Source organism: Homo sapiens, chromosome 1 (genome assembly GCF_000001405.40).
Source record: "Homo sapiens chromosome 1, GRCh38.p14 Primary Assembly".
In the NCBI taxonomy this organism is placed as follows: Eukaryota; Metazoa; Chordata; class Mammalia; order Primates; family Hominidae; genus Homo; species Homo sapiens.
The window spans coordinates 154,314,103-154,869,893 of NC_000001.11; the positions used below are offsets into that span (position 1 = coordinate 154,314,103).

Consider the following 555,791-nt stretch of genomic DNA (forward strand, 5'->3'; position numbering starts at 1 on the left):
CAGGAGAATTGCTTGGACCCAGGAGACGGAGGTTGCGGTGAGCCAAGATTGCACCACTGCATTCCCACCTGGGTGAGAGAGCGAGACTCCATCTCAAGAAAAAAAGAAAGTCATAGGATTAAGTAGGAGGTTGTCACAAGATACAGGTCATAAAGACCTTGCTGATAAAAAAGGTTGCAGTAAAGAGCCAGCGAAAACTCACCAAGACCAAGATGACCACACTGACCCCTGGTCTTCCTCACTGCTACACTCCCACCAGTGCCATGACAGTTTACAAATGCCATGGCAACAACAGGAAGTTATGCTATATGGTCTAAAAGGGGGAGGCATGAATAATCCACCCCTTGTTTAACATGTAATCAAGATACAACCATAAAAATAGGCAACCAGTGGCCCTCGGGGCTGCTCTGTCTGTGGAATAGCCATTCTTTTATTCCTTTACTTTCCTAATAAACTTGCTTTCACTTTACTGTATGGACTCGCCCTGAATTCTTTCTTGCATGAGCTCCAAATGCTTTCACATTTCATCCTATTTGTTTTTGTTGTTGTTGTTGTTGTTTTTGTTGTTTTTTTTTTTTGAGACACAGTTTCGCTTTTGTTGCCCAGGCTAGAGTGCAATGGCGCAATCTCAGCTCACTGCCACCTCCGCCTCCCAGTTCAATCGATTCTCCTGCCTTAGCCTCCTGAGTGGCTGGGACTACAGGCATGTGCCACCATGCCCGGCTAATTTTGTATTTTTAGCAGAGATGAGGTTTCTCCATGTTGGTCAGACTGGTCTCGAACTCCCGACCTCAGGTGATCCGCCCACCTCAGCCTCCCAAAGTGCTGGGATTACAGGCATGAGCCACCATGCCCGGCCTCCTTCTTGTCTTGTATGTCCTTAGCAGCTTGACCTTGTAACCATGTGGCCATGCTTTCTCTTTTCATAATGGCAGCCCTGGTTTAAAGTCCAATTCCCAGTTTAGGGGATGATCCTTATCTTCTGTCTGTCTGTGTATTTATATGTATTATGTGTGTAATGTTTATATATGGAAAAGCTTTAATTAATTGGTTTAACAATAAGAATTGCTTAAATCAAACATTTTATCAGAAAAGTAAAAAGTGGAATACCCTTTATTTAGTTCATGTGACTTAAGTAATCTTTGGGAAATAAATACAGTTTTAAAGATTATTGGTAAAATAAAAAATCTTCAAAAATGTAAACATTTTGTCCGGGTGCGGTGGCTCATGCTTGTAATCTCAGCACTTTGGGAGGCCAAGGCGGGCAGATCATTTGAGCTCAGGATTTCGAGACCAGCCTGGCCAACATGGTGAAACCCCATCTCTACTAAAAATACAAAAATTAGGTGTAGTGGTGCAAGCCTGTAGTCCCAGCTACTTGGGAGGCTGAGGGAGGAGAATTGCTTGAACCCGGGAGGCAGAGGCTGCAGTGAGCCGAGATTGAGCGACTGCACTCCAGCCTGGGTGATGGAGCGAGACTCTGACTAAAAAGAAACAAACAAACAAACAAAAAAAAATGTAAACATTTGGTCTAAATTATACAGGTCAGATATTAAGTTTGCTAAATTCTTTAAGGTCATAAGCTGCTTCTTTGACTATTAAAAATTGTTCAATTTTAGGCTGGGTGCAGTAGCTCACGCCTGTAATTCCAGCACTTTGGGAGGCTGAGGCAGGCAGATCACAAGGTCAGGAGTTCAAGACTAACCTGGCCAACATGGTGAAACCCCATCTCTACTAAAAATACCAAAAAATTAGCCAGGCATGGTGGTGCGCACCTGTAATTCCAGCTACTCAGGAGGCTGAGGCAGTAGAATCACTTGAACCCAGGAGGCAGAGGTTGCAGTGAGCCGAGATCATGCCATTGCACTCCAGCCTGGGCAACAGAGGGAGACTCTGTCTTAAAAAAACAAAAAAACCCAAAAAACAAAAAACAACAACAACAAAAAAAATTGTTCAGTTTATCTACTTTGGAGCATTAGATTAAATGTGTTATTGGTACATGTTCCAAAATTATGAGAAATTCCTATAATTCTAATATGACTTAGCGTATGTTATTAATAATTGTTACATAAAATTTTGTATGCAACAGAAGTAACCAAAATTTCCTAGTTAATTGTGGCTTTACTAGTGGCTGTCCTAAGACTTTTTTTTTTTTTTTTTTGAGACAGATTCTTGCTCTGTCACCCAGGCTGGAGTGCAGTGGCACGATCTCAGCTCACTGCAACCTCTGCCTCCTGGGTTCAAGCACTTCCTCTGCTTCAGCCTCCTGAGTAGCTGGGATTATGGGCACCTGCCCTATGCGGCTAATTTTTGGATTTTTGGTGGTGACGGGGTTTCACCATGTTGGCCAGGCTGGTCTCAAACTCCTGACCTCAAATGTTCCACCTGCCTCCGCCTCCCAAAGTGCTGGGATTACAGATGTGAACCACTGCACCTGGCCCTAAGACTTTTTATCATCCACAGACAATTGTTGTCTTGTTTTGATCTTCTTTAGAAGGTAGTTTATAATCAGCCATAGGACTTTAACAGGTGCACTTAAATGCAGGTTTCTGATAACTTTGGAGATTGTGACATTAGAATAGAGGAAACAACTTTCAGAACTCTCATGGGGAGCTGAAATGTTCATAGATATCAAACAAAAGTTAACTGCATAAACTAAAGAAGACTAAAGCAATCTTTTTGCCTTTGCTTAAAACATTGCTGATCCTTTGTTTTATTTTTTAGAGTCAAGGCAACTTTTCTTTTCAGATATTTACAGCTTTTAATAATCGAGTAAAGTATACTCCTGTGAACAAAATTTGGAGTATATGCATCTCTCTACTTGATTTCTCCAGAATTTGGAAATTATTTGTGTGTATTCTTAATTTATGGCAATGCAGTTATTTGCATAAGGGTAATAAGAATCTGTTTTCTTTTGCAACAGGACACAATTGGAGAAATTGTTTATTTTATGAAGGGTTTGACTGGAATGGTGTGCTTTCCATTAAGGAATCAAACTTGACTTGTAAAGCCTATAAAAGCCACTTAGCGACCTGGGCTCATAACCTTGCCTACACAGTCCCTGTACAGGGTTTCTGACCTGTGGTAAGTAAAGAATGTCACCTTCTAAAAGGTCCAGGAGCCCCAAGTTATCTGGGGACCTCAAAAGGAGAGGAAGAATTTACCCAACTCAAAGGTATTTGAGGGCACAAACCCATGGCAGGGCTCAGCTTTAAAAAGTCTTATCCAAGATTCTTTCTATGGAACAGAGTTCCATCAAAGCCAATTTTAAAAGCCTACGTGAAAAATAATTATTCTTGCTGCACTTTATACAATCATCAGGCCAAGTATAATAAAGCACATTGGTCTTACCATAAAAATGGTCTTTCATAAAAATGGGAAACTGGAGAGAGAAAAATTATGTTTCAAGAACTATGATACACTTGTTATTAAATTCCAGTCTCATCAGTTGTCTTTAAGTTTGTTTCTGCAATTTAGGCTAACCCTGCTTAGTCCTGTGAACCAACCAGTGGCCTCTGACTGCTGCTCAGAAGAAACAAGAGGGATGGGTAATGTAAAAATCTGCATCAATATTCTAATTCTGGGCATGTACTGGAATCATCTAGCAACCTCATATCAGCGTGGTTCCAACAGTTCCTCAGTTCATGGAAAGCCTTCTAGTTTAGTTTACTTGGGATAATTTTACTTATTTTGCTTTATGGTTGTGGAATGTATAGCTGTTGTAATCTTTGTATAGGAATGGAGGACAAGCTTACTGAATGTTTCCTTAAACTGAACACTTATGAATCTTCCAGAGTATCACCTTTTGTCAGAACTCATGAGTTATGAATGGCCCTCAAGATACCAATGCTTTTTCTTCCCTTCCCTTCCCTTCCCTTCTTTTCTTTTCTTTCAGATGGAGTTTCATTCTTTCAGGCTGGAGTGCAATGGCACAGTCTTGGCTCACTGCAACCTCCGCCTCCCAGGTTCAAGAGATTCTCCTGCCTCAGCCTCCTGAGTAGCTAGGGTTACAGGCACCCGCCACCACATCTGGCTATTTTTTTTGTATTTTTTAGTAGAGACAGTGTTGCACCATGTTGGCCAGGCTGGTCTGAACTCCTGACCTCAGGTGATCCGCCTGCCTCAGCCTCCCAAAGTGTTGGGATTACAGGCATGAGCCATCCCGCCTGGCCCATACCAACACTTTCCAACTGAGCTCCTCTCTACCACGAATATGAGAGATTCTAAGAGTTAGGCAAAAATATCATCGCCCCTATTCATCCTGAAGAACTTACAGAAGATGGACCTTCGTCCCTCTGCAACCCTTAGGATTAGTGCTTCTCTTATAAAAGGAAGGGGGGAAATGTCAGAGGCACGTGAACCAGAGCAAGTCTATTTTGAACAAGAGCTGAGTAAAATGAGAATGAGACTTACTGGGCTGCATTCCCAGATGGTTAAAGCATTCTAAGTTACAGAATGAGATAGGAGGTTGCCATAAGATACAGGTCATGGCCGGGCATGGTGGCTCATGCCATGACAGTTTATAAATGCCATGACAATGACAGGAAGTTACCCTATATGGTCTAAAAAGGGGAGGCATGAATAATCCACCTCTTGTTTAGCATATCATCAAGAAACAACCATAAACATGGGCAACCAGCAGCCCTCGGGGCTGCTCTGTCTATGGAGTAGCCATTGTTTTATTCCTTTACTTTCCTAATAAACTTGCTTTCACTTTACTCTATGGACTCGCCCTGAATTCTTTTTTTCTTTTTTTTGAGGCGGAGTCTCGTTCTGTCACCCAGGCTGGAGTGCAGTGGTGCGATCTCGGCTCACTGCAACCTCCACCTCCCGGGTTCATGCCATTCTCCTGCCTCAGCCTCCCAAGTAGCTGGGACTACAGGCGCCCACCACCATGCCCGGCTAATTTTTTTGTATTTTTAATGGAGACGGGGTTTCACCATGTTAGCCAGGATGGTCTCAATCTCCTGACTTTGTGATCCCGCCTTGGCCTCCCAAAGTGCTAGGATTACAGGCATGAGCCGCCGCACTCAGCCTGAATTATTTCTAGTGTGAGATCCAAGAACCCTCTCTTGGGATCTGGATTCAGACCCCTTTCCTGTAACAAGATTAGGCACCAGGAGAAACTGACACACATGGATGATATAACAGATGCCTAAATGGATCCTATGGGGGAACTGGAGCTGGAACAGCCCTTTAGAGTTGTCGCAAAGTGAGGCAAAGAGGCTAGACTTTTATATCCCTCCATCAATCAGTGTTTGACATGGGCCCCATAGGAGGGCATGTAACCTTCGGTGAGGCATCTTTCTGACTTGAAGGGCATTGCCCAATGAGGGAGGTAGCTATGTGGTATCAGCAGCTGGTATTTCCTACATGTAGCGAATGGGCATATTGGCTCCCAAGGGGGAATCTGGGTGGAGCACTATAGTATCCATTAAACCTAGTAAAGAAATATTATTTCTTTACTAGTCACACAGATGTGCCCAGGACAGTGGTAGAGCCCACAGGGTTACATAAATCATAATGGTAGCCCTCAAGAACTTCATAAACTGTATATGGTATTTTAAAAAGTTGCATATTGTCTGTTTCCACCTACTAGAACATAAGCTCTAGGAGGGCAGAGACTATGTTTTGTTCACCACTGTTTCTCCAGTGTCTAGACGTAGATTCTTTGAATGCATTTAATTGGAGCCTTGAGATATGAAGAAGTAGGATGCGGTTACTTCATGCAGAGCAAGAGTGGCATGCACCCAGAGAAGGCCAGGTGGAGCTCAGCATGAGTGTGAAGGCCTCATGTCAAGCCATGTCAGGGGACACAAAGATGGAGTATTCTCTAACCTATGTGACACTCGGCATAAGGGAAGTACAAGCACTCAATATGTGAGTTTCATTCCCACAGTCTGTGGTCTTTAGCCCAGTCTTTCCAGATGCCTATTGAGTTCTTCAAGCATCCAAATGGTTTGGGGTAAGGCTTCAGGTTCTAAATGAGAGGCTTTGTGGGTTACCAGCTGGAGAGTCAGAAAATCTGGATTTGAATTCACTCAGCCATGAAATAATTGTGTGATCTTGGGCCGGGCACGGTGGCTCACGCTTGTAATCCCAGCACTTTGGGAGGCCAAGGAAGGTGAATCACTAGAGGTCAGGAGTTTGAGACCAGCCTGGCCAACATGGTGAAACCCCGTCTTTTTTTTTTTTTTTTTTTTTGAGACAAAGTCTCGCTCTGTTGCCAGGCTGGAGTGCAGTGGCACAATCTCGGCTCACTGCAACCTCCGCCTCCCTGGTTCAAGTGATTCCCCTGCCTCAGCCTCCCGAGTAGCTGGGACTACAGGCGTGCACCACCACGCTAATTTTTTTGTATTTTAGTAGAGATGGAGTTTCACCATGTTGGCCAGGATAGTCTTGATCTCCTGACCTCGTGATCTGCCTGCCTCGGCCTCCCGAGAAACCAAGTCTTTACTAAAAAATATCAAAATTAGCCAGGTGTGATGGACCTGTAGTCCCATCTACTTGGGAGGCTGAGGCAGGAGAATTGCTTGAACCTGGGAGGTGGAGGTTGCAGTAAGCTGAGATGGTGCCACTGCACTCCAGCCTGGGGGACAGAGCAAGACTCTCTCTCAGAAAAAAAAAAAAAAAAAGTTTGATCTTGGGGAGTTCTAAGGCCCACTAGCCTCATCTGTAGAATGGAAGCAATAGTACTACTTTGCAGAGCTGACTTCAGGACCAAGAGATCTAATGTCTATGAAGCGGGGTACTTCCTTCTATTTGTCAGGATGGGGGAGGCTAGTCCTGTGATGACTGGGAATGAAGGGTAAAAGAGACAGAGGTTGGGTAAACTCCAGGCTCTGTGTTCATAGCCTGCTCCCAGACATTCTCTTGTTATCTCTCTGTTTCCTAGCCTACACACGTGCACAGACACGTAGCTGCTGTTCAGGAACTGAGCTAATGGTTTTAAAGTCTGTTCCTTATCTTTGCTGGAGGCAGGCAGTAGCTGTGCAGTGACAGTGTGCCTATGCAGACAGAGGGAGCAGTGAATAGCAATAGGGTGTTTCCACCATGGTCTTCACTCAGGCCCCGGCTGAAATCATGGGCCACCTCCGGATACGCAGCCTCCTGGCCCGGCAGTGCCTGGCAGAGTTTCTGGGTGTGTTTGTACTCATGGTAGGTAGGATCACTGCGGGAAGGAAAGAAGGGGGTTGGGCAAAAGTTCCTGGCTCCTTCTGTTGTCCTTATCTCTTTCTCTTGGTGTCCCCCTTCCTCTCAACTCCCTATCACTTTTCGTTTTTATCCTCTCGTCTCTCCTAATCTCCTTTCCTCTCCTACTTCATCATTTTTATTCTTGTCATTTTTATTCTTTCTTTAATAACAAGTGTATCATAGTTCTTGAAACATAATTTTTCTCTCTTCAGTTTCCCATTTTTATGAAAGACCATTTTCATGGTAAGACCAATGTGCTTTATTATACTTGGCCTGATGATTGTATAAAGTGCAGCAAGAATAATTATTTTTCACATAGGCTTTTAAAATTGGCTTTGATGGAACTCTTCCATAGAAAGAATCTTAGATAAGACTTTTTAAAGCTGAGCCCTGCCATGGGTTTGTACCCTCAAATGCCTATGAGTTGGGTAAATTCTTTTCTTTTTTCCCACATTCTTTCCCTTTCTTCTTCCTCCACTTTCCCCATTTCTTTTCCCTTCCCTCCTTCTGCTTTTCTCCTTCCCTTGCTTGTCTTCTGTGCTCATTCATCTCCTTGGCTGCTCCCCTGGCCTTCCCAACCTTTCTCCCTGTTGGTCTCCTGGGCTCCCTGTTCCTCATCTCTCCTCTTCTCAGCAGCTCCTCACCCAAGGAGCTGTGGCCCAGGCTGTCACCAGTGGAGAAACCAAAGGCAACTTCTTCACCATGTTTCTGGCTGGCTCTCTGGCCGTTACGATAGCCATCTACGTGGGTGGTAACGTCTCAGGTGAGGAGGGTGGGGTCTGGTCATCAGAGCACGTGGGATGTGCATGCCAGTTTGTCTGTCTGGTGATGGTGGAAACGCAAATCCTTCTGTGACTCGTGGACATTATCCCCTTGAACAGTGTCCCAGACTGAAATAAGCCTTTGGCCCCACCAGCCCCTCCTCTTTCTGTATCTCTCCATCCTGCTTCCTCACACTAATGCTTGGCTCACCTAGACAGAAATCAATGGCAGGGCACGAAGGGCAGCTGCTATCCTCTTGTATCCCCCACCTGAAGTCCTCTGGGGGCTCATCTCCACTCAGGACCTCTCCTGTTTGTACCCCAGATACACACTGCATCGGTGTGCTTGGGTGGAGCCTTGAGACATAGTGTGTTGCTGTGGAAAAAGCAGACAGACCTAGGTTCCAACTTTGGATTCACAGTGTCTTCTTCTTTTTTTTTTTTTTTTTTCTTTTTTTTTGAGATGGAGTTTCACTCTGTTGCCCAGGCTGGAGAGCAGTGGTGTGATGTCTGTTCACTGCAACCTCTGCCCCTGGGTTCACGCGATTCTCCTGCCTCAGCATCCCGAATAGCTGATTTTACAGGCACCTGCTACCACGCCTGGCTAATATTTGTGTTTTTAGTGGAAACGGGGTTTCACCATGTTGGCCAGGCTGGTCTGGAATTCCTGACCTCAAGTGATCCACTGCCTCGGCCTCCCAAAGTGCTGGGATTACAGGCGTGAGCCACTGTGCCTGGCCCACAGTGTGACTTTGCTAAGTCACTTAACATCTGTAACATCTGGAGCCTCAATTTCCTAAGCTGTGTGATGAGAATTACACTATCTGCCTTAAGAGCTATAGGAAGGAGCAGTAGTGTTGTCTGGTGACAATGCCTGGCAGTGACACTTAATAGATGCTCTTTTTCTTTCCTTGATACTTGAAGGGGCCCACCTGAATCCAGCCTTCTCCCTGGCCATGTGCATCGTTGGACGCCTCCCCTGGGTCAAGCTCCCCATTTACATCTTGGTGCAGTTGCTGTCTGCTTTCTGTGCTTCGGGAGCCACCTATGTTCTCTACCATGGTGACAGAGGGAACAGAGGGAGCTGTGCCTTGAGAGCACCTGTGGGTGGGCAGGGGTGCCTCAGAATGGTTTTGGATGAATGAGCAAAGAGGGAAATCCTGGGTGTTCCCTTCCTCCACAGATGCCCTACAGAACTATACAGGTGGGAACCTGACAGTGACTGGCCCCAAGGAGACAGCCTCCATTTTTGCCACCTATCCTGCCCCCTATCTGTCCCTGAACAATGGCTTCCTGGATCAGGTAAGTGTGAGGGGGAGACCTGGGGACACTACTTTGGTCCTGTTCCTCGGCACCCCAGCCTATTGTTCAGTCTCTGGGTGGAGTGTGGGTTGGGTCTATCTTGGCACTCCCCACCATCCCCAACTGCCTGTGTTGCACAAAGCCAGATGACATGGAATATTTGGATGAGAGAGGGCAGATGGAGCACCTGGCAGCTGACAGGGAACCCTCTGCCTCTGTTGACTCCAAGGTTCTGGGCACTGGGATGCTGATTGTGGGGCTCTTGGCCATCCTGGACAGACGGAACAAGGGAGTCCCTGCGGGTCTGGAGCCTGTGGTGGTGGGGATGCTGATCCTGGCCCTCGGGTTATCCATGGGTGCCAACTGCGGGATTCCACTCAACCCTGCCCGGGACCTGGGCCCACGTCTCTTCACCTACGTGGCTGGCTGGGGTCCTGAAGTCTTCAGGTGGGAGACAGACTCTCCTGGTGCTGGCCTCCACTCACCTTCCTCTGCTAAGGGCTCTGTCCCTGGGTCCACAGCACTCTGCCTTTAAAATAGCTCTCTTGGCTTCTTAGGACAGTGTTCTTTCTCCAAGTCATATTCTCCCCCTTTCTCCCTTGCTTCCCTCCCAACTTTTCACTGAAACAGTAAGATTTAGAGGTTGTGTTCTTAGGCATGCCACATTACTTCCATGCACATTAGTGACTTCATCAGCAAAATTAATATATTCAGATAATTCCCTAAGGCAAGAGGCTGGACCAAGCTCTCCTGGGGTTCCCTCTTCTAAATACTATGCTTTGGTGACAAGGCAATCCTCTTCCTGGTGTCTACCACCCTGGGAACAACTTTAGGGCACTCTCTTGTTACTGCCCCCCGTCCTTGGAGAGGGGAAGGCTAAGGGAGTCACTCCTGATACCTTCCCACTGTCCTTCTTTTGCAGTGCTGGTAATGGCTGGTGGTGGGTGCCTGTGGTGGCCCCTCTGGTGGGGGCCACCGTTGGCACAGCCACTTACCAGCTGTTGGTGGCTCTGCACCACCCTGAGGGCCCAGAGCCAGCTCAGGATCTGGTGTCTGCTCAACACAAAGCCTCAGAGTTGGAAACTCCTGCCTCAGCTCAGATGCTGGAGTGTAAGCTATGATTAGGACAACCCTCACTTCACTCATGGACCCTGGAGCCAGCCACTGACCCCGCCTGGGAACAACAGTCATTCTTCCTCTTTGTTAATGTGCCAGAACCTGGGAGGCTTCTCTGTTTATCTGTTTGGCATCCCTTCCTCCTAAACTAAGAAGGATCCTGGACAGGGAGAAGTGGAGGAGGATAAGGTACCAGGACTCAGGCTTCTCATCCCCTCCTCCCGCAAAGCGGTTTTCTGACCCTCAGGGCCTCTCGGAATGTAGTTGCTCGAGGTAACCGCTAGAGGGTGCGCACCTGGATGCTGGATGGGGACGGCTGCGGGCATCTGCAGGGTGGAGGGGGCCACCATCCAGTGTAGGGCACAACCCTGGGGACTGCCCTCCATAGCCTGTCCCGACTGCCGACTCCTAGCTCTCATCGCCTCGGCGCCTCCCACCTTCACCCTCTCGGGGATGCCTCCCCAAGAGGGTAGTTAGGGGTGGGGAAGCCGCCTCCACCCAGGGGGCGTGGTGGGGGCGGAGGGAAGGAGGGCGGCGGGGCACAGAGACAGAGAGCAAGGCTGTGAAACTGAGGCACCGTTCCTAGACATCTCGGTGCTGTGTCGTTCATTCAAGGAGAGTTGAGATACAGTGAAATGAGCCAGGGCGAGGAGGGAGGGTGAAGGAACGGAGGGCGGGCGGCTCCGAGGAGCGAGAGTCGGGCTGAGGGCAACCTGGCGCCAGGGAAAATTCTGGTTATTCACCACTTCTACAGCTCTCCTGCCGCTCCCTGCAGAGGATGCTCGTTTTGCAGAGAAGGCAGTGTTCCTCTATTCCCTTCTTCCGAATTAAAAATACCCCCTCAGAGCGATCTAGCCTCCCGAATTGTTTTTTCTTTTAAGATGCGGATGGACGTACGTGTGGGGGCATCCCAGCCCAGCCACGCCGAGGCTCGGAAGGGCTAAGACCCTCCCACTGCCCCGCACAAAGATGGCTGCTCCCTCCTCCCCGCTCCTTCTCCCCTCCCCAAAACCCCCTCCCGCCCCCCGGCCCCCGCCGCCGGCTCCGTCACTTCCGCCCCGCCGTGGCCGAAACTGACACAAAGTAGCGGGCCGAGGCCCCGGGGGAGCGGGGCCGCAGCTGGGGGGGCGGGAGCCCGTGGGGAGCCGAGCCGAGCGCCCCCCGCCCCAGCCCCCGGCATGGGCAGTACGGGGCCGCCGGGGCGGGCGCCGAGCGCTGAGCGCTGAGGTGAGGCGAGGCGAGGCGAAGCGGGGGCGCCCGGGAGCGCGGGGCCAGGAGGGCAGAGGGAGATGCGGCCGCAGCCGCGGGGCTGGAGGGGCCGGGGAGCGGGTGTAGACTGGGGAGCACCGGGGGCCAAGATTTGGGAGCTGCGGCCAGACGGGGCGGGGATGGCGGCCGACTGGAGACGAGGGGCTGTCGGGTTCCCGGGGACGGGGCAGAGCGGGGGTCTGCGTACAGGATGGGAGGATGGGGTGCCGAAGGGGCGCGTGGAGAGCAGGAGAGCGGCGCGAGTGCCAAGGAGAAGCTCGTGCAGCCTTGGCCAGGGGAGACCCGCCCAGAGAGTTGTTGGGCGAGAGGAGTAACCGGGACCCGAGGGTTTGGTGCCTGGAGAAGGGAGTTTGGGCTGGTAGGCTTTGTCTCAGTAAGGTGGAGGTCTATGCCTGAGGAAAACTGAGGGTGTCAGGAAGGGGCAGTAGCTCTGGGAGATGATAGCTGTGCCGGGAGCCCTGAGTTCTGTCCTTGGTGAGGGAAGGTGGCCCGAGCTCGTGTTGGTGGCCAGTGAGCTGGAGGTCTCGAGTTCCATTTCCTCCTGTTTCCCTGACCTGCCATCCTCCTCTGAAAGAAGTGGCCAGCCTTTGGGGCTCTTGCTTGTAAGGGAGCAGGGACCGGACCTATAGGAGGAGCTGTTTTCCTCCATGGAGCATTGCCTGCTTGCCGGGGCTGGCTATTTTTATCCCAAATGTGGCCGAGAGGGGGCTGGGGCTGGGTGACGGGGCAGGGCAACGTGGCTGATGGGCCTGACCTGCTCAGAAAACCCAGGCTGTGTGAGACTAAGAAGGAAAAGTGAGAGGGGATCCCAGTTCCCAGGTCTCTCCTCTCTTCCCCTTGGAATGATGGCCCCCCCAGAGGGGATGAGGTCTGGGGCCAAGCCTGCTTCCAGTCTCCCCAGGGTCTCAGAGGTAGAACAACTTTCCTGGTCCATATCCAGACTCCTGACTCCTGATGGCGTGTGCAGCTCCTACATTAACTCTTTCATGGGACTCAAACTCAGATGTTTAGGCTGATAGTGTTTCTTGATCCCTTCCTCCCCAAGGGCGGGGCTGCCTGTAGAACTTGTGATGCCCACTCTTGCATCCTTTAACCTCTCCCTGTGCTCCCCACCCTCCCGTGACTCATACTCAGACTGGGTGGAGACCCTGGCTGGGGGCCCTGGAGGAGGGCTTGGCATCTCTAAAATATGGATGAGGTTTTTCTTCCTGAGCCAGGCACCCTGGACTGCCATAGTTGGAGAAGGTCAGGGATGAAAAGGACTTCTGGCTTTCAGGATTGCCTGACTTGGTGTAAGGGCGGGATCTGAGCTAGCGAAGGGAGAACTGGTGTGGGTGACTGGGTTGTGGCCAGAATCTGTAATTATAGAGCTTAGCCAGACAGGCAATTAGTATCTCTTGGGGCTGACAGGTTGGTGGGGTGTGCCTGGTAGGCTAAAGGCAGAGGGAACCAAAGAGGATGAGGAGGTGAAAGGCCTTCCACCCAGACAAGGAAAGAGGAGGTGACTGACTGGCAGTTTCCTTTGGGCCAGGCTGGGGAGTAAGGATGAGGCTCTGCCTTGTAAGGCCAGGCCTTGAACCTTTTAGGAGAAAGGACATGGGAAGGCGGAAGCAGGCAGAGGCTTGTCTCACTGGTGCTCCCTAAGCCTGCACCCTGTGCCATACTGACTGGACTAGGCTTGGGGTGGGAGGGAGGGAGGGGCAAACTCCCCACCAGGGTTGGGAAGACCCCTCTGCCAGCCCAGAAGGGTGGCTGACCCAGGCTGAGGGGAAGCTGTTTAGGGACTGTCTGTGCAGAAAGTGAGGGCCATGCCTCTAATGTGAGCTCCCCTGGAGGAGGTGATAATGGAAGCCCTAGTAATGGGGGGTGGGGATGGCAGGGAACTTATAAGCCTTTCGAGAAGGGTGGAGCCTGCCCACCCTGTTTCCTGATGCCCTGCCAGGTGTTTCCTGGCTCATGTTCCCTCCACCCCACCCTTTGGGGAAACTGCTTTCTAGTAAGCACAAGCACTACTCATTGCCGCCAGAACACATGAGAGCCTCCATTGTCCCTGGGATGGATACCTTGAGAGCTGTTCCCCTTTTTTCAATATCTGGCCTCTTCTCCTTTCCCTACAGGCATGGGCTTCTGTAAAGTCTCAGCCCCCCATGTCACCCAAGGCAGGGGCATGATGGGAGGTGGTGGGGAAGTCCCCTCTTTCCCAGGAACCCATCATGGCAGTAAGAGGAGAGACTGGGAGAAGGAGGCTGGGGGAGGGGCAGGGTCAGAGCTGGAGAAGAGGGTCTTCAAAAGAGGTCTCATGAGGGGAGGGAAGGGTTATCCTCAGCTTCCTGACCTCATTCGTCTGTCACTTCTTGCAGGGTCTCCCATGGGATTGCTGGGATCTTGCTGGGTGAGATGGCAGTGTGTGCAAAAAAGCGCCCCCCAGGTAAGACAGGCAAGGAGGGGAGATCCCGGGAACCATCAAGAGTGGGTGTTGTTATGGCTCAGGGAGCAAAAGGAAAAGGGACAACTGGTATGGGTCTGAGGGAGGGTAGCTTACAGCAGCCCCTACCCAGCTTGGGGGCAGCCTAGGAAACCGAATTCTTCCGCTTGATCCCAAAGCTGGGTTATCTGCCAGGACAGCGCAGAGCACCAGCCCCACGCCCCGAAACACCTGCAGTCTTATCTTCGGGCACCTGCAGCTCCTGCTTTCTGGCCTAGGGAGCTGTGTTCTCATCTCTGCTTGGTCCTCTCACCCCTTCCCTGCTCCCCTCGTTTTTCCATCTACCGGTTCTCCTGGTTTTTCCGCGGGCGGGGGTGTGTGTGTGTGAAAGCGGTTGCCCCCGACAACGCCGGCAGTCCGCTCACCCGCATTGGCCCGGCCCGGGGGTGGGAGGGGAGGCGGGGCTCGCGCGCGAGCTTTCGCCTACGCGGCGCGCTGGCAGGCTGCGGCTCCTGCAGTCGGGGAGCGGGCGGGGGCGGAACCCTGGGCGTGCTCGGCGTGTCCGGGGCCACTCAGCGCACGCTGGCATCCGCCGGGGGGCATGGGGGGCGGCGGCGGCGGCGCAGCTGAGCTCGCGGTGTCCCCGAGCGCCGGCGGCCGGGAGGATGGCCTGGGCTGCGGGTGGGGCGCGCGCCCGACGGCTGGGGCTCCCCTCTGAGCGGCTGCGGCTCCTGCACCTCCCCGGGGAGCCGCCCCGTCGATGCCACTAAGGCCAAGGACATATAGACGGTCTGCCCTCCCCCACTCAAACCGGGATCATGACGGTCCCCAAGGAGATGCCCGAGAAGTGGGCCCGGGCCCAGGCGCCTCCCTCTTGGAGCCGAAAGAAGCCCTCTTGGGGGACAGGTAACGGGAGGCAGCGCCTGGCAGCTCTCCCGCACCCATTATTTCCCCCCTCCAATCCCTACATTCACTTGTCCCCAGCCTCCCCCTACCTGCCTTGATCCTCTTTCCAGACCCAGAGATCCTGGCTCCGAAGGATCCAGTCCCTACCTTCTTCGTTTGCATGGTCTTTGGTGATTGCGCAGGGGACTTGGCCCAAGAGAGCCCCTCTAGGGAAGTTTATGGGAGTGAAGTGGCTTGGTAGGCAGGGGGCACTGTGGCCTGGGTTTTGTTACTGCAGTGTGCTCTGCAGGGGTCCTGGGGTGTGTAGAAAGGGTTCTGGAATGCTGTCTTTGGCTCCCGGACAGGCTTAAGGCATTAGGTTTGCTGCCTAACCAAGTTACCCCTTTTTGCAGCATGAGGTCATGGTGACCCCCGGGGAGACGGGCTGGGGAATCTATTATAGGACAGCTCCTTGTTCTGGGACATGAATTTGATGCCTGCAGTCCCAGACCTGCAGAGGTTTCAGATAGGTTTAGCTAGATAGGTGTCACTAACTGAGTGACAGATGAGCCCTTTAAAGCTAAATGTGTGCAGATGGTACAAGGAAGGTCCAGTTAGAGAGCAACTGTTTCAATTACATTTCATTCCTCCCTCCTCTATCTCTATCTCAGTCTGCATGACCCATATCCCTGAAACGCACCCCCCACACCTTTTTCTACTTGAAGATGAGCTTTGAAATAAGGTGATGTCATTTCGGGCCAGTCAGAAGCAGTTGCTGGTGACATGTGACAACCAGAGGCTCCTGTAGGGGGGACTGCACATGGGGCTGGGATGCTCCCGCAGAGCAGCTCCAGGGCACAGGGAGCCTCCTTCTTGCCACCTACCCCACTCTCTAAATAAGGGAGAGAGCAGTACCGCGACTAGATCTGCAGTGGTCCCCAGGGGGAAGGAAGCTTTGCGTTTTCAGCGCTACTCCTTGATTATGACAATGTATGCATTAGTAATAGCAGCAAAAGGGGCTGGGGAATCCCAGGACTGTCAGTGGCTCAGATTCCTCTGGAGTGGGGGTGGGGGAGACAAACTGGGTGCTTCCAGTGGAAGACCTTGAAGTTTGGTGGTGAGGAAAAGAGAACATGTCCTGTCCTGTGAATGTAACCTGGAGAGCCGTGTGGTCAGGCTGCTGGTGAGAGGTGGACTGGAGGGAAGAATTTGATGACCCCCTCAGTTGTGGAGCTAACTCCTTAAAATGATATTCTGTGGAAAAAAACAGGGAACCCCCCAGCAAAGTGTTGGTCCAGACCTCAGTTTGCTCCTCCTGACTGCAGCATCATTTTGTTGCAGAAGAAGAAAGGAGGGCGCGGGCTAATGACCGAGAATACAATGAGAAATTCCAGTATGCGGTAAGCGACTCTAGACCACCTGTTCCCTCTCTCTGTTTGGAGAGGGGAATGGGGCAAGGACAACCTACCGTTGGGACTGAGGGCTGCCTGGGAAGAGTGCTTGGGGGAGGGGAAGCAACCTCCTCAGCCACTCTCCATCTGCTATCGTGCTGAATTTTTCATGCCTTCACCTGTCAGTGAAGCAGAATACATTGACCCCCTTGAGACTCCCTTCTCTCCTCCTCTTTCCCCCTCCCACACCTGTGTTTGCTAGCTTTTGGGGTAGAGGTCTGGGGAAGTATAAAGATGGGGGAGGCAGCCTCAGTCTGGTTCTGGGTTGGGACTGGAGACTGCTCATTATCTTCTCTCCTACTGCCATAGAGTAACTGCATCAAGACCTCCAAGTACAATATTCTCACCTTCCTGCCTGTCAACCTCTTTGAGCAGTTCCAGGAAGTTGCCAACACTTACTTCCTGTTCCTCCTCATTCTGCAGGTAGGTGACCCATAGTAGATTTTTTGCAGCTCCCCAAACTGAATAAAGCCAAGGAAGAGGAAAGGGAATGAAGGCATCAGATGGGGCCTCAGAGGCATACTTCTCTTTCTTTTTTTCAGTTGATCCCCCAGATCTCTTCCCTGTCCTGGTTCACCACCATTGTGCCTTTGGTTCTTGTCCTCACCATCACAGCTGTTAAAGATGCCACTGATGACTATGTGAGTGGTTTTCATTCTTCTATTTTGTCCCAGTCACCCACCCCTACTCCCAGCCCCACCCCCATCTCATGGCCACCTTCATCCAGCACAATTTCTTGGTGACCTTGACATCCCTTACCCGGTCCAGCTAGATCCATGATGTCTTTTTGCTGAGCGTGGGGAGAGGGAATCAGGGAGTGAACTGGTTTGTGATGGGGTGTGTATGAGGCGTTAACCAGCATGCTCTGAGTTCTACTGATCAACGAATTCCTTCGAGGCGGGGGAAGGTGTCTTACCTTTCAGTTTTCTTCTTTTCAGTTCCGCCACAAGAGCGATAACCAGGTGAATAACCGCCAGTCTCAGGTGCTGATCAATGGAATGTGAGTGCCTGTTGGAGACAAGAGCTCTGGGGACGAAGGGGGTCCCTTAGGAACCTCTTTAGCTCCTGACAGCCTCTTCACTGTCTTCTCGTTGCCTCAGCCTCCAGCAGGAGCAGTGGATGAATGTCTGTGTTGGTGATATTATCAAGCTAGAAAATAACCAGTTTGTGGCGGTAAGGGACAGGGTACCCCTCTAGGCCTGTAGGTTCTTCCTCTTCTTTGTGAGAAAAGGATGAATCTTTCCTGATTTACTGTTGCCTCTTAAACACCCGTGGCAGGAATCTTTCTCACACCAGGGGCTTCTGTGTCATGCTGATATGCCTGGAACTAGCCATTTATGCACCTGGAACTAAGCAAACCAAGAATGCTTAGTGGAAGGAGCCACCATTACAGCCCACTGGGGGTGGAGGTTTGCATATTTGGACTTCTCATTAGTTTTTCTCTCTAGGCGGATCTCCTCCTCCTTTCCAGCAGTGAGCCCCATGGGCTGTGTTACATAGAGACAGCAGAACTTGATGGGTAAGTGGCATGCTCAGTGTCAGCCCTCTCCTTCTGTCTCTTTGGAGGTAAAAAGATTGTCTTTGAATGAGGTTCTCAGGCCTGGGCTCTGTCTGAATTTGGAAAAATTAGGGGTAAGAAAGGCTTTGGATGGGATGTGTGAAGTGTTATTCAACCAGTATTTGCTGGGCTGAGCAGTTATGCACCATGCTTAGGTGTCACCAGGTAGAATTTAGAGGATGGGGAGAGGTGGGCATGGTGACTCACTCCTGTAAATCCCAGCACTTTGGGAGGCCAGTGTGGGAGGATTGCTTGAGGCCAGGAGTTTGAGACCAGCCTGGGCAAGATGGTGAGACTTCATCTCTATAAAACAAACAAACAAAAAATTTAAAAAGTTTAAAACTTAGCTGGGTATGGTGGTTTTAATGCCTATAATCCCAGCCACTTGGGAGGCTGAGGCGGGAGGATTGTTTGAGCCCAGGAGTTCGAGGCTTTAGTGAGCTATGATTGTGCGACTGCACTCCAGCCTGAGCAGCAGAGCGAGACCCCATCTGTGAAAAAAAACATTTAGAGGATGAGGAGGGAGCGGGGACTCAGAGATACTGTCCTTCCAGCGAGACCAACATGAAAGTACGTCAGGCGATTCCAGTCACCTCAGAATTGGGAGACATCAGTAAGCTTGCCAAGTTTGACGGTGAGTAATTTTGGAGGAGCAGCCTGAAGGTAGAGGAGTGGGGTTGGGTTTTGTTTGGGGGCGTTAAATTATACATTTTCCTTTGGGCTTTTTGTTGTTATTATGCAACTCCCTGGACTGTTTTGGGGAGGGGAGTGTTTGTAATGTCATGTGGCTCCCTCTTGGTTTTGAGTTTATAATTATTTCAAGGGGACTTTGTGGCTGATAGCTCCCCACTTGCTATGCATGTTGAGAGAAATTCAGCTTATTCTTTTAGCTTATTAGCTCAGAATAATAATATGTGTTCCTTATAAGACAAACCATACAGAGTGTATAAGAAAAAGTGAATAGAGGTCGGTACCATGGCTCACGCCTGTAATCCCAGCACTTTGGGAGGCCGAGGTGGGCGGATTGCCTGAGGCCAGGAGTTCGAGACCAGTCTGGTCAACATGGTGAAACCCTGTCTCTATTAAAAATACAAAAATTATTAGCTGGGCGTGGTGCTGCATGCCTGTAATCCCAGCTATTCAGGAAGCTGAGGCAGGTGAATCCCTTGAACCTGGGAGGCGGAGGTTGCAGGGAGGCGGAGGTTGCAGTGAGCTAAGATCGTGCCACTGCACTCCAGCCTGGGTGACAAGAGCGAAACTCTGTCTCAAAAAGAAAAAAAAAATACAAAAATTAGCCGGGCGTCGTGGTGTGCATCTGTAGTCCCAGCTACTTGAGAGGCTGAGGCATGAGAGTTGCTTGAACCTGGGAGGTGGAGGTTGCAGTGAGCCGAGATCGGGCCACTGCACTCCAGCGTGGGCAACACAGTGAGACACTGTCTCAAAAAAAAAAAAGAAGAAGAAAATAGCTCTTCCTTCCTCTTCTACCCTGCTGAAGTAGCCACATTAATTGACAGTCAGTGTGTGCTCATCCACACTTTTCATACATGTTTGTACAAACAAATATTAGGTCATGCTGCAGCTTTTTTTTTTTTTTTTTTTTAAATACTCCTGCCCAGGTTGGAGTGTAGTGGTGCGATCTCGGCTCACTGCATCCTCTACCTCCCAGGTTCAAGCGATCCTCGTGCCTCAGCCTCCCGATTAGCTAGAATTACAGGCTCCCACCACCACACCCGGCTAATTTTTGTATTTTTAGTAGAGACAGGGTTTCACCATGTTGGCCAGGCTGGTCTCAAACTCCTGACCTCAGCTGATCCACCCGCCTTAGCCTCCCAAAGTGCTGGGATTACAGGCATGAGCTGCCGCGCCCGGCCTGCTTCATTATTTTCCTGAAGAGTTGCATCAGCTCACACTCCTCCCAGCAGCATATGGATGGGCCCTTGCCCTTGCATCCTCTTCGCTCAGCTCATTTTCTCTTTGTTTTATTGTCTTGTGGTTAGGCTGTAGACTGGACCTTAAGCAGTGGAATTCTTGTCTCCTGTTCAGGTGAAGTGATCTGTGAACCTCCCAACAACAAACTGGACAAATTCAGCGGAACCCTCTACTGGAAGGAAAATAAGTTCCCTCTGAGCAACCAGAACATGCTGCTGCGGGGCTGTGTGCTGCGAAACACCGAGTGGTGCTTCGGGCTGGTCATCTTTGCAGGTGAGCCTCCTAGCATCCAAAGAAAGAAGGGTAAGAGTGACTCAGCCAGCCCTCACTCAGGAGTATGGGATGAGGTGGGAGAATACCTAAGGTAAAAAACCTCCAGCTGTGTATACAGGCTTCTTATCTAGCCAGTATCTCTATTCCACCCTGGTGTCCTGCAGTCTGGGGATCAGGGCAGAAGCCCAGAGGCAGATGTGTTATTTGGCTTTCCCAGCCCTTCCCATTCTTTTCCAGGTCCCGACACTAAGCTGATGCAAAACAGCGGCAGAACAAAGTTCAAAAGAACGAGTATCGATCGCCTAATGAATACCCTGGTGCTCTGGGTGAGGCGCCCCACATCTGGCTCCCTGCCCCTGCCCTCTCTTCTCCTTGGGTGCTCCTTTTCCTTTCCTCTTTCTTCTTTGGTCAGTAGACTTCAGGTTTGGCTTTAAAGCTGCTAGCAGGTCAGCTACACAAAGGCAGTGTTTATTTTAGGCTCCTTTTAGTTGGAAGATGTTATTTAAAAAAACTTCAGGAACGTGCATGAATCAACAACTTAAAGCTAAAACAAATCATCCCTTCTCTGATTCCAGTTATGATGATGACTTTGTGAAGCATGTGACCTTCTGTTTGCTTTTGCCAGGGACAAGGAGGCCTTCATGGGGATGGAGAGGGAATTAAAAGAAAAATTTCCATTTGGAAGAGGTTGGCAGGGTCTTTTCCCCCCAACTTCTAAGAACGAAGGATCCCAAAGGAAAAGTTTCTGTTTAAGTTTTTGGCAGTTCCTGAATCCTTCTCTTGTTTAGCTAGAAATCTGAACTCCTTGTTGGGCTCTCCTCCCCTTCCTGTGCCCCGACTGTCTGCTGCCTGCCCGCCACATGCCAGCTTGTGAAGGCTGGGGCTAGCCTCTGGTGAGCTTGTTTCCGCCCTGGCTTTAAAGAGTGTGCGGAAACCCAGCCTGGTGGGCGAGGTTGTCTATCACATAAGGGCTCCAGTCGCCCCCTGGTGGCCATTGGGCACCAATCTCCTATTTTGTTTCAAAGCCTAAACAGCGGAGGCAGCTTTGGAAATAGATGTAGGAAATTGGACAGTGGCCTGGTTTTTTACCAGTCTCTCCAGAGACTCCAAAATTTATAAGATTTTTGACTAATCAGGAAATCTAGACCAGGAGTGGTGGCTCACACCTGTAATCCCAGCACTTTGGGAGACCAAGGTGGGAGGATCATTTGAGCCTAGGAGTTCGAAAACAGCCTGGACACCATAGTGAGACCCTGTCTTTACAAAAAACTGAAAAATTAGCCAGGTTTGGTGGCATGCACCTGTGGTCCCAGTTACTCTGGAGGCTGAGGCGGGGGGATTGCTTGGCCTGGGAGATTGAGGCTGCGTTGAGCTAGGATCATGCCACTGCACTCCAGCCTGGGCAACAAAGCAAGACCCTGTTTCAAAAAAGAAATCTACGTTTATGAAGATAAGTTTGTTTCCCAAGTTTAAAAAAAAAAAAGGCAATCTTAGCCAGGTGCAGTGGCTCACGCCTGTAATCCCAGCACTTTGGGAGACCGAGGTGGGTGGATCACGAGGTCAAGAGATCAAGACCATCCTGACCAACATGGTGAAACCCCATCTCTACTAAAAATACAAAAAAATAGCTGGGCGTGGTGGCGGGCACCTGTAGTCCCAGCTACTTGGGAGGTTGAGGCAGGAAAATGGCGTGAACCCGGGAGGTGGAGCTTGCAGCAGTGAGCCGAGGTCGCGCCACTGCACTCCAGCCTGGGCGACAGAGCAAGGCTCCATCTCAAAAAAAAAAAAAAAAGGCCATCTATGTGAGATAGTGAACATTACCGTGGCTTGGCATTTTTGTTGGCTTGTACCTAGCCCAGGTGAATAGATTATTTACAGTAAGTTTTCTGGTATGTTAAAAGTAGCTCATCCCCACTCTTACCAACTTTGAGGACTCTGGAAGGTTTCAAGGTGCCAGATTGAGAGCTAATCAACTATTTCAGTTTCTTCATCATATAGATGAAATAATGGTCAGACAGAAGGCCACATGATAATTGGTGACAGACTAGAACCTGTCACCAGTTCTGAGCTTTTTCCACTAGAGCAGTGGTGTCCAATATTTTGGCATCCCTGGGCCACATTGGAAGAAGAATTGTCTTGGGCCACACATAAAATACACTAACATTAACAATAGCTGATAAGCTTAGAAAAAAAAAATTGCAAAAAAAAATCTCATAAATTTTTTTTTTTTTTTTTTGAGACGGAGTCTCACTCTGTCACTAGGCTGGAGTGTAGTGCAATGGCATTATCTCGGCTCACTGCAACCTCTGCCTCTCGGGTTCACGTGATTCTCCTGCCTCAGCCTCCCTAGTAGCTGGGATTACAGGTGCCCGCCACCACACCCGGCTAATTTTTTTGTATTTTTAGTAGAGATGAGAGATGGGGTTTCACCATGTTGGCCAGACTGGTCTCGAACTCCTGACCTCATGATCTGCCCGCCTTGGCCTCCCAAAGTGCTGGGATTATAGGTGTGAGTCACTGCACCTGGCCTTTTTTTTTTTTTTTTTTGAGACAGGTTCTTGCTCTGTTGCCCAGGCTGGGATGCAGTGGCATGATCTTGGCTCACTGCAATGTCTGCCTCCCGGGTTCAAGCAATTCTCATGCCTTGGACTCCTGAGTAGCTGAGACTACAGGCAAGTGCCACCAGGACTGGCTAATTTTTTTAATGTTTTTAGTAGAGACGGGGTTTCACCGTGTTGGCCAGGCTGGTCTCAAACTCCTGACCTCAGGTGATCCATCCGCCTCAACCTCCCAAAATGCTGGGATTACAGGCTTGAGCCACTGCGCCCAGCCCATAATAGTTTTTTTTTTTTTTATAATTATTTTTCATTTAACATTCAGCTGTTACCAAAATCTCATAGTGTTTTAAGAAAGTTTATGAATCTGTGTTGGGCCACATGTGGCCCAGAGACCATGGGTTGGACAAGCTTGCACTAGAGCATCTGAGCTTTTGAGGGCTCAAGGGATGAATACATCACAGATGCACTTGGTTTTGAGGGCTTCCTACATGTCAGCCTCGCCTGTGCTTCTCATTCCTCCCCAGATTTTTGGATTCCTGGTTTGCATGGGGGTGATCCTGGCCATTGGCAATGCCATCTGGGAGCACGAGGTGGGGATGCGTTTCCAGGTCTACCTGCCGTGGGATGAGGCAGTGGACAGTGCCTTCTTCTCTGGCTTCCTCTCCTTCTGGTCCTACATCATCATCCTCAACACCGTTGTGCCCATTTCACTCTATGTCAGGTATGTGCCTTCTCTGACCTGGGGTCTCTCCAGGGAGTCAGGCGGTCCCATAGAACTTTTCTTTTCTATGAAGATGAAGTCCTTGAGAAGTAACGAGAAGTCCTCTTCTTCCTGTACTGTAAACATTTGATGTTATCTGTTTATCTTTGTGGGCAGAGCAAACTTTTTACCACAGTTTCCTGGTACTTGGGACTGTATTAGAGAAAAAAAAATATTGATTTATTCAGCACCTATTTATTACATGCCTACTGTGTACAAAGAAGTGTGCTAGGTGCCATCACAAATAAAAGATGAATTAGGAATGGATCTCCTTCCTTCTAGGAGCTTACGTCTAGTAAAGGAAGGAAAATCTAAACACATTATAAAACAAAATAGGAACCAGTGCTGTAGAATTCGACCTAGAGTCTTCTATGTGAAGCTTGGGGATACAGAGATGTATAAGGTGGCCTCTGCCTTTAGCAGCAGCAGATGGATAGGTCGAGGAGGGGAGATCTGGACAGTGTCAGACTGAGATACCATGTGGGAGGCACAGGGTGCCCGGGGACTGGGAGAGTGTCGCTCCCTAAGCAGGTAGGCAGAGAGGGAGAGATGGCATTTGCTCTGGGCTTTGAGTGGTGACTGGGCTGGATGAAGGTGGAGCCACAATGGAGAGGAGGCTGAGAGGGCTGGAAGCAAAGGTGTGGAGATGGGAGCCTGGGAATGGCCTATGGAAATAGTTGGCCAGGGTCTTGGGCCAAGAGCAAGAGCTGGAAACATAGCTTGCTCCTGATTGTGGAGGCTTTTGAATATTTGCCTGTGGACTTTGTATTTACTAACCATTAAAAGTTATTGAAAAGACTGGGCACGGTGGCTCACACCTGTAATCCCAGCACTTTGGGAAGCCAAGGTGGGCGGATAACGAGGTCAGGAATTCGAGACCAGCCTGGCCAACATGTTGAAACCCCGTCTCTACTAAAAATACAAAAATTAGCCAGGTGTGGTGGTGGTTGCCTGTAATCCCAGCTACTTGGGAGGCTAAGGTAGGAGAATCGCTTGAAACCGGAAGGTGGAGGTAGCAGTGAGCCAAGATCACGCCACTGCACTCTAGCCTGGGCAACGAGCGAAACTGTGTCTCAAAAAACAACGAAACAAACAAACAAACAAAAAAGTTTTTGAAGAAAGTCAAAAGAATGTATTCTGTATTCTAAAAATGCATTCTAAGTGTTACAGCTCTTTTAGAATTTGTCTAGCAGGTTTTCCAGTTTTCACTGGAACCCCTCCCCCACAAAAAGAAAAAAATGCATTCTAAAAAAAAACTAAAGAATGCTTTAGGAAGTATTGACTGGCAGTAGTGTACAGCATGAATAGGATCAAGGCAACATGTAGGATGTTTGAGGTAAAGAGAATGTTAGCAGGGACAGGCCAGTGAGAATGAAGGGGAGGATCGGAGGAAGACGAGGCAGGAGGAATGGCCAGGGGAAAGGAACTTTCTTGCTTAGTGCCTTGCACTTGAGATAAGGGAACCTGTGACATTTTTAAGGAAATGTTTTATGGAGGTGCTGAAAACTTGTCCTGTCTCCCATCTTTTGTTCATACAGATTCCCCAAATAGCCCTCAACTCTCTCCCAGCCCCCAATCTTACTGCTGGTGATAATAAATAGAAGATACAGCATTTCTGTGCTGAGAGAATATAGTTTAGGCTTTTCCAGGGTGTGAAGAGGAGAGTTGGGAGGTTCTGGGTTTAGTCCTGCCTCCTCACTGGCCATGTGACCTCAGGAAAATCCACGGTCACTCAGGGCCTCACTTGATCTTAGTTTTCCCACGTGAAACAGGAACAGGAGTACTTGTCTCACCTTTTAATAGGATGTCTTGATATAAGATATTGGCTTAGAAGATACATTTTAAACTTAAGTGACTGTACAGTTACTGGGTGGTAGCCTGCTCATTGTGACTGTTGCCACTCCCTTCTGCATTACTATTTAAATGCCTTTGTGCTTACAACCTAATTTTGTTTTCCCACCTATGGGCTTTGCTATCTGTGTTTTGTATCTCAGTTCACTTGAAGCCCTTGGGAGCAGCTAAAGCAGTTTTCTTTCTGAGTCTCATCAGGTCACAGTGTGTATGTTTCGGGAGGCTAAGAGGGGGTTGAAGAGCTGTGTGAGGAAAAGGCCCTTTGGAATGTGAAGACATTCCCATTTGCCTGGTAATGGGATCCTGATAGGTGCCTTAGTCAGGTGGGAAGCAGGGCTCTCGATAGGGCCCCATTGCTCGGCTGCACTGGACCTAAACATGGCCCTTTCTGGAAATGCTAACAGTGCATATGATTAGCAAAGAAGAGGATACGAACAGACCTGGAGATGTTAAAGGCACTATAGGGGCCAGGCATGGTGGCTGTCGCCTGTAATCCCAGCACTTTGGGCGGTGGAGGCGGGAGGATCTCTTGAGTTCAGGAATTCAAGACCAGTGTGGGCAACACAGCGAGATCCCATCTCTACAAAAAATGAAAATTAGCCAGGTGTGGTGGTGTGCACCTGTAGTCCCAGCTACTAGGGAGGCTGAGGTGGGAGGATTGCTTGAGCCCAGGAGTTTGAGGCTACAGTGAGCTATGATTACACTACTGCACTCCAGCTTGGGTGACAGAGACCCTAGCTCAAAAAACAAACAAGCAAACAACAACCACCACAATGCGCTGTGCCATTGTGAAGTGGTGGTGTTCTGCAGATGCCCAGGGCCCTCTCCCTCTGGAGTCAGCACCTCAGCCCTGCCCGGTGTTCAGAATCAGGAATGTAGTGCCCCAAGCCCAGGGTGGAAGGAGCGCACCCAGCCTGTGGTGGGACAGTGACGAGTGGGCTTCAAGCCTTCTCCATTTCCCCTCCCCGGTGCCACCCCTCTTTGAGGTGGCGTCTGTGTTGCTGTGGCATGCACAGCACCCTCATTATTTCTCTCTCTCTTTTCTCTCCCCTCCCTCTGGCACTTTCTCTTGTTTTTCTCTGCATGGTTTCTGTATTATTAGTCCTGAGGTAAGAACTGGCCGAGTGCCTTGTCTACAGCCCCTTTTCCTCCTTTGCTGTCTGTCCTGCCCACCCAGGCCCTTTGCACCTTCTTGTCTGGAGAGCATCAGGAGGGTCGGGTCGGGGCGTTCCTCTGCTGGCTGTGTGCAGCCGGCTCCACCTTCAGGCTCTCCTTGCCCTTTCCCACCCAGGTTTCTGTGCCCAGGTGTCTTCTCCGTTCTTGTCTCTCCCCAGGCGGAGGGCCTGCAGCGAAGGCCCATGTGGGTGGGGCACCTCCTCTTCTTCCCGACCCAAGCCTCACCTCTTGTCCCCTGTGCAGTGTGGAGGTCATCCGTCTGGGCCACAGCTACTTCATCAACTGGGATAAGAAGATGTTCTGCATGAAGAAGCGGACGCCTGCAGAAGCCCGCACCACCACCCTAAACGAGGAGCTGGGCCAGGTGGAGTACATCTTCTCCGACAAGACGGGCACCCTCACCCAGAACATCATGGTTTTCAACAAGTGCTCCATCAATGGCCACAGCTATGGTATGGTGGCACCACTGGGGACTGGGGGCTTGCACCTCGCCTGGAAGGACAGTGGAACTGGGGCCCCACAGTTTCCTTAACATTGGTTTTTTCTTCCTTCCTAGTTGGGTCTGAGGGGCCTAGAAGAAAGGGTCCATCCTGGCCAGGCACGGTGGCTCATGCCTATAGTCATAGCACTTTGGGAGGCTGAGGTGGGAGGATTGCTCGAGCCCAGGAATGCGAGACCAGCCTGGGCAACATAGTGAGACCACATCCCTACAAAAAATTTAAAAATTAGCCAGGTATGGTGGCATGCACCTGTGGTCTCAGCTGGCCAGTGACTCAGGAGGCTGAGATGGGAGGATCACTTGAGCCTGGGAGGTCAAGGCTGCAGTGAGCCATGATCTTCCACTGCACTCCAGCCTGGGCGACAGAATGAGGCCCTGTCTCTCGAGAAAAATCCACACACAAAGAAGAGGTCCATTCTGTGTCCCATGTCAAGAAGCAGATCCTGGCTGGGCGCAGTGGATCACCTGAGGTCAAGTGTTCGAGACCAGCTTGGCCAACATGGTGAAACTCCGTCTCTACTAAAAATACAAAAAATAGCTGGGCGTGGTGGCAGGTGCCTGTTTTCCCAGCTACTCGGGGGGCTGAGGCAGGAGAATTGCTTGAATCCAGGAGGTGGAGGTTACAGTGAGCCGAGTTTGCGCCATTGTACTCCAGCCTGGGCGACAAGAGTGAAAGTCTATCAAAAAAAAAAAAAAAATTAGATTCTGAGAGTCCTCCCCTTGTCCTCTCCTGATGCCCTGACCCTGGTCTCAGCTCCAGGAATTAGGGGAGCTCCTTGGCTGTTTGAAGTGAGACACTGGCCTCTGGGCATCCTGGCCAGGCGGAACCCTGCTAGACTCTCCCCTGTTGCTGCTCAGGGTCCTTGTGAGTCTGTGGAATGTGGCTGTGGTTGGACTTCCCAGTGTGGCCCGTGGCTGTGCTGCTGGGATGGCCTGGGGCAGCATGTGGGGCTGACTTTTATGCAGAGTGTGGACCCCTCTTGTGACTGCTTTCTGTACTGACTGATGCCTTTCGGTCAGTGTCTGAGCCTTGTCTGCTGCTCAGGTCTAATGGGTGCAAGGAGGCCTGGGAGGTGTGGAATTGGAGCTGCCCTGAGGGGGGTGCCGCCTAGGGTAGAGACAGGGATGGTGAGCAGTGGGTGCCGGGGCTCTTTCATGGCCAGGCCTTGGGGTTCTGGAATCTAGGGTGCCTGATGCCTCCTATCCCGCGAGTCAGCAATGTGACTGAGTGACTCACACTGTGACAGCTGCTCAGCGATTAGGGTTGAGGGGCTCAGTGCCTACGGGGATTCTGCATTGGAGATGTTTTTCCATGCTCTGGAGCTCTCTGGCTCTGACATTGCTTCTTTTTCTGCCCTGGCTGTATGTAGGTGATGTGTTTGACGTCCTGGGACACAAAGCTGAATTGGGAGAGGTAAGATTCAGTCTCCCTAATTCTATGTGCCAGTGAAACAGGGTGCCTGGCCAGTAACAGTGTAGTCAGGAGTGATGTGTTGTCTGGATAGGAAATGGAAGCTGCTTGGAGAAATGGGTGTTTTAAGGCAGAACTGGTGATGACGGAAGTGGAAATTTTGAGGTCCACCGTGGACAGGAGCCTACTGAGAGTTGGGAGGGCAGGGATGAACCCTTCCCCGGGATGCAGCCTGGCACTCTAGCCTTTCCTAAGAGCCTTCTTATGTGTTTCAGAGGCCTGAACCTGTTGACTTCTCCTTCAATCCTCTGGCTGACAAGAAGTTCTTATTTTGGGACCCCAGCCTGCTGGAGGCTGTCAAGATCGGGGACCCCCACACGCATGAGTTCTTCCGCCTCCTTTCCCTGTGTCATACTGTCATGTCAGAAGAAAAGAACGAAGGTGGGCCGAGGAGCCGGCTCGCACTCTCCTGACCTGACTCTGCCCTTGGGCTCTGCTCTGCTCTGCAATGCGGCTGGGCTGGGGCTTCCTGGGCGGGGCACGTGGCTGAGGGAAGCCACTTATATCACGTGTATTCTTCCTCCCCACCCAGGAGAGCTGTACTACAAAGCTCAGTCCCCAGATGAGGGGGCCCTGGTCACCGCAGCCAGGAACTTTGGTTTTGTTTTCCGCTCTCGCACCCCCAAAACAATCACCGTCCATGAGATGGGCACAGCCATCACCTACCAGCTGCTGGCCATCCTGGACTTCAACAACATCCGCAAGCGGATGTCGGTCATAGGTGAGGCCAGGCCTGGGGTGCTGGGGCGTTTGGGGACAGCATTCAGGCCTGGAATGGGTGAAGTGTGCCGGGTGACTCTTGATGTGTTTATGTTGGGGGTCTTTGCCTGTCTGAATTTTTCTGGCACTTTCTTCACCTGCCCCATTCATAGTGCGGAATCCAGAGGGGAAGATCCGACTCTACTGCAAAGGGGCTGACACTATCCTACTGGACAGACTGCACCACTCCACTCAAGAGCTGCTCAACACCACCATGGACCACCTTAATGTGGGTGTGAGGAGAGGAGGGGCCAGCCTGGGGGGTTCTACTCTTAGTGTGGGGGAGGCGACTTAAGTTTGTTTTATTGTGTAAATTTAAGGTCTACAACGTGATGTTTTGATGTGTATATATAGTGAAGTGATTACTACAGTCAGACAACTTAACACATCAGCCAGCTCCCATAGTTACCTCTTTTTATGTATGTGGTGACAGTCCCTAACTGTGGAATGTGGCACACACCCAGTCTACAGTGCAGGATTATTCATTGTCGCCCTCACGCTGTCCATTAGCTCTCCAGACTTACCCAGGTGTGCCTTTCCACTCTGCCTCCAGGAGTACGCAGGGGAAGGGCTGAGGACCCTGGTGCTGGCCTACAAGGATCTGGATGAAGAGTACTACGAGGAGTGGGCTGAGCGACGCCTCCAGGCCAGCCTGGCCCAGGACAGCCGGGAGGACAGGCTGGCTAGCATCTATGAGGAGGTTGAGAACAACATGATGGTACGGGCTGCGGGACGGGCCAAGGATGGGCACGGAGGGCTCATGCCTGCAATTCTTGTGCCAGGAATCCTTGTGGTATTTTCAGCTGCTGGGTGCAACGGCCATTGAGGACAAACTTCAGCAAGGGGTTCCAGAGACCATTGCCCTCCTGACACTGGCCAACATCAAGATTTGGGTGCTAACCGGAGACAAGCAAGGTGAGAGCCCAGCAGGGCAGAGCCAGTTGCAACTGACAGTAGCCCTGTTGGACCCTTGCATGGAGCCGAGGACATCAGGCAGGCAAGTGTGCTGACCTTGTTGGGTGCCTGTCCGTAGCTCCTGCGTTCTCTCTTGGTAGAGACGGCTGTGAACATCGGCTATTCCTGCAAGATGCTGACGGATGACATGACTGAGGTTTTCATAGTCACTGGCCATACTGTCCTGGAGGTGCGGGAGGAGCTCAGGTAAACAAGAAGCCCAGGGGAGGCGGTGCTGTGCGTTGTGCCCAGGGCTCAGGTGGGGGTTTCTGGACCATTTAGACTTGAATCCCTGCTCCCCACTGCCGTTCTGGAAGACCACAACCGTATCATTTCCACCTCGACAGGAAAGCCCGGGAGAAGATGATGGACTCATCCCGCTCCGTAGGCAACGGCTTCACCTATCAGGACAAGCTTTCTTCTTCCAAGCTAACTTCTGTCCTGGAGGCCGTTGCTGGGGAGTACGCCCTGGTCATAAATGGTCACAGCCTGGTAGGCATCGCTATCCTTAGCTTGGGCAGTATCTTTCCAGTGAGCACTTCTGTCCAGGGCTTTTATATCTTGTTCTAATTTCCCCTGATTTCAGAGAAGACTGGTCTCAAAGGGGACTGGGAGGAGCTGAGACTCCCAGGTGTCTCCTGGAAAGACTGGCTCTCTCAGGTTTCTCTGTGCTCCAGGCCCACGCACTGGAGGCAGACATGGAGCTGGAGTTTCTGGAGACAGCGTGTGCCTGCAAAGCTGTCATCTGCTGCCGGGTGACCCCCTTGCAGAAGGCACAGGTGGTAGAACTGGTCAAGAAGTACAAGAAGGCTGTGACGCTTGCCATTGGAGACGGAGCCAATGATGTCAGCATGATCAAAAGTGAGTGTGGGCTGTGCAGGTGTGTAGGCTGGGCTTGAGGCTGGGGAGGGGCCCACTGAGGTCTCTGGACTGCAGAAGAATGACGGGAAGGGGGTTGTAACTTGGTAGGCTCTAAAGTGTGTGGCCGGTGGCCATCTTCACCCTCTTGTCATCTCTTGTCTCTGCAGCGGCTCACATTGGTGTGGGGATCAGTGGGCAGGAAGGGATCCAGGCTGTCTTGGCCTCCGATTACTCCTTCTCCCAGTTCAAGTTCCTGCAGCGCCTCCTGCTGGTGCATGGGCGCTGGTCCTACCTGCGAATGTGCAAGTTTCTTTGCTATTTCTTCTACAAAAACTTTGCTTTCACCATGGTCCACTTCTGGTTTGGCTTCTTCTGTGGCTTCTCAGCCCAGGTAATAAATGTTCCCAGTCCACTGTTGTGCAAATCTGTAAACCTGAGGGCAGAGGTTCTGTCTTGTTTATCACTCAGTCCCCCAGGGCCTAGCTATTTTCTGGTACATACTCTTAAAAAATGCTTATTAAAGGAGGAGAGAAGGAGCCTCAGAAAATTTCTTAGGGTTCTCTGTATGTGACATCAGCTGTCTTCCTGTGCCTGATGTGTAGCAAAGAAAGGTTGCATGCTCCCTTGCTCCCTGTTCTCTTCCAGACCGTCTATGACCAGTATTTCATCACCCTGTATAACATCGTGTACACCTCCCTGCCAGTCCTGGCTATGGGGGTCTTTGATCAGGTATGGGGGAGTTTGATGATCAGATGGGATGCGGGGAAGGTCACTGCTTGAAGGAGTCACATAGACGTGGTGTGTGACACTTGTGCCCATTTCCTGTGGCCACTGGGAAGGCAGTTCTTTCAGCCGGGGAAGGTGTGGCTGGTTCTCCCTCCTGGCTGCAGCTGATCTAGAACTCTCTTGGGTTGCTGAACTAAGTTAGTCTGGGGGTAGCTGGCTTGAGGTTGGTTCTAGCTGCCAAAGACTTTGGAAAGGAGGAGGCAGGGACAGAGTCAGAGTCTGCCCTTGGTCATCCAGGGTCAAAACGGCAACCTCTGAGGCCCCCTATGCTACATGGTCCTCCCACACAGGATGTCCCCGAGCAGCGGAGCATGGAGTACCCTAAGCTGTATGAGCCGGGCCAGCTGAACCTTCTCTTCAACAAGCGGGAGTTCTTCATCTGCATCGCCCAGGGCATCTACACCTCCGTGCTCATGTTCTTCATTCCCTATGGGGTGTTTGCTGATGCCACCCGGGATGATGGCACTCAGCTGGCTGACTACCAGTCCTTTGCAGTCACTGTGGCCACATCCTTGGTCATTGTGGTTAGCGTGCAGGTATGAGGCCATCCAGGAACTCCCCTCTTCTCTGGAAGGAGTGAGCCTTCTGTCCCTGGGGCTGCCCTGGGCACCACAGTTCTGTTTCTGGGGGAAGGGGCTTTTAGGGCGTGCGCCTGCCTGACTATGCCTACTTTCTGCAGATTGGGCTCGACACAGGCTACTGGACGGCCATCAACCACTTCTTCATCTGGGGAAGCCTTGCTGTTTACTTTGCCATCCTCTTTGCCATGCACAGCAATGGGCTCTTCGACATGTTTCCCAACCAGTTCCGGTTTGTGGGTAAGTCCCCGTGGCCTCCTTGAATCGGTGAGGAATCACAGCTGTTCTGGGACTAACAGGACCATCAGCTAATCTGCACATTCAACATTTCTTATGTGCCAAGTATTCTGTTTATTTTATTTATTTATTTATTTATTTTCGAGAAGGAGTCTTGCCCAGGCTGGAGTGCAGTGGTGCGATCTCGGCTCACTGCAGCCTTCGACTCACTGCAGCCTCTGCCTCCCGGGTTCAAGCGATTCTCATGCCTCAGCCTCCTGAGTAGCTGGGATTACAGGCACACGCCACCAAGCCTGGCTAATTTTTGTATTTTTAGTAGAGATAGGGTTTCACCATGTTGGCCAGGCTGGTCTTGAACTCCTGACCTCAGGTGATCCACTCACCTCGGCCTCCCAAAGTGCTGGGATTACAGGTGTGAGCCACCGTGCCCAGCTAGCACAGAGAAATCTGAATAAAGGGAAAGGGAGCCTGCCATGTGGCTCTCTGGGAACTGTCAATCCAGGAAGAGGAAACAGCAATATAAAGGCCTTCAGCCCTGGCCTGGGAGGAGGTCTTCTGCACGTGGAGCTGGGGAGGAGTGGAGGAAATGAGTTGGAGGGTGGGGGTGTGGAATGAGTCAGGATTATTTAAGCCCTTATGGGTCAGAGGAAGAACTTTGAGTTTTTGAATTTTAATCTAAATGTGAGAGGAAGCCATTGGAGGGCTTTGAGCAGAGAAATACCAGAAGCTTACTTATGTTTTTAAAGGGCCGCTCTTACAGTTTCGTGGATAATAAAGTGTAGGGGGCAAGGGTGGAAATGGGAGACTAGGAGGTGAGAGCAGTCACCAGGTGAGCCTAATGAGGGCTCGGAATAGAGTAAAAGGCCGTGAGATTCCAGAGATGTTTTGAAAATGGAAACAACAGGCCGGGCGCGGTGGCTCAAGCCTATAATCCCAGTACTTTGGGAGGCCGAGGTAGGCGGATTACCTGAGGTTGGGAGTTCAAGACCAGCCTGACCCACATGGAGAAACCCCATCTCTACTAAAAATACAAAATTAGCCGGACTTGGTGGCACATGCCTGTAATCCCAGCTACTTGGGAAGGCTGAGGCAGGAGAATCGCTTGAACCTGGGAGGTGGAGGTTGTGGTGAGCCGAGATCGCGCCATTGCACTCCAGCCTGGGCAAGAGCAAAACTCTGTCTCAAAAAAAAAAAAAAAAAATGGAACCAATAGATTGAATGTGGGGTCCAAAGAAGAGAGAGAAATGAATCAAGATAAAAAACAACAAAAAAAAAATTAAAAAAAAATTTTTACAGAAATGAATCAAGATCCATTGCAGGGTTTTTAGTTGGAGCAACTGAATGGGTTGTGGCATTTCCTGAGTTGAGAAAGACCAGGATCAGATTTGGGGAAAGGAAACAATAGTTGAGTTTGGGCCACGGGAAATTCAAGATGCCTGGTATGTCAAGTCTGGCAGTTGAAGCAGCAGGTCTGGAGCTTTGGGGGAGTTTGGAGCTAAATTTGGAGATTTACATTTGGAGGGTGAGCCTGGAGAAGCGGGAAGCCAGAGGTGACTTAGGCTTTGAGAGTAGGGAAGTGGAGCTGCCAGAAATGGGAACGGGGAATGTCTGCCTCGTGACTCCCAAGGCCACTGACTCCTCTTCATCCCCAGGGAATGCCCAGAACACCTTGGCCCAGCCCACGGTGTGGCTGACCATTGTGCTCACCACAGTCGTCTGCATCATGCCCGTGGTTGCCTTCCGATTCCTCAGGCTCAACCTGAAGCCGGATCTCTCCGACACGGTGAGAAGCCAGGCTACCTGCTGTGGGAGGCAGAGATGGGGTGGCTGGAAAGGCCTCATGTGAACACTGGGGGGCTCTGTGGGGCCATGTGGCTGTTCAGTGTGTTGGTGCTTATCTGTTCTTCCTGGGGACAGACACCCTGTGCAGCTGGCCACAGAGGCCTCTGCGTCAGCCTGGTCCCAGGTGCTGTGGGTCGGAGGCCTCTGTGTCAGCCTGGTCCCGGGTGCTGTGGGTCCCTTCTCCTTGGCGATATCTGACACCTCCACGCTGACAGAGGGCTCTTCCCTGTGCCCCTCTGCAGGTCCGCTACACACAGCTCGTGAGGAAGAAGCAGAAGGCCCAGCACCGCTGCATGCGGCGGGTTGGCCGCACTGGCTCCCGGCGCTCCGGCTATGCCTTCTCCCATCAGGAGGGCTTCGGGGAGCTCATCATGTCTGGCAAGAACATGCGGCTGAGCTCTCTCGCGCTCTCCAGCTTCACCACCCGCTCCAGCTCCAGCTGGATTGAGAGCCTGCGCAGGAAGAAGAGTGACAGTGCCAGTAGCCCCAGTGGCGGTGCCGACAAGCCCCTCAAGGGCTGAAGGCCGAGGATGGATGCCCTGTGCCAGTGACCAGAGCACCCAGGGCTGGCCAGTCACTGAGGGAACAGCGTCTCGGAACTGCTGGTCCTCATTCCTTGCTTCCCGTCCCCCCGGTAGACTCTGTCCTGCTGGTCCCACCACACATGGCTGGGACATCTGTTCCCAGCTGTAGGCCCTTCCACCAGCTGGGGAGCTAGAGGGAGCAGGCCCAAGGGCAGAGCAGAGGCTGAGGCACGGGGAGCCAGCCCCACTCGGGGACCAGAAGTGGAACCAAAAACAAGAAAAAACTGTGAGAGATTGTGTCTGCCCCTGCCCTGCCTGGGACCCACAGGGAGACTATAATCTCCTTATTTTTTTACTCCTACTCCCCAGAGGGGCCCTAGTGCCTCTGTTCCTGAATTACATAAGAATGTACCATGCCGGGAAGCCAGAGACCTGCAGGGGCCTCGGCCCCTCACATCGTGTATGTCTCTCCTTGATTTGTGTTGTGTCCAGTTTGGTTTTGTCTTTTTTTATTTGGCAAGTGGAGGAGGCTTTTATGTGACTTTTATGTTGTGGTTGGTGTCTTAACTCTCCTGGGAAAAGGAGGCTGGCACACACTGGGATGCCGCAGCCTGGCCGGCTGTGGGGTGGTTTGGGAGGATCCATGTCGGCTCTGCCTGCAGTGACCAGTGCTCTGTGGGGCAGAGGAGCTGACCAGGGAGGGAGGTACCCATGAGCAGAGGGTAGTGGGAGAGTGTAAAGGAGGGTTTGGTCCTGTCTGCTTCCTCACCTTGAGAGTAAAGTGCTGCCCTCTGCCCCCAACACACACACATATCAATTCCTGGATTCCTTAGTCCTGCTGGCCTTGGGCTGGAGCCTAGGAAAGTGGCCCCCAAATCCTTAGTGAGCTAAAGCTGGGTCTGAAATTTGGTCAGTGGGGAGGGGTAGTTTTCTTTTCTTTTTTCTTTTTCTTTTTTTCTTTTTTTTTTTGAGATGGAGTCTCACTCTTGTCACCTAGGCAAGAGTGCAATGGCACAATCTCAGCTCACTGCAACCTCCACCTCCTGGGTTCAAGCGATTCTCCTGCCTCAGCCTCCTGAGTAGCTGGGATTACAGGCACACACCACCACGCTTGGTTAATTTTTGTATTTTTAGTAGAGATGTTTCACCATGTTGGCCAGGCTAGTCTTGAATTCCTGACCTCCTGACCTGCCCACCTCAACCTCCCAAAGTGCTGAGATTACAGGCGTGAGCCACCACACCCAGCTCAGGGAGGCGTAGTTTTCTTTAATTTTAAATTTAAACCCAAGTTTATTGGCAGACTCCCTTTTGACCTCCCTTTGCCTCCCCATCTGGTGCTTTCTTGCATCTACACCCCAGGGCCCTGTGGTGGGGCTGCAGGGGGAAGCTGTGCACCTGAGATGAGGCTGGAACGGGAATTGGCCTCTCTGCTCCCTTCTTCAGTAAGCAAGGAGCCCCGCCCCTCAGGCCCAGCCTCTGGCAAGAGGTGGTGGAATCCTTGTGCCGGGTAGTAGAGGAGGATAAGGGCAAAACCAGGCCCAGGCCAGTGCCTGGCTTGGTCTGGATGGGACACTGTCAGAGTTTGGCCACAGCCTGTCCTTTACTTCATCCACACCTATGAAGCTATTCCCTAAATAAGGCATTTCCCAAGTTAGTCGCTACCTAATCAGCCTTGAGAAGAATCCTTTCCTCTTCTTTGATAGTGGGTCGGGGGATTCTTCAGGAATGGTTTGGAGCTGGGAGTGGGTAGGGGGATTTTAAATGTTCCATATGGGAGCCCCAAAGGAACTGGATGGGCTGCAGTGAGGTGGGGGCGGGTGGGCAGGGAATGGGAGAGGGGAAGTCTTGGCAGGGAAATCCCTTTTGGCCACACAGTTTACAAACCCAGTATCATGTCTGTCTGTGTGTCTCTCAAGGTGAGAGTCTGATTTTTATACCAAAGAGGAAATGATTTTTTTTCATATTTTGTTTGTCTATATTATATAAATATATATATACAGTTATATATATATATATTATTTTTTGGTTCTCTCTCGTTTTTTAGGGAGGGAAGAAAGTACCAAGTTGCATTGAGCTGTAATTAAGGAACATTATAATTTATGACACATTTCTATACTTGCAAAAATTATATCATTTTATGGATATAAGAGAAAAATGCCTTTTTATAAAATTTCAATTTCTGAGAAGTGTGTAATTTGTCTCTTTTCTGATGTTTAACCAAGACTGGTGGTGAAAGTAAAGACAGAAACTGTCTCTTAAATGTAATTGAGTGGGTAGATCTGGGATATCTTGGACAAATTGGAATCTGACTGGTGTGGGATAGCACCTCATCCATTTGCAGACCTCCCGGGATCTGAGTTTCAGCTGAAGATGAAGACGGGGCAGTGGGTGGTACTGAGCGGCATATCGTATGGACTTTGGCTGGGTGCCTAGGACCTTGAGCTGTTTACCTTTCTCCAAACGCAGGCCAACCTGTCATCCCTAACACACGCCAGATGGATGTGTGTGTAGGGAAAGTACCTGGTAAATATTGTAAGGTTTTGTTTTTTAACTCTGCGCTTTTCCGCATGCCTCACATCTTCCTGGCTTCTCAAGTGAGTATCAAGGAAGCTAAAGTCTTATATTAAAGGGAGCTTTCCTCCAGGGAAGGGAGGGCGGATGAGGATGGGGTCCTAGGAGTCAGGGCCAGGGTTAGTGCTGGCCTGAGGAGAAAGAAGTATAGCTTCCTCCGCCGATGGCCAATATCAGCATGATCCAGCCCCACCCGCAGGCTAATTTCCCCCTGACCCAGCCAGTCTTCAGTTATGGAACAATCCTTCTCAAAAACGTAGACTGGGTGTGGTGGCTCAATGCCTGTAATCCCAGCATTTTGCGAGGCTGAGGCAGGAGGATCACTTGAGCCCAGCCCAGGAGTTCAAGACCAGCCTGGGCAACATGGGGAGACCCCGCCTGTATTAAAAAAAAAAAAAAAAAGGGTGGGGGAGCGGAGGGTGTATGGGGGGAAGATGTGAAGATAAGATCTGTTTCCCTCTTCAGGAGAAACGGCCCCTGGCGGGAATCCCGCCACAGACCGCCAGGAACACCACCTGACACCCACCTCCACCCAGGGAGAGGCTGTCCAGTCCACACAAGCCTTTCTTTGGGGTCTGTCTGGAACCCTGAGCTTTGGGCAGCAAGTGGCATCTGGCTTCAGTGCCCCCACCCCCGAAACACAGAAAGAAGCCTTAATCCCTTGAGGCTGGTGAGGCCCCAAGTCCACCCCTCCCACAAGACAGGTCTTCAGCACTGCGCTGGCCTCCCGTTGGGGGTCTGTTCAGCCACTGGGAATGTCTTCCTTGGCTCCTCTCGCTGACCCTGGCTCTCCTGCACCCAGGATCCTATTATGTGTGTCTGAGGGGCAGGGCCAATGTCATTTTAACTTTCATTGCCTCTTGGGGACGCGTTTTCTCCGTCGCGATATAGACACACGCCTCCACGGAGGCTCCGGGCACTCGGGCTCCCCGTTTTCTCCCCTCTGCCGCAGGCATCCCTGGTCTTCCTTCCCTGCGCTGACTGAGCACCTGGGCTCCTGTGGGAGTGGCTTCCAGCCCCTAGGTCCCCATCGTCCTAGTGCCTTTTCTGAGTGCGTGGAGGTGAAGTCTGTCCGATACCGCAGCTTTGTTCCACTGAGCCTGCTTATCTCCAAGGGCGTTCCTCTCCACTCCACTAAAGCAGCACACACCCATGGGCGCCCACTGCCGTCGGGAGGAGCTCCACCTCTGAACTCTCACAATTCATTCAGCATTTGGCCATCCATATTCTTCAGTTCTTCCCGCTTCCATCTGTGCTCCCAGCGAAAACTACGGCCCCTCCCTTTCCTCCTGGTCGCTTGCTTCCATATGTGAACCCTTACTTGCTTCCCAATCCAGCCCGGAGCCCGTGGTCTGGTACTCGTCGCTTTGCCCCGGAACATTCCAGCCTTGGGTCAGCCCAGCGTCTCCCAGGGTGAGCTGTGGAATGCTGAAGGGCAGCACACAACCACGGAGCAAGAGGAGCGGCAGCTGCCCGGGCTCCCTCCGCAGGCGCCTCTGCACGGCGAGGAGACGCTGGGAACCTCATTCTCCTGCCCCTCCCTCAACTCCTGCCACCGCCTCCCACCCTGCCCTCAGCAGATGGTGCTGCCTCCTACTTCACGGAGCAAATAACTTCTGCGGCTTTCCTCTCAACTACAAATCTCACTGCGCACAGGCACGCCGGCCTTCCCCTTTCCTTTCCCCTGCCTGGGGAGGCTGGACTCTCCTGTCCCGCTCCCTGTGGCCCCGCCCCTCCCCTCCTCCCACCACTGCACCTTCCATTGTCCTTCACCAGGACCTTCTCTTGACCCTGCCTTCATTTCCCTCTCCGTTGATTCTTTCCTTCCCCAAATTAGCCTGCTCAGTTTTCTTCCCCCTCACCTGACCCCTAACCCCTATCAACTCTGTTGTGGTCTGTGTCCCTCCCATTAGCCTCTCTGTTATCTCTTCCACTGCCTGTAATCTGGCATCTCCTTCACCAGTCCCTGAAATGCTTTCACTAAAATCACCTTTGACCTTCATGTTGGCCAAGTCCAGAAGGCATTTCCAGGTCTGATCTGACTTGCAATCTCTTAGTCATTTGACTGTGTTGGCTGCCTTCTCCTTGAAACTCTGCCCTCTGCTGACTTTGTTCCACTTTCTCTTGGTTTAACTGCTGCCTCTCTGGTTGATCCTTCTGTCTCCTTCCTTGGAGCTCCTTCCTCTGTTCTTCTTCCCACCATGCCCCAGGACTCCATACTTGGCTCTAAGCTTTTCTCTTCTGTGCAGGGTCCTTGAAGGTCCCCATGCAAACCCATGGTTTAAATAAGATTTGTTTAAACAAGTAAGATTTAACAATTAAATGGAGAGTCACCATTGTTCACCTCTAGATTGGACTTCTTCCTTCCACTCCACGCTCCAGACCCTTGTATTCAATTATCCATTGGACCTCTCCACTAGGACGACCCACCACCACCTGTTATTCAACATACCCCACACTGAACATTGTTTTTCCCAACACCTGTTGCTCCTCCCGCATCCTCTATTTCAGTGAGCAGCACGCGATCTCACCAGTCACCAAAGCCAGACACACATGTCCTGGAGAAAACCCTACAACCTCTGCTCTGGGGCCACCACACTGTAAATCATATATTTCATCTTCTTTGATGTGGAGCATGAAATGATTAAGCTGCAATGTCCTGAGCCACTGTTTCCCAGTGATTGTGACCCAGGCAGGGTCACGACAGCCATATTTCTGTCCCCAAAGCGGGGCCATCTAGGTTGGGACTCAAAACACAAAGAAATTCTGCCACAAAGGTTCAATGTCACTTTCCTTGGCCCCAAAAGAGAAACTGGAGAGACCAGAGTGCTCAGATTAGGTAGGCAGCTGCAGCCTCCCACTGTAGCCACCCTGCAGAGCATGAGGGAGGGACTCACTGATAAAGCACCAGGACTACCCACTGCAGTCTCTACTTCAGAGGAAGCAAGCCATTGATGGAGATGTACTAAACACTGGGCTCTGCGGCTGAAGGAAGGAGCTGAGTTCTCCTGCTTATCTCTGCTCCAGTGTCCTATCTTGAAGGACTGTGTCCTGACCCCAGTGAGAAACATGACCTGTCTGACCCTCCCAACCCTTCCTGGAAACTTTCCAGTTCTCAGTGAGTTGCTGGGAGCTGCCCTGCTGGACACCCGCCTGGGGAGGGTGTAGACTTATCTTGCCGGGCTGAGAGAGGGAAGTCTTTCCCAATACTAGTCTATTAAAACACACACTGGGCTGGGCGCAGTGGCTCACGCCTGTAATCCCAGCACTTTGGGAGGCCAAGGCGGGTGGATCATCTGAGGTCAGGAGTTCGAGACCAGCCTGACTAAAATGGCTTCACCCTGTCTATACGAAAAATACAACAAATTAGCTGGGCATGGGGGCAGACGCCTGTAATCCCAGCTACTCAGGAGGCTGAGGCAGGAGAATTACTTGAACCTGGGAGGCGGAGGTTGCATTGAGCTAAGATCAGGCCGTTGCACTCTAGCCTGGGCAACAAGAGCGAAACTCCATCTAAAAAAACCAAAACACACACACACACACACACACACACACACACACACACACACACACACACACAGTGGCCCGGCATGGTGGCTCATGCCTGTAACCCCAGCACTTTGGGAGGTCAAGGTGGGCAGATCGCCTGAGGCCAGGAGTTCGAGACCAGTCTGGCCAACATGGTGAAACCCTGTCTCTACTAAAAATACAAAAATTAGCTGGGTGTCCTGGCGTGCCCCTGTAATCTCGGCTACTCAGGAGGCTGAGGCAGGAGAATGGCTTGAACCCAGGAGGCAGAGGTTGCAGTGAGCAGAGATCGCGCCACTATACTCCAGCCTGGGCGACAGAGTAAGTCTCCTTCTAAAAAAATAAAATAACAAAACAAAACACACACACACTTTCCCTCTCTCTCTCTCTCCAAAACGTGATGGAGTGTCTCCTCTTAAGAAAGGAGTGTTTTTGGACACAGAAAGAGGGAGTTCCTCCAGCCTAGCACAGCCTGAGTTTGGCCTGGGCTGGAAATTCTGCAGAAATCTTCCATCCTGCCACTGGGAATAGGACAGGGAGGCCTAAGCCGTGTTTTCGGCCCCCCGGGGCCCAGCAGGGACATGTGTGGGTTCCAGGACTGGGGCAAGGAGGAGAGGATGCCCAGGTTTACTCAAGGGCAGGCAGGAGGTGAGGAGGGGGTGACAGGTGGAAGGAAAGGACCATGTCCCACTCTCCACTCCTTCCTCATGGGCCACTCTTCATTTCACTCGCAGCCCCGCAGTGCACAGCTACAAGCTGGGGGTTCATCTCTTCCTGGTCCCCTACTACCTTGGGTGCAGCTCTTCTGCCAGAACCTTCTGGGCGCCTGCTGCTGTGCCTGGGCTCCCCACGCAGGGAGGGACACCCCTGGGGCGGAAGGCAGGCAGCTGCATAGCTGAGTGGCTGCTTCTACAACACCTGGAGAACCGCTGGGGCTAGAAGCAAACATGCAGCAGTTTGGGCCTGGGGGTTGATTCTCCTCTGCAGGGGAAGGGAAGATTTCTAGAAACGCAGAAAGTCTATTCTGTGGAGGTACAAAGGATACCAGAAGACTATAGGAGACATCCTTAGTACCCCCAGATGCTGGCTGTTCTCTAGGTCTACCCTCACACAAAGAAGTGGGTGAGACAACCTTGGACCCCGGCTTTGGATCCAGCATAGTAGAACCGGCCAGCTTGCCCTGTCATGTTTTCTGCAATGTCTGGGACTGCGGTTCTTCATACTTTTGGCTCAGGTTCACCTCTGAAAATCCAGTGAAGCCATGTGATGAAATGCTTATGTGCTTTTACAAAGTGCATGCAGTTTAATAGGCTCCTCAGCTGTTCACCTAGGGATGCTTCAGGCAGCCCTGCCCTGAATGTTCATGGGACTCAGGGCAAGTAGCAAATGGAGGCCCACGTACCACGTGTCTGAGTACAGAGGAGTTATGAGATCAAAGTAGGCTGTGTCTTCCTACCTTGACAGATATATCTTCCTAACAACTTGGAATGTCAGTTTAAATTTAGAACCTGCCCCTTTGGCCTCCCAGCCCCCAGCCTGCCCCTCCTCTTCCCACTTCCCTCCCTGTCCCATTCTACACTGTGAGGGTCCTTGCTTCTGCAGCACACCCCAGCACACAAGTCCAAGTTCCACCTGCACCCCTGCAAACAGCTGTTCCTGGCCACTTACTGGAGCCAGGTGTGCACACTGGCAGATGGGTCTGTTTGCCAGAGAATACCTGAAGCAGAAGGCTGCAGAGTCCTTGGAAATGAACTCAACACCATTTGGATAGAAAAATGCCAGAGTCTAGAATAGTGCTTCAGGTGAATAACCAGCTTTTAAAGTTTCCAATCTGTTAAATTTCTTTCCTTTTTTTTTTTGAGTTGGAGTCTCTGTCACCCAGGCTGGAGTGTAGTGGCACTATCTTGGCTCACTGCAACCTCTGCCTCCTGGATTCAAGCAATTCTCCTGCCTTAGCCTCCTAGGTAGCTGGGATTACAGATGTGTGCCACTACACCAGGCTAATTTTTGTATTTTTAGTAGAGATGGGTTTTTGCCATGTTTGCCAGGCTGGTTTCGAACTCCTGACCTCAAGTGAGCTGCCCACCTCAGCCTCCCAAAGTGCTGGGATTACAGGTGTGAGCCACCGTGCCCAGCCTTTCTTTCCCTTCTTGAAAAGTAAATAAATAAATAAAATTTCCAATCTGTGATAGGCTGGCTGATACTTTTATAAAATACAATGAAAACAAATTCCTGGAAAATGGAAAATGATCAGGAGCTTGGATGTTGCAGCAAAGTAAAATTGTGATAAAAGTTTCTAAATGCTTGGTGTTTCATTTCATTTCATTTCTTTTTTTCTTTTCTTTTTTTTTTTTTTTTTTGAGACGGAGTCTCCCTCTTGCACCCAGGCTGGAGTGCAGTGGCACGATCTCGGCTCACTGCAACCTCCACCTCCTGGGTTCAAGTGATTCTCCTACCTCAGCCTCCCGAGTAGCTGGGACTACAGGTGCCCACCACCACACCCGGGTAATTTTTTGTATTTTTAGTAGAGATGGGGTTTCACTGTGTTAGTCAGGATGGTCTCGATCTCCTGATTTTGTGATCCGCCCGCCTCGGCCTCCCAAAGTGCTGTGATTACAGGTGTGAGCCACTGCACCTGGCCTAATTTTTGTATTTTTAATAGAGACGGGGTTTTGCCATGTTGGCCAGGCTGGTCTCGAACTCCTGATCTCATGTGATCCACCTGCCTCAGCCTCCCAGAGTGCTGGGATTACAGGTGTGAGCCACTGCACCCTGCTGCTTTTCTTTTCTTTCTTTTTTTTTGAGATGGAGTTTCACTCTTGTTACCCAGGCTGGAGAGCAATGGTGCGATCTCTGCTCACTGCAACCTCTGCCTCCCGGGTTCAAATGATTCTCCTGCCTCAGCCTCCTGAATAGCTGGGATTACAAGCATGGGCCACCGTGGCCGGCTAAGTTTTTTGTATTTTTAGTAGAGACGAGATTTCTCCATGTTGGTCAGGCTGGTCTTGAACTCCCAACCTCAGGTGATCTGCATGCCTCAGCCTCCCAAAGTTCTGGCATTACAGGAGTGAGCCACTGCGCCCGGTGCCCTGCTGCTTTTCATTTCTTTCTTTCTTTTTTTTTTTTTTGAGATGGAGTTTTGCTCTTGTTGCCCAGGCTGGAGTGCAATGGCATTATCTCAGCTCACCGCAACCTCCGCCTCCCGGGTTCAAGAAATTCTCCAGCCTCAGCCTCCCGAGTAGCTGCGATTACAGGCATGTGCCACCATGCCTGGCTAATTTTGCATTTTTAATAGAGACAGGGTTTCTACTGGTCAGTCTGGTCTCAAACTCCCGACCTCAGGCGATCCGCCAGCCTCGGCCTCCCAAAGTGCTGGGATTACAGGCGTAAGCCACAGCGCCTCGCCTCTGCTGCTTTTCATTTCTATACTTGGCTCATTGTGGTCCAGTAACAAGCCATCTGTTGAATGGCAGCAGTTCAAGGGCCACAATTTGAGTGTGCTGGTCTAGAAGGAGGCAGTGTGGGCTCCAGCTGGGCAAGTCCAGTCGGCCCCTTTGACTCATCATTTTATGGGAGGGGTATGGCCAGAAGAGGGCTCATGGTGGTGGTGGTGAGGGGAGCTCCCTAGATCAGCCTGCATCAGTAGCCTTTCTTGTCTGAGTTTGGGTGGTATTGTCAGAGGCATTTGAACCAGAGCAACTCCATCTTGAATAGGGTCTGGGTAACATAAGGCTGAGACCTACTGGGCTGCATTTCCAGGAGATCAGACATTCTTAGTTATAGGATGAGCTAGGAGGTCAGCACAAGATACAGGTCACAAAGACCTTGCTGATAAAATAGGATGCAGTAAAGAAGCCAGCCAAAAGCCACCAAAACCAAGATGGTGACACAAGTGATCTCCGGTTGTCCTCACTGCTCATTATGTGCTAATTATTAGCATGCTAAAAGACATTCCCACCTGCGCCATGACAGTTTACAAATGCCATGGCAGTGTCTGGAAGTTACCCTATATGGTAAAAAAAGGGGAGGAACACTCCCCTCAGTTCCAGGAATTGCCCACCCTTTCCTGGAAAACTCATGAATAATCCACCCCCTGTTTAGCACATAACCAAGAAGTAACTATAAGTATAATCAATTGTTACTTGATTAGTCTGTTCTCATGTTGCTAATAAAGACATACCCAGGACTGGGTAATTTATAAAGGAAAGAGGTTTAATTGACCCACAGTTCAGCATGGCTGGGGAGGCCTCAGGAAACTTGCAATCATTGCAGATGGGAAAGCAAACATGTCCTTCTTCACATGGTGGCAGCCAGGGCAAGAATGAGAGCCCAGTGAAGGGGGAAGCCCCTTATAAAACCATCAGATCTTGTGAGTACTTACTATCATGAGAATAGAATAGGGGAAACGGCCTCCATGATCAATTACCTCCCACCAGGTCCCTCCCATAACAAGTGGAGATTATGGGAACTACAAGATGAGATTTGGGTGGGGACACAGCCAAACCATATTATCAGTTGAGCAGCCCATGCCACTGCTCTACCTATGGAATAGCCATTCTTTTATTCTTTTACTTTCTTTTTTTTTTTTTGAAACAGAGTCTCACTCTGTCACCCAGGCTGGAGTGCAGTGGTGTCATCTCACTGCAACCCTTTACTGCAACCTCTGGGTTCAAGCGATTCTCGTGCGTCAGCCTCCCAAGTAAATGGGATTACAGGAATGAACCATTATACCTGGGTAATTTTTGTATTTTTACTAGAGTCAGGGTTTCGCCATGTTGCCCAGGCTGGTCTCAAGCTCCTGAGCTCGAATGATCAGCCTGCCTCAGCCTCCCAAAGTGCTGGGATAACAGGCATGAGCCATGGTGCCTGGCCTATTCCTTTACTTTCTTAATAAACTTGCTTTCACTTTACTCTATTGATTTGCCTCAAAATCTTTCTTTCTCGAGATCTAAGAACCCTCTGCTGGGGTCCGGATTGGGACCCCTTTCTGGTAATAGCATAAGGGAGGGATGTAGTGGGATGTAGACCCTTGAACTGCGTGGAATTCTAGCATGATTTATCAAGAAGTCTGAAGTATCATCTCATATCATGGTGCTAAGTCTCCACTGGGCCAGTGGCCAATGACAGGCAAGGGAATCAAAGGCAGGGTATGTATTCATAAATGAGGAAACCTATTATATGACAGAAGAGCTTAATTCTTATTCTTCTAATTTAAAAAGTTGTTTTTTTTTCAGGATGGGGTCTTGCTATGTTGCCCAGTCTGTTCTCCAACTCCTGGCCTCAAGCAATCCTCCCACCTCATCCTCCTAAGTAGGTGGGATTACAGGTTTGTACTACATGCTGGGCTGAAAACTTTTTGATACCAAAATTTTGATTTGGTTTTTAATATTTGATGTATAGGTACAGAAGAATGCTACAAGCATCAAAGTTCAAGTAAGCTAGGTGTGTCAAAATAAATCTTTAGATAAATAAGGCTGTGCTATGAAATAAATTGTATCCCCCCCAATTCATATGTTGAAATCATAACCCCTATGTGACTGTATTTGTTTTTGTTTGTTTATTTTGTTTTGATTTTGAGACAGTATCACTCTATCACCCAGGCTGGAGTATAGTGGCATAGTCTCAGCTGACTGCAATCTCTGCTTCTGGGGCTCAAACCATCCTCCTGCATCCGCCTCCTGAGTAGCTGGAACTACAGGCATGCACCACCATGCCTAGATAATTTTTGTAGAGACAGGGTCTTGCCATGTTGTCCAGTCTTGTCTCAAATTCCTGAACTCAAGTGATCTGCCTGCTTTGGCCTCCCAAAGTGTTGGGATTACAGGTATGAGCCACTGTGCCTGGCCAGTATTTTGTTACAGCAGCTGGAGTTGACTAATACAGACTGATTGGATAGCTTTAGTTCATCCTAGAGGACAGGTCTTGAGCTGGGCATGGTGGTGCGCATCTGTGGTCCCAGCTACTTGAGAGGTTGAGGCAGGAGAATTGCTTGAACCTGGGAGGCAGAGGTTGCAGTGAGCTGAGGTCGCGCCACTGCACTCCAGCCTGGGCGACATGAGCAAAACAACTCCATCTCAAAAAAAGACAGAAAAAAAGAAAAAAAAGAGAAGAAGAAGAAGAAAAAAGACAGCTTTGCTTTTTACCTTCTTCTAATTTTATTACCATGTGGAAAGTATTGTTTGCATAATATTAGTTTATCCAAGACTTTATTTTTGCAAAGTTTAATTAATCTGAGCTTTCTAAATTTCCTTTGCTGGCTTTACTGGTCAGATAAGCTACTTTACTTCCACTAAATATTTCAGAAGGAGAGTATAAACAACTGTACTCACCTAAATGGAATGATAACTACTAATAAATGTTTTTATAAAAAGACATTCTGGCCAGTCATGGTGGCTCATCCCTGTAATCCCAGCATTTTGGGAGCCTGAGGCGGGAGGATCACTTGAACCCAGGAGTTCAAGACCAGCCTGGACAACGTGGTGAGACCCCGTCTCTGGAAAAAATACAAAGATTAGCCTCCAGTCCCAGCTACTGGAGGGTGCAGGGCCGGGGGTGGGGGCTGAGTTGGGAGGATCGCTTGAACCCAGGAGGTCAAGGTTGCAGTGATTGCGCCGCTGCACTTCAGCCTGGTGACAGAGCAAGACCCTGTCTCAAAAAATGAAAAATAAAAAGACCTTCTGATGTTTTCAGACACTGTGACCCATCAATCTGTGAAAGGAAGATAAATCTCAGGACCCCAAAATCACTAAGCCAAGGGAAAAGTCAAGCTGGGAATTGCATCAGGCAGAACTGCCTCCCATTTTATTGCTAAATGAGATAGCTACAAAGATAAAAGAGCTACATACCTCCCTCACAATTTGTCCACAAGGAAATTCCTTGCGGGCCTCAAAATCTTTATCCTAAAATAGTTCTGTTGAATTTCACCCTGGCAATGTAAACCGTTAGCTTATTTTCACAGGTACAGGACAGAAAGTCATCCCTCTGCTGACTTGAGACAAATGCTTATCTTATTGCTTCCTCTGCCCTATTGTTAATGTAAAAATGCAGATTCACTAAGCCAGAATAAATTGTGTATTCAGTGAAAGGCTGATCAAGGACTGAAAAGAATACAACCTTTTTTGTCTTATCTACCTATGACCTGGAAGCGCTCCCCCACTTCGATTTGTCCCTCTTCACCAGACAGAACCAATGTACATCTTGCACATATTGATTGATGTCTCGTGGCTCCCTAAAATGTGTAAAAGGCTATACCCCGACCACCTTGGGACCACCTTGTCCTCAGGACCTCTGGAGGCTGTGTCATGGGTGTGTCCTTAACCTTGGCAAAATAAACTTTCTTTTTTTTTTTTTTTTTTTTGAGACAGAGTCTTGCTCTGTCGCCCAGGCTGGAGTGCAGTGGCGCAATCTCAGCTCACTGCAACCTCCACCTCCTGGGTTCACGCCATTCTCCTGCCTCAGCCTCCCAAGTAGCTGGGACTACAGGCGCCCACCACCACACCCAGCTTATCTTTTGTATTTTTAGTAGAGACGGGGTTTCACCATGTTAGCCAAGGTGGTCTCGATCTCCTGACCTCATGATCCACCCGCCTTGGCCTCCCAAAGTGCTGGGATTACAGGCGTGAGCCACCGCACCCGGCCAGCAAAATAAACGTCCTAAATTGGTTGAGGCCTGTCTCAGATACTTTGGGTTTACAAATCTAAATCATTCTGCATGTCATCAACTGATAGTTTTCACTGTCCTCTCACACAAGCCTCAGGGCCCTTGCTGTATGCTACAGACCCCATTAGGGTCTTCTGGAAGAAACATCCTAGAAAGATAACCTTAGGAACGTAGAGGAAAGAATGAAACAAAGGACCGGAGACTCAGAATTCCTAGGATCATTTCAGTTCCGCAGTAGGTGACCTCATGACGTCAGGCTACTGACGCAAAACCACTAGAATGAAAATTAATTCCACGAGACTCAGACTGTTGAGCACATTTACTTGAACTGTATTCACCATTATTACTTGGCTACCAGTATGTAAAAGACTTTTGATGAGAATGGTGGTATTAACAAATGTGATTTTTTTGACATTGTATGATGAATTATCTCAATAATCTTTATAACTTAGTGACCCAGTATTTTCCAAATAACCAATGCATGATGTTACAAAATTTTGTATAGTAAAAAAAAAAAAAACAACGTGCAAGATAGAACAATGGATTTTAATGAACAAAAAAATATGAAAACTTAGCTGGGTGTGGTGGCTCACACCTGTAATCCCAGCAGTTTGGGAGGCCAAGGTGGGTGGATCATGAGGTCAGGAGTTTGAGACCAGCCTGGCCAATATGGTGAAACCGTCTCTACTAAGAAAAATTTAAAGATTAGCTGGGTGTGGTGACGTGCACCTGTAATCCCAGCTACTCAGGAGGCTGAAGCAGGAGAATCACTTGAACCCAGGAGGCGGAGGTTGCAGTGAGCCAAGATCACGCCACTGGACTCCAGCCTGGGTGACAGAGGAGACTCCGTCTCAAAAAAAAAAAAAAAAAAAGAAAACTTTATGAATTCGAAATTTGGTTTCAGATTCCATATTGCAACTAGTCCTTAAGGAAATACCACTTGTTGGCCAGGTGCAGGAGCTCATGCCTGTAATCCTAGCACTTTGGGAGTCCGAGGTGGGTGGATTGCTTGAGGCCAAGAGTTCGAGACCAGAGTGGGCAACAAAGTGAGAGCACTGTTGCTAAAAAAAATAAAACAATTAGGCCAGGGGAGGTGGCTTATGCCTGTAATCCTAGTACTATGAAAGGCCAAGGCAGGCAGATCTCTTGAGCCTAGGAGTTTGAGGCCAGCCTGGGCAACACGACAAAAGCCGGTCTCATACAAAAATTAGCTGGGTGTAGTGGTGCACACCAGTATTCCCAGTTATTAATACTTGGGGGGTGCTGAGGCAGGAGGATTGCTTGAGCCTAGGAGGCAGAGTTTGCAGTGAGCCAAGATCAGCCATTGCACTTCAGCCTGGGCAAAAGAGACCCTGTCTCGAAAAAAAAAAAATTAGTTGGGTGTGGTGGTGTATACCTGGAGTCTTTGCTACTTGGAGGCTAAGGCAGGCAGAACACGTGAGTCCAGGAGATGGAGGCTACAGCGAACCATGATCATACAACTGCACTCCAGCCTGGAAGATAGAGTGAGACCTTTGTTAAAAATAAATAAAATGAAATAAACTACCACTTGTTGAGTTTTACATAAAAAAAAATCCACAATTATCTGAAAAGGCTATTAAAATTCTCCATTTTCCAACTACATATCTATGTAGGGCCAAACTTTCTTCGTATAATTCAACTAAAACATCATATAGGAACAGATTGAATATAGAAGCCAAAATTAGATTCATATTGTCTTTTATAAGTCAGACATTAAAGTAAAAGCAAAAACTGTAAAACAATGTCTCTCTTATTTCTCTTTATTTTAAACAAAAATTTGGCGGGGCACAGTGGCTCATGCCTGTAATCCCAGCATTTTGAGAGGCCGAGGGAGGCAGATCATCTGAGGCTGGGAGTTCAAGAGCAGCCTGGCCAACATGGCAAAACCCTGTCTCTACTAAAAAACTAGCCAGGCATGGTGGCATGCACCTGTAATTCCAGCTACTCGGGAGGCTGAGGCAGCTGAGGCAGGAGAATTGTTTGAACCCAGGAGTCAGAGGTTGCAGTGAGCCGAGATCACACCACGGCACTCCAGCCTGGGTGACAGAGTGAGACTCTGTCTCAAAAAAAGAAAAAAACACCAAAAACGACAAAATTTAAAAATATACATTTGTAGTGGTTTAATTGTTATTATTTCAGATTTCATAAAAATATTAATGAATTAATATTTTAAATTCTCAATTTTAATATCTTTTTGTTTTGTTTTGATTTTTGAGACAGAATCTCACTCTGTCGCCCAGGTTGGAGTGCAGTGGTGCAATCTCAGCTCATTGCAACCTCCGTTTCCCAGATTCAAGTGATTCTCTTGACTCAGCCCCCCAAGTAGTTGTGACTACAGGTGTGTACCACCACACCCAGCCAATTTTTGTACTTTTAGTGGAGATAGGGTTTCACCATGTTGGCCAGGCTAGTCTTGAACCCCCGGCCTCAAGTGATCTGCCCTCCTCGGCCATCCAAAGTGCTGGGATTATAGGCGTGTGCCACTGTGCCCACACAATTTTTTTTTTTTTTTTTGAGACAGAGTCTCTGTCACCCAGGCTGGAGTGCAGTGGTGAGATCTTGGCTCACTGCAACCTCCACTTCCCAGGCTCAAGTGATTCTCCCACTTTAGCCTCCTGAGTAGCTGGTTCTACAGGCGCACGTTACCACATCGGGCTAATTTTTGCATTTCTCGTAGAGACAAGGTTTCACCATGTTGGCCAGGCTGGTCTCGAACTCCTGATCACCTTGACCTCCCAAAGTGCTGGGATTACAGATGTGAGCCACCAGTCCTGGCCTGTGCCTGGACACTTTTAATTTCTAATATGGTAAATATTCTTAGACATAACTCACATAAACAAAGGCTCGTTGGAGTCCTCAATATTTTTAAAATTGTGGTAAAATAGAGAACATAAAATTTACCATTGTAACCATTTCAAAGTGTACAACCCAGTGGCTTTGTTCAACCGTTACCTTTTTTTTTTTTTTTTTTTTTTTTTTTTGATATGAAGTCTTGCTCTGTCACCCAGGCTGGAGTGCCATGGTGTGATCTCGGCTCACTGCAACCTCCGCCTCCTGGGTTCAAGCAATTACTCTGCCTCAATCTCCCAAGTAGCTGGTACTACAGGCGCCCACCACCATGCCCGGCTAATTTTTGTATTTTGAGTAGATACTGGGTTTCACCATGTTGGCCAGGCTGGTCTCAAACTCCTGAACTTGTGATTCACCCGCTCCAGCCTCCCAAAGTGCTGGGATTACAGGCGTGAGCCACTGCATCTGGCCTCAACCGTTACCATTATCTAAGTCCCAGGTCTCTCATTACCCCAAGTAGGAACTTCATACCTAGAAAATAGCCACTCCCACGTCCCTCTGCCGCCCCAGATCTCGGCAACCACTCATCTGCTTTCTGTTTCTATGGGTTATTTCTATTATGGAAATTTCATACAAATGGAAATATAATATGTGACCTTTTGTGTCTCTGGCTTCTTTCACTTAGCATAATGTTTTCAAAGTTCATCCATGTACTATTACTTAATCCTTTCTATGGCCAAATAATATTCCATTGTATGAATATGCCCCATTTTGATTATCCATTCCTCTGATGGACATCTTACGTTGTTTCTACCTTAAAAAAAATTTTTTTTAGGCTGAGGATGGTGCCTCAAGTTTGTATTCCTGGAATTTGGGAGACTAAGACAGGAGGATCTCTTGAGCCCCAGAGTTTGAGACCACCCTGGACAACATGGCAACACCTTGTCTCCACAAAAATTTTTAAAAGACAGGGCATGGTGGCTCATGCCTCTAATCCCAGCAATTTGGGAGGCCGAGGCAGGTGGATCACCTGAGGTCGGGAGACCAGCCTAGCCAACATGGCGAAACCCTGTCTCTACTAAAAATACAAAAATTAGCTGGGTGTGGTGGCGGGCACCTGTAATCCCAGCTACTCAGCAGGCTGAGGCAGGAGAATTATATTTCCATTTGTATGAAATTTCCATAACAGGCATAACCCAGAGAAACAGAAAGCAGATTAGCGGTTGCCCAGATCTGGGGTGGGAGAGGGACATGGGAATGGCTACTTAGTAGGTATGAAGTTTCTACTTGGGGTAATGAAAGAGCCCTGGGACTTAGATAATGGTAATGGTTGAGGCCAGGCGCGGTGGCTCATGCCTGTAATCCCAGCACTTTGGGAGGCTGAGGCGGGCGAATCGTGAGGTCAGGAGTTCGAGACCAGCCTGGCCAATATGGTGAAACCCTGTCTCCGTCTCTACCAAAAATACAATTCTCCTGCCTCAGACTCCTGAGTAGGCGGAGGCAGGGTTGCAGTGAGCCGAGATTGCGCCATTGCACTCCAGCCTGGGAAACAACCGTAAAACTCCATCTCAAAAAAAAAAAACAGAAAGAAATTGAAAAATTAGCTGTGCATGGTGATGCATGCTTGTAGTCCCAGCTACTCAGGACGCTATTAAGCAAGAGGATCACTTGAACCCAGGAGTTCCAGGCTGCTGTGTGTTCACACCACTGCACTCCAGCCTGGGCGACAGACAGATCCTATGCCAAAAAAACCCCTTTTTTCTTTCTTTTCTTTTCTTTTTTTTTTTTTGAGACAAAGTATCGCTCTATTGCCCAGGCTGGGATACAGTGGCTCAATCTCAGCTCACTGCAACCTCCGCTTCCTGGGTTCAAGTGATTCTCCTGACTCAGCCTCTCGAATAGCTGGGATTACAGGCGCGTACCACCATGCCCTGCTAATTTTTTGTAATTTTAGTAAATACGGGGTTTCACCATGCTGGCCAGGCTGGTCTCAAACTCCTGACCTCGTGATCCGCCCACCTTGGCCTCCCAAAGGCCTGCTGGGATTACAGGTGTAAGCCACCGTGCCTGGCCAAAAAACCATTTTGTTTAGAGACAGAGTCTTGCTATGTTGCCCAGGCTGAGTGCAGTGGCTATTCACAGGCATGATCATACCATACCACACAGCCTGAAACTACTGGGCTCAAGCGATCCTCCCTCCTCAAACTCCTGAGTAGCTGGGACTACAGGCGCACCACTGCTCTTGGTTTTGTTTCCACCTTTGGCTAGTGTGAATAGGGCTGCTATAAACATTTTTGTGTGGCCGGGTGCGGTGGCTCACGCCTATAATCCCAGCACTTTGGGAGGCCAAGGCAGGTGGATCACCTGAGGTCTGGAGTTCGAGACCAGCCTGGCCAACATGGTGAAACCCCATTTCTACTAAAAGTACAAAACTTAGCTGGGCGTGGTGGTGGGTGCCTGTAATCCCAGCTACTTGGGAGGCTGAGGCAGGAGAATCTCTTGAACCCAGGGGGCGGAGATTGCAGCGAGCTGAGATCACGCCATTGTACTCTAGCCTGGGCAACAAGTGCAAAATTCTGTCTCAAAAAAAAAATTTTTTTTGTGTGCAAGTTTTGACTTGAACACCTGTTATCAATTATTTTGGTTATATACTAGGAGTAAAATTGCTGGTCATATGGCAATCCTATGTTTAACTTATTGAGAAACTGCCAAATTGTTTTCCACAGCAGCTGTACCATTTCATATTCATTTTCCATTCCCCGGCTTACTTTCCTTTTTAAAATAATTATTGCCGGGCGTGGTGGTTCACACCCATAATCCTAGCACTTTTGGAGGCCGAGGTGGGTGGATCACCTGAGGCCAGGAATTAGAGACCAGCCTGACCAATGTGGCGAAATCACATCTCTATTAAAAATACAAAAATTGGGCCAGGCGCGGTGGCTCACACCTGTAATCCCAACACTTTGGGAGACTGAGGCGGGCGGATCACCTGAGGTCGGGAGTTTGGGACCAGTCTGACCAACATGGAGAAACCCCATCTCTACTAAAAAATACAAAAAAATAAGTCAGCTGTGGTGGTGCATGTATGTAATCCAGGCTACTCGGGAGGCTGAGGCAGGAGAATCACTTGAACCCAGGAGACAGAGGTTGCAGAGAGCCGAGATCGCCCACTGCACTCCAGCTTGGGCAACAAGAGTGAAACTCCGTCTCAAAACAAAAACAAAAACAAAAATTAGCCGGGCATGATGGCGGGTGCCTATAATCCCAGCTAATAGGGAGGCTGAGGAATGAGAATCACTTGAACTCGGGAGACAGAGGTTGCAGTGAGCTGAGATCATGCCACTGCACTCCAGCCTGGGCAATAGAGCGAGACTCCGTCTCAAAATAAATAAAATAATATAATTATTATGGGCTGGGTATGGTAGCTCACACTTGTAATCCCAGCACTTTGGGAGGCCAAGGCTGGTGGATCACTTGAAGTCAGGGTTTGAGACCAGCCTGGCTAACATGGTGAAATCCTGTCTCTACTAAAAATACAAAAATTAGCCGGGCGTGGTGGCAAACGCCTGTAGTCCCAGCTACTTGAGAGGTTGAAGCAGGAGAATCATTTGAACGCAGGAGGTAGAAGTTGCAGTGAGCGGAGATCTGGGCAACACAGTGAGATTCTGTCTCTAAATAAATAAATAAATAAATAAATAATTAGCCAGGCGTTGTGGTGCCTGCTTGTGGTCCCAGTTACTCAGAAGGCTGAGGTGGGAGGATCGCTTGAACCTGGGAGGTCAAGATTACAGTGAACTATGACTTTGCCCCTGAACTCCAGCTTGAGTGACAGAAAGATACTGTCTCAAAAAATATATATATATATTTTTTAATTTTAGCTCACTATGGTCTCAAACTCCTAGGCTCAAGTAATCATCCTGCCTCAGCCTCCCGAGTAGCTGGGATTACAGGCGTGGATTACTCCACGCCCTGCTAATTTTTGTATTTTTTGTAGAAATATAAAAATTCACTGTTTTGGACAGGCTGGTCTTGAACTCCTGACCTCAAGTGATCGCCTGCCTTGGCCTCCCAAAGTGCTGGGATTACAGGCGTGAGCCACCGTGCCCAGCCCCAACTTCATTCTTTTACATGTAGATATCCAATTGTGTTCTCAACAATCTTTGTTTTTAGTATAATTATGTTGTCTTTTTAATTTTTTTTTTTTTTTGAGACGGAGTCTCACTCTGTCGCCCAGGCTGGAGCACAGTGGTGTGATCTCGGTTCATTGCAAGCTCCGCCTCCCGGATTCACGCCATTCTCCTGCCTCAGCCTCCTGAGTAGCTGGGACTACAGGTGCCCGCCAACACGCCCGGTTAATTTTTTGTATTTTTAGTAGAGACGAGGTTTCATCGTGTTAGCCAGGATGGTCTCGATCCCCTGACCTCGTGATCTTCCTGCCTCGGCCTCCCAAAGTGCTGGGATTATAGGCATGAGCCACCGCGCCCGGCCAGAAAAGTTTTTAATTATTTCATTCTCAGCCTACACCCTAAATATATATAATTTTTATTTGTCAATTTAAAAAATAATTAAGGCACAGGGAGCAGTGGCTCACGCCTGTAATCTCAGCACTTTGGGAGGCCGAGGCGGGTGGATCACCTGAGGTCAGGAGTTTGAGACCAGCCTGACCAACATGGCAAAACCCCATCTCTACTAAAAATACAAAAATTAGCTGGGTGTGGTGGCGCATGCCTGTAATCCCAGCTACTTGGGAAGCTGAGTCAAGAGAATGGCTTGAACCCAGGAGGTGGAGGTTGCAGTGAGCTGAGATAGCACCATTGTACTCCAGCCTGGGAGAAAAGAGTGAAACTACGTCTCAAACAAAACAAAACAAAAATAATAATTAAGCCTGGCTGGCGTAGTGGCTCATGCCTGTACCCCAGCATGTTGGGAGGCTGAGGCAGACGGATCACCTGAGGTCAGGAGTTTAAGACCAGTCTGGGTATCATGGGAAAACTGCATCTCTACAAAAAAATACAAAAATTAGTTGGGTGTAGTGGCATGCACCTGTAGTCCCAGCTACTTGGGAGGCTAGGGTGGGAGGATCGCTTGAACCGGGGAGGTTGAGGCTGTGGTGAGCCAAGATTGCACCACCGCACTGCAGCCTGGGTGACAGAGCAAGACCTTGTCTCAAAAAATAGTAATAATAATAATAATAAAATTGCTGCTCTAGGATAATCAATAAAAATAGTAAAAGAACGTATAATTGGGCTGGGTGCAGTGGCTCATGCCTGTAATCCCAGCACTTTGGGAGGTCAAGGTGGGCAGATCACGAGGAGGAGCTCGAGACCAGCCTGGACAATATGGTGAAACCCCATCTCTAATTAAAAAACAAAAACAAAAACAAAAACAAAAACAAAAAATTAGTCAGGCATGTTGGCACGCGCCTGTAATCCCAGTTACTTGGGAGGCTGAGGCAGGAGAATCGATTGAACCTGGGAGGTGGAGGTTGTAGAGAGCCAAGATCGCGCCACTGCACTCCAGCCTGGTGACAGAGCGAGACTCTGTCTCAAAAAAAAAAAAAAAAAAGACTTTAGTTTGCATGGGAAGTGAATGCGTTGCCAGCATGGTACCTACTGACTGTAGTTTCCGTAGCTCTCTCTTATTTTCCTAGCTGGGTGTTTGCATTACACCATGGTACCCAAAGGCAAAGTGGGCCCAGGAAAGAAGAAGCAGATATTTGAAGAGAACAGAGAGACCCTGAATTTCTACCTGTAGATTTTACTGGGGGGCAAGGACATTTTTCTCCTTTATTTCTAAGGGAGGAGACCACCCCTTATATTGTCTTATGCCCAATTTCTGCCTCCACAGAAAGAAAAAGTGAAAACTAAAAGGCAGAAATGGAATCCACAGGCAGATAGCCAAGCACCGCGCCCTGGGCCTGGTAGTTAAAAATCAACCCCTGACCTAACTGCTTGTGTTATCTATAGAGTTCAGACATTGTATGGAAAAGCATCGTGAAAATCCCTGTCCTGTTCGTTCAGTTCTGCTTACTGGTGCATGAAGCCCCCAGTCATGTACCCACTGCTTGCTCAATAAATCACGACCCTCTCACGTGGACCCCCTTAGAGCTGTAATCCCTTAAAAGGGACAGGAATTGCTCACTTGGGGAGCTCGGTTTTTGGAGACGTGAGTCCGTCGATGCTCCCAGCTGAATAAAGCCCTTTCCTTCTACAACTCGGTCTCTGAGGGGTTCTTGTCTGTGGCTCATCCTGGTACATTTCTATTAATACTGCTTGTCTTAATACTCTCTTGTGACCTTAATACTCTCTTGTGACCTTGTGACCTTGATATTCTCTTATGACCTTGGTCTTCTCCTCAACTGCTTCATTTTGGGCCTGGTTGGCCCTGAGCTTTAGTCTTTAGTGGGCTGATCACAAGGTCAGGAGTTCAAGACCAGCTTGGCCAACATAGTGAAATCTTGTCTCTACTAAAAATACAAAAAAAAAATTAGCCAGGCATGGTGGCGGGTGCCTGTAAATCCAGCTACTTGGGAGGCTGAGGCAGGAGAATCGCTTGAACCTGGGAGGCGGAGGTTGCAGCGAACCAAGATCTCTCCACTGCACTCCAGCCTGGTGACAGTGCGAGACTCCATCTCAAAAAAAAAAAAAAAAATACATAAAATAAAATAACACATACGGGGCAGGTGTGGTGGCTCACGCCACCTCAGTCTCCCAGCATGCTGGGATACAGGCATGAGCCACCATGCCTGGCCAGCCTTAATTATTATTTTTGTTTTGTTCTGTTTGAGACGGAGTTTCACTCTTGTATTCCCAGCACTTTGGGAGGCTGAGGCAGTGGGTGGATTACTTGAGGCCAGGAGTTCAAGACCAGCCTGGCCAACATAGCAAAATCCCGTCTCTACTAAAAATATAAAAATTAGCCAGGCTTGGTGGCACATGCCTGAAATCCAAGCTACTAGGGAGGCTGAGGCAGGAGAATGGCTTGAACCTGAGAGGTGGAGGTTGCAGTGAGCTAAGATCATGGCACTGCACTCCAGCCTGGGCCACAGAGCGAGACCCTGTCTCAAAAACTAAATAAATAAATAAAATAAAATAAAAAACACATAGGCCCGGGTGCGGTGGCTCACTCCTGTAATCCCAGCACTTTGGGAGATGGATCCCCTGAGGTCAGAAGTTCGAGACCAGCCTGGCTAACATGGCAAAATATGTTAAAACCATGCCTGGCTAACACGGCAAAACCCCGTCTCTACTAAAAATACAAAAACAAAAATTAGCCGGGGGTGGTGGTGCATGCCTGTAGTCCCAGCTACCCAGGAGGCTGAGGCCGGAGAATCACTTGAACCCGGGAGGCAGAGGTTTCAGTGAGCCGAGATGCTGCCACTGCACTCTAGCCTGGGAGATAGAGACTCTGTTTAAAAAAAAAAAAAAAGGAAGAAGGAAATAATAAATCTAAGAACAGAAACTAGTGAAACAAAAACCAAACATAGCCCAGTATAAATTAACAAAGCAAAAAGTTGGTTTGTTTGAAAGAACTAAGATTAATAAACTTTTTTTTTTTTTGAGACGGAGTCTCACTCTGTCGCCCAGGCTGGAGTGCAGTGGTACAATCTCAGCTCACTGCAAGCTCCGCCTCTCGGGTTCAAGCCATTCTCGTGCCTCAGCCTCCCAAGTAGCTGGGACTACAGGCGCCCGCCACCACGCCCGGCTAATTTTTTGTATTTTTAGTAGAGACGGGGTTTTACCGTATTAGCCAGGAAGGTCTCGATCTCCTGACCTCGTGGTCCGCCCACCTTGGCCTCCCAAAGTGCTGGGATTACAGGTGTGAGCCACTGCGCCCAGCCATAAATATATATATATTTTTTGAGACGGAATCTCACTCTGTAGCTCAGGCTGGAGTGCAGTGGCGCGATATCGGCTCACTGCAAGCTCCACCTCCCGGGTTCACGCCATTCTCCTGCCTCCCCAGCAGCTGGGACTACAGGCGCCCGCCAGCACGCCTGGCTAATTTTTTTGTATTTTTAGTAGAGATGGGGTTTCACCGTGTTAGCCAGGATGGTCTCGATCTCCTGACCTTGTGATCCGCTTGCCTCAGCCTCCCAAAGTGCTGGGATTACAGGAATGAGCCACCACGCCCGGCCTCATAAACATTTTTCAAAGGCACAAAGTGCCAATATCAGGAATGAAAAGGGGCTGGGCATGGTGGCTCATACCTCTAATCTAACACTTTTCGGGGTTGAGGCAGGAGGATCATTTCAGGACAGGAGATTGAGACCAGCCTGGGCAACATAGCAAGACCCTCATCTATAAAAGCAACAAAAAAATTAGGCCAGTGTGGTGATATGTACCTATAGTCCTAACTACTTGAGCCCAGGAGTTCAAGGCTATAGTGAGCTATGATTGTGCCACTGCACTCCAGCTTGGGGGACAGAGTGAGACTCTGTCTCAACCACCACCACCACCACCACCACCGGAAACAAGAAGTAGGAAATATGGGCTGGGTGCGGTGGCTCATGCCTGTAATCCCAGCACTGTGGGAGGCTGAGGTGGGTGGATCATCTGAGGTCAGGAGTTTGAGACCAGCCAGGCCAACAAAGTGAAACCCATCTCTACTAAAAATACAAAAATTAGCCGGGGTTAGTGGCAGTTGCCTGTAATCCCAGCTACTCGGGAGGCTGATGCAGGAGAATCACTTGAACCCAGAAGGGAGAGAGGTTGCAGTGAGCCGAGATCGCACCACTACACTCCAGCCTGGGTGACAAGAGCGAAACTCCATCCCCAGCCCCGCAAAAAAGAAGTAGAACATACGAATCTGAAGAGTCCTATATCTGTTAAAGAAATTGGATCTAAAATTTAAAACCTTTCAGTAAAGAAAACTCCAAGCACTAATGACTTCACCAGAGAATCTCCAAACATCTAAGAAAGGAGTCACATTAATCTTACTCAAATTCTTCCAATTCATTTTGGGAGATCAGCAGAACCTTCATAACAGCAACAGAAAAGAATTACAGGCTAATCTCTCTTATGAACATAAATATAAAAATTCTGAACAAAGTAGTAGTAACTACACATTAGATTCTAACCATATACTATATTATAATATTAATCTAATTCTAATAATATTAGATTCCAACTGCATATAAAGAGCTTACTCATTACAATAAACTTGAATTTATTCTAGGAAAGCAAGATTTGTGTAAGAGTTAAAAATTTATGATTTTTGGCTGGGTATGGTGGCTCACAGCTGTAATCCCAGTACTTTGGGAGGCCAAGGCGGGTGGATCACGAGGTCAGGAGTTCAATCGAGAGCAGCCTGGCCAACATGGTGAAACCCCGTCTCTACTAAAAATACAAAAATTAGCCAGGTGTGGTGGTGAGTGCCTGTAATCCCAGCTACTTGGGAGGTTGAGGCAGGAGAATTGCTTGAACCGAGGAGGTGGAGGTTGCAGTGAGCCAAGATTGTGCCATTGCACTCCAGCTCTGGGTGACAGAGCAAGACTCCATCTCAGAAAAAAAAAAAAAATTATGAGTTTTGATTCTGACATTGATGATTCATCATGATAACAGAATAAATGAGAAAAACACATGGCTCTCTCACTGTCTCAATAGATACAGGAAAAGTGTTTCATAAAATGCTATGCCACCTTTAAAAAAAAAAAAAAAAGCTCCCACCTGGTGCTGTGGCTCATGCCTGTAATCCCAGCACTTTGGGAGGCCAAGTGGGGGTGGATCACTTGAGGGCAGGAGTTCGAGACCAGCCTGGCCAGCATGGTGAAACCCCGTCTCTACTAAAAATACAAAAATTAGCTGGTTGTGGTGGTGGGCACCTGTAATTCCAGCTACTTGAAAGGCTGGGGCAGGAGAATGGCTTGAACCCTGGAGATGGAGTTTGCAGTGAGCCAAGATTGCTCCACTGCCCTCCAGCCTGGGCAACAGAGCAAGACTCCATCTCAAAAACAAAACAAAACAAAACTACAGAGTCTATAGATAAACTATTAACATTAATAAATGCATTTGTAAGATTATGGATACAAGAGTGAATAAAAATTCATTATATTTATTTATTTATTTGAGATGGAGTCTCGCTCTGTCACCCAGGCTGGAGTTCAGTGGCGTGATCTTGGCTCACTGCAATCTCCCCCTCCCGGGTTCAAGCCATTCTGCTTCCCTAGCCTCCTGAGTAGCTGGGACTACAGGCAAGTGCCAGCACGCCTGGCTAATTTTTTGTATTTTTAGTAGAGACAGGGTTTCACTGTGTTAGCCAGGATGGTCTCGATCTTCTGACCTCGTGATCCGCCTGCCTCGGCCTCCCAAAGTGCTGGGATTACAGGCGTGAGCCACCGTGCCCGGCCTATATTTCTTTTTTTTTTTTTTTTTAGTGTACTCATTTCATTAGAAAATTAGGTAAACCTCGGATTAGAAAGCCAAAGCAAAATAATTTTGCATGGTTAGAATGTGGTCAAGAAACCAGCTACAATTTAACTGGATTAGACTTCAACACGGTGTTCCCTAAATAACCTTCATTTAGGAATATTACATTCCTCCAGTATCTGGACAGACAATAAATACACTTCCTTTTTTATTTTATGATTGTGATTATTATTTTTTTTTGAGACAGAGTCTCACTGTGTCCCCCAGGCTGGAGTGCAATGGTGCCATCTCAGCTCACTGCAACTTGTCTCCTGGGTTCAAGTAATTCTTGTGCCTCAGGCTCACGAGTAATTGGAATTATAGGAGTGTGCCACCATGCCTGGCTAATTTTTGTATTTTTAGTAGAGACAGGGTTTTCACCATGTTGGCCAAGCTGGTTTCAAACTCCTGATCTCAGGTGATCCGTCTGCCTCGGCCTCCCAAAGTGCTGGGATTACAGGCATGAGCCACTACGCCTGGCTAATAAATACACTTTTTTCTGTCACTGAGGAGGAAATTTTCCCTCTTGATGGGCCGACACTATTTCGTTTTTGCTGCTCTTTATTTTATTTTATTTTTTTTGAGAGGGAGTCTAGCTCTGTCGCCCAGGCTGGAGTGCAGTGGCGCAATCTCGGCTCACTGCAAGCTCCGCCTCCTGGGTTCACGCCATTCTCCTGCCTCAGCCTCCTGAGTAGCTGGGACTACAGGTGCCCGCCACCATGCCCGGCTAATTTTTTTTTTATTTTTAGTAGAGACGGGGTTTCACCGTCTTAGCCAGGATGGTCTCGATCTCCTGACCTCGAGATTCGCCTGCCTCGGCCTCCCAAAGTGCTGGGATTACAGGTGTGAGCCACCACGCCCAGCCCACTGCTCTTTTCTCTTTTCCTTTACTTGGTTTCCCCCTTCCATGGAGCTTCTTTTATTTATTTATTTTCTTTTTTCTTTACAGAGGCAATCAAGTTACACAGAGCTTCTTTAATTTCCCATTTAAAAAAAAAGTGCAGTTCACTGCCAGCACTCATTTAATTTTACATAAACAGGCTCTTTGAGGCTGAAGCAAATCTGTCTGATTTTCAATATGAAAATAAAATATCGAAACTGTTCTTGGAGTTATTTCTGAACAGAGCTAACATCAGAATTGCCTGAATCATCAGAATCATCTATTTAGGAAAAATCCGATTCATCAAATGAATCTTCAGCCAGCAACTGTTCCAGAATGATGTTAACATCACGTGTAGGAATGCTACATTTTCTAGCATTTGACATTTTCAGTGATCGAGAATTACTATATTTTGTAAATGGAAATACCACTACTAGAAACAGAATGCTATGAATAGAATGATGCCTTTTGTTTCCAAAGATGTGATATACTAGAGCGATGTGAAATAATAATAAAAACGAGATATCTCCTGGCAAAGTTATCTCGAGGTAAACACTGCAACCACAAGCACTGCTGGCAAATATTCCTGGGGCAGACAGGAAAAGTGTTAAACACATTTGTTTATCCTTAATTTTTTTTTTTTTTTTGAGAGATGTGGTCTTTTTGTTGGCCAGATTGGTCTCTCTCTCTTTCTTTTTTTTTTGAGACGGAGTTTTGCTCTTATCACCCAGGCTGGAGTGCTGTGGCGCTATCTTGACTCACTGCCACCTCCGCCTCCCGGGTTCAAGCAATTCTCCTGCCTTAGACTCCCAAGTAGCTGGGATTACAGATTCCTGCCACCACGCCCGGCTAATTTTTATATTTTGAGTAGAGACGGGGATTCACCATGTTGGCCAGGCTGGTCTTGAACTCCTGACTTCAGGTGATCCACCCACCTCGGCCTTCAAAAGTGCTAGGATTACAGGCATGAGCCACCGTGCCTGGCTCATCCTTAAAATCTTGATGCTCATCTCTGTAGAGGCCAAGGCATAAGAATGTCCCCATGAGTACAAAATAAGTATTGTAATCTGGATACCAGTCATAAGTCTTCTTCTTGGCCAAAGGCTGTTCACTAAACAGTTTCACCACTTTCTTTTTTTCTTTTTTTTTTTTAGAAACTGATGTTTATTTATTTTCCATCAACCATTTTTCCATGTTGCTTAAGAGCCCATGCAAGAACAGCTTAAGACCATTCAGTGGTTGCTCCTACCCATTCAGTGGCCTGAGCAGTGGGAGCTGCAGACCAGTCTTCCGTGGCAGGCTGAGCGCTCCAGTCTTCAGTAGGGAACTACTGAATAGACACAGAGGGCACCTGCAGACCTTCAGACCAGTCTGCAACCTCAGGCTGAGTAGCAGTGAACTCAGGAGCTGGAGCAGTCCATTCACCCTGAAATTCCTCCTTGGTCACTGCCTCTTCAGCAGCAGCCTGCTCTTCTTTTTCAATCTCTTCAGGATCTCTGTAGAAGCAGAGATCAGGCATGACCTCCCATGGGTGTTCACGGGAAATGGTGCCACGCATGCGCAGAACTTCCTGAGCCAGCATCCACCACATCCAACCCACTGAGTGAGCTCCCTTATTGTTGCATGGGATGGCAATGTCCACATAGCGCAGAGGAGAATCTGTGTTACACAGCGCAATGGTAGGTAAGTTAACATAAGATACCTCCGTGAGAGGCTGGTGGTCAGCCCTGGGGTCAGTAACCACAGGAAGCTGTGGCTCCCGGAAGGCTGCCTGGATCCGGTTAGTGAAGGTTCCAGGAGTGAAGTGGCCAGCAATTGGAGTGGCTCCAGTGGCAGCAGCAAACTTCAGCATGGCCCTCTGGCCAGTATTCCTGGAGGATATAACACTGACATCAGCAGGGTTTTCAATGGCAACAATGGCACGAGCTGCCAGCAGAAGCTTCTCCCAGGTCCTCTTCAGATTTATGATGTAGATGCCATCACTTTTCCTTTTATAGATGTACTGTTCCATCTGGAAGTCAAGATTAGTGCCACCTAAGTGGGTTCCTGCTGCAAGGAACTTAAGGACATCCTCCTCCTTCATTTGCAGGACATCAAGGGCTCTGGACATTGTGAAAATTTCCCTTTAAGTTACAACGGGAATCCAGAACAACACGGTATGGACCCCTCTGTAGGCCGCGCAGAAAAAGCAGTTTCACCACTTTCATAGACTAGGAATCAGCAGGCCAGGCAACTTCACCAAATAGCCAGGCATTCAGAAGAGCACGTGTGCAAGGCACATTCTGAAAGAGAAGACATCTCTTTTTTTTTAAATTTCTTTTTTTAATTAAAAAGTAAACTTTAATGTCAAAAATGCAAACTTGGGGAAGACAGAAAAGATCACACACAAGGCTGTCACTTCACACTTGGAAGGTTGCACAGAGGCCGGGCAGAGGCGCTCCTCACTTCCCAGACGGTGGGGCGGCCGGGCAGTGGTGCTCTTCACTTGCCAGATGGGGCAGAAGCCTGGCAGAGGCGCTCCTCACTTCCCGGACGGTTGGCGGCCAAGCGGAGGCGCTCCTCACTTCCCAGATGGGGCAGCAGCCAGGCAAAGGCGCTCCTCACTTCCCAGACGGTTGGCAGCCGAGCAGAGGCGCTCCTCACTTCCTGGACGGTTGGCAGCCAGGCAGAGGCCCTCCTTACTTCCCAGACAGTTGGCAGCTGGGCAGAGATGCTCCTTACTTCCCAGATGGTTGGCGGCTGGGCAGAGGCGCTCCTCACTTCTCAGACGGTTGGCGGCCAGGCAAAGGCACTCCTCACTTCCCCGGATGGGAGGGCAGCCAGGCAAAGGCACTCCTCACTTCCCAGATGGTTGGCGGCCAGGCAGAGGCACTCCTCACTTCCCAGACAGTTGGCGGCCAAGCAGAGGCGCTCCTCACTTCCCAGATGGGGCAGGAGCCAGGCAAAGGCGATCCTCACTTCCCAGACAGTTGGCGGCCAAGCAGAGGCGCTCCTCACTTCCCAGATGGGGCAGGAGCCAGGCAAAGGCGATCCTCACTTCCCAGACAGTTGGCGGCTGGGCAGAGGCGTTCCTTACTTCCCGGACTGTGGGGAGCTGGGCAGAGGTGCTCCTCACTTCCCAGATGGGGCGGCAGCCAGGCAGAGGCACTCCTCACATCCCAGACAGTGGGGCGGCCGGGCAGAGGCCCTCATCACTTCCCAGATAGTTGGCGGCCAGGCAGAGGCACTCCTCACTAAGGGAAGACATTTCTTAAGCAGCAAGGTGCCAGAGTCCCTGGACCTGACCTTGTTCACCCATGCCAATTAATTGTATTCCCTTTTTTTTTCTTTTGACACAGAGTTTTGCTCTATCACCCAGGCTAAAGTGCACTGGCACAATCTTGGCTCACTGTAACCTCAGCCTCCTGAGCTCAAGCTATCCTCCCCACCTCAGCCTCCCAAGCAACTGGGACTATAGGCAGGTGCCACCAGTCCTGGCTAATTTTTTTATTTTTTGTAGAGATGGGGTTTCCCCGTGTTGCCCAGGCTGATCTCAAACTCCTGGACTCAAGTAATCTACCCACCTTGGCCTCCCAAAGAGCTAGGATTATAGATGTGAACCACTGAGACTAGCCAATTATTTCTGTTTCTATATACTATAAACAATTAGATGTTCTTTTGAATAAATAGTGCTGGAGTTGTTGGATATATATGGAAAAAATAAATATTGACCCCTACCTCACATCATGTACCAAGAAAAATTGATTCAAAACAAATCATAGGCCAAAATGGTCAAGGTAAAACAATATATCTCCTAGAAGAAAACAAGTCTATTTTTATGACCTTGAAGTAGAGAAAGATTTAAAGAAGACACAAAAGTATTAACCATAAAATTAAAATATCAACAGAAAGAAATTTTATTAAAATGAAGAACTTCTGTTTCCTTTTTTTAAAATGTATTTTTATATATCTATTTTTTACTGCTCCTTGTAGAGTAGGGCTAACTCATAGGCAGTGCACCCAGTCAGCCAAGAAGTGATGTATGTTTCTTTCTTTCTTTCTTTCTTTCTTTCTTTCTTTCTTTCTTTCTTTCTCTTTCTTTCTTTCTTTCTTTCTTTCTCTCTCTCTCTCTCTCTCTCTCCCTCCCTCCCTCCCTCCCTCTCTCTCTCTCTCTCTCTCTCTTTCTTTTTGAGATGCAATCTCACTCTGTCACCCAGGCTGAAGTGCAGTGGCGCAATCTCGGCTCACTGCAACCTCTGCCTCCTGGGTTCAAGTGATTCTCCTGCCTCAGCCTCCCAAGTCACTGGGACCACTGCTGCGTGCCACCACACCTAGCTAAATTTTTGTATTTTTAGTAGAGACGGGGTTTCACCACGTTAGCCAGGCTGGACTTGATCTCCTGACCTCATGATCCGCCCGCCTCGGCCTCCCAAAGTGCTGGGATTACAGGCGTGAGCCACCATGCCAGCCCCAGAACTGCTGTTTCTTGTTTTTCTTTTCTTTTTTTTTTTTGAGACGAGTCTTGCTCTGTCGCCCAGGCTGGAGTGCAGTGGCACGATCTCAGCTCACTAAAAGCTCCGCCTCCCAGGTTCACGCCATTCTCCTGCCTCAGCCTCCTGAGTAGCTGGGAATACAGGCACCCACCACCATGCCTGGCTAGATTTTTTTGTATTTTTAGTAGAGATGGGGTTTCACCGTGTTAGCCAGAATGGTCTTGATCTCCTGAACTCGTGATCCACCCACCTTGGCCTCCCAAAGTGCTGGGATTATAGGTGTGAGCCACCGTGCCTGGCCACTGCTGTTTCTTAAAAGTCATCAATGGCCGAGCACGGTGGCCCACGCCTGTAATCCCAGCACTTTGGGAGGCCAAGGCGGGCGGATCACCTGAGGTCAGGAGTTCGAGATCAGTCTGACCAACGTGGAGAAACCTCGTCACTACTAAAAATACAAAATTAGCAGGCCATGGTGGTGCATGCCTGTAATCCCAGCTATTCAGGAGGCTGAGGCAGAAGAATCGCCTGAACCTGGGAGGCAGAGGTTGCAGTGAGCTGAGATCGCGCCACTGCACTCCAGCCTGGGCAACAAGAGCTAAACTCTGTTTCAAAAAGAAAAAAAAAAAGTCATCACTGAGTGAAGATGCAGCTTCACTGGCAGAAGATATTTGAATTACACATACCCAAACAATTTACATTGGAATATATAAATAACTACAAATAAATAAATAAAAGACAAGTAATCCATCTAAAAAATGGGCATAATATTTTAATGGGCATTTCAAAAAAAGATGATATCCAAAGGGACAATAAATATGAAATGTATTTAACCACAGGGAAATGTCATTAAAACCACAAGTAGACACTACTACATAACTAGAAGAACTAAAATAGAATGGCAATACCAAGTGTTGACAAGAATGTGAAGCAACTATGACTTTTATATTTTGCTGGTGGGATTGTAAATTGGTTCATGCACTTTTTAAAAACTTGTTTTAAATATATTTTTAAAGCCGGTCAAATTTAGCAGTGTTTTTGTTTTTTTAAGAGACAGGGTCTCATTATGTTGTCCAGGCTGGTCTCGAACTCCTGGGCTCAAGCCATCCTCCCCCCTTGTACTCCCAAAGTGCTAGGATTACAGACGTGATCACTGACCATGCCTGGTGGGTTCATACACTTTGGAAAACAGTTTGGCAGCATCTACCACTGTATTAGCTAACTACTAAATCTAAAAGTATGCCCACCCTATGACCAGAAAATTCACTTCTTAGGTGAGAGAAGGACGTGCATATGTCCATCAAAAGACAAGTTCAAGATTGTTTACAGCAACATTACTCACAGCAGCCAAAATGTCAAAATAGCTCAAGAGTATCACCTGGAGAATAAACACATTTTATATTCATATAATGAGGTAATATATGGCAATAGAAAGAATGAGCAATAGATAACCCAACAGCATGAATTAATCTCACATTCATTCTGCTGAACAAAATAAGCCAGACACAAAAGGTAACTGTGTGTGACTTCATTTATGCTAGAATCAAGAGAGGCAAAACAAATCCATGGTTAACCTTTGAGGGGGTGGAAGGGTGGGGGTAGGGAGGAACAATCTGTGATGTCTTTATTAGATACGGAAATGTTCTATATCTTGCCAGGCTCAGTGGCTCACACCTGTAATCCCAGCACTTTGGGAAGCCAAGGTGGGCGGATCACCTGAGGTCAGGAGTTAAAGACCAGCCTGACCAACATGGAGAAACCCTGTCTCTACTAAAAATACAAAAATTAGCTGTTCGTGGTGGCACATGCCTGTAATCCCAGCTATTCCGGAGGCTGAGGCAAGAGAATCGCCTGAACCCAGGAGGTGGAAGTTGCGGTGAGCCAAGATTGTGCCATTGCACTCGAGCCTGGGCAACAAGAGTGAAACTCCGTCTGAAAAAAAAAAAAAAAAAAGTTCTATATCTTAATCTGGGTGGTGCTTTCCTGGATGTATTCCTATGCAAAGCTTTATTGAACTATGCACTTCACATTAATGCACTTCACAGCTACGTATAATATATTTTAATAAAAAGGTATATAAAAATACTATTTGGCTGGGTGCCGTGGCTCATGCCTGTAATCCCAGCTCTTTGGGAGGGCAAGGCAGGTGGATCACCTGAGGTCAGGAGTTCAAGACCAGCCTGATAAACATGGTGAAACCCCGTCTCTACTAAAATACAAAAATTAGTCAGGCGTGGTGGTGCACGCTTGTAATCCCAGCTACTCGGGAGTCTGAGGCAGTAGAATCGCTTGAATTTGGGAGATGGAGATTGCAGTGAGTCAAGATGGCACCACTGCACTCCAGCCTGGGTTACAGAGCAAGACTCCATCTCAAAAACAAACAAACAAACAAACAAACATCCCTTTGTGTCCTGTCTCAGACACTATTCCCCATCTCCCCAAAGGTAGCCTGTATCCTGATCCCCAACACTATAGATCATTTTTGCACCTTATATAAATGGAATCATGTAGTATGTACTATTTTGTAACGTGTGCCCGTGTGTCTTTTATGTTCATGAAATTTACCATCACATGCTGTACAAAAATAGGTAGTAGGCCAGATGTGACCTGAGGGCAATGGTTTTCTTTTCCTTTTTCTTTCTTTTTTTTTTTTTTTTTGGAGACAGAGTCTTGCTCTGTCATCCAGGCTGGAGTACAATGGCGTGATCTCGGCTCACTGCATTCTCTGCCTCCCAGGTTCAAGCGATTCTCATGACTCAGCCTCCCGAGTTGCTAGGAATACAGGCGTGAGCTACTACACCTGGATAATTTTTGTATTTTTAGTAGAGATGGGGTTTCACAATGTTGGCCAGGTTGGTCTCGAACTCCTGACCTCAGATGATCTGCCCGCCTCGGCCTCCCAAAGTGCTGGGATTACAGAAGTGAGCCACTGCACCTGGCCCTTTTTTAAGACAAAGTCTCCCTCTATCGCCCAGACTGGAGTGCAGTGGCACTGTGGCTCATGCCTGTAATTCCAGCACTTTTGGAGGCCGAGGTAGGCAGATCACTTGAGGTCAGGAGTTCAAGACCAGCCTGGGCAACATGGTGAAACTCCATCTCTACTAAAAATACAAAAATTAGCTGGGCATGGTGGTGCACGCCTGTAATCCCAGCTACTGGGGAGGCTGAGGCAGGAGAATCGCTTGAAACCGAGAGGCAGAGGTTGCAGCGAGCCGAGATCATGCCACTGCATTCCAGCCCAGGTGACAGAGACCCTGTCTCAAAACAAACAAACAAACAAACGAACCAACCAACCTCCAAATGACGATGCTTGAGCTTTAGCTCAGCTATCTCCAGTTGTCTTTGGGTAATGGGGGTGTCAAGTGGCAATGTTCCAAGTCTGGCTTATCTTGGGGGAACTAAATGGCTGTTATCATTCCCAGGCCTCACATCTACACTCTGCCTGATTCAGAGCAAGGGAGGGGGGTGTCTCCTGTGCCATCCACTGCTCTATCCTCAATCGAACCAAGCCCTTTGACCAGGGAAGTGCTGTGCCCTGTTTGTGCATGCTTGTAGGTACAGGGAAGAGACAGGTGGAGGGAGATCCCCTGACTAGCTTACATCAACCTGGCTCATCTCTGGAATTTGGGATGGAGTTAAACCCAACAACCCCTGGGCCTGCTCCAATGAAGACAGGGAGTGTTTATCAATGAGCAGTGACAATTACTACCTCTCCTGAGAGCAGATGAGTAGGTTTCAGGCATGGGGTTTCTCTAAGTCAGCAAAAAGCACCCGATCCCTAATGACAGAGGAGCAGTGTGTGTTAAATGTGTGTGTGCACATGTGTGAATAATTCAGGGCCCTCTAACCATGAGGCCCGGGACAAGAGCCACACTTGCCCACATGAAGTCAATGCTCTTGTCTGCAAGAACATTGTTTATTGTGGCTGGAGCCCAGATAACAAGGAGAAAGTGGCAAGAGATGAGGCAGGAGAGAAAAGCAGGGTGACTTCTGGAGAACCCTTTTCTCGGTGAAGGGATTTCAGCCTTATTCTGGGAATAAGCCAGAGCCCTGAGGGGTTTTAAGTGGAGGAGAGCCAGCCCCACCCCAACTCAGTGGCTTTAGGGGTCATTCTTCCCATGCTACCATTTCCCATGGTTCAAAGATTAACAATAGGGCTAACTTCCAATTTATTCAATTCTCAGGTTATTTATTCAATAATCTAGTGTTCTTCCTCTCTACTTCCTCCTCTTCAGTACCTTGTTGTGGGTGGAGCTCCAGGAAGAGGATGGGGCGTGGTGCCTAGAGGCGGAAGTGTGTATCTTGATTGTTTAACCTGGGAACCCTGAGGGCAGAGGGCGTAGGGGTTGGGAGAGGAAAGGAAGGCGCTAGGAAGACACTGGAAAGACCCCATAAGCGTAGCAGCTCCTAAACCACAGCTAAGCATGTCTGGAGGAGAAGCCTGAATCCGAAAGCAATGAGGAAATGATTAGTGGTTTCATAGTAGGTTGTCTGTAGCTGCAGACACACAGGCGTTTTTGTACACAGGTAAATACAGGCCTGTTCTGTTATTGACCACACGTTTGTATGAAGCTCCAAACTCATGTGTCCTCCTGTTCTCCTGTTTTTTTTTTTTTTTTTGAGACGGAGTTTCGCTCTTGTTGTCCAGGCTAGAGTGCAATGGCACGATCTCGGCTCACGGCAAACTCCACCTCCCAGGTTCAAGCGATTCTCCTGCCTCAGCCTCCTGAGTAGGTGGGATTACAGGCACGCGCCACCATGCCTGGGTAATTTTTGTATTTTTAGTAGAGACGAGGCTTCACTATGTTGACCAGGCTGGTCTCAAACTCCTGACCTTAGGTGATCCACCTACCTCAGCCTCCCAAAGTGCTGGAATTACAGGTGTGAGCAACTGTGCCTGGCCTCTCTGAAGTATTATTTGATATTTTTCTTTTGAAGTTTTCTTCTTCCTGTGTAGAAACTATTTCTGCAAATTGCTTTTCAGTCTGCTTTTTGCTCATTTGTTTTTATCTTCCATGTCTGAGGTTTTTTTCAGCTGTCTGGTGATCTTTGACTGATTATTTATAAGACAGGCAAATATCAGTTAAGTCCTTACAGTAAACATATGGTTTACTCAAGTTAGGATTATTTTAGGAGGATTTCTTTACAAAATGGCCATTTACAAAGACAGAGTATAGGAGAGCTATAACCTTTGGTTGAGAGACACAGGCAGCCTAAGAGAGGAACCCTCTAAGAGAAGAACCAGAGGAACAGATATCTTGATCTCACGCTCCTCCTCCCTCTGGTCTTCCGGGTTCTGCGTTGTCTAGACCAACTGCTAGTCAGAGGGTGTGGGGTATTGCTCATGTGGTCTCTTCCTGGAATACCCCCAGTGCAGAGGGCCAGGCAGCGTGGGTGGGGAGTAGCAAAGAGAAAGCTCTGACATGGGAACGAAGGCGCTGATTGGAAGCTCACATGGTGGGCATCTGGACGGGACTGTTTGCTGGGGGAGTCCCCACATGTCTGGATCTTTAGGTCTTTCGTCTGGGGCCAGTCAGGTTACCCAGAGAAGAATCTCCTTCTAGGAGGGAACAGGCCAGCCTGCCAGTGTTCTGGCCCCCGAAAGGAGGCAGAGGGCTGTGGGTCTTAGCCTGGGGCATTTGGCATACGCAGTCCCTTAGTTCCCGAGTTTACAAGCCATAGCCATGCTGTCAAATGTGCCTGGTATCACCCAGTTCAGAGACTCTCTGTTTTATCCTGTACAGAGAACAAGCTTGCAGATTTCTGTGGGAGGGAGGGAGGGGTAGTTACTCAGTAATGAAGGGTGCTTCTCAAACAGCTTTCAACCAGTCCTCCTTGTTTGCACACTCACACACTCAGAGACACACAAACTCAGTTCCAGAGGTACTTGGAGCTGCCAGTTCATGAGCGTTTTGAGGATTTTATGAATAGATGGGTTGCTTCTCAGTTTTCTCTGCTGGTCATTTAGGATTTGGCCTTTTTTGTTTTTTTTTTTTGTTTGTTTTTTTGGTTTTTTTTGAGACAATAGTCTCGCTCTGTCGCCCAGGCTGGAGTGCAGTGGCATGATCTTGGCTCACTACAACCTCCACCTCCCGGGTTCAAGAGATTTTCCTGCCTCAGCCTCCCGAGTAGCTGCAGCTAGAGGCATGCACCACCCCACCCAGCTAATTTTTGTATTTTTAGTAGCGAGGGAGTTTCACCATGTTGGCCAGGCTGGTCTTGAACTCCTGACTTCAAATGATTCACCGCCTCAGCCTCCTAGAGTGCTGGGATTATAGGCGTGAGCCACTGTGCCTGGCCAGGATTTGGGTATTTCAAGTTGGCTACATCAGTTGTCACCTAAACCCAGAGGGTTTTTTGGTTCCTGGGGTACATCTGGAATTTTCAAATCTTCTTTGGCTGAAACACAGTATATTTGAGAGAGGACTCAGAAGAAAGAGGAAGAAAAGGCATCATGGGGCCAGACTGGTAAGTGTTTGAGTAGATTGTACTTTTTTCTTTTTTTGAGACGGAGTTTTGCTCTTGTTGCCCAGGATGGAGTGCAATGGTGCAATCTTGGCTCACCGTAACCTCCGCCTCCCAGGTTCAAGCGATACTCCTGCCTCAGCCTCCTGAGTAGCTGGGATTACAGGTATGTGCCACCACGCCGGGCTAATTTTGTATTTTTAGTAGAGACGGGGTTTCACCATGTTGGTCAGGCTGGTCTTGAACTCCAGACCTCAGGTGATCTGCCCGCCTCGGCTTCCCAAAGTGCTGGGATTACAGGCGTGAGCCCCCGCACCTGGCTGAGTAGATTGTACTTAACTCTAGAGACCATGGGCTTAGGGGTGGGAAATAGCAACTGAGGTCTAGGTACATGGGTCCTTTGAGAAGTTTATTCTCTATTAGGTCCCAATTTTCTTTTTTCTTTTTTTTTTGAGACAGAGCCTCGCTCTGTCGCCCAGGCTGGAGTGCAGTGGCACAATCTTGGCCAAACCCGTCTGAGTCCCAATTTTTATTGCTTCCTATATGATGCCTCAATAGGGTGTGTGGAAACAGTAAACTATAAAGTGCTGTACTAATGTAATGCTTTATTTTTTGAATGCAGCCAGAATTTTCCTGTGTCTTTGCTCATACTGTTGCTTCTGCTTGGAGTTTTCTCTATCTTCTCCCTCACCTCTCCAATCCATCCATCTCTACTTATAGAAATGATATCTTTGGCCGGGTGTGGTGGCTCATGCCTGTAATCCCAGCACTTTGGGAGGCTGAGGCGGGTGGATCACAAGGTCAGGAGTTCAAGACCAGCCTGGCCAAGATGGTGAAACCCCGTCTCTACTTAAAATACAAAAACTTAGCTGGGCGTGGTGGCGCCTGTAATCCCAGCTACTTGGGAGGCTGAGGCAGAGAATTGCTTGAACCTGGGAGGATGGAGGTTGCCGTGAGCCGAGATCACGCCACTGGACTCCAGCCTGGGCGACAGAGTGAGACTCCATCTAAACAAACAAAAAAAAGAAATGATACCTTTAAGGCCCAGCTGAAGGTCAACTCTACTATGAGTCTGCTGCCCTCAAACTAAATGAGAACTTTCAAACTTTAATGATGGCCATTTTTTTCTCACCTCCATTCCTGCCCACCTGTATTAGTAAAGGTTCTCCAGAGAAATAGAATATATATTTATCTTCTATATATACGTATGAATATACAGAATATATATCTTCTGTATATATAGAATATACATCTTATATATAAATACATATCTATATGTTATAGATACATATCTTCTGTATATATAGAATATATATCTTCTCTCTATATACTATATAAAACATATTATATTAATAGGTAATATTTTATATATATATAAAGGAATTGGTTTGTGCAATTACGGAGGCTTTTTTTACTGGTAAATCCAAAGATCTGTAGGGTGAGTCTGCAAGCTGGAAACCTAGGAGAGCTGATGGTGGAGTTCCAGCCTGAAGGGTGAAAGTCTTGACACTCAGGAAGAGCTGATGTTCAGTTCAAAGGTAGGAAAAAGCCAATGTTCTCTGTTTCAAAGGCAGTCAGGCAGGAAGAATTCTTACTCGGGGAAGAGTCAGACTTTATGCTCTATTCAGGCCTTCAACTGATTGGATGAGAACTATCCACATTAGGGAGGACAATGTGCTTTACTCAGTTTAATTATTTAAAAAAAATTTAAATTATTTATTAATTTATTTATTTGGGACAGGGTCTCACTCTGTTGCCCAGGTTAGAGTGCAATGGCACGATCTCAGCTCACTGTAACCTCCACTTCCTGGGTTCAAGTGATTCTCCTGCCTCAGCCTCCCAAGTAGCTGGGATTACAGGCACCCACCACCACTCCCAGCTAATTTTGTATTTTTAGTAGAAATGTGGTTTCACTGGCCAGGCGTGGTGGCTCACAGCTGTAATCCCAGGACTTTGGGGGGCCAAGGCAGGCAGATCATGAGGTCAGGAGTTCGAGACCAGCCTGACCAACATGGTGAAACCCCATCTCTACTAAAAATACAAAAATTAGCTGGGTGCGGTGGTACACACCTGTAATCCCAGCTACTCAGGAGGCAGAGGCAGGAGAATTGCTTGAACCCGGGAGGCGGAGGTTACAGTGAGCCAGGATCTTGCCATTGCACTCCAGCCTGGGCAACAGAGCGAGACTCCATCTCAAAAAAAAAAAAAAAAAAGAAAGAAATCTTTCACCATGTTGGCCAGGCTGGTGTGGAACTCCTGACTTCAGGTGATCCGCCTGCCTTGGCCTCCCAACGTGCTGGGATTACAGGCATGAACCACTGCGCCCAGCTTTTTTTTCTTATTTTTTTTTTTTTTTTGAGATAGGGACTCTGTCACCCAGGCTGGAGTGCAGTGGCATGATCTCAGCTCACTGCAACCTCCACCTCCCAGGCTCAGGTGATCCTCCCACCTCAGCCTCCTGGGTAGCTGAAACCACAGGCGCATACCACCGTGCCTGGCTAATTGCTGTATTTTTTTGTAGAGATGTGGTTTTGCCATTTTGCCCAGGCTGGTCTCGAGATCTTGAACTCCTGGGCTCAAGGGATCCACCTATCTCAGCCTCCCAAACTGCTGGGATTACAGGTGTAAACCACCACACCTGGCCTAAATGTTAACCTCATCCAAAAACACCCTTACAGGCTGGGTGCGGTGATTTATGCCTGTAATCCCAGCACTTTGGGAGGCAGAGGTGGGTGGATTACTTGAGGTCAGGAGTTTGAGACCAGCCTGGCCAACATGGTGAAACCCCGTCTCTACTAATAATACAAAAATTAGCCAGGCATGGTGGCGAACGCTTGTAATCCCAGCTACTTGGGAGGCTGAGACAGGAGAATGGCTTGAACCCAGGAGGCGGCAGTTGCAGTGAGCCAAGATGGTGCCACTGTACTCCAGCCTGGGTGACGAAGCGAGACCCTGTCTCAAAAAAAAAAAAAAAAAAAAAAGCTACCCTTAAAACATCCTTACAGAAACTCTCATAATAATGTTTGAGGTATGCCATGGCCCACTGAAATTCACACTTTTTTTTTTTTTTTGAGACAAGATCTCACTCTGTCACCCAGGCTGGGGTGCAATGAATTGATCATAGCCTTGAACTCCTGGGCTCAAGCGATTCTCCCACCTCAGCCTTTTGAGTAGGTGTGCCACCACGCCTGGCTAATTTTTTTTTTTTTTTTTTTTTTTTAGACAGAGTCTTGTTCCGTTGCCCAGGCTGGAATGCAGTGACAACACTCTACCTTCTGGGTTCGAGAGATTCTTGTGCCTCAGCCTCCAGAGTAGCTGCGATTACAGGCACGTACCACCACGCCTGGCTAATTGTTTAGTAGAGACAGGTCTCGCTATCTTGCCCAGGCTTGTCATGAACTCTTGGGCTTAAACAACCTTCCCACGTGGGTCTCCCAAAGTGCTGGGATTGCAGTTGTGAGACATCACACCCAGCAATTTAAAATTTTTTGTAGAAATGGGGTCTTGCCACATTGCCCAGCCTTTTCTCAAACTCCTAGCTTCAAGCAATCATCTTGCCTCTGCCTCCCAGAATGCTAGGATTACAGGCATGAATCAACATGCCAGCAACACGTAAAATTAACCATCACACTGCACTTCCTTGCTTTGGTTGTATTGTAAGGAACTGGGAAACTGCAAGCTACTTTCCTCTGACTCTCTTTCCAGCTGACTTCTGGCTAGGTTCTGCAATGGGTGCCCCTGGTGAAAGATTAGAAGGGAAGCTAAAGGAAGAGGTCTTCTTGTTCTCTTCTTTTGGCAGTTCCTCTGACAGTGGCAGCAGCAGGTGGATGTAGGCTCCTAGATTCCTTGCTTCACCAGCACAGTGATTGCGGCCACAGCAGCACAGTGATTGTGGACTCTGGGGCTGGAGGAGGCAGCAACAGTGGTGTGACTTTGGGCTCCTGTAACAACAGCAGGAATGCACTCCTTCCCTGCAAGGTGATATGTGCAGTGATTCCAATGAGAATCATAGCAGCAGTGGAGGCTCCAGCAGCCGTGATGGTGCAGTCATCATGGGCTTTAACACTTTCTGGCTGGGTGTGGTGGCTCACGCCTATAATCCCAGCACTTTGGGAGGCCAAGGAGGGCAGATCACCTGAGGCCAGGAGTTCAAGACCAGCTGGCCAACATGGTGAAACCCTGTCTCTACAAAAATTACAAAAATTAGCCAGGCGTGGTGGCAGGGGCCTGTGGTCCCAGCTGCTCGGGAGTCTGAGGCAGGAGAATCGCATGAACCCAGGAGGCGGAGTCTGCAGTGAGCCGAGATCGTGTCACTGCACTCCAGCCTGGGCGACAGAGCAAGACTCTGTCTCAAAAAAATAAATAAATAAAAATAAAAAAAATACAAAAAAAATACAAAAAAATTAGCTGGGCGTGGTGGCACGCGCCTGTAATCCTAGCTATTCGGGAAGCTGAGGCAGGAGAATTGCTTGAACCTGGGAGGCAGAGGTTGCAGTGAGCTGAGATCGCACCACTGCACTCCAGCCTGGGCAACAGAGCAAGACCCCATCTCAAAAAAAAAAAAAAAAGAAAGAAAGAAAGAGAGAAAATTAGACTTGTCTGGGTTCTTTAAATTTTTTTTATTTTTATTTTTATTATTTATTTATTTATTTATGTTGAGACGGAGTTTCGCTTTTGTTGCCCAGGCTGGAGTGCAATGGCGTGATCTCAGTTCACCACAACGTCTGCCTCCTGGGTTCAAGCGATTCTCCTGCCTCAGCCTCCCCAGTAGCTGGGATTACAGGCATGCGCCACCATGCCCAGCTAATTTTTGTGTTTTTAGTAGAGATGAGGTTTCTCCACATTGGTCAGGCTGGTCTTGAACTCCTGACCTCAGCCTTGGCCTCCCAAGGTGCTGGGATTACAGGTGCGAGCCACCACACTGGGCTTTTTTTATTTTTTAGAGACAGGATCTTGTTATGTTGCCCAGGCTGGACTGGAACTCCTTGGCTCAAGCAAGGCTCATGTAGCCTCCTGAGTAGCTAGGACTATAGGTGCACACTATTGTGCTGGGCCATATGGTAATTCTACTTTTAATTTTTAAGGAACCACCAAACATTTCCCCAGATGCTGCACCACTTTACACTCCCACCAGCAATGCACAAGGATTCCAGTTTCTCCACGTCCTCACCAAGAGTTGTTATTTTCCTGTTTCTTTGAATAGCAGCCATCATCCTAATGGCTATGGTCTCATTATAGTTTTGATTTGCATTTCCTTGATGGCTAATGATGTTGATTGAACATATTTTTATGTGCTTGTTGGTCATTTGTATAACTTCTTTGGGGAAATGTCTATTTTAGTCTTTTGCCTCCACCCCCTTTTTTTTTTAAGGCAGGGTCTTGCTCTGTCACCCAGGCTGGAGTGCAGTAGTGCCATCTTGGCTCACTGCAACCTTCGCCTTTAGGGTTCAAGTGATCCTCTTACCTCAGCCTCCCAAGTAGCTGGGACTATAGGTGTGCGTCACCATACCTAGCTAATTTTTGTATTTTTAGTAGAGATGGGGTTTTGCCATGTTGGCCAGACTGGTTTTGCCCATTTTTTAATTGGGTTGTTTCTTTCTTTCTTTCTTTTTTTTTTGAGGCGGAGTCTCACTCTATTGCCCAGGCTGAAGTGCAGTGGCACGTTCTTTGCTCACTGCAACCTCCGCCTCCGAGGTTCAAGCAATTTCTGGCTAATTTTTGTATTTTTAGTAGAGACAGGGTTTCACCATGTTGGCCAGGCTGCTCTCTAACTCCTGACCTCAGGTGATCCACCTGCCTTGGCCTCCCAGAGTGCTAGGATTACAGGCATGAGCCACCGCACCCGGCCAAATTGGGTTGTTTCTTTTTGTTGTTGAGTTGTGGGAGTTCTCTATATATTCTGGATATTAATCCCCTTACCAGATATATGATTTGCAAATACTTTCTCCCAATCTGTAGGTTGTCTTTTGTTTTGTTTTGTTTTTTTGAGACAGAGTCTTGCTCTGTCGCCCAGGCTGGAGTGCAGTGGTGTGATCTCGGTTCACTGCAACCTCCGCTTCCTGGGTTCAAGCAATTCTCCTGCCTCAGCATCCTAAGTAACTGGGATTACAGGTGCCCACCACCATGCCTGGGTAATTTTTGTATTTTGAGTAGACAAGTTTTCACCATGTTGGCCAGGCTGGTCTCGAACTCCCAGCCTCAAGTGATCTGCCCACCTTGGCCTCCCAAAATGGTGGGATTACAAGCATGAGCCACCTTGCCCAGCCTCCCATATTGTTTTGAGTACTGTAGCTTTATAGTGAGTTTTTTTTTTTTTTTTTTTGAGACGGAGTCTCGCTCTGTCGCCCAGGCTGGAGTGCAGTGGCGGGATCTCGGCTCACTGCAAGCTCCGCCTCCCGGGTTCACGCCATTCTCCTGCCTCAGCTTCCCAAGTAGCTGGGACTACAGGCGCCCGCCACTACGCCCGGCTAATTTTATAGTGAGTTTTAAAATTAGAAAATGTTAAGCTCTCCAACTTTGCTCCTTTTTCCCAGGATTGTTTTGGCTATTTAGGATTTTTTGAGATTTTAGGATTTTTTCTATTTCTGCAAAAATTGCTGTTGAGATTTTTTTTTTTCTTTTCCATAGTCTCTCTCTGTTGCTCCGACTGGAATGCAGTGGCACAATCAGAGTTCACTGTAGCTTTGAACTCCTGGGCTCAAGTGATCCACCTTAGTCTCCTGAGGTGGTGGACTACAGGTGTGCATCACCATGCCTTGCTAATTGCTGTTGGGATTTTGATAGGAATTACATTGAGTCTGTAGGTTATTTGGGGTAGTATTGTTGTCTTAACCATATTAAGTCTTCCAATCCATGAACATGAGATGTCTTTCTATTTATTTGGGTCTTCTTATTTATTTCAGCAATGTTTTGCAGTATTCTATGTACAAGTCTTTTACCTCCTTGGTAAAATATATTCTCAAGTATTTTACTTTTTTTGATGCTATTGTAAATGAAAAAAAAGTTTAATTTCTTTTTCTGATTGTTCATTGCTAGTGTATGGAAATGCAACTAACTTTTATGAGTTAATCTTGTTTTCTTTTAATTTTTAAAATTTAATTTAAAAAAATTACCATCAGGAAGTCATATGTGTTGATTTTGTGTCCTGCAACTTTACCGAATTCATTTATTAGCTGTTTATTTGTATTTGTGTGTGTGTGTGTGTGTGTGTGTGTAATCTTTAGCAATTTCTTTTTCTTTTTTGGACGGAGTCTCGCTCTTTTGCCAGGCTGGAGTGCAAAGGTGCAATCTCGGCTCTCTGCAACCTCCGCCTCCTGGGTTCAAGCGATTCTTGTGCCTCAGCCTCCCGAGTAGCTGGGACTGCAGGCGCCTGCCATCACACCTGGTTAATTTTTGTATTTTTAGTAGAGATGGGGTTTCACCATGTTGGCCAAGATGGTCTCGATCTCCTGACCTCGTGATCCTCCTGCCTCAGCCCCCGCAAAGTGCTGGGATTACAGACGTGAGCCACCGCACCCGGCCTAGAGTTTTCTACATATCAGATCATGTCATCTGTGAGCAGAGATAATTTTACTTCTTTCTGGCCCAGTGCGGTGGCTCACGCCTGTAATCCCAGCACTTTGGGAGGCCAAGGCAGGCAGATCACGAGGTCAGGAGATCGAGACCACGGTGAAACCCCATCTCTACTAACAATACAGAAAATTAGCCAGGTGTGGTGGCAGGCGCCTGTAGTCCCAGCTACTCGGGAGGCTGAGGCAGGAGAATGGCGTGAACCCGGGAGGCAGAGCTTGCAGTGAGCTGAGATCGCAACACTGTACTCCAGCCTGGGTGACAGAGCGAGACTCTGTCTCAAAAAAAAAAAAAATTTTTTTTTTTTACTTCTTTCTTTCCAATTTGGATGCCTTTAATTTCTTTTTCTTGCCTTATTGCTCTGGCTACAAATTGTTATATTATGTTGAACAGAAGTGGCAAAAGTGGGCATACTTGTCTTGTTTCAGATCTTAGAGAGAAAAGCTTTTATTCCTTCACCATGAAATATGTTAGCTGTGGGTTTTTAAAAATACGGCCTTCATTCTTACTTCCACATTTATTAAATAAGACCTTGAATAAAGTCATGAATATAACTTTTTATTCATAAAACAATTATTTATTGAGTGCCTACTCTGTGCCTAGTATTGTTTTATGCACTGAAGATAAAGCAATGGCTAGACAGACACAGTGCCCATGGGAATGTGTAGAAGGATTTTAAGCAGAAAAATAACATGATCTAATTTACATGTTTTTAAAGCATCCTGGCTGAAATGGGGAGAATAGATTGAAGTGGAAATACTTAATGGGAGAAATCAGTGGTTCATACTTTAGAAGTCTGAGAGAGATGGTAGTTAACTTGGACATGTATGGTAGCAGTGAATGTGGAGAGAGGCAGATGGATTTGAAATCTCTTCTCGAGGTTGAAGCAACATTGTAAGAACTGGATGACAGAGGAGAGGAAGAAGGAGTTAAGGATGATTCTTAGGTTTCTGACATGAGCAAATGGTGGGACAAGTCCCTTAGATAGAGAATATAAGGGGAGAGCAAGTAGTGACAGGAAGATGAGGCTCGGGTTTGGATATGTTGAGTTTGAGATGTGTATGAGATCTCCAACTGCAGATGTCAGGCAGGTAGTGGTAGCACAGGGAAAGTTGCTTCTTAAGATGGGAGAGACTATAGCATGTTAAATGCTGATTGGTAGGATTCACTGGAGAGGGAGAGGTTTAACACAGGAGAAGAGAGGGATAACTCACGGCTTAAGGTTCTAGAGAAGAGGGGTAGGAGTAATCCTTGGAGATATTAGCATTAGATGAGAAGGGCAAAATCTGTGCCTTATTTATCTTTGAATTTGTTGTAGTGGGGAGAGGGGCAAAAAAAGTCTGGCACATGGCTGTCATTAATGAATAATTATCAGGCTGGATGCAGTGGCTCACGTCTGTAATCACAGCACTTTGGGAGGCCGAGGAGTGTGAATCACCTGAGGTCAGGAGTTTGAGGCCAGCCTGGCCAACATGGTGAAACCCCATCTCTACTAAACATACAAAAATTAAATTAGCTTGCCCACGAACACTTGTTATTATATGACTTTTTGATTATAGCAAGTTCAAATACTTTATTTATTTGAGATGGAATCTTGCTCTGTCACCCAGGCTGGAGTGCGGTGGCATGATCTTGGCTCACTGCAACCTTGGCCTCCTGGGTTCAAGAGATTCTCATGCCTCAGCCTCCAGAGTAGCTGGGATTACAGACATGCACCACCACGCCCCACTAATTTTTGTATTTGTATATATTTTTTTGGAGATGGAGTCTCACTCTGTGGCCCAGATTGGAGTGTAGTGGCGGTGGGGGATCTCAGCTCACTGCAACCCCCACCTCCCAAGTTCAAGTGATTCTCCTGCCTCAGCTTCCCAAGTAGCTGAGATTACAGGTGTGCACCACCACATCCGGCCAATTTTTGTATTTTGTATTCACCATGTTGGCCAGGCTGGTCTTGAACTCCTGACCTCAAGTGACCTGCTCACCTCAGCCTCCCAAAGTGCTAGGATTACAGGTGTGAGACACCGCGCCCGACCTAATTTTTGTAATTTTAGTAGCAATGAGGTTTTTCCCTGTTGGCCAGGCTGCTCTCAAACTCCTGCCCTCAGGTGATCCGCTTGCCTTGGCCTCTCAAAGTTTTGGGATTACAGGCGTGAGCCACCGCGCCCAGCCTTATTTTTATTTTGTTTTTTACCTTTCCTATGGTGCTGAAAAAACTTTTAATCTTTATGCTGTATTGCTTCAAATTTATTAAAATTATGGTCAGCCTAATCCATTTTATGGGCCAGAAAATTGTACAGCATGTTTAGAAAAAAAGATTTATGTAATGGTTAATATAAATAAGGTTTTTTCCTTGGAGGGAAATTTCACTTAACAGAAAAAAATCGATTCTAACTAATATCCACCTTCTTCCTCTTCTCCCTGGAATGGATGAGGTTACCATATGTACAGATTATTGTCATTATCAGGCTGAGCATTTACTGGGTGCCAGGATTGTATTAAGTACTGTAGGTAGTTTTCTCAGTTAATCCTCACAATAACCCTGTGCAGTAGACACTCTTAATATTCCCATTTTATAGAAAAGGACAGTGAAGTTTAGATAAAATTACAGCATCCAAGGTCCCAGCTGGTCAATGGCAGAGCTAGATTTGAACTCAGGCAGTTTGGCTCAGGAATCTGCTTACATGTCTGTGTCTACATAAATAGCTCGGCATAGACAAATGATTGCTAAAGAGCATGCTAATAATGAATGCAAATGGAACACATGATTGGCAAGTGAAGGGTAATTATTACTCAACCCTCATTCTGCACAAATCCACAGCATAATGCAGCCTCTGCTGGGAAGTGTAAGAGCAAATAGCTCACGCATATGTGTGAAGTCCAAGTTTAGACTATCTTCCAGGAAAGGTACAATGGCAGGCAGAGGTAGTAACTGCAGGGCCCTAGCTCTGACAAGAGATTACTGTTAACAGCAGAAGCAAACCCGACTGAAACTGTTAAGTCAGCTAGTACAGTAAGTCCTCACTTAACCTTGTTAACAGGTTCTCGAAAACTGTGACTTTAAGCAAAACAACGTATAATGAAACCAATTTTACCATAGGCCAATTGATATGAACTAGAGTTAAGTTTCTACGACATTTCTGGTCACAAAGATGTAACCAAACTTCTAAATAAAGACCCCAAACACTGCTAATATCAAACATTGAAATAAATGTGAGCTATATATACATTTAAGAAAGATTAATAAAAGCAATGAAGAAAATTATGTACCCATTTATTTCAGTTTAGTGTCTCTGTTGTGGGTGGCGGAGCCTGGAACCTATCACAGCAACTTGGTGCAAGGCAAGAAACAGCCCCAGACAGGACGCTATCCCATCACAGGGTACACACTATCCCATCACAGGGTACACACACACACACACACACACACTCTCTCTCTCTCTCGCTCTCTCTCTCTATGTCTCTCTCAGACTGGGACAGTTTAGACATGCTAATTAACATAACGGGCACATCCCAGAGTACCAGAAGAAAACCCACACAGATATGGGGGAAGCATGCAAACTCCACACAGACAGGGGCCCAGGCTGGGAATCTATTTTTTTTCCTTATTAAAATTATCACTTAGCCTGGTGTGGTGGTGTGCACCTGTAGTCCCAGCTACTCGGGAGGCTAAGGCAGGAGAATCGCTTGAATCCAGAAGGCAGAGGTTGCAGTGAGCCAAGATGGCGCCACTGCACCAGCCTGGGCGGCAACAGAGCAAGACGTCATCTCAAAAAAATATTATTTCGGCCAGGCACAGTGGCTCACACCTGTAATCCCAGCACTTTGGGAGGCCCACGCGGCTGGATTACCTGAGGTCAGGAGTTGGAGACCAGCCTGACCAACGTGGTGAAACCCCATCTCTACTAAAAATACAAAAATTAGCCAGGCATGGTGGCACATTCCTGTAATCCCAGCTACTTGGGAGGCTGAGGCAGGAGAATCGCTTGAACTCAGGAGGCGGCGGTTGCAGTGGGCCGAGATCGTGCCATTGCACTCCAGCCTGGGCAACAAGAGTGAAACTCTGTCTCAAAAAAAAAAAAAAAAAAAAAAAAAAAAAAATATATATATATATATATATAATTTCAAAACATTGACCTAAACGATGTCATCAGAAGACCTGCTACCAATGGCCTTCCATTTTAAATCCATGCAGCTTCTGAGAAGGGGCCTCACAGAGCAGCTAATGACCAAATTCTACTTCAACATCTTCATTTTATGGGTGATATAATGAATTATATTTTAAAAAACATTTGGATGAACTTCTGTGTCTAGAAAGAATACGTTTTGGGAAAGTTTACTTATTTACATTTATTTAACAAACCCTCATATAGAGTTTATCATGTATTGTCATTGTTATAAATGTTTTACATATGTTAACTAATTTAATTCCCATTAGAATTCTATGAGGGTACTTCCCCCCTATTTTTTAGATGACGACATTGAGACACAGAGAAGTTGAGTGACTTGTTCAGAGACAAACAGCTGATAAGTGGCAGAGCTAAGATTTGAACCCAGACACTTTGGCTCCAGAGTTTGTGTTCATAGAATTATATTGTATAGTGCACCAAAAAAAGTGCACTATCTTTAAGGAATCTCGTTATATATCCTTTAAAAATATGAGTTATCTTCCCTTCCCCACCAACTCAATAATGCAATCTGTTTTCTGGATTTCCAAGCATCTAGCTTGTTTAATTTTATAATTGCGATGCTTTATTAAAAATGTGGTAAAATATACAAAACATGAAATTTCCCATTTTAGCTTTTTATTTATTTATTTAAGATAAGGAAGGTCTTTTTCTGTCCCCCAGGCTGGAGTACAGTGGCGCCGTCATAGCTTGCTGCATCCTCAAACTCCTTGCCTCAAGCTATCTTTCCAAGTAGCTGGGACTACAGATGTGGGTCACCATGTCCGGCTAATTTTTAAATTTTTTGTAGAGATAGGGTCTTGCTATGTTGACCAGGCTAGCCTTGAACGCCTGGCCTCAAGCAATCCCCCTCATTTGGGCATTTTAACCATTTTTTAAATGGTTCAGTGGCATTAAGCACATGCACATTATTGTGAAACTATAACCACTATCCATCTCCAGAACTCTTTTCATCTTGCAAAAACGGAAGTTCTGTACCCATTAAACAATAACTTCCCGCTCTCCTCCTACTAACCCCTGGCAGCTACCACTCTGCTTCCTATCTCTATTAATTTGACTACTCTAGGTACCTCATATAAATGAAATCATATAATATTTGTCCTTTTGTGTCTGGTTTATTTCACTTAGCATAATGTCTTCAAGGTTTATCATGTTGTAGCATATGTCAGAATTTCCTTCCTTTTTAAGACTGAGTAATATTTCATTATATGTACATACCACATTTTTTTATCCATTCATCTCTTGATGGACTTTTGAATTGTTTCTACTTTTTGGCTATTGTAAATAATGCTGCTAAAAATACGGGTGTACAAATATCTGTTTGAGTCCCTGCTTTCAATTTTTTTGTGAATATATCCAGAAGTGGAACTGCCGGATTATATGACAATTCTACATTTAATTTTAATTGTGATGCTATTTATTTATTTATTTATTTATTTATTTATTTATTTATTGAGACAGAGTCTTGCTCTGTTGCCCAGGCTGGAGTGCAGTGGCACAATCTTGGCTCACTGTAACCTCCGCCTCCTGGGTTCAAGAGATTCTTGTGCCTCAGCCTCCCAAGTAGCTGGGATTACAGGAATGCGCCACCAGGCCAGGCTAATTTTTGTATTTTTAGTAAAGATGGGGTTTCACCATGATGGCCAGGCTGATCTCAAACTCCTGACCTCAGATGATCTGCCCGCCTTGGCCTCCCAAAGTGTTGGGATTACAGGTGTGAGGCATTGTGCCTGGCCCTATTTTTATTTTTATTTTTAAAGACGGGGTCTTGCTCGGTGGCCCAGGCTGGAGTGCCAAAGGTGTAATCATAGGTCACTGCAGCCTTGACCTCCTGGGCTCATGCAGTTCTCCTGCCTCAATCTCCCAAGCAGCTGAGACTACAGGCATGTGCCACTATGCCCAGCTATAACTGTGATGCTTTTTAGCAGTTAAAAATCATAACATTCTCTAAATATTACAAGAAGGGGATAAACTTTTATGAACCCTTTCTGAGAATGGTGCTAAACAAATCCCTTTTCTGGGTGTAAACTCACCTGGTGAGGCAATGGGGAGCCAGACTGTCATGCTGCCGGAGCCAGGGATGCTGCATTCCTCCACTGTGAAAGCGAGGGTCTCCACAGGCAGGCTGAGGCCCTCAGTGGGCCCTGGCTGGGGCCTGACTCTGAGGGATGCCACTGGCCAGACACTGAGTTCTGTTATTAGACCTCTGTCTGCCCACGTAACCTCCTCCCAGGCTGATGAGAAAGCAGGAGGGGAAGGTTTCAGAGAATAAGAAGCACCTTCCTGTAATTATTGATTAACCAGGGGCTGGCTCCAGGGCCAGAGGCCAGGGAGGGGTCTGCAGGTCAGTTCAGCCCTACCCCACTGCACTTCTCAGAATAATCGTTGTCCCTAAAGATGGATTCACATGGTGAATAGAGAATAAAGTGCATAGTTTTAAACTCTCACAGTTGAGAATGGCCCCAACACATCAGCCCAGACCTGGAGGTTGGGGGCAGGGTGGGAATTTAAAAAGACCACTTTGAGTCAGGGTATCTGGGATCTTGACCAGCTCTGTCACCACTGCCTGTGCCATCTTTACCAAGCAACTTCTCTTCTTGAGGCCTAGCTCCTTATCTAAAAAGTGAGGGAGGAGAAGCAATGATGACCAAGTCCCTTTTGGTTTCAAAATAACCTTACATATTTATTCTGTGGGTCTCCTGTAGACTTCTGCTTTAGGCAAACTTTAAGATGCTTCATCGCTTCAGGTGAAAGGTGAGAGAGGACTTGCTTGCTGGGAGTCAGCCTAGGGCTTCCCCCTTTACAGGAGACGGAGGGTCCCTGCAGGAACACCGGTGAAGGAGAGGGTGTCCCACACACCAGGTTCTGCTCTCTGCTCTCCCCTCACAGACTACAGAACACCAAGTGCCTGCTGCCATGGTCTGCAGTGTCTTTGGTCCTGGGTGGGCCGACCGAGCCCTTGCTCAGTGAGAGTCCTGGGCCAGGAGCCAGACCTCACCCTGGAGCTGCCAGTTACTAGTAGTGCAGTTTTGAACAAGCCACTTTACCTCTGTTAGCCTCAGTCTACTCATCTGAAAATTGGGGGCAATGTCTCCCAGCATTCAGGGTTGAGAATTTCAGAGGAGATTGTGTATGTAAAGCAATTTGTAAGCAGCACAGTTATCTGAGAAGTGTTCTGGCTCAGACAACTAAAGTCTTCATTGTTCCTTCTGTTGTCTGGGTGAGGGCAGGTCAGGCTGAATTGTGCAGGTATGCTTTCTTCTCTTTCTTTTTTCTTTTTCTTTTCTTTTTTTTGAGAGGGAGTTTCGTTCTTCTTGCCCAGGCTGGAGTGCAGTGGTGCCATCTCGGTTCACTGCAACCTCCGCCTCCTGGGTTCAAGTGATTCTCCTGCCTCAGCCTCCTGAGTAGCTGGGACTACCGGTACGCACCACCATGCCCGGCTAATTTTTGTATTTTTAGTAGAGATGTGGTTTTACCATGTTGGTCAGGCTGGTCTCGAACTCCTGACCTCATGATCTGCCCACCTTGGCCTCCCAAAGTGCTGGAATTACAGGTGTGAGGCACCACGTCCGGCCTGGCCAGGATTAAATTTTTTCATGTGAACCACAACACTAAAACTTTGTATATTGCTGCGCTTATCTTACAAATCAGGAAATAGGGGTTCAGAGAAGTTAAATAGCTTGCTTAAGTCACACAGCCAGCAAGTGGTAAAGCTGGGATCTGCATGACTACAGAGCACACAGGCTCCCCACCAGTAGATTAGAGAGGGGGAGGTCTGCTTTGGTGCAGAGACAGGTGGGATCTGTGATGCCCGTTCTTGGTTTCAACATTCTTTTAAACTCTCCTATCTGAGCCTAGGACTTTCTGCAGCCTTCCTGTTTTAGGCTGGCAGCTCACAGTCCCTCTCTGGTTATTTTCAGGTCTGTGTGTGCCACAGAGAGGAAGGGGGCAACCACAGTGGGAACCGCTTTCCAGCCCTGCTGCAACCCCTTTTGAAATAGCAGGCGAGAGGGCTGGTGGCCTCCACTGTGCTCTTCTGTTCCTGTCTGTGGGCATGGCTAAAGCAAACAAGCTCACCCACACCAGCTCCCATCGTGCGGTGGATCAGTGCATGTGCTTGGTTCTGTCTGGCACTGCTGATGGGTGGTTCCTACAGAAAGATCCAGATGCACGGGGTCTGAGGACTGTTTCAGAAGCTCTGTCCGTCCATGCCTGGCCCTGTCCACTTGGGAGTTCCATTAGGCCATGCCTGTTCCAGCTGTCCCAGGATCTTTGATCTGGGTTAGGATTGGCCTGAAACCAAAGGTAGAAAAACACATTCTAATGAGCAGTTGCTGGTCTAGAAGCTTCTCAGCCTAAACTTTATTTCAGCATTTTTCTTTCCCTCCAGATTCAGCTATGAGGCCATCCTATCAGCTTTAGGCTCTGTGGGGGTCCTTGAGAGAGTTCCCCTCCAAGGGACGGACAGATGGTCCCCTTCAAGGTCCTTGTGGTTGCTCAAAAGCCAGGTGCTTGTTTCTTTCTTTTTTTCTCTCCTTCCTTTCCTTCCTTCCCCTCTATCCCTCCTTCCCTCCCTCCCTCCCTCCTCCCTTCCTTTTCTTTCTTTCTTTTCTTTTTTTTTTTTTCTTTCCAGACAGGGTCTCACTGTCATCCAGGCTGGAGTAGCAGCCCCCAATCACGGCTCACTGTACCCTGGATCTCCCGGACTCAAGCAATTTTCCCACCTCAGCTTCCCTAGTAGCTGGGACTATAGGTGTGTACCACCACACCCAGCTAATTTTTAAATTTTTTTATAGAAATGGGGGTCTCACTTTGTTACACAGGCTGGTCTAGAATTCCTGGACTGAAGCAATCCACCCACCCGGCTCTCCCAAAGTGTTGGGGTTACAGGCGTGAGCCACTGCCCCTGGTGTTAGTGTCTGTCTGTCAAGTCAGGAGGGCAGCCATGAACGTTCTGATGTCTACTGAGCACGTGTGGCCCAGACCGTGTGTCAGGTGTTTAGGTGCCATCCACAGAACCTTCCTAATAACCCTGGGCAGCATAGGCTTTCTTATCTCTGACAGATGAGGAAATGGAGACTCAGATTCTGAACCGAAGTCACAGACACAGTAGATGGTAGGTCTAAATGGGGACCCAGGTCTATCTGACTGCAAAGTCCAAACCGTTTCCTTGCCTCTGCTGCAGCCTGCGAGGAGCAGCTGGGCAGAAAGACTGTGCCTTTACGGTGGTGAGTCTTCCGATGCCCAAGCCTCACCCCAGACCGATGAAATCAGAATCTCTGGAGACCCGACCCAGACATTGGTGGGTTTTAGGGCTCCTGGCTGATTCCAGTGGGCAACCGGGCTACCAAGCACTGTTTTACCCTAAGGGTAAGAGGAACATCGCCTCCTCGAGGGCTCTCCAGGTGTGCCTTTCACAGCGTAATCCCGTTCACGAAACCAAAAATCAAAACTAGGCCACTGCCCACTGGTGGCTGATACGCCCTTTTCTCATCAACAGAACCGGGAGGAAGGGCTCTGGTGGGGCTGGCGGTCCCCTGTTCTCCCCGCTCAGGTGCGGCGCTGTGGCAGGAAGCCACCCCCTCGGTCGGCCGGTGCGCGGGGCTGTTGCGCCATCCGCTCCGGCTTTCGTAACCGCACCCTGGGACGGCCCAGAGACGCTCCAGCGCGAGTTCCTCAAATGTTTTCCTGCGTTGCCAGGACCGTCCGCCGCTCTGAGTCATGTGCGAGTGGGAAGTCGCACTGACACTGAGCCGGGCCAGAGGGAGAGGAGCCGAGCGCGGCGCGGGGCCGAGGGACTCGCAGTGTGTGTAGAGAGCCGGGCTCCTGCGGATGGGGGCTGCCCCCGGGGCCTGAGCCCGCCTGCCCGCCCACCGCCCCGCCCCGCCCCTGCCACCCCTGCCGCCCGGTTCCCATTAGCCTGTCCGCCTCTGCGGGACCATGGAGTGGTAGCCGAGGAGGAAGCATGCTGGCCGTCGGCTGCGCGCTGCTGGCTGCCCTGCTGGCCGCGCCGGGAGCGGCGCTGGCCCCAAGGCGCTGCCCTGCGCAGGGTAAGGGCTTCGGGCGCACCTGGAGGGCTGGGGCAGCTAGCGGCTGGGGGAAACCGCCTTGGTCACCGCAGTCTGTGGGAGGCTGGAGGGAGGAAAGGAGGTGCGACGGATCCCCTTTTCTGTGGCTGCCTTGAGGCCCCGCGGGTACCTAGCTGTGTGGTCGCGGGTAGTGGCTCTTGCGCCCCCTGCTGCGCTTGCTCCCTTGGTCCGGAGCGCTCCCCGGAATGCCCGGTGAAGCTGTGCGGGAACCCTGCGGTCTGTGTACAGGACTGTGTCCTTGCAAACCTGACTCTCGAGCTTCCTTCCCAGTGCCCCCAGGAGCCTTTACACAACCGCGTCCCAGGTTACTCTAAGGGGAGACTGCCCGAGAGGGCGCGCCCCAGCGGGGTGATGTACCCGCCTGGGGAGTCCTTTGTACCAGCGCCCCTCTTCTCCCTCTGCATTGGGGGTCCACCTCGCCTGGTCCTCCCCCCACCCCCGCGGGTGCATGTGTGGATGACAGTGCCCTGACTATGAAGGGACTGACATCACGGGCGCTGAGTCACGGATCTTCCCGCTGCACGGAGTCACTTTGGCAGCCACCAACTCTGGGAAGCCAAGTGCCCCAGTCCTGGGAATTGAGTCGGGAGGCTGGCAAGGGAGTGAGACCTCCTGGGGCTGGCACGTGCTGGACTCCCCTCTAGAAAAGAGAAGGACCCGTGAGGGAGAGGGCAGAGGCACTTACTGCTCCCGTTGACTGTAATCTGCCCCTGGCAAACCAGGCTTTTCTTGGGCTCTGGCCGCATGCCCAGCTGCGTGTCTAGTCTCTCTTCTGGAAGAGTTGGGCAACTGGCTCTCCAGAGGTTTATTTTAGGGTCCCAGTGCTTCTTTGAGGACACAGCAGAAAACTAAGGGGCAGCTGACAGGCTTCTGGAACAGCTGACAGGCTGGGGAGGCTGAAGGCTAAGACTTTCAACCACTAGATCACACTGAATTCCAGTCCTAGGTGAACACTGATCTCTCCCTTTGAGGAGGTGACTTTCTGCAACTAGAGGCTGAGCTGGAGTGTCTGAGGCTCTCTTTGCTTTTTGGATGGTTGTGGTCCTTATGATTGGAAGAAAAAAAGAAGGGATTCCATTTTCAATACACATTTATAACTCCTGCCAGTAACAGACACTGTTGATTGGGGCACCCATTCAATGTTTTCTAATCCTCCACTGTATCTACATATAACTTTGTTTGAAAGAGGAGACTGAGGTTCAGGGAGGTTGGGATGGCGGGATGGCAGGTTGTCAGGCCCCGGTGATGGAGGCCAACCCCTCCCGTGGCTCTGTGCTCCAGTGTGGTAGATGTCTAAGACTCTCAAATATAGAACTAGATCAGCAGGCAGAGCTGGGGGCATTGGGGCAAGCTGAGAGTCACTCTTGTCTGGCTGAGTGCTGGGACAGAAAAGGCTGAGGGAGGGAAGTGGAGGCCCAGGCTTGCCCATGGTGGTGTTAGAGGGATGCAAGACAGGTTCCAGGGCTCGGATGGCCTCAGGAGCAAGCAGGGCTCCCTTGGCTGCCTCTGCTGCTGTCACGCCAGCCCAAGGCTCCTGCCCCAGGGAGGTTACTGTTACTGCTGTAGTTGCCACCACCTGTTGCTCCTGAGTGGATGCTAGGCCCTTCCAGGGCAGCCAGTTACAGTCAGTTTTCCATTTCCCTGGTGCTCAGGAAGGATTAGGAGAGGTGGTCTCATGGCCTGAACAGCCCATGAAAGGCAGAACTGAGAGACTGGGGAGGAAGTGAAAGTCCTCCCAGCTCAGAAGGAAAATGCAGAGAAGTAGAAATACCCAGCCCCTCTCCCACACCCACACAGACTCAGCCCACAAACTGGAGAGTAAAAATAAAGAAATCGTACAGGAAGCATGGAGCAAATGACTGTGAGATGTTTCGCTTTAGAGAAGTGAGGAGCAGAGGGGGAGCAGAGGCTGGAGTTGGCTGAGAGGGGAAATCCGCAGGTACAGCCTGCGGGGCTCTTAGAGCCCAGAGGTTTGTTTTCCTCGGGATCAGCTGCCGCCCACACACCCTGGAGCTGCCAGGACTTCTCAGGTGTACTCGTTGTCTAAGGGCCTGGACTAGCTGGGACTTAGGCTTCTGCCGGTTCCAACACTCTGGTGCTGGAAGGCTGGACTTGGGTGACTCAAGTTCCCTCTTCCTACTGCAATGCAAGAAAATACACAAAAGAAGTATGTATACCTTTAAGTATCTCAAAGAGCTATCTCAGCTTCTGAATTTCCTTCTAGGGCACCTCTTCCTGCCCCCATTACCCACACACGTGCCTAGCCTCACCCTAAATCAGTATTTCTCAAAAGCTTAGTTCTGAGCCTAGCATCAGATCTGGTGTGTGTGCTGGGTGGGAGGGCTTTGGTAAACATGATGATTTTTGAACCCTAACCCAGATTTATTAAATAAGAACACCTAGGAGTGAGGCCTGGGGCATGTCCTTTTAAACAAACTGCCCCTTGTGATTCTTAGGCACTGTCAGGTTTGAGGACGGCTGCCTAAATGGTGTCATTGAGGAACTGAATGAAGGCCCTCCCGCTTCGGGCTCTCTGTTGCCAGAAATCTCTCCTTGCTTTGGCTTGCTGCTTGTTTATTCATTGCAGCAAACATTTCTTGAGTCGGTGTAGAGCCTGTGAGGCCTGTGTAGGATCAGCTATGCAGACTCCACCCTAAAAGGAGCCTGAAAATGGTCATGGGTAAATCCTGAGAAGGGCTGAGAAACCCCAGACTCTGACCGGGCCACTGGGTACCAACTACCCGTGAACAGATTGTCTGGCTTGGGGTAGGGGGTGGTTAGAGAGAGGAAGTTCCTCTGACTGAGGACCAAGATCCCAAGGCAGCAGGCACACTGATCCTGACCCTGACCCTCATCTCCAGCCCTCAGCAGCCAGGGTAAACAAATACTCCCCTCACTGGGTATTTGTAGATTACACAAAGTAACCTAGGTGCTGACTGCTGAAAATATACACTCCCTTCCCCCGTCTCCTGAATCCTGGTCCCACCAGGCCTGGAAGCCACAGACCCAGCAAGCAAAAGAGTTTCCAGTCAATGAATCTAGTCTGGATTGAAGCTGTGCTCTGTAATACGGTAGCCACTAGCCACGTGTACCTATTTAAATTTAAATTATGCCAGCGCAGTGACTCACGCCTGTAATCCCAGTACTTTGGGAGGCTGAGGCAGGAGGATCTCTTGAGCTCAGGAGTTGGAGACCAGCCTGGGCAACAGGGTGAGATGCCGTCTCTACAAAAAGATTTAAAAAATTAGCTGGGCACAGTGACATGAGCCTGTAGTCCCTGCTACTGAGAAGGCTGAGGTGGGAGAATCACTTGAGTCCAGTCTGCATGGAGCCATGTTTGCACTACCGAATTCCAGTCTGGGCGACAGGAGACCCTGTCTCCAAAAAATTAATTTAAATGAAATCAAATAAAAACTTAGTTTCTTAGTTGCACTAGTCACATTTTAAGTGCTCAACACTCACATTGCTAGTGGCTACTGTACTGAACAGTGCAGATACAGATCTCTTCCATCATCGTGGAAAGCCCTACTGGACGGTGCTGGGCTAGAGTGTTAACCAGTTTCTTCCAGAGGTTTTCTGTTCTCTTTTCCTTTATCCCCCTCTGCCTTCTGCTCTCCTCCACCTGAACACAGCTCATTTTGCATAGGTGATGGCTAAGGTCTTCAAGCCAGGCACATCTCTGCCCTGCACTGCCAAGTAAAAATGATAACACCTTGGGCAAGTGATTTAACTTCTTTGACAGCCAGTGTTCTAGAAAATAGAAATAATTGTATTACCTCGAAGGGTGGTTATGAAGATGAGATGAGCTAAGTAAGGTATTAAATAGAGTGTTTACAGAAGTCCCTAACACACAGCAAGTGCTTAAATAAGTGTAGGTGATCATTCATTCACTCCAAAAATATATTTTTGGAGTGAACACCTCCTACTCTGTTCCAGGCACTATTCTAAGAGCTGGAGATACACCATGAATAAAAGAGACAAAAACCCCAGGCTTAGTTGAGTTTCATTCTAGTGTGGGAGACTATTAACAGGATGTAAATTAAGTATGTGGTATGCTAGCGACTAGTGCTAAGGAGAAAAACTAAAGCCGAGAGGGAGACAGACCCCATGTGTGTTTGTGGCAGGGTGGGGTGGCATGGTGCCTTGGATGGGAGGCCAGGGAATGCCTTGCTGAGAACATAATATTTGAGTGAAGACCTGAAGAAAATATACAAATCTCTAGAGATTCCCTATATGTCCATCTTGGGCAGGAAAATTCTTGCCTCCTCTTTAACAATGTGTACTACCTGAGGGTGTGTTATGTTCTGGAGCAGAGGGCTCTGTGGGGACACATGGATGCTCCCTGCCCTGGAGAAGTATCTCTGGGGTAACAAGTCCTCAGCCCTTTAGCTCCTTGAAGTCTAGCAGAGGGAAGTGCTAAATGCCAGGTCATAACTGCAAGTCTGCAGGTGGGATCCTTGAGGGCTGGAGTGGCAAGGGGAAGGTGACAAAGAAAAGGCCTTTTTTTTTTTTTTAAATACAGGATCTTACTCCCGTAGCCCAGGTTGGAGTGCAGTGGCACAATCACTGCTCACTGCAGCCTCGACTTCCTGGTCTCAGGTGATCCTCCCACCTCAGCTTCCGGAATAGCTGGGACTACAGGCGTGCACCACCACATCTGGCTAATTTTTTGTATTTCTTGTAGAGACAGGATTTCGCCATGTTGCAGGCTGCTCTGGAACACCTAGGCTCAAGCAGTTCACCCGCCTTGGCCTCCCAAAGTGCTGGGATTACAGGCGTGAGCCTTTGTGTCCAGCTGGGAGGTTTTTTTGTGTAGTTAATCTGTGTTCTTTACCCTCTCCTCTTGCCTGGGATCTGAAGAGGTCAAAAGTCCCTGGCAAAGGCAGAGGCTTTTCTGCCACTGGGTTCAGGCTTGACGTTAGCTGGACCTCAGCAGCCTCCCCCACTCCTGCTCATCCCTTGCCAGCTCTGTCGGGTGCTTTCTACTCTTAGGAGTATGTCCCTGAGGCCCTGCATCCAGCCTATTCTCCCCAGCACCTGTTCTCTGAATCAGTTCCCACTCCACTTCCCAACCGCTTTCCCGAAAAGCATCCTTTGGTCTTCCCTCTCTATATGATGGTTACAATAACTGTTACCATTTATGGTGTGTCAACTGTGTGCAAGTAGCTGTGCTAGGCCCTTGGCATCTGTGATCTCATGTAATCTTCAAAACAGCCTCAGGTGAGAGAAGTGCTGGCCCCATTGCATAGATGGTGGGCTGTAGGACAAGATGAGAGGCCAGTTTTGCACATATGGAAACAAATGTCTTTTGTTTTCGTTTTTGTTTTGAGACAGAGTCTCTGTCTCCCAGGCTGGAGTGCAGTGGTGCAATCTTGGCTCACTGCAACCTCTGCCTCCCGGGTTCAAGCGATTCTCCTGCCTCTGCCTCCAGAGTAGCTGGCATTACGGGTGCACACCACCACACCTGGCTAATTTTTGTATTTTTAGTAGAGATGGGGTTTCACCAGGTTGCCAGTCTGGTCTCGAACTCCTGACCTCAAGTGATCTGCCTGCCTCGGCCTCCCAAAGTGCTATAGGATTGCAGGCATGAGCCACCGCGCCTGGCCGCAACGAGACAATCAAGAGAAGATGCTGATAAGGAGTTGGATATGGGAGTCAGGAATTTGGGAATGAGGACTGAGCTTGAGATGTAAATGTGGGAGTCGTGTGCTGGCAGATATTATTTCAAGCCCTGAGAGTGGCTGAGGTCCCCCACATCTATTCATATGCCTTTGGTCAGTGGAATGTTTTGCAATCCACATCACTATAAATGAATTTCCTCTGTCTCTGAGAGAGGCCGCTGAGGTAGCAGAGAGAAAACAGCTTTGAGGGCAGGCAGTCCAGGCCTGTCTCCCCATTAACTGCTTCACCAGCTAGGGGACCTTTGGGCAAGTCACTACAAGCTTTAAAGTATAAAATACTTTTTGAGGCCGGATGTGGTGTATCATGTCTGTCATCCCAGTGCTTTAGGAGGCCAAGGCAGGAGGATCACTTGAGCCCAGGAGTTCGAGGCTGCAGTGAACCGTGACAGCAACACTGCACTCCAACCTGGGTGACAAAGCAAGACCCTGTCTCAACAACAACAACAACAAAAGTATAAAATACTGTAACAGACAAAAATGCATGCTTGATAAATGTTATTGATCCTAAGAGCCTTTTTTTTTTTTTTTTTTGAGATGGAGTCTTGCTCTGTCGCCCAGGCTGGAGTGCAGTGGCGCGATCTCAGCTCACTGCAACATCCGCCTCCCAGGTTCACGCAGTTCTCCTGCCTCAGCCTCCCGAGTAGCTGGGACTACAGGCATCCGCCACGACGCCTGGCTAATTTTTTGTATTTTTAGTAGAGACGGGGTTTCACTGTGTCAGCCAGGAGAGTCTTGATCTCCTGACCTTGTGATCTGCCCACCTCGTCCTCTCAAAGTGCTGGGATTACAGGTGTGAGCCACCGTGCCCGGTGAGCCTTTTTTTTTTGTTTTTGTTTTGAGACAGAGTCTCACTGTGTTGCCCAGGCTGGAGTGCAGTGGCACAATCTCAGCTCACTGCAACCTCTGCCTCCCAGGTTCAAGCAATTCTCCTGCCTCAGCCTCCTGGCCTCAGCTGGGATTACTGGTGCCTGCCACCACACCCGGCTAATTTTTTTGTATTTTTAGTAGAGACGGGGTTTCACCATGTTGGCCAGGCTGGTCTCGAACTCCTGACCTCAGGTGATCCACCCACCTTGGCCTCCCAAAGTGCTGGGATTACAGACGTGAGCTACCGCGCCCGGCCTTTAAAAGCCTATTTTGATGGGAGGAGGGGGATGCTATAATGTGAGGACTTTCTCCCAGAAAAGGAGAGAGAGGCACTAATGCAGTGGGGATAATAATTAAAATCGCTTAACATTTTTTTTGAAAGATTAGGTATGTTCTGAAAATAGTGCTGAGGTTTTTGCATTAATTATCTAATGTAATCCTGACAACATTTGAAGTACCTATGGTTATTATTTCTATTTTATGGATGAGAAAAGTGAGGCCTAGAGAGGTTGAGAAACAAGCCCAAAGTCACACAGCTAGTGAGTGACTGAGATAGGGTTGGAACTTGGGTATATCTGAATCCTGGGCTTGACCTGTAGACCCCTGCTCCTGTGGACTAGGAAATTTAAACAAAGAACTTCCTCTTTTTTTTTTTTTTTGTATTTCATTATATGGATGTACTGAGTTTATTTATCTGGTTCCCCCCCTTTTTTTTTTTGAGACAGAGTCTTGCTCTGTCGCTCAGACTTGAGTGCAGTGGCACGATGTTGGCTCACTGCAACCTCTGCCTCCCGGGTTCAAGCAATTCTCCTGCCTCAGCCTCCCGAGTAGCTGGGATTACAGGCATGCACCACCAAGCCAGGCTAATTTTTGTATTTTTAGTAGAGATGGGGTTTCACCATGTTGGCCAGGCTGGTCTCAAACTCCTGACCTCGTGATCCACCCACCTTGGCCTCCCAAAGTGCTGGGATTACAGGCATGGGCCACTGTGTCCGGCCACCCGGTTACCTTTTGATGGATGTTTAGTTGTTCCCTTCTTGCTCTTACGGCCCCTGCTGTGGGGAATAACTTTGCATATGCCTCTTGTTGTGTGAGTGCAAGTACACCTGCAGGATATATTCCCCGAAGGGGAATTGATGGGCAAAGGCCATGAGATTTGTCATCGTGAGACAGAATAGAAGTTGCACCAATTTATACTTCCAGCAGCATTGTGAGAATGCTTGTGTCCCTATGCCCTTGCCAAAAGTGTACTATTAACCTGGTATCTACACAGACAATGGCGTCTGTGTGGAATTAATTTGCATTTATCTTATCTGAATAAGATTGTATGGGTTTTTTAATGTATAACTGACATTTGCATAATCTACTATGACCTGCCTGTTCATATTCAATGCTAATTTTATTTTGATTGGGTCATTAATCTTATTGTTTACAGGAGCTCTTGACATATTAACATGTCATACATGACTTTTTTTTTTTTTTTTTTGGTGGTGGGGGTGGTTTTTGCCAAGAAATTTCTTTTTTTCCATCTCTCTCTCTCTCTCTCTTTCTTTCTCAGGGTCTCACGGTGTCACCCAGGCTGGAGTGCAGTGACATGCTCATGGCTCACTGCAGCCTCAATTTCCTGGGACTCAAGCGATCCTCCTGTCTCAGACTTCTGAGTATGAGGCTCAGACTCAAAAGATTGGGGCTTTTACAGGTGCACACCACCACACTTGACTAGCCTTTGTATTTTTTGTAGAGACGGGATTTTGCCATGTTGCTCAGACTGGTCTCAAACTCTGGGTTCAAGCGATCCTCCCTCCTTGGCCTCCCAAAGTGCTGGGATTACAGGTGTGAGCCACTGCGCCTGGCTGCAAATTTTTTTTTCCAACTAGTTGAATTTACCAGTCTCTTTTATAGCTTCTAGGTTTTGTGTCATACTTAATAACATCCTTCCCATTCCAATATTTTATTTTTATTTATTTTTTGAGAGAATGTCAATCCACCTTTATTGGAGGAAACCTTGCACTGTAACTGTTTTAAATAATGTGTGCCCTGCCCCACCCTGTGCCTGGTGGGCTCAGAAGATCATCTCCAGCTGCCGGGCATACTCGGTGACCTGTTTGGCCAGTTCTGTGGAGGGAATGGTAGTGTCTTCTGGCTCCTGCTGCTGGCCGGCAAAACTATATTAGTTGTTGGGGCCCGGGACCCACCCTCACTTCTTGGTGTAGTCGGTCATCTTTTTGGGTGTGTTGAAGAAGAGGATCTGGTGGCCTCGGTAAAAGGGATTTTCTCATAGGCTTTCTTGATGCACCCGGCCATCTCATCCCTGATAGTGTCAAGCAGGATGTCGATGAAGACGGTGTAGCTCTTGGCGAGGATGTTACCCTTGGCCAGGAACACTTTGTTGTAGCTGCCCTCCATTAGGTATTGCTCCAGGGACACAGGGTTTTTGGTGTAGACATTGGTCTGGATGTCCTTGGCAGGCAGCCACTCCAGCTCCATGTGGAACTCAGCCACCCGCTTCTGGGACAGCAGGAAGAGGAGATTGAGGCCCAAGAGCTGGTGCATGTAGGCTGACTGGGGAAGCTGTTCCTTGTAATCAAAGTAGCAGCATTTGAGCTGGGTCATGTGGCGCTGGAAGGAGGGGATGTCCTCGCATAGGATGCTCCACTGGCCCCGATCTTCAGTATGTCACGGGCCAGAATGAGCTGCTGTTTGGTCAGCTTGGTCCCTGTGGTTGGCAAGAAGTTGAGCTCCAGAAGAACTAGCTTGAGGCAGCCCAGCTCTTCCCTGCACTTGCTAAGATTGGGGCTTTTACGGTTCCACTCGCCCTTGAGTTGCTTGTACTTGCCGTCCTCAGCCTGCAGGACAGGGCCCTAGGTCGCCAGGGGCCCGGAGCTCAAGGCGCCGGCTGCACTGTTCACCTCCACCCCCATTCCAATATTTTAAAAGATTCTCCTTTTCTGGTATTGTTAAAAGTTTTAAAAGTTTAAATATTTGATCCATTTTGAATTTATTAATATTATGGATGAGGTATGAAGTCTGACTCCAGCTTTTTCTTTCCAGTTGTCACCTGACATCTCTTTACAGTTTATTGAATTCATCTTTCCCCCACCAATTTTCAAAGTTACATTTTAAATCTACCAAATTCCTGTATACTTGGGTTTATACGCCTCTTGGCATAGCGAGTAGTTAAAAGCACAAATTCTGAGGCCCAATTGTCTGGACTTGAATGCAGGTCACCCCTAATTAGCTATATAACCTCAGTCTCTTCTTCTGTCAAATAGACTATTGAGAAGATCAAGTTAGTTAATCTATGTAGCACACTTAGAAACTGCCTGTATGTGTAGCAAGCACTTAGACTAAGTTATTTTTTTAATGTGGTAAAAACACATAATATAAAATGTATCAGCCGGGTGCAGTGGCTCACACCTGTAATCCCAGCACTTTGGGAGGCCGAGGCAGGTGGATCATTTGAGGTCAGGAGTTTGAAACCAGCATGACCAACATGGTGAAACCCCATCTCTACTAAAAATACAAAAAGTAGCCAGCTGTGGTGACAGGCACCTGTAATCCCAGCTACTCCGGAGGCTGAGGCAAGAGGGGAGGCAGAGGTTGCAGTGAGCCACGATTGTGCCACTGCACTCCAGCCTGGGCGACAAGAGTAAGACTCCATCTCAAAAAAAAATAAAATAAAATAACCATTTTAAAGTATACAGATCAGTAGTGCAGACTAAACTATTTTTTATTTTTATTAGTTCTGAACTTTCTAGTCTCTTCCATAATTTGGTCTCCCTATTCATGTGCCAGTATCGCACTGTTTTAATTATGTAGTTTTATTTTTTCCTTCCTATTTTTTTAGAGGAAGGGTCTCACTCTGTTGCCAAGGCTGGAGTGCAGTGTCTTGATCATAGCTCACTGCAACCTTGAACTCCTGGACTCACGCAATCCTCTTGCCTTGGCTTTCTGAGTAGCCAGGACCACAGGTGCATGACACCATGACTGGCTAATTTAAAAAAAAATTTTTTTTTTTTTTTTTGTAGAGATGGAGTTTTGCTATGTTGCCTAGGCTGGTCTTGAGCTCCTGGTCTCAAGAGATCCTCCCGCCTCAGCCTCCCAAAGTGTTGGCATTACAGGCATGAGCCACTGCACCTGGCCAAGTAAACTTTAGAGATTAATTAGGGAACACTGATGTATTTTTAATGCCGAGTCTTCCTATCTCTTGGTAGGCCTGATGGGGCTTATGATGAGGGAGGAGGAGCTGGGGCAGGAGAGCCCGACATTCAGGTCTCACTGAGGGGAGATGTGCCCAGGACACTTCCACTGGAACTGCTTCCTTGATGGTGATGTGGAGTGAGCTGGACCAGTGTGTGCGTGCATGTGTCTACCCAAGCTCATGGCACATGGGGGAGCGGAGGGGGTGGGGATGGCTCAGCAGTGATTGGAATGCAAGAGTGGGGACTTTGGGGCCTGTATGAAAAAGTGTTATGGCAGAGTGACACACCTACGAAAGAGTGTGGTCAGCATAGGCCTCACACTGGGTGGGTTTTTACAAACTGAACACATGCATGGAACCACCATTCAGAATAAGAACTGAACAGAAGCATCCTCAGGGGAGCCCTGAAATCCCCCTATGCACACCCCTCAAACCTCCCCTTATCCCTCCCAGCTGCTCCATCCACACCTCCACGTGACTTCTTAAATCTTCAGCTTTGCTGCCTCATAGCTAAGGGGGTCAGGGAGGGGAAGCTGGGGGGTCTGTAGATATGGAATGGGGGTGCGTACATCAGGTCCCTCCCTCTCCCTGCCCTCCTGCCACCTTCCAGAAGCACATAAAAAAAATCTGACTGAGGGCCAGCCTCTTTGTTATACTCTGAGACTGTGCTCAGAGATAGAAGACAAGACCCCTAGGCCATGCTTCTGGGAAGGCAGAGGGCTGCGTGTTAAGCCTGGACCGAGAGTCCCAGAGCCCAGCTCCGGTCCTGACACCATGCACTGCTGTGTGACTTCTGGGCCCTGGTTCTCCTCATCCACCAAAATGAGCAGGTTGGCCTGAGTCGTCCTTAAGAGTCCTGTATAGCCTTAAAACAGCGCTCCTTATCTCAGCACCCTACACACTGGCTGTAGCTTCTCCTCACTGTCCCTTTCAGGACCAAAATACTGGGTGTATCCATCTGCAGGTACCAATGGCTTTCTTCTAAGGCCCTGCTGCGTCCTGCTTTTAATCTCTTTATTTCTCTATCTGCTCCTGGGGTTAGGTTTGGGCCAGGGAGTGGATTGTTTGCCCTCCTTAGATATCCTTTCTTTTTTTGAGACAGGGTTGCCCAGGGTGGAGTGCAGTGGTGCGATCTCGGCTCACTGCAAACTCCATCTCCGGGGTTCAAGTGATTCTCCTACCTCAGCCTCCCGAGTAGCTGGGATTACAGGCATGCACCACTATGCCCAGCTAATTTTTTTTTTTTTTTTTTTTTGAGATGGAGTTTCACTCTTGTTGCCCAGGCTGGAGTGCAGTGGCATGATCTCAGCTCACTGCAACCTTCCGGTTTCAAGCGATTCTCCTGCCTCAGCCTCCCAAGTAGCTGGGATTACAGGCACCCGCCACCATACCCGGCTAATTTTTGTATTTTTAGTAGAGACAGGATTTCACCATGTTGGCCAAGCTGATCTCAAACTCCTGACCTTGTGATCCGACCTTCTCTGTCTCCCAAAGTGCTGGGATTACAGGCGTGAGCCACTTCACCCGGCCTAATTTTTGTATTTTTTGGTATGGATGGGGTTTCACCATTTTGGCTAGGCTGGTCTTGAACTCCTGATCTCAGGTGATCCGCCAGCCTCAGCCTCCCAAAGTGCTGAGATTACAGGCGTGAGCTGCCGCACATGGCCTTAGATATCTTTTCCTCTAATTAGTTTATAATCTCTGAGAGTTGACCCAGGTTGTACCTTCTTGGACTGGAGCCAGGTGGTTATCTCTGATGCTGCCAGAGGAGGATTAGATGTTTTATCTCCTGAGTTGGTCACACGCGCACGTGGGTCTCTGAGTCAGCATTGAGCATTACCTGTTTATGGGTCCAAAGGAGCCTCCCTCCCAGACCCTCTCTCCAGCAGTGTACAGTCCATCGTGTGGATGGGAGGAAGGCAAGGCCAAGGTAAATACTGACTCAGACAAATACAAGCAGGTACAAGAAGTACAAATACATATGTGGGGGAGGAGGGAGCAGGGGCCTGCCAGCCAAAGCTAGTCATCTGAGAAGAGGGGGTTGCGGACAGGTGGGGCTGGGAGCTGAGTCAGAGAAGGTTGCTGGGCCTCCCATTAGAGCCTGGGAGCCTTGACTTGCCGTAGCCTGCGGCCTTGCCTCTTCCTGGACAGTGGCCGAGGGTGCCCTCTGAAATGTTAAGGAGAAATGAATGGGCCCAGATGGTGGGGTGACTTGGGGAGGACGCGAGATTTGGAGTCCAAGGGGAGGCAGTTTTAGGCTCTAACTCATCCTATACACGCTGCGGCTGTGGGGGAAGGGAGAGAAAGGCCAAGGGCACGACTCCTGGCTCCTGAGAGTCCCCAGTGCCCCATTAGGTTGGCAGCTGCAGTGATGGCGCTGACCCCCCCTTGTGCACACCCCTCAAGCCTCAGCATTCCCTTCCCTGGGCCTCTGAAGGGTGGAAAGATGTGAGAAGAGCAGGGAAGAGGAGAGGAAATTGGGAGAGGGGGAGAGAGAGGGTGGTGGGGAGCCCAGAGAAGGGAGCTGGGGGTGGAGCATGGAGAGGTACCTGGGCCAAGTAGAGAGAGGCTTTGGCCAGGCTCATCTGGGTCCAGCGTGGATTCCCTCATGCATGAGCTGTGTGAATTTGGGCAAGTTCCCTAACTTCTCTGATCTCTTGTTGCCTCAACAATGAAATGGGGACAAGACTTCCTCCCTGGCAGACTTTTTGTGAGTAGTGTGCTCTTAGGGAAAGCCCAGGGCGCAGGGTAAGTGTCCCAGTTGCTAATGATTGTTATGGTTATTATCACATCAAAGCCAGGAGCCAGTCTCAGTCCAAAGATGGAGAATGCAAGAACAGGTGACCAAGAGCACTGGGACTTGTCCTAGCCCTCGTGGGACCAAATTCTATACTTGTTTCCATGTGGACACAAGGTGTCCACAGGCTTCTCCTGGAGGCTTCTCAGCACCCACCTACTTTTAGATCAAGACCATTATTGCTGACAGGGGACCTTTGTTTCCTCTGTAGCCCCTTCTGAAATCCTATGCCTTTGCAACCCAAGAAGCTGGGTTAGGCTGGGGGCCTCCTGTGCTGCCAGCTGGCCTGGGCAGCGGGGACCTGCGTCTCTGCTCAGAAACTGGGGTGGTGAGATGGGATTAGCAGGCACGAGCCAAGCCTGTGTCCTCGGTGGCAGGCCAGGCAGCTGGTTCACCGCTTACATAAACGGGGCCAGGAAGCTGAACTTGTTTTTGCTGGCAAGAGCTGCGGCAAGCTGCAAGAGAGTTGAGAAATATGTGTCTCCGTGTGCGTGTTTTTCTCTGGTTATTGACATTTGCAAGTTTACTTGAAGAGGGGGAAAAAGTAGAAAAACAACAAAGCTGTTTGGATTCCTGGCACCCAAACTTAGGTCCCAACTGGGGAGGAACCCCACTTTCCCAGAGCTGTGCTGCAGGGTCCCCAGACCAAAGGGTGTCTGGGCCATGGTGGGGGTCCCAGTGTCCCTGGGAGGGGGAATCCTAGGCCACCGGGGCAGGGAGATATGGGCTTGCTTGTTGGGAGTTACTAGGACCTAAACTCTCTTTCCCTTGAGGAATGGGAGGCAAGGGAGGTTGTGGGAATTTTCCCTCCCCTAGAGCTCTCCAGGGAGAAAGAAGCATTTTTCTGAGGGCACTGGGATGATCTGGTCATCATCCTTCTCCCAAAGCCATCAACTATTAAATAATAAATCCATAGATTCATTATGTGTTTTCAAGCTGAGTATTGTTTGCTTCCTGCCCTCTGAGAGCTAATGATTGGGCGCCATGGGATGCTAGACCGCAGGAGTGGGGGCCTGTGGGGGATCTACAGGTCACAGTCTGAATCCTCATTTCACAGAGAAGGCCAGTGGGCTCTGCCAGGGGCGGTGACGTGCCCATGGCTGCCTGTGAGTCATCACAAGACCAGGAATAGAACTCAGGTCACCTGACAGCACAGAGCTGTTTCCTCTACACCAAGGGGCCTCCTGCTTGTGGAGATGTACTTTATTTTATTTTATTTATTTATTTATTTATTTATTTATTTTCAAGAAGGAGTCTCGCCCAGGCTGGAGTGCAGTGGTGCAATCTCAGCTCACTGCAGCCTTCGACTCACTGCAGCCTCTGCCTCCCGGATTCAAGCGATTCTCATGCCTCAGCCTCCTGAGTAGCTGGGATTACAGGCACACACCACCAAGCCTGGCTAATTTTTGTATTTTTAATAGAGACAGGGTTTCACCATGTTGGCCAGGCTGGTCTCGAACTCCTGACCTCAAGTGATCCACCCGTCTCAGCCTCCCAAAGTGCTGAGATTACAGGCGTGAGCCACTGCACCCTACTGAGATGTACTTTATATTAAAGAACAAATCAAGGCAGACTGTACGTTTGTGTCAGCCCAACCCCACACAATTAATAGTCAGTGATTAAACTGACCAGACCAGACCAGACACCAACACTGACTGTTGAGGAGGAGCTTGGGGGTTTGTTTTCGGGAGGCAATACTGCCTCCTTTTGTGATCTTAGTCCCAGGTGAGGTGCTTCCTTGTCCTCTCTGCAGAATCCCATTCTTTCTTAGCCTGGGCTGAAGCTGCTCCCTCCCTGTATGTGACCCTGGCCTTGGCGCAGTCCTTGGGTGCTCTTCCTCCCTCCTGCCTCTGCGCTGCTTCATGATGCACAGGAGCCAAGGAGGGGCAGGGGACAGTCGGTTTTTTCTCAGGGAGATTGGAAGAGAACAGAAACAAGAAGCAATGGAATGCTCCTGTCCTGGAGGTTGGTGGGGCAGTGGGGAGAGGTGGGGAAGCCATTGAGCCTGCACATACTTTTGACAGGCTTGGCTCATGCCTGCCAACCCCATCCCACCGCCTGGGTTTCTGAGCAGGGACATGGGTCCCCACTGCCCAGGCCAGCTGGCAGCACAGGATGGCCTCCAACCTAACCCAGGCTCTTGGGTTGCAAAGGCATAGCATTTCAGAAGGGGCCACAGAGGAACCAAAAGTCCCCCTGCCTGTGGAGTCAGGCCTGATCTCTTTGAGGGTGCTCACACCCTCCATGTTCCCCTGTAGGTCTTCCTTCCCTCCTTACTGCATTTCAGATACTCCAGACACCAGCCCTCCCCAGAACTCTCACTGTTTTTTGTTTTTTTGAGACACAGTCTTGCTCTGGGTCCCAGGCTGGAGTGCAGTGGCACAATCACAGCTCACTTCAGACTTGACCTCCTGGGCTCAAGTGATCCTTCTGCCACAGCCTCCCAGATAGCTGGGACCGCAGACATGTGTCACCATGCCCAGCTAATTTTAGAGTTTTTTGGTAGAGATGGAGTTTTGCCGTGTTGCCCAGGCTGGTCTCAGCCACCTGGGCACAAACGATCCTCCCATCTCAGCCTCCCAATGTGCTGGGATGACAGGCGTAAGCCACGATGCCTGGTGACTCTCAATTCTTTTTTTTTTAATTATTATTATTATTATTTTGGAGATAGAGTTTCACTTTTGTGGCCCAGGCTGGAGTGCAATGGTGCAATCTCAGTTCACTGCAATCTCTGCCTCCTGGGTTCAAGTGATTCTCCTGCCTCAGCCTCCTGAGTAGCTGGGATTACAGGTGTGTGCCACCACGCCCGGCTAATTTTGTATTTTTAGTATGGGGTTTCTCCATGTTGGTCAGGCTGCTCTCAAACTCCCGACCTCAGGTGATCTGCCCGCCTCGGCCTCCCACAGTGCTGGGATTACAGGCGTGAGCCACGGCGCCTGGTGACTCAGTTCTTAATGCCTTGCATATACTGTTCTCTCTTTATGGAATGTAACTCCCTGTGGCTCCACTTATCAAACCCCCACTCATTTATCAAGGCCCCAATAAAATCTCTCTTCCCCCTTTAGAATAATTGATCCCTCTTCTTAGTTCCCTCAGTATGTTGGAGACATTTATATCAGGTTGGCCTGTATTACAGATAGTTTTAAGTTCTAGGGCTTTGTGGGGTTTAAAGAAGATTACGATATGGAAATGATAGGAAGGAGTGCCAGTGCATTGTAGATGCTCAGTAGCTTCAATATGGAGTTTTTTTTTTCCTGGATTAGGAACTTCTGAACTTGCACATCATGGGTGCACAAAAATTATTGAATTCTTGAAGAAGGGACAGGCATAGGCTTGCAATCCTGGCTCTGAATGCTGAGCAATTGCTCACGGACAAATGCTCCGTTGATTGTGTGCTCTTTGCTAAATTTCAGTGTGTGCACCAGCCACGCCTTCGCCCCCGCGTGCCCCGTCTCCTAGGGCCTACTATGCAAGGCCTGTGTCAGGCCGGGGTGGGAGCATGAGAATGACTGGGCATATCTCCCAGGACCAGGAAGGACTGCTCTCAGGAGCCCCCTCCTCACCTGGTTCCTCATCGTGTCTCTTCCTTTTGGCCCTTCTCTTTGGTAGGGCCTACTTAGGGAGGGCCCCAGCAGATTCCCAGGGAACAGAAAAACAGACAGATGGGAGGAATCAAGGCTGAGCCCAGGGATGGTGTCTTGTGTCCACCAGGGAATCAGGCCTACAGGGGAGGGCTGGGCTATGGGTGCAGAATTCAGTGACAGTGACAGTGAGAGAACTCAGCAGTGCAAGGGCAAAGTGGCACTGTTTGGCCTGAAGGTGCTCGGAAGCTGCTTGTATTGAAAAATCCACCCTCATCCCCCGACATCCCTCAGTGCCCACTGCGCTCTGCCGTGCCCTCTCCCTCCTTCCTAGAAATCCTAACTCACACAGACCCAGGCTATGTAGCTTGTTTAATTAAATATATATATATATATATATATATGTATTCATTATAAGAGCAATATAGGCAACTTATAGAAAATTCAAAAACTACAGAAAGACACAGGGAAGAGAAAGAAATCACCTCTAACACCATCATTTGGAGAGGAGGGCAGAGGTAGGGAGAGGACACTTCTATGAATGTTACTTGTTCTGAGAGTCACCCATGAGGCTTCCCCACTGCCACCCAGCTGTCAGGGGTACTGAGTCAGAGATTTGGGTCAGGAGGCAGAGGGCTGAGTGGGTGGGAGGGAAGGGGCGGTGCTGCCCACTCTGACTTTAGCAAGTATGTTTTCTTATAGTCTTTATGAGTATTTCTTTGATCATTCTGCATACAGTGCTTTTAAAAGCGTAGTTAACACAGTGTTGTTCGCAGGTTCTAGAGGAAATATATTTTGAAGCAGGGCTGTGACAGGCAATACTTGCCAATGGGTGGTTTATAATTAATCATTCCCTGTTTTAAAAAATAGTGACTCAGTTTTAAAGATTCAGAAAGCCATTACTCAAGTTCCTTGGCAGAGGAAGTGGCCATTATGTTGCTCCCTGCAGCTCTGCTTTTGTGGAAGAGGGAAAAAAAAGTATTTTTATTTGGTATTTCTCTGAGCTGCTCAGATACTTTGGCCATTGTTAGTGAGTGCAGGAGCAGAACAGCCCCTGCTATTGTTCAGGCTGGCCGCTAAACATGGCAAGAGCTTCCCGCTGAACTGGGGTAGGGGAAATGACCAGAAAGACATTTACTGGATTTGGCAAAGGCAGAAGCAGAAAAGAGAGCTTCCTCTGGCTCCAGGAGTCTATTTCTTGCCTCAGCGGGCTCCTCTGCCCCCCAGCCTGGGGCCTGCCCATCACACAACACGAGAGGGCACCACTTAGACCCCTTCACCTGCAAACCGTGCGCCTGGGAGTTTTTGGTGCCGAGACCCTGTCCCTGTGGGCACCCCTAACATGCCCTATATTCAACAAACATGCATGAAGCACCTACTAAGTTCTCTGATGAGTGACGACCAGGAGCTTCCAGTGTTGTCACCATGGTCGGGGAAGGGACCTTTATATAGTTGAGGACTGTGCCATGTGAAAAGTGCCAGTGATTGGATGAGCTGCAGTGGTCCTTGACCCCTACCTTAGACCTTCATGCATCCTGCACTTGTGTCTGTTGCATGCCATGTGAATTCTGATTTCTGCTAATCAGCGAATCAGCTGAGGAAGGGATATTGCAAGCATTGCACTGGGAGCAGTTCTCTTTGGGCACTGTTTCCATCTTTGCTCCTGCAAGTTTGTCATTTGTGCAGGAACTTGAAATCCGTGTTAGGTTTTATCTTGACAGCTGCTTTATCCAGTGGAAAATGGAAAAGTGGAAATATTGATGCACTGATTAGAAGTGTCGTTGCATCTTCCATACGTAACCGCATTCAGGCACTGATGGACTTCAAGATGTGGGCTGGATGTGGTAAACTGCTGCCTCCATCAGGTGCTCATTGGAGTTCAACGCACTGGACCGTGTGTTCAGTTGTGATGTAGCAGGACAAGCCACAGACAAAACCCCTCAGACACCGAGTTAAAGAAGGAAGGGCTTCATTCGGCTGGGAGCTTCAGCAAGACTCATGCCTCCAACAACCGAGCTCCCCGAGTGAGCAATTCCTGTCCCTTTTAAGGGCTCACAACTCCAAAGGGGTCCGCATGAGAGGGTTGTGATTGATTGAGCAAGCAGGGGGTACGTGACTGGGGGCTGCATGCACCGGTAATTAGAATGGAATAGAACAGGACAGGGATTTTCACAGTGCTTTTCTATGCAATGTCTATAATCTATAGATAACATAACCGATTAGGTCAGGGGTTGATCTTTAACTATCAGGCCCAGGGTGTGGCGCCGGGCTGTCTGCTTGTGGATTTCATTTCTGCCTTTTAGTTTTTACTACTTCTTTCTTTGGAGGCAGAAATTGGGCATAAGACAATATGAGGGGTGGTCTCCTCCCTTAGTGAAGGAAAAGGACACAGGTCACACACGCCAACACCAGCAGTTTCATTCTTAGGGAAGTTCTTGGGCAAGTGCACTGAGTCATGAGAAAGTTGATAGCCACCCTCTTTGATATGGCAAAACAATGGGAATGACCGCAAACCTCCCTCAGTGAGAGAATGATAGGGTCACACAACGAAATATTACATAGCAGTGAGACTGAACGAACTACGTGTCAGTGAATCAGAGAAACATATAAATGAGGCCGGGCCAGGTTGTCATCCCTCTAATCCCAACATTTTGGAGGCCCAGGTAGGAGGATTGCTTGAGGCCAAGAGTTTGAGACCAGCCTGGGCAATATAGTGAAACCTCATCTCTCAAAAAAAAAAATATACAGCCAGTCATGGTAGCATGTACCTGTAGTCTCAGCTACTTGGGAAGCTGCGGTGGGAGGATCAGTTGAGCCCAGGAATTAGAAGTTGCAGTGAACCATGATTGTGCCACTGTACTTCAGCCTGAGTGACAGAGTGAGACCCTGTCCCAAGAAAAAGAAAAAAAAAAAAAGCAGCCGGGCACAGAGCCTCATGCCTGTAATCTCAGCACTTTGGGAGGCTAAGGCAGGAGGATGGCTTGAGGCCGGGAGTTGAAGACCAGCCTGGGCAATATATTGAGAACTTGTCTCTAGTAAAAATTAAAAAATTAGCCGGGCATGGTGGTGTGCACCTCCCAGTTACTCAGGAGGCTAAGGTGGGAGGATCGCTTGAGCCCAGGAGTTTGAGGTTGCAAAAAGCTATGATTGTGCCACTGCACTCCAGCCTGGGCAGCAGACTGAGACCCTGTATCAGACACACACACACACACACACACACACACACACATATACACACAAAGGAAGTTCGAGAAAAGCACCAGACTGAGACCCTGTATCAGACACACACACACACACACACACACACACACACATATATACACACAAAGGAAGTTCGAGAAAAGCACCAGCTGGGCGTGGTGGCTCACGCCTGTAATCCCAGCACTTTGGGAGGCCGAGGCGGGTGGATCACCTGAGGTCAGGAGTTCAAGACCAGCCTGACTAATATGGTGAAACCCCATCTCTACTAAAAATACAAAAAAAGGAAAAAATTAGCCGGGCATGGTGGTGTGTGCCTGTAGTCCCAACTACTCGGGAGGCTGAGACAGGAGAATTGCTTGAACCCAGGAGGTTGAGGATGCAGTGAGCCGAGATCGCGCCATTGCACTCCAGCCTGGGTGATAGAGCGAGATTCTGTCTCAAAAAAAAAAAAAAAGAAAGAAAAGAGAAAAGCATATCACAGCAGAAGACTATATTCAAACCATTTATATGAAGCTCAAAAATGAAGCAAAGTTAAGAAAAATGTAGGGATGTATGGGTAGTGAAAGTTAGGTTGGTGGGCTTTCCTGGGTATTTTATGCTTCATAAATTAACTTTTATGTATGTAGCTTTTACATACATTATATATATGAATTTGCATGTATTCAGTATTATGTAATACATTAAAAACAATGTTCGCAATGCTAAAAATATATTGTTGAAGATTCTGTGTGAAAGCTATACTGTAGTTGTGGCTTTTTATAACCCTTTCAAGCCCTCTGGGCAGTAGCAGTCCACCCCTTATTGCCCTCAGTGGACTTCACCTTCTAGGGACTCAGAATTTTTTTTTTTTTTTTGAGACGGAGCTTCGCTCTTTTTGCCCAGGCTGGAGTGCAGTGGCGTGATCTCGGCTCACTGCAAGCTCCGCCTCCCTGGTTCAAGCAATTCTCCTGCCTCAGCCTCCCAAGTAGCTGGGATTACAGGAGCCTGCCACCACGCCCAGCAAATTTTTTGTATTTTTAGTAGAGACAGGGTTTCACCATGTTGGCCAGGATGGTCTCGATCTCTTGACTTGTGATCCGTCTCGCCTCGGCCTCCCAAAGTGCTGGGATTACAGGTGTGAGGCCCAGCTGGGACTCAGATTTTGCTGAGGACCAGGACAGTACTGTGTGCTGTGTCCTGGCCTTGCAGCAGTGAATGTGTCTCCCGTTTCTCAAGGGCAGGTCTCTGGGATGCCTGACTGTGTCTTCCTTGCCAGTGCCTGGCTGCTGCAGCCTCCTCAAATGTTTATCAAACACAGGACTTGCCCACCGTGGGAGAAAGTAAGGCCATAGGTGTCTCAGGAACCTGCCCAAACTCGCCTGGCTGCACGGTGACAATTCAACCAGCTTTCTTACCCAAGGTCTGTTGGTGACCAGAGAAAACCTTAGATGACCGGCTGCCATGATGGCCTTATATCTGTCCCTTTTCTGCCAGCCTTGAGGTAGAGGGTGCCAGGGAGGAGGACTCTGGCTCTAGGTGTTAAAGTGAGAGGGAAGTGTGAAGGGTATCTGTATAGCTAGACAGGGCTCAATGCCAGGCAGAGCTGTCTCCGCCCCTTTGATGTCTATGTCTCTGTCCCTGGACTGTGGCCAGTAGCCAGTGTGGACTCCAACCTCACCAGCTTTAGGGGTGTTATCTGCCTGGGAGTCACTGATCCTTACTCCCTCCTCTGACAGCCACCTTGGATGGGGTGAAAGGAAGGACAGCCTGCCAAGTATGAGATAAAAACGCCTCATAAACAAGAAGGGATTTGCAGGCCAGGCAGAGAGCCTTGTGCTGCTTCTGAGTCCCAGGAGCATGGGCGAGGAGGTGAGGTCAGGCACTCAGCAGCTGCTGGTCCTCTCTGAAATCTTTGGCCAGATTTATTGCTACTGCTTGCTAATAAATGGTTATGCATTTGGTTCAAAGGACCAAGTGTGCTTACATGAAAACTGGCTGTGTTCCCTGGCCTCTGTTTCCTTAGCTGGTTGGACTAATTTGATTGGTTAATAAATGAGTCCAAGGTGGTTGGGCTAATTTTTATCTTAGATTCTATGACTCTATAACTGCTACTCAAAAAAAGTGTACTTGTTCCTTTAATCTTTAATCTTATTTTTCTTGAGTAGTAGAATACACCCAATTTTTTTCAAGGGGTAGAGAATGCATTTTTTTTTTAACCTTCCAGTTTGGTCCCTAGAGTAAACACAGCATTGCTGTAGTAGATGTAGGGTACTGGAGGGAGCATGGAACAGGGAACCAGAAGCCCTGGTTCCTACCCCAGCTGGGCATCTGGGCCAGTCTCTTGATTCCTCTGTGCCTCAGTTACCAACTATATAACGGGCATTCTGCCATGAATACCCTGCGATTTGGAAACCTCCTGTGTACGTGTGCACTTGGGTGCCTGGCATTCATTCCTAATGGCATCCATTCGTTCACACATTCATCCAGTACTCAGCAGACTCCTGCCATGGGCCAGGCAACGTCCCGGGCACTTGGAATATAATGGAGAACAAAGCAGGGTGCCTACTTCTGTGGTGCTTGGAGTCTTGAGGGGAAGAGAGACACGGAATTCGTAATTACATGGCAGCGTGTGGGTGACGTATTGCAGAATGAGGGCCTAGTGGAGCTGGGGGACCGGAAACGATGTTTAGGCCGAGACCTGGAATAGGAGGAGTTGTCGTGGGGATGATGTAGGAAGAACGAGTGTGAGGAGGAGAGCGAGGGGAGTTGAGGGGAGGGCTCCACACCTTCTAAGGAGTGGGGAGAGATGAGGCCTCCAAGGACAGAAGGGCCCTGCAGGCCACGCTGAGGAGCTTGGACTTCATCTTGTGGATGGTGGCAGGCCCTTGAAGGGTTTTCTAATCCAGGGAGTGGGGTGGCTGGATCATGGCTTCAGAAGGCTCTCCCAGGCAGCTGGATGGTGAAGACCAGGTTGGGGAGGTCACCAGGAGAATGCTGCCCTAATCCAGGCAGAGGTGACGGTAGCCTGGGCCACTTCATCATTATCACTGAGGCCTCTCGTGGCTTCCTCAGACCAGAACGAAGCCCCCTTCTTCAGTGGCTGTGGGCTCACCAAGTGTCTTCTCCCTCCTCCAGAGGTGGCGAGAGGCGTGCTGACCAGTCTGCCAGGAGACAGCGTGACTCTGACCTGCCCGGGGGTAGAGCCGGAAGACAATGCCACTGTTCACTGGGTGCTCAGGAAGCCGGCTGCAGGCTCCCACCCCAGCAGATGGGCTGGCATGGGAAGGAGGCTGCTGCTGAGGTCGGTGCAGCTCCACGACTCTGGAAACTATTCATGCTACCGGGCCGGCCGCCCAGCTGGGACTGTGCACTTGCTGGTGGATGGTGAGTTGTGCCTCAGAGGTCCCGGAGATAGTTCCCGTAAGAAATGAGGCTTTGTGCATTCCAGACAGTCCCTGTCTGAGCCTTCAAACTCCCACCATTTCCTTGGCGCAAGAATTTTGGGGAAGGCCCACCAATGTCTGCCATCCAGATGCTGGCAAAGACTGCTGCTGGGTGGGAGTGGGAGCGTCTGACTGGTGGGGAACATTGGCTTTGGGAGTTAGGACTTTTGGTGAACTGGTGAATAGCCTGGGGCCCGGAGTCAGGCAGCCTGGGTTTGAATCCTGCTCCCTCACATACAGCTTAACTTCTCCACCCTTCAGTTTCATCTTTGGCAAAATAAGGTTAATTTTATTACCTTACCTTAGAGTTGTTGCAAAGGGGGTGTATGTGAATTTGCGTATGTGTGTGTGTGTATATCACACACATATGCTGCTAAAAAGTCTGCATAGCCCATCCTAAGCTCTCAAATTAGCTATTCTTATTTTTTTAGAATTAGCAAGTTCTTAGCTCCCTCATACCTAGATAAAGACTTCCTGGAACCAGTGCCCTGTGTGTCGAGCCCTATGCCAAGGCACTTTCTTCCTTGTATCTCTTGTAATCCTTCAGCAGCCTTGTCAGGGAAAGCAGGCTTATCATCATTTCCATCATCATTACATTATCATCAGTTTATTTTATACATGAGGAAACTGAAGAGCAGCTAGGACTTGCCCAAGGCCGCACAGCCAGGTCTGTGTGACTCCAAAGCCCTTTTTTTCGATCATCCTCTCTCCCCTTCAGACAAGTTGGTCCTGAGGTTCTTCCCTTCCCCTGTCCCGGATCCGTGTCTCAGACTGAAAGGAGGACTTTGGTGTCCTTTAATTTCCCAGCTGCGATTCCATTCATGTGTGGCTGAGTGTGGCCAGGGTCCTGACTAGCTCCAGGGCTGGGGCCGAGGGGCCCAGCCACGTGCTCCCCTCAAGGGAGGCTGCCCTGTCTGCGAGGTCAGTGCGCCCCAGGATCCCCGCCCGCCTGCTGACACCTGCAATGCTTTCCTTTCAGTTCCCCCCGAGGAGCCCCAGCTCTCCTGCTTCCGGAAGAGCCCCCTCAGCAATGTTGTTTGTGAGTGGGGTCCTCGGAGCACCCCATCCCTGACGACAAAGGCTGTGCTCTTGGTGAGGAAGTTGTAAGTATCTTGGGCTGAGCTATGTGCATGTTGGCTCCCTCCTTCCCGAGGCCCCCCAGAGAGGGGCTGGTTCAGGTGATTTCAAAACATTATCATTAGGAATTAATTCCTTCAGGCTGAGGAAGAGGAGATGAGAGGGAACTGAGATTTACATTTGACTGCCCCCCCTGAGCTAGGCACTGTGCTTGTGCTTGGAACCTTGTCCTATTCACTTGACCTTGGTTATCACAACAGCTATGGGAAGTGGGCTTTATTTTTCTCACTTAACAGATGGAGAGACTGAGGCCCAGAGACTGATTAACAGGTTTGGTTCACTTAGCTAGTAAGTGGCTCTGCTGGGAATTCAATCCCAGTCTGTCTGATTTCATTCAAAGTCCGAAGATTATGGGCGTTGCTCTGAAAAACATGCAAATATCCCTGGGAGGGGGTGTAGCACAGCCAGACCATTATCAGTGTCTGGGCCCTTGTGGGCGTATCAGGCTATTTCCATGATAAAGACACGAGAGAGAAAGCGGTGATGGGCGGGGGAGAGGGAGCTTGGGGCCGTGGGGGGAGAAGTCACGCCTGCCTGGGGGCTCTGCATCATCACCGGAAGACGGCTTAACGTGGGAAGACCTGGGATGGGTTCAGGCATGGATGTAGAGGAGGTGGAAGATGCTGAAAACAAATCTGCCTCTGCAGTTTTGCTGGTCTCCATCCCAGAGCCACAGTCTCCCTTAGTCCAGAGGTTTACAATTGAGTTTGAGCTGTCAGTCATCAGAATATAGGGCAAGGAGGTCGCATTCCAAGACCCCTAGTGGATGCCTGAAATCGCAAATGGTGCTGAACCCTATATATAGTATGTTTTTCTATAGATATGTACTTATGATAGTTTAATTTATAAATTAGGTGCAGTAAGAGGTTAGCAATAACTAAAAATAGCATAGAACAGTGATAACAATATACTGTAATAACAGTTATGTGAATGTGGTCTCTCTGTTTCTCAAAATGTCTTATTACTGTACTCACCCTTCTTGTGATGATATGAGGTTGTGAAATGCCTGCATGATGGGATGAAGTGAGGTGAATGATGTAGGCATTGTGACTCAGTGTTAGGCTACTAGGGCTTTCTGACCATGTGTTAGAAGGAGGATCAGCTGTTTTGGGTGACTCTGGGTCACCGAGCCATGATGATGGCGGTGGATGTCAGGACGAGTGATGGGTAGCATGCACAGCGCAGGAATGCTGAACAAAGTGATGATTCATGTCCTGGGCGGGACGGTGTGAAATCTCGTCACACTTCTCAGAACAGTGGGCACTTTAAAATTTCTGAAGTGATTATTTATGGAATTTCCCATTTAATATTTTTGGACCGCAGTTGACCACAGGTAGCCGAAATCTTGGAAAGCAAAACCTCAGATAAGGCAGGACTACTGTATCAGAAAGCCAGAGCAGTGACTTCAATAGGGTGGTTCAGCTCCCACTTGGGTCTGTTTCCATAGAGTTACTGGGCTGCCTGGCAGTCATGTTTTTGTTCTGTCCTCTATGATGAAAAGTGCGGATTACCATCTGTGAATGATGCAGCTGCCATTAGCACTGTCAGCTCATGCCCCAAGCCTGGATAGCTTCACAGCCCAGCAAAGGATACACCTTGTTTGTACCTCAAAGGCTTGTACCATAGATAGGATTAGCCAGGATAGAGACTGTGGCTGGCAGCTTCCCAGGCCAGCCTGTGGAAAGCTCTGTCATTTCTGACACTTCAACTGAAATACTTTTTTTTTTTTTTTTTTGAGATGGAGTTTCGCTCTGTCGCCCAGGCTGGAGTGCAGTGGTGGGATCTCGGCTCACTGCAATCTCCGCCTCCCGGGCTCAAGCGATTCTCCTGCCTCAGCCTCCTGAGTAGCTGGGATTACAGGCGCACACCACCACGCCTGGCTAATCTTTGTATTTTTAGTAGAGATGAGGTTTCACCATGTTAGCGGGGCTGGTCTCGAACTTCTGACCTAGGGTGATCCGCCTGTCTCGGCCTCCCAAAGTGCTGGGATTACAGGCGTGAGCCACCGCGCCCGGCTTGACTGGAATACTTTCCATGTTGACAGCGGGAGTGGGAGAGAGTACAGTGCTTGTCCTCCCGAGCAGCCTCGTGCCTTTGCTTCCATCTGCTTTGAAGAGTCAGCATGACCACTGGGCGCCTTTGAAGTGAGGAAAGAGCAGGGGAAGTGGCTTCGAGAGCCTCAGGGGCCCCAGCCCCCACTGAGGCCCCACCCAGACCTCAGGCCACTGCAGGGCCTGGAAGAGACAGGCCCCTGGAAAGGGATTACTGGGAGCTCTGCTTTTTCTCTTGTGTGTCTGCTTTCACACCCTTGCCCAACTGCAGCACTGCTCCCTCCTTCTTCCACAGGCAGGGGTGAGCTCAGCCTCTGCCTTGGACCAGGCGCAGTGCTGGGGCAGTGGGAGGAAGCGGGCCAACAAGACTGAGCCCCGGCCCTCTGACCCCACCTGGGCACACACGTAAAGCAGTCGGTGACCCTGCCTTCGTGGCTGGGTGGAAGCCTGGGTGGTGTTGGGGGAAGGAGGAAAGGGGCTTTAACTCAGCCTGGAAAGGTTGGGTTTGTCCCATGTGCTGGATTCAGCAGGAGCCCAGGGTTCGAACCCAAGTCAGAGGTGGCAGACTCGTCACCCCAGCTGGAGGGTGAGTGGTTGACGTGGCCTCACATGCCCACATGTGTCATAAGAGGGTGAAGCCTCAGGTTTCCAGGCCAGGTGGGATGGTGGCTGACTCACCTCGAATGTCTTCAGTTACCCAGAATTCTTTTCTGGACTCACCTGCCAGAACCCCTCTAGCACTTTTTGTGTCTCTGGAGTGGCATTTCTGCTGGGTGTCTAGTCATCTGAGGACAGATCTTTTTTGTTAGTGCCTTGAAGGCAGGGTGGGGCCTCTCTTGATTCATTTCTATATCCCCTACAGTGCCAAGAGCACAGGCCCAGCGGGAGACCAGAGCTGGCCAGCCGACCATTGCCTGAGTGACTAGCTGAGCCCTCCAGCCTAGCTCCCCTCACCCCTCGTGCCAGGCGCTAGGCTACATGTTTATATATATTTGTAAATCCAGCTAGTTTCCTCATCTCTAGATTTTACATTTATTGCTCAATTTTTTTTTTTTGAGATGGAGTCTCTGTCGCCCAGGCTGGAGTGCAGTCTCTGTCACTGCAACATCTGCCTCCTGGGTTCAAGTGATTCTTCTGCTTCAGCCTCCTGAGTAACTGGGACTACAGGCATGCGCCACCACGCCAGGCTAATTTTTTATTTTATTTTTTGTATTTTTAGTAGAGACAGGGTTTCACCATATTGGCTAGGCTGGTCTCGAACTCCTGACCTCATGATCTGCCTGCGTTGCCCTCCCAAAGTGCTAGAATTACAGGCGTGAGCCACCGCGCCCGGCCTTATTTCTCAGTCTTAACAGAACCAGCCACGTGTGATTGTTCATGCCTGTAATCCCAGCACTTTGGGAGGCTGAGGCGGGCAGATCACCTGAGGTCAGCAGTTCGAGACCAGCCTGGGCAACATGGTGAAACCCCATCTCTATTAAAAATACAAAAATTTGCTGGGCACGCTCAGGAGGCTGAGGCAGGAGAATCTCTTGAACCTGGGAGGGAGGCGGAGGTTGCAGTGAGCCGAGACTGCGCCACTGCACTCCAGCCTGGGTGACACAGTGAGACTCTATCACAAAAACAAAACAAAACAAAAACTTAACCCCTACTAGGTAAGTAGTATTAATATTCCTATTTTCAAATGAGAAAAGGAGACTTAGAGGCACAGGGCTTATAAGTCTGGAGCTGGGATTCAAACCCCGGGATTCCACTTCCCCCTTCTGTCCCGTCTTGAGTCTGTGCGAAACTGACAGGCAAGCCCTGCCCTTGTTTTGTGTCTAACAGTCAGAACAGTCCGGCCGAAGACTTCCAGGAGCCGTGCCAGTATTCCCAGGAGTCCCAGAAGTTCTCCTGCCAGTTAGCAGTCCCGGAGGGAGACAGCTCTTTCTACATAGTGTCCATGTGCGTCGCCAGTAGTGTCGGGAGCAAGTTCAGCAAAACTCAAACCTTTCAGGGTTGTGGAATCTGTACGTAAGCTCTAACCCCCTCTCCAGCAGTTTCCTTCTCTTTTGATTTAATACTCCTTATCGACTTCTCAGAGTGGCAGGGAAGGGGTGGTTGAGGGGTTTGGTGAGTTGGTGCCTTTTGGGCGTTGCTTGCCGGGAGGTGTGGCAATGATAAAGCAGGCCCTTGTGGAGCTGTGCATGGGGAGTGAACGGGGCTGGGTGGGGCCCTGCTTGCTGGGATCTCAGCCTACATGGGCTTCTCTACACTATATTTGGTGCTGCAAAGGAGTCATGCTCACTTTTCCCACAGTGCAGCCTGATCCGCCTGCCAACATCACAGTCACTGCCGTGGCCAGAAACCCCCGCTGGCTCAGTGTCACCTGGCAAGACCCCCACTCCTGGAACTCATCTTTCTACAGACTACGGTTTGAGCTCAGATATCGGGCTGAACGGTCAAAGACATTCACAACATGGATGGTAAATTTATGTTTTACTTCTGGTCAGAGAGGCGCCCCTAGATGCTTAGGCGTAGTAGAAAGGGTACTAGAGGCCAGGCATGGTGGCTCACGCCTGTAATCCCGGCCCTTTGGGAGGCCAAGGTGGGCGAATCACTTGAGGTCAGGAGTTCGAGACCATCCTGGCCAACATGGTGAAATACCGTCTCTACTAAAATTACAAAAAATTAGCTGGGTGTGGTGGCGCACGCCTGTATCCCAGCTATTCGGGGGCTGAGACAGGAGAATCCCTTGAACCTGGGAGGTGGAGGTTGCGGTGAGCAGAGATCACACCACTGCACTCCAGCCTGGGCGACAGAGTTAGACTCCATGTCAAAAAAAAAAAAAAATAGAAAGGGTACTAAAAGGAAAACCATAGGCTCTAGTTCCTGCTTCACAATTGGCTACCTTCGTTGCTTTGGATAAATGTTTTAAGCTTTCTGAGCCTTGGTGGTATATCATTTATTAAATGAAAAGGATAATGCCAGGCCAGTCTCCTCTTCCCGGGCTTGTCTGTGAGGAGAGCAATGTGGGAAGAGATTTGGGCTGTAGACATGTCAAGGGTTGTGGCTTGCAGGATTCTATAGTGCATGGGTGGGGCAGGGACTTTCTGCTTCAGCTTCCGTGGGCCCTGAGGGCAACCCCCTCTCTAGCAGAGCCTCTGGGGTTGTGGGAGCCTCTAGAGGCCTCTGCCAGCTGAAGCACAGGGCTGGCCAAGGCACCAACCCACTGGGGTGCTACCTGCCCAGCACCATCCTGGATACCTCCCCAGAGTCACCGTGCCCCCGCCCTCAGGTCAAGGACCTCCAGCATCACTGTGTCATCCACGACGCCTGGAGCGGCCTGAGGCACGTGGTGCAGCTTCGTGCCCAGGAGGAGTTCGGGCAAGGCGAGTGGAGCGAGTGGAGCCCGGAGGCCATGGGCACGCCTTGGACAGGTACTGCGGTGGGCACTGAGAAAGGAAGGGATGTTTCAACTGTCATTGCATCAGGTATCCATTGCTATGTGACAAGTTGCCTCAAAACTAGTGGCTTAGGCCAGGTGTGGTGGCTCACACCTGTAATCCCAGCACTTTGGGAGGCTGAGGCGGGTGGATTGCCTGAGGTCAGCCTGGCCAACATGGTGAAACCCTGTCTCTACGAAAAATACAAAAAATTAGCTGGACATGGTGGCAGGTGCCTGTAATTCCAGCTACTCAGGAGGCTGAGGCAGGAGAATCTCTTGAACCCAGGAGGCGGAGGTTGCAGTGAGCCGAAATCGCGCCACTGCACTCCAGCCTGGGTGATAAGAACGAAACTCCGTCTCAAAACAAACAACTAGTGGCTTAAAAACGACCATCATTTATCGGCTTGAAATTTCAAAAATACAGTCAGTTAGGCAGCTCTTCTGCTGGTCTTGCCTGAATCAGGAATGCAGCTGCCATCAGATTGGGATGGTCTGAGATGGCCTCAGTCACATGTCTGACGATGGTGCTGGCTGGTGGCCGAGGCCCTGGGTTCTCCCTGTGGCTTCTCATCCTCAGCTGCCAGCCCAGACTCAGGGCAGGCGGGTGGGGATCCCACCACAGCTGGAGGGATGCACTGCAGAGAAGTTAGCCGTATTTAATCTAGGGCTTTTTATTTTTTTCAAATGTTAAAGGTAGTAATAATTGCCATTGGGGATTGTTGAAATTAGAGCATGAAAAATTCCAGAAAGATATGAAGAATAATTATCACCAGTACTTTTACTCCCTAGAGAAAACCAGTGAGAACATGTTAGTATGCTGCTTTCCTTTTTCTAGGTACATGTATGTGTGTGTGTATTTATATATATAAATGTAATATTCCCCATGTTGTCAATTACTTTTGGAAACTTATTATTTAGTAACTGCCTGATTAATACATATATTTTAAAACTCCATGGAAATTTGTTGTTGTTGTTGTTGTTTTGTTTGTTTGTTTTGAGACGGAGTCTCACTCTGTCACCCAGGCTGGAGTGCAGTGGCATGATCTTGGCTCACTGCAAGCTCCGCTTTCCAGGTTCATGCCATTCTCCTGCCTCAGCCTGCCGAGCAGCCGGGACTACAGGCACCTGCCACCACGCCCAGCTAATTTTTTCTATTTTTTAGTAGAGACGGGGTTTCACCGTGTTAGCCAGGATGGTCTCAATCTCCTGACCTTGTGATCCACCCGCCTCAGCCTCCCAAAGTGCTGGGATTATAGGCATGAGTCACTGTGCCCGGTCGGAAATTTTTTTTAACTTAAATTTTTTTTTTTTTGAAGACAGGCTTTCTCCTCGTTGCCCAGGATGGAGTACAGCAGTGCAATCACAGCTCACGGCAACTTCTGCCTCCTGGGTTCAAGCAATCCTCCCGCCTCAGCCTCCTAAGTAGCTGGGACCACAGGCGTGTGCCACAATGCTAATTTTTTAAAAATGTTTTGTAGAGACAGGGTTTCACCATGCTGCCCAGGCTGGTCTCGAACTCCTGGCCTCAAGTGATCCACCAGCCTCAGACTCCCAAAGTGCTGGGATTACTGGTGTGAGCCACTGCACCTGACTAAACTTTAAATTTTTTTTTTTAGACGGAATCTCGCTCTGTTGCCCAGGCTGGAGTGCAGTGGCATGATATTGGCTCACTGCAAGCTCTGCCTCTTGGGTTCACGCTATTCTCCTGCCTCAGCCTCCTGAGTAGCTGGGACTACAGGTGCACACCACCACGCCCGGCTAATTTTTTTTTTTTTTTAGTAGAGACGGGGTTTCACTGTGTTGGCCAGGCTGGTCTTGAACTCCTGACCTCGTGATCCACCCGCCTCGCCCTCCCAAAATGCTGGGATTACAGGTGTGAGCCACCGCGCCTGGCCTAAACTTTTAAAATTTTAATCAAATTAATACATGCACATGGCAAAGAAGTAATAAACAGCTTATAACACTGAGCAGTGGTCCCTTGTCCCATGCCTTCCATTTCTAGTCCTGCTTTCTAAGGAAGCTGCTTGACTCTTTCTGTTTCTAGTTCCTCTGTTGGTGCCCTCCTTAACTCTAAACAACAAGCTTATATGGCTTTTTTTTTTCCCTGATAAAACCACTTGAGACATTATCTATCAACACCCTGCTATGAAAGGTTAGGATTTAGCAGATCTAGAATGCAAGAATCTCCCTGACCACAACCCAGAGAGTGGTCAGCCAGCCTCTGCTTAAATGCTTCCAGAGACAGAGAGCTTACTACCCCTTGCAGCAATCTGTTTTATTGTTCCCAGTGTTTTTGTTGTAGAATGGCTTCATGGCTCACTTTGGGGTCAAATGTTTCTAGCCCTGTGGCGTAGTTGAACCAAATTAATCATTCTTAAATACTTGGCAGTTAGGAAAAAAAAAAGAATAAGATACCCATTTATTTGAGTAAGTATGGATAAAAAGGAAAAGGTAGAATTGACATCAGTCCCATCCCGACCCCTGCCACTTTCTCCCAGCCCTGGCCCCAGGGAGAGAAGGCTTTTATCTATGGGCTGCACATTCTTCCCCCAGATTGGATGGTGTGGGGTGATGGCTCTTCCTCCTGGCTGGCTTTGTACTGTGGGGTCCTTGTCCCTTGTCTTTCCTGTCCTGGGGAGAGCCAGAGGAGTATGCTGGGGCTTAGGGTGTAATCCTAGTTGGATGCAATAATATGAAGTGCCGGCTTCCATCTTTGTTGGCACTTTCCTTGTTCATCAAGGACAGGAGGCAGCTTTCTATTGGGCCCTCTCCTCAAAAGCTTTTTTCCTGCTCAGACCTGGACAAGGAGTGGGGCCTAACTACTATATCTTACTTAGGGAGACCATTTTAATAAATCAGTGCATCCTTCAGGGTAGATCGTATTGACCTGTCCATGGTTTTCTTTGATTTGTGTATACTTTGAGCCAAACACACTCATTTATCTGAATGCTGAGCATCAGTATGGCTTTGGGGGCCTTTTTAAGGGGGGAAAAATCAGCTCTAACATCGTGCAGAGGAATAGGAATTCCAAATATAGGCTGATCCCTATTTTACCTTTTATTCCAACCACTTAGTTCAGATAGTCACAAGCAGCTTAAAGCTTGTGACAAGCAGCTTAAAAGCAATCTTGCTTTTTTATAAAGTTTCTTCTAAAAATTTTCAAATTGTAAAATGTACATAAGATTTACCATTTATATTATTATTATTATTTTTTGAGACGGAGTCTCGCTCTGTCGCCCAGGCTAGAGTGCAGTGGCGTGATCTCAGCTCAATGCAACCTCTGCCTCCCGGGTTCAAGCAATTCTCCTATCTCAGCCTCCCGAGTAGCTGGGACTACAGGCACCTGCCACCATGACTGGCTAATTTTTATATTTTTAGTGGAGATGGGGTTTCACCATATTGGTCAGGCTGGTCTTGAACCCCTGACCTCAGGTGATTCACCCACCTCAGCCTCCCAAAGTGCTGGGATTACAGGCGTGAGCCACCGCGCCCTGCCCATTTATATTATTTTTAAGTGCACAGCTCTGTGGCATTAAGTATTGTTGTGCAACCATCACCACTTTACTTCTCCAGGACTTTTTTCATCTTGTAAAACTGAAACTCAGAATCTGTTAAACAGTAACTTTCCTTTCACCCACTCCTTCCCCCAGCTCGTGGCAACCACCAGTCTACTTGCTTTTTCTGTGAGTTTGACTACTCTAGTACTTCATTTGCTTGCTTGCTTGCTTGCATGCCTGCCTACCTGCCTGCCTGCCTTCCTTTGTCTCTTTCTGTCTCTCTCTTTTTCTCTTTTTTTTTGAGACGGAGTCTCACTCTGTCACCCACCCAGGCTGGAGTGCACTGTCGTGACCTTGGCTCACTGCAACCTCTGCCTCCCGGGTTCAAGCAATTCTCCAGCCTTAGCCTCCTGAGTAGCTGAGATTACAGGCGCCTGCCACCATGCCTGGCTAATTTTTGTATTTTTTGTAGAGACAAGGTTTCACCATGTTGCCCAGGCTGCACTCTAGGTACTTCAAATAAGTGGAATCAGAGAGTATTTGTCCTTTGGTGACTGACTTATTTCACTTAGCATAATGTCCTCAAGGTTTATTCATGTGGTATAACATGTGTCAGACTTTCCTCCCTTTTTAAGGCTGAATAATATTCCATTGTGTAGAGATACCACATTGTGTTGATTCATTCATTTGTCAGGGGACACTGGGTTTGCTTCCCCATTTTGGTTGTGCATAATGCTGCTATGAACACGGGTGTAAAATATCTGTTTAGATTCCTGCTTTCAGTTCTTTTGTGTATATACTCAGAATTATAATTGTGGCATTATATGGTAATTCTATTTTTAAATTTTCATGGAAATGCCATGCCGTTTTCCACAGTGGCTGCACCATTTTACACTTACACCAGAGTGTATAAGGGTTCCAGTTTCTCCACATCCTTGCCAACATTTGTTATTTTTCATTTTGCTGCAATAGTCCTCCTTATGGATGTGAAGTGTTATCTCACTGTGGTTTTGATTTGCATTTCCCTAATGATTAATGTCTTTTTTTTTTTTTTTTTGAGACAGAGTCTCACCCTGTCACCCAGTCTGGAGTGCAGTGGGGCGATCTTGGCTCACTGTAACCTCCACCTCCTGGGGTTCAAGTGATTCTCGTGCCTCAGCCTCCCGAGTAGTTGAGATTGGCATGCACCACCACACCCAGCTAATTTTTGTATTTTTAGCAGAGACGGGGCTTTGCCATGTTGGCGAGGCTGCTCTTGAACTCCTGACCTCAAGTGATCTGCCCATCTATGCCTCCCAAAGTACTGGGATTACAGGCGTGAGCCACCACACCCAGGCTGAGGATCTTTTCATGTGCTTCTTGGCCATTCATATATCTTTGGAGAAATATCTATTCAAATAGAAAGTTCTTTCTTATGTGAACCTAACTCTGGCCTCACTGGCCCTTGCTCTGTTCTCAGGGATAACCAATGACAAATTTCCTAGTCTGCTCTCTCTGAATTCTTTTGGAGTTCCCAGACCTGCATCTGCTTGGGCTCCTCTTCCCAGGCTGTTACATGAGATGGTCTGTGAATTCTTCACCTTTCTGGCCCCCTTCCCCTGAATCTGGTCTCATTTGTGGATGTCCCTCTTTAAGTTGCTGACACTCTCCTTCTATTGGAAGATGGTGTGGTGGGGGCTGTCTGGCCAGCACTGGGTACGGTCTCCACTTTCCAGCCTCAGGTGGATGTGCTTCTTTGGCATAGACACAGCTTCTGTGGGAGCTCAGATAGAACAGTCGGTTTCTTCTCATGTAAGGAGCGGAAGACTTTGAGCCCTCCACCCTATGCATGTGTGGTTTGAGGCAGGGGAAGTCTTCAAAACCCAGTTGTGAATATATCCAAGAAAGAAACCTGCTGCTCCCCTCTCTGCTGAGGGAAGAGCAAGAGGAACTTGGATGATTTTGACGCAAGAGGGGGATTCAGGTTGGAAATTGGCGGGCAGTTCTGAAAAATAAGGGGAAGGTTAGAGCACTAGGTGAGGTGTGTGTTATGGACCACGGTTATTTGGCTGTTAGGGACGCATCAGTGTACTAAACACTGTATCACCGTGTGGGGTGAGCTTACCCACCCCAAGGACCTTCAGCTCTCAAGGCCCAGACAGACAGGATGCACCTGCCTCCCAGACTAGGTGTGGGAGTGGTGGCCTTTGGGAGACACAGAGGTCCTGGGAAGCACCTGGGAGTCAGGTTGTATGACACTGGTAAAGTTAGTTCAGCTCTCAGAGCCTCAGTCTTGTCATCGGTAAAGTAGAGATGATAGCACCAATCTTGTTCCTTTCAGAGAGTTTTTGTGAGTCTGATGAAAAAATATTCTTTAGAAATGCTAAAGCATACTGCATTTGTAAGGGGATCAGCAATTACAGGACAGTGCTGGTTCTTGGGAGGAGAGTGGGACCAGGGGCATCCCAGAATCACTATCCTGGATGCCATCGTGAACTCACTGCATTGGAATCTGGAGGAGGAAGTAGAGTGGGTGGTTTGAGAAAGCTTTCCTGGTGGTTTTAGTATGTGCTTGAGGGGGCTGGAGGAGGGTGCGTGCCCCACTGTAGTATGTCTAATACGTAATAGATGGTGTTCACAGCACGATAAGGCCGTAAGCAGACTGTTCTGTTGGGGCAGTTTAGAGATAGCAGGAAAAGCTTCATGGAGGAGGTGACAATTGAATTATGTCTTGAAGGATGTGTAGGAGGGTCCCAGACAGAAAATGGGGATTGTAGGCAGAGTACAAAGGCACGGAGCTGTGAGCAAGGGGAGGGTGGCAGAGAGCTGCTTGGTGAGGCCGACACGTGTGTGGGTGGGTGGTCTGAGTGGGACAGGTGGAGGCCGGCCTTGGTGGGCCCCTGTAGGAGTGGAAGTGGAATGCCATAGAGTGGGGCTCTGGAGCCTGGACTTCAGCAGGTGCTGCCCCCTTGAGGCTGGGGCCTGGCCCCCCGCACAGACTGTAGCCCAGGATAGCCTTTTGTATGAAGTTGGGGGTCCCAGGGTCACTCTGTCTTAGCCCTGCTTTGGCCAGCAAGGCCAGCACGGTCGGCAGCTTTCTCTCAAGCGGGAGTTCTGAATTTATCCTCTCCTGATGGGAGTTCTCCCTGTCACATCAACATTGAGTCTGGGGGAATCACAAAATCATTTTCTTCTTTTTTTTTTTTTTCAGAGATGGTATCTCATTCTGTTGCCCAAGCCGGAGTGCAGTGGCATAATCATAGCTCACTCCAGCCTTGAACTCCTGCCTCAGCCTCTGAGTAGCTAGGACTATAGGCATGCATCACGATGCCCAGCTAATTTTTTAAAAAATATTTTACAGAGATGAGGTCACCCTATGTTGCACAGGCCTTGAGTGATCCTCCTGCCTCAGCCTCCCAAAGCTCTGGGATTTATAGCCATGAGCCACTGTGCCAGGCTGGAGCCCCTTTTCAAAGAGGGCGTGGGGCAAAATGCCTGGGAAAAGCCCATTAGGTATAAGGGGGTTATTCCTTGCTTCTCACAAATAATCCCTTTAACTCCCTCTCCTATTCCCCAAGAATGGGAATCACACCTGTTGGAGGAGGTGATACCAAAGGTTTGCATTTGCACATGAGGGGGTGCCCTGAAGCCAGGACTGGGCGGTCAGTGCCTCCAGCTACACGTTATCTTCTCAAACTCTTTGGCCATCCATTCTGGAGGAGTTTGTTTTGTTCCTCTCTGCAGCACTCCCAAGTGGGACATTCTGGGGTTAAAGAGCCTTGGTTACACATTTCCGGAGAGATTTTGCCCTGTTCACTTATCCATATGGCATCCCTGAATTCCCTCTCTGCCCTGTTTTCTGCAGCTTTCTGGAACATTCCACTGGGGCCCCGCCCACTTCCACTGCATCACCTGCCACTTTGTGCAGAGCACTGGCTCTGGAGTCAGGCAGCATTGGGTCTAGTTGCTGCCCTTGCCCTTGACTAGCACGACCCTGGGGAAGTACCTCACTGAGACTCAGTTTGCTTATTTGTCAAATGGGAATAATAATGCCTGCCTCAAAAAACCCAAACCCCAGCCTTGCTGGGTTGTGAGGCTTCAGTGAGGTGAGAAGCAATTAGCACAGAGCCTGGCACATGACAAGGGTGCAATAAATGCCAGCATGACTGCCTTTCACCCGTATCTCCTGCCAAGCCTGTCTCTCGAGCTTTGGATTCATGTCTTCAACTTGGCCCAGACTTCTGGCCAGATCCTCCCTCCTGTGCCAGGTGCTCCGCATGACCCAAACCAAACATATCACACCCCTCACAGATCTCCCTGCCCTGCTTGTCCAGGGGACACCCCACCCACCCAGCTACCCAGCCAGGAGCTTGCACATCGCACCAAATGTCTCTGCCTTGGTTTGGGTTCTTGCCACATCTCAATAGCATCTAGCAGTCAGCCATTCTGTTGCACTCCACTCTTCGTGCCCCTCTCCACGACCCTCCTCCCTCATCCTCGCATTGCCTATCCGCCTGACATCCTTGTGCACAACTGGGTGATTCCTAAACGTTGGGATTTCACGGGTCTGTAAAATTTCAAAAACAATTCTGGGGACCAATTAAAGTTGCTAGCTTTTTTTTTTTTTTTTTGAAACGGAGTTTCGCTCTTGTTGCCTAGGCTGGAGTGCAATGGCGTGATCTCAGCTCACCGCAACCTCCACCTCCTGAGTTCAAGCAATTCCCCTGCATCAGCCTCCTGAGTAGCTGGGATTACAGGCATGCGCCATCATGCCCGGCTAATTTTGTATTTTTAGTAGAGACGGGGTTTCTCCATGTTGGTCAGGCTGGTCTTAACTCTTGACCTCAGGTGATCCACCCACCTCGGCCTCCCAAAGTGCTGGGATTACAGGCATGAGCCACCGTGCCCGGCTGGTTGCCAGCTTTTAATTTTGCTAAGTAAGGACATAAAATGTAACAAGTAAGTGATAAATAACTATTAGCATTTACCATCACCATAATTTCATAAAAGAAAGGATGCTTGGTCAGGCGTGGTGGCTCAGGCCTATAATCCCAGCACTTTACGAGGCTGATGGGGGAGGATTGCCTGAGCCCAGGAGATAGAGACCAGCCGGGCACCATAAGGAGACCCTGTCTTTACAAAAAAAAGTTAAAAAAAAATTAGTTGGGCATAGCAGTGCACACCTGTAGTCCTAGCTAAGTGGGAGGCTGAGGTGGAAGGATCACCTGAGCCCAGCAGTTGGAGGCTGCAATGAGCTATGATTGCACTACTGCACTCCAGCCTGGGCAACAGAGGGAGACCCTGTCTTAACAACAAAAAGACTCCTTAACTGCCCCCCACACCCGCCCCCCCCAAATGAGGAAGGGTGAAACCTCAAAATGAGGGGCGCTTTTGGCACCCAGACACTGTGGAGATTTGTACACACAGCCTTTTCTGTACTTGTCTCCACTAGGCTTCTCTCCACAGACCATCCCGGGTGGCATTTGGGACCCAGCTGGAGGTGAGTCATTTCTCCTCAGGAGGCTCCTCAGTGAGGTTTATTTATTTGTTTCTACACGAATAGAGGAGCAGTGATGAGCTGTCTGTTGGGTGGTTTAAAGGCTGCGAGGAAAGGTGTGAAGTAGGGTCCCCTTGCTCAGCACGCAGGAGCTGCCTGGCGCCACTGAGCCTGTGGGTCCCACGGTCTCTCCTCCCCTCTTCCTGTGGCTTTGTGGTTCATTACCACTTTAACCCCAGAAACCTGAGCCGCCAGAGGTTACTGGGCATTCTCTGGGCCACAGGCTGTGTTGGGGGTCAGGACTGAGAGTAGAAACTTTCTTCCTGAAGCATCTGTCTTGAGTATAGTATGGGGAGCCTTTAAAAAACCCTAATGACAGCTGGGCGCGGTGGCTCACACCTGTAATCTCAGTACTTTGGGAGGCTGAGGCGGGCGGATCACCAGGTCAGGAGATCAAGACCATCCTGGCTAACACGGTGAAACCCCGTCTCTACTAAAAATACAAAAAATTAGGCGGGTGTGGTGGTGGGCGCCTGTAGTCCCAGCTACTCAGGAGGCTGAGGCAGGAGAATGGCTTGAACCCAGGAGGCGGAGCTTGCAGTGAGCTGAGTTTGCGCCACAGCACTCCAGCCCAGGCGACAGAGCGAGACTCGGTCTCAAAAAAAAAAAAAGCCCTAATGACTGGGTCCCATTTCCATGGTTCTGAGGCAACAAGCAAGGTGGAGCCTTCAAGGCTCCAGACGAAGCTGACTCTGGCGGGGTTTGGAAAACTGCTGAACTGCACGAGCATCCATGGGCAGCCATATTTTCTATTTAGGGCTGCCCCATCTTCTTCTTGTTTTCTTCTTTTTTTTTTAGAGATGAGGTCTCACTATGTTACCCAGGCTGGTTTCAAACTCCTGGCCTCATGGGATTCTCCAGCCTCAGTCTCCCAAAGTGCTGGGATTACAGGTGTGAGTCCGGCCTGCCCCCATCTTCTTTGTCTTCTGATTTTAGCTTTCATTCTAGTGCCTCCATGCCCTCAGGTCATCCTTTAGATACCCTGGGCTATAAGTGTGTAACTGTCCTCTGCTGGGCTGGGAAGAACGCAAAGGAACAATAAACTGGGTCCCTCCCATGAATTCTAGGTTCAATTCAGGTCGCACTTGCTGTGCGGCCTTGAACAAGTCGCTTTCCCTCTCCGGGCCTCTGTTTCCCCTCTGTACAATTGGAAGAGTGGATGCATTCTTATACTTCCTCTGGTGCTGCTGGTGTGTGGTTTCCCCCTTACTGGTGATGGCATACTCCAGGAATTCTGGAAACCCTCCCTGACGCCGAAGCAGGGTCACCCTCTCCCCGCCTCCTTGCTAGTCCTTACTCCTGGCCCAGCGAGGCTCGTGATTTTTGTTTAAACCATTCTGTGGAATTTTAGAATTCTTGATGGAAAAATGATGAGCTGACAAGAAAATGTTTTGAAATCCAGAGCATTCCACTCACTGCCTGTTACGGTTAAGGCCCAGGCTTTCGCTTGGATACTTAGCCTCCTCTTGCCTTGGGGTTTCCGCAGAAACACTGTTCCCGTGCAGGGGGAGGGAGCCGTGAGGGTGCCTGGTCCACATCCCTGCTGCTGCAATGTGTACTAAACCCATACAGGCAAATGAATATTTATTTGTTATATATTTTTTATTGCAAAAAGGTGCATAGAAGGAAATTGAAATAGTGCTTATCTCTGGTGATGTGTATCTTTCCATTTTCTTCTTCCTGTGTGCAAATATATAGTATTATGATATATACTGTGTTACACAATAATCATAAAAATATATTTCTTTAGAAAGTTTGAATCAAAATACATAGAATTTTTCTTGTCTTGCATTCTTCATACAGCATTATGTCATGTCTTCAATGTTTTTCTAAAATATTTTTGGCCAGACGTGGTGGCACACGCCTGTAGTCCCAGATACTTGGGAAGCTGAGATGGGAGGATCACTGAAGCCCAGAAGTTAAAGCTACAGTGAGCCATCATCATGCCACTGCACTCCAGCCTGGCGACGGAGCGAGACCCTGTCTCAAAAAATATATAATAATTGGCCAGGCACGGTAGCTCATGCCTGTAATCCTAGCACTTTGGGAGGCCAAAGCGGATAGATCACCTGAGGTCAGGAGTTCAAGACCAGCCTGGCCAATATGGTGAAACCCTGTCTCTACTAAAAATACAAAAATTAGCTGGGTGTGGTGGTGGGCGCCTATAATCCCAACTACTTGGGAGGCTGAGGAAGAAGAATCGCTTGAACCCAGTAGGTGGAGGTTGCAGTGAGCCGAGATTATGCCACTTCACTCCAGCCTGGGCAAAAGAGTGAAACTCCATCTCAAAAAAAAAAAAAAAAATATATATATATATATATATATACACACACACACACACACACACACACATATATATATACACACATACATATATATACACATACATATATATACACATACACATATATATATATACACATACATATATATATATAAAATAAATTTTAAAAGTTTCTGCATTATGTAGTTATGTCATAATTTCTACAGCTAGTCCCTTACGGTTGGATATTTGGTTATTTCCAGCATGCTGTTTTTTGTTTTGTTTTGTTTTGTTTTGTTTTGTTTTGTTTTGTTTTTGAGACGGAGTTTTGCTCTTATTGCCCATGCTGGAGTGCAATGGCATGATCTCGGCTCACTGCAACCTCCGCCTCCCGGGTTCAAACGATTCTCCTGCCTCAGCCTCCCGAGTAGCTGGGATTACAGGCATGTGCCAGCACACCCAGCTAATTTTGTATTTTTAGTAGAGACAGGGTTTCTCCATGTTGGTCAGGGTGGTCTCGAACTCCTAACCTCAGGTGATCTACCCATCCTCCCAAAGTGCTGGGATGACAGACGTGAGCCACCGCGCCCAGCCCATGCTGTTCTTTTAAATAACATTGAGATGAACTTTTTTTTTCTGATGCTGAAGCCCCTGAGACAGGACTCCAGGGCCCATGAATCACTAATAATGAGCCTTTCTTCTGTCCGCAGAATCCAGGAGTCCTCCAGCTGAGAACGAGGTGTCCACCCCCATGCAGGTGAGCTCCTGTTCTTGTAAAAGGGTCAGGGCTGCAGCACCTCGTGTTTAGGAGTGTGGGCTGATGCCAGACCGAATTTGGTTTAAATCCAGTTCTGTCACTAGTAGAAATGTGGTCGTGGTGAGTTACCTGTGCTTTTCAAACCTCTGTGAAAGGGAATCATAGAAATTATCTTGTCCCAGGACTGTAAGGAGTGGAGCAGCGCTGGCCTGGCGTGCAGAACTGCTCTGCGTCTAGCAGCTGCTATTTCATCTCTGAGCTTTTTGGACAACGCTAATGGCTTAGCTTGAGATTGGATTCTGTTTATCTGCATCCTTCCCCTGTGGACTCTTGGTGACATAATTTGCTGGAAAGAGGATTACCTCTGAAGCTGCTTAACAAATTCCTTGAGTAATCCAATTTCCTATCCAACTATATCTCCTCCTGTGGCCCTTAATTCCCTAAATGCTAAGCTGGGAGTCATAGCCACTTCTGGAGCTGTGCGGCACAGGGAAGGAGCCTGGGGCTCTTGAACCTTATCTGTGTTCCATGTAGGAACAGCTGCAGGTGAAGCCCATACCCATGGGGCTAGAGTGCTCCCAACACGGGTTCTGGGGAAACTGACACCGACTGAGGACTGGCCACATCCTGCTAAACTGTGAGCCTTGCATTTGCTGTTTCATTGGCTCCTTATGTTAACATTGCAAGGGAGTGCTTGTAAGGGCTTTTTTTTTTTTTTTTTTTTTTTTTTTTTGAGACGGAGTCTCGCTCTGTCGCCCAGGTGGGACTGCGGACTGCAGTGGCGCAATCTTGGCTCACTGCAAGCTCCGTTTCCCGGGTTCACGCCATTCTCCTGCCTCAGCCTCCCGAGTAGCTGGGACTACAGGCGCCCGCGACCGCGCCTGGCTAATTTTTTTTGTATTTTTAGTAGAGACGGGGTTTCACCTTGTTAGCCAGGATGGTCTCGATCTCCTGACCTCATGATCCACCCGCCTCGGCCTCCCAAAGTGCTGGGATTACACGCGTGAGCCACCGCGCCCGGCCTTGTAGGGCTTCTTAACGTGAGTTAAGTCTGAGGCCAGGGCCGGGCACAGGGGCTCACACCTGTAATCCCAGCACTTTGGGAGGCTGAGGCAGGCAGATCACCTGAGGTCAGGAGTTCAAGACCATCCTGACCAACATGGAGAAACCCTTTCTCTACTGAAATACAAAATTAGCTGGGTGTGGTGGCGCATGCCTGTAATCCCAGCTATTTGATAGGCTGAGGCAGGAGAATCGCTTGAACCTGGGAGGCGGAGGTTGCAGTGAGCCGAGATCATGCCATTGCACTCCAGCTTGGGCAACAAGAGTGAAACTCCATTTCACAAAAAAACAAACAAAAAAAAAGAAGTCTGTCCAAGGTGACATAGCTCGTAAGTGGTGGAACCAGCATTCCAGTCATGGTAGTACCTGCATCCTTGCATCGGACCTGTAAGGACAACAGCTGCTTCAGTGTATCCACTGAGCATCTTCTCTGTGCAGCTTTAAGCTTTTGGTGGAGAGGCAGGTGGAAAGAAAGCCCCACCTTTAGCAGGCATGGTGTGGATAGAAAAAATGCAAATAATAGTATTATTGATTTTTCCACTGTTATGAATGAAATGGAGAAAGGAATGCTTTGGGTGGATCAGGGAGGGCTCTGAGGAGGAGGTAACTCCTGAACTGGTTCTGAATGATGGTGCAATCTGCAGAAACAGGCTGATGGTGAGGAATGTCTCTTTTAGGCACTTACTACTAATAAAGACGATGATAATATTCTCTTCAGAGATTCTGCAAATGCGACAAGCCTCCCAGGTAAGGACTGGGTATTTTCATATTCCCAGGGTCCGAGGGACAGAAGATTTGTCTCTGCAGAAAGTCCTTTCTTATTTGGACATGTCGTCAGAGGATCAATCACAGATCAATCGCAGAAATGTTCTGTGTGTGTGTGTGTGTGTGTGTGTGTGTGTGTGTGTGTTGGAGAGAGTCTTGCTCGGTTGCCCAGGCTGGAGTGCCGTGGCATGATCTCGGCTCACCACAACCTCTGTCTCCTGAGTTCAAGCGATTCTCCTGCCTCAGCCTCCCAAGTAGCTGGGATTACAGGCGCATGCCACCATGCCCAGCTAATTTTTGTATTTTTACTAGAGACAGGGTTTCACTATGTTGGCCAGGCTGGTCTTGAACTCCTGACGTTGTGATCCACCCACCTCGGCCTCCCAAAGTGCTGACATTACAGGCATGAGCCACCGTGCCTGGCCAGAAATGTTCTTTTATTACTTTATATGTTGAACTTTGATATTGTTAGCTAAGATATAATGAGGAGACCGTAAGAAAAGTGGGACAAATCACTTCGAGATATTTGAAAAGTGAGATATTTCACAGTTGGCCCACAATACAAATGAATGTGCTGCAAACAAGATTATTGGAGTCTGAAATGGAATACCTGTTGAGGGAAATCTTTATTTTGGGAGCCCTTGATTTCAATGCTTTTGATTCCCTATCCCTGCAAGACCAGGAAAGCTTACCAGTATTTGAATCAAGAAAGATCACAAGTCCTGTGTTTGACTAGGTATATGGGACTTATGGAATCCAGACTCCAGAGGTTCAGTAGTTGAGCAGCTCCCCTGATGACTCTTGGGCTTCGTGAGGCAGTCCTTGCCCTCGTTCCCCATCCCTGGGTGGATTCCTGCCTGCACTGATGCTGGCTGCCTCTGCTACAACAGCCCAGGTACAAAGCCCTACCATGGTGCAGTGCACCTGTGGAGGACCTGCTAAATACCTGGGGCTGAGCTCTGCACAGTTGGGGACTCGGAGAGGATTAGAGCCATCCCTGTTCTCAAGGAGGCTACAGTCCAGGCTCTGACAAAGAGTAAATTGGTAACTGTGACAAAGACCAGCATGTGAGATGGGCCAAAAGGGAGGCACAGATAAAGCAAAGTGGAATTTAGAGATTTGAAAGAGTATATCAAGCTGAGCAGTCACAGAAAGCTCATGGAGGAAGTGCCATTTGAAATGGGCTTTGAATGGTATGGGTGGGATGCAAGAGGTTGGGTGTTCAAAGGTTGCTATGGGCCGGGCGCGGTGGCTTACGCCTGTAATCCCAGCACTTTGGGAGGCCGAGGTAGGAGAATCACCTGAGGTCAGGAGTTCAAGACTAGCCTGGCCAACATGGTGAAACCCCATCTCTACTAAAAATACAAAAATTAGCCAGGCGTGATGGCAGGTGCCTATAATCCCAGCTACTTGGGAGGCTGAGGCAAGAGAATCACTTGAACCTGGGAGGCAGAGGTTGCAGTGAGCTGAGATCGAGCCACTGCACTCTAGCCTGGGCCACAGAGTGAGATTCCATGTCAAAAAAACAAAACAACAACAACAAAAACAAAAGCTGCTATGGAGGAGGGGAACCTCCAGTCCTCTTCGTCCACCCTCACTGATGATTTTTTTTCTTTTTTTTGAGACGGAGTCTCGTCAAGCGATTCTCCTGCCTCAGCCTCCCGAGTAGCTGAGATTACAGGCATGCACCACCACGCCTGGCTAATTTTGTATTTTTAGTAGAAACGGGGTTTCTCCATGTTAGTCAGGCTGGACTCGAACTCCCCACCTCAGGTGATCTGCCTGCCTCGGTCTCCCAAAGTGCTGGGATTACAGGTGTGAGCCACCGCGCCTGGCCAGCATTCTCAAATTTAACATGTCTAAAAGAGAACACCTGACGCCTCCCCACCTATTCAACCCAGATCTGTTCTTCTCCATCTTCCCTATCTCAGTAACTGGTACCGCATTTGCTCAGGTGCGGGGGATCGGGCAGGCTTCCTCCCTACTCCTCATCCTGTGTCCAGTCCCTCAGCAAGCGTTGTCCTTGTGCTTTGAGACGTATCTAGGAATTGACCACTCCTCACCATCTCCAGTGCCAACACCCAGTCCAGCCCCTGCCGCCTCTCATCCAGCAGGGCTTCCTGGGCTGCCAACTGGTCTACCAACTTCTAGTCTTAACCCCCAACCAACTCTTTTCCAACCAGCACTTAGAGTATCCCTTAAAACACAAATCCAAGCTCTCTCTGGCTCAGTACCATCTCCCCCAGAGTAAAAGTCAAAGTCTTGACAAAGTCCCCAGTTTCTACGAGGAGTCCCAGCAAAGCCATGTGGTCCCCTATCTTTAGACGTTGCCTCTCCATTCTCCCTTTCCTCGCTCTGCCCCAGCCACACTGCCCTCCTTGCTCCTCCACACATGCTCTACCTCAGGGCCTTTGCACTTGCTGTGTGCTCTGCCTGGACACGCTTCCTCTGACATTCACTTTGCCAGCTCCTTCCTATTACTCAAGTCTCTGCTCAGATGCACCCTTCTCCGGGAGGCTTTTCCTGATAATTTTTTTAAAAAACATTTGTTTGGCCGGGCGCGGTGGCTCACGCCTGTAATCCCAGCACTTTGGGAGCCGAGGCAGGTGGATCACGAGGTCAGGAGATCAGGACCATCCTGGCTAACACGGTGAAACCCCGTCTCTACTAAAAATACAAAAAATTAGCCGGGTGTGGTGGCGGGTGCCTGTAGTCCCAGCTCCTCGGGAGGCTGAGGCAGGAGAATAGGGTGAACCCGGGAGGCGGAGGTTGCAGTGAGCCGAGACAGCGCCACTGAGCAAGACTCCGTCTCAAAAAAAAAAAAAATTCATTTGTCTGTCTCCCTTGATTGGATGTAAGATCCATTTAGATACATGATAGGCACTCAAAGAATATTTGTTGGATGAAAGAAGGAACAAATATATGGCCAGGCGCCGTGGCTCATGCCTGTAATCCCAGCACTTTGGGAGGCCGAGGTGGGCGGATCACCTAAGGTCAGGAGTTGGAGACCAGCTTGGGCAACATGGCAAAACCTCATCTCTACAAAAAATACAAAAATTAGCCGGGCATGGTGGCATGTGCCTATTGTCCCAGGTACTTGGGAGGCTGAGGTAGGAGAATTGCTTGAACCCGGGAGGCGGAGGCTGCAGTGAGCGGAGATCACACCACTGCACTCCAGCCTGGGTGACAAGAGCGAGACTCCATTTCAAAAAAAAAGAAGGAACAAATAGAAAAGATGATGAAATGTTAATAAATGAGCAAGCCAAGCATACTGCTTTCATTACACAGCTGCATCTCTCAAGAGACATGGGACATGCTTGGAGAAACTTGTCTTTGCAGCCAGCGCCCGCTCACCAGTCTGGGCTCTCTGCGCTGCCTGACTCTAGTAGGCATCTGAAGTGATGGCTGGCAGGCAGCCTCTTCGTCAGCAGTGGATTGCATTTTGGGTAGAAGAGCCTGAATGCTGGGTCCATACAACTGTGACTGCATTCCCAGCAGAAGGAGATGGTTTTGTTTAGATGTGCCCTCTGTCTAGTCCAGGGACTCTGGCAGTGGTAGGAAGAGCCTTTCTGTGGGAAGACATGGCTGCTTGCAAAGCTGGTTTGTTCTTTCCTTCATTCAAAGAAATATTTTGGCGATCCTACTTTGTATTCGGCACTGTGTAAGCTGCTGGCAGTGTTACAGTGAAAAAGACACATGTGGTCCCTGCCTTCAGGGAACTCAGTCTAGAGGTGGAAATGGAGAAATACTGGGAGGGGCACTTGCTCAGCTTGGAGTGGGGTCAATTCTCAAAGGAAATGACATCACCTCATCTGAGATCCAAAGGCCAAGTAGGGACTAGACCACAAAAGGGTGCAGCAAAGGTAGAGAAAACAGACAGGAGAGAAGAGGGAACGTGTGTGGAGAGCCCTGGAGGAAAAAGATCATGGCTTGTTGGAGAACTGAATGAAGTTCATATGGCTGGGGCTTGAGTACCAAATGCAGGGACAGGCAAGAGATGACACCCCCATGGAGAAAACTGCTTCCAAACACTTGATTTAAAGCATCCAATCCTCTCTGACATTGTCCTCAAAGGAACTGCCATCAAGGAGGTCCCCAAAGCCTTCCGTTTGTTGTACCCTCTTTGTGCCTTGTGGGAGCAGGTGGAATGTCACCAGAAAAGCCACTCTGAAAGTGAGTAGGAGTCTGTGGCTAGCCACAGGCGCTCAGAAACCCTGAGCTTGAGGTGTCTCTCTTGCCAAGTGGTGGAATCCTGGAATCTAGAGTGGGCTTTGTTAAGAAACAAACAAACAAACAAACAAAAAACAGTTAAGCTTGTCAAATGGCCTGTTGGTTGGCAGAGCTGTTTCATTTTCTGGGAGGGGGGTTGGAGGGGAAGGTTCCTTTGAGGCTTTTGACAGCACCAGCTAAGTGGTTTTCTTCTCCTCCTATTCCTTTTTCTCCATATTCTCCTCTTCCTCCTCTATCTTCAATTTTTTTTTTAACCTAGTGCAAGATTCTTCTTCAGTACCACTGCCCACATTCCTGGTTGCTGGAGGGAGCCTGGCCTTCGGAACGCTCCTCTGCATTGCCATTGTTCTGAGGTGAGATGGGTCCCAGGGGATGGCCCTGTGGTGTTCTCATATTTCTTATCTAGCTTTCCTTTGCCCATTCTGAAATTTATGGTGCATTTATTCATTCATTTATCCATTCATCAAATGAATGCACACACCACAACACACACAACACCTACTATTATGCCAAGCCGTGTTTTAGGTGCTGCAGGAGACAATGCTGGGCAGGACAGATACAGTCTCAGGAAGAAGTCAGACACGAAGAGGTAATCACTACTGTGGTAAGAGCTACAAAAAGCATGCCATGGTGAGGAGAACTGACCTGGCATTAAGGAGGAAGAGGAATTGGTCTGAGAAAGAAGAGGGTTCTTTTTTTTTGAGTCAGCATCTCACTCTGTCACCCAGGCTGGAGTGCTGTGGTGCAATCTCGCCTCACAGGACAACCTCTGCCTCCTAGGTTCAAGTGATCCTCCCACCTCAGCCTCTGGAATAGCTGGGACTGCAGGTGCACACCACCCTGCCTAGCTAATTTTTCTATTTTTTGTTGAGATGAGGTTTCATGTTGCCCAGGCTGGTCTCAAACTCCCAGGGTCAAGTGATCCGCCTGCCTTGGCCTCCCAATGTGTTGGGATTACAGGTGTGAACTACCATGCCCGGCCCAAAGAGGGTTCTTAGGAGAGAAGCCCAGCATGTAATATGGTTGACAGCGTGTGCATGCACGTGTCTGTGAAGGGGGCGCAGCACGGTTGGGGCAATATGGGGCAGGAAGAGTGGACAGGTAGGCTGGCACCAGGTCATAAAAGGCCTTGAAAGAGGTGGGAGGATTTTAGGCCTTCTCTTGAGGCTAAGGAGTGTCTGTTGGAGTTTTTTTCTTTTTCTTTTTCTTTCTCTTTCTTTTCTTTTCTTTTTTTTTTTTTTTTGAGACAGAGTCTTGCTCTGTCGCCCAGGCTGGAGTGCAGTGGTGCGATCTCAGCTCACTGCAACCCCACCTTCTGGGTTCACACCATTCTCCTGCCTCAGCCTCCTGAGTAGCTGGGACCACAGGTGCCCGCTACCATGCCCGGCTAATATTTTGTGTTTTTAGTAGAGACAGGGTTTCACCGTGTCAGCCAGGATGGTCTCGATCTCCTGACCTCGTGATCCGCCTGCCTCAGCCTCCCAAAGTGCTGGGATTACAGGCGTGAGCCACCGCGCCCAGCCTGTGGAGTTTTAAGAAGAACCTGGGCCAGGCGCTGTGGCTCACGCTTGTAATTCCATCACTTTGGGAGGCTGAGGCAGGTGGATCACCTGAGGTCAGGAGTTCGAGACCAGCCTGGCCAAAATGATAAAACCCTGTCTCTACTAAAAATACAAAAATTTGCTGGGCATGGTAGTGCTTGACTGTAATCCCAGCTACTCGGGAAACTGAGGCAGGAGAATCACTTGAACCTGGGAAGCGGAGGTTGCAGTGAGCCAAGATTGCGCCACTGCAATCCAGCCTGGGTGACAGAATGAGACTCATCTCAAACAAAGAAAACCAAAAAGTCACTCTCAATGCAGTTTGGAGACTGGATGGGGTGAGTGAAAATGGATGCAGTAGCCCAGGGTCTGGGCAAGAGATAATAATAAACTGTTTTAGGATGGTGGCAATGGGTTGGAGAGCCATGAATAGATTCTTTTTTTTTTTTTTTTGAGATGGAGTTTCGCTTTTGTTGCCCAGGCTGGAGTGCAGTGGTGCAATCTCAGCTCACTGCAACTTCCGCCTCCCGGGTTCAAGCGATTCTTGTGCCTCAGCCTCCTGAGTAGCTGGGATTGCAGGTGAATGTCACTACGCCCGGCTAATTTTTTGTATTTTCAGTAGAAATGGGATTTCATCATGTTGGCCAGGCTGGTCTTGATCTCCTGACCTCAGATGATCCGCCCGCCTCCGCCTCCCAAAGTGCTGGGATTACAGGCGTGAGCCACTGCACCCGGCCTCAAGATATATTTTAGAGGTAGAATTGACAAGGCTTGACAACAGATTAGATGAGGAGGATGAAGGAGAGGGAGGAGTCCGGGATGACCCTCCCATTTCTGGCTTCAGCAGTTGGGCAGATGATACTGTCATTCACTAAGACTGGAAACACCTGAGGATAGACAAGTCTCAGTGAAAAGTGGTGATTCCACTTTGGGACCCACTTGAGTTTGAGATGCCCCGAGAACCTCAAGCGGACACGCTTGGCAGGCAACACAGATCGTCACCAGCAAGTAGATGGCAATAAGAGTCATTGGGTGGGGGTTGGGGATAGGGCTGAACCCTGTGGGGATCCAAGGTGAAAAGTTCTGTAGAGAAGGAAGTGTTGGGAAAGGGGCTGAGAGGAACCACAAGATTCTGGTGTTGTAAGAACGAGAGGGAGGGAGTGTGCATTAGACACTGAAGAAACACAGTAGGTGTTGGAATTACAACATGAATATGACCTTTCCTCCCTTCCGAGAACCACATACTCAAATGATGAAAATACCATGTGAAGGTATTTTCATGGTAGCTAACGCCTGTAATCCCAACACTTTGGGAGGCCGAGGCAGGTGGATCACTTCATGTCAGGAGTTCAAGACCAGCCTGACCAACATGGTGAAACTCCGTCTCTACTAAAAACACAAAAATTAGCTGGGCATAGTGGCACATGCCTGTAATCTCAGCTACTTGGGAGGCTGAAGCAGGAGAATTGCTTGAACCCAGGAGGCAGAGGTTGCAGTGAGCCAAGATTGCACCACTGCACTCCAGCCTGGACAACAGAGCAAGACTCCGTCTCAAAAAAAAAAAAAAAAAAAAAAGAAAAGAAAAGAAGAAAGAAAGTAACATTGGAGAAGCACCACACAGTTAAATCCAAGGCGCCCAAGCAGGACCTCCTTAGGAATATTCCATGTATCAATCCAGGAACTTAAAGGTCACCTTTAAATGCTCTGCCCTAGTGTTCTTTTCCAGCCATGGTTAGGAAATACTCATTCAGGCTGAGTTGCACCCTGGCTGCTGTCTCATCATGCCCATTTCATCCCAATCATCTTCGCTCCATTTGGTCATTGGTTTTGTCATTCATTTCCAAGTCTGCAGAAAAGTCAGCCAATAGTGCCTTCAGTGAACAAGCAATAATGAAATTTTTCGGTGTTCACAATTTTACTGCAGGAACCGGCTTTTTTTCATAAGCTGAAACCCTAAAAGATGTCAGGCTGGGTCTTCTAGGCAGTGGTTAATCGCGATGATCTACAAGTGGAGGAGACATTGCACTCTGTCCTTTCTACATGTAGAGAGCTTTCTACACGTTAGCTCATCAGACCCTGCCAGTAGCCCTGACCTAGCTTGACTACCAAGTGTGGTGTGGGTTGAAAGATTAGCAAGATGACTACTCAAATTGGGTTCAGGGTTGTTTTCACTTTTTTTCTTTTTCTTTTTCTTTTTCTTTTTTTTTTTTTTTTTGAGACGGAGTCTCGCTTTGTCGCCCAGGCTGGAGTGCAGTGGCGCGATCTTGGCTCACTGCAACCTCCGCCTCCCGGGTTCACGCCATTCTCCCGCCTCAGCCTCCCGAGTAGGTGGGACTACAGGCGCCCACCACCACGCCTGGCTAATTTTTTGTATTTTTTTTTAGTAGAGACGGGGTTTCACCGTGTTAGCCAGGATGGTTTCGATCTCCTGACCTCGTGATCCACCCGCCTTGGCCTCCCAAAGTGCTGGGATTACAGGCGTGAGCCACCGTGCCCGGCCTTCACTTTGCTTTTTCAATGAAGTAGATTACAAGCCGTCTGAAGGGTGCGTGCAAGATAAGATTCTTAATGAGTAGAGGTAGCTCCTTGGAGGATGCAAAGCCTGTTATATTTTTTGGCCAGTGAGGGGCCATGTCAGCATCCACGGGTTCACCTCCTGCCTACCAAAGGATTCCTTGCCTCACCCTAGGTATACCCTCCTGTGTTCTGGCTCTGTGTCTACGTTAGGGCTTCAACAGACTTTTCTCATAACCCACCACAGGCCCTATAGAGTAGAGTAGATATGATATACATTTGACGGGAGGAAACTGAAGCTAAAAGAGATGGTGCGATAACAGCTAGTAAGAATAGGCCAGGCGCGGTGGCTCACGCCTGTGATCCCAGCACTTTGGGAGGCCAAGGCAAGTGGATCACCTGAGGTCAGGAGTTCGAGACCAGCCTGGCCAACGTGGAGAAACCCTGTCTCTACTAAAAATACAAAAATTAGCTGGGCATGGTGGTGCACACCTGTAATCCCAGCTACTTGGGAGGCTGAGGTAGGAGAATCGCTTGAACCCGGGAGGCAGAGGTTGCAGTGAGCCGAGATCGCGCCACTGCACTCCAGCCTGGGCAGCAGAAGGAGACTCCATCTCAAAAAAAAAAAAAAGATGAAGAAGAAGGCCAAGAATCAAACCAAAAACTCCTGCTATTTCTATAGGGCCTTAAGGGTCATCTAGTCAAACTCTTTCATTTTATAAATGAGGAAACAGCCCCCAAAGGTAAAATGACTTGCCCAAGGACAAGCAAGAACACACACCCTGAGAGTCCCTGCCCATGGTCCCCACCTGCTATTGGCTAAGAGCTGGGCCCAGCTGGTCCCATTGGCCCACCACTGGCCCTTAACATGCAGCACCATCTTGGTGTGTTGTAATGGCTAATAGAGGAGCATTAGGTTGGGAACAGACCTGGTTTGCTATTCTGCTGATGATGCTTGGACACTGGCTGGTTGCTAAACAACCAGAGTCCCTGCAGGCACAGACAGGGCCAGTGCCCTGTGCTGAGAACATGCCAGGAATTTATTTTCTAGCCTAGTGAGTTTCCATTTTCTTCTGTATAAGGCAAATTTGTTTGGAAAGAGGCCAGTTATTTCAAGTGATGAAGAAGCCTTCTATTCCCCAAATCCCCTCTGTCTAGCAAAGAGTATAAACTTAGAAATACTGTGGGGCTCTGGGCTGCCAAAATGGCTGAACCATGGTTACCATGGGATGGCCACATTTACAGTAGGTGAAGTGTGAGAGGTTGACTTCATCCTGCCAGTGTATACTATATTTTTTTGTATGGCCCTAAATCTTTTTCCAGCAATATCAGTGATTTTTTTCTTTGTTTTTTATTACTCATTCTTTTTTTCTGAATCATAGATGATTTTTTAAAATTTAAATATGCTATCGAAAAGGCTTGCCATCTTACAGGGGCCAATTCCTCCCACCCTATTCTCTGTCCCCCACTGATTCTCTGTATTTTAGGTTATCAGGCACTGGGAAAATAGAATTCTCCTAGTAGAGAATTATTTTTCTGCATATTTATCTAGAATGAGCTTACATCATTAAGTGAGGACTTCCTATGTGTATGCCTATGACTTAAACATCATTTCGTTTTGAATGTAGTGTATCATTCCGGTATTTTAAAATCAGAGCTTTTGCTACCTCCACAGCTGGGGGACGGGCAGAGGGACTTTCATGGTGTTCCGGGCCATGGAGGTGGCTGGGTGCAGTGGGCACTGTCTGTGGCCTTTGGGGTAAAAGGGGTGGCAACTTGGTTTCTACATATCTTTCTAAAAAAGAGTGAGAGTTTTGAGCATTTTAAAAAACTTCTTTTAGCTACAGAATCTTTTCTTTAAATGAAACTTTTTGAAGCCCAAATATGTAAAATAGATAAAAGGTGGAGGTCAAGGTGCAAAAGAAGGCAGCAGAGAGCTCATCTGTTTCTTCTTTCTGCCCACCCTGTGTCCTCTCCAGCCCCCAGGCCCTGCTCACACCCATCCAGGCCAGCTCTGGACACCCTCAGGTTGGCTGGTTTCAAAGTCCTCTTTGAGTTTAGTGATTTTCAGAAAAGAATTCATACTCGCCTTAGAATATTTCAAAAGGAAAGCTCACCTTTCTTTGTTACCCATTCAGTTACTTTGAAAAAAAAACTGAGGACAGAGATTGCTTCCATATTAGGTCAATAGGGACTTAAAAAATATATACATACACACATACATATGTATGTGATATGTGATTATTACTGGTGATTTGCTAAATAATGACAAATGGAAAAAAATATATGTCATCCAAAGAGAGCCACTGTTAATTTTCAAAATGTAAATGTGATTGAAGTCTAACAAACATACAGAAAAGTTCCCACATCATGTGTACAGCGCCATGAAGTGTACACACCCATGTCATTATAATGAGATGCACGTGGCAAGTCAAGATGCCAAGACACCAGGTTGCAGCAGAGAAAGAGGTTTAATCAGAGGGTCACCAAAGGAGGAGATGGGAGGAAACCTCTGTAGGGTCCAGCCGTACGGAGCTTAGCGGGTGTTCTCCCCGTGTGTGGAGACGAGAGATTGTAATAAATAAAGACACAAGACAAAGAGATAAAGAGAAAGCACCTGGGCCTGCGGGACCACTACTATCAAGATGCAGAGACCGGTAGTGGCCCCGAACGTCTGGGCTCGCTGATATTTTTTGCATACAAGACGAGGAGGCAGGGTAAGGAAGGTAAATCTTCTAAGTGATTGACAAGGTGAAGCAAGTCATGTGATTACAGGATCGGGGGCCCTTCCCTTTTAGGTAGCTGAAGCAGAGAGCAGGCAGCATATGTCAGGGTTTTCTTCTCTGCACTTATAAGAAAGATCAAAGACTTTTAAGACTTTCACTATTTCTTCTACTGCTATCTACTATGAGCTTCGAAGAGGAACCAGGAGTGCGGGAGGAGCATGAAAGTGGACAAGGAGCATGACCCTTGAAGCACAGCACCACAGGGAGGGGTTTAGGCCTCTGGATGACTGCGGGCAGGCCTGGATAATATCCAGCCTTCCACAAGAAGCTGGTGGAGGACAGTGTTCCCTGACTCCTCCAAGGAAAGGAGACTCCCTTTTGCCGGTCTGCTAAGTAACAGGTGCCTTCCCAGACACTGGCGTTACCGCTTGACCAAGGAGCGCTCCAGCGGCCCTTATGCCGGCATGACAGAGGGTTCACCTCTTGCCTTCTAGGTCACTTCTCCCAATGTCCCTTCAGCACCTGACCCTATACCCGCCGGTTATTCCTAGGTTATATTAGTAATGGAACAAAGAGTAATATTAAAAGCTAATGATTAATAATGTTTATAATAATGATTGATAATTGTTCATGATCATCTCTGTATCTAATTTGTATTATGACTATTCTTATTCTATTTTCTTTATTATACTGAAACAGTTTGTGCCTTCAGTGTCTTGCCTCGGCACCTAGGTAATCCTCTGCCCACACCTCAAATCCATCTCCCCAAGGAATTTGGGGCTAGGGTTGTAAAAATGTTGGACTGGGCCAAAGTGTGGAGATGGTTGACTGGTTGCAGGGTGTAGGGTGAGGTCCTGGGACAAGGAGATGAAGAAGCTGTCTTCTCATGCCAATCCCGTTCCTCTGTGAGGGTCTTCAAACTGGTTGCCGGAATTAGGGGTCCGTAAAACATCTTAAGTGATCCTTAAACAAAAGTCTTAGGATCCTAATGTCAGAAATCCTATCTACAGAAACAACGGGGATGCAGATGGTCAGTGTCTAGGGCTACGTGACTTTTTGCAATAAGGAAATGGGCCAAAGTGCAGCCTGATTACTGCTTCATTATAACTATTAATATATTTCTGTCCAGAACCCAGCATGCAATTTTTGTCAACCCTGTGGAGATGGTTTTACAATCAACACCCAGATCAAGAACACTTAATATTTAGACAAATCTCCTGAGTCTTTTTCCTCTGCCTAGTTTCTTGTTTGTTTTTACACAGCCATGATTATTCTGTATCCTCAGCTCTGCATCCTGCCTTTCACACTTAGCACTATAACACAGGCATTCTTTCACATTAGTACAAATTCTTGTAAATCTCAGACTTTTTTTTTTTTTTTTGAGACGGAGTTTCATTCTTATTGCCCAGGCTGGAATGCAATGGTGCGATCTCAGCTCACTGCAGCCTCCGCCTCCTGGGTTCAAGCAGTTCTCCTGCCTCGGTCTCCTGAGTAGCTGGGATTACAGGCGCCTGCTACCATGCCTGGCTAATTTTTGTATTTTTTAATAGAGGTGGGGTTTCACAATGTTGGTCAGGCTGGTCTCGAACTCCTGACCTCGTTATCTGCCCGCCTAGGCCTCCCAAAGTGCTGGGATTACAGGCGTGAGCCACCGTGCCTGGCCATAAATCTCACTTTCATTAGCTGTAGTATTAGGTGGATATACCAATTTCTCTTAATCAACCTCCTATTACTCCTAATTGGTGGCACCCAAACATTACCAATTATTTGGGTGTTATTTTGCTTTTATTTAATTAATTAATTAATTTATTTATTTATTGAGACACATCACTCTGTCACCCAGGCTGGAGTGCAGTGGCACAATCTCAGCACACTGCAACCTCTGCTTCCTGGGTTCAAGCAATTCTCCTGCGTCAGCCTCCCAAGTAGCTGGGATTACAGGCATGCGCCACGACACCCGGCTAATTCTTTTTTAGTAGAGACAGGGTTTTGCCACATTGGCCAGGCTGGTCTTGAACTCCTGACCTCAAGTAATCCACCCACCTTGGCCTCCCAAAGTGCTGGGATTACAGGCATGAGCCACCACACCCGGCCTTATTTTGCTTTTATAAAAAACACTGTGTTGAACATCTTTGTGCATAAAGGGTTTTTTTTTTTTTATAGCTATGTTCTTTCTTTTCCCAGAAGTAGAATTCCTGGGTCAGAGAGTCTGAATTCTTTGAAATCCAGAGTGTAATGATTCTCTCCTCAGTCCTTTCTTACAGGAGAACTCCATTCAATGACTCAGCATAGCTCCAGTCAGCAGCCCTGCTGGGCTCTCTTCCTGTGTGGTGTCCACATGGTGAAGCCCTAAATAATATTCTGCAGATTGTTTATTTCATTTGGATACCAAGCTAAAAGCCAGTGGCAGATTTGGAGCCAACTATTAATTATTTATCATAACAAGGACAGGAATAACCTGTCGATATAAAAAGAAACCCAAGGAAAATCCCCAAATCTTGTTTTTGACATTGGTTTCCCCTCCTCTTTCCCAGCCCTTCCTGGAGTAACTGATCTTCCATGGAATTGAGGGAGGCCACCTTGTTCCCACTTTGGGGTTAGGAGGCATGTCAGTCACAAAGTGGGAAGCAAGAGGGAGGGGCTGAGGCTTGGGGCACTGGCCACCCTGGCACAGTTGAAGGGCCCCTTTAGGAAGGGGACGTGACTGTGCTTTTGAAGATCCATGTCACCATTTCATCTTTCTTTGAGCTGTCAAGTGACTTTTCTCAGTTACTGAGCCCTGGCTTTGGGCCCAGAGTGGAGCACTGTGAACCAAGCTGTGATCAGAAAGATGTCTATCTCCTTCCTGTGTAGCATTGACTTTCCTGTCAGATGAGTCAAATTGTGCCCAGTGGTGCCGACAGTTGAGTCTGTGGGAACTCACCAGCATGGTGGGAGTGGACCGAGAGGCGTAGGGAGAACTGGGGAGGTCAGCAACATTAGGAGCAAGAGGAACAGGAAGGCAGTTGAGGGAGCAGTGGGACCCTTTTCCTGCTATTACATGGCGGTTGCAAATTATCTGCCTCCTGCCAGCCTTACTTTGACCGAGAGGCCCATTTTCTTTCCCTACTAAAAGAATGCTTTCTTTTTTTATTTTCTTTCCTTTTCTTTTTTTTTATTTTTGAGACAGAGTTTCACTCTTGTTGCCCAGGCTGAAGTGCAATGGCACGATCTCAGCTCACTGCAACCTCTGCCTCCCGTGTTCAAGCGATTCTCCTGCCTCAGCCTCCCAAGTATCTGGGATTACAGGTGCCTGCCACTACGCCTGGCTAATTTTTGTATTTTTAGTAGAGACGGGGTTTCACCACGTTGGCCAGGCTGGTCTTGAACTCCTGACCTCAGGTGATCCGCCCGCCTCGGCCTCCCAATGTGTGGGGATTACAGGCGTGAGCCACTGCGCCCAGCCTATTTTTCTTTTTTTTAAGTAAATGGATTTGGGACTGATGATGTGTACCTAATGAACAGCCTCTGCAATGGGACAATTAAGGGACTGTTAAGTGACTTTTTGGTGCCTCAGTTTCTTCACTTGTAAATTGGACCAACAATACACATCTATTTCCTTGGGAGTGTTTTGGAAACTCACCAACTCTTCAGAGTATGGTGAACTCCCTGGTGATAAAAACAGTCGGGTCGGGTGTGCCGGCTCATACCTGTAATCCCAGCACTTTGGGAGGCCGAGGCGGGCGGATTGCTCGAGCCCAGGAATTCAAGACCAGCCTGAGCAACATGGCAAAACCCTGTCTCTATGAGAAATACAAAAATCAGTCGGATGTAGTGGCACACACCTGTAGCCCCAGCTACTCAGGAGGCTGAGGTGGAAGAATCACCTGAGCCCAAGGAGGTTGAGGCTGCTGTGAGCTGAGATCACGCCATAGCACTCCAGCCTGGGTAACAGAGCAAGATCCTGTCTCAAAACAAACAAATGAACAAAAAACAAAAAGACAGCTGATAGTTATTGCTCCTTTGAGCCGAAACCTGGGCGCGCCAGGCCACCAGGGCAGCCAGCTGTTGGTGTTTTCCACTGTGGGCTTGTCACAGGGGGAGCTAAAAATCTGTGTGGTTTGTCTTTGTGTGTTTGTGTGAAGGTTCAAGAAGACGTGGAAGCTGCGGGCTCTGAAGGAAGGCAAGACAAGCATGCATCCGCCGTACTCTTTGGGGCAGCTGGTCCCGGAGAGGCCTCGACCCACCCCAGTGCTTGTTCCTCTCATCTCCCCACCGGTGTCCCCCAGCAGCCTGGGGTCTGACAATACCTCGAGCCACAACCGACCAGATGCCAGGGACCCACGGAGCCCTTATGACATCAGCAATACAGACTACTTCTTCCCCAGATAGCTGGCTGGGTGGCACCAGCAGCCTGGACCCTGTGGATGATAAAACACAAACGGGCTCAGCAAAAGATGCTTCTCACTGCCATGCCAGCTTATCTCAGGGGTGTGCGGCCTTTGGCTTCACGGAAGAGCCTTGCGGAAGGTTCTACGCCAGGGGAAAATCAGCCTGCTCCAGCTGTTCAGCTGGTTGAGGTTTCAAACCTCCCTTTCCAAATGCCCAGCTTAAAGGGGCTAGAGTGAACTTGGGCCACTGTGAAGAGAACCATATCAAGACTCTTTGGACACTCACACGGACACTCAAAAGCTGGGCAGGTTGGTGGGGGCCTCGGTGTGGAGAAGCGGCTGGCAGCCCACCCCTCAACACCTCTGCACAAGCTGCACCCTCAGGCAGGTGGGATGGATTTCCAGCCAAAGCCTCCTCCAGCCGCCATGCTCCTGGCCCACTGCATCGTTTCATCTTCCAACTCAAACTCTTAAAACCCAAGTGCCTTAGCAAATTCTGTTTTTCTAGGCCTGGGGACGGCTTTTACTTAAACCGCCAAGGCTGGGGGAAGAAGCTCTCTCCTCCCTTTCTTCCCTACAGTTGAAAAACAGCTGAGGGTGAGTGGGTGAATAATACAGTATCTCAGGGCCTGGTCGTTTTCAACAGAATTATAATTAGTTCCTCATTAGCATTTTGCTAAATGTGAATGATGATCCTAGGCATTTGCTGAATACAGAGGCAACTGCATTGGCTTTGGGTTGCAGGACCTCAGGTGAGAAGCAGAGGAAGGAGAGGAGAGGGGCACAGGGTCTCTACCATCCCCTGTAGAGTGGGAGCTGAGTGGGGGATCACAGCCTCTGAAAACCAATGTTCTCTCTTCTCCACCTCCCACAAAGGAGAGCTAGCAGCAGGGAGGGCTTCTGCCATTTCTGAGATCAAAACGGTTTTACTGCAGCTTTGTTTGTTGTCAGCTGAACCTGGGTAACTAGGGAAGATAATATTAAGGAAGACAATGTGAAAAGAAAAATGAGCCTGGCAAGAATGTGTTTAAACTTGGTTTTTAAAAAACTGCTGACTGTTTTCTCTTGAGAGGGTGGAATATCCAATATTCGCTGTGTCAGCATAGAAGTAACTTACTTAGGTGTGGGGGAAGCACCATAACTTTGTTTAGCCCAAAACCAAGTCAAGTGAAAAAGGAGGAAGAGAAAAAATATTTTCCTGCCAGGCATGGTGGCCCACGCACTTCGGGAGGTCGAGGCAGGAGGATCACTTGAGTCCAGAAGTTTGAGATCAGCCTGGGCAATGTGATAAAACCCCATCTCTACAAAAAGCATAAAAATTAGCCAAGTGTGGTAGAGTGTGCCTGAAGTCCCAGATACTTGGGGGGCTGAGGTGGGAGGATCTCTTGAGCCTGGGAGGTCAAGGCTGCAGTGAGCCGAGATTGCACCACTGCACTCCAGCCTGGGTGACAGAGCAAGTGAGACCCTGTCTCAAAAAAAGAAAAAGAAAAAGAAAAAATATTTTCCCTATTAGAGAAGAGATTGTGGTTTCATTCTGTATTTTGTTTTTGTCTTAAAAAGTGGAAAAATAGCCTGCCTCTTCTCTACTCTAGGGAAAAACCAGCGTGTGACTACTCCCCCAGGTGGTTATGGAGAGGGTGTCCGGTCCCTGTCCCAGTGCCGAGAAGGAAGCCTCCCACGACTGCCCGGCAGGGTCCTAGAAATTCCCCACCCTGAAAGCCCTGAGCTTTCTGCTATCAAAGAGGTTTTAAAAAAATCCCATTTAAAAAAAATCCCTTACCTCGGTGCCTTCCTCTTTTTATTTAGTTCCTTGAGTTGATTCAGCTCTGCAAGAATTGAAGCAGGACTAAATGTCTAGTTGTAACACCATGATTAACCACTTCAGCTGACTTTTCTGTCCGAGCTTTGAAAATTCAGTGGTGTTAGTGGTTACCCAGTTAGCTCTCAAGTTATCAGGGTATTCCAGAGTGGGGATATGATTTAAATCAGCCGTGTAACCATGGACCCAATATTTACCAGACCACAAAACTTTTCTAATACTCTACCCTCTTAGAAAAACCACCACCATCACCAGACAGGTGCGAAAGGATGAAAGTGACCATGTTTTGTTTACGGTTTTCCAGGTTTAAGCTGTTACTGTCTTCAGTAAGCCGTGATTTTCATTGCTGGGCTTGTCTGTAGATTTTAGACCCTATTGCTGCTTGAGGCAACTCATCTTAGGTTGGCAAAAAGGCAGGATGGCCGGGCGCGGTGGCTCACGCCTGTAATCCTAGCACTTTGGGAGGCCAAGGTGGGAGGATTGCTTGAGCTCAGGAGTTTGAGACCAACCTGGGTAACATAGTGAGACACCATCTCTATTATGAACAATAACAGTTAAGAAAAAAAAAGGCAGGCAGGCGGTTATGGTGGTTCCCTCCCATCCCACCACATAAAGTTTCTGAGACTTGAGAACAGCAAAATGCTGTTAAAGGGAAATATTAAGAATGAGAATCTGCAGTAAGGGTGATTCTGTGCCCACAGTTCTTCAATTCTTTATACCGTTTTACCCACATGTGGTGTTACCAAAGCCGGGCAGAACCATGCTAGCGGAAGATGTGAAATCCAGATAGCTCATTATTGCCAAGAGCTAGGCAGCTTTGATCTCCAAATTGTTATTGCTTTCATTTTTATTGTAATGGAATTGCTTTGTTTTGTTTTTTTGTTTTTGTATTGAAGAGGGTTGTTTTCCCTTTATTTTTCATAAGCTAATGTAAATGAAGAAAAAATGTCTTCTCTGGGCTGTAGGCCTGGCTCAGCGTACACAGGTATACATCCTAAGCTCTCTATGTTCTCTAATCTGTGGTGACTGAACATGTGTCTCAATGCACGGGGCATTTCTACCTGTGTTTCTGCAGCACCCCCACTGCCTTGAGTCCCCAGCAGTGCTGTTATTTGCCTAACACCTGTAGCCATCTGCCACGCAGCCAGACGTGAAACGCTGAGACAGAGACCATTTAGGTTAAATACGACAGCTTATCCTGCTGGGTGGGGAAAGTAAAAAATATGCTGGTTCAAGGCCTAAAGTAAAATGATCAATAATGTTTGTAGCATTAATGAAATATTTTCAAGAAATGTGTCCAGGGGTAGCACTGGCTATGTTGACGAGGCCTTTGGTAACTCAGAGAGCTCTTGGCCCTGATGGGGACTTGCCCTTACGCTTTCTTTATCAGGCTCTGAGTTCACACGGAGCCTCTGGCACTTCCCTGCTGTCTTGGGAGAAAGGAAACTGGTTGCCGCGGCAGGTTGTGGAATCTGTTGCTGGAACCAGGCTGGAAGCCCACCTGGTAGTGAACAGGGCCCAGTGGGGCAGGCTGGGCATGTTGTGGTCTATGGGTTTGTTTCCTGGAGAATGTTCAGGAATGTCTTCCCAGCTGCTTTGGTGCTGAGCTCTATTATCTCACAGCACGTCCAGAAGGCTAACCCAGGTGGGGAGGATGCTGACACCAGCTCCAGGTGGAGTTGGTGGTCTTAATTTGGAGATGCAGGGGCAACCTGTGACCCTTTGAGGCAAGAGCCCTGCACCCAGCTGTCCCGTGCAGCCGTGGGCAGGGGCTGCACACGGAGGGGCAGGCGGGCCAGTTCAGGGTCCGTGCCAGGCCCTCCTCAGTGCCCTGTGAAGGCCTCCTGTCCTCCGTGCGGCTGGGCACCAGCACCAGGGAGTTTCTATGGCAACCTTAGTGATTATTAAGGAACACTGTCAGTTTTATGAACATATGCTCAAATGAAATTCTACTTTAGGAGGAAAGGATTGGAACAGCATGTCACAAGGCTGTTAATTAACAGAGAGACCTTATTGGATGGAGATCACATCTGTTAAATAGAATACCTCAACTCTACGTTGTTTTCTTGGAGATAAATAATAGTTTCAAGTTTTTGTTTGTTTGTTTTACCTAATTACCTGAAAGCAAATACCAAAGGCTGATGTCTGTATATGGGGCAAAGGGTCAGTATATTTTTCAGTGTTTTTTTTTCTACCAGCTATTTTGCATTTAAAGTGAACATTGTGTTTGGAATAAATACTCTTAAAAAATACCCTTGAAATGTAATTATTGCTTTGGGCATCTGGGTCATCTAAAAAAAAAAGGCTTGCCTGATTCATGAGGAGAAAGGAGTGAGGAAGGGGGGATAATTAAGTAGAACCATTTTTGGGGGGGTATCCCCTTAATGCAGGATTAAAGGACCGCTCAAAAGTAGGTAAGTTCAAGGAAGAAGCAGCAATTTCTCAGAAGGCTTTAATTATGACAGTATTTCCCACACGAGTCCTGGGATTTCTGGAAGGGGTGTGTGGGATTTTGCCACGCTTACATCACATTACCAGGTGGTGGACAGGTGGGGAAGGAAAAGGAAGGGCCATTATTTGTCAGAAGACTGTTTATTGGACCTGGGAGGGGGTGTAACACTATCACAAAGGCCACCCTGAACTCTTGATCATCAGATAGACCAAATCCATCCCCTACTGAAAAGGATCTTAGGTAGGAAAAACTTGGGACACAGCCATCCACATCTTCCAAACAGAGGAAAAGCCATCATGCGGACTCTTTGTGGGTGAGAGCTACTGTGTAAACAGTTCAGGGATGGGGAGGCGAGAACTGCAGGGAAGCCTGGAAATTATGTAACTCCACTCAAAGCTGGACTGAGAGGCGCCGCCTCTGGGCCCCCACCTGGGCAGTCAGAGGAAAGCCACAGGACAGGTGATGGTGGCCGCCATCTCCTTCAGGACACCATGCTCTCCTCTTTGAGGCTGGTCCTTGTCTTGCAGAAAGTGACACAGGGACCAGATGTCACCCAGGTGGCCAGGCTGCGTGGGCCATGGAGGGGGCACGGGAGTGGGCACTGGAGCCAGGACGTGGAGGGAGCTGCCTCCCTTTCTTCATGGCATTGCTGTTAGGATGACATGGTTACGGTGCTCTTTCCAGAAGAACTTAGGAGAGCAGATGGTGATTTCTGTAGAGGATGGCAAGGAATATGCAGTTACTGGAGCAGCCTTCTAAGAAAGCATTTTCCTTATTTACTGAGGCACAGGGCAACCAAACCTTTCTGAATATCTGTGAGAATTACAGGGCAGGGGCAGGAAACAGTGTTTGCCATCCTCCATCCTCCAGTAGCAGAGGTGTGCTGGCGAGGTGAAAGGCCTTTTAAGGCCAGGTGCGGTGGCTCACTCCTATAATCCTAGCACTTTGGGAGGCTGAGGTGGGTGGATCACTTGAGGTCAGGAGTTCGAGACCAGCCTGGCCAACATGGCAAAACCCCGTCTCTACTAAAAATACAAAAATTAGCTGCATGTGGTGGCGGGCACCTGTAATCCCAGCTATTCTGGAGGCTGAGGCAGGAGAATCGCTTGAACCTGGGAGACAGAGGTTGCAGTGAGATGAGATCGTGCCATTGCACTCCAGCCTGGGCAACAGAGCCAGACTCTGTCTCAAAAATAAAAAATAAAAAAAATTTGCCTGGCATGGTGGCGGTCACCTGTGATTCCAGCTACTAGGGAGGCTGAGGCAGGAGGACTGCTTGAACCCGGGAGGCGGAGGTTTCAGTGAGCTGAGATCACACCACTGCACTCCAGCCTGGGTGACAAAGAGTGAGTGAGACTCCATCTCAAAAAAAAAAAAACACAAAAAAAAAATAAAAGAAAGGTTCAAATGCAGCACTGCTGTAAGGGCTGGGGCGAGAGCTCAGAGCAACTCCTTAGGCGGAGTGGTGAGCCCGCGGGCCACAGGGTGAGGGGCCTGTTGCACCATCTTTCAAACACTACCCAATCTCTAATGTCTTTATGGAAGTTCCCATCTTCTGCAGGTGTATGTCACTTAAAAAACAAAACAGGCCAGGCGCAGTGGCTCATTCCTGTAATCCCAGCACTTTGAGATGCTGAGGTGGGAGGATTGCTCGAGGCCATAAGTTCAAGACCAGCCTGGTGCACATAGCATGACCCTATCTCTAAATAAGAAAAAATAAAAATGAGAAAAGAGGAAGAAGTACATTTCCCTATATCTACAAAAAAGAAAAAAAATTAACCAGGTGTGGTGGCACCTGCCTGTAGTCCCAGCTACTCAAGAGGGTGAGGCGGGAGGATTGCTTGAGCCCAGAGTTCAAGGTTATAGTGAGCCATAATTGTGCTACTGCGCTCCACCCTGGGTGACAGCAAGACCTTGTCTCAAAAAAGAAAGAAACAAGCAAACAAAACACCACTAGTTCAGCCATGTCCTACTTCATACCCAGTTTTTGATGACAATCCACAACTTGAATAAAGTTAAGTTTTTCAGTACTCTCTCTCTCTCTCTCTCTCTCTCTGTGTGTGTGTGTAAGCATTCACACTATAGGTGTATGCATTATTAAATTAAGGGTGTTCTTTCTTCTAACTTCAAATTGCTTAATAAAGCTGCCCAATGTCCTGAAAAAAAATAGCTCACTGCATCATGGGAAGCTGCATTTTGATATGTCAGTATGATTTTTTAAAGAATGAAATGTATCAAGAAGCCAGGTACAGTGGCTCACGCCTGTAATCCCAGCACTTTGGGAGGCCAAGGCGGGTGGATCACTTGAGGTCAGGAGTTCAAGACCAGCCTGGCCAACATGGTGAAACCCCATCTCTACTCAAAATACAAAAATTAGCTGGGCATGGTGGTGGGCGCCTGTAGTCCCAGCTACTCAGGAGGCTGAGGCATGAGAATCGCTTGAACCTGGGAGGTAGAGGTTGCAATGAGCACTCTGTCTCAAAAAAAAAAAAATTATCAGAAGAGCAACTTTATTCTATTTTGGTTTTTAAATTAGTGTGCTGCTCTATAAGAGTTTTTAAATGATGGAGAGAGGTACGGCATGGTAGAGTCTGTTACCAGAGATAGATGAAGAGAGAAGTAAAAAGCAGAGGAAGCCAGCACCTGCACGCACCACTCACGCAGGCAGCGTGTTTTCCTGCAGAACATAAATGCACCTCAGCATGTAATGCGGCCAGCTTGTTAGAACCCCATTCCTGGCTTCACCCTCAGGGATTCCAGTTCAATAGGTCTGAGCTGGGCCCCTAGAAAGCTATATAAGCTGCCCAGATGGTTCTGATGAAGGTGGTGATCCATCCTGAGAGTGGCTGGACCGTGAGTTCCACAATGAGGTGGATGCTGGGGGTTCCTCATACTTCCGGACCTGGTGGGCTTCAGTGGATCCCTTCTGTGGGTGGGCCTGTGCATCAGAAGGAGGCCAGGTGCCAACCTTTGACCCGGGCAATCACAGTAGCATGAGTGTAAGTTACACAGGTGATGCTGCTGTACAGCCAGCTTTGAAGATCTCTGTGCTGGGGACCGCAGGGCTAGAGGTAAGATTCACAGCAACATGTTTCAGTGGGTGTTAACTAGAAAACAAAAATCTATGGCAGCAAAGCAGTACACCAACTGGCCTTACTGGTTACCTAGAAGTTCACAGGCCCTTTGTGGTAGAGATATCTACTAAAATTACCTAATAATAATGGCTACTGGCTGGGCGCAGTGGCTCACACCTGTAATTCCAGCATTTTGGGAGGCCAAGGCAGGGGGATGGCTTGAGGCCAGGAGTTCAAGACGAGCCTGGACAACATAGTGAGACCCATCTCTACAAAATAATTTTTTTTTTTGAGATGGAGTTTTGCTGTTGTTGCCAAGGCTGGAGTGCAATGGCACAATCTCGGCTCACCACAACCTCTGCCTCCCGGGTTCAAGCGATTCTCCTGCCTCAGCCTCCCGAGTAGCTGGGATTACAGGCATGTGCCACCATGCTCGGCTAATTTTTTGTATTTTTAGTAGAGACGGGGTTTCTCCGTGTTGGTCAGGCTGGTCTCAAACTCCCAACCTTAGGTGATCCGCCTGTCTCAGCCTCCCAAAGTGCTGGGATTACAGGTGTGAGCCACTGAGCCCAGCTCTACAAAATAATTTTTAAAAAACCAATTAACCGAGCATGGTGGTGCATGCCTGTAGTCCCAGCTACCTGGGAGGCTGAAGCAGGAGAATCCCTTTAGCCCAGGAGTTGGAGGCTGCAGTGAGCCGTGATAGTACCACTGTACTCCAGCCCGGGCAACAGGTTGAGACGCTGTGTGTTGGGGGGACAGGGGTCGAAGGGGAAGAAAGAAAAAAAAGAATGGCAGCTGGGCGCTGTGGCTCATGCTTGTAATCCCGGCACTTTGGGAGGCTGAAGTGGATGGATTGCTTGAGCCCAGGAGTTCGAGACCAGTCTGGCCAACATGGCAAAACCCTGTCTCTACTAAAAATACAAAAAACTAGCTGGGCATGCTGGCACATGCCTGTAGTCGTAGCTCCTCGGGAGGCTGAGGTGGGAGGATCACCTGAGCCTGGGAGTGTGAGGCTGCAGTGGGCTGTGATCACACCACTGCCTTCCAACCTGGGTGACGAGTGAGACCCTGCCTCAAAAAATAAAAAAAAAAAAAGTAAATAACGGCTACCATTTACTGCCTCTCCACCATGTGCTTTATAAACAGGATATTCTTCCTTAATGTGGCTGCCATGTAAGTATTCTCACCTGTTTACAGATGAGGCAACTGAGGCTTATATTGAAGATGGTGGTCCAAGATGCCCACGCTAGTTAAGAGGCTGAACTAGACTCCAAACCTGGGCCTGCTGGACTGGAAGGCTGGTGCTCTTTGCTTTTGCCATGGGGCTCCGGCCCCCAGCCACTGGTGACTACCTCATGGGCTTCTCTTACCAAGCCCTTTCTCAGGCCAGGTGCCCTCACCCTGTGTGGGGTGGGGCCTGACCCACTCACCCCGGGAGGAGATGGACCTGGTATCCTCATGTGGTTTGTCACGTTTATCAGTGTGAGCTGGGGCTGGAGGCTGACCCATGGGAGTCTGAGCGCACATACAAAGGCATGGCTTGGGGGCTCCCATAGGTGATCCTAAGGCAGTGGCAGCCAGAGATGGGTCTCAAAGGAGAGGGGCAAAACTAGTTCCTGACATAGTTAACTCTCTCTGATCAGGGACCAAATCAAGCCACTTCCCCTCCATCTATACCTAGCCACACCTCTGCACTGCATGAATGGTTTGGTTTTTTCCTGTTGGTTCCTTGGTATAAACTTTGATGAACTTCCTGAAAATTCTCAAATTGTGCTTTATTTATTTATTTATTATTTTTTAGACAGAGTCTTGCTCTGTTGCCCAGGCTGGAGTGCAGTGGTGCCATCTTGGCTCACCACAACTGCCTCCCAGGTTCAAGCGATTCTCCTGCCTCAGCCTCCTGAGTAGCTGGGATCACAGGCACACACCACCATGCCTGGATAATTTTTGTATTTTTAGTAGAGATGGGGTTTTGCTATGTTGGCCAGGCTGGTCTTGAACTCCTGACCTCAAGTGATCTGCCCACCTCGGCCTCCCAAAGTGCTATTACAGGCGTGAGCCACCACGCCCAGCCAAATTGTGTTTTACTGATGGTATGGAAGCCTTATTACATCCACTCCCTCTGAAAGGATGAACGGTCACCACTCTGTGAGTGGAGCTGCTCTCTGGGTGCAAGAATTCATTCAAGGAATGTTTACTAGGCCACTGTGCTGGGTGTGGGGTACAAGAGGAACCAATGTCCTCCTCCAGGAGTTGGCAGTATGCCTGGTCAGCCACACAATTAACAAGCAAATGCTGTGTCTGGGAGCAAATGACTAATCTGGTCTAGGGAGTGAGGGAGCAGAGTAGGAGGGTCTGGGGAGTGGGAGGCCTGCCGGGGGTACAGGGGAGGGCTGAGGGCAGGGGCCAGGTGGGAGGGAGGCCGCCTTGGATGTCTACTATGTTGAGCACCTCTGCAATGTTCTTTTTTCTTTTTTTGACAGAATTTCACTCTTTTTGCCCAGGCTGGAGTGCAACGGCGTGATCTTGGCTCACCGCAACCTCCGCCTCCCAGGTTCAAGCGATTCTCCTGCCTCAGCCTCCTGAGTAGCTGGGATTACAGGCATGCGCCACCATGCCTGGCTAATTTTGTATTTTTTAGTAGAGACAGGGTTTCCCCATGTCGGCCAGGCTGGTCCTGAACTCCCGACCTCAGGTGATCCACCTGCCTCGGCCTCCCGAAGTGCTGGGATTACAGGTGTGAGCCACCATGCCCAGCCAAACCTCTGCAATGTTCTAAGTGCATTTAGGAAGTCACTGAAGACCGGATTTGCTCTTTTTTCTTGTGTACATATTTAATTTTTTTAAATGAGCATTGCTTTTAGAATTAAAGATAGCTTTATTAAACAATTATAACCCTTCTATTTTGGAATAGTCCAATCATATTATACTGCCTATGAAAAATTGTTTATTAAAATGTACAAGAAGTAGGTGGGGATCACAGACAAAACAAAATTGGCTGTAAGACAGTAATTGTTGATGCTGGGTGATGGGACAGGGTGGTTCATTGTATTCATTTCTTTTTTTGAGACAGTGTCTCACTCTGTTGCCCAGGCTGGAGTGTAGTGGCACAATCTCAGCTAACTGCAACCTCCACCTCCCGGTTGGAGGTGGATCGCTCCTGACCTCAAGTGATCTGCCTGCGTTGGCCTCCCAAAGTGCTGGGATTACAGGCATGAGCCACTGTGCCCAGCCCATTGTATTAGTTTCTAAAAAAGCTTGAGATTCTCCATTTTAAAACGTGCAAGGGTTTTAGAAAGAATGTTTCTCTTGCAAGTACACCATCTGAAGCAGTCCAGGACGGTGCAGTGGCTCACACCTACAATCCTTGTACTTTGGGAGGCTGAGTCAGGATGATTGCTTCAGCCCAGGAGTTCGAGATCAGCCTAAGCAATATAGTGAGACCTTGTCGCTACAAAAATTCAAAACATTAGCCAGGTATGGTGGCGCACACCTGTGGTCCCAGCCACTTGGGAAGTTGAGGTGGGAGAATTGCTTGAGCCCAGAAGGTCAAGGTTGTGGTGAGCCATGATAACACCATCGCACTCCTGCCTGGGAAACAGAGAAGACCCTGTCTCAAAAATAAAGTAAAATCAGGCCGAGCACGGTGGTTCATGCCTGTAATCCCAGCACTTTGGGAGGTCGAGGCAGGCAGATCACAAGGTCAGGCGTTTGAGATCAGCCTGGCCAACATAGTGAAACCCCGTCTCTACTAAAAATACAAAAATTAGCCAGGTGTGGTGGTGGGCACCTATAATCCCAGCTACTCAGGAGGCTGAGGCTTGGACCCGGGAAGCAGAGGTTGCAGTGAGCCACGATTGCATCACTGCACTCCAGCCTAGGCGACAGAGTGAGACTCTGTCTCAAAAAAAAAGTAAAGCAATCCAAAATAATCCATACCGTCTCAGAAAAAAAAAAAAGTAGAATAAAGCAATCTGAAATAATCCACACCTTTTTTATCTTTTAAGTAAAATATGTTTCTTGCCAACAACATGCTGGTTGATAGCTTGATCAACAAATTGGCTTTTATGTGCTCATCAAGTAATAATTTATCTTTCCCTCAATCCAAATTAGTAAACCTGTTTATTTATGCACATAAATTAGAAGGCAATCATTTAAAAATGTCATGTAGAAAGTATTTTAAATTTGAATCAAGACATTACAGTGATTCATACTACATGATTCACAAAGGGGAAGTAATTCTGGTGCTACCTGTGGATTCTGGAAATGATAACCTCATGCCTCACACTGAATCTCCTCAAGGTATGTTTATCAGAGCTTAAATGACCTTCAGGACTTCACACTACCCAGTTCTACAGGCAGAGCCTCTCCCAAGCAGGGGAAAGGCTGCCTAGGCCCATGGACACAACTTGCCAGACCCAGCAGAGGATTGTCCTGGAGGTGGAGATGGATACCGAAAACCCAATTCCTTTTTCCCTTGCTCTGAGTCCATGTGCCCCTCTATGGGTAGAGAGCACATTGATCACACAGGTGACCTGAATGTCCAGTCTGCTAGATGCATTTCCATTGTAAGATAATAGACTGGCATTTTTGTGTGTGTGGTAAGAAATGCATTAACATAAAATTTACCATCTTAACCACCTATTTTAATTTTTTTTATAAGAGATGGGGTTTCACCACGTTGCCCGGGCTGGTCTCGAACTCCTTCGCTCAAGTGATCCGCCTACTTTGGCCTCCCAAAGCCCTGGGATTACAGGCATAAGCCACTACACTTGGCCTATGTTAACCATTTCTAAGTGTGCAGTTCAGCAGTGTTAACTACATTCATATTGTTGTGCACCCAATCTCCAGGACTTTTCATTATCTCATGCAGAAACTCTGGGCTGGGAATGGTGGGTCATGCCTATAATCTCAGCACTTTGGGAGGCCAAGGCTGGTGGATCACATGAGGTCAGGAGTTTGAGACCAGCCTGGCCAACATGGTGAAACCCCGTTTCTACTAACAATACAAAAATTAGCTGGGTGTTGTGGCGCATGCCTGTAGTCCCAGCTACTTGGGAGGCTGAGGCAGGAGAATTGCTGGAACCTGGGAGGTGGAGGTTGCAGTGAGTTGAGATTGCACCACTGCACTCCAGCCTGGGCGACAGAGCAAGACACTGTCTCAAAAAAAAAAAAAAAAAAAGAAAGAAAAGAAAAGAAAACTCTGCACTCATTAAACAACTCCCCATTTCCTCCTTCCCCAGCCCCTGGCAACTACCATTCTACTTTCTATGAATTTGACTACTCTGGGTACCTCATGTAAGTGGAATCATACAGTATTTGTCTTTTTGTGACTGACGGGTTTCACTCAGCGTAATGGTCTGTGTCAGGATTCCCTTCCTTGTTGAGGCTGAATGATACTCTGCTGTATTGCCAGCGTCAGTTATGGGAGTAGCAAGATAATGAAGCACACCCTGCCCAGTGGCTTCCAGAAGTTCCTGGTCTACAAGGTCAAGGAGCCGGAATGAAGCGCTGCTGATGTGCAACAAATTATACTGAGCTGAGATTGCTCACAATGTTTCCTCCAGAACCACAAGGCCACTGTGGAGCGAGCAGCCCCGTGGGCCATCAGTCACCACTCCCAAGGCCAGGCTGTGCAGCGAAGAAAATGAACAGACAACTCAGTCTATGTTTTGTTTTTAAATGAAATCATAAAAAGTGCAAAAAAAAAAAAAAAAAAAACACTCTAGAGTGAGACCTGGGCCGCAATCTGGGCTCTACCACTTACTATGACTGACCCAAGACAAGTTATTTCATCATTCTAAGCACCCGTGTTTTTATCTGAAAAACAAGGTTCCCACCTGGCTGAGTTGTGGCAGATTAAATGAGATGCTGTATGATGAAAAGCATTTGTTCAGCAGCACACCTGGTGCGGAAAAAGAGTCTATTCTCACTACTTACATCTTGGCCTTTCACAGGGTCAGAATCCAACATTCAACACTCAAACCCTGGGTGCTTGTAAACACGTGTTCAATCTGAATTCTGAAAACCATTACTCTAATTGCTCGGGTGGTGGGTGGCGGGAGCATTTCTTAATGCAAACTTCCTCTTCTCTTAAACACAGATGGGTTAAAACAATAGGCACTTGTTCCACCTGGTGGCAACTTACATAAATGTTTAATGGAAGTTAAAAACTTGAAACCATGTTAGGAATTTTGGAGGGGAAAACTTTTTGATAGCAGACTCAACAGTATGCCCTTCTAGGACCTGACGTGAATTTATTTGTGCATTTCCAAATAGGAGCTTCCAACAGGGCTTCTCCACCATTGGCTGTGTATCCAAATCACCTGGTACAATTTTTTTTTAAAATAGGTTTTTGAACTTTGCAACAGACTTAGGGCATCCCACAGATGGCATGGGACATTTGTATTAATAACAAACTGATAAAAACAGAAGCAGAGCCCAAATCTTCTATCTAGTGAGGGATGAGAACCAGTGCACTAACTTTCGACTCAGGAAGAGATGGGCCAGGAAATGGCAGTAAAACATCACTGTATTACTATTTTACTTGGGAAGAAAAACATAATAGAAGGACTCTAAATGTGAACAGAGTAAATAAAAGATAGAATCTGCTGGTTATGTTCCATCATGGTGTTTCTATATTTCATTAATGGTGACTGCAAATGAAACTCTGCTGTAGCTCTTACCATGGGAAGTATTTTTCTGAAGGAAGATGATTCTCAGAGCTAACTGAATTAAGCAAAACCACTGTAGTTTTCTTGGAATAATGTTTATTTAAAGTTACATTTCAGAGGAAACTATCTTCAGGAGGGCATGAAGCCTATATTGGCTACTGCAAAACAACCAGAAGTTTTATAAAATATTTCTGATTTAAATTACTAAGGCACTATAGATAGACACCTATATTACATACAATCTTCAAACATTTTTAAAAGTTGAAACTATGTATTAGTTGATATCTAAAATATTAAAGCCCCTGACAAACTGAACGGCTAAGAACTTGACAAAATGAGACGCCTGTTTCAATGATTCTGTTGCCAGCATATTAATTAAAATACAATTTGAGATTCTAAATTACACGATCCAGCCTTAGTCCAGGGACCTTGTGATGATAGTTGTATTAGACTTCAAAACACCCTTTCCGCAGGAAAGGGCATTTTTCAAGATGGCAACTGCTGTGTCATCATTTTCCCTTTTCTGGACTGTATCAGAAATCCTTCAGAAAGCCCTACCCTTAAATGCACAGCTGCTTTTCCCAACTGCAGTTTTCTCTTTTCCCATTAGATGGCAGTAACGCACCATCTCTCTTCACACAGGGTCAGCGGTGGAGGGTAAGTTGAACAGAAGGCCCACTGCACAGCAGGCCAAGTTTCTCTAGTCCACGTTAGTGGGGCACAAAAATTGGAAATGAGAATACAGAAGAGTGATTCTAACCAGGTCATAAGGCCAAACTAGTGCTAGTTATGGAAAAATAGGAGACAACTAGTGAACGAGAGATCTGTGAAGGGTTTCAGTGCAATCCTGCTGAGTGTCAAGGGGTGCGGGGAAGGGAAATGAAATCGACATCACTGCACTCCCTAAACCCTGGAAGGAGGGAGAAACAAGGGGCTAACCTTTGACTGAAAAAGGGCATCTGACAGAACAGAAACTAACCCCACTTAACCCGCAACTGAAGAATGCCTCACAGTTATTCTTCTGAATATCAAGATGCATCCAGTAACAACAGCCAATAACAGACTAGTAACAGAGTTACATAATCCAATTAACAAATTAGGACAATTTCCCACCACCTGCCTCAAAAACTCCTGGCTGCCCCTATCAGCTACCTGCCCACCTCCCCATCCTGCGGCAGAGGCTAGTACACAAATACCAATTCTGCAAAGTACGGAGACTTCCAACAGCAAAGAATAAAGGCTTTCTAAAATGCTTAAGAAAGTGCTTTGAATAACTTAAAATGACACTTCTGCCCCCAACAGAGAGTAGATATATCAATATTTACCTTTTTGTATACATATTAACACTTCTCCATTATTTTATTCCTAGCTTAAATACACACAAGGCCAGTGGTTTGCAGGCCATCCTGAGATACAACTATGGTATCAAAGTAAATAGCAAGGTCCTTTACTCTCTCTTCTTATAGGCCTGAAACTAACCAACTGAACTTGTCCAGTCATCGCAAGCAAGTATTTTTTTTAAAGAAGGTGTGATCAAGAAGAACACTGACACAGCTCTATGGATGCTAAATTCAAGGCAAATTCACTGAAAGACATTCTTCTCACCAGAGAATATCCTGGGAGATGGAATAACTCGAAGGAATGAGGACTACAGGAAAATACTTGTCTCAAGACAAAATGACAAAAAGCCAGAGCATTCAGAGCTCAGAGAACATGTCACAGAGCTTCAGATCAGCTGGCCATGGAGGTTTAACAAGGAAGCCATTAGGGACACCCTGCTGGGCCTAATTGTTTTTAGAACATATGGAACTTTGTGCCACCACACAGCTGTGAACTCCCTGGCTTTTGTCAGCTTGTGTCACAACCTCAAGAAGAAAATAGCTCACTAACGCCCCCACCTCTGACTTCCCACTAATTTACTATATTTCTTCTTATAACCTCCTGTACAACTGTAAAGCAACTGGACAATATGTAAACTCTGCCTCTCCTCTACTTTTAATTCTATAAAGAATATAGTATGACTTGTCACAGAGAAACAGTATAGAAGAAGCATAATACTGGGCATATGACAGAAGCTCAATAAATACTTAATGTATCTGGCCTGTTTTCAAGATGTTATTTCATTATACATTCATCACAGTTGCTGGGTATGGGCCAAAAATCATTTAGTGCACAAAGAAAAATTGTATAAAGCTTTTAGCATTTATTAAAATTAGAATAACTGCTGTATTCCCTTTGTAGAATAAGGTTAAGTAAAAACGTTTCATTTCTAGAATGTTAAACTAAAAATAAGTTTAACACAATGAATAATTTGTATAAAGATAATAAATATTTGTTGAATGGATGCTGAAAAAACCTTTTAAAATCTTACACTAAAGATATAGTAAATGAACCAATACACACTGAAAACATTCTATCAGTATCTGAAAAAAACATTCCTTTTGGTTTTTTGTTTGCTTGCTTGTTGAGACAGGGTCTCACTCTGTCACTCAGGCTGGAGTGCAATGGTGCGATCATGGCTCGCTGCAGCCTTGACCTGAGCAGAGGTGATCCACCTACCTCAGCCTCCCGAATAGCTGGAACCACAGGCATCCACCACCAGGCCAGGCTTTTTTTTTTTTTTTTTTTTGAGATGGAGTTTCGCTCTTGTCACCCAGGATGGAGTGCAGTGACATAATCTTGGCTCACTGCAACCTCCACCTCCTGGGCTCAAGTGATTCTCGTGCCTCAGCCTCCCAAGCAGCTGGAACTACAGGTGCCCGCCACCGTGCCCAGCTAATTTTTGTATTTTTACTACAGACAGGGTTTCACCATGTTGGCCAGGCTGGTCTCAAACTCCTGACCTCACGTGATCTGCCTGCCTCAGCCTCCCAAATTGTTGGGATTACGTGCATGAGCCACCGCACCCAGCCTACATTCTTTATTAATAAAATCATTGTGTTCCAGTGAGGAAAAGTTCCTCTTAAATTTTTAAAATCAAAGATCACACAACCTTTTGGCTGAGATCTTATCTGAATAAAGAAGCAAAAATTTACTAACCTCTAAATCTTACAGTCAAATGTAACTAGTAACTACAAAGGTATACTTTCCTAAAAAATTAACCAAATCAACATTTTGTGTGTATTTATAAGCTACAAAGGTTAACTTTTCATTGATGACAGTCAGTACATTTGCATATGGGGCAGTTTTGAGACCCAAATGACCAACCCCAGAATACAGACACATCTGCTGAATTTTAATTCTGGAGCCATTCACCATAGTACTCTTCTCACAGTATGCCATTCCCATGGTTTTTTTCACAGTAAATAAACTGGTGATATAAGCTCATGATAAATCATAAAGATCCTAATACTATGAATCTTAAGTAATGGTATTTAAGAGAAAACCTCTAGGTCTTTTCAAACACTTCTGTATAGTACAAGGCAGTCTGCTTGGTACAGAACGAGAGAATCTTTGTAGGCTTTAGAGACCCAGTTCATATAATCAGATCTTAGGGTTGCATTTTTAAAAAATTTACTACAAAGCAAATCTAATTTTAGAGACAAAAATTAAAAATTATTCCATAGCAACTAAAATGCCCAATGATGATGAAACAAAAGACATCGAAGTTCTATGTAATTAATTCAGTAAAAAAACAGTTGTGGAGCTTTGCAAATTTCCAGAATTTTAAAATTCAGAAATGAAATTTTTGTTGTACCTTTTATTCTATAATTCAGAATTCTAATAATGATGCCAATGCCTAATGATATTGGTGATTCTTAAACCTGGGGTATCTTCCTTCCTATTTATGCTTATCTCACTGATTTGCTAAAAAATGAGAAAATCCACAGAGATTGAGAGAACACACACTTTCTTGGAAAGGCTGACCAACAAAATAATCCTTAGGCCACACTCTGAAGTTGCGGATTTCCATGAACTCCAGAGCTGAATTAGGACTTCTGAGGGAGAAAGACCACCTTCTTGCCCGTCATTCACATTTTCTCCCGCTCATTCATTTCCCCAATAACGAGTCCAATATAACATCCTCTTCCAGTCTGCACCATCATGTGGAAAAGCCACGTGGATTTTTTGTTGGTTTGTTTAGAGACCAGGTATTCCAGGTAACAAGTAGGCACATTTCTAGAGAACTCTGATGCTCCTGAACTCCTGACTTAACCTTCCTGAGGGTCACACCATAAAAAGAACACCCTACCCCAGAGCTGGAGGCAACAGCTAAATCATGATTTCTTATTGTAGAACTACTTAGCAAGGAAACAAGGGACAGGCCACAAACAAAGTGTCATGGAATCACTTTAAGACCAAAGACTTGGCCGGGTGCAGTGGCTCATGCCTGTAATCCAGGCACTCGGGGAGACTGAGGTGGGTGGATCATTTGAGGTCAGGAGTTTGAGACCAGCCTGACGAAGACGGCGAAACCCCATCTCTACTAAAAATACAAAAAAAAAAATTAGCTGGGAGTGGTGGTGCGAACCTATAGTCCCACCTACTTGGGAGGCTGATGGGGAAGAACTGCTTGAACCCAGGAGTCAGATGTTGCAGTGAGCCAAGATTGCGCCATTGCACTCCAGCCTGGGCAACACAGCGAGACTTCGTCTCAAACAAAACAAAACAAATCACTCTCTGACTTTTCAAGGAAGACTCCCATTTTCTAGCAGTTGCTAGTCCAGCCTTGTCCTCTGAGATGCTGGTTGTGCGCTGATGATGCCCTTGAAGGTGCCAGAGGCCCAGGGCTTGCAGTGGCTGAATCTTAGTGAAGCTTGCTGTGCACTGGGTAGAGTAAAGTCATGTGTTCTGCCCCTTTGAAAGGCAACTTTTCATTGGAATAATAGTGTACCACTTCAGGGATGCTGTCAAACACAGCGCTTGTCTGATTCAGTGTGTATTTGTTGTCTTTGGTCTGAGCCACTATGATGTGGACACATCCTTGACTAGTCCTGGAATGAAAATCAAGGAGGAGACATGAATGAGTGGGCAGAGGATCCCTCCCCACTGAAAACAATTGCAGCCAGATTCACACTAGGTTGATAGGTTCTCATCCATCCCGTAATGGTTCTACACACACAGAAATGCATTCCACACTCTAGTGGTACTCTCAGAAATTTCACAGTCTAAACGCATGTAATCCTTGAGTGGTTTATCCTTATCACATATGAGTCATCAGGTAGTGGAACAAAGAAAACAATTAAAAAGAATGCCAAGTCCCTTCTAGCTCTCAAATTGCAAAACCAGTGCTTACGCCCAAGCACGAGGCTACTAAGGTGAGGTAGAAACTCATCCTCGGCTGGGCACGGTGGCTCACGCCTGTATCCCAGCACTGTGGGAGGCCGAAGTGGGCGGATCACTTGAGGTCAGGAGTTCAAGACCAGCCTGGCCAACATGGTAAAACCCCATCTCTACTAAAAAATACAAAAAAATTAGCCGGGCATGGTGGCAGGCACCTGTAATCCCAGCTACTTGGGAGGCTGAGGCAGGAGAATCACTTGAACCCAGGAGGCGAAGGTTGTAGTGAGCCGAGATTATGCCACTGAACTCTAGCCTAGGCAACAGAGTGAGACTCCATCTCAAAAAAAAAAAAAAAGAAAAAGAAAAGAAACCCCAAAAAAACTCATCCTCCTCACCACAGCTAAAAGGACGTAAGTAAGGGTTCTTCTTCTTTTTTTCCAAAAAGAACACATAAATAATAATAATAAAAACCATTTCCTCCCCTCGCATCTGGAAAGACCATTCCTGGTTGTATAAAATGAAAGCTGGCACCAAAAGCTCAAAGATTTAATCCACAAGCACCAATTTCAGGAACACAGTCGAGCTATTCCTGGTATTGTATATCTGGTGGCCTATCCCATTTTCTGAGCCATATTGCTCAACTCCCCCGCCCGACTCTGTTCTCCTCCAGCCTGATTGTTTCAGCTGCAGGGGCTCAGCTTCCTCAGGAAGGAAATGCTGTTAGGGCTCTTGACAATGATCCTCCAATACAGGGACACTGAACTCACGGAGCAGTGAGAATTTCCATGATACACACTCCACCAGGCCTACCAGGCAAAAGTGAATTTTCTGTGTACAATCAGACAGAGGGAGCAACAGGCAAGTCAGCATTTCCTTCTTCACCAGAAGAAACTGGTGTCAAAATTGCAGTTGGCATTTTGACAATCAGGGGGATCTTGATTTATTAAAGTCCCCAATACTAGGGAATAAAAGAAGAATGACTGTACTACCCTGTTAGAAATAATTCTTTTCATCAGGAATTATTTCTCTACTGAGAGGGCCTACTCCAGATTAGGTAATGTAAGGTAGACATTGACTAATGCACAAAGATAATGCAATAAGACCTTCATTATCATAATAGATAATGGAGGCATTTACCCAATACCAATTTTGCATTCTCATCCAAGTGTCTCATGTTCCATTGTCCAAACAAATGCCTCTTATTTTCTGCAATGCACACCCCTGTGAAACACCTTCACAGTATGTTTTTTTTGACTAGAAGACTGTCACACAGTGTTCCTTCCCCTTGGAGATGAGGAAAGCCATGGGGCTTACTTACTTTAGGGCAATGGAGTACCTGCTGTTCCCTGACTCACTATTTCGAACCAGGTAACCAGCTTCTTTGCAGGGCTGTAGTCGACTCTCAGCCTCAGCACGGCTGATGGCACCATGATACCAGCTGAAAAATGGGGGTGGAAGAGGGGAAAGCACCATGAGTGTCAAAATACAAATCCAGACTGGGCATTGCTCCATAAAGCGTTGTTTGAAATGAACTTCTGGCAGAGACGCAACAGCCTGAACTAGATCCTGCTTCACATTCAGAACAGACAAAATGCAGATCTGGGTGATCCCAGATCACAAAGCCTATCAATCATACAAGAGTGAGTTAACGGCGCTAGTGTCATTTGAACAGTTTTCACTCTCTACAGAAGAATAAGACTTACAATGAGCTTGTTGAGATGCAGTGCACTTTCCATTTTGCACAATGCACTGGGCTTTGAAGATGGGTTTTCATTAAAAACCCCATCCAGGCAAGTGTTCATTAACAAAAATAATCATGTGAAATGGGCCAATGTGCTCCCTGATACAAAGCTGTAAGCTCCCAGCTGTTGTCTGTTACAAGGATCTGAGGAGGAGACTCACGGCTGCTTCTCCAGGGGCAGGCCCGGGTCCACTTTCTCTCCCTCACTGTGGTCCGAGAGGGCTGGCTTCAGGATCTTCTGGGTCCAGCTCTTCTGCCGGTGGTGCTGCCTCACTGTCTCCTCCCTGAAGGAAGGTCGCTCAGCTCCTTCAAACTGGACTGGAAGGAAGACTCCATTTAACATCACAGGCCACTGCGGTGACCCATGTAAACTTCAAAGGGAAAAAACCTCCTTGCCTGCCTTGGCTCAGGAAAGAAGCATTTTCCCCCTTTAACATTAACTATAATATACTGCAAAATACCCTGGCTAGCTGAGCTCCTGCTGTCTTTGATATCTGATCACACTGCTAGCATCCCACAGACACTTTTTCTGTAAAATATTCATCAGTATAAAACAGTTTTAGATTATGAGAGGAAACCACTTTAATGTATTTCAACATGGACTTTTAAAAAACTTGTGGTTTTGTGGCCGGGCACGGTGGCTCATGCCTGTAATCCCACCACTTTGGGAGGCCAAGGCAGGCAGATCACAAGGTCAAGAGATCAAGACCATCCTGGCTAACCTGGTGAAACCCCATCTCTACTAAAAATACAAAAAGTAGCTGGGCGTCGTGGCTCGTGCTTGGAGTCCCAGCTACTTGGGAGGCTGAGGCAGGAGAATCACTTGAACCCGGGAGGCAGAGGTTGCAGTGAGCCAAGATTGCGCCACGGCACTCCACCCTGGCGACAGGGTGAGACTCCGTCTCAAAAAAAAAAAAAAAGCCAAACTACTTGTAGTTCTGCTATTTTTAGGATAAAAGATTAAACATAGTTACAGGTAATGAATCCTTGCAAGAATGTGTATCATCCTATAAAACCAAACCAATAGTTTTTAGTATGAAATAATAAAACAAAAAGAAAAGACAACTCAGAAACAGAAAGACTACCAAATAATACGAGATGCCATGACACCTAGGCTGGAGAGAAGGAGATGAAATGGCAGCACCTGGCACAGGACTGAGCAGGTACCCGAGATGACAACTCAAATCAAACGAAACTGACTCCAGGCTGGGCATGGTAGCTCTTGCCTGTAATCCCAGCACTTTGGGAGGCTGAGGTGAGAGGATCTCTTGAGCTCAGGAGTTCAAGACCCACCTGGGCAGCACAGTGAGACCCCATCTCTAAAAAATTAAAGAATAATCCGGGAGTGGTGGTGCACGCCTGTAGTCCCAGCTCTTCGGGGGGCTGAGGTGAGAGGACTGCCTGAGCTCAGGAGGCTGAGGATGCAGTGAGCCATGATCACACCAACGCACTCCAGCCTGGGTGACAGAGTGAGACCCTGTCTCAAAAAACAAAAAAAAAAAAAGAAAAAAACTGACTCAAATGCTTGCCATCAAATATATTACCTTCTCCCTTCACCCTTTACATTGGTTATACTTTTTTTTTTTCTTTTTGAGATGGAGTCTCACTCTGTCACCCAGGCTGGAGTTCAGTGGGGAGATCTTGGCTCACTGCAACCTCCGCCTCCTGGGTTCAAGCAATTCTCCTGTCTTAGCTTCTCGAGCTGTAGCTGGGACTACAGGTGCGTGCCACAACACCCAGGTATTTTTTGTATTTTTAGTAAAGACGGCGTTTCACCATGTTGGCCAGGATGGTCTCCAGCTCTTGACCTCATGATCTGCCTGCCTCGGCCTCCCAAAGTGCTAGGATTACAGGCATGAGCCACCACACCCAGCATAGTTATACTTTTGTATAATTATTATTATTATTTTTGAGCCAGAGTCTTGCTCTGTCACCCAGGCTGGAGTGCAGTGGCATGATCTCGGCTCACTGCAGCCTCCACCTCCCAGGTTCAAGCTATTCTTCTGCCTCAGCCTCTTGAGTAGCTGGGACTACAGGTGTACGCCACCACGTCCAGCTAATTTTTGTATTTTTAGTAGAGACAGGGTTTTACCATGTTGGCCAGGCCGGTCTTGAACTCCTGACCTCAAGTGATCCGCCTGCCTCAGCTCCCAAAGTGCAGGGATTACAGGTGTGAGCCACTGTGCCCGGCTTGGTTATACTTTTATTTATTTATGTATTTAGTTACTTATTATTTTTTGAGACAGAGTCTCGCTCTGTCACCCAGGTTGAAATGCAGTGGCACGATCTTGACTCACTGCAACCTCCGCCTCTTGAGTTCAAGCGATTCTCCTGTCTCAGGCTGCCCACTAGCTGGGATTACACGCGCCCAGCACCAGACCCAGCTCATTTTTGTATTTTTAGTAGAGATGGAGTTTCGCCATGTTGACCAGGCTGGTCTTGAACTCCTGGGGTCAAGTGATCCGCCTGCCTTCTCCTAAAGTGACTTGGATTACAGGCGCAAGCCACCGTGCCCAGCCAGGTGGTCATTCTTTCAATGGTCATTTCAGGCATTTCCAAAACAGTTGCACATTGAGAAGAGAAAGGAATATAAAGGTACCCACAAGGAAAAAAACAAATGTGGGGCTGATGCGGTGGCCAGAAGACTGAAGTCACACTGGGGCGGGCCTGGCCTGGCGCCCTCACCTGACAGAGCCCGCACGATCTGCTCCTTCTTCCACTCCCATGGCTGCTCGTACTCTGCCGCGGGCCTCTCGTCGTTCTCGGGCAGCCGGCTGTCTGGGGGCCGCGCCTTCCCCTCTGCCCTGGGCCCCCCTTCTGCAGGCTCGTAGGGAGTGTCGTATAGCTGTGGCGGCTTCCCCAGGAGGTCCTTGGAACTCCGTCTTTTGGCCAAGGTCTCTGATTTCAGGCCACCGTCTGCGGGTTCACAGGGACTGTCAAGCAGCTGGAGAGCCTTCACCAGGGGATCTTTGGAACCCCGTCGTCTAATTTCTGAAAAACACACACCATTTCTGAAAAACACACACCATACACAATGTCTTGAAAGCAAAGATGCCATAAAAGCCTGGTCATTAACCCAACTGCCTCAGCACCTCTGTCTGTCTGGGTGAAGGTGGCAGATAACTCCAAGATTGCTCCCTGATAGGTTGATTACTTCTCAGCTGTGTTACAAAAGCAAAATGAAGGTGCCTACAACTTCTTCCCTCCAGTTGCCTGAGTCAGATAATGGGATCCACATTTAAGGTGGGAGATTACATCTGAAGACAAGCACACCTCCAGGGTGCCACTTGCAGTTTGTAAGTAGTGGCCTCAGGGTAACCTGCTTCATTTCCAGGTTCTGGTGTCTGCTCTGAGTATAGCTCACTTTCAAAGTTTTTACATCTTGTCAGGAAGCCCAGATAAAAGAATTGTAATAAAATCGACTGCAAGTCAAAAATGCACTTAATACATGTAACTTACTCAGTATCATGGTTTAGCCTAGCCCACCTTAAACGAACACATTAGCCCACAGCTGGACACGATCATCTGACACAAAGCCCATTTTGTAATAAAGTTTTGAACATCTCATGTGATCTACTGAATGCTCAAAGTAAAAACCAGAATGGCTGTATGTGACTCGAAGTACAATTTCTACTGAATGCATATCACTTTTGCACCACTGTAAAGGTTGAAAATTATAGTCAAACCACAGTAAGTCAGGCACTGTCTGGATATTCAAAGCATTGCTGCATATACACTAAGGGAAAGCATTTATGTGCATTAGTCAGAGTTCTTGACTCCTATGCAGTTTCAATAAACTGGGGGAAGCCAGACACATTCACGAATAATATGTATTGGGCTAATAACTCCAGGATAAATCAAAGTAAAAGAAGTGTTATAGGGAAAACCAGTAATAACAACTCAGCAGCTAACATTTATCGATGGCTTACCATGTGTGAAGCACTATTCTAAGTGTCTAGTAACTTTCACAATCACTCTAAGATTATGGGATATCATTATTTCCCCATTATTACAGAAGAGAAAACTGAAGCACAAAGAGTTTAAGGAAATTGTCTAAACCAGTAAGTGCCAAAGCCTGGATTCAGAAGCAGGAAGTTGGGCTCTAGAAGCTATACTCTTAGCCACTACACTTGGATTGACTCCAAGTGGAAGAGAAATGGAAGATGAGTTGACTTTGATAGAGAAGGTCATTTCCAGTAGAGGAAGCTGCATGAGTGAAGATATGGAGGTGGGAACGATAGAGGGCTTGTTCCATAATGGGGAGCTGAGAGATGGGTCTAAAGGCCAGAAGGCCACAAAGGAGAGAGGCAATGGGTAATGGGAGAAGCAGCTGGAAGCATAGGCAAGCCAGGTGCCAAGGTGTAGACATTTTAAAAGTAAGGACACAAAGTTTAGATGGTTGTGTATGTAAAACAAAACCATTATAAGGTTTTTTTTTTTTTCAGTGGGGAATAACAATTATATTTGTGTTTCACTGGAAGGTAACTCTAACCATGGTGTACAGGATAGAGTAAATCAAAAAGGTATAGTCTGAAATGGGGCATAAAAATAGATGGAAAAAACCATATGCAAACCAACCAACCACTAGCTATCTAACCAGCCAACCAGCCACAGTGAGAAGGAACTAGCAGTACAGGGTGGTGAGCAGCCTGGGGTCAAGGAGCCTTGCCAGAGTTAGAGATGGCTGGAGTCTGGACAACCAGAGCTGGTGATACAGAGTCTATATTATAGACCAACAGAAATGTCATTTTGTGGCTCTTCTAAACGCCCATCAGGAAGCCTTCAAACCATCCTCTACCTGGTCATAGTCAAGGAGGAACTTTCTATATGCAGATACCTCATCTCTTAACACCTCATAAGCTCCCGACTGTTTACTTAAGAAGTGAAGAACACTGAGAACGGCATGGGAGGCTTACATGAGTAGGTCACTGTCTTTCTCCCCAATTTCTCAACACTACCCTGCCCCATCTCCCCATAATCCAATTCTTTGCTCTGACCAAGTGGAATTTCTGGCAGTTCCCTGCATACTACACTGTCTTGAGCCCACCGGTGTCCTGGCGATCTTGCAATCCTTTACAATCTAACTCAGCATCTTCTCCTCTCCGGAGAAGGCTTTCCTGCCCACCTTCTTCTCTGATACCCCACAAAGTTAAACAGGTGCCACGGCTGGACCAACGCACTCTCACCCTGCTCTTCTCCCACTGCATCCATTTATATGTTGATGTGTCTGTATTTTCAATTTGGTGGAGTCTGCCAGGGCAGAGACCACCATATCTTGTTTATTACTGTAGGACATATCATTGTGCTAAATAATGACTGGATGGATGGATGGGAGGAGAGAGGGAGGGGAGGGAACTCAAGAATGTCTCCAGGCAGGTGACAGTGTGGATCTGGAGGAATACGTCAAGGGGTTAACAAATGGATCGTTGTGAATACTGTGAGAATGAAAGCAATCACAAGAGAAAAGGACGGCAGATTGAAAACGAGAGAGGATCAAAGGCAGAATCTGGGACTCCTTCAGTTATGGGTGGCTGGAAGGAGGTGCCAGCAAAGAAGGCTGAGGGGTCAGGTGAGGAGGAAGAGGCTCAGGAGACCGCAGGGCCGCAGACACAAAGGGTGGAAAGACTTTCTATCTGTAACTTCAAAACAGGTGTGGGGATGGTCCGTGGAGAAATGCCACTGACTCATTAAGACCTCTATAACAAAAAGAGGGCAACAAATGAGGGAAACGTTATTAAAATCAGGACACCAAATTCAAAAGTGCAAAACTTAGGTATAGGCTGAGGTTATAGTTCTCTGCTGACTAGGGGCTGTCAGCAGCTGTCTCAAATTCTGTGCAGGGACAGCTCATTGAAATCACCCGCGGGCTTTCACACACACTGCTTTAACCACCAGAGGTTCAGATTGGATTAGTCTGGGGTACAGTGTGGGAGTCAAGAGTGTAAAAATCCCCCAGGTGATTCTAAAGAGCAGCTAAACCTGAGAACCACTTCCACACCTCCTGGGTGTCCACAGTCCCCATCTTGGTTCCTCATTCTCCGGAGCCTGTCATTGCTAGTCCCATCCTGAGGAGAAAGGTACTGCCTGTGTCTACCACTTCCACATCAGAATGTAAGAGTCGGAAGAACTGTCCCTGGCCCCCACCCCCAGGCCAGGCCAGGTATCTGGGGTTGTCTGAGGTCAGAGCTGCATCTCCTGAGTCCCTGGACTCTCAGTCCTACAGTTTTTCTTCTTCCTTGCTTACTCCAAACAGAGCTATGGAAAACAAGAAACAAAAACATACTCTGTTCTTGGTTCAATTAAGACAAGGCTGTAATTTTTTTAAAAGGAACTTTTCTAAAGAACTAAGAAAAGGGAAGCAGAAAACACAAAGGAGTTCAAAGGATGAATATAGAATACAATTTTAAGGTTTCTAATCATAGTTTACACTCAGTTGAGACCATCTGGCACAGGCTGGGGAAACCCTTTCCCAAGGTCCTTGCTGCAATTCTGCCCCAGCTAAACTAAAAGGAAAAAGAGGTGATTCTAACATTAAGACAGAAGGAGCCCTGCTCACAAGGACATTTCAATACATTTGGATTAAAATGTACAGGGTGGATGGGCAGTGTTCCTACCGGGCCTTCCAGCCCACCTCCCCTAAAATAAAATAAAATGATGTATAGTGATTAGAATCTTGAGTTCTTATTACACACGCGTTTGAGTTTTTACTTTTGCAACGAGGTCCTTCTATTTAGACAGTCTCCCCACACTTAGAGTTCTGGGAGATACACAAAGCATGGAGTTGAGAATGCTTTCTTGCAGGGTCCTGGGATTAGGCAAAATCTGCAAACTGCTATCATCTTTTGAAACAATGTTTAATTAGGGGAAGAAAGGGCTTGAGCACAGGCCTCCCCTCCCCACACCACCCCCCTCTTCAAGGGGAGTAACCTTCCAGTCCATTCCAACACCTGGCTGCCCCCAAACCTGAGGCGCCATAGAAACAGAAACAATCGTGGGGCTGCAAGCCGACCCTTCCTGCAGGGAGAATAGCCCCTGACGTGCAGAGCTGGCTCCAAGAGGAAACGAGCCTGAGAAGGAGGAAATGGCAAGAGGAAGCTACACCCTGGCTGCCGATAGAGGCCATTTACCACAGCAGACAACAGAATGCAGGGGACGGGCAGCAGATAAACACTCATTTGCAGCCTGGGGCTGAAGCTCAGCACTGACCTGCACCTACTAAAAACATGCAGTTGGTTGGTGTGAAACATTATAGGGGCCCAAAATTTTCCCTTCTCAATCCCCAACTCGCTGCAGGTAATTATGTCATTCACATGAAAACACAAAAACAAGAAAGTCTTAGCAGAAGACTAAGATTTTCTTTTACTAAATTAACTGTAGTTAGCAATAAGTATTGCCCTATATGGTCCAGAATGCTCTTTGGAAATATAATTGTCTCTGGAGTGTCTAACTCACGGCTGTACTGACTAGGTATACACCTGCTAGGTGTATTATGCCCAGAATCTCACTGATGCCTCACTAAGGCAGTGACAGATGTGTTACCCCATTTTCACAGGTGAATACACGGAAGCCACAGTCATGCAGCAGTTATGGTGAGGCCAATTATTACCAACTCCAGAGTCCATGCTTTATGCTCAAATGATTTCACGTAAAATGTTAATTCCAATTTCCAAATAATGTGCCTTTTCCCCTAATCCATTTTAACCCATTTCATGTTTCCAAAACATTAAACTTGGAGCCTCTTAAGACTCTATTTTCCTCCTGGAATCAGAAACAGGGCTGCCCGACAATTTTTTACTCATATCTTTGATCAGTGCTCAAGCTTTTAAAATTACTTTAATATTTTCTTATTGAATAAATCTAAACATCTGAACAAAAGCAGGTACAATTCAGAAACCCTGAAATTTAGCGAGGAGAATAAAGACAAATTAAATCAAAACCAGTCTTCATTTGCACTTTTTTCCATAAGAGGTTTTTTCTGTTTAAATCACAGGCAAAGACAGACATAACAGTTTTTTTTTTTTTTTTTTTTTTAGAGATGGGGTCTCACTATATTGGCAAGGTTGGCCTTGAACTTCTGGCCTCAACTGATCCTCCCACCTTGGCCTCCCAGAGTGCTAGGATTATAGGCATGAGCCACCGGGCCCGGCAGATGGAGTTTATAGTTTTTTTTTTTTTTTTTAATGGAGACTCGAACAGTGAGGTTCTCTTTTAGATTTGACTATTTAAACAAACCAACAAAATCATTTGGAAGTAAAAATAAAATTTTAAAAATAATCTTTGACTGGAGCTCAAAAGCTAAAACCACAGCTTGCTGAATGACATGGTATTTTCAGTTGTGTAATTTGAACAAATTATTTAATCTTTCTGAACCTAGGTTTCCTCAACTGTATAAAGAAACCCGCTTGCACGGTGGCTCACTTTGTGGCTGGCAATCCCAGCACTTTGGGACGCCAAGGCAGGAGGATGACTTGAGGCCAGGAGTTCGAGACCAGTCTGACCAACATGGTGAAACCCCGTCTCTACTAAAAATACGAAAATTAGCCAGGTGTGGTGGCAGGTGCCTGTAATCCCAGTTACTTGGGAGGCTGAGGCAGGAGAATCACTTGAACCTGGGAGGTAGAGATTGCAGTGAGCTGAGATTGCACCACTGCACTCCAGCCTGGGCGACACAGCGAGACTCCGTCTCAAAAAAACAAACAAACAAAACACTTTACAGGGTTGCTGCAAGATTTAGTGAGGTAATTTGGCCAGGCTGGTACCTAGTAAGCTCTCAATTTACAGCTGTATGACATCAACTGCAGAAAGAATCCTCATGCTAACTAGCCAATGGGAACTTTTAAAGACCTGTCCGATGCTAATGTTTCAAAGCGGTGGCTAAAACTCCTAATGCTAGATTATGTAGAATATTTCTGCCAAATATTTAGCTAAATATCTTAGCTAGAATATTTAGTTAAAATGTTCCTGTGAATTTAGCAGAAAAGCAACAGAGGTTTATATTAATATTGCCTTGTATTCAGTCATATCTTTTTATGAACAATCCTTTGGATAAATCTCAGTGATAATTTACTCATAAACTCATAAATTCTTAACTTTTAAAAGTTAAGAGCAAAGTTTTGGGGGGACCCAGGCTTCCTGGGTCCCATAGCGATTTGGCCACAGGAAAGCCATGGGCTTCTCTCAGTTTCCTCTGCCCCTGAGGTAGATGCTGGCTCCTATTCTCAACTTCATGGCACTTATCATGCTTTTCAATGACTTATCTTCTTTGCTGGTAGGTCTGTTTCCCCCTTAGGCTGTGAGGTCCAAGGGCAGAAATCATGTGGGTCTTGTTTCCTGTATGCCCAGAGCTCAGGACAGGGCCTAGTACATAATAAAAAAAAAAACCTCAAGAAATATTTGTTGGGTATTCTAAAACAACATATGGGCAGTATTCTACACGCCCAAGATATTGTTAAAACCAGGCCTGTAATTCCCATTTCACCGGTAGAAAAAAGGCAATGCAAAGAATGGCAACACAGATTTAACCACTCCACAGTTCAACTGTGTTCATTAAAATCCTTTCCATCTTCAGAAATGCTGAAACAAGTAAAAAAAACTCTCATTTCTCAAGAAAGACGGGAAATTTCCGAACTTGGACTTGACAATCAGGTACACAAGGAGCAAACTGAATAAAAAAGTAAAAGGTTTAAAAAACAAAAAACAAAAGCCCAGCAGCAAATCTTTTATTTCTAGCTTCCGATAAACTCACTTCCTGTTATTCTGTCCAGCTTGTAACCTACGGGTAGAATAAGAGGTAGAGTCTCTACACTGATTGAGAAGGTGCTTTGTGATATATATTCTAAATGAAGAAACTTTAAAATCCACGAGTACAACTTTTTTAAAGTTAAGACCAAAGTATACTTAGATCACTAGTTTAGAAAGTTAGTAATTTGGATTTTTAATAAATTTGAATTTATTTGCCAACTGAATATATTAATTTTGTATTCCTAAATGAATTTATTTTCAGAAATTGTTTAAAACAGAGCATGGAACTTAATACACACTCAAATATTAAATGCTAGCGATTATTATTACATTTATTCCATGTTGGACAATTCTGACTTCTGAAGACAACATTCTTGGTTGAGTGGAAAGGTGCCTCACTTACGGGTGAAGTTTACAGTGGTTTTGCAAACGGCATTTCAAGTGTGTCCTGAACGCCATGTGGTGTCAGGGGCAGACCACTCAATGTGGAGTGGGAGATCCGGGTGCTAATTCCTGCTCTGTCTCTTAAAATGTCTCCTTAACACAGGCAAGCCCCAATCCCTTTGATCTTGTTTTTTGTCACCCTGTCACAAGGGGGACAGCATTGTAGTCCCCTAGCTTATAGAGCTCTTGTGGGAATTACATGAAAAAAAAAACAAAAAAACCCCCCAAAATTATATTCATTTTTATAAAATCACAGCACATTTCCTCTTATCAGTGCAGCTCTCCAAATAAACAGATGTATGGTATAAACTACCTACTTCAGTTAAAGAGAAAGATAAGAATAAAAACCCAAGGACAAAGAAAGGTGAATCACAATTAAGCATAAAACTTTTTTTTTTAAGAAAATCCTTTTCCTCAATTTTATGTAAAAGTAAATTCTTTTCCCTATTCCTTTCAAGGCTCTGATGTTTTTTAAAACTCTGACAGTTCATTTTCACTTCCTTTCATTCACAGATTTCATTAGGGGTCACAGTCCAGTGACCTTCAGGGTCACAGCCTGGCCAGGGTACACCCTCCCCACACGGAGGGCCTTATCTCTGTAAGCAGAGAAGCAGGAAGCGGAGCCAGGCTTTCCTGTTCCAGCTCGTTTTCATTCTGAAGACTGTCTTGGCCCTTCCAGTGTGCTGCTGCTACTCTCTGCTCAACTCTTCTGAGACTATACTTAGAGAACCTGAGCTTGACAGCTCTTCAATCTGTTCTAAACAGAAGAGACAAAGTCTTTCATGTGGGACCAGTTACTCTTCCCAGGCATGAAACCCACAAGAGTCAAATAAGGCTCCCTTGAGTCAGCATTCAGCAATTACATTTCTCATTATGGATGGAAGACTGTTTAAGGAAAACTAGGTGAAGACATAAAGTTCACAAATAAATCTATATTATTTTTATTTAAGTATCATTTACATCAACTTAAGAGAATTATGACTAAAAGGGAAAAGTTTGACACTAAGAATGACAGAGTGACTGCTTAGCTCACAAACTGGAATTGTTCTGACTTGAAAAGTTACAAGATTAGTCTTTGGTTTTAGGTGGTTGCCTTGAATGGCTTGGTTTACACAGCAATGATTTTTTTTTCTTTTCTTTTTTTTTTGAGACAGAGTTTCCCTCTTGTTGGCCAGGCTGGAGTGCAATGGCACGATCTTGGCTCACCACAACCTCTGCCTCCCGAGTTCAAGTGATTCTCCTGCCTCAGCCTCCTGAGCATCTGGAATTACAGGCATGCACCACCATGCCCGGCTAATTTTTTATATTTTTAGTAGAGACAGGGGTTTCTCCACGTTGGTCAGGCTGATCTCGAACTCCCGACCTCAGGTGATCGGCCCACCTCGGCCTCTCAAAGTGCTGGGATTACAGGTGTGAGCCACCACACCCAGCCAGCAGTAATTTATAATTACTGCTTAGTAATTAAATTCTTGGCTCCAATATTGTAGAACTTGTTGAGAAAGTCTTCTACTACAAAATACAGAATCACATCATGTTTGCAGTTTTTGTTTGTTTTTTTTGAGACGGAGTTCCACTCTTGTTGCCCAGGCTGGAGTGCAATGGCTCAATCTTGGCTCACTGCAACCTCTGCCTCCCAGGTTCAAGCAATTCTCCTACCTCAGCCTCCCAAGTAGCTGGGATTACAGGCATGCGCCACCATGCCTGGCTAATTTTGTATTTTTTTTTAGTAGAGACAGGGTTTCTCCATGTTGGTCAGGCTGGTCTTGAACTCCTGACCTCAGGTGATCCGCCCACCTTGACCTCCCAAAGTGCTGGGATTATAGGCGTGAGCCACTGCGCCTGGCCTTTTTTTTTTTTTCCTTTTTGAGACAGGGTCTTGCTTTGCTGCCCAGGCTGGAGTGCAGTGGCGCAATCTTGGCTTGTTGCAACCTCCTCCTCCCTAGTTCAAGTGATTCTCGTGCCTCAGCTTCCCAAATAGCTGGGATTACAGGTGTGCACCACCACACCCGGCTAATTTTTGTATTTTTAGTAGAGATGGGGTTTCACTATGTTGGCCAGGCTGGTCTCAAACTCCTGGCCTCATATGATCTGCCCGCCTCTCTCCCAAAGTGCTGGGATTATAGGCACGAGCCACTGCACCTGGCCATCCTTGCATTTTTTAATAGATTAAAATCCCTTAAGTATGTATTTGCTTCTTGGTAAGATGTATGACTCCCATTATGAATGTTAAAGCTTCTGAAAGTGGCCCCAAAATGTATATAATCATGTTAAAACTGAACATCATATTCTGAGCAGATCTGCACTCATAAATGTCATCTTGCATAGAACTAGAAAAACTTTGAAGACTCCTGTAAATTCTAAAACTCTGAAGGATACTAAATCATACAGGAAGTTACCTAAATAGTCCGACATTAGTTTGGGGTCTAATTTCTGTTTCTTCAAGTCAGCAGGATCTGGGTAAATTGCTTTATCCCTCTTCCCCAATAGACACCGGTTACTATATTACAACACTCACTGAGTGTGAGATTTCAGTCTCTATTCTGTAGAGCCTGCTTACAAACCTGTTATCATTTGCTGTGCATCATATGGTTCCATGTAACCGTCGTTCTCTCCGACTCTCTCTGCATCCCTTTGACCCTTTGTCCGTTTGGCATCATAAGGGTCAGCATAGTCTTCTAAAATGATGACCTGAAAAAGAACAAGAGAGGACAGTTGCTAAGGGCCACCGTATACCAAAATGGCAATGGTATCAAAATGGCTACTGACATCTCCTGCATATCCAAGGAGGTCAAAATCTCTATAACCAGTTCCAGATAGCTTTTGCACTTGATCATGTGTCCCAGTTAGACAAACACCTGTTTTTTTTGGTTGTACAGTTGATTTGCAACAATTCATCTAACTCTTTCACTTATCCCCAAGGCTCTTTATACCTCCCTTTATTTCTCCAAGCAATAAAACATTTTCTGGGTTAGAGGGTGGCAGGGGTGGATGTGGGGAGTGAAGGCTACCTGTGGCTTTAGAGCATAAAGGGTATGTGGCTTTACCACATACCCTTTATGAATTGAGTTTTTTAAACTCCAATCAGCTGAGCAGTACAGTCATAATGAGTCAGTCAGTCATCCACCAGCACTGGCTAGGCACTGTGAAGGAGTCAAAATAAACCCAAGACATGCTTCCTGTCCTCAAGGAGTGGATCACAGCTCCAAAGACACAGGCTTCATAGATGAGAAGTAGGTCAGTACTAAACAGTATTGTAGGTGTTCTACGTTCAATAATTCACAGGCAAACTGACTGTCACAGGCTACAGACCAGATAGGGTTTTGATCCCTATCTGGGATCCCCTATTTTGTGTCAGAAAGCATCCATCTTTCCAAAAATAGAAGGCACCTGAGGAGGTGGTGTGTGACAACATGGGTGACAACACCAGAGGGTAGGGGACCCTTCTCAGGAAGGAAGCTCCAGGCCTTGCTCCACAACCTCTGTTACATTCTCCAAAGAGTTTAGAAGTAACACTGGAGTTGGTGAGAATTCAGATACATGAGGAGAAGCGAAGAGGAGGAAACAGCCTGGAAATAGCCTCAGAAACCTCAGACACCCAGAAGTGACAACCATAAAAATAACCAGACAACCACTGCAAGGGACTGTGACTGCGACTGCCATTCACTTAATCCATTTTTCTTGACTACCCACCATGTGTACCGCATTTGCAAGATACAGTGAGCCCTTGGCTTCAAGGTGCTTGTGATCTAGTCACACAGTCAGGTGGACCACTGAATAACATATGAGCTGGGTCCCCGTCCATCTTTACACAGCTCTCCACTCAGTGCCTGGCTCAGGGTGGGCATGCTGTATTTACAGCATGAAAAAATGAATGGAAGAATGAACAGAAGTGCCCAATGCAGACATACACAGCATGTGTTATGGGCTCTTGACTTCAACCAGGGAGGTAGCATGTTTGAAGCCTGGGCAAGAGAAAATTAAAGCTCCCATGCATGTTAGGAAGTGATTGCCTGGACCGGAGTCTGAAATCTCGATTTGAGCTCTTCTCTCTCCCCCTTTCACATCGGAGAGAAGATAAAAACAACCAGATCGGACCAACTCATCTCAGCAAGAATGGAGGGAGTCCCTTCCTATGTTCACACTCCTTTTCTTAACTTTTCCACATTGGACAGCACCCAGAAAACCTCCAGTGTGTCCGTCGCAGGAAACACCCTCTCTTCTCATCTGTAATTTCCTTGAGAGCATTTCCTTGTCATATTCTGTATCCTCCACAGCCCTTAATGCCCTGTGCTCCTTTCCTCATATGGCTGCTGCGCAACAAATGCCCATGGAATGAATGAAAGGGCAGCAGTCTTGGAGATTTGCTGAACCTCCGAGGAGCCCTTTACTCGGTGGAACCGCAGAAAATGATGGAACTTCCAAATCAGTGGAGAAGACTGTTGGTTAAACCATTTCCTGAAGCTTTGAAATGCATATCTACACACTTGAGAGGTTACCATTCCTTATGCTCAAGAAGCATAAAAGTCATACACAAGCCTAGCTTTGCAATTCCCCTGAATATCAAAATTAAAATGAACCACATCTATAAAGGGGTCAAATGTAACCAAACAGGAATATCTCATTCAACGACTCTTCTAAACTGCTAACAAAATTCAATGGCTAGTACATTTCTGCAAAACTCCCCACCTCTAAAATAAGAGTTTTTCAAGAATTAAAAAACAGTCTAAGAATTTTAAATGGTCAGGAATTCCCAAATGGTGGAGGGAGAAAGGACCTTAGGAAACCTATCCTCACTGCCTCTTAGGTCTAAAGAAGCCTAGGGCTTAGCAGGCGCCCAGGGCTCCCCTTCGACTGAGAGGTGGTCCAAGGGAGGCTGTATTCTTACCGTCTCTTGCTGCTTAATAATCTTGCCCTTGTCCAGCTCGGGCCCCAGGGAGGAAGGGGAAGAGGACGCGGAGGAAGAGGAGCTGGAGCTGGAGCTACTGCTGCTGGGGTAGTTGCTCTTCCCGTTCTTCTCCTGAGTGTCCACCTTGATGAGCCTGTTGATGTAGGTGCTGCAGCCCGAGCTCTTGGTTGCACCCCGGTGGGGCTCCTCCTCCGTGGCCCGGGAGTTTTTGCGGCCCTTGCCCGCGGCGGCCTGAATCAGACCCTGCAGGCTGTCGCGGGACAGCCGGCTGTCCTTGGGGCCGACGCCGGCCCTGCCGCTCCCCAGCTCGGCCGCCGAGTTCTTGCGGCCCTTGCCAGGACCCGGCCCAGCGCCGCCCGCCTCCGAGTTCTTGCGCAATTTGCCGCCGCCGCCCCCGGGCTTGGCCCGCTCCGACACGGTCTTCAGGTTCAGGGGGAACTCCTTGAACCACTTGGCCGCCATGAGGGGGCCCCGGCCGGCTCGGCCCAGGAGCGTCGGGGCCGTGGAGCAGGCGAGCGAGGAAGCCCAGCCCAGACACGCAGAGGCGCCAGGGGTCGGGGACCACTGCATTCCCCGTGACTGGGGCGCTGGAGGCCGCGGCGAGGCCCCGCGACGGCTGCTCCGTGCGCCCCCGGCCGGCCGTCGCCCACGCCCGGCAGGGTGGGGTTCTCACGGCTCGGGGCGCCGAGCGGGCGGGCGCTAGCCTCTGCTCCGGACACGGCAGGCGACAGGCACGACGCGCGGGGGGCCCCGCCCGGGCTCGTCTTCAACGCCTGCCCGGCCCGAGGACACCGTGGCTCTCGGAGGCGGCGGGCGCCGGGGGCTTCCCCCTGCTCTTTCCTCCTGCGGTGGGAGAGGCCAGGCCCACGGAAGCCCCCTGCGGCCCAGCCCACGCTCCCAGGGACCAGAGAGGACCGAGCGGAGGCGGCGGGAGTATCCCCGGCGCAGCGACAGACGGTGGACGGACGGCGAGCGGCCCATCAACTCCGCGCGCCCCTCCCCTCCGCGGCTGGCGCCTCCCAGCCCCGCCACCTCCTGCCCAGAGCTGGGGGCGGCGGGGTGAGCGCCATGGCAGAGGCGGGTCGGGCTGCGAGCTCTGGAGAAAGGGGCGGCGGCCGCACGTGCGGATCGGCCGCGCCCCACTGAGCAGAGAGCCCCCTTCTGCCGCCGACAGCCCGCGTCTGCACCGAGCCGGTCTCGGCCGGGCGCTGCCTTCACACGCGCCCAGGAGTGTCACGTGCGCCGCTCACCCCCGGGAAGGAAGCCCCTCGCCCACCCACTCCGCTCTACTCCACTCTTTCTGCAGACGTTATTTTTGGCGGTAGGGCAGAGGTTGCGGCCCGAGGTCCGGGCGCAGGGACAACGGTCGCCAGCTCCTGCGCTAGTTCCGTTACTCTTCGGTGGCACACGGTCCTGGGCAGCGCGAGGCTCTTCCCGCCGTGGCCGCCGGGGATTGGCTGCCGGCAAGCCCCGCCCCGTGCCCCCGGGCTCAGAGGGGGCGGAGCGCGGAGGGAGAAGGCGCGAAGGCTGGGCGTCGCGATCGCAGGTGCACGCGCGTGGCCCGCGAGACGAGGTATGGCTTGTCGGCCCCAGGTCCCGGGATGCCAGGCGAGGGTTGGGAGGGAGGGGCGTCGGCAGGCAGCCATGGGAAACGCCCTCGTCCCGACTGATGGGGGAAAGGGGTCGCTGTTCCCGCGGGGCCGTCGCTCGCTCGCGCCGGTTGGGAGCGGCCCTCCTAGTCTGGATTTGTGCGGGCGGGGAGTGCCGTGTGCAGAACTGTGGCCACTTTAAGGGAAAAGACGCCTCTGCCATTCCTCCCTCCCTTCGAAGCCCTTTAAAAGCTTTCTGAGGCCGGGCGCGGTGGCTCACGACTGTAATCCCAGCACTTTGGGAGGCCGAGGCGGGCAGATCACCTGAGATCAAGAGTTCGAGACCAGCCTGGCCAACATGGTGAAACCTGGTCTCTACTAAAAATACAAAAATTAGCCGGGCGTGGTGGTGCGCGCCTATGGTTGCAGCTACTCAGGAGGCTGAGGCAGGAGAATCGCTTGAACCCGGGAGGCGCAGGTTGCAGTGAGCTGAGATCAAGTCACTGCACTCCAGCCTGGGCGACAGAGCGAGACTCCGTCTCAAAAAGACAAAAAACAAACAAACAAAAAAACACCTTTCTGGTTTAAAAAAAGAAATTTAAACTTAGTTTACTGAACGGAAATCTTTTGGTTTAGCAAACTAAATGTGCTGAAGGGGCTGACCAACACTGAGTCCTCATATACAATGGAAACAGAATGATGGCGACTGTGGACGGCCTCATTTGTGTGGGTGGTGGTTTGTGAGGTGGGAAAGCTAAAATGAAGAAATGCGTGCTCATACTGACGTTCTTGAAAATGCGTAGTGACATTTTTTTAAAGCTTTATTGAGATATAATTCACATACCATAAAATTCACCTGTTTTAAGTGTGCACCTCAAGTGTTTTCAGTATATTTGGTGTGTTTACAGTACAACCATCGCAACAATCTAATTTTAGAACATCTCCATCACCCCCAAAAGAAATCTCCCGTCAATTAGCAGTCACTCCTCATTTCCCTCTCCGCCTTCCCAGTCCTAGACAGCCACTAATCTACTTTCTGTCTATATAGATTTGTCTAGTCAGGACTTTTCAGAGAAGTGGAATCATGCAATATGTGGCCTTCTTTCCCTTAGCATCATTTTTCAGATTCATCCAGGTCGTATAGCATGTATTACTACTACATTCGTTTTATATTGCCAAATAATATTCTATTGTATTGCTATACAGCACTTTATTCATTCATCAGTTGATGGATATTTGGATTGTTTTCACTTTTTGGCTATTATAAGCAACACTGCTATGAATATTTGTGGAAAAGTCTTTGTGTGGACACATATTTGAATTTCTCTTGAATAGTTACCCAGGAGTGGACTTGCTGGGTCATATCGTAATTCCCTGTCTAACTTTTTGAGAGCCTGCCAAACTTTTCCAAAGTGGCTGCACCATTTTACATTCCTACCAGCAATATGAGGGCCCCTGTTTCTTCATGTCCTCAATACTTGTTAGAGATAGAGGATGTTGTCTGTATCTCTTGCTTTTAGCCACCCTGATTGATATGAAGTGTTATCTTTGTGGTTTTGATTTGCATTTTCCTAGTGGCCAAAGTTGCAGAGCATCTTTTCATGTGCTTATTGGCCATTTGTATATCTCCAGAGAAATGTCTAGCAGATCCTTTGCTCACTTTTTAATTGGTTTATTTGTTGTCTTTGTTGGTGAGTTGTAAGAGCTCCTTATGTATTCTTTAGGTCTTTTTAAAAACACAGATAAAGCCTGGCCAACATGGTGAAACCTCATCTCTACTAAAAACACAAAAATTAGCCATCGTGGTAGTGTGTGCCTGTAGTCCCAGCTATCTGGGAGGCTGAGGTGGGAGAATCGCTTGAATGTGGGAGGCAGAGGTTGCAGTGAGCCGAGATCGTACCATTGCACTCCAGCCTGGGCGACAGAGTGAGACCCTGTCTCAAAAACAAAAAACAACAACAACAAAAAACTACACAAATAGGTTACTTCTCCAGACCAAACAATAGATTGGAAGGAAACTCAGGACTTTGGAATCATGTGGTCATATGGTTTGGATTCACAACGAAAACAGGCTTCTCCCATTTGTGAGCATGGATGCTAAGTGATCTTGGCCAAATACTAGATTATCATCTCTGCATCTCCGGGACTTCATCTGTAAAACGGGTTAACAATGTCTCCCTCTTAGAGTTTGAGTGAGGATTAAATGAGAATGTGTGTTAGCTGCTTAGCATAGTACCTGGCAGGCCTTAAAGGCATCTTGCACGGATTTATGCTGGGCCTTGGCTTGGGAGGTCTCAGTGCCTGTTCTGTTTCAGAAGCCCATAGGCTTTTCCAGAGATTACCAGGAACTGGGACTAACATCCTGTATCTCTGATTTTGCCCATAAACCTCTCTCTCCATTTTTATCCATCCATACCTGTCTTTTAATTATCTGAACTACTTTTAGTTCTATTTAGAATTGGTTGTAGCTAAAATGGTTGTTCCCTCCTACACCTGGGAATAATTTAGAGAAAAGAGTTACTGTTTTATTTTAAAATTTAATGTTTTAATTTATGTTTTCCCTAAAGTACAGGAAAAAAAAATCCCTTTAAAATGACTTTGACGCCTTGTTATCTGTAGAAAGAGAACCAATGCTTTGGAATCACAGGACTGAGTTACCTCAGTGTCTTTTATAATTTTATAAAATCACCTGATATCCTTGAGCTTTGGTTTTCTCATCTGTAAAATGGGAAGATAATACTCACGGAATTGTAGAAAAGTGCCCATAAAATCCATAAAAATAAACACAATAGCTACCATTTATTGAGTTCTTGACACATGGCAAATACTTTAAGTGCGGTATCTCACTTCACTGCCATGATCTATGACATGGGTGTTTTGATTCTGACTTGACAGATGAAATTTTCCCAGGGTCTCTGGGCTGGACTTATAGATGCATCTAACTCCAAAAGTTCTGTTCTTTCCACAGGCCAGCCACTGTGCAGAGTGGTGTGTGGTTTTAAAGTTGCCCATGCTGTCTGTATTAGTTTTCGATTTGCTTTCATAACAAAATACTACAACCTTAGTGGGTTAAACAACGCAAATATTATCCCATAGCTCTGTAAGTCACAAGTCTGACACATGTCTCAGTGGGCTAAAATCAAGGTTTCAACAAGGCTGTGTTCATTCTGGAGGCTTTAGTTGGAGAATCCATTTCCCTGCCTTTTCCAGCTTCTAGAGGCTGCCAGCATTCCATGGCTTGCGGCCCCTTCCTCCATCTTCAAAGCTAACAACAGTAGTAGAGTCCTTCTTATATCACATCACTTTAACTTTGTTTCTGTTGTCACGTCTCTCTCTTTTTTTTTTTTTGAGATGTTGTCTCACTCTGTCGCCCAGGCTGGAGTGCAGTGGCCCAATCTCAGCTCACTGCAACCTCTGCCTCCCGAGTTCAAGCAATTCTCCTGCCTCAGCCTCCTGAGTAGCTGGGATTACAGGTGCCTGTCACCACACCCAGCTAATTTTTGTATTTTTGGTAGAGACAGGGTTTCACCATGTTGGCCAGGCTGGTCTCGAACTCCTGACCTCAGGTGATCCACCCGCCTCGGCCTCCCAAAGTGTTGGGGTTACAGGCGTGAGCCACAGTGCCAGGCCTGTTTTGTCAGTTGATGGGCAACCTTAACTCCATCTGCAACCTTGCCGTGAAATCTAATACATTCATAGGTTCTAGGGATTAGGATGTGGACCACTTTTGGTTGGGGAGGCATTATTCTGCTTACCACAGTACCTATTCGGTGGTTATATGATGGTGAACTATCCTGGCATTCCTCTAACTGTGGCCGGTTGGTTTTGTAGGAGATCCTGTTGGAAAGCAACTGCAGCATGTAAGTCCCTTCCTTTTGCTGATGAGCAAGCCTCGCTCCATCCCCCAGCCTTCTCTTTCTCCCATTCCTGTCTCACCATGCCCTGGTCTTAAGAGTCACCCCTGGCATCTCTTGCCAGTTGATCCTAACTCTAAGTATACTTTAACTTTTAGTGATTTAAAAGGTCCAGTGGAGGGCTTCCTGGCTTGGAACCTGATTCTGGGAGGAGGAAGGGAAGCCTTTGGTCAGGAAGGGGAATGGAGGTTTATGCAAGGCCCCTCTGCTTATGCCTGACACGTTTCCTTTTGTCGGAGTCTGAGCTTGGGAGGTTCGATGCTGACACCTGTGTTTGACAGGTCCTGGAACATTAGTCACCCCCAACTCTCTGATAAACTGTTTGGGAAGAATGGAGTGTTGGAGGAGCAGAAATCTCCAGGTAAGTTAGGCTGGGGGATTCGCTGGTGCTGGGACTCTCATCCTACAACTTGGATTCCAGTTAATGGTTCCCAGTCTGCCCAGTTTCTGTTCAATGTGAAACTTGGGATCTGCCTAGATTCTGCTCTTCCTCCAGTCAGCCACCATGTTTCCTGTCTCATAGTGGATGTGGCGCCTGCCACTGCTGCGATGCAGACCCTTACTCCCTGGTGCACCCGCTGCTCCTAACCCCGTGCTTCTGTTTCATTTGTGCCTTCTTCCAATTTTCCCTCTACCATCTCCAAAGTGATCTTTCTGAAACCCAGGTCTATTGACACCTCCCCAACCCGGTTACAGCCCTCACCCGTATCACCCAGCCAGTGGAATAAACTGTGACTGCTGTGGTACAGCCTTTCATTATTTCATAGTTTGGCCTCACCTCCCTTTCTAGCCTCCTCTCTCACCACTCACTGCATGCAGTGTGCAATCCACCTGGCACCTAGTCCTGGCTATGAGCAATTTCCCAAATGTGCTCAGCTTTTTTGTATCTCCATGTCCTGGCATGGGCTGTTCCCTCTGCCTGGATTCCCTTCAGCCTCCCTCCTGCATTCCCCTGGGCCCCTGCGTGCTCCCCACTCTCAGCTTAGTGTTAACTCGGGAAGCACAACCCCGTGGGTCCCGAAACACTTCATAATACCTCTCGTTGAAAGCGCTGGATTCCTGGTGTGCCCATGGCTCTAGGTCCCTGCAGAGTGATCCCCTGCTGGGAAGGCAGGGGTATGCATGGCCAGCACTTCCCATGGACCACTTCTTAATATTGATAAGTATTGCTGAATGATTGGGTACAGTATAGCCATTCAGTGTTCATGGGGGTGGGAGGATGTTTGTAGGGGTGTATGTGCATGGGAATATTTTAACATTGAAGAAAAAGTGAAGCCAGGTACAGTGGCTCACGCCTGTAATTCCAGGACTTTGGGAGACTGAGGTAGGAGGATTGCTTGAGCCCAGGAATTTGAGACCAGACTGGGCAACATAGAGAGACCCTGTCTCTATCCTGTATTCTGACTCCTCTGAATCCTCTAACCGTATGTATGCCTGCCATTTAATGCTGTTTTTCTTCTTAGGATTCAAGAAAAGAGAGACAGAGGTGTATGTTGGCAATCTTCCACTGGATATTTCTAAGGTATTTATTCTTCACAATAGGCTGCTTATCTTCCTTGGCCTTCCCATATGACTTAGTAACCTGCTAGTAACTTAATTTCCCCAGTTTTTAAAGACGTTTGAGAGCTATGATAGTGCAGACAGTCACTCGTTGGTGACTAGGGTAACCAATGCATCACAGTTTGCCTTGGACTTTCCCAGTTTTAGCACTGAAATTCTAATTTGACATCCTGGACAGTTAGTCCCACTCTTTATCCCTGTATACCTGGATGGTTGGTCAGCCTTCTTGTCATTTTGGGTTGAGGTAGCTTCTTTTTAGGAAGGGACCTTGTTAGGGCTCAGCTGCTGATCCTTTGGTAATGGGGAGCAGTTGGTTTCAGCCAAAAAAAATGACACCTATTTGACTGTTAAATGAGCTGGTTCAGTCAGTGCTGTGTTAGTGGGACTTAGAGAGTAGAATGTAAGCAATCGTATTTTTGACCCCAGGCACCTTACTGTCTATTTGGAGAGGCCAGACCAACAAACCTGAAATAATTATAAAACAATATAAGTGCTTAAATTTTGTAGTAAGTGTATTCGAAATACAGATGAAAGGAGAATGAAAGTGTGATCTATTGAATTGAAGCACCTCCTGACTTTTTTTTTTTTTTTTTGGCATCTACTACATGCAAAATATTGTGCCTGCAGTCTGGCATGCTTAAAGATAAACAACCTAGTCCTTGCCCTCAAGGAGCTCAATCCTGGAAGAAGGATGAGAGAAACTAACCTTTGTGGAACCCCTGCAGCATGCCAGACATTTTTCAAAATTTTCTTGTCTCCATTTTCCCTTGCTAACCAGTTCCACTCAATCATCTCTGCCTCGTTGTACCTTATTCCTTTACACTATTTACTATATTTTAACTGTCAGGCATGCTCTAGGAAAGAAGCTAAATGCTTTATTCATGTGGTTTTATTAAATTATTATTGTAACTCTGGGTGGTGGTAATGCCCCCATCTTGGAGATGAGGCAGCCAAGGCTCTGAGAGGTCACGTCCCGCAGCTAAGTACACAGACCTAGTGAGTGGTCAGCCAGGAGTGGAATCCAGGCTCAGTTGCTCCCAAGTCCCATGTTCTTTGCTTTGTGCCAAATCATGTAACCGATAAGATATGGAAATAACTCACCAAATAAAAGATGGACCATTATGTTTTGTCTGACAGAAGAAAATGTTATTGGAGCATAGTAAATCATTGTGATCCAATAAATGAAATCATATTCAATCAAAGGGGCAGGTTGGGGGATTCCTGGCACCTGATAGACGAGCCTACTAGGGCTGGTTTTCCTCCCCCATTTTGGCAGGCTGGTCCAACCTGTTACTTGACAGTGAAGTGGGCAGAGGAGCCCTACATGTGGTTCCTGCAGTGGTCTGGGGAGGTAAGATGCTGAGCAGTTCTGCCACCTCTCTCTTCCCCCCTCCCCAGTAGACCCCATTCCAGAGCCCAGCACCTGGGGCTTGCTTGGCCATACTGTCCCACACCATGGTAAGGGAACGTTTCATCCTTGTCCCCTTCGCAGAAAGCGGCAGCCCCTACCCATAGTGCCTTCTTTCGACTCAAACTCAGCCTCATAGGAAAGATTTGAGCTGTGCTTTAGAGAAGGAGTAGGGTTTTAAAAAGAAATTTCTAGACCAGGCATGGTAGTTTACAGCTATAATCCCAGTACTTTGGGAGGCTGAGGCAGAAGGATCACTTAAGTCCAAGGAGTTCAAGACCAGCCTAGGCAACATAGCGAGACCACATCTCTTAAAAAAAAAAAAAAAAAAAATTTTGAATGGTAACATTAATGCCCTGTCAACTGTCAAGAACTGTGAAATGGGCTGGGTGCGGTCGTTCATGCCTGTAATCCCAGCACTTTGGGAGGCTGAGGCGGGCAAATCACAAGGTCAGGAGATCGAGACCATCCTGGCTAACACGGTGAAACCCCGTCTCTACTAAAAATACAAAAAATTAGACGGGTATGGTGGTGGGCACCTGTAGTCCCAGCTACTCGGGAGGCTGAGGCAGGAGAATGGCATGAACCTGGGAGGTGGAGCTTGCAGTGAGCCAAGATCGTGCCACTGCACTCCAGCCTGGGCGACAGAGCGAGACTCCATCTCAAAAAAACAAAAACAAAAACAAAAAAACTGAAACGTCTAAGATTTTACCCTGATTACAAACTAACAAATTGGCCTGCAGCAGTTTCCAGGTTTCTGGTAGAAGACACGAGAATCTTGGGTCAGAGTTGAAAGATCATCTACTACAGTAGCCAGTATTTTAAAAAAACTTTTCAGGCCAGGCGCGGTGGCTCACGCCTGTAATTCCAGCGCTTTGGGAGGCTGAGACGGGTGGATCACGAGTTCAGGAGCTCGAGATCATCCTGGCTAACACGGTGAAACCCTGTCTCTACTAAAAATACAAAAAATTAGCGGGGCATGGTGGTGGGCGCCTGTAGTCCCAGCTACTCGGGAGGCTGAGGCAGGAGAATGGTGTGAACCCGGGAGGCGGAGCTTGCAGTGAGCTGAGATTGCGCCACTGCACTCCAGCCTGGGAGATAGAGCGAGACCCTGTTTCAAAAAAAAAAAAATTTAAAATATATATAATATTTACATATCTTAAAATTTACCATTAACTTTTTTGTTTGTTTGTTTGAGACAGGGTCTCATTTTGTCACCCAGGCTGGAATGCAGTGATGCGATCTCAGCTCACTACAGCCTCTGCCCTCAAGGCTCAAGCAATCCTCCCACCTCAGCCTCCTATGTAGCTGGGACCACAGGTGTGCACCACCATGCCTGGCTATTTTTTTGTGTTTTTAGTAGAGATGGGGTCTCACCATGTTGCCCAGTCTGGAAAATTTATTGTTTAAAAATGTACAATTCAGGCCGGGCGTGGTGGCTCATGCCTGTAATCCCAGCACTTTGGGAGGCCGAGGTGGCCGGATCACTTGATGTCAGGAGTTTGAGACCAGCCTGGTCAACATGGTGAAACTAATAATACTAATAATACAAATATTACTAATAATACAAATTATTACTAATAATACTAAATAATACAAAAATTACTAATAATACAAATAATACTAATAATACAAAAATTGGCCGGGTGCAGTGGCTCACACCTGTAATCCCAGCACTTTGGGAGGCTGAGGTGGGCAGATCACAAGGTCAGGAGTTCGAGACCAGCCTGGCCAACGTGGTGAAACCCCATCTCTACTAAAATACAAAAAATTAGCTGGGAGTGGTGGTGCGTGCCTGTAGTCCCAGCTACTCGAGAGGCTGAGGCAGGGGAATCACTTCAACCCGGGAGCTGGAGGTTGCAATGAGCCGAGATTGCGCCATTGGACTCCAGCCTGGCAACAGAGCAAGACTCCATCTCAAACAACAACAGCAATGCAACAAAAAACAAAAATTAGCCAGGCGTGGTGGCACACACCTGTAATCCTAGCTACTCAGGAGGCTGAGGCACAAGAATCACTTGAACCCAGGAGACAGAGGATGCAAGTGAGACGAGATCATGCCACTGCACTCCAGCCTGGGTGACAGAGTGAAACTGTGTCTGAAAAAAAAAAAAGTACAATTCAATTATTAATATATTCACAAGATTGTGCAGCTATTAATCCTAATTCCTGAATATTTTCATCACCCCCAAAATAAACCTCATACTCATTAGCGGTCCTTTGCCTTCGCCCTTCCTCCCAGCCCCTGGTAACCATGAATCTACTTTCTGTCTCTTAAGGATTTCCTATTCTGGACATTTTATATCAATAGAATCATACAATGTCGAATTTTGTGTTTTCTTTCACTAAGCATGTTTTCAGTGTTCATTTGTGTTAGAGTGTGTCTTAGTACTTTGTTCCTTTTTTGTTGTTGTTGTTGTTTGTTTTTGTTTTTAAGACGGAGTTTCACTCTTGTTGCCCAGGCTGGAGTGCAATGGCTCGATCTTGGCTCACTGCAACCTCCATCTCCCAGGTTCAAGAAATTCTTCTGCTTCAGTCTCCCGAGTAGCTGGGATTACAGGCATGCACCACCATGCCTGGCTAAATTTGTATTTTTGGTAGAGATGGGGTTTCTCCATGATGGTCAGGCTGGTCTTGAACCCCTGACCTCAGATGTTCCGCCTGCCTCAGCCTCCCAAAGTGCGGGGATTACAGGCGAGAGGTACTGCACCCGGTGACTTTTTCCTCTTTTAAGATGCATATCTTCTAGCTGTGTCTACTGAGAGACATTGGAGCTCTGATTACCCAGTAGCAGTAACACTCCTGGCCCATAGATTATGTTCTTTCCTGCTAAAGAGAACCAGGCCTTCTTAGAGAAATGGCTGATTCCAGATCTGGAGCTGTTATACCAGAAAGCTATCAAAGACTATTGAAGTTTGAATGAAAAGACAGAGGAGGTTTTATTCAGGGGTGGTTTATTTAGAGGTGGTGTTCTTAATTCTTGGAGTTTGTGCTGAAGTGTTTGCATGTGAAGCAATGTGGTGTTTGAGATTTGTTTCAGAATAGCCTAGTGGCCGGGAGAGATGTTATGATGAAACGGGAATGGCCATGAATTGAGAATTGCTGAGGCTGCTGAGTGATAGGCATATAGGGATTTGTAATACTATTTTATCTATTTTTGTTCTGATTTGAAAGTTTCCAAATAAAAAGACACAAGAGCAAGCAAAGAGGGTGTCCCATGCACCAAAGACGGAGCAATTTGAGCATCACGTACTACATTTGATTAAAATTCACCAATGATTTTAAAAAGCATTAATTTGTAGTGGTGTCTAAAGAAAAATAACACTGGACACAACTGAAAATGGAAAGATAATGGTTCATTAACATAAAACTTGATAATTAAAGAGAAGGAAGAAGTATTTATCTTGCTTTTCCAACACCAATGTAATAGCATTTTCAGAGCAAACAATCCTAGTGAATGAGAGAAAGTTCTTTACAGAAGAACTCTAGCTCATAAATGCAGAAGAAATGATAGAATTAGAAAATGACCATTGTGCAAACCCCAGTAAGATACCTGTTTCAGACAGTGGTTATCTGAGCTTGCTTAATTCATTAGGTAAAGTATTGATGGGCAGTTTTACAATGGATGGATTAGGATGTTACCATTTGAACTTGCTGACTAATTTTAGCCTCACTAAAAATGAGATAACCAGATATGAGCCCCCTAAAAAGTGATGCAAGATAAAGGCGACCACAGCATTTTAAAGTATTCCTATACTTTAAAAACCACCTATACTTTAAAAAACACCTATGCTAGTCAAGCTCTATAGCAGATTTGTAGTCAAAAGGAAATATAGGGAATAGAAGACCAAAATAATGCCGCCATAAAGCAGCAGCACTCTTGTCTATAGAACAGCTGACCTGATTTCTAGAACAATTCAGTCACGGAAAAATTAAAGTAGATCTGATAGAGATTTAAGGAGATTTAGAAGAGACTTAGGGGCTGTGTTTGGTGGCTCACGCCTGTAATCCTAGCAGTTTGGGAGGCCAAGGCGTGTGGATCACCTGAGGTCAGGAGTTTGAGACCACCCTGGCCAGTGTGGTGAAACCTCGTCTCTACTAAAAATACAAAAATTAGCCAGACACGGTGGCGGGTGCCTGTAATCCCAGCTACTCAGGAGGCTGAGACAGGAGAATTGTTTGAACTGGGGAGGCGGAGGTTGCAGCGAGCTGAGGTCACGCCACCGCATTCCAGCCTGGGTGACAAAGCAAGACTCTGTCTCAAAAATAAAATAAAATAGAAGAGACTTAGAAATGATAACGAAATACAATGATAGCCTTTGTCTTGATCCCGTTTTGGACAAAACAACCACAAAAAGACATTTCTGAGACAATTGGTGAGGTTTACCTGTTGATAGTAAGACATTATTGTTTTTCTTAGTTTGATAATGGTCTAGTGAGAAAATGCCTCTTTGAGGAGTAGGCTAAAGTATTTAAGGGTGAGATGACAGAATGCCCAGGATTCTGTAAGACACTGGTGAACAAGGGGTGGAAAGACAGGGGAAACACACGGAATGGGGGTGCTGGTAGAAGCATGGTGATGGGCTTGTGGGAGTTCATTGTACTCTCTACTTCTGTGTATGTTTGGAATTATTTTATAACAAAAAGTTACCTCCATCCAGAACCTGGCACCTATTGTCATGCCACTGCTCGCACCCCGGCCAACCCACTGCTGTCCCACCTGTATTACTGCCAGGGATCTTAGTTCATTTGTTTTTTTGTTTGTTTGTTTGTTTTTTGAGACAGGGTCTTGCTCTGTCACCCAGGCTGGAGTGCAGTGGTGCAGTTATGGCTCACTGCAGCCTCGACCTCCCGGGCCCAAGCAAGCCCCCTATCTCGGCTTCCCATGTAGCTGGGACCACAGGAACACATCACCATACCCAGCTTATTTATTTATTTATTTATTTATTTTTTTTTTTGAGACGGAGCCTTACTCTGTTGTCCAGGCTAGAGTGCAGTGGCGTGATCTCGACACACTGCAGCCTCCGCCTCTTGGGTTCAAGCGATTCTCCTGCCTCAGCCTCCTGTGTAGCTGAGGTTACAGACGTGCACTACCACACCTGGCTAATTTTTGTATTTTTAGTAGAGACGGGGCTTCACCATATTGGCCATGCTGGTCTCGAACACCTGACCTCAAATGATCCACCCACCTCAGCTTCCCAGAGTGCTGGGATTATAGGAGTGAGCCACCACGTTCAGCCTCTGGCTAATTTTTATGACAGGATTTCGCCATGTTGCTCAGGCTGGTCTCAAACTCCTGGGCTCAAGTGATCTGCCTGCCTCGGCCTCCCAAAGTGCTGGGATTACAGGTATGAGCCACCGCACCCAGCCAGCTCTTCTTGCTTCTTCCCTGCTCCCCTGCAGTCTAATCTTAACATAGCAGCCAGAGTGATCCCATAAAGTGGCAAGCAGGTCTTGGCCCCCCTCCACTCAGAAGCCTCCAGTGGCTTCCCTTCTTATTTAGGAAGAGCAGAATCCCTTGCGGCCCTGTGTGAACCGCTCCCTGTGCCCGCCTCACTCCTGCCTTCTTCCTTGTTTGCTCCACAGCAGGCTCTCTGGCCTCCTTGTTCAGCCCAGAACCTGCCATAGGGCCTTGCACCTATGGCACTGCTCTGCTTCGGAGGTGGCCTTCTCAGAGGCCCTCCCCGGCTCTTCTCCCTCAGTTGCAGCCCCCATTCTTCCTGTCCTTCCTGCTCTGTGTCTCCTTAATACTTTCCACCATCGAACTCACCACACCTGCTGCTTACTCCTCTTTTTTATTTTTTGAGATGGAATTTCGCTCTTGTCACCCTGGCTGGAGTACAATGGCATGATCTTTGCTCACTGCCACCTCTGCCTCCTGGGTTCAAGCGATTCTCCTGCCTCAGCCTCCTAAGTAGGTGGGATTACAGGCACCTGTCACCACACCCAGCTAATTTTTGTATTTTTTTAGTAGAGGCGGGGTTTCACCATGTTGGCCAGGCTGATCTCAAACTCCTGACCTCAGGTGATCTGCCTGCCTCGGCCTCCAGAAGTGCTGGGATTACAGGCATGAGGCACCGTGCCTGGCCACCTGCTACTTACTCCCCTTAGTGATGATCTCTTCCCCATAAAAGATGAGCCCAGCAGGGCTCTGCTTTCTGCACCTAACACATTTCTAGCACAGAGTGGGCACCTAATAAGTATCTATTGAATGAAAGAGTGAGAGGAAGTGAAGATAGCATAGATGACTTTTTCAAGGATTTTAGTCAAAAAGAAGAGTAGGAAGATGAAGTGGTAGCAGGAGGGGTGTATGGGGTCCAAGGCGTTATGTGTAATAAGTATTAATATGGCGAGTTTGTATGCTCATCCAGTGGAGAGGGAAACAGGTGCTGGAAAGAGAGGAGCTGATTTAGCGGCAGAGGCTTCGAGAAGGTGGGAAGGAAGGGATCGGGGCAGGGACAAGTCTTCCACATAGGGGGATGAGTACAGATATGGGGGTGGTGGGAGAATGGAAGTTCTCCTTTGGTTGCTTCTCTTTTCTCAGTGAAGTAAAAATCAGGGTTCTCTGCTGAATAGAAAGGATGTGCAAAGTGTGTGCGGTAGTTTTTTCTGGGAGACTGGGGGGCTGATGATGAGGAATAGGTAGTAGGAATGCCATGAAGTACTGGACATCAGGTAGTGATTGCAGTGATAGACCCTGGCACCTAAGCTGGTTAACGAGCACAGCAGGGGCCAGGAGCATTGCACGGTAGCTCACGCCTGTCATCCCAGCCCTTTGGGAGGCCCAGGTGGGTGGATTGCTTGAGCTTAGGAGTTTCAGATTAGCCTGGGCAACATGACAAAACCCCATCTCTACGAAGAATACAGAAGTGAGCCAGCCATGGTGGCACATGCCTGTAATCCCAGCTACTTGGGAGGCTGAGGTGGGAGGTTGGCTTGAGCCTGGGAGGCAGTGGCTGTAGTGAGCCAAGATCATGCCACTGCACTCCAGCCTGAGCAACAGAGCCAGACCCTGACTCAAAAAAAAAGGCACAGCAAGGACATTGTAGGTTCGGGTGGGACAGGACGGCTAGGAGAAAAGGGTCAGAGTCAGGAGTTTGCAGGAGGGTGGAAAGTGGTGGAGCCTGAAGGGTCACAGTACTGGGGAGTGTAGTTGGAGAACCAGAGGTGTGAGTGGGAAACATAGGAGGGGGTCAGAGAGCATGGGGTTCAAAGCTGTCATTTGGGGGTAGGCATTGGGAATGACCATGTCTGGGGTATGCCCTGGAAATCAGGGAGCTGAGGTGCTGGGCAGGTGGTTGTTGATCCCTTACCTTCTGTCTGCATATTTGTCTGTGGCTTGCTTTGATCATGTCCATGTTGGCATGTGCAGCTCTAGGCAGTAATTTTGGCTGTTACAATATTCTTTTGTATGAACCTACCACAGTGTGTTTACCTGCAAATAGACATTCCAATTCTTAGGTTGTACCTTATGAAATAGCTGATATTAGACCTTTTTTTTTTTTTTTTTTGAGACGGAGTCTCGTTCTTGTTGCCCAGGCTGGAGCGCAATGGTGCGATCTCGGCTCACTGCACCCTCTGCCCCCTGGGGTTTAAGGGATTCTCCTGCCTCAGCCTCCCAAGTAGCTGGGATTACAGGCATCCGCCACCACGCCTGGCTAATTTTGTATTTTTAGTAGAGACGGGGTTTCACCATGTTGGTCAGGCTAGTCTCAAACTCCTGATCTCAGGTGATCTGCCCACCTCAGCCTTCCAAAATGCTAGGATTACAGGCATGAGCCACCGCGCCCGGCTTGGACCATTTTTTTAATCTGCAAAATCATCAATTTCACATGGCTCACACTAATATTTTCCTAGTTTTTGCTTCCTCAAGCAGAGCTTCAGTGAACCGGCTTGTACGCATATCGGTGTGCGAGGTGCGAGTGCCTCTGGGACCTGTACTTAGGTGCAGGGCATCAGGGCCACACGGTCCTCACCGCTGGACCAGGAAGGGGACTGACTTGCACTCCCACCAGCAGCACAGGGTTCCTCTATCATGAATGTTTGGTGTTGTCCAACTGTTAAATTGCTGCCAGTTGGACGGGCATGAAATTACTTAGCACATAGGTGAGTGCAGTAACCTCCTGCCTGTCTGGCACAAAGTCAGTGGTCCATAAATGCTGATGCCTTAACTAATAGCAGGCTATCGATCCCTTAAACCATGTGGTTGGCGGTGATTGACTGGAAGGGATGTGTCTTTAAGTGAAATAGGTTAAAAGCAGAAGGTGCAGTATGATTTCATGATATTTATAGTAGATGTGCAGTGTTCATATTTTGGTGGCAGAATTATGGACAATACTTCTAGTTTGCTTATCTGTGTTTTTAAAAATATTCTACAACAAACATTCAATGTCTTTGTAATTTAAAAAATCCTAATAAGTTACTTTTATGATTTAAAATGAGATATGCACGAGGCAATTTTAGCTTAATGTACCAAGCCTCCTTTCAAATCTATAATTGATCAAAACTTTTTTTTTTTGAGACGGAGTCTTGCTCTGTCACCCAGGCTGGAGTGCAGTGGTGCGATCTCGGTTCACTGCAAGCTCCACCTCCCGGGTTCACGCCATTCTCCTGCCTCAGCCTTCTGAGTAGCTGGGACTGCAGGTGCCCGCCACCACGCCCGGCTAATTTTTTTTGTATTTGTAGTAGAGACGGGGTTTCACCGTGTTAGCCAGGATGGTCTCTATCTCCTGACCTCGTGATCTGCCTGCCTCAGCCTCCCAAAGTGCTGGGATTACGGGCAGGTGAGCCACTGTGCCCAGCCACATAGTAAGTACTTCATGCGTTGAAGGCCACTGTAGCCTGAAAGCAGCTGTAAACAATGAGTGAATGGATGTGCATGGCTGTGTTCCAATAAAACTTTATTTACAAAAAAAGGTGGTGGACTGGATTTGGCCCAAGGTTATGGTTTACTGATAACTGCCAAAATACTAGTTTTCTATTTTATTTTAGTAATGGTAAAACCTGAGAAGAAAACTATGGCTTTGCACAATATAATGGAAAAAAAATGTAGGATTTGAAGAGTCTGGAGTTCAAGTCCTAATTCTAAATTGGCTATATAGCCATAGAGACGTCATTTAACCTCTCTGATCCTTATTTTATGCCTCTGTGCAATGAGTATAGTAATAATGTGTACTTTATAGGGTGGTTGTGAAAACCAAATGGAATAAAGGATATGAAAGTGCTTGGTAAACTGAAAATGCTAAGCACACATTGCTCGTTCTCACGAATTGCTTGTTCAGCATCTTTTAGATTCATGTGTAATAAACATTAAATATTTAAGAGTAAAGCAAATTAGAAAATTTGCATGTAAATATAATATAAACATGAAGACTGAGAAAAATGAGTTATACATAATGCATTTCTATTTTCCTAAGCCAACAAAGTGACTTTGGAAGATGGTATAAATATCATTTTTTTCCAAAATAGGGTTTTCCAGAGAAAAATTGGTTTTCATCATGGTTGTGAAATTTTATAATCATTAACACTCTTGTGGGGAAGCCAAGGAAGGAGGAAGTATTGAGGGGTGCAGGCAGGAGGTGAAAGAGCTGAACCTGAAGTGAAGCCATCACAGTGGGCAGCGAGTGCATGTCTGTGACCTGCAAGAAAGCATTTCAGTAGGGCTGGAACCAGCCTAGCGCAGGCAGTCAGGAGGGAGTGGGCAGGGAGGAAATGGAGGCATTAGGTGGAGACGGCTCTTTCTACAAGTTTGGCAGAAAAGAGAAAAAATAGGGTGTAGTTCAAAAAGGCCTCAGGGTGGCATAGACCTTATCATAAAGCGGGGGAGGTTGGTGCCTCTGTGGAGACACCAACCCAAGCCCGCGGAGCAGGATGGGGAGGAGGGGATGGGGTGAGGAAGACGGCCTGAGGGCAGACTAGGAGAGGAGAAGGGTGTGGGGAAATGTTCCGGGAAGAGGAAGGGAACCATATCCCCGGGCAGAGGCCAGGCAGGGTTGAGAAGCAGTGAGGAGGAGGTACTCGCAAAGCTGTGGAAGTCACTTCTTCCTGGGAGCATACCCTGACCACCTCCTTTCCCTCCAAATCTGGATTAAATGACAGGCCGTGTGCGCCCATAGCCAGCTGTATGTGCAGTGATGAAACGGTGTGTTTAGTTAATTGTCTTGTCTGCATCGCTGCTTGGCTGGTGAGCTTCACTGAAGACAGGGCTGTGGCCTTTCTTGCCTATCCTACAAAACATGGCACGTACAGCACATAATAGATCCTCATTAAGTATGAGTTAAATTGAGTCCAGACTAGCTGGCTGGGGATCTGAAACCTTGAGAAGTGGTTGTAAGTTATGTCTCTGGGTCTCTCTCTTTTAAACCCTGCTGTTGTAGGAGGAAATTCTGTACCTTCTAAAGGACTTCAACCCTCTTGATGTCCACAAAATCCAGAATGGCTGCAAATGGTAATGACTGTTCTTTCTTTGTTTTCTTTGGGAAGCAGCTCCTTTCCTCCCTGTCCATTTTGCTGATGCACTCATGTTGCAGACTAGCCCAGCAACCGCCACGTCCACACCCACTCTGACTTGGCAAAGGAACATTTGGGAAACCCCCTTTCCATATTTAACCCTGTGACCCAGCAGCGAATACTGTCTTATCAACACAACCCTGGCTTAGAAGTCCAGAGACCTGGGTATATTTTTGGTCATGTCCTTGCTGTATTTTCTGACTTGAGATAAGTTACTATACCACCCTAAGCCTTAGTTGTTCCTGAAAACCAAACCTACTTATATTTTCCCTTTCTTATTTTCAAGGCAGTAAAAAGTGCTTTGAACGTTTGTTTGTTTGAGACAGGGTCTTGCTCTGTCGCTCAGGCCGGAGTGCTGTGGTGCAGTCTCGGCTCACTGCAACTTCCACCTCCTAGGCTTAAGCAATCCTCCCACCTCAGCCTCCGAAGTAGCTGGGACTACAGGTGTACACCACCACATCCGGCTAATTTTTGTATTTGTTTGTAGAGATGGGGCTTTGCTATGTTGCCCAGACTGGTCTGGAACTCCTGGGCTCAAGCGATCCGCCTGTCTTGGCCTCCCAAAGTGCTGGGATTGCAGATATGAGCCACCACACCTGGCTTGCTTTGAACTTTTGGGGCAGTAGTATTAAACTCAAAGTCATAGACATACGATGCATAGTGAAAGTCAGCTCATTTCTTCTGCTCCTTAGAGGCCCATGACAGTATCTCACACTGGCCCAGCCCCAAGTCTGGACATACTTGTAGCTTGCTTGTGAACAGTTCATCTTCCATCACTGCAGAGAGAAAGGACACTGGCCTTCCAGCTTGGGCTTGGTGCCTCCCTGCAGCTCTGGGCTTCTCTGGAGATGTGCTCAAAGCCTCCCTCTCTCTCTTCCCTTTTCAGCTTTGCATTTGTAGATCTGGGCTCCATGCAGAAAGTGACACTTGCAATCCAGGAGCTGAATGGTAAACTCTTCCACAAGCGAAAACTGTTCGTGAATACAAGCAAAAGGCCCCCCAAGAGGACCCCTGATATGATCCAGCAGCCTCGGGCCCCGCTGGTATGTCTTCTGGCCTTTCTGCTCTGGGGCGTTCCATTTTCACCCTTTAGAGCGTGGCTGACTTTGCTTTCAGTGCTTTCATCCTCCTCCAGTCCAGTCTGACTGTGGAGAAGAAGGCAGGGTCTCGGGTGAAGTCAGGGAACTTTTATGACCTTTAACAGTCAGAGGTAAGGTCAGATGTGGAAAACTTGGAATTTGTAAATTAAGGAGACTATATTTTTGGCAAGGATAAAAAGGGCCATTAGGCAATTCAGTCAGGGCTTTTTCAACCTGGAATATTGAAACTTAGGTTTTCATTGTTAATGTAGCAGACATTGAGTGTCTACTGTTTGTACAGCCTTGTTCTGGCTGCTGGTGTGAAGTGTAAGACAAAAGTCAATAAAATCCAGCTCTTCCTGGCAGGAAGATAAACGTTGCCAAATATGAGGTATGGGGGGCAGTTAATGGTGGAGGCTGCCTCTGCAAGCAGAGAAGATAAGGTCCATAACTAACCCCTGGGAGCTTCCCTCAAAAGGAGGAGGGCCCATTCTCCGTATGCAGAGGTGAACCAGGAGAAAAAGATCCCATTCCAGAGCCTGAAGTGTTAGTGCTAGAAGCCGACTTGGCTGCACATACGAGGAAATCTGAACAATAGTAGCTTAAACAAGTTAGCGATTTGTTTTTCTTTCCTATAGAAGTCAGGAGGTAGGGAGTCCAGGGTTGCTATATGGTGGTATCAGGGTTCTAGGCAGGAAGAAGGGGAGAAGCAGAGGGCAAAAGGGGCCTGTGTCCTCTTAAAAGGTGCATTTTCCAGAAGCCCTGACCACAGTTCTGCTTGTGTTTCACTGGATGTCCCCGTAACTCATGGCCTTAAGTGCACAGATGCTGAGAGATGTAGTTTTAAAAGATAGACACATTGTTGCTAAACTTGGGGTTCTGTCAGCAAGGAAGCAGAGCATGCATATGGCTGGCAGTTAACAAGGTCAGCCACAAAGCTGGAGAGGTTGGAGGTGGAAGCCGAGAGATGGGTTGGAATTATTGACTACAGTCAGATTTTCAGAGGTGGCCCAGGCGCACTGGCTCACACCTGTAATCCCAATGCTTTGGGAGACCGAGGCAGGAGGATGGCTTAAAGCTAGGACTTTGAGACCAACCTAGCCAACATAGCAAGACCCCATCTCTATAAACAGGAAAAAAAAAGATTGTCAGAGGTGACTCCCTTTGCTAATTTCAAACTCTTTCTCTTCCTTTCTCTCTTAAGCCCTCTTTGAAAGGGCAGACTGTCAGACTATACTGCTTAGGAACCTTCCTGGCAGCAGTTGTCTGCTCTTCTCTGTGTTATGCCCTTCACTGAAAACTTCAGCTTCTGGCTCATTATCTTTCTGTCTTATTATCATGCAAATTTAGCATCCATGTGGATGATTCGACTAAGAGTCCAGTCACTTACTTCCTGGACCATTGTATCTTTTTTTTTTGAGACAGGGTCTCATTCTGTTGCCCAGGCTGGAGTGCAGTGGAGTTATCTCAGCTCACTGCAACCTCTGCCTCCTGGGTTCAAGGGATTCTCCCACCTCAGCTGGGACTACAGGTGTGAACCACCATGCCTGGCTAATTTTTATATTTTTTCGATAGAGACAGGGTTTCACCACGTTGACCAGGCTGATCTCGAACTCCTGACCTCAAATGATCCGTCCACCTCAGCCTCCCAAAGTGCTGGGATTACAGGCATGAGCCACTGCACCCCACCTGGATTGTTGTGTCTTCCTAATGATTTTTTCTTCCACTTGGTCACAGTTTCTCATCCCCCTAGCTGTATTTCAGACCTTGTGATTGCTGTAACCATTTCAAGCATCCCACTCTGCGCTGTCCCCCAGTCTTTGCAGCTCTCTTACTCTGGAAGAATGGTTCTCAAGCTTTAACAAGCATCAGAATCAACAAAAGGGTTTGTGAACACAGTTTTCTGAGCCCTAGCCCCAGCGATTCTGACTCAGTACATGTAGGGTAGGGCCTGGGAATTAGCACAAGCTTCAGGTGGTGCTGATGCTCCTGGCCCTGGGACCACATTTTAGTAGCAAGGCTCTACAGCCTCAGTCCAACAGTTGATGCATTGGCTCACGTAGGCACACAAAGTCTGCTGACCCCACCATTTCTTCATTATTCAATATTCTCTTTGTTCTCTCATTTCCCTCTTAGCCTAGATTCTATAGTCAATAACTACCTTAGTTCAAACATCTTTAACTCCATTGCCCTTTTCTCACTAGGTTATAGCTTGCAGAACACTAATCCTAGTTGGACCCAGCCCTCTGCCTGTTCTGAACTCACCCTCTGAGCCCCTGAAGACATTCACACAACCTTGCTAACTGGTCTCAGTATATGTGCATGGTCACAGGCTTTCCCACTCTTCCAAACTGACCTGTTTTGGAATTCTCTGATCTTTTCTCCTCCTATGTCCAATCTGCTCTTAAGCCCATCTAATGAATGTTCTATTTTAGATATTTTTCAACTTCCATTTTATTCTTTTTTCCCATTTCTCTGCTGGACTTTTTCATCTTTTCACCTATTTTGTCTCTTTTTTAAGATTAACATTTTTATAATAGTTATTATAAAATCATTTTCTGCTAATTCCAACATTTGAGTCATTTGTGGATCTGCTTCTGTTGACATTTATCCCTTGATTATGGGTAAAATTTTCAGGCCCCTTTACAAATAGTTTTCTGTTTTTTCCTGAGACAGGGTGTTGCTTTGTTACCCAGGCTGGAGTGCAGTGGCTCAGTCATAGCTCACTGCAACCTCCACCTCTTGGGCTCAAGCCATCCTCCCACCTTAGCCTCCCTAGTAGCTGGGACTACAGGCATGCACCACTATGCCTGACTAATTTTTGTATTTTTTGTAGAAATGGGGTTTCGCCATGTTGCCCAGGCTGGTCTCGAACTCCTGGGCTTAAGTGATCTGCCCACCTTGGCCTCTCAAAGTGCTGGGATTATAGCCATGAGCTGAGCCACTGCACCCAGCCTATAGTAATTTTTTATTGTATGTTGGATATTATGGATGCTATATCATGGAGACTTCTATTACTGTCCTCTAAATGGTGTTGAAATTTTTCTAGCAAAGATTAAATTACTAGCAGATCTTTTATCCTATTAAGGGTTTTTGTGTGTGTGTCATAGTTAGGATTGGAATGTTCCATTGTGAGTCTTTTTCTTGGGTAACACCATTTTTCCTAAGACTTGGCTTTTGTAGGGTCTCAGGTGAGTGCTCCGGGTGCTTGCCAAGGTCTGTCCCCCTTGCTGGGTTGGAACTCCATTGTCTCCAGCACTGTGAGACCTCTGGCATCTGTGTCTCTCTCAGAGCCCTCTCCCCCACCTTCACAGCGACTGTTCTCTTTAAGGCCTCCCGGTACTTGTCCCACACCACGGACAGCTTAGGCCTCAACCAAGGACCTGAGGCAGACACCTAGATTCCTTGGACTTCTGTGTGGCTCCTTCCTCTCTGGTCCTCTGTCCCCAAATTCCTGTCACCTAAACTCTGTTGCTGCCCAATGAGACTGCCACTTTCTGCTTGGGCTCTGTTTCCCTTTGCTGTGGTTTGGGAAAATGCCCCCAGGCAGAAGGTCAGGGTGAATGTGGTGCTCACATGCTTTCCTTTGCTCAGGAAACAGCCCTCTGCCATTCACTCTCATTAGTCCTGTGCTGGAAATGGTGAGTTCCTGTATTTTGTCTAGTTTTAGAGTTGTTTGGGGTGAGAGTTAAGTTGTGTCATGCCAGAACCAGATACTGGGAAAGAGAATCATGGCTCTCACCTTTTTTTCTCTTGGGATAAAGATGATTTCCCAGTATTCCCACTGCTTTTAAATTAGAAATAAGTACACAAAAGCTGAACATAAAATCCCCATAAATGTGGACATTTAAAAGCATTCCTATGTAAACAACACATGGGTCAAAGAAGAATTTATAAAGAAACTTAAAAACACTTAGAACTGAATAATGAGGAAAATACTACCCCTGAAAAGTTTTGGGATATAGTGAAGGCAATATTTAGAGGTTCATCCAATCTTAGATGAGCAAAGAAGAAAGGTTGAATATTAATGAGCTAAGAGTTGATTGAAGAAGTAGGTAACAACATTTTAAAATCCAAATAGGAAGTAGACATTAATGGCCAGGCACGGTGGCTAACACCTGTAATCCCAGCTCTTTAGAAGGCCAAGGTGGGCAGATAATCTGAGGTCAGGAGTTCAAGACCAGCCTAGCCAACATGGCGAAACCCCATCTCTACTAAAAAATACAAAAATTAGCTGGGCATGGTGGTGGGTGCCTGTAATCCCAGCTACTTGGGAGGCTGAGGCAGGGAGAATTGCTTGAACCCCGGAGGCGGAGGTTACAGTGAGCTGAGATTGTGCCACTGCACTCCAGCCTGGGCAACAGAGCAAGATTCCGTCTCAAAAAAAAAAAAAAAAAAAAAAAAGAGGCTGGGCGTGGTGGCTCACGCCGGTAATCCTAGCACTTTGGGAGGCTGAGGCAGGTGGATCACAAGGTCAGGAGTTTGAGACCACCCTGGCCAATATGGTGAAACCCCATCTCTAATAAAAAAAATACAAAAATTAGCCAGGCGTGGTGGCGTGCACCTGTAGTCCCAGCTACTCGGGAGGCTGAGGCAGGAAAATTGCTTGAACCTGGGAGGTGGAGGTTGCAGTGAGCCAAGATTGTGCCACTGCACTCTGGCCTGGTGACAGAGTGAGACTTCATCTCAAAAAAAAAAAAAAAAGAAACTTGACATTATTGAAATAAAAAAAAAATCTAGCCAGGCCTACAGGCACTTTGGCAGGCTGAGGTGGTAGGATCACTGGAGCCTGGGAGGTGTAGTGAGTTATGATAATGCCACTTCACTCCAGCCTGGGCAACAGAGTGAGACCCTTTCTCTAAAAACAAACAAGCAAACAAAACCCAAAACAACTTTCACAGATTTTTTTTTTTTTTTTTTTTGAGACAAAGTCTTGCTCTGTCACGTGGCTGGAGTGCAGAGGCGCGATCTGAGCTTACTGCAACCTCTGCCTCCTGGGTTCAAATGAGAGCTTACTGCAACCTCTGCCTCCTGGGTTCAAACGATTCTCCTGCCTCAGTCTCTCGAGCAGCTGGGATTACAGCCACACGCCACCACGCCCAGCTAATTTTTGTATTTTTGTAGAGACAGGGTTTCACCATGTCGGCCAGGCTGATCTCAAACTCCTGACCTTGTGATCTGCCCTTCTTGGTCTCCCAAAGTGCTGGGATTACAGGTGTGAGCCACTGCGCCTGGCCTAATTTTTGTATTTTTTGGTATGGATGGGGTTTCACCATGTTGGCCAGGCTGGTCTGCAACTCCTGACCTCAAGTAATTACCCACCTCGGCCTCCCAAAGTGCTGGGATTACAGGCGTGAGCCACCGCACCTGGCCTGAATTTTTTTTTTATTTTTTTATTATTAATTATTTTTTAGACAGAGTCTCGCTCTTGTCACCCAGGCTGGAGTGCAGTGGCACAGTCTTGGCTAACTGCAACCTCCGCCTTCTGGGTTCAAGCAATTCTCCCTGCCTCAGCCTCCCAAGTAGCTGGGATTACAGGCACCTGCCACCACGCCCGCCTAGTTTTTGTATTTTTAGCATGGACAGGATTTCGCCATGTTGGGCAGGCTGGTCTAGAACACCTGACCTTAGGTGATCCGCCTGCCTCTGCCTCCCAAAGTGCTGGGATTACAGGCATGAGCCACTGCGCCTGGCCCTGAATTTTTTTAAATATTTGTTGAGTCTGTGGATGCAGAAACCACAGATACGGAAGACCAATTGTATTGGCTTAAGGCCAGACAGTTTGACCAATAAAATATAATCGAGAACTCAAAAAGAGGCTCATTCGTACACAGAAACTATTATTCAGGTAGAGTGGTAGATCTCTGGGGAAAGGATACACACTTCAGTAAATTGAACTGGGACAATTGCTTATTCATGTAGAAAACTGTGAAACTGTATCCCTACCTTATCCCACGCACAAAAATACTAGGTGGATTATAAACTTGGCAGTGAAAGGCAAAACTTAAAAACTTTTAGAAGAAATGTAGCAGAATATCTTTACGATCTCAGTGAGGATGATCTTATCAGATGTCCTACTGGATATGATCTCAGATAGAATGAGATTTGTCAAGGCATAAAGCATCAGGTGAAAAAAAAAGATGGATAAGTTAAAATAAAGACCACCTCTTTGAAAGTTGATGTATAAAGAAAGATAAATTCAAGCCAAGAACTGGGAGAAGATATTTGCAATAATATAACTAACAAAGGATCAGGAAAGGTGTCATAGACTTTGGCCAGTGATTCAAATATGGCCTACTGCCCATTTTTATACTGCTGGCAAGCTAAAAATGTTTTTTTTAATTACACTTTTTATTTTGAGATTAATAGCAGATTCACATACAATTGTAACAACAATACAGAAAGATCTGGTATACTCTTTATCCAGTTTCTCCCCAGTGGTAACATCTTACAAAAACTATCACAACCAGGATAGTAACATTGACCCAGTCCAGATACAGAACATTTTACTTTTTGTCTTTTGTTTGTTCTATAGTTTTTGTTTCTTTGTTTTCCTGAGGCTTACTTGAACATTTTTTAGAATTCCATTTCTTGGCTGAGTGCAGTGGCTTCATGCCTGTAATCCCAGCACTTTGGGAGGCCAAGGTGAGGCCAGAAGTTCGAGAACAACCTGGTCAACATAGGGAAACCTCGTCTCTTAAAAAAAAAAAAAAAAATTTTTTTTTGAGATGGAGTCTTGCTCTGTTGCCCAGGCTGGGAGTGCAGTGGCGTGATCTTCATTCACTGGACAACCTCTGCCTCCTGGGTTCGAGATTCTCCTTCCTCAGCCTCCCTAGTAGCTGGGACTACAGGCGTGCACCACCACGCGCAGCAAATTTTTTTGTGTTTTTACTAGAGACGGGGTCTCGCCATGTTGATCAGGCTGGTCTAGAACTCCTGACCTCAGGTGATCCGCCCACCTCAGCCTCCCAAAGTGCAGGATTACAGGTGTGAGATGCTGCACCCTGCCAAAAAAAATTTTTTTAACATAAAAATAATAAATAGACCAGGGACAATGGCTCACGCCTGTAATCCCAGCACTTTGGGAGGCTGAGGCAGGCGGAGACCAGCCTGGCCAACATGGTGAAACCCTGTCTCTACTAAAACAAAAATTAGCCTGGTGTGGTGGTGCATGCCTGTAATCCCAGCTACTCGGGAAGCTGAGGCAGGAGACTCACTTGAACCCGGGAGGCAGAGGTTGCAGTGAGCTGAGATTGCACCACTGCAGGTCAGCTTGGGCTACAGAGTAAGACTCTGTCTCAAAAAAAAAGTAATAATAAAGATAAATAGAATTCCATTTTTATTTACAGTGTTAAGTGCATCTCTTTGTATACCTTTTTAAATAGTTGTGCTAGATGTTACATTATTACATTATATACACATAACTTATAGCCTACTCTTGTTGGTTTTATCAGTTTGAGTACATCTATTTACTTCCCTTTACCTTTCCCTGTTAATAATGCAGTTGTATTTGAAATTAAGTATTTACTCTATATACATTTAGATCCAAGTTGGAAAGAATTATAATGTTGTTTTTTTTTTGAGACGGAGTTTTGCTCTTGTTACCCAGGCTGGAGTGCAGTGGCACAATCTCAGCTCGCTGCAACCTCCACCTTCCAGGTTCAAGCAATTCTCCTGCCTCAGCCTCCCAAGTAGCTGGGATTACAGGCATGTGCCACCACACCCAGCTACTTTTGTATTTTTAGTAGAGACCTCGCCATGTTGGCCAGGCAGGTCTCAAACTCCTGACCTCAGGTGATCCACCCATCTCAGCCTCCCAAAGTGCTGGGATTAGTGAGCCACCATGCCTGGCTGGAAAACATTATAATTTTTGCTTCAACTGTCAAATATAACATCGAAAACTCAAGAGGAGATGGAAGATGTATTGTATTGGTTGGTGCAAAAGTGTGGTTTTTGCCATTAAAAGTAATAGCAGAAACCGCAATAATTTTTGCACCAACCTAATATTTACCCATATTTTTTCTGTGTTCATTTTTTTTTTTTTTTTGAGACGGAGTTTTGTTCCTGTTGACCAGGCTGAAGTGCAATGGCATGGTCTCAGCTCACTGCAACCTCCGCCTCCCAGGTTCAAGTGATTCTCCTGCCTCAGCCTCCCAAGTAGCTGAGATTATAGGCGCCCACCACCACACCGGCTAATTTTTGTATTTTTAGTAGATACGGGGTTTCACTATGTTGGCCAGGCTGGTCTTGAACTCCTGACCTCAGGTGATCCGCCTGTCTTGGCCTCCCAAAGTGCCGGGATTACAGGTGTGAGCTACTGCGCCCAGCTTCTTTCTTACTTTGTAATGTCCCAAAGTTCTACCTTTTATCATTTCTTTACTGTTTAGAGAACTTCCTTTGGCTGTTCTCTTAGGGTAGGTCTGCTAGTAACAAATTCTTTTCCTTCATCTGAGAATGTCTTAATTTCCCCTTCATTCCTAAAGAATATTTTTTTCTTTTCTTTTTTTTTCTGAGACAGAGTCTTCGCTCTTGTTGCCCAGGCTGGTTGGAGTGCAATGACACGATCTTGGCTCACTGCAACCTCCGCCTCCCGGGTTCAAGTGATTCTCCTGCCTCAGCCTCCCGAGGAGCTGGAATTACAGGCACCTACCACCATGCCCGGCTAATTTTTGTATTTTTCGTAGAGAGAGGGTTTCACCGTGTTGGCCAGGCTGGTCTTGAACTCCTGACCTCAGGTGATCTGCCCGCCTCGGTCTCCCAGAGTGCTGGGATTAGAGGCATGAAGTGTCTGGCCTAAAAACATTTTCATTAGATAAACAGTTTTTTTTTTCAACACTGGAAACATAATTGTACCACTTTCTTCTGGCTTCCATGGTTTCCTTCTTTTTTTTTTTTTTTTTAAGTTTTTTTCATTAAATTTTTTTTTTCTTTTGAAACAGAGGTGGGGTTTCACCATGTTGCTCAGGCTGGTCTTGAACCCCTGGACTTAAGTGATTCACCTGCCTCAGCCTCCCACAGTGCTGAGATTACCGAGCTGAGCCTCCATGGTTTCTGATGAAAAATCTGTTGTCATTCAAATGGTTTTTCTCTGCATTCAAGATTTTTGCTTGGTTTTTAGTTTTCAGAGTTTAATTGTGATATGTCTTGGCATTTCTTTGTATTTTTACTGTTGTGGGTTCACTTGCCTGTTTGAATCTAGGTTTTCTCGGTCTACTGTCTTTCTGTTGCTCAGACTGCATAATTTTTATTGCTGTGCCTTCCAGTCACCGGTTCTTTCTTCTGGGCCTCCAGTCTGTTGTAGAGTTTACCCACTGAGCTTTTTATTTTGGTTATGGTATTTTTCAGTTTAAATTTTTTTTTTTTTTTTGAGACGAGTCTCACTCTGTCACCCAGGCTGGAGTGCATTGGCACGGTCTTGGCTCAAGCGGTTCTCCTGCCTCTGCCTCCCAAGTAGCTGGGATTACAGGGACCTGCCACCACGCCCAACTAATTTTTTTGTATTTTTAGTAGAGATGGGGTTTCACCATGTTGGCCAGGCTGGTTTTGAACTCCTGACCTCAAGTGATCCGCCTGCCTCAGCCTCCCAAAGTGCTAGGATTACAGGTGTGAGCCACCACGCCTGGCCTAAAATTTCCATTTTTAAATACTGTTTTTGGCTGAGACTTGGTTCATTTGTTTTAAGGGTGCTTGTCATTGCTCCTTGAAGCATTTTGTCGTGGCTGCTTTAAAATGTTTGTCAGGTAGTGCCAGCACCAGTGTCGTCTTGGCATTGGCAGGTATTGTCTTTTTGTGTCTGGAATTGGTGGGTTCTTGGTCTCACTGACTTCAAGAATGAAGCCGCGGACCCTTGCGGTAAGTATTACAGTTCTTAAAGGCAGCATGTCCAGAGTTTGTTCCTTCTGATGTTCGGATGTGTTCAGAGTTTCTTACTTCTGGTGGGTTCGTGGTCTCGCTGGCTCACGAGTGAAGCTGCAGACCTTCGCAGTGAGTGTTACAGCTTTTAAGGCGGCACATCTGGAGTTGTTCATTCCTCCCAGTGGGTTCGCGGTCTCGCTGGCTTCAGGAGTGAAGCTTCAGACCTTCGGGGTGAGTGTTACAGCTCATAAAGGCAGTGTGGACCCGAAGAGTGAGCAGCACCAAGATTTATTGCAAAGAGCGAAAGAACAAAGCTTCCACAGTGCGTAAGGGGACCCGAGTGGGTTGCCACTGCTGGCTCGGGCAGCCTGCTTTTATTCCCTTATCTGGCCCCACCCACATCCTGCTGATTGGTCCATTTTACAGAGAGCTGATTGGTCTGTTTTGACAGGGTGCTGATTGGTGCGTTTACAATCCCTGAGCTAGACACACAAGTTCTCCACCTCACCACTAGATTAGCTAGATACAGAGTGTCGATTGGTGTATTCACAAACCCTGAGCTAGACACAGAGCGCTGATTGGTGTATTTACAATCCCTTAGCTAGTCATAAAGGTTCTCCAAGTACCCACTAGACTCAGGAACCCAGCTGGCTTCACCCAGTGGATCTCGCACCGGGGCCACAGGTGGAGCTGCCTGCCAGGCGGGTGCTGTGCGCCCACACTCCTCAGCCCTTGGGTGGTTGATAGGACCAGGTGCTGTGGAGCAGGGGGCGTTGCTCATCGGGGAGGCTCAGGCAGCGCAGGAGCCCATGGCGGGGTGGTGGGGAGACTCAGGCATGGCGGGCTGCAGGTCCCAAGCCCTGCCCTGCGGGGAGGCAGCTAAGGCCTGGTGAGAAATCAAGCGCAGCACCAGTGGGCCAGCACTGCTGCGGGACCTGGTGCACCCTCCGCAGCTGCTGGCCTGGGTGCTAAGCCCCTCACTGCCCGGGGCCGCTCTGAGTGCGGCCCGCAAAGCCCACGCCCACCCAGAACTCTAGCTGTCCTGCAAGCACCGCGCGCAGCCCTGGTTCCCACCTGTGCTTCTCCCTCCACACCTGCCTGCAAGCCGAGGGAGCCAGCTCTGGCCTCGGCCAGCCCAGAGAAGGGCTCCCACGGTGCAGCGGCGGGCTGAAGGGCTCCTCAAGCGCGGCCAGAATGGGCGCCGAGGCTGAGGAGGCACCGAGAGCGAGCGAGGGCTGCGAGGGCTGCCAGCACGCTGTCGCCTCTCATTTTTTTCATTCCATGTGAAATTTTCCTGGTTCTTGGTATGATGAGTGAGTTTCACTGGAAACTTGGACATTTTCTTGTTACGTTGCTAGACTAGATTTTGTATACACCTTGTGTTTTAACTGGCTTCCTCTGATGCTGCTCCCACAGGGGAACACGGTACTGCCTCGCTGCTGCCAGGTGAGGATGGAAGTCAGGCTCCCTACTCAGCCTCTAAGGCGGCAGCGAGCCCCTTGTTACTGCCAGTTCTAGTTTGTGGTCTCCACTGACATCTTGGCGTGGATGGCTTCATTACCGCTGAGGAAAGTCTTGACTCTCCACTACACTTCTGACACCCCCCCCAGTAGGGAGAGAGAGGGGGGCTTTCTCTCTGTGAGGTGGGTATGGAAGTCCAGGATTCCCAAGTGGTTTCTATTGACACCCAGGCAGGGTGGTGGTAGGGAGAGACCGGTTTCTTTATTGGGTAGGGGATGAAATTCCTGGCTGCCTGCTTGGCCCTTTGTGACACCATCAGGGTGGGGGTATTGGGCGACTCATCCCAGCCCCATGAGGGCAGAAGTCTGGGCCCTGCATGCTGTCTTTGTTGGCATGCGTGGAGGTGGGATCTCCTTGTTGGTGGCATTTAGCTGGAGTAAAGGAGTTATTATCTACAAGCTTTCTGTCTTCCTAGCCTGTCTCTTCTGGTGCTTTGGCTAGAAAGAGCAGGCTTTTGTTGGGTTTTTTTTTTTTTTTTTTCTGGACCTACTGGTGTTTCTGGGTTGCTGGCCTCTTCAATTCTAAGTTTGGAATATATAAAGCAAAAGGAAAACCCAGAGAAGTCATCACCACGTTGTACCCTGGGTTCCAAGGTCTCTGGTCAGCCTGTTCCCTTCTCTCCATCTTTCAGAGTCTTCTTATGTTTGTTTTACATGTAATGTCCTGGGCTCTTAGTTGTGTTTAACAAAACTAAGATGAAGTATGTATATTTCATCTTCTCAGAGTGGAGGTTCTAAGAATGGTTTTTATTTATTTATATTTTTAGAGCAGGGTCTTGCTCTGTTGCCCAGACTGGAGTGCAGTGGTGTGATCTGAACTTACTGCAGCCTCGAACTCCTGGGCTCAAGCAGTCCTGCCTCAGCCTCGTGAGTAGCTGGGACTACAGGCGTGTACCACCATGCCCAGCTGATTTGGCCTCAAGCAATCCTCCTGCTTTAGCCTCCCAAAGTGCTGGGATTGCAGGGCAGCCACTGTGCCCAGCCATATATATATATATATATATTTTTTTTTAATTTTCTATTGTTTGTAGAGATGGGGTCCCACTATGTTGCCCAAGCTGGTCTTGAACTCCTGGCAAGCAATCCTCGTGTCTCCACTTCCCAAACTGCTGGGATTATAGGCGTGAGACCCCCCAGCCGTATTTTTAAATGGGAAAAAAAATGAAGAATATTTCATGACACATGAAAATTGTATGAAATTCAGTTTGTGTCCATGAAACATTCCTGGCATGCAGCCTCAGCCATTTGTTTACAGATTGCCTGTGGCTGCTTCCTCACTACAGCAGCAGAGTGGACTCATGACAGACAGTAAGGCCCCCAAAATCTAAAATATTTACTATCTGGCCCTTTGCAGAAAAAGTTTGCCAGTTCCTGGGTTAAGATCTAGGCTATTTTTTAAAAAACAAAAATAAACAGGATGAAAATGCCTGGAAATCAATGCAAGAAAGAAACAACCTAATAGAAAAATGGGCAAGAGCTAGGAATAGGCACCTTTTGTAGGTGAAGATGCATAAAAGCCAGGCTGCAACTTTCCCGTTGCTTACCACGAGGTGGCAGTTTCTGACAACACCTGGTGGTTTTCCATAGCCTGCTCCGATCAAGTCAGCCACCTTTGATGCTCCTGGTTTCCATGGCTTTGCCCATCCTGGTAGAACTATCCGCTGAAGGAGTGGGGAGTGGGGAAGCCCCAGATGCTCACTGTTTTCGTACAAAGGTCAGTCGTTGTTGTTATTGTTTTCTTTTTAATAGATGTTTTCAATTTCTTGTATGCTTCAGTCAATTTCCAGAGTCCTGAAGTGATTGTTTTTGACAATTTGTCAAGATTTGTTATTGCTTTTTGGGGAGAGGATTTGTTGATTGAAATATTTTGTAGTGAAATTGTTTTAAAGAAAAGAAAAGGTAAAATTAGAAGATAAGCTTACGTGGCACAACACGCATCCAGGCAGTGTTCAGGTCAGCGTGGGGGAGAGATTATCAAATGATATAAGATAATTTCCCATGGGTGAAGGATGTGAGTTTTCAGATACAAAGCAGCCAATGAGTGCCCAGGATAATGAATGGGAAAATAAAAACCTACATGAAGGCACTTTACAGAAGTATTTTAGAATACTAGGGATAAAGCTTTAGGAAGAGAATCCACATTGAAGGATATGGAATCAGGTGGTGTGATTGAATTCTTCAGGAAAATAATATCCAAGCCCAAACAAGTCAGTCAAGAATAAGGGTAGCACTTTGGGAGGCCGAGGTGGGCGGATCACTTGAAGTCAGGAGTTTGAGACCAGCCTGGCTAACATGGTGAAACTCCATCTCTATTAAAAATACAAAAATTAGCCAAGCGTGGTGGTGCACACCTGTAATTCCAGCTACTCGGGAGGCTGAGGCAGGAGAATCCCTGGAACCTGGGAGGCAGAGGTTGCAGTGAGCTGAGATCATGCCACTGCACTCCAGCCTGGGCATCAGAGTGAGACTCCATCTCAAGAAAAAAAAAAAAAGAGAGAGAGAATATAAGGGTAAGCCATCTGCAGTGGTGTGTACCTGTAATCCCAGTGCTTTGGAATTTGGGATTTGGGAAGCTGAGGTGGGAGGATTGCTTCAGGCCAGGAGTTTGAGAACATCCTGGGCAACCCTGTCGACAAAAAATGTGCCGGGTGTGGTGGCACACACATGTAGTCCCAGCTACTGGTGAGGCTGAGATGGGAGGATCACTTGACCTGAAGGAGTTTGAGGTTGCAGTGAGCTATGATTGTGCCAGCACTCCAGCCTGGGTAACAAAGTAAGACACTGTCACTTTTAAAAAAAGGTTGAAAAAGACTTGCTCAGAAAGATAGGGTCTCAAAAAATGTGTGCCCCATGTACCTGTTCTCAGAAAGCTATGAAGGAGTGTGTTCCAACAAAAATGAATCAGTAAGCCAAAACAAGACGGGATCTGGTATCCAACCCAGATCCAAGAGGAGAGAGATGAGAGGCTTCCCAGATTGGCCAAAGGCAGTCCTGGAACAGTTGCTGTGCAGCAGGCAGTCCAGGGCAGAGCAGGACGGGGTGAGACTCCAGCGGTGACGTTGGCAGGAAGAAAAATGTAAAATTGAGAGGAGCGGTATTATGAAGAGCCACTGGAGGTTATAGGAAAACTTAGCCAAAGATTCAAGGAAATCCAAGTAAATGGACTGGGGAAAAAGCAGCAGTTAATTCCTAAGAAAAGGTTGCAGGCCGGGCGCAGTGGCTCACGCCTGTAATCCCAGCACTTTGGGAGGCCGAGGTGGGTGGATCATGAGGTCAGGTGTTCGAGACCAGCCTGGCCAACATGGTGAAACCCCGTCTCTACTAAAAATACAAAAATTAGCTGGGCGTGGTGGCACATGCCTGTAATCCTAGCTACTCAGGAGGGTGAGGCAGGAGATTTGCTTGAACTTGGGAGGCAGAGGTTGCGGTGAGCTGAGATTGTGCCGTTGCACTCCAGCCTGGACAACAAGAGCGAAACTCCATCTTAACAAAGTTGCTTAAGAATAAAAATAACACATAACTTGATTCAATAGGATTTGCAGTCACATAATAATGAGAACACTGGAGGCTTTGAGCAGGGGGTGACATAGCCAGATAGAACCCATTCTTATATTTTAGAAAATCAACTTTGTTGAAGTATTCGATATACTTACTGAAGTATAATTTACTTAAAGTGAACCCATTTAAGTGTACAGCTTGACGAATTTTGACCAGTGCGTGCAGCATGTAACCACTGTCACAATCAAGATAGAGAACATTTCAGTCGCCCAAAAGATTCCCCCTTCAGGGCCCCCAGCAGCCCTCAGCTGTTGTCCATCCTTTCGATGAGATGGAGCTTTTCCAGCGTGTCCTGTAAATGGCATCAGGCTGTGCGTGCTTCTTTGTGTCTGGCTTCTTTCATTCAGTGGAATGTTATTGAGATGCATCCATGTGGTTGCACCATCAGCAGTTCTTTTTTTATTGCCAAGTGATATTCTGTTGTATCATGTGCCACCATTTATTCGTCCTTGCACCTAGATTTAACTTTTAAAGGGACCCTTTAGAACCCACTGGAGGAGGCCAGAATGGAGGCAGGAAGACCTGTTTCTGGCAGTCCGGGGAAGAGATGAAAATATCTTGTCACACCAGCCCTGGGGCGGCCCCCCAGACAAGCCAAGTACATCCCCACCTTAGGGCCTCTGGACCTACTATTGTCAGCCCAGAAGGCTCTTCTCCCAGGTGTCTATAGGGTTTGCTGTCTCCCTTCATTCCGGGCTCCACTCAGCAGTCACCACCTCAGGAGGACTTTCCATGAGACAGCACCCACCCCTGGCACCCTTCATCCCCTGTCTCTGACGTTTGTCTCTTCATCCCTCTTGCTGCCAGCCAAAGACATTATTCCTCTTTGTATACTTATTTAGTGTCTGCTGCCCCCACCAGAACGTGAGCTTTGTGGTGGCGTTTTATATTTGTGGGTGACTAAAGGGGGGCTCCCTGAGGAGCCCACGCAGAGGTCTTTGTCTTTCATCTTTGTCTTTTTGTGTCTAGCACATAGAAGTGCAAGTGATTAAAGAATGAGAAGGAAGCAGTTGAGGTTGAAGCTGCACATGCAAAATTTCCACCAGGATGGGCCCCTCAGGTGTTCCCAGGTGCAGTTCCCCAGGTTGGTGGAGGTGAGGGTGGGTGTAGACAGCGCTTAAAGAGAGATGGCCCAGGGTTGTGGCAGCGAGCAGACTTGGAGGCTGCAGGTTGGGACACTGCCTGTGTTCTGGGTGTCATGAGGCTGTACCCTGCTGAGTGTATGCAAGAACTTCTCCCTGGTGTGTGGAGGGGACTGGATGGATGGTCCCACCTCCAAGCCTTCTGGCCACCAACCTTTGTATTTTTGTTTCTCCTCTCCCACTGCACGGACTCCCCAGCATCACTCTGGAGCAGGCGCACCTCTTAGAACACTTGACCACCTGGTAGAAATGTCCCAGAACAAAGTAAAGGGATAATTAAGAGCTGTTGATTGATCTGGGCATGAGGGTGACCATGCTTGTAGCAACAATGGAACTTAATTAAAATTAACTGCTCTTGCAGCTATTGAGGTGCTGCCTTGATGTCTGTGGCTTCCGTGTGGCCACCTTTGTATTACAGACACGTCGGAAATTGGAGGTCTGTGTTTAGGTGATGTGCCTGCTGTGGCTGTTGGATGATAATTATGTAGATTTTCCTCTGGAACTTAATTTTACAAACTGTCAAAACGGGCTTGTTATATTTATCACTTAAATCATTAGGGAATAATAATTAGACCAAAAATGATGTGAAATGCTTCTGTATTAATAATCATTTTTAGCTTGAAACCACTAGTGATAATTGGTTTGTGGGGTTGGTATTTAGAACTGCCTTAGGAGAGGCCAGGCACCGTGGCTCACGCCTGTAATCCCAGCACTTTGGGAGGCCGAGGTGGGCGGATCACCTGAGGTCAGGAGTTCGAGATCAGCCTGACAACCAAGGGGAAACCCGGTCTCTACTAAATACACAAAAAATTAGCTGGGTATGGTGGCGCATGCCTGTAATCCCAGCTACTCAGGAGGCTGAGATAGGAGAATCGCTTGAACCTGGGAGGTAGAGGTTGCGGTGAGCCGAGATCATGCCATTGCACTCCAGCCTGGGCAACAAGAGCGAAACTCTATCTCAAAAAAAAAAAAAAAAAAAAAGGCCAGGCGCGGTGGCTCATGCCTGTAATCCCAGCACTTTGGGAGGCTGAGGCGGGCGGATCATGAGGTCAGGAGATGGAGACCATCCTGACTAACACGGTGAAACCCCATCTCTACTAAAAATACAAAAAATTAGCCGGGTATAGTGGTGGGCACCTGTAGTCTGAGCTACTCGGGAGGCTGAGGCAGGAGAATGGTATGAACCTGGGAGGCAGAGCTTGCAGTGAGCCTAGATTGCATCACTGCACTCCAGCCTGGGTGACGGAGCGAGACTCCATCTCACGGTGCTTTGTTATGGGTAAAGAAGAGAGGCAGAACGTGGTTGGTTTAGCGAGGAAAGGTTCAATTTGGGTCTCATTGATTGACAGCAGTAGTTAACTTGCACTGAGGACTCACTCTCTAATTGTTTTACCGTATGAACTCATTTAATTACAGCAGTAGGTGCTGTTAACTCTCCTGTTCTGCAGATGTGAACACCAAGTAACTCACCCAGACTTAAGCAGCCAATCTCCCAACCAGGATTGGGGTCCAGACAGCCTGACTCTTGAATCCGCACTTGTAACTGCTGTGTTGTGCTGCTTCTGTTTCTTAGTACCAACTGCATGTCATTGTCCTGAGCCCAACTAAATCCTCACATCAAGACAGGTGGGATTCCTGGTGTAGAAGAGGAAACCAAGATTTAGAGAGTGAAGAATTTGCCCTAGGTCATTTCTTTCTTTCTTGTCTCTCTTTTCTTTTTTCTTTTTTTTAAACAGAGTCTCACTTTGTCACCCAGGCTGGAGTGCAATGGCACAATCTCGGCTCACTGCAACCTCCGCCTCCCCGGGTTCAAGCAATCCTCCTGTCTCAGCCTCCCTAGTAGCTTGGATTACAGGCACCCGCCACCACGGCCAGCTAATTTTTTGTATTTTTAGTAGAGACAGAGTTTTTCCATGTTAGCCAGGCTGGTCAGGCTGGTCTTGAACTCCTGGCCTCATGTGATCTGCCCACCTAGGCCTCCCAAAGTGCTGGGATTACAGGCGTGAGCCGCAGTACCCAGCCCCTAGGTCATTTCTTATTTGATTCTTTCATTCAGCACATATTTACTGAGAGCTTAATATGCACCAGGCATTTCCTAGGCCCTGGTGTTACCTCCACGATCAAGGTAATTGTTGAAAGACACTTGTCATTCTTGTTCTTGTGATGTTTACATTCCAGTGGTAAAAGAGACAAACAAGAAAATACCAGATAATGAGTAGCAGCCGGAGAACTAAAATATGATGATGTGATGAAGAGTGAGAGGTCACTTCTTTAGATGGTTCTTAGGGGGGCCCCCAATGCCAGCTCAGAGCCAGCCACTTGGAAGACCAGACTAAGAACATTCCAGGCAGAGGGAGGCCTGCAAGTGGCCCAAGGTATGAGCCTGGTGGGTGAAGGGGAGGGGAGTAGGCAGAGAGGTCACTGGGAAGGGGCATCCATTGGTACAGCCTTGAGAGCCAAGGTCAAGACTTTGGGTTTTATTTGTAAGCACGATGGGGAGATGTTGGAAGATTTTAACCAGTGATGTCATGTGATCTACTTTTTGTTTGAAAAAGATCACAGTCCTCAGGTGATTGGATTGTGGGGGCAGGTGCCACAGCAGGGCTCCCTGTTTGCTGTCACTGTTATTCTGGTAAGAGATGGTGAGTACTGGGGTGGTGGGTATGGACACAGAGAAAAATGTTCATGGGCTCGGGTGTGTCTTGGAGGAGGAGGTAGCTTGGCTTGCTGATGAATTTGACGTAGGGAGCTTGGGAGAGAGAACTTGGGTGAACTGCTCTGTAGGTAGTGATGCGGTAGGCTGAGCACAGTGGCTCATGCCTGGAATCCCAGCACTCTGGAAGGCTGAGGGAGGCGGATTGCTTGAGCCCAGGAGTTCAAGACCAGCCTGGGCAACATGGTGAAACCCCATCTCTACAAAAAAAAAAAAAAAAAAAAAAATGCCGTTCACTCAAATGGAGAAAGCTAGGCTGGGGAGGGTCTGCTTTATTTGTTCATGATTGCAGGCTCCTTGGGCGGGTCTGTTGCAGACATGCTAAGTCTGTGTACCTCTTCACTGTCCTGTCAAGTGGACATCACATGTGAGTGGAATTCCAGAGAATGATGAGGGCTGGGGCTGCAGCTTTGAGAGTCCGTGGTACATTGTTGATACCTAAAACCGTTGCACTGGAGATGGCCTTGGAGAGAAGGTGGATGGGGAGAGGACAAGTCCTGGGATGTGCCAGTGTTGAGCAGTTGAACTGAGAAGGCCAGCCAGGGAAAGAGAAGGAGAACCAGATACATGTGATGCCAAGAGATGCGTTTCTGCAAAGAGGGAGCAGAGGGAATACTGCAGGTGGATTCAGAACAGGGGAGTGACCATTGGATTTGGCAGTGTGACTGTTCATGCTGACTTTTGCAGGGCCATTTTGGGGAAGCCTGAGAGGAGATGTGAGTGTGGAGGTAAACAGCACAGAGACCGTGAAACTGTGGAGTTGCAGTGAGAGGAGCACAGAAGCAGGAATTGGGGGAGCTGTGAGGTCAGTCAGAGTCTTTCCAAATGGGTGTCAGAGCCTGCTTGTTTCCTGTGGAAAAGGCTCACACGGGAGGGAGACAGTGCTGGAGGAGCAGCAGGGTGGGTCTGCAGGGTGAGGGCTTGAGCCAGAGCGGGAGGGAGCAGGTCCATGCAGGGGAGGGATGGCGGGGAGGGCAGGAGCGGGAGAGGGGTTGGTGGTGGGGGTTGGGAGAAGAGGGAGTCCTGTCTCATTGCTTCCTGTTTGCCCTCTGATGAAGAGGCAAGTTAATGGGCAGGGGTTGTGGGCGTTTTGAAGAAAGGAGAGGACGTGAGGTCCTTTGGAGAGAAGGAAAGTCAAGGTGCGTGGGTGGTGGTGGTAGGATGGAAAGGCCTGGATGCAGGGCAGTGGGAAGGGGGATAGATACTTGGGTTTCCCCAGGGTTGGGGGTTTTTCAGGTGAGAACAGTGGAGAGAGGGAGACCAGCATGGGTTGGGGGCTGCAGGGCTGTGGGGAGTGGCAGGGCACCCAGGCTTTTCTGTCCCCACCCAGCCCTGCACCAGGTGACCGCTACTACTTCTTTTCCTCCCTGCAGGTAGTGCCAGCAGGGCACCAGGATAAGCGTTCTGGTGGTGCTTTCTGCCCCTGTCTGGGGAAGGCTGCTGGGCAGCTCATTCTGTGACTGTAGCTCCAGATGAGTGCTCCCTGGCAGCAGCCCTGCTCCCTGCCTTCCCTGCTTCTGATCGTCTTTTCTTTGGGTTGGCTCAGGATGCCGTGAGGATGGAGAGAGTGGACGGATGTCTCAAAAGTCAGCTCTAAAGTCGGAGTCAGAACAGGGGCTGCCGATGCTCTGTCTCCCAGTCTACCTGGAGTGATTCAACATAGAAATCAATAAAACAAATGCCACCATGGCTGAGTGAGACCTTTCATTTTTCTTCCCAGGTGTTGGAGAAGGCTTCTGGTGAAGGATTTGGCAAAACCGCCGGTGAGATTCTGCGCTGCCATCCTTTCCCAGGATGTGGCTTTGCAGCTCCTAATGGACCTCTTCCAGCCCCTTCTGCAGCCTCCCTTCCAGCTCAGTCCCCTGATGACCCTTAGTGTAGAAATATCCCTTTTCCCTTTCTTCCTCTAGGATGCTTGCTTGCTTGCTTTCATTTTTTCTTTGAGACAAGATCTTCCTCTGTCACCCAGGTTATAGTGCAGTGGCATGGTCATAGCTCACTGCAGCCTCAAACTCCTGGGCTCAAGCCATCCTCCCTCCTCAGCCTCCACAGTAGCTAGGACTATAGGTGTGCATCGCCATGCCTGGCTAATTGTTAAAATTTTTTGTGAGATGGAGTCTTGCTGTGTTGCCTAGGCTGGTCTTAAACTCCTTGCCTTAAGTGATCCTTCCACCTCAGCCTCCCAAAGTGCTGGGATTACAGGTGCAAGCCACCATACCCAGCCCTAGGATGCTTTCTTAAAGAATATCATCCGACTGACCCTTCCCGCCCAGATGAGAATCTAGAGACTGAGAAGTTGGAGGGTGCAGCTTCTTGGCCCATTTTATGCTTCCTTGGAGGGCAGGGCCAAGGCCTCTTGTGGGTTAGGGGAGCAATTCCTCTCTGGGTAGTTCTGGTGCCTCCAGGACTTAGTCTTCTGCTTTCTAGCTATTATACAGCTCGCTCCTAAAGCTCCTGTTGACCTGTGTGAGACAGAGAAACTGAGGGCAGCCTTCTTTGCAGTCCCGTTGGAAATGAGGTGAGCAAGGTATAGAAAGACCACCAGGGCAAATGGCGATTACAGACATCCTCTGTCCCCCAGAGAGTGGGGACAAGGATAGTACTGGGGTGGGGGATAGTTTTCGGGAACTCCTGTGTCAGACCCAGGCTGTAAGGCTGTGACCCACACTGACTTATAAAATCAGCTTCCCAGCCGGGGGCAGTGACTCATGCCTGTAATCCCAGCACTTTGGGAGGCCAAAGTGGGTGGATCACTTGAGGTCAGGAGTTCAAGACCAGCCTGGCCAACATGGCGAAACCCCATCTCTACTAAAAATAAAAAATTAGCCGGGCATGGTGGTGGGCATCTGTAGTCCCAGCTACTTGGGAGGCTGAGGCAGGAGAATCACTTGAACCCAGGAGGCAGAGGTTGCAGTGAGCCGAGATTGTGCCACTGCAGTCCAGCCTGAGTGACAGAGTGAGACTCCATCTCAAAATAAATAAATAAATAAAACAAAATGATAAAATCAGCTTCCACTTATGTACAGCAAAGGCCTGTGACCGTCCCCTGCCCTGGATGCCATGAGATCATCATGCCCACCATGTCCCCTGCTTTGCTTTAACAGCGGATACCGTTCTTAATGTCAAGAGTGCCAGAATACTCAGTTTGACTTGAAATGCTGTAGGGTGTCATTAGCCCCGTGTGGTTTAGGCAGGTAATTGAGTTAGTGGAGCAGCAGGGTGACATTTGGAATGTGCGTAGACGCAGGGGAGGAGCAGCTTTGGGATGGAAGGCATATCCTGCATGGTGGACAGTCCACACCTGCATCATTTAGAGGCTCGTGAATCACTTAGGAGGCCCCAAATCTACCCATTGAGGACTTTTATCCACCTCTCTCGGAGTTTCTCAGTGTGTTTTTGTTTCCCTCTGCTGCTTCCTTTTCCTGAACTCTTCAACCCCTACGCCCCCAGAATGGCCCTTCCTTTCCTCTGCCGTGGACTGGGATTACTTGGGAACTGGCTTTAGCTCCCACCCTAGAGGGGGTGGGCACAGCCTTTCTGCTTAGGGGACTCATCCCCCAGGCAGTTCAGCCTCCTGCAGGACAGGCGTTGGTCCAGTCGTTCCTTTCCTTGCGTTGGTCCAGTCGTTCCTTTCCTTGCTCCCCTTGCTCTTCCCGCAGAGGGTCCTTCCTGGTGCTGCTCCTGAGGGAATGCTTCCGAGACCTGAGCTGGCTGGCACTCATCCATAGCGTCCGTGGGGAGGCGGGGCTGCTGGTGACGAGTATCGTCCCGAAGACCCCGTTTTTCTGGGCTATGCACGTCACTGAGGTATGGACTGGTTGTTGGCCCCCTCAGGCTCCTGTGCCTTCCTGCGTGGCCTCCCTAGGGTGGGCATGGTGACGGGGCCGGTCAGTGGTGGAGATGCAGGGTAACTACGGTCTGATCCTGGGTTCAGTCTCGTTCTCTCTCCCACCTCATACCTGATGGCCTTGGGACGGATTAGCGGTGCTAACATAACAGGTGACGTCTACGGAGGCAGATTTGTAATGCAGTGCAGGCAGTGGGGCCGTTGCGTTTTGCACCCCACAGGCTCTGCACCAGAACATGCAGGCTCTGTTTAGCACCCTGGCTCAGGCGGAGGAGCAGCAGCCCTACCTGGAGGGCTCCACCGTTATGCGCGGGACTCGCTGTCTGGCAGAGTACCACCTGGGGGATTATGGACACGCCTGGAACAGGTGTGTGCCTGGGCAGGGGTAGAGTCTATGGGAGAGGCGTGCAGGGAAAATGCTCCCTTCTTGCATTCTCTTCCTTTGGGCTCTGGTTTTTTTTCCTGTGGCTTCTTCTCTCAAAATCATCTTTATCCTTATTTCCTCACTCAAGGATTGGGGAGAAACAGAGCAAACTCGCTCTTCCTCCCTCCTACCTCCACTTTCACATCCACTTTGTTGAGGACTGCTGTGCATGGCACTAGGCGGAATGATTGTCCTCTGTCTTTCTCTTTTCCTCTGCCAGGTGTTGGGTGCTGGACAGGGTGGACACCTGGGCTGTGGTCATGTTCATTGATTTTGGACAGTTGGCCACCATCCCTGTGCAGTCTCTGCGCAGCCTAGACAGCGACGACTTCTGGACCATCCCACCCCTGACTCAGCCATTCATGCTGGAGAAAGGTGAGACATCTTCTATCTTCCTCCCAAGGGTTTCAGGGACAGGAGAAGCCATGGTTGCTTCTGGGACCTGAACAGGAAGCAGCATAGTGGGCGGCCAAGGTGCTTCAGTCTCTCTTTCCACCCAACCCCAGTTTTCAGCATATGACCCCTGCAAAGCTGCCTCTCAAGTGTTGGTTTTCATGCCTGGGATCTGGAGCCCAAGATCCCAACAGGGACCTCAGATGCTGCCCAAAGGCTGAGTTCTCTGGAAGGGGAGAGAAGAGGGCAGATTTCCCACCCCTGCTTCCACCAGAGCTGCTCAGCTTTCATCTGTTTTACATACTTGGCGTGTTGCTTCAGATTTCACTGGAAAAAGATTCTGCCATAGAAGAAAACTAGCACTCGAATGCCAGTGCTAGACGCCAGAGCACAGCACTTAGCACTGCACTCTCCTAATGTGATTCATTTAGCTTCAGACACCTGTGGGTTTCTCCATAGGTGGAAATGAAGAGGCCCCTTCTCAAGATCGAAGTTAGGTGAAATGTAAAAGGATGAAAGAATGTTTTAGGGGGCAGTCAGGAGAAGTGGAGGTGAAGAAGCATACATACACATACACAGGAAGTAAGATGGAAAAGTTTTATTTAAAAAATTTCTTTTTTTTTCAGAGGCAGGGTCTCACTCTGTTGCCCATGCTGGAGTGCAGTGGCATAATCATAACTCATAGCAGCCTCAAACTCCTTGGCTCAAGCAATCCTTCCACCTTGGCCTCTCAAAGTGCTGGGATGACAGGCATGAGCTGCCGCGCTTAGCTGAGATGGAAACGTTTTATAGACAAACTAAGTCTTTTTTTTTTTTTTTTTGAGATGGAGTCTCGTTCTGTCACCCAGGCTGGAGTGCAGAGGCGCAATCTCGGCTCACTGCAACCTCCGCCTCCCAAGTTCACATAATTCTCCCGCCTCAGCCTCCCAATTACAGGCACGCACCACCACACCCAGCTAATTTTTTTTTTTTTTTTTTTTTTTTTTTAGTAGAGATGGGGTTTCACTATGTTGTCCAGACTGGTCTCGAACTCCTGACCTCGTGATCCGCCCACCTCGGCCTCCCAAAGTGCTGGGATTACAGCTGTGAGCCACCGTGCCCGGCCCTCAGACAAACTAAGTCTTGAGATGGAGTCTTGCTCTGTCGCCCAGGCTGGAGTGCAGTGGCGTGATCTCAGCTCACTGCAACTTCTGCCTCCTGGGATCAAGCGATTCTCCTGCCTCGGCCTCCTGGGTAGCTGAGATTACAGGCATGTGCTACTACGCCTGGCTAATTTTTATATTTTTAATAGTGACGGGGTTTCACTGTGTTGGTCAGGCTGGTCTCGAACTCCTGACCTCGTGATCTGCCCTCCTCGGCCTCCCAAAGTGTTGGGATTACAGGTGCGAGCCACCGCACCCGGCCAAAATATATATATATATAAAATATATGTATAATGTAATTTATATATTACGTATATATTATATATATCACGTAATATATATTATATATTATGTAACATATATAATATATAATACGTGATATATATAATATATATATTTAAAGATGGAAAGGCATCTCCCAATTGTGCAGGGCCAAGGCTTCCTGGGAGGCTGGTGGGGCTTGTGCCCAGTGGGCAGGGAGCACCACCCAGAGGTTGTCTTGGGTCATTGCATGAAGAGGGTCCCTGCTGCCCAGGCTGGGAACAGCCAGGCATCAGGAGCTTCTTCAGGTGACCCAGGGAAGAGGAGCTTCCTGTTTCAAAGTGCAGCTCCCAGCCTGTCAGAAGGGCCAGAGTCCCCAACCCAGAGATAAGTCAGACAAGCGTCAGTTTTCCTCCCTTTATGGATGAGGAAAATACAGCTCAGAAAAGTGAAATGAACTCATACTTAATAGCAAGAAAATGGCATAGCTGGGGATGAAACCTAGGTCTGACTCTTAGTGATTCAGTGTCATACATACAAACAGTCCCAGAGTTTGGGGACTCTGGTGGGATGGTGGGAGTTGCGTGAGGGACGACATCCTGGGGAAAGGTGGGTTTTTGATGAGCTCCCTGCCTGGTTCCAGCATGTAAGAGTGCTTGCGTCTCATGGTGAAAACCTCTCTGGTTTTAACCTTCTTCTATCCAGCCGGAACTCTCAGAGCAGAGTTCAGTGAACGTGATTTTCTGTCCCCAGTAGAATTTCTCATTAAAAATCCCAGATCCCTGTAATTATTTTAACAAGTGCCTCCTCCCTTTATCTGCTGTTATTTTGCCCTCCCCCTATGCTACCTTTTCAGCATTTATCATCTCATTTGATCCTGGCAGCAGGGATTTAGCAGGAACTAGCAGAGACTTGCTGGTTGGAGCTGGTTGGCGGCCAGAGCACTTTCCCTGCAGCCCCCGCCTTTTGCTTCCCTCCTTTGCTCCTCCTGCCCAACCCCGTGCCACTGAGGTTTTGTTGTTGTGTCTTGTTTTGCAGACATTTTGAGTTCGTATGAGGTTGTCCATCGAATCCTCAAAGGGAAAATCACTGGTGCTTTGAACTCGGCGGTAACTGCTCCTGCATCTAACTTGGCTGTTGTCCCTCCACTCCTGCCCTTGGGGTGTCTGCAGCAGGCTGCTGCCTAGGCCTGGACACAGTATTTACCTGGCATTCTTTTAGATCAAACGAACTGGTTATCTGAGGGGTTGGGTGAACTGGCTCGGGTGGGCCTTCCTTCCCACCAAGGCTTTGTCTTTCTCTTCCAGTTGCACATCCTAAAGTTTGAAGAGTCTAAATAACGGGGCTTCCCTCAGCATGTTCCCTCTCCTGTTTGCCACGGATCCAGAGGCCACCTGCCCTGTCTTCTCGTACCCCTTTCACTCTTGAGGCCTGGGAGGTGAAAAAGGCCAGACTGTGCCCAGGATTGATTCAATTTTGCTTTTACTCCCAGCTTCCCTCTCAAAAGAGAGTGAAGTCTCATTTGTCATGTGTCTTCAGTTCCCCAACTTGGCATGAACATTTGAACCAAACATAGGAAACTACCATTAGGTTGAAAGCCTGAGGCAGCTGGGATGGTCTTTCTTGTGTCTCTTCTTTGCACCCCAGAGCATGATATAAGTGGTCCTAACAGATTCTGGATAATGGAGAAGCCCTCTGCTGGTTTTCCTGGCATTCCATGTAGAATAGGTAGAGAATATTTAACCAATGAGCAAATAAATGTTGGCATGTTTCATGAGTTTGGAGTGATTGATACTTCTTTCCAGCCACCCTTCCACTGCCCTGCCGTGCCCTCTAAAACTGCTGCAGTGAGATTAGAGCCTGCCAGTGTGGGCTCTGGGCCATGCAAACCCTGCCTGGGATATAGATACATGTTTGAAGTGTAGGGGAACAACCTAAGAGTTAGTTTCATTATTTCTCCTTGCCTTCTAAGTGGAGAGAAGAAAATTGTTTCATGATGATATGGCCTTGTTTCTTTTTTATACTTTGTACTTTATTAGAACCCTAAACTTAAGGTCATAAAAGGGAGTGCTGGGTTTGGCAAGAAAAATGGAGGATTCTCTTAGAGTTAGTTGGTGTTATGCAACTCACAGGGGCAGGCATTTCCCTCTATGTCAAGTGAACAGGAACCCCACTGTTTCTTCAAATAATTTTATTAGAGCCAAACTATTTAAATAATTTTATTTGTTTCATCCTTTGGTAGATGAGAAAAATACATTACAAAATACATTATACAGAAGACAGCTCACAGTACACATTACTAAAAACACAATCTACATTCCAGCCAGGGCTGGTGGTAAGTTCAGAAGAAAGCCACAGAGGCCTTGAAAACCAGATTTCAGCTCTATGGAATGAATTTTCCCCTTATGTCCCGTCTTTATCTCAACCTCAGCATGTTTTATTAGCACCCCTAATTAGGTGGGTGTGGGTAGAGTTAGAGCAGCATTGAGTGGGACTGGTGGACTCTCCATCCACCTAAAGCAGCAAACATTAAAAGTCCCTCAAAAGAAAAGGGGTAGGGGAGGGGAAAGAATGGCCAATGTGAAAATTGCTGTGTCTCAAAGCATTACAGAACTGCTCTAGCATCCTAGTTCCCAGGCAGTTGTCCCAAGTCTGGGTTTTCTGAGACTTGGGTCTTCACTTGGCCATCTTTGGCCTCTGTCATTTCACTGTTAATGAGAGCTGCTGGCATCGTAGGTCCTAAGAGGCTGAGTCCCAGAGCAAGCTTACAGACAAAGAGATGCAGGCAGCACCCGCTAGATGCAAAGTCATGCCCAAACTTTTACAACAGCAAGTACATACAACACAGCACTGACAGTTCCATCTCAGTACAGACTCCCCACCTCATCTTCCCTCCCTGGCAGTTCCTGAGCCTGGGGTAAGGACACAGGTGTATAGAACAACCCCCCTTAAAATGCTAACCCTTTCTAGTAGGACCCACCTTGTGGGAGTGGCTTGAAAGAATCCATAATTTCCCAAGCCAAACAAATTCAGAGCTAGGTCTGTTCTTTTTGATAAAGCCAAATGAAGCAAGAGAGAGGGAGGTGAGCAAAGCTTACCAATGATCACCATCCAGTGCTGGTTAGAAGCCACTTTCCAGGAGAGGAACCAATGAACAGCGAAGAGTTGCAGCCACACAGCTGAGATCAGAAAAGACCACATACACACTTGGAGACTGTGTCCCCATCCCCACTCAATTCATTCAAAAGGAATTCTACGAAGCAGCCTCTTGAGCCTCATTTTCTTTTTCTTAGAAATTTGAAAACATCTGTGACTAGAAAAGTAGTCCTAAGAATTAACACCATCGTTTCAGCCTACCACATTGTAGTTTGGCAGGCCAGGCTCTGCATTCCAAGGGGGCAAGTGCTGGTTGCTCCAGAGGCCTTGAGGAGAAATCTAGGGGCAGACCAGGTGTGTGCTTCAGCTCCAAGTTTCTCTTGCTTTAGCAGCAAAATGCGGCCTCTCATCTCTACCAAAGCAACAGTGGACTCGTACCCCTCCCCACCTCCCAAGTAGTTCAGGGGATGGGGTGGGATGTGCGAATAAAAATAAAGATGAGTCAAGACCAGCATCTTCAAATTAACAAACTGTAATTGTTTTCCCAAAGATACATTTTTTTCATACACATCCATCATACACTGTAACCAAAAAAAGCAGTGTACATGAAATAAGAGAAAATAAATTAAAAATCCATAGCATAGGTAAGGAGGCTCTAGTCTGGAGCACAGCTGAGTTTCCAGCAATATAAGGAGGCTCGAAAGTTTCTTTTATAAGAATGCCTGCTAGCAAGGGTTCCAGCAAGGTGGTTGGTTGGTCTGTAAGTCAGTCTTGAGTACTTGAAACAGTTCTGTGTTTGTTTTTTTTCCTTAGCGTTTAGAATAGCCATCATTGTCCTGCAATAGGCAGAGCTATCACGTCCAGGAAAAATGAGGGAGGGAACCACAGAGGCAGCGTGAGATCCAAATACAGCATTCAAAGGTAATTGGTCCAGTGGTGCCTGGGGAGGGAGGAAGGGTGATACTCCAGGGTTAGCCGTCTTCTTTTGGGGGTGTGTACCAGCCTGCAAAGAAATGGAATGGTCAGTGAGGTGAAGGTTCAGGCCCACCCTCCCTGTCCTGCCCCAATCCCTGAAGACGTCTCCAGTGGCAGAGATAAGAGGATATTGGGGAGGGCTATGCTGTGTGGGGAGAGGTGTATGGGAAGCTGAGAGCCTGCATACCTGGAGATGAGAAGGGGGAATGATGTGCCCAACCTGAGATGATGGGAGAGTTAGATGAGCTTTTTCAAAAGGTGGTCAAGAAGGGGGTAGCACCAAGTTTATCGGTGATACGATCATTTTGGTGTGTTTCTGGAAGAGGTTGTGAATGTTAGCCACCGCCAGTCCCTCCTGGGAGAACTGGGGCAGGTGCTGTGTTAATGGGTGGTTGAGTATCAGAAACCAAAAGAAGGGGTTCTTGCTCTGTGGCTGGAAGTGAAAACCTGGGTGTGGCAAGTGTCCGAATCTCCTGAGTCCTGGCTCCAGCCTCACCGTTTTTTTCGTGGATCTGCACCAAGGACTTGTAGGACTGCTGTGCTCTTGTCAGACTGTATTGAGACTGGGGAGAGGAAGCCACCAGATCAGGCCATGGCTAGCTGTGGCCTTACTGCCCCTCACCTTCTGCAGGCTGTCACCCAGAGACCCCAGAGTCCCAGCTCCCAGCACTGTGGTCTAGTAAAACACTAAGTACCCTCCACCTTCGAGGTCCCTTGGAGGCATAATCCCATAGTCTTCCTTTTCCAGACCCGAAACCTCCCAAAAGTCCTAGGGGTGCCCCTAGGGGCCAAGGCACAGTTGTTCCATTGTGGGCACCCTAGGCCCTCTCATCCAATGCCACCAGCCCGGGGGCCTTATGCTCATTCCTCTAAAGAAGGCAGCCTTGGCCTGCTAGTGGCCCCAAGTGTACTTGGCTCCACCCAGCCCCACCAGCCCCAGGACCAGGATCCTTACTTTGTTGGCTCCAAACTGCACTCGTGCTTTCCCCTTCACCAGTGTGGCACTGATCTGCATGATCACTGACTCTATGGAGTAGGCACTGCTCCAGCCCTGGGTGAAGGGAAGGACAAGGCAAGCAGGTCCAGATGGAGCTTCCAGAGAACCCTCATGCTTGTCCTCTGGGCAATCAGCTGTGTCTATAGGAGGGCCCTTGCCCTTTGCCCCCAGCACTGCCACCACCTGTCTGTCTAGGTCAGTGGGTGCAGACCCAGCCCAGCAGAATGAAAGGGCCACATCATGTCTATCACCCAGCCCGTAGGGGTGTGTGCTGTAAAGCTCAGACAATCCCCGCCCAGGCCGGCCTGGCCAAGGAGGAGAGACAGGCTCACCTGTTTGGTGAGAAGTTCCATGCAGATGGCCCCTCCGCCCAGAACATACCTGCATGAGAAAGGTTAGTCAGCTGTGCCTGACAAAATCTCCAAGTCTCTTCCCCGCCCTCTGCCAGAGGAGATGCCCTCTTCCGCATGCCAGCCACTCACCCTCCAGAGAGGACTGGAGACACAACCCTGACAAATGGTGGGTCAAAGGGAAAGTTATCCTGAGAGAGAGAGAGACGACAATCAGGGGAGGGAGGCCAGCATCCTCCACAGGACTGTCAGGCAGACTGGGCAGCCTAGGCCAGAGGGAGAGACTGGAAAAGAAAAGTCTTACTTTAAAGGAAAAGTTAAGTAGAATGAAGTCGGCTCCTTCTTTCTCTTTGAGGATCTGGAGATCGTTGTGCAAAGCGCTGTCCTGGTCAACTCTAAGAAGCAACAAGCCTGGGCTCAGATGCCTGGTTCCACCTCAGGAGCTTCATAAGGGCTCCCCTGCCCTGGCTGGCAGCAGACCACGAAACCACTGCCCACACCCGCTCCGGGACCCTGAATGAAAATGCTGGATGGGGCTGCCCTGGAGATCCCACCACAGTAGCCCCACTCACACTCCTCCTCAACTTCCTCTCCAATCCCAGAGTCCCCACTCACTTGAGGAGTTTGACATTCCAATCATACAGACTGTCATTCACGAGTTCGACTGCATAGTTTCCTGGAAGGAGGGAAAAAACAGGTGTTAGTAGAATGGTCCAGGTGGTGAGTGGTCTCTAATGCAGACCCCTTTCCCAGACTGAGAGAAAAAGATCAACAGCTCTAGGTTCACCACAGATGGACATGCAACCAAGCCACTGGCTTGAGGAGCTCCATTCTTGGCCTGAAAAGTTCATAAGCACTCCTGGACCCCAGAACCTCTTGGGCCCCTTGCCACCATACCCTTCTTTATGGGTGACTCTTGTGCAGGCCCCTCTCTGGGGCAAACTCACCGCCTTTGAAACTCTGTGATCGGTATATATCCCTGAGCTCCTTCATCAGCCGGTCAGTGGCCTGCACCGAGCCAGACACTGCACCCTGTGAGGGACGGATGACAGGAACATTCCTTGGTCGTGTGGTTTATAAACACACGTTAGACCTTAGGGGCAGTCTGGCAGCTTGCCCAGGATTTAAGAAAGGATTAGGCACAAAAAAGGAGTCTGCTCTCCATACTGAGATGCGATGGCCTACTACTTCCCAGCCATTTCCCACCAACCCCTTCACCAGCCTCTCTCTAGAAGGCACGTACATTTAAGTAATCTTGCCTCTGGTTCTTTTTAATTTTCTCTAGGATGGCCAAGTTTTCTTTTCCAATGCCATCATCTTCAGATTTCTTGCCCTCAGCTGGCTCTTCCTCTTTCATTTCATAGTGATCTAAGTCTTCTGTGTCCTGGAGGAGGTGTGGGGTGGGAGTGAAAAGAAAAGGAAAAAAACCGACACAGGTTAGAGAATGACCATCACCTTCCCAGTCCCATTTGGCGAAGAGCCAAAAGTTAAAGTGAAGCAGTCCATCTAGCAGTCTTATAAACGCAACGTGCTTTCCATTTTTAGAACAATTTCCAGCCCCATTCCCTCCACAGTCTAAATCTTCAGCTCTCAAGCTACAGCAAGGACTTCGGAAACGAGCAGAGCTGCAGCTGAGATCGAGGCAGGGACTTAGCCCTCTTGTTTCCTGGACTGACCCTGCTCCAACTGTTCCTAAAACTCCCTTGGCAGCAGAAACTCTTCCCTAATTCCTAGCAGAAATGACTTGGGCCTGACCCTGTGACTCAAAGCTCATGTTTCACCAGGTGACTATTGCACCCGGGAGTTCTCAGGGCCCCAAGCCTAAAGGAGAAACCTGAATCATTACATCTCCTCTCCTCGCTACAAATGCAAGGCATGAATCAGGTATGCAGAGGCACGCACTGCCAGATGGAAATGAGAAAGGATGTCCAGAGAGATATATGGAAGAGGTCAAGAACAGAATTAGCCCCTTATTCATCCTGCTCTAAGTGAGCAAGCAACTAGCTCACTGAGCATAGGGAAGGAGGAGAACCTATGTAGGGTTGAGCCCCTCAGCCAGATGTTGGGGGTGTGGCCCAGAGGGCTGTCCACTATCTGGGAGGAGTAAATTTCATGTCGTCAGCCCTTTGCCAGTCTCAAGAACCTTACACGGTTATAGAACCTGGGATATTAATCTAATGCTAGGAAATAAAAGTAATCAGAGTGATCTCCCCATTTCTGGCAGGACATACCTAATTACCACACCAGCAGGTAATGTCTACTGAGTGTTTATTACATGCCAGGTTCTGTCCTAGGTGCCGCAGATACTAGCTCATTTCATTCTTACCACCATCACTCATTATTCTATCATTATCCATTTTATAGATGCGGAAGCTGAGTCTAGTGAGGTCAATTATCATGCCCAAAGTCACAGCTCTTAGCAGAGCTAAGATTCAGTCAAGTTCTGTCTAGCTCTAAAGCTCAAATTCCTAACCATGATTTTATATTCTGTATGTTTTTAGAGAATATATCAGATAGATTGTTTAGCATTTATCATGTATCATCTGAAGCATTTTATATATAACACCTCATTTAATCTCAAGACAACCATATGCAGTAGGTATTATAATCCTACTTTATAGATAAGAAAACTGTAGCTTAGTGAGATTACATAAAATTCCTCAATTAGGATAGCTAGGATGCAAACACAGGTTTGTTGGACTCCAAAGCCATTTGAAATTAACTTACCCAGTATTTGGTTTGAACCGCGCTGCACCTGTCTTCAGTGGTTGGATATGGGTGCCCTGTCTCCTCTACTACACTGGCTATTCCTCCAGGTCAGTAAATCTGTCTTTATTCCTTTGATATTTTTCTCTCTCCAGTTTTAGACTGGAGTTCTGGATATGGGTACCAATGTTGCTGACTGCAAGAGCTTCCAGCCAATGCCACCTCAGGGGGCAAGCCTACCTCAGGCATCTCCTCATCTTCATCTTCTGAAGACACGTCTTCCTGTGTGCACTGCAGCAAGGAAGGGAAAGATGGAGATCAGAGCCCCAGTGGCTTGCTAGAATGCAGCCTCCAACCTACTCCCCTGAGCCCCCAGGTCTGGAAGTTGTGCGCCTGCCTGTAATGCTGCCAGTCTCTCCACCAGCCAGATCTGAGTGGAAGCAACAGCCCAGGGAATGGCTTTGCTACCAGCCCATTATTTTTCGCCTATCACTGCCAAAGAATAAAAGAAAAGCAAAATGGCTGTCTCTGTCACCCACCTCCTAAATCCTAGTTTAATTCTCCTAAGAACCCCTCCTTTACTTGATCTTCTTTAGACTGATATTGCATTCTTGGTTCTCACCAAGGGGCCTGGGTCCCCAGTGGCCACCAACTGTTATTGCTAAGATAATGGTAAAAATTCCCCCGCTCCCTTTCAACATCTGGGATGCTGCCCATGAGAATGAATTTTGATATCAGAGATGAAGCTACCAGTGCCCCATTTAGCAAAAGAAGATTCCCATCTGGAGAAGAACGAGGGTGAGAGTCATAAGACGTGTATGTTTTTGGGAGCCGGTGGGGATGGAGAGAAACTACTGATTTGTCTCAATTATTTACTGAGTACCCTGTGGGGCAACTCTGCACAACAGGGCCCGAGGCTCCTCAGCTGCTCACCTGCTCTGCTGGCAAGGGTTGATCCAGCATCTCCACATCTGGATGCTGAGGGAGGTTATAGAGTTTACACAGGTCGGAGATGATCCTCTTCAGATGCTGCAATAGCTACAGGTAGGGGAGCACAGAGACATCAAATCCTTCCCCACTCCGATCTGGATAAGTGCATGGATGAGCTCTTAGTTTGGGCCCCACACCAATAACTAGTTCTCTAAGCCTTATGGGCCACGTGGCTGTGGGAATGAGTCTCCTGATGGACCAATCCCAGGGCCGATGCAGGGTCTCCCTCTGGCTTCAGTAAGCAACTCCCCCGAGAGGTCATCCCCTAAATGTTTAGCTGTGTACCGTCCACTTTTCAGGATCCCTTTCACAGGATGCCTTTGTGGCATGGGCCTCATAAGAACAAAATGTACCCCTACCCTGTGGCCCCCTCACCAGAGTATTCCCTTTCTTTATGTCCACCAGCCTCTCCAAGACAGCAGCCAAGTTAGGGTCATCAGACTCCACCGACCAGATGGGGGGCACAGCAGGGTATGACTCCTGAAGGGAAAAGAGCAATAAGAGCAATCAAAATGGGTGACTCTGGGAAAAGCCAGATTTTGCCTGTCCTCTTCCCCCCAAGACTTCTAGCCCCTTTGCTTCCCACCCCCACCCCCTACACACACATAAAAGCCCAACTTAGGTCAGCATCTAACCAAGCAGCTTCACAACAAATTCTAAACTGGAAGAAAAACAGTCCCTGGGAAGACCCTTTCCGAGAAGCAGACTGAAACCTTTTCTTTCTTTCCTCGAGAGTACAAACCAGGAAACCTAGCACAGCCAAACTTGGCTAACAGCGAAGGGGGACTCCTCATCTCCTGCACTGCCTATACAAGTTCTAGACTTCAAGTTCTCCCTGGACCCAGAACAGTCCTCCAAGCTTGCTTTTCAAACTCCAGAATCGGCTGAGGAAGGGATCACCTCATCACAATGACACTGAAGTGAAAAAAGCAGAGTTCAGTAGGGAAGAAGTATAAAAACTAGACTGTATCTCCAGAACCCAAGAGTAAAAGGGTACTGGCAAGAATCTACCCACACCACTTCCAGAAGAGCCCCTCAAAGACCAATTCTCCCCACCTCTCCCTTGGGAACCTGCCACCTTCTCAGTCCAGGCGTGGGCTGTAGGGCTCCACATGGCAGGCTGGGAGAAAGAAGCCTACGCTACTGACATTCCCAGCATTCCTGAGCCACGGTGCCAAATGCAGCCTGACCAGACTCCCTCTCTGCCCAAACCAAGGGGGCTAGTTTAGGCCAAGTCTCCTTTATAGCCATGGGGAGTCTGGCTGAGGACCCCCTAAATTTAACTTCCTGCCAGGGACAAACGCAGTAAATGGCCTCTGGCAACAGAAAGAGCAGCTGGATAGGGGCAAACCTACCCTTAAGGAATTAGAAGCTTAATTCAGGAACAAAATTAACTCGAGGTTCCCACACAAGCCAGGGAAACCTTATCCACCTCTACTGGGTATCTTAGCATTGCCATGACTCTAATCCTCAATGCTGGAGGAAAAATAATTATCAAAGATGCCCAAGTCTTCACTTAACTAAGCCACTCCTAGTCCTTCAATTTTAACTTTCTAGCAGGAAAAAAGAAAGGAAATGAAAAGAGAAATGGGACATATGAGTTTTGGTGGGGCACCAATCAATCCAAACTGAGGCTTTACCTCACCAAATCTTAACTTGGTTTGATTGAGAAAACGGACAGAAAACACCAGTAAGTTGAATTCAGGCCCCCAAGTAGCAGAGAATTCACAACTCTGCCTTTCCCCAGGCTACTCCGATTAGGTCTGCCTGCCTGGATAAAGTACTGTCTGCTAGCATTTCAGCTACTGCTCCGGTAGAGAGAATACCATCACAGCAGGTAACATCAACCAATATAAGTGCTATAGCATGCAGTACCAGACATTCCCAAATTAGCAGAAGCCAATTCTCTGTTCAAGGGATGTCTGAGGGTAGACCAGGCAGGAGACATGTAAGGTGTATGCCTAGGATGGAATGACGCTCACAGGGGAGAAATGCAACTGTTACTGCTTAGAATAAATGGGGGTAGCCCTCGCACATCACATCACTATCATTACCAGGAAAAGCAACAACCCAGGGCAAATGGACATATCCATAGGGAACAGGCAGGGGAGTGGCAGAACTGCTACCAGCTGAGGCAAAAAGAGGAGAGTTAGAGGTTACACCAGAAAAAGAATCCAAAGGAGAGAAGGAAGAGGAGTCAATGAATTGCAAACTATCACTTGGTGAAGTTGAGAGAGCAAGAGGGTCTGCATGAGGGATGCCTAGGCGGGGATCCCACAGGTGGCAACCTCCTAAGTCAGAGGTACTACTGAGAAGGGGGCATCGCTGAAATGTGCAGTGAGTTTCAGGCCAGGTCTTTGCAGTTAGGGTCAGTGCCGAGGCCTAAAACCTTGAAATAAGAGTAAGGGGAAGAAAGACGCATTCCTAGGTGGCAAGGTAAAGTTGTGGAGGAGTAGCCAAAAAGAGCCAAAATCATGAACCTTGGGATGTGGGTGGGTTCGTGGAAACGGGTAGTCTAGGCGCCATATGTCGGGGTGTCCCTTGCTATTGGGGTCAATGGTAGAGATTCTGGGTGCACTGCATAACCTCAAGCAGCAGAAACAAATGTAACCTGGAGAGAAAGAACTGAGCCCTGAGAGGGGCTTCGGCCTCCCAGGTCCTTCGAGAGCAAAAAGCTGGATGGAGTGATCCTGGGTCCCTGACAAGGGGCCCCCACAGAGGCGCACGCGAGGGGGTCCTCACCGTGATGTTGCAGTGGATGCGGACAGGATCCCCAGGCACCGACCCCCGTGGGGGGAGATGCGGTCCGGGCGCGGCCCCCGCCCCGGCCCCTCCGGCCCCAGCCAGCAGGAACTCGCAGCTCAGCTCGTCCAGGCAGGCGCTGGCAATGCGGAAGCGCTCGTGGCCGCGGTGGAAGATGGACTCGAGCAGCTTCAGCTCTCGCCTCAGGCAGGGCCCCGGCCCCGGGCCCCCCCCTGGGCCGCCCCCGGCCCCCGGCGCCGCCCCCTGGCCCCCCAGCTGCTGCCCCGGCCCCGGCTGCTGCTGCCCCTGCGGCTGCGGCTGCTGCATCCTCCGCTCCGCTCCGCTCCGGGGCCGGCGGGCCGGGAGCCTCCGGCCTGCGCTCCGGGCTCCGCCGCCGCCGCCGCCGCCGCCGCCGCCGCCGCGGTCCGCACTTCCTGATCCCCCCTTCGCCAAGATGGCGCCGCCGCCACCTCCGGGACAGGCCCCCCCCTCCGCTCGCTGGCCCCCCCAGCCGCCGGAAGCCGCGCGCCCCTCCTCCTCCTCCTCCTCCTAGGCGGCCCCGCCTCCGTCCCCCTCACGTGACTTCCCTGCTCTGGCCTCCTCCACGTGATCTCTCCGTCTTTCCCGCCCCCCTGTTCTCGCCTGCCACCCTCCACATGTGACCCGGGGCCTGGGGCTTGCCTCTGTGGGCGCCTCAGTGCGAGTTTGCGTATGTCGTGCGTGCTTGCGCGCGACGCCCCTTCGCCTGCGCTCCCCTCTCACGTGACTCGGTGCCGCGTGCTCCCAGGGGCTACCCGCGCAGGACGCTGTTTCCTGCCCCGGGCGCCGCTTCCCCCGCCCCCGAGCCGTGGCGAGCGTGCCCGGCACTCCATGGACAGAGAAGAAAGAAGTGCTGTCTTCCCCGTGCAGTCTTTATCCTGCTCCCACATGCTGGTCTTCGGCGCAGGATCCTGGAGCCTCTGCTCCCCGTGGGGGTGGGCATGCTGTGTCTTCACACTCGGGTGGGTGGTCGGGGTAGGAGCCGGGAACCGGAATGGAAGAGGCGTGGATTCTCGTCCCAGCCCTGGCTCTCATGGCGTTTTGTGACCTTGGGTTAACCACTTTCCCGCCGAGTCTCAGTTTCCTCATCTGTACAATGGCTCTCATGAGAATGATGCCTGTTTTTCCTATTCCCAGGGAGGGATTCGATGCGAGGACACCATAAAATGAGGAATGATAATAGATCACTGCTGTGTTATGTACAAGTGTTAGTTAATATCAGGCCTTTCGCGCTTTTCAGACCCCATGGGTCTGGACGAGGTTGGGGGAAGGACAGCATGGGCTTCCTCCACAGAGTCATGGAAGGAGTGCTGACTCGGGTGGTCCCCATTCCCTTTCCTAGGCCTAAATGGCTAACACCTTGTCGCAGTGGTCTTGGCAGCTGCCAGGAGTAGGTAGTGCCTCCGGACCCTCGCTAGGTGGCACTATCACAAAGGACAAAGCTGGTTGAAGCTACAGAAATCCCGAGCTGGCGTTCGTTTTGCCAAGGGCAAGTGTTATTAGCCTGTGGTAAGGCCTAGTCAATTCTGCTGGGCCAACTCAGCCCTTAAACCACTGGTCAGATTGCCCCGTTTCTCTCCCACTTGTACTAAAATGAGCTAGCCTTTGCTGGAAGACTATTCAATTGCCTCTGCAGAGGCCTCCTTTGGTCAAGTTGGGGTATGGGTATTTAAAGACGATTATAGTCTGTTCCTGGTCTTCGTGGGGCCATTTATCTGGTTTAGGTAGCCTGAACAGTTTGCTACATGTTGACTTTGTGTCTGTGTGTGCAAGCTGATAGCATAAAAGGCTGTGGTGGGAATTCCTGTTAATTATTTCCTGAGCGAAGGTGTTTTGCAAATATATATATATATATATATATATATATATTTATTTATTTATTTATTTATTTATTTATTTTAAGACAGGGTCTTGCTCTCTCGCCCTGGAGTGCAGGGGCACAATCTCAGCTCACTGCAGCCTCGGGAGACCTCAAGCTATCCTCCCACCTCAGCCTCCCAAGTAGCTGGGATTACAGGCGCATGCTACCACAGCTGGGTAATTTTCGTATTTTTTTTGTAGAAAGGGGTCTTGGTATGTTGCCCAGACTGGTCTCAAACTCCTGGGCTCAAGTGATCTGCCCATCTCGGCCTCCCAAGGTGCTGGGATTGCAGGTGTGAGCCACTGTGCCCAGGTGCAAATATTTGTAAATCTCCCAACAACATTGCAAGGTAAGTATTTTTACCCCTGTTTACAACTGGGGAAAAGGAGTGACTCTGTAAGGATATACAGTCTGTAAACAGAGTTCCTAGGCCTGTCTCCAAAGTCCATGCCCTTGTACCCTACTCTGCCTTTTTTAGTGTGTTGAACCCCAGCTCTGCCAACTACTAATGATGTGACTGTGGGGAAATTACTTAGCTTGTTTGTGCCTTAGTTTTCACACCTGTAAAATGGAGATCATAATAGTACTTACTTGTTAGGAGGATTATGTAAGAACACACGTAAAGTGCATAAAATAGTGCCCATGGTAAGAACTCAAACATTTTTTTAAAAATTGGGGCTCAGCAAGGCTTGTGTCTAGTGAAAGGAGAGAAGGGTAGGAGATGAGTCCAGTGAAGAAAGCAGGGGCTAGATTATGGAGACCACAGTACATTGTTTGGGTTTTATTTAAAGCACAGTGGGAAACTCCTGGAGGATTTTAAGCAGGGAGTGGCATGAGCTGATTTAAAAATTTAAAAGATCGGCCGGGCGCGGTGACTCACGCTTGTAATCCCAGCACTTTGGGAGGCCGAGGCGGGCGGATCACAAGGTCAGCAGATTGAGACCATTCTCACTAACGGTGAAACCCCGTCTCTACTAAACAAAATATAAAAAATTAGCCGGGCGTCGTGGCAGGCGCCTGGAGTCCCAGCTACTCGGGAGGCTGAGGCAGGAGAATGGCGTGAACCCGGGAGGCGGAGCTTGCAGTGAGCTGAGATCGCACCACTGCACTCCAGCCTGGGCGACAGAGCGAGACTCCGTCTCAAAAACAAAAACAAATTTAAAAGATCACTCTGGCTGTTCTGTGGAAAATGGATTGTAGGGATTTTTTTTTCCTCCAAAAAATCATTCATTACGGGTGCCCATATTTGGAGTAGAGTGAGCAACCTTCTCCTTTGACTTGCTCCCTGAGCATAGAATTCTGTCATTGACTCAACAAATAATGTCCTGAGCACTTAGTCTTTGCAGGAATTGTAGAGGGCACTGGGGATGCAGAGATAAAGAAGATAATGGTCCCTGTGAGAACGTGATTTGTGGTACAGAGGAGAGGCTTCTTACCGGACAGTTCCTACTTATTAGTTTTGTTGTATTCTTGCTCCAGCCCTTAGGAGCACACAGTGATGGATGAAGTGGAGCCAAATCTCACCAACAGTAATACAATACGATGAACACAATAATAGGGATCAAGAAGGGGAACGGCCTTGAAGGGTGATATTATTAATAGGATTAACTCCAAAAAAAATGTGAAAGTAAGAGTTTCTTAGGTGGAATGGGAGAACATTCTGAAAGAACTGGGCCCTAAAGTAGAAGGAGGTTGGGAAGAAAGGTCTAAAACAAAGAAAGAATGACTTAAGAAGGGGGCTGGTGCAGTGGCTCACGCCTGTAATCCCAGCACTGTGGGAGGCGGCCAAGGCAGGCAGATAACATGAGGTCAGGAGTTTGAGACCAGCCTGGCCAACATGGTGAAACCCTGTATCTACTAAAAATACAAAAATTAGCCGTGCGTGGTGGCGGGCGCCTATAGTCTCAGCTACCCAGGAGCCTGAGGCTCGAAAAATGCTTGAACCCAGGAGGCGGAAGTTGCAGCGAGCCAAGATGGTGCCACTGCAGACCAGCCTGGGTGACAGTGAGACTCTGACTCAAATAAAAGGAAGGGAAAGAGACAAGGAGGGAGCTCAGCATAGGCAAGAGTTGTAGAGGTGTTGGTCGTTGGGGCTATTGCCTGAGATCCCAGGGTAACCCTGATAGCCTGGTAGTATCAATGCTTCTGAAAGTCAGTTTAGCAGTTAATATTCAAAACACGTTAAAACTTTAACCCAGCAATTACACTTGGAAAGAAAAGGTACGTGCACAAATTTGCCTAAAAGGGAAAACTGTAGCTGTGAAAAATAGTTATCAAAAATACTTATTGGTATGGAGAGTTGTTTGAGAAATAGTAAATGAAAAAAGATTAGACTGAAGTGAGCTGAAGATTTAAAAAAGAAAGGTGGTTACAAAGCTATGTTACAGTGTGCTCCATTAAAAAAAAAATATGCGATTTAGTTATGTACCCAACAGAAATGCATATACAGTCATGTGTCAGTTAATGGTGGGATACATTCTGAGAAATGTGTCTCAGTGGTTTTTTTGTTGTGTGAACATCATAGTGTACTTACACAAACCTAGATGGTGTAGCCTACTACACACCTAGCCTATAGGGTCTAGACTATGGCTCCTAGGCTACAAACCTGTACTGCATGTTATACTGTAGTGAATACAGTTGCTGCATTCCCCGTGCCCACTAGAATTCCTGCAATTACTGTAGGCAGTTGAAACCCAATAATATGTATTCATGTATCTATCTAAACACAGGAAAGGTACAGCAAAAATACAGTGTTATAATTTTATGGGGGCCACCTTTGTATATTGCAATCTTGTTGACTGAGAAGTCATTACATGGTACATGACTGTATTTGTATACCAAAAGTATGAACAAGAGTGTTCACAGCAGTATTATTTTTTAATAGTCCAAATAGGAAACAACCAAAATATCCATCAATAGTGAAACGGATAAATGATAGTGTATTCATACAATGGAATAGTCCACAGCAATGAAGATGAATGAACTACAACTATATTCAGCAGTGTTCACGATTCTCACTAACATGTTTTTTAAAAAAACAGACACAGGCCGGGCATGGTAGCTCACACATGTAATCCCAGCACTTTGGAAGGCCGAGGCAGGTGGATCACCTGAGGTCAGGAGTTCAAGACCAGCCTGACCAACATGGTGAAACCCCATCTCTACTAAAAATGCAAAAAAATTAGCCGGGTGTGGTGGCACATGCCTGTAATCCAAGCTACTCAGGAGGCTGAGGCAGGAGAATTGCTTGAACCCGGGAGGCGGAGGTTGCAGTGAGCCAAGATCATGCCATTGCACTCCAGCCTGGGCAACAAGAGCAAAACTCCCATCTCAAAACAAACAAACAAACAAAAAAAACCAGACACACACTGAAGATGATGATTCCATTTTTCCATTTATAAAAAGTTCCACAGGCAAAGTCGATCTATGCTATTAGAAGACAGGACAGTAGTTATTTATTTTACCTTCAGTCATTTTTTTAAAATTGTGGTAAAATTACACATAAAATCTGCCACTTTAACTAATTTAAAGTGTATGACTCAGTGGCATTCAGTGCATTCACAAGTTGTATAACCATTACTACTGTCTAGTTCCAGGTAAGTAGTCACCACCTCCCATTCCTCCCTCCTCCCAAGGTGTTTTTTTTTTGAGATGGAGTCTCGCTCTGTCGCCCAGGCTAGAGTGTGCAGTGGTGCGATCTCGGCTCACTGCAAGCTCCACCTCCCGGGTTCACGCCATTCTCCTGCCTCAGCCTCCCGAGTAGCTGGAGCTACAGGTGCCCGCCACGATGCCCGGCTAATTTTTTTTATATTTTTAGTAGAGACGGGGTTTCACTGTGTTAGGATGGTCTCGATCTCCTGACCTTGTGATCCACCCGCCTCAGCCTCCCAAAGTGCTGGGATTACAGGTGTGAGCCATCACGCCTGGCCCCAAGGTGTTACTTTTGAAGAAGAGAGAGTAACTGCTGGAAGGGTCATCATGGGGACTTCTGGATATTAGTTATGTGTGTTTCTTTAAAAAAAAAAATCTAAATTGCGGCTATATGGCTGTGTTTATGTTGTGAAAATTTAGCTGTACACTTGTATATACTTTGCTGTATGAATGTTATATCCGAGTATATATAGATAAATTTGGAGGGGTATGTGTGTGTGTGAAATATATTATTGCTAACACTGATTTTTTTCCTGGGAGGTAGGAGTATGAATCCATTTTGTACTTACTATGTTTTGCTGACTTGTTTTCCAATTGGTATTCATGACGAATACATGTATTACTTTTGTAATAAAAATTTTAAAATTTAAAACATCTTTTTTTTTTTTTTTGAGATGGCGTCTCATTCTGTTGCCCAGGCTGGGAGTGAAGAAGTGGTGCAATCTCGGCTCACTGCAACCTCTGCCTCCCAGGTTCAAGCAATTCTTCCTGCCTCAGTCTCCTGAGTAGCTGGGATTACAGGCATGCGCCACCACACCAGGCTAATTTTTGTATTTTTCAGTAGAGACCGGGTTTCACCACGTTGGCCAGGCTGGTCTTGAATTCCTGATCTCAGGTGATCTGCCTTGGCCTCCCTAAGTGCCAGGATTACAGGTGCGAGCCACCACACTCAGCCTAAAACGCCTTAAATAAAGGACAATAACATTGATTTTAAGCCTTTCCCCCCAACCTTTTTTTTTTTTTTTTTTTTTGAGACAGGGTCTGGCTCTGTTGCCCAGGCTGGAGTTCAGTGACATAGTCTCGGCTCACTGCAACCACCTCCACGGCTCACGATATCCTCCCTCCTCAGCCTCCCAAGTACTGGGAGGTGTTGCCCAGGCTGGGAGCACGTGCCACCACACCTGGCTAATATTTTTAAATTTTTTGTAGAAACAGGGTTTCACCATGTTGCCCAGGCTGATCTTGAACTCTTGAGCTCAGTCCATCCACCTGCCCCAGCCTCCCAAAGTGCTTGGATTACGGACGTGAGCCACCGCTTTCCACCAATTTTAAGCCTTTCAAGAGAAAACATTCCTTATCATCAGTGGCAATGGGAGTGTCTCACCAAAACTTTGCCCAATTACTCTTTAGCCTCAGGATTGATACTTCTGCATCTGTTCATCACCCTCTGTGGTTCTGGACCTGTCCACTCTTCCTGGCTGCCTTTCTTCTTGGTGGGTATGGAAGGAGTATGTGTGGGAGAGATGAGGAAGGAGGTGTTCCCGCCCTGCTTGGACACTGGGTGGTTGTGCTCAGAAGACTCACTCCTTGCCAGGCTGGAAGTAAACTTGAAGCAAAAGCTGGGGGATTTGAGAAGAGAAGGTAGACTGGCCTGGAAGTTGCATCAGGAGAAGCCAGAGGCTTTAAGCAAGCAAATGACCCCCTAGTTTCTCATCCCATAAACAAGCAACCATTACAGAAAGAGATTTTTGTTAAGAGAAGACTTTCACAGCCTTCCTCAATCATTCTGCATCCACCAAAACTCCCTGTATTTCTTAGGAGTTTGGAATACCTTTAAGTCATCCTTGTCTTAATGACTTTCTCACCTTTCAAATCTCAATTTTCATCTTCATCCCTTCTAGGTTCTTAGACACTATTAACCTCTTCTTCCTCTGTGCTTCCATCCATAGCACTTCCTTTATATGTCTGTTAGAACAGCCATCACATTCTATAATAATTTGCTGCCAAACTGTGATCTCCTTAATAGCTGGGACTAAGTCTTTTTGATCACTGCATCTTCAACACATATGGTCCACAACACACATGCAGTTTCCTGGCAAACCACATATACCTAACAAATGTTGATCTAAATTGTTGAAGGAAGATCTTCCCACCCTCTATCTTTTCCTTAAGCAGAGGGACTACACACATTCCTTCTCTTTTCCTTAAGGCTTTTCTTCACTACTTTTCTTTGTTACAAGGTTTCTTTAATTCTTAAGAGATTATTGTGCGCTTACACATGCGCATGCCCCGGAACAAGTCGTGCAGATTTACGCCCATTTCCATGTGCATCATGGGGTCTGTAGTCCTTCTACTTCTCCAGTCCTCTTCTAGAACTTTTCTGCTTCTTCCCTTAATTCCACGACCTGGGGACATGGTCAATAAGTTGCTTTTAGCTGGGCTTTTATTTATTTATTTGTTTAGTTTTTGAAATGGGGTCTTGCTTCATTGCCCAGGCTGGAGTGCAGTTGCGCCATCATGCCCCAAACTGCAGCCCCGACCTCCCTGGCTTAAGTGATCCTCCCACCTCAGCCTCTCGAGTAGCTGGGACTATAGGCACACACCATCATGCCCGACTAATTTTTAAACTTTTTGTACACACGTGATCTCATTATGTTGCCCAGGCTGGTTTCAAACGCCTGGGCTCAAGTGATCCTTCTGCCTCAGCCTTTGAAAGTGCTGAGATTACGGGCTTAAGTCACCTCTCCTGGTCCCTAGCTGAGCTTTTAGAGAGAAATTTTCCCTACACATTAAAAAGTGTCAGTCCAGTACTAGCCCTTTTCCTTACCTGTTGAGCCCTTATAATAATATGCCAGGCACTGTGTTGATTCATAATCTAGAGAGGCAGCCACTGCCTCAGGTGGATTCATTTATTCATTGGACATGCTCTGGAAACATATAACAAAGTATCTGATCTAGTTCTTGGTCAGGCGCAGCTTCCTTAAGGAATTGACATTCCTGCCAAATGCTCAAAGTTAAGTAGAAGGTGATGAGGGGAACATGGGTTATAAAAGAGCCCAAGAGAACCATGCATTTAAGTCCCTGAAGTGTGGGGGATGATGGGACGGATAAGATGTTCAAGGATCCTGAAGACCTTGCCAATAGTTGGAATGTGGAGCTGGGGGTGGAGTGACCCAGATGAGGTTGAAGTAAGCAGGGACAAAACAGGACAGAGCCTTGCTGTATGCTAAGTCTGCTTTAGTCAGGAATCTTTTGGTTGAAAGTGACAACGAACCCACTGAAGGAAAAAAAGGGGCTAAGAGTTCAGGGTTCTCATCTTTGGTCTCCTTTGTGTTAGCTTCTCTCTTGATCAGGCCTCTGTGAGTGGTCTCTGATCTCCCTAGTCACACAGAAGCCAACAGCTGGAGTCAAGAGAAGGGGGTGAGGAAGGCCGATGAATAGGGGCTACTTGTCTTTCCACTATTACCCTCAAGTCTACCTTCTTTGCAGGCAAGTCTAGACCTCCTCAGGTAGACCCTCAGTGGGAGGGCAGGAAGCTTAGCCTTTTAGACTCCAAAGCCGTTTGCTTTCTTAAAAATAGCAAACCCACAGCCCCCTATCTCTTTAAGGGGCTAAACACATTTTCTCTGCTGTATCCTCAGCCTACCTGGGGAGCAGGACCATTTGGGTTTGGTAAGAGAAAAAAGGAGGGCGAAAACCCCGGACACTCCTCCTGTCTCCCGACGCTCGTTCTGGCCGTCTGGCCCTCAGTACTAAGCAGGCCCTGACCTACTTGTCTTACTCTTGCTGCTTCTTCCCGCCGGGCCTCTTGCCCCTTCTCCGACCATGCTGCAGGTCCTGCCCCAACTTTAGGACTTCAGAACTCCTCCACCGTGCCGTGGAGGAACAGCCCTTCTTCCACCTCACGCACACCCTACCACGGCAGAACCAATCGAAGACTATCCCAGCCGGGGACCCCCCTTTTTTTTCCTGGGACCCAGCGTTTCCGCCTCCGGGGCGCAGACTCCTCCCCCTCACCGTCCCAATTGTATTCCCTGGAAGAGCAGCCGGAAAAGCCTCCGCCTGCTCATACCAGGATAGGCAAGAAGCTGGTTTCTCCTCGCAGCCGGCTCCCTGAGGCCCAGGAACCACCGCGGCGGCCGGCACCACCTGGACCCAGCTCCAGGCGGGCGCGGCTTCAGCACCACGGACAGCGCCCCACCCGCGGCCCTCCCCCCGGCGGCGCGCTCCAGCCGGTGTAGGCGAGGCAGCGAGCTATGCCCGCGGCATGGCCCGGCGCTGCGGCCCCGTGGCGCTGCTCCTTGGCTTCGGCCTCCTCCGGCTGTGCTCAGGTAAGGGAAAGACGGGCACTGGCCAGGTTCTCCTACCCCAGCCAACGGCCCAAGACTCGCCGCCCTCTGACTCACCCCTGCTAGGCCGGAAGGTGGAAGAAGGGATTCCCTAGAGGTGGGGGAGTCTGCTGGAGGTTAGGGGAGAGCCCCCCGGGACTGCAGAGAGCACCTGGGAGGCTGGACTGGGAACGAGACATACTCGAAGGAGTAAGTGAAGCAAGAAAGAGATGGAAACCTGGCCAGCGGTGGTAGGGGTGGTGCAGGCACAGAGAGCAAGGAGGCAGGGGATCTCCCCAGGCGTCCTGGGGTGGCAGGAGGCCGGCTCTGAGGGCGCTAAGATGCCATCTGACTTTTTGTGAAACATTATCTCAAGAAAGGTACCTGGACCAGCACCCCTCCCCGGGCTCCCCATCGTTTCCCATCCCCCACATTGGGCTCCAGATTCTCGTCACCCCTCAGGGGCAGAGAAGGGGAGAAAACGGAACGGACTTTTCAACCCTCCTGTAGGGTGGGACAGGAGGCTTGGAAGGGAAGAAGCTCTGCCAGGCTGAGGACTAGGAAGGAACTCTCTGAGGGGATGGGGAGGGGTGTGTTCGTGCAGAGTTGCAGAGGGGGATGCAGTGTGCCGGGGAGGGGCAGGTACAAAGGGAATGCACAACTGAATGAGCTTTCCACACCTACAGGCCACCTCTAGGGGTGGGCTGCTGTGTGTGTGAAACTTGGGGCTACATATATGCCTGACCCACAGCTTAGGCAGCCCAGCTATTCCACTCCAACCCAGTGCCTTTAGGGAGAGGGGAGGATGGCATCGTGACCACAGTCACATGTCATTACGTGAGGCACATAATGTCATTTGCACATGTAAATGGTGAACGGGAACAGTTATTTGTGTCCCACCACACATACACTTTCTCCTCAATCGGCAGGAGAAAGGATGTGTGTGGTGGGACACAAATAACTGGGACAAATAACTGTTCACCTTCACTGCCCTGCTAAACCTCCCTTGAGTCATAGGTATTTGCTGGGGAAGCCATGGAAGCAGAAATCTCAAACTGCCCTCTGAGACTTTGGGGGAAGAGCAGGTCTCCATGAATCCTTGCAGAGTGGGTTCTTAGTCTCAAGTCATCTCTGTGGAGCTGTGTAGACTCTTTGGTCAGTGGTCTCAGAGAGGGGCTTTTCTATGAAGACATTAATCTGGGGCCTCCCTGGGGTTAATCTAAGCATTTTGCAGTATCCTTAGGGATGTAGGGAGATACTGGTTGGGCCTGGATTGTCCCATTTGCCTGGGGAGGGTGGGATGCTGGGTGGGCTCTCCTTGCCTGCTTACTTTCGTCCTGCCTTTCCCCTGCCCAGGGGTGTGGGGTACGGATACAGAGGAGCGGCTGGTGGAGCATCTCCTGGATCCTTCCCGCTACAACAAGCTTATCCGCCCAGCCACCAATGGCTCTGAGCTGGTGACAGTACAGCTTATGGTGTCACTGGCCCAGCTCATCAGTGTGGTGAGTAGAGGTCCCAGGCTCTCTGCCCAGCTACTGAAATCAGCCCCGCCAAAATGTGTTAATGCTTGTGTGCTTCCTCCCCTGGTGTTTCCAAGGCTTGGGGAGGTGTGAGAGGGACCCTGGGTGGTGGCAGTGACCCCACAGGCTTAGGGGCCTTCTCGGCAGCCTCTCTTCCTCCCTGCAGCATGAGCGGGAGCAGATCATGACCACCAATGTCTGGCTGACCCAGGTAAGCGTAAGTGCTCTCTTCCACCCACACCCCTGGCCTTCTCTCTCCTCCTTTTTCCCCATGTGCTTTTTTCTTTCTTAATCTCTCAAAACAGGCAGAAAGGTATAGAGTTTGGAGTCCTAAACAATTGGATTTGAATCTTGGCACTCACCAGCCTTGTGACTTTAAACATATTAAACTCTCCAAGATTCATTTTCTCATTTGTAAATGTAGATTCTAATACTGTACCTTGGCCTAGCTGTGCAAATTAAATGAGAAAGTACCACATGAGCCATACCTGATGGGCAGAGAAGTCACTGTGGGGAAGAGGCTGGCTTTTAAAAGGTCCCTCAAGCCATATGGGCCCCCTCTAGTTCGTTTCCTTAACCTTGAGCCCCACCCAGGGCACAAGTTGGTACTGCCTCCCTCTCTCATTTCCCAGGAGTGGGAAGATTATCGCCTCACCTGGAAGCCTGAAGAGTTTGACAACATGAAGAAAGTTCGGCTCCCTTCCAAACACATCTGGCTCCCAGATGTGGTCCTGTACAACAAGTAGGTGCAATGGGAAGGTTGGGGGAGACCATTGGAGGGCTCAGGGAGGGAAGGGGTTCTGGGGAAAATAAGAGAAATTACTTATGCTGTGGGAGGGGAGGGACTTATAATAGATATGTAGTCACTACCTAGACAGACAGACCCAGACCAGTGAGGTACAGCGTGGACAGCCAAGGTGACCTGGGCAATGACCAGCCCACTCCCAGCCGGTTAGGACTCCCAGTATGTATTTGATGATGTGGTGGGGATACAAACAAGTATTGACAGCCCCCAGCGCCTCAACTGATTCAGGAACAGGCTTTCCTGGAAGCCTGGGAAGGATCAAAGAACTTTAAGGTCCCAGTTTCTCCTCCAGGTTCTATCCTGTCTCCTGCAATAATCCATCTTATCTCTAGGGTACAAAGCCACCTTCCTCAACTGATGGGACCATGCCCTGTCCCCTTCCATTGCTTGGGGCTCCTCACTCTGGCCTCCTGGCTCCCCTGACTTCTCCACCCTCATGAGGATCAACCAGCTTATACAATGTGTGACAAGTAGCAGATGTGTCCCCTTCCTCCACCCACCACCCCCTTCTACCTGCAAGGTGTCACACAGGCCTTCTGACCAGGACACTTCTTCTGGTCACTAACCTTCCCCCCCCTCCCCATATCCCCTTCTTGCTCAATTCCACCTCTCTATACTCCTGGATGGTTACTCTCAGATCTGGGTGTCCCCTCCCCATGTCTCCCTCTGGTTTTGCTCTCCTCCCATTAGGGGCTGGGTTGATGGGTAAGGAGGAAGGAACGCTTAGGCCAGGGCTGACTGTGCCCATCCTTTGGCAGTGCTGACGGCATGTACGAGGTGTCCTTCTATTCCAATGCCGTGGTCTCCTATGATGGCAGCATCTTCTGGCTGCCGCCTGCCATCTACAAGAGCGCATGCAAGATTGAAGTAAAGCACTTCCCATTTGACCAGCAGAACTGCACCATGAAGTTCCGTTCGTGGACCTACGACCGCACAGAGATCGACTTGGTGCTGAAGAGTGAGGTGGCCAGCCTGGACGACTTCACACCTAGTGGTGAGTGGGACATCGTGGCGCTGCCGGGCCGGCGCAACGAGAACCCCGACGACTCTACGTACGTGGACATCACGTATGACTTCATCATTCGCCGCAAGCCGCTCTTCTACACCATCAACCTCATCATCCCCTGTGTGCTCATCACCTCGCTAGCCATCCTTGTCTTCTACCTGCCATCCGACTGTGGCGAGAAGATGACGTTGTGCATCTCAGTGCTGCTGGCGCTCACGGTCTTCCTGCTGCTCATCTCCAAGATCGTGCCTCCCACCTCCCTCGACGTGCCGCTCGTCGGCAAGTACCTCATGTTCACCATGGTGCTTGTCACCTTCTCCATCGTCACCAGCGTGTGCGTGCTCAACGTGCACCACCGCTCGCCCACCACGCACACCATGGCGCCCTGGGTGAAGGTCGTCTTCCTGGAGAAGCTGCCCGCGCTGCTCTTCATGCAGCAGCCACGCCATCATTGCGCCCGTCAGCGCCTGCGCCTGCGGCGACGCCAGCGTGAGCGCGAGGGCGCTGGAGCCCTCTTCTTCCGCGAAGCCCCAGGGGCCGACTCCTGCACGTGCTTCGTCAACCGCGCGTCGGTGCAGGGGTTGGCCGGGGCCTTCGGGGCTGAGCCTGCACCAGTGGCGGGCCCCGGGCGCTCAGGGGAGCCGTGTGGCTGTGGCCTCCGGGAGGCGGTGGACGGCGTGCGCTTCATCGCAGACCACATGCGGAGCGAGGACGATGACCAGAGCGTGAGTGCCGCAGGCTGGGACCCCGGGCGTGAGATATGGGGTCTGCCAGGGCCCGGGTATCTGGAAAGCAGCGGCGTTCTATAGACATGCAGAGGTAGTAGGAGTGTAGGGGAGGAAAATGTGAGTCAGGCCTGTGTTGCGGGCCTGGGTGCTGGCTAGGGCCCTTCTGGGTTGGCTTCCGGGAGATTGTGCGGCCTAAATTGGAGTCGGTGGAAGATGACCTTGCTGCTTCCTGAGGGCTAGCACCCAGGGCAAAATGCCTGAGCTGGGGCATCGTTATATGGGCAGGGAGGCCTGAAACACGAGGAGGCCCTTTAGGGTTGGCAGCCAGCCTGTGGCCGTGACCCCGAGAGTCCCTCCCCACCCCCCGCTGCTTGCATGCCCACATCCAAGTTGTTAACCTGCAGCTCTTAGCACAAGTGATGAGTCTTTTGTGCACCACACAGGCAGGAGGGGGCAACATTGAGGACAGTAGGAGTGGTGTGTATTGGGGGAGGGGTGGCGTTGGTGGCGGGGTTAGAGATTCCAGGAGCCTGCTTGTGGTGGAGAGCATGGAGTCCTAAATCAATATCCCTGCTCTTCTGAGTCCCAGGGGATGGCCTCCTGAAATATTTATGGAGATGGGGGTGGGTGAAGGGGAAGGCTCCTTGGCCCCTTCCTCAGGCTTTCTGCATACCCGGCTTTTGGCTTCTTCTACAGGGTTCCCTGAGAGCTTCTTTGAGACTGAGCCAAGAGTTGGGGGGAGATATGATAGGCTGACATCCCCCCGACCCCGCACTTTGGGTAGGGGCCGGCCCCACCCTGTGGTCAGTCTCTGGCTACCTGGCTGGTTCCAGGCTGAGGCTCAGCTGTTGCCATGGTGACTGGCCAGGTTTCCTCTAGGACAGCTGCCATTCTGGCTGGGGGATGAAGAAGGGCACTGCGGTGTGGGCCTCAGAGATCTGTTTCCCTGGACAGCAGGAGATGGGTTGGAGCTGAAGCTTGGACCAGGGAGCATACACTAGAGGAGATGGGGTGGGAACCTTAGAGCCAGCTGAGGCCAAGTGGGAGATGCTGGGATTCAGGGACTCAGCAGGCTGTGGTTACCGCCTCCACCTCTCCTGCTGCAGTCATGCATGTATTGTGCATTTACCGAGCTAGGTGCTGAGGATGTGGTGACCTACTTGGATGCTTCACAGGCACCTCAAACTCAACATGCTCAAAACTGAGTATTTGGTCTACATCCTAACCACCAACTTGCTCCTCCACCAGTTTTTAGTACACGGCATCACCATTCACTTAATGGCTCAGACTGAAAACCCAGAGGGATCCTTGATCCTGTCCTTTCTCACCTCCCTCTCTGTCCAATTCATCAGAAGTCTTGTCCTGTCACAACCCCAAAGTCATTCTCAGCTTCATCTGTTTTTCAGCATCTCCATGCTAACACCCTGGTTCTAGGACATCATCAGCTCTTGCCTGGCCTAGGGCAGAAGAGTCTCCTAATAGTCTCCCTGATTCAGCTCCTGTGCTCCTGCATCCAAATAGATGTCTCCCTCACGGCTCATGCCTTTCCCTCCTTGCCCAGGTCACTGGTCACTGGCTTATCTTTTATTTATTTATTTTTTTGATATGTGTTTCGCTTTTATTGCCCAGGCTGGAGTGCAGTGGTGCGACCTCGGCTCACTGCAATCTCCGCCTCCGGGGTTCAAGCGATTCTCCTGCCTCAGCCTCCCGAGTAGCTGGGATTATAGGTTCCCGCCACCACGCCCAGCTAATTTTTTGTATTTTTAGTAGAGACGGGGTTTTACCATGTTGGCCAGGCTGGTCTCAAACCCTTGACCTCAGGTGATCCACCCGCCTCAGTCTCCCAAAGTGCTGGGATTACAGGCATGAGCCACTGCGCCCAGCCTGGCTTATCTTGTCTTAAGCAAGCCAAGCTCTTTCGTGGCCTCAGGACCTTTGCACACATGGGTCCCTCTGCCTGGGATGCCCTTTTTCTTTAAAAAAAAATCATTACAATTATTAACTTTCACTCTACTATTTGAGAGTAAATTGTAGACACTGTGACCCTTTATCCCAAATAATTCAGTGTGTCTCTCCTAAGAACAGGGACACTCTCTTGCATAACCCAGGTTCAGTGATCGACTGCTGGAAATTTAGCATTGATATCTGTATCTCATATAAATTCAACATTTAAATTTTCCCGATTGTCCCAGTGATGTCCTTTGTAGCATCACCCCCCACCCTCATCCTAATCCAGGGTCTCAAATTACATTTAGTTGTCATGTCTCTAGTTTCCTTCAATCTGGAACAGTTCCTCAGCTTTGTCTTTCATGGCATAAACGTTTTTAAAGGGACCAGGCCGGCTGAATGTCCCTCCGTGTGGGTTTGTCTGATTGTTTCTTTAACTTTTTCCTCATGCAGCTGGTTCTCTCTCACTCATCAGACCTCAGCTTAAATCTCACCTCCTCAAAAAGGCATTCCCAGACCACATTCTAAATGATATCTCCTCCTTTTATCTCAATCCTTTGTTTGCCAGTGTGGAATTTTTAAATTTGTGCTTATTTTTGCTCCACCTCCCTCAGTAGACTGTAAACCACTGGCTGCGTTTCTGTTGCTCATTTGCATCCCCAGTGTGTAGCATGGTGCCAGGTATATAACAGGCACAGTTGCCAAGCGAGTGAGTTCTTCAGCTGCTGACTAAATAAAGATGCTCAGTGGCTGTCTCCCCACCCCCTGAGCTGGCCTGGCTCCAGATAAACACGTGCACAAAGGCCCAGACTCAGGCTGGAGTAGAGCAGCTCTGAGGAGATGCTGGCCGTTTGTGCAAGCCTTGTGACTGGCTCTCAAACCCACAGACAGCATTATCTTTTTGACCGATTTGTTCACATCTGGGACCTGGTCTCACCCTCTGGGGACGTAGTGTGGTTGGATGGGGCTCAGTGTGTGATCATAAAAGGAGCCAGGCCGGCTGAGGCAGCCACTTAACTCACTAAAGCATCAGCCATTTACTTAACACTCTTGTGTTCCAGATGTTGAGATGACAAAGATGAATCAGGGTCCTTGTTTAGGAACTTGTAGCTTAGTAGGGGGACAGGCATGCAAATTGAAACAATACAGTACAGTAAATATACTGTGATGGAGACGTGTACACAGTGCAGAGGGAACCCAGAGCAGACAGCAGTTCATGCTGATCTGGGGATCAAGGCAGCCTTCAGAGAAGGTGATGTTTGATTTGGGCTTTGAAAGATATGTAGGAGTGCACCAGGTAGAGAAAGGGAGCTCAGGATTTCCAGACACAAAGGAAACCCAAAGACACAGAGATCTGGGAGGACACACTAGGGTTTGGTAGGGCTATGTTATGGGGTGGGAGGAGGAGGAGATAGGCTCATATTTGTCGTGGGTGGTCTTGATTCCAGACTGGGGAGTTTGGATGGGCCCTGAAGGCAGTGGGGCCACTGGAGGCTTTTACTAAGATCAGAGCCATGCTTTAACAAGATCATTCTGGGATCACTGCAGGAGAGGAGTGGGGTGTGTGTCTGTGTGGTGGGACCCGCTTATACTCGTTTGTCTCCCATCCTGCATCATGTGACCTGGGCCTCCTCCGTCTCCTCCATCCAGGTGAGTGAGGACTGGAAGTACGTCGCCATGGTGATCGACCGCCTCTTCCTCTGGATCTTTGTCTTTGTCTGTGTCTTTGGCACCATCGGCATGTTCCTGCAGCCTCTCTTCCAGAACTACACCACCACCACCTTCCTCCACTCAGACCACTCAGCCCCCAGCTCCAAGTGAGGCCCTTCCTCATCTCCATGCTCTTTCACCCTGCCACCCTCTGCTGCACAGTAGTGTTGGGTGGAGGATGGACGAGTGAGCTACCAGGAAGAGGGGCGCTGCCCCCACAGATCCATCCTTTTGCTTCATCTGGAGTCCCTCCTCCCCCACGCCTCCATCCACACACAGCAGCTCCAACCTGGAGGCTGGACCAACTGCTTTGTTTTGGCTGCTCTCCATCTCTTGTACCAGCCCAGGCAATAGTGTTGAGGAGGGGAGCAAGGCTGCTAAGTGGAAGACAGAGATGGCAGAGCCATCCACCCTGAGGAGTGATGGGCAAGGGGCCAGGAAGGGGACAGGATTGTCTGCTGCCTCCAAGTCATGGGAGAAGAGGGGTATAGGACAAGGGGTGGAAGGGCAGGAGCTCACACCGCACCGGGCTGGCCTGACACAATGGTAGCTCTGAAGGGAGGGGAAGAGAGAGGCCTGGGTGTGACCTGACACCTGCCGCTGCTTGAGTGGACAGCAGCTGGACTGGGTGGGCCCCACAGTGGTCAGCGATTCCTGCCAAGTAGGGTTTAGCCGGGCCCCATGGTCACAGACCCCTGGGGGAGGCTTCCAGCTCAGTCCCACAGCCCCTTGCTTCTAAGGGATCCAGAGACCTGCTCCAGATCCTCTTTCCCCACTGAAGAATTCTGCACCCTCTGGACTTCCCTCTTCTTCCTTCCTTTCTCAGGCTCAAGGTGTGGGGGGCAAGGCTGAGTATTAGGGGAGCTTCTGAGTTCTGAATCTTTGGGTGACCTGCTTGGAGTCTCAGGTCCAAATACTTGAAATCTGTGAGAAGTCCAAGTTCATGGGCTTTTGGAACTGGAAGAACTTTGTACAGCCATGGATTCCAACATAAGCCATGTTGCAGATGAAGAAACTGACCCACACGGTGAGACAAGCACAGGTGGGTCTGACTCTTCCTCCCTGCCCTGAGATCCATCTGTCGAGTGCCCTGTTTTTTCCCCACTTTGAACTGACTGGTTACTCTAAGGAAGTGAACTGAGGATGTTAGCTTTAAGCCAACCCAGCCTCTTTGTCCACAGCAGAGCTGAGGTGAACAGCTGGAACCCTGCTACATCCGTGCTGCTCCAGTCTGTTCTGCTCATGGCTCCATCCTTCTGGCTGTCACTCTTCCTCTTCCCCTTCCCAACCAAACCTGAGCAGCTTTGAAGCAGAACTTGGGAAGGACAGGGCTGCTGCTGCCAGCGACACCTCAGAAAGCATAGCCTCGGCTTCCTGCCCCATGTGTCCCTGGAAGCTGTACCCTGACTCTGCTTCCAGAGGCCAGCAGATGGTGGGTTACAGACGGGTCAGCCTGCCAAGTGCACCTGAGGGACCTGACCTGACACAAGCCATTTTGTCCCTAGAGCCCAGCTGGGACTCCTGCTTCTCTAGGCAGGGCAGAGGGAGGAGACACAGCACAGGCACAGAGCATGGGACAGGGACCCCCGAGTCTGGATTCAAGTCCTGGCCCTGCTAGTAACTCATGTGAGCCAGCTTGAGCAAGTCCCTTCATCTTGCTAGAGCTCAGCTTCCTTGCCTATAAAACGTAGGTGGCAATGCCCTCTTCCTGAGGTTGCTGGGAGGATAAGGCAGTGCTTGTGAAAAAGTCTAGCGCTGTACCTGGCACAGAGTAGATGCTTCATGAATGTTGAGTCTGACAGGCAACTGGAGCTGGTGAGAATGGGGTCCCCTGACTGTCATGCCAGCCTCCCTCCCAGGCCCACTCTTCCCCCCTCTTCCCTGAGGAAACCAAGTCTCCCTTATCAGGAAGAGCTGGGGGAGCTGGGAGGAACATTACAGGAACACCAGAGGGAGTCTAGCGGGTGGGCAGGCTTCTCTCTGCAGCCCCCTCAGCAGTTTCATTCCATTCCTGGGCTGAACCCTTGCCCTGGCCCTGCCTCCCTTCTGGGTCAGCACCTCCTGACACAGGTGTGTGCTCAGGGACCCCAGGCTCTAGTCCTGTACTGGCTGTGGAAGCCTATCACTGGGACAGGAAGCCAGTGGCTGCAGGAGACAGGCCTCAGCGCATCTCGTCTGTCAGGATGGGCTCACGGACACCTTTTCTTGGTAGCAGGGAGTGTCTCTGCACTATGGAAACTTTCCCTCTTCTAGAGCGGATTGGGAGTTGCCTGTATTATGCCTGAACCCTCCTTGAACTCATGGTCCTGGGGAAGGCGTCTTGGAACCAGAAACAGCAACAGGAAAGGAGCCTCCCTCTGAAGGGTAGGATGCCGGCCTGAGGCCCTCCCTCTTGGCTCTCCCAGGGCCTGGGCTACCCCGAGGCCCCAGCAGCTGCTGCTGTGGCTGTACTTGCTTTTAATATTTCCCATACATGGCTGTTGTCCAAGTTAAGTCACCAAATGGTGCTAGAGGGGATGGCAGAGAGCAGCTTGTCCAGCTCCTCTCCATGACCCGGTTAACACACGAGTAAACAGGCCTAGAGCTTGTCTGCTGTTTGACCTCTTTTAAGACCCGGCTGTGCTGCATCTACAAAATGAAGATGACAGAGCTAGCCGAGGTCTTCAGCAAGGAAGAAAGGGGTCAGTGTATATGAAAGGGTTACCTGGGCAGTGTCATTCCCTCCATCTCTGTACGCAGCCCTTTGGGAACCATCACAATAAGGAAGAGGTGAGGGCAGAGGTGAAGGATCCACTGCCCAGGCAAGGTGCTACCATGTGGTGGGAGAGTGTGAACCCTCAAGTGCACTGGGAAGCTTTGGGGAACCACAGTCTCTTCCACCCTTGGGTCGTGTGTCGTCCTCTTCTCTTGATGTCAGGGAAGCCCCTATGCCTCCTTCCCGTGGTGGGGCTATCTCTGCAGAGAATCGGGTGCCCAGCTTAATGCTGGGCAAGGACTGGAGGAAGCTCCAGATCTGGAGGTGGCAGAGATACTGGATGGAAACCTGGAGCAAGGGTTTGGGAGGGGAAGTGAGGAAACAGGTTGAGACTATCTCCATCAGAGATGGCAAGGCCACAGGTGATCTGAGAACTATTTTTGTCTGAAAAGAAGGCATGCACAGGCTCTCTGCTTTTGACAGGTGGCGTTGCAGTGGGAGGAAGGCAGCTTCCTGGCGGGGAGATAGAAATACTAGAACAGCTGGTACCAAGTTATTGAAAATTTAAAAGCAAACAAGACACAGCAGCCCCCAGGTGGTGTGTTCTACTGAGGAAGGCTACGGCAGAGGAAGGGCAAGACCGTTTCCCCCAATGGTCTTGAAACGGAAGAGGAAACAGGGAGGGCTCTTTGGATGGTTTGGGGACCTGGGGCTGTTTGTATCCCAGTATTAGCTCCTGTTACTAAGGGTCTGCTCTGCGCCAGGTCCTCAGCATGCGTTGTCTTTATTCCGCGTGACAATCCTATGGGAAGGGGCCTCCACCTACGTAACAGAAATGCGGCTCAGAAAGACCAAGTGACAGCTAGTGAGTAGTGCTGGGCCTGAACCCCAAAGTCCACACTCTTGCTATAGCCGCTGAGGCAGGCAGAAGAGCTCCTTGGGAGGAAAGTAAGGGGCATTCAAAGCCTTCTCTGAATCACTCCCCAAGCCAGAGTAGACCTGGTTCCAGTTGTCCCCCCCTTGTTTCCGGGCAGAGTCAGGCAGGTGTCATACCATCCCTCCCCGCCCAACCAGTGCTGGCCAGACTCCCATTCACCGACCTTGACTAGACAGCGAACAGCCACCTTTTAGTATTCATCCCAACAGGTCCAGGCGGTCAGTGTGATAGCCACGCAGTTCCTAAGGGACTGTAGGTCTAGGAATCATTAGGACACTCACTCAGCCACCCTCGATGCCCCCATCTTCCCCACACTGCCCTTGGCCTCCCCGCTCTGCACGCCTGGAGTATTTGCACTGGTCTAGCCTACTCCAGGTCAGACTCATTAGGAACTCAAGATTCTCGTAAAGAAAGTTGTTTCCAAAGTTGTCTTGTCACTCTATTTGGGGGTTGGGAGAGAGCCCGTGGGGGCCAGCGTTGGCGAATACAGGAAAAAGGGAGAATGCTGGAGAAACTGGACTCGTGAGAGCTTAAAGACATCACAAGAATCCAAAGAAAAAGTGAGTGGTGACAGTCTGCCGAATCACTGTGATTTGCTGCTTTACAAACCCACTCAGATGGAAAAGAAATGGCCAAATGACTGGGCCTGGAGTAGGCAGAGTCCAGAAAAGGCCCCCGGGAGTCCTTTGTAAAGGGCTGGGCGGAGGTGAGGACCACTCTCCTGAGGCGGGGATGGCGGGGGTTTCCTCTCACAGCCCCCGTGCTCTGGGAAGTCAAGGCTGCAGTTTGCATAAGGCCAGACCTGCAGATCTGGGCCTACATCCTGGAAACAGTATTAAATTGTGAGCCCCCTAAATGAAATGCCAGGTAGACAGCAACTGAAATGAGCTGAAGAAAATCCCTCTTGCGCTCCCTCAGGGCAGCCCTACTTCCCAGCCCACTCAGGGAGCGTCGTGGGAGGACAGTGTTGTTCCCTCTGGACACAAAGTGGCTGGGCACTTGCCTCAGGCTGAGGAAACTGTCCACTTTTCAAAAGACCTGGCACTACATTTCTGTCCATGTGGAACCGGAGCTGTCTGAGAACAGAGAGGACAGAGGCACTCAAGGTTCCTGGTACATCACAGCAGGCAGAGACAACAGCCTTCACTGTCTTTCCACTTAAAAGTGTTGGCCAGGTGCAGTGGCTCACGCCTGTAATCCCACCACTTTGGGAGGCTGAGGCAGGTGGATCACCTGAGGTCAGGAGTTTGAGACTGGGCTGGCCAACATGGTATACAAAACATTAGCTGGCCATGGTGGCGGTGCATGCCTGTAATCCCAGCTACTCGGGAGGCTGAGGCAGAATCGCTTGAACCCGGGAGGCAGAGGTTGCAGTGAGCCAAGATCGTGCCATTGCCCTCCACCTTGGGCAACAAAAGCGAAACTTCGTCTCAAACAAAACAAAACAAAAAACCAACTTCAGCTTACCCAGCAATGTAGCTCAGTAGGCAATGAATGACACCTGTGGCGTTGTGGTGTTCTGGTCCTCAAGAAATATGCCCACAAACAACATGTCACTGGCCCTTCTAGCCTCAGTTGTTCCTTCTGTGTAATGGATGAGGCAGGTTTAATTGGAACTTAGCCTCACTGTTAGGTACTTTAGATCCTCTGGTTATGATATTATTAAAGGGTCCAGGATGAGTCTTCTAGAAATTCTGATGTAAATTACAATGTGAAAAAAGGTACATTCTCTCTGAAATTCAAGATGGAGAGATAATTTGGATGTCATCTATGATGTAAAAAGAAAATGGTCTGTCTCCTAAAACTACAACCAAGCCTGTCCTGGTCCTGGCTGCAACTTTACTCCAAATATGCACATTCCTGGAAGTCAAACAGCTGGTAGTAGTGGGGTTTGGAGGAGGTAGAAAACACCCCTGAAGGAGAGCTGGAATTATGTACCTAATAGGTGATCCTCTCTCAAGGGATGTTTTCCTACTCTGGGCCTTGAAATCTTGCGTCTCAAGTCCCGTGGGACAAGATATTTAATAGTGGGCTCTGGCTGGGAGCAGTGGCTCACGCCTGTAATCCCAGCACTTTGGGAGGCTGAGGTGGACCTCACGAGGTCAGGAGATTGAGACCATCCTGGCTAACACGGTGAAACCCCATCTCTACTAAAAATACAAAAAAATTAGCCAGGCGTGGTGACAGGCGCCTGTAGTCCCAGCTACTCGGGAGGCTGAGGCAGGAGAATGGCGTGAACCCGGGAGGCGGAGCTTGCAGTGAGCCGAGATCGCGCCACTGCACTCCAGCTTGAGAGACAGAGTGATACTCCATCTCTAAATCAATCAATCAATCAATCAATCAATCAATCAATCGTGGGCTCTGCTGGGGAAGGGCCCTGCTGGGTACGTAATCAAAAGGTGCCTGATGAACCCCACCCCACCCAGACGCAAATTTACCCACAAAGGGAGGTTCTTTGAAATGGCTCCTTTCCAAAGGCTGAGGGACAGCCCTGTCCCCCACAGGTTCATGTCAGATGCCACTGGTGCTGTTATCAGAAACCCCAGGGCCACAGGTCCCTTTGTTCCCATTTTCACCTCCCCCAAGAAACCAGGACTTAAAACTTTCTAAGAATTCAGATTCTTGTTTTTTTTTTATTTATGAGGAATGTATATTGTTAAGTCACTGTTATCAAGGGACACATAAAAGCAGAATCATAAAACTGGACTGCAGCCATCATCACAGTACCCGAGTCTATGCTTGGGGGTCTTCCTCACTCTGCTCTTGGAGTCACAACCAAGACTCCAAAAAACCAACGAAGTCCCTTCAATGTGAGTAAAGGAAACAGCTTCAAGCACTGACAATTTTTACAAGTGATTATTCAAGGAATGCACAGTAGCCACAGTTCAGACAAATCAACTACAAAAATCATTAAAAAGAAGAGTAGGGAGGGTCACTGCTTATTAAAAACAAAAGACTGGACAAAGAAAGTGAAGATAACAGTGGGCAGAAGCTCTGCCTCCTCTGTCCTGTGTGACTCAGAGGGGCATGGGGGCGCAGGGATGTGCGATCTGACACGGCTCGTTTCCAGCAGATGCGTGGAATTCAGGGATGCCTCGCTCTCTTCCTACAACAGAAACTGAATACTACAGGCTTGCTAGATAAGATCTTGGGGGTGAGTGGGGGTTCTGATCTTGTGAGAGCCTGTGTTCCCAGTTAAAGAAGAGGCAGCTGGCCAGAGCTCTGCTGGAGAACCTAATGCCCAAGATGGACCAGAGAGGCCAAACAACCTGAGGACTCAGCAGGTGACAACCCTGTAGCCTGAAGAGGAGAGGGGCTGCGCTGCCTTCTGATGCTGAGAACCACAGACCTCTCTGCCCTGGATGTGGGTGCCAAGACTGATTTACTGTGCCCCCAGCAGACCCAGAGCCAGGGAGCAGGCCTCTTCCACTCCAGGAGACAGGCGCCACTTCCCTACCAGTTCCTTGGGATGCTTTGGTGTTCTGCAAAGGCATCCTTAGTCTATTTTTAGAACTTGCATTTTCTTACTTTGGTCAATTTTTGGTCAAAAGTACAGAGAGCATAGAATAAAAGCAAAGATGTGAATGTCTCTACCAGACAGAGGATGACCTAGTCAGCAGTTTGGAGGGAAATCATCTGAGGGTGCTGGCTCAGCACGTTCCCAGATGAAGGTCTGTCATCTAAAGGAGAGAGGCAGGCTCAGCTCCTGAAGGTCGCAGAGCCTCAGTAGTCCTCCTGAGTGTGTCTAGCTGACTGTTATCGAGGGACACGTAAAAGCAGCATCACAAAACTGGACTGCAGCCATCACCACGGCACCAAGTCTATGCTTGGGCTCTTCCCTGCTCTGCTCTTGGAGTCATGACCAACACTCTAAAAGCCAACAAAGTCCCTTCAACATGAGTAAAGGAAACAGTTTCAAGCACTGACAGTTTTTACGAGTGACTATTCAAAGAATGCACAGGAGCCAGAGAGCCAGACTCCACAGAGAGGCCAAAGGCTCTGAACACACGAGTCAATGTTCATGGAGGTATAGACAAAGGATTCTACCTCACAGAGTTTGAAGACAACCTGCCCTTTCACCCACAACTACTGCTTTCTATGTCAACCCTATAAAGATCAGGTCTGCGCCCTGCCCACGAGCCTACTTCTGAAGCCATCTGGAAAAATGAAAGCACTTGGATAAATGGAAAAGTATGCCTGAATTTTAAATCTGCTCAATTACAGGTTATCTGTAGCAGTTAAGAATCAACATCTATGGCATTCTTTAAAACACTCCTAATTTACATGTGACTTAGTCAACTTCCCTTGGTGTCACTGTCATGAGAGATATTACACCGGGTGGAACAGTGACGTTAAGCCAACAGGATTTTTTGCCCTTATTCTTGCTAAGTCATGATTATCTGAGCAGAGATGATTTTATACCCTCTAGGATTTGTCCCGTTGGCTAGGGTGTACGCCCAGCATTGGCGGGGAAAATATTCCTAGGAATGCTTTAGGAGAAGAGGCAGCTGGAAGCTTGGCAATATTCCAAGGCATGCCCGTGCTCCCTGGGAAGTGGTCTGTGTCATCCTGCCGGGTGAAACCTCTGCTATTGCTTGAGCAGCTCCCTTAACCCAGTCTGGCTGGTTCTAGACTTCCCAGCTGCCGGAGAAAGTGATACACTTCCAGGGAAGCAGCTTTCCTTGCCTTGCCCGCCCTGCAGCTGGCTAAAGTGCAGGATGGGAGGATGGCTGGGCATTATCTGCAGGCTCCAATCACACTTCCGTGGCACTGGGAACTGCAGTTTTCAACTCCTACCCTTACAAATGTTTCACCAAATCCTTTATGTTCACCTCTTTGCCCTCTGAGGGGGAAAAGGAGACATTCAGATCACAAGGAAAGAATCTCAGAAGGGAAAGAGGGGAAGTAGAGGGGTCTGCGTAATCCACAAATGAAATTATCAGTCCCTGACATGATCCAGAGTTGACTGAAACCTAATCAAGACCGCAAGAGGTCAGTGTAGCAAACACAAAGGGAAAGGAAATGGAAACAAATCAAAACAAAACTTTTAAGAGGAAATGGACCGCAGGTGCTCAGTGACTATGTATGCTTTGGGTAGAAAGAAAAGATAACTTCTTAGGTTTCTGCCTCTTCACTTGGGGGAAAAAAGGGGGGCCTGGCCAGACCTTGCCTAGCAATCCCAAAGAAAGCAGGATAAATGGGAACCCAAAGTTTTCAGTATCACCAATTATGGCTTAAAAAGAAAAAAAAAGGAGAAAAAAAAATCCCCTGACCATGTGATGAGGAATGCTACGACCTACCTCTCTCACACCCTAGTATGACACACCCTAATCCATCTGTCACTGGAGCATACTATACTGGGCAGAGATAAAAGTTCTTTTCCTCCTGGGGTTTGCTAATCCAGTTCCCATAGCCCATATCCTTCAGGCCTTTTTTGAAGTAGTTCTTGGCCGTCTCGTAGTCACGGGCAGCTTTCTTGGCCTCACCATAGGAGAGTCTCAGTAGATCCCTGCGGTAACGGAAGGAGCAGAGCTTCTTAAATAGAAGAAAAATGTTCTTTTTGGAGACCCGGGACAATTCATTCCGTGGCCTAGAGAAACAAAAGCACTCATTATTCACCTGGGACCTGTAAGATAAGGAGCTCACAGTGGAGACACCGTGGGAGGGGAGGCGGCTCTCAAGCCCTGAGACTGCAGAGGTATGATGCACCCTTGCAAGTCAGGGCAGAGGCTTGGTCCTCACTGCGCTCTCCTGTCTCCTTACCCATCCACAGTGCCTCTGGTACCGTCCAGGATCTCCAGGTCATAGCCATCAGCCAGACACCAGTTGACGCTTGTCTCCTTAGTCTTCCCGGATTGCCTTTTGGAATCATATATGCTGACTCTGCCAACCTAGGAATCCCAGAAGCAACGGGAGAAAGATGGAAACCTTTCAGGAATAAGATTCTGAAGCAGGGACTCAAGACTCATAGGAGAGAGGAAGTGTGGGGTCATGATCTTTCCCCTGTATTTAGGGTTCTGTTTGGCTAAGACTGAGCACCCTCTAGACATACTAACTCCACCTCGATTCAGATTAATTCCAGACTAAGAGAAGAAAAGCCCTTGGCATCCAAAAGGAAGAAAGTTTAAGTTCTTGGGAGACCAACCAATGTTGGTGGTGGGCCACTGTGGGCAATGTTCCCTTGTGGGCTACCACTGTGGGCAATGTTCCCCTTGCCCACAGTGTACATTTTTCCTCTGTTTACATGACTGCTTGAAAAGGAGGAAAATGTCAGGGAAAATAGAAGGGGGTTATAGCACCTTGGGGTGGTTGACAATAAAGGGATGTCGTAGTCCATCCTCAAATGCACTCCCATCTCTTGTCACACGACAGCAAATAGCACGGGTCAGATGCCCTTGGCTGAAAAGGTAACCTGAGTACAAAAAAGAGAAACATATATACCTGTGTTTGCACCAAATGCTGTTAAGAGGCAGAAGCATGTGGGGATTTTGGAGGTACAAGATATAGTTGTCAAGAAAGAGAAACAGCTGCCTTGTTAGGAAGCACCTTCTGACTGGGGCTACCAGGATCTTCCTACCACAGCAGACTGGACACTCAATCAATTACTGAGGAGTGAATCATGCTCACTTTGATAAGGGAGACAAAACACCTGGCAATAAAGCATGCAGTTTGGGATCTGGGCACAAGAAGGACAGACCAGTTCCAGATCCCAAGGCAGGCCCCTTACCCAATGTGACAGATTTGAGATAAATGGGCTGCAGGAAGTGGGTCAACAGTGCCCCTTGCAGGCCCAGCACGTTCCAGCGTAGGATTTTGTCACTACAGGACATGGTACGGAGTCTCTCCCCGAGCCGAATGCCATCCCACGTAGGCACAATGTCACTGGATTCCACAGGGATTGTGCCTTCTCCTGTGTGAGAGACTTGGGTCAGACCCACAGGCGCCAATGGACCAAACCACTCCCTGGCGTGGTTTCTATCCTCCTTAAGCTTGGGCCACAGGCTACATTCATTCATTCTTCACATATTTCACAGCCCCTGCTATGCGCCAGGCACTATGCTTGGTGCTGGGAAAGAACGGTGAGCAAAACCAAGTAAGATCTTTGTGCTCTTAAAACATCTATGGTGGTGAGGAGATTGAAAGGGAAGAGAATAGACACTAAACCAGTAGCCAGTACATACGGAAGAATTCCAGATGCTGACAGTGCTCTGAAGGCTCTGAGGCAGCTATGACGGAGGACCACAGGGGACACCTCCTGGGACAGCAGCAGCAGGGGAGCCCAGACATGGAGGAGGACAGCTGGAGTAAGTGTTTCAGGCACACAGGACAAAAGCAAAGGCCCCAAGGCAGCCAGCGGATTGGCTGTTCAGGCGCCTGACAGAGAGCCAGTGTGGACAGAGCATATGCGAGGGATGGGGAAAGTGGCATGAGAGGAGGCCGGGTGATCACAGCAGGTTTTGCTTGTATATGCAGTGCAGTGGGAAACCACTATCGGGTTTAAAAAAAAACAAAAAAAAATGCTTTACTGAGATATAGTTCATATGCCATACAGTTCACCCATTTAAAGCATACAATTCAGTCATTTTTAGTATATTCACAGAGTTCTGCAACTGTCACCACAGTCAATTTTAGAACATTTCATCGCTCCAAAAAGAAACCTTCTACCCATTGGCGCAGTCACTCCTCATCTCTCCAACTCTCCCACTCCTGGCCCTGGCAACCACTCATCTACTTTCTGTCTCTATGGATTTGTCTATTCTGGACATTTCATATAAATGGAATCATACAATATGTGATCTTTTGTGACTGGCTTTTTTCATTTGGCATCAAGTTTTCAAGTGCATCCATATTGTAAGCATGTATCAGCACTTCACTTCTTTTTATGGCCAAAATAATATTCAATTTATGGATATATTTGATGTTTTATTTATGAATCCATCAGCTGATGGACGTCTGGGTTGTTTCCACTTTTTTGGCTCTTGTGAGTAATGCTGCCATGAACATTCACATATTAGTTTCCGTGTGGACACAGATCTCCATCTCTCTGCAGCATATACCTAGGAGTGGAGCACCGGCTCCATGGTAACTGTGTCTATACTTTAGGGTATTTAGCAAGGTTTCAGGACCACCATGATGACTGCTGACGTGGCCTGAACGCAATGGAGTGGATGCGAAGAGACAGTAAGGAGACAGGAGAGGATAGGAGAGAAGGAGCCAGTGGACAAGGCAGAGTCAACTGCCAGCTAGACAGGAGGGGACCCCAGCATTTGGCATCCTCATCTGTCAACTCCTCAGGGCTTGGTTGTGCCGCACTCTTCATTTCCTCCCCGCTTTCTTGAGGTAATCCTATGCATTCTCATGGCCATGAAGACCCTATAGGGGGATGACTCCCATATTTCTATTTCCAGCCAAGCTCCCTCCTCTGAGCTCCACATGGGAACCCCCACCTCCTATTTGACTTGGGGATCTCCCAGATCTCCCAAACTAACACATTCAAAATAGAACCCTGATCTTACCACACAGCTCCCTGACCCAGGTCTTCCCTTTCCTGTAAACAGCACCTCTGTGCCCAGTGACTAATGGTAAAATCCTAGCAGCCTTGTAGAGACTTGGGGTCCCTGGACCTTGCAGAGCCTTTTGAGGAAAGGAGGCGGGGGCATGTATCACTCACCGTTCTCCACCTTGGTGCGGAGCTTTCCTTGTTTGGGATTCTCGAAGACAGGGTAGTGGCGGGATTCTGTGCTTTCCATAGCACGGTCGCTGCAGGACTTGTCAAAGAGGGCGCCATCTCCACACGGAGCAGTGCTGAAAAACAGGGGTGGCTGTTAAAACTCACCTGTGGGAAATCTGCAATTTCGTGGGGCTCCAAAACAGTCAGATGTGACAGAAGCAAGGGATGTTTTCTAAGGCCTACCATGGGAGACTGGAGGTGGACAGCAGTACATGTGAGTCATCTACACCTGAATATGGACCTCAAACCCACAGTGGAGTGTGGCTTATTGTATCAGGTTCGATTTACAGGCCAGGAGAGCATTTGGATACCCAATTCTAACAGCCTGGCAGGGCCCACCCTGGCAGCAACAGGAACTGTACAGACCTGATATACAGATGGAATGACACAGTCTTTTTTATTTGGAGCTTTTCTCCTCCCTTAGCAGGTTCAAATATACTATCCTTCGCAGTCTGGGAGTTGTATTTCATTAACTCACTGTAGAGAAACCTACAAAAAGAAAGTCTGGTTAGGAAGGCAGGTTCAATTCTGGGAAAAGCAGTTGTTTCTATAATCTGACCTCCAAATGAGAAAGTAAGGAAAAGTCTCAATGTTGCAGACGTTTCACAGTTTATCAGGTGGAAATTCTCCAGGGGAGACCTCAGCATTTCATAAAGCATAGTTAGCCTTTTGGGTCTCCTTCATTTCTGCTGAGGGCTCCTCGCTATGGCGGCTACAGGGATTCTAGAGCAGAGCAAACTGATTCAAGGACTACAGGAAGCTGTTGCTCCTTTCTAAGTCTCTCCCTTCATAAATTAAAGAAAAGGTGAGCTAGAGGAGAAAGCTGGCAGGGGCATCAAGGTTGTGTAGGTCCTCAAACGGAAATGGAAAGCTGCCTCATCCTCAAGGCCCTGAGGACTAAAAGGTCATTTTGTGTTTTTAGAAAAGAACATGAAGCAGCAGAGTTAGCAGAAAAAAGGACAGCATTTAAAAACAGGCCGAGCAGTGGGAGGCAGCTCAGCTCACAGAGGGGATGGATTCCATCAGACAGGTTCAAATGGACGGGTGAAAAGCAAAGGCTGCCACTGCCACATCATGACCCGTCTGTCTGAGGGGGATTCAGAGGCCGTGTCAGAGCCATGTGGGGCAGGGAACTGGAGCTCTCCACAGCCGGGCAGCCGGGCCACAGCTCTGACCTCGCTCACCTGATGAAGCCTCTCCGGGAGATTATTTCTGCATGGCAGTCATTGACAGTTTCTCCTTTTAGGCTGAGAGAATCTCCTTTCACACAGCGATTCCCTAGGAAGGTGTTTAAAACAGAAATAGAATAATGGAAGGAAACCGATGGAAAACAGGATGAAGGCTATTTGTTCTGAAAGCTTCAAGGCAGAAACAGCCTCAGTTTCTCAGATCCTAGACTCCCATATTCTCTCCTCTAGGAACTAAGAACTCATTCCTCACTCTGAATTGACTGTAGCTAAAATGAAGTCTCTTCTCCCTGCCTTGGACTTACATGCATGGACTCCAGGGGAGGATGAGAGGCACCCGCTTTCAGGCGCCATGGGAGGCGGCATGTCTCAGAGCCTCACTCACCTGTTCCCAAGCTGACGACGACACCCATGTCCTCAGAGTCTTTTTTCATAATGATGGCGGCCAGAATCTTGCGGCCGAGCAAGGAGGGCTGGAAGCTGTTAGTCAGAGTGTTGAAGCACCGGTGGCTCAGCATGGCTATCTGGTCATGGAAGGTGCTGCCAGTGAGAGGGAGCTGTGGGGAAAAGAGGCTGTGTCAGCACCACAAAGCTGAGGCTGTGTCCACCATATTCACCGTGGGCAGGGAGATCAAGCTCTACTTGTCGTGTGAGTCATCTTTTCCTTCTTACATCTAGTGTCCCAGTTACTGCTCTCTCGAGGCTAAGAGTAAAGCCTAGGAATAACTCGCATGACAGCAAGAGCCACCTCCACTTAGGAGTTAGGAGGACCCCCCCGCCCCAAAAAAGGCACCAAAAGTAGACGTCTTAACTGTCTTTGGCTGTGCTTCTGGGGACCTTGAGAGGAGGAGCATAGTTCTTCTGAGACTGGCCCCTGTCACTGGGGTTACCTCTGTGAAACCCATGCGTTCTGCCTTCTCGTTCTCCCCAATCAAGACACGGAGAGCCGCATCTGCTGCTTCCTGCTTGCCTTGCTTCTTGCTGTGTGCGCAGACGGCTGGGAACCAGCGACCCCCAACTTTTGCTTGGTAAACGAACCTTTGGGATGAGAAACAGAGAATGAAGACAAGTGCCAGACCCTGACATTGTTCCAAGGAAGGGTTAGTTTTGCTGAAGATGTGGCCAGTCTTGCAAACATATGGACCCGTCAAACAGAAGCTGTTTCTAAGGCAGCATTTCCTAGATTTTGGTCATTCATGAATCACCACATGATTTGTGCCACATCCAGGTATTACTTGGACTATTAATTAATATTTTTCTCTAAATTGACTTCTTAGAGCCAGCCATTGTGGCTCACACCTGTAATCCCAGCAACTTGAGGAGCTAAGGTGGGAGATCACTTGAGGCCAGGAGTTCAAGACCAGCCTGGGCAACATAGTAATCCCCCAGGCAACATAGCGAGACCCCTGTCTCTTAAAAAAAAAAAAAAAAATTTAGCTGGGCACGGTGGTCTGTGCCTATAGTCTCAGCTACTTGGGAGGCTGGGGTGAGAGGATCACTTGAGCCCTGGAGGTCAAGGCTGCAGTGAGCTATGACCATATCACTGCACTCCAGCCTGCGCGAGACAGCAAGATCCCCATCTCTAAAATAAACAAACAGACTCTAAAAATGTAAATATCCGTAATACTAGGTATGAAAAAAGAGATAAAAATGTAAACACACTGAAATAGGAAACTTTGTTTCACTACTGTAAATGGAAAACCAGTATCACTTGCCACATATTGAAGGTGGCTGTAAAACAGAATATGATAAAATCATGTTATAAAATTCTGACTAGATACTGTTACCTGCAAAGGCTCTGAGCCTGTCCTTACTATAAAGGAAGATTATGAAGTATGAGGAAGGCTTAACGAAATGCTAGCACCAACTTGGACTCTCTTCTTAAGCAGAAATCAGAAGGGACTACCTTTCTCCCCACAAGTCACTGTTACTTCATACACTGTCTGATTTTTAAAGCGCCCAACTCCATTCCCTCATTTACTTCCTATTAGCTCAAGGGGACTTGACCTGGAGAGGTCATTAGGTCAAGGTCGGCCTTAGGCCAGGGACCCAGGTTTTGCTGGGAGTTGTTTTTTTGACTCCTGGCAGGCTTAAGCTAACTCTGGGGTAAGGAATGGATCTTGGGCGCATGAGCTGCGCTGACAATAAAGTGCCCAAGTGGAGCAGGGAGGTGGCTTCTACCGCTCCGGCTGGTAATTTCCAAACACAGAGGGAAGAGCATGGTGGAGCAAAACAGCTTGGAAATGTACCAGACAAGGCATCAAGAATCCTAGCTTTCAACCAGATCCTAATCTACTGGCTGAGAACCCAGCTTTGGATACTCTAACTGCATATAACAGAGGCTTCAGTTTCAAGACTTAGCAGCTCAGGCAGTAAAAGGAATCAACGTTTATGTTCAACCACATGGAGTTTCTCACTGTTCCTTGATGATCCGAAGCAACTAAATGCCTTCACTCTTTTCTTTGTCCATGCTGGCAGGCCCGTGCAGGCCAGTGGGCTTAAGTTCAGAATGAGAGGGACAGTGGCATGAAAAGAAGATGGTGAAGGCGGTCAGGAGGGACAGATTGTGTAGTATCTTTACCTCAGGGATCCAGGAGAATTTCATGACTGCCCCATGTGTTTGAAAAGAATATGAACTCTTACGTGCAAAGTTTTATACTGATATATTTACATATATGATAAAGTTTGTTAATTATGCAACTAGAATCCTTTAGAGCTGTGCTATCCAATATGGTAGCCACTAGCCAAATGGGGCTATTGCCATAAGTGCCTCCTCTCAGCCTCTTTGCCAGCTCTGCGCTTCTCCCACCACAGGATTTAACAGTGTCCTTCGCCTAGAACCCTCAGTCTTTCTCTCTTCATCATCCTTAAAGTCTCAGCTCAGGCAGTACTTCTTGGGGAAGCCCTTCCCCCTCTCCTTCCTAAGTCAAACTGTGCTATAATTGATTCTCGCTGCAACTCCAGCCCTTTGGAATACTTATCAAATATGAGATCTTACATTTCTTTAGGTGACTATTGGTTAATGTTTGGTTCCTGTTCTAAAAAAAATAGAAGATACTCCATAAATAAGTGTTGAGTAAATAAAGTATAAAGATCAGTTAGGAGGCTATTGTGACAGTCTAGATGAGACAGTGGCTTGGATTAGAGTGCTGACGCTGGAGGTGGAAAGAAGAGGAAGGGATTTGGGATAGAAATTCTAAGTATAACCAATAGGACTTAAGGATGAGTTGACGAAGGAGGTAAAGGAGATAGAGGAAAAGATGATCCTCAGGTTTCTGACTTGAGCCACTGGGTAGACAGTGGTATCACTTACTAAGCTGGGAAAGACTTGGGGGAAATGAAGCGAAGGGGGCAAAACCCAAGAGTTCTGCTTTGGACATGTCATATTAGGGATGTTAATCCAAACAGAGGTGACAAGTAAGCAACTAGATGGAGGAATCGGGAGCTCTGAGTGGTCTCCAGCATTTAGATATTAAAGGTCATGGCTGTCGCGGTGGTTCATGCCTGTAATCCCAGCACTTTGGGAGGCTGAGGCGGGTGGATCATCTGAGGTCAGGAGTTGAAGACCAGCCTGGCCAACATGGTGAAACTCTGTCTCTACTAAAAATACAAAAATAGTCAGATGTGGTGGCAGATGCCTGTAATCCCAGCTACTCGAGGAGCTGAGGCAAGAGAATTGTTTGAACCCAGGAGGCGGAGGTTGCAGTGAGCTGAGACTGCGCCACTGCACTCCAGCCTGGGTGACAGAGTGAGACTCCATCTCCAAAAAAAAAAAAAAAAAAAAACAGAAAAGAAGTCATAAAATTAGTTAACGTCACCAGCCACAGTAGACAGAAAGGAAAAAAAGACCCAGCATAATTCACATTAAGAAGCAACTAAAGTATATTATTGTACGAGATAGTTAATAAACGTAGTTACTCAATTAGCATTTCCCCTCTCTATGCAACCTTCCTCAGCTCCCTGGCAGACAGTGGCAGCAGTGTCCTCTGTGTCCCCACAGCACTCTGCATTCACCTCCAATGGCACATTTCAATACTGCTATGGCTATATGTCTGCTACACACTCAGGGGCAGCAATTTTTTGTATCTTCCATCTAGTTCATAGTAAGTTCTTACATTCTCAATGAATGGCTGACTTGAAGTCCTAGAAAGGATTTCACAGAAGATTTCACAGAAGAGAAAGAGGAAATGCACTGAACCTATCATCTGAAGGACTGTGCTTAAAGATAAGGAGGTGCTTATTGAGATGAAGGATATGAATTAGTAGAAGAGCAGCTGGAGGGAGACTGGGCCTCTCCTTTTCCAGATGGCTTAAACAGTGGGCAGATGTGTGTTCTAAATTGGGTCATGTTGGGCAAAGGGCTACTTTTAAAAATTATGTTAAAAGTTCTTACATATCCATGAGAGTAACAATCTGAAAGAAAACTGGAAAAGGACAAGAACAGGTGGTTCACAGAAAAGGAAATGCAAATAACACATAAATATGAATAAATGAAATGCCATTACTTCTGATTTTTTTGTTTTTTTTTTTGAGACGGAGTCTCACTCCATCACCCAGGCTGGAGTGCAGTGGCACAATCTCAGGTCACTGCAACTTCCGCCTCCTGGGTTCAAGTAATTCTCCTGCTCAGCCTCCGGAGTAGCTGGCATACAGGGGCATACCACCATGCTCAGCTATTTTTTGTATTTTTAGTAGAGATGGGGTTTTACCATGTTGGCCAGGCTGGTCTCAAATTACTGAGCTCAAATGATCCACCCACCTCGGCCTCCCAAAGTGCTGGGATTATAGGCGTAAGCCACTGCGCCCGGCTGACATTACTTCTATTAAGGAGAGACAAATTTAAAGTAACAAGATAGCATTTTTATAAGCTTTTTTCCTTAATGACTTTAAAATGGACAAGTTGGATGCCAAACATGTGAAAATTCAAACAGTTAAGAGTGTACAATAAAAGTGTCCCTCCTTCCCCAGAAGCAAACACAGTTGCCAGTTTTTTCGATCCTTCAAGAAAATATTCTAGACATATACAGACAATCTTCACCTCTCCCCTCACTTTACACCTTGCTTTTCCACTTTGTGATAGACCTTAGAGATTAAGAAAACATGCCGGTTGCATGGCAAGAGTGATGCCATCTTGATGCAAAACCACTATGACCACCAATATCTGACTCCCGCATCCCAAAGTGTTGGGTAGCATAAATAATTCCACACAAAGATGTCTACCAAGCCTCCCCACCAGCTAGTGCTCATAAGTTTCACAAGAAAGTATAATGTGTGACCAGCTGCATGTTTAACCAAAAAAGCCTCTATAGAAAGCATACTTTCTGGAGGGTAAGTGCAGGGATCCACCATCTTGCAGCCACCCAAGACATCATTTCTGTTCCTAAGTCCCTATTAAATGTTTACTTCTGAGAAACTGAATTTGTCAGCTTCTATTCAATGAAATACTATGCAGCTATGCAAGAAGTCTGGTAAGTAAAGGAGTCAACGTATAAAACAGAAGATATACTTGTTTAAAAAGACAAAAGGGAAAATGTGCTAGTTATGCACAGCAATTTCTAGAAGGACTCAAGAAACTGGTATAGTCATGTACTGCATAACAGTGTTTTGTTCAATGATAAATCACACATATGACAGGGGCCCCGTAAGATTATGATGGAGCTGAAAAATTCTTATCACCAAGTGCAGGGCTCTGTAACCTGTTAGGAACCTGGGCACACAGGAAGAGGTGAGTGGCGAGCAAGAAAGCATTCTGGTCCGAGCTCCGCCTCCTGTGGGATCAGCAGCAGCATGAGATTCTTGTAGGAGTGTGAACTCGACTGTGAACTGTGAATGCGAGGGATCTAGGCTACACGCTCCTTATGTGTTTACTATATTTTTATCATTATTTCAGCGTATACTCCTTCTACTTCTAGAAAAATAAGTAACTAAAAAAAGCCTCAGGCAGGTATTCCAGAAAGCACTGTTACCATAGGAGATGACGGCCCCCATGCATGTTATTGCCCCTGAACACCTTACAGTGGGACAAGACGTGGAGGTGGAAGACAGTGATACTGAGGATCCTGACCCTGTGTAGGCCTAGGCTAACAGCTAATGTATTTTCATCTTAGCTTTCAACAAAAAAGTTTAAAAAGTTAAAAAAATAAAAAAATTTACAAACAGAAAAAAGACTATAGAATTAAGGATATAAACAAAGGAAATATTTTTGGATAGCAGTACAACATGTTTGTGTTTTAAGCTAAGTATTATTACAAAAGGAACAAAAAATAAAAAAGTTAATAAAGTAAAAAATAAAGTAAAAATAAAGTAAAAAAGTTACAGTAAGCTAAGGTTAATTTATTAAAGAAAAATATTTTAAATAAATGTAGTTAGCCTAAGTGAACAGTGTTTACAAAGCCTACATTAGTGTACAGTCATGTCCTAGGCCCTCATATTCATTCTCCACTCACTGGCTGACTCACCCACAGCAACTTCTAGTCCTGCAAGCTCCATTCATGGCAGGCGCCCTATACAGGTGTAGTATTTTTTTAATCCTTTATGCTGTCTTTTTACTGTATCTTTTTGCTGTTTAGATAGACACCAATACTTACCAGTGTGTTGCAGCTGCCCACAGTATTCACTACAGTTACATGCTGTACAGGTTTGTAGCCTAGGAGCAACCGGCCATACCATACAGCCTGTACGTGTGTAGGAGCCCATGCCATCTAGGTTTATGTAAATACACACTGATGTTCTCACAACAACAAAACCATGCTTCTCAGACCGCATCCCAGTTGCTAATGCAGGGCTATAGTAATATATGGGTCTAGGGAGGGAAACTAGAAGTCTGAGACGGAAATGAGACTTTTCATTGAAATGACTACTTTTTCAATCAGCTTGAATGATTTTTTTCAAGATGGAGTCTTGCTCTGTTGCTCAGGCTGGAGTGCAGTGGTGCGATCTCAGCTCACTGCAACCTCCGCCTCCCAGCTTCAATCAATTCTCCTGTCTGCCTCCCGAGTAGCTGGGATTACAGGCACCCGCTGCCACGCCCAGCTAATTTTTGTATTTTTAGTAGAGACAGGGTTTCCTCATATGGTCCGGCTGGTCTTGAACTCCCGACCTCAGGTAATCTACCTGCCTCAACTTCCCAAAGTGCTGGGATTACAGGCGTGAGCCACCATGTCTGGCCTGAATGATTTTTTAATGTACCTATACATTTCTTTAAAAATTAAAACTAGTCAAAAAATTAAAAAGGATCATGCTTACTGGAAGAGTGAACGCATTCACTCTTGGCAGGTCTATTGTCTTCTAAGAGGCCGTGGAGACAGGGCTGGACTTGTTTCCCTCAACTCGCCCCTTCTGTCCTACACAGCTAAAGCACACCCTTGTTTTCCCTGGGTTACAGACCATCCCCAACTGGTGACACATGCATTAGCCAGGACTAGGACACTCACTTGGGCTCGTGAGGAGGTCCGGACTGGTCGACCAACTTGAATTCAGCAGCAAAGCCATGGGAGCGGGCGTACTCCAAAAGGCCACCCACAGGGTTGGTGTTCAGGTATCTCACGAGCTCGCCAATCTTCCTGACCTTGTTGGGCATCATGGATTCCAAGTTATCAAGTGACTCTGAGATCATACCTTCAGGCTAAAGGAGAATCCATCAAACAGAGGAGCCATAAACACTTCAGGAAATGTTGAGGGAGTCACTGGCAATCTTAAACCACTCAGTTGCTAAAAATGACCTGTATCTTTTGAGTAGGAAAACGCCCTACCTGGTTATCAGAAGCCATGGAGTTGGTCGCCTCCCCATGCAGGGCCTTCATGGCTTCCTCTGCGGCCATCTGCTTTGCCACTTTCTTGCTGGGAGCACTCACACTGGGGAAAGTTTGGGCTCCCACTGCAACACAGTATTGGAACCTGACAGGAGATGAAGCACGTAGAAGGATTAAAATGGTTTTGACTGAGGAGCCTGACCTAGCCTCTGCCAGGCTGCCATCCTCCACTACTGGTAATTTCCTTGAACACATCACCTCTGTGCAGTCACATCTCATGCAGTCACTTCTGCCTTGAACAGCCAGTGTCTCTTAGCCTGGCTGACCCCTTTCAACATTTAAGCATCAACCTAGTTTCACCTCTTCCAGGAACACTTCTCTTGAACATGTGAGTCTATAGACCCACAGGCAGAGAGCTTCTCAGGTCCTGTACCTTTCTGTCCCACCAACAGTGAGTGACCTCCAAGCCGTGAACCTCCCTAGTGCTTATAGAGGAGATAGAGGGTGGGCCAGGAATTCCCTTTGAATTCCTAATCCCTAATTGTCTGCCTCACAAGCAGCAACCAGGACCTCAGAGCCCTCCTTTCCCCATTTTGAAACAGGAGAAATTGGTCAATCTGCCATCCCTGAGGAGGCAAGGAAGAAAATGTGTCTCTTTTTCTTTCTGAGAAAACCTCAGCTGGACAGAGGACACGTAGGACATACTTGGGTTCATGGGCAGGGCCTTCTTTGGACAGGAGACGGAATTCGCAGGAGTTCCCCAATTTGTGCATACACTCAAGCAGTGTGGTGACGGGGCTCTTCCCAGAAAAGAAGGATGTGGCTGAAGGGGTGGGGGTCTGGGACTCTGCAGTCTAGAGAAAATGAGAGACAAGAAGAAAACAAAACTAAGAAAACACTGGTTAGTCCATCACAGAAGAAGGGATGGGGATGGGGGACTTTATTCCCACCACCTGTCAAGGGGTTGGCTTCCCAAAGTTAAAGGGGCTGCTGGAGCTCTCATTCCGCATCTTCCAAGAGAGGAGATTGGCCTCAATAAACTTTCAGGTCTCTTTCAAGTCCGAAATTCTGTAAATCCAATTATGTTGGGACAGGAGCAGACAGAGGAGCTGGGTATGAGAGGAGGAAAGGTGGGCTGGCGAGATAGGGTAGAGGGAAGAGTGGGAAGCTGACTCCGAGATGGTGTCAGTTGTTTAGGCTGGGATTGCCTCAAGGGAGTCAGTTACAATCCAGACACTGACAGGGAACTGATCCTCCCAGATGGCAGGAGGACACCTACCTTCTCTGATTCTTTCTCTGTGGAATAGTGGGATGATTCTTCTGATTTTCCACTGTCCTTGGCTTTGGCTTCCTCTAGCAGAATTGTCATGGCTTTCATAGCTGCATCCTGCTTGGCCACTTTCTTGCTTCCAGCTTCAGCTGGGGGAAACTCTCGGCCATTGATGACAACCTGGAATTTAAATCTTGACGGAAAGTGATTAGATGTGTGAACAGGAGTCTAGGTCACTCCTTCTGCCTTCTCCAAAGAGACCTTCAACCTGGAATTTTCTGCTACGCTAAGGGGCTTTTCACTTGTGGAGATGAAGGGTAGGCCAAGGAACTCCTTCCTACTCCTTAAGGCTCAGCCTGTCCTTTCTTTTTGTAAACAAAGCAGCCAGTGACTCTTTCCCCATAGCTCAGTGAAGCAAACATAGGCACAGATGATAGGAAACTAGCTCAGGGGAAACCCACTATCTCTTTAACAATGAATTAAGATAAAACCCACACACACAAAAATGATGAGCCAAAAATTACCATTATAGTCTTGTGAGCAACCAAAAGACCTTCATTCTAAAGCAATTGTGGTAGACTGGCCTCCTCAAGGGAGGGTCCTAAAAGATAGTGAAGGCTTCTTATAACCCAGTCTCACACTCCCCACTACCTAGGGGGATCAGGCATCTGCCACTTATCAGTGGCCTGCTTTTGTCCCTAGACCTATATCACCGTAGTTTGTTATGAGTCACTCTATAGCACCATTTGTCTCCAGCTATTTTCTACATAACAAGGAATTTCCCCTTGTTATGTAGAAAATAAAAAAGCATTTGTTCTAGGCCTCTGGACTTAGCCTAGGCCCCCTTTGTTCAAGCTTTCAAATGTGGTGAGCTCTTTGCTCAGTCTGGGATTTCATTTAGAAAAGTAGGTCAAATTTCTTATTTCCTAGGTCTTCTGATATATTTGAACATGGCACCAATGTTTCTTTTAGTGTGAGTCCAAAGAATGACTAACCACAAAATCCACTGCTTTCCTCCAACTCTGGGGAGGAGGGATGGAGGCAAAAGAGAATGACGGCCATCCAGTCTCTACCCCAAACAATCCAGCTCTGGCCTTGCCAGCTTTTGGACAGACACAACTCCTTTTCTTAACCGCTCTCCTGAAATGCCAAATTGGTGTCATGAAGACAGTCAAGACAAGGAATAAGGGCCCTAGCCAGGAATCTACACCCCTAGAAACCAGGCTAGGTAAACATAAAGGTCAGTGGAATTCTCCCCCATCCTACTGGCTCTTTCCCTGGCTGCAGCTGCAGCCACTCAGCTTCAGTGGTTTTGCTCTCTGTTATGCCCTTCAGAAGCTCCTGTTTTCCTCAATCTGTCCACTGGCCTATTAGGACCTACAGTGCAGGGCCTGACCAGCTATCTGAGTGAGGTAAAGGCTGACTTCACAGCTCAGGAGTGGCAGCAAGTGCTAGCCTACCCATCTGTGCAGAGGAGGTTTATAAAATTAGAACCACCACCTTCAACAGGCAGGCAGCCGTGCACACGCTCCTCCATCCTTTCCCCCCAGGAGCTATGCAGAGGGGGGATTGTGGACCTGCTGCTGCTTAGCAGCACAACCCACCCCCACTGTGTATGCAGCCTGCCCCAACCCACCTGCTCCTGCACCTCTCTCAGAAAACGGCTTAGGGAGGAGGGGAAGGCCTACAGAAGGGAATTAAGTCTTCATTACCTCTGCCTTAGGAGGCAGGCATGATATTGATGCATGGAGATCAATCATGTTTTTCTTTTTTCTTTCTTTTTCCAAGATGGAGTCTCACTCTGTCGCCCAGGCTGGAGTGCAGTGGCGCCAATCTCGGCTCACTACAACCTCCACCTCCTGGGTTCAAGTGATTCTCCTGCCTCAGCCTCCCGAGTAGCTGGGATTACAGGCAAGCACCACCACCCCCAGCTAATTTTTGTATTTTTAGTAGAGATGGGGTTTCACCATGTTGGCCAGGCTGGTCTCGAATTCCTCACCTCATGATCTGCCTGCCTTGGCCTCCCAAAGTGCTGGGATTACAGTCGTAAGCCACCGCCCCGGCCCCCAAGACCAATCATTTCTTTCTTTTTTTTTTTTGAGATGGAGTCTTGCTCTGTGGCCCAGGCTGGAGTGCAGTGGCGCAATCTCAGTTCACTGCAACCTCTGCCTCCTGGGTTCAAGTGATTCTCCTGTCTCAGCTTCCTGAGTAGCTGGGACTACAGGTGCACGCCACCACGCCCAGCTAATTTTTGTATTTTTAGTAGAGACAGGGTTTCACCATGTTGGCCAGGCTGGTCTCAAACTCCTGACCTCGTGATATGCCTGCCTCGGCCTCAAAAAGTGCTGGGATTACAGGCATGAGCCACCGCGTACGGCCAAAACCAATCATTTCTAAAGAAGCTTCATTACAGCCAACAGAGTCAACCTCCCCCTTGTTCAGCCAAGATTCTGGCTGGTCCAAGGTCTATATTCCCTGCTCAATATCTGGAGAAAGGGCCAATCAAGGGGAATTTAGCTAAAAGGCAGAAGGGAAGGAGGAAAAGATAGGCGCCACCAAACAGCACTGCTCACAAATCAGCCAAGACTGCGTCAGGAGCAAAAGCACCTGACCCCAACCCTAGGTACAGTTCCTGGGTGGTCTCTTACCGAGGTTCATGGGGTGGTCCACTCTGCTCTATCATGTTGAACTCACAGGTTTGACTAGCGAACTGGGCATATTCTAACAGCCCGCTGATGGGGTTCTTCAGCTGGCACTCTGTCAGTTTCTTGTAGGGTGAACACCGTGGCAAGCCATGACTGTAGAAGGAGGGCATCTCCATGATGGCTCGAAACTCACCTGGTGCTGCGCGGATACTATTCAAGTCATCTGGGATGTCATCTGTGGCCCACTGGCCATTTTCAAAGTCAACATACCCTGCTTTTGAGGGGCCATTGTAATGAACAGGTGGTTTCAGTCTTGCTGGTTCTGGTCTGGCCTCTTGCCTGTTTTCTAACTTTATGACAGGTTCCTGCCCATTCTCCACTTTTTCTGTGGTTACCATGTTATTTGAGGCATTTGATGTGGGTATATTACAGGTGAGGAACTCTGCGTTTCTTTTGGTCTCAGGGATTGCAGCTGGAGCGGTTTCAGGAACACTGTTCGTATTTCTCTTGATTTGCATCCTCTCTCGCTTCTTGTCTGTCAAATGCCATATGGGAGGGGTTGTCCCTTGTCTATAGACATCCCCCTGCCTTTCCATGTCAATTAGCACAGCATTTATATCTCGGGCCTTGGTAAGGCCAATATTTTTAGCCAAATTCAGGGCAGAGGAGTCAGACACATTGAAGAGATAGTCGCAGATTTTCTCCTTGATCTCGGCCATGTCTAAAAACTCAAGAGGATCTTCCAAGGCAGATGTGGAGTTGCTGTCTTCAGGTTCCAAACCTGGGTCTGAGTTTGGGGATCCTTGGCTATGACTGTCTGGTCTTACCACTCCGCTGTGCTGGTTCCAAGCCTGAGCTGAGACTGCAATAAAAGGCTCAAGAAGATCTTCTGAGACAGATGTGGAGTTTCTGTCTTCCGGTTCCAAACTCGGGTCTGAGTTTGGGGCTCCTTGGCTATGACCGTCTGGTCTTACCACTCCGCTGTGCTGGTTCCAAGCCTGAGTGGAGACCGCGATTTTCCACAAAGGGGGTGTTCCTGCCTCTTTCTGTAGCTTGCCCTTCTTTGCCAGGGAGTATAAAACTCGATTGATTTCTTTCTTCGGAGTCCCAAGTTTCCCAGACAGATCATGTGCTGTGGTGGCCTTCCCTTCCCCAAGCTCTTCCAGGAACTTTAAGATCCTTTGTTCCTGATCTTGGTAGATACTCAGTTCCTGGAAATGTGAGGAAAGGCAATCAACACCTCTCTGTGGCAGACTCCTGCCACGTGGTGAAGGATGCTGGAACCCTCTCTGGAGCCCCTGACTTCTGAGATGCACGCCCCTGGGGACACCCCTGATGTCCACTTGCCTGCCTCTGGTACTGGAGGCAAGTAGTACTGGAAACCTTGGCCGGAGTCCTGGGAGGGAAGGTGGCAGTGACGGTGTCTGCTTTCCAATCACCGGTGCTTCTGGGAGCTGCCCCTTGAGAAATTCTATTTGCTTAAGCAGGAAACTACTGGGGGAAGATCCTGGCCCAGGCTGCTGGTACCTGAGCTGTCTGTGCTCATAGCCTTGAAATGGATGGGTGTAGTATCCGCTGAGGGAATACCCCTGCAGAATAAGACAGTGGAAAAAGAAAATGAATTAGGGCTGCAGTGGTGAACCTGTGGAGGCCCCTCCCTTTGCTGCCTGTGGAACAGCCCTTGAAGGGCTGAGAAGGCAATTGAGCCATGGGCTTATGACTTGGCTAGGGTGACTTGCCTACCTCCTAAATCCTGCCTAGGGGCCTGCCAACAGGAACACAGAGAGGGGAGCAGGAGGCAAAGCACGCAGAACTTCCAGGAATACAGAGGTTCTGAGGCCTCAGCATAGCCTCTCCAGCAACCTAACTTACTTTTCCCTTTGACAGAATTTAAGGGAGTTGAGAAGGTAATTTTCTAGTTACCAAAACAATTACCCCTTTAAAATCAGAACAACAAATATATGTTATTGTTTTGAAAACAAAAACAGAATAACCTGAAATAACCAGAACAATCACATGAAATAACAATAACCAAGGGAGATGGGACTAGGGAAGGGACGAGATGACCTCTCCTTAAGTCAGGCTCACCAGTGCACCCCTTGCCCACCTGTCTCTAAGATCTATCGTTTAGATGACTATGACAAAAGAAGAAATGTGATTGGATGAAACTGAACCCCAGTCCTCCAAGGCTGTAACAGCGCAGTAACGAAAACAATCTCCAGGTGGGAAAAGGCCACGGGACCTCAGAGTCATCTCTGTGGCTCTTCACTGCCATCCCAGGAGGATCAGAATTTGGTCTTCAGGGAGCTGGAGGGTTTCCTGATAAAAATGGCACACTGTCCTCACTCTTCAGTGTGGTACCCAGGCTCAGAAGGGATGCCAGAGACTTTTGCCCAAACCACCCAGGCTCTCCTGGATGTGTGGAGCTGGCAGCATCTGCTCCTCACCACCTCAGACCAGTCCTACCTTCCCTAGCTACTTCCCCATAGCTGCTTCCACTGCACGTTCTTCTGAACCCTGACGGACAGGGCACAAGCAACCCCATGTTCTCATATGCACATTTACCAGAACACCAAGCACCTGTGACCCCTTTCCCCACCCACCCACCTGCAAACCAGTACTGTCTTCTCCCCAGGGCTGTTCACTGGAGGGTGATGGAGCCAGGAAGTACTTATAAGCCTGGGGGTGTCAGTAAACACCTTGCTTCCTTTCCCTGGGGCTTGTAGACTGGGAGGAGGGATTCTGACAACATTTACTCACACTCACCGCCCCCTCCTCAGACTCTCCTGGAGGCTGCACAGGTAGAGGTGGGACCCTTTCTTCCATAACTCTAGCCTTCTACTCTTCCACATCCTGACACACTTAGGGGATTTCAGCATTCTTGTCAATCACTCTCATGGTGTCCTGGCTACAAGGATCCTTAACCCAGTGATCTCCATCCCTACCTTTCTGCCACACAATTGGCTTGTCTAGCTACTCCTTCAATCTCACTATGACTCTAACCTAGGCCATCACACCAAGACCTCAAATCCTGCAACTCTTTTCCAGTGGCTGATAAACTTTTTCTATAAAGGGCCAGACAGCTCTGCCACTGTAGCACAAAAACAGCCTCACACAATATGCAAAACTTTATTTACAATTCATTTACCATGAAGCTTTATTTATAAAAACAGGTAGTTTGTACCTGTGGGCCATAGTTTCTTGACTCCTGCTCTTTTCTGATGGTGACTTCCCTGTGTTTCTACAACTTCACTCCTTACTCTGGTGGAACCTGCTCCTCGCATGACCCCGGTGAAGCTGCCAGTAAGCCACCCTGATTCTTCCCCACTCTGACTTCACACACCTCCTCACCCCACCTGGATCTCATGGTCAGTTCCCTTCTCCACCCAAGGCCCACTGTCCCCCTTTTCTTCTCCAAAGCTTCCCAGTGGTACTGGAGAAGGACCTTGACTTGTGCTAACAGGGTCCATAAAAATTCCTTCTCTTGAACCTCATTTGGGTCTTCGCTGTGTGGTGGTCAATTGTGTTTAACAAACATGCCTTAGTTCACTGTGGATTGAGTACTCTTCTTTTAAAAAATTCTCCTCCCAGGGTTTGGTGACACAGCAAAGGTCTTTCACCTCTTTTTTCTTCTTTGTCCCTTTTTCCCACCCCTTATAATTTTTTAATAGCTACTGTATTAACGGATCCACCCTTTATATAATCAGTCTCCAAGGTTTTAAGGACCTCTTCTTCCTTTATAATTTATTTCCTAGGTTGCTTTAATCACTGCCCCAACCTAAACTAGCCCTCTGAAGCAAGAGCACTCAAATCTACTATGTCCAGCCACTACCTTGTGTGGGAGCTTAAGATCTGAATTTCCAACTATGTCGACAGTCTGTCCACTTAAATATCCTGCCATAACTCAAACAGCACATATTCTGAACCAAATTAATAGTTCCCTCAAACTCAGCTCCTTCTCCTGTAGTTCTTATTGCTAATGGCATCACTCTCCTCCTAGCCTATTAAGGCTAGAAACCTGCGTCATCTTTGCTGCCCGCCTCCTGGCCTCATCTCCTGGATCTCATCAGGTAGTTGCCAAGTCCCACCTTGTCTGCCACCTCTGTACTGTGTCTTAAATGTGTTTTCTTCCAGTTCCAGCCCCTCATTACCTCTTACTGGGCCATTGCAAAGGCCTATAATCTTTCTATCCCTCTACATGCCAATCCAGGTGGCACATCTCCCTCCACAGCCACCTATCACAACTCTGACCCTTTCCTTATAGAGCTCCTTAAATGCCACTTGCTTCAGGAGACTCCTGACTCCCACCTTCTTCAGCCCTTGGGGTTTCCTCTCCTTGAGCTTCTCCTACTCAGCACCTGTTAAACCATTTACTTTCCCTCGTATCAGAGCTACTGGATTTTTTTTTTTTTTATGGCACACACACATTGCAGTGTCTGAAAGGTAATTAACATTAGGTGTCCTATAAGTTATACTCAACTCTCCACTCTCAATATTCCCAACACAGTACTGATGAGGGGCTTCAGTTGATTCCATGGTGAGCTCTTGGGGGTCAAGGACTATGCTTCAATCATCTCAACCTCTCTAGCACTTGGCACAAAGCTGATTCTCAACAAACATTTGTTGAATTAATGACTGCATGAACAAGACGCCACTATGCAAGCAATCATTTCTTTCTTGTTCCTCTTGCTGCACCCTCACGCCCACCATATTGCTAGGGACAGAGGCAAATGTGTGTACAGAGTGAGTGCTGGCTCCCAGAGCTGAATTATGGGACTTAGGGGTTCTCCTATTAGCTCTTTGAGTGACCTTGGGAAAAAAAAATTGTGTTTCAAAGTGGCTAGAGTCAGTTAAAAGCTAAATGTTTTTTAAACTGCTACTCTTGGCCCAAATCTGGAAAATATTTTAATGTCTGTCTATAGAAGAATTAAATTATGAAACATTCATTCTATGGAATAGTACTCACACGGTTATTTTTTTTCTTGTGAGACGGAGTCTCGCTCTGTTGCCAAGCTGGAGTGCAGTGGCATGATCTCGGCTCACTGCAATCAGGCTGGAGTGCAGTGTGATCTCAGCTCACTGCAATCTCCGCCTCCCGGGTTCAAGTGATTCTCCTGCCTCAGCCTCCGGAGTAGCTGGGATTACAGGCGCACGCCACCACACCCAGCTAATTTTTGTATTTTTAGTAGAGATGGGGTTTCACCATGCTGGCCAGGATGGTGTCGATCTCCTGATCCGCCCTCCTCGGCCTCCCAAAGTGCTGGGATTACAGGCATGAGCTACCACGCCCGGCCAGTTATTTTATTTTTTTAAAATGTGTCATATCTATTTGTATTCACCTGGGGATAATTTAGGAATCATATAATGTTCAATAAAACAACAAAAAGTTGTAGAATAGTATGTACATTATAATTTTTTTCCCTAAACAAAAAGAGAAAATCCATGAATGTGTATGTGTGCGCACAATGGAATGAACACAGAGAAAAGAAAGGAGATGTAAGTTTGCTAAGGATATCTTAGGGCAGTAGGGTTAGAGGGAGAGGAGGAGATTATTAATCTTTCTTTTTGCCCCCCTTAAATCCCCTAAACACCAAGCCACCGTTGAGTACAGCCATTTGGAAAGCTACGGAATAGGAGAGCAAGAAAGTGAGCAAGCAACCCACAGTGATCCTTTCTAAATCTCTCAGCATCACCTCTATGCAAATTACATAACAACTCATTTAACATTCATTGCCTCCCAGATTTCACTTTAATCTGGTCTCACATATTTAGGATCAAGAGATAAGCACTACCCCCTTTGCCTTTACCACACAGGTTCCACAGTGCAATACACTGACACCTGTGCAGAAATGCTTTTCCTTCAAGTTAGGCGTCCTTAATCCTTTCAAAGGAGTGCTTAAAAAAAAAAAAATATATATATATCTTAACAAAATTGAGGTATATAATTTAGATACAGTAAAATTTATCCTTTTAAGTGTATAAATCTATGAATTTCGACAATCGCCACCACAATCAAGATATAGAACATTTCTATTTCCCTAAAAAGCTTTTTCATGCCACTCAACAATCAATTTCTTCCACGATACCCAGTCCCTGGCACCCACGGATCCACTTTCCATCCCTATAACTGTGGTTTTTTTTTTCCAGAATGTCATATAAATGGACTCATACAGTATGCAGCCTTTTGAGTCTGGCTTCTCGTGCTTAGCATAACGCACTTGCGAGTCACCCGTGTTGTTACTTGTAACAGTATTTCCTCTTCACTACTAAGCAGTATCCCATTATGTGGATGTATTTCAGTTTATCTGTTAACCTGCTGAAGGCCATTTGTGTTTTCCCAGTTTTTAGCTATAAAGTGGTTAACAAGCTTTCTCCTACAGCTTAAGTGCCATTTTTAACTCCCAGAAGGCCTTCAGGAGGTGGATAAGGTGAGCTGAGGATAGTGTGCGCTGCTCAAAGTCCGAACGTTGTTCAAGTGGGGCTAAAGCGGGGGTAGGGGGTTCCACAAGGGGCCCTAGCAGAAAGGGAGACGATGTGTCTGCCTTGACATGGGCTCAGGCCTTCCTACTCAGACGGGGGCGCATTTTCCCCCAAGCCCTCTTCACGCACTGCTCCATTCTGCAGAATTAATGAGCAGGATACAAATTCACAAATTCCTAAACCAGCAATGCTGCTTGGCAAGACTACACACACACGCACACACACACACACACACTCTCACAAGACGCACAAATTCCTAAACCAGCAATGCTGCTTGGCAAGACGACACACACCCACACACACACACTCACAAGACGCACAAATTCCTAAACCAGCAATGCTGCTTGGCAAGACGACACACACACACACACTCTAACACTCACAAGACGCACACGCTACGCACTGCAACACAAAGCCTGTGAGGTTGTAAACGAACCCAGACGGCGGCGAAGGTCCAAGGCCGGCCCGGCTTACCTGCCGCGGATTCATTGCGCCCGCGAGGCATTGCCCGGCCCGACCCGCCGGCGGCACGACCCTGGCCCGACCGCTGGGCCGCGCCAGCCCCTCGAGGCCCCCACGCCTCCGCTACTCCGCACTGGAAGTGGCCCCGGGGCGTCGGCACGGGAAACTCCGCGGGTCTGCGCGCCGGGCCCAAGATGGCTCCGGTTCAATTTCGCTTTCGTTTCCTCGGAAAGCCTTCCCCTCCGGAAAGTTTGGCCAAGAGGAGGGGCTTGAGCAAATCTTGCGCCACGCTTGGTTTCAGGCCGGTTACAAGTCGAACCCCTCCGCTGCATGAGAACTACGGAAGGTACTTTTTTTTTTTTTTTTGAGGCGGAGTCTCGCTCTTTTTGCCCAGGCTGGAGTGCAATGGCGCAATCTCGGCTCACTGCAACCTCTGCCCCCCGGGTTCAAGCGATTCTCCTGCCTCAGCCTACGGAGTAGCTGGGATTACAGGCGAGCGCCATCACTCCTGGCTTTTTTTTTTTTTTTTTTTTTGTATTTTTAGTAAGAACAGGGTTTCACCACGTTAGCCAGGGTGGTCTCGAACTCCCGGCTTCAAGAGATCCGCCCACCTCGGCCTCCCAAAGTGTTGGGATTACAGGCGTCAGCCCCCGCGCCCGTCCGGTACTGTTTAGGAAAACCGCCGTTTCAGTACTGAGCTCCTAATTCCCCGCACAGGCCGTAGGCAGGAATACACGAATAGAGCAAAAGGAAAACAAAGGCACACAAAACCTCAGGCCAGAAACAGCATGACGCCCGGTCCTCCCTCTCTCCGCGCCAGCGCGGTGGTGGCCGCGTCTCCAATGTGGAGGGGGGGGGGAGGGGATGGGCGGGAGCGCAGATCTCGTCAAACGACCAAGGTCCCCACCGTGGGACCTTGTTAATGCTCCTACTATGTTATAAACTTAAGCAAGCAGATGCCAGCCAGTAAAAAGTACCAAGAGTAGCAACAGCAGCAGTGAACAATTTAGGATCTAGGTCATAAAAACTACCCCACCAGGCAAATGGTTAAGTACTTTACATGTATTATCTCCCTTAATCTTCACAACAGCCCTCCAAGGTAGGCATTATTCCCACTTTGCAGGTGTAGAAACCGAGGCTTGACTAAGGCCACGCTGCTGCCAAATCCAGGTCTGAAGGCTTTAGTAAAGCTCAGTCTTCAGCGCTTCTCTACACTCATTCAAATTACACCATTACTTTCAAAAAGATAACTTTTGTTATCTAGAGGGACAAAAGTCAAATTTGCTTCATGGTCAGGCTTCTCTAACTGCTGGATTTTTGTTCAAGGTATCTGGGAAACGATTATTCTAGGGTTCAACACCATCCTCACCTGTGAGAATGTTCTTTCCCTGTGTTTAATCTTAATTTTACCCCCATGCTTATGAAATTACAAGGCAGTCCCTTTATAGCAGTATCTCCAGCTGATGCCCTTTCATGGTGTTAGTCACTCCAAATTAACATTCCCTTGCAGGCTGGGCTCTGTCTTCCTTCTGGGCCTTTGCACATTCTATTCGTTGGCCTAGCATGCACCTCCTCCACGGCTTCCCGTGAATCAACCTTTCAAATTTACAAGGGAGGCCTTCCCCACAGCAGGTAGGGGGAGAGGAGGGGGAGCAGGTGCTGTTTGTGGTTTCCTACTCCATGCTTCTCGAGTTACTGGGCGCCTACCCCTAATAGGGCACTTGCACACTGCGCTAAAAACGCCCCATTCGATCATTTAACAAAACTTTACTAAGCACCTAATTATGTGGCAGATACTGTGTTAAGCACCCAGGATATGACACAAATAAGAGCGCCATCCTTTAGCTAGTCTGCTAGGGAAGATGGATGCCTCAGTAATCACAATTATCATGTACTTCTTGTTCATATATCTGCCTCTAGAATTGTCAAGTCATCTCCTCGGGGGCAGGAAGCATGTTTTGTATCCTTATATTCGCCTTCAGAGGGCTGGTTAGTTGAAAGAATAACAGACCCCTCAGTAGGTATAACAATGGGCAAAAACAATCGAAAGACAACTTCACAGGAGATAAAAAATATCAAACATATGAAAAGGTTCTCAACCCCATCACATCAGAGAAATGCACAGTATAGCTACAGTGAGCTACTGTCCATTCACCAGACAGACAGCATTAGCCATCTGATTAGACCAGGTGGCAGCAAGGATGCAGAGCAGCTCTTAGTCACTACAGGAAACCAGTTTACCATTATCTAGAAAGGTAATGGTAAACCCCAAGAAGTTCATGGTTGCATTATTTGTAATTAATAGCCCCCAAACTGGAAACAACCCAAATGTCCATCAAAAGTAAAATGGATAAATGGTGGCATATGCCCATGATGGAATACAATACAGCAACAAAAATGAAAGATCTACGCATGCAACAAGGTAGCTAATTATCTAAATATGATACTGAGTGGGAAAAGCCATATGTATACTATATGATCCCACTTACAGAAAGTCCCAAGCCAGGCAAAACCAAACTATAGTATGCTCTGCATAAAAGACAAAATGAGGCCGGGCGCAGTGGCTCATGCCTGTAATCCCAGCACTTTGGGAGGCCGAGGTGGGCGGATCACGAGGTCAGGGGATCGAGACCATCCTGGCCAACATAGTGAAACCCCATCTCTACTAAAAGTACAAAAAATTAGCTGGGCATGGTGGCGTGTGCCTGTAGTCCCAGCTACTGGGGAGGCTGACGTGGTAGAAACGCTTGAAGCAGGGAGTCGGAGGTTGCAGTGAGCCAAGATTGTGCCATTGCACTCCAGCCTGGAGACAGAGCAAGACACCGTCTCAAAAAAAAAAAAAAAGAAAAAAAAAAAAAAAAAGACAAAATTGTGGTTAATCACTTCTAGGGAGAAAGGTGGGAGTTTTGACTGGGAAGAAATCTTTTGGGTACCGGTGATGTTCTAGCTCTTGACTTGGGTAGTGGCTACATATGTTTGCTTTCCAATAATTTCATTATACATTTACGTTTTATTCATGTTTCTGTATATATATGCTGTATTTCACAAATTTAAAAGGTAAAAACAAACAAGAACCACAACAAACTCTTGCTGTTGCAATTCCAGTCCACTTCCCCATGTTTTTTTTCCTCCGTTTAAGTAACAGGAGTTATATCTTACCTCTGCTTTCTTGTCTTCAGGCAAGACAATCTGAAAGCCTTTACCCTTCTTCAGAAATGATCCAGAAAAGCTTTAATCACAACTACTGTGCGAGGGAAGCTGCACCGCTGCTCCCCCCACCCCTTTTAATCTAACATAGGACACAGTGGCAAAGCAGTGAACTTTCCTCAACAGAAGGTCAGTTTATGCCTTGAAAGAACAACAACTCCTATTGTCATTTAATCTTAGCAGCTCAAGTAACTGCAGACAGTCTTATTCATAAACGTTTCATCTCCTCCCCCTCAGTAATTGTTTTAACTCCCCCATGGTTGTGAGGTGATGATGTCTTTTTTTTTTTAACTGTTCTATTGTAGGAACTTGACGAGTTGGATGAAAGTCTTTAAAAAAATTAACCAAAAATAATAGGTTTATTTCAGAAAATACAGACAAGCAAACACAATAAAAATCACCCATTGTTAATTCATCATTCATCCGTGCCTACCCTTCGAGCATTTTCCCTGTGCGTAACTTCCCCGTGCGTAACGGCACTGCCAACACATGGGTGGTCAGTCCTCTCAAGGGAGGAGCTCTTCCTATAAAGAATGGCTCACCTCCCCAGGGGCCTGTGAAATGACCCCAGATGTATCTATACCACCTAGGTCTACTTATTAAAAACCACCTAAATGATTAAGAGTTACTGTCTAAAAATGAAGTACTCAGAAACTCAGTATTCTCAGAAGTCTGGCTTCCACATAGCAGTGCCAAGCTCTAGCTCTATAGGTGCATTCAGGGGGTGAGACTTCCCCACCTATAGGAAAGGACATGCTATTATCAGGGCTCCTGAGTTGGTTTTGTTTTCCAATCCCTGCTATTCTTGCTTTTTAACTATAAGTAACTGTTAGTCTGACTTAGTAATTGTTAATTTGGTTTGTTGTGGATCTTCTGTTTAACCTTACTGCGTGCAGGGATACATGTTTACAACAACAGTCTTTTTTAATCTGTAATTTCCTATAACCAGACTTTACTACACACATGGGCTATATCCAATTGGAACATCTATCTCCTGTCTACTGTAAAGCAGATGTCTGCAAACTCCTTCAGTATTTGCTCATACAGTGATACTGGGACAGAAATGTACTGCCTGTGAATGTATTCTAAACAATTTGCAACATATTATCAAAGAAAGTAATAAATTACTCAGTTTTTTTTTTTTTTTTTTTTTTTTTTTGAGATGGAGTCTGGCTCTGTCACCCAGGCTGGAGTGCAGTGGTGCAATCTTGGCTCACTGCAAGCTCCGCCTCCTGGGTTCACGCCATTCTCCTGCCTCAGCCTCCCGAGTGGCTGGGACTACAGGTGCCTGCCACCACACCCGGCTATTTTTTTGTATTTTTATTAGAGACGGGGTTTCACTGTGTTAGCCAGGATGGTCTCGATCTCCTGACCTCGTCATCTGCCGGTCTTGGCCTCCCAAAGTGCTGGGATTACAGGTGTGAGCCACCACGCCCAGCCTGCTCAGTTATTTTTAAGTACCAGGGCATCATTTTAGAATAACTCTTAGGAAATGTATAGTAAGCAATTCAGAGTTGCTAGGCACAAATTTATTGCCCTCCTTTTTTGTTATCGTTGTTTCTCCTCAATTCTTTATCACTGAGTTTTTATTCCACTACAACAGTTCCTAACAACATTAATTTTCTTTCTTTCTTTCTTTTTTTGAGATAGAGTCTCGCTCTGTTGCCCAGGTTGGAGTGCAGTGGTGCGATCTCAGCTCACTGCAACCTCCACCTCCCAGGTTCAAGTGATTCTCCTGTCTCAGCCTCCCGAGTAGCTGGGACTACAGGCACATGCCACCATGCCTGGGTAATTTTTTGTATTTTTAGTAGAGACGGCGTTTCACCGTGTTAGCCAGGATGGTCTCAATCTCCTGACTTCGTGATCCGCCTGCCTCGGCCTCCCAAAATGTTGGGATTACAGGTGTGAGCCACTGCGCTAGTCCCTCAACATTAATTTCCAAAATTCACAGTAGCCTCCCACAGTAAACCCACTTGCTTTGATAACCTGTAAAGCTTTTGGTAGAGAAGAGTGAGTTGCCCAACTGGCTGAGTAGTGCTCTGTGGCAGTATTTATGCTGACATATATTCTATTGATGTTAATGATCACAAATGGCTTTTTTTTTTTTTTTTTTTTTGAGCCAGAATCTCACTCTGTTATCCAGGCTGGAGTGCAGTGGCATGATCTCGGCTCACTGCAACCTCCACCTCCCAGGTACAAGTGATTCTCCTGCCTCAGCCTCCCAAGTAGCTGGGACTACAGGCACGCGCTATCATGCCTGGCTAATTTTTATATTTTTAGTAGAGGTGGGGTCTCACCATGTTGGCCAGGCTGGTCGCAAACTCCTGATCTCAGGTGATCCGCCTGCCTCGGCCTCCAAAAATGCTGGGATTACAGGCGTGAACCATTGCTCCCAGCTAAAACTGGCTTTTGAAGTTACAAGAAAGCAAGAAATGTGGCCAGGCGCGGTGGCTCATGCCTGTAATCCCAGCACTTTGGGACACCGAGGTGGGTGGATCACCTGAGGTCGGGAGTTCGAGACCCGCCTGACTAACATAGAGAAACTCCGTCTTTACTAAAAATACAAAATTAGCCGGGTGTGGTGGCACATGCCTGTAATCCTAGCTACTAGGGAGGCTGAGGCAGGAGAATCACTTGAACCTGGGAGGCGGAGGTTGCAGTGAGCCGAGATCGCACCACTGCACTCCACCCTGAGCAACAAGAGCGAAACTCCATCTCAAAAAAAAAAAAAAAGAAAGCAAGAAATGCCTCAGGTACCCCCAGAAGAAAAAGAGGTCTCCAAAAGCTATTAAGTGCATTTATCCACTCCAGTAAGTTATCTAGTAACAAAGAAAAAAAGTGGTATTTATCAACTAGCTATATGTGCCAGGCTTAAGTATTATATAATAAAGATATAACATTTGCAATAATATTACATATGTAAAATAATACTAATAATAATGACTAACAGGCCTGTGTGCAATCTTTTGCAAGTATGTATAACTAATAAATGTACATTCAGTCGGATAACTACCCCACGGGGTGACCCTATACAACTTGTGGTTTTATACATTATATTCTGACACCCTTAAGCCGCTTCTCCGATGCTAGATTGTTCTTGGATGCAGCACCTGACTGACTTCTGGCCTGACTCTGGCTAGCACAGAGGTTCCGCTACTGGCCTACATTTGGGTTCTATTGAGTCAGGACCCAAAGGGGGAGATCTCCCATCTTCTTCTTCCCTAGGATCCAGATCCAGCCTGTAGGGGGCTGCTCTCAGCCCCAGCCTCATGCAAGAGCAATGCCCCTATCTCCATGGCTTGTAGAAAGCAGGAGGGGACAGTCACAGTCCTGTCCTGGGCAGGCTCAAGGCAGCCACTGCCCTGCCTTCTGCAGTGTTTCTCAGGGAAATAGGCTGATTTCACCAACAGCCAATTTGCCGAAAGTCAGTTTGCCAAATGGTCAATTCCTTGGATAACCAATTTACGAAACAACCAATATGTTGCATTTACTTTTTTCTTAAATCTCCCTAGTCTTAATTGACCAGTTTTTATTCTGTCTTCTTAATAGAATTTAGAGGAAATATGCTCTGCTGTCTCCCTGCTGCTGTAGAGCAGAAGATTGAGGAGGAAACTGAGGAGGCAAAGGGGTAGGATGGAGGGGCTTTTGTAGAACTGACTTTCAGTGAACTGGTTTTCTTGGAATTTGACAGAGAGCCATTTTCAAGTGAACACTGGTCTTTAAAAGTGTTTCTTTTAGTGTTGGCAAGTTCAAAAAAATTTCCACCTACACACACAGAGGAAAAGGCCATGTGAAGACAGAGTAGAGAATGATTCGAAGATGCTAGCCTTGAAGACTAGAGCGACGCAGCCGCAACACAAGCGATGCCAGCACCCACCAGAGGTTGGGAGAGGCAAGGAATGGATTCTCCCCTACAGCCTCTGGAGGGAGCACAGCCCTGCCAACATGGCCCAGTGATACTGATTTCAGATTTCTGGCCTCCAGCACTGTCAGATAATAAATTTCCATTGTTTTAAGCCACCTAGTTTGTGGTTATTTTTTTACAGCAGACAGCCACGGGAAACTACTACAGCATCTTTGCTGGACAATACAAACCAGGGAGCTCCAAGTCCAGGGCTGCCAGAGGCTTTGCTAGGCGAGATAGGAGTTTCTGCATTTGGGTACATCAAAGGGAAAAGGCCAAAACAGACTAGCTGTCATAGATGTACTTATGCACAGCCATGATGTCCTTTATTTATTTTTTAAAAGACAAGGTCTCTGTCACCCAGGCCAGAGTGCAGTGGTACAGTCATGTCTCACTGCAATCTCAAACTCCTGGGCTCAAGCAATCCTCCTGCCTCAGCTTCTTAAGCAGCTGGGACTACAGGCACATACCACCATGCTTGGCTAATTAAAAAAATTTTTTTTCGTAGAAATAGGGCCGCACTATGTTGCCCAGGCCAGTCACGAACTCCTGGGCTCAAGCAATCTGCCTGCCTTGGCCTCCCTGAGTGCTGGAATTACAGGCGTGAGCCACCATGCCTCACCACATTTTTTAGTTAAGCCAAACAGTACAGCCTTCTCATTATTGTCCAACAGAATTAGAGCTTTTAGTTTTATCTGATTTTATTTTTTTCTAGGAAGATACCATTAATTTATATTTTTAAAATGATGAAAATAAATCATCTGTGAAAGAAATAAATTTCCAAGGCAATAAAATAAAATGCAGACAAACTTTTAGTAAGATTGTGTTTTGTGATTACAACCTCCAAACTGGTTTCCCCGCATGTACTTTGGCCTCTTTTCTATCCAGTCTTCTCGACACAGCTTGTGTGATCTCTGAAAACCAAAATCTGATCATGTCATGCATGGAATTCAAGAAAATTCTAACCTAGCAATTAAGGGGGGAGGGGGAACACAGGCAGATGGGATCCAAGAGGCGACAAGGGAGGCTTCAGCAATACAGATAAGGTTCTCATTCAGGGGAAGGTGTTAGGTTCACGTGCATTCGTTTCATTGTTGTATTTCAGTGATACATATATGCTGCAGGAATCTTTTATGCATATCAAATATTTACATTATTAACAAAAAATACTTTGATGGCTTCCTAATGCTCTTAAGATAAAGGCAAACATCTTTACACGATGGCTCCAAAGCCTTACGTGGCCTAGCCCTGCCATCCTTCTCCCTTCTGTTGGACCATGCCCCATCTCTCTGTCCCCCAGCCTCCCTGAGCCTTCTTTTCCTCCCTCTAGATTGCCATGCTCCCTCCTGCCACATACTTGCCCCTCTCTCTGGATTATTTCTCCTCCTTTCCACTATCCTATGATTTGCCCTTCAGATCTCAGGGTAGTCAACACTTCTGGAGGAAGAGCTTGAGCTCTAACCCCTACCCCCTCCCATCGCATGATTTCAAGACCCCCTCCTCTCTTTTGGAGCATATTTACACTTGTAATTTTACATTTCTTCATGTGGTTTTTTGGTAAATATCTGTCTCTCTTACTACAAGTTCCAAGAAGCTAGGGCTATACAAGTGTTTTGCTTTCAGCGTGCTCAAAAATATTTACTGAAAAACGCAACATGCGCATTTCCCTCAAGAGACAGCCCATAGCTTTCAGACTCCCAGATAGATCTGTGTACCCAGAACGAAGGTTAAGAGGCACTGCTCCAAAGACTTTGTTCTTTCCACTGTTGTACTTCAACTCTGGCTTATGTCTTCCTGACCTGGCCCACTGCCCTCTCCAGCACTTCTGTCTGGAGTTCTAGTGGACAATGGGTATCTCAGAGGAGGGCTGAACTTTCCAATATGGAATACAGTAAAAAGTTAGAAACTACAAAGTGATGAATCCCAACATGGCTGCCTAGCCAGTGGACTGGACTTCTACCAAAACAATGACTGGGGCACTATTATCCTGACTCATAGACATAGTGAGAGATAACTTATCAAAAACCCCTGCAAGCGTCCTGTCCTGCTTGTTGCTTAGACAATGCCTAGTCCAGATAACACTGGCCAATAAGTAGCATTTGGAGACTTTGATTTCCTAATATGGGATGGAGACCATGAGTTTTAAAAACCTACCTCATCCCTCATTGCCACCCTCAAGGCTTAGATCTCAGAGCCTAACTTTTGCACTCAACTGGTTCTCTGCTGGGCAGTAAACTTCTGCTTAGCATATCAATCTTTGATGCCAGAGTCTAGATTCTTACTTTAACAAAGAAAGTTCAAAGAAGGCAGGAATTGTGGGCAGAGGTGGGATTCTGCACGAAAGTGACCCTGATGATCACCTTTCCCTCCTAAGCTGATTAAACCAACACAAAACCTCTTCCAAACAGGAAGATGTGTGAGGACCCCTTAATAATAAAGACTGTCTATCATAAATCAACAGCCAATATCATATGTAGAATGGAACAGTTAGACACTACCACTCAAACGAGAAAAAGGAGGGCTACCATTACCATTGTTATTTTCCTTAATTCTAAGATGCACTGCTTTTTACATCCTAACATTTCTGATATTGGAATATGAATTACAGTGTAAGTATACATTTAATATAGTGCCCCCCAAATCTGTTATTAAATCAATAGCAAGTCTTTATGCTCAGTGGTCTTAAAACAAATATGGTATTTAACACATGTTAAATATATATATTTAATATCTTTTCTACCTATGGAAATTCTTACATATTCTACATTATGAAACAAAAATAAGAGATAAACTATTAAAAAGAAAAATAGATTATTTGCAGATGATATCATCATAACCCTAGTTGATTCAAGAGGATCAACTGAAAAACTCTTAGAACCAATACCAGTCAAGGAATATGGTTGAATATAAGAGAAACATATAAAACACAATAGCTTCTTTATATGCATATGTATATATGCATCTAAAGTATATATTCTTTATATAGTAATATATACATTACTATAGTAATATATAAGTATACCTTCTTCATATAGTAAGTATATATTCTTTATATACTTTAATGTTTTATTTGCTATTAAGAATACCATATTCTTAATAGCAAATAAAACATTAAATTAAAAAAAAGAAGTATCTAGGACTAACCCTAAGAAATGTGAAGAGCTTACATGTGGAAAATTACAAAACTCTGCTGAGGAATATATGTCTTAAATAGAAGGACATACCAGTCTCAAATGTGATGGCAGAATACTTTATGAATACTAATTAATATCAAATTAAATAACGATTTACTGCAAATACTATGAGGTTGGGGCAGTAAGGAGTGGATACCTGACAAAATGATTACTCTAAAGTTCAGATGCAATTAATAGGTCATTGGATGGGAATAAATAAAGTTCAAGTACAAGAACAAACAAAACAGTTTTTTAAAAAGAAGACAGCTACGCTAATTAAACCAAGGCAGCACTGGTATAAAGCAAGGGTAGAGCTTCAGACTAACAGAAAAGAACCACCTCCCTCCAAACAGAGCCTAGTATGTGCAGAAATCCAATGCATGATGAGGAACCAAAAACAGCAGTGAGAAAAAGCGTTATTCAACAGATGGAGCTGGGCCAACTGAATGGCTATTTGGAAAAAAAAAAAGTCTAGAGTCTAGCCTTATATTAATAAGCCAAAACAAATTGCAAATGTATTGACAGACTAAGTGTAAAAAAATTAAATAAAAACACCAAGAAGCAGGCCGGCCGTGGTGGCTTATGCCTGTAATCTCAGCACTTTGGAAGTCCGAGGCAGGTGGATCACCTGAGGTCACGAGTTTGAGACCAGCCTGGCCAACATGGCGAAACCCCGTCTCTACTAAAAATACAAACATTAGCCGGGCGTGGTGGCAGGTACTTGTAATCCCAGCTACTAGTGGGGCAGAGGCAGGAGGATCGCTTGAACCTGGGAAGCAGAGGTTGCAGTGAGCTGAGATTGTGCCACTGCACTCCAGCCTGGGCAACAGAGTGAGACTCCATCTCAAAAAAAAAGAGGCAGATAATGTTAGTGGCCTACGCTAGAACTATGCCTCCCTTTCTGAGAGTGCCCTGATTCTGTCCACTTTCCTAAGAAGGCCAGGTTCCCTCCCCAGCCCCAGAGGAAGGATGTTAATTAATCTAATTTAATCCAGTATTGAGGATTCTACTTCTTTTGTCAGTGATACATGTGATACATTTGTGGCCAGCAAACCACAAAAACAATCTGTCTGGGGCTGTCTGAGAAAAGGGCTCCTCGCTGGGAATAAGTGATGTCCAGAGGATAGCAAGGCAGTGGGCTGGAACAATGCTGGGTTGCTGAATCAACCATCATGGGAACTGTTCTGTCTGTACGAACCAACACAGCACTGCCTGAAAGACCAAAATACTCCTGATGATGTCTGAGAGGTGGGCTAACCTGTGATTTTATTGGCTTTTTAATAGCTTTCTATAATTTTTAAGTTCTTTTTAATAATAAAGCATGTATCACCCTCAAAATAAGAAGAGGAAGGTTAATAAGAACAACAACAAAAAAAACAAAACTACTTACTGCATGAACCTTCCCTTATGAAGTTCACAGTCTAGTAATGGGAACAGACATGTAAATAACTGACTAGAACATGTAATAAAACCACAATGGGATGCCGCTTCACAGCTACAGAATGGCTAAAATAAAAAAAGACTCACAATACCTAATGTTGGTGAGGATATGAAGCAAACTAGCATTTTTGTATACTGTGGGAACATAAAATGGTACGACTAACTATTCGAGAAAACTGTAAGGCAGTTTCTTCTAAGGCTAGACCCAGCATTTATACTCCTGGGTACTTACCCAAGAAAAATGGCCACAAAAAGACTTGTACAAGAATGTCCATAGAACCAGGGGCTGGAGGATGGGGGAAAAGAGGAGTTGTTAATGAATATAGTTTTAGATCTGCAAGATGAAAAAGTTCTGGAGATTTGTTGCACAACAATGTGACTATACCTAACACTACTGAACTATACACTTAAAAATGGTTTACGGGCCAGGCGCGGTGGCTCATGCCTGTAATCCCAGCACTTTGGGAGGCCAAGGCGGGTGGACCACAAGGTCAGGAGTTCAAGACCAGCCTGGCCAAGGTGATGAAACTCCGTCTCTATTAAAAATACAAACATTAGCTGGGCATGGTGGTGGGTGCCTGTAATCCCAGCTACTTGGGAGGCTAAGGCAGAGAATTGCTTGAACCTGGGAGGTGGAGGTTGCAGGGAGCCAAGATCGTGCCACTGCACTCCAGCCTGGGTAACAGAGCAAGGCTCCGTCTCAAAAAAAAAAACAAACAATGGTTTAAGATGGTAAATTTTATGTTGTGTATTTTACTACAATAAAAAACAGGAAAAAAAACTGTTCATAGAGCTTTATTCTTCTTAATAGCCCCAAACTGGAATAACCCAAATGTCAATCAACTAATGAATAAATAACTTGATGCATATTCACACAATGGATACTGACACATGCAACATGGTTGATCCTCACTGAAAGAAGCCACAAACAAAAGCACATACTGACATGAAATTTTAGAACAGGCAAAACTAATCTAATCTATAGTGATAGATATCAGACATCAATAGTGTTGGCCTTTGGGGGTAGTGGTGACTACCACAGGGGAGCTTTCTGAGGTAATGAAAATGTTTTATTTCTTGATTTGGATAGTTAAATGGATATATTTTTGTTAAAATACATTGAAAGGTACACATAAAATCTGTGCACAGAGATACACATAGTTATGCTCCCATGAAAAAAATCTTAGGGAAATAGTGAGGAAGAGGAACTGGAAGAGGCTGAATTTGTCATCTTGGCTACATGCTGAAAAGCTGTTGCCAAGCACGAGTGCCTCTTTAAACCAGACAGCCACACATAAATATCTTTTCATGCAGCAATTTATGGAAACGCTAAGAACACTAAAATTATGATTATCTATATATGTGAATCTTAGTTTTGTCAAGCAAGCTGTTCGCTATTCTGATAAATTATTTAAAAAGAAAAAATATAAGTACAGTAATATAAACATCCTTAAAACAAAACATAGACCTTTAATTAAAACTGATTTTATTTAAAATATTACACTATTTTCATCAAATATCTTATTAAAATCTGAAATAAAACTGAATGCTAGCTTTTTAAAAGTCATATGTAAAAATGCAAACCATAAAAAAAACTAGAATATAGAATAAGGAAAAAAACCTTTTTATGCTCACAAGCAAAAGAAATCAAAAAGAATAAAATTTGTCTAAAAAAGAATGAAAAATAGATTTGTATTTTTAATGATAAAGCCAAAATTAGATGGCAAACAATAAACTAAAAAGAATTAACTGCAAATAAAATTGTTTGCTTTTTACCATGAGGATAAACTCATGTTTTTCAGAATATTTGTATATTTTAAAAATCACTTAAACACAATAAGTGAATAGACAAAACATTAACCAAAAATTTAAAAAGTAGAAATAAAAATGGCTCAGTATGGGTAAAAAGGGCTCAAACAATTATAATAAAAAATGCAAATTAAAATGAGATGCTATTTCAAATTTAGCTAAGATTTTCCTTTTTTAGTAAAATACTCAGTTCTGGAGAGGAGGGTAGGGTGAGGGAGAGGCACAGTAAGTACTCAGGCATTGCTGATGGCAGTGGAAACTGGTATTCACTTCTTAGGAAGCAAATCAGGACTAAGCACTACAACAGAGTACTGCAGCTAGGCTGAAACTGCCGCTTGGATGTTTGGAGTAAGAGCGGGGTTAAATAATAACCCTGTCATTTCAAGTCTCTATTTGTAGGAGAAGTACTTTTTTGTTGTTGTCAAAAGAAAGAAAGGGGTATTTTTTCCCTTTCTTCATGTGTTGAGGTGTGGGTGTGGCGTGGCTAGGGTTCCCACAGATAAGGCATAACATGTAACCAGGAAGATGGATGTGCTCTGCAGGGGCCTGAGGATGTGGGTTTAGGCCCTCCCTGGGAGAGGGCTGAAGACAGATGCTTGAGCAGCCTATGTCCTGAAAAGCAGAGTGGGCTCTGAGCCACTGATTCCCCACCTGGCTCTGCCACATATCCTGCGGCAGAGCGTGGCTGCGTTTGGGTGAAGACCAAACAAAGGCGATGAGATGCAGTATGTTATATTTACTAGCTATGGCTGTAAAAACCTGAGGAAAGGGCAGGGACAAGACCTGTATCAGGCTGTTAGATAGCTCTACTTCTGGAGGGCAAGATGGACTAGATGCAGAGTAGTCTTATTTCTGTTCTTGAGTGTTTTGGTACTTAAAAAGAAAAAAGTTTTAAAGTTGACAACCCTTGGTCCCCAAACTCCAGTCCAAGAGTGAGTTGCTATTTATAAAGGACTAAGAACAGTGCCTGTCACCTTGTAAGTGCTTAAATAAATGTTTTAAAAATAAATACTCCAAGGAAAGGGCCCCAAAATATGGAGAAGGCCTTAATATACAACCTATCAAAGTTCAGAAAAGTTTGAGAGGAGTGAAACATCACACAGGGTAGAATTTCCAGCTGGAGGCTCCTTGGGCCTGACCTCTGCAGGTTCAAACACATATGGGAAGAGGTGTGCTACCTTCCTGGGATGCCATGGTACTCAAGTTTCAGATCTTTACAGTGAGAAGTGTATCTATCATGCAGACTGGAATGTTCATCAACATAATGCCAGTGTTTTCTTCCTGTGGGAAGATTTCCATTCATTCATTTAATAAACATTTACTGAACATATACTATATGCCAGTATGAGGCACTGTCCTAGGCCTCAAGGTAGTTTTGTTTTGCTTTGATCAAAGAAAATTCCTTTCCACATTGTTCTCATGAAGCTAATGAAAGACAGTCAATGAGGAGAGACAGGCAATAAATAAACAAATAAATATACAATGTCAGTTATGAGTGCTATGAAGACAAATAATACTAGCTAAGGGTAGGAGATAAGGAATACAAAGCAAAGGACACTCTGTCCTCAAGGGGCTCTCCGTCTAGTGGAGACATGACCAATAAACAGATAATTATCAAACAGAAATAACATCTACAAGGGGGTTGTGCTCAGGTGTTTATGGGAGCAGAGAGAAGGGATGCCTAGCTCATTAAGGAAGGTGTCAAGGAAGGCTTCTGGGAGAAGCATGACCTGAATCTAGAAGGATCAGCCAGATGAAGCAATGGGGAAGGGCAACCCAAACAGCAGATGCAAAGGTACAGAAAGGACGGAGAGCACATAATGGATGCCACAGTGGGAGTCAAAGTTTGATGGACAAACACAACCCACTGGATTCATTCCAGTTGGAAGGCTCTAGAAGGACCCCAAAGAAGTGAGATAAGAGCACACATGTAAGCACACATGTGTGCATACACACACCCCTGCAGTAGTCATGTGCTGTTTCTGCCTGCCTAGGACCTCTGAACTTCCCCATCCCATAAGGTTATGGACGGGCAGTTTACTTCCTCATCCCAAGAGTGAGCCTATGATGTAGACCTCTCCAATTGTGGTCTCCCTATTTCCTTGTCAGCAATGGTTAATTTACAACGCTAAAAGACAGCCATCAGGTCATAGGCTTGGGGTTGCTGACAGGGAGCTTTTTCAGTATGCATAGAGAAAGCAGCAAGAAGGCCGGGCACAGTAGCTCATGCCTGTAATCCCAGCACTTTGGGAGGCTGAGGCGGGTGGATCACCTGAGGTCAGGAGTTCAAGACCAGCCTGGCCAACATAGTGAAACCCCATTTCTACTAAAAATACAAAAATTAGCCGGGGGTAGTGACGGGCTCCTGTAATCCTAGCTACCCGGGAGGCTGAGGCAGGAGAATCACTTGAACCTGGGAGGTGGAGGTTGCCGCCAGCCAAGATCGTGCCACTGCACTCCAGCCTGGGGGCGACAGAGCAAGACGAGCAAGACTCCATCTCAAAAAAAAAAAAAGAAAAAGAAAGCAGCAAGAGAGAATGAAGTCAATAAAGAAAACGGAGCCGAAAAAGGAAGGGCCAAGAAAGCCCTCATGACATCATTTTAGCCCCAGGATCCAGCCATGCCTGAAGCTTGCCTTTGGACTTTCTAGTTAAATAATCAAAGGGAGGAAAAAACCTTTTTTTGCTTAAGTTAATTTACACTGGGTTTGTGCCACTTGCAAGTAGATTAATATACAGTCCTTTTGGAGAAGAGCTTCATTCTGTGTGCATGTGGCAAGGGGTGGTACAGAAGGAAAGGGAGGCTGATGTCAGAGGGTCTCACCTATTAAGTCTGATAAAGTCTGATAAAGATGGTGAAATAGGTAGCTTCAAGGTAACCAGAGGGTATAGAAGCAGCAACTAGACCTCCTTGGGTGGAGGAACTGAGGGGGGTGTAAGTCACAGTCTATATGGATGGGTTATATAAATTTTGTATGTTCCTAATAGTTCACTATACAACTACAAGTCATCTTTAAACATCTTTAAGACACAGAATAGCTCATCAAAAATACCAGGAATATCATCTGTTTAAAACTAGTGTACTATTCCTACAATGAATGCACATCAATCACAGGTCTTTCCCAAATATTTAATTTTGAGACAAACTTAATATTTTGAACTCTTTATCCCTGATGTCAAACAATCATCCAGTGTTCTCCAGAAAACTCAAGCAGTTGTACCCATTAAGGTCCAAGTCTAACAGATGTTATAGCAAAACAAATTGCTCTATCTCAAGAGATTACTACAGAAGCCCAAAAGCTCAGATTCTGTTGTTCACATATTTGAGAACTCTAATCAGTTGGTCACAGATAATACTACCAATCTTGGTCTGAAACAGGGCTTCAAATCTTTAAATCCATGAATCAGAAAAATGCTCATATTACAGTGTGTTATAGTATAAAAATAGCTGGCTTAAGGAGCCTGTGTGTAATAAGCACTGGGCCTCCTTCTGGCAGAAATAACAATGCCTCAGGATTTCTTTTTTCCACAAGCATTTTCCGAATACCTACTTTGTGCCCGTCATCCCAGCACAGTGTACCCATGAGCCTGTCCTTTTTCTCTGGGTGAAAAGGCCAAACCTTGGTTCATATCTGGACAATGCTGAGTAAAAAATGTAAAATAAAAGATAATGTATCATTAGACAATTTGAGATGTTATTCTTGCAGCCAATCCTGGCCCACTAAACTCTGTCTGGGCCTCCTTTCCCCCACTGCACCAGGTTTACATTGCTGGGATACTAGTCACTGAGAAAGAGCAAGACTCAAACCACATAGCCTGATGAGCAAGGGCAAGAGCAAGACTTGCTAGACACTGAGAAAGAGCAAGACTCAAACCACACAGCTGGCTTCAAGTTCCAGCTTTGCCGTTAATTAATGTCAGGACCTTAGCCAAGATTCACTTCTGCATCTATAAAATGGGGATAATATTTAGTGCACTCAGTTGTTAGAGGGATGAAATAAGTTAGTATATGTAAAGTGCTCAACACCGTGTCAGGTACATAGCAAGTGCTAAAGAGAAGCGAAAGGCCTGGCGCGGTGGCTCATGCCTGTAATCCCATCACTCTGGGAGGCCTAAGTGCGCAGATCACTTGAGGTCAGGAGTTCGAGACCAGCCTGGCCAACATGGTGAAACCCCATCTCTACTAAAAATACAAAAATTAGCCGGGCATAGGCCAGGCACGGTGGCTCATACCTGTAATCCCAGCAGTTTGGGAGGCCGAGGCAGGTGGATCACCTGAGGTCAGGAGTTCGAGACCAGCCTGGCCAACATGGTGAAACCCTGTCTTACTAAAAATACAAAAATTAGCCAGGCATGGTGGCATGCTCCTGTAATCCCAGCTACTCGGGAGGCTGAGGAGGGAGACTCACTTGAACCCGGGAGGTAGAGTTTGCAGTGAGCTGAGATCGCATCATTGCACTCCAGCCTGCGCGATGGAGTGAGACTCTGTCTCAAAAAAAAAAAAAAAAAAAAATTAGCCAGGCATGGTGGTGCACATCTGTGATCCCAGCTACTCGGGATAAAATTGAAAAATAATAAAATAAAATGAGAAGCTATAATTAATAAAGTGAGTTTTTTTTTTTTTGAGATACAGTTTCGCTGTCGTCCAGGCTGGGGTGCAATGGTGGATATTGGCTCACTGCAACCTCCACCACCTGGGTTTGAGAGATTGTCCTGCCTCAGCCTCCCAAGTAGCTGGGATCACAGATGTGCACCATCATGCTGGTCTAATTTTTGTATTTTTAGTAGAGACGGGGTTTCACCATGTTGGCCAGGCTGGTCTCGAACTCCTGACCTCACATGATCCACCTGCCTCGGCCTCCCAAAGTGCTGGGATTACAGGCATGAGCCACTGCACCCGGCCTAAAGTGAGATCTTCACCTCTTTGCAGTTCTAGAATTTAATGAAGTGTACAGCAGAGAGATTATGGATTTTGAGATTTCCCCTCCACTACCACCCCCAAGTCTGCATATCATATCTGGCAGAATAGCAAACATCTAAAATAGCAAAAAGTTCCCCTGCTTCTCAAGCAGCTGTACCAATAGGAAACCTTCAGCAAGGGAGCAAGTCCAAGCTCCTGGGTACTGGGCCCTTACTAATAATAGCTAGACACTTCGAATTCTGACACCTCGGGCAAGGTAGATATAATTATCTTCATTTTGTAGATAAGCCCAAGTAGGAGTGGAGAGGTTAAATAACTCATTCAATGTCAAACAGCTGCAAAGTGGCAGACCTGACTCCAAAGTTCATGTCCCCTTTCCACTCTATTTCCCTTTTTCCCATATAGCAAGCACTAACTGTTTGTAAATAACGACCAAGATATTTCAAGAGATCTTTAAAAGGATGGGAACAAGGCTTCTCTGGTGGAGAAAGAAGTTGGCATCACAACTGCTGACAGTTTGACGCCCCTGCCTTCTCTGCCCCCAATGACCCGCTCTAGCAATCCTGCCTCCCTCTCTAGCAACAAGACACTGTGTAGGCCTCTGTTTGCAAGTCTCCTCCCGTGGCAGCCTAGACTCTGCTCCCTCCGCTAATTGCATACTTGGGCTCCTCCACACAACATTCAAAATCCAATGACAGGTATCCCTTTTTGGAAGGCAAGTTTCCCAAACTCTGATACCAACACGAAACACCTGGGGCCGGATTACCCTCTAGTGGGGCCCCCAAATCAAGCTAAACAGAGAAGGAAGAGGAGGTGACGCAACTAGGCCTCCTGCACCAGGCCAGACAGGCTGAGCGCGGCGGCCGTGACCCCGCAGTGAGCTTTCCACAGTGGCCTCCTACGCCTTCCCTGTGGAAGGCACGCCAGGGCGGCGATGTTATCTCTGGGATAAAGGGCCGGTCCTAACGCAGTTTGTGGTAGAAGGCGCAGCAAAAGCGCCTACCGCGGCGAGTCCCAGGCAGCTCACTCTCCAGTCACTCTCCGAGGCGGGGGAGCCGGCGAGAGGGAAACAAGGGCCTTTGGTACCCAGCTGTTGGGCCTTTGGTACCCAGCTGCTGGGCTCCGGCTGGCACGAGCGCCGGAGCATCCGTGCGCAGCCTCTGCCGCCCACACTCGCGCACACACGGGCGCGCACACACGCACAAAAGTACACCGGCCCGGGCGTCCGCCTCCTGGAAGGCTGCCGAGACCGGCCACTGTGCCCCTACCAGCTGCGTCCCCACCCAGCCCTGCGGCCACCCTCAGTGCCCTGCCGGGGCGCCCCCACGCTTCCTCTAACATCAACGCCAGAGACTGGAGAGGCCGCATGGGCCGCGCGTTCCAGCCCAGGCAGGTGTAGCCGAGAAGGACAGAGGCTCTTACCGGGTCTTGCACTTCCTCGGGACACGGCCGGACACCCGGAGACTGCCAGTGCGGCCGCGACCCTCCCCCCACCCTCCCCCACCACGTAGCCTTCTCTACCTTCAGTCGGGAATCAATGGTCTGGTCGCAGATTGGTGACATCATTGGCGCGCCGGGCGTGGGAGGAAGAACCACGTGATTCAACCTCTTTTGTTTGCGCTCTAGGAAATTAAGGTTTTTGTTGCTACGTCTTCCTTGGTTTTTTACGTTGTGTTAATGCCGCTGTTTTGGGTACAGTGGGGAGTAGGTACATGGGTTTAGGATGCTGCATTTTTGCCCATGGCCTTGATTGAACTCCTTAGTCATTTATAACGTGGTTGGGCCGGAAGGCCTGAGAAGATACGTAGGTACAATCCTCTTTTAAAAAGACCACAGAATTAGCCAATAATACATTATAACCAGTAGTCTTTGAATGGCCCGTTTAAATTAAATTAAACGAATTCATTTTTAAAATAATATAATGAACACCTTCTTTAACTTGACATGCTAACCAAGAACTAAAATATTATCAATTAACTTTCATCAGCTTGTAAGTGGTCCCCATCTTGTGCCACTGCCTCTCCATCAGAAGTAACTCCCATCCTGAATTTGTGTTTACACAACTATTATATTGCTTTAATTTCTTTTCACATTTATATATATTACTAAGCAATGTATTTTTACTTTTCTTAGTTTTGTGTGTATTTCCAAACTCTCATCTAGAGGCCTGGGCCTGGTACATTTTTCTTTACTCATCTTTATTGACCGAAGTTACATTTTGTTCATTTTCACTGCTACATAAAAATCCATTATGTACCATAATTTATCCATTCTCCAGCTGCCAAGTCTTTGTGCAATTTCCAGTCTTTTGCTCTTTCCAACAGTGTTGGAAATCAGCATTGCTTTCTGGTGCCCCTGTGCAAAAATGTCTCTTGGGTGTATTTACCTAGGAATAAAATTGATAGGACTTTGGAATGCCAGTATTCCACTTTATATGATAGTACCAAATTTTTATCCAAAGTGGTTGTACCAGTTTATACTCCTACCAGCATCCACATCTTCTCTAACACCTCAGATTTCTTGGCTTTTGCTAATGCATGGTCTCAAACTGCCCTTATTGAGGTTAAGCATCTCTTTTAAATATGTATTGTCCATCTGTAGTTTCTCTTCTGTGAAATGTCAGTGTAGGGCATTTGAGGGATTTTTAGGGCTGAGCAAGAAAAAATATATGACCAGGAGGTGACAGTAGCACACTCAAGCTTTATTTGTGTGAGCTTTGACAGGTTTGTATTTAGGGGAAGTCCTTGGCAGCATGAGAAGATCCAGAGATTGGGGGTGGAGAGGAACCATCCAAAAGGGGAAAAGAGAAGGAAACTTCCAGAAGAGAGTGGCCTTACCATGTCCAGGTGATGTTGTTCAGCGGCCTGTGGGAAGTCTCTGTTTCAGAAAGCTCCCAAGGGCAGCAGCAAATTGGAGTCTTCATAAACCACAGATTTATCTTATCTATGACTAACAGATGTTGGGCACAGTTTCATGAGGTATACAAAGCAGGCAAGCAGCTCTAAATGCCTAAAAATCTGCTTAGTTGTGTTATATTTAAAATGCCTGGATGTATAAACATTTGAGTTAGGTGCTGAAAGGCTTTTGAGATAATAGATACCAGCTTGCTGTGAAGAAATAAACAACTCAGGGACCCAGATACAGAGGCCATCTTTGGCTCTTTATATAACAGTCAGTTTGAGTCTTTTATTATTGTTTTAGTGGATTGTTTGCTACATTATTCACAAACTTAGGGCACTGATTCTTCATCAGTTATATGTGTTGCAAATTTATCCTTCCATATGTATCCTTTCATTTTCTATTTTGGTAGATGTTCTTAACTTTGAATTTATTAATATTTATCCTGTTTTTCTTTTCCCCGTACCCTAATATTTATTCACTTACTCTTACTCCTAAAAATCTTTAAATCCTTATTCTCTCTGGAATTTACTTTTGTATATGGTGTGAGGTAGGGATCCCATTTTACTTTTTACATACAAATGACCTTTATTTTTCCCCAGGTTTGTTTATTGACTAGCCCCACCTTTCCCAACTTTCCCACCTTTCCCAACTTTGTTATATATCAACATTCCAGTTACTTATGGGTCTATTTCTGATCTATCTATTCTCTTCCACTGGAAAATTTGTCTATCTTGATGTCAACACCACATTATTTAATTACCACAGCTTTATAAAAAGTCTTGATATTTAGTAGTGCAAAATCTCCCTTTTATTCTTCATCCATCTTCTTTTTTTGGGCTATGCTTGGTCTTTAGTTTTCCCATATTTTAAGGCAAGCATCTCAAGTTGCACACACAAACAAGTTGCACACACACACACGCAGCAGTAACAACAACAAAAACCTGTTGGCATTGCATTGAATAATAAATAACTAATATATAAATTTGGAGAGAATTGACATTTTATGATTCTGAGTCTTCCATAAGCAAGGGATAACTTTCTTTTTATTAGGTCTTCATTAATGCTTTAATTTGGATTTATTATTCTCTTTGTCCAGATCTTGCACATCTTTTGGGGATTTTATTCCTAGATTCTTTGTAGTTTTTGTTGCTATTATAAGTGATGTCCTTTAAAAATATGCTTTCTAATTTTTTGATGATCATATAGAAATAAATTTGATTTTTGTACATTGATATTGTATCCAGCCACAATGCTAAACTCTTGTTTGTAGTAATTTATTTATTGATTCTTTTGGATTTTGTATGTAAACAATCATTATCTGAAAATAATGCCAGTTTCCCCCTTTCCTACGCCCAACCCTTATTGCTTTTTATCTATCTTAAAGTGTTACACTGGTTTGGCCAGGCTCAGTGGCTCATGCCTGTAATCCCAGCACTTTGGGAGGCCAAGGCGGGCAGATCATGAGGTCAGGAGATTGAGACCATCCTGGCTAACATGGTGAGACCCTATCTCTACTAAAAATACAAAAACTTAGCCGGGCGTGGTGGCGGGTGCCTGTAGTCCCAGCTACTTGGGAGGCTGAGGCAGGAGAATGGAGTGAACCCGGGAGGCAGAGCTTGCAGTGAGCTGAGATTGCACCACTGCACTCCAGCCTGGGCGACAGAGCCAGACTCCATCTCAAAAAAAAAAAAAAAGTGTTACACTGGTTTGGGGGAGAAGGCAGTGCATTGTTCCAGTACAGTGTTATTGGAAATGGTGATAGTGGGCATTCTTGATGCTCTTGATATTCGAAAGGGAAACTTAGTATTATTTTTGTATATTTTATGATAAAACATTTAGAATGATATTTTTGTAGGCGTTTTGTAAATCTCCTTTATCAGGTTAAGGAAGGTACCTTTTATTCCTAGTTGAATAAAATTTAAAAATCTTGAATGGATTTGAATTTAATTTATTTCTACATCTATTGAAATCATCACACAATTTCTTTCTCCCTTTAATATGTTAATATGGTAGATGACATTTATAGATTTTATATTAAACTACTTATCCTTGCATTCCTAGGATAAACAACTGGACCATAAAGTCTCAATTTTATATGCTATTGTGCTCTATATATTCTATGTCTATGTTATATTCTATGTAGGATTTTTGCGTTTGTGTTTATGAAAAACATGGACTTGTGATATTCCTTTCTCATTCTGTCTTGATCTGTTTGGGTTTCAAGGCTCATAAAGTGACATAAGGAGTATTCCCTTTTTTTGTATCCTCTGGAAGAATTTTAATAAGATTGGAGTGATTTTCCTTTCAAGCATCAGTAGAATTCACCAGTAAAACTGTCTGGAGCTGGGTGCAGTGGCTTACACCTATAATCTCAACTACTTGAGAGGCTCAAGCAGGAGGATCACTTGAGGCAAGGAATTCAAGACCAGACTGAGCAACAAGACTCCATCTCCAAAAAACAAAAACCAAACAAAACAGAACAGAACAGCACAGCAAAACCATCTCGGCTGGGTATTTTCCTTGTGTGAAGTTTGTAAAATACGACTTTGGTTTATTTAATAGTTATGAAACTGTTCAATTATTTTCTTTCTCCTTGAGTCAGTTTAATAAAATAATAGGTTCTAGAATTTTTTCCATGTCATCTAAGGGTTTAAGCTCATTGGCATAGTTATTGATTGTATTATCTTCTTAATCTCTGCTGTATTTATAGCTCTTTTTTCATTTATAATATTACTTGTGGTAGACTGTGTTATTGCTCTCCAAATATTTGTTCCTTTTCTTATAAGAGGACTATACATTTCTACCTAATGCTATGTGACTTGAGGTGACTCTTGTGACAGAAGAATGCATACCCAACCAGCTGTCAATGGGCTTGATCATCGTACATGAACAGAAACTTTAAAAGATATCGTACATGTTTCTACCAGCTTTCTTGCTCTTTTCTCTCTTCCATGAGAATGGCATGTGCGTGATTGGGGACCCCAGAATGAAGAATACATGTGGAGGAGAGCCCAGCAGAGTCAACATATATAGCAAATAAGAAATAAACACAGAGATTTGGGATTTTGTAGTTACCAAAGCATATTATAGTGAAAACTGACTGATAAAAATTATTTGCCTTTAACTTCTTATCATTTTTTCTTAGATAAATCATTGCAGAGGTTTATTTATTTTGTTGGTATTTTTCAAAGAACCAACTTTGTCCTTGTTGATTCTCCCTGTTTTCTATTTCGTTTCTATCTCTAGTTCTGCTCTTATAATTATCCCCTTCCTTCCATTTTCTTCGAGTTTATTCTGTTATTTCTTAAAGTTGTGTGTTTAGTTTATTAATTTTCAGCCATGTTTTTCTTGTCTTTAAAAACATTTAAGGCAGTAAATTTCCTTCAAAGCACTGCTTTCTGTATCCCACAAGTTTTGATATATAACATTTTTATTATTATTCAGTTCAAAAATATTTAAATTTTTATTGTAGTTTCTTCTTTGACTCATTATTTAAAAGATATGTTCTTGCCAGGCATGGTGGCTCGCACCTGTAATCCCAACACTTTTGGAGGGTGAGGCTGGAGGATCATTTAAGCCCAGAAGTTTGAGACCAGCCTGGGCAAAATAGTGAGACCCCATCTCTACTAAAAAAATAAAAATAAAAAATTAGCCAGGCATGGTAGTCCTAGCTACTGGGGAGGCTGAGGTGGCAGGATCACTTGAGCCCAGGAGTTTGATGCTGCAGCCTGGGTAACAGAGACCTTGTCTCTTCTGACATATTTGCATTGTTATCATAATTTTTATTATACTTTTAGGTCGGGCATGGTGGCTCATGCCTGTAATCCCAGCACTTTGGGAGGCTGAGGTGAGCAGATCACCTGAGGTCAGGAGTTCGAGACCAGCCTGGCCAACATGGTGAAGCCCCATCTCTACTAAAAATACAAAAATTAGCTGGGCATGGTGGTGCCCGCCTGTAATCCCAGCTACTCAGGAGGCTGAGGCAGGAGAATCGCTTGAACCCAGGAGGCAGAGTTTGCAGCAAGCCGAGATGGCGCCATTGCACTCCAGCCTAGGCAACAAGCGCAAAACTCAGTCTCAAAATAATAATAATAATAATAATAATAATAATAATAATGTTTATTATACTTTTATTTAAAATGTAGTGATATTTGCCTAATTGGTTAATTTATAATCTAATCTGAGAAATACAAGCTTGATAAGAATTTGTATTCTCTCATTGTTAGGTACAAAATTGATATATGTCCATTATTACAAGATTGTTAGTTTTGTTGTTCAAATATCCTGTATCTTTGCTTTTTGTTTTCTGCTTGAATTACCAGTCACAGACAAAAGCATGTTGAAAAATCTCCCACAATGATGGTAGGTTTGTCAGCCTCTCCAGTTTTTATCAATTTATGCTCCCTGTACTTGGAACACATTTTGTTAGGTGCTTATGTGTTTAGAATTGTGTTAACATTTTGGTGAATTAAATTTTATATCATGACACAGTTATCCCTTTATATCCCTACATTGCTCTTTGTCTTAAAGTCTGTTTTGTCTGATATTATCATAGACAAACCAGCTTTCTTTTAGTGAGTGTTTACTTGTAATATTTGCAATCCTTTTACTTTCAACCTTTCTAAGTTCTTTTGCTTTAGATGTATTAATGTATACAGCTGTATTAAAAAGTCCTAACTGATCACGCCTGTAATCCCAGCACTTTGGGAGGCCGAGGTGGGCGGATCACAGGGTCAGGAGATTGAGACCATCCTAGCTAACACGGTGAAACCCCGTCTCTACTAAAAATACAAAAAATTAGCCGGGCGTGGTGGCGGGCGCCTGTAGTCCCAGCTGCTGGGGAGGCTGAGGCAGGACAATGGCGCGAACCTGGGAGGCGGAGCTTGCAGTGAGCCGAGATTGCGGCGCCACTGCACTCCAGCCTGGGTGACAGGGCAAAACTCCATCTCAAAAAAAAAAGTCCTAACTGATCATCTGTCTTGTTACTATTAATTTTGTTCCATGTATATTTATTATGATTTTTTTTTTTTTGAGACGGAGTTTCGCTCTTGTTGCCCACGCTGGTCTCGGCTCACAACAACCTCCACTTCCCAAATTCAAGTGATTCTCCTGCCTCAGCCTCCCAAGTAGCTGGGATTACAGGCATGCAGCACCACACCCGGTTAATTTTTGTATTTTTAGTAGAGATGGGGTTTCTCCATGTTGCTCAGGCTAGTCTCAAACTCCCGACCTCAGGTGATCAGCCCACCTCAGCCTCCCAAAGTGCTGGGATTACAGGCTTGAGCCACCATCCCTGGCCTATTATGATTCTTTATATATTTAGACTTTGATTCTTCCTTTTTTATTTCTATTTGTTCTACATTTTCTAGGTCTCTGGGCTTTTTTTTTTTTTTTTTTTTGGCTTTTTTTTTTTCGGGCTTTTTTATTTTTTATTTTTGATTAACTGAGTTCTTTTTGCACCTTTCCCCCTCTTCCATGTTTTCACTAAAGATTTGGAATTATACTTTATTTTTTTAGAGGTTACTTCAGAAATGTGTCATGTATTTTAATCTAACAAGGCATAAAGTTTAAATATGTTTACCATTCTCTTCTAGATAGCATAAAACATTTAGAATATTTTAATTATTTTCTTACCTTTTCTGACTTATATGGCACTGTTGTCTAATTTTTTGGTTCTTTCTTTTCTTTCTAACTCCACAAATTAGTAATTGTCATTTTATTTTACATAGGCAATGTTAGGATTTATATACAGGGAAATAAACAAAGCTAATATGAGGATGTGTTTGCAAAGTAGCTGCCACTAAATGCATCTGGGCAGCTCAATCTATGGGGCTATCCTCCAAGAAGTTGTATTAAGTGTGTCTCGGGAAACTATGCTTGAGGGAATAGTTTAAAGATATCTTCAATCCCTCAACAAACTGCTTTGGGAAAAGAAGGGAGGAATTTCTCTACTGGCTTTTGTTTTTCCTGTTATGAGGGTTAACTCTCCTGCTCTTCTGTCTCATACATATGTGTCCCCTGGTGTTTGATGACTCAGCATCAACAGAAGGGTGGAAATAAGCATGTGGTATTGGTATGGAATAAGGTCTCATCATCATGTGCCTGCATGAAGGTGAATGCAATCCATGCAAAGTTAGTCCTGTGAACTCCAAATATCAGAGACAGGTCTCAGTCAATTTAGGAAGTTTATTTTGCCAAAGTTAAGGATGTGTGTCCGTGACACAGCCTGAGGAGGTCCTGACAACATGTGCCCAAGGTGGGTGGGGTACAGCTTGGTTTTATATTACATTCTATATTAAATTTTATATATGCATTCTAGGGAGACATGAGACATCAATCAACATATGTAGGATGTACTTTGGTTTGGTCCAGAAAGGTGGGACAATTTGAAGCAGGCTTCCAGGTCATAGGTAGATAAGAGACAAATGCTTTTGAGTTTCTGATTAGCCTTTCCAAAGGAAGCAATCAGATATACATTTATCTCAGTGAGCAGAGGGATGACTAAATTCTGTCTGTCCTTTGTCCCCAAGGAATTTCCTCTTGGGCAAATTGTGAGGGAGGTGTGTAGGTTTTTTATCTTGGTAGTTATCATTTTTTAGGAATAGAATGGGAGGCAGGTTTGCCCTCAGAAGTTCCCAGCTTGACTTTCCTCTTTGGCTTAGTGATTTGGGATCCCGAGATTTATTTTCCCAACAGCAGTGACTGGAGCTGGATTCAAATGTCCTGGAGACAGGTGAGGCCAAGAGAATCTGACGTGGGGCATATGATGAGAAATAAAGAAAGAGAATGTTCTCAAAAGAAGGAGCAGCATTTTAGAGATACAGATATGGAGAAAGCACTATTACTTTAGTGATATGCAAGAATAGTAATTCATTTCTGATGAAGGAGTCCTATTATATGAACTCTTATAATGTATTTTCACTTCTGTGAGCCTTTTTTTGCAATCTCCAAAATTTAAGGTTAGAAACACATGAATTTGAATTCCTAACATTGGGAATAATTAGAAATAGAGGCCTAACAGGCTACTGGGAAAGCGTAAAAGAGGTTTGTACCTGTAGATGTTTTGTTTTTTTTTTTGCTTGATAGTTTGGGAGAGATAAAGAAAGCCAAGGGAAAGAAAAGGCTTTAGAATGGTCCATCTCAGCATCGCTGCCAGGAGCAGTGCTGAATTATGTGTCACAATGTCTTGTTTTGTTCCGATGGGTTCTCAAAGTTATTACTGGCAGAATTTTACATTTGAGAAGTTTTGAGAAATACCCTGGGTACTGTTAATGGCTTCCTTTTTCAAGTTCACTGAGCTAGGCAGAATAAATAGAAATCACCCAAAGACATTGCAAACCAGACCAAGCCTCCCATCAAGAACAGTTAGGAAAGCTGTTCAAAAATATTTTTAAAATATCTGTTTGGAAGCATTGGAGAACTACCGAGATAGAAAAGAACTTAGGGGTCAAGATTCTGGAGAAGGGGGAATTCCACAGAGGTGAGACAAACATCTGGCACCACTGAGGTGTTCCTAGTTTCAAAGTCAAACCTGAGAAAATGAGAAGCTGAGCAGAGTGTTTGGAAGTCTCTCTGGGCAGAGGAAACAATAACAGTGGTTCAGGGCTCATCAATAAGAAGGAGTTCTAGTAAACATCCCAGACTTTCTTTCTTTTTTTTTTTTTTTTTTTTTTTGAGATGGAGTCTTGCTCTGTCGCCCAGGCTGGAGTGCAGTGGTGTGATCTCAGCTCACTGCAACCTCCGTCTCTCGGGTTCAAGTGATTCTCCTACTTCAGCCTCCTGAGTAGCTGGTAAACATCCCAGACTCTCAATTGGGATTCCTAAAGGGCTATATCCTAGGAGTAAGGATGATCCAAAATTGACTAACTCTCAAAGACTGAAATTTGGTTTGAAGCAACTAATTTTAGATTTATTCTGGTGCCATGCCCCTACCTTAACCGTTCTTATAAATAAGAATAAGTCCTCTCTGGCTGAAGATAATATTGTCCAGTGCCTCAAATTATTGCTATAATTTTTCATACACAATGTCCAGCATGTAATGAAAAATAGGCACACACAAAAAGACAAGACTACCAAAAATTCAGTTACAAGACAGACAATAGAGACCTATGGAAGATCCAGATAATGAAAAATAGGCATGCAAAAAAAGACAAGACTGCCAAAAATTCAGTTACAAGACAGACAATAGAAAGAGACCTGTGGAAGATCCAGATATTGGAGAAATCATACACATAATTTAAGATAACTGTGATTAATGTGTTCCAGAAATTAAATTACAAGATGCAGAATTTCAGGAGAGAACTACAGACTATAAAAAAAAGAATCAATGGAAACTCTGGAACTGAAAAATTCAATAAATGAAATTAATAATTCAATAATGGGTTTAACAGTTGATTAGAAGCAGTTGAAGAGAGAATAAAAGAAATAAAAGATTAGTCAGAAGAAAATATCTAGGCTGAAATATGGTGAGACAATGAATATAAAGTACATATAAGAGCATAAGAGATGTTTGAGGCTGGTTCATAAGAGAGGTTTGTGGCACATGCCTGTAAATCCCAGCACTTTGGGAGGCTGAGTCAGGTGGATCACTTGAATCCAGGAGTTTGAGACCAGCCTGGGCAACATAACAAAACCCCATTTCTATAAAAAATACAAAAATCAGCCAGGCGTGGTGACACATACCTGTAGTCCCAGCTACTTGGGAGGCTGAGGTGGGAGGATCACTTGAGCCTGGGGGTGAAGTTTGCAGTGAGCTAAGATCATGCCACTGTACTCCAGCCTGAGCGACAGAGTGAGACCCTATCAAAAAAAAAAAAAAAAAAAGGCTAGTATCTTCTACCTAGCTAGAAAAAAAAGGTGTGTGAAACAAGGTGAAAACATCTAACATGTGTAACTGGAGTTTCAGAATGAGAAGAGAGAGAATGAAGCAGAGGCTGAAGAAATATTCAGAGAGATAACAACTAAGAATTTCCCCATACTGTCAAGAGATGTTGATCCATAGATTCAAGAAGTGCTAGTTCAACCTCGACAGGGATAAATACAAAGGAATCTACTCCTAGGCAGATTACAGTAAAGCTGTTGAAAACAAAAGCAACAATTAGACTGAGTTAAATTTTCTTTTTTTTGAGGAGTCTTGCTCTGTCGCCCAGGCTGGAGTACAGTGGCGCGATCTTGGCTCACTGCAACCTCCACCTCCCTGGTTCAAGCAATTCCCTTGCCTCAGCCTCCCGAGTAGCTGGGATTACAGGCATGTGCCACCACACCTGGCTAATTTTTTTGTATTTTTAGTAGAGACGGGGTTTCACCATGTTGGCCAGACTGGTCTCGAACTTGTGACCTCAGGCAATCCACCCGCCTCGGCCTCCCAAAGTGCTGGGATTACAGGCATGAGCCACCGCGCCTGGCCTGACTGAGTTAAATTTTCAGTAAAAACTATGAAAGCTAAAAGACAGTGAATTTTAACTTAAAAGCACTTAAAGACAATAACTAACATCCAAGAATTCTACACCCAGTGACACTATCCTTCAGGAATGAAACAAAAATACAGTTTCAGAGAAAAAAAACCTGAGAGAATTTATCCCTAGAAGAATCACAGTAAAGAAAATACTGAAGAGAGTTATGGAGAAGGAAATGATTTCAGATGGAAACATAATAATTCAGGAAGAAATAAAGAGCAATGGAAAGGGTAAAACTCCAACAATATTTTGTGGATTAAAATTTATAGAAAATTTAAATATATATGACAATAATTTTACCAAAAAAAGGAGTGGGGTCAATAGACATAAAGTTCTAAGGTCTTTGCATTGTCCAAATGTGGTAAAAGTACTAATTTTTATTATACTTTAAAAAGTTAAGGATGCAGGCTGTAATCTAGAGTAACCATTGAAAGAACAGTAAGAGAAGATAAACTAATAAGCTAATAGATAAAGAAAACAGGATTTGAAAAATTCAAAAGAAGGCAAGAAGGAGAGAAAAAGAAATACAGAATACAGAAACAATAAGATAGATTTTAAGCCCAAATATGTCAGTAATTACATTAAACATAGATGGACTAAAAAGTCCAATTAAAGAGGAAGATTGTCACACTGGATTTAAAAAACACACACACAACTATATGTTGATTATAATAAACACACCTTAAATATAAGGACACAGAAAGTTTGAAAGCAAAAGAATGAAAAAAATATAGATACAACACAAATTCAAAACAAAAGAAAGCAGATGTAGCATAAAGACTTTAATGTATAAAGCAAGATAAGAAGTGAATAACCAGCCTGGCCAACATGGTAAAACCCCATCTCTAAGAATAAATACAAAAATTAACTGGGTGTGGTGGCACATGCCTGTAGTCTCAGCTACTAGGGAGGCTGAGGTGGGAGGATCACTTGAGCCCAGGAGGTGGAAGTTCCAATGAGCTGAGATCACACGGTTGCACTCCAGCCTAGGCAACAGACTGAGAGCCTGTCTCAAAACAATAAAATAAAATAAAATGGAATAAACAGAAATGTTTCATAATAATAATGGGGTCAGCTCACCAAGAAAATACAACAATATAAAATTTGTATGTACTTAATAACAAGACATCAGAATATAGAAAGCAAAAAAAATAAAAAAGTCATAACTAAAATAAGAAATAGAGAAATCCTTAATCAGAGTAGTAGAGTAGATTTCAATATACCTCTCTTGTTAACTAGAAAACTATCAGACAAAAAAATCAGTAGAGATATAAATGATTTGAATGATGCAATAAATATTACTGAAATGTTACATATAGAACATTGCAACAATTGTTGTTGAATATACATTCTTTTCAAGTACACATGGAACATTTACCAAAATTGACTATATGTTGGATCATAAAGCAACTCAATAAATTTAAAATGATTAAAATCAAACAGAGCATGTTCTCTGGCCACACTTAAATTAATTTAGAAATCAATAATAAAAAAGGTAACTAGAATATCCCTGAATGTTTGGAAATTAGCAACATACTTCTAAATACCTAATGGATTAAATAAATCACAATATACAGGAAAAGATATTTTGGACTAAATAATGTTAAGAATAGCTAAGCTTGCAAGATGCAACAAAAACTGCCATTAGAGGAAAATTTATAGCCTTAAAATTGAAAATGTGTCAATTGAACCATAGAATATATATAGAAATAATGACATAGTTCAAAAAAGAAAGCCTGAAAATAGTGATGTAAGTATCCATCTCAAGAAGTTAGAAACACACACACACACACACACACTCACACACACAGAGTAAATTAAACACAGAAAGTAGAAAGAAAGGAAATGATAAAGATAGGAGTAGACGTACTGTGAGTTAAATAAAAAATGAAAATAAAAAATAAAGATAAGAGTAGAAACAAATAAAATAGAAAACAGGTTTATAACAGAGACTCAATAAAGGCACAAATTGGTTTTTGGAAACGACTGATAGAAAAACTGATAAAACTGATCTAGAATAAAAGAGAGGAGGCACAAATAAAGTCAGAACCAGAAAGGGGACATAGCTATAGATCCTGTTTAAGAGTAGTAAGAATTATAGATATTTGGGTTTTATTCCCAGAGTTACATATTGAATTGGCGTGGGATACAGCCTGGGCATAGAGGTTTTCAAAAGGACCTTGGAAATCTAATGTGCAGCTGATTTTGAGAACATCGGCTGTAGGGTGATCTGGTTGGGCCATTGTTGGAGAACGCCTGATGTTGGTATATTTGGTTTTTTTCTTTTCTCTTAAGCTGTTCAAATTCCCCTGTGAAAAACCTTCCATTTTCCTGCCTAAAGGATATAACCCTGGTTGATAACTCTCTGATAACTGAGCAGAGGAGGAGGATTGAGGGGTCTTAACATTTAACAAATAAGCATTCCCTTTATCCTGTTTTCAGAACAATAACCTTAATCTCAACTGTATCTGATCCCAAACTAGAGGCCCTAAGTCTTACTTTCTTCATAGACTAGGCCTAAGTCTTTCTCTGGAGCAGGAGAGGAGCCAACACAAGGCCTCACAGTATGGAGAAAGGGGATGGATACTCATGCTGTTTCTTTTTTGTTTAAAAAAAATCATGTTCGATTCAAGGGGTGGGTACATGTCAGGTTTGTTACATTGTCATATTGCACAATGCAAGGTTTGTGCTTCTATTGATCTGTCTATTGATAGCGAACATAGTATCCAATAGGAAGTTTTTCAGCCCTTGCCCCTCCTGCCTACCTCCCCACTTTTGGAGTTCCCAATGTCTATTGTTCCCATCTTTAAATCCATGTGTACCCAATGTTTAGCTTTCACTTATAAGTGAGAACATTCAATATTTGATTTTCTGTTTTTGTGTTAATTCACTTAGGATAATAGCTTACCGTTGCATTCATGTTGCTGCAAGGACATGATTTTGTTCTTTTTTATTGCTGCATAGTATTCCATGGTGTATATATACCACATTTTTGTTATCTAGTTCCCTGTTGATGGGCACCTAGGTTGATTCCATGACTTTGCTATTGTTTGCAATTATTATTATAGCACACCCTTCAGTTTAGTTAGGCCTCCTCCCCCTCCTCACCCTCTTCCTCCTCCTTTTTGTTCTTCATAGACTATTTTTTAGAGAAGTTTTTGATTCACAGCAAAACTGAGCAAAAGGCACAGAGATTTCCTGTGGGAAACCCCATTCCCCCATACATGCATAGCCTACCCCCTATTAACATCCCCCACCAGAGTAACACATTGGCTATAATTAATGAACCTACACTGACACATCATTATCACCCAAAGTCCATAGTTTACATCAGGGGTCACTTTGATGTTGTACATTCTGTGGGTTTGGACAGATGTATAATGACATAATTACCATTACGTTATCAAACAAGGTCATTTCACTGCCCTAAAAATCCTTTGTGCTCCATGGATTTATCTCTCCCTCACTAATAACCTCCAGCAACCACTGACCTTTTTACCATCTCCATAGTTTTGCCTTTTCCAGAATGTTATAGATTTGGAATTATACAGAATGTAGACTTTTCAGATTGGCTTCTTTCACTTAGTAATATGCATTTAAGTTGCCTTCATGTCTTTTCATGGCTTTATAACTTCTTTCTTTTTAGTGTTGAATAATATTCCCTTGTCTGTATGTATCACAGCTTATTTATCCATTTATTTATCTACTGATAGACATGTCCACTTATTTATCTACTGAAAGATATATTAGTTGCTTCCAAATATTGGCAATTATGAATAAAGCTGCTATAAACATCTGTGTGCAGGAGTCTTAGTCTGTTTTCTGCTGCTCCAATAGACTACTACAGACTGGGTAACTTACAAACAATATAAGTTTATTTGGCTCATGGTCCTGGAGGCTGGAAGGTTCCAGAACATGGCATCAGCATCTGATGAGGGTTTTAGGGCTGCATCATCTCATGGTGGAAGATGAAAGGGCAGGAAGGCACACACAACAGTGAGAGAGAAAGGTGGCCAAACTCATTCTTTTTATTTTATTTTTTATTTTCATTTTTTTAGAGATAGGGTTTTGCTCTGTCACCCAGGCTGGAGTGTAGTGGCATAATCATAGCTCACTATAACCTTAACACCTGGGCTTAGGTGATCTTCCTGCCTCAGCTTCCTGAGTACTCAGCTGGGACTAAAGGCACATGCCACCACTTTTGCCAATTTTTTTTTCTTTAATTTTTTGTAGAGACAGGGTTATATTGCCCAGGCTGGTCTTGAGCTCCTGGCCTCAAGCAATTCCTCACTTCTTGGCCTCCCAAAGTGCTGAGTTTACAGCCATGAGCCACTGCATCTGGCCAAAATCATTCTTTTATCAGGAACCCACTCCCATGATAACTAACCCATTCCTTAGATAATGGTGTCCATAAGAATCACCTCTTAAAGGTCTCACCTCTCAACACTGCTGCATTGGGGAGGAAATTTCCATCACATGAACTTTGGGACATATTTATACCATAGGAACAGATTTTTGTGTGAACGTAAGATTTCAGTTCATTTGGGTAAACACCAAAGAGTGTGAGTGCTGGATTGTGTGTTGAAAATGTTTGGTTTTGCAAGAAACCACTACACTGTTTCCAAAGTGACTATACTATTTTGCATTCCTGCCTGCAATGGATGCAAGTTCCTGTTGCTCCACATCCTTGTCAGTATTTGGTATTGTCAGCGTTCTTGATTTTGGCCGTTCTAATAGAGGTATAGTGGTATCTTGTTTTAATTTGCATTTCCCTGATGATACGATGAGCAGCATCTTTTCATATGCTTATTTGCCATTTGTATATCTTCTTTGGTGAGGTGTCTGTTGAGATCGTTGGCCCCTTTTATATTTCTTTATTTTTAATTGACATATAATAATTGTACATATTGGCTGGGCACAGTGGCTCACGCCTGTAATCCCAGCACTTTGGGAGGCCGAGACGGGCGGGTCACGAGGTCAGGAGCTTGAGACCATCCTGGCTAACATGGTGAAACCCCATCTCTACTAAAAATACAAAAAAATTAGCCAGGTGTGGTGGTGGGTACCTGTAGTCCCAGCTACTCCGGAGGCTGAGGCAGGAGAATGGTGTGAACCTGGGAGGTGGAGCTTTGAGCCGAGATCACACAACTGCACTCCAGCCTGGGCAACAGAATGAGACTCTGTCTCAAAAAAAAAAAAAAAAAATAATAAAAATTGTACATATTAATGAGGTACATGTGATATTTCAATACATGTTTACAATGTGTAATGATCAAATAAGGGTCCAGTTTTTAGCTGGGTTGTTTACTTTTTTATTACTTAATTTTAATAGTTCTTTGTATATTTTGGATAACAGTCCTTCATCAGATATGTCTTTTGTAAATATTTTCTCCTAGTGTGGTTTCTGTCTTTATTCTCTTGACAGTGTCTTTCACAGAGCAGAAGTTTTTAATTTCAACAAAAGTCCAGCTTATTAATTCTTTCTTTCAAGGATTGTGCCTTTGATGTTGTATTTTTTTTTTTTTTGAGACAGATTCTCGCTCTGTCACCCAGACTAGAGTGCAGTGGCACGATCTCGGCTCACTGCAACCTCTGCCTCCCGGGTTCAAGTGATTCTTCTGCCTCAGCCTCCCGAGTAGCTGGGACTACAGACACACGCCACCACACCCAGCTAATTTTTGTATTTTTAGTAGAGATGGAGTTTCACCATATTGGCCAGGCTGGTCTCAAACTCCTGACCTCGTGATCCACCCACCTTGGCCTCCCAAAGTGCTGGGATTACAAGCGTAATTACAGGCCTGGCCTGATGTATCTTAAAAGCCATTGCCAAACCCTAGGTCATCTAGATGTTCTCCTATGTTATCATCTAGGAGTATTACAGTTTTAAAAGTTTTTATAGCTCTGCCTTTTGTATTTAGGTTTACGGTCCATTTTGAGTTAATTTTTGTTAAGTCTGTGTCTAGATTTTGTGTGTGTGTATGGATGTCCACATATTCCAGTATCATTTGTTGAAAAGGCTATCTTTTCCCCATTACATTGCCTTTGCTTCTTTGTCAAAGATCAATTGACTATATTTACATGGGTCTATTTCTGGGTTTTCTATTCTGTTCCACTGCTGTATTTGCTTTTTTTTTTTTTTTTTTTTTTGCTGATATCACACTTCTTAATTAAAATATTATGGGCGCGGTGGCTCACTCCTATAATCCCAGCACTTTAGGAGGCCAAGGCGGGCAGATCACCTGAGGTCAGGAGTTTGAGACCAGCCTGGCCAACATGGTGAAACCTCATCTGTACTAAAAACACAAAAATTAGCTGGGCCTGGTGGTGTGCACCTGTAATCCCACCTACTTGGGAGGCTGAGGCAGGAGAATTGCTTGAATTGGGGAGGCGGAGGTTGCGATGAGCTGAGATGACGCCACTGCACTCCAGCCTGGGGGACATAGCAAGACTCCATCTCAAAAAAAAAAAAAAAGTATTATGGGAGGAAGTCTTGAAGTCTGGTAATATCAGTTACACAACTTTTTTCTTCTCTTTCAATATTGTGTTAGCTATTCTGGTTCTTTGGCCTCTCTGTAAAACTTAGGATCAGTTTGCCAATATCCACAAAATAACTTGTTGAGATTTTAATTGACATTTCATTGACTCTATAGATAAAAGTTGCTTTCATTTTTGAATGTTGGGCTTTTACTGAGCTACCTTTTTTTTTTTTTTTTTTTTTTTTTTTTTTTTTTTTGAGACGGAGTCTCGCTCTGTCGCCCAGGCCAGACTGTGGACTGCAGTGGCGCAATCTCGGCTCACTGCAAGCTCCGCTTCCCGGGTTCACGCCATTCTCCTGCCTCAGCCTCCCGAGTAGCTGGGACTACAGGCGCCCGCCACCGCGCCTGGCTAATTTTTTGTATTTTTAGTAGAGACGGGGTTTCACCTTGTTAGCCAGGATGGTCTCGATCTCCTGACCTCATGATCCACCCGCCTCGGCCTCCCAAAGTGCTGGGATTACAGGCGTGAGCCACCGCTCCTGGCCTTTTTTTTTTTTTTTTTTTTGAGACAGAGTCTCACTTTGTCACCCAGGCTGGAGTGCTGTGGCACAATCTCCGGGGGCCGCCACCTCCTGGGCTCAAGCGATTTCCCACCTCAGCCCTCCAAATAGCTGGGACTACAGGCATATGCCACTACACCTGGCTATTTTTAATTTTTTGTATTTTTGGTAGAGACAGGGTTTCACCATGTTGCCCAGGCTTGTCTCAAACACCTGAGCTCAAGCGATCCTCCTGCCTTAGCCTCCCAAAATGCCATGATTGCAGGCGTGAGCCACCACACCTGGTCTCAGATACCTAATTTAATTATCTTATTAGTCATCGTAATTTTTAATGGATTCTTTTGGTGTTTCTGTGTAGACAATATTGTCCAGAAGTAGTGATTATTTTGTCCCTTCCAATTTCGCTTTTGCTCTCTTTCGTTCTTACGTCATTGTCTGCGATCAACAGTAAAACTTAGCAGTGATTTCCTTGTCTTGTTCACTCCATTTATTTAGCAGAATTTATTGAACCCCCATTATGTATTAGGCATAGTTTTACCTGCTGAGGATACAGCTGTGAAAAAAATAGTCAGAGTACCTGCCCTGATGAAAATTGTACTTTGGTTTGGAGAAGAAAAAGACAGAAAAAATAAATGAGCATATAATTTCAGGTAGTATAATAAAGAAAAATCAAGCAGAGGAAGGAGAAGGACAGTTGTATTCCTTCATTTTGTGTTGCTATAAAGGAACTTTAACCTAAGGTTGAGTAATTTATCAAGAAAAGAAGTTTATTTGGCTCATGGTTCTGCAGGCTATATAAGAAGCATACCATCAGCATCAGCTTCTGGCGAAGGCTTCGGGAAGCTTCCACTCATAGCAGAAGGTAAAGGGGCAGCAGGCCTGTCACATGGTGAGACAGGGAGCAAGAGCGAGAGGAGGAGGTGCCACGCTCTTTTAAACACCCAGCTTTCACGAGAACTAAGAGAGTGAGAACTCAGTCATCACTGAGGGGATGGACCCCAGCCATTCATGAAGGATCTGCCCCCATGGCCCAAACACCTCCCACCAGGCCCTGACTTCAACTTTGGGGATCCAATTTTGACATGAGATTTGAAGGGGACAAATATCCAAACTATATCAACATTATATCAATTTTCTTCTTTAAAAATAGCTTTATGGAGATATGATTTACACTTCATAAAATTTATCAGTTTAAAGTACATAATTCAATATTTACATAGTTGTGCAACCATCACTCATAATCTAGACTCAGAAAATTTTCATCAACCCTCAAAGAAACCCCATACCCTTAGAGATCATTCTCTGTTCTCATCAAACCAACATTTCCCCAGTCCTCAGCAACCACTAATACAGTTTTTGTCACTATAGATTTGCCTATTCTGAATGTTTCAGATAAATAAAATTACACAAGATGAGGTTTTTGTTTGTTTGTTTTTTGTTTGTTTTTTGAGATGGAGTCTTGCTCTTTTGCCTAGGCTGGAGTGCAGTGGCGCAATCTTAGCTCACTGCAACCTCCACCTCCCAGGTTCAAGTGATCTTCCCACGTCAGCCTCCTGAGTAGCTGGCATCACAGGTGTGTGCCACCACACCTGGCTAATTTTTGTATTTTTAGTAGAAACGGGGTTTCACCATGTTGGCCAGGCTGGTCTTAAACTCTTGACCTCAGGTGATCCGCCCGCCTCAGCCTCCCAAAGTGCTGGCATTACAGGTGTGAGCCACCGTGCCCTGCCTGTTTGCTTGTTTTTGACACAGGGTCTTGCTCTGTCACCCAAACTGGAGGGCAGTGGTGCAATATCAGCTCATTGCAATCTCAGCCTCCCCCAGCTCAAGCAATCCTCCCACCTCAGCCTCCCAAGTACCTGGAACTACTGGTGCAGGCCACCACACCCAACTAATCTTTGTATTTTTTGTAGAGACAGTGTTTCGCCACATTGCCCAGGTTGGTCTTGAACTCCCAGACTCAAGCAATCTGCCTGCCTTGGTGGATTTGTAATCCCAAAGTGCTGGGATTACAGGCATGAGCCCTACACCAGGCCCTATGTTAGTATTTCATTCCTTTGTAATACTTAATAGTATTCCATTGTGTAGATATGCCAAATTTTGTTTAGTCTTTCATCTGTTCATGGAACTTTGGGTCATTTCTACTTTTTGGCTATTATGAATAACGCTGCTACGAATATTTGCGTACTACTTTTTGCATAGATATGTTTTTATTTCTCTTGGAATAGATAGCTAGGAGTAGAATTTTACAGTCATATGATACGTCTATGTTTATCATTTTGAGGCCGGGCACGGTGGTTCACACCTGTAATCCCAGCACTTTGGGAGGCTGAGGCGGGTGTATCACTTGAGGTCAGGAGTTTGAGACCAGCCTGGCCAACATGGTGAAACCCCATCTCTACTGAAAATACAAAAATTAGGCCAGGTGCGGTGGCTCACGCTTGTAATCCCAGCACTTTGGGGAGGCCAAGGCAGGCGGATCACGAGGTCAGTTGTTCAAGACCAGCCTGGCCAACATAGTGAAACCCCGTCACTACTAAAAATACAAAAATTAGCCAGGCATGGTGGCGCGCACCTGTAGTCCCAGCTACTCGGGAGGCTGAGGCAGGAGAATCACTTGAACCTGGGAAGTGGAGGTTGCAGCGAGCCAAGGTCGTGCCACTGCACACCAGCCCAGGTGACAGTGGGAAATTCCATCTTAAAAAAAAAAATACAAAAATTAGCTGGGCATGGTGGTGTGCGCCTGAAATCCCAGCTACTTGGGAGGTTTAGGCTCAAGAATCACTTGAACCTGGGAAGTGGAGGTTGCAGTGAGCCAAGATGGCGCCACTGCACTCCAGCCTGGGCAACAGAGTAAGACTCCGTCTCCAAAAAAAAAAAAAAAAAAAAAAGATAACATTTTGAGGAACTGCCAAAGTGTTTTTCAAAATGTTGGCACCATTTTACATGCCTACTAGCAATGTACAAGTGTACTAATTTTTCCACATTTTTGTCTGTCTTTTTAATTACAGCCATTATAGAGAGTGAAGTGGTATCTCATTGTGGTTTTGATTTGCATTTTTCTAATTGATACTACTGATGTTGGATATTTGTATATCTTCTTTGGAGAAATGTTTATTCAAAATTGTTACCTATGGTTTTAATTGAGCTATTTGTCTTCCTATTGAATTATAAGAGTTATTTAATACTCTGAATTTAAATCAGATATATTATTTGCAAATATTTCCTCCCAGCTTGTGGGTTGTCTTTTCACTTCCCTCGTGATGTTCTCTGAAGCTCAAAAACTTGGTATTTTGATAAAGTCTGAGTTATCAACATTTTTTTTTCTGGCTTGATGTGGTGGCTCATGCTTATAATCCCAGCACTTGGGGAGGCTGAAGTGGGAGGATCACTTAAGTCCAGGAGTTCAAGACCAGCCTTGGCAACATAGTGAGACCCAGTATGTACAAAAAAGTTTAAAAATTAGCTAGTTGTGGTGGCACATGTCTGTAGTCCCAGCTACTTGGGAGGCTGAGGTGGGAGGATCCCTTGAGCCCAGGAGGATGAGGCTGCAGGGAGCTGTGATCATGCTACTACATGCCAGCCTGGGTGACAGAGTGAGACCCTGTCTCAAAAAATTTTTTTCTTTTGTCACTTTTGGTGCCATACGTAAAAAAAAATATTGCCTTCTGGTCCTATGATTTCTTCTAAGAGTTTCATAGATTTAACTCCTACATTTAGGTCTATGATCCATTTTGAGTTAGTTTAGTGTATGGTATGAGGTAGGGGATCCAGCTTCATCTGTTCGGATATAGATATTCAGTTATCCCAGTACTATTTGTTGAAAAGATGATTTTTCTTCATCGAATTGTGATAGTGCTTTTGTCAAAAATCAGTTAACCATACATGTAAGGGTGTATTTCTGGACTGTTAATTTTATTCCACTGTCTATCATACCAGGCCCACACACTTTTTTTTCTTGTTCATTGTTAGTATATGGACGTATAATAGATCTGTATATTTATCTTATAAACTACAATATTGCTGAATTTATTCATTTTAATAGTTTTAGTAGATTCCTTAGGATTTTCTATACACAAGACCATTTTACTGGTGAAAGAGATAGTTTCCCTTCTTCCTTTCCAGGCTTATTGCCTTTTATTTCTTTTTCTTGACTAATTGTACTGCCTGGAACTTCCAGTACAAGGTTGAATAGTGGCAAGAGCAAATATCCTTATCTTATTCTCAATCTTAGTAGAAAGGCATTCAGTCTTTTCCCATTGAATAGTTGCAAGATTTGCATACATGCCCTTTATCCAGTTGAGGGAATTCATTACTATTGCTAGTTTGTTGAGTGTTATTATAAAAGAGTTTTGGATTTTATAAAATGCTTTTTTTTGTATCTATTAAGATGATCATGTGGTTCTTCTTCTTTATTCTATCAATATGGTGTATTACATTAATTTATTTTTGAATATTAAACAAACCTTGTAATCCTGGGATAAATCTCACTTGGTCATGATATATCATCCTTTTTTATAAGTTGCTGGATTTGGTTTGCTAGTATTTTGTTGAGGGTTTTTCATCTATATTCACAAGGGATAGTGTTCTACAGTTTTCTCGTGATGTCATTGTCTGGTTTTGGTATCAGGGTAATTCTGGCCTTCTAGAATGAGTTGGGAGGTGTTCTTTCCTCTTCTCTTCTGGAAGGCTTGGTGAAGGATTACTGTTTTTTGTTTTTTTCTTTTCTCTTTTTTTTTTCTTTTGAGACAGAGTCTCACTCTGTCACTCAGGCTGGAGTGCAGTGGCATGATCTCAGCCAACTGCAACTCCTGCCTCCCTGGTTCAAGCGATTCTCATGTCTCAGCCTCCTGAGTAGCTGGGACAACAGGCGTGCGCCACCACACCCAGCTAATTTTTGTATTTTTAGTAGAGATGGGGTTTCACCATGTTGGCCAGGCTGATCTTGAACTCCTGGCCTCAAGTGATCCACCTGCCTCAACCTCCCAAAGTGCTGAAATTACAGGCGTGAGCCACCGCCCCCCACCTGTTAGTTCTTTTTTAAACGTTTGGCAGAATTCACCTGTGAGGCCATGTGAACCTGGGCTTTTCTTTTCTTTCTTTTTAGTAGAGATGGGGGCTTGCTCTGCTGCCCAGGCTTGGACTTTTCTTTGTGGGGAGTTTTTAAATTACCAATTCAATCTCTACTCATTTTAGGTTCCTTTAGATTTTCTATTTCTTACTGAGTTAGTTTCAGTAATTTGTGGCTTTCTAGGAATTTTTCCATTTCATCTAAGTGACCTAATTTGTTGGCATACAGCTGTTTATAACACTTTTTCTAATTTCCATAAGGTTGGCAGATATGTTCCCATTATGGTTTGAATGCATGCATCCCTCCCAAATTCATATTTTGGAACTTAAACCCCAGGGTGATGGTAATAAGAGAGGAGGCCTTTTGCAAAATGATTAAGTCATGAGGGTTGCATCCTCATGAATGGATTAGTGCTCTTTTAAAAAGAGGGTAAAGGGAATGCCTGGGTGCCTTTTGCCCTTCCATTTCTTTTTCTTTTTTTTTTTTTCTTTTTGAGATGGAGTCTTGCTCTGTCCCCCAGGCTGGAGTTTCATGGCGCGATCTTGGCTCACTGCAACCTCTGCCTCCCAGGTTCAAGCAATTCTCCTGCCCCAGCCTCCCGAGTATCTGGGATTACAGGCACCCGCCATCATGCCCAGCTAATTTTTGCATTTTTGTAGAGACGGGGTTTCACCATATTGGCCAGACTGGTCCTGAACTCCTGACCTCAGGTGCTGTACCCACCTTGGCCTCCCAAAGTGCTGGGATTACAGGCATGGGCCACCGTGCCTGGCCTGTCCTTCCATTTCTTCTGCCCTGTAAGAACACAGCGTTAGTCTCTTGTTGTCCCCTTGCAACATGTGAGGACACAACAAGAAGGTGCTATCTTGGAGAAAGCAGCTCTCACCAGACTCCAAATCTGTTGGTGCTCAATCTTGGACTCTCAAACCTTCAGAACTGTTCTTTATAAATGTCTGTTCTTTATAAGTGATCTGATCTCAGGTATTTTGTTACAGCAACACGAATAGACTAAGACAATTTGCTTTTGCACTTTTGATTTTAGTCATTTGAGTCTCTTTCTCAGTCTAGCTGAAGGTTTGTCATTTTTGTTGATCTCAGAGAATTGACTTTTGGTTTTATTGATTTTATTAGTTTTTTTCTTTGTACACCCCATTTCATTTATTTCTGCTTTAATCTTTATTATTTCCTTCTGCTTGTTTTGGGTTTAGTTTTTTTCATTTTAATTTCTTGAAATGGAAGTTTAGGTTATTTATTTGAAATCTTTCTTCTATTTTAATTTAATTTAATTTATGTATTTATTTTGAGACAGAGTTTTGCTCTTGTTCTCCAGGCTGGAGTGCAATGGCGCCATCTCAGCTCACTGCAACGTCCACCTCCCGGGTTCAAGTGATTCTCCTGCCTCACCCTCCCGAGTAGCTGGGGTTACAGGTGCCAGCCACCATGCCCGGCTAATTTTTTGTATTTTTAGTAGAGATGGGGTTTCACCATGTTGGCCAGGCTGGTCTTGAACTCCTGACCTCAGGTGATCCGCCTGCCTCAGCATCTCAAAGTGTTGGGATTATAGGCGTGAGCCAACGCGCCCAGCCTTTCTTCTATTTTAATACGGGTGTTTACAGCTATACATTTTTCTTAAGCACTGCTTTCACTGCATTCCACAAGTTTCAGTATGTTGTATATTTGTTTTGATTTGTCTCAAAGTATTTTCTAATTTCCACTGGAATTTCTTTTATTGGTTATTTATGAGTGTATTATTTAAATTTCACATATTTGTGAATTTCTGAATTTTGTTTTGTTATTGATTTGTAATTTAATTCCACTGTGGTCAGAAGATGTATTTTGTATATCTCAGTTCGTTTAAATTTATTGTGACTTGTGTTATGGCATAGCATATGGTCCATCCTGGTGAATGTTCCATTCACATTTAAATAGAATGTATATTGTGCTATTGTTGAGGGGAATGTTCCGTGGATGTTAGGTCTAGTTGGTTTACAGTATTGTTCAAATCTTTTATACCTTTGTTGATTTTCTGCCTGGTTGTTTTAGATAATTTTTGGCACTCTAATGCTAACTTAAAAAGCCACCCCAAACCTCAGTTGGCATACAACAATCCACAGGTGGCTCACAAGTCTGTGGGGTTCAGCTAATCTGGGTTGGGCTTCCTTATGTGTCTGCAATTAGCTGTTAGCTGTGGGTTGTCTGAAGGCTCAGATGATCTTAACTAGGCTTGCTCACATGTCTGAGGTTCAGCTGGCTATAGACTGATCTAAGATGGCCTCAGCTAGAACAATTGAACATTTATTATGCTGAGGTAGTTTCTGTCTAATCTTAGTTTGATGAATTTGTTTGTTTGTTTGTTTGTTTGTTTTTTGAGATGGAGTCCTTGCTCTGTCTCCCAGGCTGGAGTGCAGTGGCGTGATCTCGGCTCACTGCAACCTCCACCTCCCGGGTTCAAGTCATTCTCCTGCCTCAGCCTCCCAGTAGTTGGGATTATAGGTGCATGCCAGCACCCTGCTAATTTTTGTATTTTTAGTAGAGACGGGGGTTTGCCATGTTGGCCAGGCTGGTGAACATCAGGTGATCCACCCGCCTCAGCCTCCCCAAGTGCTGGGATTCCAGGCGTGAGCCGCCATGCCTGGCTGGTTTTTTTGTTTGTTTTGTTGTTGTTGGTTTGTTTTTTTTAATCATGAAAGGGTGTTGAATTTTATCAGTGTCTTTTCTGCATTAATTGAGATGATCATGTGGTTTTTGTTTCCCTTATTCTGTTAATGTGGTGTATTGCATCAATCAATTGTTGTATGTTAAACCAGCTTTGCAACCCAGGAATAAATTCCACTTTGTCATGGTATGTAATCCTTTTAAAATACTGCTGTATTCAGTTTGCTAGTATATTCCTGAGGATTTTTGCATCAATGTTCATAAGGGATACTATAATGTAGTTTTTCTTTTTTGCAGTGTCTTTGCCTTTGATGTCAGGGTAATGCTGGTCTCATATGTCAAATTAGGAAGTTTTCCCTTCTCTTCCATTATTTGGAAAAGTCTAATAAGGATTGGCGTTAGTTTTTCTTTAATGCTTGGTAGAATTTATCAGTGAAGCCATGAAGTCCAATGTTTTTCTTTGTTGGGAGATTTTTTAAATTACTGCTTCAATTTCCTTACTAGTTATAGGTCTATTCAGTTTTTTATTTCTTCATGATTTAGTCTTGGTAGGTGGTGTGTTCCTAGGAATTTTTCCATTTCATATAGATTATCCAATTTGTTGGCATACAATTGTTCTTATAATCCTTTTTATTTCTATGGAATCAGTAGTAATGTCCCCACTTTCATTTCTGATTTTAGTATTTTGTCTTTTCTATTTTTTTCCTTAGTCCATCTCACTGAAGGCTTGTCAACTTTGTTGATCTTTTCAAAGAAACAATTTTTGGTTTCATTGATTTTTCTCTATTGTTTTTTCTATTCTCTGTTCTGTATATTGCTCTAATCTTTATTATTTCCTTCCTCCTGGCAGTTTTGGGTCTCATTTGTTTTTCTTTTTCTAGTTCCTTAAGTTGTAAAGCTAGGTTGTTGACTTGGTATCTTTCTTGTTTTTTTAATGTAAGCATTTACAGCTATACATTTCTCCCTTAGCACTGCTTTTGCTGCATTCCATGTTTTGGTATGTTGTGATTTTGTTTTTGTTTGTCTCTAAGGATTTTTCTAATATTCCTTTAGTTTATTCTTCCATCTAATGGTTGTTTAAAGTGTCTGTTTAATTTCCACAAATTTGTAAATTTTCCGGTTTTACATCTGTTACTGATTTCTAACTTTATCCTGTCATAGTTGGAGAAGATACTTTGTGTGATATATATCTTTTAAAATCTATTGAGACTTAATTTTTGCCCAAACATATGGTCTATCCTGGCAAATGTCCCATGTGCACTTCCAAACATATGCATATGTTCTTGTTGGGTAAAGTGTTCTTTATATGCCTGTTAGATCTAGTTGGTTTATTATGCTGGTTAAGTCCTCTGTTGTCTTACTTATCTTCTGTCTGGTTGGTCTAGCCATTATTGAGAGTGGGGTATTGAAGTCCAACTACTATTGTAGAACTGTCTATTTCTTCCTTCAGTTTTTGCTTTATATATTTTGCTTTATATATTTTGATGTCATCAGGTGCATAAATGTGTATGTGTTATGTTTTCTTGCTGTTTTGAACATTTTATTAATATATTAATATCCTTCTTTGTCTCTTGTAATCTTTTTATAATCTGAAATCTGTTTTTACCTGATATTAGTATAACTACCCTTGCTCCCTTTTGGTTACTATTTGTGTGAAATATCTTTTTCCATTCTTTCACTTTCATTCTACTTGTGTCTTTGAATCTAAAGTAAGTCTCTTGTAGACAGCATATAGTTGGACCATCTGTTTTTATTCATTCTGTCAATCTCAGGTGTCTTTTGATTGGAGAGTTTAATCCAACTTACACTTAATTACTGGCCGGGCGCGGTGGCTCACGCCTGTAATCCCAGCACTTTGGGAGGCCGAGGCAGGCGGATCATGAGGTCAGGAGATCGAGACCATCCTGGCTAACAAGGTGAAACCGCATCTCTACTAAAAATACAAAAAAAATTAGCTGCATGTGGTGGGGGGCACCTGTAGCCCCAGCTACTCAGGAAGCTGAGGCAGGAGAATGGCGTGAACCCGGGAGGCGGAGCTTGCAGTGAGATGAGATCACGCCACTGAACTCCAGCCTGGGTGACAGAGCAAGACTCCATCTCAGAAAAAAATAAAATAAATAAAATAAATAAATAAATAAAGTAATTACTGATTTGGAGGACTCAGTTCTGTCATTTTGCTATTTTTTTTCCACATGCCTTATAGCTTTTTTGTTCCTCATTTTCTGCCTTACTATCTTCTTTTGTATTTAATTTTTTGTAGTGAAATATTTAAATTTCTTTCTAATTTCTTTCTGCATGTATTCTATATCTGGTGTTTTTTTGTTTGTTTGTTCGTTTTTGTGGCTACCATGGGGATTACATGTAACATCCCAACATTATAATGCTCTAATTTGAATTTATACAGCTTCAGTTTAGTAACATACAAAACCTCTGCTTCTTTACCATTCTCTCCCCACCCCTTTTGGTTGTTGATATCACAGAATCGTGTCTTTATACATTGTGTGCCCCAAAACATAAAGTTATAATTATTTTAAATTTATTAGTCTCTTACATTATGTAGAAAACAAAATGTGAAGTACAAACCAAAGTTATAATAACATTTAGACTAATAATTTCTTAAATCACATAGAAAATAAAAAGTGGAGTTATAAGCCATTTTTACGATAATACTGGCTTTTATGATTTCTTATGCGTTTGCCTTTATTGAAATCTTTATTTCTTCATACAGCTTTGAGTTACTGTCTAGTGTCTTTTCATTTTGCCTTGCAGGACCCCTTTGAGCATTTCTTGTAGGGTGGATCTACTGGTAATAAACTTTCTTAGCTTTGGTTATCTTGAGATGTCTTAATTTCTCCTTCACTTTTGAAGGATGCATTTGCTGGATGTAGGATTCGTGGTTAACATTTTTTTTTTCTTTTAGCACTTCAAATATATTGGCCAGCTGCTTCCTGGACTCCAAAGTTTCTCATGAGAAGTTCTCTGATAATCTTAATTAGGATCCCTTGTGTGTGACAAGTTGCTTTTTTCTTTCTGCTTTCAAGATTCTCTCTTTGTCTTTCAAAAGTTTGATTACAATGTGTCTCAGAGTGGGTCTCTTTAGTTTATTTTACTTCTTGGGTGTCTATATTCATGTCTTGTATCAAATTTATTATGTGTATATATTTGTGTAACCACCACCAAAATCAAGATAAAGAACAGCTTCATCATTGCAAGGCTCCCTTGTGCTACCCCTTTATAGCCACAACCAGTCCCCCTTCCCCTCATTCCTAATTCTTGACAACAATTAACGTGTTCTCCATCTCTATAATTTTGTTATTTAAGTAATGTTATATAAATGAAATAATACTGTATGTAGCCTTTTGAGATAGGCTTTTTTTTTTCAACTCAGCATAATTCCCATGAGATTCATCTAGATTGTTACACGTATTAATAGCCCATTCCTTTTTATGACTGAATCCTAGTCCATGGTATGGATATACCAGTTTGCTTAACCACTCGCCCATTGAAGTATACTTGGGCTATTTTCAGTTTTGAGATGTTATGAATAAAGTGGCTATAAACATCTGAGCATAGGTTTTGGGTGACTATAACTTTTCATATCTCTGGGATAAATGCCCAAGAATGTAATTGCTGATTTTATTCTTTTTTAGAGAGTACCTTGGATCATCTTGGCTCTTTGCTCTTTCACATATATTTTAGAATTGGCTTGTCAAAATTATGAAAAACACTTTAAAGTTTTGATAGAAATGGCACTGAATCTATGAGACATTTGGGTGAGAATTTAGGATATTGAGACTTTCTAGCCATTGATAATATTTCTCTCTTTTTACTTAATTCTTCTTAATGTATTTCAATAAAGCATCATGATCTTCTTTGTATCAGTACTGCAATTATTCCCAGGTGCCCATACCAGTCAGGAAAGACTGGTTGTGTTATGGCAATAAAACAACCAAAAAAGTTTATTTCTTCCTCATGCTACATGTTCATCATGAGTCAGGGGGCTCTATTCCACATTTTAATTTTTTTCTATCTGTTTTTTCACCTTCTAAAATCCTTAGAATGTTCCACATTTTCATCATTCTTACTTTGAGGCTCAGCCTGAAAGGGAAGCTACTGTAGAACATTGCCAGTTGTGGAGGGAAAAGGGAACTTGGAGAAGCATGCACTGGCTCTTAGGCTTCTGGCTGGGAGTCTGTCACTTCTGCTCACTCTGCATTGGCTAAAGCAAGTCTAAGGCTAGCACTTCTCATATCATGTCTCTCTCTCTCTCTCTCTCTCTCTCTCTGTGTGTGTGTGTGTGTGTGTGTGTGTGCGTTTCTGTCTCTATCTCTCTCCACACGTACACACACCCTCTCCAAGCATCTTGGGAGACCTGAGCCAACACATAAGAAGTCTAGCTACCCTGAAGCCACCATACTAGAGAGATCATGTGTAAAGACCTCACAGAAATAGCGAGAGATGCCTCCAAAACTGAGCTGGCAAGTATTCTCTCTTTTTCTATCGTCCACAAAAACTCCTATAAGATTGGAATGATCTTCTCCTTGAAAATTTCATATAACTCACCTGGAAAATATCAGGGCTTGGTATTTTCTTTGCGGGAACACTTTAAATACTGATTGAATTTCTTTAATTATTATAGAGCTATTCATTCTGCCTTTCTAGTCTTGAATCTGTTTTGGTAAATTATATTTTCTAGGACGTTTTCCATATCATCTAAGTTTTGAATTATTAGCATTGATTTGTTTATACTTTTATGTTTAAATGTTCACTATAACCATAGTTATAGATTTTTATCTCGTTTTCAGTTTTCAGTATTGCTTATCTGTACATGCTGTTTATCTCTGTCTCTTAAATTTTTCCAGAAGTCTTTCAACTTCAAAGAATCAATTTTGGCTTTGTTGATCCTCCGTTTTCAGTTTCATTACTTTCTCTACTTATTGTTATTTTTTTCTTCCTACTACTTTCCTCATGGTTATTCTGCTGTTCTTTTTCTGATTTCCCAAGTTGGAGATTTAGCTCATTATTTTTATTCTCTCTACTTTTTAAATTATAAGCATTTAAAGTTATTAATTTCCAACCTTTTCGGTGTTGAAGTCTTAATTTCGGCAATTTTGTTTTTTATTTCTACAATTTATGTTTGACATTTTTTCATATCAAGGTCATTTTTATAGTCTTGTTCCTCTATCATGTTTTAAAATCTTCTTAAAAACCTGTCAATTCCTCATTTGTTTTACTTCATATGGTCACGTCAATGCTGAAGTCTTTGCGAGTCTGATTTTGCTGTTAATTTCTCTGCTGACTTTCTTTCTTTTTCTTTTTCTTTTTTTTTGAGATGGAGTCTCGCTCTGTCGCCCAGGCTGGAGTGCAGTGGCGCTATCTCAGCTCACTGCAAGCTCCACCTCCCAGGTTCACGCCATTCTCCTGCCTCAGCCTCCCGAGTAGCTGGGACTACAGGCGCCTGCCACCACGCCCGGCTAATTTTGTTTTTGTATTTTTAGTAGAGGCAGGGTTTCACTGTGTTAGCCAGGATGGTCTCGATTTCCTGACCTCGTGATCTGCCCCCCTCGGCCTCCCAAAGTGCTGGGATTACAGGCGTGAGCCACTGCGCCCGGCCTCTCTGCTGACTTTCTCACATGGTGTCTTTTCCTCATATGTATCCTGTAATTTTCATTGTGATCTCATGTTTGTTGGAACTGCACCTGTGAATAATCTTCAAAATTTACATTAAAGGTGTATTCCATTAGAAAGGATTTGTTTTTCCTCTGCTAAGTACATTAGGGACACACCAAACTTGGGACCACTTTACATTCTTGGCTTGGAATTGTTTTGACCAAACAGGTAGCATGAATTTTGGCACCAATGCTTTGTGAAGGACAACTTAATGCTTATGAGTTATTTTGGGGGAGATTTTATTTCATTTTATTCAGAGGTATGTCCTTCTCCTTTATGAGACAGGCTTTTCTTTCTAGTTCATTCTTTCACTGAGAGGATAGCCCTTTGGGGGCCCTGACTTTATGGAAGATTTTACAACCAATTCTCCAGCTTGCAAGGGCACTAAGCTTTGCCTTTTGGTTTATAAAATAGTTGATAGTGATAGGTTACTGGGGCTCATAAGATGCCCATTGGAAAGCTGCTGGATTCAGTGCTCATTCACCCACTGGATTTGTGCTGTTGATTTATTTTGGACTCTGAGGAATTCCCTTACTCTTTGCCAGCTCAGCTATGCATAAAAAGAGATTTTTAAAAAGATTTTATTCAGTACTTTAAGGAGTTTTTTTAGTAGGAGGGTTTTTTGTTTTGTTATGTTTTTAATGATAACTTGTCTTCTACGTTGCCAGAATGGAAGTCCCATTTATTCTTCAACCCACTCCAGTCTAGTTTCTATCTCTACCACTTCATTAAAACTGCTCTTGTTGAAGCTATCAACCATCTCCATGTTGCCGTATTCAGTGAACCTTTCAGTGTCTTTACCTTATTTAACCTATTCAGCACATTTTATCACACCCTTTTTCTTGAAACATTCAAAAAGTGGTTGCAAATGATATTAAAATTCTCTTTATGGCTTCAAAACATATTGTTTATTTCACTGCATCATGATGCATCAACATTGATACTGAATACGTATGTATATTAAGTATTTAATAACATTGGAATCAATATAATTCATGATAAAAGTATTTTCAAAATCTTTAGGTTCCTTATGTGACATCTGACATTTACTCATACAAAATGAGATCAAAACAATATACTGAGGTTAGAATAAATATATAACTAACTTTCAGTTTATTATGAACATATCTATTCTGTGAATAGAATATTCACAGAATATTATGATGTAATACCTATTATGTAATACTATTAGGATGTGATACCTCTCCTTATAGTAATAATCATCCTGAACCATCAGTAAGTCATTAATATGTCATTACTAGAAAAGAATAAGTTTTTGGTGAGGATATCAATTAATAAGCATGGCTAGCCACTGCAGATAATAAACTTAAAATTCCTTAGGTTGGCATTCAGGTCTTAACTTATTCCTCCAGCCTTATTACTCCCAAGAAAAGTTTACCTTTCCCAACAATATGGTCTAGTTCTGCTCTGAATATGCTTATCTGCTTTTAAAAAATTATTCATAGAGATGGGGGCTCACTATGTCACCCAAAGGGAAGATCACCTGAGGTCAGTAGAGTGCAGTGGCACAATTATAGCTCACTGTAGCCTTGAACACTGGGCTCAAGCAAGCCTCTTGCCTCAGTCTTCCAAAACACTGGGATTACAAGAGTGAGCCACCACGCCTGGCCTGCTAATTTACTTTTCTACCTATGCATCTTCATTTATGTGCTTCCCTTCCATACTCCCCTCTACTTTTCTCTAATTCTGCCCAATTTTTCATTCTTTCAAATTGTACCTGTTAAATTCCTCCACCTTCAGGAAACCTTCCAGGCCATTTTAATAGTCATAGGAAGCTCCTGGCCTAGCTCCTAATGGTCACCACCTCTGGTATTAGTGCTCTTGTATAATCCTGTCCCCCTGAGTGTGGGCTGGACCTAGTGACTTGCTTCTGTAAGCAAATAGAATACAACAGAAGTAATGAGATGTCACTTCCACGACTCCTATCTTGCTAGTACTCTCTCTCTTGCTGGCACTCTCTCACCCCTTTTGCTCACTCTAATATCATGAGATGCTTCACAGACAGGCTTACCTGGCTATGACCTGAAGGAGGCCTCAGTACAACAACTCTTGGGGAACTGAATCCTGCCAATAACCATGCAAATGAGCATGAACGCAGATCCTTTCCAGCTGGGTCTTCCAATGAGATCACTGCCTCAGCCAACACCTTGATTGCAGCCTTGTGACAGACTCTGAAGCAGGGCACCCAGTTAAGCCATGCCTGAACTGTGAGGTAATAAGTATACATTATTTTTAGCCACTACACAGCAATAGATAATGAGAACACCAATGTATATTGAACATCCCTTCCTTCAAACTCTAAGAACTGATTATCCTTACTGTTCGTTATTATTACAAAAGATATACATGTGCATGGTGAAAAACTCAAACAGTACAAATGATATAAAGTGAACAGTAAAAGCCTTCCCTCAACTTCTTTCTGCTTACCCTCTAGAATAGGCATTATCAATCATTTCATAGATATCCTTCAGAAGTGTTTTAACACAAGTAGGATCACACTATACATACTGTCCTACAATTTATTTCACTTAACACTTCATCTTTCCATATAGATCTATAACACTTTTTGAAATACAAATTATATTCATTGCTTTTTTCTGCTTATGAAAACAATACATGGTCTTAGTCGAAAATTTGACATATACAGAAAAGCATTAAAAAATTGTGCCTCAGCCAGGCACAGTGGCTCACACCTGTAATCCCAGCACTTTGGGAGGCTGAGGCAGGTGGATCACAAGGTCAAGAGATTGACACCAGCTCTACTAAAAATACAAAAATTAGCTGGGCATGGTGGCAAGCGCCTGTAATCCCAGCTACTCTGGAGGCTGAGGCAGGAGAATTGCTTGAGTCTGGGAGGCGGAGGTTGCAGTGAGCTGAGATCGCACCTTTGCACACCAGCCTGGGTGACAGAGCAAGAGTCTGTCTCAAAAAAAAAAAAAAAATACATAAGTAAATAAAATAAATAAATAAAAATAAAAAGAACAAACATCATTTAAAAAGTAAACCCTAAGCCTACATTTAGGGCCATTCTTTAAATTATTCAGGGAAGAAATTAATAATGAAGACTGAGCTGTAAGCAAAATGTCCTTTTATATGAAAAATCCACTTTTTAGGAAAAATAAAAACACCTAATGCAGGAGAAATAATGATAGCTATTGCCTATCATAGATTTGAACTTAATGCAAATGGTTCTAATGCATCAGTCAAAGTATTCCCTTATCACTCTTGTATTTAGCCAGAGTAGATTAAAGCCAGTTGTTATTGTGTACTTGGTTTCCAGTTTCTCTTAATGTCCCAAAGGTAAAAAACACAACTCTTCTTAGAGTATTTGGAAAAAGATTTAAGCTAATTTGGTTGCTGGCAGCAGATATTCTCCAGTGCATTTTTATTCCAGGAAGAACCATTTAGTCTATATTCTACTAGAAGTAATGTAGTTATCACAGGGAAGAACCTATTTTACCTAATGGCATATTTAATAAAAGTGAAGCCCACTTTATATAACTGTCTTCCCATCTCAAGAATCAAGGATGTGCGCAATGAGAGTTTGACCTGTTCACAGTTTCATGAACTTCTTAAAGATCAACCCCGATCTGAGCAGTTGTACATGGCTTTAGGGAGGCCAGCCAAGTCCCTGCTCAGTGAATGCTATTGGTGATCAGAAATGCCAGGAGAGGAAGACTTCCCTTGTGCTCACATCTCTTGGCCGGTTTGCTATCCTGAGAATCCCTTTCGTCATATGCTTTTCCATGACTTCATAATAAATGGGTAAAACACTGAATTATATTAGCATAAAAACTGTAGGTATATTTCAATCTATCTTTCAGTTTATTTCTTGTCCCCCACCCCCTGTTAATATTTATGTCCAATTTTCAAACTGGCAAGAGACCTTGAGTAGCTGAAAGTAGATTTCTAAATGACACTCAAAACTAAAAGGGCAGTGTGGAGTTGCCAAAGGCCTGGTGGCCTAAAATCAGGCCTTTGAGTCCTGACTCTCCTGGGTGACATCTTTATGACCCTCCTGGGTCATGTCCTGAAACCACCTGAGCTTCAGTTTCCCCATCTATAAAACTGGTCTAGTAATATCTTTCTTGCTCACTTCATAGGGTTGTTATGAGGATTAAATAAATAGAAAAGGGCTTTGGAAATGGAAAAGGGTGAGATAAAAATGTTGCTTATTACCCACATAGCATTCTGAACTGTTTCTGAAAATTTCCTTTATTCTTTAGAATTTATACACCTAATACCATTTGTATAAGGCTCAGTTACTTCTGTGCAAATTCAGTAGAGCAGCTTCCTTACTTAGTTTCTAAGTAAACAACAAGAGCAACAAATGTACAATTTTAGATATCTAAGGGTAATGTGCTTCCCTTATGCGTTTGGAACTCTGTTTTAAGCCAAAGGCCTTCCTTGTTGCCTGCTGTTCATGATAAGCTACATGTTAACAAATAGCACACCACTTCCTGGACAGAAATCTTTTAGTGATCTGCTCTTTTTCCTGGGTGTTGGCATTTTCTTCACAACCCACCTTGGAGTTTGAGATCAGTGCTTCCCTGGGCACGGATTACAGCTTTGGCATCCACTAGGGGCTGGAGTTGCAGTCCTGCTGTCTTTGAGGAAAGGAGCCAGGGAACCAGCTCAATATGCTATTCAGCCACTTGGCTGCCACCCTGGATGGTATGGTTCTTTTATTATGTGCTAGAATCCCAAAGTGGCTGGGCATTTGGCCCAAAGATAAAACAGGCCATTTTGTTAATAGCTGTGTTTCAGCCCATCAGCTTGGGAAGGAGAATCAAGGCTTTAAGATACCATTTACAATAGCGAATCAATATTCATTATATATAGGAATAAAGAAATCTCAGTCCTCTGTGAAGAAAATTATAAAACTATTCAATGACAATTTAAAAAAAACTTAAAAAAAGATGAAATATGATCATGGATAGGATGATTCACTCTCATGTCAGCTGCAATCCCAATATAATTCCTTTCTCCCTCTCCTTGGCCCCCTATTTCTACTCAAAACGCTAAAGTCCTGTTGGTTCTGCTTCATTTTTTTCCATCAGCCCACTTACCTCCCATTCTAATTTATTTTGAGTCAGGTTTATTTCTTTCTGAATTACTGAGTCTAATTTCTTTAGATTCATGTGTATTTCTTTTTGAATTACTGAATCAGCCGCTAACTGTTCTTTCCAACCCATTGTTCCACCACTGCAGCCAGCTTTAACTTTTGAAATGCTCATCTGAGCACAAGTCACTTCCTGTCCACCACCCTCCAGTGACTTGGCATCACCCTTAGAATAGAGCCCAAATTCCACAGCAAGAGATCCCAGGCCTCTTCTCAGGGCCCTCTCCACTTCCACTGCAGCTTTCCCCAGAATGAAGTACTTTACTTCCCCAGGAGGACCCTGCTCCTTTTGCTAGAAACACTTCTTCCTGCCTGTAGGAAAACAGACTGTTGCATGGCAAGAGCAATAGTGAAATAGGAGGTGGGACTTGACTCGGGAGTTGGGGCTCAGACACCAGACCACATTGAGGACGCTAAAACAGGGTGGGACAAAAGCAGCTTCCCACAAGACACACCCATCAGTGTGCCATGTCAGTTTACCAGTGCCATGGCAGCATCTAGAAGTTACTGCCCATTTCCATGGCAATGACTCAATGACCTGGAAGTTACCTTTTCTTGGAAATTTGTGCATAAACCACCCCTTAATTTGCATGTAATTAAAAGTGGGTATAAATGCCACTGCTGAGCTGCCTCTGAGCTGCTAGTTTGAGCCCACTGCCTATAGGATGTCCCTGCTCTGCAAGGAGCAGTACCTGTGCTACTGCTGTATGTGGCCACTTCAATAAAAGCTGCTGTTTAACACCACGGGCTCATCCTTGAATTCTTTCCTGGGTAAAGCCAAGAACCCTCAAGGGCTAAGCCCCAGTTTTGGGGCTCTCCTGTCCTGTATCAATACCATCGTGAAGCAAAACTGCTCTGATGGCTGCTTGACTCCTGCATACCAAGGTGTTCTGCAGCAGCGTTTTTAAGTGATGCCTGTAGCACAGATAACCCTTCACAGCTTACCTGGGCCAGGTGCGGTGGCTCACAGTGCATAAGTGCTGTAATCCTAGCACTTAGGGAGGCTGAGGCGGGTGAATCATGAGGTCAGGAGATCAAGACCATCCTGGCCAACATGGTGAAACCCTGTCTCTACTAAAAACACAAAAATTAGCTGGGCATGGTGGCGGGTGCCTGTAGTCCCAGCTACTCTGGAGGCTGAGGCAGGAGAATTGCTTGAACCCAGGAGGCAGAGGTTGCGGTGAGCCGAGGTTGCACCACTGCACTCCAGCCTGGCAACAGAGCGAGACTCCATCTCAAAAAAAAATTGCTTACCTGAGCTCCCCAGTGGTCATGAGTTTCAGCAGGAAAATCTGAGATGTGACCAGCTCAACATGTCTTTACCCTAAAAGCTTCCTGTGCGAAAGATACTTTTTGGAGGGCCACTGTGGGGAGCCACCATCTTTTTTTTTTTTTTTTTTGAGATGGGGTTTTGCTCTTGTTGCCCAGGCTGGAGTGCAGTGGCATGATCTTGGCTCACTGCAACCTCTGCCTCTCGGGTTCAAGCGATTCTCCTGCCTCAACCTCCCAAGTAGCTGGGATTACAGGCTCCCACCACCACTCCTGGCTAATTTTTTGTATTTTCAGTAGAGACAGGGTTTCGCTATGTTGGGCAGGCTGGTCTCAAACTCCTGACCTCAGGTGATCCGCCCGCCTTGGCCTCCCAAAGTGCTGGAATTTACAGCCATGAGCCACCACGCCAGGCCAGGGATCCACCATCTTGCAGCCACCTGAGACATGGCTTCAGTTCATAAGTTCCTATTAAATATTTCTTTCAGAGAAACTGAATTTGTCAGCCTCTTTCTTCAGAGGCTGTCACCTCCCTTGTGCTTTGGCAGCAGATTCACTCACCACAGAACACTGCCCCACTCTACCCCATCTGTTCACCTCTTCCCTTTGTCACCTGATTAATTACGTCTTGCTAATTATTCAGAACTACACTTGGCTTTAATCTCCGCTGATCTGCCAAAGCTCAATTAGTTGCTCTTCCTAATGGCCACAAGCCTCAATTTCCTTATCTGGCAAGGTGGAGATAATAATACGGATACTATATGGCTTTGGTGTCTGCCTGGTAGTAGGTAGGGTGACCATACATGCTGGCTTATGTCTGTTTTCCCTAAGTATTGTCTGGTTACAGTCCTCTGAGAATGGAAACCATCTTTAGCCACATCGTTTAATAGGATTAAGAGCTAAGATGGAGTTAACATGTCTTCAATTCCAGGAAATTCTTGCCCAAGAAGATGAAGTGGCAAATTTATCGCAATATAGACAACTCAGCTGGCCTTCATCAGGTTAATAGCCTGCTTCTCAGAGCAGGAGGTCACTCAACTGGCTTATCAAAGGGCTGTTTACTCCTCAAGGCTGGCTTCAAAACCCTCGCCTCCCTGTATCCACCAATCCTAAACTATTATATTAATATCATGAATTTTGCTCAATCGCAGTCATCCCCCTGCCCCAGGCCCCTGCCTTGAAAGACCCACTTTAACCCAGACCCTCTAACCCATGTGAATATCCCACCCATGATCTCCTCCTGAGACACTACTAAGGCTGTCAAGGTAGTAGTCTTCCTTGCCCCATTAAACAATACATTTAGCTTTGCTGATAAACAAGTTTCTTCTATGATCTCTTTGGGGAAGGAGCAGCTGACACATATTATACTCTCAAAAGTATATAGTTTGGATGATAAATTAAATGATTCCTATTGTTGTAAATTATATGTTAACATATTAATATGTAATATTTATTGTTCTCATTTAATCCTCACAATAATCCTATGAGCTAGGTATTATTATACTAGCATTGTACAGATATGAAAATTAAGGCACAGAGAACTTAAGTAACTTACCCAAAATCATGTAACTACTAAGGGGAAGAGGTTGGATTACAATCCAAATAATCTGACTCCAGAGCTGATACTCATTTTTAAAAAATAGTTTTACTGTTAATCTTAAAATCACAAATTTACAGAAAAGTTGCAAGGATTGTATGAAGAAATCCACCACAGGCCTGGCATGGTGGCTCATGCCTGTAATCCCAGCACTTTGGGAGGCAGAGGCGGGTGGATCATCTGAGGTCAGGAGTTCGAGACCAGCCTGGCCAACATGGTGAAACCCCGCCTCTACTAAATAAAAATACAAAAATTAGCACCTGTAATCCTAGCTACTTGGGAGGCTGAGGCAGGAGAATTGTTTGAACCCAGGAGGTGGAGATTGCAGTGGGCTGAGATCACGCCACTGCACACTCCAGCCTGGGCAACAGAATGAGACTCTGTCTCAAAAAAAAAAAGAACTCCACTACCAAAATCACTGGAGAGTAAGTTCTCAACCTGATGTCCCTTTACCCCCAAATACTTTAGTGTGTGATTCCTACGAACAAGGTCACTCTCCTATGTGACCCTACTCCAGCCATCACCATGAGAAACTTGATATTGATATGTAACTACTTATAGCCCTCAGATCCTATTCAAGTGTTGCCAGTTGTTCCAATAATGGTCTTTACAGTAGAAGAATCCAGTGCAGAATCACATGTTGCATTTAGTCCTAAGTGTCTTTACTTTCTTTCAGTCTGGAACAGTTCCTCAGGTTTTCCTTAACTTTCATGACTTTGACACTTTTGAAGATTACAGGCTATTTTGTAAAATGTCCCTCACTTTGAGTTTGTCAGCTGTCTCTCCATGATTAGATTCAGCTTATAATCTCTGAGAGGAGCATCACAGAAGTGGTACTGTGTCCCCATCACATTCCATCAGGTGGAACAAGATTCTGATTTGTTCCATTATTGATAACGTCTGCTCTGATCACTTGATTTAGGTGGTGTCTCCCAAGGCTTTTCACTGTAAAGTTACTCTTACTCCCTTTGTAATTAATCTTTTGCAGAGCAGTATTCCAAAACTACGTAAATAACCTATTCTTCATCAAACTTTCTATTTACTTATTTAATTGATTTGTATCACTTTAGACTCACATTTCCTATTCATTCAATGGGTTGCTATCTGTTATTACTTCATTACTTATTTTTGTTTTATTTTATTTATTTATTTATTTTGCTCTGTTGCCCAGGCCGGAGTGCAGTGGCATCATCTCGGCACACCACAATCTCTGCCTCCCAGGTTCAAGTGATCCTCCCACCTCAGCCTCCCAAGTAACTGGGATTACAGGCACATGCCACCAGGCCTGGCTAATTTTTTGTATTTTTGGTAGAGACAGGGTTTTACCATGTTGCCCAGGCTGGTCTCCAACTCCTGAGCTTAAGCAATCTGCCCACCTTGGCCTCCTAAAGTGCTGGGATTACAGGCACGAACCACCATGTCTGGCCTACTTGATTACTTGTTTTGATAACTTAATTGTTCTAGATTTGGCCACTGAGTGTGCCTGCAAACTGGCTTCCATATGATTTTGACATGCTCCATCATTGTTTTCTTTTCTTTTCTTTTTTTTAGACTGAGTCTCACTCTTGTTGCTCAGGCTGGAGTGCAGTGGTGAGATCTCAGCTCATTGCAACCTCTGCCTCCTGGATTCAAGCGATTCTCCTGCCTCAGCCTCCCAAGTAGCTGGGATTACAGATGCTCGCCACCATGCCCAGCTAATTTTTGTACTTTTAATAGAGATGGGGTTTCACCATGTTGGCCAGGCTGGTCTGGAACTCCTGACCTCAGGTGATCCGCCCTCCTCGACCTCCCAGAGTGCGGGGATTATAGGTGTGAGCCACCATGCCCTGCCACTCCAACATTGTTTTAAGCAATTTCTTGTTTTGGTAGGTGAATAAATATTTTTTACTTATATGAAAGGCCGAATTAGGTGTATATATAGAATTTAAGTTAATTGCATTTGCTCAAAGGATGGTATTTTGTGTTAAAATGAAATATCCTCCCAGAATTTTAAATCATGCAGCATGAACAGACATAAATGACAGCACCTATTTCTCAATGGGAGCTCTCACAGAGCGTCTGTTACAGCAAGAGAAATGAATTGGTTCCATGTTTTCTCCATTAGAAGACTATAATTAGAAACTGAGTCTTTGAATAGCATTTTTATCACCCTTAATTTTCAGTTTCTCATTTAAAAAATCCGTATATTTGTTGTTCTGTGAAAAATGTATTAATAGCTCTGCAAATGCTCCACTGCCCTTAGGAAAAAGATTGTATATTTAAATAGTCTTGGCTGGGCGTAGTGGCTCACACTTGTAATCCCAGCATTTTGGGAGGACACGGTGAGAGGATCACTTGAGCCCAGGAATTTGAGACCAGCCTGGGCAATATAGTGAGACTCTGCTTCTACAAAAAAAAAAAAAAAAGTCCTTTCAGGCACTTGAGATTGAGCACCTCCCCGCTCTGGCCTCTGCACTGGGGACGTACTCATCTGCATGCAAGCTCATCTCCGCTATCCTGTAGCGAGCACCTCGGGGTATGGCCTTTATACCTGCCTGGACCCCTCTTTGGGCCTGGTGTGCTCCAGATGCCTGGTAAGTGCTAATTGGACAGACTGGGTGGCCATGCACTGTGTCTCACTTCTGCCCACAGGATGGCAGCATTTGCTCAGAGCTCTGGCCCCACTAGGTGCTTGACTCTGGGAGTTCGTAAGACCTGGTTTCTTCCTGAAATGAAAACAGTGCTTTAGGTCTCTTCCTATGAAGGAACCCTCCATAAACTAATAGACAGTGTTATTTGCCCACCCCCTCTTCAATGTGCTTCGTGGAAAATGACATCTTTGAGGTGAATGACATGATGTTTTTGGACTATAGGCATCCATCCTCAAAGGGCTATCTAGCTCCAGAGTTGGTGTTAGCTAAAACTGAGCAAGCAGGCTGAACTCAGCAGCTCATTTTGTGTACAAGTCATTTAATGCAGAGAATTACTAGTTTTATTTAAAGATAATAGAGGAAAAAGGAACTATTAAGCACTTGCTGTATGCTATATGTTTTAAACCAGGGGTTCTCAAATTGAGTGGGCATCAGAATCACCTACAGGGACTGGTTAAAACAGACTGGCTTGGCACGGTGGCTCACACCTATAATCCCAGATACTCAGGAGGCCGAGGCAGGAGGATCACTCAACGCCAGAAGTTGGAGATCAGCCTGGCCAACAGAGTGAGACCATTGTCTGTACAAAAACTTAAGAAATTAGCCGAGCATTGTGGCATACGCCTGTAGTCCCAGATACTCAAGAGGCATGGGTAAGAGGACTGCTTGAGCCTAGGAGGTTGAGGCTATAGTAAGAGACGATTGCACTGAGAGGTAACAGCGTGCTGGCAGTCCTCACAGCCTTCGCTTGCTCTCGACGCCTCCTCTGCCTGGGCTCCCACTTTGGCAGCACTTGAGGAGCACTTCAGCCCACCGCTGCACTGTGGGGGCCCCTTTCTGGGCTGGCCAAGGCCGGAGCCGGCTCCCTCAGCTTGCAGGGAGGTGTGGAGGGAGAGGTGCGAGTGGGAACCAGGGCTGCGCCTGGCGCTTGCGGGCCATCTGGAGTTCCGGGTGGGCGTGGGCTTGGCGGGCCCCACACTCGGAGCAGCCGGCCGGCCCTGCCAGCCCCGGGCAATGAGGGGCTTAGCACCTGGGCCAGCGGCTGCGGAGGGTGTACTGGGTCCCCCAGCAGTGCCAGCCCGCTGGCGCTGCGCTCGATTTCTCACCGGGCCTTAGCTGCCTTCCCACGGGGCAGGGCTCGGGACCGGCAGCCCATCATGCCTGAGCCTCCCACCCCCTCCATGGGCTCCCAAGCCTCCCCGGTGTGTCCGGAGCCTCCCCGATGAGCACCGCCCCCTGCTCCATGGTGCCCAGTTCCATCGACCACCCAAGGGCTGGGGAGTGTGGGCGCACAGCATGGGACTGGCAGGCAGCTCCACCTGCAGCCCTGATGTGGGATCCACTGGGTGAAGCCAGCTGGGCTCCTAAGTCTGGTGGGGACGTGGAGAACCTTTATGTCTAGCCCAGGGATTGTAAATACAGCAATCGGCACTCTGTATCTAGCTCAAGGTTTGTAAACACACCAATCAGCACCCTGTGTCTAGCTCAGGGTTTGTGAATGCACCAATCCACACTCTGTATCTAGCTACTCTGGTGGGGACTTGGAGAACCTTTGTGTGGACACTCTGTATCTAGCCCATCTAGTGGGGAGGTGGAGAAACTTTGTGTCTAGCTCTGGGATTGTAAATGCACCAATCAGTGCCCTGTCAAAACAGACCACTTGGCTCTACCAATCAGCAGGATGTGGGTGGGGCCAGATGAGAGAATAAAAGCAGGCTGCCGGAGCCAGCAGTGGTAACCCGCTGGGGTCCCCTTCTACACTGTGGAAGCTTTGTTCTTTGCAATAAATCTTGCTACTGCTTACTCTTTGGGTCCACATTGCTTTTATGAGCTATAACACTCACCGCGAAGGTCTGCAGCTACACTCCTGAAGCTAGCGAGACCATGAGCCCACTGGGAGGAAAAAACAACTCCAGACGCGCTGCCTTAAGAGCTGTAACACTCACCGCGAAGGTCTGCAGCTTCACTCCTGAGCCAGCGAGACCACGAACCCAACAGAAGGAAAAATCTCCGAACACATCCAAACATCAGAAGGAACAAACTCCAGTGCGCCACCTTAAGAGCTGTAACACTCACCACGAGGGTCCGCGGCTTCATTCCTGAAGTCAGTGAGACCAAGAACCCGCCAATTCCAGACACGTTTTGGCAACCCAGATGGGACTTTCGCCTATCGCCAAGTGGTGAGACAATCGCCGAGCAGTGAGACCATCGCCTATTGCTGAGCAGTGAGTACCATCGGACCCCTTTCACTTGCTATTCTGTCCTGTCTTTCCTTAGAATTTGGGGGCTAAATACCGGGCACCTGTTGGCCAGTTAAAAGCGACTAGCATGGCCGCCGGACTAAAGACATGGGTGTCAGGCTTTCTGGGAAAGGGCTCTCTAACAACCCCTGACTCTTCTTCGGAGTTGGGACCGTTTGCCTAGAACCAGCTTCCACTTTTCCTGTACTTCTGGGCTGAGCCGAGGGTCGACAGAGAGGAAAGACATGCAGCTCCGGGGTCCCAACAACAAGTTGGTTGACCCTGCGGTCATGAGCGGAACTCTCAAAGGCATGTTGCCCAAGCGAGACTCACCCATCTATCCTATCTATCCTGACCCTTGCCCCCTGGGTCCTAATGCCTTCCAGACAAACTTCCTTTTGCCTCTCTTCTCTGAGGTTAGGCCCACTTCTAAAAATTGCTACCTGTCTCTGGTGCTTTTCTAGTTTCTCCTATAAGAATGATTTCTAGTATAAACTCCAGGACTCTTGTTACCTTCTTTAGGCACCCAGGCTCACCAATCAGAAAGACATAATTTTTGCCCAAAGCCCCATCGTAGTGGGGACTACCTGGAATTTTAGGATCCCTCCTCAGACTAACAGGCCTAATAAAAGCTATTCCTGAAGCTAGGATATGGGGAGCCTCAGAAATTGTATCCTTCCTATTCATATAAGTGAGGACAAAAGGTGTCACTCTTCCAACCCTGAAGATCCCTTCCCTCCCTCAGGGTATGGCCCTCCGCTTCATTTTTGGGGCATAACATCTTTATAGGAAAGGGGTAAAGTCCCAATATGAACAGGAGAATGCTTAGGACTCTAACAGGTTTTCGAGAATGCGTCGGTAAGGGCCACTAAATCCGATTTTTCTCAGTCGGTCCTCCCTGTGGTCTAGGAGGACAGGCAAGGGTGCAGGTTTTCGAGAATGCATCAGTAAGGACCATTAAATCAGATCTTCCTTGGTCCTCCGTGTGGTCTGGGAGGAAAACTAGTGTTTCTGCTGCTGCGTTGGTGAGCACAAGTGTTCCGATCAGCAGGGTCCAGGGACCATTGTGGGTTCTCGGGCAGGGGGAGAAACAAAATAAGCCAAAATTGTGGCTGGTTTTGTCTTTCAGATGGGAAACACTCAGGCATCAACAGGCTCACCCTTGAAATGCATCCTAAGCCATTGGGACCAATTTGACCCAAAAACCCTGAAAAAGAGGCAGCTCATTTTTTTCTGCACTGCGGCTTGGCCCCAATATTCTCTCTCTGATGGGGAAAAATGGCCACCTGAGGGAAGTACAAGTTACAATACTATCCTGCAGCTTGACCTTTCCTGTAAGAGGGAAGGCAAATGGAGTGAAATACCTTATGTCCAAGCTTTCTTTTCATTGAGGGAGAATACACAACTATGCAAAGCTTGTAATTTACATCCTACAGGAGGACCTCTCAGCTTACCCGCATATCCTAGCCTCCCTATAGCTCCCCTTCCTATTAATGATAATCCTCCTCTAATCTCCCCTGCCCAGAAGGAAATAAGCAAAGAAATCTCCAAAGGACTACAAAAACCCCCAGGCTATCGGTTATGTCCCCTTCAAGCTGTAGGGGGAGGGGAATTTAGCCCAACCCGCGTACCTGTCCCCTTCTCCCTCTCTGATTTAAAACAGACCAAGGCAGACCTGGGGAAGTTTTCAGATGATCCTGATAGGTACATAGATGTCCTACAGGGTCTAGGGCAAACCTTTGACCTCGCTTGGAGAGATGTCATGCTACTGTTAGATCAAACTCTGGCCTTTAATGAAAAGAATGCGGCTTTAGCTGCAGCCCGAGAGTTTGGAGATACCTGGTATCTTAGTCAAGTAAATGATAGAATGACAGCCGAAGAAAGGGACAAATTCCCTAACGGTCAGCAAGCCATCCCCAGTATGGATCCCCACTGGGACCTTGACTCAGATCATGGGGACTGGAGTCGTAAACATCTGTTGACCTGTGTTCTAGAAGGACTAAGGAGAATTAGAAAAAAGCCCATGAATTATTCAATGATATCCACCATAACTCAGGGAAAGGAAGAAAATCCTTCTGCTTTCCTCGAGTGGCTACAAGAGGCCTTAAGAAAATATACTCCCCTGTCACCCGAATCACTCAAGGGTCAATTGATTCTAAAAGATAAGTTTATTACCCAATCAGCCACAGATATCAGGAGAAAGCTCCAAAAGCAAGCCCTGGGCCCTGAACAAAATCTAGAGGCATTATTAAACCTGGCAACCTCGGGGTTCTATAATAGGGACCAAGAGGAACAGGCCCAAAAGGAAAAGCAAGATCAGAGAAAGGCTGCAGCCTTAGTCATGGCCCTCAGACAAACAAACCTTGGTGGTTCAGAGAGGACAGAAAATGGAGCAGGCCAATCACCTGGTAGGACTTGTTATCAAGTGTGGTTTACTAGGACACTTTAAAAAAGATTGTCCAATGAGAAACAAGCTGCCCCCTCGTCCATGTCCACTATGCCGAGGCAATCGCTGGAAGGTGCACTGCCCCAGAGGACAAAGGTTCCCTGGGTCAGAAGCCCCAAGTAGATGATCCATCAACAGGACTGAGGGTGCCCGGGGCAAACACCAGCTCATGTCATCACCCTCACTGAGCCCCGGGTATGTTTAACTATTGAGGGCCAGGAAATTGACTTCCTCCTGGACACTGGTGCGGCCTTCTCAGTGTTAATCTCCTGACCTGGACGACTGTCCTCAAGGTCCATTACCATCCAAGGAATCCTGGGACAGCTTGTAACCAGGTATTTCTCCCACCTTCTCAGTTGTAATTGGGAGACTTTGCTCTTTTCACATGCCTTTCTTGTTATGCCCGAAAGTCCCACACCCTTATTAGGGAGGGATATATTAGCCAAGGCTGGAGCTATTATCTACATGAATATGGGGAACAAGTTACCCATTTGTTGTCCCCTACTTGAGGAGGGAATCAACCCTGAAGTCTGGGCATTGGAAGGACAATTTGGAAGGGCAAAAAATGCCTGCCCAGTCCAAATCAGGTTAAAAGATCCCACCACTTTTCCTTATCAAAGGCAATATCCCTTAAGGCCTGAAGCTCATAAAGGATTACAGAATATTGTTAAACATTTGAAAGCTCAAGGCTTAGTGAGGAAATGCAGTAGTCCCTGCAACACCCCAATTCTAGGAGTACAAAAACCGAACGGTCAGTGGAGACTAGCGCAAAATCTTAGACTCATTAATGAGGCAGTAATTCCACTATATCCAGTTGTACCCAACCCCTATACCCTGCTCTCTCAAATACCAGAGGAAGCAGAATGGTTCACGGTTCTGGACCTCAAGGATGCCTTCTTCTGTATTCCCCTGCACTCTGACTCCCAGGATCCCACAGACCACATGTCCCAACTTACGTGGACAGTCTTGCCCCAAGGGTTTAGGGATAGCCCTCATCTGTTTGGTCAGGCACTGGCCTAAGATCTAAGCCACTTCTCAAGTCCAGGCACTCTGGTCCTTCAATATGTGGATGATTTACTTTTGGCTACCAGTTCGGAAGCCTCGTGCCAGCAGGCTATTCTAGATCTCTTGAACTTTCTAGCTAATCAAGGGTACAAGGTGTCTAGGTTGAAGGCCCAGCTTTGCCTACAGCAGGTTAAATATCTAGGCCTAATCTTAGCCAGAGGGACCAGGGCCCTCAGTAAGGAATGAATACAGCCTATACTGGCTTATGCTTGCCCTAAGACATTAAAACAGTTGAGGGGGTTCCTTGGAATTACCGGCTTTTGCTGACTATGGATCCCCGGATACAGCGAGATAGCCAGGCCCCTCTATACTCCAATCAAGGAAACCCAGAGGGCAAATACTCATTTAGTAGAATGGGAACCAGAGGCAGAAACAGCCTTCAAAACCTTAAAGCAGGCCCTAGTACAAGCTCCAGCTTTAAGCCTTCCCACAGGACAGAACTTCTCTTTATATGTCACAGAGAGAGCCGGGATAGCTCTTGGAGTCCCTACTCAGACTCGTGGGACAACCCCACAACCAGTGGCATACCTAAGTAAGGAAATTGATGTAGTAGCAAAAGGCTGGCCTCACTGTTTAAGGGTAGTTGCAGCAGTGGTCGTCTTAGTGTCAGAGGCTATCAAAATAATACAAGGAAAGGATCTCACTGTCTGGACTACTCATGATGTAAATGGCATACTAGGTGCCAAAGGAAGTTTATGGCTATCAGACAACTGCCTACTTAGATACCAGGCACTACTCCTTGAGGGACTGGTGCTTCAAATACGCACGTGCGTGGCCCTCAACCCTGCCACTTTTCTCCGAGAGGATGGGGAACCAATCGAGCATGACTGCCAACAAATTATAGTCCAGACTTATGCCACCCAAGATGATCTCTTAGAAGTCCCCTTAACTAATCCTGACTTTAACCTATATACCGATGGAAGTTCATTTGTGGAGAATGGGATACGAAGGGCAGGTTATGCCATAGTTAGTGATGTAACCATACTTGAAAGCAAGCCTCTTCCCCCAGGGACCAGTGCCCAGTTAGCAGAACTAGTGGCACTTTCCCGAGCCTTAGAACTGGGAAAGGGAAAAAGAATAAATGTGTATACAGATAACAAGTATGCTTATCTAATCCTACATGCCCATGCTGCATTATGGAAAGAATAGGAGTTCCTAACCTCTGGGAACCCCCACTGGATGCCACAGGGAAGTTACGGAGTTATTGCCCACGGTGCAGGAAACCAAAGAGGTGGGAGTCTTACAGTACCAAAGCCATCAAAATGGGAAGGAGAGGGGAGAACAGCAGCATAAGTGGCTGGCAGAGGTAGGGAAAGACCAGCGAGAAGGAAAGAGAGAAAGAGAAAGTCAGAGAAAGAGACAGAAAGAGGAAGAGACAGAGAGACAAAGTCAAAGAGGGAGTCAGAAACAGAGACAAAGAAAAGGAGTCAGAGAGAAAGAGGGACAGACACAGAAAGTTAAAGAGAGAGTTAAAAAGGGAGGAAGAGACAAAGAAGAAGTCGAAGAGAGAAAGTGACAGATGGAAGTAATAAAGAAAAAACAGTGTACCCTATTCCTTTAAAAGCCAGGGTAAATGTCTATCTACCCAGCCAAGGCATATTCTACTTATGTGGATCTTCAACCCATATCTGCCTCTCAGACAGTTTGCAAGAAATAACAAAATCTATCCTTACTTTACAATCCCAAATAGACTCTTTGGCAGCAGTGACTCTCCAAAACCACCGAGGCCTAGACCTCCTCACTGCTGCGAAAGGAGGACTCTGCACCTTCTTAGGGGAAGAGTGTTGTTTTTACACTAACCAGTAGGGGATAGTACGAGATGCCGCCCGGCATTTACAGGAAAAGGCTTCTGAAATCAGACAATGCCTTTCAAATTCTTATACCAATCTCTGGAGTTGGGCAACATGGCTTCTCCCCTTTCTAGGTCCTGTGGCAGCCATCTTGCTGTTACTCACCTTTGGGCCCTGTATTTTTAACCTTCTTGTCAAATTTGTTTCCTCTAGAATTGAGGCCATCAAGCTACAGATGGTCTTACAAATGGAACCCCAAATGAGTTCAACTAACAACTTCTACCGAGGACCCCTGGACCGACCCACTGGCACTTCCCCTGGCCTAGAGAGTTCCCCTCTGAAGGACACCACAACTACAGGGCCCCTTCTTCGCCTCTATCCAGCAGGAAGTAGCTAGAGTGGTCATCGGCCAAATTCCCAACAGCAGTTGGGGTGTCCTGTTTAGAGGGGGGATTGAGAGATGACAGCGTGCTGGCAGTCCTCACAGCCCTCGCTCGCTCTCGGCGTCTCCTCTGCCTGGGCTCCCACTTTGGCGGCACTTGAGGAGCACTTCAGCCCACTGCTGCACTGTGGGAGCCCCTTTCTGGGCTGGCCGAGGCTGGAGCCGGCTCCCTCAGCTTGCAGGGAGGTGTGGAGGGAGAGGTGCGAGTGGGAACCCGGGCTGTGCGCGGCGCTTGTGGGCCAGCTGGAGTTCCGGGTGGGCGTGGGCTTGGTGGGCCCCGCACTCGGAGCAGCCGGCCGGCCCTGCCAGCCCCGGGCAATGAGGGGCTTAGCACCCGGGCCAGCGGCTGCGGAGGGTGTACTGGGTCCCCCAGCAGTGCCAGCCCGCTGGCGCTGCGCTCGATTTCTCACCAGGCCTTAGCTGCCTTCCCATGGGGCAGGGCTCGGGACCGGCAGCCCATCATGCCTGAGCCTCCCACCCCCTCCGTGGGCTCCCAAGCCTCCCCGGTGTGTCCGGAGCCTCCCCGATGAGCACCGCCCCCTGCTCCATGGTGCCCAGTTCCATTGACCACCCAAGGGCTGGGGAGTGTGGGCGCACAGCGTGGGACTGGCAGGCAGCTCCACCTGCAGCCCTGATGTGGGATCCACTGGGTGAAGCCAGCTGGGCTCCTGAGTCTGGTGGGGACGTGGAGAACCTTTATGTCTAGCCCAGGGATTGTAAATACACCAATCGGCACTCTGTATCTAGCTCAAGGTTTGTAAACACACCAATCAGCACCCTGTGTCTAGCTCAGGGTTTGTGAATGCACCAATCCACAATCTGTATCTAACTACTCTGGTGGGGACTTGGAGAACCTTTGTGTGGACACTCTGTATCTAGCCCATCTAGTGAGGAGGTGGAGAACCTTTGAGTCTAGCTCTGGGATTGTAAACGCATTGGGATTGTAAATGCACCAATCAGTGCCCTGTCAAAACAGACCACTCGGCTCTACCAATCAGCAGGATGTGGGTGGGGCCAGATAAGAGAATAAAAGCAGGCTGCCTGAGCCAGCAGTGGCAACCTGCTTGGGTGCCCTTCCACACTGTGGAAGCTTTGTTCTTTTGCTCTTTGCAATAAATCTTGCTACCGCTCACTCTTTGGGTCCACACTGCTTTTATGAGCTGTAACACTCACTGTGAAGGTCTGCAGCTTTACTCCTGAAGCCAGCGAGACCACGAGCCCACTGGGAGGAACGAACAATTCCAGACGCACTGCCTTAAGAGCTGTAACACTCACCGCAAAGGTCTGCAGCTTCACTCCTGAGCCAGGGAGTCCACGAACCCACCAGAAGGAAGAAACTCCAAACACATCCGAACATCAGAAGGAACAAACTCCAGACGTGCCACCTTAAGGGCTGTAACACTCACCGTGAGGGTCCGCGGCTTCATTCTTGAAGTCAGTGAGACCAAGAACCCACCAATTCCGGACACAGCACCACTGCACTCCAGCCTGGGTGACAGAGCGAGACCCTGTCTCAAAAAACAAAAAACCACAGATTGCTGGGCCCCACCCCCAGAACTTCTGTGTTGGGAGCAGGCCCCCCAAAATCTGGCCATAAACTGGCCCCAAAACTGGCCATAAACAAAATCTCTGCAGCACTGTAACGTGTTCATAATGGCCCTAACGCCCAAGCTGGAAGATTGTGATTTTATGGGAATGAGGGCAAGGAACACCTGGCCTGCCCAGGGCGGAAAATGCTTGAAGGCGTTCTTAAGCTACAAACAATAGCATGAGCGATCTGTGCCTTAAGAACATGCTCCTGCTGCAGTTAACTATCCCAACCTATTCCTTTAATTCGGCCCATCCCTTCGTTTCTCACTTTTTAGTTAATTGAATATCCATAGAAACAATGCTAATGACTGGCTTGCTGTAAATAAATACGTGGGTAAATCTCTGTTCGGGGCTCTCAGCTCTGAAAACTGTGAGACTCCTGGTTTCCCACTTCACACCTCTATATTTCTGTGTGTGTGTCTTTAATTCCCCTAGTGCTGCTGGGTTAGGGTCTCCCTGACCGAGCTGGTCTCGGCACTTCTGATTTCGTAGGTCTAGGTTGGAGCCTGAGATTTTGCATTTTAAGAAGTTCTCAGAAGATGCTGATGCAGCTGGTCCAGAGAATCACTGCTTTAAGCAATCACATTTAATTCTTAGCAGTCCTTTTAATGGATATTTTTGTCTCCATTTTGCAGATGAGAAAACTGAGATTCAGGAGTTTAAATAATTTGCCTAATGACACACCCTACTCAGGGAGGGCTGGAATGTGGACCCTGGTAGGTCTGATGCCAAACTCTTGCTCTGTCCACTGCACTGTCCTGTAAGAAAAAGGGAATAAATCACACTTTGGGGGTTTCTCTGAATCATATGGCTCCAGAAAACATGAAACAATGCCTAACACCAGTGTAGTGCTTTTAATCTTTAAGAGGTTAGCAATAATAATTAATCTTTGCAATTCATCTGGTATGAAAGTAATAAAGCAAACTGCCAACCTGAAATAAACAGCTGGACTTGTGTGTCAGGGGACATGATTCTCTGGACTATTCACTTAAGATTAAAATGTCTTGGCCGGGCGTGGTGGCTCACACCTGTAATCCCAGCACTTTGGGAGGCCAAGGTGGGCAGATCACTAGGTCAGGAGATCGAGACCATCCTGCCTAACATGGTGAAACCCCATCTCTACTAAAAATACAAAAATTAGCCGGGCATGGTGGCAGGCACCTGTAGTCCCAGCTACTCGGGAGGCTGAGGCAGGAGAATGGCAGGTGAACCCGGGAGGTGGAGCTTGCCGTGAGCTGAGATCAAGCCACTGCACTCCAGCCTGGGTGACAGAGTGAGGTGCTGTCTTTAAAAAAAAAATAAAATACAATAAAATTTTTAAAAAAGATGAAAATGTCTTTGGAAATGAAATATTGATATTACAGGTATTTCAATCACTAAACTTCAATTTTGAAACTGGAATATAATGTGAAAAGAAAGCAGAAGTGAGTAATTATAAAATCCATTAGCTTGTCCATGGAGAGAGGGCACCATTTATCTATGGAAATAAATGAGGAAATTAAAGTTGGTGGGCTTTCTCTAGAAGTGAATCAGCAAATTAATGACTCGTCTGCAGGGCCTAGCAATTGTTGAGCTGCCAATGCATCAGCCTGTGATGAGTTGAGAGAATCTGTTCTGTATTTATTACTTGGCAAAACTTTCCTCCAACACCCCCGCCAACTTTATATCAAAAAGTAAAGCCTGATCTCTCAGAGACAGGGATGGATTTTTTCTAAACATTTGGAGAGAAGGGGGAGGACATGGAAGAAGAGAATGAAGAGAGCAAACCTGGTCAAAGCTGTGGCTTCCAGTCCAGTTGAACACAGTGGTCTCCTCCCTTTGACCAGGCTCCTGCTCAGCTCCTCTTTCTCCTCTGCACTCAGGTCTCACCTGGTTGGTCCAAACTGAATAGGCTTGCTCATGCTGGGCTTTCAAATGCACCTAAAGAGGCCTCCATGGAGGGAGAGAGGTGGGTAGGCAGGAGGCCTTCACATTTACAGAAGAGACCAGCTGTGCTGGCCACTTCCAGTCCCAGGTGAGTCTCACCTGTTACTTGGAGTAGCCGTCTGTAAAGAGAAACTTAGACTGGACATGGTGACTCATACCTGTAATCTCAGCACTTTGGAAGGCTGAGGCAGGAGGATCACTTGAGCTTGGGAGTTCCAGACCAGCCTGGGCAACATAGTAAGACCTTGTGTCTACTGAAATCCAAAAAAAATTAGGCGGGCGTGGTGGGGCACGCCTGTAGTCCCAGCTACTTGGGGGGCTGAGGCAGGAGAATCTCTTGAGCCCGGGAAGTCAAGGCTGCAGTGAGCCCTGATTGTGCCACTGCACTCCAGCCTGGGTGACTGAGCAAGGCCCTGTCTCAAAAAAATAAAAATAAATAATAAAGGAAACTTGGTTATTTTAATCTAATTGATCTGAATTTCCATAGCCTGCCCCAGACCCAAGGGTCCAAGGGTTCCTGAATATTTTCTCCCATCTTCTTCCTCAAAAGGGATTGCTATAACCAACCACTTATAAAAAAGACGTGCCTCTGTCTGTCACCTGGCAGAGTGCTAGGAATAAGGAGTGTGGAGCCAGACTGGGCACCAGAGAGGCCTGTGACCCCAGTGGGTATGACCTACCCTTCCAGCCCACCTGCCGCTGCCCCAGCTCACCAGGAAGATCGCAGGTCAAGGGCTGGGCTTCAGCTGCTCACCCTTGTGATGTGCACATTACACTTCCCGGGAAATGTGAGCTCACAGGGAAAAACAGAGGATTTTGAGAAACAGAATGACAAGAAAGAAAGACCATAGACCAAAAAGCTTATACAGACAAAGCCAAAAGAATACTTAAAAATACGACCGGGGTCTGGGGGTTGGGAACCACGGCTTTCCCCGGCTTTGATGATGGGGTGTGATCTTGACCCCTGGTCCCTCACTTGTAACTAGCAACTGAGCCTAACACAGGTCCCTGCAGCACAGAGCATCCACGGGGCTGGGTTAGGACAGGTAGCTCAAGCTGCTTCCCGCCCAGGTGGAGGCCGTTGTTGCTCTTCCAGCCAGCAGGAGCTGCCGTCACATGACGTCTATCCTCCAGAGAACGATTTGTCTTCATTGGGGTTGGTTGCTGCTGCTGTTGCTGCTGCTACCTTCGCCAGCTACTTGGCTCCGTGGCAGCTCGACCCTGTGCCTCCTCCATTTGACAGGTATCCTTTAAAACAAACATATTCTTCAACAAACATATATTCCAAATGTTTGCATTTCGTTAATTAGAGAGCAGCAGAAAATAGGAATTTCACTCCTCCACCCCTTCTCTCCAGGAGTTAAATTTGAGTAAAAACGACATCATTGACAAACATTGTTAATAAATCTATATACTATCTCATATGTACTTAATGTTTGTGTCTCCCCCAAATCCATATGTTGAAGCCCTAATCTGCAATGTGATAATATTGGGAGGTGGAGTCTTTGGGAGGTAATTAGGTCATGAGGGTGAAGCCCTCATGAACAGGAGTACTGCCCTTAAAAGAAGAGACATAAGAGAGATGCTCGCACACTCCTTCTCTTTCTCTTTCTCTCTCTCTCCCTCCCCCACATCAGGGTAAAGCAGGAAAGTGGCTGTCTGCAAACCAGGAAGAGGTCCTTCACCAGAAACCAAATCTTGGACTTCCCAACCTCTAGGACCATGAGAAATCAATTTATGTTGTTTGAGCTACCCAATCCATGTTATTTTTGTTACAGCAGCTCAAACTAACACACTATTTTCATAAACAATTTGGAAGTGTCTTACTATATTAAAAGACATATAGACTAGAAATATATATAATATCACATTTAACACATAGAATATATAAAATAAAGATTAAAAAAATCAAGCAATTCACAAACTGTAGCCATTCTGTGCCTCCATTTAACTTATTTCTATTTATTTATTTATTTTATTATTATTATGTTTTTTTGAGATGGAATCTCACTCTGTTGCCCAGGCTGGAGTGAAGTGGCATGATTTCGGCTCACTGCAACCTCCACCTCCCAGGTTCCAGTGATTCTCCTGCCTCAGCCTCTGGAGTAGCTGGGACTACAGGCGCATGCCACCACACCCAGCTAATTTTTTGTGCTTGTAGTATAGACAGGGTTTCACCATGTTAGCCAGGATGGTCTCGATCTCCTGACATATGATCCACCCGCCTCAGCCTCCCAAAGTGCTGGGATTACAGGTGTGAGTCACTGTGCCCAGCCCATAATCTGTACTTCACAGAACATGGAGAAGTTGAGTCTGGCCCAAGGTTAGGCAGCTGGTTAGCAGCACAGCTGGCCTTTAGACCCACAGTGCTTGGCTCCAGAACCCAGGATCTCAGTTGCTGCCCCACACAGCACAGCTTCTTAGCCATGGCCATGCATTAGAATCACTTGGGAAACTTTGGGAAAAAAACAGTGCTTTATTCCCACCATGGGAGATTCTGACTCGGTAGTTCTGGGATGATCCTTGGTAGTTCCAGCGATCCTGATGTGCAGGTTGAGAATCAGTGGGTGTTTAAATAAATGGGAGCTGTTATCATCAGAGTGAGGGAGATAGGGAGGGCTTTATAGAGTGGATCTTGAAGGATGTGGTAGAGTTTTCTAAACAAAATGTAGATAAGAGCCATTCAGGCAGGGAGAACAGCGGGTGCAAAGCCACAGGGAATAAAGGTCTGTGAAACAGGTTTCTGAAACCCGATTATGTGTGTGTAAGTGTGAGACAGGGTAACTGAAGTGGGGGGGGGGGGATGAGGAAGGAGGGCAGAAGGCAGAGAGGAGAAGGCTGGAAAGGTGGATTGGGGCTACCATGTGACAGGCTTAGAAATCATGCCAAGGCGTGGTGGCAGGCACCTGTAGTCCCAGCTACTCGGGAAGCTGAGGCAGGAGCATGAACCCGGGAGGCGGAGCTTGCAGTGAGCCAAGATCGCGCCACTGCACTCCAGACTGGGGGTCAGAGTGAGACTCCACCTCAAAACAAACAAACAAACAAACAAAAACTAATCATTTAAGCCAGGTGTGGTGGCTCATGCCTGTAATCCCAGCACTTTGGGAGGCCGAGGCGGGCGGATCATGGGGTCAGGAGATGGAGACCATCCTGGCTAACACAGTGAAACCCCGTCTCTACTAAAAATACAAAAAATTAGCCGGGCGTGGTGGCGGGCACCTGTAGTCCCAGCTACTCAGGAGGCTGAGGCAGGAGAATGGTGTGAACCCGGAGGCGGAGCTTGCAGTGAGCCGAAATCGCACTACTGCACTCCAGCCTGGGTGACAGAGCAAGACTCTGTCTCAAAAACAACAACAACAACAAAAAACCTAAAACAAACAAAAAAAAGAAATCATGCCAAGGAATCTAGACTTTATCCCGCAGGCAGGGAGAGCCCCTGAAGAATTTTCAGGCAGAGGAGAGTATAATTTGAGCTCTAGATGGTTCTTATTTAAAAGCCCATCTTTTTGGCTCCAAGAATTTTGACATATTGAAGAAAAGAGAGATCATAATTTATAATTCATTTAGCCAGAAGCATCACAGCAATTTTGGTGAGAGAAGAGAGTAGATTGTTGAGTTGAATGCATGGTGGTTGTTATTTCACAGACTTACCTCATTTGGGGGGAAAGGAAGAAAAGAGAGTATTTTCACAGTGCAGGATATGGAGGCACGACTGGGGAGAATCCATTTCTGTGCCAGTCCCCACTCGGTGGAAGATGGCAGAGGGGCCTAACTAACTAGCGGGTTAGGTGGGCAGAAGGGCTGAGAGCTGTGGGGAGGAGCTGTGCACCTGCCGGGGTTACAAGTGTGGGGGGCGCTCTGTAGGGGTGAGGTGGGGAGGCAACGCAGCACACACAGGCCTCTGAGAGCCTCCTCAGCAGCAACAAGGGGTTGCCACCTCCCCAGGGCCGCAGAGTTTTCCTTTATGTTCCAGGCTCGATTTTTTTTTTTTTTTTTTTTTTTTTAGACAGACAGATTCTTGCACTGTCGCCCAGGCTGGAGTACAGTGGTGCGATCTTGGCTCACTGCAACCTCCGCCTCCTGGGTTCAAGCAATTCTCCTGCCTCAGCCTCCTGAGTAGCTGGGATTACAGGTGCCCGCCACCACGCCCAGCTAATTTTTGTATTTTTAGTAGAGACAGGGTTTCACCATGTTGGCCAGGCTGGTCTCAAACTCCTGACCTCGTGATCCGCCCTCCTCGGCCTCCCAAAGTGCTGTGATTACAGGCATGAGCCACCATGCTCTGCCTGGGCTCAACTTTTTAATGGCCTTCTTTTAAAAATTCAGATTTCTGCAAAATTATATTGGGATATTTGTCAGTTCTAACGATTTCTTGATGGTTGGGAGGATGATCAAGATTGAAGCAGTAAAGCCTCTTTTTAATCACAGTGCATGATGTGCTTAGATTCCATGGGTATAATATGAGCTGTGCCAGCCACATTCTTGATTTGCAGGCCTTGGGACACTATGTTGAGATTTCCGGCCCTCCTTATTTTATGCTGAGAATCAGTTGGAGCTAGATATGGCAGAGACTAGAAATCGCCATCATTAGATGAAAAGAAACAATGGTTAAGTAAGTCAGCTCCCTCTGGGTAAAACACAAAGCTTGGAAATAACAAGCAGCTCTACACAAGCAACATGAGGCTCGGCTGTGTGTGCCTGTAGGAGGTGACCTCACATATGTTCTCTCATTTAATCTTCACAGCAATCTTCTGGCAAAGGTCCCATCATTATTCCCCTTTTGCAGATGGGGATACTGAGGCTCAGAGTTGAAGCAACTTTCTCCAAGAAGGTTACTAGCTGGTAAATACCTAAGTCAAGATAAGAATTCTGGTCTACATCCTGGCTAACACAGTGAAACCCTGTCTCTACTAAAAATACAAAAAATTAGCTGGGTGTGGTGGCGGGTGCCTGTAGTCCCAGCTACTCGGGAGGCTGAGGCAGGAGAATGGCGTGAACCCGGGAGACGGAGCTTGCAGTGAGCCGAGATTGGGCCACTGCACTCCAGCCTGGGCGACAGAGCAAGACTCCATCTCAAAAAAAAAAAAAGAAAAAGAAAAAAGAATTCTGGTCTAGCTGACTCCAATCCCAGACTAAGCAGGGCTCTTTTTCCTCATGGAAACTTGCAGGGACTGTTTTCTCCTTTGTCCCTTCTCAGTTTGTAGGAGCTTCTGTCATATCTTCAACATCAAAGTCCTCTGGAGATAAAGGTCTGCTTCTAACTGAAGTGTGGACGTCTTGTCTTCTGAACTCCAGATGGCCAGAGGCTCCAGTGTGCCCTGCAGCTCTGCCAGCTTCACTGGTGTCAGGTCATTCCTCCCAGCGACCTCAGATGCAAATACACTCTCTATGCCAGTCAGCCACACTGGACCAGAGGGAAAACTGCATTTTTAGGATGCTGCTTTATTAAGAAATTTTAAAACCATAAAGTATAGCAGGCATATGAAAGAGTGTATAAACACATCCTTATCCAAGTTAAAGGAGAATAAAGTGAACACCTGTGTATTGCCTACCCTGATTGAGAACTAGAACAGTTTCAGGAGCTTAGAATTCCCCTGGCACCCCTCCCCAACCTCATCCCTGTGCCTCCCCCATGAGGTCCAATATGTGTATCTTTAAGCCTATTATTTACTTTTGCCTGTGTTTGAAGATCACACCACTGGAACATGCAGATTGTATGCAAAACAAGCCATCTTCCCTGGCTTGCTTCCTCCCTCAACATTGTGTGACTGAGAGTCACGGCTGCTGATGCACACACCTGTAGTTCATTTATTTCATTTTCGTTGTTGCATCATATTCCTTTGGATGACTCTTCATCCAGTGAATTATTATCCATCCTATTCTTGATTTGGGTTAAGTCTATTGGTTTTGGGGTTTTGTTTTGCAAATAATACTGTGTCTTTAGATAGGCACATATTTAACTTGTCTTAATAATGCCAAATGGTTTTCCAAAGTGCTTATACCAATTACACATCAACTAGTAGTAGGTGAGAGGTCCCGTTGCTCCATATACGATGTTTGGTATTGTCTGATTTTCAGGAGTTTTTTTGGTCACTGTAGTGGTTGGGAAGTGGTACTTTGTGATTTCATTTGCATTTCCTTGATTGCTAATGAAGTTGACCATCTTTTCATGTTTATGGCCATTTGTGATTCCTTTACTGTGAAGTCCCTGTTCCTTGCTTTTGCCTGTTTTATTTTTCCCTCGGAGGGGGAATTGCTTGACTTTGTAAGTTATATGAATTGCAAACATCTCCAAATTTGTGGCTTGTCTGCTCACTTAAAAAAAAATTATGGAACAGAAGGGCTTAATGTAATCTACGCAAATTTGTCAATCATTCCCCTTAGGATTTGAGCTTTTGGAGTCTTCTTTAAGAAATGTTTTCCATTGCCTTCTGAAAAGTATCACAATTTTTCTTTACATTTATGCTTTTAATTCAACCAGAGTTAATTTTTGTATGTAAGTTTAGGTAACTACTGTTCCAACATCATTTATTGAATATCCCACTTTTCTTCCCCACCTGATTTGCAAGGCCAGCTCAATAATAAATCAAGTTTCCATCAATGTGTGAGTCTGTTTATCAGCTCTCTATTGTGTTCCATTGTTCAATTTGCCTCTCTCTCTCTACACAAAGACCTCATTACCTTAATTATTAAAGCTTTATGACAAACACCCGTGATATATGGTAAGGCAAATCCTTCCACCTTGTTCTTCAGAAATATCAAAGCCTCGGCTGGGTGCTGTGGCTCATGCCTGTAATCCCAGCACTTTGGGAGGCCGAGGCGGGTGGATCACCTGAGGTCAGGAGTTTGAGACCAGCCTGGCCAACATGATGAAACCCCGTCTCTACTAAAAATACAAAAATTAGCCGGGTGTGTTTGTGGGCGCCTGCAATCCCAGCTACTAGGGGGTTGCTGAGGCATGAGAATCACCTGAACACGGGAGACAGAGGTTGCAGTGAGCCAAGATTGTGCCACTGCACTCCAGCCTGGGTGACAGAGCGAGACTCCATCTCAAAAAATAAAAATAAAAAATAAAATAAAGAAAAGAAAAGCAATGTCAAAGCCTCTTTTGTTTTTATGTAAATTTTACAATCGGTTTGCCATTTTCCATTAAAAAGTATGTTTGGATTTTGACTGGCATTGCATTAAATTTATAGATTCATTTGGGGAAGAATAAACTCTTTATAATCCTGAACACGGATATTTTTCCATTTATTTAGGTTTTCTTTATTATCCTTTCACAATATTTCATAATTTTCTCTGTAAGGCTTTAACAAGCCTTTTGTTAGTTTATTGCTAAGCTTTTAATATTTTTGGATGCTATTTTAAATGGTTTCTTTTCTTAAAAAATTCATTTTCCAGCTTCTTATTGATAGGGTATAGAAATGTAATTAATTTGTATGTGTTGAATTTGTACCAGCAATCATACTGTCTTATTAATTCTAATAATCTATCTTTAGACGCTTTTAAGTAGATGGGTAGATAAACATAGCGGCTGCCAATAATGACAAAATTTTCTACCGTTCTAATCCTTTTCCTCTTATTTATTTTTCCATCCTTATTACACCGCTAGACCCTCCACTGTGGAGGGGTAATAACAGGCATCTTGATTTTACCGGTAAGAATGATGTGTGCTTTAGGAAGATATCATTTTGCAGATGCCATTGATTGTGTTAAGGAAGTTCCCTTTTGTATTAACTTTCTATTGCTGCATAACAAATTACCACAGGTTTAGTGACTCGAACAACACATATTTATTACCTCAGTTTCCATGGTTCAGGAGCCTGGGTACAGTTTAGTTGGGTTATTTGGTCAGAGTCTCACAAGGATTAGTCAACATTTGGCCAGGCTGCATTCTTGTCTGGAGGTTCAACTAGAGAATATTCTTTTCTCTAAGCTCATTCAAATTGCTGGCAGAATTCATTTCCTGGTGGCTACATGACTGGTGGCCCTGGCTTATTACTGGCTGTTGGTCACTCTCGGCTCCTAGTGGCTGCCCACAGCCCCCTGCCGTAGGCCTTGGCAGTTCACAACAGATCTGTTGCATCAAGGCCAGTAGGAAAATCTCTCCAGTCCATTAACATGGAATCTTATTTGAAAAAAAAAAAAAAAAAAAAAAAAGCATAATCTTGGGAGTGACATCTCATCACCTTTGCCATATTCCTGGCCAGAAGCAATGCTCAGGGTTTGTTTTTTATTTTTAATTTACCAATGTTTAATTAATCTTTTAAAAAATCTATTATTGTTAGATTATTTTTCTTCTTTGGTTCATTGGTAAATTTTATTTTACTTTTCTAAGATTAAAAAAAAACTTGTATTCTTTGGGTCAGATTTAATTCTGGTGTACTCCCCCACCTCCCACACCTATTTCTAGATTTGGTTTGATCACAGCATGTTTAGGATGTTTGAATCAACAGTCTTAAGTAAAACTTGTCTATAATTTTCCTTCCTTGTACTGTCCTCATCAGGTTCTGATATCAATCCTTTGCTAGCCTCATAAAATGACTTGGAAAGTGGTCTTTTTCTTTTCTTTTTTTCTTATGATCTAGGAAAAAAATATGTGAATTGGATTTACTTTGCTATTTAAATGTTTGGTAGAATTTGCCAAAATCATCTAGGCCAGTTTTCTTTGCGACAGAATTTTTATTTTTATTTTTATTTTTAGACGGAGTCTTGCTCTGTCTCCAGGCTGGAGTGCAGGGGCGCGATCTCGGCTCACTGCAACCTCCACCTCCCGGGTTCAAGTGATTCTCCTGCCTCAGCCTCCAGAGTAGTTGGGATTACAGGCACATGCCACCATGCCCGGCTAACTTTTTTTTGTATTTTTAGTCGAGACGGGGTTTCGCCATGTTGGCCAGGATTGTCTTGATCTCTTGACCTCATGATCCACCCACCTCGGCCTCCCAAAGTCTAGGATTACAGGCGTGAGCCACTGCACCCAGCCTCTTTGTGACAAAATTTTGAATCATTCATTCATTCATTTATAGTTTAAAAAATGATACTATGATTATTCCATTTTTCTATTTCTTCTTGAGTCCGTTTTGGTAAGTAATATTTTTCATTTCCAAATATCTTCTTATCTTTTTAGCATTTGTAGCATCATTCCTAATATTGTTTTGTGTTCTCTCTCTCTCCCTTTTCTCCCTTTCTCTGTTTTTCTGTCTCTTGTTTAATCCTGCTAGAGAATTATCAATTTTATTAGTAAATTCAAAGGAAGAACTTTTGACTTTTAAAAAACCTCATCTAGTGTGAGTTTACTTTCTATTAATTGTTTCTGCTCTTGTCTCTATTTGTATATTCTACTTTATTTGGAAATCTCATGTTACTCTTTCTAATTTCTTTCTTCCTTTTCTTTTTTTTTTGAGACGGAGTCTCACACTGTCTCTCAGACTGGAGTGCAATGGTGCGACCTCAGCTCACTGCAAGCTTTGCCTCCCGGGATCACGCCATTCTCCTGCCTCAGCCTCCTGAGTAGCTGGAACTACAGGCACCTGCCACCACGCCTGGCTAATTTTTTTTGTATTTGTAGTAGAGACAGGGTTTCACCGTGTTAGCCAGGATGGTCTTGATCTCCTGACCTCGTGATCCGCCCGCCTTGGTCTCCCAAAGTGCTGGGATTACACGCGTGAGCCACCGCACCCAGCCTAATCTTTCTAATTTCTTAAAATTTCATTCAACTCATTTTGAAACACAGCATTTTCCTTAATGTTCTGTTTTACATATTTAAATTTTTATGATTTATTCTTTGATTCATAAATTATTTATGTTTCTTAACTTCCAAAGGTATTATTTTAGTTACGATTTTTTGCTTACTGAATTTTATTTATGTATTTATTTTTTTCAAGTTCAGCTTCCACCAGGTATGGTGGTTATTTTGCTTTTTTTTTTTGAAACGAAGTATTGCTCTGTTGCCCAGGTTGGAGTGCAGTGGTGCAATCTTGGTTCACTGCAGCCTCTGCCTCCCAGGTTCAAACGATTCTCCTGCCTCAACCTCCCTAGTAGCTGGGATTACAGGTGGGCACCACCACTCCTGGCTAATTTTTGTATTTTTAGTAGACACAGGGTTTCACCATGTTGGCCAGGCTGGTCTCAAACTCCTGACCTTAAGTGATCCACCTGTCTCAACTTCCCAAAGTGCTGGGATTACAGGTGTGAGCCACTGCGCCCGGCCTGAACTTTGGTATATATTACACTGAAGTCAGAGAATTTTGTTTGTATGGTACCATTCCTTTAAAACGTGTTGAACTTGGCCGGCACGGTGGCCCACACCTGTAATCCCAGCACTTTGGAAGTCCGAGGAGGGGGGATCACGAGGTCAGGAGGTTGAGACCATCCTAGCTAACATGGTGAAACCCTGTCTCCACTAAAAAATACAAAAAATTAGCCGGGCGTGGTGGTGGGCGCCTGTAGTCCCAGCTACTCGGGAGGCTGAGGCAAGAATGGCGTGAACCGGTGAGGCGCAGCTTTCAGTGAGCCGAGATCGCGCCACTGCACTCCAGCCTGGGCGACAGAGCAAGACTCTGTCTCAAAAAAAAAAAAATGTGTTGAACTTGCTTTAGTGTCCATTATGTGGTCAAGTTTCATTAATATTCAATGTACAAGGAAAAAGTGTATCCTACAGATTTGATTATGTCATTCAATTTTTCTATATCTTTTTAGATTTTTATTTTGTCTACTTGATCAACTACTTCCTCAGAAAGATGTATTAAATTTTCCTGCTATGGTTGTAGGTTTGTCTGTTTTGTTGTAGTTCTGTAAATGTTTGCTTTATATATTTTAAGGCCATATTATTAAGTGTATTCTATATACTTTAAATTGTTATCTTTTCTTGGAGAACTCAGTGCTTTTTACATTAAAGCCTCCCCCTACCGCCCAGTATTTATTAGCTATACCCATATTTTTTTGATTAAAATATACTTGAATCTTTTAAAAATTCACACTTTCAATTTTTCTTTATGCTATGCTTTAAATGTGTTTCTTGTAAATAGCATTTATTTGAATAATTTAAAACATTTGGTCTGACAATCTTTTTCTTTTGCCTGGAGTCCATAACTTTCATTGCGATTATCGAAATATTTGGATATATTTATACCATTTTGTTTCATCCTTCCAATTTGTTCTTTTACGTGTTTTCCCATCCTTTCTAACCTTCTTTTGAATTGATTTTTTTTCTCTATTTTTCAAACTCTACTAGTTTGAAAGTTGTAGGCTCTGTTTTAATTATATTATTGATTGTAATTTAAATGGTCAAACTCTGAAGTTATCAATATTTACCTTCCTTCCAAACAATACTACTACGGTCTGAATGTGTCTCCCCAAAAGCATGTGTAGAAACCTAACCCCCAATGCAATAGTGTTGGGAGGTGGGTCTACGGGGATATTTTAGGTTATTATGGCAAAGCTCTCATGACTGGAATAATGCCAACTATTAAAAGAGCTTGAGGCTGCAAGTTCACTCTTGTGCTCTCTCTTGCTCTTCCATCTTCCATCTATGGGATGATGGAGGAAGAAGGCCCTTAAAAGATGCTGACCCCTCAATCTTGGACTTCCTAGTCTCCAGAACTGTGTGCCAATAAATTTTTGTTCATTATAAATTACCCAGTCTCAGGTATTCTGTTATAGCAGCAAAAAATAGATAAAGACATATACTAAGATCTTAGGTCACTTTTATTCCACTCATCACCCCTTCCTGACTGATAGATCATTTTCTGCTTTAGTCTTTTTTTTTTTTTTCCCCCAAACCACATTGGTTCATTTAACAGAATCTCTTGCTGTGGTTCTTTCTTTCTCCATCACTCTGCTAACTTAGTGGTCAAAGTACACTCTAAAGTCAATTTTGACATTCCACATTTTCTTGTTATCCTACTTAATTTTTGTGTTTTAAACTTTTTAAATGTCAGAACTATTGAAATGGCATTTCTCTTTAATTCTCATTCTGGTCACTCCTCTGGGAGATTTGATGTGTGCCCAGGAGGTTGGTTCTTCTCCACCAGGACTCTTTATGTTGGATATGACAGAAAATTCATCTCCAAATGGTTGCAATATAAAGCAAAGTTACTGGTTCAGGTAATTAGGAGATTCAGTGGCTCCAAGGATATTACCAAGGGGGGGTGTTCTCCAACATCAACGACCAATTCTCTGAGTCTCCAGAGAAGAACAGGCGTTCAACAATTCAATTCAATTGTGACACTAACTATCTGGAGTTAGCACGGACCCCGTAGGTGAAGGACTCAAAGTCTGCCCTCCACTTCAGATGCCAGTCACAAGTCCTGGCCTCTCATACTCCTGACTGACTGGCTATAAATTAGGGGTTCTCACAACTCCCTCCTCAGGTTCAACAATTTTCTAGAATGGCTCACAGAACTCAGGAACATGTTTTACTTATGTTTATGGATTTGTTTTAAAGGATATAAATTAATAGCCAGGAGAAGAGGCATATAGGGCAAGACCCAGAAGGGTCCCAGGCACAGAAGCTTCTATCCCATTGAGCTGGGGTATGCCACCCTCTTGGCACATGGATGTGTTCACCAACCTGGAAGTTCTCTAGACTCTTTTGTCTAAGGGTTTTTATGGAGGTTTCATCACATAGGCATGATCAATTTTTTTTTTTTTTTTTTGAGATAGAGCCTCGCTCTGTTGCCCAGGCTAGAGTGCAGTGGTGCGACCTTAGCTCACTGCATCCTTCGCCTCCTGAGTTCAAGCAATTCTTTTGCTTTGGCCTCCTGACTAGCTGGGATTACAGGCATGCACCACCATGCCCGGCTAATTTTTGTAGTTTTAGTAGAGATGGGGTTTCACCATGTTAGCTAGGCTGAAGGTTCCAGGTTTCTAATCAGAGCTTGGTCTTTCTGGTGACCAGCTCCAATTTTGGAGCTATCCAGGAGCCCAGCAAGAGTCACCTCATTATAACAAGAAGTGGGTCCTATCATCCAGGAAATCCCATGGGATTTAGGAGCTCTGTGCCAGGAACAAGGGACAAAGACCCAAAATATATTTCTTATTATGCCACATAATGTCCCCATTTCTCTCCTCTCCCCTCTGCCTTTGGTGGTCTTCATCCTCATGTTCCACATGGTGGCCCTCTGTCAACTCCTCCCTCTCCCCTCATCAAACAAAAGGGTTGCAGCAGCTCCTGATCAAGCAGCACCTCACCCTCCTGGGGTAGAGGGTCTTTTCTGGTTGCTCTGGCTCAAGCCCTGGGCTCTGGGGTTCACTTGCTCCCATTGGCCTGATTTGGGCCCTGTGCCCATCCGTTGGCTAGGGTGATGAGGTACTCTGATTGTCTTAAGCCTGCCATGGCCCACCAGAGGTCTGGAAGTTGTATTAACCCCACCCAAGTGCATAGTTGGGATGGGAGAAGGGCAAATTCACTAAAGAAAACTCTGCATGCTGTTGGCAGAGAATTGGGGAATGGGTGCTCTAGAGATAGTGAATAAATGTCCTCTACAGTTTTCTCACATCTTATTTCCAAGTACAGAACTGAGAATGTCAGTTCCTCTTATTGATGATCTGACCATACTCGTCGAGCATTTTCTCAATTAAACTGCCACCAAACAGGGTCCTATGTTCCCAAATTTGTGAATCAAGTAAACATTGCATTGTTATTATTGAAAAAAGTCTGTAGGAAATCCTAAGGGTAAATTTGTTAAGATTCCCAAATTCTGAAGTTTAGGATGAGTTATGTATCTACCTTCTCATTCCAAGAGGTGGGAGGTGAGGAGGGTGTTCTAAGAAAGGGCAATTGAATCACAGCTTACAGGCACTTACAGAAGACCTGACATTTCCCTTGATGAGTGACTGGGATGTGGGTGCCCCATTACTGTATGCATTCTTTCTTGAGAAGTACTTGATTGCTTTTAAGTGATACCCCAGTGTTTGAAAGTAGGAAGCAGAAGAGGTTTGGAAAAGCGTTTTACCTAGGTGAAGAGGAAATCGCCCTCAGGTATTGCATGCGTGTTTTCCACCTTTGGTTTTCCGGGGGGGAGGAATGCATTTTAAGAGAGGCTATTAAGTGTGACTTGTTCTCAGAAAAAATAAAGTGTAAATTTCAAATTCATGCTACAAGCAGATTAAGTTAATTTTGGCTAATCTTCATGTATTATTTGCAGTGGTGACGGCAATGAAGATTAATAACCTTGACCATCATTAGCATAATCCACTGTAATGCTGGATATAAAATCACATCATTTTAATAATCGAATTTAATGTTTCCTGACCAGTGGGGGTTCTTGTAGCTTTGCAAGTATTAGCTGTAAATTCTTTAAACTAAAGGCAGATAACTTTGAAAATGATCAATGCCTCTGGAATATAAAATGCACTATGAATTATTTTAACCAGTCGCAATATGCATATCTTTGTTTTCTTTGAGATATTGCTAATGCGGTGTATGCATTAGCGGTGTATGCGTGTGTTGAGAAGCAGGGGCTTTTCTTCTTAGCAAACATTTGCAAAATGGATAACCAACTACTTTATGAGGATGAATCAAGAAAGAGCATGGAGAGGCTATGGGCAGGCCTCAATTTACCACATCAGCCCAGAAGGCATTCTCAATGTGGCATGAAAAGGTTCCAGTTTACTTTCTGCCCATAATTCTCCATTTGATTCCAGGCAAATCACTTCTCTTGAATCTCTGTCTCCTATGTGTAAGGCAAGGGCCATGACCTAGATGAATGTCTCTAACAGGCATGGCCTGCCTTCTCATCTGCATCCGCATACAGTGCCAGCACCTTGTTTTTGACAGCCATACAGATGAGCCTTTTCCTGGATGCCAAGTGACATTTCTTTTTCCCTCAGATTGCCCTATTCCCGTTGGTCTGCAGGGGGTGTTCTTACTCAGAGTCTCCTGAATTCTGAATTAGCAGAATTGTCCATTTTGGAAAACTGGGCCCACCTTTGAGTTCTAATGTCTTGTTTTTCCAGCTTCCACAGTTATGCATGATGTAATAATGGATCAAATTTTCTTTATAATAGGAGACAACATTTTATCTAGTGGTTAGATATAGTTTGGAAAAGATCAATGCGTATAACATAGCAGGTTACCCAATTTTTGTGCGTTAGGTTTAGTGAGTTACCTGCTAGCAAGGACAATGTGTTATGTTTAATTTTAACTTTTTTCGTCTAGTGAAAAATGTCAGAATAGCCCTCCCTCAATCTTCACCCAGAGCTAAGGCCAAAGAAAGACATTACACCCAGACAGACTGTGTGCCAGGAGAAAGCAGCAGCCAGCCAGAGAAATACCATGTGAGGGAAGAGTAACCTGGCAGCATTGTTTGCCAATACACGTAGAGCCAGCATGCAGATCAGCACAGTCTCATGGGGCCAGGACTGAAGAGACATGAGGGCAAGATGAAAAGGAATCAAGCTTCGAGTAAATCACCATCTTTATAAAAACCTTGCCCCCTCCTACTCTCTTCTCTTCCCGTCTCCTCACCAACTAGGGGGAGGGGAGAGATCCTGAGGAGGGCTGTGCCAGACTAGGCACCGGTGGCCTCACTTCAGCAAGCTCTGGATCAGTGGTGCTCAACTTGGGGCACCCCTTAGAACGACCTGTGGTGCCTCAGGGACATGCCCAGGTGTCACCCATACTCTGCTTCTGAGTCTCCATGGGTTGAGAAGCCTGGCTTGGGGTTTTCAAAAGCTTCAGAGATGAGTCTACTGAGACCCTCTGCTCAGCTAAATGGAAGGAGTGCTGTGTGGAACTGCCCGATACTTTACTTGAACATAGTTGCAAGTTTGCCGTATCACACATCAGTGTGTCTAGATATTCTCGTTGATGAACAGCCATTCACCTTAGGAGCGGCTCTCACTCTCTCTGGGTGGTTAAAACTGGGTTTGGTATTAAGGCCTTCCATGTGTCTCCATGTTGGGGGGGCCAATCTCCTGAGTCAACACTACCATGAAAACCACGGCAGTTCTGGCCTTGCTTAAAGAAGCAACCTTTTCCAGGGGACGCTGTTTCCGATCTAAATTAAGATTTCCTCTTTTAAAAAATCTTGCTTTCACAACTATACATGTAGGGAAAGAAGAAGATAAAATTAAAGGAAATCAGTCACTTGCATTTTTGGTTTTTTGGTTTTAGTCAGTTCTCTTCTTGTTTTTATTTAATGCCATAATATTATATTAGCATATGCCGTAACATTTAAAAATGCCCATTCTCTCCAGCTTCAGTTCAAGCAGGAGTGGGGAAGGCCATAGACTAAGCCCACCTTCAAGGTCACACTTCCATATTTTGCACAGAGAAGAAAATGCAGTCTCCCATCCAGATCCTCAGACCCACACACCAGCCCACCACTCTCATTCCAGATGCCCTAAGCCTGGGTCTGGACACATGTGGTCAATACACATCCTGGATCTTACAAATCCAATGGTGGCCAGCAGTAGAACTGAAGCCTGTAAGTTTTCATTCACTCCTAAAGTGTGCTGAGAAATCCTAGCCTGTTTTTTCCATTTAATTCCTGTAGATGAGTCATTTGCTCCTCAGTTTTCTATGGCCCAATTTTCCCATTGGAATAATGGGAATAATATGTCATCCACCTTACAGGGTGATGACTAATATATTGGCATTTGAGATCCTTAGATGAAAGGTATTACTGTGTATAAGTATAAAGTACTATTATTTAGTAATCACTGAGTTGGTAAATGTATTCATTCATATGGAGTTTTTGGAGGAAGAGCTTTAAGGAATGACAGCAGTAGAAATGCAGCTAGATATATTTTTGAAAACATTTTTTAGGTCTACCAACTTAGAAAAAGTCCCAGATATTACATACTCCTTCTAAAGCACCTAATTTGCATTTTTATTATTATTATTATTTACCTAGAACTACAGAAAAATTTATGGGAAGGAAAGTAAGGGTACAGGGTTTTCAACTTGGGGAAATTCATTTCCCATCCCCTGGCTGCCAAGCCTTCCTACTCACAATTCCACAAATGTGCCTGCAGCTGTGAGGACAGCTGGAGAGATCTGTTGTCTTTCTGGTCACCTCTGACATTTTGCAGTGTCTCTTCTGATTGACACTGTATACAGGGCATGACCTCTCTGACTTGGCCCTGCCTATTATGAAAGTGTCACCATGGGGGCAGGGAGCTAGAGAGATTTAGTTGGTTTAAAGAAGTATAATGTGTCCTTGAGCTTTGAGCACAGCAATGGAAACCTGGCGACTCTTCCTGGAGCTCTAGGGACTTCTAACCAGAGCAAGTTGGTTCATTACAAGCTGTCACACCACAGAAAGAGAAGACCTTTGGCTAAGGTAGAGAAAGGCTGACTCATACAGGCAGTTGTATAACTGTAGACAGGCAGGGCCCATGGAGCTGTGGAGAGTTCACTGGGACTCCTCTGCCTTCTAAGACACAGGTTCCCACCTGCTTCAGGGAGAGAGACTTCCCACTAGTCCACCTTCTGTGTGTGTTACCAAAAGGAAGCCATATTTGGAGCTGGTCTAAGCTCCAGCCCCTGCAATTTCATTTGCCTTTCCTTAGTAAGGAACACAGTAACAACGCGAACAAAACCACACAGAGCATGTGAAGACCGGGCCCTTCTGATGCTGATGTGTGGAGAAAACTGGGCACTAGACTGAACAAATTTTTAGCTATTGCCTTATGGGAACCACAGAAATGGATTGAAATAAAACTTACAAAATCACTTTAACCACTCTTATTTATGCATTACCACCAAGGGAAAACAAAGTCACTGAAACAGAAAAATGTTTTCCAAAGGAAAAATGTTTCCTCTTTGGTGACCTGAGAAAGTTTACCGTAACTCCATTCAAAACCTTCAGGCACTTGACTTTTTTTTTTTTTTTTAATATCCTTTACCTTTTTAATAAAAAGTAAAAAACAAACAAAAAATACATCAATGTTCCGAATAGAACCTCTCTATGTAAAGGTCTCACTAAACAAATAAACATAGGACCAGACAAAAGAAATGGAGCTGTGAATAGCAATATGATATATTATGAAGCATTTATATATGTATGTATATATTATATATGAATGTGCGGGTATATGTGTGTGCACCTATGTATGTATAAATCTGTAAATATTTGCCTACATACACGTCACACACACACATACATATTTATACTGACCTCTTTAGATTGAAGTCCAAGGCACTTTTTACAATGAACAGGTTAAAGCCATTAATTTAGAACATAACTGTTTCTGGGTACATATCGAGTTATGGCGCCAATATCAGAATTCACGTCTTTCCTTGCCCACCTTGGAGTGTTTCTTGTTGGTGCAATGAGTAAGAGAATTGGCTTTCAAGGAGATTAGCAATGTTTCTAGATGGTTAAACTAACTTCTCTTGCTATTTTCCTCTAGGGGAGGGGAGTTCTTACTGGTGAGATGCTGAGTTCCTCAAGGGAAGAACACAAGGATCGAGAAACACAACAATTTCTGTACTATGCTAAGCAGAGACTCCTGTAGCCTTCCAGAGGACCTGCCCTGAGGTTCCACCTGATATTCTGATGGCTTTGCTAGTCTGGTCTAAAAAAAAAAAGACTAAAACTTAAAAATGGGGGCTTTGAGGTGGCTCAAGGATATGGAGTGCTATTTAGGTAAGACCGGAAAAAGACTATCTCTTATTGACTTTATTATGTTTGATGTAGACCATCCAAGTTATATAACCTCAAGTGGAATTTAAAGATGCATTTTTTTAATCCTTATGATCATTCAGGACCTTCACATCTTCAAATAATTCTGTAAATGAGACTCAAGGAAGAGATAGCTTCATTCTCTAATTATTAACGAGGTTAGTTATCACTACGGTGAGGTGAGGCCAGTGCTTATCAATATTTCTGGTGCATACAGGTCACCTGGGGATTTGTTAAAAGGCCAATTCTGATGAAGAAGGTTTGATGTGGGGCCTGAGATTCTGCATTTCTAACAAGCTTACAGATGATGCTAACGCTGCTGGTCTGTGGACCACACTTTGAGTAGCAAGGGTTAGCATATAGCCATGGACTTGAATTACTGTCAAGAGGTCTGCTTTCCCCAAATGATGAATTTGCATTTGTTTCCTTGATTCTAGATGGAATACAACTTTGAGGGGAAAGGTCAGAATATATTTGCTCTTTATAAATGTAAGTCTTGGTCTGAGCAGTGTTAGAAGGAAAAACCAAAAGAAAAAAGCACTTACTGGGCCAGGCACAGTGGCTCACTTTGGGAGGCCCAGGCAGGTGGATCACGAGGTCAGGAGATCGAGACCATCCTGGTTAACATGATGAAACCCTGTCTCTACTAAAAATACAAAAAAATTAGCTGGTCGTGGTGGCACGCACCTGTAATCCCAGCTACTCGGGAGGCTGAGGCAGGAGAATTGCATGAACCCAGGAGGCAGAGCTTGCAGTGAGCTGAGATGGCGCCACTGCACTCCAGCCTGGGCGACAGAGTGAGACTCCATCTCAAAATAATAATAATAATAATTTTAAAAAAGAAAAAATCATTTAGTAGCAAAAAAAAGTGAAGAAATAAATCAATTACCACCAATACATTCATCAGTCAATTGTAAAATTGAAAATAAGCCAATTTCCATTATCCGGTGAGTAAGTAACCTGATAAAAACAAGTGCCCTGGAGTTCAGATGGCTTTAGTGGAGCTCGGCCTAACATATAACTGAGGAGTAATACAGGCACTGAGAGAATTTAGCTCCATAACAAGAAAACTTGTGTACAAGTTAGGGCTCAGCTACACAAACAGACTGAAAACGGGCATTTAGACATTTCTCTTTCAAACAGCATGAATACCTAATGTCAGTGAGCCCCATGACTTATATACCTTTAAGCTCATATAAATTGAAATTTGAAGGATTCCAGCCTTTTCCCAGGAGAAAACTTGTTGTTTTGCACTATCTGTAAATCTATGTGAATTTTCAGGGCTTGGGAAGGGAAGAGACACATAGGCTCAGTTAATCTGCCCCGATGCAACCTGGTTTGCACCTGTACAATATTGCACCAAAGCAACAACAGCAAGTGAGGGTCCCAGGTGAGAAGAGGCTCACTGATTCTAGAAAATCTTTATTCTGTAACCGAACACATCCTGTTTTCATCTAGAAGTAGTGCCTTAGCCATATGAAGGAGGGAACTGAGAACTTCTACATGTATGTCTCAGCTGCTCTGTAGAGAAAGAGGGGTGTAGATTCCATGAGTTGCTTAATTTTGCTATAAAGGACAATATCTCAACGGGAACCCTTTATTTCCTCCCAGCTAGAGGAAGCTAGCAGAAAAGGCAGCCCGGCTCTTTGCTGGCTCTGGCTGTTCATGTCCTGCCGGCTCCTCCCATCACTCCCTTAGGAGCTGGGCTCCATGTCCTTGATAAACATGTGGGAACCTTGCTCCCTCAAGGGTATTGCCAATTTAGAAAAGCACATCTGCACACTGGACTCTTGTTGGGCCTTGTGTAGTTTGGAAAGCCGACCCCGGTTTCACGTACATGGAGAAACTCAGAATGCCTAGGATTTTGAGTATTTTAAGTTACAGGAAAACAGGACTCTTTCTTATGTCCAATTCTGACATTGTCAAAGGAAAACTGGTTGGCTAGGTTTGAGACTTATATAATTTATGTAATGAGGCCTTTGAATTTATATAGAAAGAGCCTGAACTTTTATTAAACTGGCTTTGCAGAGCTACTAAAGGAGTGATGGCTTTTAAAATCTCTTCTGAAATGGCTTGATAGAATTTAGGGTAGAATTATTCCTCTACTCTTGGAATAATGTTCTTTTGTCTCTAATACCCAGGCCTTGGAGAATTAGAATATGGCAGTTCAGTAGGCTGTGGTAGGAGGACCCTTTTTCTGGGTGCCCGGCAATCACTAACAGTGATGTGTACTCAGAAACAGTCATTGGGAGAGCAGGCTGACAGTGGACCTGCTAAACACTAGTTTGATACAAAATGTTAATTGAAAGTTACAATATATTTTATAATATATCAATATATTTCATATTTAAAATAAACTGTTATGCTTTCTCCTATCATTAAAAAATAGCAAGCAGTACAGAGGCAAGATGCAAATTCATATTAAAGCTCATCTGATTCTGAATATAAACACTTCAGTTTCTGAGCTTGCCATGAAAATGTTTCCTCCATTAACATCCTGTCATTCTCTTGTTGTTCTCGTGGCCAGTGCAGAATGGAGAGTCTGGGACCAAAATTGAGTTGTTGCGCCATTAAAAAACGTATCTGATGAAGGTGGATCAGTCCTGGTTGAGATTCAAAAACTGAGACAACATGACACAGCTAGAGAATGTTGTTTATTCCTTGTCCTTCTTGAGTGAAGCTGGACGTTGGCTGCTTCGATCTGATTCAGATATATATATATATATATATATATATATATATATATATATATATATATGTACTTTTTCTTTTTGGCTATAAATGTCAACATCTCTTTGGGATCCTAACTGCAGGTTGGAGTTGAATTTTGTGCTTTTCCTCCACCAGCTTGGTTGGTCACGATGTGTCTCTTTTGCTTGTTTCAACACATAGCCCAGGCCCAAGATTACAGCTTCCAGGATACATTTTTCAGGTGTGTAAACAACTGTCACAGGGCACTTGGCACCTAGATTTGGAGGTCATATGTTGAAGATTTGACAATGGTTTTGTTCAGAGGGAACTCCAGTTCACGTTTGGGTGTTTCCAGTAATGGCGTAAGACAAAAAGATCACAGTTATATTTTTTTCTATCTGTATATATGTATATACCATTGCACTGAGTACTTTTTAATAAGCTGTGGTCTGTTTCAATAAAAATCTACATATTACTCGTCTAACAGGAGTTTAACATTAATTTCTATTCATGCAGCCTGGCACAAGCTTTCTACTACCACAAGCAGACAGTTACTATTGCGATCCCTGTAAACTCCTTTCTCAGTGGTGTTAATGATCCCATTTCCCTAATGTTTATTTTGGCGGCAGTAGAGAAGGAAAGGATACTGTCTGGGGCGTCATCAAGCCCACCGACTGCAAGGGGAGAGAAGGGGTTGTTCGTGCCTACTGGGAAGTCACCAGATAGCTGTCTAAGGTACTGAAATCAAACCCTGCAGAGTCAATAGGGATCCTTCATCTGCTTCTAGCAACTCTTAGGGGAAGAAGAATGAATGTAGAAAACTGGGGACATATTTTAGGATTTAAAAACAGTAACTTCAAAAGAGTAGTAACCTACTGGTAGTGCAATGACTTCACAGTATCTCAGTTGTGGTACTGTGATGGGAGCAACACCGTTTGTCCTGGGATGAAACATTGATTCTTAATTTGGAGTGTACTGTTTGTTGAGTTGCACTCTGGAGGAGGAGGAAGGTTCTGGAACTACGTGCTAATCCCATATTTCTCCCTGCTGATTTTACCACTATTTAATGTGCACTAATTACTTTTTGGTAACTACTGACTGCATTCAAACGTAACATCAAGGTGTGATCTAGATACAGTCAGTCTGGGCTGCTGTTGATGACAAAGGTGATTTCATTTGTTCTCTATTGAAAACATTGTACTTAAGAATATTAATTATTCTCTTCATTTTAAGTACAGAGAAATTGATGTATTAGGTGCTTATATGAATTGGCCAAAGATGTGGATCCAGTCTTAAGATTTTTATTTATTCTGATTTTGTATGACTAGGTTTCTTCTTTTCCATGATTGTTTATTCACAAGGAAATTATAAAAATTTAAGGGGGAAATCCCCCACTATATTAAAATCATTACTTCTTCAATGCTCTTCCTTCTTGGCTTTTAATAATAAAAATAGCTTGTACATGCTCAGCGCTTGGAATTTACTTTTGCGTACATTTTCTATGTCTCCTAATTCACAAGATTGTTGTTCTACCACTGGCCCCTGCTGAGGTCGGTCAGTGGTGACTTGGGGCCTTCCCCCCTTGTTCTTTTGGATTGTATTAAGCACTTCTAGAGACATGATGTCATGAAGTTACGTATTAGGAAGATGGCAAGAGCAGTTCATAGACACTTTATGACAATTTATTGATGATGATCATATATATGTGGCCTTTGATCCAAAGGTGAAGACTTTTATTTGGACTTCAATCTAAGGAGGAGTGAGCCCCTAGTCTGGTGTAATTTACCAACTAATGCTATGTCCTGAAATTCCACTGAGATTAGTGGTCTTAAAGTATCACAGTACATCCCTGACTTTACAGTACATGAAGCTTTAATATGGCTTAAGCAATGGCAGGGGTGGGGGTGGTTCTGTATTTCTAATTCAAGTGTCTAGATATTTTAGGAATATTAGAGTGATTTTACCTGTCACTGAGTTGTCAGAAAGATTATAGTAGGGGATCTGCCATTGGGTCAGTCCTCTAGGAGTGGGCAGATCTTGATCAGTACAGTATTGGAGTGAGGTTACATAATTAATAGTTTTTACATATAGCCGATTTTTTTTTTTTTTTTGAGACGGAGTCTTGCTCGGTCACCCAAGCTGGAGTGCAATGGCACGATCTTGGCTCACTGCAACCTCCACTTCCGGGGTTCAAGTGATTCTCCTGCCGCAGCCTCCCAAGTAGCTGGGACTACAGGTGTCCACCACCAAACCCAGCTAATTTTTGTATTTTTAGTAGAGATGGGGTTTTGCCATGTTGGCCAGGCTGGTCTTGAACTCCTGACCTCAGGTGATCCTCTCGCCTTGCCCAAAGTCCTGGGATTACAGGCATGAGCCACCGCACCTGGCTATATATACCAGATTCTTGAGCAGATAATTAAACCTCCTCCACCACAAAACTTGAAAATAAGGTACAAGAAGGCATGACATGAGAATCCACCTGCCCCTTTTCCCATCTGACTGTGATGCTGAGGTGTGGTGGAATTAGCCAAAAGATGTAGGAAGAAAACTTGGGTGAGCTACACCCAGAATAATTAATACTTAAGTCATCAAGGGTTGATTGTACTTGCAGGAGAACGGGTAACTTTCCCACATAAAGCTGAAATGCTAGTACAGAGAAATAGCCTTCCATTTGCTATTACAGGATCAATGTGCAGGTTTGATCACTTTTTTTTTGAAGCATTTTCTTTTGCCAAGAATAAAAATCATGTATAGCTATTGCACTACCAATAGGTCAATTCATGCTACAAATGTCCATGTGTTTCTAGGATGCCAGTGGCTACTGCTACCAGAAATAACTCCAGTCACTCCCTTGACTAGTGTTGCTAGTTTGGTCTTTAGGGTTTACCTAAGTGAGAGCATCAATGATGGGTTAAAGTCACAGACCACAATGAATAAATCACAGTCTGTGCACACTTTTGGCCAGGAAGAGTGGCAGTGGAATCTTGCATGTCATTTGGTTGAAATTAAGACTAAATCTCTATATGTGCACACACCCACACTCACACCCACACGCACACATATCACAGGGTTATAGCAGAATGAAAACGGTGGGTAGGAATCACCAGTTGAAGGCTGTAGGTTTAAATGATCAGGATTGGCACACTCAGATCAGCCCACCAGTGGTCTTCACTTTGTGAAATGGAACTAATGCCACAAGGAAACTGCATGGTTACTTCATCTGTTTACACATCTGCTTATATGTTCAGCTGAACTGTCACTGAAAACAGGAGCACCATTCTTGGGACATGAAACAAGGAGGAGGGGAAACATTCAGATAATCAACAGTTAATAGAACAAGTAAAAAAATAAGCCAACAGCAGGTGCGGCATCTCTGGTATGCAAAACAACTAATGAAAGTGTTCAAAGGAATTATCAAGGCAGGCCATTAAGACTATAAACCATCAAAAGAGCAGCAGCAATAGCAAGAGAGAAAGAAGAGGGTTAGCAAGAGACTAGATCTTCCTGAAAAAGTGGCCTTGGCTCTACAATTGTCTACCTTGTGCTGTCCTTAGAAGAACAGGCCCAGTGCTACAGAATAAAAATCTCCATGCCAAGCCACTGCCTTCAGAATGGTGATGATGTCTTCTTACAAAGGTAAACCCAAGATGACAACCACAAGCAAAAAAATCACCCTTTTGTTTTACCATCAACAGATGAAATAGTCCATACAGTGCCATTCAATTTCCCACAGGCAGAAACCAAAGACCTCAGAATGAGAAAGTCATGGTTTTCACGTCACAAATGTTACGTGTGGTCAGATTATGGAGCAATGAAAACATTTTTCTGCGCCGCTCATTACACTAAATCTTGATGTTTCTGAAGTCTCTTGGAGTTTGAGATGTATTGGAATAGTTTTTCGCACCAAGATTAACATGGCACAGTAGGAACAGGCTACTGACAAATCCATGTCCACTTACCTTACCCACAAGGTTCCCTAAGGGTTCCCTTCATTCTCACAATATTTCATTTTGAGATGACTTAAGGTCAGGTAGAAGGGACCACATAGGCCACTCTTCATCACTTCTCCTCCTAGCTCAGAGGCTCACAATTGAGGCACTTGGCCCTTTTGCACTACTAACATCTGGGGCTGGAAACCTGTTGCTGGATAAATACAGCTCAGCAAATCCCCAACCATATTTCTATTCACTAAGGTGTTATTGGATTGCTCCTGTTTGTGCATGTCTGCACACACATGCACAATTTCTTGTCCTCTCCCTCCACACTTACAGACATACACCTGGTCATGTGGACCATCGAAACACAACTTGTTTGGATGGAAGAAGAAAACTCTGCAGATGCTGTTATTTTTAGAAGCCTGCTTATCCCTCCTGAATGCCAACAATTTTGGCTTGGCATCCATTTCAAATCAAGCAAGGTGCATATCCAGGACAAAGCAATGTGCATTATGTCTGAAGGGATCCACATCTTCAGTGAAACTCAGAATGTGGCCAGAACTAGCTAACTACCTGAACTGAAAGCACCCCATGTTCAGATTCAGACCAACTCAAAACACATGTAAGGGGTGCCTATTGTATGCAGGGTAAGGTGTCAAGTCCCTTTTTATTTGGATTAAGCTCAAATAAGAAAGGACCTGAAGCGAACGTGGGATGTGTATGTGTGTACATGTACACGTTTGCAAACACACAGGTTTATGTGGGTATTAATATCGAGTGGAAAATCTGGCTTTTTATTTGTCTGTGTCTTTTTTTTTTTTTTTCAGTCTGATTCGAGTATATCTGTTTTGGCAAGTTGTGGGCAGCTCTCTTTTACTTTTGTCACCCAGAGGCTTCCGTAGACAAAAGGAAAGGAGAGAGGTGTGTTCAAAGACCCCCATGGCGAAGAGCCCATCCCCCAAGCCTGACACAACCCTCCCTCCCAGCGGACCCCTCTTCTGGACTGGCTTCGCTGTTGGCTACTTCAGTGCATCTGACCCCCACCCCCCGCGTGAAGACCTGAGATTGAGCGTGGATTTCTGTTCTCCACCAACTCTGCAGCAAGGGCCCTGCCAGAGGCGTCGCTTCCTGTCATCTCCTCTTCCCGCTCCCAAGTAGAGGCACCTAAACAGAGATTAGATTTCTGGTTTCAAGGCATGTCGGACCAAGCACGCTGAATGAACATGAGTTAGTTAATTAGCTCGGTCTCTCTTCTTTCCGTTCCCTGGTCTGAATGTTTCTTGATGGCAAAGCGACCAGGAGAGAGTTGATTTGCATCTTAAGACCTATGGGTAATGCTTCTGGAGTGGGGAGATTTATTTAGCAACTGCTTGAACTTGTGTACGGGGTCGGGAAGGAGGTGGAGCTGACCCCAATGGGGCTATCGGAGATTGGGGTGTGGGTGGTGCCCACTGCCACGCTGACACCCCGGGCCTCGATGATGGCAGACAGGAGCTGCTGCTGCTGCTGGCGCAGGGTGTCGGCGATGAGCAGCGGCAGGGAGTTGAAGCTGGCGGTGAGATGCTCCAGCTTCGACTCCAGGCTGCCAATCTGCTTCTCCAGGTCTTCGCTCCGGTCATTGAGTTCTGTGATTAAGTCATACATGACATTCTGCATCTGTGTGGAGAGAGAGAGGCGAGAGACAGGGAGATGACAGGTCATCACAGAGGAATCTGCAATGGGAGAAATGAAACGCCCTCCACAGTATGACAGGAGCCACTTCCACACCAGCTGATCTGGTCAAGGAAGGATACAGGCTTCTTTCCTGGGGATGGGGATGCTGAAGTGTGCACATTTTTGTTTTCTTATTACAAAAGTAATGAGTATTAATGACAGCATTTTATTAGAAAATATGCACCAAGGGGAAAAAAATGGCCCTTTTTTTTTTCTTAAATAAAGTGAGTCTCTAAACTGTCTCATGTTCTCACAGGGCCACAACCTCTCAGCTCACATGGCTGCTGGCATCTAATGATTCCAGAGAAGACGCTGGTGGGGAATGGACAGTGCAGTGGGTGTATAATTAGTAGGCCAGGGCTCAAGTACACATCTGCAGCTCACTAACAGTGTGCCCTCTGCCAGGCGCCTGGCCTCTCTCAATCTCGGTTGCCTTATAAAATTGGAGTTAATAATAACTGTACACAGTTAGGAGTTATTGCACATCTCCCAACCTCTATTTTAACCCAGCAGACAGGATGTAAAGTGAATTAACTCTCAGGCACAGTGCTTAGCCAAAGGAGGCTGCCTTGCTGAGGTGTGGCCCTTCGCCTGCCTGATCCACAATGCCTCAGGGTGGGACATCCCTGAAGGGCCACTCTGAAGGGCTGAGGTCTTTGTTGACTGTATCACAGTTCAAACCCTCCCACTGACCAATCCTGCTTCCCTCACTCCTTGGCAGGGGTCCTGAGGGTGCTCCCCTGAGAGCTCCCCAGTACCCCTCCTGCACTCAGCACTGACTCCCCGTGTTCCAGGGGTGCCGGCCGATTACCAGTGCTCCTTCCCCAACATCCTGTGGCCCCCTTGTTGGTCTGCAGAGTCCCAGTCTATGCAACAGATATTTTTCTCCCAGCAAATTAGCAAATGCCATCTTGGCTGTGTACATCAGACTTGGGAACAAGATTCACAAGCATCTTCAGCCTCCCACGTGTCAGGGAGTGAGGCTCCTGGGGCGGCAATGCAGAGGGCCAGGCCGGTGGTTGCTTGGTCATCCCTGAGGTACTGTGGCTCTTTGGGTTTCTGATGATCTGCCAGTGACACCCCGATCCTATTTCACGTGAAATTTCAGGTTACTCTAGGAAGATATGGACATGATTTATGCCCCAGGGACCAAAGCAGCAGCAAGTAAGGTGAGAGGAAAAAAGAAGAGTAAAAGAAGATGTGAGAAGCCAGAGAAGAATGAAGGGGAGCAGGGGCACAAAATGCAGTGAGGCCTCCCCAGCAGACTACAGGCCCCATGAGGAAATTCACTGGGGCAGCATAAGGAAAGGTCACAAGGTGGCATGGAGATGGCCCCGCTCCCATGAGCTCTGCTGTTGCCAGAGCAGGACACCGTGTCGTGGATGCCCTTGGAGGACAGGGTGACTTTAGAAGTGAAAGTACTCCCTTTATTAATCAACATGACAGAACCTCCTCGAGGCAAACATTCTTCCCGGAATGTGCAAAATCACCCATTTCATTTGACCGCAGGGGCACCCTGATGAGCTCTGGACTCAGAGTCCAGGCCCCTGGGTTGTGGCCCCCACGCTGGTGCTCACCAACTGCCTGACCGTGGGATGGTCACTTTGTTCCCTTGGATCTTGGTTTCCTCATCTATATTGATAATCAGAACTACCAATTGCAAAACCTTTATAGTTTACAAAGCATTTTCACAGATATCATCTTATTCGATCACCTGAGCCTCCGATGGTAGGAATTATTTTTATATTTCAATTGAAGTAATTGAAGCAATCGGGGAAAGACTCCAAGCCCTCCCAGCTCTGCCAGCCTATAGGACAGCAATTCAATACAGACGTAATATGTGGAGGCCACATGCCATATTCTTAATTTAGAGAGGACCAAAGGGCAGGAGTGGGAAGGCGCTGACTTGGGAGGCTACAGCACAAAGACAGAAAAGAGAGAGAACACAGCGTTATTGTCTCCCCCTGTTCCGTTGCTTGGTGACAGGATGCCAGGGGGAATATGGACCAGTGTGAAGTGTGCTAAGCTGCTGCCAGGACCTTGGGTGAGTCTCCTGGGAGGAAAAGATAAAGACTGGGCGAATGTCAGAGTTCATCTCCTCCCCAGATCTCCCCACGGGGGTTCTGCAGATTTTTCCCTTAACCCTTTCCTGCACACTCTTTCTTTCCAGGTAACTTGCTCCTGGGTTATTTACGGCTTAGTTCCCCCACCCAATTCACAGGAGTGTCTTTCCAGTTCACTGAGGGGTTCGCTTCACCCGGTCTGCTCCGTGGGCCCCATCTCTCCAAGAGGCCGTGGGTGGCACTGCAGAAATGCAGGCTTGAAAGTTTGGTTTGCCCAAAAGTGGGCGAAGGATATGAACAGACACTTCTCAAAAGAAGACATTTATGCAGCCAAAAAACACATGAAAAAATGCTCATGATCACTGGCCATCAGAGAAATGCAAATCAAAACCACAATGAGATACCATCTCATACCAGTTAGAATGGCAATCATTAAAAAGTCAGGAAACAACAGGTGCTGGAGAGGATGTGGAGAAATAGGAACACTTTTACACTGTTGGTGGGACTGTAAACTAGTTCAACCATTGTGGAAGTCAGTGTGGAGATTCCTCAGGGATCTAGAACTAGAAACACCATTTGACCCAGCCATCCCATTACTGGGTATATACCCAGAGGATTATAAATCATGCTGCTGTAAAGACACATGCACACGTATGTTTATTGTGGCACTATTCACAATAGCAAAGACTTGGAACCAACCCAAATGTCTGACAATGATAGACTGGATTAAGAAAATGTGGCACATATACACCATGGAATACTATGCAGCCATAAAAAATGATGAGTTCATGTCCTTTGTAGGGACATGGATGAAACTGGAAACCATCATTCTCAGCAAACTATCGCAAGGACAAAAAACCAAACACCGCATGTTCTCACTCATAGGTGGGAATTGAACAATGAGAACACATGGACACAGGAAGGGGAACATCACACTCCAGGGACTGTTGTGGGGTGGGGGGAGGGGGGAGGGATAGCATTAGGAGATATACCTAATGTTAAATGACGAGTTAATGGGTGCAGCACACCAACATGGCACATGTATACATATGTAACAAACCTGCACATTGTGCACATGTACCCTAAAACTTAAAGTGTAATAATAATAAAACTAAAAAAAAAAAAAAGAAAGTTTGGTTTGCCTCATGTCCCCAGGGAACATCAGTCACAGCATGTCCTGCAAGGTGAGAGGAGAAACAGGAAATACTGCTACTCATGGAAGAAACATCCTGGGGCAGTTTGTTGGGCTATTCCTGAAGCTCACAGGTGGGCCCCTAGCCCTGTTTGCTCCATATGACCCTCTTCCTGGCCAATGCTGATTGGTCCCAGGGTGGATACGTGGCCCAAATTGGCCAATCATTTCTTCTATTCTGAGAATTTAGAATTAAGACTAGTAGGGGGCCAATTAGTCTTTACCTGTGGCTAAAACTATTATATGTACTCTCTGAATTGGAGCCTGTTACAGTCTGTCGCGGGGACAGGAGGCAGAGAGGGAGAGAAAGAGAGGAAGAGAGAGGGAGAGGAAGAGAGAGACAGGGAAAGGGAGAGGAAGAGAGAGACAGGGAAAGGGAGAGGAAGAGAGAGACAGGGAGACGGAGAGGAAGAGAGACAGGGAGACGGAGAGGAAGAGAGAGACAGGGAAAGGGAGAGGAAGAGAGAGACAGGGAGAGGGAGAGAGAACTGAAGCAGTCACTTAAACAGAAGGACAGAGAAGAAATGGTGAGAGACCTCCTGGTTGTGGGGGCTTCCCAGGTCTAGTTCGAGTCAGTTCCTTCCTGCAGTCTGGCCACATGTCTCCTTTGAGGTTTTGCCTGGAATGAGACTCCCTTATATCCTTAGAATAGATTTCTCCATTTTTAAACCTAGTCCCAGCGGGTTTCTGATATTAAAACCAACACACCCAAAAACCTGAGGGAGTTCTCTCCTGCATGCCCACGTTCCACTCCCACCCCAGGCTCCTAGGAACCACCCTGCACTCCACGTGAACGCCCTCCTCCAAAGGCACGCGGGCCTGGAGGCTTCTCCCCAAATGTGCCAAGCCACTTACTCCCCGATTGAAGTCCTCACAGGTTTAGAAGGCCCTTTCTTTGGTTCAATCCCTTTATTAAACAAGGCACCTGCACGTGGCCCGACAACTAGTGATTTCTCTGATTGCACTCTTTTCAAAGGGTGCTTAATGTGCCTGAGGGAGTTTCTCTTGCTTACCCAGGGAATGTGTTCCATTATGATAATTGACATCTGCTGGAATGTTCTGCCAGCCTGGCCCTGGGCTGTACACTTAATATACAATTCCTATCAAGAGGCAATGAGGAGAGGGGGCTGAGGAGGGGGAGGCCCTTTCTTCAGTGGCACCGACTCTCAGCTCTGCCAGCAGTGTGGCCTTCGGCTCCCTCACCTGGGTGATTTGCAAGAGGAGTTTCCTTACAGTATTTATGGCAGCTCAGGGCCAGAAACAGAGTGGCAGAGTGATGGCGAGCCTTACACCCTAGGGCTCTCAAAAGAGGGCTCTCTTTTTGGGTATCTTCATGTTCCTTGTAGGCTATCTGCCTCTTGAGAAGTAAAGAAATGCACCCCCCCACACACACCACTGCCGCCAATTTGAGGCCAGCAAAACTAGTTGGTTAAGGACTGGAGGATGTACAAAAATGAACTTCCAAGTATTACAGCAAACCGGTGTGACCTGGGCAGTTACCATGGCCATCGTTACCGTCTGGTCCTTGCTAGCATGCTTCACAGCCGTGCAAACTCAAGCCCAACCTCAGGAGTCCCTCAATGTGCAGCTCATAAAATGACACGGAAAAGGTTTAGTCAGCTCATTAATTTCACGCAGAGACACACCTGAGCGATTTCACTTAAGAAACAAACACCAAGTTTCAAAAGCCCACAAGACATACCGGTAGATTGCAAATGAAACAAACTTGAGCCTAGGTATTTTTGAACCAAGCAGAAATTTTTCTTTGCTTGCCTGGTCCCGCGCTGTCCAGTGCGAACCCAGCCAGGACTCACAGGTGAGCCTGAGAAGACTCAGTGTCTGCGTGTTCTAGGGGATGTCTCCAGACACTGCCACTCACCTTGGAAAGGTCCACCAGAGTGTTGGCTTGGTCACTCAGCTTCCTCTGTTCCATCTTGACGCTCCTCAACCTGTGGGGAAGAATGGTAACAGGCAAGCCCTTCAAGTCCATGCAAAGGTTTAGCCCCACCAGCAGATCCTCCAGCCCTACCACTGCCTCTGATTTTGGAACCCAGCATGGGGACCGTGAACCTGGGGAACAACTGAGGCTTTTACTTTCCAGGGGCTTGTCACATCCCCCCAGAAAGCAAACTCTTGTCTCCACGCATGCTCACCTTCAGTCACTGGTTTCTTGCTATTCCCAGATCATTTCCCTGCCTCTATGCCTGGGCTGCACCTTCCATGTTGAGTGCCTTATTCTCAACTTTTCAGGGATTCCCCAAACCTCTCCATCAGAATGAATGTTTTCATCCTTTGCTTTTCCACTATACTTTTAAAAACTCCTCCATCACAGAAAGCATCAGCCACGGTTTGTTTTGATTTGAGTTGCAATGCATGGTGTGTGTGATGTGTGGTGTGTGCGGGGTGTGTGTGTGTGTGGTGTTTGTGTGTGGTGTGTATGGTGTGTGTGATGTGTGGTGTGTGCGGGGTGTGTGTGTGTGTGGTGTTTGTGTGTGGTGTTTGTGTGTGGTGTGTATGGTGTGTGTGATGTGGTGTGTGTGGGTTGTGTGTGTGGTGTTTGTGTGTGGTATGTATGGTGTGTGTGATGTGTGGTGTGTGGTGTGTGTGTGGTGTGTGTGTCGTATGTGGTGTGCATGGTGTGTGTGGGGTGTGTGCGGTGTGTATGGTGTGTGTGATGTGTGGTATGTGGTGTGTGTGGTGTGTGGTGTGTATGGTGTGTGTGTGGTTTGTGTGAGGTGTGTGTGTGTGGTGTTTGTGTGTGGTGTGTATGGTGTGTGTATGGTTTGTGTGAGGTGTGTGTGGGGTGTGTGTGTGTGGTGTTTGTGTGTGGTGTGTGGGATGTGTGGTGTGTGGGGGGTGTGTGTGTGGTGTTTGTGTGTGGTGTGTATGGTGTGTGTGTGGTTTGTGTGAGGTGTGTGTGGGGTGTGTGTGTGTGGTGTTTGTGTGTGGTGTGTGTGGGGTGTGTGTGTGTGGTGTGTGTGTGGTGTGTGTGTGTGGTGTGTATGGTGTGTGTGATGTGTGGTGTGTGGTGTGTGTGTGTGTGTGTGTGTGTGTGTGTGTGTGTAGAATGTGAAAGCTCTTAGAGGTTCTTACTCTAGTTTTTACCTTCCATAGCAGCCTGCCCAATTCCTGGCATGTGGCTGGTGCAGTCAGTGAGTGATCAGACCCAGTTCACCACTCCACTTGTTGAGTGGAACAGAATGGATTTCTTCTGTGCTACTGACAGAGTTGTAGGAGTCCCGCCACTCCCAGTCTGGTCATCTGATGGCTGAACCGCTCTGGCATACTCACTGGTGGATAGCTTGGAGGAACTTCCTCTGGTGTTTCCTCACTTTGGCATGGTCAATCTTCTTTAGCAGCTTTGTGTGTTTATAGATTAACCATGTTTCCCGAAGGACATTGGCTGCAGCATTCTTGATCTAAGGAAGAATAAATAAAGTAGGCTGCTATCAGGTTCATTTTCTTAGGTTCATTTTTGTGGTTGCTACTGTAGTCTACCTCATAAGGAAACGATTTTGCAATGATCTATTTTCTTAACCAAAATCACGGAACTCCTAGAAAAGATGATTAAGGCCGGGCACGGTGGCTCCCGCCTGTAATCTCAGAACTTTGGGAGGCCGAGGCGGGTGGATCACCTGAGGTCAGGAGTTCGAGACCAGCCTGGACAACATGGTGAAACCCGTCTCTACAAAAAATACAAACTTAGCCAGGTATGGTGGCACATGCCTGTAGTACCAGCTACTTTGGAGACTGAGGCAAGAGAATCGCTTGAACCTGGGAGGCAGAGGTTGCTGTGAGCTGAGATCACGCCATACTCCAGCCTTGGCAACAAGAGTGAAACTCCATCTCAAAAAAAAAAAAAAAAAGGAAAAAAAAAGGTGATTAAAATTCATCTGTTCTTAATCTTGTGTTGGACACTGCAGACCAGAGCTTGAAGTTGGAGGGTCTTTCTTTCTTTCTTTCTCTTTCTTTCTTCCTTTCTTTCTTTCTTTTTCTTTCTTTCTCTCTTTCTTTCTCCTTCCTTCCTTCCTTCTTTCTTTCTTCCTTCTTGATTATTTCAATACTATCTCTTGACTGCTGTTGCTGATGCTATATTTAGACAGGCTGCATGAGCGAGACCTTGAGTCCCGGGGTCCCCTTGGAAAATAGCTAGCGATATACCATTGCTGCCCTTACATGCAGACTTCCGAGCTTTGCCTGAGATTGCCACTTCGTGTATACGGTACATTGCTTGGGTTCAGAGAGTAAACAGATTTCCTATCAGCTGGAGATTTTAAAAGACTTCTTTGAGAAAATGTCTTTCCCACTGATTGGAACTATAGGTACCAACGAGCCCATTGTCTCCTTTCCCAAATGGCCAAAAACATTTGCACTGCAATTGTACATGTAAATGTAATTGGCACAAAAAAGAAATAATTTCAGAGCAATGTCTGAAAATCAGTGAAGATATTTAGGTGTGAAACCAGAGCTTCCTCTTCCCCAGGGCTGGCTCCTTCACTGTGCACTGCAATCACACGTTTCAACATATGACGCTGTCATCCATTGACATGGAAACCACTGATATCACCAGGCTCATGACTGAGCTGAGACATATCAATGGCATCCAGATGGCAGGGGACAAAGTTTTAATCCAAACACAGACATCTTCAGCAATTAGTAACAAGAGCAACAGAAAACATTCCTTATTAAGCACATGCTAAGCAGATTTTTGATTAACCATCCCCATTTCTGTCAGCCATGCAGACTGGCATGTGTCCACAGGCCTGGGGCCTGGAAATAAGTAGGCCAGCCTAATAGAAATCAGGTTACTAGCCAGAAAGGATTTTAATAAAATTAGAGAATATAGACCTGCTTCTTCAGACTGACATCAACAGATGGGATGTTGTTAAAATACTGAGATGTGTGGGAAGCCTAGGAAACATTGTTTTGCAGGCTGATAACTTTTGTGTGTGTATGTTTTAAAAATTTATTACTAAGGCTGGATTATATTTTTCATTGGCGCTGAAGTGATGTTTTTAAAAGAACAGCTAAGTCTTCTCAGAAATGTCTAAGGGACATAAATATTGCTTTTTAAAAATTCAGTAAAGATCTGCTGTGAAAATAGTTTTAAATGACTTAACTGCCCACCTCTAGTACTTTCTTGCCTGAAAGGAAGCAGGTTGTGGTGGAAAGTTGGAAACGGTGGATGTCCAGGAGAGGACACTGTGGTCTCTGGGCTTCTGCTCAGGGAACTAGAGTGAACAGCAGCCTCCTGGCAAAAAAGGCGGCACGGAAGGGAAGCCTTGCTCTCTGCAGAGCACACATTTAATACTACTGCCCTCCTCTTGCAGGGAGAGGAGGCAATTGGATGTGTCATTTCTTCAGTTTCCCTACGCACTTAGCCTCTTAGGAAAGCCTCAAGGAAACTGGAAAGTCTGCAGGTGAATCCCTGCTCTGTCAATTATTAAGCAGTTTAGGAGCAAATGCTTCATTATCTGTAAGATGGGAAAAATAAAGAGGGCTGCTATGAGGCAGTGATGATGGTGCTGGGGGCAACACTTAACATCTACCAGGTGCAGCCACAGGTCTGAGTACTTCATATGTCTAAGCTCCTTTAATCCTCACCACAACCCCATCAGGGAGGTGCTAACATTATCCACATTTTACAGATGAAGAAACCAAGACACAGACCAAGACTAGACAATTATTAATGGCAAACTGAGTCAGTGTGGGTGTGAATGCTACATAAAATGTAAAGTACCATACAGATATTAGTTAATATTATCTAGCTCAAACCCCTCATTGAACATACGAGGAAACCACTTCAGAGATGGGATGTGAGAGCCAGAATCACACAGCTAGCTAATGGCAAAGTCAAAACAAGAGCCACGTCCAGGAAGAGCAGAAGGTTTTCATGTGGACTGAAGGAAAGACAAACAAAATCATTTCCTGTTTTCCAGGATCAAGGAACTGGAAAGAGCACTGGATTTTTTTTTTTTTTAAATCATCATGGCCCTCACTTAGCAATGTGACAGAACACGGAGTCCAGGTCCTGCACTTAACGTCAGCCCAAATGTAAGATACTGAAGTCACAGCACGGCCCGGGTAGCTGAGAGAGGCAGTCACATCATCTTTATGAGTTTGGAGGGAGGCCTCCGTGCATTCGGGAAAGTGATGTTAACTGCCAGCCCTTGCACTGACTCTGAAATTAATTACCAGCAAACAGCCTGGCACAAAGCTAAGTAGATCAATATCTGCGAGAGAAAAAGAAATAGGCTTTTAACTGCACTGTGCTTTCCCAGGTGGACAGTAAATGCTATTGTGGCCAGGGTCTCCCTCCAGTTCACCTGGCTGATTGATCTAAGCATTGTTGGGGTCGGGAGCACATGAGGTCATGTGCCCTTCCTCAGATTTGCCGAGCCTCCAAAGGGCTCCATGCACCCTTCCTTGAGGGAGGCTTGGGTACCACCTGACCTCTCCTGGTGGGCAGAGGCACCAGGGCCAAAAGATGCTCTCAGGGTGCAGCAGTGCGAGAGGGCAGGGCTTAAGATGAAAGCAGCAAGCCAGAAAGAGTGGCTCAAGGTTGGCCACAATCGGATGGGTTTGGGGATGGTTAGGAGAGGACCCTTTGTGAATGGAAGTCCAGCTGTCCTGCCTCCAAAACCCATAAACAAATTGGCTGATTGTTTTCTGCAAGCCCAAAAACTCTCTACCAAAAAATTGCTTTCACTCTGATTGGGGCCAGACAATGGGCTCTATGATCTACTTTAGGAAAGGCTCTAAGATTAATGGGCCTGGGCAAGAAAGTGGTCCAATGAAGACCTTGCAAATTATGGTGACAGCTAACATATACTGAGTGCTTACTACGTGCCAGGCTTTGTGCTAAGCACATATGTCTGCACTGGTTCATTAACCCTCAGAAAAACTTGATAAATAGACGTGATCATCAGCTCCACCTTGGACCCACTGCTGAACTCTCTGAGACTCTCTTTGTTCATACATTTGAGGAACAATTAATGAGCACCTATGATGGGCCAGACATTGTTGTAGCAAGTGACGGTACCACAGTGAACAAATCAATAACATTGCTGCGCTTACGGAACTTACAATCCTGCGGAGAAGACGGTATGCAGTTTGTATGATAGCATCAGGTAACAAGCGCTTAAAAAACCACAACAACAAAGCAGGGTCCAGGGCTAGAGAGTGATGCAAGTACTACCTGCATCTGTGAAATGGGATTACTGTGTTGATTAAATGAGAATATACTTAAAACATTAGCACAGATCCTGGCCATATGCCTCAATACATGGTACCTTTGTTAATATTCTCTCCTTCCAATAAATGTCAGCTTCCTTCCCTCTAACTTCCCCAGCCAGCAAGAAAACATACAACAGAACACACACCTCTTCCTTGAGCTCTTGGCCGCAGCATCCCATGTCAATGACTTGCTCTGGCCACCTCTCTGCCCAGGTAACCTGCTACTTGCTATTACAGAGGGGCTGTCGGTTGCGGCAAGAATGCTTGGGGCAGGAGTACAAGGGGGATGAAAGGAGCACCTTTCTTGGGCACCCTAAGCCTCCAGCAGCCCCAGGAGCCCTGGGAAATTCCAGGGGTCCCATTAGCAGAGCCCCCCAGAGAAGAAATCACTAGCATGCCCATTATGCTGCCAGGAACCCTTGCCAGGGAAGTATTCTACTTGGAGGTTGGAGACGGGGAAAGGGAGGCCTGGCCGGTGGGTGTGATTTAAATACACACATCTTGGACAATTTCTTCAGTGTGTGAACATCACAGAGTGTACTTAAACAAACCTAGATGGGACAGCCTACTACACACCTAGGCTGTATGGTATAGCCTATCGCTCCTAGGCTACAAGCCTGTATGGCACATTCCTGTACTGTAGGCCACTGTAACACAAATCACTAGGGGAGAGGAATTTTTCAGCTCTGTTATAGCCTTCTGAGACCACCTTGGTATATGTGCACCATCATTGACTGAAACTTGTTATGCAGTGCATGACTGTAACTTCAAGGAGTTACACAGGTTGAAATTAGGCTGAGTGATGATCAGATCACTATCGGAGAACCTGCAAGCCAGCCCTTGACTGAAGGTGTCCATTACACACAGGACTAGAGAAGGGGGCTGGTTCCTCTTTCCCATTTGCCAAGCCCACTCTCCCCTCATCACCACCCTGCAGACTTGCTCTGGCTTCCCCGGCTGCCCTCTCTTTCATCACCCTGCTTGCACCTCCTCTTTTTCCTCCCCCTGTTCTATTCCACACTCCCTTTACAGGCTTCTCTGCCTGCCTCACCCAGAGGCCCTCACTGACCACTTAGAACTGGGAGCTCCACCTCTCTGGCTGGCAGGAAATTGGGTAGAGAGAGAGGAGGTGTATTTCCGTTGTTCAGAGTTGGAGCTTGAGGTTCTCCCTGTAGCAATATGGTAATGGGTGGTGGATAATTCTATAATGCTATTTATGTGATACTCAGTTAGGGTGGAGTTAAGCTGGCTTTTCTTTTCAGCAGGTCTGGGACCCTAACCCCATGCTGAGTTCCAAGGAACTGACCGCCCTAAAGCTGCCTGCCTGATGGTCTGAGAGCAAAGTGGATCTTGCATAGGCCGGGGGCCCACCCTCGCCCCTTTCTGGGCCTTCGTCTTCTCATGTGGGTTGGAGTGGCTCTTCCCTAAGGGTCCTTCCAGCTTAAACGCACATTGTTTCTGTGACTATTGCTAAAGAAAACCTGCACCCAATCTGTCTGGGACAGAACCTTGTGCGTGATGTAATTTATAATCCTCTTCTGGGGAGAATTAGCATTCCTGATAACTGCCCTATTGATTATCTGATCCATTGTAAAGACTTGAAGACTTGTTCTGGAAATCCACTGTTGAGCCCAACCAGCTGTCCATTAGCAGTCTTTAGCTAAACCTTCTATAATCTGGCATAACAATGACTACCATTGTTTTTCCTACGAAATACCACTACTAAGAGTAATCTTTGAATTAGCCTGCTGAAGAAAATTTTCTTCTAGCAAGATTATGATCAAACTTTGGCATATGCTTGTAATTAAAGAAAAGTTTTCTTCAGTGTCATTCAGGAGATAGTAGGTGGGGAAACTACTTAAAGGTTTTTGAGCAGGAAGTAATTTGTTCAGAGCTAAGCCTGAGAGTCTAAGGAGATCCATGGGGAAGCAGAGTGCAGGATGACTGGGGTAAGGGACGCCGAAGTGAGGAGAGCAGGTAGCAGGCTGCTGTGATAGTGCGAGACAGAAGATGGCGGCTTCAAGAGTGGCGGGGCCGAGGCCCTGGAGAGGCGGGCATGCGTGAACAGCCACGGCAAGGTGAAATCAGACACAGAAAGTGCTCAGACCCTCGTGGGGTCCAGGGTCCAGAGGAGTCAGAAATGGGGCTAAGTCTTTAGGCCTGGCGTCTGGAAGAACACGATGTCAGGAGCACACCAGGGAAGTTAGGAGAAGGAAATAGTTTAGGGAAGTTGTGGGTTTAATTTTGGTCTTATTCATTGAATTCATGGGGAAGTGTACTTGGGTGAGCTACTTGGGGCAAGAAACCCCTGCAGCAAGAAGGAGATAGGATCCTTAGCACACTGTGCTGTCTGAAGGTTCTGCTCACTGTGGCTTGATGTGGAGAGTAGGTACCGCAAAGAAAATATCTCCGGTCCATGGTGCCTCCCAAGCCAAGTGTGTCCATAGCAGCCCACTCTGCCTTTTTTTTCTTTTTCTTTCCTTTTTTTTTTTTTTTTGAGATGGAGTCTCACTCTGTCACCCAGGCTGGAGTGCAGTGGCACGATCTCAGCTCACTGTAACCTCCGCCTCCTGGGTTCAAGCAATTCTCCTGCCTCAGCCTCCCGAGAAGCTGGGATTACAGGCACCCACCACCATGCCCGGCTAATTTTTTGTATTTTTAGTAGAGACGGGGTTTCACCATGTTCGCCAGGCTAGTCTTGAACTCCTGACCTCAAGTGATCCGCCCACGTCGGCCTCGCAAAGTGCTGGGATTACAGGCGTGAGCCACCGCACCCGGCCCACTCTACCTCTTATAAGAAGAAGTGCTCTCTGAGGGCAGTCAGCCACCAGAGGTTAGGGATGGAGGTGAGGACCACCTCTTACCCATCTTGGTGCCCCCAGAGTACAGAGTGTGGCACCCAGGGAGTGGCCTCTGTGATGGATCTGTTTAGCTACATAAAACAGAAAGATGGGGACATGAAAACACTAAGTGGCAGAAAAGATGGGGCTCTAGTATCTTTCTTCCAGTCCCTCTGTGAATCATGTACTTAAATATTATCTAGTAGCCCAGAGATTAGCAATAAGTTATAATTACAGAATAACAATGGCAGTGACACTGCGAAGTCAGTGTGGGAAGATCTGATTGAATTAAATACAGAAATGACGTTGCCACCAGAGTTGATAAGTCATACGAGGAAAGAAGATAAGCATGGGACTCAAGAAAAGCAGAAATTGAGTTCTTACCCAGTGCTATCAGACCCTCTTCCCTCCCTACAAACAAATAAATAAAAATAGTGCTGGCTCTCATGGCAAAGGCTAGGCTGCAGTCTTTAGAGCAAGACAGGATGAATAAATACTAGAACAATTTGAGTATTTTCTATGATTAATAGCTACAATTCCTTTTTTCGTTTTGCGTAGGTCTTTGAAGCATCAAGGTTGCATATACCGGTAAGAGACTGCTTTTATCTGTCAAATCTACTAATTGCCCACTCCGAAGAGGTTGCAATTATGCCACAGTCAACTCCTTCATGTTGGATCTTTCTCTGAGAATTCACTGAGATGTTATGAATAGACTGAGCTTAGCATTTTTTTTTTTTTTTTTTTTGAGATGGAGTCTCGCTCAGTTGCCCAGGCTGGAGTGCAGTGGCACGATCTCGGCTCACTGCAACTTTCGCCTCCCAGGTTGAAGCGATTCTCCTGCCTCAGTCTCCCGAGTACCTGGGGCTACAGGCACGTGCCACTACGCCCGGCTAATTTTTTTGGATTTTTTTTTAGTAGAGACAGCGTTTCACTGTGTTAGCCAGGAAGGTCTCAATCTCCTGACCTCCTGAGCCATCTGCCTCGGCCTCCCAGAGTGCTGGCATTACAGGCATGAGCCACCGCGCCCGGCCAAGAGCTTCTAAGGATCATGTCTGAGAGTGAGTATTTCTTTTTTTTTTTTTCTTTTTTTTGACAGAGTCTTGCTCTGTTGCCCAGGCTGGAGTGCAGTGGTGGGATCTCGGCTCACTGTAAACTCTGCCTCCCAGATTCAAGCGATTCTCCTGCCTCAGCCTCCTGAGTAGCTGGGATTACAGGTGTGTGCCACCACGCCCCACTAATTTTTGTATTTTTAGTAGAGTCAGGGTTTCACCATGTTGGTCAGGCTAGTCTCGAACTCCTGACCTCATGATCCACCCACCTCGGCCTCCCAAAGTGATGGGATTACAGGCGTGAGCCACCGCACCCGGCTGCTTAGCATCTTCTTGACCAATGAGCCACTCCAGCTTGATACAATGGACCATTTCAAGAGGACAGAAGGCAGGCCAGGCATCCCCAGGGGAAGAGAGGTGGGGTTCTCTTGTGAGCAGGTCAAAGTCAGCTCAAACCAGAGCAGGCCAAGGATGCACACATCCAGTTTCATTTCAATTAAGGTTATGTAAAAGAACCTTCAGAAGTTCTAGTCCTGCCAGCTTTGAAAACCTTCTCTCTGTAAGAACCATCCCTTCTGTGTTGTTTATTTCCTTGAGAAAAGATATTAGATATTAAAGAGACATTTCAACAGATTTAAGTGTTCTCAGAAAAGTGAGATGTTATTCGATTAAAAAGCTACCTTAGATTCATGGGTGAGCAATAAATATTTGTTGATTTGATTTTCAGTCCTACTTTTCAAGAAGTGGAATTGAGGAGGATGTTAGGGAATCATTTTTGAAAGATTAAAATTAGCAACCACAGTCTCATCTTCTACAATTATATTGCAGAAAAATTGTTTATTTTCCTGGCATACAAAGGAGCTGGCTTTCCTCAGCTTTATTTTCCTCTAGCGTCTGATCTACTTGGTGAAAAATGGAGAGGACAAAGGAATAACACCAAATACAAAGAATATTCTTGGCTTAAAAAAGAAAACCAGAATAAACAGAGAGACTGCTAATGTCTCTACTCTTGGTAAACAGCTTATGAGAAGGCTTTGGAGGCAAAACATCTCCCTGCCCTCACTCCGGCACGTAGTTTCAATCCAGTGAAACCTCAGTAAATTGCTTCAGGAAAATAGATGCAAGTGGATTTGCATTTAGGTGTTTCAATAACTTGAATAATTTCCTCAATACTGAGCATGACTTTTGCACCCATTATTAGAGGGGGCTGAAAGAGAGTGGCCAAGTGGCAGGGTTCCCGGCAGGCCTTACTGTGATAACAGCCTTCAATCACTGCCATCGTGATGTGACAAATCATGGCTTTTTTTGGTGCAGCTGATAGCTCAGGGCCATGATGTATCAAGTACAAACACTTGAATGTCAACAACATAAGAATATTTGCCCGTACCAGTTCCTTTTAATGTCTGTTAAGGCTCTTTACAGAATCCAATAAATGTAATCAAAGACCAAACAATCAAACACCATAAATAATTCTGCTGAGAAACTGGAGAGGCCTTGGCCGCTGCACACTCTCCCACTGCCTTCCCCAAGAGCTCGCTCGCAGCTCCCTCTGTCATTCTCTCTCTCTCTCTTTTTGTTCTTCCTTCCTGCCGTTGTCTCTATTTCTAACACATTTTTGCTGCTGTGCAACATTAATCACTGAATATTTTCTCTAGCTTTCAAAAACCCAAATCAAAATTTGGTTGCTCATGGGTCCCTTAACCTACTTCAGTCCTAAATGAAAAAGACTATGGAGGCCGAGACACGGGCACAGGGTTTTAATTCTGTCTCGTCTCAGAAAGAGGACAGTCTTGCAGGAAATCATCTTACTGACCTTCCTTCAGGCTGTAGTTCTAAAGAATTTTCCATAAAAGCTGTCCTTGAATAAACAGCTCCTGCCTTGCCCATTTGGCCTGCTGTTATTCTGGAAGGCTTGTATCTGTCTATTCTAAATGGGTCTTTTCATCTCAGACAATTCAGTGGGGTGTCCAACTTTCAGCAGCTAAATGGTCTACCCATTCCTGCATATTTTCAGATTTTCATCTTCCATAACCACTTCCATAATGGTTCAAGTGAGAAACATTACCCGGAAAACCCAAAAGGGAAAAATTGGATGATGATGTTTTGATGAACAATTTTATTTAGGGATGTGGGCTCTACTAGAATGATTCTTTTTTTTTTTTTTTGAGATGGAGTCTTGCTCTGTCGCCCAGGCTGGAGTGCAGTGGCGCGATCTCGGTTCACTGCAACCTCCGCTTCCTGGGTTCAAGTGATTCTCCTGCCTCAGCCTCCTGAGTAGCTGGGATTACAGGTGACTGCCACCACACCCAGCTAATTTTTGTATTTTTAGTAGAGACGGGGTTTCACATGTTGGCCAGGATGGTCTCGATCTCTTGACCTCATGCTCCGCCCGCCTCGGCCTCCCAAAGTGCTGGGATTACAGGCGTGAGCCGCCGCTCCCAGCATAGAATGATTCTTTAAATGATTTTTTTTAAAGGATTAGACTTAGGTACATTTTCAATATACTTTTATAGTTTTAGGTATATTTTCAATATAGTTTTGCCCTTCCTAATGAGAATCCTGAAAATATTTGAGCATAAACAAAAAACATTGCCTCATACCGTGATTTATTTGGTATCATCAGGCAAAGGGGCAGGTTATACCATTGTAGGCTATTAATTAAATTACCAGGAAAATTATTTGGCTGCCTGAACCATGCACAGTGATCGAACAGAAGACAGGAACCCGGCGTATGAAGGTGCTGTTTCCATTTTGTGTCTGGGGTTCCCTCAAACACACCCTTTAAAAGCCTGGTGCAAACCCATACGACATGACCATTTGCTTCCTTCCTTCCTTCTTTTTTTTTTTTTTTTGAGATGGAATCTCTCTCTGTCACCCAGGCTGGAGTGCAGTAGTGCGATCTCGGCTCACTGCAACCTCCGCCTCCCAGGTTCAAGCAATTCTCTTGCCTCAGCCTCCTGAGTAGCTGGGACTACAGGTGTGTGCCACCATGCCCAGCTAATTTTCTGTATTTTTAGTAGAGATGGGGTTTCAACGTATTAGCCAGGATGGTCTTGATCTCCTGACCTTGTGATCGACCCTCCTCAGCCTCCTAAAGTGTTGGGATTACAGGCGTGAGCCACTGCACCCGTTGGACCATTTGCTTTCTGATTGGCTTCCACTGTGGCCTTAAGTCCCCCATAAGACATGGCTGTGTGGCATCTTACCCGCTTGGTGAGCTGAGTGTCCATCATGAAGTTATGAACGTGCTTCTCCGCTTTGGTGAGTTCCAGCTTTCGGGCCACCACGGCCACCACAAGGGCAGTGCAGCCTGCACCCTGCGGGGGGACATCAAGAGGACCAGAGGGGAAAGAACATATCATTAAGAGGCAAGATGAGAGACTCAACACGCCTGGCGGCCACGGGGGTAATTTCCTGGGAGTGGAGTGGGAACTTGAGCTCTCTGGCTGGTCACGACCAAGCCACAAAAATCTGTTGAAATCTGTCAGGACTCTGATGTCCTGACCCACAGAGGGGTCTGCAGTGCCTCTTGGGTTGTGCTCTGCAGCTGACCTCTGGGAGGCTGAGCTAGCCAGTTTCAATGGAGAAGGATGCTGGGTGGCGCCGAGGCTTTGGGGGGTTTAACCAACAACTAAGCACCTGGTCAGCTGCCAAGCTGTGCAGCGGAAGACAGAGGGGCCAGCACACACGGGCCCTCTCTCCCTCAGGCAGGTCTCCATCCCACTGCCAGCTCTAGACCAGCAGGCCTGGGAGGAAAGAAGGTAGGCCATCAGCTGGGGTGCAGATGGAACACCTGCCAGTGGCTGAGAGTGTTCCTGAAAATAATCGAATGAAGAGGCAATACCTTTCCCCAGGGCTTGTTTCACAGAGGGCACCCAGGTTGGCACGAACACGTGCACTCAGTGACTGTGCCTGCTCTACACTTGGGCTTTTTCACCTCAAGGTTTACGCTATGACTCAGCACAAGGAATCGGTTCCTTCCTGCCTTCACCAGGAGGCTCATGAATTCACCGTCATGCAGAGATTTTAAAGACAACACCACTTCTGCTGGATCAAAACCGGGATTTTAAGTGAGCCCGCAGCAGACCCTTGGGATTTTCTGGAACAGCGATCCTAGTCTGCTCGGTAGGTCCGTGCCAGGGGAGCCCGGGGGAGGGTGGGCAAGGAAGCAGGCTCTGCTGAGCCCCCAGAATGGTGGGACTCACTTTCTCTCTCCTAATCCTCTGGGTGCATACTTGACTGTCTGGGAAATAAGCAGGGAATTCCCTGCACATTCCAACATTCTCCCAATGCATTTTAAAATCCTCTTCGCTAGGCTTCTTGGTTGGCTTGTGAGCATAGGGGGAATTCAGAGACTCACTACTCCCCTGGCTCTTCGGCAGGCAGCGGGAGTCAGCTCCATCCTTCTGCAAGCGGACTCCCGTCAGAGACCATCGCCCTCTGCCTGCATGCTGTGCCCTGCGCCGCCCTGACCACCACTCATGGAAAGAGATGATGAACTTATTAAAGCCAACAACCGAATCCTGTATGTCAAACAGTAATTCTAGTTGCCACAGAACCCAGTCTAGCAGTTGAGGTCCCAGAATGGAAGGAATCTGTCAGTAACATTTTTGGCTCATCAGGTCTTACAAAATGTGTGAGAAGCAGAAAAGAATGTTTTTCAAAGGTACTATAATCTATAACCGACTTGGAAGGAATGCATATGGGTGGATCCATTCCCTACTCTCTCTTTTAGAAGCTATTTCTCTCTTTATCCCACAGGCTGACAAAGGCTAGCCTGTGTGAAGTTTCAATGTGGTTGAAGTTCACAATGCTTTCTCCTCGTTTCCCACAAGGGTCCCCATTAAAACAATCTAGTGTTTCTCAGTACATTTGTTGGCCTTGTCACAAAGTGAAAAGAACCAAGTCTGTGTGAACTTTCCTTTTCTGACCTCATTTTCCTCTTTTGTTCGAGGACGGCTGTGTTTTTTCAGCTTCTGTGACTTACAGGAGACTCTGTGCCCAATTTTCAAAGGATCTGGGCAGTTGCACAGCCTGGTCTGTAGCTGTAATCAATTTAGCCATGCCTCCAAAAGCAAAAAATAGCTTAAAAGAAGCCATCCTAGAGGGAAGATGTGTGCTCCCTTCCCCTCGACCGGACGGAGTATCATCCCTCTCCTTTATATGGAGTTCCAAAAGTACTTTGGGCTGAAAGCCCAAAAAGAGGGCTATATCATAGCGTTAAAAATGGAACATCAGATGGAGAGGGTTCTCCCCAGGTTCCATTCTCCCTCCTCTCGCTAGGCCCAGGCAAAACTCTACTTAAATCATCCCTGAAAGCTGGGGTCCAATAGGCCTGAAGAGGGAGCTTCCCTGTTCCATGCTATTTTGGGAATGTAATCACAACAATCAATCATCCACCATTCCAAATTTCCAGGGTCTAGATGGGGTGTTTCACAGCGCTTGCCATGGCCCACATTTTAGCTGGCTGATTGCAGGGGGGGCTTTTAATGAGAAGCTAGAGTGTTTTATCTAATGAACCACCTGTCTCACATGATGAAGATAAATTTCTCTCTGGAGGCAGGACAGTGGACTAGATGACACTTCCCAGTTTCTTTCAACATAGAGATGTTATGACTCCCTTGTGAGTATTCCTCTAGAGGATGCTGCATTCTTAACCCTTAATTCCAACTTAAATGGATGCTCTCAGCTTCATTTTTCCATTGACTGGATGTAATTAGGGCAGTCACCAGTAATGACACCTAACCTGGTCTTTTCCATTAAGAGGCAACCTAATAAAGATGGGGCCAGACATCAGCAGCCTTCATAAAGTGGTGGAGGAATCCTGAAGCCTAGACTGCTGAGCCTCTGCAGACTGTGCGGGGTGCGGGGCGGGAAAATGAAGAAGGGAGAGAAGACAATAGAACAGGAGGGGAGGGGAGGAGAGAGGAGAAAAGAGAAGAGAAGAGGAGAAAAGAGAAGAGAAGAGAAGAGAAGGTGGGTGCAGGGAGAGGTAAAGCTGGGCAGAAAATGAGATGGGGAACAAGTTGCGTTGCATCCTAAACAGCAAGGGTCAAGGGGGGAAAGAGAGAAGGAGGAGGCTGAAGAATAAGAAAAAATGATGGGCTGATGGGATTGAGAGAGGAAGGAAGAACAAGGAGCCTAAGGCTTGAGCCAGAAGTCAATGGTCCATTTTGGCCCTTTAGAGGACATGAAGGAAGTGCCAAGGGATCCCACCCTGCTGTGTCCATCTTCAAGTGGTATAAGGATTGCCTGTCCCCTGGGTCCCCTTTGGGATGCTGGGCCCTTTCACTTAGGTGAGTTAATAGTCTGACAGGCCACAGTGGCAGCCTGGCAGTGCTGTGTCACATGGCAGTGATGCAGGTTAGTTTTAAGAGACAAATCACCGAGGGCCTGGCTAACTGTGGAATCTTTGAAATGGCTGGTGGGTAGAGGGGGTGTGTGAGGAGGGAGGAAGCAGGATGGGAAAGGGTAAACAGCTGCTGCTATGACTTCCCTGGGGTCAGACTGGGGGGAAGAGCCATGACTCAGCCTTTTGCTTTCAGATATGCCAAGTCCTGAACCACAGGGGACATCAACTGGAGTCCCTGGATGTGCTCTGTCCAACTTCCAGTTCCATGGGGCGAGGGGAGTGGATGGGGTCCACTTCTGATGAGCTGGAACTTCCCAAGGCACGTGGGCGAGAGGGAGCACCGAGTGCATGGAGAGAGGGTGGCTGGGACGGGGTGAACACGCCTAACTCTAGAGATTCGGACCCAAATCTGGACCGAGACTCCTCCACACCAGTCCTCCCACCTCTTGTTTTCAAGAAACATTTTCCAGCTGGAAAACCTTAGAAGCTGGAAAAACAAGTATCCCAAGGGGAAAAGTATGAGGTGTTCTTAACTAAAGAAGCATAAAATAAAATAAAACACAAATGAAAGTGACAAATGGAGGAGGGAAGCCTGGAGGATTTACAGTTGGATTCTGTTTCTGCAACAGATTCCATGCAACAACTAAAATAACATCAATTGGTTTGAAACCAAGGTGTTTCGGGAGAAGCTCATCTTCTAAAACTGACATTAAGCAGATGTCTTGCTGAGCCCTCTTTTTGCCTCCTCCCGAAATGACTCAATTTGTGCTACCTTTTACTTCATCATCACTTTCCCTTGGCAGTTCAGAGGCATCTCTCATGAGGCCATTGGGGAAAAGCTCAGCGTCCCTGCAGATATCCAGAAGCTTTTGCCTGTTTGTCCATAACTGATGAAGGGTCTACAGAGAGAGTCCAGCTTTAGAAAGAGGCTAGATTGAAACAAAGTTATGCCAAGCAGCCTTGGGGGCTTTGGGGTCTTCCAGATGCCTACAGAATCAGAAGGTCAGCATTGCACATCTTTTAGGTTGCACTGTCATTTCCAATTCTGGATACTAAATATTGACAGCTTTCTCTCTACTGTGTTGTCACCATGATCATGAAAAATCCTTATGGAAAGATGCTGGACTTTAATGTAGCTGCTTTTGTGGGTGAAATCTCTCAAACACACCAGGTCTGTGCCAGCCATGGCAAGTTGTTCAGACAATTATATACCCTGCTTAATGGTTGATAATTACATTGTTACTGGGATTGCCAAGAGAAAACAATGATTAAGACTATTTACAGGCCACACACACACAAATCCTTCCTTTCCCTTCCCAAGCAGGCCTTGCCTTGGCCTTCCTGGTGTCCATGGTAACCAAACAGGAAGCCCTACCTTTAGTAAAGGCACTTGCAATAATAATTGGGAGCTATACATAGTGTTGGGAGGTTGGGAGGAGGAGGGGAAAGGATCCTCAGCAAAGTGAAACCCTGGCTAGGAGTGACTCAGCTAGAAAAATCACATTTGTTAGAAAAATGCCACCAGGGTTCCTCACTGTGGCTGACCCCAGAGTGAGGCGACTGACTTTAATTTGGGTGAAAAACACTGACAATAAATAGAGGAAACCTCCCTGTTCCTGTATATAGAAAGGTGTATATTTATGCACAGGGTTTTGTACAAAAAGAGATGAAAGGCCTGGGCTGTATTTTTCATATGGAAGGTGGGAATTGGCTCCTCATCGTCCGTTTCTTCTTTCCACTTTGATCACACCTCAATCCACAGGGAACAGAACGCTCTCTCTGGGGGAGCACTGCACACCCAGACAGCAAAAGGGGGTGCTGAAAGACAAACAGCCTCCGGACCCCAAAGAGAGGCAGGGGTGGGGCCAGGGTCTCGCCTGTTCCGCTCAGCTGTGCCAGAGTAGAGCCAGGAGATGCGGAGTCCAGGAACCAGGAAGCCAGGTCTTTGGGGTGCTGCTTCTTGGATGGGGACAGCTATGTGCTGAGAGGGGAAAAGGTCGGTATTTTAAAATAACAGAGGCTCCCGGCAGGGCCCATCCACCTACTGGCAACCCTGCTCTGTGCCAGCCCTGGCTGAGAGCTGGTTCTGAGGCACAAAGCCCCAGGAGTGACTCTAAGAAGGAAAGATTTGGCCTTCAGTGGCATTTCATTCCTTTCTGGTAAGAAGCGTCTTTCCCCGGTTTCCTCGTGACAGTTGGTGCTATGCCAAGACAGACTCCTACTAACCGATGGGAGGTATTTGTTCTAAAGCCTTGCACTTACCCGTGATTTATCACAACCCCAGCGCTAAGCTTTTTGTCATTAGCTGCTGTCGTAGGACCTGCCTGCTAATAGGGACCTGCCCTGGACTGGAGTCAGAAAGGAGGAGAGAGCCTGGCCCCTCCTGCTCAGCAGGCTGACTGCCCCAAGCCTGGGTCTGACCGTCTGGTCCACCAATATCAGCCCCAGGAAGCCAACAAGACGGAGTGGGGTGGGGAGTGGGGGCAGCCCCCAGCCGCTGTGAGGCGTTCACTCAGACCCTGCAGGAAGACCTGCGGCCCTCCCTTTGCACTGCAGAAAGGGGTCACTGCCCTTCCAGAAAGAGGGTCTTCATCTCTTCTGGAGGCAACGGGGGTGACAAATGGAATCTGAGGGATCACTGCAAGGAAGGATTTTCACAAAGGTGTGAGGGGGGCTGTGGACGGGGGGCTGTCCTTGGGAGGGTTGCGGTCTCCAGCCATGGAGACCCAGAGCCACACCACAAGCAGCCTGACCACTTCTCACCCCGCCACCTCCCCCAACACTACCCAGGCTTAGATGTGCTTTCCTCTTTCAGCCTCAGTTTCCTCCTCTGAAAAAAGTGTCCAACCCTGGTCTGACACTGTTCTAGGATTCCAGGACGAAGGCCAAAGAGCAGCAGCTGCCTGTCCTGGACCCAAAGTGCAATGAGGCCCAGGGAACACTTCACCAATTTGCAACTGAAGGACACTGAGGACACCACCAACACTGACCTGTGTGTGGCCGCTTCTCGTTTTCAAAGCACTTTAACATAAATCATTGCATTTGGTCCTTGCACAAACCAATGGGGAGGGCAGGGCAGGCCCTCCATCTCCACTTTCCCCTGGAGGATGCTCAGGTCCAATATGCAGAGTGCCTGGCCCAGGGTCCACAGTGAGCAGAAACTCAGACCCCACATCCCTCTCATAAGCCACACTGTGATGGCCATGTGACAGGTGAGAGTGTGTGCCTCCGCGAGAGTGTCGAGTGTGGGTGGTAGGGCACTGGGCAGGAGAGATACACCTTGAAAGGGCACGGCACACCTGCTGGGCACCTGGAGATGGGATCACAGCCTTGCCAAATGCCAGTGCTGCAAAGCACTTGGCACTCAGAGCCCAGCCCCTCCATAGGCAGAGGTGGAAGCAGAAGCCTGGGAAAGGCAAGAGCCAGCCCAGGGCCATGTGGACAGCCCCGTCCAGGACTCAGGTCCCAAAGGCCGACTCAGTGCTCTTTCCCCAGTCCCTGCTTCTGTGAGTTCCAGCTAAACATGATCAGAAATGGTGCCAAGGTCAGTGGGACCAAGGCAACAGGAAGGAGGACAATAAACTGCAAGCTCCAGTGCTCACTGGAGGTGAGCAAACTGGGTGGCTGCACAGCAGTGGGGTGGGCATCAGAGCATTGGGCCAGGACCAGCTTCACCCAGCCCATTTTGAGGGAGCTGTGAATAGACCATTAACTGCCAGGAGTCCAGGTCTCATTCTTACCTTAGAAAAGTTAACTGAAAAGTGAGAAACCATTGCAGATTTCCCACCTGACATTTTATGTGTAGGGGACACACATGCAGGTCGGTTAACTAACAGCCACCCCCCGCTCTGCGGCTAGGAAGGCCCCTATGTGCTTGCAAGAAAGAGTTCAGCTCTTTGCCACATTTTAAGGGTAGGGAATGGGGAGAGGCGGGTACTCACCATGATGCCAGTGAGGAGACAGACACCTTTCCCACAGTATGTGTGGGGCACCATGTCCCCATAACCAATGGAAAGGAATGTGATGGAGATGAGCCACATGGCACCCAGAAAGTTACTAGTTACGTCCTGCTGGTCATGGTACCTGCCAATGGGAAGACAGGAGTTAGTCGATGAACAGCCATTCCTGGGAGTAAGGGCTGTGGGCAAACCTAGAGCGGGGAAGGAAATGAGATATTTTGCTGAGGAAGAGGCAGCAGTGACGGTGGCTCACACAGATCTCTTTAGGCTACTGAAGGGGCTGCAACTGTGCCCACCCAGGTCCCACCTGCAGCCCCCCGTCCCGTTGGCCTCCCGCCATGAGCTTGGTCCCAGAGATAAAATGTTTTGTCATGATTTGCACCTCATTGTAGACATCCTTTTAGTGTTGGTAAGATAGCTTTGGATGAAATCATGCAGTAATAAAATTCAAATTTTCCCTTCCAAGCCGACAGTCTAAATGTATGTGGATGTGATTAATCTGAAATCACAAGCTCCTGAACAGGGAAAATGTCAAAAAAAAATTACCAAACATATTCAGCGATTTCCTCTAAGAAAGTTGAAGCATCTCAAAGACTGGCATCTCCCGGGGGTCTGGAGGGAAGCTGTGGTGGTTGGGGCTCTCGTGGAGCTGTCTCTAGAGGGGGCTCTGGGGTGTCCACAGAGGCCTCCCTTTCTGAGTCAGACAGGGGCTTGTAGCTGCCCCGCCCTGGGAGGAACCAACTGGAAACATCAGCACCATTTCCTCTGCCCGGATGCCTATTCCACCCCATCCCCTTCCTCCCTCCCTTCATCCCCAACACCAAGACCTGCTGCATGCCAGGCTCTGTGCCAAGTACTGAAATACAGAGATGAATACCACACAGCCCCTGCCCTCAGGGACCCAGCCCAAGAGAGGGGTTTGCCAAGGAGGCAGACATCTGCAGAGGGGTGCAATCAGGGGGTGGACAAGGTGCCCTGGGGATGGAGGCAGAGGGCAATGACCTTGACCCAAACACATGAGGGTCCACAGAGGTGCCACAGAGGAGCAAGGCTTGCATTTTCCAGGCAGGCCCAGAGGAACGGGTGCTCTGGGCAGAGAACCCTAATGAAAGCCCAGGGCTTATACAAAGTGCAGCAAGGGAGCTGGTTGCAGGCTGGGTGGCAGGGCTGGTGAAGGTGAGTCCTCTTCCAAACCGTTCTCTAATGGGATCAGCCTGAACAACACACAATAGACTCTGTATTTTATACTGTAGGGCTTCACCTCTTGATAAAATCTCCTCTTAACCACTTGGAGGCCACTGGATGGGGAAAGCTAAGAACAAAGGGCCAGGGAGACCAAACCTACTAGGCTGGATAGAGCAGAAAAGCCATTTAGGAACCTTAATCTATGGAAGTCAGTTACCATTGGGGCTTCCGTGAGTTAATGCACACAACGTGCCGGGACAGGCCTAGTACAAGGAAGCCCCCTGGAAGGATTCGCTGCCGTCATCAGGAATCTCCATGCCCCCACAGGGTCTGTGCCCAGCGAGTGATAGGCAAATGCTGCTTTTCCTTCCCTTGGCGCCTTAAGTGAGGCGTGCAGGGCAGGCTGCATGTGTAGATGCATCTAGAGATGGGCCTGGAAGGAGACAGGAGCTCAGCCAGTCAGAAAGGGACAGGGCCATCAAGTCAGGGAGCAGCAAGAGCATGGTATGACGGATACTGTGCATGTATTGAGCACCTACTGTGTGGCTGGCACTTTGTACGCAAACATTCTCATCTCACAACAGTCTTTAAAGTATTTCCCAGGTAAGCAGCAGGAGGCACGGAGACACTGGGTGACTTGCCTAAGGACACACAGGAAGCAAAGCCCATGCTCCTTTCACTGTTTCACTCAACATCAGAGAGGCAAAAGCGACTGGCGTGTGTCTTGGGAATAATGAGGAAGCTTCAGTGAGAGGAGAGCACCTGGGCTCCAGTAGCAGGTGACCAGGGGGCTTCAGAGACCAGGGGTCAGATTTAGGAAGGCCTGGAATTCTGGGAGAAGAAGCTTGGATCTTGTCTTAGAGGCCTTAGAAGAGATTCTGGGTTCTTGAGCACAGGAATGACAAGATAACACAGCTTGCTGGGAAGAATGGTCGGCGGGTGGCGAGCAGGGTATCTGAAGAGACAGGACACAGAGGTGGGGTGACCAGGCAAGAAACAGGTGTGCAAAGCTGGGACAGAGACGCAGGCCACAGCCTTTCTCACCCACCGGAGCCCGGCCCTAGCAGATTCCCGCGAGCACATCAATGGTGGGCTCTCCAGCCCCACTTGAGTCCTTGGCCAGCAACTGGAGACCCAGTGGGTGGCACAGCATTAGCCTTTTTGTGGCTGTCTGCACAAGGACATGGGTGTCTGGTACTTCTGGGGACATCTGAAGAAAAGATACCCCCTCCCCAAAGCTCTGCTAATGAGATGGCCTTGCCTGCCCACTCCATCTGCTATACTTGCTCCCCAGGGATGCTCTGTTACCACCCTAGGGGCCCCTGGCTGGCTGCGTGGGCCTCATTTCCCTGGGCTGGGCCTGCCTTTGCTCCCCTGGCTATCCTTGAGTAGCACAGGCTGGTGGCTCCCAACTCTGATTCCCAGGATTGCGTCTACCCCTGACCGTGACCCAGCGCATCAGCCCCCTCCCAGTTCTGCTGTGGCCTTGGAAAGGCAGCTGTCTCCCTGGCCTGCTCACTCTGCCCTGCTAGGCCCTCAGGTCAATGCAACCCCTCCCTTCCCAGCAGGTTGCTTTCTGGCTGGAGGGATGGTGGCAGACCCTATCCTCAGGCCCTGTGCTGAGGCAGTGGTGGAAAATCAGACTTTAGCTTCTCTAAAGCAGCAAGACTCAGTGACTGTGGGAGGGGACACAGAAGGGAGAAGACGTAAAGGCAGCTCCACGCCACAAGCCTGCAACACATAAATGTAATACAGTCACAGCCAGGGTCCTCAGTTCTTCCGAAAAACATTTCCTGGAAGATAAGTCTTGGGTAAGGTCTGAAGAAATGTGGTTGAGGCAGTTTAGCAGTGAGGAGTTGAGCTGAGCCAGTGATCTTGGGCTGGGCTGGGCTTGCCTGGCTTGGAGCTCCAGCTCCAGAGTTAAGTAGCTCCATGGCTGTGGGCAAGTGACGTGCCCTCTCTGTCAATCAATTTCCTTATCCAATGATGGGAGGATTAAGTAAAATAACCCACAAGCAATACCAGCACAGTGACCCAAATTAAGTGCTCACTAAATGTCAGCCATTATTGTTGCTGAGAGGGCGCAGGTGTTATCAGTCTGAGAAACAATAGACAGAAAAATACAGGGGCATGGATTTACACGTGCAGTGGAGTGGTGAGGCATTCATGAAGATGTCTTGAAGTTTAGGCTGGAGAACTATTTGATACAGACACAAAAGAAATCAACTGTAAGTTCTTGGACAAAGAAAAGACATGAGATACTTAGTATCTGAAAATGATTCTTCTACATGAAAGACTGACTAAAGGGGTCAGGCCCCAGATAAGCAGTGCTGCTAGAAGCTTTGCAGGTGTCCAGGGAGAAGCAATGGAGAGCCTTGAATACCGAACCATGAAGTTAGGATTAATTTGTAGCCTGCCCTCTGTGCACATCATGGATTTTCTTGTGCACGTGGGTCTCCACAGTCCTCCTTTCCCTGCAAACCCTGAGGATTAAACTCGTGCTCCCTGGCTGTTTGGCTGCCCTTAGGATCATGGACCATCCTATTCATATGTGGGAGGATGCCAAGGTAAAGAGATTAGAGATCAAAGTGGAATTACATATAAATTATGTTCTTGTGGGTTTCTTTTTTCATTCACCATAATAAACTCCTGTGCGTGCTAACTGTGTGTGCTGAGGAGAGGAGTGAAGATCTTGAGAGTGTCCTTCGTTGTTTGTCAGCCTTCAGTGATCGCTTCTCTGGTGGGGGCTACGGAAGATGCTGAGATGAATTGGACATGCACCCTGCTCTCCAGTGGCTTGGAGCTTCGTCATGGAGATAAGACATACATGCAACTCACCAAGCAGGAAGTGATGAGCCAGAAGGCTGGGCTGGTGATTCAGGACTGTGGGAGTAGAGAGGAGGGAGAAAAGGTTTCTAAACCTATTCACAATTTTAGAGCGGTTTACACATGTCACAAACTCACATACTAATCTTGTGCTATTTTTTGCAATAGAAAATTTGGGGGGGGGGGATAGCTCCATGTTTTTCTTTAAAGGCTGAGGAGGAAAAGATGTAATTTTTCTTTGAGCTCAAGGGTAGTTATTACAGTTACTGATTTATCTTTCAGGGTGTGGACTATGGATTTTTTTTCACTTCTTAACATGAAATAAATGAGAGATACAAAAGACTGTATGACTTGGCAAAGATGGTAGAGACATATGTCTACTTTTGCTCACTCAAATCCCTTACAGCTCAAAGTTGTTAGTCTCCTACTTTTAAAAATAAGCAGGCAACCAGGAATCCCCAGACAGTCAGGAGTCTCTAACATGAAAGACACAGATCAAACCAGTCAACTAAACAAACAAAAAGAAGGAACTCTGGATCAAATACAGACCATTCACAGAGAGAACTCTTGAAGGAAAAATCCTATAATTAACGTAAGAGAGAGAAAATAAGATACTGGACCCACGAGACAAGAATGGAATGCTGTATGAAAAAAGTCTTCCTAGAGGGGCTGGAAGATGATAAATCGAGGAATTCTCCCAAAAAGCAGAAAAAGACAAAGAATGAAAATGAAAGAAAATATGAAGTTAGGCATTGTGGTGTGTGCCTGTATCCCCCAGCTGCTCGGAGGCTGAGGCAGGAGGATTGCTCGTGCCCAGGAGGTTGAGGCTGCAGTGAGCTATGATTGTGCCCCTGCACTTCAGCCTGGGGACAGAGCAAGACCCCCATCATCTCTTAAAAGGAGAGAGAGGGAAAGAAAATATGAGAAAATTAGTGAATCAGTCTCCCAATTCAAACAGTAGAAGTTACAGAAAGAAACAACTGGGGGGAAAAGAAGGAGAAAGAAGGAGAGAAGTAATTATTTTAAAAATCATTCAAAAACAAAAATCCCCAGAACTTAAGGGCATGAGTTTCTAGATCAAAGGCTCACTGTCCCCAGCACAGTGGATGAAAATAGATGCACACCAAGGCACATTATTGTGAAATTTCAGAACACCAGGGGAAAGGAGACAATCCTACAGAGCTTTAGGGGTTTTGGGGGAGGGTATAAAAGAGGCCAAATACAAAGAACCAGAAATTACAACAGCTTCGGACTTTTTGACAGCAACACTGGAAGCTAGAAGGCCATGGAATAAAGCCTTCAAAATTCTGGAGGAAAATTATTTCCAAATCAGAATTCCAAACCAGAGACCAGAAATCTGAATTGGCCAAAGTATTAGTTCAGTCTGAGGGTGGAACGAAGACATTTTCAGATACGTAAGGTTGTCACGGGTTTGCCTCCCATGCACCCTCTCTCAGGAAGACACAGGAGGTATGCTTCACCAAAACAAAGAAGTAAACCAAGGAGGAAGACAAGGAATAAAGGTAACGAGCTCAGGGTGATGCTACAGGGAGGCCCTCATAGGACAGGTGCTCACCAGGTGCGGAGGACAACCCGTCCGGGCTGGAGCAGGTCAAGAGGCTCTGGGAGACACTTCCAAGGAGATGAAATTGATAGGAAACTTAATGTGCCTGAACATCCTGAAAAGAGGTTTAGACAACTGCCAGAGTTTGCACTTGCATTAATGACGAATACATAGAAAACTAAGCAAACAAACAAACACGATCATTAACAACTCCAGGAAAAATGAAAAGTTCTGCAGGAAGGGAAAAGTTATCATATTTTTTACTACAAGGCTCAACTATGAATAGAGTCAAATTAGTGTTGACTGAGTAATGTAAACACTGATTACTGCTTTAACCAAAATTATGATGTAATTATAAAAGGAAGATGAAGGGAGAGGAAGAGTTGGAGGAGAGGAAAGGGAGCTAAATTTTCATCTCCCAGAGTGGGAAGGGAATAGATAATACCTAAATAAACCAAAGCATCAAAAGGTAGCAATACACACATATTACTTACAGACATGGAGGTAAATACTAAAATTAATTAGCAAAAGAAGGTAAAAGTAGCTGCCTCTGGAGAACAGTAAATGGGAAGAGCTGGTGGAAGACAGCAAATACCACGGAAGGATTGACTCTACAGTGTATGCACATGTAACTTTGATCATATCAACAGAACACCAAACCAAAGAGAAAAAACAAAACTACATGCAACATTAAATGACATCAAGAAACACAGAAAGAAAATAAGCACCATGAACTCACCATCCAGCTCCAACCTGTGGGATCTACTTGTATGTTCTCTCCATTCTTAGTGCCCCCCACCCCAGGATCATCATTACCCTGAATGTCATGTTTATCATTTCCTCGTTTTTCTTCATAGTGCTTCCATGTAGGCAGGATTACCTAAGCAATATGTAATTTCATTTTTCCTATTTCCGACCTTCATAAGGATGAAATCATACCACAAGAGTATGGTAGGAAGCTTCTAAAATGACCTCGATATCCCCCCTCCTCTTGAGGTCTTCACACACTTTTGCAATCCTTTCCTTTTGAGTGTGGGCTGGACCAAGTAACTGGTTTCTAACACATAGAGTATGGCAGAAGTGATAGACTTTCATTTCTGAAGTTAGGTTATGGTAAGATCATGGCTTCTGTCTTGGGTGATCTCTCACTAGTTATCTTTTGGATCACTCTCCCTGGGAGAATCCACAGGCCATGTCGGGAGGCAAGCCCGTGGAGTGCCACATGGCAAGGGACACAGCCTGCCAACCACCACATGAGTAGCTTAGAAGCAGGTGTTCTTTAAGTCAAGCCTTGAGGTGAGACCACAGCCCTGGCTGACAGCCTGACAATCTCATGAGAGAACTTGAGGCAGAGGTACCCATTTAAGCTGCACCTGAATTCCTGACCCACAGCAACCCTGAGATGGTAAATGTCTGCTGTTTTTAGCTGCTAAATTTTGGAGCAAGTTGTTATGTAGCAACAGATAACTAATACAGTGAACTCTTCTATGAATTGCTTCTTTTCTGTTCAACATATATATTATATTGACATATGTAGCTATAGTCTATTTTTATTCCTGTATTGTATTTCATCATATGAATATGGCATGATTTATTTATTCATTCACCTGTTGATGGACAGTGGGATAGCTTACGGGTTTTTCCTCTAATGAGAAATACTGCTACAAACATTATTTTTTATTGACTTATTGTTATTGTATTTTTAGAGACAGGGTCTTACTCTGTTGCCCAGGCTGGACTGCAGTGGCACAATCATAGCTTACTGTAGCCTCAAACTCCTGGGCTCAAGAGATTCTCCTGCCTTGACCTCCTGAAATGTTGGGATTACAGGCATGAGCCACCTCACCCAGCCCAAACATTCTTAATCATAGCTCCTGGTACACTGCATAAGAGTTTCTCTAGGACACATACCTAAGACTGGGTTTGCTGGTTTGTAGGATATGTACATATTTCACTTCATTAGGAAATGTCAAGTTGTTTTCTAAGATGCCAGTGCCAATTAGGCTTCCACCAGAGGTGGATAAGAGTTCCTGTTTCTCCATATCCTCATTAACACTTGCCATTGTCTGACTTTAATCTCTGCCACACTAGTGGGTGAATTGGGATCTCATCAAGACTTGACTTTACGTTTCCATGATAAAAGCTTAAGTAGCCTTTCATATGTTTCTTTGTCATTCATACTTTCTCTTCTGTGGCGTGTCATTCATGACTTTTGTCCACTTTTCTATTGGCTTGTTTTTGTTTTTTCTCATTGATTCTAAAAGTTATTTATATATTCTAGATAATAAGAATTTTGTCAGTTTGTGTGTTGCAAATATCTTCTTCCAGTGTGTGCCTTGCCTTTTTCTCTACAGTATTTTTGATGAATAGAAGTTTTAAATTTTACTGTAGGTGACTTTATCATCCTTTAATTTATAATTAGCAGTTATTTGGTTTTTGCAGAAATCATTCCCTCCCTGAGATTGTAACATTTTTACATATTTTAAAATGTTGCCTTTCTAAGTCTTCAATTTGCCTGGAATTGATTTTGCATATGGTGTGAGGCAGGGATACAACTTCATTTTTTTCACATGGGTAAGCAATTATCTCAGTTTCACTTAATGTGCAGACCATCCTTTCTCCTACTAGCTTTCAATGCTCCCTCTGTCTCATAAATTATATGTGGAAGTGGTACTATTTCTTGGTTCTCTATTCTGTTCCATTGGTCTATTTGTCTAACCCTGAAGTTATATTACAGTATTCTCTGTAGCCTTTCCTTGGTACCTTCTGAGGGTCTAGCACATAATAGGGGCTCACTAAAATACTTGTGGACTGACTAAGGCCTGCATGCTGCTTTTCCTGTCCCTCTACAAAAGTGAGGCTTGCTTCAGTAATTCAGTGAATCATGTTAAAATGATTTCAGCTGTTCTCTTCAGCAGATTAAACCTTTGTCAAGGTGGCTGCCAAATTCCTTGAGCTTGGAGTCAGTTCTCACTATTAATAAGAACTCAGCTTCATGACACTAGCTGTGATCTGTTACAGCACTAGGGTGACAGAAAATAAGCCAAAGTGAAATGACTGCCTCTTCTTCCTTATTCTCCAAAAGAATTTGAATACTTTTTAAAACTAGTTTTGTAAAAAAAAAAAAAAAAGGATTCTTTTCACATGGATCTACATGATATGACGGCTCTAGCCATTTGTCCTGGGTCTGATTTGTTTGTTGGAAATTTGCAGGCATTGAGCCAGATCCTCTGCAGAACTCCAAAGCAGCCAAATGGACTGCTTCGTCCTTGCCTTCCGGTCAATCTTCAGAGTCACACAGTCAGACCTGCCCACTGAGCTGTGAACCCTGTGCTTGCGAATTTCTCCAATGAGGAAGCCAACAACACGTACCTGGCTTGGCCCCCTGGCGGCCTCTGACCCCACCGGTGCCTCTCTCCTCGGAACACTGCCCTCCTCTGGCATCTGCAGCGGCTCACTGGCCTGCTTTCCTCCCGCCTTCGACTGTGCCTCCTTGGCTTCATGCTCTGACCACCGCTTCAGGGTTGCTGTGCTCCAAGCTTGCCTTGCACACATGGCTCTCTTGCTCCTGTCACTCCTGCCCTGTCCTCCCTGATGCCTTCTAACTGGCCCTTCAGGACCCACTTCAAATCCCATCCTGACCCACCCAGCCAACCCCAGCTCTTTGCCTGTGTCTCCCACACGTGGCATCAGCACCATCCACCTACTGCCCACACACTGGCTTGCAGAAAGGCCGCAAAGCTGGCTGGGGTATAGCTGAACCTACAGGTTCCAGGGCCAGAACACCTATGTTTGAATCCGGGCTTTGCACCTTAATGTCTGCATGAACTTATCCTCAGTCTTCCCACCTGTAAAAGAGGATAATACTTGTACCACCTCACAGAGAGTTACTGTGAGGGTTAAAGGAGCTGATATGTCTAAAATGATTAGAGCAGTGCCGGGCACATAGGTGCACTAAAAAAAAGTGCTATTTTCATCTCGTGTGTCTATGGTTAGCCTTGGCATAGCAGAAAGAACACAAGATCTGGAGCCCAGAGACTGCCTTTCATGCCAAATGGCTCTGTGACCTTGAGCAGATCACTCCACGGACTCAGGGCCTGCTGCTTCTTCGGGGAAGCAGGGTGTAATGATGCCGTCCTGCCTGCCTCGCGAGGCCGCGGTGAGGAGTGAATGTGCACGGGCTCCATCAGCCTTCAGCAAGTGATACAGATAGAGGTATGTCACAGCCTCTGCAGGAGCCTCTCACCTGGGGCTTCGTCCTAGTGACAAGGGCAGCTGCACGGATGTGGAGAAAGAACAGGCAGCAGATGCTGCTGTGTAGGAAAACAGAAACTCCTCCCAGCTTCTCCTTTTAATCTTCGCTGTTCTTCTGGGTGGCTGCAGCCCCTTCTCTTCATTTGGTGACTTGCAGCTTAAACCCCTTATCTCCATCAAATTCTGTCACCTCTGCTTTCAAAATATCTCCAGAATCGGAGCGCCTGTCATCCCTGGTCTGTGGCCACCCTGGACCAGCCCCACCCTCTCACCTTGTCCAGCCCCACCCTCTCACCTGGACCAGCCCCATCCTCTCACCTGGACCAGCCCCACTCTCTTACCTGCTCCAGTCCCATCCTCTTACCTGCTCCAGCCCCACCCTCTCACCTGGATCAGCACCGCCCTCTCACCTGGACCACTGCAGTAGTTGCCTCACTGGCCTCCCTGCTTCTGCCTGGGCGACGCTTGCCTCAGGCTAGTCCTGTTACAGTAGTCAGAGAGGCCCTCTAAAAAAAGTAAGACAAAAGTTCCTGTATCCCTCAGAAAAAAAGCCGAAGTCCCCTGGGGCCCCCAACCTGGGGGCCTCTCTGAGCCCATCTCACCTTCGCCCATTGGCCCTGCCACCTGGGGTTTCTGCAGCTCCTTCACCCAGCCAGCTTTACTCCTGCCTCAGAGCCCCTCACCTGCTGTTCTTTTCAGAGATGGCCCTGACTTACAATGGTGCCACTTTACAATGGTGCAAAAGCAATACACAGTCGGTGGAAAGCGTACTTCAAATTCTGAATGTTGATCTTTTCCTAGGGATCTGTGATGCAATTCTCTCTCCTGATGCTGGGCAGCTCGCAGTTAACCAGGTGATCATGAGTACTCTACAAGGTCCTCTACAGGGCACTGTGCTGCCGGGTGATTTTGCTCAGCGGCAGGCTGACATAAGTGTTCCCAGCACGTTTAAGGTAGGCTGGGCTAAGCTATGATGCTCAGTAGGTTAGGTACGTTCAGTGCATTTTCAACTTATGATATTTTCCACTTACTGTGGGTTTATTGTGAAGTAATCCCATCATAAGTCACGGGACATCTCTACTTAGAAGGCTCTTATCCCAGATAATTTCAGGCCTTTGCACAAATGTCAGCTTCTCAGTAAGGTGTTACCCGCCCACCCTGTCTCCAAGTGCACTACTGCCCCACACCCAGCAGGCCAGCTTCTCCCGAGTCATTCTTCTCCACAGCGCTTATCACCACCTGACATAATAGATATGTGGCCTATTTTTGTATTTATTGACTGACAACCCCTATTACAATATAAGGTTCATGGAGGAAAGGACTTTTTCTGTTTTCTTTACTGCTGTATCCCTAGTACTCAATAAATACTTGTCCAATGAATGAATGAATGAATGAATGGCTCCACTTCGTCTTTCTCACAAGCCAGTGGGACAAGACCAGCAGGATAAGAGCTGTTACCTGATTTTACAGTGAATCAGTGCAAAGCTCCAGTGCGTAACTGACCTAACTAACTTCTCACAGCAACTAAGCGAAAAGACTGGGACTGAAACCTGTATTTTTTCGGCTGCTAAAGATGGCAATTGTAGTGAGCTGGGCACAGGGTGGGGCGTGGAGGCAGCACCCGTGTGCCTGGGCAGGAACCATTCTAGCTTGGCAAAATACCCGCTCAGCCACTGCCAGTAGGTGATGGCCGGGAGGCTCTGTATGTGACTGGCATTCGAAGCTATTAGAAGCCTGAATTAGAAGCTATTATGAAAGGAAAGAGACTTTCATGGAGTCCTGGGTTTTATTCCCATTCCCAGCTCTGCCTTTGTCCAGGTCCCCAATATAATCAACTTCTAATTATCAAGTACCTTCAGCATGCTAGGGCATGTGATTCCAGCTTTATGGAGAAAATGGGGTGAAATCATCATTTCTTAAGGGTATTATGAGTTCCTTTAGTTTAGGAGCATTTCAGAAATGCTTGAGGCGTGTGAAAGAATCCCATTGAAATTCAAAGGCAGCTGAGGAATAAATGGCCTAGGGTGACTTCAGGGCTATTACTGCTTGTGCCAGTGGGTGAATTCACATTAAGGCAAAAAAAAAAAAAAAATAGTTCGTTCTTTTCTCAAAAACAATTTCCCTTATAAACATCTTAAAATGTAAAATAAATGGCTTTGAAGACTCAGGGCTGATCACAAGCCTATCAAACCACGTGCCCAGGACACCACATGCATGTATAAAGCCACCCCTCCATCCACTTCACCTCTGTGTCCTATTTTTCAAGAGTTGGCTTTGAATTTAGGAAAATAACGACGTTTTCCTCTACCAGGTAATTCAAGGTAACAGCCCTGGATCTTTCCAAGGCAACTCTAAATCTAGTCTTTTATTTCCAGCCCTAAGAACTAACAGCATGGTGCAAGGCCTCCAGTTATTTTTAAAAGGAGAGAAAACCAGCACCACCAGAGCACAATGGCTCCAACAAACAAATGCGACTTGCCGCCAAACAACCACAGCTTGTTCTTGCTCTGTGAAAACGAGAGTTTGGTTGGTGTGGCTTTTTCTCACCGAGGTGGTGGCATCTCTGTCTCCATTAGTGGTTTCCTGTAGAAGCTTCTGAGAAACTCTGGAAGAGGTGGGACAGCTGGCTGGTGTCACACAGCTGGATGCAACCTCTGCAGGCCTCAGCGGGGAAGCTTCAACACCAGCACTGGCCAAGCTTTTCTTGGAGTGTGTTTCTCTTCTCTTGGGTCTCTTGGTCTTGCTCAACTTCTCCACCTTGCAAATGGATGCACCATTTGAGGGAAGCCAGCTGCCATTCCTTCCACAGTCCATTTTCTTCTTAGAGGGAAGCACTGTCAACCTCTTTGAAATTAAAAACCAGATGGCTCATCTGGCAAATCCTTCTGAGTCAGTTTCTCAATTTGCAATGTTTTCTTTCTTCTTATTAAAAAAATATTTCCATGTTTCCTGATTTGGAAATGTTTAATAAAATGCATGAAAATGGAGAAAAATAATATGCTTGGAAGAAGCACTGTTCCCATGGGAAGCATGTCTTCCACGGTATCTGGAGATGGCGTGGCAGAGATGGCATGGGCAGAGAGTCCAACAGACGGGGGTTTGGATCCCAGCCCTGCCACCTGTTAGCTGTGTGGCCTAGGGAAGGCGCTTACCTCTCTGTGTCTTGGGCTTCACTTCTGTAAAATGAAGCAGTAAAACCTTGCACGGGACTAGTGAAAAATATAAAACTCTGCATAGTGCCTGACACAAATTTTGGAACTTAGTAAATGAGTTCATTTGGTCAGCAATAGGAATGAGCCCCCTCCTGTGTGCCTGGCTTGGTGCCTACTTGGGAACTTAGAGTTCTAGGAAGAAGGCAGACACCAAGCAACACCAAGGCAAAAAAGGGCCGCGTTACAATGGAGACAAGTGATGCCAAGTTGGGGCACGGGGCCACTGCGCAGGGGACACACGGCTATCTCAGAGGAGCAGGTATGGGTTGGGATGACAGTGCTGCGGGTGGAGTGGCAGGCTCAGGAGAAGGCTGAGGTGAGTTGGAGGGAGAAGCAGGGCGGGGAAAGAACTCTGAGCATCTTCTCAAAGTTGCCAGTGCTGGGGTTTAATAAGCAGAACCCCGTGAACTCACAGGCACAGCTGGCCTGCACTGTTACTCTTGCCCCAAACCCCTCCATCTTCTTCCTCCTTCTCCTCTATTTTTCCTGCCTTTGCCCCTCTCTGTTCTTTCTTCTTCTCTTTCATGCTTCTTTTTCTTTTTTTCTCCTTTGAAGCACTGTCTCCACCTCCCTCTCATCTCTCCTCTCTTGTTTTCCCTTTCACTTGTTCAGTCTCTCTCCCACCCTCCCCTGTGAGGACCCACAGAGGAAGCTCTGCCCTAGAGGGAAAGGGTTTCTGCCTCCAAGGAGCTGGCTATCCCTTGGGGACATCAGTCTTTGTTTGCTTCAGGTTGATTTTGCTTAATCAGCAAACTTGCATTTTGCACCCACTGGGTGGCCAGATACAGATGGCATCAAATGTCACCAGGCAGAATCCTGTGCTGTAAAGTGGGGAGGGTAACATCTGGAGTAGGTGCATGGGTCCCCCCAACGTGGGACATCTCTGGAGGGGTGGCAGGTAAACTAAGCTCAACCGATCCCCAACTCTGCTCATTACCTGCCCTCTCCCTGCTGCCCAGGTCCCCTGCAACCCCGGCCCTCTTCCTCCTGCACCTCCTATTCGTGGGCAGTCCCACCAGCTATCCAGCCAGCCACACTAGGACACCAGACACTGTTCCTGAGCTTCCTCCCCATCACTCCACATCCAGTGAGTCAGTCCGGTGGAGGTTGGCTCCTCTAGCTCTCTCAAAACTGCCCTTGCTCTTCATCCCAGCCACCACTGTACCCAGGGGTGGTGGGGGCAGCATTCTGTTACTACAGCAGCCTCCCCAGCTGGTGTCCCGTCTTCCCCTCAAATCCCCCTTCCACACTGCAGCCAGGGAAATCTTTCTGAAACTCCAGACCCTCCCCTGCTCCCAATCTACCAGTGGCTCCCCCTCTCCTAGGTGTGGGAAGAGGAGAGGGGACGTTCTCAGCCTCTGCACAGCGACACACTGGGGCAGACAAACAGTCTCTCTGGGGCTAATAGTAGTTGAAGGATTGACATTTGTGAACGATTTATTTTTTTTGTTATGGCAGTTTCAAGGCTATCCTGTGATAATATCACTCTCGCTATCTGGTACTCTGATTTGCTTTCTTCAGTGGAAAGGAAGGGCCGGGACTCCAGCTAGCCTGATGGAAATGATTTATAACCTGGGGCACACCCACAGCAGAAGTCGGCTGTCTGAATATCATCTCTCCTGCATCGCTGGAATCAAAGAAACAAGTACATAAATAAGGTTGGAAACTGTTGGCTGATAGAAGAGTCATTCCAAAATCCTTAGGCTGGTGAAAAAGGCCCGTGCCTGCTCCTGTAGCGTTGAGTGCACTGCCGCATCTTATGACACCCCAGCAAGCAACTGCTTATTCTCTCCTCCAATCCATGCTCCCCCACCTCCGAGCTTCCCTCATGCTGGCCCCTCTGCCCGGAGGCCCCTTAGGCCTAGGAAATCACCTCCTCCGGAAAGCCGTCCCGGATCAAGTGCCCTCTGTGGAGCCCCTTCTTCCCCATTCTCCCTCACTTCTCACCACCGGCTCTTGGCCATCTCCACCCCCAGCACCAGCCTCCATTGGTTGGTTGGTTTGTCGGTCGGCAGGTGCTGAGAAAGCTGGTCAGAGCTACTGAAGGAAGCTGTGAATGAACAAGGACTTAGGGGAAAGTGACGTTTAAACCTGGTCTCATCTCACTCCCTGCTGTGGGCCTCTGCTTTCTGTTTAAAGCCATTCTGGGTCTCTGCTTGCTCTCACAGCTGCTGTCTGTCTGTGGTTTTCATTGAGCTCCACCCGCCCGGGGCCCTCAGTCTGCCGCCCGCGCCTGCAAGCTTTCTCTCTCCTGGTTGAGCCTTTCCCGACATCTGCCATCAGTCACAGAGCGTGACTTGGAAGCAAAGGGGCTTCACAGTTCATCGTTTTTTATATACAGAGAGAAGAACAACAGTAGTTGGGATTCTTGCAAAATACTTCCTCAAAGATCTTAGAGATGATCTACTTCTCATTTCATTTTATTTCTGGGGCTATCTCTGTGTGGTAGGTAAGACTGGATGCTAATCTTATTTGAAGAGATAACAATAATCACTATCATTTCTCAAGTGCCAATCACGTGCCATGTGGGCCAAAGCTTTATGCGCATTACTGAATTTAATCCTCAAAAAACAAGACTCATAACTGTCACTTCCTATTTTACTGAATTGGAAAATTAGACCAGGTGCAGTGGCTCATGCCTGTAATCCAAGCACTTTGGGAGGCTGAGACAGAAGGATCCCTTGAGCCCAGGATTTCAAGACCAGACTGGGCAACATAGTGAGATGCTGTCTCTACAAAAAATGAATAAAATTAGCAGGGCATGGTGGTACGTGTCTATAGTCCCAGCTATTCTGGAGGCTGAGGTGGGAGGATCACTTGATTAATTACTAGATTAGGAAACTTGCACAAAATAAAACATCAATTGAGTGGCAGGGCCCGAGTGTGTGCTTGGACTTGCCTGCATCCACAGCCCTGTCTTTGACCATATTGCACCTTGGAGGAGCCCTGTCTTTGACCATATTACACCTTGGAGGAGGTGGAGACCTAAAAAGGGAGGTGAGATGAGTGGAGAGACTGGTGGGGATTCTCTCTCTCTCAGGTATCTCATCCTGGATCTGTGTTATAATGAGCCATGCTTCCCAGGAGAGTAAGACAGAGCCAGGGCTGCCCTGTTCAGCAGCATAGGTTGCGCACTGTGCAACTCCAAGGAGTGCCAGTCACGAAGACTTCAATGTGAATGGCACCCCCTGGAGGGAAGTGCTGCATAGGCAGTGCTCCTGGCAAGAGCCCTAAAGAAAAGACGGGTGTCTTGCTCTTCTCAGTTATGCTTTCCAAAGATAATTAAAGGCAGGCAGCTCCCCAGGCAAGCAAATGTTGTGGAAGGCACACAAAGCTGCAGCCTCACCTAGGCAGGGTTAGTGTGGGAAGGACGTGGGAATCACCCTGTGACCAAGAACAAAGAGGAACAGCACAGAACAAGTACCCTGGGAAGGAATTTTCTTGTTTTTGTTTCCCAGAGCAGTGGGGTTCCCAGGGCAGGACGTGGGAGCTCTGGTTGGGCGTCTTTCCCTGCCACAGAGAAGACAGGGTGCCAAGGAGGAGCCTGGGACGTCAGGGCGAGTGGGAAGAATTCTGACTCAGCAGAGGTTGCAAAGTAGCCCCCAGGGAATCAGAGAGAGAGGAAGATAGAGAAAGAGAGGGACAGGGATGGAGACAGAGACAATGGCTGGAAGGGGAGGAGTCTGAGGGCAAGGGCACCTGGGTGAGGGTCTGGCCTGAGCATGAGGGGCCTGAGGACAGGGATATGCACAATAATGCCCTGACCCGGGGTCCCCACGGCCGTGGGGCTTGGGGAGACTACGGGATGCTCCCGGACCACAAGCAGCCTGCCCAGGGAGTGCAGCTGTCCCTGACCTCTCGCCTCTTTCCATAGGCCTGGGCTACGCAGAAAGGCACATTTCCCTGCTTTCTGGGAGTGGGCTCTGGCCAAGTGAAGCGTCACGAAGTCTGGGATGGGAGTAGTTTCTCAGGGGCTGGTCCGGCCCCAACTGCCCACAGCCAAGTCACCTGAGCCTTGGTTTACATGATTAACTGAAAATTCTGGTACACGTCAGGAATAAAGCTAATTCCGAAGGTCAACACTATATGGAGAAAGGAATGGAGACAGCCAGTCGCACACACTTTTCCCTCAGAAGGGCCTTTCTTGCTGGAGAAGCTTCTAAAGCCTCGAAGCTGGTGCACCCCAAGCTCTGGAGAGCAGCGGCTGGAAGGGAAGGCTCCAGGCCTGGTGCTCAGGCCAAGGGCCTCCTGCACCCCTCCTCACCCATTTCCTCGGCCCCAGGAGCAGAATGAAAGAGATATGAAGAGACAGATTGCCTTCAGCAATCCTTTTCTCTGCCTCTTGAACTGAGAGATTCTTACTTAAGGAAAGGAAGGAGCAGGATAAAGAGATGACCCATCTGGAGATGCCTTCTCACCTGTGGGGTCTGAAGGGAATAGAGCAAAACCCCCTTCGCATCAACTCTCACAGCTCTGGGCCTCCCTCTCTTCATCTGGGAAGGGTGGGGGGCTGGGTCCATGTGCATTAGGGCCCCTTCCAGCTCTAAGGAGCTGTAATTCTCAGAGAATGTTTTCTTACCCGTTTCCCACACTAGATGGAGAGCTGGTTAGGTAGGGGAGTGGGCAGCTGCAGCCCTGATCCTTGATAAGGGTCTTAAGAGACCATCTTTGAAGACACAGATGCCCAGGAGGCTTGCCCTAAATCAGCCTCATGGTGACAAGTGTCGTGGCTGTGCTCGGGGTCTCTGCATACAGTGGGATTCTCCTGGGGAGCATCAGCTCAGAGGCCCAGGACCCCCTCAGCTTCTGAGCTTTCCTGGGGCGGTGAGAGCAGCCCTGGACACGTGGCTGAAGGCCTGGGCAGCAGGGGCCTGCCTGCTGTGTCAGCTTTACCATCAGAGTCACTGAGTCTTGGGGCTCCCTCTAGCCCAGTTCACCTCATTCTTTTTAGATAAGCAAATGGAGGCCAGAAAGCGGAGAACTGGGCATCTGGTGCACTTCTCACCACATGCTGCCTCTTTCTAGCCACAGGGCATCAGATGTGTGAGCTCGGCAGAGTCCAGTCCCAGGAGAGAGACCCTTGGCTGGGAGCTCAGACCCGCCCAACTCGCGGTGTGAGTCTGGACAAGTTGCTTCCCTTCTTTGGGCTTTGGTTTCCTCGTGTGTACAATATGAGGATTTGGCTAAAGAAGCTCTAAAGCCCCCTCCAGCTCTAAGTCAGGTGTTTTTTTGGATCACATTCTGTCCCCCTTCTCTCTCCCACTCCCATTCTCGGGACAACTAGCAGCTGGGCTGACTGCAGAGGCAAAAGCCAGGTGTCTTTCCAGACAGGAGGCCTGTGGCATCCCGTGCAGACAAGATGAAGCAAGAGTCAGCACCAGTGGAAACCACCTAGCAGCCTTCATCCAGGCTGGCCATGCCTCAGGGAGCTGCAGCAGGTGCCTCTCAAGTTACACAGAACTTCTGATGGCTCCTAACCCAAGGCTTTTCACCACTGGACACCTGGGGTGCCTGAAATGGGGCAGGAGAGGGCGTGCCAGTGCCAAGGCTATTATAAAAGAGTAAGAATGGCAACACTCAGAGTCACCATGGAAGCCAACCTGTCTGTCTGTCCCCCTCCCCTGACTCCTCCCCATGACCCCAGAGAAGCTCCCAGAGACTCCTTCGTCCACTGCATCCCCAGCCTGGCTCTGTTTTAAGGGAAGCAGCCACCACAGAAGATGCTTGTTACACGTTGCCAGGCAACAAAAATGCTGCCTGAAAACTAAAACCCACCTCTGACTCTTCATAGGACTGGAAACTGGCAGATGAGAGGAGCCTGCCAGGGAACAAAGGAGAAGCATCGAGAGGGAAATGATGGAGTTGAGCAACCACAGAAGGCAAAATGAAAGAGCCCAGACAGTTGTGTAAAGTGCCAGAAAGCAAACAGATGGGGAGGAAAAACTGACTCACTGAAATTAGGAAGACAGACAGAGAGAGGAGGCATGGAGGAAAGTCCTCCGGGTGTTAAGTCCTCGAAAGGCCTCCTTTATTTTTTTTCTTTTTGGCCAAATCTGTCATGAGTAGAGATGAGGCTGTTGATAAGGAAGATGATGACAATGATGACGATGATGATTCCTTAGGTGAACTCTGGTCTGCTTTTATCCAGTGCGTGATTTTTATTAGATATCCCTCAAGCAATGGCACAATTCTCCACAGACTTTCAGAAAACATAATTATCCTCTAAAACGAAGATCTACACTGCCATTAGCACCATCAGCTCACCCAAATATAGGGACATCAGCTTGTTAGCTGAAGTGACCTTGGGCTCTGGGATCTTCAAGCACTGAGCAGATGAAGGAAGGAAGGAGTGATGTTCAGTCTGGACAGCCATGCCCAGCTGGCAAGGGAACCTCGGAGAATGGGAGTGCTCCAGGTGGAGGACTCTGCGGGCAGCAGCCCCGGGCCAGCAGTGAGACCCTGGCTCGCTTACCTCCCAAAGCCTCCATTTCCTAATTTCTAAAATGGGAAAATTGCTCCTGCCCTGCTTACTTCACAGAGTGCTGGGCCACAGAGGAGAACCTGTGTAGAATGAATGGCCATGAACGAAGATAGTGCTCCTTATTTATTAAAAAACAATTCCTAGCCTCCTACAGAGGCTGGGCACTGTAGCAGACATTATCACACAGACATGCCCCCTGCTGGGGGCGAGGCAATTAAGCAACTCCACACTATGGTGGGGGAGTTACCCCACTGCTCTTGGCCTCAGTTTTTCCATCAGGGAAATGGAGATAACACCACAAAGCATTCCTATGAGGACACTGCATGTCAGAAGTTTCTCCTCCCTCGGCCTGTGGTCACCCTTGACTAGGCTCCGAGCACCCGGCTCAGACTCACCTGCCTCCAGTTCTGCATCACGTGGCCTCAGGGACAGGCCGGGCACCTCAGGAATCTATCCTCTAATTTCTGAAATAATGAAAAGCCTCCAGACACATTTACTCTCTAAATAAAATGCACAGTTTAAATTATAAACAAGACAATTTAAGAATACTGGTAACTAAGTGGGAACAATTTCACATGTTAAACTTGACAAAATAATTCTAAAGCTACTACTCAGTTAACTATATTCACATCTACTTAACTCAGTAAGTTTGACAACATAGATGTTTACTTTATTAAGTTTGTTATACATTTTCTCCAAAAAAGTCTAGCCAGTCACCAGACCCCACCCCACCCCTCGAAAACAGACATCATGGCATTCAAGGACAATGAGCCGCTTCTGCCTGTACTTACTAATAGGCAGTGGCTTCCCCCTAAAAATCACTGTTTTTCTAGAACACCAATCACAATTCCTTTCCTAGGTACCAAACAGCATGACCTCAAAGAAATTAGAAAATGACTGCACAGTCCAAGCTGAAAGAAAAACTTTGCGTCTTATGTTCTTTCTCCTTTTGTCTCAACACAGACTCACTCTGTAACACACCTCCCCAGTGGAACACATACCCCAAAAGCCCTGCCACAGGCGATCGGGGTCCCAAGGGCCCAGGCCTCCTCCACTGCCCTACAAGTCAGGGCCAGGGCAGATCATGAGCCTCCTTGAGCCACCACATCCTCATCCACGAAATAGGGACCGTGGGTTCCCCGTCCTGCCTGCTCACTTCATAGGGTCGTGGTGAAAAACAGAAGAGGATGTCCAGTGTTTTATGTTTCCCCCAGCTGTTCAGGTCTCCTCTTGTTTGAACTTCCTAATCCCCTGGGAAGCAGGTAGACCAGGCTTACTTCCTATCTACAGATCCCAAGAAAGAGGCCCAGGAAAGGAAAGGGCTCAGGGTTTATCAGGAACCAGCCAGTCGCAGGTGCTTATTTAATAGAGGGCAGGTGACTTGCCCAGGATCGCACAGCTGGTCCGTTGTCAAGCCAGGCTATGAGCGCACGTTTCTGACTCCAGGGGCCATGTGCTGTCCCTTCTGTGAGCAATAAAACCTTCCATGTAGGAATGCAAAGTATCATTATTACCATTGTTGCTGATGTTACTAAAATTGAACCAAACCGGTTTTATCATGGGTTGACTGGAATTGCATGATGGAGGGCCTTGGTCACTAAATTTAAAAATATGGACTTAATCTTCTAGAGGGAGCAATTGAAGGTTTTTGAGGGGTAATAGTAGGAACGGTAACTGGAAGCCAGAAAAGCTACTTCTGTAAACTGGTGTAAGATGACAGGGATCTGTGTCAGGGAGGTAGCAGGAAGAGATGACTTCAAGCGACACCGCAGAATAAGAACCATAGAGCTTGGTGCCTAAATAGAGGGCTGGAAATGGGGCTGGGAGTGGCATAAGGATGGGGAACGATTTGAGCCTGAGAGATGGTTGCAGCCCAACAGCACGTCTCCTCTTCTTCATTAGTAAGAGCGCCCAGGAAGGAGCAATGATTACCAATAATAAAGACTACATTTTCCCGCCATGTGAATGACCAACGGATGTAAATGAAAGTGACATGTGTTACTTCGAGGAAATGTCCTTAACAAGAAAGAAACAACCTTATTTTGTCCATTTCTCTTTCCTGATGGCTAAAAGGTAGGTGGGATGGCTGGAGCTCCAGCAGCTTTCTTGAAGTATGAGGAAGAAGCCACGTACCAACGATGGCAGGGCAACAAGGGAGAAGGAGCCTGCGTCCCTGATGATGCCATAGAGCAGCATACCTGCTATAGACACCTTTCCGGACTTCTTTGGCGTCAGACAGAACTTCTGTTTTGTTTAAGCTATTGTTGTTTTGGGTTTCCTATCACTTGCAGCCTAAAACGAATACTAACGGGTAAAGTTCCTGAGAAAAAGAAGACACAAACAGAGAAGCAGAGAGAGAATTTAGGGGCAACATGATGAGTTTGATCACAGATTTGATGCGTGGGACATCAGTACAGGAGAAGATGTATATAAAACTTGGCATGGTGCAGGGATGTATTCAAGAACTCTACACCGCCACCACCGCCCTTCTAAGTCACTTTTGTCTGTTGCCTGGCCTGCTGCAGTAGCCTTTTTAGTCCTCCTAGTAGTTTTCTTGCCACCTCCAATTTACTCACAAAGATGCCAAAGTAATATTTTTAGAAGCAACCATATTGTATTACTCTCCTATTTAAAACCCTTCAAAAGCACCAGGCATGGTGGCTCACACCTATAATCCTAATACTTGGGAACCTGAAGTGGGAGTATTGCTTGAGGCTGGGAGTTTAAGACCAGCCTGGGCAACATAGAGAGACTCTGTCGCCAAAAAATTTTTGTATTTAGCCAGGCATGGTGGCTTATGCCTGTAGTCCCAGCTACTCAGAGGGCTGAAGTGGGAAGATTGCTTGAGCCCAGGAGTTAAAGCCTGCAGTGAGCTGTCATCATGCTATTGCATTCCAGTCTGGGTGACAAAGTGAGACAAGAAAGAAAGGAAGAAAGGAAGGAAGAAAGGGAGAAAGAAAGGAAGAAAGAAAGAAAGAAAGAAAGAAGAAGAAAGGAAAGGAAGGAAGGAAGAAAGAAAGAAAGAGAGAGAGAGAAAGAAAGAAAGAAGGGAGGGAGGGAGGGGGAGGGAGGGAGGGAAGGAAGGAAAGAAAGAAAAGAAAGAAAGAAGAAAGGAAGGAAGGAAGAAAGAGGGAGAGAGGGAGAAGGAGAAGGGAGAAGAAGAAGAGGAAGAGGAAGAAGGAAAAGGAGAAGAAGAAGGCAAAGAAGAAGAAGGAGGAGGAGAGGTGGAGGAGGAGAGAGAGAGGGGAGGAGGAGGAGGAAGAAGAAGAAGGCAAAGAAGAAGAAGGAGGAGGAGGGGGAAAGAAGGAAGAAGGAAGAAGAAGGAAGAGGAAGATGAGGAGGAAGAGGAGGAAGAAGAAGGAGGAGAAGAAGAAGAGAAGAAGAAGAGGTGGAGGATGGGGAGGGGAGGAGGAGGAGGGGTTGGGGAGGTGGAGGAGGAGGAAGAGCAAGAAGAACAAGAAGCCAAAGGCAAAGAAGAAGAAGACGATGATGAAAAGGAGGAGGAGGAGGAAGAGGAAGAGGAAGAAGAAGGAGGAGGAGGAGGGGGAAAGAAGGAAGAAGGAAGAAGAAGGAAGAGGAAGATGAGGAGGAGGAAGAGGAGGAAGAAGAAGGAGGAGAAGAAGAAGAGAAGAAGAGGTGGAGGATGGGGAGGGGAGGAGGAGGGGTTGGGGAGGTAGAGGAGGAGGAAGAGCAAGAAGAACAAGAAGGCAAAGGCAAAGAAGAAGAAGACGACGACGATGAAAAGGAGGAGGAGGAGGAAGAGGAAGAGGAAGAAGAAGAAAAAGAAGAAGAGGAGGAGGAAGAAGAAGAAACAACAAGTAAATAAAAAGATAAAACTCTTTAAAGGCTTTCCACTGCACTTAGGTTCAACCCCACAACATGGCACTCAGGGCCCTTCACTTTCAGCCTCCTGCCCCCTTCTGCGGCTCAGTCCCTGCCACACCCCCCTTCATCTGTTTACTCTCCTTCCAGTGACTCCTTCCCCCCGGCTCCTTGCCAGCTCAGGGCCTTGGTGCAGTCTTCTCATTCTTCTCAGAAGGCTCACCCTCTTGGTCTGTGAAGGGCTCATTTCCTCTCATCCTTCAGACCTCAGCTGAAGCATCACCTCCCCAGAGACACCTCCAAGCAGGCCCCAGATGAGTAGGATCCCAATCCAATGCCATAAATTTTTTTTTAAAAAAGAATCATTGCAAACTTCTTTTTTCCACTTTCACAGTATATGTCATAGATTTGAAATTATCTACTTTTTGTTTCCTTACTTGTTACCTGTCTTCCCTGGTAGACTGTAAGCCCATGAGGGAAAAAATCATGTGTGTTTTATGCTTTAAGATATATTTAATTCCTAGCACAGTGCCTGGTGAATAGCAGAGCTCCACACCTATACATAACAGTATTATTATTTAGCAAGTCTCTCATGAGAGCACTGCAGCTCAGAGAGAGGCGTGGCTCAATGCTCCACTTGGGATGCATGGATGCATTCCTGTGAGAGTGCCTGCATTCTCCGGGAGCAAGCATGATGAAGGGAAACGGCAGAGGAGGGAGAATGTCCAGGTAAAGGACAGACCTGTGTAGGAAATAGGGTATGGGGGGAATCAGTATGAGATGTGTCCAGAGAGCAGGAGAGATCTCAACTTCAGTGCTCAAACAATCTGTTGAGAAATCTGCGGGAGCCTGAGAAACTAACTATTGCTTTTATCAGCAGGAAAACTAAGGCAGAGAGAAATGGACTTCAGGCCAGCCCTCAACTCCCTTGCTAAAGCTGGAAACAGGACAGGAGCCTCTTGTCTCTTTGAGTCCTGGCTGGTTCCCACGTGGCTGAACCACTCCTCTGGCCTTACTGAGCTGTGGCTCTTATCTGGTAGTGGCCATGTGGAACAAGGGTGCAAGTTGCTCCCTGCAGGATTCAGGCTAAACAAGGCCCTTACAATTGTATTGAAGAAAAGTTAACAATAGAGCATGGGGCTATAGAATGGAACTGTCAAGAGTGCCCAATCTAAACAGAGATGGGCCCTGGGTCTCGCTCCCTAATTCCCAGGCCATTATGCCTGGGAGCCCTTTGCCCTAAGAATATGGGCCACTCTCAGGCTGCATTAAAAGGAAAATAATGCCGAGGAAATGGGAGGATGCCTAACACTTGGGGCACTATGTTCGTTCTGGGGCCTTCGCTTCATGAGGACACTGATGACCAGGGGAGGAGAGTGAGCGAGAGGGTGGAGTCTGACCAGAAGTCCTGTGACAATGGTTGAGGGGACTGGAGACCACTGGGTTGGAGCAGAGAAGATTCAACCTGACTTTGGATACTCAAGGGACCTTCAGTAGAAAAAGAAATACCTGGCTGCTTCACTGGGTACTCACCGTGTGCTAAATGTTCTACACTGTGCTAAGGGCTTTTTGTGAATTATCCCCTTTCCTGGCCCAACGTCACCTGCTAGTAAGAGCATAAGCAAGGCTCCACGCTCACATCTTCCCAGAGGTCAATGGCTTAACCGCCAGCCTATGGTACTTGAACTTCTTTCGTGCGGACCCAGAGAACTGAGTTAGGACCCAAGACAGAAACTACACGTTTTAACCAATATTAACCAATAATAGGAAGAGATTTCTAAGTCAGAGCTGTCTGCAAATGGATTGGATAGTCTTTTAAAGTAGTGTCCCAGAGGGTGTTCAAAAGAGGCTGCATGACTCTGGTCAGGTTAAGTACAAGTGCAAGGTTAATGGTAGAACCAGGGGTCAAACCGAGTTTTTCCACCCTGAGTTCAGGCAGTCCTGATCACAGGATGGATCCTGTGCTGGTGCGATTGCCACTGTGTACTAGGTGTTTTCCCCTTGGCTCAGCTGAAACATGTTTAAGATATTTAAAAGGAGTTTTACTAAGTTCTGTGCCCCCTCTATTGTGGGAGTGTCAGAGCCCATCTGGGCCCGTTGCAGCATGTCTGGCCCTGTCTGAGAGGGCCCGCAGGGGCTGTGTTACCAGGCGGCTCCCAGGCGCCTTTTGGGAAAACAAAATGACCAGGTGTGTTAGGGCCAGCAGGCTTCCAGGGCCACTACTCAAAGGCAGCCAGGGGACTTTGGCTGCCCTTAAACTCTCTGTGCAGTGGGGGGCAAGCAGGCATCCAGACCGAATGGAACGAGGTGGGGTACTCAAGGAATATGGCATGTCTCACCCATATTCCCTCTCAGCTCAGCCTCTGGGGGACTGGGGCCAAGTCTCAGGGAACAGAGGAGTCTGTATTAAATGGAAGGAGAACATCGTTTTGTTTTTGTTTTTGTTTTTGTTTTTGTTTTTGAGATGGAGTCTTGCTCTGTTGCCCAGGCTGGAGTGCAATGGTGTGATCTCGGCTCACTGCATCCTCCACCTCCTGAGTTCAAGCGATTCTCTTGCCTCGGCCTCGTGAGTAGCTGGGATTACAGGCGCTCACCACCACACTGGGCTAATTTTTGTATTTTTAATAGAGACAGCGTTTCGCCATGTTGGCCAGGGTGGTATGGAACTCCTGACCTCAGGTGATCTGCCCACCTTGGCCTCCCAAAGTGCTGGGATTACAGGTGTGAGCCACCATGCCCGGCCAAAAAAAATCACATTTTTAAAAACCCTTCTAGCAGCTGCGCTATGTGAGCCAGGAATGCAGGGCTTTACCCCAGCCTGGCGCGGGGGCCCCAAGCTGGCAGTGGAGGGCAGGGGAAACACAGGGGGGTGAAGAGCTGCGCTCCTGAGAGCCAGCCTAGGACACCAAACTCATGGAGAAGGGGCCCTGTGGAGCTGAGGTGCCCGTCCTTTGAGGGAGGGGTCTGCACCGGAAATGTAGGGCACAATGGGATCACGAGGGGCAAACAAAACAACCCCAAAGTTGAAGGATGGAAAAGCTGACAGAATATGGATTTCCTGCTTGACTAATGTCAGCCCACAAATAGATGTGGCTGACGTCACTTACAGGAACCCCTTCCTTTTCCTTACCTCAGCCCCTCCAAGGAGGTGGGTGGGGGAGCGGGTGAGAATGAAGCCCCATGCCCTTAGGCATCCGCTGTAGGAAAGGAAGTCACTTCTCTCCTACACACCCAGCATGGCACTAACTGTCACTGTGTACCATCTTTGGCAGACTTGGGAAGGAATTCATTCCAGTGACAAAGGTCAGATAGTCCTCCCCAGTTAAAGAAGGAACCCTGGCATTTAACTGGGTCTCCCTAAGGCAAAAATCCTGGAGACAAAAGACACTGGTGACTTCCCAGCAGAAGAGAGTGAAGGGAAACCCAGGTTTGGTGTAATGCAGCAAATAATTTGGAATAATTTGGGGATTGACTTGACTGAAAAAATGGAATGGTTTCTCAATGCAATATGGATTTCACTTTGCACCCACAGTCCCAAACTTAGTGCTTCAGAATGCAAATTTTATGGAAATTTTCCTTGCTTTACCAGTTTCTTTTTTATTTTATTTTCTCTCTCTCTCCCACTTTCTTTCTCCTCTCTTTCTTTTCCTTCTTTCTTTCTTTTTGAGACGGAGTCTCACTCTTGTCTCCCAAGCTGGAGTGCAATGGTGCGATCTTGGCTCACTGCAACCTCCGCCTCTCAGGTTCAAGCGATTCTCCTGCCTCAGTCTCCCGAGTAGCTGGGATTACAGGTGCGCGCCACCACGCTGGCTAATAATTTCCCTATTTCTTGATTCTCCTTTCTAAGAGATATCAGCCATTACTTATAATAGCTAAGTCATGTATAATTATTTAATATAAAAGTACGAAAAAAACTAGCCACGAATGAGCAGTTTAAGTGTCAAAGGGCACAAAAATACTGCCAATGAGGAAGAGGAAAGAACGGCTGAATACGAGATCACAGAACGAGAAAGCGGCCGCGGAGTGGGACTGGAGACTGTGAATCACGCAGGTGAAATCAGAATGGGATCCCACTCGAGACAGGAGCCAGGAGCTAGCAGCAGCCCTGGAGCCGCCGGCCCAGCCCTGAAGCCGCTCCGGCTGTCGCCACAGCGAGAGGAAACCTGAACGCTCTGCTCCTCCACAGCGAGTCCCTGCAGGTGGGGACACCGCCCACCTGGCCCTCCCTGCGCCCCCTGGCGGAGCGAGCCTCGGCCTCTCCCGGGCCCCGGCCTCTCCACGACCGCCTGGCCGCGCGGGAACCACCCGCGGACTCGCGGCCTCTCCCCACCGGACCCCGCAACACCGCGGGGACGCCCGGGAGGCTACTGAAGAGCCAGTGGCGCCTGCCTCGATCACACGTCCCCTGTGGAGCTCCACCTGCCCGCACGCCGGCTCGGGCGCTCCCATAAGCGGCCGGCCGCAGAGGGGCTCCAAGGGAGGCGCGCGCCCGCGAAGAAGCACTCCGGCCCCGCAAAGGCGCCCCGCGGCCCTGTCCACCAAGGCCACTGGCCGACGGGTCGGAAGAGAGCCCTTCAAGACGGAACTTGCATTGCGCTTGTTAGAGAAAATTATGTGTAAAAACTGAGCCATTCAGCTTTACTTTCCACCCCGCGTTGATGTAAAACATGAGTTCCTATGGAAGATGAGGGGCTTCGTCAAGTGTGTAAAAACAAATGCTACCTCTTTCCATTAAAAATTTATATATGTATATTCATTCTCATTGTTGAAAATACAATAAAAAGTAATAAAAAATCACATGTAACGTCATAAGAAATCAACTTAATGTTTACATGTATGAAAATCACATGTACACCTTGGGAAGCTGAGGCGGGCGGATCACCTGAGACCAGGAGCTGCAGACCACCAGCCAGGCCAACATGGCGAAAACCCATCTCTACTAAAAATACAAAAATTAGCCGGGCATGGTGGCGCACGCCTGTAATCCCAGCTACTCAGGAGGGTGAGGCATGAGAATAGTTTGAACCCAGGAGGCAGAGGTTGCAGTGAGCCAAGATTGCGCCACTGCACTACAGCCCGGATGACAGAGCGAGACTCTATCTCATAAATAAATAAATATTACATGTAACACAAAGAAATCAACTTAATGTTTCTATGTATTTTCCAGGTATTTCTGCACCTATCTATAAATCGGTAATATCCTACATAATGCTATTTTGTACGCTCCTTTTTCAAATATTACATCATGAATATTTTCCTACCTTACTGTAATTTTCAAAAGATTGATTTTTAGGCCGGGCGCGGTGGCTCACGCCTGTAATCCCAGCACTTTGAGAGGCCGAGGCAGGTGGATCACTTGAGGCCAGGAGTTCAAGACCAGCCTGGCCAATATGGAGAAACTCCGTCTCTACTAAAAATACAAAAACTTAGCCAGGCGTTGTGGCAGGTGCCTGTAATTTCAGCTACTCGGGAGGCTGAGGCAAGATAATTGCTTGAACCCGGGAGGTGGTGGCTGCAGTGAGCCGAGATGGCGCCACTGCACTCCAGCCCGGGCGACAGAATGAGACTCCGCATCAAAAACAAACAACGAAGTAACAAACAAACAAACAAACAAACAAAAACGAAAACAAACACGTTGATTTGATTTTTTAAAATTCTTGCTAACTACCCATCATATGGATGTGCCATACTTGTTTAGCCATTGAAATCCTAGATGTTTACTTGGTTTCTCATTCTTTTCTATTATAAACTGCACCATGCAGAAGAGGTTTGATGTAAATTGATTATTCTATTAAAATAGCTTCCTAGAAAGAGAATTCCTGGATCAAAGTTACAAACTCAAGGCTCCTGTGACAAATTGTTAAATTGTTTTCCAGAAAGATGGTCTAATTTCCTTCTTGCCCTCAGCGTAAGACAACCCCATGCCCGCCCACCGCCAACAATAAGAAGATTCTCCAGCACTGAGTTATATTTATTTAAAATTTTGTCAACTCCAGAGGGGAAAAAGTAATTCTCCTTGTAGTTATAATTTGCAGTTCTTTGATTAGAGGGACTGAATATGTGTTGTGTGTTTTATTTTATTGGCTTTTTGTATTTCTTCCTTTGTAGTTGGCCTTATCTTCAGCCTATTTTTTTCACTGGGGAGATAAGTTCTTCTGATTAGTTTCTAAGACTGCTTTGTATAATAGGGATATTTACCTCTTGTCATGTTTGCTGCAAATACTTTTTCTAGCATAACATTTGCTCTTTAAATAAGTTCATATTTTTTGAGGGACTGAAATCTAAAATTGTGTGTATGATGTAATCAAACACACCAGTTTTTTCCTTCATGTTTCTTCTGAGATTTTATGCTTAACAGTTCTTTCTCCTCTCAGGGCTGATTAAATATTCACTTTGTTTTCTGGAGCTTGCTCATGGTTTCTTCTTTTACATCTGACTTTTTAATCCACCTGGAATTTATTTTGGTGGCTGGTGAGAGCTAGGGTTCCAATTTGATTTTTCATCCAAGCTTCCAATTTCTCCATTACCATTTATTGAATAATCTATCGCTTCCCAGTTGGTTTTCTTTCTCGTATATTGGGTTCTAACATAGTAGGGTTTATTTCAGTGTTTTCCATTAGGTTTCATTGATCTGTCATTATTGATTTTTCAGTAATGCCAGAGGGACTTAATTACTTTCAGTTTTATAATACATTTTAATATCTAGTAGAGAAAGCCCCCTCAATGGTCTTCTCTTTCAAAAAAAGTTAAGCTATTCTCACTTATTTATTAAAACATCCTAAGAATCAGTAGTTATTCTCCATTAAAATTTCTAATTTTGTGTTTTCTTTTTTCTCAATTAAATTTATATTTTAGAAGTTGGTATCTTTTGGATTTATAAATTATGTTTTTCTGGTTTTTAAATTCATTAATTCCTATCTTTGCCTTTGTTATAAACTTAATCTTCCCTCCTGAGGTTTGTTTTGTTCTTCTAATGGATTCAGTTATTTTCTCTGTTCATTTTTTTCTGTTTTTGTTATTAAAAATGGGGTCTCCCTATGTTGCCCAGGCTGAGGCAGTGGCTATCCACAGGCACAATCATAGTCCACTACTGGCTCGAACTCCTAGGCTCAAGTGATCCTCCCACCTCAGCCTCCCAAGTAGCTGGGGCTATCAGTGCACACCATTGTGCCTGAAAAACTTTAAGGATGTTTTTCATCTGAGTACACCTTTGGTCACATCCTGAGTTTTTACGTACAGGGTCATCATTGTTGTAATTTTCTAATAGCCTTTAACGGTAGTTTTGAATTCTCTGTTGTAATTGAGGAGATTGCTTTAAAAGTCCCACCAAAAAGTTGTCCTTTAATTGGAGTTTTATAGGCTTGTGGTCAGAGAATACAGCCCGAGCAACTTTTCTGATGTTTTGAAATGTGTGACCAAGAAGTTGATCAATTTTTTAAAGTGTTCCCTGGATGCTTAAAAAGAAGATGTTTGTTTATAGGCTACAAAGTGCTCAATTAATTTAAACATTTAAAAATTCAGATTATCAATCTCATTTTTTGTATAAAATTCACAGTTTTACTGTATATAGCACTTTTATCCATATTAAATGGTTCTTTTGGACAATTTAATGATTTCTGTTTTGAATTCATTTTGGTTTAAAATGAGAATTTCTATTCGTTTGCCATCTGATTTGTACTTACCTAATAAATCTTTGCTCTTCATTTATTTTTGGGTCCTTCTGTTCTAGGTACTTCTTTTGTAAATTGCATGCAATTAAATTTTGCTTTTAAATCTCATCTAAGAGACATTTACTTTTAACAAGGAGGTAAACACAATTATGTTGATTGTTATAAATTTTAAGTTTGTTTTTCTCTGATCTTCTTTCATACTTTGTATTGAAATTCTTCCTTCCTGCTTCCTTTATTTTTTCTGTCTTAGCTATGTGGGCTCTGATGTGGCATGGGAGGTATATGTTTTCAGGGTAGGGAAAAGGCTCTCAGGCTGGTGTTGGAGTCTCAAGTCTGCTGGCTCTGTGGCCTGAGGCACATCGCTCAACCTCTCTGTGTCTCAACATCCTCATATACAGAATGCAGATACAGTCTCATAGAACTATGGTATGGATTAAGTGAAACAATATATGGCTGATGCTACTGTTATTCTTGTTATACTCATAAAATTTTGCCTGTGGTTCCTTTAGGTTTTAAAAAAAATATTTCTCTGATTGCTAAAACTGAGTAATAGGGCTTTATTTTAAAATTCTCCTCTACATAGGACAACGCATCTGGCATGCTTTTACTAATCCCTTCTAGCCTTCTCCTCTCAAATTTTTAATCTGAGGATTTGCAACCCTCTAATTATTATTGAATTATTGCTTTAATTTCATACATCCACTCTTTCCAGAATCTACTTTTTCTTTGACATTAGAATTTGGAGTTTTGCAACTACGCGTAAGTTTAGTCTTGATTTCATGTTTGCCTGTGTGAACCAATGTCTGCCTTTCTTTACAACATTTCATTATTAAGATCTTAATTGTGATTCAGTCTTTGGTCAACTGGCAAACGAGTTCCCCCCAAAAGTAAACTCCAAGAATGACTTTTGTTGCCCTTTGGTTGCCTCATTCAAATGACAGGGTGGATCCAAATTTAAAATACTGTGGAACTGTTCTAATGACTCTGAATTTAGGGTTCCTGAGGGAGAGTCAGCTCTGGGATGCCTGTGTGCCTCTAGGATTGTTTCACCTTATGATTCAATAAATTTTCCAGAAAAAGAATGTATTGGGGTATGTCTAGGGGTGGCTCCTCCTGTCCCCCACATTCTAACTGGAAAAGAGGAATCCGTTTCGATCTGCCTACTCTGATCTACCATCCCCACACACAACATCCCCTTACCTAGGCCAATTCTGAAAATGTTTACTGTGCGTATATTTCTGATTATGCTTTTATCCAAATTTATCATTTCTTCCTCTGAAATAACTCTAATTCTTAGATTTCACCTGGATCCTATAGCCTCCAGTTCTGTCCTATTCATCCTTTCTCTTATCTCTTCTGCATTCTGAGAGAGCTTTAAATTTTTTAAGTTTGTCTCCACATTCCACATTTTTAAAAATGTAGTGCCATCAATGTGGATTTTCATTTTGCTAAAACAATTTTAGTTTTCTGGAACTCTGTGCTTATGTGAACCAGATACATTTTCATTTCACATCTGCCCACTCTTCTCTATCATAAGGATCATATATATTCTGGCACCCTATTAGAGATGCCCAAGACTCTTCTTTCTTTTTCCTTTTTTTTTTTTTTTTTTGAGACAGGGTCTCACTCTGTCACCCAGGCTGGAGTGCAGTGGCGCAATCTCTGCTCGCTGCACTCTTGACCTCCCAGGTTAGGTGATCCCCCCACCTCAGCCTCCTGAGTCTACAGATGCACCACCACTCCCGGCTAATGTTTTTTTTGGTTTTTTTTTGTTTTGTTTTGTTTTGTTTTTGGCAGAGATGGGTTTTTGCTGTGTTGGTCAGGCTGGTCTCCAACTCCTGACCTCAAGCGATCCACCTGCTTTGACCTCCCAAAGTGTTGGGATTACAGGCGTGAGCCACTGTGCCTGGCCACCCAAGACTCTTCTAATGTTGCTTTTTGTTTTTCATAATTAAACATTTTTCAGGAATCTTCAGGATTATTTTCCTCTTCCTTAATGCTGCAGGTTTTTCTCAAAGGCCTCCAGCAGGATCCCTGTCGCCTCCCCACCTTCCCCCTCCCCAGCCATCTATCTCTCCGCCTGGCACCAGAAGGGGATCGCTACAGGCTGCTCCTTCCCTACAGGAGGCTAACTTCTCACTTCTCCAGCTAGAGGGCAGGGTTCCTGGGTCTAGCAGGCTTCATCCCATGTGGTAGGCTACTTTCCTATCCTCTCTAACTAGTCCTCTGATATCATAAACCAGTGGTTTGCAAACTTTTAAAATCATGGGCTCCTACCAATTAAAAATTTTTTGAGCATGCCCTCCTCCATTATACATATATTTATTATAAATTACAGACATGTATTGCTCTCTATCCATTTATTAAATACTAGCCAGGCTTTATATATATATATATATATATATATATGTAGAAGTTCTGATCATTTCTCCCAATAGTCCCATGGATCACTGTGCGTGTGCCCCACATTGGAGGTTATAACTCAAACCAAAGCAGTCCATGAGGAACCACAGTGCCTGGCCCCACTGTTCCCAGGCTCTGCTCAGTTCTGCTCAGCCTACAGGGTTTAGCTTGCAGGCTTCCATCAACCCCATGTAGGGTGCTTCATCCCTGTAATGACCACTTTCCTACTGTTTTGTTTTGGGGTTTGTTTTTTTTTTTTTGAGATGGAGTCTGGCTCTGTCACCCAGGCTGGAGTGCAGTGGCGTGATCTCGGCTCACTGCAAGCTCCGCCTCCTGGGTTCACGCCATTCTCCTGTCCCAGCCTCCCGAGTAGCTGGGACTACAGGTGTGTGCCACCATGCCCGGCTAATTTTTTTGTATTTTTAGTAGAGACGGGGGTTTCACCGTGTTAGCCAGGATGGTCTCGATCTCCTGACCTCGTGATCTGCCCGCCTCGGCCTCCCAAAGTGCTGGGATTACAGGCGTGAGCCACCGAGCCTGGCCATTCCTACTGTTTTCTTGGAGTGGAAGTACCCCTTCTTGGAGGGGGTAGGAGGTTGTGGGAAGGAGATGGGAGGAGGAGGGAGCTGTGGTCTTGCTTCCTGCTGCTGGCAAGTGCAGGCCTGGGTGTCTGAGGCAGGGGCAGAAGAGAGTACAGCAAGGAAGCCTCTTTTTATCTCCTTACAATGGGAGTGGTGGCTCTCTTAATGAGAGAAAGAATGGGCCACAAATTGTTTTTCTCCTGCTTTAGGAGCCAGATCTCCAGAATAAAATTTCTCATTAAAATATCAGTATGCCAAAAGTTAACCAGCAAAATAAAAAACCTGTTGACAGACTGGAAGGCCTGGGACACTGAGACAGCCTGTTGCAGAATTTGGAGCCTCAGGAGGGACCAAAGTGAAGGGTCCAAAGGGTCCGAAGGGAATCCACTCAAGAGGACAGTAAGGTCATTTATAAAGCATGGCTGTGACAGCAAGGCTCACCCCACTTCATCAATGTTATGGGAGGCCTTGTTGCTCCTCCCAAGGAGATAAACATACAAAGGTGAGCTGGCAGGCCACTGCACTGCTCAAGGCACGCTAGGAAGGCTGGCTCTCCAACCTGCTGCCGCAGTGAGGACCCGGGGCCTCAGATGGTCTCTCCACCAGTAAAGCTGCTTGGCACTTGACAGTGTAAAATCAGGAGGTTCCTCCCTGAGGGAGGTGGGCAGGCAGCCAGGAGAATCCCAGAGAATGCAGAGTGCCACAACTGTCAGGCCTCGGAACCCATGATGTAATGCCTCTCTGGGGGCCAAGGAAAACAAGCCCACTGTTGTCACTGCCCTCCCAGCAACCAGGCGCTGCCCTCCCCATGGCACGGCTGTTCTGCGTAATTATGATCCCACTTTCTCTCCTTGGGAGGAGGAAATATGAAAAACCTTTGTTGTCACATAAAAACCAACCCAAGATATGAGAACTGTCTTTTAAAATACATCTTGCTGTAGAGAGATTTCCATAGCAACTTCAGAAGTGTGTGTATACAACTAGAGATAAGTCCAGGCTGATGAAAGCTACCTGGAATGTGAACAGGCTCTGGGCATCAGCAGCTGTGGATTTTTCTAGAACCTGTCATGCTGCTGTGTGACCCTGGGCAAGTCACTTACCCTCTCTGATGCCTAAGGTGATAGAATCATCATTAGATCAGGCTGAGAGAGATCAAGGCATCCTGTCCACACTACCCTGGTCTGACGCTTCAGTTCCCCAAAGCTTCCCCTGCTTCCAGCTTCTGTCCAGTCTCTGGCTGAATAAGTCCTGGCTGAAGGCCTCTGCCAATCTTACTTATTATTTGACATTGGGAAACAGAATGATCATTTAAGCTTGATTCTAAAAATAGTGCTTAGTCTTGGTAAGAGAAGTGCTTTGCCTGTTTAGGAAACAATATATTAACGGGGCAGATTCCTGGGAAACAGTCTGTGAGATGCTGAGATTTGGGGGTGGGAGTTTTACTGGGGCTGCTCTCAGGATCAATACCTCTGGGGTATAGAGGAAGTTCCCGGATGCAGTGGTAACAGAGGCCTTAGGCGATCCCTCAGGGACCCTGGAGCCTGGCTGAGTGTCCTACTAGAAGCAAACGGGGTTAGGCCTTTGAACTCCCACACTGACAAATCCCCTCGGGAGCTTGCTGCCCCCAGGCAAGGGGTTTGACCTGAAGAGAGGGACTCAGTCACAACCCCAGCTAAGGGAAGGAGAGCCCGGGTCCTGGAGGGGGCATCTGTCCCCTTCATGTTGACATGAAGCAACATGTCATCCACTACATGGATGTGTTTGAATTGGACATGAAGGCAGCCCAGGAGGCTAGTATGATAACATGGTCAAGACCATAGGCAGCAGAGGCAGAGAAAACAGCAAGACTGGGATTCACATGTTAGTCTCAGTGGCCTTAAGACTCTGAGATTGGGAAAGTTGCCAGTAGAGTAGAGGCCAAGATTTCCTCGTATGTGCAGGATTCAGCCTGGGTTGGTGACACACACATGGAAGTTCAGAGTCAGAAACCAGTTCAGATTTTGGCTCCACGCTTATTATTAATAGCTCTGTGACCTCGGGCCAGTTACTTTCTATCAGTTTCCTCAACTCTCCCATGAGCCTTCATGTCCAATTCAAACACATCCATGTAGTGGATGACATGTTGCTTCACCCAAATGCCCCTCCAGGACCCGGGCTCTCCTTCCCTCAGGCAAGGTACCTCTCTCATAGATCTATTGTGAGGGCAAGCTGGGATGACATATGGATTTTACACAGAACTAGCACAGGGGTGCAACAATAACATCCACCATGCTTTAATACACCTCATGTTATACCTAAGTCTTTGGTCAAATGGCCTTTTCGCAAGAGAAGGGAACTTTCAGAGAATTTCCGATTTGCTCATTGTTCCTCTGTGCCTTGGTCTTAGCGGGGGCTTGTGACCCATGTCTGCAGAGAGAGAGAGAGAGACCCAGTGGCCCACCAGGGACCAAACTAACCCAGCCTCAGCTTGGAAGCTATGGAAGGCCATGCAATATCAAATAAGGTGCATCATCTAAGTACTTTGCAAACTACATTCTTTAAAACAAGCTTATTTTCCAGTGAAAAATAGTCACCCCTTCTTGTGATAGGTTCAATAAACTACGAAACTCACTTGCAGGTACTTTGTTGCATGTTCAGCCATCTGAAATACATGCCAGAGAGCATCTGAGGAAGTGAAAGACTTCAAATAGCTTAAAGGGCTACGCAAATTCAATTACTATGTTAATAGACAACATGGCTTCCATCATTTAGAAAGGAAAACAGGAAGAGTATAGGCCCATGTATGGTACAAGTTGGGCTGTTCTAATTAAAAGAAGGCAGCACAAAATTCCCAAGAGTTATCAAGGGATCTGCACTATTATTATTAACTTTCACCATCATTGGATTGCAGTACATAGTGCATATATACACCTTGTTTGACTCTAACAATAAATCCTGTGTCCAGCTTTCAGATAAGAAAATTGAGGTCCAGAGAGGTGAAGCGACCAGCACAATGTTGCTCAGCTAACAGTACCATGAAGAGTTTGGGGTCGGAACCCAAGCACATGCTTTCTCCATTGGGGGAAGAGTGTCTGCTTACCAGAGAAGGCTCATGAAGCCCTGTGCAGTGTGGTCCCACTCAGAGCAGATGTTGCAATGTCAGCTGCTGAGTAATGGCGAGGTTCTGAATAGGTGAGCATGGTGTGTCCCTGGGGCTCTGTGTGTGAGAAAGGTCTTCCAACACTGCACTGGCTCTCAGAACCTGAACCTGCATCCTGGAGCCTGAACCCTTGTTCTGCGGCAGCAGAATGCCCTCTCAGTTTGACCGTGTGTCTGTTGGCCAAAACGCTGAAAGAAATGTCTGCAAACAGAATGTCTCAAAAATAGGTAGGAGATACGATTCAAGGCACCCATGTAGGGTGTGTTGAGGCTAACTCCTCTCCAGACTTCTTTGTCTTGTTTGATCTCTGCTAGGACACTGGTGCATGGAAGATTTGGCAATATAATCGTAAGTGTTGACAAATTAAGGGCGACTACCAGGATTTGTGTAAATTACACAGGATGCTTCACCATACCTCCCAACATAATAAAAATAATCTATCTCAAGCAAACATAGCTTCATTCTATCTCAAGTGATCCTCATTTTAAAATGAGGAAACTGTAGCCCAGAGAGGTTAAGTAACTTGCCCTAGGTCTCACAGCTACTTAGGAGCAGAATCACGGTTTCTAACCTAGATTTAGACTCCACATGTCAAATAGATTAAAATGAATATCCAGGGCTGGGTGCAGTGGCTCACGCCTGTAATCCCAGAATTTTGGGAGGCCAAGGTAGGAGGATCACTTGAAGCCAGGAGTTCAAGACCAGCCTGGCCAACATGGTGAAACCCCATCTCTACTAAAAACACAAAAATTAGCCTGGTATGGTGGCGCATGCCTGTAATCTCAGCTACATGGGAGGCTGAGGCAGGAGAATTGCTTGAACACAGGAGGCAGAGGTTGCAGTGAGCAGAGACTATGCCACTGCACTCCAGCCTGGGCGAGAGAGCGAGACTCCATCTCAGATAAATAAATAAATAAATAAATAAATAAATAAATAAATAAATAAATAAATAAAATGAAAATCCAGGACCCCTTGCAAGGAGAAGAGTCATTAAAGGCAGCTCGAGGGTGGTGGAAGGAGGTGGCTTCAGTCCTGCCCTTGAGCCTTGTTGATGGCTGTTCCAAGGAGTTGGCATTTTGTTCTACAGCCCTGGATCTCTGTCAGGCCACATCTCCCTTCTTTCCCATGAGTAGCTTCTCTGAATGACTCCCAACCACCAGCCTCCTAAAACAATGTTTCCCAAAGTATGTTCCATCAGTACAGTGCTTCTCAAACTAAGGTGCATATGAATCACCAGGTGACCTTGTTAAATGCAAATTCTGATTCATTCATTCTGGGCTAAGGCCTGAGATTCTGGGAACTCTAACAAGTTCCCAGTGATGCCAGTGCTGCTGGTCTGTGAACCAAACTTTGAGTAGCAAGGTACCAATAGTGCTTTATAATAAAAAGGATTTGCAGGCAAATACAATTAAGAAAGGCTGAACCAAACAAAAATAAATGGTTTCATTACTTCAGGACTTCTCAGAGCCTTTAAAATGCTAATAAGCATTATTAATACCCAAGAGGAGTAAGTTGCAATGTGTTATATGTGAGTTACTGATGTAACCAGAATGCTTTGATATATTGGTTTGCAAAGAAGGAACAGAAAATCAGGAAAATTCTGTGCCTTTTTCCCACCTTACTTTGGTTCCAATGCTGCAATTCTAGCTCATACTGAACCCCAACTCAGCACTCCCCTCTTTCCCATTGTCTCCTTTCAGGTGTCTGGGTACATGCCTGTCTCCTCCATCAGACCACATACTTCCTGGCACCCCTACTCCTCCTCCCTTCCCTGTCCCAGCACAGGCTCTGTACTCAGAAAGCCCCATGTGGAATACCTTTCACAGACACGGACGGTCCAGGCAGCAATGATCCACAGAGAGATGCTGAACACGAGCAGCACAGTGCCAGGGCAGATGGTCATGAGCGTCTTCATGACAAAGCGGGTGTTGAAGTTGATCTTGTTGAGGGCCCCGATGCTGCGGGACGAGGCATCGGTGAAGAGCTTGCTGTGCAGCAGCATGACTCGGGCGATCAGGTACAGGCGCAGGAACATGGGGATAGACAGGATGATGTCCACATCGGCCTCCGCCCGGGAGGGTGTGTAGGAGAAGGCCAGGCGTGCCGTCCAGAAGAACTTGTACTCGCCAGGAATGGGGTGGATGGCGCACACCAGCATCTCCAGGCTGATGTACAGGATGCGCTCGTAGGTCATGGCTATCCGCCAGTCATCCGCGCCATTGTCGATCACGAAGAGCTGGTGGGAGCAGAAAGTCCATTAGTGTGGCCAGGACCAGGAAGCCCACAGCAGGGTCCAGGCAGGACAGGTGGGGCAGGCTGGGGCAGGCTGCTGGGCTCAGGTCAGCCTGACCACCTCAGCATGCTCTTTAGGGGCCTTGCTATGTGGCAAGAGCCCTGTATGTGGAGTAGGGAGAGCTGGATTCAGTCTACCTGGGAAGCCCTGGCTAAGACACTTTGACTCTCTTGGCCTCACTTTCCTCCTCTGCAAATCGCTGCCTGAGATATAGTGATTTATAATAAGAAATAATGTACTTGGTCTTTATCCTGGTTTAGGCACAGTTCCCAAAACGCTCGGAATTTCCAAAGTGATAAGTGTCATTTGTATGCTAATGAGATGACTAGTGGCTGGGGTCGGTCGGGGTGGGGATCCAGGGTGGCCTCAGGATGGCGCTGGTTGCCAGGGGAACCAATCTGGTGATGAGAGGGTTGGAACTTTCAGCCCCACCCCACCACCTCCTGAGAAGGAAGAGGGGCCCGAAGGTTGAGTTGATCACCAATGGCCAATGATGTCATCAATTATGTCGGTGTAATGAAACCTCCACAAAATCCCAAAAAGACAGTGTTTTGTTTTGTTTTTTTAACTTTTATTTTAGGTTCAGGGGTACATGTGCAAGTTTGCTATATAGGTAAACTCGTGTTACAGAGATTTGTTGTGCAGATGATTTCGTCACCCAGGTACTATTGGGTACAGTACCCAATAGTTATTTTTTCTGATCCTCTCCCTCCCACTCTCCACCCTCAGTGTCTGTCGTTCCCCTCTTTGTGTTTCGATGAGCTTCCAGATAGCTGCACACATGGAGGTCCCTGGACACGTGGAGTGTTGCGTGCCCAGAGAGGGCATGGAAGCTCCACCCCTTCCCATGCGCCCTGCCCTTTGCTTCGCTCCCATATGGCTGCTCATCTGAATCCTTTGTAAGGTCCTTTATAATAAACCAGTAAATGTGTTTCCCTGAGTTCTGTGAGCTGCTCTAGAAAATTAATGAAAACCTGAGAAGGGCGTCCTGGGAATCCCTGATTTATAGCCACTTGGTCAGAGGCTCAGATAAAACAACCTGGGGCTGGTGACTAGCATCGGAAGTCAGGTAAATGTGGTGGGACTGAGCCCTCAACCTGTGGGAGCCAACACTAACTCCAGGCGGACAATCAGGCTTGAGTTATATTGCAGGACACTCAGCCAGTGTCCATTGGAGAATTGCTTGGTGTGTGGGAACCACCCCCTCCTTTTTGCTGACCACAAGTGTTCTATGTTGAGCCACTTCCCAAGGTCCCTTCCAGCACACAGGTGCCAAATTGGCTGTTTCACGATGGTGAGAAAGATCAACTCATTTATATTAGAAACACATCCCTGAGCCCCTGCCAGACCTGAGCTGAGCCCTGTAAGGGGATGTAAAGATGAAAAAGTCATGTTTCCTGCATGAGTGAACTCACAAGGGCTGGCACAGATTCCTTCTCCCCACTCAGAGAAGGGGGCAGCAAGTGTTTGCTGGCAGCACTGTGCTCTCAGACAGTGCAGTGAAGTGTTCACGGCACGGACTCTGGAGCCAGATTGCCTGATCCTAACACTACTGGCTCCATGATCCTGGGCAAATTACCGAACCACCCTGTGCCTCAGTTACCTCATCTGGGGATGATGATAATAACTGCTGCATAGAGGTCACTGTGAGGCTGCAGTGGGTTCGTATATGCAACATGCATGGAATCCTGCCTAGCACCCAGCACACTATGTAACTATTAGCTATTCTTATTTGTAGCATTATTAATGGATCTGGTCTCGGTCTTTCTGTAAAATGACAGTTGGGCTCAGTGATGTCTAAACTTCCTTCTGGCCCTAAACTTTCACGAAGATGCTTCCTGCTGTCACCTCATGAGGATGGCTGTTCTCACAAGAATTGACTGAGCACCTGCTGTGTGTCCAGCCTTTGTCTTCCGGTAAGTCCCACTGTGGAGTCCCACCATATTTGATGACTGTGAAAGGGACTTCACATCCTTCCCCTCTGGGGCCTCAGTCTTCATCTGAGACTGAAATGAGAAGCCTCTAAAGTCTCATCCAGCTCCGATGATTTGATTCTTGGAGGGTGAGGCCTGAGATCCGGGCATATGTTCGGTGTGGGCCTCCTGTGCAGGCACCTCACTTCTGGGAGGTAGTGGAATGTTTATCATCACACTATGCCCTCTCTTTACTGGGTCCTTGGCCCTCCAGCAGATCTGGCTGTTGCCTGTCCCAGCTCATCCACGAACACATCCCACTCAAGACTCCAGCCTCACATGCTGCCTGCTCCACCAACAGCCACAGAGAGCTGCTGCTCTCCAAAGCTGGTTATGATTGCCTTTAAGGAGGAGCTAGCAGGGTCCTGTGGCCTAACATGAGCTCAGGATGAAGGGTACCAGCATCAGCACCTCCTGGCTGGGAGAGCAGGCCATGCATGCATCCTGGGAAGGCCTGAGCTGCAAGGCCGGAAGAAACTAGGCTGGGTTAGGAGAAATTAATGTTGGGGCCAGGGTTGGGTGGAGGTTTTATTTAACCTGGAAATACACCCTCAGCACAGAAAGCGTAACAGAGAGACTGGATCAGCGTGGATTTGCGGGGGCTGGCTGAAAGCCGAGTGAAGCCTTCCTTTCCTCCCTTGCACAGGGAGATCAGGGAATGAGGAGCCCTTTATTCTGTCCACCCAACTGTCTCCTTGATGGTCTGGGCCAAAGGAAGCTTCTGCTCTGCTTCAAAGTTAGTCACCAAGCAGCTTTCTCACTCCACTTTGCTGCCTTCCTTACAGTTCAGCAAGAACTGAGGACCCAGGAGAGGACCTATGGTACCAGGCCTGGTGTGGTGTGGGCGGGCGATGCTTGCCTTGCTTTTAGCATCTACCTGTGATATGTTTCTGCAGCAAGGGGAACATTCCAGGCAATTCATGGGCCCTGAGAGGCACAGACAGGGGAGGCAGCACTAGGAGGCAAGTCTCTTACCTTGCCGAGCCTCAGTTTCTCTTTCTCCCTGCTCCGTACCCTTACAGAGCCATACTGGAGAGCAGAGGAGACAATGGATTGAAAGGGTTTAATAAACTACAAAGGATCATTTGTTCATTCATTCATTCATTCAACAAAAATGTGTTGATGGCCCTCTGAGCAGCCAGCCCCCCACCCACCCACCCATGAGGATCCTGAAGGGAAACTACAGGGCACTATGGGAGCAACTGGCTGAGAGGCTCACCTGGTGGCTCTAATCAGGGAGCTGTCATCTCTGAACAGGAGACAGTACCCAGCACAGCACCAGCTGGAGACTCACCCTCCTCCTTCCCCAGTGCAGCTGAGCCTGGGTTTTTCCAGACATAGGTTTTCCCCAGCAATTAGAAAGCCCTAATGGCTGCTCAAAGGGTTCCCTCTGCTTCTAACTGCCGCCCGACAGGCCAAGCCATGGCAACGTGACTGCCTGGCCAAACTCTTCAAATACAAAATTAAAACCATCTACTCCGTAATAAAGAATCGCATCTGGTTACTATAGTAACTGGGTTCACTCTGGGCAGGAATGGAAGCAACGAGTAACAGATTCCTTTGATTGCCTGATGAGGAGTGGGATTGTAAGTAAGAGCTGAAGGGGAGAATGCACCGGCAGCTCTGCCCAGCGAGACGGGAGGGTGCTGGTCCCCAGCTGCCTCTCAGGTGCCCCGCCTTGGTTGTGGCTTGCTGGTGCAGGGAAGGTGGGGGCCACATGGGGTAGTGGAGCTGGAGGTGGGAGAGCTAGCCTGAAGTCCCCCACATCCAGGTATTAGCCATGTGATCTCAGGCCGTGCGTGACTTCTCCGAGCTTGTTTCCACATCTCCAACAGGGGAACACTGACTGACCTTGGCCCTGCCTGCCTCCTGGGGTTAGTGTTAGGATCCAATAATACAGATAAAAAGTTGGACAGTGCTTTACTCACTGCTCTAAAAATGTGAGGGATTATTAAGCTGGCTGGCCTGGGGGCACTCGTAAACAGTGTGTGTAAAGAGCGGGTGTTTTGAGTAGGGGGTGGGGGAGAGTTTTCAGGCTGCAGGTTAAAAGCTTCTGCTAGACAGGGCTCCGCTGCAAGGTTTTCTGCATCTGCAGGGTGGGATGTGTCCCAGAAGATCCCATTGCTGTCCCACGTGAGGACACTCTATGCTTCCTTCCTTCTGACCCTTGGAATCACAGCTCTCCAAGTGTGGCCTCGCTCCCTCCCGATTCAGAGCAAGTAGCAGATACCCCAACCCTGCTGTTTCCTCACTCTGGGTCCCATTCATTCCTAACAAAGCACAATCCCAATTATTGATTTGCATGTGTGAGGTTTTGCTGTCTCTCCCCTTAGACATGGTTCTCAACCTACTTGCGTCGCACATTAGAATGACTTGGAGGGCTTGTTCAAAAATACCCATGCCCAGGCCCAGGCCCACCCCAGGCCAAGTAATCAGAATCTCTGGGGGTGGAGCCCTGGCACGGGTGTTCTTCTTAAGGCTCCCAGGTGAGTCTAAAATGTAACCAGGGTTGGGACCCCCCAACCAGTCACAGTTGGAGCTCCAAAGAGACAAGCGCTGTGTCTTCCTTGTTCCCTGTGGCATCTCCAGAGCCTAGCCCAGATCTTAGCACTTAGTAGGTGTTCAATAAATGCTTATTTAGTGAATTAGTAACTCCCACTTACTGCGTGCCCCTGGACTAATCTTCCCTCTCTTGGGCTCAGCGTCCTCCTCTGAGGAATGAGGGAATAGACTAGACAATCCCCAAGGTACCTCCTGCTCTAAGAAGCCATAATTCTGTGGTTCTACACAGACCCTCTTGCTCGCACCTCCTGCCTCATCTGTGTTCTCGGTGCACCTGAGCTCTCCAGGGACAGGAACCGTGCCTGGCTCATCTCACCCCACTCCCATGCCTGAGACGTTGCCTGGCACAGAGTGGGCAGTCAGTAGAATCTTGGTGAATAAAGGGGTGTGTAGGCGGATGACTGTGTCATATGAAGAAAAGGACAGATTGCCTGTGGCCCTTGTTAACCACCCAGAATGGAAATTCCTGTTGAAAATCCATTCCTAAGCCTGTGACTCACAAAGGACCTGACAATTCATCTCACACCATGGGAAGGGACACCCTCTTATTCCCAAAGGGTGGTTCAACCTGGAATAAACTGTCCCAGGTGACCTCCAAGCCTTAGAAAGTTCTAGAGCAAGTCTGGAACCAGGATCTTGAGTAGCACTGGACCAGAGGGGCTCGGGGAGTGTGTATGTGGCTCCACAAAGGACTATCCTCCCCTAGGGCTTAGTCTCAGTCATCCAGCCCTGATTCTAGACCAGCTTGACTGTTGGCCTCTGATGGATTCTGGAGAAGTACTGAGGTGATGTGGACAGAGTGTGGCATGGGGCAGGGAGTACCGTGGGCCCTCAAGTGGTCTGTTCTGGCCTGTTCCAGAGCAGGAGAAGCCACAGAGGCCCAGGGCTGACAAACGAGTCTCTTCCTGATGAGGCATAGGTTTGCTCCTTGTACTCTGGCTTCCCTGAATGGGAAAAGGAAAGCCACATTCTTCGAGTCACTGACTCTTTCTGCCTCCTAAGCCTAAAAAAGTGATTTCACTCATTGAGGGTATGACTGACCTGAAGATGCAATGTGTCAGTACCACAGTCTCTGGTTTCCTGAAAATTCCATTCTTTCCTCAGATAGTTGCTCTGTCCAGAGGTGGCTCTAGGCCTAATCCCTCTACCACTTAACTGGTGGTTCTGAGAACTTGCCGGATTTTCAGCCGTTAGTATAATTCTGAGAGCTCTGGGAGGGAGATTTTATGCAACAGTGATTCCAAACTTTCCTTTAAGGAGCTTGTAATTAGAGAAAAAGGAGAACTAACCCAACTCAGTTCAATATAATAATTATTAAGAATCAACAAGGTTAGGCCATTGTGGGTATATAAATCTGAATCAAACACATGTCCCATGAATCAGTGCACAATCTCAAGTAGTTCTAGCAAAAGACATGCATGATTAGGATGCAATTTGAAAAGCTTCTTGGGTTACATAGGGCTTCAGCAGCGCCCGGAAGGCATGCATCAGACACACCAGAGGGGGCAGCTTGCAGAAAAGGCCACAGATTCCTCCCATCCCATTCACTTACTTCTGTACATGTGACTTTGCCTCTCTTCCAATCAAGAAGTACAGCCTATTTCTCTCTCCCTCTCTCTCTGTCTCTTTTTTTTTTTTTTTTTTTTTTTTTGAGACAGAGTTTCACTCCTGTCACCCAGGCTGGAGTGCAATGGCACCATCTGCCTCCCGGGTTCAAGCGATTCTCCTGCCTCAGCCTCCTGAGTAACTGGGATAACAGGCACCCACAACCACACTTGGCTAATTTTTGTATTTTTAGTAGAGATGGGGTTTCACCATGTTGGCCAGGCTGGTCTCGAACTCCTGACCTCCAGTGATCCACCCACCTTGGCCTCCCAAAGTGCTGGGATTACACGTATGAGCCACCACGCCTGGCCAGTACAGCCTATTTCTCAATCCCTTCCGTCTGAACTTAGCCATGTACCTTGCTTTGGCCAGTGGAACATTAAAAAGTGTGATACAGCAGAGGTTTAAAAAATGTCATCGCCATGAGGCTCACTATAGACACATGGCCTCACTATCCCTTTCACCCCAGCCTGCAGCCAGTACCAGCTGCCAGCCATCAGAAGCCGTCCTAGACCAGCTGCATGACAGAAGCTCACCCAAGGTGAGACCAGCAGAAGAACCACCAAGCTGAGCCCAGCCCAAATGACTGACCCACAGAAACGTGACCTAAATTATTATTTTAAGCCATTATGTTTTGAGGTGCTTTGTTATGCAACAAAACTAATATATAACAAAACTAATTCTTATATTTGGCACATATTAGAAAAGCCAGGTCATGTGCCTACTGTGCCCAACATTTTCCTTTTAGATTCTTATGCCACAGCCCCTAGCAGGAACCCTCACCCGTCCCCACCTTCCCACTCCACTCAGTTATATTTGCTGGCCAGTCCTTCTCAAGTAACTGGGTGACTGGATGGGGAGGAGATCAGGGTCAAGGGCCATTCCTTGATGGCCATTCCCCCATCCCCACTCTCCCCATGGACACATGATTTGAGATATCAAAGAATAACTCAGAGCATTTAAAAAGTTATTTTGCAAGCAGTTTAGTTGTTTTGCATACAAAGTGTTTTCTCAGATGTGAGGAAGTCAGCTGGTAGACTGAATCAGGGAACAAGGGCACAACAGAATTAATGGGCAGGGGGGCCGCTGGAGAAAAACAGCAGGGAGTCTGGGAGCAGTGGACCTTGTTGGCAAATGCTGAGGGTAAATGGATTCGCTGGCAGCTAACAAAGAGGTCAGCATGGCATTCCATCCTTGGACGGCCAGCGAGGGATAGTACAGAAAGCACTTTCAGTTATTCAGGGATTCTTCAGAAGCCCTTGGCTTTCAGCTGTGGGTGTGTCACAGGCCCTCTCCCTTGTCACCTGCACCTCAGGGAGTCCAGGTCTGACCTTTCCCTGGTTAGAGTGTCTCGCCAAGCAAAGATGTCATCACCAGCTCACCACAAGGCCAACGCTGAAGGCCATCTGGACACCTCAGGACAGGGCCGTTCAGCTGCAATCTCTGCAGGGCCTGGGACAGGCTGCCTTGACAAGGAGACAAGGACACTACCCAGTGCCTCCAGCAGCCACATGGCACAGCCCGAGCTTCAGACTTGCGAGGCCTCCCCACATTTCCTGCAAAGGGGTAGGCATGCAGGGAAGCTTGCCTTTTTTCTTTTTTTCTTTTTTTTTTTTTTTTTTTTTTTTTAGGATAAGTTTAGAGTCGATTCATTGGATTCACTCGTTTTTCCCCCCATTCTATTTTGAAAGACTTGAGACCTTTCTGATTTTTTATTTAAGCAAAATCTGTCATTAAAATGTTCTCAGCTATCAGGGAGGAGAGCGTATTCCTGCTTAGACACTTTCTGACCAACCTGAAAAACTTTCACTCTTGCACAACTGTGAATTTCTCTAAATTAAAGGAGAGAAAATGGAAAAAGCCTTTTTGTGTACTGTTCTCTCTCTGTGGGGAGAAGAACTTCCGGGAAAATTTCCATCATTTAAAAAAACGACACAGAAACAAAGCAAGAAGAAAAAATTACAGATTTTCTTAAGATATATTATTTATATATATGTTTTATATTTTATATATATATATATACATATATAAATTTAAACACCCTGGAGCATATATTCTGCATGTACACCATTACTACGGGGGTTACCATGGAAGCAACATCAAAAATCCTGTAGTACCTAATTAGGTTTCCCTGAGGACAGGAGCTGATTGCCAGTGACGAAATGAACTTCTGGGTTTGCAGCAATGGTTGGTAAAATTACCAGTCAGCAAATGCTCCATGGAACTAGAGGAAGAAAGGGAGGCGGGTGGGGGTTGGGAAGCAAAGGTGGAAAAATGGTGGCTCTAAAAGAGGCCAGCCAGTGAACAGGCCTTGTCAGGGAAGTCTATGATTCTACCATAAACAAGATGCTTAGGGCGTTGGGGTCCACGCTACCCCGCTCTGTGTCTAAGAAGAAATTGTCCTCATCTGAAACCATCCCACTCCCTGGGCCATGTGTGATGTCCCACAGTGGCTCTTTGGTCCGGCCAGGATAGGCTTCTCCTGAGCGCTTCGCCAGAGCTCACTTTTGGTCTCTTGCAGTGTGTAATGACCACTCATGGGGGTTATGGAGTCTGAAGTTTGTTTGGGACTAACAGAGACCAGTGGTGATCATAAATCCTTTCCCCTGTCCTCAGTTCTCAGAGAAAGAAAGCCAAGTTTCGGCATTTGAGCGAGCCACTATTTTTTACTCACGTAGCAGGAATTTCTTGATCCCTGAGCACGTCACCACTAGGGATAGAGCATCCCACCTCTGGCCATCTGTGTGTGGCAAGTCTCTGGACCTCAGATTCCTCAGTGTAATGTGAAGACTTGGATGCAATTTGTGGTTTTCCATTTTCTCTGGGCTGTGGGGCCATTTCTTTCATAAGATTTTTCATGTACGCCCAACATGGGAAACAGACAAATTCAGAGCTGTTGTAGTTGAAAGGGTAGAGAAGAACATTCAAAGATCAACTCACTCACCTCCTCCTCCAGCCTAGGTCTCTGTAGTGGACCCCATGCTCTCCATAGAACCCTTTGACTGGAAATCCTTTGGATGGACCAGCTGGTCTCTAGTTGTAAGGAGAGACAAGGTGTGATGCTGGAAATCAAGTGTTTGGGGTCTGGTTCAAGAGGTGCTCGATGCACAGGCAGGGAGCTTTGCCCCGATCAGCTTATTCACTCATTCATTCATTGAGCATGAGTTGAGCCCCCATTATGTGACAGTCCTTGGTAAGCTCTAGGGATATAGCAAGACAAGTAGACAAGGCCCCTGTCCCCACAGAGCTTACATTTCAGGGGAGGAAAACAGATATTAAACAGGTAAACCATTTAATTTTAGAGAGTGATGCCTGCCAGGAAGAGAATAAGACAGGGCAAAGGAAATGAGAGAAGTCCCAGACAGCCAGGACAGGGAGGGCTCTCTATGGAAGGGACCTCTGAATCCAAAGTGAGCCTTGCAAAGGTATGCATTACAGAGGGGACAGCATGTGCAAAAACCCCAAGGCAGGATGGAGCTTAGAGAGTTGGAGAGATAAAAGAAAGAAGACCAATGTGAGAAAGAAGTGAGGGATGATACCAGGTGAGACCAAGAAGGTAGCAGGACCCAGATCATTGGGACCTTGGATGTCACAGAAGGAGCTTCCTCAAAGGACAGGAGACCACAGACCCACTCCCACCAGGGCCATGTGCACCATGTCACCACTTTCTGAAAACACACTGCCCACAGGTTAAATATGCACCACAGCTCGGGCCTCCGAAACAAAATATCATAGACTGGGTAACTCAAAAAACAGAAATGTATTTTTTCACAGTTCTGGAGGCTGGAAGTCTGAGATCAGGGTGCCAACACGGTCAGGCTCTCTTCCCGGCTTGCAGGTGGCTGCCATCTCACTGTGTCCTCACATGGCAGAGAAAGGGAGAGGGATCTCTCTTTTTCTCTTCTCCTAGAGCTGCAGTCCTATAGGACTAGACCTCATCCTTATGACCTTATTTAAACTTAATTACCTCCCACAGACCCTTTCTCCAAGGCAGTTACATTGGAGGTTAGGGCCTCAACAAATGCGTTTTGGGGAGACACAATTCAGTTCATAGCTATTCCCTTTTGTGTCAAAATTACCCAAAAGCCAGACTGTGGGCCGAGCCAGGTGATTCTGCACATACCATTTCATTGCCATCTCATAATGTCCCTGTAAGGGAGTCATACATCCATTTAGCAGATGAAGAAACCCAAACCAAGACAGGTTCAATCAATTGCCTGGGGCTTGCAGCATTCTGTGTCTTCCAAGTCCCACGCCCTTTCACCTGCCAGCCTGCTAAGCAGGCACTCTATTTGGGGGCTGGCCAGTTTGGGCTTTACTTTGTCTTCTAAAGAAAACTCGGCTGGGCGCGGAGGCTCACGCCTGTAATCCCAGCGCTTTGGCAGGCCGAGGCGGGCGGATCATGAGGTCAGGAGATTGAGAACATCCTGGCTAACACGGTGAAACCCCATCTCTACTAAAAATACAAAAAAACTAGCCGGGCGTGGTGGTGGGCGCCTGTAGTCCCAGCTACTCGGGAGGCTGAGGCAGGAGAATGGCCTGAACCCGGGAGGCAGAGCTTGCAGTGAGTCGAGATCGCACCACTGTACTCCAGCCTGGGTGACAGAACGAGACTCCATCTCAAAAAAAAAAAAAGAAAAAAGAAAAGAAAGAAAACTCAAGCCCACCCTTTAAATGCTCATTCTCAGAAGAATCTTTGCTGACCAGAGAATCAATATATGATTAAAATAAACTGGGTTCTATCCCTGGTGTCCACACCACCTGGGAAACCCACATCGTTATCTGTAATCTAGACTGGGCTATGTTTGTGGAACTAAGACCACGGCTTTCATTTCCACAGATACAATATCCATTTATCATCTTTCCCTTCCTCCTCTTCCCGCCAGTGAACAGGCCTCTATGGAGACCTGGTGATGGGGTCCCTAGCGAGGAAGAGACCATCTTAGTTTAGGAGCCCACTTATGCACCCCAGCATGTTTGCTAATGAAGAAGATTCCTCTGGACAGGCTTGGGGTGGGGTCAGAGGAGACCAACACAGGGCTTAATATATGTGCCCTAGAAATGAACAGGAACACTGGAGATGGGGGATTGTGAGCTGTGGGACTGGAAGGAGAGGGGAGCTGGCTAAGCAGCACCTTGGGCCAGTCCCATGAGAGGGGGAGGCCGGAGCCCACTGAGGACTTGACCACCCATGAGACAGGGACAGTGCTGAGACTGTAAGATCAGGAGCATGTGGCGTTCAGCGCTGTCTTATCTGTTGTGCCACCACCACCTCACCCCTTCCCCTTGCTCCAGATCCATGGAAATGTCAGCTAACCTAGAGGCCTTGGTCATGGGTCCCTCGAGGAGCAACAGGAACAGGAAGGGTGCCTAAAGCGGTTACTAAGTACAGGATGGAGGTGGAGAATTCAGCAGAAAGAGTTTGGCATCAGATGAGCTGTCAAGAGAGAAATGGAAGTTTCCAAGCCCCCAGAGACCAGTGGAAAGACACCGGGTCCCCTCCTGTGTGGGGTGGGAGTTTGTAACCAATTATATTTGAAGCAGTAAGGCCAAGTGACCCCGGCCAATCCTTGGGTTGCTGTGGCCACACCTTGGTCTCATCATGTGCTCCACCCCAGCCATCTTTACATTGCTGCCAGAGCAAATGTTCTAAAATACAAACCAAATCATGTCACCTCCCCTTCTAGAACCTTTCCGTGGCAACCCAGAGTGTCCACCCTCCTAGCTGCACTTGGCCAAAAGGGCCTTTTCCCACCTGGCACCAGCTGGCCCCTCTATCCCCATCACCTGCCACACCCGGTGTCTCATCCCAGCTAAACCAAGTTACCAGTAACCCCTAAGCTTGCGCCCTTCCATCTTCTGTACAAGCACTCCCTCTTCTCAGCTTCTTCACCAGAGACCTCCAGATCCAGCGTCCCACCCTTCCACAGGCCTAAGCTGGTCCCTTCTGACTCCCAGGTGGGGCTGGGTGCCTTCCTCCAGTATTCCCCAGGCCCTGTGCCCCCTGCTTGTCACAGAGCCAATCCCCAAATGGCAGCTGGAGAAGGATGGCCAGACAGTTGGGGAGTGCTAGCCCCCGTTTCAGGGGGCGGAGGGAGCAGGGCGGCGGTCTCCATTAACAATGGTAACAGCAGGGGCCATGTATTGCAGCCTCACTGTGCACCAGGTCCTGTGCTGTGTGCCTTACAGGCACCATCTCATTTAGTCCTTAACAGGATTTTGAGACAGGTATTCTTATTTCTATTTTACAGACAGGGAAACTGAGGCTCGGAGAGGCTAAATAATTTACTACAGGTCATACAGTTAATAAGGGGCAGACCTAGGCTCTACAGCCAGGGCAGGCAGCTCTCTTGACTACTGTGTGTGCTGCCCCCAGGCTGTGCTAGGAAGGCTTGTTGGGCTGAGCCCCAGTGTTTGCCTATCCCAGGCCAGGCCAATAGGTGTTTCTGGTTCTTTGTGTGCCTTGGCAGATCCAGGAGTCAAAGGTTTCTGTGCATCTGCTAAGTCTGGGGTAAGAGGTATCGTTTTCTCAACAGGAAGTTTCTGATAAGTTTCTTTCCTTTTGACACATGAAAGGATCCTGCTGAATGTTTGGGGGTAGGGGAGGAACAGCATCATCACTGGGGCTGCTGGGCCCTGATTGGTTCTAAGTCACCTGTTTACCACTAAGGGAGAAATTCTTTAACCCTGGCTTAGGGGATATTTTTAGCAACTAAAAATAAATAGGTTTTTGGATCTTTGAACAGCCTAGGGAGCTGAAGAACTGAGGTCAGGACCAGGTGGTGGTGGTGGGCAGGGAGTGTTTGTTTTTTCCCCAACTGACTAAAAGGCCCTTCACCTCCTTCCCAAGGGCCAGCTGCACTGTCACCCCTTCAGGGGGAGCTTTTCCTGATCTCCCAGTGGCGGGGGCAGCACTTCAAACAGCAACAAGCCATTTGGTGAGTCCAACTTGTTGGCTGGGGCCTAAGCACTTTTCTTTTTCTTTTTTTTTTTTTTTTTTTTTTTTTTTGAGACAAGAGTCTCACTCTGTCTTCCAGGCTAGAGTACAGTGGCACGATTATGGCTCACTACAACCTCTGCCTCCTGGGTTCAAGCAATTATCCTGCCTCAGCCTCCCGAGTAGCTGGGATTAGTACCCAGCTACCACGAGTAGCTGTGCACCACCACACCCGGCTAATTTTTGTATTTTTAGTAGAGGTGGGGTTTTGCGATGTTGGCCAGGCTGGTCTCAAACTCCTAGCCTCATATGATCAGCCATCCTCGGCCTTCCAAAGTGCTGGGATTACAGGCATGAGCCACCACACCTGGCCTCCTAAGCACTTTTCTTTACATCAACTCTTTGAGTCTCACAATAGCCCCATAAGAAAAGTGAACATCCCCCAGACCTCATAGCAACTAAGTGGTGGAGACAGGATTTAAACCAAGAGGCCACACTCTCATCTATTAAGTTTCCATTCTGGCCGAAACCTCCTTCTTGATCGTCCATCTGAGCCGCATTCCTGTCCACCTGCTTGTCAGCACCCTCACTAAAGCAGGGGTCCTTGAGGACAGACATCTCCTTGGTCACTGTCCTCCACAGTGCCAGGCACAGCGCCCAGGGCCACCCAAATGAATACATAAAGGGTTTAAGGTGTCAAAACTATATCAATGTGACTGTAAAGAAATATTTTAATTGTTCACCATTTTTATAATCCTCCTAAGGCAAAAGAGTCTTTTGTAACATATGCACAAGATAGAAAAAGAAATCAAAGAATATTTTAAAAGAACTGCTTATTATAATTTTTTAAAAAACCCTGGAAACAACCTGAATACACATCAATAGGGAAACAGCTGAATATATTATGGTACTCATACTGGGGAACATTATGTAGCTGTTTTTAAAAATGAAGTGGATCTATATGTATTGACTTAGAAAATGTTCATGATATATTGCTAAGTAAAAAGAGAAACTTACAGCATAATGGGTATAGTGTGATTCCTCTTTTTTAAAAAAGCAAACACCAACACATAAAAACAAAAATGCCCATATATGTGTATGCATGTTGGTACATTTTTGTATAAGCACACACAAAAGGTGCATTAATCACCTCTGGCTAAACACTAAATTGTTAACACTGGTACTACTGGGGACGCAGGGAGATGGGAATCAGGGAACCTATTGATTTTTTTCCTTTTGATAATGAGAACACACCTCTGTGTTAAAAGAAGCCTATATTGCTTTTGTAATTTAAAAAAACCCAATAAAGTATTTTTTAAAAGAGCTGTCATGGAGAAAGCCACTTGTGGCGCCTAATGGTGATGTTTTAAGCATGGCCATTCTTGGAGGAAAAATAATTGCCCAGGTCCTTTCCTGCCCTGTAATTTTCTGTGTAGAGCTTCAAATCCCCTGGGAGCCCCCAGGATTTTATGAATACAGCCCTGCTAGAAGTGTTCATAGCTGAGCTCCTCTCACAAGTCTCCCCCTCCAAGGCCAGCCTCATTACCAGATCCACAGCCCCTCTAACTAAGCCACCTTGTGAAAAATACTTCCAGGGCATGAAGATTAAACAAGGCACTTATTTCAAGGCCACCTCTCCATGTGAATTCCTATCGTAGGCACTGAAAGCCGCGTTAGTCAGTGGCCCACTCCGCTCCCCCACTGAGGGCAGAGGCCTAGGCTCCCTGTGGGAAGTGGTGGCCCTCCCCACGGTTGAGAAAGGAAACCTGCTCCACCATTCCCTCCATTTGGGAGGGAGGGACCAGGGCCAGGGCCAGGGCCAGGGCCAGGGCATGCGGCAGCCACCATCACCACAGCGACTGCTGCTGGTGAGAGGTCACTGCGGATCTGGCCTCAGCGTGCCAGGTACAATGCCAAGACCCGTGGGGTACAGCGGAGATCAGGATGCAAGTTCCTGATGAACCAGGAGCTTAGAACTGCGTGTCTGCTAGAGATGCGCAGAAGCAAACAAAGATATGGCTATGGAGAGGGCCAGTTTGGTGACTGGGGGCACTATTTGCAATTCGGGGTCTGTGCTGCTGTGTGTTCAATGCCCACAGGTACTGCCCTGGATCCAGACACCTGGAGCTCTGGCTCTGGGTCCCCCACACTAGAGGGCCCTGCTTGACCCCTCCTTAAGTCACACCACACCCCGTGGAGTCAGAAGCCCACAGGGCCAAGAGGCCTTGTCTGCCTCCACCTTCTAAACCCCCGTTTGGATATCCAGACGCCCAGAGTCCCCTGTCCAAAAAGGCCCCAGGCCTGCTTCCAGGGCCCACGCTGCCACTTTCTCTGTCCTCCCATAGGCTGACGCTGGCTGCTGGTAGGTACATCCCTAAGCCTGAGAAGCAGCCAAGGGGTAGCTGGAGGAGGGGGCAGGATGAAGTTTAGATCTGAGGGCTGTGGCATCCACAGTGCCCTCAGGGTCTTAGATTGGGTCAGGAGGGAGGCAAGAGAGGGGCATGCTAGGGTCTGGGGCCTCAGGGTCTAGGCGCCTCCACTGGAGGCTGGCCCAGGCCCTGAAGGAAACAGGGATGGATGGGCCTGTCGGTCACCCTTTCTGACTGTCTGGGATATGAATGACAGGAGCAGCAGCAGCTGCATTTTCTAGTTAGTTCTGAGGTCAGGCAAACAGGCCCCTGACACTGCCTCTCAGATGGGTTGTCCCACCTTCACACACCTCTGTAGCAGGCACAGGTATACAGGCTTGCTCTGAGGCGCCTTCTGCCGAGTGCTGGCCATGTTGGAAGCACCATACAAAGTGGTTGAGTGGCCAAATGTTTGAAAAATGCTTCTCAGAGATTCATCAGGCTCATTAGCATATTAAAGCTTCTGAGACTTCTAAAGAAAAGAAAACAAGTCGGCTTTGAAATGCAGTTTCTCAAACTTATTTGACCTTGACTCTTGTTTTGAAGTAACAGCTATTAATATTTCAAGGAACACTGGGAAATGCAGGGTGTGAGGCATTCAGTGTAACAGACAATGGAGGGTTCATTCCTTCAAGCATCCATGGTTCATTTTCATGAAGATTACCATAGTCTTCCTGAGAGGCACCAAATACTCCCCTGCCTTCCTGAACTGACTCCACGGAGCACAGCCCACGCCGCCAAACCCGTCAGCATCCACTCGCATCACCCCACAGCCTCCTGTGAGCCAGCCACCTTCACGTGCTTTTTAGTTATTTTATTTAACAAATACTTAACACAGCGTTTACTAGGTTCCGGGTGCTAGTCTCAATGACTTACACATACTAGCTTCTTTACTCCTCATAGCAGCCCTTTTGTGGTGGGCCTTATTATTGAAAGATGAGGAAACTGAGGCATGAAGAGATTAAGTGACATGCCCAAGGTCACACAGCTGGTAAGTGGTTTACTCAGACCCAGGCAGTCTGGCCCCAGAGTCCACGTACACTCATTTCTTATTGCTGCTGTAACACATTACTTAAAACAACACAGATTTATTATATTACAGCTCCGGAGGCCAGATGTGTGGAATCAGTTTCACTAGACTAACGTGGAGGTTGTCCGCAGGGCTGGCTCCTTCCCGAAGATCAGGCGGGGGAATCCGTTTCCTTGCTTTTCCAGCTTCCAGAGAGGGCCTGCCTTCCCTGCCTCGTAGCCTCTTCTCCCACCACTCCAGCCTCCTGCTTCACCATCACTCGTCCTGCTTCCTCTTCGGTAGCTTCCTCTGCCTCCCTTTTCACAAAGACACTTGTGATTACGTTTAGATCCCACCTGGATAACCCAGGATACTCTCCTCCATCTCAAGATCCTTCATTTAACCACATCCTGCAAAGTCCCTTTTGCCAGGATATCCAGGGATTAGGAGCTGGATATTTTGGCAGGGTGGTGGTCGGTGGGGCAGGGGGGGGCATTATGATTCAGCCTACCACATTATGCTTTTGACCATTGTGCTAAATCTAGTTTAATCTTCCTAACAATCCTAGGAAGACGTTGTCATTATTTCTATTTTACAGATTTGAAGACTAGGGCTCCAAGACGTCAGCTGAACTGCCAAGTGTCACCCAGGTAGTAAATGGCACAGCTGGGACAGGAACCAAGAAGTGAATGACTTGCTCCTTCACACCTGCCCTGCCATCGGAGAGGCGGCACTCAGGACAGGCAGGGCCTTGGGGGATTCCGAAGGAGGTGCTGCTTTTGTTACTCTCTAGACTGAGCCCTCCTGACATCCTAAGCCCACTGAAAACCTGATGCGAGCTATGAATTTGCTTTCCCTAGAACAAGAAGCATTTACAGAAACACACCATGTATTGCAGCTAGTTTCTGGGAGTTCACGGGCCCCAGGTTAGGAATGCTTGCTTTTTTTGTTTGTTTGTTTGTTTGTTTGTTTGTTTTGAGAGACAGAGTCTCGCTCTGTCGCCCAGGCTGGAGGAGTGCAGTGGTGCGATCTTGGCTCACTGCAACCTCTGCCTCCTGGGTTCAAGCAATTCTCCTGCCTCAGCTTCCCAAGTGGCTGGGACTACAGGCATGCACTACAATGCCCAGCTAATTTTTTGCATTTTTTAGTAGAGAAATGAGGATTCGCTACATATATGGCAACATATATGTTGGCCAGGCTGGTCTCGAACTCCTGATCTCAGGTGATCTGCCCGCCTCGGCCTCCCAAAGTGCTGGGATTACAGGCGTGAGCCACCATGCCCAGCCAAGAACACTTGCTTTTAAAAGCAGAGTATCAAAGGGATGTTTGCACACCCATGTTCATTGCAGCATTACAGATACTCCTTAACTTATGATGGGTCACGTCCTGATGAGCCCGTTGTAAATTGAAAATATTGTAAGTAGAAAATGCATTTAATACACCTAACCTACCGAATGTCACAGCTTAACCTAGCCTGCCTTGTGTGCTCAGAACACTTACATTAGCCTACATTTGAGCAAAATCATCTATCACAAAGCCTATTTTATAATAAAGCATTGAATATCTCATGTGATTTACTGAACACTGTAAACGGTAGAGTACTGTATCAGTTGCTGACCCTCGTGATCACAGGGCTGACCGGGGCTCTCTGCCGCTGCCCAACATCACAAGAGAATATCATGCCGCATACCACTAGCCCAGGAAAAGATCAAAATTCAAAATTCAAAGTACAGTTCCTGCTGAATGTGTGTTGCTTTCACACCATCATAAAGTCGACAAATCTTAAGTCAAATCATCGTTAAATCTGGGACTATCTCTCTCTGTAGGATTCGGTACTATCTGCAGTTTTAGACATCCACCAGGGATCTTGGAACACATCCCCCATGTATATACTGTACAGAATTTCAGGTTTGCAGGAGACAAGAGTTCTGGAGATTGTTTGCACATCAATATGAGTAAACATAACATCACTGAACTATATACTTAAAAATGGTTAGGATGAGGCCAAGTGTGGTGGCTCACGCCTGTAATCCCAGCACTTTGGGAGGCCGAGGTGAGTGGATCACCTGAGGTCAGGAGTTCGAGACCAGCCTGGCCAACATGGTAAAACCCCATCTCTACTAAAAATACAAAAATTAGCTGGGCATGGTGGTGCATGTCTGTAATCCCAGCTACTAGGGAGGCTGAGGCAGGAGAATCACTTGAACCTGGGAGGCAGAGGTTGCAGCGAGTCAAGATCGCACCACCGCACTCCAGCCTGGGTGACAGAGTGAGACTCCATCTCAAAAAAAAAAAAAAAAAACAAGTTAGGATGGTATTTTATATTACGTGTATCATACCACTTTTTTTTTTTTTTTCTCAAAAAGACTGCTCTAAACTGAGAGCTCTTGCAGAGCAAAGACCACATCAGGTACATTCTTGCGGCTGGTGCTGGGGAGGAGCTCAACAGATGTCTGCCCGCGACAGCTCAGCAGGTGGGATGGGTGATCGGCTGCCTCCCGCTGGCTGTGGCTAACACTTCTAGAAGCCCTGCACACCGGAGAGTAAGCAACCAGCCCAAGCCTGGCTAAAACCAAAAACAATAAAAAGCCTCGAGAACTGAGAATGTGGAGGAGGAAGACAGGACAAAAATAAATCCAGTCACTGCTGTGGTCAAGAAGAGGTGGCTTTCACCCATTCCTCAAAGGAACCTCGAAAGGGAACGAAAGGCCCCGATGTTAATTTTAGAAATAGCTTGAAGCCCTGTCCAACTTGAGAGTGACTCTGTGCCTCTTCCACAGCTTAAAGTACCTGGACTTTTTGACAGTTGTGCTCCTCTGCTGCCAAATGAATGGGGGTTGTAATCCACTTGAGGATCTTTTAAACTTCACTGCTGTTTGTATGAATTTGGAAGGAAAAACCAAACCTCCTCTGAGAGCTGACTCACGTCCCTTTGGGCATTGTGCCAGGCCCTCAGAAATCACCTCATCTGCCAACCCATCTATAATACCCTGTCTGTAAAAGCATCCTTCTGCTTCCACTGGCCAGGAAGATCGCAAAGGAAACCATGTAATTGCAAGAAAAGCCAAGTCAGAGAGGCAGGTGACACGTGTTTTATGACCAATGAGGGGCAAAGCCATAGAAAGTTCAGAACTGAGAGTGGGTGGGAGCATAAATCCTGTTGCCATTGTGGTAAAAATGGGTGGCACTCACTGTGGGAACCTTGAAAGGGAACAGAGTGCCACGATGCTGCTTTGCAGAGGGTCAGGTGGTCACACAGCATCCTGGGGTGGTTTATTCCCTCCGGGTCTCCCCCGTCTGCCATGTTCCAACAACCATCCCAGATCCTCCTCCCTCTAATTGGGATCATATTAAATAGCCTTTCCACCAGTGACAGAAGGAGGTGGGCTCTTAGTGGAGCCCACTCTGTAAATATAGAGTAACAACAGGAATCAGAATGTTCCACTGGAAACAGGTGGGACTTGTCCTCCCCATACAGACTATAGAAGATGTTTACAGGACTTTCTGCAACCATCCTCATCAAGTATAATCCCAGAAAAGTAACAGCAAGCTGATGGGTTTATTCAGGTAATATCCAGGAGACATATTTCTCTTTAAAAGGAAAAGGAATTTGCATGTTTTGTTATGGCCATCCCTTATTCCAGTTTAACTGGTCCCTAAGAGGCTCTAACTACAGCAAGAGGGATTTTGGTTAGAGAGATTGTCAAACCTTGAAGAAGGGTAGAGACGGAAAGAGAGAGAATTTGAGGGAAGATTCCTCCCAGGGAAATGTTTTCAAAATGAAATCTGGACCTATTCATGTGGGAGAGAATGCCCACCCCAGAAGCAGGGGATTGACCTATATGGGCTCCGAAGTTCTTTTCATGCTGTTTCCATTGAGCTGCCTTCCCTTGCCTGTGATGCAGGCAGAAGTTTGATTTTTTTTCTATCCCTGAAGGTGTTGGCAAAACAGAAAGTTTCTCTCCTTCAGCCAGGTCTCAGGCAACTTCTAGTGTGTATTTCCCCACCCTTTTCATTTCCCAGCCAGAGAAAGGGGAGTTCCTTTAGTTGTGGTCCTCGGTTCTGTACCAAGAGCAGGAAGCTCCTAACCCCAAACCATCGCACTCAGGAATATTCTCACCACAAACACCTAGAAGCCAATCTTTCCACTCCAAATGGAGATGGACAGGTCAATCAGAAAGAACGGGCTATTGAAAAGCTGTAATAAATCATGTGCCAAGTGAGGTGTCAGACATGCAAACCAGGGAATACAAAGTCAGAGAGTTGTAAATGAAGTAGTGGGTTGAAGAGCTAGCAGTGGCCTGGTTCTCTCTGCCCACAGCAAAGGCCCAGAGCCAGCTTGTGCACCACCCCTCCTCTTGGCCAGGAAGGTACCCAAATGTCTGTTCCTTGGTAAGAGGCTGACCCTGAAAAGTTTACACCTGGAGTTTCATCCCTGTATCTTAAAGCAAATGGGGTGATGGGGAGGGATGTCGGGGGCATGGGAGGGTGGCAGACCCCAATGCAGCCTAGAGACAAAGCCACCAGGCTTGGGAATTAACAGACTCCATTTAAAAGTTATAAACCACCTAAAAGGATTACCATTAATGACAGTGATTAATGCAAACTGCAAAGTAGCAATAAATCATTAATTATACTTTCAATTTTTAAAAACTCCAACAAATCAATATTAAATCTTACAGAACTTATTCACTATGCTGGGGACTGTTACCCAACTGTTGTGGGGGGAAAGGCAGAAATAGAACACAAAAAGCCTGCAGTGAAATACCTCTAAGAATGGCTGGAGTAGTTAACTTAGCTTGACTTGACCTCGTTAACGTAGTTGACTAAGCTGACTTAGTCAAGGAATACTAAAGACCTGCAGTTGGAAACCCGACCTGCCCCAGATCTCCAAAGTCAGTGTGGAGGCGGATTCATTCCAGGGTTTGCACATAATCTGGGTGGGAGAGCATCCGTCATTCCATCACACTGGATCCTTTCCCCCATGCATGCCTTTGTTCCTCACTGATGCATCCAGCCCTCGAATGTGCACAGCACTGTCCCAGGGCTAGAGGTTCTGCCTGGTGGTTTCCTGTTGTGCGTAGAATGTAGACAAATCCTCTTCCCAGGACCACCAAGGCTGTTGTGCTCATCTCCTTCTTGACACACAATCTTTCCGAATGCTGTTCCCTCTGCCTAGAATGTTCTTCCCTTCACTCTATGTCAAGTTAATCCTATTCATCCTCTGACTGGATCAATCTAGGCTCCTTGGAGTACTTACCACAGTTGTAATTTTACAGTCATTTGTGCAATTATCTGACTAATGTCTGGCCTGTTCTGAGGCTATAAGCTGCTTGAGGACAGAGACCATGTCTGTTTCTATGTCCATGTTTTCCCCAGAGCTTGCCCTTAAACATAGATGCTTAATAAACACTTGATGAATGAAAAAATGAGGCACACCTCAAAGGAGCTCAAGGTCCTGGTGGGAGAGACTCTCTTTGGCTCTCCATGTAAATGACTCCATCAGCCCTCTGCTGCAAGATCAGTCTTGCTTGTGAAGAACTGAGTCCTCTGATGGGATCAGGGACCCTCTGAGAGGAGAAAAAACTTGCATTATAGAGGGTAGACTATTGTTATGCTCTTTATTATCTTTGACTATTGCCTTTCTGGTCTCCCTTTGAATTAGTAGATTATTCAGCTGTCTTGAGGCCCACAAGGAACAGGCATTTTGGTCCATGGATCAACCATGGACCAAAGGTGGACCTCTGTGGAGGGCTCATTCACAGAGGTGCAGGAGCAGCAGTATGCCTGAGGCTAGGCATTGTGCATGGAGGTGGCACTGGAGGGAGGAAGGACTTTGAGCCCATCTAGAAAGAATGCTGGGATCGATTGGTTATGTCTGTTATGGATGCAGCATGGGAACCCAGTAGCGAGCCTGTCACACATTGACCAGGCATACTCTGAGGAGGCAGGGAGCTCGTTTTCACTGACTTCCTAGAGAGCTCTTTTTCATCCAATCCCTGAGGATGTCTGCTCTGTGTAATAAGGGGGGCTATTTCTTCACAGTTAGTTGTCATGGCTGGATTTCCCATAGCTGGGTGGTTCCATAAGTAGCCTATACTTAGTTACTGAGACAGGCATAAATTTAGGTCTTTCACATTTACACGGAAAATTCTCTGAAACGAGTCCTGTGAGAGAATGACATCCTAACGTGCCCAGGAAAGCAGAGGGACCACCATGCCCGTCGCCCAGCCCCTGTGGTCTGTGACACTTGTGCAGCCGCTGGCTAACCAAAAACTGAAGGTCTGGGATTAGATTGCCTTTGCGTAATCTGGGAAGCCAAGTCCCTTTTCTGACTGGCTTCTGAAGAAAGAATCTGGTCACCCATTGGTAGGCTGACTGCGTGAAAGAACGCACTTTGCAAACATAAGAGCACACACAGGGGCCACCCCACAAAGCCACCTCTGCAGTGGTAGTGTCGAGTCCCCCACCTACTGATCACAACGTGGTAAGGCTTCTCTGAAGGTTCCAGGACCATCAATTCATGTCTGGAAGTACGGTGGAAGCTGCACATCATTCACTGCTGTGCCACACATTCCCTGAGCCACCCTTCTGTCAGATGCTGTATAAGGCATGGGGACTCAAAGAGGCACGGGCCTGGACCACCCTCATATAACTCAGTAAATGAGCAGTGATGTAAACAGAGGAATATATTGCATATAAGAGGTGCAGCAAGAGACGTCTGTATGCATGAGGCTCCGTGGGGGCACTGAAAGTTGGTGGGGGTGGGTCAGGGAGGACAGCTCAGGCTTAAGAGATGAGAACAGCACTTGGAAGGAGGAGCAGTACATGCAGAGGCCCAGAGACGTGGACCTGTGGGGCACAGGGGACTCCAGGGTAATGGGCACAGGGGACTCCAGGTTGACTGGCACAGTGTTCCAGGAGGAAATGGCACAGATGTGGCCGCAGAGCAGGGCAGGGCCAATTCTGGAGGGCTCTATCTGCCCCCCTGGGGAGTCTAGACTGTATTCTAAGGACAAGGAGGAGCAGCCAAAAGTTTTCAGACAAGGACAAGGTCCAGTGTGTGTGTCTGTTGGATTCCTCACAGCTGTGACGATGAGGTGAGGTGGTGCAGAAAGGGTGAGGAGGCAGGGTACAAGTTAGAGGCTTCCCTAACAGTCCACATAAGACCTGGTGTTGGGGGATGAGTGGAGGTGGCGAATACTGCAATCGAAAGGTAATTTATGCCCACTGGAAAATACCTTGGAAGATATACACTCAGCAGTGACGGAGAAAGAGCTCATAAATTCTTATTGCCAGGTCCACATTTCTCCAAGAGTCTGGCCTCCCAGGACCATTTTCCTGGTCTCCACTCCAGATCTGAATTCTTGCCCCTCCCCTGGTCTCCATAGCTCTTTGTTATTAGTCTGTCTTCTTTGAATTACAGTCCACAGAATATCATCTCCCACCCGTCTGGGAAGAGGTTGAGGGCAGAGCTGGCATTCCACGTCTCTGTATTTCCCATTGGTGCCAAACATACACACGCACGTACAGACATGCTTTCATGCACACAGAGATGTCTAGATATCATTTTTTATTGGGTAAAAAAAAAATTTAGGTGCAGGGACTGCCCAAGTTACAATTCATCTGGCTGCATAGGCTCACGGTGAACTAGTTACAAATTTGTGGTTTGGGAGACAAGTCATGATTCAACCGATTCAACCGATTGTGTCCGTAAAGCAGCTGGGTTCAGAAGTGTCTGAAGCTGGGGGCCCCTGCCGCTGTCAGCATGCCAGCTCACCGGTCGATGTGCACAGCGAACGCTGGCCAAGCTGTGCAAGGCACTCCGGTGGCATTGGTCAATAATGGGGCAGGCAATGAGGCAGCGCCCAGAGGATAAGACACATCTTTTTTTGATTGTGTGGCTTGTTTTCTTGAGGAATGAAAGGGTTTTCCAAATGAAGATAGTAGAATGGAAACAAATGCAAAACCAGAAATGAAAAAGGCGTTTGGGATCTAGGACTTAAATGTATCTAATCCCGGTGTGCTTGTGGACATGGGGGTGATCTGCTTGGCTTCATCAGCAGCCTGCGACAACTAGTGGCCTACAAAAAGCTAGCCCTGCGACAGTGTCATCTCACTCCCAATGAAGCCAGTCTCCGAAGGAGAGGAGAGGGTAAGACCATCTAGAATATCCACCTCGTCCCTCCCCCTAGAACAGGAGACAGAGACAGCAGTGAGGCTGGGCTCACAGGTCTGGCCTTGGGGTCCCTTAATGCTCATACTAATGGTTACCATATTACCTGACATTCTGTAGTAGGTTGTCCTAATTTCTGTAGATAATCAAGGATGGTGGAAAAAACCTGGACTTCGGAGTCAGGCAGAGTAGGGTTCGAATTCTGACTCCTCCACTGACTGGCTGTGTGATTTTGGGCAAGTTAATTAACCTCTCTGAGCCTCACTTTCCTGAGGAGATAATACTGTAGTACATAGCGAAAGGAAGTATTAATAGAAATAAATCTCACAATACCAAAGTAACTTTCAGAGGTCGCCCTTGAAGCTACAACCCTAATTCATTTCTTCCTCCATGACCCCCCATCACTGCCACATTCCGTTCTTTGTCTGCATCTGAATTTACACGGACTTATTTGATTGATTCCTTGTTATTGCCTGTCCCTGTGCCTTCCCACTAGCCTGGAAGCTCTATGAGGGCAGGGATCATATCTGTCCTGTTCATTAGTGTGTCCCCAGTGCCAGGAACAGTGTAAGCACTCTTTCAATTTTTGGTAAATGAATTGAATGAGAAACACAAAGCTTGGCATATAGCAGATGCTGGAGGAATTCTGATCAGTGTGACCCCAGAGACCTAGAAGGACCAGAGGCGTGGACACAGGGGTGTGGCTCTGCCTGAGCAAGTCTCTGTAACTTGCTGTGTGGACTTTTAGGTGTCTTCTCTCTCTAGGCCTCAGTTTCCTCATCTGTTCAATAAGAAGGATGGTCTGATGATGATCACTGAGGCCTTCTCCAGCACTCTCTGGCTCTAATTGTCTTGGATCCTCCACATGGGCTCTGGACTAAATAGAACAGGAAATCCAGCTCCATCACTGGAGCCTCCATTTGTAACTTTCAGCTCCATGACTGCCATACTAAATCATCCCGAGAGGCCAGGGTACAATTCCTGGGACAGGGTAGATATTGCAAATTGCCAGCAGCAACTGGTAGCCCCACTTCTCCACTCCCCCAACCCTTATGGCCCAGCCACCCTCTTGGACTCACCAAGACACATCTGTTAGCCTCAGACCTGGTTTGAACAAACAGGAAGAAAGGAAGGACAGAAAATAGGTGGGCATTGACCTGTACCAGGCCCTATGCCAGGTGCTCTGACACACAGTGCTTGCCTGGTCCTCTCCATAGCTCAGGAACATCATTATCCCCATTCACAGATGAGGAGAAGGTATATTAGTTATACCCATGAAGGCAGCAAATAGCGAGGCAGGACATTCGCCAAGCCTTCTAACTCAAAGTCTCACACATTGAACAATTTGGTGGAGTTTACACCCTAGGCCTCTTATCTCTGACTATTAATCAGGCTATTCCCAAGTGTAATTTATGGCAAGAATACACTACTAATTCAGGAGCAGCCTCTATGGGAGACATTGTTTACACTAATGTAGTAATAAGAGCAAAGAAAAGAGCTGACATTTCTTAAGGGTAATGGGGACCACAGTGACAAACACATCACAAGCATTCTCTGGTTTTGTCCCCACAAAAACTCAATGAGTAGGCACTGACACTGTACCTACTTTGCAGATTAGGGGCACGAGACTTACAGAGTGTGTGAAGTTACACAACTAAGAAGTGGTGGAGCCAAAATTCAAATCCTAGTCTCTAGTTCCAGGCCTTCCATCCTACCACCTCACTATACTGTGGGCAGACTGGTGAGACCATTGCTATGAACTAACAGTCAATTACACAACACTGACACTTATTGCATTTTTTTTTTTTTTTTTTTGAGACAGAGTCCACTCTGTCACCCAGGCTGGAGTGCAGTGGCACAATCTTGGCTCACTGCAACCTCTGCCTCTTGGGTTCAAGCCATTCTCCTGACTCAGCCTCCCAAGTAGCTGGGTTTATAGGTATGCACAACCATGCCTGGCTAATTTTTGTATTTTTAGTAGAGATGGGGTTTCACCATGTTGGCCAGGCTGGTCTCGAACTCCTGACTTCAAGTGATCTGCCTGCCTCAGTCTCCCAAAGTGCTGGGATTACAGGCATGTGCCACCATGCCTGGCCTAAAGCACACTTTAAATAATGATTTATACTAACACAGTTCTTATTATATGATCAAACTGAAAGGAAAAGAGGTCAGTGGTCTCCAGTCTCAGCCAGCATTAATGCCAAATGGATTGGGTCATACTGTGGGATTAGGTCACACTGTCGGATTAGGTCAAGGGCTCAAGATCACTGTCACTCATTGGATGAATGCACAGCAGTGCCAGGCATCTCCGTGTTCTAGCCAGGGCACCTCTAGAGATTATCCCTGTGAACTGTCCAAAGAGCGTAGCCAGAGTCTCCAGAAAACGAGGGCAGGCTGACCCGCTTTTGGAGCCCACAGAGACTTTCAACCCATAAAGTGAAGCCACCAGGGTTGTGTCCCCTCCCCTGCATAGGGTCATGTAGGAATTTGCTGGAAATGCCCTAGAGTGCAGTTGAAAAGGCTTAGCTCCTACTGAAAGCAAGGAGAGCCTCCACTGCCTCCTTCCTGAATCCGCAAGTGCCCTGGGGTGGGGAGACCTGTGCCCCTACAGCGGACAGCCAGCTGATCGTGGTCTGGAGCTTCTTGGTCAGCATGGTGGCCTCATCCCACAAGAGATCTGGCAGCAGAGCATGGGACCCAGGAAAGGTCACTGAGATTAGTTCTGTAGCTGAGCATGAAACTGACTTTGTGCTGGGGCAACTGCAGCTCTGCATCCCACGTTGGGAGGCAGCCACCCCACCTTTTGCTGCCTGCATGGTCCTGGGCAGGTCCCTTGACCTGGCAGCACCTCAGCTGCCTCACCTGTAAACGGAGGCCACATTCATCCACTCACATGCAGGCGAAGGGTGTGACGTATGCATGGGAAACAGCCTCGTTGAACTGTAGATTCCTGAACGAATGTAAGGGAGTTTGATTTTCTTATTTTGGATCCCAAAGTCATCATTGTCATTGTGCTGTTGTGATGATTCATTGGCTGTGTTCTTACAGAATGGGACATATAAGCAGCTCACTTGGAAATAAAGGGGAGAGCTTGTCCCAGATCACAGCCACAGTCTGGAATCATGAGGGCCACCTGCCCCTGCTTGAGAAGGTGTAAGTTTCTTCCTTCACCCATCCATTCTATCGCAGATGGATTTCCATTGCTTTCCCACCAGGGCCAAGCTCCTGTGCTGATATTGGTACACGGCGGTGGCCCCCTAGCTTTGCTCTGTCCTCACAGAGCTGTTGCTCTACCACAGGACACAGATAAGGAGTCCAGAATTGGCTCAGAGGATCTTTCTGGCCCAAACCCTCACCCAGGAGATGGGTGCTCAGGGCCGGTGATTGTTAAGAGATCCCAGTACAGAGCTCCGAGCTGGCCTTGTTATAACCTGGTGAGGATGCTAGACCCACAGGAAAAGCAGACACCACCCCACCCTGAGAAGACTGACACTGGCACCTCCTACCTGGGCACCAGTTCTGATGCCAGCCAGCCTGAGAAAGTGACTTCCTGGGGGCCCATTAAGCAGGAGTTCCTTCCCTAGACTCCAGGCTTCACCGGGAGATGCCTGTTAGGAGGAAACAGATTAGGACTGTATCCATCACCAGGTATGGTACCTCACGCCTGTAATCCCAGCACTTTGGGAGGCCAAGTCAGGCAGATGGCTTGAGCTCACGAGTTTGAGACCAGGCTGGGCAACATAGCAAAACCCCATCTCTACAAAAAATACAAAGATTAGCCGGGCATGATTGTGCGCGCCTGTAGTCCCAGCTGCTTGGGAAGCTGAAGTCGGAAGATGGCTTGAGCCTGGGAGGTGGAGGTTGCAGTGAGCCAAGATGGTGCCACTTCCCTCCAACCAGACCTTATCCCCCGCTCAAAAAGAGAAAGAAAAAGATTCTATACACCAAGCTGGCCAGTGGACTCCAGCCTCCGTCCTCCTTTCTTTAGGATTCTGGGGGAGATGAGGAAAGGAGGTGGGGGGGAGAGCCTCACCCCCAACACAGGAGGCCGTTCAATTTTACCTGGAAAGCCCTGCTTCTTTTCTCACTGTCCCCAGCTAAAGGGAACCATTTATCCCGGCAAAGTAGAAGAAGGCCGTTTGCATTCTGAAATGAAGCATCAGCGTGCAATGACAGTTAAGGTCCCAAGATACCCCCGGAGTCACTTTTTATTCTTTTCTATCCACAATCATTAGGGGAAAATCTCTCTGCAGCTTCTGTAAAACCCATTCACTAGAGGGAAATAGATCAATGAGAAAGCCAGAGCCCAGAGAGCCTGTGCTGGCGGCTCTGAAGCAAGAACATCCATTCTTCCCCAAGAGCCTACGCCAAAAGGACAAAGGATGCTCGCTCCCACCCCCTGAAAGAAGAGTTAGCCAAAAAAGTTCTTTAACTAGGAATCTATTTCTTATCCTTTATTCAGTAAGAACAAAATCTCTTTCTGAGAGTGACATATCTTACACTTCAAACAAGTGCAACTTTTGCCACTTATTTTTAAGTGCGCTTGCCTGCCAAAGGGATAGCAGGAATCCAGGGGGAGGAAGAGGCAAGATGGTGGAGGCACAGCTGTTTCCATAGCTGGCATCTCTAGCCAACAGCTGCAGGACCTGGAAGAGCTTGAAGAGCTGACACCCCCGGAGGATGCACAACCCCGGAGTGAAAGACTCGGCCTCCGGGGCTCTGTTTGCTGATGTCAGCACCAAGTCGGGGCGCGCCAGGAACGCTCTCAGCAGTCTGATGGGAGTGGGCATGCAGGCAGCAGAAGAGGAAGGGGCCAACCCACAAGAGCAAGGGAATAAGAACATGGCCTTTGTTCACTTGTTTCTTGATTGGACAATTATTAGCACTTACTGCATGCGGGGCACTGGCAGTAGGGGTGAGATGAAATAATAATAGTAACAAAAACAATAGCAGCTACCATACTGAATTCCTACCCTGTACCACTGCTTTCTGAGCATTATTTCATGTAATGGGCACAGCAACCCCTTTAGGAAGGTACTGATATTAGATGAAGAAACTGAGGCAGAGAGGTTTAAACAACTAGTCCAACAGCTAATAAAAGGCAGAGCTGGGATTTAAACGTGGATCTATTTGACTCTTGGCTAGAGAAAGACAAATGGTTGATGTGGGCTTACTGAGCTTCTCAGTATGAGCAAGGCACCAAACCTGCATGGAGCTCAAGCCACTACCCCGCACCCAGGAGCTCACTCCAGAGCCAGGAAGGAGGGGAGTTTGAAAAAACACAGGGAGCAGGGGTGGGTAAGATCTATTCTCACCCCAGGTGTTCAGTGACCTCAGGGCAGCTGGCCAGGGGCAGGGCCCAGGAAGTATGGAGCCCAGCCCTGCTGTAGAGCCTGATGTCCAAGCTCAGGGGCTCAGCATTATCCAGAAATCACCAGATGGTAAGAAATCACCAGTGGTGAACAGAGGATGACCTACTCAGTCATGGTTTAGGAAGACCAACAGCTGCAGACTAATATGGATAACCCAAGAATATGAGGCAAAATACAATTTCTACACTATTAAAGAAAAAAAAAAGATCCATTCATCAAAACCCTCCAGCCAGGGCTAGGCATGAGACTTAACCCCAGGGACCTGAATGTTCCCACACAGCTCCACCTACTAACATGGGTGTGCATGGAGCCCCATCCAAGAGGCAGACCCACACAGGCCCAGTGGCTTCGGCCTGGGTTTCCTCTGGCTGTCACTGTTAGGCTCCTTTCCTGGCCATATTCTCCAGCTGCACCAGCCTTTCTACTTAGTTGTTCTGCCTGGTTGGAGGGGAGAGGCTCTCTGTCTTTGTGAGGGCCCTTTTCACGCCGTGCATGACACCTTCCCACTCTGGCCTCTCTCATAGCTCACTGAGGCTGTGCCAAGTGCCTTATGTTAGGGATGGAGCAATTCACCATGGAGTCACCTGGGCTGCAGCTGTATGTACTGGACTTCAGACTGTGGCCAGGCTTTGTGAAGTGGCTCAAAAATGCCCCCAGGCCCTAGACACCAATGAGCCTGAGGGCCCTCCTTCCCTGCCCAGAGTCCTAGTGACTCTGGAAGCCTAGAAACAAAAACAGACATTTCTGACCACTAGCAGGGCACAGGGATGGGTTAGCAAGGCTTTCACGCAAGCCCCAGGCTACTGTAAACATTTTGCCACAAGCAACACTGGGCTGCAGATGAAAAAGGCCAGCAGTATGGAGCAGGTTGCTCCAACAGAGGCAGTGACACTCTGAGCTATAGGTCAGCAGTGACACCTGTCATTTGGGGATGATCTGGTGTCATTATTAGCTCAGTAAGCCCTTTATAAATAAACACGTTCATCAACATCTGTCTGCCTTGAGACAGTTGTTTTTCTTCAAAACACAAAAACTCACAAGCCCATCAAACATTTGCCTGCCCCACTGTAGTCCCCAGGCAGACATGAGTTTGCATCCTTCACGTGGCATATTTTACAGTTAGAAACCAAGGAGCGTTGAGTCCTGTTTTTAAGTGTGTTTGACCAAGAGGGAATGGGAAACATGCCAGGGTGTGATGTGGCCCTGGGCAGTGTACAGCTGTTCCCACAGCTGACGGAGATTCCTACAGTTGCCCGCCACACCGGCCAGCAAGCTGTTAATCTGAGCGAGAGATGTGTGACCATTTGGCTGGAGGGGACAGGAAGGAGGCATCTGCCCAGGCAGCAACCATTCTCTCTACAGAGCCTCACACACCAAGGATTCACCCCTCCCTCCTTTCCCACTCACCCATGGCCACCTTACCACATGAGCATTCCCAGAGGAACATTTTCCAATCCCTGCCTGTGTGGGCTTTTAAGACCCCGTCTCCCCGTGCAACTCTGCATTTTCCTTGGATGTCCCTTTTGATTGCTGTCATTGCTCCCTTGTTGGCATGACACGTCCTCCTTTACCACCCTCTGCAGTGGACTCCAGCCGCTCTCTGGGATGCACCTTGAAAGGAGGGTAGGGCTAGGATTTGAAGAGACTGGCTGTTTTCTTGGAGAAAGCCACCCCGTTCCTCTCCCTGTGAGGGGCATTTGCAGCAGGAACTGGGATGCCACTGACACCTTTCAGATTAATGCGTTCACTCACAAACACTAACACAATTGGCTCGAATTCACAACTCATGAAATGAGTCTAAGGGGCTTAACAGGGTGTTACAGCCCACAGCTTCGCAAATGCGGATGGATGGCAGGACAAAACGCACTAAGAGTTTTTTATTAGTGCTTAGAATTCATGATATGCCTTCACGACCATGGTGAATCCCCACATCATGATGTCCCCATCTTTATTATTCCACAGCAACGTGGTTCCAAGTCAACACTGTATTATATCATTAATTAGCTGTTCACCTATTTGACTCCTTCCCTTCTCCTTACCAGCCCTCTCCCTCCCAAGACCATGAACTATTTGAAGGCAGAGAACACATCTTATTCTTTCCCATCCTGGCACTGAGTAGGGAATCGGTATCTGCTGAAATTAACTGAATCCCACAGATCTCGGTGAAGACAAGAGTAGTAGCAATACTGGTAACATGAGCAAATACATAGTCCTAATCCCTTTTACATATATGAAAGCATTAGTTCTCACACCAACCCTAGGTAACGGCTATTCTGATCCCTATTTTATAGATGAGGAAACTGAGGCACAGAAAGCTAGAATCGTTCACCCCAAGCTCAGTCAGGAACTGGCAGGGTTCGGCTTTGCACCCAGGCAGTCTGGCTCCAGAGTCAGACCTCCAACCCTCTGCACACACTGCCTTTCAAGCTGAACTGATGCAGACACCGAAAACATAGTGAATTACATTTTCAAGGAAAGACTCTATAGAAATATAGCATATACAAAGAGGACATTAAAACAATTCTATTCTGCAGACAGCCATGCAAGAGGGGCGTGAGAGATGCCAGAGGAGAGAATATGCCCCATTTCCCATGGGAGGGTCCTCTCTACACATCTAATGCTGCTCGGCACACAGTCAGGGTTCGAGTGAGGCGGTGAAGAGGAAACAGGGGGACCTGGGCGTTCAGGGAAAAGGCCCAAAAGGTGGGAGGGGTGTGTTCTGGGCATGGTCTAATCAGACTATGGACACAATTGTCAGGTAGGGGGAATGGCTGTGGCCATGGGTTAGTTCAGGGCAATGATTCTCACATTCTGATGCACTTTCAAATCACCTGGGGAGCTTGGAAAAATCGCCTCTATTCAATGCCTCCCCTGAGCAATTGAGCAATTGAGCAATTAAATCAGAATCCCTAGGGGTGGGACTCAGGCACCAGTATTATTTTAAAGCTCCCAGGGCAATTACAAACTACTTTTTCTCAATCCAAATGTGAGAAGCACTGGTTCAGAGTTTATGCAGTATTATTCACCAGTCTCTTCTCTGCATTATGAACTAAAACGGTGTGTGGGGATTCCAATGGGTGGGCTCTTTTGATCTCTACTTCTCCCGCTGTGGTCGGCTGTTTGGGGCCATTCTGTGGGAATGAGCTTTCTCTGGGTTTCTAGGGGGCCCTTTAGGGTAGTAGTAGACTTCAGATTGTGCAGCTCCAGTTCAAATTCCAACCTTGCCACTTACCGGCTGTGTGACTTTGGGTATGTGATCTAATACCCTAGCCTCAGTTTCCTCATCTACAAATAGAGGATTGTGGTAGGCAGAATAATGGCCCCCCAAAATGTCTGTGTCCAAATCACCAGAACCTGTGACTATGTTATAAGCAGGAATTAAGGATGCAGATAGAATTAAGGCCGCTAATCAGTTGACTTTAAAATAGGGAGATTATCCTGGATTATCTAGATGGGCACAACATAATGACAGGGATCCTTAAATATGGAAAAGAGAAGCAGGAGAGTCAGTGTCAGAGTGATGTGATGTGAGGCTTCCTAGAGCCCCGTGATGTCCGTGAACACTGCACGAACTAGTGTTTCTACTTCCAGACTCTATTCATGAGAAACAACAGGAAATGGGGCCGTTGTGGGGTATGGGTAGGAGAAGTGGAAGGTTGAGAAGGGAGGCCCCTAGGGAGTGTTCCTGGTCACCAGCTAAGAAGGGACCGTGGACATTGTCAGCAAGGACTTTGGAGAGTTCATCTCAAGGTGTTGGGTACCCCACCTGCTGCCAAGAACAGGCAAGAGCTGCACCACTGTGCACCAGCAAAGGGCTGGATTTGCAGTGGTGATCTCCTTAGCAAGGAGAGTCCAAAATTAAAGTCACCGAAGTCTCTTGTTTGTGCCAGGCCCTGGTGGGCCCTTTAACCCAGCTCTCTCAGCTGATGCTCACAACATCAGCATGTGGCCAGCATTATGACCTGTTTATACAGAGGAGGAAACAGACTCAGGGAAATTCAGTGATTTGCCCGAGGTCACCCATTAGACGGCAGCAGAGCTGAGATTAGAACTCTTGATTCTAAATCTAGAATCTTCCATGTCATACCATATTTCATTTTCTTTTCATAAAGGCCTAATTAATACTGCAGTCATTATTGATTCAATCCTGAGAGCATGAGAACACAGCCAGTACAGACTATTAATCTGCATTTCCTCCTTGAGATGTGCCAGCCATAAAAAATGTAGCAGCTTCAAAAACTACAAACTAGAAAGGGGCCTAAAGGAAATTTGGTGCCCAATGAATAAATCTTATGTCAGCTCAGGATTGTTGTAATTGCAGTTCTGTATAATGTTCATAAGGCTTGGGTTTCCTGCGGTCCCTGAAATCGACCAGGGAGGTGAGGAAGGAAGCAGCCATTCCCCACCAGGGTGCCCAAGGACTCCCACCAAATTAGAATGTGGTCCCAGCCCCGGGAACTAAATTTATCCTGAAAGGACATTTGGATCAGAATGTTCTCTGCTACAAGAGATCCTGTCCCTCATTGTCCTCCTCTTTCTCTTCTTCCAGAGCCAGGCAGTATTGGCTGTAAAACTCAGCCCTGTCAATTCAGCTTGAAAACCACACATACACATGCAGTCAACCCGCAGCAACAGACACCACATGTTTAGATTTGAAAGATGGGAAAGACTGAGGCAAGCAGGAAAGGAGAGGCCGAGGACATACAGAGAAGGTGAAACAAGGTGGTTTTGGTGAAGCTGAGCGCAGGGTCAAAGAGGAACTGAGAAGAGGAAAAAATGTCCCCTGGTGGCTGTGGACAACTCGAGCCCGTAACCCAACAGCAGCTGGGGCAAGTCATTCCCTCTACAGCGCCAGCTGCTCCTTCCCAAGCCACGCAGCTCCTCCTACCTGCCCCCGCACTTCAACCTTTTGAGCCCACTTAACACTCAGAAGCCCCCCGCACAAAGTCGGCTTTGGGTGATGTCACTGCTGCTGCGGGTGACAGCCAGGCCCTGGGGATAGAAGCCTGCTCTGGGATGGTGGCGGTTTCCAGCCACCCCACCAAACCTGCAAGGTTGAATTCTGCAGGCAAAGGAAGGATGTAAACTCCCTGCCTGGGGGAGAAGCTAAGTCCCCGAGGCTGCTGGAGAAGAGTGTATTTTTAGGCATAGGCTTGATTTGTGAACAATAAGGGAAGAGCAAAATTGTAAAATCCTAAGGTTCTTGTGAAGTCTGATCAGTGTCGCTCCTGCTAAACATCCAAAAAGATCCGACAGAGCAAGACAAACTCGGGCTGCCCTCAAGCCCTGGCTCCTGGTTGGGTGGTGTTCAGTCAGTGAGATCAGAACCTCAGCGTTTTGGGGTGGGAGGGGTGTTTTTCCATTCCTCTGACTCTTAAACAAGAGTGTACCAGGTGGCTCTCATCTTTAATCCTAACAATCTCCCAAGGAGGGAGATTCATCCACCATTCCTCTAGCCCAACCCTGTACTCTAAGGTCAGAGCAGGTCCCAGTGATTGAGGGGGGTTCAACCTGTACCATAATCTACACCCGTCTCCCATCCCCATTCTTACCTCTCAGTCTTTGATACAGACTATTGACATTCTCTCCATCTTACATAAAATGCTTTGCAGGTGCAACCTGAAGACAAATTCCCTGGCTTCCCTCTCCCGCCATCAGATCGCCATCCCCCAACCCCTTCTCATAGATAGAATGGGGCTACTACCATTTTAGACCTGGGTGCCTCATCGCTCCAGCTGCTGCTCACCAGGATCTGGCTCCAGCCCTTCTTTCTATTCTCACCTTTCAACATTCCCTTTACGATCAGCTGCATGCCTCCCATTCCGCAGAGCCCTGAGCTTCTGCATTCTTCACAGCTGCTGGAGCTGGTCCCTTCCCCTAGAGGACCCTCGACCCACCTGCACCTGCTAGAACTGACCCCATGACCATCTCAGATGCCCTGCACAGCAGCGTCCTCATTCCCATCTAGGTGGAACTGTGCGCCGTGCCCTCCACACCCTTGTCCTCAGCACCAGCAGCCAAGGCGTGTGTGTCTGCGTGCTTATCTCTCCATTAGATCACAAGCCTGTTTAGGGCAGGGACCTTGCTGTCCCCACGGTGCCTGGCTCAGAACAGCCCTTCAATAGCTCTGTGCTGAATGAATTAATCACCTTTTGTCCAGTCCTCAGGGGAGAGAATAGTTGCTATTTCTAACAGCAGCAGGAAGACAAATATCGCCCTGCCCACTCCCCCGCCTCCCATTCCACACATACACACCCACTGGTGGCAATTTCTCTTTGCTCTCAAATCGATATGGTTTCTAGCACATTCTAGCAAGAAGCACCATAAAGAGCTGATAGGGACCTTGGAGAGCCCTTAGCTTCCTCCCCAGATGCACAAGTGAGGGATCTGAGGGCAGTGAGGGGCAGGGTCTGCTGGCGATCACACAGCAGGCAGGTGTCGGGCGGCTCCCGCAGAGCCGCCTCGTGGCTCTGAGTTCAGAGGCGGTGGCTGCTCTGCGCCCACTGGATGGCTCCGCCGTGTCTGGTTACTGATCTCTGGTTTGTGGCTGTGCCTGATGTAGTCACAGGTCAGTGGTCATAGCCAGGCCCAGCTGCTGTGGCTGAGCAGTGTCTCTGAGAACGTCCAGCCACGGTGGCCATGCCTCAGCACTCTCCTGTGACACAACGTGATCTCACCGAGTGACCAGGTGTACGGCTTCACCCGTCCATTTCACAGACTCAACACTCAGCCCCAGCAGCCAAGCCCCAGCACCAGCAGCCACGCTTTCATTTCACAGACTGTGAGTAACACGAGACCGGGTCCAGTCTGTAGTTCACAGCTCTGTCCCATACCAGGCACCGTGCCCCTCACAGAGCATGGCTCAATAAACACGTGTTCTATGAATGCAGAGCAGGCTTATTTGGGGGCTGGGGTGGGAGGGCACATAAAACTACAACCTCACAGGAGGCCACAAAACTTTTAAGATGAAAAAGATTTGCAAATCCTTGAAGTTTCTTCTTTACTTCTCCTGTCTTTAGTCCAACCAAAGAAAGTTTACCTCCCAGATTTGACTTCTGGTTCGACATTTGTATCAATGGTTTAGATGAAGCTATTATACTCAGGCTCATCACATGTGGGAGGGCAGGAAGCTGGGAGGCCCCCAAATACATGTTGCTGAGTGAGATGCTAAAAGGCCTGGACAGACTAGAATGAAGGGCTGAAACAGCTGCAGGGAAACGTAACAGAAGAAAATGAAAGGTACAGTTCTCACCTAAAAAGCCAACGGTATTAGGAAGGATGGGAGATTGAGGGGGCAGAGGGTGGGGAGCTGCTTAGCAGCTCATGAGAAGACAGAGGGGTTTTAGTAAATATTCAATTCAATATAAACTAACAGGCTACCATGAAAGCTAAAAGTCACTGGCTGTCTTTGGCTGCAGTAACAAAGTGAGAAAGCAGGTCGGTGCCTTCTGTACTGACCTGATCCCAGTGGTGTGTAAGGGTCAGTGTGTCACCAGATCCCTGGGCTGCTGTGGACCAAGCAGATCCTGTTCAGAGTAGCAAGATCAGGGTGGAAACAGGATTATTGACATGATTATGGCAGGGAAGTGGGGGCATTTAATCTAGGGAAGTCCTGGGTCCAGCTTAGGGGAGTTTGGGTGGAAGGCTGCTGGCACCTTACCATAGGAACGGGCAGAAGGAGGGGAGAATATGGGCGGGGAAACAGGAAGAGCTGCTGAAGCCTGACTCACCCAGGCCACTGGCAGCCCAAGGCACAGTGTCTAAGGGAAAGACCAGACTCAGCCCAGGCAGATGATGGCTTGGGGTTAGAGGCAGGTCTGATCCTGAGGGCCTGGGGACTATCAGGGACACTGTGACTCCAGGCGAGCAGAAGTAGAAGTCAGCCCCTCAGAAGGCAGGGAGGCAAGAAAGAACAAGACCCAGTATGGGGCTCAGTGAGGCTTCAAGGAAGACCCTAGCCTTCCTTGGGATCAGAAGGCAAGGCAGAGAAACTGAAGCGGGTCCCAGTTCTGATGGCTGGGCAGGTTACCCTGAGATGGCTGCCCTTCTACCTCCCCAAGGGTGCTGGGCCTCATCCTTGAGGCAAGCCTTGGACCCAAGGGGAGGACAATAGGGAAACCAGGAGAAGGAAGGGATTTTAATAGGCAGAGGAGCCACCACAAGGCACAGCCAAGGTGGGGGTGTGGCTGGGATGAGGGCCTCCAGAGCTGCTGCAAGGTTGGACCAACACTGGGTTACTGTTCAGCCCTAGGCTTCCTAATATTCACCCTTGTTGGAGGGAAGTCCCCATGACTCAGCCCACCTTCTAGGCTGCTTCTAGCCATTGTAGGAACCAGGGGTAGAAGAGTTAATTTGAGGACGGGCCTCTCTCCCCCAGGCAGGGCAACCTGGCTAGCTTTGGAGATGGTCAACTCAAACAGTTGACCTCAAAACCCTCTGCCCTCACCAGCCACATGACTGTGGACACATCTCTTACCTTCTCTGCTTCAGTTGCTTTATCTATAAAGGGGGTATGAATACAGAGCCTAACTACGGGACTGTCGCCAAGAATCACTGAGATGATAAAGTAAAGGCACAGTCTCCAGCACACAAGAGATCAACAGATGGAGGCGACACTATTACCACCTGTGGGATTACCAACCACTTCCCCAATCGAAACTTGGAATCAGAACCCCGGCCCGTGACGTTAGGGCGATGGGACAGGGTAAAGGTAAGTTTAGGGGCTGACAAAGTGGGAGATGCTTGTGGAGATGATGTGCGAAGAGAGCTCACCACAAGCCTTGGTGGAGGCACACAAGGCCACACAGAAAATGACAAAAGTCAGTTCTGGAGATGGATGGTGGTGACAAATATACAATAATAAGGATACAAATATATATATAAGAATATAATTAGACAATTAACGTCACTGAACCATATACTTAAAAATGGTTAAAATGCTAAATTATAGGTTATGTATATTTTACCACAAGTTTAAAAAGTGTTTTAAATGAACAAGTCTCAACTTGGACCCAGGTCTACGGACCGCAGGCTCAGTGTCTCTCCCACCATCATGCTAACAGGACAGGTTTGTATGGGAGATGCCTTTGGAGGAAACAAAACTGCTCAATTGAATTGCATCGAATTCTTTAATTCAAAGGTAAATCGGGGCAGTTCATCTCTTTTCCTCGTCCAATTGTTGGGTTTTGGAGAATTTGAGCAGTGGTGATTTTGCCATTTTTTCTCTTAAAAACAGGAAAATGTCATTTTACTAGATTTGTACTCAACAGGAAACTAGAATTATCAGAATTTTCTTGATAGCACAATGCAACAACACTTGTATAGAAGCCTCCAAACACTAAAGATTCAACAGTGCCTTCCAACTTTACAAATTCTCAGAGAGTCAATGATCCTTACCCCAGGAGTCACTGAGTCCTACTATGCACAGTGCTCTTCGTTAGGCACAGCAGGGGTGGCTGCAGGGATGATTGGGAAGACGCTGGCCTCCCTGAGCTTAATTGAGTGCCATGTTTCTTAATAAGAGTGTGCACTGGCCCCCCTGCGGTGCTGTCAAAACACACATTCCCAGGCAGTGGGGTTCACCTGCCTATGCAGGACCCAGATATGACACGGGGGATCTGAGGCACACCCCTGATTGAGAACCGCTGCCACGGGGGAAATGATCATCATTGAAAAATGGTAACAACAAAACCAAATAGAACGGATTAACTTTGAAAAAGTCAGGGATGACACACCTTGGCACTCTCAGAGAAACAGAATATTCTTTTTTTTTCTTTTTTTTTATACTTTAAGTTTTAGGGTACATGTGCACAACGTGCAGGTTTGTTACATATGTATACATGTGCCATGTTGGTGTGCTGCACCCATTAACTCGTCATTTACATTAGGTATATCTCCTAACGCTATCCCTCCCCCATCCCCCCACCCCACAACAGGCCCCGGTGTGTGATGTTCCCCTTCCTGTGTCCATGTGTTCTCATTGTTCAATCCCACCTGTGAGTGAGAACATGCGGTGTTTGGTTTTTTGTCCTTGCGATAGTTTGCTGAGAATGATGGAGAAACAGAATATTCTATTAAGCTGAGCACTTGTTCCCCATGACTTTGGAGAAGTGGGAGTGCGCGTTCATGGAAGGAGTTTGGAATGGATTGTTAAGGCAGGGGACTTGGCCACTTACTCTATTATCCTGAAAACTTTAAGCTGTCTGACCAGCTCCTGTGTGTAAGAGACTCAAGAGGAGTCACCTTTAAACTTTAAGATGTTGGAGCCAAAGAGCTGTCTTTATTATTGTTTTCTATGTCAAGTTTGAGGCTGTGTTTAGGGGACAGCCAGCTCTGTGACTGGGCAGAGGCAAGGCTATTAAGAGAAGGGACAGAAGTTGTTCGGACAGTCCCACAAAGGGCCTCCTGAACACAAACCAGGTCAGTCATTGTTACCAAAAACCGCTCACAGCCACTCTCCCGACATTTTCCTCTCCTTGTCAGGCAGTGCCCCTCAGACATGGAATTCTGGCTACAATCAGAGTTCTCAGAGATCCTCTGGCCTAATCTGCCCACTTTACAGACAACACAACTGAGATTGAGCTAGAACAAGTAGCTTGTCCAAGCTCACAAGTGATCAGCATCCCAGACAAACTGGCCCTGGCCTCTCGTCCCATGTAGAATGGGCAGAGGGTTGCTGGGGTGGGAGCCCCTTGGGCAGGGCAGTTGTTAGGCTGCTTTTTTTTTTTTTTTTTTTTTTTGAACATTTTCATTCTCTCAGCTGCCCATGCTGGGACTGTGATTTTTTGTATCCTGAGTTACACTGGAAGCTTCCTGAGAAGCGTGTCCACGGCCCCCTCACTTCACATGGCCTAGGGCGAGGACAAGTGTGTGGTTTCCAAGGTAACACATAGCTGGGTGGATTCAGCCTCCCGGGCCGCCTCCTCTTCCTGGGAGGCTTCATCTTAAGCCCGCAGGGGAGGAGGCGTGGGAGGCCAGGCGACGCACCGCCTTCCCATTCACAAACACGGACTCTTCCCGAAACCAGTCTCCCCTCTGTCCTCCTGCCAGGGTTCAAGGGCAGATGACCCCTCCCCACCCCGTCCTGAACTCCTGGAGCTAAGGAAGCTCCTGGAGGACTTGGCAAGAGGCGTTTGCCTGGAAGTCAACAGAACCCCAGCTGACGGGGAGGTCAAGCCTTAACATGCCCGGAGCAGGGCTTTTCACACCTGTTAATGGACACAGCACCACCCAGTGAGAGCATGATCCAGGATGACATTCCCCAGAGACAAAACAGAAAGTCAATACAGGCAGCCGAGAAACAAGCCTTGCTGCCACCACGAGCACACCCACCCCATCGGAGACGCCAGCCAGGGCCAGGGAGAGCAGCCGGGGGCCCTCACACCTGAGGGACAGGGAGCAGGGGCAGGAAAGCCCCCTCTGAGGCAGAAAGGGTTAAGCCCAAGTGTTTAAATGTTTAGCAAATAAAACCAAAATGTCACACAGAGACTGCCAGGGCTGGTGTAGTAACCATGGCAATCCATGGCCAGCGGCCGATCCAAGTGAAAAGGTGCTGGGATCGAGGTGGGCCTCCCAGAGAGTGGCAGGGAGGGCCATGGTGGGCATGGCCAGCTCACTGGGCAACCTGCTGGGACCCGCAGCCCCTTAGGATGCAGAAAGCACGGGCCAGATGCCAGGTCTGTGGGCTTCAGGTCAGGCTCTCAGCCTGTTAGAGGCTCTACTTTCTCCTTAGAATGAGGAGGGAGTAAATCTGCCATGCCTACCCCAGTTTTGTCATTCATTCATTCATTTATTCAGCCTACACTCATTGAATAGCACCTACTATGTGCTAGGCACTCTCATGCCTTTGGGGGTCCAACAGTGAAACCAATACAGTCCCCACTGCCATGGAGCCCACAGTCAGAGAAGGGAGTTGCAGGCAAGAAATAGTATTCACAACCAACATAAGACACGCAGGGACAAGTAAGAGCCGCTGCTATAAGAGCTGGTGCTAGGTCCACTCCTAGAAGGGGCACCCTGGGGTCAGGGAAGGGGGACGATGGCCAGAGAGAGTTCCTGGAGGAGGAAATATCTATGCTGAAACCTAAAAGGCAAAAAGGTGAAGGCGGCCAGGCCCAAGGCCTCATAGATGTGAAAACCCTCTAAAAAATACAAAGCGCTAGACAAGATGTGGCCACACCATCGTCTCTGAGGCGCTTGCTAATGTATCAGCTCTGAGCTTTCTGTCTTCAAAGTGTAGTCTGACGAGGATTTATTCCATGGTGTTCTGACTTCTCGGGCCCAGTTGGTGGTGTAGCTCCTCTCTCTATTTCTCCCTTTCTTTCTAGCCCCACTGTGCACAGCTGGGCCAGGCAGGAGGCCGAGGCCCAAAGAAGAGCAGCGCTCCAGTGAATCCCCATCACCAGTCGCTGTTCTCTGGAACACATTCCCCATTTTCAATTTCCCTTGTGTGCTGTGATCATCCAGGGGCACACTCATGAAAGTGGGACAGGAGAGGGATGTAAACCTGGCAGAGGAGGCCCCCATCTGGAATTTCCTTGTCAAGGTCTCCTCCCCTTCAGTACGAGTGGCCCGAGCTCCCTCCTTCCATCTGCTCATCACACCTGAGTTAAGGAGCTGACATGCTCAAACCTAGCCAGGCTGAGAAGTCTGTCTGGGGGTCTCAAGATCTCGGAGGTTCAATGAAGGTATTTCTAATTCATCAACCAACCAGCCAGAGACACCCTTAGGAAACCTCTACCAGGTGTCTGAAGAAGGATGGGGACTCTAGCCCCTACCTGGGGGGTTTGGGCAGCCTCCACCTCCCTTCGGAGGACAGGCACAGCTTCCTTCTCTTTTTTTTTCCTCTCCTGAAACGCTCTGGGCCAGCTTTGTCCTGAGCATACAAGGTCTCTGCTCCTGGCGAATGCAGGGCACAGCATCATCTCCGCGTGAAACCTGCCCAGCCTCTCTGGGAGAAATGCATCACTCCCTCCTCCGTGGCCACTTGGTGTTTCACAGACCCTCATATTATGGCACTTATGACCCTGGGTCACAGTGGATAAAGGTCTAGGACAAACCAATTTCCAAAGGCAGGAATCAGGTCTGCTTTATTTCTGGATTCTCAATGCCTAGCACAAAGTAGTCCTACAATAAATGTTTGTTGAATAAGTAAACGAATGAATGGACTCACCATTTTTATAGACTGTACTAGGGTTGGAAAATTTAGAGAGGTCAGTACGTGCTCTGCTATTATACCTTGTCTCTCAGTGCCAGGACACCTTACAGGTTACATTCAGGATGTGACTTGAGCCTGCTTTCTTTTACAGGGAGAAGGGAGGGTGAGGGCACAGAGCAAGACGCAACGTGAGTTGTCCTGTCTGTTCTTTCAGGGGAAGACACCACTAACTCATTTAGCGGTGGGACCCCAAAGCACCTGGGCCAGCAACACCTCCTGCATTACAGACACCCATGTCCCTGTGACAGCACATTACACGCACCCAGGAGGACACTCCCATCCACAGAGCAATTATGCCACAGGAAGTGAGGCTTCCTATAATTTATGTCCTGTAATTTCAAGTAATTTCCCTGTCTGCTCAGAACTCTATTGGTATTTAATGAAAATATCCACTTTTATATACCTAATAAATTAAAAGCCTCCCCTTTTTTTGGTCCCTTGTATTTCAAATTCATGAGGTTGAAGGCCCATAGTTTGTTACTACCGTTACGTTTCTGTTGAGTTTGAAAAAGACTGGAAACATCTGAGACCAACGCTAGATCTTGAGGGGATTGATATCCCCAGGCAAGAGTGGATCTCCACCCCATTGATCTGATTGATGCCTTTTACTTTGAATATGGCCAAGAACCACAATTTGAAATTAATGATCTCTGAAGCTCCCATTCTGGGACTGGATTATATGAACTCTGCCACTGCTCTGTATCCCATCCTGGGTCACAGTAGTCTCTTCAGTTTAATTCAATAAACATTCACTGACTACCTGCTACGTGCCCGGCATTGGCCTGGATGTAGGGACGGCACCTCCCATCCCTGCAACTTTATTAAGGATGCCAGGCTCTGCTCCACGCCTCCGGATGTGAATGTGTCTGCACCCCACCCCTTATTCCATGCCTGGGGCTCTGAGCCAGGCACTTCCTCCCAGGGGTACTGGATCCCTCCCATCCTCCCTTCCTCACTCCTGCCCCAGCTCTGGGCATCAACACCCCTCACCTGGCCCATGATGACGTGCTTCCCACTGTCCTCCTGCCTCTGAAATTGGCCTTTCCTATATTTGCATGCTGCAGATGAAGAGTGCTGTCTAAAATGTAAATCTGATCATCTCTGTCCCCAGCTTGAAACCTTCTCATAGTTTCTGCTGCTGCCTACAGGACATTCCAAAACCCTTCAGCAAGGCAAACAAGTCCCTACGGGTCCTTCCCACCCTCCATAGTGAACTTGCCCCTCTACCCAGGACCCTGTCCTTGAGACATTCCCAGTGTGCTCTGCAGTTCCCCATCTCAGAGCCTTTGTTTACTCTGAGACCTCTGTCTGGGGTATCCTTTCCACTCTGTCAGCCAGACAAACACATTCTTACTTAAGCTAAGGAGTTCTGCATATATTATCTAATTTAATCTGTACAATAACCCTTTCTGGTAGGTACTGGTTCCGGGTGGGTAGGCATATTCAAACCTACCCCCAAAGGCTGAGGAAGCTGAAAGGCTGAAGAAAGGGGCTGACATATCCAGTTTCTCAGAAAGAAGCATTTAATAGGGACTTATGAACAAAAGCCACAGTCTCTGGCAGCAGTAAGACAAGATGGTGGATCCTGCACCACGACCCCCTAGTCCCAGGGATTAAATACCAGAGGAAAGGGGTATATGTGCTTCAGAAGCAATTTGCCTAAGGGCAGGACTTACAGTAAACAGTAGATAAAGGAGAAATCTTAGAGGCTTTCCCGAAACTGGGTTAATCGGAAGTCAATATGGAGGATCAGCATCCAAGATGGAGTTGCTGTGGCCTCCACAGTATGGTTATTAGTCCTATTTTACAGAAAGGAAATAGACTAAGAAGGATTAAGTAACTTGCTAAAGGCCACCTACACACTAAATGTGACAAACAGCATGATTTGCGCCAAGCTGGGCTGCTCTGAAGTCTACATTCTCAGTAGAGAACGTTCCTCAAGCCTGGGTCATAACTGAGTTTTATGATTCTGCCTGCTAGCCTGCCTTCCAGGATGGCACCAGGGCCATTCATTAGAGCCATAGATTCACTCAAGGCTGATGACCCCTGGGAGAAGCAATGGTGAATTCTGAGTTTCTCATCTAGAGAACTGGGCTCCTGTCCTGGGCTCTGCACCTAGAAGAACATTATTAAATAGATGCTGAACCAATGACTGCACTTGGTGGGTCATCAAGGGCAAAGGAGGAGAGGATACTGGGGAGCAAGAGGAGTTCAGTGTTTTGTGTGTGGAGCCAGGGGCTGCCGGTGGCATGTAAAACGTGAGCCTGCAGCCTGGGGAGGGGATTAGCACGGTCTGAGAGCTGTTGGTGAGAGCTAAACCACAGAAGTAAATGGACTCTCCAAGGGAGAGCATGGTTTTCAGTCAGAGTTTTGGTAAATAAACAAAATGCATTGCTTCTTGTGTTTTCATTTCTCTCCCGGACACACTGGCCTGAGGAAAAGAGGTGCCTGAGTCTTTGAAAGGTCCGTGCTCCAAAACGCCAACAGAGAGGGAGACTGAGGAGAGATGGGGTGGGGTGCCATCTTCCAACAATGGAGGCTACCATGCGGGAAACCAACCCCTTCTTTTCCCTGCTCCAGAAGCAGAACCAGGCCAGGGGGCAAGTTCCAGGGAGGCTGCCTCTTCTCGGCAGAAGGGCGGGCTTTCTAAAGACATTGGTAGGGCAGCCTCTCCCAGGGGGGCCAGCAGCTCCGTCACAGTAGCACACACAGAGGCCCTGGGGTTCCTGCACTAGGTGGACACTACAGTTTAAACGTGTCCCCTCCAAAATTCAGATGTTGCCAATGTGGTAGTGCCAAGAGATGGGGCCTTTCAGAGATGTTGAGGCCATGAGGGCTCCTCCCTTGTGAATGGGATTGAGGCCTGTATCAAAGAGGCCCCATGCAGTGTTCAGTCCCTCAGCCTCCTGCCTTCCCTGCCTGAGGATGCAGCAACGTAGCGCCGTCTTGGAAGCAGAGAGCAGCCCTCACCAGACAACTGAAGCTGCTGGCACCCTAATCTTGGACTTCCCGATCTCCAGAACTGTGAGAAATACATTTATGTTCCTTATAAATTACCCAGCTTGGGTGAGAGTTACCCAACAGTGTTTTAGAATTCTTCTTCCTGAAAAACTCAAGCCATCTAAATGAACAAGTAAGAATACTGTTCTAAAAGGTACTCCCCCAGCCTCACATGTGTGCTGGGCAGGGCCTGGGTCCTGGGTGTGAGCTTCTGGGGCAAGGCTGGGGAAGACGGGGACATGATCATCTGGTCCCTGCTAAAATTTAGCTAGGTGATCAGGAACCACTGTGGATGAGGAAAGCTGTGAGCAGATTCCTAGCAAAGGTCCTGACATCACCCAAAGGGGAGATGCGGCAGCCACCCCCTGCCCTGCCTGCTTCGCAACAGGTGAGCAGCAGCTGGCCTTTGCCTGTGGAAGGGTGCTTGCTAAGCACTCCCCTCTGCATAACTTCATCAGTCACACTTGGGATAACTCCTTCCTCCACTCGCAGGAAGCAGGTTCCGCAGCTGGCTGAGCAGCCAGATCTAAATCAGAGAATTACAAGATTGGGGGGCTAAGTAATAGATGAGGAAACTGAGGCCCGAGACCAAAAAGCTAAGTCAAGGTACGACCAGCTTTGGAAAAGAGTTACCTTGAACTCAGCATGCTTTCCATTCAAAGAACGTGCTACAAACGTGCTATACTCTGCCGAGAAGAGTATACTGTCAGACACTATAAGTCTCTGGACATGCAAAGATTAATGCAAAGATAACTGTCCCTGAGGTAGGGAAGAAAGACACCCAACAGAAAACTACAATATGGCCCAGTGCGGTATATACAAGGGCGCTCCGTAGGAACCTCCCTCCCACTGACTCTCTGGGCCCAAACTGTTCCCATTTCCCTCTGGCAAGAGAAGGTCTAGCTGGGCACAGAAAGAACTTTACTGGAAAGGTAAGAGGCACAGAGGAAGCCGGTTTTGGTGACTTTCCTCAAGTGACGGAGGCTGCAGGGAGGATAAGGGGCTGGGTGGTGGGAGCTCAGGGTACAGGCAGGGCTGGGCCAGAGCAGGAGGAAGCCCAGCCACCTGCCAGTACCAGGCAGTCGTGATAGTGACCACCTGGTGGACCCAGCTGGTAAGTGCAAGGCCCAGCTAGAAGCAGTGGGACAAAGGTCACAGGAAAGGGACCAAAGTTTCCATTCTGTGAAAGCCCACTCTGTACTCTACACTGTTTCCAACCCCTGCAAGAGTTCAGCAAAGTGGGTGATGTGGTTCCCATACTTCAGATGGGGAAACTGAGCCCCAGAGTCAGGATTCAACACAACTGATTTCACTTTGTTTCTCCAAATTGTGTCAGGCCAAAATGAATGACCCCCAATAGCATCATCTACTGCCCATGATTAGGGCTGAAACAGAGATTGGCCATGAGCTGGACATGGGACAATGGGTACCCAGCCAGGTTCTGGGCTGTCAGCAACATGACCCTGCCACCAGGCCGGAACTGAGTCAAGCTGCAGCTGGACCAGAACAGGCTGAGAGCTAGGGCTGCAGGCCCTGGACTGGGAACAAGGACCTCAGGAGCATCAGAGGGAGGGACACCTGGCTCTACCCACCCCAATGCCTGGAGCAGAAAGAGGAAGTAATCAGGCCTAGCACCACCAAAGTGTGGGGTTGAGGCTGAGAACAGCTCCTCTTCTTCCCCTTCCTCAAGCCTGGGTCATAACTGAGTTTTATGGTTCTGCCTTTTTTCTTTGTTGTGTGTGACACCTCCCCACACAGGTCAGGGTGACACATAGTAATACAGTCTCCCTACAGATGAGAACATGAACACTGAGGGACTGCCTGGATCCCGCGGCTGGCTTTGGGTGGGGTGGAACCAGGCCCGGAGCCCAGACTGTCAACTTCTGTCCTGTCTCGATTCCGTGGCCCTAGTCCTCCCTGCCTGTACTCCTGGCTCCTTTCTGGGGCTGACTGGACAATGGTCTGAGTTAAAGTCCACCACTCTGTCCAATTCAGACTCCATGAAGGAAGCTGCCTGGTGGCATCTGGCACAGGCACAGCCCCTGTCCAAGCATCTGCAACCCTTTAGAGGCTGAAGAGTCCCAGCATCCAGGTCAGTATCCTCTAGTCATTGACAGAATGCAGCCCTGCCAAGGTGGCCTGGAGCCAAGGCTTCCATGTCCCAGCCAGCCACAGTGGCCCCTGACCTTCAGACAAAAAGCCAAGGCTCTCTAAGAGGAGGAGGCACTCCCACCTGCGTCCGCACTGCTGCTCCACCCTGAAAATGCCGAGTAACAAATGGGACTGGATTTGAACGGTGTTGTTAAATAGCGCTTCACAAAGCACTCTCCCATGCGCTCCTCATCCCATCCTCACAACAGCTCAGCAGAGCTGGAATAAAGGCCCCATGTTCTAGATGAGAAGATCGAGACCCAGGAAGGTCACAGGGCTGGCCAAAGACACACCAAGAAAAAAGGTCATGGCCGAGACTTGACCCCAGTTTTTCTGACTCTGAGCTCTGGTCTTCGTCAATCTCTCGCCTGCTGCCCAGATGTGAATCTATCTGTGCTCCTCCAGCCAAAGGACCGGGATGGTTTCCAGATTCACATGCACATGAGGAAAAACATCTGGATAGTTTAGAACTTCTCAGGTCCACAGCAGTGCAGGTCAGCCTGAAGGGCCGGGGGCTGGGGGAAGCTCATTGTCACCAGAAGATGCTTCAGATCTGTTCTCTCCTGTCTGACCCTCCTGGCCCGGGTTGAACCATCCTCCCTATGTCAGCCAAACTGGAAGTGCACCCTGGAGGCCCAGCCAATGTTTCTCTGGGTACCAAGTCACTCCTGGGCAGCAAGAAACAGAGGCCTTCTCGGCCACAGCAGACTCTTACTCTGTCTAGAAAATGACACCCCCAGCCTAGACCCACAAGGGTGAAGACCACACCATTCACAAAAAGCAGACTCCTTGGTGGAGTTTGGTGCAGCATATGTGGGGGTACACAAGGCAGGTCTGCCTCACTGAAGGGATGAACTGAGTGGCCCAAGTTCAGAAAGGACAAGAGACACAAAAGGCAGAGCAATGCATCAGGGGCTCTCCCGGTCCGATGGTGCTCAGTGAGGGTCCCGAATACGGCAGCCTCGCTCAACATGAAGCCCTATGTTTGCCTCTGGGATCCCCACTTTGAAGACAACTTAACAGTTATTCGAAAGCCACAGGGCGGCCTCGCAGTTTCCTCTCCCATTTGGGTCCAAACCAGAAGAGAAGAGCCACGATCTTGGGCACCGTCTTGTAAAATCACCCAAGTAGCTGCTAAGGGAGTGGGTTTTGGGGGTGGGGATGGGCTCGGCTCAGAGCAAGGCCAAAGGATCAGCCGCTGCATGAAGGGGTGAGGTGGGGGCACCTACCTGGACTTCACGTGTGTGGTAGGCGATGATCAAGCCCAAAAGGATGATGGTGGACAGACTGATAAGGCATTTCAGGGCCAACGAAAACATGGAGTCCTGCAGGAACAATGGAGAGAGAGAATTAGGGAGTGCGGGGAAAGGAGCGTCTCACTTTATTCTGCGGCTGTGTAAAAGAGAAGGGGTGGGGACACAGGAGGGACTGTTACCAGCCCCTCCTAGGAGCAGGTGTAGCACAAAGTCAGCCTGAGCCCCACAAAAGCCTTGGGCTGTGCCCGGGCCGGCTCTGTCTCAGCAGCTGCCCCCTTTGAGCCTCTGTTTTCTCGGGCTAAGTCGTATTTGCATTCCTGGGATGAACGCTACTTGGGCATGATGTATTATGTTTGTTATACACGGCTAGATTCAGTTTGCTGATGTGTTATTTAGAATTTGTGCTTCCATGCTCATAACTCATATGAACGTCATTCTTTGTTGTGCCGCTATTACATGGTTTGGGCATCAATATTACGCCAGCTTGGGCCTCTGTTTTCTCTTAAACCCAAACCAGAGGATTTCGGAGGCAGAATTCTTTCAGGAATGAATTTGAATGTCCCGGCAGCTGCTCTCATCTCCTGGCTTAGGCCAAGGGCAGGGGAGGGAGGCAGGGACGGCAGAGGAGCTACTGGAGAGAGAAGCCAGGAAGCACAGGAGCAGAGAGGGGTCCTGGCAGGAGAAGTACCCTGATGGTCCCTCCTGCTAGGGATTAGGTGGGGGAGGTGAGCCCCGTGGCCTCCACTGCAGCCTTTCAGTCCCAGGGCAGCTTAGAGAAACCGAGAAGTGTGGTTAAGGGCATGACCTCCGGGGCCAGACTGCTGGGTCCCAGCCCTGCGACAGCCATTTAGGGCTACCTGACCTTGGAACGCCCACTCCACCTCTCTGCACCAGCATGCCTCCTGTGTCAGATGGAGATAATATTCTGGACTACCTCACAGGGCTGTTGTGAAAATAAAGGAGTTAATGTATGCAAAGTGCCCAGAACAGTGCCTGGCCAAGTAAGTGTTAACTACCCTTATCATTTACTTTGCATCCTCTACAAATCAGGGTGTCTGGGTTGGAACTTGGTGCACCTCTGGGCATTTCGAAGCTGGAAGTAGAGATAGCTCCTAGTTCCAAAGGAAGGCGGGAACACAGCCCTGAGCAAAGGCAGCAGATGAGATCCAGGAAGCATTTCCAAGCAGTGACTGTGTGTATGGCGGCCCTGCACTTGGTCCTGAGTGGTGCACGCCACAAAAGAAACATTCCCTTCCTCAGGGAGCTGGTCATTAGAAGAATGATGCCTGATTTCTGGAAGGCACCTTACAGTTTACAAGGTGGTTTCACGTATTTGTTCTCATCCATCCTCACAACAGCCCTCGGCCTTTTACCTTATAGATATTACAGGCTGAGGCCCAGAGGAGGGTGGGTGGCTTGTGCCAGAATTCAAAGTCAAGGCCTCTGACTCGCAGTACAGAGCACTGCCCACAAGCCCTCAGGCACACTCTCCAATGGGAAACAACTTAGAAACATGGGAAGCATCCATTTAAATAGACCTAAATGACATCTTAAGACAACAAGGTAAGGTAGAGTATGATCAATTGCCAGAGTGAAACCTACAGTAGAGCTAGGGGAGCTCAAAGGAGGGAGGCCACTGTGGATGGGTCAGAGACAGCTTTCAGAGGCAGATGTGAGGAGCAGCTGAGATCTGTGGGGTGAGGCGGTATGTCCAATATGGCAACCACAAGAATGAGAGGAGGGCTTGGGACTCGAACCCAGGACTTCCAAGTGCCCAGGTCCATGCTCTCGGCCCCACTCTGTGTGCTGAGATGGAATGAAAGTGCTCTCCCTGATGTCTATTAATCTCCCCATTCATTTAATTGGTACAGTTCTTGAGGCCCACTGGAGATACAAAGAAAACTAATAAAGTAACTAATTCATTCACTCTTTCACAAAAATTTCAACCACTTCTCATTTGCTGAGCACTTGCTAGATATCCAACAGTGTGCTAGATTCTATATATACAGTGATATACACCAGAAGCTTCTGATCTGGCTTATTCACTAACTCTGACTTTCTACATTGCATGGGGTCGTCCAACTATGGGAAAAGGTCTCCATTATTTGCTATGCATAAGATGATCTACACATAAGCCAGTCTTCTTTTAGCCTCTTCATGTTCCACAGTTCCATAAGAGCAGCCTGCAATCATTTACTCAGCACACATGTATGGGGGCCTAAGGAGGGCTGGTGCTGTTCTGGTCCAACATAAGCACAGAGAAGGACAGAACACAGTGCTGGCCCTCAAAAATATTTTGATCTTCACAAGCACTTCCTGGTGCCTGAAATGCTACCCAACCACAAGACCCAGATGGGGCTGAAAAGAGCAAATGGTGAATTCAGGAACACTCAGACTGTATTAGGGTAAAACAAACCTCCCTACATCAATCAACTGGGGATCAACTGGGGACAGCTCACAATGTTTTCCATCCAGAAATGACCATAACTTTCTTTTCAAAGGGGTCTGAAAGCATCTGGGAGCATCACACCTCCCCGGGAAGGATTTGGGATCAGCTGCACATTTCAGCCCCTTATTTATTTCTTTTGGCAGCAATGAATTGACATCAGAATCCAAGTCTATTTCCATCATTTTAAAGGAAGCAGTGAAGGGAAAGGGGCCAGATGCTCTCTCCTTTGGGCCTCTTCCTTTTGTCCTAAAGCTCAAAACCTTTACATGAACAGGCAACTCCCACCTGCTTCTTGGTTTTGGCCAGTACAACCTCCCTGGCCAGCTCCAGCCCTGTGGGATGACCAAGCTGTGTGCTGGATCAACAGGGACTCTCGATATCTTACAGATTTCTTTGCATTCTCCATCGCATGTCAATAAAAAAAATTAACCAACCGCTTTTAATAGCTGGAAAACATGTCAAAGAAGTCTGGCTGAACTAGGAATGTTTTCTATTTGGTAAAATGTTGAATTAGCATCTTCTCTTTGCTGCCTGAACATCAGTGAAGCTTGAAATTGATATGGTTCCTTGGGGGATGGCAGTGACACCGGGCTGCCATACATCCCAGGATAGGGTACCTGCCACACGCATTGCCCCCACTCACTCCTATCTGAGGACCAATAAGGGGCTTGTAGAACAGAGGGAATCCAGCGGTCAACTGGTCAACCCTTCTGCCCCGTGACTCAGAACTTTTCAACACAGAGTAACAATCCTTAACACACAGGAATGCTTAGGAATTATATCCCATTTGATGAGAATCATTTTTTTTTTTTTTTTTTTGAGACAGAGTCTTGCTCTGTCTCCCAGACTGGAGTGCAGTGGCACGATCTCAGCTCACTGCAAGCTCTGCCTGCCGGGTTCATGCCATTCTCCTGCCTCAGTCTCCCCAGCAGCTGGGACTACAGGCGCCCGCCACTACACCCGGCTAATTTTTTTGTATTTTTAGTAGAGATGGGGTTTCACCGTGTTAGCCAGGATGGTCTCGATCTCCTGGCCTCAAGTGATCCACCCGCCTCGGCCTCCCAAAGTGCTGGGATTACAGGCGTGAGCCACCGCGCCCAGCTGAGAGTCATGTTTTAAAGTCATTTATTCCTAAATGCCCACAAATTTTCAAGTGGTTAAGTAGATTTGAGATCAGGCAGTGATGGAACACTACGCAGCCACTAAAAACACTTCTGCACACGGCCGTAATCCCAGCACTTTGGGAGGCCGAGGTGGGCAGATCACGAGGTCAGGAGATCGAGACCATCCTGGCTAACACAGTGAAACCTCATCTCTACTAAAAACACAAAAAATTAGCGGGACGTGGTGGCAGGCGCCTGTAGTCCCAGCTACTCGGGAGACTGAGGCAGGAGAACGGCATGAACCCGGGAGGCGGAGCTTGCAGTGAGCCGAGACAGTGCCACTGCACTCCAGCCTGGGTGAAGAGCGAGACTCCATCTTAAAAAAAAACAAAAACAAAAACAAAAACAAAAACAAAAACAAAAAAAACCAAAAAACACTTCTGCAGACAATATCTGAAGACATGGAGAATGGTTGATGATAGACTATTAAGTGATAAACTCAGACCCCAAAACGATATGTAGTATATTTCCAATTATTTCATTTTTAAGCTTTTTTAGTGTAGAAAAAGACTGAAAATATGTCAATAGAATTCCTAAGAGCTGCCTCCATCCATGTGGTCCCTGTTCTGCTCCAGGCCACGAGCCAGCCCTTCACAGATCTGTGATTTCTCATTGATGACAATAATCTGTAATAAAGCACATCTATAGGGGCCTACCATGCAAGGATGGCATTGTCAACCCACTCTTACAGAGGAGAAAGCTTAAGCTCTCAGAAGTTAGGTAACTTGTCCAAGGGCATGTTACCTAACTTCTCACCATGGCAAAGCCAGGATTTGCAAAAGCCAGGTTTTACACCCAGATCTGTCTGCCTCCAGGTTCCATTGCCCCGCCTGTGTCCCAGCACCCCACCTGCTCTGGCGGCCACGCCTTGCTGGCCCTCCAATATCTGCAGCGAGGCTTCTTAGAGCTGTTCCAGCCTTTCCTCCCCTGAGGCTGTGCAGAGGGTGATGGAGTGTGTTCCCCAGCTTCTGAGCCAGCCACATAAATTGCTCTCCTGGCCTGCCTTGTAGCTTCCAAAAACAGGCCAGAACTGTAATGATTATGGTATATCTTCCCAGAGACTTTGAAGTTCTAAATGTATTTTATTGTTTGGGTCATCGCAAAAAGGAGAAAGCTATGCTTACAGACAGAGACCTGGAGGGGCACTGAACCAAACTGAAATATTAGCTTAACTGAGATAATGATGCGCAGGCTCCTTCCCCAACCAAGCTGTTACCCACAAAGAGTATATGTGTATGGTTGTGTGTGTGTGTGTTTATACACATATGTGGTCCATTCACGATTTCTGTCACTGGCTGAAACCCCCAAAGGGAAAAGGTGATAGTATCTGAAGTTCATAATTTCTGAATTAAGGTCTGATGTGCCTGCCTGACATCACTATGTTTTGTGCATTCAATCTGGGAAATAATTGATTTAGAAATCTTTTCTATCTAATAAGGTCAACTTTTCCTTCAATTTCATGGAGAGGCTCCAAAATTGATTGATATTCAACATCGGCTTATGACTGTGGTTCTGTAATGGTTGTCCTAATTAGATACTCTTGCTAATTAATGCTATGCAAATTAAACCAGCCCCTCTTCCGCTAAAGGGAAGACCGCATCACTGGTCGCTGTTCTCCATGGAGACCTGAGGCTTCTTTCCCTCCACATCAGCACCAAGCCCTGGCCTTCCTCATTCCTCAATCTCACACTGTCCAGTTCTTGGGATCTTTCATTCTTACCCATCATCCTCAGCTCCTATCTTAGCACAGCCTCCTCCTCCCAGGTGCAGCACCCTAATTTAATTGCAAGCCCAGGCGTGGTGGCTCACGCCTGTAAGTCCAACACTTTGGGAGGCCAAGGCAGGTGGATCACTTGAGGTCGGGAGCTCAAGACCGGCCTGGCCATCATGGTGAAACCCCATCTCTACTAAAAATACAAAAATTAGCTGGGCATGGTGGTGCAAGCCTGTAGTCTCAGCTTCTCAGGAGGCTGAGGCAGGAGAATGGCTTGAACCCAGGAGGCAGAAGTTGCAGTGAACCGAGATCACACCACTGCACTCCAGCCTGGGAGACAGAGCAAGACTCTGTCTCAATAATAATAATAATAATAACAACAACAATAATAATAATAATTGCAGCTGTTGGCCCTCCCAGCATCCTCAGAGCGGCTTCCCAACCTGGCTCCTACCAGAAGTCAGCTAACAGAATCCTGTTTCAGTCACTAATGAATGAAGTGACAGAATGAAGTCACTCAGACCCTCTCTCTCCCAGGACTGTCCAACCTGAGACCGGGAGAGACAGCCGATGCTGTCACAGTGGGAAGGGAGACTCTGGGGACTCCAGAGGGCAGCTGGACCTCTGACCAGCCTGAGAAGGGAGAAGGGCCTGATACTTGCTAGCCAAGACAGCTCTGGAACAGAGGCCCAGGGTGTGCATCCGAGGGCGCAGGAGTCTCAGCCTCCTCCATAGTGAATGCCTGGCCTGGACAAGTTGCTTCCTTCTCCTAAGCCTCAGCCCCCAGTAAAATGAGACTCCTGGACAGAACCTTCTCCGAAGTTCAGTTAAGCCTGATGACCAAGGCGCCGAGCACACATGCCATGACAAACAGGTCATAGGGACATGTCCAACACTCATTCCTTTTTTTTTTTTTCTTAGGAGTTTTCTTTTCCCAGGCATTTCTGTGATGAAATGTTGGGTGTGAAACGGTCAGCCACAAAACCCACTCACACCATCTTCTCCTCAAACACAACAAGGCAAGCTTCCTATTTTTAGTCATGGGGGGGCTAACGAAGATGTTCCTTGTCTCTTTCTAAATAACATAGGATTTGAAACCAAAAGGCCAGAGTTCAAGTCATGTCTTTGCTACTAACTAGCTGTGTGACACTGGATCGGTCCTTTAACCTCTCTGGGCCTCTGGTTTCTTCTCTGCAAACAAGAACTACCCTTACTTTTCTCACAGCTGTTAGGGGATGAGATGAGATCATGCATACGAAAAATCTCATTCTGTTTTCACACAAAGAGAAGCATGCATTCCCTTGTAGTCAAACACCCCTTCTCTTGCCATACAGATGTCAGTGCAGGTAAATGCAGCTGATCCTCAGTCCGGAGCTGCTCACTGCACCCCCAATATCAGCATTTTATGGCTGCAATAATTTATAAAGATATCCCTGAGGCATTTCAGAAAGACACCTTTGCAATCCGCATAGCCAAACATTCATTCACTTGTGCATTCATACAACATATATTCACTGAGCACTTACCATGCCCAGGCACTGTGCTGGGCAATTGCCAAATGCCAGGGATTCCCCACCCGCTCCAACCCCAACCTGCTGAGCCTGAATCCCATCCAGGAGCTCCCAGGAGCTCATCCCAAGGGCTGCCCTCTGCACCATCATCGCCCCGTCACCTTGACATCCCATCCTGTCCCTCTTGGACACTCTCCCTGGCCTCTCTGTCCTGCCCACAGTGCAAGGTCAAGAAGAGATGGGCCAAGGGTCAGGTCAGGGGGCCCTGGAGGACACATCAGGCTGGGACAGCCAGGAATGGGCAGGAAGCCCAGGCTGAGGGAGAAAACCCACAAGTGGTTCCTTTGCGCTCGAGTGACCAGCTCTCTCCACGGCAGAGCTCAAGAATGGATATTAGAGGCCAAGCTCCAGGAACCTTTCCTGCCTGCCTGAGCCCACTGTGTGGGTGAGGACATCTTTACCACAGGTCCCAGGGGCTGGAGATGGGGCTAAACCTCACTGCCACCTTTTCTCCAGCCCAGTCACCTTCTTACATGAAGCTTCTGTTCTGGGCCCACCCCTCAACCCCACAGCCAGGGGATGCTTGAGGTGGATCCCCAGTGGGCGGAAAGCTGAGACAAGACCATCCACACTCTCCTCTCAGTCCCAGGAGCCAGCCAGGCATCATGAGCCAGCTGACCCGCATCAGGATGCGGGGTCTGACCTAGACCCGAGAGCAGGTGGCTCCTCAGAGCCCTGTCTTCAGTCCTCCTGTGCCCTCCTCAGCCCCCATCCCTGAACGGGGTCCATATACCCACCATCGAAGCTGGGAGCCATTACCTGCTTTAATAGTACACAGGGTAACCTCAGCACCAGGAACCCCGCTGGTCTGCCCTGGGCCCCACACCCTTCCCGAGGCTGGCCATGCCTGGTGTCTCCCATTGGCACTGCCCAGCTGGGGTGACCAGAGCACCTTTCACCATCTGACCCCATTTTCCCACTGATGTTGTTCTCACACCCCCACCAGAGTGTCAACCCCAGAGGGCAGGGAATTTTTACATTGCATTTGTTCACTCCTAGAGCCCCATGCCTAGAACACTGGTCTGGCACATAGTAAGTCAATAAATATTAGTTGAACGTTGAATATTTGAAGGAAGGGAGCAAAATTTTTGAGATATGTCAAGCAGGTAGACACTTCCATCCTGAATTTCCAAATTCATCAAAACTAAAGAGAGGTGATGAAAGTAACAGCTAACATTTATTATTCACTTACCAGAGGCCAGGTACTGTGCTAATTTCGTTAGGTCCTCAGAACAACCCATGGCCCCATTCTAGAGATGAGGGATCTGAAGCCTGGAGAGGGTCACATTCCCACCGTCCCTGGATGAGGAAGAGGTGGGGGCTAGATTCAAACCTGTGCTCTCACCACTGATCCAGAGGGAACCTCAGGAAGACAGGATGGCAATTGCCAGAACATCACCCTTGCAGGCCCTGCCCTTACCGGTCCCACCTGCTCTCTGAAGAAGCCCCCAGTTGTGTGGCTTTAGTGGTGTGATAGATGGTGAACAGACTGAGCTCAGGGCTTGGGGTCTTCACCGTCTCTGCAGACTGGGCCCGGCACGGGGAAACTAGGCAGATAATACTTGTGGCGTGAAGGAAGCCAGTGGTCTCGACACAAAACTCATAAAGTCAAGTTGCCCTGGAGCATTTCCCTGGATCTCTACGTTGCCACTCCCAGAAGGAGACGGAACCTGATGTCTGAGGGACATCATGCAGTTAATAACAAGGGCATTCAGGTCTGAGCAGAGGGTGGCCTACTAATTTTTAGTGAAGCCAGCATGATGACCAGGACACCAATTAAGAGAAAATGATCCTCCCCAGGCCCTGGCTCTCCCATTGTGTGATGTCCCAAGGAAGGCAGAAAAAGGTCATTTAGGAGACCACGCTCCCAAAATATCAAGTCAGACGGGGCACCCCTTCAGGCCACAAACATAATTCCAATTAAGGAGATGGTTTCCTTTATAAGGTCTGGGCAGAGGGGAACTGGCATATCATGAATTCTCTACTGCATGCTTGCTTATAATTTATTTTCCTGCCCCACTTACAATATTGGCAAAGATTCCATGCGATTCAATCAAACTTTTTATTACATGTTTGCCATGTGCCAGGCACTGTGCGGGAGGTGGAAACATACAGGATGAGGCCTTTTTAAAGGCAGTTTGGTCCTTGCTGCTCCTAAGGTAGCCAAAAGCTGGCCCACCTAGGATTCTTGCAGACACAAAGCAAGCACTTAACAAGTGTTTCTTGGGTAAATGAATATGGAACGGTAAATACAGACTTAAACCTTTGGGCTCCATACAAAGGCAGAATGGGAGCAGAAGGGTTTGTAACTCCCCACCCCTACAGGGAGGATGGAGGTGGGATGGAAGCCCATCAAGCACCAATAGCCCGGGTCCTTGTAGAACTGAGGGGCTTGGCACCACCCCAGAGCAATTAAATTGGAATCTCTGCAAGTGAGGTCTCTGCACTAACTTTTAAAAAAAGATCTCAGTGAATCTAATGTGCGGGCCAGAAATGAGAATTGCTGTTCTGGGGCACAAAGAAAGAAGCCAGGAGGCTGGGGTTGCCCTCACAGCTCTGAGACACTGTGAAACAGACAGTCATACACACAAGCAATGGAGCTTAGAAGCCATCTAGTTCAGTGCCCCATGAGTCTCCTAAGATTTCTGGCACATGGCCATCCAGTCTCTGCTTGATTTTCTCCAGGGGTTGGAAACTCACTTCCTCTCAATGTAGCCCTGGAGAGACTCTATTTTGGATGGCTCTTTTTCAAAGATCTGCCTGCAGTGCTTGGTCCCAGTGAAACAAATGCCTCTGTGAAGACCTGCTCTGACTTTAGCATCCCGGTGTCTATGTCAATGACTTTGACAAGTGAGCCTCTCCCTGGGACACACACTCATTAACGTACAGAACACCAGGAGATCAGCTAGTTCCCCAACCCTCATTCTCCACGATGACACTGAGGCTGCCTTGCCCCCATCATACAGCATCCTGGCTTGGAGAAAACTTTAGAACCCAGGTGTTGGGGCTCCCGGCCTATGCTTACAGGGGCAGGCAGCCCGGCCCACCCTGCTTTTCATACTAACGGAAATATAACAACCGGTCCCTGAATTCATCTGTTCTCCAAAAGCCTGTATCCCTATCCTGGAAGTCACCTCCAAGACTGTCACTTAGTCACTGTTTCCTTCTCCAATAAAAAAATGGGCTCCTGATGAGCTTTTAGCCTCCTCTGCTTGTGGAATGTGAGTGCTCTTGGCCAGTTAGCAATTACATTACTCTTGTGGTGTCAAGAAGTCCCTACAGCCTCCTCTGGCTTTGATGAATGCGTACCTGCCACTATGCATCAGGTTCTGAAGGTCCTGACACCATACCTTTATCTCAGGAGAACTGTATAGCATACTGAAGGTTCCTAGTCCCAGCCCCCAGATCTGTCCTGGCATCCAGGGTGTACAGAGTTACAGTGAAACACTTAACCTTTATTCACCCTCCTAGCGCCTCCCAGAACGCTGGTCAATTTGCCATCACCATGAGGGGTTCACCTAGCAAATATTTACTGCTCCACCTGCCAAGGATCTGGCCCCCATATTTCATCCAGATTGCAGGAACCCCCATTTTCTTAAATGTTCTAGAATATTTGAAACAAATAATTGTGCTTTCTGGATGGCTTGCTTTGAAGTAGTTTTGCTTTCTCTTAGTAAAACCTATCTGGCTCCCAAATGAATAAAACAGCAGGAAATCACTTTGCTCTACAGAAAGCTGTGGGCTCCCTGTTAGACTGGGTTGCTGACTAGAACCAAACCAGCCTAGCTGGGCTTGTCCCAGGCCTGGGCTTCCCTTTCCCCATCCTGCCCCAGCCATCGCTGACAAGACGCACAACAGATTCCCAGATTCTCTGCAGGAGCTGTGGTCAGCTAATTACAGGGAACTGGCTACATTCATTTCAGATGGCTATAACTTGAAATAATGTTGATTTTCATCACCTGATAGCCACAGAGAGGTATGTGGGTTTTAAAGACACAAAGCAAGGCCTACAGACAACTCCCCACCCTGGGTCTCTCAGCCTTATCACCCCTCCAATTGGCCTTCCCCCTTTCCTCCCTCCAGCCCTTGCCTCTGTCTGCACCAGAAGCTGCTGCAACACTAGGGCCCCAGCTGAACCTTCCAACTTCGTCAGAGAATTCCAAAATGGAGAAAACCACTACTACCCACCTGATGCTCAGAGGCAAACCCATTTCCATCCCCACACTGGGCAAAATCATCCCCCAACCCCGGCAATGTTTGGGCCAAATGAAAATTTTTAAGACACCCAGAAATCACATATGGTGAGAAAAACAACCGCCTGCAGGCTCCACAGACATCTCTGGAGGCTGTTCTGGAGTTTCCCAGATAAAGAACAGCCTCGTCCGTGTTTCCCAGCCATGCTTCCAGGCTTCCCGGAGTTGCCAGCATTCTGAGGGCAGCATCACCTTCCTTCCATTTCCACACCCACGGCCTTGCCAACAAACGTGAGACAGTGAGTCCTCCACCCAACACTCGACTTAGCTGGAAGAGGCCTTCTAAGCCATCAAGTCTGACTCCCCGATTCTATAGGCAAGCAAATTAAGGCCCAGAGAGGGACTCTGGCCTACCCAAGGCCACACACCAGTAACAGAAAGGGCTGATAATGCCCTAAGCCTTCCAAGGGTGGGGCTGGTGTTCTGCCACATCCTCACTCTGCCCATCCACCAGCTTGAACACTGTCTGAAAGGGACAGGCCCCTGTCTTAGTCCTCTCTCCACCCCTCTGCAGCTACTCAATTCAGGTTTGGGGAGTGAACATTTCCTCCATGCCTCATTCAAGGACAAATCAGGAGAAACAATAATTACCTACTCCAGGTTCTCTATCTTCTTTTGGCTTAACAATACAAAAGCTTAAACATAAATAAAGGGAAATGGTCTGGAAAAATAAAAACCAGTTGGCATGGAACTATTGGCATCTCAGTGCGGCATAAGAAGTAGAAATGCTGTTTTTCAGAAACAGCACAGCCGTGAGTTTCCTAACATTTGGCACAGGTTTTTCAATTGTTTGGATGTGATGGACGATGTTGATAGAAGTGGTGGAGACCAAACACAGGCTATTAATAGACCAAACATGGCACTTGTATAATTCTTTCTCTCTCTCACTAGCTCTCTGGCACCAGACTGCTGCCAACCTGCCTACCTTTTACTTTGAGGTGCCATGAATTCCAGCAATGGGGCACGACACGAGCCCCACTGCCTGCCCATGTCCAAGCATGTTCATCTGAGAGCCTGGAGGAAGGCTGGAAGCCACACACCAACGTGGGCCACCAGCCTGTACAGGGCTTCAAGGAAACTGCAAGATGCAAAGACTCCTTGGGTGCTGGTCCTGCCTATCACGGGGCATGCAGTAGAGTCTCCCAAGTAGACTATCCATGGTCTAGGGGGGGTCAGGGAACCTCCCAATTCCTCCATGTGGTTATTTCCTCCATTTCTTTCTCCAAGAACATGAGGCAGCCCCATCTCAAGGCGGGAGCTCATTCCACACTAATTGATTCAAGTTAGAGCCATTTCAAGGCAGAAGGATCTCCATGGTTCCCCTACAGGTGTTGCCTCTAGGAACTCTCCACAGATTCAAACTCTACAAGGACTTACTGAGTACCTGTTATATGACAGGCTCTGAGTCTACCCATCCATCTTCATATAAACTCTCACTTAATCCTCACAGGAAGGAACTGTCCCCACTTGACAAATGAGAAACTGAGGCACGGAATGATTATACAATTTGCCAAGATCACACAGCTGAACTGTGGGAGCCAGACTTGAAACACACAGCTTCTGATTCCAAGCCCAGGATTGGTAAGGACCGCAGCACAGTCCCGGCTGAGACCTACACCCTGAGCTCTTCACGGAGGAGGTCGCTTGTTCCTGCTCCACTGAAGCCAGATTTGCTACTTCTTTCCCCCTGAGCTGCACTTGTTTCCACATCCCCAGAACTCCCGGTCCTGACCAGCTGTCCTCTACCTGCATGGGGTCAGCCACCGAGGAAGCCAGGCCAAAGACTAGAGCTGGACCGTTTGACACCATCACCATCTTTAACATCTATTCAATGAGACTAAAAAATCCTTTCTTCCTTCCAGGGTTGTTGTGAGGAAGAGCAGATAATGAACGTGAAAATACTCTCCCAGTCGAGGGTTCCCACGGGCTTAAAACAGCCTATGCAGAGGGTGGCGATACATTCGGGTTTACCCAGGAGAGTCCAGTGTATGCCTGTTATCTGGCATAATTATTACTATGAATGGTAATCATTAATATAATAATCTCAAAAGTGTCCCAGTTTAGACAATGAATCATATGATCACCCTATATATGTAGTATTTGCTGCCAAAGGGTCTGAGAGAATTGGGGCCCCCTTCCCGCCCTCTGCCCCCACACCTGCCAGCTTCCACACCCACTATGTGCACTCCATTAGCAGACACTTTGCCAGGCTCATGGGCAGACATCATTCTGCTGGATCAAAGCAATTGTTAGTAGACAGTATTTTTAGCAAGGTGGTGTCACAGTGCCTGGATTAATTGCAATTAATTATATGTCACTCCTTTAAGGTTTATTTCATCAATTATGGACAATCACGGCCATGTGCCTTGCTTGCTTTAACCCTTGGTGACTTGAATTTCTTGGCACAGAGGAGGCTGTAACCATGGAAAAGGCTGAATATCAGAATATATTTGCTACTGAGTCACTGTGTCCTGGATGTCAGTTTAGGGCTTTCCTGTTTACAAAGCATTTTCTTGCACAGTTTCCTATTTGATGCTGGGAGGTAGAGAGGACCACTCCTAACCCACAGATGGAAAAACTAAGGCTGGGAGGATTTAAGCAATTACCCAAAGCCATACAGTTAGGAAACCCCACTCTTCTAACACAGGGTTGCCAAAACATTTCCAAGTCTTCTGTATAGACTGATGAGTGTGACCCTCTGGCATCAGTGGTCAGATAGCCCCATGGCCAGGCATGGGGACAGGATCTGAGGGCGTCTGGAGGCAGACTTGCCAGGGAGGAGCCAAAGGCACCTGACGCATGTCTGCCAGGCAGAGCAGCCCTTACCTTGAGCATTTCAAGTGGCCCTAATGTCAAGAAACTCCAAGAAGAATGTGTCCGTGCCAGAAAAATATGCAAACAAGGACACCCAGCACCTTCCTTCTTTGAGTGTTGAGCAGCCGGAAGAGCAGCCAGAAGGTACCTCGTACAAGTGAGGAGATGGTAGGACTCCCACAGTACCCCTGGGTCCCTCTTGCTGTTGTAATAGGAGGAGCCAGAGGAACACCCCACCTGATACTCGACTGGCCTTAATTTGGGCTCCTGCCCCCCGTCTATTTTGCCCTGCACCGGTTACAGAATATTAGTTCTAAACAGATCTCTGAGCTCCCCTAGTCCAAAGCCTCGTTTTACAGATGGAGAGACTGAGACCCCAAGCAGGGAATGCCCCATCTCCGACCCCACTTGCCAGGGCAGAGCTGAGCAGGGACGTGGGCCTCCCCTCCTGTGGGTTCTTGCTGACTGTGGCTGGGAGTCTCAGCTGGGAACTGGGGTGCTGTCTGGAGCGTTTCTCTCACGGGAAAGTTTGCTGCGTCTTTTCTTCCATCCCTCTTTCTTACCTCCACCCTTGTCTCACTCTCCTCACCCACATTTCATCCCTCTCGCACTATTCCTGTTTTCCGGGACCAGGCTTTAAGATTGTCAGCTAAAGGGGCTAGGTCTGAAGGAAACTCGGCTGGAGCCCGAGAGCCGCCGCCCCTGGGCTCCCTCTGAGTGGCCCCTCCAGGCTCAGGGCTGCTTCATGGCACAGTCGGGGTCCTTTCTGTCTCTCTGCTCCATCACCTCACAGAGGACTTGGCACACAGTAGGCACTCAATAAATACTTGATGAATGAATGAAGGGATGCTACCCTATGGCCTGTTCCCAAGAAGAGGAGAATCGTGCAAAATCACTTCCCTGCAGGCCCCATCATCTAGGTGGGGAACAACACTTCCAATTGTGGGGAGAACTCCATCAACTTTTGTTTCCTCGTTCCACTGACTAAACAGATACTTATTTGCTTAGAACCCATTGTTTAAGCCTTTTTTTTTTTTTGAGACAGAGTCTTGCTCTGTTGCTGGGCTGGAGTGCAGTGGCACAATCTCAGCTCACTGCAATCTCTGCCTCCCAGATTCAAGCAATTCCCCTGCCTCAGCCTCCTGAATAGCTGGGATTACAGGCGCACGCCACCACCATGCCCGGCTAGTTTTTTGTTTGTTTGTTTGTTTTTCATTTTTTGTGTTTTTCTTTTTTTTGCATTTTAGTAGAAACAGAGTTTGACCATGTTGGCCAGGATGGTCTCGATCTCCTGAGCTCGTAATCCACCCGCCTCGGCCTCCCAATGTGCTGGGATTACAGGCATGAGCCACCGCGCCCAGCCTATCTACATGTAACAGCTGTGATCAAAGACCTAGGAAAACAGCCAACCCAGCCAACTCCTCCTCCTGGTTCCTCACCCTGGAGGAGCTCTGGGCCCGAGAGCACAGAAGCTAGGAAGGCAGCAGAACGAGTGATGCTTATGGGGGAAAACCTGGCTTTCCACCCACAGCTGTTTCAAGGCGTCCTGCAGAAGTGGGTCTGGGGGTCCCTGGGCAGGAAGAGCCAGTCTGGGGCTCCCAGGCATCCACTGCCGGTGATGACACACTGAGCTATCAAAGCTTGGGTCAGAGCAAAGGAAAAAGCTCACACCAGCCAAATGCACAGACATCTCACAGATGTCACGGGCTACCAGGTGGCAACCCCGAAGCAGCTGCCTCTTGTCACGTGGGGGCCAGGTGGGTGGGGATTTTGGCCCAAGGGGGTGAACTGTCTCACTGAAGAGACACAGCTGGGCCCAGCCAGGGCTGTGTGCCGTGGGGAGCCAGGTGTGCTGAGGTCAGCGGGGAGGAAGGCGCTCTCGCAGGGCTGGAAGAGGAGAAGCCAGGCAGGCCTGAATTACGAGGGCAGGAGTGCACATGCTTCCTGGAGGACTCACCCCTCTCCCTCCAGCTGCCACCAGCTGCTGACCACGGTGGGACAGCCAGCTGACAGGGGTCAGGCGGCCAGAGGTGGATGGACAAGTACAGAACAGAGAGTGTGGGGGCCAAACAGGAAGGCGGCCACGGGTGTGGAGAACGTCAGGGCTAAGACAGACCTTAGAGTCTTTGCATCTTACAGGTCAGGACCCTGAGGCCTCGACTTGGCCAAAGTCACCCAGCTGCTAGATCCAGATCTAGAATTTAGAGCTAGAGCCTAGCTCCTTCCCCTACTCCCGGGCTCCTTCTGCTATACCATGTAGATTCCATAGCAAGTAATTTAAGACACAAATCGTGCCATCCCACTCCTTAAATCCCTTCTGCGGCTCCCCACAGCCTCTGGGATGAAGGCAGACCCCCTAAGCAAGGCATGATCTGACCCCTGCCTGCCTCTACAGCCCCATATCTCATACTCACACCATAAATTCTAGCCATACCGAGTTGCTCACACTCCTTCAAAATGCACTAAGCTTTCGTTTCCCTCAACCTTTCCATGTGCTTGCTGGGCCGGGAACAACCTCCCTGCCTTAGCCTTTCCCGTTCCCAGTCAACCTTCAGGACCGGCTCCGTTCTCGCCACTCCCACCACCCTACCCTCCAGAGCTGCCTCCGCCTCTGCGCTTCCTCCACCCTGTCCCTTCAGGCCTCTTCGGGAGACAATTCTAAGTGCGTTGAGCATCTGCTTACCAGGCTGTGAGCTCTTTGAGTGTGGGAACCAAGTCTTTGTCATCTTTCTGTTTCTCCCCCACCCCCAGCACCTTGCACAGTGCCTGGAATGTGAGAAAAACTCCATTAATGTTTGTGGAATTAATTATCAAATTAAGGAGTGAATGAAGCCTGGGCAGCTTTGACAGTACCTTGTTTCTCCCGAAGCTACTTTACCTACAGAAGGGCCAGTGCCACTCAGGACATCTCTAACCGCTGATCTGCCTTCTGCTCTCCCTCCCTCCCCATGTTGGAGGGCAGTCGGGTCACTCCATGGGAAAAACAGCAACTGAGATACAGGGGACCCAAGTAACACCCCCAGTTGTGGTGCTGACACAGGTCGCTGTGTAGCGATGGCAAAGCAGCTGAGATGGTGACTGAGTTCACTTATCCATGAAATGAGTGCATAACCACGTGCCCACCACCATCGAGTGACCTGCGATCTGCAGACCTCAGGAAGCAGGGCGCAGTTGTGCTCCCTCCACCCCCATCACTGCTCCAAGGCTCTGCGTACCTACACCAGAAGGGGAACAGATCCCATAGCCCAAAGGAGCACTGAGCCTCCAGGAGACCCTTTGGAGGCTCTGGTAATGTGATTTTAGAGACCATCTGTCTTCCAAATTCTGTTTTCCCTGTACAAAATACAAACAAGATACGACACCTGATTTACATCCCCTAAGCACCACCAGCTGATAGGGAGGAAAGGTCCCCATGCAGTGAGACAGCAGCAGGGACGAACGTGACCTGGGTTTGGAAAAGACACTACAGGCAATCCACAAAGTGGATAATCCACACCTGGCTGACGAAGGTTTGGCCCAGGCACAGAGAGTGCTCCACAGTGAGTGAGGGTTGCTGGACTCAGACCCCCGCTCAGCTCTCACTCGACAAGGCTGAGGACCTCGCCTGGGGCAGACTCGGCCACAGAGCATCTGAGCCTTTCTAAAGCAGTCCTCAGCCACCCCCAAGAGCCCTTCTGGGGGCCCTGGCCACTGGCCACTGGTGGAAGTGTTTTGAATGATGGAGCGCAGAGACAAACACAGACGGGACAAGGTGCCAGGAGCCACATACCAGAGCTGCTTCTCAGAGCTGCAAATGGCTCTCAGATGACACCCCAGCTGCTAGCTCCTTGCCAGGGGCAGGGTGGGCAGAGAGGCCTGCAGAGCAGGGGCTAGGTCACAGAGCTGGGGGGAGGGGCACAGGGAGTCAGGGATTTCTAAGACTCAGACTGGGAACCTAGCAGGAAAGGCACTGGAAATTGTACTTACTCCATTTGGTTTGTCTATTTGTCTCTTGCAATTTATCTAGTATTTCCTAAAAGGTCACTGGGTGGTGATTTCAATAATGTAAAATTTGTAGAGATGCTCTAAAAGAAATGTACAAATTTCACAGGTTTACACTGGCTTAAAAGCAATATATTTTATTAAAAGTGTCTATTCTAAGTGCACTTTGGATAGGATTTGGAGACTGATTGGTTAGAGATTCAAAAGGCCTTGTGCTATTAAAAGATCCACTGTGTTTTTGGGGTGGTAAAAAGAAATAGAAATCAAAGCATTTGCAAAGGTATGGTTGGTGGATGGAGAAAAAGCGGCGTGTGAGATCACAAAATCCTTTGTCACCTCACAGTCCCCGAAGCAGGGAGCTGGGAAAGAAAGATGCTTATTACAAGCAGAGGGCCAGGTTTCCTGCGAAGGCTTCCGTGTCCCAAAATCTCACAAGCCGCTTCTCACTTTCCTCTCACCGCTCCTCATTAACTGAAGCCAATCCTTGTCATTCAAAGGAAAATAAACAGGGAGCAACTGCCTGCAGAGACAAAGAGTCCTCATATCGGGACAAAACGGCTTCTCCAAGCAGACACCTTTTCCCTCAGCCCCAGTCAGAATTCTCTATTTCTTTCCAAACAGCAGAGCCATTTCCTTCCTGTCAGCCCAGTGATGCACAACTTCCTGTCAGGACAGCTGAGGAATCTGGAGAAATGTGTCTTCCCTCACAGCCTCTGCTCAGGTTTGCAGGGCCTCAGACAGTACCAGGGAGCAGAGTGGAGAGCTCCAAAGAAGCAGCCCCTCCCACGCCTCTGCCCCCACCAACGCCCTCCCCGGATCCCCCAGGTCAGGCCACCGAATCCAGACTGAGTGTGTGCACCGCACCCTGCCATCTTAGGCTTCTGTCTCCCAGAAGCCTTTGTGGGAACCAGCATTTCCATTCCCAAAGCCACCAGGTGGAGACCAGGGGCAGGCCTGCCCCTGCGGGGTCAGGCCCCGACCTAATCAGGACCCTGGGGCCTGTCAGAAAGACTGAGGCCTGCCCTAGGGCTGCAGAGATGGTGAGGGCGCAAGGGAGGGTCTTTTCCGGGTAAAGATGGGCCGCTGACAGCCCCCTTAGGTCAGCACTCTGGCAAACCCACTGTGGTATAAAAATAAAAACCTCAGTCCCACAGACTCCACATTAAATGGAGTGAGAGGCAGGGAGATGAACACTGAAATAATCACCTCCATTTAGTAAGCGCTCTCCACGTGTCTGCATTCTTCCTTTAATCCCCAACAAACCCTGGGACAGTGGTTCCCAAACTTTGCGGCACATTAGTATCACCCAGGGAGCTTTTTAAAATCCCCACACCCAGGTTGCACCTCAGGGCAGTGACATCAGGTCAGAAGCTGGGAGCCAGGCATCAGCATTTTTTTAAAGATCCCCAGGGGATTCCAAAATGAAGCCAAGTTAGGGGACCACTGAGCAAGGCACTGTTCGTACCTGTTTTATTAATAAGGAGATTGAAACTCAGAGAGGTTAAGTCGCTTGCCTAAAGCCACACAGCTTCTAAGCAATAGAATTAGGCTTCTGGTTCATGCCTGTTATTCCATCACAGAGCCCCCCTCACTCCAAACTTTCTGCAGAAAGTTGTTCAGCTCTATCTACCAGGTATTGTCTCCCTACTACATCCCCATCCCCGAATGAGAGCACCTGCAGACATCTTTGCTTGCTAGCAGGAGTAAGGATGAGATGTGCGAGCCGAAGGGGCTGTGCAGGGCTGGGGAGAGCGGGCTGAGTGTGTGCAGATGGCCTATTGGGAGGTCATGGGATCGGCAGGTTCTGCTCCTTCCTCATCTGACAATGCCATTTAAGTTCTCTCCAGAGCAAAGCCTTGGCCTGGCCTAAGAGGATGGCCAGGTGTGAAGGAAACGCACGCGAGAGTGTAGCCACGTGGGTGAGCGAGGGCACGACAGAGGTGGTGAGGATGGCACACAGCCTGGAGAGGGCGAGCCCAGGGTAAGGGGTGAGGGGAGACCCCCGGGAGTGCTCCAAACCAGAACCTTGGGGGATTGACCCACTTCTTGCTGCCTGTGTGACTTGCAGCAAATCACTTCCAGTCACTGGGCCTCAGATCCCCTCTTTGCCCTGCAATGGGGTGGGACCCTATGGTCCAGAGGGTTCTCCCACCCTGGCCTCCACAGTGATCATGGCGGCCCCCTTCTTGGGTGTGAGCAGGTGCGGGTGTGGGAGCAGCTGTGGCCTCATCCCAGGCAGGGTCCACACACAGTTCAGGCACCCACAGAGCCCTGGCTCTCAGAGCTGTCTGGCCAAGACAGGGAGGCCAGTGCACCTATTGAACATACAGGCCGAGGAGAGGGGCCCTGGGGCAGCACCCCACACTTGACCTTCCTGAGTGTCCCAGCCATGACCTCCTGAGCTTCACATCACCTGGTCGCACCCCAAAAGTGGGGCAGAAGGGGGCTATAAGCAACTGGGATTTAAAGCCCCTACCCCTCACCCCAGCCCACTGACCTGCAGCCTCCACTGGCTGCTTCCCTAAGTGCCAGACAGAATCTGGTTTCCCTCCTGTGGCTCATTCAGGGACCCCCCCCCCGCCACCACCTCCTCTGTGAGCTTTCCCCGGCCCTCCCTGACATAATTAAATGCTCAGTGCTACTTCTGTGCCTGGTTCCAACCTCTCCCCTTGCATATATTACACTACACTGTGCTCACCATCTGTTTACACTGCTGTTACCATCAGGGCCTCAAGGGAAGAGTCCGGTTTGACTCAACAGAGGCAGCAAAGCATCACGGTCTGCAGAAGGGGCTTTGGAGTCCGAAGACCTCACTTAGAGCCCCACTTTGCCACTTCCTCGCCATGTGACCAAGCCTCAACTTACTCATCTATAAAATGGGGCAGTAAGAGTAGTGACCTCATAAAGTTGTCATACACATTACATGAGATGACACGTGTAAATAAGTGGCTTAGCGAAGGACCTGACACTTATAATAGGAGCTCAATAAATGACAGCTATGAGTGCCTTCATATCTCTGACACCTAGGGCCTAGCACAAGCCCAGCCCATAGACATAGATGCTGAAGAAGTATGTTGAAATAAGCTGAACCCCAGCCTGTTTGTAGCCTTGACGGTCTGCTTGGCCTCTCCAGGAGCTAGATATGGTCCCTGCCCCTCCCACCTCCCAACCAGGGCTGGCTCCCTGCATCCATCCACCCTGCAGAACAGTTCCCCTCCCCAGAACAAGAAGCTGCCCCATCCAGGTTCTAGACAAAAAAGCCAGCTGCCTGGCTCTCCACAGCTGGTTCCCAGCGTCCCTTCAGCTTGAGAGCCCACATCCCCGGGCTTCCAGGCAGCACCCACTGAGCTCAAGCCTCAAGTATCCTCAGTCCCAGCCTCAGCCCTCATCAAATATTTTTTTTAATAGAGATGGGGTCTGGCTATGTTGTCCTGGCCTCAAGCAAGTCTCCCACCTCGGCCTCCCAAAGTGCAGGGATTACAAGTGTGAGCCACTGCGCCCGGCCCCTCATCAAATCTGAAGTCCCAAGGTTAGCGAGTATGCAGGGAGGCTGGGAGAGAAAAGCAAGAGGCCCCTTACAGCAGAGGCTGAAACCTTTTAAAGCAACAGTGAGAAACGCTGAGAGAGAAACCAGGCGGGGTAGGTGGGGAGTTCTCTCCCGGAGACTCCTTCTCACCCTTGCTTCCCACAGAACCCAAGAAAAAGGCACTTGGCAATAGTTACAATTCCAGACGGCACTTAACGAAGTCCAATGCCTCAGCAAGACAGACGTTTGGAGAAATAATGACCCAGGGGACTTTCAGGGAAGGCTGTCTGGACATGGAGGGGCGGCTGTGAGATTTAATGAAGCCAGTTCTACACAAGAGTCCAGCACAGGGTGCGGTGCCCCTGCCTCGGTGACTGCCCCGAAAGTAGGAGGGGGGGCTGCACAGCCAGGCCACAAAGGGCAGACACCAGGCCAGCAGGGGAAGGCCAAAGAACACACCCTCGGGACCAGCAGGGGCTTGCAGAAGGGGACTCCACCCAAGGGAGCAAATGAATGTCCCCCGTTACACACAGATCTGGGCAGACGCCCTCACCCTCACTCCTTCCCCTCCCCAACCCTCCTCCAGCCCCTCCATTATGCAAATCAAGTGACTACACAGATTTGCATAATTCATGCATTATTAGTACGCGTTCTTGTCAGGCTTTTAGACTTTATAAAGCAATTTTGCTACCTTTAATGGAGAGTAAGAGACAAGGTTCTAGAGAGAGATTTTCTGTCCTTCTTTCATTAGACATGAAAACAGTCTCTAAATCTTAAGCCAGGGAGAGAGTCAGACAGAAATGAAGTGACTTAGAGTTGGAAACATGACCAAACACCTCGTTGACACTTGGTGTCAAAGGCCTGGGTGCCGGGCATCGCGCCGGTCACACATCCTGTCAGGCCTCTCAGGCACTCAGACCATGGAGTAGTCCCCAGTGGGGCAGACGTTATTATTGGGAAGTCACTCCAGGTTCCTGGGAGACTCAGTAACAACAAAACCCCCACTCTGGGTTTGTATCGCTTTTTTATATTTTACAAAGGGCTTTCGCTCTGCTATCTTACTCAGCGCCCACAATAAGGCTATCGGGTTGGAAGGGCCACATTTTTACCCTCATTTTAGACATGAGGAAACTAGGGGGCCAGTTGCAGTGGCTCATGCCTGTAATCCCAGCACTTTGGGAGGCTGAGGCGGGTGGATCACCTGAGGTCAGGAGTTCAAGACCAGCCTGACCAACATAGTGAAACCCCGCCTCTACTAAAAACACAAAAATTAGCTGGGCATGGTGGCGGGCACCTGTAGTCTCAGCTACTTGGGAAGCTGAGGTGGGAAGATGGCTTGAGCCCAGGAGGTGGAGGTTGCAGTGAACTGAAATTGTGCCACTGCCCTCCAGCCTAGGCAACACAGCCAGACCCCGTCTCAAAAAACAAAAAAAAGAGAGAGAAAAAAAACTGGGGCCACTCACCTAAGATCAAATCTAGGCTCTCTGTATTTTTTCCACTACACCAGGGATGGCAAACCCCTTGCCACTCTTCCATTTCCCCTGCCCAAGATAGACCTCATGAATCAATCAGGGCACTCTTCCCATTGAGCTCAGACAACACCTCAGAATCCTTCCCAACACAGCCCTCCTGGAAGCTGGTACCAATTGTTTCAACTTGACACCCAGATAAAACCTATTTGCTGTTCCTGCACTGTATCCTGCCAACTCCTCAGCATCCAGCCAACACTGTGACAGTGCCACCAGTTTCTGGGAAGTGCCTGTGGGCTAAGCTTAGCCTGGCTGCTCAGCCCCAGGAGCCCCAGACAGCCACCATCAGCCAGCTCACCGGCTCCAAATGGAACCAGATGCACCTGCATTTGGGAGCAGATCAGGGAGAGTGACTCCTACACCCCCGGGCCCAAGAGGTCTCTGCTTTTCTCACTGCGGGGGCCCCACTACCCAGGACCACTGAGGCCACCTTGACTAATGCACACCTGCTTCCCACACAGCAGGAGCCAAAGGTGTCTGCTTCTGCAACGGACGCAGCATTGCTGTGTGGCATGGGGCCCTGCAAGGGGTTCAGTCAGGGAAGGGGCCACATGACCAGACCACCCCCGCAAACACACACACACACTTCCCTAGGGCCGTGCCCCAGCCAGTCCCAAGGGCACACGTCCTTCCCTTGTACACATGCGGAGCCTCCTCCTCTAGACAGATCCTTCTGCATGGGCCCCTTCCACAACCCTGCAAGGAAACTTGTTTAGTAAATAATAGTAATAAAACCCTAAAAGTGCTCATTTTGATCCTCACGCACATGCTTGTTGTCCAGGCTAGAGAAATGTGAATCCTGCCTTCCCCAACGCCCTACCAGCCCCCAAGCCCATAGGGCAGCCCTGGCTCCTTTCCTACCCTTGTCAAGAGGCCAGTCCCCTTTGGAAGATGGCAAGCAGCCTGCCGGTCCAAAACAGTGGGGTGGCACAGCACCCACACCAGCCAACACCAGCTGGCAGCGGCTGCCCTGGCTGGGGGGCTTTCCTTCTGGAACCCATCAGCGCTGGCTTCCTGCCAGGCCCAAGGGAGATGAAGTACACCCTCTTCCTGACCACGTCTAAAGGGCCTAGACGATGCCTCTCCCAGCCAGAACCCACAGCAGTTACCTCCACTCTCTTGCCTTACCCTTACTTCACAGTGTGGCACCCTCCCCTTCCTGGTCTCCTGAGCCCCAAATCCATGCTGCTATTGCAATCATCAATGGGCTTATTCTCCAAATCATCGCTGGCTTCTTCTGCCAGGCCTTGCTGAGTTCCTTCCTGATATTTACAGCCCCCGAGGCTCCTTTCTGGAGGACGATTAGGCAGCAGCATACTGAGGGGGAGCCAGGAGCGTCTGCCCCCCGGGAGGAGGAGTGTTTTATCACTGACCTTGTTTAGAAGTGCCGGTACACAGCAATAACAAAAACCAGACTTTTTGTTGGCTTTATTTATTTTTCTATATCCTCTACAGACAGTGTACCCCTCATTGTCTGCACCGGGAGCCGATTGCTCCCCTGCCCCTTGGTACCCTACTGCCATTGGGTGTCTGCAGCCAGTTTCCATGGGGCTGGGTCAGATTTCAGATGAACGAGTGAAAGAATACACAAAATTGAGCAGAGAAAGCACTGGCTCCAGAAGCTCCACTTCTCGCTGTACTCCACAGTTGGGGTAATCAAGGCCTTTGGGGACTGCCCTCTAGGGATTTACTGTGCTTACTAGAGGAGGAATGAAGGTTTATTCAGCACTCTCAGGCCCTGGTGCTGTGTATCCATCTAGACCTATCACTATGTTGTGAGGTAGGCATTAGAGCGGCCCCCAAGGCCAACCTCCCATCACCACCACCCACACATGGATGTGACCAAAGCAGGCACCGGACTCGGAGTCTTCCTGCTAGTAAGCGGCAGAGCCAGGAGTTGAGCCGGCTCCGCCTGACCCCTCACCCCCCTCCCTGAGCCCTGGGCTCCTCCCAGGCCTGCCTCCCTGAATCCTGTCTGCCCCCTCCCCTGCCTGCCCTCACTTGTCCGCCAAGCATCTACCAGGGCCCCTGTGTGCCAGGCACGTGCTGCTGCTTTCACATCCCTCATCTCCTGGAACCCTCCTCACTACCCCCCCCTGCCCTCGGGGAGCCTGCACATCTCTCCAGGCCACACCGAGAGGGAAGGGGCAGAGCCAGCGTGAATATCAGGTCACTGGCCCCAGATCCAGGGCTCTTTCCTCTCTGGAGCCTGAGCTGGGCCGGCACCCAGCTGGATCCCTGGGCAGAGGCCCAGCCAGCCAATGGGAAATGCCATCACGGAGGAAGGCACCGAGGACCACGGGGAGTCACCAATGACACAAGCAAAGCCAGAGGCTGGGCTGGCCATGCTGACCCAAGACCCCGCTCTCCTGATGCCACACTGGGGTTGCCTGCAGGGAGGCTGGTGTCTTGAAAAGTTGACTCTGAGATAGATATTATAGTAAGGGTCATTTATGTGAACCACATGATTAGAAGTCCCTAGATTTCTTCTGAATATCCTAGGATTTTCCCCAGCCCCTCAAAGCCAACACGCCCAAGATAGAATTCACCATTCCAACTGCTTCCCAAGTCTTCAACTCCTTTAAAGGCAAGGAGGTCTTGCCTCTCCCCACCCATCAAGTCAAGTCCATCATCATATCTTGACAATTAAAAACAGAGGCCATTTATTGAGCTAAGAACATGACACCTGCGTAATTACACCTGTGTGATGCCCTTACAGCCACCCGTGGGCCAAGCATCATAATGCCCACTTTACAAACACAGACACTGAAGTTCAGGGAGACCAGGCAACTTGCCCAACTGCACAGCCAGTCACTCCCCCAGCTCCGACACGAACCCGAGAGTAGCCGGCTCCAGCACGCTGCTGCTGTCCTCCATACCTACTCCTCCCAAATCTCTGAAAACGAGCAGGAAGAGGGTGTATTCCACCTCCTTTGGGCCTGGCCAGAAGCCAGCGCTGATGAGTTCCAGAAGGAGGCCTCCCCCCCTCCCCAGCCAGAGTGGCTGGTGCCGGCTGGTGTGGGCACCGTGCCATCCTGTTCTCTGGGACCAGAAGGCTGCCTGATGCTCGCTGCTTGTCATTCTCCAAGAAAAGGCTGGGCTTTGAGCAGAGCAATGTGGCGAGTGGGCCACGACAGTCACTTCGAGCCTCACACACAACTCAGATACCCAGGATGGAGAAAGGTGAAGCCTGACAAGCTGCCTGCCTCCCCAGACCTCCCCCCATATCTTCCCTTCCCACTGCCCCGAGCTGGGTTCAAGCCTTCATTCCTCCTTTTCACAACTATCGCAGTAACACTGCTTCCAGCTTCCTCTCTCTATAACCCATCCTCCATGCTGTGGCTGGAGCACACCACTGCCCTGCTCACATACCTTCCACTGTTCCCTGTGCCTTTAGACAAAAGTGCAAATTCATCAGCCTAGTTCGTGAAGCCCCCACTACTCCACCAGCTTCACGGGCAGGGGGCTCCATGTCCCTCTCCAGTCTTCTCTTCCCAGAACTTCTAGGAAAACCTACCTCTCCAGCCCTCCCTAAGAACACAGGGCACTCTCCAACTTTGAGCCTCTGCCCCTACTGTTGCCTCGGCTCAGAACACGCATTCCCTTTTGCCTCATGAAGCCCTACCTTCCTTCAAAACCCAGCTCAACCCCTACTTCTTCTAAGAAGCCTCCAAACATTAATATCCGCGGCAGGCCCTTAACGGGATGCAGAGCCTCTCTACCGCACTTAGCACAGTCTGCCTTGCCTCAGAGTTACGGCAGCCCGAACACCCCCTCAGCCTCATCCATCTCTGTGTCCCCCAACGTCCCCGGGGCCAGTGCCTGCCACAGAATGGGCATCAGTGAAAGTTTGCCGAGTAGAATGTTCTCAGAGCTTCAATATATTGGTACAGACCTTTCCCCGACAGCAAACCCCATCTTTTCCTGGGGCTGGTCCTGAGCTCAGAACAAATGTTTGCTTCCCGAGGTGGCCACTGGGGAATCCTGGCCCACTCACCTCAAGAGGATTCTAGCGATGCCTGGGCTGGCACACTTAGCTGTTTCTCCCCCTGCCAGGAAATCTGCCACTCAACCAGCTCTGTCTCCCACTCACACAGCACAGAAATAATAGCCCTGCATTTTCCTGCAAATTCCATCTTCCCCAAATGGAGACTAGCTCCACCTGTTCAAGGAAACACAAGCAAGAAGCAAGATGGAGCAGGCCTGGGAGAACAGCCATGTGGCCTCGCAGGGGCCAATGGGGGTTCCTGGGCAATGCCCCCCAAGGCTATTATTCAGTGCTGGACTAGAAAGCGGATTGGCCTGCTGCCTCCCTTTGCCGGCACATCACAGCTGACTAAGCATGCTTCCCATCCGGGTTCCCACTCAGTCCACACCACAGCCCCATTACTGTGTAGACACCACTGCCCCACTCAAGACAAGATTTCCAAGGATGAAAAGACATGGAGACTAGAAACTAAGGAAAAACTTCACTGAGGCATGAGGAGTCAGGACTTGAATTCAGGTCTGCTGACTCCTGGACCAGGCTGCTTGATGACAGAGGCAGCCCCCTTGGGAAAGGGTGAGGGAACGAGAGGACCTGGAAGGGCAGGCTGCAGTTAGAAATGCAGGCTCCATTTTCGCATTCATCCTCATAACAAGCTGGTGAGAATGAGTCATCGAAAGCAGGGTTTCTCAGCCTCAGTACCACTGACATTGTGGGCTGGGTAATTCTTTGTTGTAGGGGGCATCCCTGGCCTCTCCACATTAAAGGACTATAATATCCCTCTCCTGACTGTGACAACCAAAAATGTCTCCAGGCATTGCTAAAAGTCCCCTGAGGAGCAAAAGTGCCCCAGTTGAGAAGCTCTGATCTAAAGGCACAGTTAGATCCCAGGTCTTGTGGTAAGGGAGGGGACCCCCCACTGTTCTCCCTCACTCCCATTCTGGCAGGCGCTTCTTTCTCCCCTACTCATGCCACTCGCCAGGCATCCGCAGCCCATACCAGTTCTACTGTTCCCTCTGCACCATCTCCCTCCACTCTAGGGGCAGAGCCAGGCGGCCCCACAGGCATTCCTTATGTTGGGCATGTGTCAAGTCACCGGCCTAAGCTCCTTCATTAACATCACTTCACAAAACTCCTCCAAGGCAGGCACCATCACCCCAATGAAACAGATAAACTCAAAGATTAAATCACTGAAGTCCTGCAACCAACAAGGGTCAGGGTCCAGCTTTGAAACTAAGTCAGAAGGCCCATGTCCAGCAGGCCTGGGCTGCCCAAGTGAGGTGGCCTTGGTCTACAGGTCCCAAGACTCTCACCCTCCAAGCCCGGGTGCCAGCATCAGACACCAGCTGGGCTAGGAGAGGACCTCAAAAGCCATACCTGCTGCCTTTCCCCACTCTCCTCCCAGTCTTAAAAAGAACAGGTGCAGTGGCTTCCCTGTGTGGTCCGTGAGAGCCCTGGGCCCTCTGCAGGCTTTGGACATTTGGCGACATGGTTGGTGCACATGAGGCTGGTGATTCCCAACATCCAGTGCTTACCTTCCCCCAGCTGGGAGACCTTGAGGAGGTTATTCCACCTCTCCAAGCTCATTAATCCCTTCCCCCAACATCCCTGTGGAGTTGAAAGTGCTAGAAAATTAGGAATGCATATCTTTAGCGTTTTGTATCATTTCAGTAAGTTTCCATAAAATCAGGCTTCCAGGCCACACTGGGGGAGCTTCTGAGCATTTATGACACATTTTATTCATCAGCCCAGAGCAGGGAGATTTGACCTTGAAATGTGGATTGACTCAGAAAGACCCTAGCAACTTCCAGTGACCTTCAGGGAGTCAACACCCACGGTGCTGGAGGCATGGATAACTTAGCTGATTTTTGTTTGTTTGTTTGTTTGCTTTGTTTGAGGCAGAGTCTCGCTCTGTCACCCAGGCTGGAGTGCAATGGCACTATCTCGGCTCACCACAACCTCCGCCTTCCCGGGTTCAAGCGATTCTCCTGCCTCAGCCTCCCGAGTAGCTGGGACTACAGGCGTGCACCACCATGCCCGGCTAATTTTTGTATTTTTTGTAGAGACGGGGTTTCACCATGTTGGCCAGGTTGGTCTCAAACTCCTGACTTCGTGATCCACCCGCCTCGGCCTCCCAAAGTGCTGGGATTACAGGCGTGAGCCACCGTGCCCGGCCAAATTTTTTTTAACGTTGCCAGCCATGCCTCGAACAGACCTCTGGAAGGTGAGAGGAGCCATCTGTTCTGGGTCAGGAGCCCAGGCAGAAGCTTGCCACGGCCTCAAGCACCATCCTGTGACCTCTTACAACCCCTGGGGCAGGTGCTACACGCATTATATGGAAATTGATACACCTCAAACTTAACGAGTCCAACCACAAACTCCCTGTCTTCCCCCAAAAAACTGCTTCTCCCACAGTCTTCTCCATTCAATTAACAGAAATTCCATCCTTCCAGTTGCTTGGGCCAAAAGTCTCAGCCTCATCCTTGACTTCCCCTTTCTCTCACCACTGCCTGACCTGCACACCATGACCTTTTGTCCAATTCATCAGGAATGCCCTCCTTTTAAATAGCCCAAGGGTCCAGCCACTTTTTACCAACTCAATGCTACCACCCAGGTCCAAACCATCACCACCCTCACCTGAGCTGTCCCCACAGCCTCTCAGCGGGGCTCCCTGACCCTGGCTTGACCCTCCCTGTCTGTTCCAAACACTGCAGTCAGAGTGGTCCCATTAAAATGTAAGTCAGATCTTGTCACTTCTCTACTCCAAGCCCTCCTCTTGCTCCCATCTCACCCAGGGTAAAGGCCACACTCCTCAGGACGGTCTACAAATCCCTGCAGAGCCAGACCCGCCTCCCCTGTGACCTCACAACCCCGCCCACATGATCCCTCCACTCACTGAATCAGCCTCACAGGCATCCTCTCTGCTCCCAGGCCTGCACCGTCCAGTGTGAGGACACGAGCCACGTGTGTCCACTGAGCCCCTGCAACATGACCAGTGCAACTGGATTTTAAGTCCATTTCATTTAAAATTAAATATAAAAAGACACTCCACTCTTTTATTGGAAAAATTTTAAGTACGTTTTCAACAACTTGAGTGTGTGAATCTATTCTTTTTTTTTTCTCGGACGGGGAGTCAGGGTCTTGCTCTGCTGCCCAGGCTGGAGTGCAGAGGCACACGCATGGCTCACCACAGCCTCAACAGCAAGCTATCCCCCACCTCAACCTCCCAAGTAGCTAGAACCACAGGCATATGCCACACACCCAGCTAATTTTTTTTTTTTTTTTTTTTAGAGAGATAGAGTCTCACTGTGTTACATTACCCAGGCTGGACTCGAACTCCTGGCCTTAAGCAATCCACCTGCCTCTGCCTCCCAAAGTGCTGGGATTACAGGTGTCAGCCACCATGCCCAGCAAGTCTGTTCTTTTAATTGTAAATTTTATAAACTCTAAATACAGATCAAGTATCTCCAATGAAAACTTAATGTCTGATTGAGATATGCTGTGTCAGAGACACACCAGATTTCAAAGACTTAGTACAAAAAATAAAGTGTAAAAGATCTCAATAATTTTTTGTATTGCTTGCACATTCAAATAATAATATTCTGGCTATGTTGGGTTAAATTAAAAATATTATTAACATGTATAATTCTACTTTTCTCTTTTCACTATTTTTAATATGGCTACTCAGGAATTTAAAATGACAGCGGTAGCTCCCATTTCGTGTCCACCGGACAGTGCTGTCTACAACACACCAGGCATGATCCCCCCTCAGGGCCTTCACCTTGCTATTCCTCTTCCCCCAGGTGGCTGGATCCCTCACCACTTCAGATCCTCCAATAGACATCACCTTTTTGGTAAGGCCTTCCCTGAGCACTTATTTAATTTATTTATTTATGTGTTTATTTTTAGAGACAGGGTTTCACATGTCACCCAGGCTGGAGCACAGTGGCGTAATCACAGCTCACTGCATCCTCGAATTCCTGGGCTTACGGGATCTTCCCACCCCAGCCACCCAAGTAGCTAGGACTACAGGTGCACACCAATGTACTCAGCTTTTTTTTTTTTTCTGTAAAGATGAGAGTCTTGCCATGCTGTCCTGGCTGGTCTCAAACTCCTGGCTTCAAGCAAGCCTCTTGCCTTGGCCTCCCAAAGTGCCAGGATAATAGGCGTGAGCTACCATGCCTGGCCCTAAGCACTTCTTTATTTGTTTTATTTGTGGTTTTTGTTTTCTGTTTTTGTTTTTGTTTTTGTTTGAGACCAGGTCTCACTCTATTCCCCAGGCTGGAGTGCAGTGGCACGATCACAGCTCACTACAGCTTTGACCTCCTGGGCTCAAGCGATCCTCCCACCTCAGACTCCCAAGTAGCTGGGACCACAGGCACGCACCACCATGCCCAGCTAATTTTTTGTTTTGTTTAGAAGGCGTCTCACTATATGGCCTAGGCTGGTCTCAAACTCCTGAGCTCAAGCGATCCTCCTGCCTCGGCCTCTCAAAGTGCTAGAATTACAGGCATTAGCCACTGCACCTAGCTCTGAGCATTTATTTAAAATGACCACTCTCAGCCGGGCATGGTGGCTCATGCCTGTAATCCCAGCACTTTGGGAGGGCAAGGCAGGCAGATCACTTGAGGTCAGGGGTTCAAGACCAGCCTGACCAACATGATGAAACCCAGTATCTACTAAAAATACAAAAATTAACTGGGCATGGTGGTATGTGCCTGCAATCCCAGCTACTCAGGAGGCTGAGGCAGGAGAATCACTTGAATCTGGGAGGCGGAAGTTGCAGTGAGCCGAGATCACGCCACTGCACTCCAGTCTGGGTGACAGAGTGAGACTCCGTCTCACAAAAAAAAAGCTGGGCGCGGTGGCTTATGCCTATAATCCCAGCATCTCGGGAGGCCAAGGCAGGCAGATCATGAGGTCAGGAGATCAAGACCATCCTGGCTAATATGGTGAAACCCCGTCTCTACTAAAAATACAAAAAATTAGCCAGGTGTTGTGGCAGGCACCTGTGGTCCCAGCTACTCGGGAGGCTGAGGCAGGAGGATAGCGTGAACCCGGGAGGCGGAGCTTGCAGTGAGCCGAGATTGGGCCACTGAACTCCAGCCTGGGCGACAGAGCAAGACTCCATCTCAAAAATAATAATAATAATAAATTAATTTGAAAATAAATAAAATAATATGACCACTCTCCTCTCAGAAGCCCCTGCACTCCCATCCAGAGTGGTCCTAACAATTGTGATTGTTATTGATGATGACAATGATGAAAGGAAAAGAGATGTCTTTTTCCTGTTATCTAACTCTGGCTGTAAAATTAGTTGGGGCCTTAACAGATTGGGATCTAAGACTTGTCAATGGAGTAAGAAGTTGTATCTTGGAGGGAAGAGGCTCTTCATAACACTCATCATAGCACTTATCACCATCGAACATAATATATAATTAACTTAGATAGTTTACTATCAGGCTTATCTATTAAAATGTAAATTCGTGACAGCAAAGATTTTTCTCTTTTGTGGGTTTTTTCTACTACAGTCATGTGTCCCATAATGACATTTCAGTCAAGGTCCTGTACAATTATAATGGAGCTGAAAAATTCCTATCACTTCGTGACATCTTGATGATCCTGAACCTGTGTCAGCCCAGGCTAACGTGTGTTTGTGTCTCAGTTTTTAACCAAAAAAGATTTTGTAAGTAAAAATGCATCTTTTTAAATAAATATTTCTAAAATGGAAAAAAACTTATAGAGTAAGAATATAAAGAAAATACTTTCGTGCAATTGTATAATGTGTTTGTGTTATTACAAAAGAGTATAAAAAGCTTATAAAGTGAAAAATTTGGCCAAGCGCAGTGGCTCATGCCTGTCATCCCAGCACTTTGAGAGGCCAAGGCGGGTGGATCACTTGAGGTCAGGAGTTTGAGACTAGCCTAGCCTACATGGAGAAACTTTGTCTCTACTAAAAATACAAAAATTAGCCGGGTGTGATGGCACGTGCCTATAATCCCAGGTACTCAGGAGGCTGAGGCAGGAGAATTCTTTGAACCTGGGAGGTTGAAGTTGCAGTGAGCCGAGATCGTGCCACTGCACTCCAGCCTGGGCTACAGAGTGAGACTCTGTCTCAAAATAAATAAATAAATAAATAAATAAATAAAATTATAGTAAGGTAAGGTTAACTTGTTATTGAAGAAAAAAATATTTTAAATAAATGTAGTTAGCCTAAGTGAACAGTGTTTACAAAGCCTACACTAGTCTACAGTCATGTCCTAGGCCCTCACATTCACTCTCCACTCACTCACTGACTCACCCACAGCAACCTCCAGTCCTGCAAGCTCCATTCATGGTAAGTGCCCTATACAGGTGTAGTATTTTGTATCCATTGTACAGTATTTCTACTGTACCTTTTCTATGTTTAGATACATACTTGCCATTGTGTTATGATTGCCTACAGTATTCAATACAGGCCTGGGAGCAGTAGGCTACACCATACAGCCTCGTGTGCAGAAGGCCATGCCACCTAGTCTGTGTAAGTGCACTGCATGATGCTCACACAATGATGAAATTGCCTAATGACACATTTCTTAGACTGCGTCCCCGTCGTTGCAACGCATGACTGTATATCTGTGATGCCTAGAACAATACACTGGCACATAACAGGCATTCAATAACTTTGTCAAATGAATGAAATTATTTTTCCGCCTGGGCTGGCTACTCAGCTGGAAGTTTCTAAGTGTCTAGCATATGGTAGGTGCTTGACAGATGCCTACTGAATGTCAGGCTGATCTGTTAGCAGGGTCATTGGGGAAACTGAGGCAGCTTAGCTGAGTGATCCCACAGAGAGCAAAAGCAAGCGCCAAGGGTCCTTGAGTCAGACGTGGTGCCTCCTCCCGCTGCCACCCATGCTCCCTCTCCCCGCCCTGAGGGAAGCTCCCCTGAGCCCAACAGCCTCAGGTACCTCGGGGAAAAGTACATTTCTTTTCCTTTCCATAGACTTTTATTCTCCCAGTGAGAAGACAAATCTGTTTCCCCTCCACCAGAAGGCCTCAAGCCACAGCTACTTACATTATAGTAATTAAATCCCTGCTGCTAGGAGGGTTCAGGAGACAAGCAGGACTCGTGCCAAGGGCTGGCCTGCAGGGAGGAGGCAGCAGGGAGGGAGGCTGGCCAGAAGGGCCTGTCTCTCAGCTGTCTCCTGAGAGTGAGAAAATCCCCTTAGCCACGATGTCTTCACAGGCTTTCGCTTGTGGGATAGGAAGATAACGCCCCCCGCAGCCCACCCTGCCAACATGCACCATCGATGAGGACCCCCGCCAGCTGGAATAGCGTAGCTTTCTTCCAGTTCTCTCCGAAATTCCATCTGGTGCTCACGACCTTCCCGCAGATGGCCAGTGCAGGAAACATCCCCTCCTCAGGCTCCTTCTCTCACTCTCTAGATGACAAAACAGAGGACCAGAAACTAAGCTGCCCCACACCTAGCCTAGGATGCTTCTCCTCACCTGCAACTCAGCTGGCCTTCACAGAGCGCTCCATGTGTGCCAGAAACCATGTCCTCTGCCTTACAAACAGCAATATCTCATTAACTCTCATGACAGCCCCAGCGGCCAGGTTAGGATTCACCCCCATGGAAACTGTGAATCAAAGCACTGAGACAGCTTCCCAAAGCCACACAGCCTACAGTAAGTGACACAGCCAGCGCTGTACCCAATATCTGCTTGGCACTAAAGCCTGTTCTCCTAACACCAGGCTAGATAGCCCATATAGAAGAATCAGAGGATGGCCTGGGAGACAGATATGAGGGAGGATGGAAGAAGTGAGGGTGAGATGGACCTTCAGGAAATGGGGGGAAGGGGAGCAGACGGAGGCGTGGGACACCAAGTCTCAGGCTTGTGGGTCAAACCCAAGCCACATGTGTGTGCCCTTGTCTCTCGCAAAGCTCACATCAGACCTGTTGTTACTTGTTCAGTGCCTGCCTCCCCCACCAGCCTGTGAGCTCCATGTCTATTTGGTGCTGAACCCCCAGAACCAACCAGAACACGCCAGGCAGTGCCCTTGTCTCATTTATTCCTCATGACACCCATTCTCATGAGAGAGAGAAAACACTGTTAACCCCATTCACAGACCTGGAGACTGAGGCTCAAAGAGGTCAGTTTTCTCAACAAGGCTGCACAGCCGAGAAGCCACAGAGCTGCGGCAAGAACACTAGGACGCATGCTGTTGAGGGCTCGGGTGGCCCCTCCAGGGCCCACAGGAGACTTTCCTCAGCCCCAGAGCCCAGCACGGCACCTGGAGCTTCAGCAAACCCCTGTATCTAAACTGCCAGCATCCTCCTCCCCTCCTCCCTCTACCCTTACCCCACTCCATGAGCACAAAACATCCCCTGAGGCTCTGGGGGAGGCTGGCAGGGGACTGAGGGTGGCACAGTAAGGGGTGGGGTGGGCGGGAGTGGAGAGCTCAGGCAGGGCAGGAGAAGCTTTTTGGCTTGAAAGAGCCCAGTCTAGGATCTGATATGCAAAAGCATGTCTGCTGCACAATGTGAGGGCGTCGGAGACACTCCCCTGTGTGCAAATCCAAACTCCACCACCTCCCAGCTGTGAGACCCTGAGCAAGTCACTTAAACTCTCGGAGCCTTGGGTCTGTCATCTGTAAAATGGGGAGAATTATATCTACCTCACAGGGTTGTTGTGAGGACTTAATGAGATGAGGTGTGTAAACACACATAGTAGGCCCTTAATAAATATTCTCTTCTCCACCGCCTGTCACCTCTTCACTCCTGAATAAGACCCGGTGTTGCTTTGGAGTCATTCTTACGGAAGGAAAAATAAGTTCCCATGTAATGAGAGCGGTGCCTTCCCCCAAGCTGCTGTGGACACAGGCTTTCTTTCTATATGATCCCGTCCACCCACCAGGAAACCCTCATGACTCAACTCCATCCTAGACTTGCTCTCAGCTTGCATCAATTTCATTTCACTCTTAAGGGATCTTTCCATCGCTGGCACATAGTGTGCACCCCGTCAGGTGTCTTCTGCCAAAATGCCCTCCCACCAGGCTCAGCACCATTACTCTCCCAGAGCAGGGGAAAGCATCTTGGCAGAGCTTAACACCAGGTCCAGCCCAGAGCAGGAGGGGCTGGGAACCATGGGCCCAGCTGTGAGGGACCTTGCATGATCCCAAGGCCACTGAGCTCTCAGAAGAAACAACCAAGGTAAAACCCACCATTGCCCAGCATGGACAAGAGCCCCCTGGGTGACAGCTCTGGCCCACGTTGAATTCTTCACCTCTCCACCCACAAGAGGAATTAAAATACCACCTCCCAAATAAAGGGGCCGCTGCGCAAGGCCACACAGCCAAATAGCCAGGATTTGAATCCAGGTCTATGGGGAAAGCCTGTGCTCTCTTAGGAAGAGTTGGTGGAGAACAACACATCTGGCTGGGGAGAGACCCCCCTGGAGTCTGTAAGGCACAGATTCTCTGCACTCCTGCCGCCTGGAGCAGGGCTTGCCACACAGTGGGTGTTCAGGATATGTTTCCAGAAGAGGGATGGGAGAAACAAAAAGAGAGGAAGAACTAAAACCAGGAATTCCAGGATTCCAGCTATGCCCCTGCCACTAACAATGCTGAGTAGCCTCGGACAAGTCATGTAACTTTTTTTTTTTTTTTTTTGAGACAAGGTGTCACTATGTTGCCCAGGCTGGTCTTGAGGTCCTGGACTCAACCGATCCTCCCGCCTCAGCCTCCCAAAGTGCTGGATTACAGGTGTGAGCCACCGCATAACTTCTATGGGCCTTGGGGTCCTATAAGGAGGAGGATGGTCCTTTCCCTGCCTTCCTCACAGGGCTGGGAGGCATATGCAGGGATCTTGCCCACCCAGGCTAGCACACCTGGCTGGCCTACAGAGCTTGGCCATCTAGGGCAGGTATGGTGCCCCCCTGAGGAGGCCTCCCCTGCATCCTCCACCAATGCCATCCAGCTCTGAGCCCTCCAAAGGCGGTGGCTCAACCCTGAGCAACATGCCTACCCCAAGCCCTCACCTTGGGAGAAGGTAACATCACCCATGCAGGCAGCTCCGGCCATTCCCATGTATGGGAGATTTTTGGGGAGCCAACATCTTACCCACTGGAAGCCAGAAAAGAAAGAAAATAGCTAAACTCCAATTCGTTAAAATCAGAAATCTCAAAAGGGGTTTTGCTCTGCAAAAATCGCTGCTAGTGGAAGCTTGCGAGGAGGCAGGCTGATGCCAACTCAGGCAAAGGGGCTAGGAGGAGCCACCACTTGCTGGCAGCCCAGGAGCACCCACAGCCAGGCTGGCCACTTGACCAACCACTAGCAAGTGTCATCCTCCCCAGGTTAGTGGATGTCAGTCTCCCCACATCCATTACAAACGGGGACACTGAGGCTCGGAGAGTTTGAGGCACAGAGCTTAAGGAAAACCAACGGTGGCAGATGGACCAGAATGAGCAAGGGCAGCCTCTCCCTGCCTCCCTGCAGGGCCCCCTCAGCTCAAAGCCACTGACAGGTCAGCAAGGTTCAATGGCTCAAGCCAGGCAACAGGTCATCTGCTTCCTCCTCCCTACCTACTGGGTAACCTGGGCAGGGCACCCACCTTTATAGGTCTCTCCATCTATAACCTGAAGCAAAACACCAAACAACTGTCCTTGCAGATGTCGCGTGGCAGGCCTGGTATCAGCAAGCTCTAAGGAGTAGGTGCCAGCTCAGTCCCTGCAAGGAGTGTCCTTTAAGCTGACTTTCCTGTTAATTTGACACTGAGCAGCACTCCTGTCCTTTAAGAAAAATGCCCAACAAGCTGACTCAAAAATAACAGATGCCAATTTGCATATTATTTCACACATCATTTGCATGCTGTTCATTTAGTATCATCAAGGCTCTGCTCAGAATACAACTCTGGTTACCCTGTGCCCAGGGCTTGTGAAACAGATATGGCTTCCACAAAGGGCAAGCCCTGGGCACGTCCCTCCCCTGCCCAGCTGCTCTTGCTGCCTGCCCCCTGGCACCTGGCTGGGAACGTCACCCACTGCCACAGCCCTGGTGCTCCAAGCAGGGTGAAGGGGCAGAAAGAATCTTTAGAATTCTAGGAAGCACCCTGACTCAAGTCTTGAAGGGGAAATTGTGTTCTCTTGACGACGCATCAGGCAAGCTGTGGCAATGCTTTTCTTCCCTGCTTCTGTCCCAGGTCAGCTTCCTAGTTCGGCTCTCCCTGTGGCCCTACTCTCTCAGCCTTTTTCTGCCTGGTCATCGTGTGTCCCCCTGACCTTCCTCCAGGCCTCTCAGCCTCTGGCCTGGCCCCACGGGTTTATTTTTGTTCTCTCTCCACCTGTCCGATTTGCATGTCCACACCCGGTTAGCTCTGCCCAGACCACAAATTGCTAACTGAGTGTAGAATAACAGGGCCCCATGGGGTAAGAAGGCTCCAGAAGTCCAGCCCAGGCCACCACTGCAGCCCTGCCCTCCGGAGAACAGCCCACTTCCTTTTTACTCACACAGATTCACCCAACAAGGTCTATCCAGAAACATGACTGGGGAGCTTGTCACGGACGGGAAGCCATTTGGCTCATGAGAAAAGGGGCATGTTCCACACGTGCTCTCCAGGCAGGGACACCTGCAGACAGTGGAGGGGTGACATGGGCGCATATGCCCCTCCTGTCTTGATGCTCCAGGTGGCATCTTCTAACCACCACTCTAATAAAGGCAACAGTTGCCAGCTGCTGAGACCCAGTGTGTGGCTGGCTCTGTGGTGGCTGCTGTGCTACAGCCAGTAGTTGTGATTCCCTCTTAACACTGAGGAAATAGGCTTTGGGTTCAGTAAGTTCCCAGAGCGCCCATCACTGGTGTGCCACCCAAGTTTTTTTTTTTTTTTTTTTTTGAGATGGAGTCTCACTCTGTTGCCCAGGCTGGAGTGCAGTGGCGCGATCTCGGCTCACTGCAACCTCCGCCTCCCGGGTTCAAGCGATTCTCCAGCCTCAGCCTCCCAAGGAGCTGGGATAACAGGCGTGAGCCACCAGGTCCGGCTAATTTTCTTATTTTTAGTAGAGATGAGGTTTCGCCATGTTGGCCAGGCTGGTCTCGAGCTCCTGACCTCAGGTGATCCACCCTCCTTGGCCTCTCAAAGTGCTGCGATTACAGGTATGAGCCACCGCGCCTGGCCCCAAGTCCTTAACTACCAAGCCTGGCCACCTCTAAAAGGAAGGATATCAGGTCTTCGGGGCCTGAGTGTGCAGAACTCTGCAGCCCTGGTGGTTACTGATGCTACCAAATATTCCATCCATCACTGTGCCCTCGCCCTGGGCCTGTGTTCACTGCCTGCCCAAAGCCTCTCCAGACGAGACAGTCTCCTCTTTCCTCCCTACATGCCCCTGTGTGCACCACACGGCAGCAACCTGAAGCTGCCCTCATGCCTGCTCTATTCCCTACACACTCTGCCCCCTCTCCCCGGGCTTCTCACACTCAGAATTGAGCCCCTGCCCGAGCCCCTCCCATCATGGCTTGTCTAGTCCTTCAGGGACCCCCCAACCTCCTACAGGGAATCCACCCAGCATCCCCAGTCTGAGTCACTGTCTCCTTCCTCAGTCCTCCCAAGCACCAACACCATAAACCACCGTCCGCCTGGGATGGATGCCATCTGGGTGCTGTCTGACACCCCTAAGAACAGGACTCTCCGGACTGTGGCTGCTCATCCTCGTGATGAAACATGATCTGGAATCAGATTGCGAAGCCTCGGCACAGGAAGGGAGTTCAGCTCCTGTTTTTAGGCCAGAGAAACGAGGCCCAGAGAGGGGAAGGGACTCGACAAAGATCACACAACAAGCTGGAAGCAAGAGGCAGAAGCACCTCCTGAGGGGCTCAAAGCAGAGACGGGCCTTTTCTCGGCACTCACTGCCCATGACAGAGCTCAACAGAGGCATGAGGCACAGACAGGGACGCAGGAAAATGGGACTCAAGAATGAAAAAGAAACTTCTAGAACCAGGAATGGAGAAGCCCTTCGAGGTCCCTCACTCAAATCCCCAGCAGAAGTTTGTGGTGGGGTTTGGAATAGGGAAATCAGAAGTGTACTGAGACCTGAGCTCTCATTCTAGAACCCTCTCTTTCCTGAGATGGGCACCTGGAGTGAGGCACTCAACCCTGGGAACCCCTGTGCAGCCGAGTTTTCTCATCCCTGAGATAGTTGGTCATCATGAGCCCTGGGCCAGCCACCGTGAGGGTCATGAGGGACCCAGGGGTGAAAATGCCTTGTAAGATGTAAGATGCTGAGCTCATGTGACTGTCCCCCGATAAACAGCCACACAGCCAGTGCTGGAGGAGAAAGGCAGCCTAAGAGAAGAGCAAGGTGGAGGTGAGGGGTGAGAGAGTTATGTATGGACATGTCCAGTCAGGTCTAGGGGTCCTGCTGGCCCTCCAGGGGTGGAAGGTGGGGGTGCTAGGGGCTGTGGAAGGAGCTTTTGCAGGAAGGGCTTTCATTTTCCCTGTATTCTCCACACCTACCCTCCTCACAACCTGCCCGGTATCACCCTGAGGGCAGCAGCACCAGACCCCAGAGAGGAGGCATCAAGAACTGACCTTGGGCCAGTCCACAATCTCACCCTGATCCCAGGCCAACCTGGGGTGCCCACACTTGCCCTGGCCACCCCTCCAGCACTGTCTTCTCCAGGACCTGCGCCAGCATCTCCCGCCCTCCATCAAGCCCTTCCTGCCCAGCTCGTGGTAAAGTTCCTCCTGTTCCAACATTTTGCATCACGGGTCTCAGTGCCATAAACTCAATTTTTCTCTTTTAAGGATATGGGCAGCAGCAGGCAAGGGAAAGGGCATGAACTTGGGAGCTAAACGGGCTTGGGTTCTTATCTCAGTGCCACCACCGCTGGCAGTGTCAGTGTGGCCCGGTGACTTCATCTACACAGGGGGCGGTGAGCACGACCTGCTCCTTGTACTCCCGGGTGTAATGTAAAGCCAGCCCAGCACTCAGCAAATGGTCCTTGCCTTCCCCTCTCCTGTCACTCAGCAACATCCCGGCCAGCCCAGCGAAGTGCTGGGTGACCAGAAAGTAGCGTGGTCCCTGCCCCCAGCTGCTCCTCCCCTCCTTTCCCTCAGATCCCAGCTGAGCTCCTGGGGGTGGAATGACAGGGTCGGGGGAGGGGGCACTTAAAAACCCATTCGCCTCCTCCGGACTTTCCTCACCCGAAGAAAAGGCACTAGAATTTTCCTCCCTACAGCTCCTGGGAAAAGCACAGTCTCAGAATTCCCCACCCTCATTATTTAAAGAGGAATAGGTGCCTTGCTTTCTTGCTCTCCTTTTGGGGTTTTGAAAGAAAGAGAAGAAAAAGAACTACAAATGAATGTGCTGGCCTGCCTGTCACTGAGCTGAGTAAAGTGGTATTTCATCAATATACAGCCGCCCCTCACAACCCCCGCACACACTCATTTTCTCCCCCAAATGTGCTTCACAAATAACTGCAACAGAGCTGAAGCGCTCTATTCTGATCTTACATTTCCATCCAGGCCCCAGATTCTCTACAGAGGTTACTCAAATTTCTTTTCATTTTGACTTTCTTTACCTTATATTTTTTTAAAGCAGATCTTTTGACCATGGCCTTACAAATCCCTCTTCCTAAAAGCACAATAAGAGAAATACGAGGCATCAGCCGCCTTTCTACTTAGGCTGTGCAGGAGATAAGTGCCCCAGCCAGGATGCCCCTGGCGGAGCACCTGGGTAATGCCGCCTGTGGGGAAGGGAAGTCCGGATGTGTGATGAAGTCTTTCCCCAGGACAGTTATAAATAGTGTGATGACACGCAAAGGAGAAGCATATATAAAAAGTTAGCTGTCCCCCTGTGGGTTACAGATGTTTGACTCATTTACAGACTGTCCACAAAGATTATAAATAAAGTCACCACCACCCTGGGGCGGGTGGCGGAGAAGGCCATTTTCACGCTGTCAAAAGGCCATTTTCACGCTTGCCCTCCTGTGGGCCGACACACTCAGTGTGACCTGTGAAGACAAAATGTGTGCCTAGGGCCCTCGGCAGTGGGCTCGCAGGCTCTCAGCCAGTCTCCTGCCTTCTGCATCCTGGTCCTGCAGGTCACCCCACAGGGAGGGTCCATGGAAAGGGCTGGAAAGGGTCTATCCTACTCCTACTTTTCCACCATGGCCTGAAACACAGGCACCAGTACCCAGAGGCATCTTCTCAAAAATACCAGGACACTGTGACAGCCAACAACCTATCCCAAAGCAGCACCTGGGTCCAAACAGAAGGTGCAGAGCCACTTGGCTAGCCAAGCCTGCACTGCTGCTCTGCCCTTCTGCAGACAAGGCTTCCGTGACCAGGGAGAGCAGAGGATCAGAACTGGTTCCAGTGATACTACTCAATCATTTGGTCTAGAGGCTGGGGATGGACTCAGGGACCTCTGTGAGGTCTGCAAAGAGACAGACAAGTTGGCCTTGGCCATTCTGTTTAAAGAGTGAATGGCCAGACGACCAGGCTCCCCTGGGCATACGGAGAAGCGGCCTCCCATGAGGTTGTCTGAAGAAAGAGTAACTAGAAGTGGGAAAAGAAGACACTGTGGGAGCAGACAGGGCAGCCTGGATAAGCATCTTCACACCAACTCCTCTCTGCCACCTGGGTTACCCCAGCAACGAGGCCAGGCAGGGGCCACAGAGAGGAGCAGAGGGGCAGGAAATCAGTGGGGCAGGCGAGACAGGAGCATGGTGGGGGAGTGGGCAGAGGACTGGTTCTGCCTGGGAGGAGAGATGCAGACCAGTTTCAAGGCCGGGCATGGGGAAGTGGCTTGAGGTTGTACAGATTGGTGGAAAAGAAGAGCCATGCTGCCACACCAGCACTCTCCAGCCTCCCCTGAGAAGATCCCACAGCCCAACGCCTGAGATCCCGAGAAACAAGGCCCCTGGGTGCCTTGCCAGCCACACAGAGGTACCAGCTCAGCCACCAACATGATGGCAGGGTCAGGGTGGTGAAGTCACAGCCTGGGGAAAGGGGAGGGCAGCCAGGCCTTTCCCTTCCCTAATTCTTTCTGAACCCAGGGAAGAGAGCATACAGGTAATTTAATGCAATGGAGTGGGTGTGCCCCAAACCAGCTCTAAAAGAAAATAAAGAACACTAAGAAGGACTCCCCAGGTCCTTGCTGGTCTACCCAGGTGGCACCGATCAGTACAGATGATGTGATTAAGATTCTCAACAGAATCTCTAGACCAGGCCTCGTCACAATGTCTAAGACTTCAGAGAGTAAACCTGCCTATTAAAAAAAAAAAAAGGACTCCTCATTTGGTTCAAGGGTCACCTGGTACCTTTAGGAGCCCACTGGGGCCATCTCAGGCATCTCTGCCGTTTGATCTCATGTCCCAGGCATAATAATGAGAAGCTCTCCTCTTATCTGAGCTCACCCAGGAATCAAGCCCCACCTCCCTGCTCCAGGCTGATGCCTCCTAGCAGAGCTTACTTCCATCATCAGCACCTACAGGCCTGTGAGGCAGGAGCTGGGGATGTTCTGTCCCGGTTGCTCAACCCCCTCACATTGGCTCCCATTTGCATTAACTGAACATGCTCAGGGCACATGCCACCCTCCTTTTCAAAAGACCCAGGCCTGCATGACAAGTTACTTCCCCAGCAGCAGCCACCCGCCAAACATAGGTGAACAGCAAGGCCACAACCCCACGGAAAAAAAAGCAGAGAACTTCAGAAAGCAGCAGCTCAGGCACAAGGTTAGTTAATCTTCAATCACCTGGGGAAAAAAAAAGTTTGTCACCTCCCAAGGGCCTTTGAGTGGGAGCTGCCACTGGATGGGCAGAATTACCTAATCTGCCTGGTACCCCTGAGGTTGCCTTGTCCATCCGCCTGCCTCCAGACTGGTCAGCAGGGCCAACCAGGCACACAAAGCTCTCCAGCAAAAGAGTGTCACCCATCCCTCCCCAGGGTCCACTGAATGTCCCTGAGCTCTCCTGGGCTGTGACTAACCCAGACCATGGAGGAGTAGAGACCACTTCCTCCATGAAACTGGGACACAGATATTCACCTCCCCCCAAGAATAAACCATGCTTAAAGGTGGTCTCTAGTCAGACCCAGTCCCTTCTCAGGACTTCTTCCCTCCCAGATACAACTTCTCACTCCGTTGACAAGTCTTAGATCCCAATCTGTTAAAGCTCCAACTAATTTTACAGCCAGAGTTAGATAACAGGAAAAAGATATCTCCTTTCCTCTCATCATTGTCATCATCAGTAACAATCACAATAGGTCCCATTTGTTGAGCAGGCAGATACGTGCCTTACACGTCTCTAATTTAATTCTCCCTACTCGACAGCTGGGGAAACAGGCTCGCTAAAGCTCCATGACTTATCCAAGATCACACAAATAGTAGTGGCAGAGCTGGGATTCCAACTCTGGCCCAGTTCCTTGAAATGTTCCCATTTGCCTCCAGGAGAGAGGGATATCTATCTTGGCCCTGCAGTGTGTACAAGGCCTGGTACATAGGAGACACCCAGAAAATACTTGTTTCATAAATGACTCAAAACATGGATGGACAGTGCAGGGATGGGTGAATGAGTGAGCAAGTTAAATGAGCTCTGCTTATCTCAAGACCAGCCCCAAGGCACACAGGAAGTGGCCGCTGAGGCAAGAAGGACCTCTCAGCTACTGCCCCCTCGGTGCACGCCACTGCTGCTATGAGGGTCTGTGATTCAGAAATGCGGGGAGCCAAGCACCTCAGGTGGCCTCCCCTTTCATTCACCTAAAATCTGCCTTCCGCATCTCTGGGAAAGCCCCTTTCCCTGAGCTCCCCCTCAGGGGTGGCACCTGCCCCAGGCAGGGAAGAGGGCCTGATCCTGCAGAGTGGTGACTCTCCCGTCGCGTTAAGACAAATGTGCATAGATCCCACACTGGGATCTGTGCACAGCCACTGTCTCTGGGAATAGCCGTTTCCTTAAGAACTCTGACTACGGGTGTCACTGAAAGAGAAGGTGCTGGGATTGCCCCTTCCCCACACCCCCCTTGCATTTGGGCCTTCATCAGTTTTCCCCAGTGAGGGCCCCTGGTCTCCAAGGGAGGACTGGAGAGAGCCAGGGCTGTGACCAGGGCAGCTGCCAGTCCTAGCGAGGCTGCCAGCCCCATATCCTGGAGCGCCCAGCAGGAGAGGCGGTTCTGAGAAGGCAGCGAGCAGAAGGACCCGCAGACGCAGAGGCTCATTACAGGGAATGACTAAGTGAGCTGCGCTTCCAAGGGAAACCCCACTCGCTTCTGCTCGCTGAGACGCTCATCCTTGAGCTATTTTGACTAAGGCGGCTTCCAGGTGCTGCCCTCCGCTGGGGCAGCCCACTGAGAGAGCAGCCGGGTTGCTGGAGGACCCTCTGCCTGGAAGTCTTGGTCCTGGCTATTCAGGTCGTCTGACAGGTCTGCCCCACCCGTTTCCAGGGCGGGAAAGTCTGCCCATCACCGATTAAAGTGAGATGCTGGGAATGGGGGAAATCCGATCAGCACCTCCTAGGTTTTTGCGGCTGGATTTCAATAAGGAATGTGACAGTCTCGCAGCAGCTGTGCCCTGCCTGAAACAAGCTCTATTTGAAACCTCCAACAGCTGAACCCCTCCCAGCTACCCGATGGCCAGCCCGCCCAGCCACCCCCCCACCAAGCCACCCCCTGCCCCAAATGACAAATAAATAGAAAAACCCAAGCAACAAGCAGGCGCATGCATACGTACAAACATTACGCACATACACACACACACACCAACAAATTGGGGGTGGGGGTATCGTGGAGCCACTTGTCCACCGATTCCCAGGTCTCCAAGCCTTCCAGCCCACAGCAGGAGAGCTCCCCGGCAAGCAGAGCATCGGCAGAAACCCACCTTCCTCCATCTCCACTCCCTCTGGGAGGGAAACCCCCTCCTCCGTCTTGGGGCTGGACTGAGAGGCTGGAGCAGTGGGGCCAGCTCCCCGCTAAAGCCAGTGCCTGCTGTTCTCCATCCGGGCGCGCACTCACACACACACTCATCTTTATTTATCCCAAGGAGGAGTTGAGGTGGGAGGGGAGAACTGGGGCTGAGCTGGGGCGCGGGCTTGTGGGGACCGCCTGGGAAGCCCTGTCATCCCGTCCCAAGGAGAGGTGCTCCCCCAGCTGATTCCAAGGCGGCGCCCAGCTGCTCTGCCCAGGTAACACCTGTAGCCATTTTTATCAGGAGATGTTTACGAAGCAGCAGCAGGTTTATTCTGAGTCCTCTCTCCTGAGGGAAAGGACCACTGATTTCCTCCACCTATATTTTTACCCCATGCCCTCAGGAGACCCAGGTCATGGATGGTTTTCTATTTTGCCCGAGACTCTCTGAGAAGAGGAGGGAAACAGAAACTTGGGAAGAGATGGAGAAGACAGGGAGAGAAGGGACTTGGGCAATGGTACGGAATCCCCACCCCCCACCCAGACATTTATTTCTTTTTTATCCTCAGGAAAATGGAGTGGAGCAGGGAGGGGAGGAAAGAAGGGGAAGTCGCAGGAACTGGCAAACACATGAAGGCGGAGTGTAATTAATTGGTGCGTTAAGCTGCTGGGTTATGCTTTAGTACGAGTGAGCCAGGAGGAAAAGCGATTTCTCAGAAGGGATTATTGAATCCTCCCTAACAGAGAGTCTGCAAATTAGACACAGTGTGTGGGGATGTCCCCTACCCCCCAGAGGAAGCTAGGAATGAATTCTCCCGGGATCAAGAAGGAAAACCACGGGAAGTTAGAGTGTTGAATATAACTGAGCAAGCGCCTCTCACCACCACCACCACCTCTCTCTCCCAGTCTCCCTCCCAATCTCTCAATCTCTCTCTCTCTCTCTCTCTCTCTCTCTCTCTCTCAATCTCTCTCTCTCACAATCCCCCTCTCTCAATCCCTCTCTTGCTACCTACATATTCCTTTTGTTCAAGGTATAAAGAGAAACCACAGCCCCTACCTTTGAGTACAAACCCCAAGAGAGCTCGGTCTCTATCACCATAACAACAATTCCAAACATCCCAAAAATCAGAGCATAGTCACTCAGTCGCTTTCTCTTTTCAAACAGGGCCCTCCTGTGTCCCAGCTTATAGCCAATGTTTTGGTTTTTCCGCTTGTTGGCTTTGGGGAAGGTGGTGCTGCTGGCGGTGGTGCCGGCATGCTGGTGGTTGTGGGTGGCATTAGGGTGATGGAGCAGGGTCTGGTGGGCATGGTTGTCCTCCCGGGAGGAGATGACGATCTCCGGGGGGTTGCTAGGGCTGAAAAGCTGGAGGGGTTGGCCCTCAGTCTCGGCCTCGATGAGGTTCCTCCGGGAGGCGCTGAGGCGGCTGAGGGGCTTCATGACCCCACCGCTATACTTGCAGGAGCTCATGGCGATCTCCGTGAAGGGGTTGCTGTCCCGCCGGTGCACCAGGGGGCTGGCCTGTCGGTGCCGGCTGCCTCCGCCAGGCCCACTTGTAGCTGTGGAACTTGGAGAGTGGCCAAGCAAGTGGTCATTGAGATTGAGCTGGCTGCCTTGCCTGGAGGAAGGGTGGAGGATGGCGGTGGAGTTGGACGAAGGGGGGGCCCTGAAAGCGGTGGGAGAGGAGTGCAGCAGGCCAGGGTGGACGGGCTGGCTCTGGAGTTGGGCGAGCTGAGACAGGGGATGCGGTGGCTGCTGCTGCTGCTGCTGCTGCTGCTGCTGCTGCTGCTGCTGAAGCTGCGGAGGCTGAGGCTGCAGCGAGGGTCCCAGGGGCTGCTGGGGGGCTGCTGGTGGCGCTGGCGGTGGTGGCTGCTGCTGCTGTTGCTGCTGCTGCTGCTGCTGCTGCTCATCCCCAGAGGAT

The 555,791-nt window shown here is 47.4% G+C and overlaps 9 protein-coding genes, 6 long non-coding RNA genes and 4 pseudogenes across 84 annotated transcripts in view, besides 72 other annotated features; 10 read left to right on the top strand and 9 right to left on the bottom strand.

Moving 5' to 3' along the window:
* Positions 6,770–6,961: a silencer, noted in NCBI's record as "fragment chr1:154293348-154293539 (GRCh37/hg19 assembly coordinates)". NCBI's record gives its function as "represses an EF-1alpha promoter that drives an FKBP-Casp9 reporter gene in an ReSE screen in HepG2 liver carcinoma cells {active_cell/tissue: HepG2}" and the evidence as "EXISTENCE:reporter gene assay evidence [ECO:0000049][PMID:32094911]".
* Positions 6,991–11,223, top strand: AQP10 (aquaporin 10). 3 transcript variants are annotated; one of them, XM_011510104.3, is made up of 6 exons: positions 6,991–7,158; positions 7,828–7,957; positions 8,880–9,017; positions 9,139–9,257; positions 9,487–9,704; positions 10,180–11,223. In XM_011510104.3, the coding sequence occupies exons 1-6, from the start codon at positions 7,054–7,056 to the stop codon at positions 10,376–10,378; spliced, it is 909 nt and encodes a 302-aa protein (XP_011508406.1). In that variant the 5' UTR covers positions 6,991–7,053; the 3' UTR covers positions 10,379–11,223. The 3 variants fall into 3 exon arrangements, with proteins under 3 accessions (XP_011508406.1, NP_536354.2, XP_047289503.1); NM_080429.3 differs by having other exon boundaries at positions 7,831–7,957; XM_047433547.1 differs by lacking the exon at positions 7,828–7,957.
* Positions 10,384–10,463: an enhancer, noted in NCBI's record as "active region_1776". NCBI's record gives its function as "activates an Ori minimal core promoter by ATAC-STARR-seq in GM12878 lymphoblastoid cells {active_cell/tissue: GM12878}" and the evidence as "EXISTENCE:reporter gene assay evidence [ECO:0000049][PMID:35858748]".
* Positions 10,904–10,983: a silencer, noted in NCBI's record as "silent region_1352". NCBI's record gives its function as "represses an Ori minimal core promoter by ATAC-STARR-seq in GM12878 lymphoblastoid cells {active_cell/tissue: GM12878}" and the evidence as "EXISTENCE:reporter gene assay evidence [ECO:0000049][PMID:35858748]".
* Positions 11,414–11,643: a silencer, noted in NCBI's record as "silent region_1353". NCBI's record gives its function as "represses an Ori minimal core promoter by ATAC-STARR-seq in GM12878 lymphoblastoid cells {active_cell/tissue: GM12878}" and the evidence as "EXISTENCE:reporter gene assay evidence [ECO:0000049][PMID:35858748]".
* ATP8B2 (ATPase phospholipid transporting 8B2) lies at positions 11,423–37,202 on the top strand. Of its 7 annotated transcripts, none has more exons than NM_001370597.1 (28): positions 11,423–11,600; positions 14,003–14,070; positions 16,294–16,352; positions 16,713–16,826; positions 16,946–17,044; positions 17,342–17,403; positions 17,504–17,576; positions 17,852–17,922; positions 18,516–18,595; positions 20,005–20,163; positions 20,401–20,489; positions 23,246–23,442; positions 26,752–26,960; positions 28,378–28,421; positions 28,694–28,859; positions 29,011–29,199; positions 29,351–29,466; positions 29,791–29,955; positions 30,041–30,152; positions 30,293–30,398; positions 30,539–30,683; positions 30,869–31,052; positions 31,220–31,443; positions 31,698–31,781; positions 32,129–32,374; positions 32,518–32,656; positions 34,306–34,436; positions 34,738–37,202. In NM_001370597.1, exons 2-28 carry the CDS (start codon positions 14,040–14,042, stop codon positions 35,014–35,016), a joined length of 3,573 nt encoding a protein of 1,190 aa, NP_001357526.1. In that variant the 5' UTR covers positions 11,423–11,600; positions 14,003–14,039; the 3' UTR covers positions 35,017–37,202. The 7 variants fall into 7 exon arrangements, 6 of the variants coding, with proteins under 6 accessions (NP_001357526.1, NP_001357525.1, NP_001005855.1 ...); NM_001370596.1 differs by having other exon boundaries at positions 29,791–29,937; positions 30,020–30,152; NM_001372009.1 differs by lacking the exon at positions 11,423–11,600 and adding an exon at positions 13,645–13,759.
* Positions 11,694–11,843: a silencer, noted in NCBI's record as "silent region_1354". NCBI's record gives its function as "represses an Ori minimal core promoter by ATAC-STARR-seq in GM12878 lymphoblastoid cells {active_cell/tissue: GM12878}" and the evidence as "EXISTENCE:reporter gene assay evidence [ECO:0000049][PMID:35858748]".
* Positions 12,584–12,763: an enhancer, noted in NCBI's record as "active region_1777". NCBI's record gives its function as "activates an Ori minimal core promoter by ATAC-STARR-seq in GM12878 lymphoblastoid cells {active_cell/tissue: GM12878}" and the evidence as "EXISTENCE:reporter gene assay evidence [ECO:0000049][PMID:35858748]".
* Positions 14,403–14,862: a silencer, noted in NCBI's record as "silent region_1355". NCBI's record gives its function as "represses an Ori minimal core promoter by ATAC-STARR-seq in GM12878 lymphoblastoid cells {active_cell/tissue: GM12878}" and the evidence as "EXISTENCE:reporter gene assay evidence [ECO:0000049][PMID:35858748]".
* Positions 16,519–17,718: an enhancer, noted in NCBI's record as "BRD4-independent group 4 enhancer chr1:154303097-154304296 (GRCh37/hg19 assembly coordinates)". NCBI's record gives its function as "activates an origin of replication core promoter dependent on BRD2, P300/CBP, MED14 and CDK7 cofactors, and independent of BRD4, by STARR-seq in HCT116 cells {active_cell/tissue: HCT116}" and the evidence as "EXISTENCE:reporter gene assay evidence [ECO:0000049][PMID:35650434]".
* Positions 24,642–24,700, top strand: RNU7-57P (RNA, U7 small nuclear 57 pseudogene; annotated as a pseudogene).
* Positions 34,228–35,212: an enhancer, noted in NCBI's record as "H3K4me1 hESC enhancer chr1:154320806-154321790 (GRCh37/hg19 assembly coordinates)". NCBI's record gives its function as "activates a minimal SCP1, AML or CMV promoter by ChIP-STARR-seq in naive H9 embryonic stem cells {active_cell/tissue: H9 hESC(naive)}" and the evidence as "EXISTENCE:reporter gene assay evidence [ECO:0000049][PMID:30033119]".
* Positions 35,213–36,196: an enhancer, noted in NCBI's record as "H3K4me1 hESC enhancer chr1:154321791-154322774 (GRCh37/hg19 assembly coordinates)". NCBI's record gives its function as "activates a minimal SCP1, AML or CMV promoter by ChIP-STARR-seq in naive H9 embryonic stem cells {active_cell/tissue: H9 hESC(naive)}" and the evidence as "EXISTENCE:reporter gene assay evidence [ECO:0000049][PMID:30033119]".
* Positions 47,958–48,158: a silencer, noted in NCBI's record as "peak417 fragment used in MPRA reporter construct". NCBI's record gives its function as "represses an SCP1 promoter by STARR-seq MPRAs in K562 erythroleukemia cells {active_cell/tissue: K562}" and the evidence as "EXISTENCE:reporter gene assay evidence [ECO:0000049][PMID:32103011]".
* Positions 63,418–63,618: a silencer, noted in NCBI's record as "peak418 fragment used in MPRA reporter construct". NCBI's record gives its function as "represses an SCP1 promoter by STARR-seq MPRAs in K562 erythroleukemia cells {active_cell/tissue: K562}" and the evidence as "EXISTENCE:reporter gene assay evidence [ECO:0000049][PMID:32103011]".
* On the bottom strand, positions 63,750–64,116 carry MRPS33P1 (mitochondrial ribosomal protein S33 pseudogene 1; annotated as a pseudogene).
* On the bottom strand, positions 64,024–65,062 carry RPSAP17 (ribosomal protein SA pseudogene 17; annotated as a pseudogene).
* Positions 72,642–72,851: an enhancer, noted in NCBI's record as "active region_1778". NCBI's record gives its function as "activates an Ori minimal core promoter by ATAC-STARR-seq in GM12878 lymphoblastoid cells {active_cell/tissue: GM12878}" and the evidence as "EXISTENCE:reporter gene assay evidence [ECO:0000049][PMID:35858748]".
* On the bottom strand, positions 88,219–92,462 carry IL6R-AS1 (IL6R antisense RNA 1). The gene is made up of 2 exons (NR_147855.1): positions 92,337–92,462; positions 88,219–89,855 (listed from the first exon to the last, which is right to left on the bottom strand). It is a non-coding gene; the product is annotated as an IL6R antisense RNA 1 (long non-coding RNA).
* Positions 91,046–91,175: a silencer, noted in NCBI's record as "silent region_1356". NCBI's record gives its function as "represses an Ori minimal core promoter by ATAC-STARR-seq in GM12878 lymphoblastoid cells {active_cell/tissue: GM12878}" and the evidence as "EXISTENCE:reporter gene assay evidence [ECO:0000049][PMID:35858748]".
* Positions 91,241–155,348, top strand: IL6R (interleukin 6 receptor). 18 transcript variants are annotated; one of them, XM_017001199.2, is made up of 12 exons: positions 91,241–91,612; positions 115,094–115,342; positions 116,381–116,504; positions 120,417–120,598; positions 120,888–121,054; positions 121,867–122,008; positions 130,945–130,992; positions 134,023–134,069; positions 135,809–135,878; positions 139,971–140,069; positions 140,386–140,479; positions 151,032–155,348. In XM_017001199.2, the coding sequence occupies exons 1-12, from the start codon at positions 91,528–91,530 to the stop codon at positions 151,276–151,278; spliced, it is 1,554 nt and encodes a 517-aa protein (XP_016856688.1). In that variant the 5' UTR covers positions 91,241–91,527; the 3' UTR covers positions 151,279–155,348. The 18 variants fall into 18 exon arrangements, with proteins under 18 accessions (XP_016856688.1, NP_001369700.1, NP_001369699.1 ...); XM_047419648.1 differs by lacking the exon at positions 91,241–91,612 and adding an exon at positions 104,005–104,330; NM_001382771.1 differs by lacking the exon at positions 139,971–140,069.
* Positions 91,376–91,525: a silencer, noted in NCBI's record as "silent region_1357". NCBI's record gives its function as "represses an Ori minimal core promoter by ATAC-STARR-seq in GM12878 lymphoblastoid cells {active_cell/tissue: GM12878}" and the evidence as "EXISTENCE:reporter gene assay evidence [ECO:0000049][PMID:35858748]".
* Positions 91,765–92,371: an enhancer, noted in NCBI's record as "H3K27ac-H3K4me1 hESC enhancer chr1:154378343-154378949 (GRCh37/hg19 assembly coordinates)". NCBI's record gives its function as "activates a minimal SCP1, AML or CMV promoter by ChIP-STARR-seq in naive H9 embryonic stem cells {active_cell/tissue: H9 hESC(naive)}" and the evidence as "EXISTENCE:reporter gene assay evidence [ECO:0000049][PMID:30033119]".
* PSMD8P1 (proteasome 26S subunit, non-ATPase, 8 pseudogene 1) lies at positions 100,170–101,120 on the bottom strand (annotated as a pseudogene).
* Positions 104,111–104,624: an enhancer, noted in NCBI's record as "H3K4me1 hESC enhancer chr1:154390689-154391202 (GRCh37/hg19 assembly coordinates)". NCBI's record gives its function as "activates a minimal SCP1, AML or CMV promoter by ChIP-STARR-seq in primed H9 embryonic stem cells {active_cell/tissue: H9 hESC(primed)}" and the evidence as "EXISTENCE:reporter gene assay evidence [ECO:0000049][PMID:30033119]".
* Positions 112,592–113,092: an enhancer, noted in NCBI's record as "H3K4me1 hESC enhancer chr1:154399170-154399670 (GRCh37/hg19 assembly coordinates)". NCBI's record gives its function as "activates a minimal SCP1, AML or CMV promoter by ChIP-STARR-seq in naive H9 embryonic stem cells {active_cell/tissue: H9 hESC(naive)}" and the evidence as "EXISTENCE:reporter gene assay evidence [ECO:0000049][PMID:30033119]".
* Positions 113,093–113,593: an enhancer, noted in NCBI's record as "H3K4me1 hESC enhancer chr1:154399671-154400171 (GRCh37/hg19 assembly coordinates)". NCBI's record gives its function as "activates a minimal SCP1, AML or CMV promoter by ChIP-STARR-seq in naive and primed H9 embryonic stem cells {active_cell/tissue: H9 hESC(naive and primed)}" and the evidence as "EXISTENCE:reporter gene assay evidence [ECO:0000049][PMID:30033119]".
* Positions 117,915–118,748: an enhancer, noted in NCBI's record as "NANOG-H3K27ac-H3K4me1 hESC enhancer chr1:154404493-154405326 (GRCh37/hg19 assembly coordinates)". NCBI's record gives its function as "activates a minimal SCP1, AML or CMV promoter by ChIP-STARR-seq in naive H9 embryonic stem cells {active_cell/tissue: H9 hESC(naive)}" and the evidence as "EXISTENCE:reporter gene assay evidence [ECO:0000049][PMID:30033119]".
* Positions 118,749–119,580: an enhancer, noted in NCBI's record as "NANOG-H3K27ac-H3K4me1 hESC enhancer chr1:154405327-154406158 (GRCh37/hg19 assembly coordinates)". NCBI's record gives its function as "activates a minimal SCP1, AML or CMV promoter by ChIP-STARR-seq in naive H9 embryonic stem cells {active_cell/tissue: H9 hESC(naive)}" and the evidence as "EXISTENCE:reporter gene assay evidence [ECO:0000049][PMID:30033119]".
* Positions 119,581–120,414: an enhancer, noted in NCBI's record as "H3K4me1 hESC enhancer chr1:154406159-154406992 (GRCh37/hg19 assembly coordinates)". NCBI's record gives its function as "activates a minimal SCP1, AML or CMV promoter by ChIP-STARR-seq in naive H9 embryonic stem cells {active_cell/tissue: H9 hESC(naive)}" and the evidence as "EXISTENCE:reporter gene assay evidence [ECO:0000049][PMID:30033119]".
* Positions 128,434–128,533: a silencer, noted in NCBI's record as "silent region_1358". NCBI's record gives its function as "represses an Ori minimal core promoter by ATAC-STARR-seq in GM12878 lymphoblastoid cells {active_cell/tissue: GM12878}" and the evidence as "EXISTENCE:reporter gene assay evidence [ECO:0000049][PMID:35858748]".
* Positions 131,183–131,682: an enhancer, noted in NCBI's record as "H3K4me1 hESC enhancer chr1:154417761-154418260 (GRCh37/hg19 assembly coordinates)". NCBI's record gives its function as "activates a minimal SCP1, AML or CMV promoter by ChIP-STARR-seq in naive H9 embryonic stem cells {active_cell/tissue: H9 hESC(naive)}" and the evidence as "EXISTENCE:reporter gene assay evidence [ECO:0000049][PMID:30033119]".
* Positions 150,863–151,364: an enhancer, noted in NCBI's record as "H3K4me1 hESC enhancer chr1:154437441-154437942 (GRCh37/hg19 assembly coordinates)". NCBI's record gives its function as "activates a minimal SCP1, AML or CMV promoter by ChIP-STARR-seq in primed H9 embryonic stem cells {active_cell/tissue: H9 hESC(primed)}" and the evidence as "EXISTENCE:reporter gene assay evidence [ECO:0000049][PMID:30033119]".
* Positions 155,535–188,310, bottom strand: SHE (Src homology 2 domain containing E). 5 transcript variants are annotated; one of them, XM_011509163.4, is made up of 7 exons: positions 187,334–188,310; positions 185,010–185,136; positions 174,949–175,254; positions 172,425–172,581; positions 171,841–171,960; positions 169,787–170,233; positions 155,535–156,260 (listed from the first exon to the last, which is right to left on the bottom strand). In XM_011509163.4, exons 1-6 carry the CDS (start codon positions 187,922–187,924, stop codon positions 170,047–170,049), a joined length of 1,488 nt encoding a protein of 495 aa, XP_011507465.1. In that variant the 5' UTR covers positions 187,925–188,310; the 3' UTR covers positions 155,535–156,260; positions 169,787–170,046. The 5 variants fall into 5 exon arrangements, 4 of the variants coding, with proteins under 4 accessions (XP_011507465.1, XP_005244948.1, NP_001010846.1 ...); XM_005244891.6 differs by lacking the exon at positions 169,787–170,233; NR_135169.2 differs by lacking the exon at positions 155,535–156,260 and having other exon boundaries at positions 165,379–170,233; positions 172,425–172,576.
* Positions 174,489–174,991: an enhancer, noted in NCBI's record as "H3K4me1 hESC enhancer chr1:154461067-154461569 (GRCh37/hg19 assembly coordinates)". NCBI's record gives its function as "activates a minimal SCP1, AML or CMV promoter by ChIP-STARR-seq in naive H9 embryonic stem cells {active_cell/tissue: H9 hESC(naive)}" and the evidence as "EXISTENCE:reporter gene assay evidence [ECO:0000049][PMID:30033119]".
* Positions 174,992–175,493: an enhancer, noted in NCBI's record as "H3K4me1 hESC enhancer chr1:154461570-154462071 (GRCh37/hg19 assembly coordinates)". NCBI's record gives its function as "activates a minimal SCP1, AML or CMV promoter by ChIP-STARR-seq in naive H9 embryonic stem cells {active_cell/tissue: H9 hESC(naive)}" and the evidence as "EXISTENCE:reporter gene assay evidence [ECO:0000049][PMID:30033119]".
* TDRD10 (tudor domain containing 10) lies at positions 188,117–234,045 on the top strand. Of its 17 annotated transcripts, none has more exons than XM_011509153.3 (14): positions 188,117–188,927; positions 192,775–192,803; positions 193,097–193,218; positions 194,321–194,379; positions 195,694–195,768; positions 206,202–206,272; positions 207,221–207,377; positions 227,922–227,964; positions 228,629–228,719; positions 229,861–230,008; positions 230,270–230,415; positions 230,693–230,847; positions 233,307–233,466; positions 233,576–234,045. In XM_011509153.3, exons 3-13 carry the CDS (start codon positions 193,116–193,118, stop codon positions 233,453–233,455), a joined length of 1,197 nt encoding a protein of 398 aa, XP_011507455.1. In that variant the 5' UTR covers positions 188,117–188,927; positions 192,775–192,803; positions 193,097–193,115; the 3' UTR covers positions 233,456–233,466; positions 233,576–234,045. The 17 variants fall into 17 exon arrangements, 15 of the variants coding, with proteins under 15 accessions (XP_011507455.1, XP_011507457.1, XP_011507454.1 ...); XM_011509155.3 differs by having other exon boundaries at positions 233,307–233,377; XM_011509152.3 differs by having other exon boundaries at positions 233,307–234,045.
* Positions 232,331–232,625: a silencer, noted in NCBI's record as "tiled region #5559; K562 Repressive DNase matched - State 12:CtcfO". NCBI's record gives its function as "represses a minimal TATA promoter and a strong SV40 promoter by Sharpr-MPRA in K562 cells {active_cell/tissue: K562}" and the evidence as "EXISTENCE:reporter gene assay evidence [ECO:0000049][PMID:27701403]".
* Positions 232,709–232,798: an enhancer, noted in NCBI's record as "active region_1779". NCBI's record gives its function as "activates an Ori minimal core promoter by ATAC-STARR-seq in GM12878 lymphoblastoid cells {active_cell/tissue: GM12878}" and the evidence as "EXISTENCE:reporter gene assay evidence [ECO:0000049][PMID:35858748]".
* A 429-nt stretch (positions 234,046–234,474) lies between the features above and the next one.
* On the bottom strand, positions 234,475–244,560 carry UBE2Q1 (ubiquitin conjugating enzyme E2 Q1). Of its 2 annotated transcripts, NM_017582.7 has the most exons (13): positions 244,125–244,560; positions 241,758–241,862; positions 241,326–241,430; positions 240,633–240,683; positions 238,930–239,070; positions 238,634–238,718; positions 238,302–238,362; positions 237,991–238,081; positions 237,819–237,877; positions 237,669–237,717; positions 237,295–237,390; positions 236,836–236,902; positions 234,475–236,367 (listed from the first exon to the last, which is right to left on the bottom strand). In NM_017582.7, exons 1-13 carry the CDS (start codon positions 244,449–244,451, stop codon positions 236,336–236,338), a joined length of 1,269 nt encoding a protein of 422 aa, NP_060052.3. In that variant the 5' UTR covers positions 244,452–244,560; the 3' UTR covers positions 234,475–236,335. The 2 variants fall into 2 exon arrangements, with proteins under 2 accessions (NP_060052.3, XP_047280423.1); XM_047424467.1 differs by lacking the exon at positions 237,295–237,390.
* UBE2Q1-AS1 (UBE2Q1 antisense RNA 1) lies at positions 239,507–240,926 on the top strand. Its single transcript, NR_046668.1, has 2 exons — positions 239,507–239,570; positions 240,548–240,926. It is a non-coding gene; the product is annotated as a UBE2Q1 antisense RNA 1 (long non-coding RNA).
* Positions 244,155–244,254: a silencer, noted in NCBI's record as "silent region_1359". NCBI's record gives its function as "represses an Ori minimal core promoter by ATAC-STARR-seq in GM12878 lymphoblastoid cells {active_cell/tissue: GM12878}" and the evidence as "EXISTENCE:reporter gene assay evidence [ECO:0000049][PMID:35858748]".
* Positions 244,414–244,995: an enhancer, noted in NCBI's record as "H3K27ac-H3K4me1 hESC enhancer chr1:154530992-154531573 (GRCh37/hg19 assembly coordinates)". NCBI's record gives its function as "activates a minimal SCP1, AML or CMV promoter by ChIP-STARR-seq in naive H9 embryonic stem cells {active_cell/tissue: H9 hESC(naive)}" and the evidence as "EXISTENCE:reporter gene assay evidence [ECO:0000049][PMID:30033119]".
* Positions 244,575–244,654: a silencer, noted in NCBI's record as "silent region_1360". NCBI's record gives its function as "represses an Ori minimal core promoter by ATAC-STARR-seq in GM12878 lymphoblastoid cells {active_cell/tissue: GM12878}" and the evidence as "EXISTENCE:reporter gene assay evidence [ECO:0000049][PMID:35858748]".
* Positions 244,745–244,834: a silencer, noted in NCBI's record as "silent region_1361". NCBI's record gives its function as "represses an Ori minimal core promoter by ATAC-STARR-seq in GM12878 lymphoblastoid cells {active_cell/tissue: GM12878}" and the evidence as "EXISTENCE:reporter gene assay evidence [ECO:0000049][PMID:35858748]".
* Positions 244,955–245,044: a silencer, noted in NCBI's record as "silent region_1362". NCBI's record gives its function as "represses an Ori minimal core promoter by ATAC-STARR-seq in GM12878 lymphoblastoid cells {active_cell/tissue: GM12878}" and the evidence as "EXISTENCE:reporter gene assay evidence [ECO:0000049][PMID:35858748]".
* Positions 244,955–245,576: a biological region, named in NCBI's record as "H3K27ac-H3K4me1 hESC enhancer GRCh37_chr1:154531574-154532154".
* Positions 244,996–245,576: an enhancer, noted in NCBI's record as "H3K27ac-H3K4me1 hESC enhancer chr1:154531574-154532154 (GRCh37/hg19 assembly coordinates)". NCBI's record gives its function as "activates a minimal SCP1, AML or CMV promoter by ChIP-STARR-seq in naive H9 embryonic stem cells {active_cell/tissue: H9 hESC(naive)}" and the evidence as "EXISTENCE:reporter gene assay evidence [ECO:0000049][PMID:30033119]".
* On the bottom strand, positions 250,686–253,615 carry LOC107985206 (uncharacterized). 2 transcript variants are annotated; one of them, XR_001738238.3, is made up of 2 exons: positions 253,322–253,615; positions 250,686–252,080 (listed from the first exon to the last, which is right to left on the bottom strand). It is a non-coding gene; the product is annotated as an uncharacterized LOC107985206 (long non-coding RNA). The 2 variants fall into 2 exon arrangements; XR_001738237.2 differs by having other exon boundaries at positions 250,692–252,080; positions 253,457–253,615.
* On the top strand, positions 253,676–265,911 carry CHRNB2 (cholinergic receptor nicotinic beta 2 subunit). 3 transcript variants are annotated; one of them, XR_001736952.3, is made up of 7 exons: positions 253,676–254,006; positions 255,360–255,505; positions 255,690–255,734; positions 256,156–256,265; positions 257,087–258,059; positions 261,660–264,083; positions 264,898–265,776. XR_001736952.3 is itself a non-coding variant. In NM_000748.3 (6 exons), the coding sequence occupies exons 1-6, from the start codon at positions 253,943–253,945 to the stop codon at positions 261,828–261,830; spliced, it is 1,509 nt and encodes a 502-aa protein (NP_000739.1). In that variant the 5' UTR covers positions 253,676–253,942; the 3' UTR covers positions 261,831–265,911. The 3 variants fall into 3 exon arrangements, 2 of the variants coding, with proteins under 2 accessions (NP_000739.1, XP_016855669.1); NM_000748.3 differs by having other exon boundaries at positions 261,660–265,911; XM_017000180.3 differs by lacking the exons at positions 253,676–254,006; positions 255,360–255,505; positions 255,690–255,734 and having other exon boundaries at positions 256,187–256,265; positions 257,223–258,059; positions 261,660–265,911.
* Positions 253,847–253,976: a silencer, noted in NCBI's record as "silent region_1363". NCBI's record gives its function as "represses an Ori minimal core promoter by ATAC-STARR-seq in GM12878 lymphoblastoid cells {active_cell/tissue: GM12878}" and the evidence as "EXISTENCE:reporter gene assay evidence [ECO:0000049][PMID:35858748]".
* Positions 260,671–260,965: a silencer, noted in NCBI's record as "tiled region #5811; HepG2 Repressive non-DNase unmatched - State 19:H4K20". NCBI's record gives its function as "represses a minimal TATA promoter and a strong SV40 promoter by Sharpr-MPRA in HepG2 cells {active_cell/tissue: HepG2}" and the evidence as "EXISTENCE:reporter gene assay evidence [ECO:0000049][PMID:27701403]".
* ADAR (adenosine deaminase RNA specific) lies at positions 267,955–313,895 on the bottom strand. Of its 16 annotated transcripts, none has more exons than NM_001365046.1 (16): positions 313,852–313,895; positions 288,283–288,524; positions 286,939–288,146; positions 284,300–284,483; positions 283,726–283,874; positions 283,021–283,165; positions 282,703–282,893; positions 276,082–276,307; positions 275,655–275,826; positions 275,267–275,360; positions 274,449–274,571; positions 274,023–274,156; positions 272,079–272,261; positions 271,651–271,763; positions 271,115–271,242; positions 267,955–270,941 (listed from the first exon to the last, which is right to left on the bottom strand). In NM_001365046.1, the coding sequence occupies exons 3-16, from the start codon at positions 287,652–287,654 to the stop codon at positions 270,704–270,706; spliced, it is 2,796 nt and encodes a 931-aa protein (NP_001351975.1). In that variant the 5' UTR covers positions 287,655–288,146; positions 288,283–288,524; positions 313,852–313,895; the 3' UTR covers positions 267,955–270,703. The 16 variants fall into 16 exon arrangements, with proteins under 16 accessions (NP_001351975.1, NP_001351978.1, NP_001351976.1 ...); NM_001365049.1 differs by lacking the exon at positions 313,852–313,895 and adding an exon at positions 293,890–294,084 and having other exon boundaries at positions 276,160–276,307; NM_001365047.1 differs by lacking the exon at positions 313,852–313,895 and adding an exon at positions 293,890–294,084.
* Positions 274,598–275,797: an enhancer, noted in NCBI's record as "CDK7 strongly-dependent group 2 enhancer chr1:154561176-154562375 (GRCh37/hg19 assembly coordinates)". NCBI's record gives its function as "activates an origin of replication core promoter dependent on BRD2, BRD4, P300/CBP, MED14 and CDK7 cofactors, with strong dependence on CDK7, by STARR-seq in HCT116 cells {active_cell/tissue: HCT116}" and the evidence as "EXISTENCE:reporter gene assay evidence [ECO:0000049][PMID:35650434]".
* Positions 293,858–293,967: a silencer, noted in NCBI's record as "silent region_1364". NCBI's record gives its function as "represses an Ori minimal core promoter by ATAC-STARR-seq in GM12878 lymphoblastoid cells {active_cell/tissue: GM12878}" and the evidence as "EXISTENCE:reporter gene assay evidence [ECO:0000049][PMID:35858748]".
* Positions 293,968–294,357: an enhancer, noted in NCBI's record as "active region_1780". NCBI's record gives its function as "activates an Ori minimal core promoter by ATAC-STARR-seq in GM12878 lymphoblastoid cells {active_cell/tissue: GM12878}" and the evidence as "EXISTENCE:reporter gene assay evidence [ECO:0000049][PMID:35858748]".
* Positions 295,027–296,020: an enhancer, noted in NCBI's record as "OCT4-NANOG-H3K27ac-H3K4me1 hESC enhancer chr1:154581605-154582598 (GRCh37/hg19 assembly coordinates)". NCBI's record gives its function as "activates a minimal SCP1, AML or CMV promoter by ChIP-STARR-seq in naive H9 embryonic stem cells {active_cell/tissue: H9 hESC(naive)}" and the evidence as "EXISTENCE:reporter gene assay evidence [ECO:0000049][PMID:30033119]".
* Positions 296,104–296,183: an enhancer, noted in NCBI's record as "active region_1781". NCBI's record gives its function as "activates an Ori minimal core promoter by ATAC-STARR-seq in GM12878 lymphoblastoid cells {active_cell/tissue: GM12878}" and the evidence as "EXISTENCE:reporter gene assay evidence [ECO:0000049][PMID:35858748]".
* Positions 312,981–313,766: an enhancer, noted in NCBI's record as "NANOG-H3K27ac-H3K4me1 hESC enhancer chr1:154599559-154600344 (GRCh37/hg19 assembly coordinates)". NCBI's record gives its function as "activates a minimal SCP1, AML or CMV promoter by ChIP-STARR-seq in naive H9 embryonic stem cells {active_cell/tissue: H9 hESC(naive)}" and the evidence as "EXISTENCE:reporter gene assay evidence [ECO:0000049][PMID:30033119]".
* Positions 313,854–318,294, top strand: LOC124904427 (uncharacterized). Its single transcript, XR_007066635.1, has 2 exons — positions 313,854–313,965; positions 317,456–318,294. It is a non-coding gene; the product is annotated as an uncharacterized LOC124904427 (long non-coding RNA).
* LOC124904428 (uncharacterized) lies at positions 357,490–365,733 on the top strand. The gene is made up of 2 exons (XR_007066636.1): positions 357,490–357,982; positions 363,512–365,733. It is a non-coding gene; the product is annotated as an uncharacterized LOC124904428 (long non-coding RNA).
* KCNN3 (potassium calcium-activated channel subfamily N member 3) overlaps positions 383,353–555,791 on the bottom strand; it is a 172,827-nt gene continuing 388 nt past the window's right edge. Inside the window, exons 1-9 of one of the 5 annotated variants that reach the window (NM_001204087.2) lie at positions 554,930–555,791; positions 507,987–508,082; positions 457,873–458,291; positions 422,942–422,986; positions 418,901–419,042; positions 411,814–411,924; positions 400,774–400,901; positions 399,362–399,431; positions 383,353–394,170 (exon numbers count right to left, since the gene is read on the bottom strand). The exon at positions 554,930–555,791 is cut by the window's right edge and continues 388 nt beyond it. In NM_001204087.2, coding sequence (NP_001191016.1) covers positions 393,874–394,170; positions 399,362–399,431; positions 400,774–400,901; positions 411,814–411,924; positions 418,901–419,042; positions 422,942–422,986; positions 457,873–458,291; positions 507,987–508,082; positions 554,930–555,791 — 2,170 coding nt within the window. In that variant the 3' untranslated portion in view covers positions 383,353–393,873. Of the gene's footprint in view, positions 394,171–399,361; positions 399,432–400,773; positions 400,902–411,813; positions 411,925–418,900; positions 419,043–422,941; positions 422,987–457,872; positions 458,292–507,986; positions 508,083–545,592; positions 545,775–553,846; positions 553,969–554,929 lie in introns of those variants that run through there. The other 4 variants (NM_001365837.1, NM_002249.6, NM_170782.3 and 1 more) reach the window with 4 other exon arrangements.
* On the top strand, positions 412,609–413,128 carry LOC124904429 (uncharacterized). 2 transcript variants are annotated; one of them, XR_007066638.1, is made up of 2 exons: positions 412,609–412,736; positions 412,990–413,128. It is a non-coding gene; the product is annotated as an uncharacterized LOC124904429 (long non-coding RNA). The 2 variants fall into 2 exon arrangements; XR_007066637.1 differs by having other exon boundaries at positions 412,609–412,732.
* Positions 416,368–417,177: an enhancer, noted in NCBI's record as "H3K27ac-H3K4me1 hESC enhancer chr1:154702946-154703755 (GRCh37/hg19 assembly coordinates)". NCBI's record gives its function as "activates a minimal SCP1, AML or CMV promoter by ChIP-STARR-seq in primed H9 embryonic stem cells {active_cell/tissue: H9 hESC(primed)}" and the evidence as "EXISTENCE:reporter gene assay evidence [ECO:0000049][PMID:30033119]".
* Positions 417,178–417,986: an enhancer, noted in NCBI's record as "H3K27ac-H3K4me1 hESC enhancer chr1:154703756-154704564 (GRCh37/hg19 assembly coordinates)". NCBI's record gives its function as "activates a minimal SCP1, AML or CMV promoter by ChIP-STARR-seq in primed H9 embryonic stem cells {active_cell/tissue: H9 hESC(primed)}" and the evidence as "EXISTENCE:reporter gene assay evidence [ECO:0000049][PMID:30033119]".
* Positions 421,427–421,986: an enhancer, noted in NCBI's record as "H3K4me1 hESC enhancer chr1:154708005-154708564 (GRCh37/hg19 assembly coordinates)". NCBI's record gives its function as "activates a minimal SCP1, AML or CMV promoter by ChIP-STARR-seq in primed H9 embryonic stem cells {active_cell/tissue: H9 hESC(primed)}" and the evidence as "EXISTENCE:reporter gene assay evidence [ECO:0000049][PMID:30033119]".
* Positions 422,259–423,458: an enhancer, noted in NCBI's record as "CDK7 strongly-dependent group 2 enhancer chr1:154708837-154710036 (GRCh37/hg19 assembly coordinates)". NCBI's record gives its function as "activates an origin of replication core promoter dependent on BRD2, BRD4, P300/CBP, MED14 and CDK7 cofactors, with strong dependence on CDK7, by STARR-seq in HCT116 cells {active_cell/tissue: HCT116}" and the evidence as "EXISTENCE:reporter gene assay evidence [ECO:0000049][PMID:35650434]".
* Positions 427,512–428,012: an enhancer, noted in NCBI's record as "H3K4me1 hESC enhancer chr1:154714090-154714590 (GRCh37/hg19 assembly coordinates)". NCBI's record gives its function as "activates a minimal SCP1, AML or CMV promoter by ChIP-STARR-seq in primed H9 embryonic stem cells {active_cell/tissue: H9 hESC(primed)}" and the evidence as "EXISTENCE:reporter gene assay evidence [ECO:0000049][PMID:30033119]".
* Positions 434,191–434,400: an enhancer, noted in NCBI's record as "active region_1782". NCBI's record gives its function as "activates an Ori minimal core promoter by ATAC-STARR-seq in GM12878 lymphoblastoid cells {active_cell/tissue: GM12878}" and the evidence as "EXISTENCE:reporter gene assay evidence [ECO:0000049][PMID:35858748]".
* Positions 435,049–435,098: a silencer, noted in NCBI's record as "silent region_1365". NCBI's record gives its function as "represses an Ori minimal core promoter by ATAC-STARR-seq in GM12878 lymphoblastoid cells {active_cell/tissue: GM12878}" and the evidence as "EXISTENCE:reporter gene assay evidence [ECO:0000049][PMID:35858748]".
* Positions 435,296–435,799: an enhancer, noted in NCBI's record as "H3K4me1 hESC enhancer chr1:154721874-154722377 (GRCh37/hg19 assembly coordinates)". NCBI's record gives its function as "activates a minimal SCP1, AML or CMV promoter by ChIP-STARR-seq in primed H9 embryonic stem cells {active_cell/tissue: H9 hESC(primed)}" and the evidence as "EXISTENCE:reporter gene assay evidence [ECO:0000049][PMID:30033119]".
* Positions 446,410–446,779: a silencer, noted in NCBI's record as "silent region_1366". NCBI's record gives its function as "represses an Ori minimal core promoter by ATAC-STARR-seq in GM12878 lymphoblastoid cells {active_cell/tissue: GM12878}" and the evidence as "EXISTENCE:reporter gene assay evidence [ECO:0000049][PMID:35858748]".
* Positions 477,363–477,672: an enhancer, noted in NCBI's record as "active region_1783". NCBI's record gives its function as "activates an Ori minimal core promoter by ATAC-STARR-seq in GM12878 lymphoblastoid cells {active_cell/tissue: GM12878}" and the evidence as "EXISTENCE:reporter gene assay evidence [ECO:0000049][PMID:35858748]".
* Positions 498,813–499,472: an enhancer, noted in NCBI's record as "NANOG-H3K27ac-H3K4me1 hESC enhancer chr1:154785391-154786050 (GRCh37/hg19 assembly coordinates)". NCBI's record gives its function as "activates a minimal SCP1, AML or CMV promoter by ChIP-STARR-seq in primed H9 embryonic stem cells {active_cell/tissue: H9 hESC(primed)}" and the evidence as "EXISTENCE:reporter gene assay evidence [ECO:0000049][PMID:30033119]".
* Positions 499,473–500,130: an enhancer, noted in NCBI's record as "NANOG-H3K27ac-H3K4me1 hESC enhancer chr1:154786051-154786708 (GRCh37/hg19 assembly coordinates)". NCBI's record gives its function as "activates a minimal SCP1, AML or CMV promoter by ChIP-STARR-seq in naive and primed H9 embryonic stem cells {active_cell/tissue: H9 hESC(naive and primed)}" and the evidence as "EXISTENCE:reporter gene assay evidence [ECO:0000049][PMID:30033119]".
* Positions 526,275–526,776: an enhancer, noted in NCBI's record as "H3K4me1 hESC enhancer chr1:154812853-154813354 (GRCh37/hg19 assembly coordinates)". NCBI's record gives its function as "activates a minimal SCP1, AML or CMV promoter by ChIP-STARR-seq in naive and primed H9 embryonic stem cells {active_cell/tissue: H9 hESC(naive and primed)}" and the evidence as "EXISTENCE:reporter gene assay evidence [ECO:0000049][PMID:30033119]".
* Positions 526,431–526,725: an enhancer, noted in NCBI's record as "tiled region #6464; HepG2 Activating non-DNase unmatched - State 21:Repr, and K562 Activating non-DNase unmatched - State 21:Repr". NCBI's record gives its function as "activates a minimal TATA promoter and a strong SV40 promoter by Sharpr-MPRA in HepG2 and K562 cells {active_cell/tissue: HepG2 | K562}" and the evidence as "EXISTENCE:reporter gene assay evidence [ECO:0000049][PMID:27701403]".
* Positions 531,303–531,362: an enhancer, noted in NCBI's record as "active region_1784". NCBI's record gives its function as "activates an Ori minimal core promoter by ATAC-STARR-seq in GM12878 lymphoblastoid cells {active_cell/tissue: GM12878}" and the evidence as "EXISTENCE:reporter gene assay evidence [ECO:0000049][PMID:35858748]".
* Positions 531,683–531,742: an enhancer, noted in NCBI's record as "active region_1785". NCBI's record gives its function as "activates an Ori minimal core promoter by ATAC-STARR-seq in GM12878 lymphoblastoid cells {active_cell/tissue: GM12878}" and the evidence as "EXISTENCE:reporter gene assay evidence [ECO:0000049][PMID:35858748]".
* Positions 542,827–542,986: an enhancer, noted in NCBI's record as "active region_1786". NCBI's record gives its function as "activates an Ori minimal core promoter by ATAC-STARR-seq in GM12878 lymphoblastoid cells {active_cell/tissue: GM12878}" and the evidence as "EXISTENCE:reporter gene assay evidence [ECO:0000049][PMID:35858748]".
* Positions 545,121–545,621: an enhancer, noted in NCBI's record as "H3K27ac hESC enhancer chr1:154831699-154832199 (GRCh37/hg19 assembly coordinates)". NCBI's record gives its function as "activates a minimal SCP1, AML or CMV promoter by ChIP-STARR-seq in naive H9 embryonic stem cells {active_cell/tissue: H9 hESC(naive)}" and the evidence as "EXISTENCE:reporter gene assay evidence [ECO:0000049][PMID:30033119]".
* Positions 545,688–546,301: an enhancer, noted in NCBI's record as "H3K27ac-H3K4me1 hESC enhancer chr1:154832266-154832879 (GRCh37/hg19 assembly coordinates)". NCBI's record gives its function as "activates a minimal SCP1, AML or CMV promoter by ChIP-STARR-seq in naive H9 embryonic stem cells {active_cell/tissue: H9 hESC(naive)}" and the evidence as "EXISTENCE:reporter gene assay evidence [ECO:0000049][PMID:30033119]".
* Positions 545,688–546,425: a biological region, named in NCBI's record as "Sharpr-MPRA regulatory region 4766".
* Positions 545,825–546,304: an enhancer, noted in NCBI's record as "active region_1787". NCBI's record gives its function as "activates an Ori minimal core promoter by ATAC-STARR-seq in GM12878 lymphoblastoid cells {active_cell/tissue: GM12878}" and the evidence as "EXISTENCE:reporter gene assay evidence [ECO:0000049][PMID:35858748]".
* Positions 546,131–546,425: an enhancer, noted in NCBI's record as "tiled region #4766; HepG2 Activating non-DNase unmatched - State 22:ReprW, and K562 Activating DNase matched - State 5:Enh". NCBI's record gives its function as "activates a minimal TATA promoter and a strong SV40 promoter by Sharpr-MPRA in HepG2 and K562 cells {active_cell/tissue: HepG2 | K562}" and the evidence as "EXISTENCE:reporter gene assay evidence [ECO:0000049][PMID:27701403]".
* Positions 547,969–548,644: an enhancer, noted in NCBI's record as "H3K27ac-H3K4me1 hESC enhancer chr1:154834547-154835222 (GRCh37/hg19 assembly coordinates)". NCBI's record gives its function as "activates a minimal SCP1, AML or CMV promoter by ChIP-STARR-seq in primed H9 embryonic stem cells {active_cell/tissue: H9 hESC(primed)}" and the evidence as "EXISTENCE:reporter gene assay evidence [ECO:0000049][PMID:30033119]".
* Positions 548,645–549,318: an enhancer, noted in NCBI's record as "H3K27ac-H3K4me1 hESC enhancer chr1:154835223-154835896 (GRCh37/hg19 assembly coordinates)". NCBI's record gives its function as "activates a minimal SCP1, AML or CMV promoter by ChIP-STARR-seq in naive H9 embryonic stem cells {active_cell/tissue: H9 hESC(naive)}" and the evidence as "EXISTENCE:reporter gene assay evidence [ECO:0000049][PMID:30033119]".
* Positions 549,768–549,857: an enhancer, noted in NCBI's record as "active region_1788". NCBI's record gives its function as "activates an Ori minimal core promoter by ATAC-STARR-seq in GM12878 lymphoblastoid cells {active_cell/tissue: GM12878}" and the evidence as "EXISTENCE:reporter gene assay evidence [ECO:0000049][PMID:35858748]".
* Positions 550,385–551,274: an enhancer, noted in NCBI's record as "H3K4me1 hESC enhancer chr1:154836963-154837852 (GRCh37/hg19 assembly coordinates)". NCBI's record gives its function as "activates a minimal SCP1, AML or CMV promoter by ChIP-STARR-seq in naive H9 embryonic stem cells {active_cell/tissue: H9 hESC(naive)}" and the evidence as "EXISTENCE:reporter gene assay evidence [ECO:0000049][PMID:30033119]".
* Positions 551,666–551,735: an enhancer, noted in NCBI's record as "active region_1789". NCBI's record gives its function as "activates an Ori minimal core promoter by ATAC-STARR-seq in GM12878 lymphoblastoid cells {active_cell/tissue: GM12878}" and the evidence as "EXISTENCE:reporter gene assay evidence [ECO:0000049][PMID:35858748]".
* Positions 554,003–554,522: an enhancer, noted in NCBI's record as "H3K4me1 hESC enhancer chr1:154840581-154841100 (GRCh37/hg19 assembly coordinates)". NCBI's record gives its function as "activates a minimal SCP1, AML or CMV promoter by ChIP-STARR-seq in primed H9 embryonic stem cells {active_cell/tissue: H9 hESC(primed)}" and the evidence as "EXISTENCE:reporter gene assay evidence [ECO:0000049][PMID:30033119]".

Coding starts and splice junctions, on each gene's coding strand:
- AQP10 (XM_011510104.3), top strand. CDS start 7,054: ATGGTCTTCACTCAGGCCCCGGCTGAAATCATGGGCCACCTCCGGATA. Junction 7,159..7,827: donor TGGGTGTGTTTGTACTCATG/GTAGGTAGGATC, acceptor TCCTCTTCTCAG/CAGCTCCTCACCCAAGGAGC. Junction 7,958..8,879: donor CGTGGGTGGTAACGTCTCAG/GTGAGGAGGGTG, acceptor TGATACTTGAAG/GGGCCCACCTGAATCCAGCC.
- CHRNB2 (NM_000748.3), top strand. CDS start 253,943: ATGGCCCGGCGCTGCGGCCCCGTGGCGCTGCTCCTTGGCTTCGGCCTC. Junction 255,735..256,155: donor CCAATGTCTGGCTGACCCAG/GTAAGCGTAAGT, acceptor CTCATTTCCCAG/GAGTGGGAAGATTATCGCCT. Junction 258,060..261,659: donor GCGAGGACGATGACCAGAGC/GTGAGTGCCGCA, acceptor TCCTCCATCCAG/GTGAGTGAGGACTGGAAGTA.
- ATP8B2 (XM_047425999.1), top strand. CDS start 14,886: ATGACGGTCCCCAAGGAGATGCCCGAGAAGTGGGCCCGGGCCCAGGCG. Junction 16,827..16,945: donor TGTTCCTCCTCATTCTGCAG/GTAGGTGACCCA, acceptor TCTTTTTTTCAG/TTGATCCCCCAGATCTCTTC. Junction 31,782..32,128: donor CTATGGGGGTCTTTGATCAG/GTATGGGGGAGT, acceptor CCTCCCACACAG/GATGTCCCCGAGCAGCGGAG.
- TDRD10 (XM_011509152.3), top strand. CDS start 193,116: ATGCTGACACCTGTGTTTGACAGGTCCTGGAACATTAGTCACCCCCAA. Junction 193,219..194,320: donor GGAGGAGCAGAAATCTCCAG/GTAAGTTAGGCT, acceptor TTTTCTTCTTAG/GATTCAAGAAAAGAGAGACA. Junction 194,380..195,693: donor TTCCACTGGATATTTCTAAG/GTATTTATTCTT, acceptor CCATTTTGGCAG/GCTGGTCCAACCTGTTACTT.
- ADAR (NM_001365045.1), bottom strand. CDS start 313,893: ATGTCACCAATCTGCGACCAGACCATTGATTCCCGACTGAAG. Junction 284,484..286,938: donor GGACCACCCCATGAACCTCG/GTAAGAGACCAC, acceptor CTTTCCGTCAAG/ATTTAAATTCCAGGTTGTCA. Junction 275,361..275,654: donor CGTCGTCAGCTTGGGAACAG/GTGAGTGAGGCT, acceptor ACACCTTCCTAG/GGAATCGCTGTGTGAAAGGA.
- IL6R (XM_017001199.2), top strand. CDS start 91,528: ATGCTGGCCGTCGGCTGCGCGCTGCTGGCTGCCCTGCTGGCCGCGCCG. Junction 120,599..120,887: donor CTTTCAGGGTTGTGGAATCT/GTACGTAAGCTC, acceptor CTTTTCCCACAG/TGCAGCCTGATCCGCCTGCC. Junction 122,009..130,944: donor CATGGGCACGCCTTGGACAG/GTACTGCGGTGG, acceptor TGTCTCCACTAG/GCTTCTCTCCACAGACCATC.
- UBE2Q1 (NM_017582.7), bottom strand. CDS start 244,451: ATGCAGCAGCCGCAGCCGCAGGGGCAGCAGCAGCCGGGGCCGGGGCAG. Junction 237,391..237,668: donor TGGAACTTCTCACCAAACAG/GTGAGCCTGTCT, acceptor CCCTTCACCCAG/GGCTGGAGCAGTGCCTACTC. Junction 236,368..236,835: donor GCAGATCCACGAAAAAAACG/GTGAGGCTGGAG, acceptor ATTTCTTTGCAG/GCTGGTACACACCCCCAAAA.
- SHE (XM_011509163.4), bottom strand. CDS start 187,924: ATGCAGTGGTCCCCGACCCCTGGCGCCTCTGCGTGTCTGGGCTGGGCT. Junction 171,961..172,424: donor CTGCCCCTGGAGAAGCAGCC/GTGAGTCTCCTC, acceptor CCCATTTTTCAG/CTGGTATCATGGTGCCATCA. Junction 170,234..171,840: donor AGGTACTCCATTGCCCTAAA/GTAAGTAAGCCC, acceptor TTTTCATTCCAG/GACTAGTCAAGGATGTGTCC.